Genomic DNA, 558,335 nt, shown 5'->3' with positions numbered 1-558,335 from the left:
CTTATTCAAAATTTACTTCTACGTTCTTAAAAACCAAAACTAAATATCTCAGGATCTATGATTATAATTGATTTCTATGGTTCCGTTCCTCGAAAGGAAAAAACGGAACTTTTATAGGATCACTTCGTCTTTTGTTCGTCCGTCCATCTGTCAAGCCATCATTTGGAGCTGTGAAAAAATTTAACTTCTAAACAAGTGCAATCAAAAGATACAGCCGTTTATGCCGCAACTTTCCGCAAATTTTCGAAAGTCCCAAGATAATTTCCCAAAAATTCAAAATCTACAGGTACTTTCCGTGAACTTTATTAATCATTTAATCTAATCTAATCCAATCAATTAATCATTTAATCAATTAATCTTTGAATTTAGTACAAAGCAACGTCTTAAAGCATAGAAACCATAGATGAAGGGAAAATTGCGAAAAGTAAAAAATTATAAATATTTCATAGAAAAACAATCTTTATAAATTTATATTTCCGCGTACTCAAGTTTATGAACTTAAGTTGTACTTCCTTTTCCCAATCCTAAAAATTTCTATGGAAGTCTCGTTGCGCAAGTCGGATGAGTAGCACTTAGCCGGCATTTTTTTCTTGTTGTTTTTACGTTTAAGAAGTGCATAGATCACATATCTTTTTAATTAAGTAATTAGGAAATACCCTGATCATATAGACATCGATCAATTGTAATCTGAAGTATTTATAAATAACAAATTAACTTTATCTTTATCTTTCCAAGCATGATTTTAAGAATAAACGAGCATGAGCTCGATGAGCAAATATTATACATGCGTATATAGGGGAGAACAGGGTAATGAGAGCCCACTAAGGGAAAATGTTAATAAAAATCATAATTTGTCAAAACTCTTATATTTTTTTATTAGGAACTCTTTACCTTAACCTTTATTATTTAACAAAATTATAGTTATGGCAATAATCAATCAAAGACATGTGTTAAAGTACATTTATAATTTTACGTCAAAATATAATTTTACGTCGTTAAACGTCCGTCGCTCCCATTACCGGACGAATGCGGCTAATTTAACATTTATATGGGAAATGGGAGCCATTATAATCATTCTTAAGCAAAAAAATTACAAATCCTACTTGAAATGAGATTTAAGTTACACACAATTGTAACACAATAAAAAAACTTTTCAAGCAAAACACAAAAACAAACACTAAATAATAAATTGAAAACAAAAGATTCATATTTTTATTACACAAGAAGTACAAATGAAAGAATCTGCCAGAACATTATTTATGGTCCCAATTTCTGCAACTTCTGCATCGGTACCACATCTCTCTACTTTTCCCAGTGTTTAAATAAATGGCATATAAATGAATAAAGAATTTCTCTTCAGAATATTCTAACTCGTCCTCGCAGATAGCCTTTTCGCCTATTTGAACATTAGACGAATCTTCATCATCATTTTAAATAAATATTTTATTACCTTTCTGACCTTGGTGTTTATGGATGTAGTTTCCTTATTTTTAATCTTTTAATCTTTGATGTGTTTTTAATACGTTTATCTTTGGTACATTTTCCCTAAGCACAAATCTCCTTATTACAGTTTCTTTTATTTTTCGTAATTATATTTGCTTTATCATCCTTTTCAACTGATGTTAATGCTAATGTTTGTTACTTCAGAACTTTTGACTAGGTGAACCTATTTTGATGATTCTTTTTTTTATTTGAAAGCTAGTGCATTTTTATTTGGTCTATTTATGGCAATGGTATCTGTAAAAAAATACAATTTATAATAAATTATAAATTTGTATTAGGTAAGGTAAGTGACGGTAACTTCGTGCGTCGTCGTCGTTTCGTGAGTTTTGCTTCTGGCAAAAATAATAAGCAATTTAAGTATTACTTACGTAAACTATATATTGGTATATAATCTCTATACTTTCAACTGTCTAAAAACTAAGTAACAATATTTTAATGACAAAATTGAGCGTATAGCGACATTTTAAACGCAGAGTTGTCTACGAACTGTAGTGTAACGTGTCTGCGATGCTTACCACCGTAAGACTAGCGTAAGAATTTCTTAAGGTTGTAGAAAGGCAAAGATAAGTTATTCGAATAAAACATTGAATATATGCTTTTTTGTATTCAATACAAAAACATTTTATTGAAAAAAAAAAAATAGATGGAATTATAAAATTCTTTTAAAATTGCAATAAATCAATTCACAAAATAGCAGTCATTTTATTTATGAAGTGTCCGCTATTTCGTGTTACTACCGAATTAGGGAGATCTTAGATACTTTTTAATAAATTTATATTTATGTTATAATTGAGATAATTTACATTTAAAGCCTAAAATCAGTTACTGTATTTAATAAAGTTTCTCGTGATCGAAATTCGGTATATATTTTGTTCACTTAAATTTCTACACTACTATTTTAAAGGTAACCTGAATTGCTAATTTTAAGCTAAATTCGTATAGGTACTGCCAATGCAACTTTGTTTTTTAATCAACCTTTATAATTTATTTTTGTGTATGTTTTCGAATATACATGGTAGTTAATGATTACTTTACATAATGTAAAAATTACGGAATAAACAGTACTACGGAAGTTACCAAAATCAGTAACACGAAATAAGATCCCCTACATTTCATTATTTTCTCTAACTTCGTGACAAATAAATCTACGTAAAATCAACACATTGACTTCTCTGTCTTTGTTAATATTGTTTATCTTACACTTGTGATAAGTCTAAATAAAGATCTTTATATTTTTTCAAGAATATACTAAACACAAAATGCCGCACAAACTGGTTGCGAAAATAAAAGCCATTAGCCAAATATATAGTTCTATAAACTGGCATAGCCAGCTTCAAAAAATTAAGCTTGAATTTTGAGATTTTTTTTTATATTTTCTTTTTTTTTAAAAAAGTATATAAAAGTTCAAAAATGTAGTTTATTTTTAAAACTGAGCTTTTATAATTTGTAAATTATAAAAGTTGAGGCCAGTGTGACTGTAAAACCGACTGGTTGTGGGTTCGATCCCCACTCGAGGAGATAAAAATAGAAATAGTATAGAAAATAGATATTTAAATTTATATTTCAGGCAAAGCGTGGCATTGAGTTCTGCCATTTAACATGCAATGCCTCCGGAATTCCGCAGAAAGTGGGGAACGGAGTGTTTTAAAAACACTAGGTTCCCTTTGCCTACCCTGCTGTGTGCGGGATACAGCTTGAAGATGATTTAATTTGATTTTTTTTATAAATATTTTAATGTCGTTAAGCTGATCTAACCAAATTCTTTTTTATTTACAAATTCTTTACAATCAAAACCTATAAAGGTGTTTATTTTTTTTATTATAAAACCTTACTCGCGGGGTAAAAACTTGTGACACGAAATAGGGGACACAAACTCACGAAGTTAGACACAGAGCTAAATTTTATTTATTTATTTATTTGTATATACTTTATTGCACAAAATTACAAAAAAAACAACGTACAAAAGGCGGGCTTAACGCTAAAAGTATTCTCTCCCAGCCAACCCTGTCATGTGGGATAATAAGTATGCAGGTGTGCAGAAGTAAAATATACATACATATACATCCAATAAATATATAAATTATATGTATAATAAATAGTTATACATATAATATATAATTATAATAAAATATTACGGATATTCTAAATAAAAGAAATAAATAAATACATAAAAATATAAACCATATAATAATATAGCATACCATATATACTCCAATATATACAATTAATTAAATAGATGAATATTATATATTTATGTTATTTTTTAAAAAATACTCTTTTACCCGGCGCTTGAATACTTCACGAGAGGGAGCTTTTCTTATGGGCTCGGGCTCCATACTTTCCATAGCCTGACTCCGGCGACTGCAAAGGAGTCAGACATGAACCCTGACGTGTATTCAAAATTTCAAAAAGTAGGGTTCAAACAAGAGGTCCACAAATAAATTAATATAAAAATTAAGTCTAAGTTAAACCGCATACTTCACATATTAAATTACTGCCAAAAGACCCACTTTGATGACACTAAAATTTGCAAATTCATCTCACCTTTAATAATGTATTTACAATAGTTTAAAGTTATAAGAGCCTTAAACTGCCAAACCCCCGTACATTTACCTTATGTGTGCTACAAATGATTTCGATTCCGATAATTCTCTTATTGGAAAGGAAACACTTCAAGGATAGATTGGTGAAAGTTTGATTAGGTTCTTTTTCAGTAAAAAATATAATTACACTTTAATACTAAGAAGACATAACATTGTTAAAATTGGCGGACCACGGTTTACTTTTTGTCATCATTGTATTTCTTTTAAAAAAATAGCCCAATTCACCCGAATATTTTTTGTATATTCTTGTCAATATACCAAAATGTTAGATTTTACTTATAGTGATACAGCAAATTATGCTAATTGGCCCGCCTACTCACCATAAATATTAAATACCTAGTAAAACTAAAAAACAAAACGTCAGTATCTAATACATAATATCTTTCATAACATTTTAACGCGATAAGTGACAAACGATAAGTAAATGTCAAAATAATCAGTTAATTTTTTGGTCAGTTTGGTATTTTGTTATGCGAGTAGAAAATATGAATGCTATTTCAGTAAAATATTTGCAAACTGTGATGACCAATGTAGCATCTGAATTGCACTTAAAAGATTGGAGTTTTACTGAACAAACTTTTGAAAATGCAGCTCAAAACTATTTCGGAGTACTCGTACCAATAAATTTAATTGGCACAATTGGTGAAAATGATATAAACTTTTCTATTGTACTTAAATTAGCCCCGACAGACGACAGATTTAGAGTAAGTGGTGCAATCACTTTAATGTTTGCGAGAGAAATATTTGTTTATTCAAAACTACTGCCAAAATATCGAGATTTACAAAATTCTCTTCCATTACCAAGTCAACACATTATGCCTGAATGTTATTATGTATGCAAAAGATATTGCAATGAAGTTATTTGTATGGAAAACATGTGTTCCAAAGGCTATGAACCATTTGTAAATGACATGTTTTTAGATTTGAATCACACTATTATAGCAATAAAATCACTTGCAAAATTACATAGCTTGTCATTTGTTCTCAAAGAAACAAATTTAGAGTTCTTTGAGGAAGCTAAAAGTATTTGTGTTCCATTAACAGAAGGAAGTAACAAACGGTACTTGGAAATTCTCATAGACAGACTTAAAAAAGCTTTGAATAAATTTAGGAGTACTTGTTATGTGCCATTGTTAGAAGAATTGGAACGCAATTGTATAAATCTAATCGAGTCAACAGCTTTTTCAGTAAAAACTGTTTGTCTTTGTCATGGTGATATTTGGAAGGAAAACATTATGTTTCAGTATCAGGTCAGTATTTTATATATAATATTTGCTTATTATTATATATTTTAAAGTTATGAATAAATTTTCAAATAAAATATTGTTTCAGGATGCGCTACCAAGGTCTGCTTGTATTATAGATTACCAAACAACTAGAATTTGCAGCCCCGCATTTGACATTCTATACTTATTAGTAAGTAGTACCACAACAGCCCTAAGAAAGGATCATTTCAATGAATTATTGGATATCTACTATAGAACATTGGAAGAAAGTTTGTCAATGTTTACTTTAGAACTCAAAAAAATATATACAATAGATATGTTTAGGTATGATTTAAAAATTGTTGCTCCGGCATGTTTAATAGTAGCTAATACTGCAATTTGGTTATCATGTGGCCTACAGCAAGAAGGTCATGTGAGGAGTAGAAAAATTATTAAAACTGAAGAAGAATTGAAGAATGCCGAAAATTTATATACACAAATTATGAAATCAATTATTGATGATTTGAGAAAATATGATTTATTGACTTAATTATAATAAAATATTTAGTACATGCTCTAGTACTAAATAGAAACAGATAAGAAATTTTAAATTAACCAACTCGAATATATGGATTTTGATTTATAAATAAGATTTTGAATATATTTTTATTTTTCAATATTTTAAAATATGTATTTTATAATTTATAGAATTTAATTTTAAATGTCTATTCCTTGTTTTTTAGCTAAAAACTTTCTCTAGCTAATAGATGTATTTTTTTTCTTTTCCTAATTCCTCTAGATAAAACAAAAAATATATATATATTTAGTTAAAAGAATCTATATCTTTATATGTATTAACTTCCTATATAGTGTTCTGTGGTCTGGTCATGACTGAGCAAGGTTCATATTACAGAAACTCAGATTAAAATTCGCCCTCGAATTATCATATTAAAATAATAAACCAAACTTAAAAGAAATTAGTAATGTTGTAATAGTTAACCGCACTTAAAACGTTCCGCCAGGAAACATATTACGAAGGCGCATTAATTTCCCAACAACTTCGATTGGCGTCGATTTCTCTTACGAAGAGAACATCTGCGAGCTTCGACCGACCAATTGGTTCAATAAGTAAGTCTAATTACTGAAAGCTACCAAACTAACGTGTCCAATAAACTACTAATGTAGCTTGTGTAAAATATTACATTACCGTTTAAAAACAATTTTTTCAGGTATTTTTTTCAGCTTCATAGACCGGCAGGACCGGATCTAATATCAAAAAAACTGTTATTGCCAAGTCCGAATCCAAAACATTGTATATCAAGGTACTTTACTGGTCTGAGTGGAGAAATTAATGTAATGAGGAAGTTAATGATATAGGTAATTTTTCGTCTTTAAAACATTGACATCCAATCTAATATGGATAATAAATTATTTATACCTTAAACTGTAGTAAAACATAATTTATATTCAATATTTGGATACTAAAACACCTTTAGATATTGAACAAACTTAAATCGAATCACGTCGGCGTAAAACCTTGAAGGTCAAAAAGATAGAGGGGTGTAACCGCACGTGGAATACTAACTAACACCCCTTTTTAACGTTATATCAGCTGATGTCTCCGAAATCAAGTAAGTACAGCTAGTTACTTAGGTATATGTAACTATTTGGATATTTTGCAGAACGTAGCAATATAAAGTATATATAAAGGTTAATTAAATGCTGACTGACCGACTAAAGCTAATTCTAATGGAATTGGTGGTGCAGAGGCACAAGGGTGTGGGTTCGATCCCCATTCGAGGAAGTGAGATATTTATTTACGTTTATATTTCCATTGCTTCGCTCTCGTGTCGAGGCGAAGCGCGGCGCTGAGTTCTGCCACTCAACACGCAATACGTTCAGAATTTGGCAGAAAGTGGGGAACGGAGTGTCTTATCACTAGGTTCCCTCTGCCTACCCCGCTGTGTGCGGGATACAGCGTGAAGCTGATTTTATTGATTTAATTCTAATTGGAATAGATATTGCCTAAGTATTTCAGTTTTCTTTCAATTGAACTATTTTATTGATTCTACTTACGCTACTGATTCTGGAAACCGAAAAAATATTCATTTGAAATTTTGTTGCGATGAAATTTTGTAGTATCAGTATAAAATACCAATATATTAAGGAAGTACAAAAAATGTTTTTAGCTAAGTTGATACCAAGTAACTTATTTTAAATAAGTTTCTTTGAATAACCTATTGAAATACTAAGCAAATAATTTATGTAATAAATTAAGTTAAAACTATACTCTTAAGGGGAAATAAAGATACTAAATGTTTAATTTAATCGAATGAGAATTGAACCCACTACCTGTCGCGTTTATAGTCGCACGCTTGTGTCCTTACACTACGACTGTCCTCTATCAAAAACATATAGAATTTAATATTCTATAATTAAAATAAGGTTATTTCTAGAAATCCTTTTACAAAAACAGCTTCATATTTATTTACTACAACATAAATAATATAAATAGTATCCGCATCCTGCCACCCACCTCTAAGAGCCAATATTTACTAAGTGAGAAGTGCTTGCCTTGTTGCTCTAACCCGATCAACAAATATTTCCTGCTATAAATAAAATAAGAGAAAATAGAATGTATTAGCCAGGACACATTTTCTAAATACTTTTCCCCTAATAATAAAATTACTCGTTGATATCAATCGTGTGGGACGGGAGGGATTTTTTTCATGTTTTCCTTATTAGCTTCTTGAGATCTACATTCATATCTATATATATATTATAAGAAAGTAAAAATGGCACGTCTGTACATTGAATATCATCATCATCATCATCATCAACAGCCATCTTTTGTCCACTGTTGGACATAGGTCTTCCCCAATACTCGCCACCACACTCGATCCTCAGCTTTTCGGAGCCATCCGCTTCCCGCCAACCTCTTTATGTCGTCGGCCCATCTGGCAGGGGGTCGTCCCACCGGTCGTTTTGTACGGGGTCTCCATTGATTATGTAACATAATAATTGAGGGAGGTTTCGGAACATTAATAGAGCCCAAATCCATAAAAAAAATTGTCTATGTGTGTTTATTTGTTTGTTTGTACACACTAATCTCCGGAACTACTGGACGAATTTGAATGAAACTTTTTTGGTTGTATAGCTATTATGTCTAGGCAACATCTAGGCTATATTTTATTTTGAAAATTTGAATATACTACCTTGGGGAAAATATAACAACATGACAAACATTTTCCACCCACATAACAAAAATGAAAATCTGGAGTACCTGACGTGGAACCCTAGCAGCCCATCAAATCTCCAAAAGTTAATAATATAGCGTCTTATAAAAAGTTGATCAGCACAAGCGGACAAAGCCGCGGGCGGGCCACTAGTGTTTAAATAAACTAAAGTAGAATTCATATTCATTGTTTTACATTATATTAAAACATAAAAGATGAAAAATAATAAATTCTATTTTTATTTATTAAGTACGATTAACTTTGAAAAGTTAATATTATAATTTTATACAGTGTTGTAGGTCCACTTTGTTAAGTAATTTACACGGACAATTTCCGAACGAAGGCTTAAAACAAACTTTCCTTTTGTCACCCGCTAAGAATGGCCCAGATTTAAATGGACAGAGGGTTTAATTTACTCATTAAATTTATCGTTCTCTTTGCTTTTTGAAACGAAATTTTTTATTCAACTATTCGTGGCGCAGGCGCACAAGCGTGTAAACGTGATAGATTGTGGGTTTGATTCTCACTAGAGAAAATGAAATATGTATTATATTATATTTCTTGCTCTAGTATCGTTACCAGAGCGAAGAAATGAAAAATATGATATATTTCATCGCCGAGCGGCAATCGAATCCACAACAGCCGCTCGCTTGTGCCCCTGCGCCTTGATCGCCTCGTCGTTTTATTTTACTTCTAATCACAGACACTAGATATCGTATTACAATAGAAAGAAAACAAAAGTCTTCTTAATCTGTGATTGTTGAAACTTTTATCAGTTTCCAATTGTCTGCCATGGCTTTTATTTACAATAAATTTTATTTTTATTTCTAATTGAGTTTATATTTGTTTTACAAATTAAAAAATATATATAACCGTATTTAAGTTTTAAAAAGAAGTCTACGTATATAACATTAGATAGGTACATTTCATTGTCGAAACCTGAACTGCACTGTCAATATCAACATTTCAGACAGTTATAACTGTAATTAAATATATATATATTTGGTAAGTGCTATATATATATATATATATATATAAACAACAATTTAAATAGCAACAACAAATAAGTAGTAGCTTTTCATTGGGTCCCAATAAATATTCCATTCATTTATCCATTCGAATGTAGCCTTATTTGAGCTGCGAGCCGCAATTTTGCATCACATTAAGCGGTTATTTATTGAGAATTGCCAGCAAATCGAATATCCTGTGATTCCCGTCGCTTTGCCGCGGAACTACCTCTTAACTAGGATTTGATGATGAAGGTAAGCTTAGTTTGTTATATATAGTATGCGAATATATGTATATCTTAGATATACTTACTAACATATGTCAAGCTTCCATATATACTAGTGGACCCGGACGCGGCTACGCCTGCTTCAACTATAAGAATATTTATTAAATATATTCAGGAAATTATTTTCAATTTTCAATAGAATTAGTAAGAAAATATAAGCTTTAATAATCAAAAAGAATAATAAGTAGATACACATTATTAGAAAAAAATATCTGAGTTATTGAAATGAACCAACAAAAGGATTAAAAGTAACTAAAGGATAAGTACTCTTAATATTAGAAAAAGTACCTAAAGTTTTTCGTGCGTGCGTACATAGATATCGACTCTACGAAATAACTAAACATTTCTCTCTATTAAGTAGGATAATTTTAGCGGGCTATATCAAATAAAATAAGAAGAGAACCAAAGTGTAGCTTAAATTAATTATAAACAGCAAATAATTACATAAACATTTACAATAGTTCGAAAATGTATGAAAATTTATAAAACCATCAACGTCATCTGCCCGTTCGCGTTGGTCATACTGTGCCGCCCGAAGGTTAGGTCATTTCGAATCAGTGACATCTCCTTAATTATTTATTAGAATGTTATATAGTAAACTATAATTTCAATCTAGATGAAATGTTAAGAGTGACTATTATATTTATTTTCATAAGGATGAGTATTAAAATGTCGCGGTAACGGTTGCGTAGCGACGCGACGGTTGTTATTAACATGGCAGAATAAATTGCATGTCAAATTAGAAAGTACTTTAAAATATATTAGTTCATATGTGTACTGTAATGTTATATAGCCTATAGCACTTCTGAAGAATGTAGCTTTCATACAAAACAAAAACAATGAAAATCGGACCAGTAGATCCAGAGATCTTAGCGTTCAAACAAACAAACAAACAAACAAACAAACAAACTCTTCCGCTTTATTATATTATATATAAATATATAATATATATATATGTTTATATTATATGTTGCTATTAATATAAAATTAATGTGTAAAAATATGTTAATGCCTACAGTGTTGTTTCTTTACTATTGTGAGAATATATATAACAATAATTAATGTAATCGTAATTTATAACAATTACTTACTTACAATTTAATTATTAATTATCTTTTAGGTTTTGTTTGGTGTATTTATATTTTAAGTAATGACTAAAAAAAACAATATCAACCTTTTTAATTAATCTGCCACTCAACGCGCAATGCTACCATAATTCGACAGAAAGAGGGGAACTGAGTGTCCTAACACTATTTTTTCACATTAACTTTATACAATATAAATTTACGATAGATATTAGTTTCTCTCAATTAAATTAATTATATTTCAATTTCCAATTCACTTATGTATTTGTTTCTTAATAGATTTTTTTGATTCAATACATTTTCTGTTTTACTATCTCTGACTAAGTTGTCAATACAACTTTTCTGAAGAAAATTCAATTTGTGTTAAGAGACGTAAACGGAGTTTTATTCCTTGCATTCATAAATTGTATCGCAATCTTTGCTTTAAATCGAATCAAATAGCTTTCACTGAATTATATACTTTACAAAATAAAGACGTAATAAACTCCTAAATGCTGCTTTATTGGAAATTTATTAAATTAGTCTTATTGCAAATTTTAAAGATAATTTTCTCGTTAGCTTCACGCTGTATCCCGCACATAGCAAGGTAGGCAGAGGGAGGAGGACCTGGTGATAAAAAATTGCTTTCCTCATTTTCCGTCAAATTCTCGAGGCATTGCGTGTTGAGTGGCGGATCTTAACGCCGCGTGCCTAGACACTAAAGCGAAAAAATTAAAATATAAGTTTATAGCAATTGCTATAATTGGAAAAGAAGGAAAAACAAAATTATAGATAATCAGTAAGGATTGATATTCATCTAAGTAATTCTTATTTTAGATGCCTAGCAAGTCTATAGCTTTTTGAAAAATGTCAAGTGAAAAATTAAGATGAAGCGATACGCCGCGCCGTGTGGAAGGAAGGCAATGGAGAAGCCACGAAATTCTCCAATGGGGTAAGCTGAGTAGCTCAGTTTTACGTAGGGCTATCAGTTTTCCAATCATTTACTAGAAAACTCTTGGATAGATAACTTTACTAACTTTTGAATTGTTTAATAGATTACATTAAAATTTTATATTTCATAGAACAACGAAATTAAAATATTTTGCATAACTCGCGCTCTGGGAAATTAATTATTTTAATTTTTCCGCTCTGGCAAAATAAAGCGTGGTGCTTAAATTCCGCTATTCACGTTTTGAACGCCAATGTTTGTAATTCTGGCTGTAAGTGGAGAACAAAAGGTCCAGACTAGGTAGGCAGAGAGATTCTTGTTTTTATGTTAGAAAAATAATGAAAGCGTTATTTAAGATATTTTTTCTTATAAAAACATAAAAATCTAAGCTTGATATTTTTATAATTTTACTAGCATTTTTTAAAATAATATTATTAAAAAAAAGCTAGGTACATTACGTTAGCCCTAGGTTTAATCGCTAACTAATGGCTAGTGGAGCAAAACATGGGTGCACCGGCCGTTTCATTAGTTTATTTAAAAATTAACGAGACCACTTTCTCGAGGAAGGAATAAGGAAAGCGAGCTGATGAAGTATATTATATATGGTACCTTGGGGAATATAAATATGGAGTAGCAGTGATAGTTTAAACTATATATAACTATACCGAATTAAATTATAATAAATAATTAGTTAAGTAAATAAAAATAAACTTGAAAATTGCATTATCATATATATCAGCTTCATACAGTACCCCGTATATAACAGGGTAGGCACAGGGAACCTAGCGTTAATACACTCCGTTCCCCACTTTCCGCCGAATTTTCCGAGGCTTTGCTTTGTTTTTTTGGTGTTGAGTGGCGGAACTCAACGCCGGGCTTTTTTTTTGGTACCAGGACAAAGAAATGAAATTATAAATAAATATCTAATAATTCTTTCCCCCGAGTGGTGATCGAACCCACAACTGTTGCGTTACATTCACATCTTTGTACCTCTTCGCCACGACGGCCTCTTACATTTTAATTATTTAAACATAATATGAAATACTGTAAAACTAAGGTAAGGTAATACGTGGCACTCCACTACTGTGCTGTTTCGTAGAAATTTCCTTCCACGCGTCACCGAACTGTGACACCGAATGGCCTACCCGCGGCAGTCTTTCCAGGTCGGTACGATATGGGTACCTTCAAAAAACGCGTCTATTTCCACCTCAAAGGCCGGCAACGCACCTGTAGCTCCTCTGGTGCTGCACGGGGTCGTGGGCGGCGGTAATCACCATCAGGTGACCCGAACGCTCGTTTGCCTTGTCCTTTTTCTATAAAAAAAACACCCTATTTGCATTTATAAGAAACATTTTCCATTAACTGTTAAACGTTTCATGCAAATAAAGTTTTTCATCCAAGATAGTTGAAATGTGTGAAGGCACGTAAATCTAATATAGCGCTGATGCCGTCACGTAGTAGTGCCGTACATTTGTCGGTAGTATCACGTAATACGATTGCATTGAATTTGCTACGAGAAAATTGCATTATTTGAAATCCATTGCCTTATAGTTACTATTTTTGACCTTATGTTATGTCTGTCTATTTCAAATCGAATTTAAATATGATTTTTTTTTCAGAATTTTTATTAAATTTTGAGGTCAGTCGTGGCGCAGTGGCTCAAAGTGTGACTGTACAACCGACTGGTTGTGGGTTCGATTCCAACTCAAGGAGGAATTTATATTTCCATTTCTTAGCTCTGGCTTTAAATGCAGGATGTGGCGGAAAAGTAATTATCGGATATCTTTGTTTTATTTATTTATTATTTATTATTTATTTAGCATGGTCAATGTGTCTGTCTGTCTGTCAAAATTGTGATTTAGCTGCATTTTGTATTAAAATTCTCTACGTAATCAATACCGTCCAGTGGACATACAGTTATGAATTTTGGCACATAATAAGAAATTACAATACGAATGTAGGAAAACTACTGAAAATTTCAAAATTATAGGTATTCCATAGAAAAAAAATCATTACAAACTTATAATTGTAGTTTATTTCATACTAAATGAATGCATACTTCCACAAATTTAATTTAGTCAACGTAAATCAACATTAATTGTTCTTCCCGTTGGCATACAATCCTGAATTTGGTACGGAACCCTCGAATCGGACTCGCATTTGACCGATTTTATTTTTTTAATTTTAAAGGATTTTAAACATTTCATTAACTGAATTCAGTCACTATGTCTCGGGCAATCGAAATTATGTAAAATCCTGAAAAAACTAACATATTTCCCACTAATCGTCACTTGGATGTACCTGAGACGTCACTGAGATCAAAGCCCATCTAAGCCCACCATTATAAAGATTACTTATAAAAGTTTACTTCTGATAGAACTTCTTTAGGAGCTTTGATTCTTTAACACAATTCGTATACAATCAGTAAATTAATACATATAATCTGTAAAGACAACTTTAATTAATGGGATTCTTTTATACAAAGAAATCACTAAGAAGGTTTTGAGATTAATGTTATATTTGTTCATTGAGGCCAAATAAAAGTATTTATTAAAATGTATATTCTAATTTCTTCGCTCTGGTGTGTAAATAGTCATATAGTCATATAGTCAGTCAATAGTCAAATAGCGATGTTGAGTTCCGATACTCAACACGCAATACCTCCAGAATTCGGAAAATGGCGAATGGAGTGAGCGTGTAGAATAAAGCGTGAACCTGATTTAAGTTTTTTTTGTGAATTTAGCCCCGAAGACAACACAGGGGTAGGGTTAACGTAAGAATAAAAGTGTAAGAGATTTTGTGTATCTGTCTGTCCTAAGTCTGTCATATAGTATCGTAGCTCTTACACGAATGAATCGATTTTGATTCAGTTTTTTATTGAAAATGTGTGGTTATAATTTATATTATGACTTATTTGTGAGTATTTTAAATAACTCTTGAATAGTCATTAATTTTAAATCATTATAATCTTAACTACATTTGAACTATTTAAATAACGACAACAAAGATAGAGAAAAAAATCTGATTTGTTTTAAAGTAACAACTGCATATTTTTTTTAATTATATTAAATTTATTTATGGGATTAGGCAAATGTACTTTATATTTAAGAGGGTCCCTCGAGGGCAAGTTGTAAATGAAGTTAACAACATTTGGGTTAACAACGAAAATTTTATCTAAAAATAGATCCATATATACCTTTATTTCTTTTATTCAGCGGTTATATTGTTAACAAGAAGTTATTTAATATAATACAAATTAAAGTAATTTAGTGTATTTAATGTTTATAATAGAAACATCTTAACTATATATTTTTTTTTCATTTATTCGCTGTGACAATAAGGCAAGGCGCGGTGTTCAGTTCCGCAATACAATACGCAATGCTTCGAGAATTTAGCGGAATTACTTAGCAGTAATACTTTTTGTTTTACGTAAGTACTATTAATAATAAATTTGACATCCATCAAATAATGAAAAAAATCGTTATGTCTTAAAAAACGAGTTTACGCAAACAATCTTCCAATTTGCACCCTTGCGTGTCGTCGCTTCCCATTACAATTTGCACATTTTATTTTCCGTTTGGGAAATCCCAAATGAAATTTACTTGTAGCGCGACCTAAAGTGGAAAATCACTAAAAACAGTACATTTTACCTTCGTATATATATGTATATTTAAATTTATAACGATTAATCCATAACGTGGTTTACCTATATGGTTTAATGGACGTGATTTAACAGATTATAACCCTAGATTTTTTTATATCCGAATATTCTGGTTAATACTGTTTTTTTGTGGGGTTAATTAATTAAACCTATATAAATGTATTTAAAATAAAATTCCTTTACATTGTATATCGCACTTTCCCCCGCACAGGTAAATTTGTCCTTTTCCAAATGGAGAATTCATTTCTCCGAGCGAGAATTGAACCCATAATCGTCACGTGTACACGCTGCGCCACTATCGCATCTAATATAAATTTACTTATAGCCACTTGTAAAATTATTTCAGTATTTGTATTAACTTATTTAGCCTGGATTCTTTATTTACTGAATTACATATTTTAACTATTGTTCATTGTATACTCTGCCATTTTAGTAAAATAATCTAATTTTAGCTCAAATAATAAAGAGAAAGATCGTCAAGGAACGTTGTTTTTAATTGTACACAACTTTTGCAATTTGCTCTTGCTTCATTCATTTTAAAAGTATTATCTAGAACTGCGAGATCTTATAAATAGAGATTCAAAGAAAAACTCCGACAATTAAAGATTTCTTTTAAAGATAAAAAATAAATATGTATCTTGTATATTTCATGATAATATTTTATTTCGTGAAAAGAGGAATACTACAATAGTTGAAAAAATATAGTTTTCTTGTTTTTCTATTTTTATGTTTTACAAGAAAAAAATAATTACTGAAATAGTTACTGTTAGAAAATACGTTTGCCTTTATATTTAAGAAAAAAATTTGCAAATCGTTGCTGAGCAACGGTTGTTACTAACATGGCGGAATAAATTGCATGTCAAATTAATAAGTATTTTAATATATTGGTATATATCGAAAATATTACAAATATGAGAAAAAAAGTATCCTATGTTCATCCCGAGACCCTCAAGTATCTCTATATGAGTGTTTTATCACAATTAAATTAGCGGTTTGGCCCTGATTGCGTAAAAGACACACAGACAGAGTTACTTTCGAATTATAATATAGGTATGGATTGAAATCAAATTGTGATTCACAATTTTTTTTTATTCTAGATTTTGCCTCCCTGCTAGCTTTTGTTGCTCTAATAACACTGTTGCCTGTCTTTCAATTCAATTTTCCACAAGAGCTCGTTGCGATATTAACTGGAAATGATTATCTAGTACTATGGTCTGCTGATTCTTTGGGCAAAAAGATAACTTGTATCACAATGTCTTGAAAATTGTGAGAGAGAGTGGGAAACGTAGTGACTAAACACTGAGTTCTATCTGGCTAGATACAATTTACAGTAAATAAAATCTATATTTATAGACAAAAATATAGAGAGCCTATTAACCTATATTAAAAACGTGTTTACTTTTTTGGTAAATTCTTATTTATTTACATTACTTATCTATACGGATGTGGTTTTGTAACCACAATGTAAATAATAAATAAACATTTTGATAGGATTTGTTCTAATTATTTATATTTTTATTTCTTTTTAATAATAATATATGCACACGTGACTAGGTCTTTATGTTTTACATTATTCATAAAACAAAATACCTAAGTATAACTAAAAAATTTTTTTTATGCAAATACCTAATTTACTTACTTATTGTTTATTGATTTTGTAAATACTTAAGTATCATTGTATTTTATACAATAAAGTTATTTGTTACTAATTGGAACATGACAAGTATTTCAAGGTTCTACATTTTAGAATTTAAAATTATGGAAATTAAATTTACTATGACGGAGTATATTGTAATGAAATCGATACAAAGAGTGTCTATCTCGTATTATCTAACTATATAATAGATTCGTCTCTTCGTAGTTGTGGATATAATCTCTGCTCGAGGGCTTAACCTTTAACTACTGTGGTTGACTTAACTTTACATTAGCACTGACGTGGGGGGATCACAAATACACAGTAGATATATTTAAAATAAATAATAAATATAAATAAAATCCAGATGTGTTGTAAGGCTTTTATTGTGACAATAAAGTTTTAAAACAATAAAAACAACTTCAACTTTATCCATCTTTCGCGCGGGAGTCAAAAAAACGTTGCGAAAAAACCCGGTATGAGCGTTTAATTTGCTTGTTTATAAAAGTTTTTAAATCACTGTTTTGCCGCTTATATCTACAGTGAGACGTGGAAATTTTTAATACTAAATGACTACCAGTAGCTATATTTTAATTCTTTAATTTCTATTTCAATCTTAGGTATATTTATAACCTATTATTAAATTAACAATTAATTTGTTAATAGCCATTTTAATACATCTTTTAACAAAGTGATCATTTTATTCATAATCTGTTAACTGTCAATTTATTGTAATTGAAATTTTATTCTGGAAATAAAGATTTAATATTATATATTATAATATTTATATTTTTAATATTATTATTATAAATGCTTTAAATTATTTTCTTCACTTTTATTTGTACTATTTATAAATACCCAATTGACTGAGCTTAACTTTTTTATTTTATGAAAATTATATTATGATATAAATTACATGTTATAGAATGGCCAAAAAAAGAAAATATTCGGACATGATACACCAGGATCCAAACCGAATATAAAAACGAACGAAAAATAAAAGCGACTACGGTGGGTTTTTAACGCAACGCTCTTTTACCTCCCGTGCCTACGAGGCTTTACGGGTATGAATATTGTCAATAAAAAAAAATATATTTATAAAAATATTATGTATAGGTTAGTGATTTTTGTAAAGGAGTCTGGAATCGAAACTTCTGTAAGACAAACAAGATCAAATAAGATTGTTGTTCTTCAAATAATTTTATTTATTTTTTGATAAGTAAGTACATCGAACGAAAACATGGCTTGAGGAGCGAAGCGAACAATAAACAATAAAAAGATTTATTTACTAATACGCTTCAAGAAATGTAATCATTAAATTACTATCGTTATTTCAATATTTTTTATTTAATATTCGACTAATTAGTATTTTATTTGGTAGAAATTTTAATTACTCATGTACCTTATTAAGTAACGAGTTAACTGATAAAACAAAAACAAATGGTATATAAATACCACTGCTTTTAAATACAGCATACAGTGACCGAAGAGAGTGCCTTGAGCGCCGCATCGTATTTATACAAAATAATAGTTAATTTAGATTATTATTATAATATTTACGTGAAGAAATTATAACCACAATTCTTGAAAATGGCGGCTCGCTTACCTGATATAATGAATTTTGTGGCAGAATGTTTGGGTTTAAAACAATGGACGTTCACGCGAGAACAATTGAGTGACAGCATTGAAAATTATTTTGGCATCCTCATACCAGTTACTTTAACTGAAAATGCCAATAAACAGCAAATAGAAATACCTGTTTTCGTCAAATTTGCTCCTAATACGGTTGAAGAATTGAAAATTGTTATGAAGCAACATTATGAAGCTGAAATTTATACTTACACTGTTTTGATCCCGAGTTACAAAGAAATTACTAATTTAAATTTAAATGAATTCTTCCCTGAATGTTATTACACTAGCTTAGAGGAGGAAAGACAAGTTTTGGTTTTAAGGGATATGAGAAGTATAGGTTATCAAAGGTATGAAACATCCAGATATTTCGACGTCGATCATACAATAATGTGTTTAAAGGCCTTGGCTAAATTCCATGCATTGTCAATAATTTACAAGGAGAAAGGAAATCACTTAAATAAGGAGAAAATTAAACCTTATTCGGAAAACCACCCGGAGGCGTATTACAGTTATATAAAAACTTCACTCCAGAAACATTTAAATTTGTTTGTCGGTACTATCTTCGAGGATTACATGAAGAGTTTAGAAAAAGAACTTGCTTCTCACATTCGTCATGCTTCTTCCGATGTTAGATATTTAGTCTACGGTCACGGAGACTTTTGGAAAGAAAATATACTGTTTAAATATGAGGTCTGTACTAAAAGCAAAATAATGAGTAGATATTATACATTATTTGTTATTTTTTTTTATTTTGCGATCATTGCGGCGTAGTAGGACATTTTGTGACTGTTAACACGATGGCTGTGGGCCCGATCCTCACTACTTTTTACTGGAACTGGACTTTGAAGTCAATCGTTTTCAAATACACGTCGTTATTTATTATTTTTCATGATTTTGCTTATGAAAAATAAAAATATGTACAAAATTATTATCATAGAATATACTTTTATTAAATTAGTGAATCAATTTTACATTTTTAAATATAAATTATTATAAAAAAGATACATTTAAAAATATAAAAAACCACTCTTCCGAGGGCGGGACAAGGGTCCAAGCCATCGGTGGCTAGGGCTCCAGAGAGAGGAACCGCCGCACAATACGTGCCGTCTCAAGTAATACTGCCTTCTGTATCCGGTTCTTGATCCAACAGCTAAGCGATAGCCTCTTAAGGTGTTAGTCGAGGCTTTTCGCTATTAGACCGTTAACCGAAACCACTATCGGCACAATGATAGTCGCATTGACATCCCACATGGCGGTAATCTCATGGGCTAGGTCCAAATATTTAGATTGTTTTTCTTTTTCGGCCTTCACGAGATTGTCATCATGTGGGATAGTAACGTCAACAATCACTGCGCGGCGCGCCACTCGGTCTACTAGTACTATATCAGGTCTATTTGCAACAATATACCTGTCAGTAATAAAATTAAATTAAATTATTATTATTGTTAACATATGGTGCATTTTTTATAACGTCCTCGTGCAGCAGAGCACAGCGTGTGCACAACAATTGTAAGTTCAATTCCCACTTTGGTGTCGAGGTAAAGCGTGACATTCAGTGTCGCCACTCAAACGAAATGTCTCGAAAATGTTACAGAAAGTGAGGAACTGAGTGTCTTGACACTAAATTTATTCTGTCTATCTTACTATATGCAGAACATAGGGTGATATAAAAAATCAGCTCTACAATTTTATTTTATTTTTCAGAACGAGGCACCCGTGCAAGCTTGCGTATTGGATTTTCAAAAGTCCAGAATAATGTCACCGGCCCAAGATATAATACAATTTCTTTTCACAAACGTAGAGCTAGTAAACATACGCCGACATCTACAAGATTTTCTTGAAATTTATTTAAATGAATTACACTGTATTCTTCATGACAATGGTCTGAGTGACATATATTCTATAAATGATTTAAAGTACGACATAAAAATAGTTGTTCCCTACAGTTTATCTATAATTTTTATGGGTTATTCCTTATTCTTTGGATTGGAGTATGATAGCATTGTGCCGAGTAAAAACGCATGTGACGACGAGTGCAAAGATTCAGCAGAAACTTTATATAAGAACACAGTAATTGATGTTTTAGAATATATGAATAGTGAAAATTATTTAAAATTGTAATTATGTATAATAATTTCTATAATATATAATTAGACATTTATGTACTTTTATTAATTTATACTTCTATTATTTTTATTTGTTAAAAAATAAATAATGAACTAATAAGAATATTAATATGACAAAGAAATGGCTAATAAAACAATGATATTCAAAGTGCTTCGTCCAAAAATATATACATATTTGTTTCTCCCTATAAAAATAATATATGTCATAAACGATATTTACGAACAGCTATTATCCGATGAAATTCTATATTTTGGTACCGAACAAAACCCCCAACGCTTAGAAAGCTACTCCTTTTATAATATCGGATTACGTTATCGTTACTTTATTGAGTCTCTTTTGAATATTAATACAATACAGTATATATATTTGGTACAATTTCTATCTGTAAACACGTTGGTTGCGGGTTTGATCCCATTCGGGGAATTAATTTTATTGAAAATTTCAGGCATTTGTCTAGTTCACGGCCACCAAGGCAGGTGTTGTGTTTCTCCACTCAGCACGCAATGTCTCAAAAATTGACGGAAAGCGGTGAAAGGAGTGTGCTGACACTGTGATGAGGACTTCAATGGATTAAAATTTTTATACGTTTTCTAAAAAAGTATTTCTCTTTCTTAAGTATAGAATAACATTTCAAAAATGTTTGCAAATCGATTGTAGTCATAATAGTTTACTGTAAAAAAGGTTGAAAGGTCATTTATTTTGTGTCGAGATAAAAAGAGTAAGAATTAAATCCATCGTTATTAATGTGTCAACATCCAAGAAGTCCATTTATTTTACTTGCTGCAATATGTATGTTCTATTTTTAAAAATACATATATCTATTATATGAGGCCAGACGTGGTGCGCAGAAGCACAGTGTGTGACTGTAAAACCGACTGGTCGTGGGTTCGATCCCCACACGAGGAGATGAAATATTTATTTCAATTTATATTTCCATTTCTTTCCTCTAGTGTCGAGGCGCGGCGGTGAGTTCTGCCACTCAACACGCAATGCCCCTAGAATTCGGCAGAAAGTGTCGAAAGTTTCGGCAGAGTGGCTGGCATTTGTCGTACGTGGCACTAGGTCCCCTCTGCCTACCATTTACCAAAAACAATAAAACCATTTGCGATTTTTTATGCGATTACTTCACCTGGGAACCATCGATATGTGGACAGAAGAGTGACATCACTCTTATTCGAAACTACTTTATAAATTTAAAAATCTCTACATTCTCTCATACCTCTCGTCAAATATTCCATTGGGTATCTATCTATAATATTGAAAACTTTTCTGGCGCCAACTAAGTGCTAGTGGATACACATCGTTGATGTGTTAATAGTATGGGAAAATTGCCGCTTTGAGAATTTATGAATGTATTTAAGCTAACCTTACATATTATATTTTAGTTATTATAATTGCAATCCCTATACTTATACTTATTTTTACTATGAAATTATTAGTAAATAATTAATGTCTTAAAGTAAAAAAAACGATTTCTCACATGGTATAATCGGCGCAAATCGGGACTATGCCTGTTCCGATCGGGACATTTAATTTTTGGGGTAAAAATCGAGATATTCTACCAAGATCGCCACCATAAAAGTCCACATATACCATCCATTTTAAATATTTGGTATAATAGTTGTTGCAAATATAACCAATTTTATATGTATTTATATTGCAACTGTAAGCTTTAAATAAATTTTGAACTTCTGGAGTCACTGGATACTTTCCAAAATTAGCAACAAATGGTACATGCGCTAAGTAAGAAGAAGATACGTTGATGATTTATATGAGGTCGAGGCAAGAGATAATCTTCACCGCAAGAAGGGTTTTCGCAGATAATACTCAAGGGACTTATCACTGACATGAATGCTCTTACTTCCTATATACATATATACATAGGCACTACAAATTGGAGTGTATTTGGGAACAGTTTAGCTAAAGCTAAAGTAAGCTATTATGCCGACTTGAAAACATTTTTGAAATGATATTCTATACTAAGGAAAGAAATACTTTTTTAGAAAACGTATAAATATTTCCATTGAAGTCCTGAATAATAATAAAGTCCTCAAGAATATCCATTGAAGTCTTCATCACAGTGTCAACTTATTCCTTTCAACGCTTACAGCCAATTTTCGAGACATTACGTGTTGAGTGGAGAAACACAATACCTGGCGGTGCCGGCGAACTAGAGTAATGCCAGAAATGTTCAATAATTAATTCCCCGTAAACGTGTTTACAGTATAGATATTGCAAAAATTACAAGATAATTAACAAAGGCAAAAGAGGAACGCTAATAGGGCAAATAAAGACACAATATACCGGGAGCTGACTCAAGTTTTCAATACAACTGTACTATTCATCCAACAGTTTCAAAACAATCGTCTTTAATATATTATTGTTATATCGCTAACAAACGTCAAGTACAAGTACAAGAAGCAACCGAGAACAGTTGTATAGCAACTCTCATTTACTGTTCTTTGTTGAAGGAAAATGAAATACTGAGTGAAATAAATTGACTGGAAATAAGCCTAGCTATTAATCAGTAAAAGTAATTGTAGAATATCTATTTACTATGTATAATTCTATTTCATAATCGGTTAATAGGGTTTTTTTTAAATACATATTTCTTTTGTTAAATTGACTCTTTTATAATATGCACTTTTTTTTCAAGCATTGGGTTAACTCTACTTATCCCAATTTGATACAGATTTGCTTATAGTTCGATTCCCACTCGAGGAATTGAAATATTTAATATATTATTTTCTTCACTTTGGTGTCGGGGCAAACCGCGGCGTTGAATTCCGCAACTCAACACATAATGTTTCCAGCGAAGCTTAACACTAGGTTCTCTCTGCTTTAATTCTGCCCACTCAGTAGGGCACTGTGTGAGGGATACAGCGACGCTAAAAAAATGTTTCACAATTTTAAAACTCATAAAGTTCTAAATAAAGCATATTAATGATCCTTTTTTATAAGTTTTATTTAGCTATTAAAAATAAGAAGGCTATATAATAAAGAGGATTAAGTGCCTTTTATTTTATATGTATTAGAATAAAAATTCAAACAACGATTGGAGAGATTGTTTCCACATTTTAAATCCTGACTCCGCTGTTATCTTTTCGTCGAGTGAGCGTCTAAGAACTGAGACGGAGAGGCTTAAACAAAGGATTTGAGAAATAATTTGGAATTTTTGTGAAGAAATCCCAATGGAAAGTAGCTTGTTTGATTTTTCAATTTAAAATAAAAGCTTATAAATGATACAAAATTATATTGTAAATCCTGAATATATATTAATTTTTATATTTGAATATTATTTTTATTTAAACAATTAACCTGAAAAAGTTCATGGTGACACATGACTCCGTCCGTAAGCGACTAGCCTAAAAGCTTAAAACGTCGCACACATCTATAGCTAAATGTGGGGCAAAAGTAAAAGAATTCATTAACGAAATTTATATATATTCTGTCTGGATTTTCATGAAACTATTTTATTTGTTATACAGCTGGTACAGTACCTGGTAACAAAATAAAAAAAGGGTATATTTTTTTAAAGGATTTTCTGATGATTTCAAAAGATTAGAAAGCTCTATAAATATGTAACTACCTAAATGTAAAAAACTAAAAGTAACGTTAAAAAGTACAATATTTAAGTAATTTTGCATATATATATATATGTATAGGACATGGACATGACCCTCCACTCTCTGTTCTAAAGACCAGCTCATCACAATTATATGTGAAGAGCAAACGTAGACGCGTACTCAATAGAAAATAAAATATAATTTATGCTGCTTTTATTGTGAATAATTTACTGAGTGAATCAATTATTGTTTCACAAATAGCTTTCATTCTGATATTCTATAATAAATCATTACTTAAAAAAAAATAATGAAATCAGCTTCACGCTGTATCCCGCACGCAGAAGGGTAGGCAGAGGGAACTTAGTATTAAAACTCTCCGTTCATCACTTTCTGCCAAATTCTGAGAGTATTGCGAGTTGAGTGACAGAACTCAACGTCACGCTTTTGCCTCGACACCAGAGCGAAGAAATGGAAATATAAATTTAATATAAATATTTCATCTCCCCGAGTGGGGATCGAACCCACAACCAGTCGGTTTTACAGTCCGGCCCAGGCTCAGGCCTCTGATTTAGAAAATATTCTTAAATATATAAATAATAGAATATACTTGAACATGTTGCAGCAAACGAAATAAATGGACTTCTTGGATGTTGACACATTAATAACGATAGACTTAATTCTTACTTTTTTTATCTCGACATAAAATAAATGACCTTTCAACCTTTTTTTATAGTAAGCTATTATGACTACAATCGATTTGTAACACGTTAAACAGGGGTCCAGAGTTTTTTTACTTTTAGCTTTCATATATTTAAAACAGTTAGTATTTTCATAGTAAGTACCTAAGCAACGCTTTTGAGGTGGGCGTTTAACGCCGCGACACAGTGTTTCACTTGTGCAAATTATTTCTTGTACAACTTTGCTAAATGTTATAATATATAAATAAATAAATTTACAAAAATTTCTTTATATGTTTAATTGTCTGACTAGGGTCCTATGCACTGAGGTGCAAATGCAATTTTCTACACGAAATTTCAGCATCCAGCTGGGCTCCTCCGGGACATGAAACAGACGGACGAACATAAATAATGTTATAGCTATCTAATATTATAGTGTTCTTGTATTAAATTGTCTTATTGTAAATTCCATATAAAGTAAATGTTAATATTAATTTATAAAAAAACTTTTATCTTGAATTAGTTATGAAAAGTGTTGAGTTTGAATAGATTAACTTGGAAAAAGGACAATAAATATTTTATAATATTTATGTGATATTTATTCTCTTATATGACAAATATTTATTGTAATTGTTTGGTAAATTTGTTATCCATCTAATTATTAATTATTTTAATTGTTTATTATAGTATCCTTTCTTTCGATTATAGATTAATTATAATATAACTTAACTATAAACCATTTTATTATAAAGGCCGACTTGGTGCAGTGCCGCAGCGTGGGTTCGATTTCGCTTGGGTATTGGCTCGCTTTAAAATACTCGTACAAAATAAAAGTAATAAAAAATATCTTAAATAATTAAAATGTTATATAATTTATACTATTCATATACTCTAAAATATTAATTACAGTTTTCTTATATAAAGCTCGAGCTGAGCTCTCGTCACATGCATTTTTACTCGGCACAATGCTGTCTTTCTGCAATCCAAAGAACAATGAATAACCCATAAAAATTACAGATAAACTGTAGGGAACAACTATTTTTATATCGTACTTTAAGTCATTTATAGAATATATGTCACTAAGACCATTATTTTGAAGAATATAGTGTAATTCGTTTAAATAAATTTGAAGAAAATCTTGTAGATGTCGGCGTATGTTTACTAGTTCAACGTTTGTGAAAAGAAATTGTATTATATCTTGGGCCGGTGACATCATTCTGGACTTTTGAAAATCCATTACGCAAGCTTGCACGGGTACCTCGTTCTGAAAAACAAAATTGTATTATAGTTATTGATTTGAATAACTGTATTTTTATATGATTTTTTTGCTAATCATCGTAGTTAGTTTCACGGTTTTGATGCATGGCAAAGTATACAAGAAAAATTTTGTGTTAAGACACTCCGTTTTCCTCCTGAATTTCAGATATTGTGTAATGGAACGGAGGAAAGTCATGCCTCGTTCTGTCTTGCTTTAGAAATAAAAACAATAAATCTTTCCTGATGCGATGTCAACCCTTAACTTGTTTGAAATAAAAAATATTGTATAAATGATTAGATATTATATTTTTTTGTACAGACCTCATATTTAAACAGCATATTTTCTTTCCAAAAGTCTCCGTGACCGTAGACTAAATATCTGACTTTAGAAGTAGCATGACGAATGTTAGAAACAATATCTTTTTCTAAACTCTTCGTAAAATTTTCATAGATGGTACCAACAAACAAATGTAAATGTTTCTGAAGAGACTCCTTTATGTAATTAAAATACATCTCGGGGTGTTTTTCCGAAAATGGTTTCATTTTTTCATTATTAAAGATATTTCCTTTCTCCTTGTAAATTGCTGACAATGCATGGAATTTAGCCAAGGCCTTTAAAGACGTTATTGTATGATCAACGTCTAAATATCTGGATTTTTCATACCTTTGATAACCTTTACTTCTCATATCCCTTAAAACCAAGACTTGTCTCTCCTCCTCTAAGCTAGTGTAATAACATTCAGGGAAGAATTCATTTAAATTTAAATTAGTAATTTCTTTGTAGCTCGGGATCAAAACAGTGTAAGTATAAATTTCAGCTTCATAATGCTGCTTCATAACAATTTTCAATTCTTCAACCGTATTAGGAGCAAATTTGACGAAAAGTGATATATCTTTTTGCTGTTTATTGGCATTTTCAGATAAAGTAACTGGTATGAGGATGCCAAAATAATTTTCAATGCTATCACTCAATTGTTCTCGTCTGAACGTCCATTGTTTTAAGCCCAAATATTCTCCCACATATTTCATTATATCAGGTAAGCGAGCTTCCATTTTCAAGAGTTATGGTTATAAATTTCTTAAGCTTAATATAAATTTACACTTTACGCCTCTCATGAGTTGTTTTATATATTTAAAAAAATGATTGTAAATTTTGTTCTTAGATGTGTTTATTTTCATATACTATAATATAACGATTTAATTTATTACTATTGTATGTTGCTCAAGGCACTCTCTCTTGTCACTGTATGCTATATTAAAAAGTAATGGTATTTATATGTTCTATGGCTCTTCTAGGTTAGACGAGTCTAAATAGGAACGACGGACTGTTTGACTATAACATATTATACTAGCGGACGCGCGCAGCTTCGCTAGCTTATTTAGGGATGAATTCTAATAAACCATGAAACATGTGTTCAATGAAATAATTTTTAAGAGTCTAAATTTCAAGTTTTATGAAAATCGGTGGCGATTTAAAGATTTTTCCATACAAACTTTCAATCCCTTATTTGCACCCTTAGGGGAAGAATTCTATAAAACCATGAAACATGTGTTCAATTAAATACTTTTAAGAGTCTGAATTTCAAATTTTATGAAAATCGGTGGCAATTTAAAAAAAATCTATACAAACTTTCAACCCCTTATTTGCACCCTTAGGAAGAGAATTTTAGAAAACGATGAAATACGTGTTCAATTAAATACTTTTATAAATCTAAATTTAAAACTTTATAAAAATCGGTGCCGATTTAAATTTTTTTCCATACAAACTTTCAACCCCTATTTCTCCCCTTTAAGGCTAAAATTTTTCAAAATCCCTTCTTAGTGGATGTCCAGATTACGATAGTAAACATCTCTCCAAATTTAACGTTTCTACGCACAGCGGTTACGGCTGTGCGTGCGTCTTACCTCAGTCAGTGAGGACAAGTCCTTTTATATATATAGATAGTATTAAAAGTAGGTAGTAAGTATTTGGGTAAATTTCCAGAATTTGGCAGAAAGTGGGGAACGGGGTGTCGTAACACTAGGTTCCCTCTGCCTACTCTGCTGTGTGCGGGATACAGCGTGAAGCTGAGTTACAATTTGTCTTTATCTCTTTATCGTTTGTACTTTTTAATCCTGACTTACACATATATACCTCTTTAGCAAAAATAATCATATTAAACCACAAGGAGGTCTATAGCCTAATGTGTATGATATTATTAAAAAGATTATAAAACAAATTCAAATATCTATAATTCGTAAAAATCATATGTCAATATTTATTTTTTACGTCGTAGTTACAAAACCACATCCTTATTGATAAGTAACATAAATATTATTTTTTAATGTAAGTTAATGTATATTTTTTAGAAGAAATGAAATAATTTATTCCCCAAGTGGGAATTAAATCCACAACCAACGCCTTTAAATTCAGATGCTGTGCCTCTCGTGAATAATGTACCATAATAAAACTATATTTTATAGAAATAAATGATAATTATACTTTTTTTTATTATATAATAAAGTCTTATATAAGTGTTTTTTTTATTGATTCTCATAAAATAATATGACATCAAGAGTATTGCGTAATGAAGAAGCATTGTTGTCTTTTTAATAATATAAAAGAAAAACGGCAAAGTACGAGCGGCTGTATGCACTCATTATAATTAGTGAATTAAATTAATAAAAATAAATGTAACTGAAATTAACAATAAAAGTTAAATAAGCAAATATCGCGTGTACAATAACCGTGTGATAAACTAATAAGCTTTTAAAAATATATACCTATTTGTAATTAAGGCCAATTTTTTCGGTCAAGAACCATTTTATTATCTTATATCAGATCTAAAGAGGCTGATAGGTGACTTAAGTAACACGAAAACTAGGCTGTTCACTTGTTTTTTTTTAATCTTCACGTAAGAGTCTTCTCAGAGTCTTTTCAGAGGGGTCTTCGTGACACTGTGACTCACCATCTGACTGTAGATGATAGTTTTGGATTAGATCATCCAAGAAGAAGTGAGGAATTAAATAAAATTTGTTAATTTATTATAATTTTATTAAAATACCGTCGTTACCGTAGAGGGAACCTATTGTTAAGACACCCCGTTCTCCATTTTCCGCCGTATTCTACAGGCATTGCATATGGGGCGGCGGAAGTCAACCAAGAAACCAGAGCGAAAAAACGATAATATTCATTTCCTCGACTGGGAAACGAACCCACAAGCTATCGTGTCGTCTTAATTTTACTAAAATAAATGAGTATAAAAGCTAATAATGGTTATCTTAGAGGATAATATGTATTACTCGTACATTATTAATTTTATGGCCCGTAAAGAAAATAACTGGCATAAGCCATTTTATAATGCGGTGTGAAAGTATATGCGAAATAAAGGAAGCTTAAAGTTAAATTTATTTCGAGCATAAAACTTTTGGTAAACACGTAGAAGCATTCAGTGTTATTCGTGTTGTAAAATTTTTGAAATACATATTGTTTCTGCTTATCTATTTTGAATCAATAACATGAGTGTTACCTTTAGCAATAAGTCTATAAATAATAATTTATTATAATGAATATAAATTATTGAAATTCCCTAATTTGATATAATATAATTCTCGTAAACTTGAAAATTAACCCTTAAAGGTTTAAAATTATAAGGCTATAAAATTAGGCCGGCAACGCAGTTGTAGCTCCTCTGGTGTTGCACGAGGTCGCATCCAGAAATCGTCCGAAATTTAAGCCTAAGCTTTTAATACTAAATTATTACTTAATAATTATAATTACCTAGTACAAAATTAAAATTATATACTAGACTTTCAGACAGCCTGTGTGACCAATATCTCCGTCTTCTGTCGGTGATGAATTCGAGATTACTACCTGTTGAGAGGCGAACCCAACGCCTTACTTATAATTGGTGGAATTAAAAGAAACTTCTTTCTGTATTTCTTATTAATCATAGGTTTCTCTTCTCTTACTTGGGGCACGATGTTCTCTGCACCCTATTGTTCTGTATCGAACCGTATACCATTATTTAGGTACTACAATAGGCAAGGTTGTAAGACCAGTATCTTCAATACATTGCAGACGTGAACTAGTTATTAAGCATAGCGGTAGTAAACAATATGTATGTGGCCAATTACTATGAGGCAGTCGCGGCGCAGCAGCACAAGGGTGTGACTGTAACGCGACAGTTGTGGGTTCGATCCCCACTCGAGGAAGTGAAATATTTATTTACGTTTATATTTCCATTTCTTCGCTCTGGTGTCGAGGCAATGCGCGGCGTTGAGTTCTGCCACTCAACACGCAATGCCTCCAGAATTCGGCAGAAAGTGGGGAACGGAATGTCTTAATACTAGATTCACTCTGCCTACCCTGCTGTGTGCGGGATACAGCGTTTTTTTCTTCAGAATTTTCGATGCATTCCGTGTTGAATGGCGGAACTTAACGCCGGGCTTTTGCCTTGGTGCCAGTGCGAAGAAATGACAATATAAATAAATAATAATTAATTATCTCGAGTGAGGATCGAACCCACAACCAGTCTCGTTTACGTTCACACACTTGTGCCCCTGTTCTCTTCTCGTTGGTATTCAAATCTTTAGGTACATCCTTATGTTGGTACATTTATTATTATTTCATGTTTCAGCCAGATATTGATACAAATGTTCCTTGATCCTCGCTTCTGAAGGTAGCCGCCATGTCATTCATCCACCTGAATGGTAACAATGATTGATTGTACCCTTGTACTACCATTTATAATTATGGCCCTATTGTAAAGATTATTATTAACGGACAGCTAATTAATTACAGGAAAGTCGTTTAGTCTGGTACAGATATTTTTATTAATAACTAAATATTGTTCAATAAATAAATAAATAAATAAATAAACGCGACAAGTTGTGGGGTCGATTCCCACTCAAGGGAATTAAATATTTAAAATGTTCGAGTGTCTTTATGGGAAGTGTTATTACAGTAAGTGTGTGAGAGGGAAGCCAAAAATATATTTTAAATCTTCTTTCCATGTAAATGTATTTTTGTGATAGAAATAGGTACGTTTCCATATATTTTTTCAATTTGAGATTTTTATAACACTTTTAGTGTTTATGCGAAGAACCCAATGAAGAGACTAAGGAAATATAGAACTTCACACAGATTACACACTTCACATACACAGATTATTGGAAGGATTTACTCTGTAAACTTGGTTCATCATACTCTACGTACGGAAACCTCATAAAGACTTTACTATTTCGGTCTTTGCAAGCTTTTATAATATATTCATAAAACTGACGACAATGTAACACTCATCTAATGGATAATAGTAGAATTTTCATAAAATATACTACTTACAATGTATATATAATATCTATTGCAAGTTTTAAAAATTATTTATTATCTTCGTCTATATATTTTTCCTTCAAGTCATATTTTTCAAGAGACCCATCGAAGCACAGAGGCACAAGCGTGTGACTTTAAACGCTACAGGTTGTGGGTTTCCTACTGGAGGAATTGAAGTATTTAATATTTACATATCTTCGCTCTGATGTCGAGGTTTAAGCACGGCGTTAAGTTCCGCCACTCAGCATGAAATGCTTCCAGAAGTCATCAGAAAGAGGGGATCGGAGAGTCTTAGCTCTAGGCTCTCTCTGCCTACCCTGCTGCAGTGTGAAATTAGAAAAAAAGGAATATTTTTATTTATTTGTTCATATATTATTTTCACGTTAAAATAAACTAAAATATAAAGCGTCGTCGTCTACTTCGTAAAGTTGTCCGAAGAACAATCTTGAGGAAAGTTGTGCTGCAAATGTTGATCGAGCTTTTAAACTTTAAAAATGAAAAGTTTTAAGCTGGCGCTATTCGTATGATGTATGACGGTACTTAGCCAATCCGTGCTATTGTTAAATAATATAAAAGTTAACTATTAAAAACTTTCTCTACTTCATATGCTTAAAATATCCTCATTTTCCTTTTCTTGCCGTTGTATATAATTCTAAACAATGGGCATACGTTTCTATTTAATTTGAATTGTAATGGATCCCATCTCGAAGTTTAATGCGAAGATTTCAAGAGATACAGAATTAAGCATTAAAATTTCATATTGTTCTTGTTTCTTGCCAAATTATTTGCCTGATATTCGTTTTAATGGAGATGTAAAAAATTTTGGTGAACGCGCCTTAGGGTATACTGTTGGTACATTTATTAGATCTTAAGTATTGTTGTTATAACCTTTCTGGCGTTTACATTTTGATTTTGATTGTAGTTTATTTAAATTAGAAAAAATCTTTTTTTTTAAATTTTATGTTATAGTATCCATTTTGGTAATCATGGCGTAATGAGACATACACAACGATTGCGGGTTCATTTCCCACTCAGAGGAATTAAATTATAATTTCTTACTATATGTTTATCATTCTATTTAAAAAAAAATAATCTCACCAAAGACGATAATGCCAATTTAATAGTACTGTTAAAAGGTGTGTATTTTTATGTGAAAGAAAATAAATAAAACGAAAACATTGAAAAAATATTTTATATAAATTTATACGACAACCCATTTCATACAGAGCATTACTGTTTATTATTACATAATATTCACAAATATTAATTTAATCAGGAATATTGTAGATTTCGAACAGTTTAACGTAGAATTGTATCGAATATATTGCATAAAAATATTATATACAATTATAGTAATATTAGTAGACAGGCACGCTGGTGTTGTATATGCTGTTTCTGCTTCTATTGGATGATTATAGATGTTTAGATCGTATCATGGATATTCGAAGGCTTTATTTCTTATAATTTGCATACATTTTATAAATTTTAATTTCGATTTTTATCATAATATTAAATACATAATGTTTATACATAATTAGAAAACCTTTTTAGTTACAATGAAATAGAAAATTAGGTTTGAATGCTTATACATATAATTTTAAAATTTACTCTTTTTACATTTTGGTTATTTGTGTATATTATTTTTCTTTAAATAGCAAAATTTACATAACAATATTAATATGTGTATGTTAGAAGATATTTTTGTAATAAAATACAGACATATCAAATTCAGAAAGAAAAATTGGATTGAAAGCAGTGTTGCCAGACATCCCGATTGTGGCGGAACGTCCCGCTTTTTGTGCATTATTCTACGCATTTTAAGAATTATTTTATTATAATTATTTTTTTTAATAAGTTACTAACAATTCCAGAAATACAAAGCCCGCTTTTTCCAGAGACAAAATCTGGCAACATTGATTCCAACATTCCATAACCAATAATGTAGACGTCTTAAAACACAACATCACTATTTATTACGTAACATCACTATTACGTTTAAGAATATAATTTAAGTTTTTCAGAACTTGTTTTGGGTTACATATTTCATGTACGAATATTAAATATCAATATTAAATCTATAACATTTAAATCTATTATAAATATTACATATTTATTTATAATACCACAATCTTTGGTAACACTATAGATTTTATTGGGTAGAGGATTATTTTTGGAATGCAAGACTAGCTTTTATTGCTTACTCTCTAAAACAAATAGTCGAGTATTATAATTTATTACGAGGGAATAAAGCTAAACAATAATTACATGACACTAAGTAATAAATATTTTACAAGAACCTAATAAATTATGACTTTTAAATATTTTAATATTTGATATTCAAAATATCTAAGATTGGATCGAACGAATTATTTACAGAGTGAAGCGTTTTAATTCCCTTATTTATTCTATTTACAATAATTTTTTTTTAGAAGATATCATGGATTCTATTAAATGGATCTATTTATATACAGGTACTAATTAATATATACATAGCTAGAAAATCACAGCTCCTGATTGTTTTCTTTTCACAAAGTAAAAGTAATGACTACGCACATATAACCTAAAACTAAGTTGAAATCACTTCGGCTTTGGTTTGATAAGTGACTCGTTTTTTACTATGTCTTATAGATGGTTTTCTAGATTCACTATCTAAACTAACTTCGCTCACTGATTCCGAATCAAGACAGTACGCTGTTTCAGGACAATGGTGACGTTCGAGACACTGTACAGGTTCCTCAAATGTCTCTTTTTCGATGGTCCTCAGTGGGTAGTTGTCCCGCCGCCCGTGCAGGGTGCGGCGGTCGCGACATCAAGAGCACCGAGCGCGCGGAGGTCGGCAGGTCCCCGCGCGGGCCTGCTGTCACAAGCGACACATCTCGTGTTGAGACACCGACGAGTACATCATCGTTGTTACAGGATACTGCCAAAAATTTTTGGAAATTATTACATATAATTACATTAAAAGATAAGAAATAAACATCAAATATGGGAACGAAAGGACAAAACATAGTTTTAAAATGCCGGGTGCGGTGTGCTCTGCATAAGTGGCTTAGAAACGACACGTACTCTGATATGAAAAGTCACACACATTTATTACTCAGATTGTTTCATGCAAGGAACGTGTGAACACGTAGGTGTTATTTACGATGGGAGAGAGAGCTTAAACGATGTAGCGGGCCCCTGAAATAGGATCGAATAGGTTGTAGATTTTATCGCAATTTTAAATCAACATGCATATGCATATTTAATAGTAGTACAGATGGTGGTAAGTCCATGGGCGTACAAGAAAAGCAATTAGGATTGAAGAGTTGTGAAGATGCATGCCAAAGAAGGCAAGTACAGTGGTACAGTGCAGTGGTTAATCAGATGAAACGTACCTCTAAATTGATTTATATTTTACTTGATATCTTGCTAATATAAAAATGAGTCCAAGGAATTTGATAAAAAATTCTTTACAAAAAATACAAAACTGTAGGAAGATTTTTAGAGAAGGCACTTGGAGTGTGAGATAATGGTGGCTTAGATAAAAGTTGAGCTGCTATATGTAAGTTTGTTCACAGGAGTTTTGTCGAATGGCTTGTAGTTCGCCGGTGGAGTAATAACGACGCGTCGTGCGCCACTGAAAGTAAAACAATTTGTGAGACTCATTTTTTTTAACTACCATGTTTAACGATTTTTTTTACGTTCATTGTTCACAGAGTCAAAATTTTCAACACATTCATAATTATTTTTTTTTATTTATTATTAGCATATACAAACTTACACTAATAATATAATATTACGATCTAGCCATTACGTTGACTAATAAGTAATTTAATTTTGACCTACTTTTATAATAAATAATACTATGCTAAGATTGTGTCCATCGGCACTTTTGTTATTGTCTCTATTTAAGGGGAAGAACACATTCTAAATGAAAATATTTTTTTTATCTGTATTTCTAAACATAAATGAATTTAGAATAAATAATACCTGAGATTGCTTAAAGCGAAGCTGTGGTTGATACTTTCTTCGCAGTTTCCTGGGACAACAAACACATAATATTCTGAGAAATGCCCTGAAACAATAGAAAATACTGAATTAAATATTACATTTTAAATAAAAAATAGATAGTTTAGGCACTTTTTTCAAATCGCTGTAAGTGAGTTGTAAAACAATTAAATTCATAAAAAATAAAAGTATATAAATAAGTTATAGTATTTTATTGCTTATCAAAATATATAATAGCTGTAAGTGGCCTATATTGGTCTCAACATCTTTGTCAAGATTTATCTTAGGATCCTATTAAAATCAGCCTTTATTTCATGAAACCACAGACAAAATAATTAAACTAATGATAAACATTTCAAATAATCTCAGTCTTTCATGGGATTAATTAAGCTTTCGCGTAAACTCGGAACTGACTAGGGTCTCTGATTAATATACATCCCGGTTATTATTACTATATTTATTTAATAAAAATGTAAATTTTTGAACCTTTTTAGGGTTCCTTAATTCAAAAGGAAAAAAAAGAACCCTTATAGGATCACTTTGTACATCTGTCAAGAACATTTATCTTGAGATCGTGTGGGCGATCGATCTGAAATTGATATCATATGAAATGACTTCAGAATTCGGCGGAGAGCACGGAACGGAGTGTCTTAACACTAGGTTCCCTCTGCCTACCGTGCTGTGTGCGGGATACAGCGTGAAACTGATGTTGATGATAACAAAATAATAGCAAATACTAACATAAAAACAACAATTAAAAGACATTCTATTATTATATGCTTATAAAAAACTTCCAATGTTCGTTCAAAATTATCATCAAGTATATCGAGATCGGGTCGAGAGGCAACGACTCCATTAACATTGTAATTTGCCCTCCTTTCAATGGCCAAGGGAAATTCGATTATACCTTAATTTTGTGGTTCTAAGAGATTCAGAAATAAAACGGGCATCTTCGGATTGAAAATCAATTATTCGTTTTGTTTACAAACATAAGTTGTTATTATTAGATAATATTTTTATGAATTTTGTGTCTTCGTAATAATGCTCTATAAGTTTATTTCAATATATCTATGCTTAATAAATGGAATGTTTAAATAAAGAAATAAAGGGTTTACAAGAAACCCTTTATTTTACAAGAAACTTTTTATTTTAGTCCGCACATAGCACGACAGGAACCTGGGAACCTAGTGTTAAAATATTCCGTTACCATTAAGACACGTTTATACCTCACTTTCTGTCGAATTTTAGAGACATTTCGTGCTGAGTTACGGAATTCAACGCCGCACTTTATCTCGTTACCAGACCGAAGCCTCACTGATGTTAATAGTAAGTATATGCTTACCACTAATTAGTTTTATATTCAATTTAAAGGCATTTAAAGAATACTAATTTTAATCCACAACTCGCTTTAAACTTTACCAACCCAGAACTCAACTAATTAGTAACTTCTCATGAATTCTCAATTAACTTCGTTTTTAACGAATAATAGTGAATTAAATTTAATTCTAAAACAATTTAACTATTTTTAATGATTTTTAATCTTATTAGAAACTTAAATCCTTTTTCACTTAGGTATCTCAGAAATTGATAGCCTATAGTATTCTGTGATAGTTTACCACCTTAATTTAGAAACTATTTAACAATATATTAAAAAAAAATTAAAATTGAAATATCCTATCCTATCCTATATCTTATAAAACAAAGTCGCTTTTCGTGTCTGTCTGAACTTTCTAACTCTTCTTCTTCTAAACCACCCAACGGATTTTTATGCGGTTTTCACCATTAGGTCGAGTATTTCTCAGGGAAGGTTTATATATAGTTTACTATTTATATTGTTTGTCCTTATAGTTTATTGTTTGTCCTTGCTGCGAAACGCGCCTCGCGACGTTACGCCCGCCTGCCTTACACGCATCGGTGGTTCAGTGGTAGAATGCTCGCCTGCCACGCGGGCAGCCCGGGTTCAATTCCCGGCCGATGCATTCTATTTAATTTTCGTCACAGGCAGCCACGTAGTGCTTGCTTTTCATCAGGGACAGAATACCTTCTTCAGCATTAACCACAAGCTCGAAAAAAAAAACCCGCCTGCCTTTATAGCAACGAAGATTTAGATGCGTTTGCACGTATTGGATAATTCGAGTTGAATGTATTATTTAATGTCATTTAACTATCTAAAAATAGTCATTTAAATATATTTTAATAAGTACTTGAAAAGATTAGTAGCACAGATTTAAAATTACGGTACCTACTAAAAAAACCTTGCTGTGTAAAACAATTGGAAAATCCTAATTGAAACTACGAAAATGCGGGTTGCATTAGGGTTTAATTAATTTTCACATTATCTTAAGTGCTTTGCAAACATACATTATATGAATAATCCAGTAGTAAAAGCGGGCGAAGCCGCAATAGGGTCGCTAGTATCTTATAAAACAAAGTCGCTTTTCGTGTCTGTCTGTTGTTTCTAACTCTTCTTCTTCTAAACCACCCAACGGATTTTGATGCGGTCTTCACCATTAAGTCGAGTGTTTTTCGTAGAAGGTTTATTATTTGTACATTCTTATGTAAATTAACATAAATACGATAAATGTGTATAAAGTCCTACCCGTTGAGACACTTTCGCGCATGCGCTGCTCTAATGGTAAGTACTACATGAAAAAATGTACTGGAGTATTGTTTCTCTTAATAAGATCTACAAAAAAGTCCGCGACGGCATATTCGTATCTTTTAAGAATAACGTGTAGTGATCATTTTTCTGTCTAAAAATAATAATTTCAATATATCTTTTATTGTGACGGATATTTTTCCATAATGGTATTAATCCTTATCCTTTAAAATACTTTATTAAATTTCTACGTTAAACGAAGATAAAATTTGCTTTTACCAATATTTCGAAATTGCAAATAGTTTCACAGAAAAACGCATTTAATTGTTGACACATCCCGCCATTGACACATCAGCTGTATGTTACTCAAGTTTCACTTATCCCTTACTCTCAGCATATAAATAAGTACATTAGTTACGTTGGCCATTTAATGTAGATCAAAACTGTCTTTTACCGTTTTTCATTTTAATAAGTACTTTAAAAGTTGTTATAATATCAAAAAATCCTTGCTGCGAAACGGCTCGCCACTCGCCATGCGTCCGCCGCGCCCGCCTGGCTTACACGCATCGGTGGTTCAGTGGTAGAATGCCCGCCTGCCACGCGGGCGGCCCGTGTTCGATTCCCGGCCGATGCATTCTATTTAATTTTCCTCACAGGCAGCCACGTAGTGCTGTAGTGCTTGCTTTTCATCAGGGACAGAATACCCTCTTCAGCATTAACCACAAGCTCGAAAAAAAACCCGCCTGCCTCTGTAGCAACGAAGTGTTAGATGCGTTTGCACGTATTGGATAATTGGAGTTGAATGTATTATTTCAGCGCGATATATTTGGATTCATCTTTTTTGTAGTAGTTATTAGTAGGTAGGTTTTGGTTTATAATTTCTTCCGTTTAAAAATAGTCATTTAACTATCTAAACATAGTCATTTAAATATATTTTAATAAGTACTTGAAAAGATTAGTAGCACAGATTTAAAATTACGGTACCTACTAAAAATCCTTGCTGTGTAAAACAATTGGAAAATCCTTATTGAAACTACGAAAATGCGGGTTGCATTAGGGTTTAATTAATTTTCACATTATCTTAAGTGCTTTGCAAACATACATTATATGAATAATCCAATAGTAAAAGCGGGCGAAGCCGCAAGAGGGTCGCTAGTAATATAATATTTTTATAAGGATTTTCTATTGGTTTTCTATTTGTGTTCCATTTTAAGTGGATATGTTGAATTATAAAGTGAAATTATCAATAATTTTAGCGTCACTCTATATGCCGCATACAGCAAGGTAGACAGAGGGAACCTAGTGAGGCCTAGTGAAATCAGCCCCGCGATGCTTCAATACCAGATCGAACAAAAATTAAATATTAAATATTTCCATTCCTCAAATGATAATCGCCACTGCGCTACGATTTTCTACCAAGAATTTAAAAGATACAAAGAAAAATTAAATATCAATTAATTGAATTATTTAGCTGGTGGCGTTCAGAAAGACCATTAATTACCATAAATTCGAGCTGGCGTTCGGTAACTCTAAGCCAGAGGCGGCCTGAAACAACAGAACGCCAGTCTGCAGTCGCTTTTAATCAACTTGCGTTGTCATGTAAATATTTCTACGATAGTTTATATATTGTACGATCGGAAGTGGAATGTGCTTCGTAAACTAATTTTGGATAGAGTAAAAAAGTATTATATAAAATGACAACCGAGCTTAATACAAATATAGATTTACATATTTATGGACACAAAAAACATGTTAAAACAAATATTTTAGCATATCTATCTTATATATATAAAATCGAAAGGTCACTCACTCATCACGAAATCTCAGAAACTACATGTGCTAGGAATCTCAAATTTTGCATAGGAGTTACTTATAGGACGTAGGTGCTCGCTAAGACGGGAATTTGCAATATTCAACTTCTAAGGGGTTGTTTTGCGGTTGAAAGTTTGTATGAAACTTCGTTACTACAAATGCTACGAGTCTCAAATTTTGCATAGACGTCACTAGGACGTAGTCATGGAGACAGAAATTAATAATAACATAGTTCACGCGGGTGTAACCGCGAGCGGGCCGCTAGTCTATCTATATATATAAAATCGAAAGGTCACTCACTCATCACGAAATCTCAGAAACTACATGTGCTAGGAATCTAAAATTTTGCATAGGAGTTACTTATAGGACGTAGGTGCTCGCTAAGGTGGGAATTTGTAATATTCGACGTCTAAGGATTGTTTTTGGAGTTGAAAGTTTGTATGAAACTTCGTTACTACAAATGCTAGGAGTCTCAAATTTTGCATGGACGTCACTTATAGGACGTAGGTACTAATGGAGACAGAAATTAATAATAACATAGTTCACGCAGGCGAAGCCGCGGGCGGGCCGCTAGTATTATATATTTATATCTTCACCACAAACAGACGGACTGTTAGTCTAATGACAACACATTTAGATTTCGCTTTACGTATTCAAATATTGCACTTATGTATGTTGTTTATTTTAGTTACATATATGTTGTTTATATTAGTTTCATTTAGGAAAACCTACAGTAAAGACATTAAGTCTATTTTTTTCGAGACATTGTATATTAAATGGCGATTCTCAACGCCGAGTTTTGTCTACTAGAACGGGAAATTGAACCAAAACCATAATGTTTATAGCTAAACGCTGTCACATGAATACGATAATGTAAATATTATTTTTTCGATCGAATTCTAACGAACAATAAGCTGGTATTGTCATGTGTCATAAGCAACAGCCAGGCAGAGAGGAATGGAGCTTCTAAGTACTTTAAAGTTTCAGTTGTATTGACAATTGAACAAGTATATTCTACTGCTACTGTAAAAAGCAGTAAAAATCAAGAGAGAGAGAGAGAGAGAGAGAGTAGTGGGTAGTCGTAGCGCAGAAGCACAAATGAGTGACTATAACTGACTGGTTGTGGACCGACTGGTTGTGGGTTCGATCCCCACTCGAGGAAATTAAATATTTATTCAAATTTATATTTTCATTTATTAGCTTTTGGTCTAGGCAAAAGCGCGGCGTTCAGTTCCGCCACTCAACACGCAATGCCTCCAGAATTCGGCGTAAAATATGTTGTATGTCTGTGTTTTATAAACCATTCTAATGTTTTAAATAACATGGGACAAGGGAAGGGGGGAAATGTTTGGATAATCCTGGATTTCGCAGACTTGATCTTATCTAGTGTTCATTAATTTCTCGAGGATCTCGAGGTCTAGCCTGACGCCCGTCAACGATTTAATTAATTCTTCCAATTAACTCTAGACGTTGCCGTGGATGTGAGTAGACAGTTCACTACTATTTTTCAAGCGTATATTTTGCTTTTATGAGATTAATATATTTCGTAGTCTAACTTTATTTTATTTTACTTTATTATAGAGTTACATGTTTAAATAATAGCTATTTATATAATATAATTTTTTTTTGGTTCTTCGATACGTTCATCAAAAAAATTTCATATAATAGAGAGAAGAGAAGAAGAGAGAATAGAAAGAATTCATAAAATATAGAATTTTTGATGCAATCATAAAATGTTGTTTTAATCATGTCAGAAGAATTAGGTCGCGTTAATCAATATTTAATTAAATTCAAACTTTAAAAATTGAAACTTAGCAGATTTTACATAATTAAATTAGCACTAGTTTAGTTACACAAGTAAATCGCGCGACAAGCTTTTATGATCATATAAATTGTGTACAATGAGGTTATGAGTTGATAGTTAAAATTTAAAAAACAAATTTTATTTTCTCCTTTTTAAAGCGTTTAAATTAAAGCTTTTTCTAACAATGATTTTTTGCTTATAATTTATTAATAAGTAGATCAATCAATATCTATGATGATAACACATGATTTTCAGTTTGCCTTTAACAGTATGAATTATACAATTTTTATATTTTTACTATATAATACATTTTATTTTTTTTTATTATGTAATATAATATAAAACAGTTTAAATTTTATTATATAATATTTTATTATATAATTTTATTATATAATTTTAAAATTTTTTTATTATATTTATTATATTTTTTATTATATTTTATTATATAATTTTAAAATTTCAATAAATAAGACGTATTTGTCGAGGAAACATTTTACTAATTTAAAAGTATCTAAGAGGAAAACGAGTTTGACTTTTCATAGCCGTTATTGGATGGGCGGAAAAAAGAAAAAACCTGTTAGCTACTACGTTCTGGCTTCTGGTTAAGTTAGTTAGTTTAATCTTAGTTGTATAGCAAGTTTATATGCAAAAATGTTACTATAATATTCTAATTAACCTATGGCCTTTTATTTTGTATTGTATGCGTATCTTACAAAAGGTTGGGATGTAGATAAAGAAAAGGAAAAAGTAACTAGTCACGTTGGGGTAAGTGGGTAAAGTAAAAAAAGAAATGGTTTGAACTTTAGTGAACATAGATTTAGAACTATTTTTTTTACGATTTCGTTGTGAGTTACCTACCACACGTGGTGGTATATGATCGATATTTGACTTCAAAATTATCGGAATCAATGCAGAGATGCCTTATTAACTATAATATAATAGGAATATATAATTTATTCGAAACTGTTTACTAATGCTATGGGGAGATGTCTTTACGACGCATGACTGGTACGAACGCGGTATAATTTTCAATGATCAAACTTTATCACATTTCTGATTTGCCAATTATGTAGTCACAATGGCGAAGACTATGCAGGATTTGGAAAAAAAGGTGAATAATCGGGTTTCAGGATCACAAGACAAGACGAAAATTAAAGAAAGTCATATATCTCGGAGACCAGTAGTCGCACCTGGGACTACACTCCAAGTTGTGTAGGAATACTTCGATGAAACTATACAACTTGAGTAGCACAACTTTGGAAAGAAAGCGCACAAAAGTACAGTCCTGGGGTGAGCGGCATTTTCTAAGTTACGTTATATTTTGAGTTGTCTGTTCCATAGTGCCTAAAGATCTTATAAATAATAAGTCGCTTAGCAAGCGATGGAACGCGCCATTATAGGGATTTCTCTGGCAGTTATTGCCAGAGAACTAAAGAAGGACCTTTAAAGAAGGTGGCTGGCCTCAGATGGAACCGAGCAGCATGAGATATGGATGATTGGTGCGCGGAGACAGACGAGAGACGTCCGGCCTACGTTCAAAAATAAAATAAAATTTAAAAGCAACTTTGTTATTTAAAACGCGCGGAGCGCGTTCCAAGTTCTGGGTTTCAGAACTGGCGAGCAGCACCGTGTGTTATTTTACACGAACCATTTGAAGCCACTTTTTACCTATTCGTAACTCAAAAACTATTCCACCTAAAGCTGTCATATTTGGCTCAAATATTTAGACCCCCTACTGGTATACGTGCATTAAATTTCATAAACACAGCTCAAACAGTTATTTAGATAATGACGTCCAAAAATCGTAAATTTTTAGGGGGGTGACTGACCTATAGACCTTAATGTTAACCAAGTTCCAGATGATCTAGAATGGTGAAATTTAGCATTCGGTTAAGTAATTGGGTGTATGTCAAGGGAAAAATCCGAAACTAGTATTTTTTAAAATATTTTCTTATAATTTTTCAATAAATAGATTCAATTAGGAACATTTACTTATAGCACCTGTAATAAAAGCATAGCAATCAAAGTTAATGATAACTGATTTTTAGGCATAGCGCCTGCCAACAAAATAAGAGCAATGCATTATTTATATATATGTTGCTTTAATTTATGTCACGCGTTAGTAAATATTTTATTTGTTTTGTAGACTAACTTCACTATTACTTACGTAAGCCATCTAAAACAACACGATGCTTTCAAGTATATTTTAAGATATGTCTCCATTTGTAGCTGAAAATGACTCTAATTTATGTCCTGAGAAAGCCTGCCATCATGTGGACTTCAAGGGCTTCACGTAAAAATATAAAAATATAATAAATGGATTAACATCCTTCATTATTATTTATTACTAGCGGACGCGCGCAGCTTCGCTTGCCTATTTAAGGGTGAATTCTAATAACCCATGAAACATGTGTTCAATGAAATATTTTTAAGTTTAAATTTCTAATTTTATAATAATCGTTGGCGTTTTCAATATTTTTCCATATAAACTTTCAACCCCTTATTTGCACCCTTAGAGGGTGAATTCTAGAAAACCATACAACATATGTTTAATTATATACGTTTAAGAGTCTGAATTTCAAATTTTATGAAAATTTATGAATATTTGCACCCCTAAGGGTTCTCTCTAGGGGGGGAATAATAAGAGGGGAGAATTCTAGAAAACGATGAAACACGTGTTCAATTAAATACCTTTAAAAATCTAAATTTCAAATTTTATAAAAATCGGTGCCGATTTAAAATTTTTTCCATAAAAACTTTGAACCGCTATTTCACCTCTTTAGGGTTAAAATTTTTCAAAATCCCTTCTTAGTGAATGTCCAGATTACGAAAGTAAACTTTTGTCCAAATTTAACGTTTCTACCATCACCGGTTACGGCTGTGCGTGCGTCTTACCTCAGTCAGTGAGGACAAGTCCTTTTATATATATAGATAATTTAAACATTTTAGTACTTATTATACTAAGAGTATTTGCATAGTCGATTAACGTATTTGATATTAAATACCTGAAGATTTTTTATTAAATTAGTGAATCACTTTTACATTTTTAAATATAAATTATTATAAAAAAGATACATTTAAAAATATAAAAAAACCACTCTTCCGAGGGCGGGACAAGGGTCCAAGCCATCGGTGGCTAGGGCTCCAGAGAGAGGAACCTCCGCACAATACGTGCCGTCTCAAGTATTACTGCCTTCTGTATCCGGTTCTTGATCCAACAGCTAAGCGATAGCCTCTTAAGGTGTTGGTCGAGGCTTTTCGCTATTAAACCGTTAACCGAAACCACTATCGGCACAATGATAGTCGCATTGATAATAATATTAAATTATTATTACAATATTTAAGTACTAAGTCCTATATAAGATCCTATAAGGGTTCTGTTTTATTGCTTTCGAGGTACAGAATCCTAAAACAGAAAAAAATACACTAAAAAATAAATATAAATAATAGCTTTTAAAAAATAATTATATTGATAGAAATATATATAAAATTTAATAATAATATACTATCTGTAAGGTCAGTCGTGGCACAGGGGCACAAAGTGTGACTGTAAAACCTGACTGGTTTACTGGTTACTAGTTACTGAGTGTTTTGTAGTGTAAAAATTTAAGTAATTGTTAATAAAAAAATAAGAGAAAAAAAGAGAAAATTAAAAATTACTTAAATAAAATAATAAAAAAAACCAAAGTGGGACACCAGGTAGGAACGAAGTTCGACGAACGACGAGTCCTTCGGCTAATGTAGAATCGACACAAATTGCAAAAAAAGTCGTGCTCAATTTTATGTAGGTTTTCTTGATTTTTCTCTTAAATTTTGCTGATTTGTTTTTATTTAAGTACAAGAAAGTATTTAGAAAATTCAGTATTTTAGGAAATTATAAATTACTTAAAATAAAAAACATCGTAATTCAAATTATCAACTAAAAAAAGAGAGAGGGAGAAAGAGAAAGGTATTATACACTACTCGTCTGTGTATGCGACTGTCGCGCCTGCGCACGTCTCATTTAACGGTTTTATTCCACGCATTTTTCTTACGGTTTTACTATCACATTTTTTTCAGTTCGGTCACGCAGCGAAATCCCGTTCGTTCCAATAAATAAATCCGCTTTACGGTGTATCCCACACATAGCGGGGTAGACAGAGGGAACCTAGTGTTAAGACACTCAGTTCCCCTCTTTCCATCGAACTCTGGAGGCATTGCGTGTTGAGTTATTCCAACAAAATAATAAAATTAGAAAAAAATAATAATAAATATATCAGATTTCTAAACGCAGCATACATTAATTACTTTATAATCTGACAACTGTCATTTAATCAACAAAATAAAAACTATAGTCGAGATTCATAGATAAATATAATCTAAATTCATATATAATGAAATATCATCTTAAGAGTAATAAAACATAATATTATTGACTATAATAAAAAAAGTAAATACCTAATTATATTAGATACATTTTATTGTACGAAGGCGCTCATATTTTAATGGTTTTTTTGGCCTGGGTTTCATGATTTTACTGGTTTTAGGAACACTTGTGAAAACGGCAGAGAACGAAGTTGACCTTGGGATCATGTCAATTCAGATTGGTACCGTCAGCACTTAATAAACTTATTGTTTATATTTTTTCCAAGACATGTTGAACAATGAGTCGTTCAATAGAATTGCTTGTGGGTGAAACAAGAACCTTACACCGAATTGTTCCAATGCCTCCCGATGGGAGCTGTCTCTTCCATGCTTTTGCATATTCTTTGTTTGAGCGTATTGATATACAACAAACTAATAAATTGCGCGAGACTATAGTAGAGTACGTATGTCGTAACTGGAATGATTTAAGTATCTACACTAGCGCTCGAAACGGGAATCCTTACTCTTCTAAAGAAGACATGCTTTGCTTAACTACGTACGGAGCTACTTCCGAGATAAAGGCTGCAGTAGATTTGTACAATATTAAGATAGAAGTGTATTATCACAATGGTGTCCTACTTGGTTTATTCGGCGAAGAGAAATGTCCTATGAAGCGCTTACTCTAAACTATGTTTTAAAAAGAGCAACTCTTGAGTTTCTTGCCGTAGTAGCTTCCTATAGGAAAAGTACTTGTAATGGCCAAATTGAATAAAGAATATTTTGATTTTGATAACACTATGAACCTTCCTACTTATAATTTCTGTACAAAAAGTAATGATATCCCATCAAAAACATAAATGTAAAAAGAAAGCCAAGTTCTTTAATAAAACGTATGCTTTCAGCGATAAAAGAAGTGAGATGTAAATGTATGCCAAGTTCAATGGTCAGTCCTGAAATTTATTTTTAACAATATAAAATATTTTATAACAACTGAAAATGCCCATTCTTCTTACAACTTGGAGACTTTATTTATGTGTAATATATGACTTGGCTAGTTTTCAAATTAATTTACATCGATATTAATGAATGTATTCAAATTCTATTCTATTCTATTCAGATTCTATTGTAAATTCATATGAAAACTAGCCAAGTCAGATATTACACATAAATAAAGGCTCCAAGTTGTAAGAAGAATGGGCATTTTCAGTTGTTATAAAATATTTTATATTGTTAAAAATAAATTTCAGGACTGACCATTGAACTTGGCATACATTTACATCTCACTTCTTTTATCGCTGAAAGCATACGTTTTATTAAAGAACTTGGCTTTCTTTTTACATTTATGTTTTTGATGGGATATATTATTTTAACAAAACAGTGCTCTTTGCTTATACCTTTGACAAACAATGAATATTCATGTCGTGCACATATGATGAGGAATAAATTAACTTTGTTACATCACTATTCTAGGAGGCTAAACTTTGTAATATAAACTTAAGACTGGTGGAACTTGTCGCTTCCGGCTACCAACTTCACCTGACGGATATTAATGTATGGTCATAAGGCAATTTAGTTATTTTAAATATATGTACTCGTATTATCTTAAAACAAAATAACATACTTTTACGAAAAGCTAGATTAGTGTTCGCGGCGTTGAAATCCGCCACTCGACACGCAATGCCTCTAGCGGCGAAAATTGGGGAACGGAGTGTTTTAACTCTTAAATACATATTGTTACCAATTGTCTCTATTCGTTTTCATGCAAATTTATATAAACCCTTGAGTGCCCACGTAAACATTATAATAATAATAGATAACAAAACATTATTAATATAAAAAAGTTTACATAACATTTGGCAAATAGATTTATGTGAATTTTCAAATTTGAATACGGAGAGTGATGACTAGATATAGTTTTAATAATGAAGTATGTAAGAAGATAGTGACTTTTCTATATTTTTTTGAAATTATTGTTTATTTATTTTATTTATACTTACATTTACATTCATTTTATCATTAAACGCATTTTATTGTTTGTATCATTTATTATCATCTGGATTTTTTAAAATTATTTTTTATGTATTCTATGACAAATTTCCATTAATACAGCACACGCAGTCAGCTCATTCTTCATCCAGGGTAATACACGAGACAATTAAGAAATCGTTGGAAATTGGAAAAATCCTTATAAGACTCCAATGTCAAACTTATTACTGGTTACTTATATTAGAATTTCTTAACTTAATGAACTGCTAGAACTGCTGGCATTTGCTTCATACTATGTTATATGGTATTGTGGAATAAATATATAAATCATCATCATCATCATCATCATCAACAGCCATCTTTTGTCCACTGCTGGACATAGGCCTTCCCCAATTCTCGCCACCACACTCGATCCTCAGCTCTTCGGACCCATCCGCTTCCCGCCAACCTCTTTATGTCGTCGGCTTATCTGGCAGGGGGTCGTTCCACCGGTCGTTTTGTACGGGGTCTCCACGCTAAGACGCGTCTGCCCCAGCAGCCGTCGGCTTTACGACAGATATGCCCCGCCCATTGCCAGAATATAAAAATACCAACAGAAAATAAATCTCTCTCGCATTCGCAAAATTGTGGTATCTACAGTTGAATGAGATTTTCTAAACAAAATGAAATAGTTCTTCAAGATATATGTATGCAGAGTTATTATATTAGTCAAGTAAAAGTCAGAATATATGGAATATTAAACAATATAACTAAAACACTTTACAGAAAACTAGAATAATATGCAAAATTCCCAACGAGCTTCATGTTGAACTAGCGGCTGAGATATAAAATGTACTGGGAAAGTAATAAAATATTTCAGATTGCCTCTCAGTTGCCATATAATGGGAAGTTTAAAGTGGTTGGTTGGGACTATTATTTTTTTTTATATATGTATGTGTTATTTATGAAATATATGGAAATTTAATTTTTTCACCGCGCTGTATTTAATGGATGAATGTAAACAATAATTGACCCAAGAAACATTTTTCAGGTTCACATTGTATCCTCCTTATAAAAGAGTAGGCACCAGGAACTTAGTGTTAAGATATTCCGTTCCCCACATTCCACCGTTGTTGAGTGACCAAATTCAACGCCATGCTTTTATGCCTTATTACCAGAGCAAATAAATGAAAATATTAAATATGTAGCTTCGTGAAGTATGACTAAAAATAATGTGTACCCAGACAAAGTTGCAAGCAATGACTAGTTATAAATAAATTTGTACTAAAAAGCAATTTTCAATTCTTAAATATATTTCTATTACTTCCTTATATTATAGAAATAAATCGATCTGAACGAGCTACTAGATTCAGCTGTTAATTTACACTGTGAAATTTTAATCTTTAAATTTGCAAGTAACATTGTAAGAGTAAATAAGATTTATTTAATATCAATAAATTAATTATAACTTTGGTTGATATTATAATATTTAGTAAAAAAAAAACACAACTTGAATAAATATTATGAAAAATAAGTAATTGTATCTTAATATTTATTTATTTACTTATATTGCATTAAGACGCCTTTGGACCAATCCAAAGCCAGAGTAAGAGCTGAACGAAAAGAAAATTGCTTTAATATCTCAGTGAAAGTAACAGAAAACGCAAAAACTTTTTTTTACTAATAATATTACTAAATCTTTTCATGCCAAACAGAGATTCTTATAGCGTCTTACCAAGAATGATTAATAGTATAAAGTTGATGACTCTGTCAAAACGTTTTTCCAGGTTGCCTCTGTGAGTGGCATTATGGAAATGAGGATTTTGTCATTAGTCGGGAAATTATTAATTACTCTCAATTCTAATCTAACTGAACTTGAAATCATTTAAATTTCTATAAATTACATTGATTTAGTAAGAGGTCATCGTGGTGATATGGTACAGTGGTGCTGTAAACGTGATGGTAGTAGATTCGAACCACCCCTAGGGGACTACAAAAAAGGGGTGGCGTTGAGTTTCGCTATTCATCTTAAAATACGGCAATATATAAGATTCCGTGCAAAAATATAAAAACCTAAATTATAATCATTCTTTTCTATAACGTAAAATATATTTCGTCTTTTAAATATTGTTAAAGATGGCATCGTGAGGCGCAGGGGCACTAGGGTGTCACTGTAACACGAAGGTTGCTTGTTCGATTCCCATTCGGGAGCATTAATTATTATTTATTAATATTTTCATTTCTTCGCTCTGGTATCGAGGCGAAGCGCGGTATTAATTTGAACCAGTCACCACAAAATGCCTTCAGAATCTGGCGAAAAGGAGCAGAGTGTTTTAACACTAGACTTCTTCTATCCTCTCCCTCTGCCTACCCTGGTGTAGCGTAAATTGAGAAAAAAAATAATGAAACCTTCATATAATACCGCGCATAATACCTAATTAATATTACACAAACAAGTACACCTTTAACCAGTTTCAATATAAGCTGTCATAAATTATTATGAAATGTTAGTGTTCGCTGTATTTACAATGAAAATGTATGTAAATTAGAATAACATTTGAAATTCATGCTGAAATTCGATATTCAGCGTTAGTTCTTCGATCAGTTTGCCATTACATATACCGGTACCATATAGCGGTGTTCGCTCGTGGGCGTGACGACAGAGATGTTACTCGAGTAATTAATTCAGCTGAACGATTTCATTTATCTCCTATAGCCTGTATGTAGATCACACTTTGCCTTCTTTAGAACCTTCTAAAATTATCACACAAAATTACAATTTACAACAAATTACATTGATGGAAATTAAATTATGGTTATATATTTAGAATTTTATTGATGGTTCTATGAAGCCGCCGTGGTGCAAGGAATATATTATTATTTATGAAAATTTTCATTTCTGGTACATAAGTGCTTATTAGTGTACCTATATCGAAGATTTTATAGTAATTTTATAGTAATTTCTAAATATATGTCAACTATTGAGTGAATATCTCTAAAAGTATATAATAAAAGGATAGAAAAGTCGATTCTGCACATAATCAGCTTTACACTGTATCACGCACTCAGCAGGGTAGGCAGGGAGAACCTAGTGTTAAGACACTCCGTTCCCCACTTTCCGCCGAATTCTGTTGAGTGGCGGAATTCAACTGCGCGCTTTCTCTGGATACCAGAGCGAAGACAGGGAAATATAAATTTAAATAAATAATTTATTTCCTATAGTGGAAATCAAACCCACAATCAGCGCAACCAATTCTGAACATGAAAGATATAAAAGAAAATAATTCGGTTAACATATCGATTACGGAAACCAAAAAACCACTCGGGAGAATTCTCGTATTCTATAAAAACTTAAATCACTAGAAATAAGACGTATTCTGGGTGAAATGGAATGTGTTTGACTTAGAGCGATGGTTGTAGCGATGCCTTAATTTCACCCAAGGGAATAAGAATTTCCCTGGGTGAGAAGTAGGACTACTTGCTGGTTCTTTAACTAGGCCAAAGAAATAAAAGCTAGAACTTTTACTCGTCTTGTCTATTAATGCTAATGAAAAGGTTTTCAACTATGCTCTATAGACATAGTTAAGATACTCCGTTCCCTACTTTACCTCAACACCAGAGCGAAGAAATGAAAATATTAAATATTTCTCAAGTGGGAATCGAACTCACAACCTGTCGCATATACCTACTATTACAGTCACACGCTTATGACCTTGGGTCACGACTGGCCTCAATGTACACCAATACTAAAGAAATGAACAATCTTTTTAGGATTTTTTAGCTTCATGCTTTATTCCACATATAGCAGGTAGGCAGAGAGAGAATTTTTTAAACAGACTTAGAACAGAAGCTGCCTAACTTAACCACTCAATCGGAAACACTTACTATATCGTCTATATTGACGTTTGCGGCGCGTAAGCGCGAAGGTTGTGGGTTCAAATGAATGTTTAATATTCTCATTTCCTCGGTAATAAGACAAAGAGCGGTGTTGTCCGCCATTCATCACATAATGTCTCGAAAATTCAGCGGAAAACGTCGAAAAGAAAACCGGTCAAATTCGAGTCGGACTTGCATACGGAGAGTTCCGTACCTATCAGGATTGTATATCAACAAAATTATAAAAGTGGCCAAACTGAAGTTTGCAGACATATAGATTCATTTTGAATGAAATGAACTACAATTATAAATTTGTAATGATTTTCTCTTGTGAAATAATTGTGTACAATTTTTCCCTTTTTGAATATTTTCCTTTATTTGTGCTACACGTTTTCCTTTCTAGGTCTTAAACCTAGATTACCCTAAAAGGAAAAGAAAAAGATATAACGTATAAATATCTATTTTACGAGTAAAAGATAACTTGTATGAACAAATCAGGATTCTTACCAAATTTTCCCGTTACCACTCGTTCAAAAGCCCGTACAATGTCAAATAAATGTCTGTACATTAAGATAGTATTAAGGTATCATTGTTTCTGTATGGGATGGGGTATACTCGTATACTGTCTTTGCTCGTCCCTTATCTTTCCCTTACATTCCCTCACTCGTCCGTTGAATACGAATGTTCTCATCTCAATCTCAGTATATCGGTGTCATTAGGTACTACAGTATTTTATTTCATATAGTGTAATAGATCTATAGGTTTTTGTTAATATCATTTTAGTTCTGAATTTTTATATGAGGTACATACCTAACCACCCACATGGGTGTGATGTAACATGACGGTTATGGGTTTGATCCCGACTCGGGGAATGAATGAATGTATGAATTATTATTTATTAATATTTTCATTTCTTTGCTCTGGCACTAAAGGAAAAGCCCGGCATTTAGATCTCCCACTCGACGCTCTATGCCTGAAAAAAGTAGGCCAAAAGTGGGCAACGAAATGTCTTAACACTAGGTTACCTCTCCCTACTCTACTTCGTGCAGAATACAGCGTGGAGCTGGTTAATTAAATTATGTTTTCTTTAGCTGTGTGAAGTAATGAGACCAACCTATTAAGTTACTAGTAAAACTAGTACTTGCTTATTATCTATATTAACCGATGTATAATACAGTCAGAAGTTTATTGATATTTATAGCATTAATATTTCAGTTTATTGATATTTATAACATAATATTTGGTTATTGACTATCCTTGTTAATATAAAAAATTAATGGCATTATTTCTTGCAACCAATTGTCTTAGACAGGAAAAGATTATGACATAAGCTTGTATTTTTTTTGAAATCCCAAGATTTTTATAGAATTTTAATAAAGTTGCCTTTGCCGCGACCATTTCAACCGAATTGAAATTAATGAAATAAAAAAACAATAAAGTAATAAAAAAAATTAATAATAGATACAACATAACGAAATTAGGGCAACCATATCCATTTGCAGATTAAATTGTCACTATAGAAACTTCCCCATTGGACAATAGAGGAAACTCATAAGAAATATAGGAAACTTGTATATGGTTAATATATCGCCAGGCCGTGCGTGGTCTACCACAATTTGTGATATTGTCGGTTGACAAAAAGGCGTCCTTTCCTTGAGGCCACTCCATTAGGAGGAAAAGTCGCAATACGTGTTTTTTGAGATTACAATACGAAATGTAAAGCGATTTTCTTTCTTTCTCGCGAAATTTAGGGTGATTTCTTATTTCGTATTTCATTTTTATTGTTTTTATAATTTAGATGCTATTTTTAAGTGAGGCCTAAAGGCTGTGGGCATCAAAAGGCTGGTGATGATGATGATGATGGTATTTTTATGGTTTAAAGTTTAACTTTTACAGACACAGAAGAAAAGGAACTCTATTTCGATTTTGGAAGAATAAGAAATAGGAATCTAGAATTTGAGTCGAGATACATAACGATTTCGGTTTTATCCTCTCCATTAATTTATGCATTTAAAAATCTTTATGACAGACCTACAATATGTCATACGACTTATTACATCTATCAGCTTCACGCTGTATCCCGCATACAGCAGGGTAGGCAGAGGGAACCTAGTGTTAAGACACTCCGTTCCTCACTTTCTGCTGAATTTTGGAGGCATTGCGTGTTGAGTGGCAGAATTCAACGCCGCGCTTTGCCTCGACATCAGAGGCCGGCCGTGATTGTAACGCGATGGTTCTGGGTTCGATCCCCACTCGAGGAAGTGAAATATTTATTTATGTTTATATTTCCATTTCTACTGCATCTATATCTCTCTATTACTTATATTATAAAAATATATATGATTATAAAAATGTTAAGTAATCTTATATAACAATAATCTATGGCCCTACACTGTCGTAAGCTGTGAGTTTGCCAACCTTACAAAAAGGCAAACTAAATACGTTGCCAAATCCAACAAAATTGCTCACATATTTTATTATTACATCTACCTATAAAAAAATTCTTATATTTCAAACTTAAGATTTCTTTTCCTTTATATAATATCTCACGTTATATATACCTAGTTAAATTTCATATAGTATTAAATTTCTCAACTATTAAATCTACATTAATTGTTGCTTGCCGATTCTTATTACTCACGTCTGTACTAGCTACTATAAAAATTAAACTAAACAATTTGTTTGGCTAATTACACTAATCTCAAGAACTACTGTCGCGATATTAAAAAAATGATTTATCTGTCCATTTATCAAGGAAGGTTAGGTTAATTATTACCTTGTTTACGATTACCCTGGTGTGTTTATCGTTTTGATGGGACCCACTGTACCCCCGGCTGGAACTACTTCGAGCCCATTGAATGTTTAGATATTATAGATTTTGTAATATAATAAGTAATTGAGAAGAATATGGTACTCGAGACTAGCCTTCGCGTTTTCTTCTAGTGCCTAATTGCAGTAAAATTATACTTGTAATTTATTTTTTTACTATTGTATAGCAGGATTGACAGAGAAATGAGAGTGTCTTAACGGGAACCTAGTGTTAAGACACTCCGTTCCCTACTTACCGCTTCCCGCTGTATTCTGGAGGATTTGCGTAGGTACTGGGTATTTATAATTCATATTTGATCCTGATAAATAATCAAAGATATCATACACAACCCATAATTATCTCCACTTGACCGCGTGGACGAAGCCGCAGATAAAAAATAACTTATAATATAAGCATTACTTTTCATTCGAACACACTACTGTCGCTTACAATCAACCAGACCACTAAGCTATGACGGTAAAATAGTATAAATATCAATGTAATCTGCAATTACAGTATTTGTATAATAGAACTATGATTTACGACTTTAATTCAATTACAACGTTGTTAGTCAGGTTCGTGAAATAGTTCTACCCTGGCGTTACAAAAACTTTTTGGTGTAAGCGCGACGTGCTCCTTTGTGAAGGGAGTTTATACGTACACTAGCGGACCCGGACGCGGCTACGCCTGCTTGAAATATAAGAATATAATTTCAATCTAGATGAAATGCTAAAAGTGACTATTATATTTATTTTCATAAGGATGAATATCAAAATGACGCGGTAACAAACGCGGTCGCGTAGCGACGACGGTTGTTATTAACATGGCAGAATAAATTGCATGTCAAATTAGAAAGTATTTTAATTTATTAGTATATATGTGTAATGTAATATTATATAGCCTATAGCACTTCTGAAGAATGCAGCTTTCATACAAAACAAAAACATAGTAAATCGGACCAGTAGATCCAGAGATCTTAGCGTTCAAACAAACAAACAAACAAACTCTTCCGCTTTATTATATTAGTATAGATTAATTACTTTTATCTAGATTTGTTTCGTTTTACTTTTAAATTCATTAGTTTTATTTATCCATAATTAATTGTTTTTAGGCTTTTTAAAGTTAATGATATAGTGATCTTTGTTTAAGACAGTTCTTTTACCATTTTCCGCCGAATTCTCGAGGCATAGCGTGTTGCGTGGCGGAATTAAGTGCTGGGTTTTGCCTTTTTTAACCGACTTCTGTAAGAAAAGGAGGTATTCAATTCGACTGTAGTGTTTTTATTCTTTTCTTTGCTCTGAATTCATTCCTCCAAGTGGGAATCGAACCCAAAGCCGCCATTGCCAATGTATTACTTTTATTTTAATACATTATTTATTTGTACGTAATACGTTTTTTTGTAAAATCTCCCAAGATAAATTCATCTTTGTTTAATTTACCTCCTACCTTGGCATTAAAGTCTCCCATCATGATAATTTTTTTGTTATTCGTTTGTATCAAATCTGTCAAATCCTTGTAGAAAATATCTTTTGCTTCTTTTGTATCCTGTTCGCACGGTGCATGTACCTGGATGATCGTAGACGGTTGGATAAATTTTGGTAACTGTATGTTAAGCACTGCAATTCTATCTGATATTCCTTGGAAGCCAATTATTTTATCTTTTAGATACTGTTTTACTAAAAAACCCATTCCATGTGTTCCTTGTTTGACACCGTAAAAGTAAAAGATATATTCGTTGTATTCTCTTATCTCCTCTCCTATTCTTCTTACTTCACAAAGACCAATGACATCCCATTTTATATGACTTATTGCCTTTTCCAATTCCTGTAGTCTATAGTCTGTCATTAGCGTTCTAACGTTTAATGTTGCCAGGTATATTTTGGTATTTATGTTTTGAGTTCTTTGGCATAAGGATGTATTATTGGGGGGGTAGCGGTCTTACATCCTCACGGGGACCCACCGGGTTGAGGACGTCCTGCTTCTGGTTGCTAATATCTAGTTGCTATTTAGTTTGGTTTGTTAAGTTACAAAGTGAATTTGATCTCATCAAATCGAAGGCATTTCTTCTGGTTCCTTTTATTACCGAAGTTTGGCTCGTTAATTTCTTGGCCTTGTTCTGATTTTCTGGTGAAATTGATTGATCTCTCTTTCTTTTTTCTTTATTAAGGTTACCTTCTTTTACTACCAGTTGGTCATATTTTAAATATGCAATGTTTCCTTTTGCGCGTTCCTCTATTAATTTCGGTTGCAATTCTCTTCTTTTTTCTAAAACCTCCTTTGGATAGTCTTCAGTAACATATACGTTCTTTAGGCTCTTTTTCAATTTCAGTATCTCAGTTCGTCTCCAGGTATTTGCAAAGGTAATTAAAACAGGTCGTATTTTGTTTTGCTTGCTAGGACCGATGCGCAAAATTTTTGATACATCCCGAGCGTCCAGGATGATTTTTAAATCTGTTTTGAAAACTTTTTGCACTTCTTGAAATAGTTCTGATGAGGAATGCTCCTTTTCTTCTAAACCAAAAAATAAAATGTTGTTCTTTTTCTTTTCTTTTTCTAAATATTCTATCTTCTTTTCCAAAATTTCGATTTTATCTTTCATGATTTTATTATCTTTGAGTAATGGTTCTAATTTTTCGTTAATTTTTTCGTATATAGATTTTGTTTGTTTGTCCATTTCTACCTTCATTTGCTCGAAAAGAATTTTAAATTGCCCCTCCATGTTTAATTCTTATTTCTAATATTATTCTTAATCTTCTATTTTTTTTTTTTTTTTTTTTTTTTTTTTTTTTTTTTTTTTTTTTTTTTTTGTTATGTATTTTATCTATGCTTTTTTTTTGAGCAGTGGCAACACAGGCTTATGTCGTAAACTTAAATATGGATGACTCTTCTAATGTCAATGTCTAATCGTATAACCTCACAACCGCACACTATATACGATGATAATTTTTGTGTTTCTTCTTTATATTTTCAATGTTTTTGTTCACCAAGGTTACAAATTCAATGTATTGGTCTATTTTACTGCGGCAGTTCTCAGGAAAGTGACGATAAACCACTGTTTCACTATTATTTTGGACGGACGGAGTACTCGGCAATGTTTACAGTTTGACAACCGGAAGCGAAAAAAAAAAAAAACTTTTTATTGCAGTACTGGAAAATATATTCAGGAATTTAGATTGGGACAACTTAGGGTTGAATATAATCGGAGTAAAACTAAATCACCTAAGATTCGCCGATGACATTGTCATATTTGCTGAAGAATCTAGTTCATTGCAAACTATGCTACAACAGCTAAACAATGAAAGTAGAAAAGCAGGCCTATCTATGAACCCAACGAAGACCAAATTAATGACAAATACCATAAAGAACAAAATCGAAATAGATCAAGAGGTTATCGAATATGCAGATGAATACATATATTTAGGACAAGTATTATCTATTAGAGATCAATACTCAAAAGAAATTAATAGAAGAATAAGTAACAGTTGGAAACAGTATTGGTCACTAAAAGAAATATTCAAGAATGAATCGATGCCAATGTCAGTGAAAAGCAAGCTGTACAACACATGTATTCTGCCGTGCCTAACTTTTGGATGTCAAACTTGGCCTGCTACAAACAAAAACAATCAGAAACTTATAGTTTGTCAACGGAATATGGAGCGATGTATGCTGAATATAAGGTTAAAGGATAGATGGACTACTACAAAAATAAGGAAAAGAACGATGGTGAGTGATGTGATACAAAAAATAAAAAAATTGAAGTGGAACTGGATTGGACACACTATGAGAACGAATAAAAATAAATGGACTAAAGATGTAACAGAATGGTATCCTAGAAACGGAAAGAGGCAAAAAGGTCGTCAAATAAAAAGATGGGAGGACGATCCACCAAAAGGATGGAGGAGGTTAACTGGGAACAGAGGACAGTGGAATAAGATGGGGGAGGCCTATGTCGAGAGACAACCTGATCAAAAAAAAAACAGATTAAGAAGAGATAAGATTGAGAATTAATTACTTTTAAATGTTTAGTTTTAGTTTTTAAATTTTATTATATAGTTAATGGTCAGTGAATAAAGGCTTATTTTATTTTATTTTATTTATTATTAATACGTTTTTTTATGTAAAAGGCAAACTAATACTTACAGCATTATAATTCAATTGAGTGTAATTTTGAAAATAAAATAGTTGATTAAGTTCTGCGCTGCTGGTTTTATTCTATCCATTTTTAAACTATTGCTGTAACCATTTTTATAAAGTACTAGCTGCCCGCCCGCGGCTTCGCCTGCGTGAACTACGTTATTATTAATTTCTGTCTCCATGAGTACCTACGTCCTATAAGTGACGTCCATGTAAAATTTGAGACTCCTAGCATTTGTAGTAACGAAGTTTCATACAAACTTTCAACCCCAAAAACAACCCCTTAGAAGTCGAATATTGCAAATTCCCGTCTTAGCGAGCACCTACGTCCTATAAGTAACTCCTATGCAAAATTTGATATTCCTAGCACATGTAGTTTCTGAGATTTCGTGATGAGTGAGTGACCTTTCGATTTTTTATATATAGAAGATAAATATTTCATTCATCTTTAGATAAGGAAAGATATTAGGTTGACATATAATTACAAAATATTTAAGGTTTCTGAGCTAAAAATTGGTATTGAATATAAAGTGAAGACCGTATATCGTATTATACTCGTACCGCGTAATTGAATGACACGTCTATATCACTTATATGGAAATCTGCGGATTAATGCTTTTATCAAAAAATGAAATATTTCCTTGAATATTTATATCTAGACGCCATAGTGGCGCAGGGGCACAATGGTGTGACTGTAGCGCTGCCGTCGTGGGTTCGATTTCCACTCAAGGAAATGAATTTTTATTTTTTAATATTTTCATTTCTCTCTGGCTCTGGCACTAAGGCAAAACCCCGGCGCAAAAAAACGCAATGCCTTGAAAAACTCGAAGGAAAATGGGCAACGGAGTGTCTTAACACTAAGTTTCCTCTACCTACCCTGCTATATTCAGAATACGGCGTGAAAGTGAATTATTTTTTTTATTCTTAAAAAAAATATCAATAAATTAAATACAACGAGTGAAGCATATTATTTTTAATATATTTTTTGTTTTAATTCTAAAAATATGAATATAATCAGGTCGTCAATTCAAATCGACTTACAGAAATACTTTATTAATTATGTTTTTAAGAAAATTAAATAAATTTTCATTGTAAAAAAAAAAAGATAATTTAGAGAGAATCTTTCCGCGACTCTAAATTTAATACTAGTACAGGGTTCTTGTAACACAGGTTTAAGTTTCAAATAATATAATTAATGCATAGTCATGTTAACGAAGGCATTTACATAGCATTTGTTAGGAAACACGATATACCTACCCATTTACAACGGCACATGAGCTATCAAAATCGCAAGAAGCTTAGAAATTTTCAAATTATATATTGAATGATATCTAGCTGAGGACGTCGTGCCCCAGGGGCAGAATGGTGTGACTGTAACGCGGCGGTCGTGAATTCGATATCGACTCGGAGTAATTATTTTTATTCGAAGCCAGTCAAGGCGCTGGGGCACAAAGTGTGACTGTGAGACCGGACTGGTTGTGGGTTCGATCCCCACTCGAGGATCCTATAATATTTATATAAATTTATGTTTCCATTTCTTCGAAGAAATGGAAATATATGGGATTCTTTATGGCTTAGCCATAATCAGTCAATCCCATCTCCATTTTAGCTATCGAGAATGTCGATTTCCCAAACAACAATTTATGAAAGTTTATTAACTTTAAATTTATCATTGGGAACAGACCCCCATTTTATATTGTACTTAAATAAATTTTCCACACTAGTTCCATATGTCATTGAGGAGATTCAAAGAACGTATCTGGATTATAAAATAATACATAATACTTTTAGACATGCGGCACCACGGCACTTGGGAGACAAAAGATGGCTTATACCTTCACGTGAAATATCTGAAGAGTTCTTGTACGGAATTTAAGATCGAGCTGAATGTGTCACATAAGTAAAACAGCTGTAGAAGAAATATACGTTTTGAAATTTTAACTTTTTATATATACCAATATAATTATTATATTTAAACTTGATATAGACATGAATTGATTTTAATTTATGTTTTTTTTTTTCTGAAATACAAATTAAATAGGAGCTGTTTAAATTTTATAACTTTAATATTTAAAATATCTATAACTATGGCCTCTATGCGCACGAGAGTTTACTGCGAGCAACATCAGTTTTTCATTTGTTTCTTTTTTTCTGTTTTTTGTTTAAGTTAATTTATCTTTGTTTTTCGTTTTATGTTTTTAGTTAATTAATATTTTGAAGTAATAAAGTATTAAAATAAATAAATAATTAATTAATTAAAATCGACTTGCTTTATATATGATAAGATTTTAATTCATATATCTATACTTATTAAGTTTGTTTGTTAATCTAACATGATATATACGGTAAATCTAATATTTATCAGGTAATTAAGGAATACTAATGGGAGCAATGTTAGTACAACCGATTTCAAAGCTAGGTGGATGTGGAATATGCACCTACTGTGTTTGTATGTAGACAGCATCGTTGGCATTTCCGTGCTGTTTCAGTAATGCATGTCAATAAATCATTATATTATATATTTGCTGTTATATATTCGTATATTCAAAGGGCGCAGGACTGGACGGAGTGGTGAGCATTGGGGGAGGCCTATGTCCAGCAGTGGACTTTAAAAGGCTGATGGATGGATGATTCGTATATTAGTATTAATTGTGACTTCTGTATGAATCAGATAAAAAAATATATGGAAGTCAAATACAGAATGAAGTGGAAGGATAATTTTATTAATGCCACGCCGTGTATAAAAACACAAATTTTATATAATTTAATATTAGGGTCATAATCAGAAAAAGTGCACATTTTGTGTCTTTTCTTGTCCCGCTACTTTGAATGCGTTTTAAAAATACAATTTTAAAGATAATTTAAATATTTTGCCATTTAAGATAAATTTACTTATTAACTTAAAGATTTTTGTAATATTTTAAATGTATTAAGGCTTTTAATAGTATTTTTTGTTAGTTGCAAAAAACTTTTCAAAATGCTTCCATACAATTTTTCGTGTCCCATTCACCACTTTACTTTTTAAAAATTGATTTGTTACGAATGTTTATGGTTTTATTTGATTTCCGATATGTTTATATTACTTTACTTTATACATAATATTAAATAGAACTACTTTTATTGATACATTATTTAATAAATAATATATATTAATTAAGTAAATTTGTCCCAAAATATTGTCTTTTTGTTACTCAGGGCTAGTAACGTACAATTAAAATATGAACGCAATTATTTTGGATGGTGTTTAATATTAGTTTTTATTGTGGCACCATTATTCGAAAAGTCAATGCTGTTGTAGCTACAACCAGTAGTGTTCTCGCAGCAGTAGAGGGGTTCAAATGTTTTAGAGGGAATGCGTAAAATTACATCTCAGGGTTATAAACGGCTTTTATTTTGGTAAGTATTCTATAATTTCGTTTTCTTGTTTATGTTATTTGCTTCTTTTTACAAAATCTCAAAAAAGAACGTCAGTGCTTGCACATGCAACACGTGGCTTATGAGCAAATATTTAAAAAGGTTAGAATTTCTCAGACTTCATTCTCAATTTCGTTATATTTCGTTACGTAACGAAACTGAGAAAATATGAAGCCTAGTTCACAATTACGGTACCAATGTTTTCTTATATATGTTTATAATAAAATTTTATCGAACCGGTGCTTGTATATGGAAGATATATATATAAGAAAAAAAAATTGCTGGCATATGAAAAAAAGTATTAGTGACTTTTCATAACGTAAAGTAACCAAAATTAATGATTTTTAAGTTTTTTTGCTTATTTGCTTGTTTGTCTATGTGTTTGTGCACGCTAATCTCAGAAACAGCTGAACCGATTTAGTTAAAATTTATTTTTATTCTTTCTGAAATTAGTTGTGATTTTGTGATTTTTATTTTTTGATATATATTTTTGTATTTTCAGCAAGCGTAAGCTCCTATGTCAAATGCTGAAACAAATGCTTTTTTTTTAGATATAGAGAACGTCTTAAAAAGACCAATCCTATTAAATATGAAGATATGCGGAATAAACACTTACAAAGAATTAAACTTAATTCCAATGATAACGACTCAAATTTTGATATATTTTAAAGTGAATTTAATTTTATCATTAACTTTGTGATCTCTAACTAGAAATATAAGTTTATTACGTTACGAACTAGCATTATTATATTGTTAATATTCTCACTTTGTTATGTTTTCTGCTTACATTTATAATCTGTTAATTCAACGATTGAACCTTTAAAATTTTGATCTGTGTCTCATTAAATAAAAAAAAACAATAGTTTTATTCATATAATATCGTTATTTTGTTGTGTATAATGCCTTATGTCATCAGTTTCGTAACAAACTTTATCAGTGTTGTTACTTATCAGTTACGTTACGAATTCGAAAATGTCCACTTTTCTGATTATGACCCATTAACATTTCTGGTTAAAATTACACCCTTTTGGTTGAAGTCCGAAATATTATTGCAATTTAGCAATATCAATCCATTTTTCTTAGTTTTACGTTGTGTCCCGCATATAGACAGAGGGAACCTATTGTTAAGACCTTCCGTTCCGCTCCGCTCAATTACTATTCCTTTGAGCGGAAATCGAACCCAGAAGCGCATTTTTTAAATATTTTTCTTAATTTATAAAAGTAAATTAAGAAGCTTCTCAAAATTTATCAAAACATTCGAAATATCCATTTCGTTTAATATAACATTGGTAATAAGGGTTTTCGTATTCGTTTGACCTCAAAACACACTTTTTAATTTCAGAAGGGGACGTCAAGGGATATATAATTTTCCGTGCGACTTGCTCTGGTAATTGCCTCCCAGCTAATCGGATACTACCAGATGTAAGTGATATATATAAGTGTTTTCTTTTTTTAGACCATTGAGTCGGTCAATTGAGTGAACTATTACGGTAGCGCACGTTTCTCGTCAATACTTTTACAGTAAAATTCATTTATGTATGTGTATTATTGGTGCCAATCGTAGCGCAGGCCACAGAGTGTGACTGTAAAACCGACTGGTCGTGAGTTCGATTCCCACTTGAGGAGAGGAAATATTTATTTGAATGTATATTTCCATTTCTTCGCGCTGGTGTCGAGCGTCGGCGTTGAGTTCAGCCACTCAACACGCAATGCCTCCAGAATTCGGTAGAAACATTTTACGGATTGGGGAACGGAGTGTCTTAACACTAGGGATAGGGAGTGATATATGCGGGATACAGCGTGATTCAAAAAAATAGAAATTAAAATATAATTTTCTATTGGATAATCATACGAACGTACCAAAATATTTCTTTTAATAAATAATCAGAATCATTCATTCTTTTTCATTCATCTATAAATCTATTAAATCTAAAGGCAAAAAGAAATCTATATGAAATCGCCACATATAGCTAGCTATAGTGTTATAATACGAAAGCCATAAATTAAATGTCCTTTCAATATCAAAGAGTGAAAATAGCAAAAAATCATATAATGTGAAGGTAGTAATGTGTAACGGACCCGAACAACGAGAGGGTGATGGCTCAGCGGTTTCTTCAAAGGGAAGGTGTGGCCAGGTTAGGTCGTGTGAATTAGATTTATTATCCCTTTAGTGATTCATTATTTTGTAATAATTATTGTATTTTTTTAAATATATATAATATAATTGTGTAATTATTAAAAAATAAATCACCTTCACGCTCTATCCCGCACACAGCAGGGTAGGCAGACGGGAACCTAATGTTAGGACACTCTGTTCCCCACTTTCTGCCGAATTCTGGAGGCATAGCGTGTTGAGGGGCAGAACTCAACGCCGTAATTATTAGTGTATTATATAAGAAATGTGATGAAGTCGTTGCTTAGCGGCATAGGGATGACGGTAAACGCGACTGTTATGGGTTCCATTCTCACTCAGGGGATTGAAGTTCTGGTCATTTTTCAGTATTTTGTCCTAATAACAAGTAAATAATTTTTATCATTTCACACATAATAAAGTACTTTACGATTTTGCTTAAAATATCGGGCTTTTCATATTATGTAAATATTTAATAAGCATAAATGAATATTTCTAATCTATAATATTTTTTTTCTATACATACTTACATAATATGCAACACTTACAACTCTTCATCGATGGGTATTTAATATTTCTATTGAATCGTTCTTTAGGTAATCCAATAAGTTTGCGTCATCGGGCCCAGTCGTGACGATGGGCTTCGACCGACCAACTTTAAATTGATTATTGTAGGGGGCGTTGAAAATTGCTGGCGGCCTTCGCTTCGACGAGATTATGATTAATAGAATCTGCTTGTTAAATTTACGAAGAAAATATTGTCATTGGGGCTTTGTTTTGTTGACAGCAATAGGCTGTTTTGTGGCCGAAAGTCGAGAGTTGGGCTATCAATCTTTGTTTTCGAAGAATAGGATAAAGTTGTGAATGGCGGTGGTATCTTCATGTTTGATTTTAATATATAATGTTAGATTCCCGATGACTTAAAGAAGTTGGCGGGAAGCGGGTGGGTCCAAAGAGCAGAGGAGTGTGGTGGCGGAAATTGGAGTAGGCCTATGTCCAGCAGTGGACATTCGATGGCTATCGATGATGATAAGATAGATAGATATATCTAGAGTGATTTCGGCCACGGCTTATGCCTAACTAATCTTTTTTGTAAATATCCTCGCGCATTGCGGGTATGTGAGCACACCGTCTATCCTATATCTTATAAAACAAAGTCGCTTTTCGTGTCTGTCTGAACTTTCTAACTCTTCTTCTTCTAAACCACCCAACGGATTTTTATGCGGTTTTCACCATTAGGTCAGGTATTTCTTAGGGAAGGTTTATATATAGTTTATTATTTGTACATTCTTATGTAAATTAACATAAATACGATAAATGTGTCTAAAGTCCTACCCGTTGAGACACTTTCGCGCATGCGCTGCTTTAATGGTAAGTACTACATGAAAAAAATGTACTGGAGTATTGTTCCTCTTAATAAGATCTACAAAAAAGTCAGCGAGAGCATATTTTTATCTTTTAAGGATAACGTGTAGTGATCATATTTCTGTCTAAAAATAGTAATTTCAAGATATTTTTTATTGTGAGGGATATTTTTCCATAATGGTATTAATCCTTATCCTTTAAAATACTTTATTAATTTTCTACGTTAAACGAAGATAAAATTTGCTGTTTACACTATTTCGAAGTTGCGAATAGTTTTAGAGAAAAACGCATTTAATTGTTGACACATCACGCCGTTGACTCATCAGCTGTGCCGACTCAAGTTTCACTTATCCCTTACTCTCAGCATATAAATAAGTATATTAGTTACGTTGGCCATTTAATGTACATCAAAACTGTCTTTTACTGTTTTTTAATTTTAATAAGTACTTTAGAAGTTGTTACAATATCAAAACATCCTTGCTGCGAAACACGCCCCGCGACGTTTTGCTTATACAAGCGCGTCATGAGCAGTCATCGGTGGTTCAGTGGTAGAATGCTCGCCTGCCACGCGGGCGGCCTGGGTTCGATTCCCGGCCAATGCATTCTATTTAATTTTCCTCACAGGCAGCCACGCAGTGCTTGTTTTTCATCAGGGACAGAATACCCTCTTCAGCATTAACCACAAACGAAAAAAAATAACCCGCCTGCCTCTATAGCAACGAAGATTTAGATGCGTTTGCACTTGCATTGGATAATTGGAGTTGAATGTATTATTTCAGCGCGATATATTTGGTTTCATATTTTTTGTAGTTAGTTAGATAGTTATTAGTAGGTAGGTTTTTGTTTATAATTTCTTCCGTTAAAAAATAGTCATTTAAATATATTTTAATAAGTACTTGAAAAGATTAGTAGCACAGATTTAAAATTACGGTACCTACTAAAAAATCCTTGCCGAGTAAAACAATTGGAAAATCCTTATTGAAACTACGAAAATGCGGGTTGCATAAGAGTTTAATTAATGTTCACATTATCTTATGTGCTTTGCAAACATACATTATATGAATAATCCAGTAGTAAAAGCGGGCGAAGCCGCAAGGGGGTCGCTAGTATAGTTATAATTAATGGTTGCAACTGGTCGTGCTATCAATTCATTATACCTGGTATCGAGCTCAGAATACCGTCAGTTCTCTAAATCGATGACTCTCTCGTGAAGCAAGCCCTCCATCCCGTCTTTCGGGAATAAATTTAAATAAATAATTATTTCATTTTCTCGAGTGGGAATCGAACCCACAACCAGTGAAATGTTGACAGCATTGTGGTGTTTTATTGACATATTATATAGATACACGCTTCATATTCGATTGATTATATTTAAAAAAATATATCTCCTTGATATCCCGCTGATTGTTGCTCAAATATCACAATGAACAATTTAACTACCAATACTACTAGAAGTAACACATAGTAAGTTTTTTATACAGTAAATTAAAAATCTTGTAATTTATACTGTAGTTACCCTACTAAATATACCGGTATTTTTGTAAATACCAACTTTTACTTAACATTCGATAAGAATTTAGACTATAATATATCTTCCATCCATATCCAGGCTTATCTAGGGTTTCTTCTTATCTTAGCACTAAATTTTGTTCGATCCGTTAAGTCGTATCGGATAGATTGAGTAGAGAGCTTTGTGCAAATATATGCATGAGCCTATGGATTTATTCACGGGAATTATAGCTGCTATTGGTATGGAAATTGCTTTTTTTTATTTTCCTACATATTTCCACATTTTTTGGTAAATATGCTATATCGAAAATATACTCTGTTATATGACAAAATATTTGATATTAAGTTTTAGTCAAAATCAGGTATTTGAATTACATCTTGATGTAAAATTAAGCTTTTCCTGTTTGGAATAATGAAATGGTGCTAATAAATTTCCAAAGCTATTTATGTAAAAAAATCGTGGTTAATTAACATATGGACTTATACTAAAAATAAACTATAAAGAGAAACGTTTCTTAATTTCAATTTATTACATTACCCTACCAGGTTTCAAATATTTACTAAATTACTCCGGTGTTTCTTGGGCTTGGCCAAGTAACATTTTAGTTAAATTTCAGTTAATTATGTAGACATCACTTCCTTCCATTTAGGCTAACCGCATTCGATGTTAACTTCATTTAGGAGAGAAAAGTACAAATGTACTGAATGAAAGCGGCAGTAATTGTGTTTACGCGTACTCTAACTTAATAAACTGGAGAAGCGACAGGGCCCTGGTGATAAAATCAAAACAATCATATTACTCGCCTTGTAAATAATTTTAATTTGTCTTTTATAACTTTATTGGAAGCCATTCGTGGTGGAGTGGCATAAGGATGCGACTGTAAACGCGACTGGTATTGGCTTCGATTCCCAATCGAGGTATTGATATATTTAATATTTTAATTTCTACGTTTTACCATTGTCTTAACACTAGGCTCACTTTGCCGAAAAAAAAACGGTGCTAGAAAGTGAAATATCAATTTACAAATTTGCTTTTGAAGTTCAGTTGATATCGAAATTGTCTAATTTCTGTTCGAGTCTCAAGTGTGCTTATTATAATTTATTTGAAATATTAGCATTTCAAGTATAATTTTTCCTTCCATCGCAGTATACGCAGAGGGAACCTGGGATCCTAGTGTTAATTTAACATTATAACACTCTGTTCTCCACTTCCGCCTTCAGAACTCGGCGGAAGTAACAAAATAATGATTCGAATTTCTGTCTGATATACAGGTCTATATACTACCAAATAAGATATATAAATTATAGAATATTTTATACTCCATAGTTGACTTACACTACCGTTCATAAGTATTTGCCCAGTGTTGTTTTAGAGAATTAAAATATTATGAGCGAATATATGATCGACATAACTATATATTTTAGCTTTGACACTACACGATAAACGACTGAATCTGTTATAATTAACACTTATACTGATATTTAATTTGACAAAGTTGATTTTATTCAAATCTGAAAATAGTCCCATTGCGTAGCCTGATGGTATATTTGTTATATTAGGAGACTTAATGTAATTTTCACTTATTGATTATTATTTATAGTATAAAGAGAACTATATTTTTGCACATAAAAGGCTAAATATTAATAAATTAGTTTTTAACAGCCTTCATAAGCGTATCTACTCAAGACTATTAAATTTGTTGTTGAGAAATCCTTCTCGCAGTCATATTTTGAATAAAATGGTGAAAACTAAAGAATTATCTAATGAAATACGTTCTATGATTATTAGTTTACATAAATTAAATAAAATTAATCGCGAAATTGCCGCAATATTAAAAATATCTCGAAGAAAAGTAGACTACAACGTGAACAAACATCTAGACACTAACAGTTATATTAACAAAAAACGAACTGGACGTCCCCGTAAGACTACTAATAGTGAAGATCAATTCATAGCATTGACCAGCCGACGCAACCAAAAACTAACTGCACCAGAAATTGCAGCACAATTTAACAAATCCAGACAGGATTCCGTTAGTACTTCCACTGTCAAAAGGCGGCTCATAGAAGCAGGTCTTTCAGGAAGAGTAGCGGTAAAGAAACCACTTCTTAGGCGTCAAATAAAGTAAAAAGACTTCAATGGGCTCGTGAACACCAAAATTGGACACATGACGAGTGGAAAAGTGTATAGTGGAGTGATGAATCAAAATTTAAAGTTTTTGGTTCGAAGAGACGAGTATTTGTACGCCGAAATTTAAAAGAACGGATGATAGATGCTTGTATAGTGCCTACAGTAAAACATGGAGGAGGCTCTATGATGGTTTGGGGCTGTTTTGCTGGAAATACAACTGTTGATCTAATAAAAATTACGGGAATTCTCAAAAAAGACGGATACAAAAAAATACTCCAAGACAATATGACGTCTTCTGGTGTTCGATTAATCGGTAAGAACTTCATGTTTCAGCATGACAATGACCCTAAACATTCTTCTAATCTATGCAAGAACTATTTGAAAGACTTAGAGCGGAAAAGAGTACTAAAGGTTATGGTACGGCCATCGCAATCCCCTGATCTCAATCCTATAGAATTATTATGGCATAAATTAGACAGAGAGGTGCGAAAAGAATGCCCCACTTCCACCACACATCTCTGGGATATACTGCAGAAGGAGTGGAATGCAATTGATCCTGGCTACCTGATAAAATTAATTGATAGAATGCCTAAACTCTGCGTAGCAGTAATAAGGGCAAAAGGCGGATATATTGACGAAGGCAAAATTTAATAAATAATCTAGCTAAAACTGAACATTTTTTTGTATAACAAAAGTAAATTTATTATAAGGAATAAAATTTTAATAATGCAAAATTGTGTCGGTTGTTTTTTTTTTCTAAAACACATTGATTCCTTAGTGGGCAAATACTTTTGAACGGTAGTATATATCTAATATATGTCTTTTGAAATTAGAACAAAAGAAACATTACCAGGATGACCTTTAAATATCTTTATTTCTACTCTAAGTAATATCATGATATCTATGTCAAGAGAAGCCTGAAATAAGGGGAGGAAAGTGGAAGTGAAGGAAGTTATTTAGACAACTTTTGATTAAGTTTGTTAAAACGTTTAAAGATATACAATTTCACACCGACATTAACACAAATGACGACCGTATTTAGCATAAGCAATAGATTCATTACAGTAGGTTCTATTTGGAAGTAACCTTGGAAAGAATTAGCATTCTTAATTAGCTTTTATTGTCTCTGAAACAACAGTTTAAAGTAATTAGGAATTAAATTGCACTTCTTATCCGGTTTTAATTTAAATAGACACTTTTATATAAAGAAGTAATATTAAAGACTTATTATATTTCATTATATATGAATAAATTGAAGATTAGAACTTAAGTTACAAGAAAGCCTTACTAGGACATTGCAGCCAGGTCGGTTCAGTTCTTTAGAGGAATCGGGTGACAAAACCACGTATGTACCTACACATTCATTTTATATACGTACTAGTGGGCCCGGACGCGCCACCGCCCGCGAAAATATAAGCCTAAATAATTAAAATAAGTTAAAAAATAATAATAAGTGGAGATTTATTGTGGAGATAAATTAATTATAAGCAGCAAATAATTACATAAAAAATAATAGTAATTCGAAAATATATAAAAATTTACAAAATCATCAAAGTCATCGCATACTATACCACTCGTAGGCTAGGTCATTTGGAATCAGTGACATCTTATTTATTAGAATGTTATACAGTAAACTATAATTTCAATCTAGATGAAATGCTAAAAGTGACTTTTATATTTATTTTCATAAGGATGAATATCAAATTATAGAAATCATCTAATTTTTGCATTAAGCAAACTCACTTTGGGTGACGTTTTCTTAAAACAACAAACTTTGCAAGCCGTTGCTTAGCAACGCGTAGCGACGATTGTTATTAACATGGCGGAATAAATTATTTGTCAAATTAATTATTTTAATATATTGGTATATATCGAAAATATTACAAATATGAGAAAAAAAAGTATCCTATGTTCATCCCGGGACCCTCAAGTATCTCTATATGAGTATTTTATCACAATTAAATTAGCGGTTTGGCCCTGATTGCGTAAAAGACAGACAGACAGACAGACAGACAGACAGAGTTACTTTCGAATTTATAATATAGGTATGGATAAAGTAAATATAGAAAATACAAATATTACCAATACAAAAATAATAAATACCAGCAAGTATAAATTTAAAATGAATCAAATGAAAGAATTTATTGCAGAAAAAGATTGCAATTACGTTACAATGTTGACTCGGGAAAATTGATTCATCTCCAATAATTGAAATGTAGACCTGAAACATAATTACAGCACGTGTCCGATATGGCGATGAAATTTAAATTATAATTTGTTATTAGCTTGTTAATATTATTTAATTTTATGCTTTTATTCCGTATTTAGGGTAGGAGAAATAATACACTCTGTTCTTCTCTTTCTTTCTCTTTCGAATTAATTTCCCGGAAGGGGTTCAAATCTTCAAGTCATCGTGTATACAGGCAGACGCTGTTCCGTTGTACCATGATGTTAATATTTTATCTTTAGAAATATATTTGAATAACATGATTATATCATCTATTAAATAGAGCTAATTAATATCGGTGCTGACGCTGCTTTTTCACGAAGGTTTGGGTTCACATTTGGTGGAATGATTAATTATATTACAAATACAAAGTAGGCGACCTCGCCTACCCTCCTGTAACAAAGCAGGGCAGAGGAAACCTAGTGGAAAGTTTCTCCGTTCCACACTCTCCGCCATAAATTTGACGTTTTGCGTATCGAATAGCGGATCTCTGATTATCAGAACGAGGAAAATAAAATAAAAATATTAAAATAATTCATTTTCTCGAGCGGGAATCGAATCGACAATCGTTGCGTTTACATTCATAAACTTGTGCTCCTACGCTACGACAGCTTCAATACTCTCGTTGGATAATATAGGATAAATTACTAGGTAATAATAAAAAAAACAGTTCCATGAATTTAAATATATGTATATTTTTTAAGCAAAGCAAGGAACGGTAGCTAGTGCTACATATTATAAGATATAATAAGCGATGATATTCGGTTCATTTTTTTGAGCTAACTTTGAAGAACTCATCAAACTTTATTATTGGAGTTTCTAGTTGGACATATTTCTAAATTACATATTTCATTGCATATTTGTGGTTGACAAGTAAGCTAATTTTACCCATGATTGGAGAAATGAATAAGTTTTAATGTTTGTTAACGTAGTTATTCCACACTTAGGAAAGAAAAATACATTTTATAAGAAATCTTATAAAAAAATACCACTTGGTTTCTATCCCCGTTCGTGCTGGCAACAAACTAAATTGTGATTTTTGTGGCTTATAATATATCGATCAAACAAAGAGAAGCATCGGTGTTAAGATGAAGAAACACATCTCTGGTGTTAAAAATGGGCAAGAATGGAAGTCAGCTGTGTGAGAGTATACTGCAGATAAACTGAACCTCAACTTTGATAAACTCCATATCCTCATTAAGGAAAATAAATATATTCCTGGTATAATCCACGAGGCTATTGAAGTAAACATCTTAATTTTAATAGAGGAGACGGTTGTAAACTTTCTACCACCTGGGCCCCACTCATAAAATCTTTGAAGTCCCAAATCCACCACACCAGAGGGCAAGAAACAGTCAGCTCTGTCTGCAGGAACCCAGGGCAGTACGCGGGGTAATTAACAAATCGTTTATAATTTATATTTATAATTCGTTATAATTTGGAAATTCGTCATATCATTCCAGATAATTTGGCATCGTTATATTACCCAATCGCGCCACTGTGAAATAATTTGTTTTTAATATGTTCCTTTTCTCATATTTCACAATTTCTGAGATCATTAATAAATTATAGCTCAAAGAAAAAGCTTTCTTATAAAAAAAGTAAAATCTTTATTTCTTCGAATGCTATCAAACCTACCTACCTGTCTAAAATATAGACAATTAATGTTACGGTTGAAAGCATATTATAACAGAAAAAAGGTTCGTACAATTTGTCTAACAGTCTATTCATCATTATTTTTTGTATTTCACAGGTATAAATTTCAGTTTTTCATATAATAAATTATCAGCTTCACGCTGTATCCCGCACACAGCAGGGTAGGCAGAGGGAACCTAGTGTTAAGACACTCCATTCCCCACTTATTGCCGAATTTTGGAGGCATTGCGTGTTGAGGGGCAGAAATCAACGCCGCGCTTTGCCTCGACACCAGAGCGAAGAAATGGAAATATAAACGTAAATAAATATTTCACTTCCTCGAGTGGGGATCGAACCCACAAACGTCGTTACAGCCACACCCTTGTGCCGTTGCCTCAAAATATAATAAATTAATTCCGTAAAAACATCCGTAACGAATGTCTTCTTTAATTGATTAAAGCGAAGCGATTCGAGCGAAGCGAGCGATGAATTTTTATATAGTAACAATACAAATGAAAAATCATAGTCATCCTTTATAAAATACAATCAGTTATAATATGAAAATGTTTTGTGCGTGACCTCGTTGCTTAGGGTGTAAAAGAAATTCTGTTTAACACATTTTTTTCATCATTAGCCTCAAAAATATATTTTATTGTAGACATAAGAATACTTGTTAACTGAATTGAATTGATTTAAATTGTCGGGCCACTTGTTTCTTCTTATATTTTCTAATGATGTTAATCAAACATAGTAGTAGGGTAGGCAGAGGGGACCTAGTGTTAAAACAGTCCGTTCCCCATTTTTTGCCGAATTCTAGAGGCATTGCGTGTTAACAGAACTCAACGCCGCGCGTTGCCTCGACACCAGAGCGAAGAAATGGAAATATAAACGTAAATAAATATTTCACTTCCTCGAGTGGGGATCGAACCCACAACCGTCGCGTTACAGTCACACCCTTGTGCCGCTGCGCCACGACGCCCTCATAGTGATAGTGATCGTCATATATAATCAAACATAGTGATAGTGACGTATATAGTTATACAAAATAATTAGAGATCTCAGGACAAACTACGATAACTAGTTTTCAGACACTTCGCTTCCGCTCAATTTACGAAGCATTGCATGTAGAATGGTGGAATGAACGTCCCGCTTAATAATTTAGTTACCAGTGCGAGGAAATGCAAATAATTCATTTCCCAGTAGTGGGAATCGAATCCACAATCATTTCGTTTATAATCCGACACCCGCTATATCATGTCGGCCTAAATTTGAACATGATGCAAAAATAATTATGATTTTTTACAAAAAAACTTTTTCAACTTCAAACGGGTCCTAAAGTCAGAACCAAACCAAACTTTCATCAAACAACCCTTGAAGTGTACGAGTATCGATCGAAATGATAACCTCCTCCTTTTACAGAAATCGGTTAAAAATAGAGCATAGTTATTAAGCTTTGGATCAGCGTTTTTCCCACATACATCAAATGTAAAATAGTATTGGAAAGCATAGACCTGAGGTATTCAGTTCCGACACTCAATCTTCCGAAATCTAGGGAAAATGGGGAATGGACTATTTTAATACTAGGTTCCCAGGTTCCCTCTGCCTACTTTGCTATGTGAAGCTACAAATAAAACTATACGTAAAGAAAGATGAAAAAAAAAACAAAGATTTCCTATTAAATGATTTAGCCTTTAAATAGAATAATAAACGTAACATCGTTGACGTTGCCCAACGCTGGTCAGGATTCGATAAGCCACGAAAGCTTAGCGTTCATCGGTAATTGACGGGCTCTGTCCGACAATTTTATATTTCAAATATCAAATTTATAATGACAATTATTAAGGAAACCTATTACAAAAGGCATCTGCTATTTTCAAACCGCCTGAATACATTAGTAGTAGTACGTAGGTCTGCATTGAGGTACCTCCTAACATAGTTGCATGAATGTAAAACAAGCTCATTTACATTTAAGTAACTTTCATTGATATACGTTGAATAGTTAGTTATACATTATACTCGTTGTTTGTTTTTATAATAGAACTCTAATACATCAAATGTATATTTTTTATGAAAAATAATCATTTGGAAAATATTGTAAAAACAAAAAATAAAAATTTCGTTTATAATACATTTCTGTACCTATTTGCTTATGTAAATTTCCTGTACAAATTATAAACTAAATTGATCAAATTTCATTTCCTCAGCTTAACCATACATACGTCTGCAGTAGATTATATCGAATTCGATTTAAATTCCAATATCAGAACATATATTTATTGCTATATTTACATACTTATACATATAAAAAAATATAAACATACCTTCTAAAATCTCGACTCCAGCACGCATAGATCACTGGATTCATAGATGAGTTGACCCACCCAAGCCATGTCACCACCACATTGACAATCTCTTCGTGAGTGATGCACGATGAACATATTCCTGACAGGAGATTCACTACGAAAAATGGCAACCAGCACACTATAAACACACCCATAACGATACCAAGCGTTTTAGCTGCCTTTTTTTCTTTCGCGAATTTTGCGAGTTTACGTGATAGAGAGAAATTTTTGGGCAAATGTTTGTTATGTGTCACATTTGTTAGCCGTGTGGATGAACGCGATAGTCCATTGTTTTGCAACGCGGTTAAAGGCTCTTGGTCCGCCTCTTCCGGGGTGCACGCGCCGTGACAAACGTCCGTCCTTTGCCGCACTGTTCCACCTCTGTGAATTCGTAATGTTAACTCTAATTCACCACTCGGCCTCATCACTTGTTTTGTACCAATTTTCAAGGACCTCGTTTGGATTGTTGCAGCGCGATATATGCGGTAATATGTAAACACCATTACAAATAAAGGTAGATAAAATGATATTGTAGAAGAAAATATTATATATTCTAGATTTTCCGTAAACGGACATTTATAGTCGGGTACTTCTTCTAAGCGCACCGCTCTCCACCAGGCGATGGCCGGAAAAGATATGGCACCCGAACACACCCATACAGCTGCTATAAGAAATGCTGCTTTTCTTCCACTCATACGCATAGGATATGTGATGGGGTCAGTGATGGCCCAATATCGATCCAAAGATATAACACATAAATTAAGAATTGATGCAGTACTAAACAGCACGTCCAGTGATCTCCACACATCACACCAGTCGACACCAAAGAACCAGGTATGTTCCAACACTTCGTATAGTGCAGAAAAAGGCATCACTACTAAACCCACAAGACAGTCAGCGACTGCAAGGGAGGTTACAAAGTAATTTGTAGATGTATGTAAATATCTTTCTCTTATTACTGCCAAGATTACAAGCATATTTCCAAATACTGTTGTAAGTGAGAAAAGAAGTAAGAATGAAACTAGAAGCGCACGATCCTGTAAGAGATTGATGTAATCATTCCAAAGTTCTCCGGAATCGTCTGTTAAATTAAATGTACTGTTGTTGTCGAATGTAGCATTAAATTCAAGTACAGCATTGTAAGGTGACCTTGCGGAATCCAGAAAATATTCTGGTCCTTTTTGTAATAAGTCCGATTGGCTTCTTGCCACCAGTATTACTGGTTTGGTCGTATTCATATTCTCTGATGGCTATACGCATGTTAGCGACATGGCGAGTGTTTATGTTTTCCTTGTTTTGCTCGCAGCCAATTGGAGATTACGTTCTTGGCAGGCATTCTGTTCACGACCTCTAATATCTGGCACATACTGAGTTGGCATGCTTTTTTTGTTTAGTAATGTGCTGACTGCATCCTGGAACAAAATGAAATAAATAAATGAATAAGTTATACAACTTTCTTCATATGAAAAGAAGATTATAAAGGAAAAATAATTATCACCTCCACGCTCAAAGATAAATTAGGTTTTTCTACTTTACCTACTCATGGCTATCAATGTCATAAAATTAGCAATTATTTAAAAACTTCAAGCGATGGTTTCATTCGCACCTGTTTAATGGCATTTATATCGTTGTCAAATGTCCTTGGTTCGCTGGGACATAAATAGTGTTTAGCGAACAAGCGGCGAGATCAAACGAATTGTGCTCCATGGGCCGTGATCAGACTGTGCACATGAGGGCACTTCAATCGACCCCTCCCGAGCCCCCTTTACATTCCCCATGCCGTGATCAAAATTTATGTTAACTGGTAGATGGAGAATTCGCTGTGTATATACAGATATCTATTTTAAGGGGTTTCTTATATGAAGTATTATAATACGAGAGAAATTTAGAATATGTTTGAGGTTATCGTGACACAGGGGCAGAAACGTATGTCTGTAATGCGACGGTTGTGGGTTCGATTTCCACTCTGAGGAATGAAATATTATTAATTTTATTTTCTTCGCTTTAGTACCAAGGTCAAACGTGGAGTTAAGTTTCCCCAGTCAACATATAATGCCCCAAAAATTCAGCGAAAATACGGTACTGAGTGTCTTTACAGTATATCCCTTACACCCCCCCCCCCCCAGCTTACCCTTCAATGTCCAGGATACAGCGTGAAGCTGACAAAAATCTAATATATATTGAACATGCTAATAAATATTAAAGTGTAATTTATTTATCTATATTTAATAAATACTAATTAGAATTAACTTAAGCTAGAATATTCCTTTTTCACTTTTCCACTATTTGTATATTCAGTTTTGTTGGACAGCAGAGTTGGACTCCACTTCATCTCACCAGGATATGCATTGTTAATAATTCACTGCGTGAAATTTGAAACTCCATCGTTGCATTCTACGATCAATTTATATACTACAGTGCCTTTAAATGCAATATTAAGGAGGAATCGTGAAATTTAATATCAATTCAAATTTATCTACAAATTCAAATACATTCCTATATATCGGTTCGTTTATTTAAATAAACCCGCCCGGGTGATACGAGTTAATTTTTTGAGTTCACAAATAAAACTAAAATATACCAATACATTCAAATTGTTTATAAATAAGTAATAAATTCCATCAAATATTACAAAATTCTAGTAACATTGTTTATAACATAGTTAAGAATAAAGAGAAAAATCATTTAACGGTGCTAAATTTAGATTGCTAGTACGAGTATATACCATTGTAAACGTCTGTACATTTTTAATGTGAGAACACATCCCACGCGAGTCATTACTGAAGCCTAGATATATTAACTCCGGTAAATAGTGGAAATGGTTTTCCTTTGTTAAATTTTAATATAATCGTTCTCTAATAGATGAATTTTTCTTTTTATTCAATTAGAAATACCTAAGATCCTAAAAAACGTTTTTTCACTACTTTATTATCATTAATCATGATTATTATCATAAAGTACTTCCTTGAATCTTAATAGTATCTATTAAAAAAGTTACAACTTAAAGGCCGTCCTGGCCCAGGGGCACAAGATGTGACTGTAATGCGATAGTAGTAGGTTTGATCCCCACTCGACGAAATGAAATATTCATATAAATTTATATTTTGCTTTCTTCGCCCTGGTTTCGAGGCAAAGCGCGGCGTCGAGCTCCGCCACTCAACACGCAATGCCTCCAAAATTCGGTGGAAAGTGAGAGACGGAGTGTCTTAACACTAGATGCCCTTTACCTATTCTGAAGTGTGCGAGAAGTGCGATGTGTGAAGCTAGAAAAAAATTGAAATATTCTCCATTTACAGAAACTACCTAAGAATGTAATTCTCCACGATTAATCGTTACTGGTTAGTCGGGATTGGCGATGAATCCCGGGTCAAACCCGTCTACGGCCTTTGTAATTTTGATTCGAGGGTACGTAATTAATAAATGCTTGAGATACTTCGACAGGACAATACTTTTTTAGGCTTTATAAATATTCCAAATAAGTCGACGTTAAATTTTGTTTTTAACGACTAAAGTTTGCGGCTTGTTATTTTTGTAGCAGGATTTTTGTGATTTTCATAAAAATATTTGACCGTATGAAAAATTTGTTCACATTTTATCGATAGAATACAGTTGTGAATTAATTTAAATCAAATAAGTGTTTCATTTTATATGCTTTTATTATGTTAGCCTACGTTTACACAAAAAACATAAAATAAAATCGATGTTTTATTTTATTTCTTCTTTTAAACATAAAATGTTTCTAAAAAATTGGCTATAAATAAAAAAAATAAAAAAAATATCATGTAAATCTTTTATTTAAAATTTATAAGTACATAAATTAAGAGCCCAAGGCACAACAAAGTAGATTTAAACCGGTCATTCTGTCGTTGACGTTTGACAATGACAAATCAGTCACTTTCACCCTGATTTATAGTCTGTAGTCATCAGCCAGACAATTATATCAAAGATTGCTCTACGAGTATATCCCTTGTATTTAGATCCTTCATAATGACGGAATGTTAATAAGGAAAACAATAACAGAGAAGGGTTCAATAGATTGGAATATTAGACAATAATGGATGTAATTTAAGTGACAAATGGGGTATCCTGTTTCTTTTACCCACAGAATATAAATTAGGAGCCAGTTAGAAATTAGAAGCTGGTACTGGTCGCTGGTCGTTCAGAATTCAGCGGAAAGTGGTTATCAGAGAGTTTGTAAGCGCGGTGGTTATGGGTTCAAGTGCCACTCGGGGCAATGAATTAATATTTAATTTCTTCACTAAATCTTCGTGACATTAATGAAAGGAGAATCGTGATACTAGGTTCTCTTATGAATAAAGCATGAACAAGATTTTTTAAATATTTCAGTATGGATGGATATAGATAAGTATCTACGTGGGAAGTCTCTCGTCCTACCATCGATTACTTTGTTAATTACATTTTGTCAGTTTAATTTGAATATTGTAAACAATTTCATCGCTTTTTAAGTTTTATGTATCAATGAACGATGAAAATAAAATAAAAACAAAAGAAAATTACGCAAGTAATAATAGAACGACGGCAAAAAATAATATTGTAAGTTAACAAAAGTGAAATGATGGAAAAATAAATATTTCAAAAAGTTCAATTCGAGTCAGACTCCTTCAGTCCGTATCAATTTCAGGATTGTAGGGCAACAAGATGTACTTAGTTTAACTTAGAAAAGTTGACAAACTTAAAATTACCTGCGTATACACTTACTTAGTATGAAATGAAAGAATAAAGTTTAATTTCTCTGCGTTTCCCCTTTATTAGCAATAGTTCAGGTTTTGATTCTGTTTCTGTTTTTATTTTTTTTATTTAGTAGGTCCATCCATCCATCAGCTTTTTAAAGTCCACTGCTGGACATAGGCCTCCCCAATGCTCGCCACTCCGTCCGGTCCTGCGCTCTTTGAATCCAGCGGGTTCCCGCTGTCTTCTTGAGGTAAGTACTTAGAGGTTAGGTATTTAGTAGGTACTTAGAGTCAATTGACTTCCACCGGAATGACTTAAGAAATTCCTAAAGGATTTTATTCAAAAGCACAAAGCACCGTGAAATACAATTACGTAAGTTTGTTGTCAAGTTTAGTATAACTACAACAGTTACTAGCGGCGCGGCGTCGTCGTCGTCGTCGCATTGAAACTTGTAAATTGATATACAGAATGGAAGCAAAAATCAGGATTTAAGAAACTTTATAATTCACAGAATTTAGTATGATTTTTTAGCTTTAATCTTTTTCCAGTAATAGAAGAGAAGGCAGAGAGAACCTATGGTTACTACACTATCTGTTAAATTCGTGGTTAAATTCGTGTTGAAACGTGGAACTCAACGCCGCGGTTTTTCTTGTAAGAGCAATGGAAGGGACATAATTCATTCCCCAGAGTGAAGCAGACGCTGTCCTGCTGCGTGCCTGAATTACAATGATAAAAAGCATAAATTATTATCTAATCTTATTTTCTATCTAAGGAACTAGTGGTTCAAATTGTAAAATGTTGTTTTTTAAAGTTTGTTTCGACAATTTCCTTTCCGCCAATTTCTGGAGGCACTGCGTGTTGAGTTGCGAAACACAACTCTGCGCTTTGCCTCGAAACCAGGACGAAGAAATGGATTTAAATTTAAATAAATATTTCATCTCTTCGAGTGGGGATTGAACCCACAACCAGTTTACAGTTTTACAGTCACACTTTGTGCCCCTGCACCACGACTGACCTTGACCTTTTTCCAGCTCAAGCAGCTCAAATAAAAGCTTTGTTAAATGTATATATTTTCCGAATGGGGTTCCGAAACTGTCGCCCACATTGTCGCCCCAGTGGAAATAATTTTATACTAGTCACATTTTTACTGGAAAATCATGTTTTAATTATAGAGTAAACTTAATGTAAGTGCTTTGTTTAAAAAACATAACAAATGGTGAGCGTGGCGGGATCAAAGTTTTTAATTTGTTTTTATATTTTTTTTTTATTTTGATATGTATTCTACAATAAGTTTTTTTCTAAGTGTGGAATATCACTTTTAAATGTAAAAAAACCCAATATATTTTACGCTTCTCATACATTTTGTCACATTAAACGTTAGTTAAGTAAGTATTAAACTTAACTATATAGTAAATAGTAAGGAAAAGCTAGTCTTATGCGGAGGCAAAAGCTTATGAAAATTCTTCTCTATTAAAAAGCAGAAGAACTCCTTGTCAGATTCAATGTAATTTGCACTATCTCAAGTCTTGTAAAGTTACTAGCTTTGTGGCATCGTCGCTTTAAAACTTAATTATTTCACAAAGGATTATAATCGGTGCTCATAAAATGGTACGATTAGAGCATCTTATACCGCTCCATGGTCGAGGAGCTGGATGTATTGCTTAAAATGAAATTTTTAAATAAAATAAAAAATATATTTCTACGAAACATAATTATTTTTAATTATTAATTGTAAAACGGAACACAACGGCGTGATGGGTCTCGACGGCAGAGCGATAAAAATATAAATTTAAATAAATATTTCACTTCCCCGGGTGGGGATCGTACCCACAACGAGTCGAGTTTACAGTCACAGAGGTGCCTCTGCGCCATGACTGGCCTCTAAAGTGTATACAAAATGATATACAAACCTATTTAAATCTATATATATAAAATCGAAAAGTCACTCACTCATCACGAAATCTCAGAAACTACATGTGCTAGGAATCTGTAATTTTGCATAGGAGTTACTTATAGAAAGTAGGTGCTCGCTAAGACGGGCATTTGTAATATTCGACTTCTAAGGGGTTGTTTTTGGGGTTCAAAGTTTGTATGAAATTTCGTTACTACAAATGCTAGGTGTCTCAAATTTTGCATGGACGTCACTTATAGGACGTAGGTACTCATGGAGACAGAAATTTGTAATAACGTAGTTCACGCAGGCGAAGCCGCGGGCGGGCCGCTAGTATATGTATAAACATAATGGCAGTAAATGCCAAGTAACTCGTGTAACGTTCTCTAATGTAAATTAATACCTCACTTCACTGCAATGCAACTATTCGCTAAAGAATGTCCTCTGAATACGAGGACTGTACAGTCCTCTTTATCCACACCTTACATCAACTTTTTATCTAAATTCTTATTTTAAGCAAATGTAAGTTAAAATAATATATATAGACTGAAATATAAAAAAGTATAATTATATAAGAAAATATTTTTGGAATAATTTATATTTTTAATGAATCTTTTAGAATTTAACAGAACATGATCTAAGCCTTCTATATTATAACTTAGTATTTTTTTAGTCTTAGAAACGCTAAACAATCTTCATTTAAATTACGAGTACCATCCAAATCAACGAAGACTCCTATTTGGTACAATTTGACTGTATTTTTTTTATATTTTCAAATCGTCATTGTCATCATCATCATCAGATTGTGGCAGTCCCGCGCTAGATGTATAGCTCATGGGGAATAATTGTTATTAATGAAATTAAAATCAGGTCGAATGTATATGCTATGTTTTTTTTAAATTGATATTGTTATAATTATTATATAATATAATATATTTTATTAAATAAATTCAGGCCAGTACAGAGGGTCAATGAGGATGACTATAAACACCATAGGTTCTGGATTCGTTTGCCAATCAAGGAAATACTTAATATTTTCATTTCTTCGCCCTGATGTTGAGTCCGTTCCGTTGAGTTCCACCACTCAACACGCAATGCCTCCAGAATTAAACTGAAATTGGGGAGCTGAGTGTTTTAACATTATGCTTCCTCTGCGTTCTCGGCTACATGTGGGATACGGCGTGAAGCTGAAAAAAAAAAAGAAATTAATCATTAATTATGATTATTTTCTTTAATATCAAGTTAGGTCCTTCCATTACCTCGCTTTATTATTTAAGGTTAATTATTATACGCATAACAGCCTCACACTATTAACCAACTGTTACTTAGGTTAGCGTATATTAATACAATATCAGCATATTGATAGGTACAATTAGATTTGCGGTTTCATTTGCACAATTCGGCGGTAATAGATCTTAATAGCTTATATGGTGAAATTAATAGAATAAACTTCTAAGTAGATAATCTATGATAATATGATATTATAATCTTTCATATATATAATATTAGGTAATTAACGTATATGAAAGAAGATTTAAGAAACATATTTCTTAGGCTGGTCAGTAGGTATTTCGGTAAAACAAGCGAAAGTTTATTACAATAATATTTTTTTATCTATATTTATAGATTAATTAACTGTCCAGTTAAACAAAAGTTAACAAAATGTAACGGCTGCTATTAAAAATAAATAAATAAAAAATAATAATAGTTGCTATAATTTTAGTAAATGTCAGGTCAATAGATTTTTTTTCTAATAACTAAAACTAAGCTGCTCTGGTGCTCAAAACTTATAAAATGACGTTTAAACTAAGTAACCAAATGTCAAGTAATCGAATTTTGAAAACTTAGTGCTAATATATATATTTCAAAACATTGTTGTAATTGAGTAGCGGAACTGAACGTCGCGCTTTTTCTTGAGAGAGAACGAGAAAATAAAAATATTAATTCCATCCATCGAGTGGGAATCGAACTCGTAGATGTCGCGATTACAGTATCATCCTGTGCCATTGCTCTACCGAAACCCTCAAATGTATTAAATATTTTAAATAATATTATCTATTACTGTAGTTAACATAAAAAATTAGAAATATTTTACTGTAAAACTTTAAACAGCTGTATTTTTTCTGGTAGAAATTCAAAGAATGAATTCAGAATTTTATGGTACTTTATTTAAAAGAAATTATTAACTCTCATAATTTGTCTTAAATAATAAATAATAATTAATAATTAATTTACGTAAAATAAACCATAACTTTAAAATAATTCGTGCATAAAGACGAAAATCAAAGAAAATATCTATAAAATAGCATAAACGGTTCGAACCAGATCTAGCAAACTAAATGAGCTATTCAGTATTCTTTCATAATAAAAGTAAAAAGAAACTAAAGGTGTCGATAATTTGCTTGCGATCGCAGTCGGGCAGCTTGATCGATGGTCCCCGACGGTTGTTAGTTCCACGACGCCGACGTAACAAAAGTAATAGAAGTTTCTTGATAGATTGCGTGCAAAATCTTATTCTTTTACGAATGACTATGGAAATTATTCTAATATCACGCAATCCAAAAAAATATTGGGTCGGTAGTCTTGTTCTAACATTATTATTATGTTTCTTAAAAATCGCTTTGAACTATGAGATCTATCTTGAGATATCCCAAGATCACTTTTTTGCTTACAAATACGAGCCTAAGAATAATAGAATAATATAAATATTTTACAGTTTTACGCTCTATCCCGCACACAGCAGGGTAGGCAGAGAGCACCTAGTGTTAAAACACTCCATTCCCCATTTTCCGCCGAATTTTGGACGCTTTGCGTTTTGAGTGGCGAAACTCAAAGCCGCTATTTACCTCGACACCAGAGCGAAGAAATGAAAATATAAATGTAAATATATATTGTATTTCATTTCCTCAAGTAGGGATCGAACACACAAATCGTCACGTTACAGTCATGCCCTTACGCCCCTGCGCCACTATGGCCTTAGATGGATGAATATAATATAAAACCAAATGTATTGTTCATTCGATCGATTACAGATAATAAATTTATGGTTGAACGTAATCAGACCTTGATATTTTCAGTTGGAGCTAGCCATATTTAATTTCTGAGACAGTAGAACAAAATAATAAGTATAACTATAAATATCTTTATATATTTTCATAATTATAATTATAAGCATTAGTTTGTACTACTGAAAAAATAACTGTTTCTATGTTGCCATCATAATTAAATATGACATATTCCATATCCAATTAAATATTTTCAATGTATTATATATGTTTGTTTTTTTAAATTTTTAAACACGCACGTGAATACAGCGTGAAGGTGTTTTGATTAGATTTTTCAATATAAATCTATACTAATATAATAAAGCGGAAGAGTTTGTTTGTTTGTTTATTTGTTTGAACGCTAAGATCTCTGGATCTACTGGTTCGATTTACTTTGTTTTTGTTTTGTATGAAAGCTGCATTTTTCAGAAGTGCTATAGGCTATATAATATTACATTACACATATATACTAATAAATTAAAATACTTTCTAATTTGACATGCAATTTATTCTGCCATGTTAATAACAACCGTCGTCGCTACGCGACCGCGTTCGTTACCGCGTCATTTTGATATTCATCCTTATGAAAATAAATATAATAGTCACTTTTAGCATTTCATCTAGATTGAAATTATATTTCTATAGAAATTATATTCTTATATTTCAAGCAGGCGTAACCGCGTCCGGGTCCGCTAGTCTAAGATATAATAATGCATAAATAAAATGTCCTTAATGTTAATTTGTTATTTAATAATAATAATAATTAACGTATATATCTACGCTCCCCATTTTCAATACAACACCATCTAAGACGTAATGTCTCTTAAATAACCAGAACGGAGAATAGAGATTTTTATCACTAAATTCTGCATGTTCTACATAAAAAATACTTCTCTACAATTATACTTATATTAAAATTTCGCATCCAGGCCTTGTATATATTTAGTTCTTTGTCATGAGCCTGATATAACGTAGTTTTCCATCCCACACAGAGTGCTCCATCAATTTTACTGGACGATTGTAAAATGTAGCTTTTGTTTGAAATCACTGAACGAGTCGAGCCAAAAATTATCGCTTGCAATTTTTAGACTGAAAGCTGTGTTCGTTTGTAATCCAATAGAATAGCTTACATTTCGTCAGGATCTATTAAATATTCTATTTTTTCCACAAATAGGAAGGTAAGCAGAGGGAACCTAGTGTTAAAACACTCCCTTCTCCACCTTCCGCCGAATTCGAGACATTGCGTTTTGATTGTGCAGAACTCAACGCACACGAGTGGCGCAGGGGCATAAGCGTGCGACTGTAAACGCGTCGGTAGTGGGTTCGATTCCCACTCGGGGGAATGAAATATTTAGTATTGCATTTAGTGCTTTGCTAATATAAACACAAAATAGCACTTTAACTTTTAATATAAATAGCATTTCGAACTATTAACTTTAATTATTTTAACAATTCCCGATGGCATCTCCTATTAAAAAGTGATGTGGTAGCACGAACAGTTAAAAAACAATACGGTCGACTAACAAGTGTTTTAATTGAATAGCTTGTAGTTAGTGAAATTACTCGGCATTCCATATATAAAAGTATTTTTATCGGTGTAGGTACGTAGCGTTATATCTTTATTATGTACAGTAAGTATCTAAAGTATATAGTTTTCTTACACGAACGCTATCTTTGAATTTATTTTTTAAAATATTATAATATAAGTATAAAGATATAATACTGTAATATATCATAAAAATGTAATATAAAAATTTTGCTTAATATAAAGTAAAAAAGAAAATACAATATTTTATCAAAATCTTACTTTATTTTGTTTATAGAAGATATTTTTCATATATGAGAAAGAAAATAAATTTGACCCACTCGTAATAGTTGTATCATCACGTCATCATCATAGTACAATAAATACATTGAACTGGTCTGATGATGGAGTCAGGACATAAATAGTGGAACTCCTCAGACAATACAGATATAGATAGCACTGTTGTCAATAAAATATATAATCAAATAAAAAAATCTCCTTCACGTTGTATCCCGCACACAGCAGTACTCTGCTGGCAGAGGGAACCTAGTGTTAAGACTCCGTTCTCTACTTTCTGTTGAATTCTGGAAGCATTGTATGTTGAGTGGCAGAACTCAACGCCACGCTTTGCCTCGACACCAGAGCGAAGACATGGAAATATAAATTTTAAATAAATACTTATAAATAAAATATATATTTTAAAATTTTATTAAAAACGATATTTTGGTACTTATTTATTCACCTTTCTTGATAATTTTAGTATTAGAAAATGGCAACATTTAGTTTAATTATAGATTTCAATATCTACCGTTACGGTAAATCAAGTAATTTATTCTGATCGCAGGAACCATTTACATTTAGAAACGACGGAGAAAATTGGCTATGTTAATGAGACGAAGATGAATATATCTGAACTTACTTAGATAGTCTTATTCGGTAAAATTTTTACTCAAATATTAGCTATTACTGCTTCTATTTCTCGTTCTATTGATATTCGATTCTTATAAAGCAATTCTTAACCCTTTCACGACTACGGGGACACATTTGTCCCAGTTGAAAAAAATGAGGGTAGTTACAAAAAAAGAAACAGATATGCATTATTGTATGTCAATTAGTTTCTTAAAGTACCTTTTTATAATTTGAATGTAGTAAATTAGCTACCCAACCATTACATTTTGATTTATCATCATTGAAATGTGGCTGTTTGCTTCGCGCGAAATTCCTTTACTTCAGAAAAGTATTTCTCTGCATAAAAGTAAAGTTTAACGATTTATTTCCTAAAATATTTATCCAGTGGTAAGTATTTATTCATTTTGTGCACATAAAATACATTTTTTTATGTTATGTACTTGTATAAGTCGTCGTAAACCTAAAGGAACGCCAGTGTCCCTGTGGTCTATGAAGGAAATATTTTGCACATAAAGTTCGTTGCAAACAAATTAATTATTATCCTAAATAATTTATTATTTGTGGAATTTTTGAACTCAAGGAAGATGAAATTTGACATATTTTGATGGGAGATAATAGTGACGATGAAGACAATTTACTGCTCGACGAAGAAGCTCAAAAACTATTGACACAGGATGATGACTAAGGCGTACTTGATGTTGAGATTGAAGACACAACATTGCACCATCCAGAAATAAAAAACAAATCACCTGAGCCTTCAACTTCTGCTACAAATTCTACTAAAGTAAAAAGCAGCAGTCTACCTGATTTTAAGTGGAGGAAAAGAACATACATTCCAAATGTTTTTTCAAATATAGAATATCAATTTAGAAAGGTGCAAATTTGTCAAGATACTGAAAACAATAATTTGATCCCTTTTGATATATTTGTTTCTACAATATTTTTTTGTATTTTAGTTCAAATGATAGTAACATAAAAGAAAATAGAAAATGGACGGGAATTTTTAATTGAAATAGATGAGATGAAAGCTTTTCTTGGAATGAATTTAGTTATGGGCTATCATGTTTTACCATCTTTGAGAGATTATTGGACTACAGAGCCAGATATGGCGGTACCTTTTATTTCTAATATTATGCAACAGGCTAGATTTGAAGGCATACGTAACACATTTGAATGCATCGTTACAAAGTGCTCTCAATATTAGGTTCACAATGAAAAGAACCTGGAAGGAAGTCTTTTGACCAGCCTACAGTTTAGGCAAGTCGTAGCTCGGAGATTAGTCAACGGCGTTACTCGTCCAGACACAGAGATGTTCTTACTTCTAAAGCAAGTGCTGTACAAAAGTCTATAAAGCGCCAGTTACCACTACATCCAATGGAAAAGGTCAGTGCCAGAAAGAGATGCGTAAATTGTGCCAAGATTAAAAGAGGAAAACCGTACAAATAATACTTGTTCTATTTGTAAAGTTCATCTTTGTTATACAAATGAAAGAAATTGTTTCGCTTACTTTCATAACCAGTAAAGTTTAGTAAATTGATTATCTAGGTAAAGTAATTATATTATTTCATTTAAAAATAAGAATACGTGTAATAATAATAGCGATTTGTGTTATTAAAACCTCTAGTTAATTTATAATTAATGTAATTATAAAGATGATTTTTATGGTAAAAAATTACCTCTTACCATAGGGACAGCCGTGTCCCATAAAAAAACTCAAAAAGTAAAAGTAATTTTATTTTTTTTATTTAAAAATATGTTTATTAGATCGATAATTAACTATTTTAAACAGTTAAAATAATTGCAATACCTCTCAAAACCTTATGGTCCTGAAAGGGTTAAAATAGTAGTATCATAAACTAAAAATATTACTATTTTTATAAATTACTAGCGGACATGTGCGGTTTCACCCGCTTGAACTATATGAATATTTATTTAATATGTTTATGAAATTATTTTCAGTTTAGAGGGTAAATTTTAATTAAACAAGAAACACGTATTCAATTAAATATTTTTCCAAATTTTATAAAAATCGATGTAATTTTTTAAAAAATCCATACAATTAGATTATATGATAGTGTTATATTATTTTTAGTTTGACCTTTAAAGTTGAAAATAATAACTAGCAATTTTCTAACTCAGGTATGTAATGAAATGTTATAAAATTCCATAAAGAACATAACCCTCGCTCCGTTAAATCAGTTCGCCGTATGAGATGCAGTTCGTTTTTATTATGTAGTAATATAATTTAAAAATGTTATTAGGAAACATTGCTTTAGTACTACTTTTTTTCTCTAGAAACAATACCACACTATAGAAAAAAATTGAATATAATGCTTCCTACGGGAGGCCAGTCGGCCACTCAACTCCCAATGCCACCAGAATTCGGCGGAAAATGGGGAACGGAGCGGCTTAACACTAGGTTCCCTTTGCCTACCCTGCTGTCCGCGGGTTCCAGCGTGATTACTTTTTAAGTAAATGAGAAAATACGTAGATATGGACATATGTCTGAACATTATTATTTAATTTTTTACATACTAAAATGAATATCGTTAGAGTATCGAAAAACGTAATTTACTGTCGTTAAAGAGGTATATCATTTAATAAAAGTTAGGAAGACAACCTTATTGTAATTCAACACCATTATATAGCAAAGGTTTTGGGTGTAAAGAAGGTATAAGCCTTTCCATCACCATTCGTCGGGAAACATCAATAAAATTGTTTATCGACGTTGACGAATGTACGAATAAAAAAGGGGAATACCCAATTTTGAGGCTTCCTTTTGTAAAAATAAGTAAGTCATAAAAGTAAATTTATCGCTTGCAGTAAACGTAACATACTGTTGGAACAATGAACGTTTCACAATAGAAGCTGTCAATATGACAGGACTGGTCAATGATAATTATTTATCCATCCATACCTATATTATAAATTCGAAAGTAACTCTGTCTGTCTGTCTGTCTTTTACGCCAAACCGCTAATTTAATTGTGATAAAATACTCACATAGAGATACTTAAGGGTCTCGGGATGAACATAGGATACTTTTTTTCTCATATTTGTAATATTTTCGATATATACCAATATATTAAAATACTTATTAATTTGACATGCAATTTATTCCGCCATGTTAATAAGAACCGTCGCTATGCGACCGTTGCTAAGTAACGATTTGCAAAGTTTGTTGTTAGAAAACGTCACCCAAAATGAGCTTGCTTAACGCATCTCTATATAGAAAACTGAAAATAATTTCATAAATATATTTAATAAATATTCGTATAGTTCAAGCGGGCGCAGCCGCGTTTGGGTCCACTAGTAATATGAATAAAATTATAATAATATGAATGTACCAACTTATATAGAAAGTATGAAAATTAAATAATGCGACATAAATCTATACTTAATATAATAAAGCGGAAGAGTTTGTTTGTTTGTTTGTTTGAACGCTAAGATCTCTGAATCTACTGGTCCGATTTACTTTGTTTTTGTTTTGTATGAAAGCTGCATTCTTCAGAAGTGCTATAGGCTATATAACATTATATTACACATATATACTAATATATTTAAATACTTATTTCTAATTTGACATGCAATTTATTCTGCCATTTCTAATAACAACCGTCGCGTCGCTACGCAACCGTTACCGCGACATTTTGACATTCATCCTTATGAAAATAAATATAATAGTCACTTTTAGCATTTTATCTAGATTGAAATTATAGTTTCCTGTATAACATTCTAATAAATAATTAAGGAGATGTCACTGATTCGAAAGCCTAGCCTTTGACCTAGCCTACGGGCGGCACAGTATGACCGACGCGAACGGGCAGATGACTTTGATTGTTTTATAAATTTTCATACATTTTCGAACTTTATTTGCTGTTTATAATTAATTTAATACACTTCGGTTCTTTTCTTATTTTATTTGATATTGCTGGCAAAAATTATCCTTTTAAGTGGTTTTTAGGTACGGGTTCTAGGTATTTTTTCTAATATTAAGAATATCCTTTAGTTACTTTTACTTCTTAAGTTGGTTTTCAATTTCTCTGATATTTTTTCTAATAATATGTCTCTACTTATTATTCTTTTTGATTATTTAAGCTTATATTTTCATACTAATTCTATTGAAAACTGAAAATAATATATTTAATAAATATTCTTATAGTTTAAGCAGGCGTAGCCGCGACCGGGTCCACTAGTCGTATATATAGCTTGATTGACTCGTACTAAATATAATGGTGTGGCACTAATACTTTTCTTATAATTATTGGCTTTGAAATAATTTACAGCATTGTCAAATTAAAAGTTTAAATGCATAAGAAATTATTATTCACTTGTAGCTTTATTCGAAATAGCAGTGCAGATGAAGAGAACATAGTGTCAAAATTCTCTAGTCTTTATTTTTCACGCGTATTACCAATACGTGTGGAGTCGCCGAACTCTACACAACACATATATTCTACGCCCTAGTGGGACTTGATCCCACTACCATTACTTGGTTTACAAGCTGTTCCACTGGGCAACGTTGGCATCTATAACAATACTAATTCAAAAACAATTGTCCATAGAATCTGGACGACGATTCTAAAAAAATATTTACATTCCATTGAATCAACCCGGCTTAGCATAACAAAAGATATTTTTCAAACGAAAACAAACACTAGATCACTGTTAGTGTTTTTTTTTGATCAATCAATCAGTCATTTGAAACGTTATTGCTTTTTGGTTTCATTCGCGTCTCTATATTTAGCCAGAATTTAAATATTGATTGACATTCTGTAGAACTCTTTGTTTTTAAAAGCCTCAATAAAGGTAAAAATACAGATTTTCAACTATAAATTTGAGGCCGATGTAGCACAAAGGCAAATCGCGGCGTTTAGTTCCGCCACTCAAGACACAATGCCTCGAGTGCTAGGCGTAAAGTAGTAAGCGGAAGTGTCTTAATGGGAACAGAGTGTTTTTAACACTAGATTCTCGGGTTCCCATTGCAATGCGGGGTTGCTTTTTCAAATGGAATTATGTAAGAAATGTGTGTGCCACATTCTTAAGCCTGAGGTGACGCTGACCAAAGTTACGTAACAAAAAGGCTTTCCTCCACAAATGAACTTAACCTACACTAAACGTTTTTTAGCATTAATTTTCCTGAGATTAGTGCCTTCAATCAAACAAACACTTTATTCTTATCTATATATATAAAATCGAAAGGTCACTCACTCATCACGAAATCTCAGAAACTACATGTGCTAGGAATCTCAAATTTTGCACAGGAGCTACTTATAGGACGTAGGTGCTCGCTAAGACGGGAATTTGTAATATTCGACTTCTAAGGGGTTGTTTTTGGAGTTGAAAGTTTGTATGAAACTTCGTTACTAATGACATTTGTCTTTGTCATTCGTTACTAAATGCTAGGAGTCTCAAATTTTGCATAGACGTCACTAGGACGTAATAATAATAACATAGTTCACGCGGGTGAAACCGCGAGCGGGCCGCTAGTACTTAATCCTATATCTTATAAAACAAAGTCGCTTTTCGTGTCTGTCTGTTGTTTCTAACTCTTCTTCTTCTAAACCACCCAATGGATTTTTATGTGGTTTTCACCATTAGGTCGAGTATTTTTCGTAGAAGGTTTATATATAGTTTATTATTTGTACATTCTTATGTAAATTAACATAAATACGATAAATATGTATAAAGTCCTACCCGTTGAGACACTTTCGCGCATGCGCTGCTTTAATTGTAAGTACTACATGAAAAAAATGTACTGGAGTATTGTTCCTCTTAATAAGATCTACAAAAAAGTCCGCGAGAGCATATTTTTATCTTTTAAGGATAACGTGTAGTGATCATTTTTCTGTCTAAAAATAATAATTTCAATATATTTTTTATTGTGAGGGATATTTTTCCATAATGGTATTAATCCTTATCCTTTAAAATACTTTATTAAATTTCTACGTTAAACGAAGATAAAAATTGTTTTTTAAATTATTTCGAAATTGCGAACAGTTTTAGAGAAAAACGCATTTAATTATTGACACATGACGCCGTTCACACATCAACTGTATCGAGTCAAGTTTCACTTATCCCTTACTCTCAGCATATAAATAAGTATATTAGTTACGTTGGCCATTTAATGTAGATCAAAACTGTCTTTTCTGTTTTTCATTTTAATAAGTACTTTAGAAGTTGTTACAATATCAAAAAATCCTTGCTGCGAAACGCGCCTCGCGACGTTATGCTTATACAAGCGAGTCCGCCGCGCCCGCCTGCCTTACACGCATCGGTGGTTCAGTGGTAGAATGCTCGCCTGCCACGCGGGCAGCCCGGGTTCAATTCCCGGCCGATGCATTCTATTTAATTTTCGTCACAGGCAGCCACGTAGTGCTTGCTTTTCATCAGGGACAGAATACCCTCTTCAGCATTAACCACAAGCTCGAAAAAAAAAACCCGCCTGCCTTTATAACAACGAAGATTTAGATGCGTTTGCACGTATTGGATAATTCGAGTTGAATGTATTATTTAATGTCATTTAACTATCTAAAAATAGTAATTTAAATATATTTTAATAAGTACTTGAAAAGATTAGTATCACAGATATAAAATTACGGTACCTACTAAAAAATCCTTGCACTGTAAAACAATTGGAAAATCCTTATTGAAACTACGAAAATGCGGGTTGCATTAGGGTTTAATTAATTTTCACATTATCTTAAGTGATTTGCAAACATACATTATATAAATAATCCAGTAGTAAAAGCGGGCGAAGCCGCGATAGGGTCGCTAGTATTAGTATAAAATATAGAAATTGCATTAACATATAATACTATATGCTTCTTTTTAATTTTTTTGTATATTTGTATATAGAGGCTGTCGTGGCACATCGGTACATGGGTGTGACTGTAACGCGACGGTTGCGGGTTCGATCCCCACTTAACGAAAACAAATATTTATTTACATTTATATTTTCATTTCTTCACTCTGGTGTCGCTCAACACGCAAAAAGCCTCCAGAATGCGGCGGAAAGTGGAGAACAGAGTATCTTAACACTAGGTTCCCTCTGCCTACCCTATTGTGTGCGGGATACAGCGTGAAGTTGATTTTTGTATATTTGTAATGTACCTACAGTAAATAAAAACAGCTAATACCACGTCTATTTATATTCGATAATCGATTTATTTCGTTTTACTGGTAAAATTCAACGAAAATCTGTATCTGCCTAATAGATTATTTAAATATTTGGTTTTATTAGACCCTTTTACATTACTTCAGAACTAAATTAGGAATTATCCTTCTCAACCCACTTTATATTGATGTCTCGGTCTTTTTCACATTGAATTGCTTAAAGCTATATTGATAGATCTCAAAATTCGCATTTCGATGAGGTTTGATTCGATTCGGCGATATTTATTTTTATAGTCTTATTACAGAAATTACAAATTATAATATTTTTTGTGGGGAACGGAGTGTATTAACACTAGGTTTCCCCTGCCTACCCTGCTGTATATAGATTACGATATGAAAATGATTTTATAATATTTTTTAGCTTACGCCAGATTTTATAAAAATTACGTAATTAATTATAAAGAACTTGAAGATCGTTTTTGTAGAACTAGTTAAACATTTCTGAACTGCTTTAAAGTTAAATATTCGCGTTAATAAAAATTATATATAATAACATTTAATTTACAATGTCTAGATTGATTTGAAATTATTATAATAATTAAATATATGTACATTATAACTAGACTAGAGTTTGTTTGTGAAATTAAAAGTAAAATTAGTTATATTTGAAACAATTTTGGGTTAGAACACTTTAGTACTGGAAGGTAATGTAATAAATTAGGGTGCCTTATACGAATATAGTTAGGGTAATATTGTTGTGAGACTAATCCTAGATTAGTGGCGGTCTTAACGCAGCAACGTGCCCTTCAGAATGTTCAGACGATATTTCGTGCCTACATTTCTACTTAGCATATATGTTTTTAGCTATCTCGCACATAACAGGGCAACAGAAGGGAACCTGGAAACCTATAATGACACTTCTGTTCTCTAGTTTCCGCCAAATTCTTCAGGCATTGAGTGTTGAGTGGCGGGATTCAACGCCGTGCTTGACTATATCATTAATCATTGTAGCAATATCATGAAACAATATTCGTTGCAGGAGGCCCACGTCGGGGGTCGGATCTGGTAAAAATAAATATATATTTTTTACATTATTCTTAAAAACCTATTTAAATACGTACGTTTCTACTATAACGTAGGTGTAGGTGAAGATGTACATTTAAGGTAAATCGGCATAATATTTTATTCTCGTGTTCGATTTATATGATTTTTTCGCACTTGTCAGCCAAGTTGTAAATTTCGTCATAAAATATTGAAACAAGAAATTATGTGTTATATGTAAAATTGCTTAGTATATGAAAGGTCACATTTGAAAGTAAGGAATTCTTGATGGTTTCTCTGTTGTAATTTAAACATGAAAGATAATGAAGTTTCACATGCATTCAGCATAAGCATAGTATACCAACTTTCGACGACGAGATTTGAGGAAAGAGTTTTTTACTGAAAAAAAAAATATATAAATTACCTTCACATAATAAAAATATATTTTACATATAAATAATTATAAATGAAAAATATTTATCAAAATCGTTTCTGTTTAGATTACTCTAATACATACCATAAACATCCAAACGATAATAGTTAAGGATGTGTAAAAAAACCAGCAGAAATAAAAAAACATAGTATAGGTTCAAAAGGTTAGTGAGAGGGTGAAGTAATCTCATTACGTAACATTAGGTTAACCCTTTTTAGGCTAGAGCTTAAATATTTTAAGTTCAACGTTTCTAAAAGATAAGCACTACATTAGGCATTTCTATAGTATAAAATGGCTCAGTTCACGTGTTAAAACCGACCATATAAGTTATACTCTATTTTTTGAGTATTTATTCTCTGAATTTATTCAGGTCTGTTATTATATAAAAAAAATTAAAAACCAGCTTCACGCTGTATCCCGCATACAGCAGGATAGGCAGAGGGAAACTTGTGTTAAGACACTCCGTTCCCCACTTTCTGCCGAATTTGGTGGCATTGCGTGTTGAGGAGCAGAACTCAACGCTGCGCTTTGCCTCGACACCAGAATGTTGAAATGGGAATATAAACGTAAATAAATATTTCACTTCCTCGAGTGGGGATCGAACCCACAACCGTCACGTTACAGTCACACCCTTGTGCCGCTGTGCCACGACGGCCTCTAATTATTATATCACTATTTATTAAAATGAGTTGAATTTCTTAGCATGTTATTTTTCTGAAATATAAAAGAATGATAGAAAAGTAAATAATATGAATTATTTTTTTTTGTAAACATTTAACTACGCTTTTCATAAAACGCTGCTGTACTAGAGAGCTTAACGATAATTATTATCGAGTTCGACTTCATTCTATATTTTGAATTGAATTTTCCAATTTATATTGATTCGAATATCATTTTCATCATCATCATCATCATCATCAGTCTGTCCTCGTCCATTGCTGGACACAGGACTGATTCGAATATATTTACTTTCAATTGTAACCCAATGTGTTGAACTACCCTCAAATAGGATTGTTAAATTCACCCTTCTAGTTCTGTTCCGTTTGAAAATGGTGATATCTAGTCTATTAACGAAATTGCCAAAAACTTGGACAATTTCAGCTAAAAATTTGACAACTTTTTATAGCCTAAGCAATCATTAGGAAATGTTACAAATTAAACAGTCTAAATGATAAATGTTTATATGAAAGTCCAAGTAACTAGGGTCATTTAAGAGGTAAACGGGCTTTACATAGCCATCATTTTGTTTATGACCATCGTTAAGGATTAAACGAGTTAGTAATTTTGTCACTGTTTAGCTAATTCTGAATATTACCCTAAATTATTAGTTTAAAGTTAGCAACAAGACGGCAGCTTAATTTACTAGACGTTGAAAAGTATTTCTTCTTTATTAGTTGTGAAATATAAATACGAAAATATAATGAAGTACAGAAAGTTACGTTTTATTCGATCCGTTTGTTTTTGTGCCGACTACGGGGGCAATCCCCATAGTCGGGAACCTCATGGACGTCATTAGGAACTGGGAACCTACTGCTGAGTCTCCGTTTCCCACTTTCCGCCAAATTTTCGAGGCTTTAGTGGAACTTATTATCGCGCTTTTTATTTGTTAATACAGCTAAGAAATTAAAATATTAATAAATTATACTTTTCAGCTCTTTCCTAAATGCATATGGGCCCTACCATCCCAACATATCCTAAGATGTTACTTGTATAGTATATGAATCAATAATTTAAATTGAAAAAAAAAATATTTACATTTTAAGTAAATTACTCCAAAATTATAAGAAAATTATAATCGATGGTTCACATTTTCCCACCACGTTTCATCTTTACAGTTTATTGTCAACCTATAAACAAAGTAATAATGAAAATTTGGCCAAACGTTTGTGAGGGAGGTTGATATTTTTATCACCATGTTTTTTTCCTGTTTTAACGCGCCAACCCGACGCGTGAAATACCAATTGATTGCAAATTGGATGTTATACTGTTAGTTGTTATACATTGTGGAGTTACCGAATGCTGGAAAAATATATGCTTTTTTATATTGTGTTTATTAGATAAAGACCAGGGCACAGAGTGTGACTGTGAAATCGACTGGTTGTGGGTTCGATCCCCACTTGAGGAAATGAAATATTTATTTAATTTTATATTGCCTTTTTTTCGCTTCGATTTCTTTACCAAAAAGAGAAAAGTTCTATATTCGATAACTAGATTATATTTTCTTTTGCTTATATATATTTTTTTTAGCATATTTTCCTGATACCAAAATCAATAGTTTTATTTGTCATTTTTAGATTTTCTTTTTTTTCATAGTAGAGTAAATAAAGAAAGAATTTTTCAATTTTTAATTTCTTTAAAAGTATTTTAAACTATAGTTTTTCCTCATAGATACCTGGTTAAGGAAACTTACGCACACTTACTTTTACAAGAAAAAATGTTTTTTCTTCCCTTAAGAAGGTTTCAGGCCACATAGCCTCAATAATAATGTAATTTTTAATTTTACAAAAAAATATATTTTCAATTATCAAATATACTATTACAAATATAAACGAAACATTAGTAAAGGTAGCTTCCTCGTGGTTGCTAAGCTATTTGCTGGCGGATATTAGAAAATTGCGCTTGTAGCGAGCGACTAATGCACAGTGAATTCTAACGGGAGCAATTTTATAGTGGTTTATATAGAATACCTTTGCTTTAAGCAATAAATAATTAAATACTTTTATAGTATTTTATAACATTTTAAACACCAGTAGTAGCTAGCGCGAATGCCCAAGGTGCAACCATATACGTTACAGGTTGTGAGTTCGACACTCACTCGAGGGAATGAAATATTTAATATTTTCATTTCTTCCTCTGGTGTTGTTCTGGCTAATTTTAATTATTGTAATACGTGAAAAATGATTGGAAAAACATCTGATGCTCAAATGAATGTAAAATTCCAATAAACACTTAAAATATTTTTCGTTAAACAAATTTTAAAATACTGTCGTAATTAAAAGTTTTAAGGACCTAACTTGGTGCCGTAAATATATTCTGGAAGATATAAGTACTAGTTAGTTGGTACTTAAACGAAGTTTGCTCTCTGAGGCTTCAGTTAGGCATACCTACTATAGGAAATTGTGTATCAATTACACTATGTAAATTTAAAAAGATATAACTAATTTAAATATGTATATTTTATATACGTTCTTTTTTTAGTCTTACACCGTATCTTGTATATGGCAGGCGGAGGGAACCTAGTGCTAAGATACTCCGTTTCTCACTCTCCACCCTCACCTTTTGAGTTGAGAAACTCAATCCATTGTCGTGTTATAAAAGAAACGTAATGAACATAAGTTTTTCTTCTAAGTGTGAATCGAACTTTGAACTATCACGTCTTTGTCCAGGCACAATCTTTATGAAACTCGGTTATTATGGCATCAGGTGACAATATAATTACCTATATGGGGACCATTGGGCTTGAATTGATAATTATTTGGACTCTTTATTCACCTTAATTATATTCTACTATTTATTTTATGAACGTTTTCTTAATCTATTCATTAATTTTTAAAATATGTTCCACTATAAATGAAATGAACTCAAGCTGTTTTATTTTAAACTGATATTTTAACGAGAGGGCTTTTAACTGAGAAATGAAGTCCAATCTACATTTATAAATTTTAAGTACGAGACATCCATCTAGTTTAGTGTACCAATATTATAATTATACTTTACTCTATCACAAGTAGTATTTTTTGTTTTTCTATTAAAACAGATATTAAAAATAAATTAGGTTTTTCTGTCGAAAATAAATGTTATTTTTTCATTACACAATATACGAAAGGAAATAACATTTGGACAAAAAGTTAATTTTTCAAATTGACAAATTCAATGTATGTCGAAATAAATATTTAAACGAGACTAAAACAAGGCGAGAGGGAAACACAATTAATAAAGGGTCTTATAAATCACGGGAATATTTTGCGAGCTTTTGCTTCCATAAGGGACTACAAAAAACGTTTACATATTATTATATTTTAAGGAGCGCAATTCGTAGCGCAGGAGTAAGTACAAGTTCGAATCTAATATTTATGAAATTCAATTAATTATAGTTATGTTTAAATTATTATATTAAAATATTATCTTTAGTAGATATGTTTTTAATCTTAAGTTGTTATTTATGATATTTATGAAAGTAAATTTTAAAGAATAAATGAATTAACATAAGCAATACATCAATTATCAGAATAATATAGGTATATTATAGCCAAATTCTTAACAATAAAATAGTAAACGAACTGTTAAATAAAATATGGTATATTTGTTATTCTGCTATATAAGCTAAAGTTTCATCAAAATCCGTTCAGTACTTCTTGCATTAATGTGAATCAAACATTCTAACAAACTTTCACAATAATAATATTAGTAGGAAGTAGAATAGCATAATTTAACATTTTCCCAATATATTCAATTCCTCAAGGAATCCTTTAAATGAAAATGACTTAAAACTTAAACGATAAATAGATTTTTTAACTAACTTCTAGAGCTTCTACTCTGAGGACACCAGGAAGCTCCTGTCTGTGTCGTCTCGGAATATTAATTAACGCTTAATGAAGTTTTTCTTGATTGACCTTTCTTCATTATTACGCAATATTTTTCTAATAAAAAAAAATCAAATATGCTTCACGCAGAGGGAACCTAGTGCTAAGACACTCCGCTTGTTTCCATCCAATTTTTCGAGGCATTTTTTGTTGAATGGCGGAACTAAACGCCGGGCTTTTGCCTCCATGTGAGAGCAAAAAAATTAAAATGCTAATAAATAATAATTAATTTCCTCGAGTGGGGATTGAACCTACAACTACGCCATGACGGCCTCAGCCAGCATTTTTCTAATAGTATGTTACTATGTTTTGCATAAGAATTCACAAACGAAAATCATGATACTCTATTCTCTCCTTTCTACCCATTCTATTGGCACTGCAATGAAAGCTGGACAGAATCTATCAACCAAAATGGAGTTTAACTGGAATAATATAAAATTTTAAAAAATCCATTAAGTGAGAATCGAACCGACAATCATTTAGTGAAAGATCTGAACAATCCACGAATTCATTTAAACGACCGACTCGTTAAGCATTTAATTAAAACATTTATCATATTTTGGCTCGCCAGTGTAAAAAATAAATTCTATACATATAAATGTATTTAGACGTACAAAAATAATTATTCTAAATGAATTAAAATTAATTGACCAAGTGACCCTCGAAACCTTTCGATGTGAGAATTTTAATTAAAAAGGGTTTCGCTGTTTCGTTACTATTAACGTTACTGTGGCACTTTGTGGAAGTCATGTATAAAACCGATAGATATATCGGTTTTATATAATTCTGTCTTTTTGTACGTCACATGTGTTTATTAGAAGCCAGTCACGGAACACGGGCACAAGTAAGTGAAAAAGTTCGATCACTCGAGGAAATTAAATATTTATTTAAATTTATATTTTCATTTATTCGTTCTGGCAAAGTGCGGCGTTGAGTTCCGCCACTCAACGCAAGGTGGCAAGTGGAGGGACGTACTGTCTTAACACTAGATTCCCTTTGCCTATCCTGCTGTGTGCAGGAAATAACGTGAAGCTGTGTTTATAATTCATCATTTTCTAAGGCATATTTTCATACTGTAGGATAGTCGTGAATTTGAATCATAATATTGTTATATATCTTTTTATTTCATATATTTCAGTCGTTCATAATGTCTCACACATGTAGCAGGGTGCAGCCTAGTGTTAAAACACTCCGCTCCCCACTTTCTGTCGAATTCTGATGGCATTACGTGTTGAATGTCAAAATTTAATACCGCTGTTAAAGATTACAAATAATTAAAACATAATTATTCTCCATCCGTCCATCTATCCATACATCAGTGAATCCAGAGAATTTACGATGTTCATACTATCAGGTTTCTTCACGATTCAAGTAAATATTTCGTATAACATTTTAAAAATATATCGAAAATATCCCTCTACGTTGCCTCACAATAGCAAATAGGCTATTTTGGAAGCCACAAAGCGACAAAATTAGAATCCGGTCTATTGATCGAATGCAATTTTAGCAGGTTTCGAATGCGACATAGTTTTAAATTTAAGTTTCAACAAATACAATATGTGAGTTTATTGTTTATATATGTTAATATTTTACTGTTTTTCTTTATGAAATTATTAAATTTAGCATTTATTCCGATCTATAGAGTTTATATTATTAATAATTAAAGATTATATATTATTTTCTTTTATTATTTATTTTAATTTATATAAACTACATATAGCTTTAATGTAGCAAGCTTTAATCTAGACCTGGTTCTTAAATAAATATATAATTTATATATTTTTTCAGCTTCCCGTGTAGTAAGCAGGAAGAACTTGGTGTCAAGACACTGTTTTACGTCTTCCAGCCGAATTCATGACATTATTTGTCTTCCCAGAATGGAAATACAACCCGTCGTCTTTACAGAAATCATTTTCTAATACTTTGAATAATTGCGTAAAATATAAATAAATATATATTTTTTCTTCTTTTTTTTTCTATGTATATATAGTAAACAGGTCCAATATTTCAGGCTAACTCTCCTTTATTTCTGTTCCTAAAATTGGTTACTCATTAAAGGAAACGCCGCTTTGATTAAAATCTCCATCCTTAGTTTGTCCTTTTCAAGTAATATTATTTTCAGTTAATTAACTCACCAGTTTCAATTCCTTATAAAATAACACTCTTAGAGGGAAATGTTTAGTAAAGCTATCATATTTCACTTTTGTTTATCAGCATCAGAGACAAAAGGCAAAATATAAATTGCTTTGGTGTGGTGTTAGTGGGATTATTTGAAATATGTATTTTTCAATAGCGTCTATTAAAATTTTACCAAAGTTTTTACTCATAAAATATTTTTTACTACCAAAATAATTTTGGCATTTAAAATTTTTGATTTATTTTCTAATCTATCTATCTATCTATTCTCTATCTATCTATTTTCTTAACAATTTCTGAAATGATAAGATTAAATATCTATTTTTTATTCAATGATTATTTTATTCTCATACCGTTTATTTAGCTTTAAGAAAAAATATCGCTTCAAGTTCATACTTAATGAACTAGATAATACATATTATATTTTTAGTGAGAGATGGATGGAGGAATTAAAGGGGAAGGGGGAGAAGGAGGTTTCAGCTAAGCCTTGTCTACTTTAGAATAGTCTGGTGCCCACCCCACAATTTTCACTAAGACCAAATTAAGCTTGAAAAATTACAAGAATATCGTATATAAAGAAACATGGCACTGTCATAAGTGAAAAAGTTATAATATCTTATAAAAAGCATCGCTTTAATAAGTTTTTTATTATTAGCAGAGTGCGACGACCCCTACTTATAATAACCCCTATTTTTAATATTATAAAAAAATCACGTAGATATATATTTTTATATAGAAAAAACCGTTTAAAAAAAATTACGTTTTGCGTATTTTTCATATGAAATTCTAGATATAATTATAATATATTATTATGCTCTAATAACTTAACGAATTAACCAGCAACTAATCGTTATCGAAATAAATATTTCTATATAAAAAATATTTTCTACAATTATATAATCAATTTACTTATATATTTTTTAGTTACATTTATTTCCTTATTTATTAACATTTATTTTTGTATTTATGTCTGCATTTATTTAATATATTTATTATTATTAATATAAATATATACACGGGCTACTTAATTAATAGCATTTTATTGAAAGCTAATAGTAATAATGTGCCGTAATTTCTAAATATTTGCAAATATAATTAATTTGAGGATAATTAGTTAAAATATAATAACATGAAAAGCTCGATAACGTTAAAATATGCAAAAATATGTAAATGAACGAAAAAACGAAGAAATAAAGAACACACTGGACGAGAATGATGGACTTGATTACAATGCTTTAAATATTCATAATTCAGTAAAATAGTTTTCATCCAATATATCACCGTTATGGCGCAGGGGATCAGTGTCTCATTTGTAGCACGCATAGTAGTGGTTTCGATTTCCACTTGAAGGCATGATTATATATATATAATTTATTGATATCACTCACATTCTTTGAAAGTAAGTCAGAGTTCTGTTATTTTTTTTATCAGCTTCACGCTGTATCCCGTACACAGCAAGGTAGGCAGAGAGAAACTTGTGTTTAGACTCTCCGTTCCCCCACTTTCGACCGAATTCTGGAGGCATTGCGTGAACCAGAGCGAAGAAATGAAAGTACACATTTAAATTAATATTTCATCTTCTCGAAACCACAACTAGTCAATTTGACAGCCACACTTTGTGGACCTGCGCTACGACCGGCCTCATGTTGTGAGTTCTGTTAAATATCTAGAAATTGGCTGAAAAGCAGAGAACGCAATGTCTTAACTCTTGACCCTAGTTTCCTTTTGGTGAAATTGCTAAGCATAAAAACAAACAAATAAGTTTATTATTGGATAAATTTTAGGCATAGTTAGAAATACTTCAATAGAATATCGTGTTCAATATCAGTATGTAGAGTTGTTAATAAGTTGGTTTACACTGATTTAATACTTCTGCAATTTTACTATATTTCTGGTGTTTTCTCTAGCCTAGTGTTAAGACACTCCGCTCCCCACTTTCTGTCGAATTCTGGAGTAATTTTAATTATAATATTATGTGGATTCAGGAGCAAATATATGAGTTTTAAGAGTTATAGCGACAAAGAAATTACCTTGACTGCCTTTTCTTATTTATTATACCACCAGAAGAGACGCAAGAGCCAAGAGTCTCCAAACTATAATTATACATTACATGTATACCTACATCAATCTTATATTTTATTACATAAATACCAGGATATTGCATTTATTATCATTTACATTACTTTACTTAAATTAATAAAAATATATTAAAAAAGAAACAAGTATAAACTACTTAATTTTTATTCGAGTACCACCTTTTAATAAAATATTCTACGCATTTTTAATTGATGACAACATATTACATTTTAATAGGTACCTACGTCAAATTTTTATATTTAAAATTATTTCGATTTAAATAGCTTTTAAAAAAGTACGTATTTTGAAACTGTGAAAAATCTTTTACTTTGGACTATAATTTTTCAAAGCTAGTAGGAACATGGGCGATAAATTCACCTTTTCCGAGTTTTTCACAAACTAGGTACCCGTGTTAGTCAAGTCTTTGGTATAAAACGGAATGATATACAGTTTTAGTATTTTCATATTAGTCGTTTTTGCATTTTCATGTTCCTGCCGTACCTACCTATGACATTTTAAAATACCTGCTGTATTGCCAGGCTGATATTTTTACAGATTTTTTAGCTATTTACGGATTTTAATTATAATATATGACTCAAAATTTTGATTCTTTGGCACTTTTAAAATGTCGAGAATTTTTATGAATTTTTATTAGAAGTTTTTTAGTATTTTGTATGTATTGACTGAGATCGAGCTATAATACTGTATACTGTGTTCTAACTGTGAGACGTACGGTGTTAAGCTACGCTACTTAACAAGCAATGCTTCGAAAATGGTGGATGACACTCGTCTTCATTCATTCATATATTGAAATAGTCATTTTATAACTACACCACTGTATTCTGTATTTTTAATAACATTAACAAATGAGACCATTACCAGGCTTGTAAATTAATAGAGTAATTTTAATTTTAGGTAGGCTTCACGCTATATCCCGCATTTAGCGGGGTAGGTAGAGGGAACCTAGCGTGAACACACATTGGCATCAGAGCAATTGGATGAAAAGTGGAAATCGAACCCACACCCAGGCCACGACGGCTTCATTATAGGTATTTTAAAAACGAAGAAAGAAGCCAGCTTAAGGTTTTGATTAAAAATTCTATTCTTCTTTGTAGATAACAGTGTTATCTCTTTCGATTCGTTCCCTGTAAACTGTTGCAGATGGAATTTGAGATGACATTTTAGATTCGAACAATACAATTTGATCTTTCTATTGATATATTGACGTGTACAGTTTCAATAGTTGTACAAGTACTACATGTAGAAGTACCTAGTTGTAGATCGCATACATGTACATTTTTTAACCAACGAGAAAGAAAAGGAGGTTATCAATTCGACTGTATTTTTATTTTATTTTTAAACTCTTTCTAATACTCGTACTACGATAGAAAGTTTTTATGCTAAAGCTTATCTTAAGTATTTTAAATAGATTAATAGTTTTTTTCAGCGTCACGCACTATCCCGCGTATGGCAGAGGGGGGTAGACAGAGGGAGCCAAGTGTCAAGACAGCCCGCTTGCCAATTCCGCTGACGGAGCATTCTGGAGCATTGCGTGTTGAATGGCGGAGTTCAACGCCACGCTAAGTTTCGACAAATGAAAATATTAAATATTTCATTTACTCAAGTGGGAATCGAACCCACAACCTGTCGTTATGTCATATAATTTTTTTTAACAGAGTGTTATCAGTATTATTTATGTGTATATAGAAATAGCGTAATTAGAAACTTATGTACGAGTTTTGATTATGGAGCCATAATCTGTCATGAAAAGTTATACAAATATATACATATATTTTAACAAACTACAGTTATTTGCAGAGTTGAACCGTTCAAATCCCTTTATAATTTATTGTATAAATAATATGGATATCGCGGCTAAATTTACAAAATTATGCTAAACTTTAAGAGATCAGAAAGATCCTTTGAATGACCGTTTCATGACAATTAATTCAAATCCTTTATATTAATTACGGGGTAGCCAGGAAAAGCGAAGTGCCAAGCGTTATCAGAGCAAGAAAATTAAAAAAAAAAAAAATCTATTACTTTGAGCGGGAATAGAACCCACAACCTGTCGCTTTTACAATAACACGCTTGCGATGCGTGACTAGCCTCAATTAAAAAAAAACCCCTATTTTAGCTTTTTTATAAAATATGTATTTTTATATTGGATGCATTCATTATTTCCACTTCAATTGTCGATTCAGGGATTCAACGATCCATTGATTCGACGGTCGAGTAGCTCGATATGCATGCCCTTGTAAAAAAACGATAGCTTTTTGTTATATGTGAATGCTATCACGAATTAATGTTTACCATTATAAATATTAACATAATTGTAATACATTTACTGGATTTGTATTTGTTTTCGTTTAGTTAATGTTTATTTAACTAGCCAGGTTCACTCTCTCGCTCTCTTCTCTTTCTTCTCTCTTCAATTTTTAAATTCTATAATCGTTAAGTAATTTTTAAGGTTAGTATCGCATAGAAGGTAAGCAGAGGGTAGTGTTAAGATAGTCCATTCAACATTTTCAACTGAATTTTGGATCTATTGCGTGTTGAGTTGCGAAACTTAACGCCGGACTTTTGCCTTGGTTGCATAACGAAGAAATAAAAAAAATAATAAATAATAAGGATCGAACCCATAACCTTCGCTTTACAGTTACACCCTTATGCCTTTACGCCACCACAGATTATTTTTTAGCAGGGCTCTTTACTGCTAAATATTTTTTTCAATTGTTAGCAAAATTAATCATGTTTTATATTATAATTTTAACTAAAAATACTATCTATTATGTCATACAAAATGCAAGAAGAAAATATTTCACATGTAGCTCAGTAGGTACACGTGGTTCTTTTTTATAAAATTACAATAGACCTACGTTCTCGTACCGCCTAATTGAAAATGTTTCAAGCTTTTTCAAGCTACTTAAAGAACTCGTTTCTTTTTACTGATCCATACATATCTAGTTTATTTTTTGTTTTCTTTTACGTATATTTAGAAAAATTAGGCAGTCGTGAGGCCGTTGGGGCGCAGTGGCACATGGGTGTGACTGTAACGCGAAGGTTATGGGTTCGCTCCCCACTCGAGGAAGTGAAATATTTATTTACGTTTATATTTCCATTTCTTCGCTCTGGTGTCGAGGCAAAGCGCGGCGTTGAGTTCTGCTACTCATCACGCAATGCCTCCAGAATTCTTCAGAAATTGGAGAACGGAATGTCTTAACACTAGGTTCCCTCTGCTTATTCCTAAAGGTATTAGAATCGATGAAGGATGCTTTTAATTAAAATGATATATTATGTTTTAAAAAAATAATATATTTTGGCTATAATATTAAAAATAAGTTTAAGCGAGAAAGGCCACGTGTTTGAGTCTTTCTCTCTACTAATGTTACATTAATTGGAGAACAAATATGCTTTGAAATATGCTTAATTTAGCAAAACTTCCACAATTTTCCGAAATATCTTCTAAAAACCAGTTTCAATAGTCAAGTAGTAGAAATTTTCAAATAATCACAATTTTATTTTTCAAGCAGTCCTTGGATAATTAAAAATGAATAATTCAATATAATAACAAGTGGGGAGCGTTCTAATATCGGGAGGAGCAAAGGGGATGTAAATCTTGCTGAAGCTATAAAAACTTATGAATAATTTTGTATGTCTTTGTAGGGAATTTGTCACGTTCCGATCTTATCGTATTCGGAGATTGTTTTTATGTACCTATAAGGTCGTATTATATCATACATGAGGTGTTTTCATATATTAAATAAATAAATATATAAATCAGCTTCACGCTGTATCCCGCACACAGCAGGATAGGCAGAGGGAACCTAGTGTTAAGAGTTCTCTTAGTCTGCCGAAACCTGGAGGCATTGCGTGTTAATTGGCAGAACTGAACGCCGCGCTTTACCTCGACACCAGAGCGAATAAATGGAAATATAAACGTAAAAAAATATTTCACTTCCTCGAGTGGGAATCGAACCTATGTCGTTTAAATCACTCGCTGGTAGCCTTGCTCCATGACTGGTCTGGAATCCGTCAATAAGGTATATGCATTTCCCCGCTATTTTGTCCGAACGTTCATAGTCATTAAGCAAAATTTATTACCGAACCAATTTTAGAAGACATTAAGAACCGCTCTTAATGTCTATCTGCCGAATTTGAGTTTATTGCTTTTCAACGGGACTTTTTTCCATGACTGGTATATTCCTCTATTAAGCTCGGCTATGCTACTTCTATATTAATTCCTAAGTTTTAAGACAGTTTGTTTGTATGTGAGTTTTCCATGTTTTAAGTTAAAAAAAATATAATTTAATTCTTCAAAAGATTTCACAAAACTGCAATTAATCTTTTACTGTAAAATAAACAAGATGATAAATTAATATACCTAGATATCTAACAAATTAGAATTATAAATATAAACATTTATCAATGTTCGATGAAATCACATTAATTCTACGATGCACTTGAGGCAATTCGATACCAAACTAAGGGAGGAAAGCTTCCTCTCTTAGACGAGAATTGATAAACTATTATTGATGTCGGTATACATACAATAACTGTCATTAACGCTAGTGATAGATTTTCAAGACCAGTACTAAGTTGGTGCTTCGTCGTTGCTTGTTAGAAGGATATATAATTATGTAAATATCTTGTCGAATTAAAACTATTAAAATTAATTAATGCAATATTTAATTAAAAAATACATGGCCAGCTCCCTGTTTAAGGTATAAAGACGAAAATATTATATACAATTTTTTTAAGCTTCACAATGTGTCCTGCATGCAGCAAGACAGTGTTAAGGTACTCCGTTCTCCACCTTCCGTTAAGTTCTGGAGGCATTGCGTGTTGAGTGGAGGAGCTCGATGGAAGAAAAAATGGAAGAAATGAAAATATTAAATATCCTCTAGTGGAAATCGTGTGCCTTTGCGCCACGACTGGCCTAATTGACAAATAATTAAAAGTAAATCTCGTTGCACTTCTTACTTTAGTTATAAATACACAGCTAACGTGCCAAATTTTACCAGATTTTCCAAAATTTTCCACAAAGATTGTCAGAAATACGAAAATTATTAGAGTTTCTGAATGTGAACGACGCGTGATGTCGCTAAGAGCTAATAAACAAACAACTCTTAAAATATTAGGTACAATATGTACTTCGGCGTCTCGAGCCTCAGGGATGGGAGACTATTAAAACTTTCCAACGGCTTGGAAATGCTTATTTTGAAGTTCACACCTCTTAGGGATTGAGAACTTTTTTAATATCTAACCCTTCTTTTTCAATAACAAACGATGTTATTTATCGAAGTTACATATAGAAAATAAAACTATTAAAAAAAAAAAAAATTTTTAATAAAACATTTTTTTCTGAATTTCCTAAATTCACATGATTTAAGTAGACATTTAGTAAATCACATTTTGAAGAAATTAAGACACATAATGTTAAATTTGATATTGTATTTTAGGGGAGGCAAAAGGAACCTAGTGTTAAAGCACTCCATTCCCTACTTTCCTTCAAATTCTGGAGGTAGTGCGTGTTAAATTGCGGAACATAACGAAACACTGCCTCGACACCAGACGAAGAAATGGAAACATTAAATATTTCATTATTTTCAGTGAGAATCGAACTCACAACCTGTCACGTTTACAATCCCAATGGAATACTGTAATTCTAGGTATAAACATGAAAAACAAATGTTACAAATTTGTAGCCAGCCTTTAAATCTTACAACGGGTCAAATAAACAAAACGAAACTGGGTGCACTTAAATACAACGATGTACGCTAAAGCTAAGCTAAAGCTTTTTACATACTCGTATAATGAAGTGGCCGCACCTTACGAGCGGCTTGTTGTGGACGTAGGGGGGTTGTTTGTATGTGGGGGGGATAGGATTTAGTTTAATATCTTTCTTCTATTTACTTTTATTATATGCTATTTATATATTCGTAATATGTTTTCAAATGTCAATACGGTATATGGACGGGTATCGTGAGTTCAAACCCAATTCTAAAGGGTTTCCAAAATAAAAAAAAAAAAAATGTGTTAAGACACTCCGTTCTCCATTTTCCGCCGAATTCTGCAAGCGTGTTGATTAGCGGAATTAAAGGTCGCGCTTTGTCTCGACGCCAGAGCGAAATGATGAAAATATGTTTTTTTCTGCTTCACGCTGTATCCCGCACACAGCAGGGTAAGCAGAGGGAACCTAGTGTTAAGAATATTGAAGGCATTGGGTGTTGAGTGGCAGAACTCAACGCCGTGCTTTTCCTCGAAACCAGAGCGAAGAAATAAAATATAAACGTAAATAAATAGATGAAAATATTAATAAATAATAGTCCATTCCCTCCAGTGGAGATCGATCCCACAACCGATGGGTTACCCACACCTTTGTGCCACTGCACCATGATATATCTGCCAACTTGTTCTCATCAAACTAAATGACCTTTTGCTATCGATTTATATCTAAAAATTGTATATAAAAATCTATTCAATTTCACCAATAAAAATTTAGTTCAGCATCCGCTTCGTTTATTTTACAGTCGTTAGTCGTTCTATCTGTTAGCGTTACGCAACTCTTGACGTTTGCCCTTTCGTTTTAGTAGTTCGCTATACAAATGGCGCTTCTGTATTTTAGTGATAATATTTGTAGTTTTGTCTTTATTTGAAATGTATGTGATTTAAAGTTATAATCATCATAAAATATGTGTGAGGTTGTAGTGACGCGCAAGCGGGTGTAGCGCGACGGTTCTGGGTTCGATAACCGCTCGGGGGAATTAATTATTATATACTATAGGGCCCGTGCTGGGCTACGCCCGCTTGAAATAGAAATATTAATAGAGAAATTGAAAACTAAAGATTCTGTCAATTCAGCAAAACAGTTGTATAAAATAATTATTACGGCAATTACTTTGAATTGACATAACCTTTTTATTTAACCGATTGTAATAAAATAAACCCTATATGTTTTCGGAAGCTTTCCAAAATTAATCCAATAGTGAAAACCGCATCTAAATCGGTTAAGCCGGTTCTGAAGTCAGCGATAACAAACGCACAAACAATCAGACAAAAATTTTAAAAATCATATTTTGGGTTCTATTACGTTAATAAAGTTCCCAATAACATTTTTTTAAATATCTTCCAAGTACCTTACGATTTTATTACAAGTATAGATTAATATTTTCATTCTCTGGTGCCAAAGCAAAGGCGCGGCGTTGAATTTCGCATCTCAACACGCAATGCCTCGTAAAATTTTGAGAAAAGCGGGAAACGGAGTGTATGAACACTATGTTCCCTCTGCCTACCGTCCTATATATTACATACATTAATTCCAACATCACAACAATGTCTATTAGTACTAAATAACCAATACACTAATTTATATTGTCAATACTCTACTAAATGAGATATTCCAGTTTCACGTTAATTACTATTCATGTATGCATGGAAGATTATGAAAGCCTGAAGTTTACCAGATAGCTATTACTTAGAATATGTGCTATTTTTCTTGCCAAAAGTCCCAGAACGAACGTATAAAATATGTATTATTACATCTTTGTGCTCTGGGGGGCGTTAAAGCAGTCAGTTCTTAGTCTGACATGTTTATATATAGCCTCATCACCCTGAAGAAATAGTTCTATTTTAATAAATTAATAAATATGCATTAATATATTTCAATTTTTTCGCTCTGCTGTCGAGGCAAAAGGGGCCTTGGGTTTTGCCACTCAACACGCAATGATTCCGGAATTCGGCAGAAAGTGAGGCGTTCCTCACTTTGTGCCGAATTCCGGGTGTATTTACACTAGGTTTCCTCTGCCTACCCTGCTGCGTGCGTGTGCGGGATACAGCGTGAAGCTGATTTTTGATTTGATTGTATTACGTTCAAATTAACAATACTATTATAGCATCGAGTAATTTGTTTTCTTTTGTTAAAATGAAAAATAACCATCGGGGAAGGCTGGCACCCTGCCATATACATGAAATGAAATTTTAGCTATTAAGTTTAATGAGCCAAAATTAGCACAAGGCTTCAGCACTAAATGAAAACAAAACTAATTAAAAGTAATGATTTTGGATCACTTTTTGGAAAGCATGAATTAAAACAATATTTTTGGCAGTGTATCAACTACCTTTGTATATTATGCTTGAAATGTCAATCAATTGCTATTATAAAAAAACATAAATAATATCATATATTGCATATATTGCATGTAAAAGTTTTAAGTTTATCTAATATTTTGGAAATATAAATAAAATGAAAATAAAAAAATACAACCAACCAACTCCGTTTTGGTCTGCCAATTCTCCTTTTAGAGCTTGGAATCCACCTGGTAGAAGATTTCGCCCAAGACTCTTCAGGCATGCGGCAGACGTGTCCAGCCCAGTCCCATTTCAGCAAAACGGAGATGGCGAGACGAGCTAGACCATTATAAGCCTGACTGGTGCTCAATAGCGCAAAATAGACCAGAATGGAAGAAGTGGAGAGAGGCTTTTGCCCAACAGTGGGGTGGTGCAGGCTAGGGAAAAAAAAAAGAACAACAGTCGTAGCTTGGTAGAATTATTATTAAATAACACTATATTGAATATTGTGTTGTCGTCTGTATATGTATTTATTTAATTGTATTTATATCATATTCGGAACACCTGTATATAAGAATAAATTGGAGGATGGACTGAAATCCTAGGATTTCCATATTCTTTAACAGAAGAGCCCACAAGACGTTATCTTTTCAGTCAAAACATATTTTATTCTCAATTAATTCTAATAACCATTACCTATAAATGAACATTTGAGCTATCATATTTAATAAGTAAAATATATCAATTATAATTTACTTTTTTTATAAAAATAAAAAAGCCTCATTAGGAGTTCAGTATGTTTATTTATCAGTCAAGTTTCGATTTTCTCAAATTGACATTATCGGGGTCTAGCCTGTAATGAGGGTCGAATTTTCTATAGCTCCTCGGGGAGATTTTCGATGTCGATTACTATATCTCTAAGGACGATTTTAGGTTCCTTACTAACCTATATATATGCAATGCACATATTTATTATGACTTTGCTTATTCTTAGTTTACTTTTTCTCTAGCTCTAGGGTACGCTATATCTCGCCTATTTGTATTAAAATATTAGTCTTTTTATTTTTCTCGATTAACGACGGTAGACAACATGACAATAATTAGTAGAATAACGCCACTAAACCCACAATGCTTCCAAAATTCGAAAATAAGTGCGACGTAGAGTTAACACTAGGCTCCTTCTGCCTACCCAGCTAGATGCGGGCTCACGCGTGAAGCTGAAAACAAAATTTTTGTTATGATTAATTTTATAAAACAGTAAAATATTTCAAATACTATCATATAATAATTTTCAAGTAATAAAAGTACCAGAATAAATAAATATTGGATGCAAGTTTACTTATTACATCCCTATAAAATTGAAACGTATAAAAATTTTACTTTTATTTCAAATCTTTTTAGTATCTTCAACCTTTTTATTGACAACCAAATAGTTTTCTATATATAAACGTTGTATTTGAAAGACATCTATTAAATGCAGGAATTGTGAATTTATTCCGCGAGATAGAATTTTATCATATACAGGTCGTTTCAAAATAAGTAAATTGTTTTAAAATAAGCGAGTACACTAAAATTGAAATGTTATCAAAATATAAATAAACTTGAACTTTTATCACAGCTAGTATTGTTAAAGTTAATATTAGTAAATTATTTTAAGACTTTTTACTTACGCATATGTTTACCATTTTATTATAGAAACGTATTTTTTTACCCGATTGTTTCTATGTATAATTTGTATAAAACTTAATTTATTTTCTTCGTTACTAGGCTATTATTTACCACTAGATACCAAAATTTTCATGTAAATTAAAATTATTGCTAGCACCTCTTAAACTAATACTTGCTTTTAATACTTATATAAGATAGATCACCCTGTATAAAATTCGATATCCTGAGGTAATACGAGTATAAGCTTTCCGAATGATACTCAAAGAATAATGAGATGAGCCATTAGCGTACATCCGAATATATTTTATAAATTATAATATCTTTCTCTTTAAGAAGCTTACGTGTGTCATCTCGTACTTTCATTTTTATTGGTATTCGTAATGTTTGAATTCGTTTGTATAAAAAATGTAATATTTCGTAAAATATAGATTTTTACGTTACGTTTTTGTTTGTATTTTATGTGTTATAAGATGTGCGTTAATCACGTGTTTCAGTAATTATATATATATATATATATATATATATATATATATATATATATATATATATATATATAGTGTTTATATATATAAATAAATAAATAAATAAATATAATAATATAATTTTGCTTAGTTTCACGCTGTATCCCGTACGCTGCATCGTAAGCAGAGGAAACCTAGTTAAGTCACTCCTTTCAGAATTCTGGAGACATTGCATATTGAGTGGTGGAGCTCAACGCCGCGCCTTGCCTCAACACCAGAGCGAAGAAATTAAACTACTAAATATTTCATTCCATCTTCCTACTATTCAGAACTTATTTTGAATTTTCTCGTTCAAGATAATTTCCATTGAAATAGTGTTCATTTTAAATTAAAAATTTTCAGAGGATTGTATATACAATACGTTTTATTATATTGAAGTAACATAATGAAATCATAATCAAGACAATGAAATCATTCGATGAGTTAACAAACGAAAAATCAAATATGATCTAAGATGGCGTAATGCCGGAAATTGAAAATCGTCAAATGAAGGACCTCTCCAGGTCTATAATTGAATTTAATAAAAATATTTGAAAATTTCATGATTTATTACTGTTTTGTACATTGAAAGCTTTCAATTTAAATGATATTTGATATTTTTTGCATTTTTTATTATTATATGGACAATTGTTTGAACATTTTTTTTAAATAAACATATTTGTTAAATTTTTTAATTTATTTATTATAGCTACGATGTTATGATTATATATACCTATATATACCTCTAAATATGAGGATCAATAAATATAAAAAACTATTTTCGAAATTTTAAAAATCTTCTGATATATACTCATAGATTTTCAGATAGTTTTTGTATCTCCTAATAATTTGCTTTATATAGGCTGCTAGTAAGTTTACACTCTTAACACACACACACACACACACACACACACACACAAGATCTTCACATCCAAGAAAAATCTTAAAAAATTGTTAATTTTCGAAAATCCAGGTGTTAAAAGCATAAACTCTTTTAAATTGACTTACAGTGGGTAAAAAAAGTATTTGCACACCCTAATTTTTTGATGTTACATCTACAAAAAAACAGAATGCGTTTCGAATTGGTTAATAAAATTTCTCAGAAAATAGAAATTAGAGAATGAGACGGTATAAACACATATTTTAAAGTCAAATAAGTATTTGCACACCAACCGGCTTGTACGTATTTTGTAAAAAAAATCAATAATAAATGAAAGAAAAGACACTTAATATTTTGTGTGCATTCCATTTGCATCAATGATGGCTTGTAATCTCCCTGGCATCGATTCCAATAATTTGGACGTTGTTTAAATCGAGATTTGAGCCCATTTCTTTACCAAAGCACCCTTCAAATCATTTTTATTTAAAAAATTCATTTTCCTCAAATTTTAATCCAGCAGATGCCATGAATTTTCAATTGGGTGGATGTCTGGCGTTTATGGCGGAGTTTTCAGCATTCTATGGACATTGTACATCACCCATTCCTTAGGTTTTCATAGCTGTATGCTTAGGATCATTGTCCTACTGAAAGTAGTATGTCTCACTTACGCCTAATTTCGATGCGCTGCAAGACAAAATATCGCGGAACACTTTACCGTAATCTACTGCTTTCATTATTCCTTCGATAAAAGCCAAGTTTCCCACACCATTTGCTGTCATGCAGCCTCAAACCATCACAAGACCACCGCCGTGTTTGACTGTACTATGCACATGTTTCGCCTGCAGTTCAGTATTTGGCTTGCGCCACACAAATGTTTGTCTGTCCGTTCCAAAAAGATAAAATTTGCTTTCGTCAGAAAAAAATAAAATTGTACCAAAATTCTAAAGGGGTATTTAAGTATTCTTTCGCGAAAGTTAGTCTTTTTGCTATATTGGCCTCACTTATGAAAGAATTTTTCCTCGCTGTTCTGCTACGAAGACCACCATTACCCAGTACGTTTCTTACAGTTTGGGCACAGACAACCTTACCTGAACTTGACGCGATATCATTTGCTAAGCTCTGAGCGCTTGTAAATGGTTTATTTTGTACCGATTTTAAAATTTGTCACCTTTCTCTCGTACAGAGCTTCTTCGGAAGAACGGACCTTTCCTTATTTTCAACACTACCCATTTCTTCTCGGTTTTTTATAATTTACTACACAGTCGAGTAATTTAACTTTAAATTTGACCCGATTTGGCGATAACTTCAACCTTCATTACGGAGTAAAATAATTTCTTCACGCGTCGATAACGACAGTTCAAATTCTTTCGGCATGTTGGCTTCAAGATTTTTTCTGAACACTAAACAAAACTCTCGATATTAGGATACGTTTCCCGATGTTCACATGTATACATACAATGTTCACATTTTACCTAAAGTGACAAAATGTCGCGGGAATAACATTGTATCTAGGGAATGGTTGGTGTGCAAATACTTATTTGACTTTAAAAAAGGTGTTTTTACCATCTAATTTTTTTATTTCTGTTTTCTAAGAATTTTTAATAATCAATTCTAAATATATATAGATTAAGCTATTAAATACAATAATTAACTGAAATCATTCTGTGTTTTTCTAGGTGTAACTTCAAAAAAATTTGGTGTGCAAATACTTTTTTTACCCACTGTATACTTGAAATATAAGCGCAAAATAAATTCCGACTAGAGAAACGTGGAATGGAACCCGATTTTCTCTATATATACCTACTTACTATGAATTTTCCCCGCTGAGTGCAATCTGCTGTCCAATGCAAAGTTTGTGGTATCGAACTTTTAATATTGTTTTAAATTTCTTTTGCATACTTATTTATTTCTCGCCACCGATACCGCGCGCTGATGGTAAAAAGATTATATAAAGAAAATATAGTGGATGATAGCGAGACGTTTTCATGTTATATCTCGGAACCTGCGAGCCCAGTGTTAAGATACTCCAGTTCTAGAAAGACACCATTTTTCGCCGAATTCTCGAGGCATTACGTGTTGAGTTGCGGAATTGAACACCTTTACCTCGATACCAGCGACCGAGGATCGAACCCTCAACCTGTCGCGTTTACAGTCGCACCACAAACGTGCGCCAGGACTGTCATTTCTTCCTCTTCTTATCTTACAACATAAATAAGCATTTAACCCAAATCCTGATCTCTTCTCTTATCTCAGAGAAATATCTTAAATAATCATAGCTTCTATTCTAGCAAAGGTAGCAATCGAACCGGCACAAATATTTGCCCCCAATGTTACCTAATGTCAATGTGAGCTAGACTCCCTAAGCCTATGTACCTACCTATACGTAGAGAATTCACAGCATTTGTGCTGTAGAACCATTTCCACGACTTACAATTCTCTTATACGATTAAATGAATGAAAGCAATAAATTCCCCCGGATGAAAATAGAACCTACACCCTGTCGCATATACAGTCGCACGCTTTTACCCCTGGACCACTGCCGGCCACTTCTTCTATCTAAGCCAACATTTTAAATGACAGCTTCCATTGTAGCAAAGGCAGCAATCGAACCTGCACCAATATTTATCCTAAGCCCAGTTGATGTGAGCTTACACTCCGTAAGCCCTATAAACGTAGAGAATTCGCAGTACAAAATGTTAGACCATTTCTTCGACATAAAGTTCTCTTACACAATTAAATGGATAAAAGAGTAATGTTTCTAGTTCAGTATTGCTCTCATGATGTAAGGAGGTCTGGTCGAAATTGAATTTATCGTCTCGCCAATACAGGAACCTTGAGATACGATATGTATTGAGCACAAATTGTAAAAATATAATATTACTAGCGGACGCGCGCAGCTTCGCTTGCGTATTTAAGGGTGAATTCTAATGAAACATGTGTTCAATGAAATATTTTTAAGAGTCTAAATTTCAAATTTTATAAAAATCGGTGGCGATTTAAGAATTTTCCCATACAAATTTTCAACCCCTTATTTGCACCCTTAGGGGGTGAATTCTAGAAAACCATTAAACATGTGTTTAATTATATACGTTTAAGAGTCTGGATTTCAAATTTTATAAAAATTGGTGACGATTTAAAAAAAACCTATACAAACTTTCAACCCCTTATTTGCACCCTTAGGGGGAGAATTCTAGAAAACGATGAAACACGTATTCAATTAAATACTTTTAAAAATCTAAATTTCAAATTTTATAAAAATCGGATCCGATTTAAAAAAAATTCCATACAAACTTTGAACCTCTATTTCACTCCTTTAGGGTTAAAATTTTTCAAAATCCCTTCTTAGTGGATGTCCAGATTAAGAAAGGAAACTTTTGTCCAAATTTCACGTTTCTACGCACAGCGGTTACGGCTGTGCGTGCGTCTTACCTCAGTCAGTGAGGACAAGCAAGTCCTTTTATATATACTCGTATAGATTATAATTAGTTTACGTGGCGATATTGGTAAGCTATTGAAGAAAATTATGCTTCAGCTTCGTTCCTCAGTTTTCGCCCAACTTCTCATACATAACGTGTTGAATGACGGAATTTAACTACGCGATTTGTCTATAAGAGCAAGAAAATGAAAGTAATTCACTTCCCCGAATGGGGATTAAACCCAAAACCACCGCCTTGCTTAGACGTTAGCCTATTGCGCTACGATGGTCAATATTAGATTATAGTATTACGATATCGTTGTACCTATTTTAGCCTAAGTCTTCTAATAAATTCAGCCAATTTATCAAAAAAGAAAATGAAATTAATAAAAAACCGCAATAGCTCATAAAAATACCGAGATGTTTAAATCCTAAGCATTTGTTACATTCGCGAAGTAAATTATATTATGAGAAATTATTGTGCCAGCCACATAAGCACACGTTTATTTCCGAGCAAAATTATAATATACAAATTCCTGCTTATAACTCAGCCATTGCGGTGAGGGTTATTGATTAAGAGTAACAAATTAAATTCAACTTCACACAAACTTCATGGACCGTATCAAAACTTATGAAACTGGCAAGAATTTTAAGCGAGATGGAATAAATTTTCTACTCTCTTCTTCTAGTACTTACTTCGGTAAATAAAATTAGCGGATAGCACAGAAATAAATTATTAAACTCTCCGTCTTTATTACTCTTTTATAAATATAGCCATAAATGGCGATACCGTTTTGTATGAATACAAGTAATTGATTTTATTTAATATAATGAATATATTAACTTTGACAAATCTTATTTCTTCGGAAAACTAAAATTCTAGTTTAAAATCCACGTAACAGTGTTAATATTGTATATTATTTTCTATATTCCAAAAGCTAGCTTATTTTTTCTATATTATGAAGAATTGTTTGACTTCGAGAAAGCTCATTCCGCAGCTTCTACTTCTCAAATTATATGGAACTAAAAACTTGTACAATTTTTACTCCTAACTTTACGAATAAAATTATAGGCAGAGAATATAACTACTGCTTCTATCTTTCCACTTACTGTTTAAGAAACAAAATTATTTTTACAGAGATTTTATTTTATAATACTTAAAAACTTAAGTTATTTGTGATATTACTTTTTCTTCAAAACTAGATGCTAAAAAGCAACAACTAAAAGTTTAATTGTCACACTATATCTTGTTGTTAAAGGCAGAAATAGAAGAAAATATCTTTTCATAAAAATATTTATCATTTACATAAAAAAAACATATTGGTCCCTAAATAACTGCACTGCTATTGTCTTATTCCAATCTTAAAACTTATGACATTCAAAGAAAGTTTTCGAGAAACATAAATTTTACATTACAGAAGCGTGTAGTGTTTCTTATTCCACAAGTCGTTCCTTGATAAGTTTGCCAAAGCGAAATGTCTGATGAAAAGCGTGAACTAAAACTCGTTCGCGGCGTTACACAGGGTGTTTGACTTTTCACCCGTTACGCTGCTTTGCAAATATGATGAATTCGTTAGAACGACTGTTTAAATTTATACTTTAAGGCTTTTTTAATTTGAATAAACAAAAGTAAGATAAATTTAATATTTTTAATAATTTAATTTAATATTTTATTAAAGAAAAAATTCAGGGAATGTTTTTTTTAGCTTCATGCTGTAGTCCGCATATAGTTGGCAGTAGAAATTTAGGAAGCTAGTGTTAAAGCACTTGGTTCCCAATTAAGATATTTCAATTCCCCACTTGCCGCCGAATTCTTTAGGCATTACATGTTGAGTAGCTGAACTCAACACTGCCTTTTGCCTCGTTACCATAACGACACAAATAAAAATATTAAATATTTCATTTTCTCGTTTGAGATTCAAAGCCACAGCCTGTAACGTTCACCTTCGCTTATAGACCTCAATCTATATATCTATAAACATTCTATAAATTATACCGATCGACTGTTTCTTTCAATAATTGTTTTAGTAACTTTGGTCGAATCCTGTCTATTAAAAATATTATTTACATACATATATTACCTATTATAATTATTTAAAACACTATAAAGCAATGCAAAATGAATAGAACATTAAGAAATATGGTCGCGATAAGTAAAAATTCCTTCGTCCCGTGTCACCGCCCAGACACATGACGTTGAATGATCGTCGCGATTTACACCATCAAAGCTTTTTCGAATAAAAACGCAATATCTCCGATACAGGGAGTATTCATCTACTAGTGGAGAAGTTTTCTCTTTTCCTTATTCATCTCTCATTATTAATATAACATAACATAAAAACTCTTTATTTCACACCAGAAAAATTACATATTCAACAAATAAATTTTTACAAAAATATGTGAAAAGGTGGCCTTATCACTAGAAGTGATAAGACTTTATTATAAACCATTATTCTAAGACACTAAAAATATATAAGGAATTGTAAAGAAAATCTAAAGATATTATTTTAATATACCTACATAATTTCAATTTTAATTCACTTATTCCACTCTATACGCGAATATTTAATATATTTACACGTTTTATTAGCGTCACGCTGTATCCTGCACACAATAGGGTAGGCAGAGGGAACCTGGGAACCTAGTGTTAAGACACCTCCGCTCCCCACTTTCCACTGCTTTCCAGAGGCATTGTGTCTTGAATGGCGAAACTCTACTTGTCTTCATCAACTCTTCTCTTTGTCTCATTACCAGAATGAACCAGAATACCACATTCTGTCGCGTTGTGTACAGTCGCACGATTATGCCCCTGCACTATGACAGGCCTCAATATATATATATATGTAATATATATATCTGTATGTATCTAACGTAAATGAAAATTACAATAAGATATATATTATATGTAAATAAAGTGATAATTGATCTCGTCAGGAAATAGTTCAACTTCTTTGAACTACTGAACAAAGGGTTAAAATACACACACGTAATTAATGAACCCTTTGACATATTCTTGGAGAAGCTAATTTCACGATCTACATGCGGCGCCATAACCTTTGAAATATAACATAGTTTAATAATATTATTTCCAAAAATATACTATGTTTATATATATTTATAAATATGTCAAGACACTCCGCTTTCCACTTTTCACAGAATTTTGGAGACATTACGTGTTGACTTGCAGAACTTGAGTTCTGGTGTTGACGCCAGGCTGGTTTTAATAAACAACATTTATAGTAAAATTTAAATAATTTCTATATTTAAAACGAAATCAAATAATTATAATATCAGAACGACGTGCACGAACTTTAATTTAATTTTAGTGACGCTTTGTGTCACTAAACAAAAGGTATTCTGTGGTCTGTACGAGAATTTTTTAAAACTTTTAGATTAAAACTCACGCTAATGGAATAACTGAATTAATGTAGATGTCAGAATTCAGTTTTTTTTAAGCTTAGTGTTAATATTTATATGTAAATTTTATAGTTTTACTAAAAAAATGTCTATATCATAATTAAATAATTATTTTAAAAAGGAAAAAGTATTATTTTCAGGAGTAAATTCTGGAGGCATTGCGTGTTAAATGGCAGAACTAAACGCCGCTGCCGGTCTCGGCGTCTTGCCTCTTAAGTAAAATATATAAATTATTATTTTCTCATACATAAAAATAAAATTCATATGCTTACTCAACTTTAGTAATAGCCTATAATTAGTAAATGTAATGGATTTTAAATGGTCTCAAGAAAATAAACAAGAAAAAAGGTAAATTCGCGATCATTAGGGTTAATGAAAGTTCTGAGGTCTGTAATAATTTTTTCCTTAGTAAATTTTTTAAAGCTCATTTCGCTAATTAGTGTTCATACAATAATATATTTCTTCTTTGTTGTAAATAAAACAGAGAGAATAAAACGGAGAAATTTTGTCATAAATTTGGTTCAATTCTAATAACTTATACTAATTGATTAGGTTAGGTTAAGTTAGTAAGCCGGCTGGTTTACTCTTTTTTTTAGTTTCATATTGTATCCCGCATATAGGGTAGGCAGAGGAAACCTAGTGTAAAGACACTCCATTCTCCGTTTTCTGGAGGAATTGCATTTCCGCCATTCAGGCGTAACTCAACGCCTACTTTCGCCTCAACATCAAAGCGAAAAAATTAAACATCATTCTACCATTTCCTCGAGTGGGAATCAAACCTACACCTTGTCACGTTTACAATCACACCCTCGACCCCTCCCACCTGACCTGACCTGACTGACCTCTAACTGTCAGGATTGTAAGTCATTAATAAAAAAATAAACTGACACAAAATTTTACCAAGTCTAATCTCAGTTCATTAAATCTCAATGAGGAATTACCAACTTTTAAACAGAAGTAATAGCCAGTAATTTATTAGGAAAGGAGTGGTTCTACTGTATTACATAGCTTATATGATCGCCACATGCAAAAACATGGGGAGGGGGGGTGAATTAGAGACGACGATGTCATTAATTACGTTTTCGAAGTGATATAATTAATTATACTTTTGATTTATAGCTTCGAATTTCATTTTATTATTATAATATTATAAATTGTGGTTATTGTTTTTGTAAATTTGTTGTGATTATTATTTGTTTGTTTTAGAGTTCGTGTGGGTAAACTGGTTATGGCATTTTTTTTCCAGAAGTTTTAATATATAAATTGTAAATTTCACTAATAAGTAATGGCCTAACATCTATACATATACCATATAATAAGTAAAACATTCTCCATATTATGTAAAAAAAATCGAAATATTTATAAAATAAATTTAAGTAGCAACTTAATAATCCTAATCAGCTAGGCAGAGTGCACCTAGTGCTAAAACACACTGTTCCCCAATTTCTGCCGAATTCTGGAGGCATTACGCGACACCAGAGCGAAGAAATGGAAATATAAAAAAAAAACGTAAATAAATATTTCACTTCCTCGAGTGAGAATCGAACTCACAACCGTCGCATTACAGTCACACCCTTGTGCCGCTGCGCTACGACGGCCTCGAGTTGCAATGTTTAAATTAAATGACTAAACCAAGTATTTAATTAAAATTGTAAGAGCATTACTCACTTCGACGTTTACTGTTAATCACTTTTATCCTATCTGGGATAGAACATTTAAACCAATACCAAAACTGCAAAGTACCGATAAAATGTTTAAATACTGCATTTTAGTTCAAGTAACAGCCGCCCCGATGCGGTAGGAACTTAGGAATCTTCTCTAAAGACATTTTAGATTTTATTCTTTCAGCATGTATGTTTTCGAATTAAACAGTTTAAGTTCGGTTGGCTTTATTGAATTTAAGAGTATTTTGAAAACAGAAAAATTGCTAATTTTGTATTGAAGTAAATATATATTATAATATCGCAATTTTAGGAGTAAGTTAGGTATTTCCACTTTCAATATTATCTAAGGGTCAAAGATTATTTGTGACTCTTAAATTGGACAATAAATGCCCACAAATTTGAAATACTTTGAAATTTATAAAAAAAATTACTTACTTCACCTTATGAAGTTTTCAAAATAAGAAGATTTTCAAACTGGTTTTTCGTCATTACGACATATAAAGAATGTTTGTTATAGTTTTTTTTTTCCTTTAATAAATTTTCAATTATATATATCTTAAGTTAGATTCATGTATTAAGGTATTTAATTTAGTTGTTTTAATGTAGAGAATTTGTGTGAAAAAGATAATAATATATTTTGACAAATTGAAGAAAATTTCCATCGTGCCAGCAAATTTGTCATATATTTTTATTTTTTACTAGCGGACGCGCGCAGCTTCGCTTGCGAATTTAGGAGTGAATTCTAACAAACCACGAAACATGTGTTCAATTAAATATTTTTAAGAGTCTAAATTTAAAATTTTATAATAATCGGTGGCGTTTTAAAGATTTATCCATACAAACTTTCAACCCCTTATTTGCACTCTTAGGGGGAGAATTCTAGAAAACGATGAAACACGTGTTCAATTAAATTCTTTTAAAAATCTAAATTTCAAATTTTATAAAAATCGGTGCCGATTTAAATTTTTTTCCATACAAACTTTCAACCCCTATCTCACCCCTTTAGGGTTAAAATTTTTCAAAATCCCTTCTTAGTGGATGTCCAGATTACAAAAGTAAACATCTGTCCAAATTTCACGTTTCTACCATCAGCGTCAGTGAGGACAAATCCTTTTATATATATAGATTATACTATAATTTACTTATATATACTATATTATATTATTACTATATTATATTTACTTATATATACTATATCGTATATTATAGTATATTATGGACCTAAACATATCGAGACGTAAGCCATAAAAGACACAATATTATAAAAGGCGGTTTCATGGCTAAGTATCCATCTCTTCCAGACATCCTTTAGGGCGAAAAGAAGCCAGTATAATTATACGCAAATGGTGAATATTATTTAATAAGAAAAAAATAATACAAAACATATAATTATATAAAGAAATAAACGGAGAGACAGATAAATGCAATATACATTTGACTTTTAGACAATGGATGACAATTTCAATTCAAATTAAAATAAAATTTAAAATTTATAGATGCTCAGAAGGAAATGGGTTTTTTTTATTAAGAAACAATGTATGTACATAAAACACGTCTACTTGGAAAAGTCGTTAAATTTATGCATCATATAAGGGGAAAAATGTCTGAATATATATATACTTTATTACACTATATCGTAAAACTTTAATCTAAATTCCTTATAAATTTATGAGCTCAGCTGACAATTTGGTTGTACACTTCGATAGTTCTCCGATCTTTGACATGTTTAATAAGAAAAAATCATATTTGTTGTCCTAATGAAAATGGTTTATGAAAGAAAACCAGTTTTTCTATTCATTGAACCCTGTTTTACAATATTTCAAAATCGATCGTTTTACACTTGTGACCGTAAACATGGAATTGGCCATATAGAATATAGAATCGAGGCGGAAAATGGCTAACGGAGTGTTTTAACACTAGCTTCCCTCTACCCACTACCGCTATGTACGGTATATAGCGTGAAACTAAAAAATAATAAGAAAGTAAATAGTAAAATTACCTTCCCAAATACAGTAAGACAAGCATATATTATATAATCGTTAGTTCATTTTGACTGGCACATGAACGTGCCACATTTACAGACGTTACCACTTTAGGGGAATCCCGGAGGAGCTTGCGAATACATGTCTGCTGAATAGCTAATCCTATCTCTGTTTACGATTCCCATTTTATTTGTTTTGCCCAATCACTATATCTTAATTTTTTTTTCTCCAAAATAATGTCGCTCTCGAGATGGTTTCGTATAGAATTACCTACATGAATTTAAGAGAAACAAAAATTGTTATAGAATAATTTATTTGTTATTTCTAAACATATAATTATTATCTTGTAAGTTATTTACAATTATTAGGGTATTAATATATTATAAGAATATAAGCAAGATTATCTTAACGCTGACAAATATTTCTGCATAGTTTTTGCTGTATTTTTTTATGAAATTCGCCGTGTAATGAAAACTTTCGACCAATAGTTACCAAATTAGGCACGAATTTGTATTATAAGATACAAATAAAAAAACCGATAAGTTAAAATTTTTAGGAATTTCATAGAAAAATATAATTATTGGCTGTTATCTTTACGAATATTATTAAACTTCAGAATTTAATTGACTGGATATTTAGTAACGATTTTTTGGAAGATTTCCACGTGTATATTGTATTCTTTTAAGCATACAATAACATTGATATTGCAATAAATTTCATATATGTTTAACATATAACAGCTATTACTTAAATTCATATATTTGGTAGTGGACATGACAAATAATCAAAAACATATAACATATAAACTTATTTCTGTAAGCGACAGAAAACCCTCATAAATCCACTAAAACAAGCATTTCTCGGAATGCCGTCAGCCTGGTAGGCGCCCTATTGAATCGATTTTATTATTTGCACCAGTAATAAATGGCGGTTCTCAACTAAAATTGTAATGTCCTTCCTGAACTTATAAAGTTCAACTATTTAACCCTCAAACCAAGCTCATTAGAGAAACTATATGATTTTATTTCTTAAAGTAATTTGTAAAAAAAATTTTATTAAATCAGCGTCATGCTGTATATCGAATACAGGAGGATAGGCAGAAGAAAGCTAGTGCTAAGACACTCCGTTTCCCACCTTTTAGATGCATTTCGTGTTGTGTAGCGAAACTCAACGCCGGACTTTTGATTTGTTCCCAGAGCGAACAACGGAAAATGTTAATAAATAATAATTAATTCCCTCGAGAGCGGATCGAACCCACAACCGTCCACCTCAAGATGCAATACCTTGAATAATTCGGCGGAAAGTGGAGAACGGAGTGTCTTAACAGTAGGTTCCCTCGGCCTACTCTGTCAAATGCGTGATACAGTACAAGCTGAATTAACAAAATGTACGGGTCTTGTGTTCGTATTATATACAAACAAAAAAATTGACTATACTAAATATTACCCAAATGCGGCTTCGCCCGCTTAAGCTTATTATATTCTAGCTAAATTATACATTTCTTCACACAAATTGTAGCCTACATATTATTCTGGTGTAGCAGCTGCATTATCCTAAAGTTTCATCTAAATATGTTCAGTAGATATTGCATAAAAGTGGAACAAACGGCCATCCTCACAAAACTTTCACATTTATAATATTTTATAAAATTTTATATAGCGTTATTTGTTTTAAAAACAACTTTGTTTTATTTCATCGACGATATAAAAGGACGTTTTAAATCCATTAGGTTCACTTTGTGGAACATAACCGAGTTAGTTTGTGAAACTTTCAAACTATATATTGTCGGTAATTAGCAGTATCAACCTACAATCCTGAACTCACATCACTGAAAGCGAGCTTCCTATTATAGTTAAACAATAATGAAGGGGAACCTTTATTATTTAACCACTGACGAAAATAGAGGGGTGTTATATTTAGGCGTGTATGTATGTGTGTATCTGTATGTCTGTCTGTGGCTCTCAAACTGTTGAACATACATTTTTATTTGTTTTTTTTTATATGAAAAGTCAAGAAAGTCGAGAAACGAGATTCAGGATATTTGAAGACTAAGATTACCAGCTCTTTTTTTCAAAAATTTATATTTCATACTTTCGTAAATAATTCGGGGTCTATCCAATTGATATTTGTAAATTAATAATTGTATAGTTTAAGCCGCGAGCGGGTCCCTAGTTTATAAAAAGCGTATTCATGTCGCTCAGATATGAAACTTATAGATGTTGGTACTAAAGTAGATTATGACCTAGAAATAGAATACAGAATATTTTTACACGAAAAATATACCTTTTTCGTGAAATAGATTATTATAGGTTTTTGCGTGTGAAGCTATTGATGTAGCGTGACAAGTCTAATATAACAAATAACCATTAGGCAGAATGTAATTAGTGACTTGGCTCTATTCTTTTTTTCTATTAGATAAAATTTAGATTAGCTTGACTCAATGGACAACATCTAAATAAATGATGCTTTTAGGTTTGATCCCCACTCTGGAAATTACATTTATTTCTTCCCTCTGATAAGGCAAAGTCTGGTGTGTTTGGACACTAAACCTTTTGAATACATTGAAAAGTAGAAGAGAGAGTATAAAATTGTAAAAAAACTATAAAGAAAAATGGACCATGCCATGGAGTCTTACATTTGGTATTTCTAATATATAGAAAAAGCTTAGCTCCAGACGATTTATCTCTTGCCCGGAGTACGAACTACTGGACGTGATTTTTTGCAAAGAATGTTTTATATCTTCGGAAGCCATATTTTTAACACATAAGTGAACGAGCTAAACACGTCGTGATCGATCGTTTGAGGGTGACATGTAAATAGTTTTTTTTTTATTATTTAAACTATTTTTATTAAAAATATATTAATAATATTTATTTTAATGAAGTAATATTACACAGCTTAAAATTTACATCGTTAAAACATCATTCGAGGGATATCTAGTTATGTATTTAAAAAAATCTAAAAATTAAAAACTGCTTCACGCTGTATCCCGCACACAGCGGGAAAGGCAGAGCCGGCCTGGTGTTAAGACATTTAGTGCCCCACTTTCCGCCGAATTTACGAGGTATTGTGTGTTGAGTGGGGGAAATCAACACCAGGTTATTACCTTGGTATCAGAGCAAAGAAATAAAAATATAAATAAGTAATAATTCATTCCCTCGAATGTGGATCGAACCAAACAAACAAATTAGCTTAAAGTAGTTATACGAGTATATGTATTCTATTGACAATAATATTAAATTAGTGTCTTAAAAGTATAATTGTGGCTTACAAGTAACCCGTACTTGTAAAATGTCACGTAAATGTTGCTCAGAGGCAGTCTTTTGTCTCCACTCTGGTACCGTTTTTCCATTTGTATACTTTGAATATATCGTGTGACCTTTCGCCCACGCAGCGAACTTGCCTGTAGCTATATTTTACATACCGTTTACATTTCAACGATTATTAATAATGTAATAAAATTAGACGACGATTTTTTTTTTTCAATAGAAAGTTCTTAATAACTACCGTTATTTTTGCTGTATGGAAGTTTCCTGAATATAAAACCAATTTGGCACATAAAATTTATTATTTGGCTTAAAAATAAGATTTTATTTAAAAATTTAAAAGAATATCGTAGTGTTTGGGGCTCCGTTCTCTCTAGCTACGACTCTAGAGATCTAACATAACATAATTAAAAGTAAAGAAATAATGAATGCTGTGAAAAATCTATAAAATTATTTATTATATTTCTTCATTTATGTAATAAATGCAAATAATTTCTCTATTACTATATAGGTGTTTATATTTAAACCTAATGTTAAGATACCGCCCACGTGGATTACACGATAATAGGTATTTCATTACCTCACTTTTGACTTTTGATGTTCTCGGTTTAACAATAAATATAATATACCGTCTATTATGTAGTGAAAACCGCATTAAAATGTGTTGTATTATTTCCAGGACTTAAGAGCATATACGGTTGGGTTGCGACTTAGTTTAACACCTACTAGTTAAAGATATATTTCTTTTTCGAATCTGACTACAGAAAATAAGGAAGAAGCATGTATTGGGTAATCTAGATTGTTAGCACCCTGGAATATGCAAAACATGTAGAAATTAAATTATAAAAATTTAAACAAATTTTAATAAAAAGACGATTTTTATTAGTATCTCTAGAGTATAACTTTTCACAATTTAATTATAAATGAAATCTGCAATCTCGAATTAAGCCATTTTATAATACGCATTCTGGACACGCCACTGGTTCATAATTAATGATGCAAAAACACGGAAAACTCATTTCAGTATGAGTTCACTAGTTTTATTTTCAGTTAATTATTTTCTCATTAACTGAACATATTATGTTCTTTTTGGATAAATAATCGATGGACATGTGTTGTGGGGACATATGGAAACAGCAGGTTCGATTCCCACTAGAGGAAAGCAAATATTTAATATTTTCATTTCTTCGCTCCGGTGTAGAGACAAAGAGAGATATGGGGTTCTACCACGCAACATGCAATGCCTCTAGAATTCTCCGGAAAATGGGGAACGGAATATCTTAACACTAGGTTCCCTCTGCCTACCCTGATGTCTGTGGCATACAGCGTGAACGAGGTGGGTGATACCATTTTTGTATATAAATAAAAGATTTTTTTTATGAAAGAGGATACTCTTTTCCTACTAATTTGTTAAGGAATAATTAATATTATTTTGTCATTTCTAATACTCATCCAATCGATTCTAGTAAACCAATCTTTTTCCTCAGTCAAAATGTCAAATATTTCAGCAATAGCTAAAAGTGAAAAACACATCCTCCTACACAATGTTCTCGATAAAACGATTCACATAGAAAAAATATCAAAAGACAGCCATTTGACCTCAATCTCGATTTCGGATATCCCACACTATATAAATATGTACGATTTTCTATATTTATATTAAAGCACAAAATAAACTTGATCTACACTAAAATATTTACCCTTTAAATTGTATATGTACTAACCACAAACCATTTCTGTATTTTAGATACACGCTGTATCACACGTGTATGTGTTCAGCACGGTAAGCAAAGAAAACCTTGTGTATGATTCTCTATTGCGATGCGTGTTGAGTGGCGGAACTTAACGCCGCGCTTTGCCTCGACACTAGGACGAAGAAATGAAAATATTATACATATCATTTCCTCCAATAGGAATCGAGCCTACAACCTATCGAGTTTTCAGTTTCTTTTGCGTGAAAGATATCGAGGTAAAATAAACCTAGAACTGAAAGGGTCTAACATGGGAAGCTGTATTGGCTTCTAATGAAATGTTTTTACTATAATAGTATTGCTTTTTAGTAAAATAATGACATGCCAAATTTTTTGTCTCTAACCCTTTCAGTAAGGGAGTTATGGGGGTAACAACCCTTAACGTTAATGTATTTTTTCTCGGTATGTATAGAAAATATCTTTAAGAAATTTAAAGTCAATGTGGTTTTTCATAAGCTTATTATTATATATTTTTTTTTAATTTTGAGATATTGTAAATTGGATTTGTAAAAAAATAAGTTTAGTTTTTTATTTACAAAATTATATTTATATATTATTTTAATATTACTTAGCTATCTATACTAGAAGTTTTAAAAATCACTGTATTCGAATATATTTCAAAATAATAAAAGCAATTTTGAGTTTTTATTGGTAACAGAATCTTAAATCTCTAAAATACAAATGCAACGAAAATAAATAAAAAAATGCCTGAAGCGCAAATCCTCCGATAAGATATTAATGTCCTTTAAAAAGATTTTATTTAAATGCACAGTGCTCTTTTTAGTTATTTTCAGATTTACTAGAATTTATATAAAACTTAAGTGCTAGGCAAGCTATTTATAATATTGCGAGTTTCTCTTGGTTCTACAGGTTTAACTAGCACTAGGTTCCCTCTGCTTACCCTGCTGTGTGCGGGATACAGCGTGAAGCTGATTTTTTTTTATATTACAGTCAAGACAAGGCAAGGCAATGGCCATCGGTGATCACTCGTGATTAGTCGGGAAAGAGAGTAGAATGTAATAAATAATTAATTAACTATTATCTACAAAACCTTTTAGGAATCTGTGCAAACTGTTATACAAAAGGTAATTTAAAAAAATACGAATACTTGTTTACAATGGAACCATACTAAGAGTTGCCTCTAAATAAATATGTACGCTATTATATTTCTATATATTTCTTAAATCCCCCAGTTTTCAAGAATTATGGTTCACAGTAGAACTAACGGGCGTTTTAACAATCAACAGAAGCACAATATAAATAAAATATAGTCCAGAGGGTACATCGATTCGCAAGAATAAGTGGTGGGGTAACCTTAGTTTGGATTTATTGCTAGCAACTCGCGAATTTGGCAAAAATAATTTGGCCCTCTGCCAATAGAACCTCCTATATCGACCGGAGTATAAATCTTCTGGTGACGTCAACGCGTAGCCGGAAGATAAGTCCTGATAAGTTGTTGACAAACGCTGTTCGCGTCACCCTGTATCCTGCACACGGCAGGGTAGGCAGGGAACCTAGTGTTGAGACACTCTGTTTCTTATTTGTGGCTAAATTCTGGAGGCATCGCGTGTAGGAACGGCATTCAATGCTGCGTTTTGCCTTGACACCAGTGCGAAGTGAACACGTTAAAGTGGGGAACAGAATGTGTTAACACCAGGTTCCCTCTGCCTACCATACTATATGCGAAATGCATAGTGAAGCTAAAAAAACATTATTTAATAGTTTATTATTTCATTACTTATTGCAATATTTGGCTTTATGCCATAGAATATTGTTGTGCGTGACCTCACTATGGGATTCTAGAAAATACCATAGACATAAATAAATATATATACATACTAATAAAAATGAGTGATACTGTATTTATATGTTTCATAAAAATTAATAGCATTCAACTATTTCTTTTTTGGATACATCATGTGTTCAAATAAGGAATACCATATATTCCTTTTTGGGGGTTAAAAAAAAGTGGGGAACGGAGTGTCTTTCCCGGAGGTTTTTTATTAGGCCCCCCCTGCCAACCCTGCTGTGTGCAGGTAACAGCGTTAAGCAGATTTTTTTTAAAATAAGTAAAAAATTCAATATTTACAATATAAATTACGCAATTTGCAAAAATATAAAAGCTGTAGATACGTATAATATAGGACACAAAAGTGTTAATGTAATAGCCGGCGGGATGTGAGTTCGATTCCTACTCGGGGAAATGGTATTTTAATATATTCATCTTATTTTTTTAGTATCGAGGCAAGGCCCGGCAATTTGATAGAAACTGGGGAGCGGAGTGTCTTAACACTAGTCTCCCTCTGCTTACCGAACTTTAAGCAGGATATACCGTGAAGCTCAAGAATAAAACCAATATTTGTGCTTGGATTTCTTTCTTAATAGGCATATTGAGCTGGTCTGGTTGGCCAATTTTATATGCCAAGATTTCACTTTGGGATCTCTCCAAAAACTTTTTGTGAAATAACTTAAAAGTTTTGTTTGGTGACCTTTAAACAATTGAATTATATAGTAGGTACGCTAATTTCTAATTTATCATAGACTTGTTTTAAATTATTTATTATTATCTTTAAACTATTTAAAATATACTTAGTATAAAATATACTTGATATTTTATATCTTTGTCCCAAAAAATATACAAAATTAATTAGTGAAATTCTAATTTTTCGAAAAGAAATCTAATATCTTGATACCGCCGATGTCAATATTCGTATTCTGTCGTGTTTGACATTTGAGAGAAGAATTGGTTATTTCTGTCTTTTTATTGTTAGCTGCTTCAATTATATAAATAAAATATACTTATTGCTTATACTTTGCCTTTCTTATAAAATAACATTAATTTAAAAGATTATTGCACACATAATCTTGATTTATGTAAGACAGCTTGTCTCAGCGTGTCATCTTGATTTATGTACAGCTTTTGATACTACCCAAAAATTCTTAAAAAAATAATAAATATAAATATATGTACTTTTGATGTTATTTTGCGTCTTAATTTCAAAAGTCTAAGTAAGAAGTTCAGAGTAGATATATTTCATACTGGGAAGTATGTGCCATGACCAAAATTATGTTTCTCAATAAAGTATGAAATACCTACACATAATTATAGCACATTTTTTTTAAAACACATATAATTCTTATTATGGGAAAAGAATGACGCGAGAAATAAACTTATAAAAATAAAAAGAATAAATTCCAAGTGCCAAAAAGGTAAATTTACTTCTTAATATCATCTAAAACTTTTATCTAAACAAAAAGCATAAAAGATAATTTTACTGAAATCTCCAAGGAAACTAAGAGGAGGAAATAAAATGTCAGAATCATTATACGAAAATAACTTGCGTGTATACATATTAGATGCTCTTACTACTTATAGAGTAAATGTTATCTAAAGAGACAGACATTTCCTTGTAAGTTCTTATTTAGATAAAAACTGTCAATAAAAAGCTATTGTTTCTTTATATATTTTTAAATAAGAAACTAAACTAAAAGGACCCAAACGCGGCTACGCCCGCTTGAACTAGCCGAATATTTATTGAATATATTTATGAAATTATTTTCAGTTTTCAATAGAGAGATGCGTAAAGCAAGCTCATTTTGGGTGACGTTTTCTAACAACAAACTTTGCAAATCGTTGCTTAGCAACACTGCGGATATAACATTGCGGAATAAATTGCATGTTAAATTTAAAAGAATTTTAATATATTGGTATATATCGAAAATATTACAAATATGAGAAAAAAAGTATCCTATGTTCATCCCGAGACCCTCAAGTATCTCTATATGAGTATTTTATCACAATTAAATTTGCGGTTTGGGCCTGATTGCGTAAAATACAGACATACAGACAGACAGAGTTACATTCGAATTTATAATATAGGTATGGATAATAAGAAATAAAGAACTACTTTAAGCTCTTTTTTAAACAACTTGAAACTTCGCTATTTCATGGAGTTCTATTCCGAATGATTTAAAAAGGGAAAACAACAAGCAATCCTCGGAGTCAGGATTCAGGAAGAGATATAAAGATATTTTAAAAGCTGTTCTTATTTTATAAAGCCATAATTTTATATATTAAGACATAAATTATTGAAAAAAAAGGCTACATTTAAGATTCCTTCCTCTGTCTGTACCTAATCAAAGAAATGAATTACTTTCATTATCTCGCTCTGGTAATGCAATGTTTCGAAAATTTAATCAAAATTGGGATACAGAGTGTCTTAACACTAAGTAAGTAAGGAAAATAGGGGAATTTATTAACAGTACGTACAAATTCGTAAGCCGGAAATCTAATATGAAGGAATTATGATAGCAGACAAGTTTGTTAGTTGTTTGTTCTACATGGCCGGCGGTAGGTAACGTGAGATAAGGACGCTAAGTTTCAGAATATGTTTGCTATTTCTGGATGATCTCGATTACAAGGAGTATATTACTTAGATATTATTATACCTTCGCTTTTCAAATAACTATGCTAAATATAAAAGAGTGTTTTACCACTAGATCATTTTTGGCTACGCTGATGTGCTGGAAGTTGTATTTTTAGGGTCCCAAAGCTCAAAAGGTAAAAACTTAACTCCTATATGATCACTTGGATGTCCGTCTGTAAAGACTATTTATCTCAAGGTCAGGTGGAGGTTTTTACTGCATTTTCTATTATATTCGCCGCGTAATCAAAATCTATACGGAAGTGAGAACTTACAATGCAAATAAAGGAAAAAATTATAGATGTTTCATAGAAAAGAAACATTATAAACTTATATTTGTAGTTAATTTCATACAAAACGAGTGCATATTCCCGCAAACTTAAATTTGTTAATGTTTATAAATTGTACTTCCCATCGACTTACAATATTGAAATTGGTGCGGAAGCCTCGGTGTCGGGTCGAGTCCCAATACACTTGACCGATTTAAAAAAATATTTTTTTTTTGTATCATATATTATTTTTCATTATAACTTAGTATAGAAAATTTAATTGTACCCGTATTTATATAACTCACATCTGACATCGATCCTGAGATACGTTCGTTATATATATATTAGCATAACTTTTGAAATAGAATGTAGCAAAGAAAAGCAATATAAACACACACACAAATTTGGAGATATATAGAGAGTATAGAATAGTATAAGTTTCGGTACAAATTTATGAATTACAGCATAAATTAGTCTGTAATTTATAATTTATCTATGAATGAAAACAGCATCACAAGTTCGATCTCAGACTTGAGAGTGGTATTAATACGAGCTTTAAAGATTAACTTAATATATAACACATAGATTTTTACAGAAACTTATACTACACTGGAATAAATAAAATAAAGTAAAAAAATATATATATATAATATAGATATTTGTGTGTATATTTCTTTCTTTTGTGCATAATCTATTACGAAAGTTATGCTAGGGTGTCACTATCTTATGACTTCCTTTCAACGTAACATGAGCCTGAACCGATATCAAGACTACTTTTCGCACCGATGTAAAGTATTACATAGATACGTAAAAACTTAAAAAAAAAACAAATAATAAGAGAAAAATTGAAAACCAAAATTAAAAAACTTTTAAAATATTAAGTAATTTATTTAATAATGTGATATATACATATATGTATCTAACAATTTATCTTTCGGCTATGCCATGATCAGCTTCACCCTGTATCACTGCTGTACACAGTAGGGTAGGCAGAGAGAATCTAATATTAATACACTCCGTTCCGGCTCCTAGTGTCTTAACACTCCGCCATGTGTGCACTTTAATGGAATTTTAATTTGTCACTGAAGATTTAATAATTAGATAATATTATTTTTATTTGGCTATTTCTTTCAATTTACGGTAATCAAAAGGTTAACGACATTTTACTTTTCGATTGTCAGTAGATTTTCTTATTCTAAATTTAATTTATGAAACTAACTACAAGTTGAGGACATCAAGTAATCACGACTTTTCAAGACAGAAGTGTCTTAACGAAAATGGAGTATCTTTACACTAAGTTTCCAGGTTCCCTCTCCCTACCTTGCTACGTGGGGATATAACATGAAGCTAAAAAACTAGTGGAGGTATACCGTACCCTCAACATATCATTTAAATCAATAGCTAAACGATAAATCATCCCCTACGATCAACTATACACTTACACACATGAATAGTTGATCGAAGATCATCCCCTATTTCTACCTTTGGAATTGGAATTTTTGGGAAACTAGGTTCCTGATAGTATCTGGAATATCTATAAAAAAAACTTATATATCAAAATTAAATGACTCTGTGAAATTACTTATAATACACTTTAAATCAGTGTTTCAATCTTTCCTTTTTTCTAGTTATATATATATAAAATAAATATATATATATAAAATTAATAATAAAAAAAATGTAAATCTAAATACTCAGTGAAAATCTATGAGTTTTTAAACATAACAAATAATATATGTAGATACTTAATTATATGACGTCGAATATAGGACGTCCTTCTGAGGTTTTTCGTCGGCTAAAAATAAAAAATAACAATATCTTAAAATCGTAATCGTAAAATATCGTAAGCTGGGCAACAAAATATATGATTGATACGTAATATATACATAGAAATGATAGTTTAGCCTTTAACTATTATTTTCAAGTTTAGTTAATTAATAATTGTTTCTTTAATTAATTATAGAGTCAAAAAACTGTCAATACAACGAAATCTAGCTAAAAAAGCTCAATTTTTAGAAACTCCATTTCAATTTATATAAGGTTAGTTAAAATTTATAGGACAGACGCGTAATTGACTACACGCATCACTCAGATATTTGATGGCAAATAGAAATAATAAATCACTACGACTAAAAGGCAAGAGTACATCAGCACTGACGTGATATACGAGTATGAAACATTCGGCTTTGCAAAACCAATAATGTTTATTGTCGTTTTAAGTACCGTAATAATATAGTAGCCTACTGTAATTACAAGTTAAAATTATATTATTTAAATTGTATAACGAAATAAAAAATCTTATTCACTATTCCTATGGAAAAATTGAGATGTTTGGGAATTTCAACTGTGTTTAACAATATAAGTAGCTTATTTGCTTAAAACAATTACTTGGAAGAGATAAATTTATTTATTATTATTATTAAAAAATATATGAAATGTACTTGTGGTCTAGTTCCTCTTTTAGAAGAAAATTATTTCATATCATGAATATACGGCCACGAATATAAGCAAATTCGCGTTTGTGAAAAATCTTGACGTCTTAAACATTTTCTGATTTTATTTTAGTTATCAGCACATAAAATTACATAATAATGAGTAAAATTATTTTAAACCATTTTTTATTATACCTTTTTAATTTAAATTATTGAAATATTTGTATTTATATTATATTAAAACCTTATATAATTTTATGTTATATAAATTATTAATATAATATAATTTTATATGACGAATATTGTAATTTTACTCAGGCATAAAAATTTACGTAAGTTCAAACGTTTTCTATACTGAAAATCTGTGGCTCGTGCTAAAACTGTTAAGATGCATCGCCATTGCTTAAGAGCTATTGACATGAAAAGCAGTTTTCTTTACGGACCTATAGATTAAAGTTAGTTTTTTTTTAGATAATATTACGAATATTTCACTGTAATATTTTAAGACATTTTTTATTGAATATATAATAATTTTAATATTTTAAACCTTTTAATTAAAATTGATATAATAAAAAATAAATAAAGATTATTAAATAAATATTTGATCTTATATTCATATTTAATTACGCAACTTTTGACTTTCACTATGTCAGTTATACAACATCGTAATAGATGTAAAAGCAAAGAAAGCTAAAGACCTCGAAAAAACTTACATGATTTTAAACAAAGCCGCGTGAGCTTTTATCCGACGCCTGAACAAAAGCGAAAGTGTGAATCAGCACACTTCGTTTAACTACTTCCTTTTTTACATCGCAACAACAAAGAGCTGCTAAGATTAAAAGTCTAGATTTTAGCGAGTTTTCATGTTAATTATCTAGATTTTGAACAAAAAAACAAATGAAAATCCATTTTACTTACCTATTTCGAAATTTTCGAATAAGTTTCTGCTTTCACAACAGTCACTGAACTTTTTTTTTACACACGCTGTCTAAAGGTTTCACATGATAAATTATTATTTTTTCTTTTAAATATTAATAACACATAATTTTCACATTATTTTTTTCTATTACAACACATTTATATTTTACTCTGTGTGACGTATTTTTGCGCGCGAAATCCCTGCAAAGATGGCGCGGGGACGCGTCAGCAGTGGTTCCCTCGGCTCTACTAGCGTTAAAGAGCGGAATAGGCAGACTTGCTTAGTGCGCCGTGCGATGCGCAAGTTAATTCATTTATTTTTTAACATATTTTATTTAATATAATGTTTTTTAATATATTTTAATTAATGTAATGTAATGTTGTATATTTGTGTTAGGTTTTCTTGTTTTTATTATGTTTAAATGTTTTTTTATTATTATTTATTGCTGACTTAACTTCAGTCGCATTTTTTTTATTCAAAAGCTACATGTTCTATCTATCTATTCTATCTAGCTTTAATAATTGTATAATATAATAGTAATTGTATGTGCTTAACTCTGTCTAAGTCTATATTCTATGGTTGTGAATTCTTCCAAGAATGTATAGATTTAAATTATTTACATATCTCTCCTCTCTTAAAAGAAAATGAAATGTGGCGTTTATTTCCTTCGCCTAATTAAATAATCACCAAATGGGCGAAAAATAATGAACGTAGTGTTCTAAAAAAAATAAAACAAAGAAAAGACTGGTTAAACAAAACTTCTCGATTGAAATAATTAATTAATCACTAAACGGATATTTCGTTAGACCATAATAAAACAATTAGCCTTAATTACATATTTACTATATTATGGTAGCACGGTGTTAAAATCGTTATTGAAGTGAAAAACACATGGAAACAATTTATTTATAACTATGGTAGTAAAATTATGGCTGTTATCGCGTAATAAATTGATTATTTTGCGTAGATAAATAATTTCAATGGCCCAATAAACTAGTATGAAAAGTATTGTTAAAAATAAACATTTTCTGTCTCTCTTTTTTATTGTTATTGTGTATGCTTTTAACTTTTTTTTAGCAGAGGGAACTTATTGTTGTGACACTGCGTTCCTCACATAAAAATAAAAAAAATACAAATAAATACTTCAAAATTCAAGATCCCACGGGATGCCAAAGGGGCGCCAATATAAATAATATTTTTATTTTGTTTTGAACCGTCCGCTAACACCATGTAGCAAGATTTTAAAAAATCCATACATTTAAAGGTAATATTCACATTATATAAAACCTTTCACTTCTATAACAGATGCTTGAGCTAATACTCAACTTATAATTTAGACAACATTGTCAGCTGGCTCGTTGGTCTAGGGGTATGATTTTCGCTTAGGGTGCGAGAGGTCCCGGGTTCAAATCCCGGACGAGCCCAATTTTTTTTCTTAATTATTATCAAACTTGAGTAGACCTACAAAAAAAAATAGTTTTATTAATAATTATACTTATTATTTATAAATATTATATTTAATATTTTATACTAATTTTATCAAACATAAATAAAATTCAATTCCATTTCTCCATGTTATATAACATCCATTAATAACTGTATATTGAAATTTTATTTCTATTTCCCAGCATAATATAAATTACTCAAAACAATTCAAATACACTCAATTTATTTTAGCTGTCAGTTCTTATCATTCATCTCTCGAGTTGAGGAGAAAAATGATAAATATTTCCATTAAAACATTTCCACGCGTCAAATAAGGTAAAACAATTTCTCCAAAAAAAATATAAATATGTCGCTGCGAATCTAAAACGTGCCTTCATTATAATTATGATTTAAAATCTTCACCGCAAAAGTATTCAAAGTCAACATTTACTTCCAACAAGGCCCCTGATAGATAGATAGATAGATAGATAAACTCTTTATTGCATACATAGTGGAAATAAAACATTTTACAAGAGAGATAGGAATAGTAATATAAAATAACACATAAATAAATAGTAAAACATAACAATAAACACATTTAGCGCATAGAGTAGTATGCAAAGGCGACCTTATCACTATTAGTGATTTTTTACATCTACACTATACTCATCTCACTATATCTACTATGATATTTCTTTCCTGATATTTTGTTCGTATAAAAATATTTTTTAACTGTGTAAATTTTCACTGAATTTAGGTGTAAAAAAATCTTTTAAATTATACTAAAATCGTAATTTTCAATGAAAGTTTGTTTGTTACGCCAAAACTACTCAACCGATTATCATGAAACTTTATAAAGAATTTTTTAGAAGTTTTAAAAAGGACATAGATATTTTTTATATATAAAAAAAAATCATTCTCTTTAGCTATGATATACTTGGTATAAACGAACTAGGTCGCGTTAGAGCTTCGAGTGTTAATGTGTATCTATTATATAAATAGCCATTTCTTTTGTTTTTGTCAGCTTCATACAAGCAATGTCAATACACTCTATTTTTATTTTCCGTTATCGATTCAAGTCAAGGAAGGAAAGAACTCTACTCTCCACTCTCTAACAATTCAGCGAAGTATATTCCAAAACTTTTACTGTAACGAGGTTTTTTTTAGATTCACGCTGTGTCCCGCAGTGTAGGTAGGGGGAACCTAGTGTTAAGTAAGACACTCCGTTCCCCACTTTCCGCGGAATTTCAAAGCATTATGTGTTACGTGGCATAACTTAACGCCGCATTTTTTGCCTTAGAACTCGAGTGAAGAAATGAAAATATCAACTAATAAATTATATAAATTCATTCTCCCGAGTGAGCATTAACTGTAAAAGTAATAAAATTTTACATAAATTATAAATTTTATGACAAAAATGTAACGATGTTTATAGCCGCTACACTTTAGGCAGTAAAGGAGACAAAAATGAATAAAACATTGATAAAATTTTACATTTCTTTTATTGGCTTCAATCAGTGGAATAAATAAGTTAAGACATTCCCTACATTCCCATTAATCCCATTCCTTCTGTAGGCTTAGACATAATTGGCTCTCAAGAGAAAGATTTAAGTGTTTATTTTTGTTTTAAAACAGCGGTTTTAAAATGTACATTTCAAATTATAATCTTATTTATAATAATAATAAAAATATATATAATATTTTTTTCTATAAAGGCAGTTTTTGAAAAACTTATGTAATAAGATTTGTATCGATTAGTTCTGATCTATACATTTTTTAACTTATGAGATATATATATAAAACAATTTCAATCATGCAGTAAAATATAATATAATTAAACGTGAAATATAATTTTTAGTCTTTTTCCAAGTATTTACATTTAAAATTAGGTTCCTTAGGGTAACTACAGTTACGATAATGTTACCATTTTTTTACTAGTGTCTGTCTGTTTACAGAAAAATTTAAAAAAAATGTACGATCTCGGACTTGAGACAAATATATAAATACGGGCCCTATTATTACATTCAGTCTTTTAAGTAAATAAATAAGCATGAAAGAAACTGTTTTAAATTTTAAAACTAATCTTACTATTAGACGTCATAGAATTCTTTATAATATGAATTTTAAAAAAACTCGCTTATCTTATTTTAAATTAAACTTGAGCAAGTTTTTATCTAATATTAATTTAACAATCACTATTCTAAATGAAATGATTGTGAAAATAATATTATTTTTAATAAATTTTCAATTAATTTATATATTTTTTCCTTTTTAACTTAACTATATGTACTTTATTGTAAATTTACGCGATGCAATCATCTCTGTCGGCGTTATCGGGCCAGTCGCATACATTTAATTTGGTGTTGAACACGGTGCCCGGTTGGCACGAGAACTGCATGCCCTCGCCGTTCACACAACGCCAGTACTGGAAATAATTAAAATATCTTATTAAAACTTTGAAATATTATTATAATTATGTTTTTATTATTTTAATTGTAATTTAGGAAAAAATTAAAATCTTATGCACCTAGACCATACAAGACTAGTATATAATTACTTTTATTTTTCTCTTTTCTTCTATATATAAATAAATAGAGTTAAATTAGGGCATTGAAGCTAAATATTAATGAGAAATAATTCATTTTCACTAACGGGAATTGAAACCGTAACCGCCACCTTTACATTCGCACACTTATATTGCTGTGCCATAACGTCCTTCAATATATCTAATATTAATCTAGTAATTTTCTAAAATGCTTAAAGACAGTTTTATCTCTAGTAATAGCTTAAATAATAGAAAGAAACTTAACATCGCGAAGCCAAGCTGCAGAGATAGCACAGCATTTGTCACCGGAATGGTTTTACACGGCTGAGAATCAAGTCTGTCTAATTTTAGAATTAATGGATCCTATTTTTATAGTACGCTAGTATTACTATAAAAAAAGGATATTTTATTATGAATCCTATTTTTATAGTACGCTATTATTACTATAAAAAAGGATATTTTATTAATTAAGTACTCTTCTGTTGCATGTTTAATTGTTTATAAAGTACTTGAAAGATATATTTCGAAGGAAGGCTTTAAAAATGAATTAATTTATATTTTTAATAGCAATTAATGGTTCTACAAAAGAAGAATATGTGTGAAAACAATTACCTTCACTCTATTTTACACATAAACATACAGAAACTTGTTTTTATAGCAATTCATATATGTAAAAATAAATCATTTAATAAATACTATTCTTAGAAGTAAATCTTAAAAGATAAAAGATAGAAACTACGTACGGCCAACCAAGAATAATAAAAGCAATAAAGATAGCATGTCACCTGTCTAGATAACGTAAGCTCTCTTGGAGTCGAGTTAGTCTGGCTATTGTACGCTATCTAAATTCTAAATGACTTAACTAATATCTATATCTAATAATAATTTGAAGAATGTTCTTATATCATTATATTATTTTTAGCTGTCATTCACGCTGTCTCCCGCACACGGCGGGGTAGGCAGGTGGAACCTAGTGTTAGGACACTCCGTTCCCTATTTTTCGATGAATACTGACACCAGAGCGGAAAAATAAAAATATTAAATTTGAGGAGTTTAAGTTATTTCGAGTGGAAATCGAGCTCTCAACCTGTCGCATTTAAAGTCACACGTTTGTGCCTCTGCGCCATGAGTGGCCTCATATTTTATCAATTTTTTATTTTGTAACAGACTGGCATAAACATTCACTAGTGGATTTTTCATATGTATCGTAATTTATGCATTTTATTTACCTATATATAATATGAAGGTAATAAATTAACTATTCCTATGCTATGGTTATAGATTCAAATCTCACCCAAAGGAATATTTATGTGCATAACAAAAATTTTTATGCAGAGGTGAAAAAAGTGAACGTAAAGAATTAATTACACAAAGCCAAGCAAAATACATTTTCCATTGACTTTACTCATTTACATGAAAGAACTCTTGGTAAAGCTAACTAGATGGAACTACTCTGTCTATTATGATCGCCATCGTTATTTTATGAATCCAATCTTCTTCAAGCGAGCGGAATAATGCTTTAAAAGAAATAAAAATTGCAAGCCCACGGCACCTGGCGCTTAAATAGTCTGGTATCTGAATTAGTTACTTAAAAGGTAGAATAAAAACGTTATGTTCAATAGGTCAAACCCTAGATAAAAGTTATTGTTATGACACTATTCTCTCCGTTTTCCGTAAGAATTCGGGACATTGCGTGTTGAGCAGAACTTGAAATTTTTATTTAATGCCGGCTTTTTACTACCAGTGGTAGCTTAATCTTTAATCGATGATTTAAAAGTGCTTACAAAATTATATTTGTATAAAGAATATTATGAATTTCGAATAGATTTTACAATATCACAAAAAATAGATACTTTTATGAAAAATATAAAAGAAATGTTTCTATTACCCTTTCTTAATAAACGCTTGAAGCTTGAGTTTATTTAGTGGCAAAATATTCTGAGCAAAGTCATAAAAGCAAGTATTTCAGTGTGATCTCACCTTATCGCAGTTCTTTTTATCAGGCACGTAGTCATCTGCGGATGTGCACACTTCGGGGTTGTCTACTTCATTTTCCTGAAGAATTTAGAAGAATATTTTAGGATTGCAAAAAAAATGGAGATATCTTAAATAAAAAAGCTTTAAATACTTAATAGTATATTAAAAAATATATATATATCAGCCTCGTTTTCGCAATTAAGTATAGAGAACGAATCCAAAATTGGATATTGCCTTTGGGACCGTCTATTAATCACGTGAGGTTTTTTAGCACTTTAAACCCTCCCTCTAATCCCCTCTCCCCATCCCTTTGATGATATGTGGTCAAACATCGAATACCAGACGTTTACAAACATCGAATACCAGATGTTTACCGTCGGGTCCGTCCTGCTTCTCCACAATGATCTCAATCATCATCATATTATTATTTAACATAATTCCGATTAACTATATTTTTTATCGTACCACTGGTGGTGGTTCTACATCAGGTTCTGGAGCTTCGCTAGAAGAAGGCGCCTGAGTTGTCGTTGAGGGTTTCTGTGTTGTCGATGGCTTTGTAGTTGATGTTGAGGAGGGAGCCACCGTTGATGTGGATGGTATAGGTGCTCCTTCTGAGGGATCCGATGGAGTCGATGGTGGTTTGGCCCATTCCGGCTAAAGCAATTAATGTATTGTTAGTGTATGGAAAAAACATACTTATTACTATGATATTTTATTTTCTTAACTTAAAGTTAAGGACATTTTTTTTTGTATTCTTTTAGCGTGAGCAAAATTGACGTGTTAGTTATAATAAATATAAATCAATTAATGAAAACAGGTCAACGGAATATACTAATGGTTAATGAAAGTTGTACTAGAAAAACAAATCCAAGTTCTAACAACTTAACTTTATCAATAACATTATATTTGAGCCTTATATTAAGAACACGAAGAAAATATTTGGAAAAGAAAAAAGTTTCATATATTAAAATATTCCATTGTGTTATAATAACGTAATATTCCTCCATATTGATAGGTTTAATTAAGTTTTATAATTTAGAAGAGCATTTCAAAATATGAGACGTCAAAGAACAATTACCTATACTTACTTACAAATGCCCTTTGATATCTTAAAATACTTATTTATAATATTAACGAAGAGTGCATTACAGTAGTTTGCGAATACATTTAATTAAAATTCTGAATATTTTAATGAAGTTTGCATCGTCTTAGAAGGCAGACTTTATAAAGTTAAAAATGAACTCAAATTTCTATAAAGAAGGTGAATGGCCCAAGTTTTGTGCGAGCCTTCGTCATTTACGAGAGTCTAAGAAATTTTGGACAATTTTGAACACCTTCGTGTAGTTTTCTTTTAAAACTTCGGCTATATATTTTAAAAAATTCTGGCCACTTTAAAATACTTGGAAACACAATTTTGTGCCTTACTCACTAACTTCTTTAGAATATTTTTAAAAAACACTAACAATCGAAAAATAAAATTAACTAAGATGAAGACGTAAAGTACGTGAACGAATAACTTTTATACGTCTAAAATTATAAGGGAAAACATATGATAATCCATATAAACAATAAACTTACTGTAGGTGTCGTGTTTCCAGTTCGAGGTGGTGGCACACTGTAAGATTTCATATGTTTGTGTAAGAGTTTCATCAATGGGTTAGTTTCCCCACATAGGCCTCTAAAGTCATCCATGTCAATAGCCCAAGTCATAGCGCCCAAATATCCCTTTTCCTTAATCCAGTTCATCTTTATTTCAACACTTTGAGGGTCTTCGTATCCAACCCACTGGGTTCCTTTGTACGCGTAAGGACACTTGCCATGGTCATCCCATTTCTTGGTCCAGCCAGATTCTGGCTTGTCAACATCCATGCAAATCTATAAAATGAAAAAAATAGTATGATTTTTTCGTTTGCTTAAATACATGAGTCAATGAGAGAAAAAAAATACGTTGGAAAAAGGAAAAAAAGCTTTTCTCAATTTCTTTGTTTCCTTTCACTGAAATTAATATCTTTTTAGCTCTATAAATACTTGAAAATGAGAGGTTGAAGTTGTTAAATATTAATCTTAATGTTGAAACGCATTTACCTCGTGCTCACGCCTGCCTCTAGGCACCTGCTACTTATATTTTTGTTTTGTTAACTTTTTACCTAAATATGCAACTTCTTTATGATTATTTATTTAATTTAGGAAAGACTTGCAAATTGCTTTTTCCTAAGCTGTTTCTGAGTTTTATTTTCTATACCAATTAAACATAATAATAAGAGCTATCCTGCTAGTATTATAGTTTTTATTATACCATACAGGAATTTCATAGATATAAACGAAAAACTAGATATTATTATTGTATTTAATACTGATAAAGAAAAATGTGATAGTGTCTTTTTGCAATCAAAGTTCTCCATTTATTCTCGACCTTCTTTAATTTAGATCTCCATTCATTATGATTAAGTCAAGACACTACTGCAGCTTAATCAATAATAAATAAAATATAGTGAACCAAGAATAGAACTAGATAGTCTGCATGAGTAATGACTTTGATAACTTTAAAAACAATTTATAGCTGTAGGTACTCTAAGAAATTGAATTTTATTATAAACTTTTGAGCAAAACTTCTATTTTCAAGAAAATTATAATATTAAAAAATTGCTGTTTTTAGACATTTAGAATATAACTTCAAACGTACACTTATATATGATTGGAATACATTAAGTTGATTTTATTTTCTTGATAAAAACTTAAATTAAATGTACTCTACAAGTTGTTTAAATATTTTTCTTTACAGATGAGCATATAGCTAACGTAGCATCCTAATCACTAATCGATCACGGCCACGCAATGCTAAAGTTCGTGCAAAATGTAGTCTCCGTGGACGCCCTCTAGCCCGACTTGAGACATTGGAATATAAGAAGTAGTATAAGTATTTAGTTGTTGGTACACATATATCCTATATATTCTTGATTATATATTAATCGGGAATTACTAGAAAATTAAAATTTGAGTTAATATTAATTATTTTGTAATATTTCTGGCAACAAGAATAATAATAAAAAATATCTTACTAATATTAAAAAATGTGAAAACTTCTGAAGATGGATGTTTATTCCACTTTCACGCAAAAACTACTAAGCCGATGTCAATGAAACTTTGTAGTAATATGCACCAGAATATTCATCTTATATATTATGTTAGAATGATACAGGCTATTTATATATTTTTTTTGTATAATTTAACAAATATAGAAAAGTTTGAAAAAGCGGGCGAAGCCGCATAAAAGCTAATATCTAATGAAAACACTAATAATAATATTTAAAATACCTCATAGTAAGACCAAAATCCTGTAGCATTTGTGTAAGGTGCAGGGTTGCCACCACCAGCTTCCTTATTTATATACGTTCCAAGATCGTAGTTAGTGTTACCAGCTGACAGCGTAAAGGATCTTCCGTAGAAAGGAACACCCACGACGAGTTTGTTGGACGGGCAACCCTTTTCTTCCCATAGATTGAGACCATCGTTCTAAAAGTCAATTGTAATTATAAATTTATTTGGGTTTATTTACCATATTATATATTTGGCAAGTCATACTTGTTACCTTACTTTATCCAATCCAATTTCGTTATATTGTATGTTGTTTGGCAGAACCTAACGCTACACTTTATATTATCACAGCAGGTAAAATGGAAGTACTTAATTTAAATATTAATTGATATTAATATTTAAGCAATCATTGTTTTGAATGGTATTAGAACCCATAAATCCTTATGTACAAAATCTCACTTAACCCTGATGACCTCTAGATATTTTTCAAAATTACAGTAATAGAAGAGTAATGGATAAAATAGGAACCATACTAAAATTTGGCTTTTTCCTAAGAAATGCTGCATCATCTCATCTCATCATCAATAACAGCAACTGCTGCCTACGCCTTTATCTTGATACAAAAATAAAAATACGTACCACATTAAGTTTTTCATATGCCCACTGGTCATGGGGACGCTTGTATAAAGGAGAGTGCACGTCAGCGAAACCCGCCCAATTCCCTCGCAGGTCATAGGACATTACGTGAATAGCATCTAACTCCCTGAAAAAATAGGAGAATTTTTTATTAGAATAGATTTTAAGAATATAGAAATTTGGGAACCTGGACATTCTGCATTAAGACATTTACGTTCTCCACTTGCCACAGAATTCTAGAGGATTTGCGTGTTAAGTGGCGAAATTTAACGCCGCTCCTTGCCTTGTTACCAGAGAAAGAAAATGAAATTTATTAAATGTAATATTTTTTATGGGAGTGAAAATTGAACCCATAATCTGTGTTTACAGTCGCGCGCTTCTTATCAGTATAAACGACAATTAAACGATATAAAACTTTATAAAACATATATAAAACTTATAAAACAATATAAAACTTTATAAAACGTTATAAAACTTAAGATACTATAATCCTTAAAAACATATATGAGATTTCAACCACCTACCATCGTATACAATTAACTAGAAGTTCCAAATGAACTGTAAATGGTATTTTCAATTGAAATTTTAAACTGAAAATTGCACATCCAAACACATCACACAAAACAATTATTTAACATGTTAAAATTTTAAAATTCTCGACGTAATTCAAGAGAAAATATTCAGAACGCACCACAGCGAATTGCAACCGCAATTTTCACGAACATTACTGTAGGTTAGTTTACTCGTACGAATAATAATTCCTCAACTTTAACCAATGGGGGATTGCTGTGAATTCATTTTATCGTAATTATCGTGCTTTTTCGACAACTTCATGCAATTTAAAATTTAATTCTATTTACGTTTGTCATTTCAACAGATATTACTATTATTATTTATTATATTGGGACTCATAAATATCACGAATAAAAAAATATATAATAATTCTTCACAATCAAAGCAATTCAAATCAATAATAGAAGCACAATCTTGACAATATTATTACTAATAGTCCTAATTATTAAATATATATATATTTTTTTGTTTCCTTTTTAGAGTAAAATACCTCCAGGAATCTCTATATAAAAAAAAACCAAACACTATTAACTCGATCTGTTGACCAACTGTGATCGAACCATCAACCAAGGTAAATCTTACATATTGAAATTACTTCAAAAATACAGTTCGATTATCTAAGAATTAATAAAATAACATTCTGAAGGCACTTACTGGCAAAGATCAGGCACATGGTATCCCTCCATCAGCCGGAAATTGGCCAAGGGTACGGCAGCAGTGAGCTCCCAACCTTTACCAGCTCTGATAAACGCTCTTCTTAACTCTTGGACCAGGTATAAGAATCTGTCCTTATCAGAAAAGGAGCCTCCACGGTCAGCTGCTCCAGGGTATTCCCAATCGAGGTCTAAACCATCGAAGTTGTATTTGTTGAGGAAATCTAAAATTACCAATAATATATATATTAGATATTTCTTTTTATTTTTGAGTACTAGGTTGCGTTTGAAAACATTCAGTTGTCGAAGGAAAATAGGCCAACAATAAAACATTATTAATAGTATTTATTACTTCAAAATCAAAGAAATGTAAATCGAGCTCTGAAAATACCTAATAATTTCCTTATTCTAGAACTTACACACTTTAAAATTTCCAGACACATTCAAGCCTTAGTCATTATAAAGGTAATTATCACAGGGACATCTTATCTATCATAAGTACTCAAAACAATAGTTGTTGCGAAAATGTTAAACACAGCAAAGAATAAATCCCTAAGCAAATATATTAATTTTATTTTATCGTAATATTATATGTAATTAAATTGGTACTATGTATTACATATTAATCGTATTAAAATGTGAGTAATTTCCTATAGGAATATATGGAAGTAAAAGATGCAAAACATAATATGTCAAAAACGAATATGGAAAGAACCTAAGTTTAAGTGAGTGTGAGAGTAAGGCCAGTCGTAGCGCATGGGTAAAAAGTGTGACTGTAAGCGCGACAGGTATGTGGGTTCGATTCCTATTCGAGCAAATAAAATATTTAATATTTCCATTTCCTTAGCTCTGTTCGCCACTCAACATGTAATGTCTCCAGAACTCGAAAAATTTGGAACGTAGTGTTTTAACACTAGGTTCCCACTGCCTACTCTGTTGTATGCAGAAAAAAAAGAACCTAAATTTTTAATATTGAGGCTTTCATTGAATCTCATGAAAATTCCAGTCTTGGGAAGGCACCCCAGTGGCAGTCACGTTTAAATGCAAATGCTAGGCGATGCATTATTTTAATCACATACCGCTCTGCCTCACAATAGGCGAATGCTATAGATAGATCGAGGATTTTGTTTCCAAATGGCATTCAAATCCAATACTAGGATATTCAATAAATCTAGATATATAAGGATTCTAGTAGTTAGTTGTAGTTAGAAAATAGAAGCATTTTCTTAAAAAGATAGAGAAATTCAGATGAATAATTGAACATGAAGCTATTTCAGAATTTTAATATTAGTTATCCTATATACCAATTTATAATAAGTAAAGCTTTTATAATAAATTTAACTTATTCCTTGGAAACAATAAGCATAATAAAGTCAAAGTTTTGACCCTTTGACCAGATAACTCTTGGCTGAGGTGCCCCGCCAAAAGTGTTCAAATCAATATTTTCATGACAATTGCTATTCAACAGACTCTATGAAATGCACGAATATTTAAATGAATTTTAATAAAAAAAAATCCAATATACATATTAAACACATTGGAGGTGTGCCGTAAACATGACTGGTTGTGAGTTCGATCCCCTCTCGAGGAAAAAATATATTTTTAACTTTATATTTCCATTTATTAACTCTGATGTCAAGACAGAAGAAAAGACAAAAGACAACACAGAAGCGACGTTTAGTTTCGCCACTAAACACGCATTGCCTTCAGAATCCAGCGGAAAATGGAGAACGAAGTGTCTTAGCACTATGTACCCCCTACCTTTCCGTGAAGCTGATTTTAGTTATTGAAAACTTTCAATATTAATACATTTCTAAAAACAATATTGACAATAGAAAAATCTTTGTAAGATTCCTCTATAGCCATCATATTATCTCAGCACGTCGCTTCTAGCATGCGGAACACCATTTTCAAGTCACACCACGTACTTACAGCTCCAAGAGTAATTTTATACTTCCGACAGCGTCTCGCTTTGTTTACTTTTAGTACTTCGCGCGAAATCCTTTAACTGAATGTTGTGAAATCGATATTACTTAAAGGTTTTGAACTCTACAAGTTAAGGGATTCTTTAACGCACTAGAAATATATTAAGGATGGTCTACATTTTAATCTGTAACATCTAACATTAGCATGTAACATAACATAAATCTAACATTGTAAATGTGGATGAAAGTTTGTTTGTTACGCTTTCACGCTAAAACTACTGTACCGATTATGATGAAACTTTGTATACATATTATTAGAGGTATTAGAAAGGACATACGATACTTTGGACTCTATTACATAATTTAAAATACCAATGCTATCGTGATTTCGCAGGTGAAGCCGCGAGCTGGTAGCTAGTTATGTATAAAAGTAAATAGTATTCTATTTATACGAAGTAATTATAAAATTAATTGCTTCAGTTACTGAAATGCTTAATAATAATATTAAATCCCTTTACTACAATTAATCCTGAGATTTAAAAGAAAACCTAAGAATATAAGAATCTTCTCTCTCGAGATTGGTAGGATTTTCTTTGTCAGACTTGTTACCATTGTAGTTGTAAGTATTCTATTGTCTGTTGAAAAACTGATAGGTATATAGGTAAATAGTACTGTAAGCACTATTTTAAATTAGGGCCATATTTATGAAACGCACTCAAGTCCGAGATTGATCTTGAGTTGCCGTTTTCATTCATAAATTATATATCCCTAAATGACAACGGCATCTTAAGATCGATCTCAGACTTGAGAGCAATTTCTAAAATGCGGTCTCAATTTATTTCCTTATACAATTCGACTTCTATTTATAAAAGGTAAATGTACCTACTTATGTTAGCTGAATAATACTTAGACACTTACCAACGACACTTCTGATGAAGGACGTTCTAGAAGACTTTTGGGCCACCATGTGAGAGTATTTCGACCCTCCCTCGGCCCAGCCTCCCACTGCCACCATGAATTTGACATCCGGATGAGTTTTCTTCAGAGACGTAAAGTTGCTGAACCCACCCTTATCAACGTCCAACTATAGGGAAATAATGTTTTTATAATTTTATTAGGTGACGACTTATTCAAATTGTATAAAAAAATACTTTGACGTATTGGAATATTATTAGTTAGGTCGTCTTGGCGCTGTGAGACGCGGCCTGTCTGAGATTGTAGGTTCGATCTCCGATTGTGGGATATTCTATTCTGTTATACGAAAAAAATAAAATATTTAATTATGCTAATAAAATTATCCAGATTCAAACTCCACGCTTATTATATCATGAAATCTTATATACAAGCACTTCCACACTTTCATTTTAATAGAAATTTCATTACATTCCATATTTTAACTAAGATAATAATAAAATAGAACACCAAGAACTCAAATGCTCATAAAAACGTATACGTAGCATCCTCGCTGCCACCCAGGATTACCAACGATGCCTTCAATACGATTACCACTTAACCAAAGCATAAGAACCATTACCCCCACATTGTAAGTGTTCAATTTAAACAATAATAAAGAGTTACTTTTACGAGGTAAGCCATAAAAAGGTATAAGTAACAGAGTTTACACGTAGACAGCTAATGGAATGGGTTACCCCTATTTCTAGGATTGTTAAACTTTGTTATATTATACACGTTAGTTTAAAGTTTATGATCAAGCATTCTAACTCGAAGTGTAATATGATTTATGTCAAGTGACCCCTGGGGTTGGTTTGTGGAGAGTTGGAGCATGTTTTAGACAAGTTTAGTGTCTCTTTGAAGTTGCATGAAAGTGATTTAAATTAATTGGACTTTCTTATTCTTTTTATGATTAAACCATCGTGGCACAGTGGCACTTATGACTGTGAATTCATCGGTTGTGGGTTCGAACCCCACTATGGCTAAAAATTTTATTCATTTCATTCATTCATTCAGTTCATTTCTCCACTCTGGTAGCTGGGAAAAAAAATGAAGCTGCTATACAGAATTTTGAATGAAATGAATGAATAATTCATTGAAATTTCCAATACGCAAATATAACTTTGTAAATAAAATTGTCTAAGTTAAGTTCTTACCTCTGGATCAATAACAAGAACCTCATTGGACTTCTCTGTGACTCCAATGAAAGAATAAATGATATGAGTGCACATGTCTACTGGTATGTCCTCGATGCCATATCTCCCGACGCCCGGCCTGTACACCGCCCAATTACTGAAGTAGCATACTATACGCGCTTTGCTGTCCGCTGTTAACAAAAATAACATACATTTTATGAATTTAAATTCAAAATATTCTTTATTCCAATAGATTTTTACAAACACTTTTGAATTATAGAATATTTATGTCCAATAAAGCTACAACCAGCTCCGAAGACAGTTCTGCTGAGAAACCGGCAAGAAACTCAACAGTTGCTCTTTTCAATATTCAGGTTACAATTTTATGACTTATTGTAATAATACAATGGAAGCTATCCTACATGAAATTCAAATGATTTTAATTTAAAATATTTTTATCTTTCAAATACTTTTTGACGGAATATTAATAAAGTTAACCCATCTTTTACGTTTTAGTAGGATAATCTCAATTATAATATTATTGTTATTCAATATCATCCCTTTTTCTGTAAGAAAAAATCAAAATTCAAACTTTTCTAACGATACTTAAAACTTGTTAATACTCGTATAATATCTTCGTTTTTCTCATTTTCTATCGATATCAAATAAAAATAATAGGGTGTCTTTTTTTTAAGGTGCCTATCTGATATAACGATATCGAAGCTTTATTTATTTTTATAATAAATCTAGGGGACTATATATATAAACTTAAGCAAAATTATACATCTCAGTGGCCAGAGCATAAAATAATCTTCGATGACATTGGAGTATTTTCATATTATAAGTAAATAATAATTTTATCAAAACAATAGTATATGAATTTTATATTTTAAGCCTTTTACAATAAGCTCCTAAGTACTGTATGTACTACTATATTATCGTTTTAAGCCCCTGCTTGATTAACATAGCTAGTCCTGGTCTTCCACATAAACCTACATAGATAAACAAATGTTTCTTTTATCAATGCGACTGTTGCAGGTATATCTATATATATAAAATTGAAAGGTCACTCACTCATCACGAAATCTCAAAAACTACATGTGCTAGGAATCTCAAATTTTGCATAGGAGTTACTTATAGGATGTAGGTGCTCGCTAAGACGGGAATTTGCAATATTCGACTTCTAAGGGGTTGTTTTTGGGGTCGAAAGTTTGTATGAAACTTTGTTACTGCAAATGCTAGGAGTGTCAAATTTCGTCACTTATAGGACGTAGGTACTCATGGAGACAGAAATTAATAATAACGTAGTTCACGCAGGCGAAGCTGCGGGCGGGCCGCTAGTATCTTATATTTGTCACTCTCTTACTCTTAATACAAGAGTATTTAATATAATAGGAAAGAAATTCGTTATCATATAAAAAATATATGTATTTAGAGGCCAGTCGTGGCACTGAAAGGGACGGTAAACGAACCTGGTTGTGGGTTCGCTCTCCACTCGAGGAAATTAAATATTTATTTAAATTTGTATTTCCATTTCTTTGCTCTGGTGGCCAGGCAAAGTGCCACTGAACACGCATAGCTTCCAGAATTCGGCGGAATGTGGGAAACGAAGTGTCTTATCACTAGGTTCCATCTGCCTACCCTGCTGTTTGCGGGATACAGCGTGAAGTGTTTTATTTTATTTATTACAAAAATATATTTTTAAACTTACATTTTACTGATGTAAATACAGCCAAGACGGCCAACGTGCATAGTATTACCCGCATACTGACCTGCAAAGAACAATGTCATAGTGAACTGTGTGTTGATAATTAATTATACAAGCAATTATAGCACGCGATGATTGTGGGTTCGATTCGTGCCACAGGTAAATTACAATGGTCGTTTTAATTTGCATAATTTTGTTTAGCTATCTAGTTTTTAAATAAAATATTAAAAGTGCACAAATAAATTTCATATTTACTTGATTTTTTAATGTAATCTTTAAATTTTTTATGATTATTTTGCAGATAGAGTGGATGGGCCGGGACAATCTCCCTATTGTATCTATTTGTTTATTTATTTATATAAAAGTTATTATATGTTATCTTTTTGTATTTTATTTTACTAACATAGTTCTTAAGTAATTCCATTGTACTAACCAACTATGAGCCTATGTTGCTTGAAAATAAAAGATTTTTATTATTATTATTATAATTTTTATTTTAACGGAAGTATTAATTTATATTTATATAACTCGATTTAATAGAAAACAATATTTTTAATACAAAAACAAATAGGACTACCTCACAGAAATCGCATATCTCAAAAATATTGGACATATAGATATTTTCTTTCAATACATCGTTTTTCATTAAAAACTAAAAGTAGGTACATCCCTTAACCTTTCACTCCTGAAAATATTTCGATACATTAACCTCAATACTTTTAGATTTTCTGGTAATCAATCACGTTGAAAAGTACCCCAACCGTCTCCACGCAATTTAGGTAAGCCTTAATTTCTCCAGATTCTTTATTTTGTGTTTCTCTCTGCTTATTCAGCACTTTTCTTTCATATTGATAAAAAGTGTATGTATTGCTTTTACTTCTTTTTCAAATAATATAATTAAATTTATTTTTTCTATAAAAATATTTTTCTCTTCTTACTTATATTCGTTTTATTAATTAAATTATTTTGTTAATAATTAAATTATTTTGTGGTTGTTTTTGTTTGTAGTGTCAATAAAAATGTTATAATTGGATTATAGTAATTATTTTTTTTCTTTATAAATATTTTTTATCTATACCGGCCAGTCGTCGCTCGGGGTCACAAGATTGTAACTATAAAGGCGACATGTTATGGATTCGACTCCCACTTGAGGAAATTGAATATCTAATATGTTAATATTCTTCGCCCTGGTGTCGAGGTTTGCTTCGACAAACGAAGAATATGAAACCGACATTCGATCCTCACTCGGGAGAATGAATTATCATTTATTAATATTTTCATTTCTTCGCTCTGGCACAAAAATAAAAACCCGGCGTTGAGTTACGTCACTCAACACACAATGTCTCTAAATTTGGTGGAAAGTGAGGAACGGAGTGTCTTAAGACTAGGCTCCCTCTGCCTACTCTGCTAAATACGGGATAAAGCGTGAAGCGAGACAAAAAATATTTGTTCATTTATATTTTAATTGTAAAGAATATTTTACAATTACGTATACAGAATTGCTAGTTTAATATAATCTACATCAGTTACCGAGAAGTTCTGTAAACTGCATAGCATATTAATAGAATCAACGCGAGCTAGCAAAAAGTTTATTTAATTAACGTAAAATATTCATCCATCACGTACTAATGTATGTCAATTTGATTATTTTTAGATGTTATAATTATTATTACTTTTTGCGTCATGCTGTATTTCTACACAGCAGATTAGACAGAGAGAACTTAGTGTTTAGACACTCCGTTGCTCGTTTCCCGTCGAACTCTGGAAGCTTAGCTTGTTAAAGGTAACTTATAATTTAGTATATTCTATATTAAAATAATATTAAACCTGTTTATATAAAACACATAAATTTCCTTTAAAATTGGAAATACTAAGATAAAAACTGCTTTTAATTTTAAAATGTAAACAAGAGCTAACATTTTAGTCCTAATATAACGGACATCTCGTTAACGGTACACCGGTCCACATCTTTCCACCTACTGACCTGTTCTGAATGTTCTCAGTACGTTTTACGCACATTACAAAGATTTCAAAGGATTCACTTATTACTACTGAACTACAAATGGCACAAGGTAAACATGACAGTTGTAGGTTCAATTCCCACTTAGGGAATTTAATTTATTTCATGTTAAAAGACGTTTGAGCTCAATCGTGGAAATATTTATTTAAATGTCTATTTTCATTTCTTCGCCGAACTTAGTTTACTAAAGCGAGGAAATGAAAATATTTAATATTAATTTATTGCCTGGAGTAGGAATCGAACTCACAACCTGTCACGTTTATATTGGCACGCTTGTGGCTCTGCACCACGACGGGCCTCCTCCTCATGCAGTTAACAGAACCCTCATATGTAACTACGCAGTAAATAAAAATGTTAATATGCGGGAAATGAACCGGTTAAACATCAGTAGAATTCAAAGCATTAAATTCAATCAACAATGTAAATGTATTCAAATAAAGCCCGACTCACTACGAGAACGAGTGTTTATCTCGAGTCGTCATAAAATCACCCCTTTATAAAATGCATAATTAATTCTATTTATATTCAGTACTTGGGCACTAAGTAGGGTGGGGGGATGCTAATTAATTTTGTTTAAACAATTTAGGACTATATATATGTTTTATGGATTTGCTCCCATGGAAATGGAGCTAAGAATTGTGTATGGCACATGGCATATGGCCAGGAATACCTAGGAACATCTAGGGGTCATATCTAGGAATACTTTCCAAGGGGGACCTGGTTTGGGGGGAGTTTTGAATAGATCTGTTCGTGTAAAGGCTTTGTTTTTAAAATTATGGTAATTTTTTGTAAAGTCAAATTTCTGGAGTGGGCTCGACTATTCTGTAGTTCTACCACAGGCTATATTACAACACTGTAGTAATGTAATATAGCCCGTAGTGTTCTTCTTTAGTCTTCGTCTAGTTCTTATGTACAAATCTAATGTAACCGAGCTCAACAATACAAACTTAATCTTCTCCTTTATAATACTAGTATATTATATACCTTTTTATACAATAGAATATTTTAGAGAACTTTAAGTAGAAAGAAATTTATTTCTGTATATGAAAATAATTTAAAATGTAAATCTTATCAGAAGACAACAATTTCAAATGTTCCTATAAACAAAAAACAATACAAAAAACTTATTTACGCGATATCTAACAGTTTGTCAATAAGGAAAGTTACGAGATCGAAAAGTTAAGGTAAAGGTAATATTAAGTTAGGAATACTAACTTAATATTATAAAATTCTAAATTTGTTAGAAAATAATACTTTTATAATAGAATCTATACATTTATAACAGCGAAAACGAACAGGTATTAAAAAACCTCAAAGCTTTTGACAGAGCTATCTGCGGTTTTTACTCCATTGAAGTTGCAAGGGAGACTTCATTATGCCAACTTTGCATACAAATTTAAACTAAACAAATCTCCTTTATTATTTTCTAAATTATTCTAGTTCTGTAGTTTATTTGTAGAATAGAATAGAATTTTTTAAAGTTTTTTAGAAATATGCTAAAATATATGTAAGTAATGTTTTTAGTAATTTTCAAATAAGTCGAGCCTAATATTCAAAGATAATGTTAAAAGGTTTCTAGTTAATTAATATACGTAACGTACTTAATAAATATGATTTTTCGTTATATTACTAGAGACATCGTAGACATTTTGAAGAAATTGAAATATATTTAATAAATTTACAACATTATGTATATTAACAGACATGAGCCGAGAAAAAACACGGCGTTAAGCTCTGCTCACAACGCAATGCCTCCAGAAATCGGCGGAAAATGGAGAACGGAGTGTTTTAACACTAGTGTCGCTCTGTCTACCCTACTATGTACGGAATAGCGCGAAGCTTAAAAAAATTATAAACATTTTACTAGAAAGTCTTATTAGTAGTCTTACCACAAACACAATTGTTAGGTCATTGTCATTGTCCTGTCGCAGCAAGTCTATCAGAATTCACCTCAGAAATATTTAGATTGAAATATAAATAAAAGTTTAAGTTTATATAATTAAATACTTATTCAAAATTTGTAGCGAGGTAGTATTGGAGCCCACTATCATCAAGTTCAGATAGGGTAAGCAAAAGGAGCCTAATTTTAAGACATTTAACTACCCATTTTCCGCTGAATTCTGAAGGTATTACGTGCTGAGAGACAGTACTAAACGCTGCGTTATGTCTGGACATCAGAGCAAAGAAATTATATATAATATTAAATATTTTAGTTCTTCAAATGGAAAACGAACCCACAAACTGTCGTATTTATAGTCTTATCCTGGTTTCCCTGGGCCATGAAGAGCCTCTAGATAGCTATTCATATTCTATTTGTTTTATTAACGAAGTGATATATCATAATTGCACATCGTTAGTATCTACAGTAGTACACTCCCAAGGTTCTATAGTTATGGGGGGAACATGGAATGAATAACAATGACACACGAGTTCATGTCGATATCCTTTGTTCCTGAGGTCGCTGCTCGAGAGTGAATCGTTGCTTGGCTAACATATAGTTAACTATATGTTGCTTGGCTAACATATAGTTAAAGCTACAATTGCCCTTTTCGATATATCAATGTGAAAGCTTGTGAGGATGTTTGTTATATTTATACTTTCACACAAAAATTGCTGAACGGATTTTGATGAAACTTTACAGCAATATAGCTTATACGTGAGAAAATAAAATTTTATAATTTGACTTTTAAATTTGATTTAATAGCATATTTCAAGGCAGATTTTAAGTTTACTTTCTCTATTTCTTATAGAGCTCAATTCATATGCGGAAAATCATCATTTAAAATTGTAGAAGATAAGTCAATATGAAAATACAACCACTACGTGGACAAAGGATTGATAACGTAAGCTCTTATTTCCCTAATATTACATGCAGCTACACGCTGTATCCCGCACACAGCAGGGTAGGCAGAGGCAACCTAGTGTTAAGATACTCCGTTCCCCACTTTCTACCGAATTTTGGAGGCATTGCGTGTTGAGGAGCAGAACTCAACGCCGCGCTCTGTCTCGACACCAGAGCGAAGAAATGAAAATAAATTCACTTCCTCGAGTGGGGATCGAACCCACAACCGTCGCATTACAGTCACACCCTTGTGCCGCTGCGCCACGACTGCCTCTAATATTACATACAATATTTATAAAATGAAAAAAATACACGGTTTACATATCTATATAAAAATCGAAAGGTCACTCACTCATCACGAAATCTTAGAAACTACATGTGCTAGGAATCTCAAATTTGCATGCACGTCACTTATAGGACGTAGGTAGTCATGGAGACAGAAATTAATAATAACGTAGTTCACGCAGGCGTAGCCGCGGGCGGGCTACTAGTATATACATATATTTACTAACTTTCCATTTGAAATTCACAAATAAAATTACCAAATAACTATATAAATATTAAAGCAATACGCGGTTGTATCGGTTAAGCCAATTTGTATTAAAGGTTAAATTATAATGAATTTTCATTGGTGTTGCGTTACTTAACTAATGCCGACGATTAATAATTCTGACACGAGGGCGCGAATGTACATGGTTATTGTTAGGGTGAAATTTTACATTCTAATTATATAAGACATTTAAAGATCTTGTCGAGTTTGTCTTTTTCACGCTATACGTAGCAGGGTAGGGAGCGTAGTGTTGGCACACTCCACTCTTCGCTTTCCGCAGAATTCTAGAGGTAATGCGTGTTAAATGGCGGAATTCAACCAACGCACTTTGCTTCGACGCCAGAACGAAGAAATGGTAATATTAAATATTGAATTTTCTTAGAGTGAGAATCGAACCTACTTTCGCGTTTACAGTCAGACCCTTGAGCCTACGTCTGGCCTCAATGCTTAAGTTTCAATGAAATAATTATTTATTTTACTAAAGTTATAATTGAAGTAACATGATACTATTTAAAAAATCTAATACAAAGAATAATTAAAATCTATTATAAAAAAAATGTTTTTGAAATTCGATATTATATTATATAAGTGTTAGATAGTCTCTGTCATATCAGTTTTAAAACTAAAATATTTAAAAAGTATATTATTGTACTGTTCTTCTGAGTAAAACGTTATTACTAAATATTTTTTATAATTTTCCAAACTCTAGACTTTTATACCAGATAAAAATATTCTAGGCGACATCAATCAACAGAAAATGACATCCGCCATTTAATTTGAACTTTTGATTTTTCTCTAAAGTGGTTTGAACAAGATTTTCGACGTCCTTCACTAAATATTAATTAACGTCTCTAGTGTCAATAGCGTTTGATATAAAATAATAAATGACCCGAATAATTTGCTAAAAGTAAACGTTCTTTTTGGACAATTTCCAAAAAATATTTGCTAATGCAAAATATGTAGATATAGGTGGTCGAAAAAAATTACACGCATCTGTTTCAATTAAATAAACTATTTATATTATAATTAGTGATATTTTTGTAAATTAAATATATGTCTAGACTTCACCTACATATTTATCTTATTTTATTTAAATATTGACATTACCTTAATTAAATATTTAAATTAAAAATAAAATATAATTAACGTTTACTCGCTCAGAAAACAATATTAAAAACTAGACCGATACTTTTAATAAATCTAATAAAATTATTTTTGAATGCACTTTCACATAGGTTTATTCACTTTTTTTATATATTTATATATTAAAAGCACGTGGGTTTAATAAATAATTAATTATTGTTTCTAAAGCTACTCACGGCTGTCGGCGCGGCGTGTTGAGTGCGATTGCGCCGGCACTACGGTGGACGCCGGTTTTATGCGCACGCGCATCTGACGTCGATGTAAAGGGTGCGCGGATTTTTTTTAATAACAACGATATATTCCATACAAGAATGCCTAATGGAGATATTTTAAATATATTAAATTTAATTGATTTTAAGTCCAATGGGTCCGAAAAGATGAGGATCGGTGGTGGCGAGAATTGGGGAAGGCCTATGTCCAACAGTGGACAAAAGACGGCTGATGATGATGATGATGATGAATTGATTTTATGATCTTTATATATATGTTATTTTGTAATTTTAAAATTTAAAAGCTGCAACTTATATTGCTTAGTTTAAAATGAAAAAAATATTGTAAATTCAGAAAATATGTTTTACTGTAAATCAAATATATGGAAACATAGAAAAATAGTTACGTATTCAAGGAAATGCATGTAGTTCGCACGGGGACATTGCGGAATCGTTCTTAAATCACTATGTGGAACACTTCCCTTATCTTATCTTATCTTAAAGAAAACCACCATATCTTAAAGTAGGTGCATACTTCATATGACAAATGCAATATGGGAATGTAAGTATCATATGTGAAATCAGAGACTAATTGAATTGAATTGAATTGAATGGTACTTAAAAAGTACTGTACCAAAGGCAAATTTATCTTTGGTTATCTTTATTAATTAAAATGTATTTGTTTATTTCTTATATTATCTGCAATATTATAATATTAATATAATAAATAAATATTCATTTTCTCATAATACATAAATTGTTTTTGAGGCAAAAAAATTAGACTGAAATTCAATTTTTAAATATGTGTAGAGTAGGATAGGCGAAAGCTGCATGGTCTCACATAGTGTTATATGTTTTTAGCAACGCTTCCCGCACACAGCAGGGTACGCAAAGGGAACTTAGTGTTAATACACTCCGTTTCCCATTTTCCACCGAATTTTGAAAGCATTGCGTGTAGACTAGCAGAACGTAAACCACGCTTTACCTCGAGGCCAGAGCAAAGAAAATGGGAAAATATTAAATATTTCATTTCCTCGAGTGGAAATCGAATCCACAACCTGTCACGTTTACAATTACACTTTGAACTCCTACGCCGCGACTGTCGTATAATATTTTTTATAATAAAAATTGCACTTATAATGGCTGTATGCAAATGATTGATAAAGGTATTATAATATAGCGACAATCCCGAAAACTGCATTACTCTGATCTGGTCGACTAACGGTTCTGAAACCTGTATGAGCCTTAACGCTTACCGCGCCGATATCTCGTTACTTTATTTTATTAGTTACTTGTTTTTGTGACACTTTATACAAAAAAAAATACATTTTTAAAGTGTTATTCGACTTGGGAAACAAAAATACTTTAAAATTAAAACACTCTTTATTCAATTAGGCACTTTTGAATTGTCAATTTAAATAGAAACATGTGGAACACTTGGACGGTTTTCCAAAAGGTGTGGGTTTGAATCGCGCTAATAAATTTTTTATACGTTAAGGATTTGTTCCTATATCATGAAACTAATAGTATAGCAAGGTGATATTATTATCCTTTAAAAATATATGGATTATTAATTGTCGATTTGTTTGAATTTTTGTCGATTAACATAGAATTAGCCCGACTTACAATTTTATATTAGTATTTTTAAATACAATTAATTTTTACGACAACAAACGTTCAAAAATAAATCTCCTTTTCATATTCAAGAAATATTTTCTTTGTTTATATTTTTAATATCTATTTACTATATTAAATAAGAGACATAGAATTGTATCTATTTAAATAATCGATATCATTCCTTGTAATGTGTATATAAAACATAGATAAACAGATTTTATAAACACAGAAGCTTATAAGATTACAAATAACCTCATCCATGTTTTAGAATCTCAATGTGCCTAGAATGTTAAGGGGGCTGTCGCTCTAACTTCAATTACAGTCGTTGCACGCCTTTGTTTATTCGATTTTGAAAACTTTATGCCTGGTCAGATATAAATACTATGGATAAATTCATAGATTATATCTTCACGCTTTTTCTCAAACAGAGAGAGAGAGAGAGCCAAACAAAGGGAAACTTAATCGTAAAACCCTTCATTCTTCACTTTGTGAAAACACTCACAGGAAATGAAACTTATTCATTCCCCTGAATGGGAGTCGAACCCACATTAATTTATTCCCCTGACTGGGAGTCGAACCTGCACTTATTTAGTCTCCTGTTTGGGAATCGAACCCATAATGCGCGCTAAATATTCGACACATTGCCGTCAATACCATAGGAGAATAAAAAAATTGGTTTCATATACATATGGTGGTATGTTTATCATATATAATTTTATTATTGAATTAAGATATATATATTTAGGATATTTACATAATAAAATAGACATTAAGAAATTAATGCTAATTTTATTGTTTACTTTAGGCGAGAGAAAACGCTAAAAGAAAGAAACTAGTATATTGACCTAGTGGTGATATTTATATTCATTGTTGAGCTCGTTTGTATGATTTATTAACATTTTGGAACTTGAACTTGGAAGTATATTTAATTTCATCTTCATATTCTCTAGGAATTGCTGGTTCGATGGCGCCAGTATGGCTCCGATACTCAATACATAACGCCTCGAAACTTGGACGGAAAATAGTGAGCCCAGTGTCTTGACACTACATATATTCTATATATAAGGGGTGGGTATTCCCCGATACTACAGCAGGGTTGCTATTTTCGGGATATTCTGCATTGATTATTGTATCTGAATCTCCATAGACTTAATTAACTATTTTAAAATAAAAAAAGTACTAAATGCACTTAGTAGCACATACTAGACTATAAAGAAATATATAACACAATATATATATTTTATTTTCTCTTTGAATATCTAAATTATAGTACTGACTGACTGACTGACTTTTTTTTTTGGGTATTATGGACTGAGCTACGATTGTATTCAAGTGAATTATTAATATATAAATCAAAGAATGACAAATGAAAAAAATTAACCTAATTGATAGAATGTCAGTAGGTTATCAGGCCTCATGTTGTTTCTGACGAGATGAACAATGTCATTAAACAATCATAGAGGACTACATATAAGATAAGAGTTACAGTTTAATACCGGTGATTATTAAATACATGTAGGTTGTATATATATTGTGAGTTAATTGGGAAAAATTTTGTTTACATATATATACGTAGAATTATAAAGTAATTTTATTTTATAGATATTTAGGACGCATATGAGGTTGTTGTGGTTCAGAGGCACAAGCGTTGGAAGCGACGTTTCAGGGTTCGATTCCCACTCGAGGGAATGTAACAAGGTATAGCGTAGCGATGAGTTTCGCCTCTCAACACGCAATGTCTCAAGAATTTGGCAGAACGTGGGAAACGGAAGTATTTTATTGGGGGATAGAGTGCCTTAACACTAGGTTCCCAGGTTCTATCTGAATACCCTGCTTTATATTATCAGTATTCAAGGCTTTGAGTAAATGATAGCCTAATAAGAAACGCTACCTTATAACGTAGTATAACGTTATAAAATAACAAATTATTTTTGGCCTGAAAAGTTCGAACTTTCGTTCGATTTTTTTAACATTCACAATGCAAATAAAAGGAACACGTGTACAACTTAATTTTAAATTTCTCTAAAAGCTTATTTTATTGGTGATAAACCTGCAGCTGTAATAAAGAATCATTGAAAGTATTCTTAATGTGCACTCTTTGATAATCAACATTATATCGACAGGTTTTCGTACATTTATTTCAATGGTATTCAAATTTAATCAGTTGTACGGTATCTGAAATTATTATTTTTTTCTTCTCTCTCTCCGAAATGAAGTATAATGACATGTCTCGTACAAAAAACTAAATTAAAATGTTACCTAAAAACATGTTTATGGGTTCAGTTGTCCAGCCACCTAAATTCAGGGTTGCTTAGAGAATACATGAGCAATATGTATAAACGTGCGTAAGTTGTTAAAAGATATCTAGATCTACTTCAGTAAAAAGAATGTCAGTGTAGTAGAAAAGAAAAATTATGACGAATACAATCACAGTGTTAAAACACTCCACTCCCCACTTTCCGCCAAATTTTGGAGGCATTGAGATTGAGTGGTGCAACTCAACGCCGCGCTTTTACCTCGACACCAGATCGAGGTAATTATAATGTTAAATGTTTTATTTACATACTCAATTCGGAATCGAACCCACAATGAATGTAAGCGACAGGCTATGGATTCGATTCCCACACGAAGAAATAAAAATATTTATAATTTCAGTTCTTCACTCTGGTGTCGCAATGACTCCAAAATTCAAAAAAAATAGAGAATGGAGTGGGTTCCACCTCAACACTGGGTTCCCTCTGCCTACCCTGCTGGGTGCGGGATACAACCTGAAGCTAAAAAATAATTTATTATTAACACAAGAAAGCATGGTCACCCCAAATGATATTCGGAACCGGTTGATTGTTCTCGATGTCGTCGAACTAACGGAAGGAACACCGATCATTGTGTATGTACGACTTGCGAGTACGTGTGACACATGCGAGATGAATTCAATTGTCATTGTCGTCTGACAAGAGGATTCAGGAACTAGGAGGATTTTTACCTTAAGAAGTACCTTTAATGTTTACAAATATCGAAATAAACTGGTTACCGTAGACGATAGCTTTGCTAAAATCTTATAGTTAGTTTATTTACAACGAAAATTTTTGTCTTTGTTTTTTTTTTAAGAAACGACATATTCCTCCGTTAGGCGTCGTCATCATAGTTTTCTATTTATTTTTTATATACACATACTACGTATTTTGTTTTGATTCACGATGTATCCCCAGCAGGGTAGAAGGAACCTATTGTTAAGACACTGCGTTCTTAATTTTTCGCTGAATTCTGGCTTTGTGTGCTGAGTTACGGAACTCAACTCCGCGTTTTGCCTCAATACCAGAGCGACGAAATAAAACTATTAAATATTTCATTTCTTAGAGTGCCTTGCCTTGTTCTCTTCTTTATTATCTCTAATTATATTCTGCTTATTATATGTGGGTCCGCGTCATTTGCATTAGATAATTTTTCTTAAGCTTTAACTAGCAATGTATTATAGATCCTGCACAAATAGTATCTAAACTAAGGCCCGTATTTATAAGCTGCTCTCAAGTATGAGATCGAACTTGAGATGCCGGTTTCAATCATAAATTATGTAAGTACATGTGACTGAAAACGGCGTCTCGATATCGATCTTAGACTTGAGAGCGACCTTAAGATCTATCAACGGTTAATGGAACTCGTTACTAATTCAACATGCCATCCGAACTGGATATATAGAAACATAGCATTTCCATTAGAATTAGGCTAATAGTCTTTGAAGCGATAACAACATACTCTCTAGATGTTTCTGCATAAATGAAACGACACCTGTTTATTATCTGTTTTAATTTCAAATTTATGTTTATATTTTAGAAAGCCTTTTCTGTACGTAAAGTAAAATTAAATTTGATTTTATAACTTATAGTTGTGTGTTCTCATTTCACTTGGGATATCAGTGGTTATGAATTCAAATTCTACTTCATCTGGTGCAGTTAAAAAAGGGTGTCTTTGGAGTTCTTATAAAGTAAGTTTTCTGAAAGGAGAATAAATGGGAACGGGAGAGCTCTCCCGGCCTGTTCAGTAAAATGTAGAAAATACAAGAAAATATGAGGGAATACCCTAATAAAACTCTCTCTACAAAAATATTAATTCATGACTTATATAAAAACATCATATTATCATTTGTTTACTTTTTTATGTATGGCTAGTACCAGAGTTAAGTAAATTTTATTTTATTAGCTAGGCCCTACGCTACGTAAGGTCGAAGTATAATACCCCAAGCAATTTATATAAAATAATATTCACTTATAATTCATATTCACATATTCACTATATAATTCAATATATTTTATAAGTTCAATATTTTAATTAATAATTTTAAATTTTAACGAGGTGCCTTGATGTATTTAAGATCAGATATCAAAAATATTAAATTTTAAAAGCTGTCAAGGTGAGTTCAGCGACCCCTTTGGCACCGAAAAGTTTTGTTTTAAATAACACTTTTAGTAACGGTTTATCGACAAGGGATAAAACTTACTTTATTTCAAAGATAATATTTGTAGTGAACTAATCTAATTTTATTTATTTACTCTAAGATTAAATATATTATTACTTCAATATTTACTAAAAACATCTTTACATGTTATATAGTTGTAATATATTAACATCAATGAATAATAATTTTTATTTTCCTTGCTCTGGTCCCAGGTTCCCAGGTGCCCAGGTACCCAGGTCCCAGGCAAAGCACGAGGTTGAGTTCTACAACTCAACATGCAATAGACTCAGAATTCAGCGGAAAGTCGGGAACGGAGTGACTTAAGGCTAGGTTTTCTCTGCCTACCCTGCTGCGGGACAAGGATACCAAGTAAGTAAAGCTAAAAAAAACGAGTACGAAGAATAGCAAAATGAAGCAATATAGAGAGTAGCTATACTTATTAAGAAAGTTTATTGGCGTATTTTGTATTGTTCTTTTTTTAATGGAAAACGATCAAGCCTGATGAGCATTGATGCTGTCTATGTTGCCTAATAACATCTATTCACCCCATATTATGGGGGCATAATATAGGAAATACATATGATGTAAATGAGTTCCCTTCTGTGTGAATGGAAAATGCCTGGAGAATGTCTCAAAGATCGGTCGTAAGTTAGGAACTTCCACTATGTACGGATGGCACGATGTATTCCTGGAGGTTCTATGGTAAATCCATTATCTTATAATTAAGATGTAGAACGTCCTCCAGCTAGATGGGGTGACGATATTCGCAAAGTGGCGGGCAGCGGCTGGATGCGAAGAGCTGAAGATCGAGCTCAGTGGTGTGCCATTGGAGAGGCCTATGTCCAGCAGTGGACGAGGACATTCTGATGATGATGATGAAGATGATGATGATGATGATGAAGATGATGATGATGATTAACCTAAGTACTTAATTGTTTAAATGTTGTTAGTATCCATAGTGAATATTAACAAAATTTGAACTAATCTATTGTATCCTTCTTGTCATACAATAACTTATAGTTTTGTAAATAATCCGTATTTTAAATGTTATGCCAAGTAGTTGACACAGAAGAGATACTAGGGAAAAACATCTGTATTATAATAGCAAAAGGTTTATATTCGCACAAGGCACATCAGCTCTTCTTTCTTATAATGTCAAATTACTCTTGCAGCATGCACTATGCACTAACTAGGATCCAAAAGTCAAGGAGATTCACGAATGCATCTATAACGATCACATTGTTCCAAAAGTCTATCATCGATTTTATATATTTTAGGACTTTTTTAGGTTCACGCTTTATCCCTCAAATAGTAGCAGCAGGATAGGCAGAGGGAACCCAGTGTTGAGATACTCCCCCCACTCTCCGCCTAATCTTCATGACATTCAGTACTGAGAAGCTGAAATCAACGCCACTTTTTATGGTGTTTTTAGAGCGAGGAAATGAAAATATTAAATTGATTGACTTCCTCAAGTGGGAATCGAACCCGTAGACGTTACAATCCACACGCTGTGCAGCTGCGCCACTACGGTCTGTACAGTATTTGGTACAGGTATGTATATGCTATGGTAACTTTGTTCTTTGATAGGCAGCCATGTTTTTAATTAAATGTCTAAAAGGCAATATTCATTTCCTGTAAGGTAATTTGCTATATTGGGCTGGAGAGGTGAAGGCGCGTGTTAATGGTTTGAAAAGAGGCTTCTGCGTGGTTGCGAGTCCCAGGCACTGGCGGAAAATAAAATCGCGCCTTGTCTCGTTACCAGAGCGAGAAAATGAAAATATTTAATATTTCATGTCCACGAGTAGGAATCGAACCCATAACCTGCCAAGTTTATAGACACACGCTTGTGCCCCAGCACCAGTATTAGTGTATATAATAAATATTAAATTTTAAAATGTTTTAAAACGTTATAGTTGTCTAAAACTGTTTCAGGCCACCTTAACTTATATCTTTCATTAATTATATGAAAAAAATAGAAAAATCAAGTCATATAAATAAAACAAATATTTTAATCGGGTGTTAGAATAAAAAAAACAAAACAAAATAAACAATGTTAATAATATCTTTATTAAGATAGATAAGTACATAATTGACAATATAAATAATGAAATAGGAAATTTGAAAGGACAGGCTTTAAGGCAGAAACTATATCAGTCTATAACTTACTAGGAAAGTAATCATTGTATACCAATTACATTAAATTCTTTGATAGGAGAGTCAGGGGTAAGGCTTACGTTGTAACAGACGTTGGGAATCTACACTTTAATAATATATTTTTAGGTTCACGCTGTATCCCGCATATTGCAGGGAAGGCAGAGGGAACCCAGTTCTCGGCTCTTATTATATTATTGACCGTGAAGTACTCTAGTCTCGAAAATTGCAGTGTGTAGGGAACGGAGTATCTGCACAGTAGATTCTCTCTGACTATCCTGCTAGATGCGTGATAAAGCGTGAAACTAAAATATATGGTTTTAGGAGGTCGTCTGATAAACGTATGAAGTTGTAAACAAATAGCTTACCAAGCAAGTTAATATAACACTACCATATAGTATATCGTCAAGATAATGTATTTAAAGCTTATATAGGCTAATACAGTCATGTTCTAAACTATATCTAACATTTTAGTACATTGAAATATATGATATTGAATTCAGAATAAAAGAGGTCTAAGCCGTAAAATTAATATTTATATGAACAATTATATTATTTAGTAATAATATAATTATTATTACTAAACAATATAATATTACTAAACAATATAAATTAGGTTCCGCTTTAATTTTTTTTTTTTATAAGTTCATTTGACAGAGTCTCGCGTTGACGATTCATTCCCTTTATATAAAAAGGGTGGCAACCGATGTATCTATCTTTTTCTTGAAAAGTTTCTAATTAAACATTGAAACAATTTAAATATAAAAATAAATAATAATTTCATACAATAAATTAAAATCAGAAATGGGTTAGACCAGTTTTATTTATACTGACACATTTTTACGGGGTTCAGAAAAATCAGGTAAATCCATGAATATCACAATAATAATTCGTTACTGCCTACATATATATAGATAAATGAAGCTCGGACTATTAGACCATTTACTAAGGACCCGCGTGGTAATAAGCTACAATGTAATACGGTTATACATTTTTATTTTATTCTTTCTCTTATGGCCATAGTAGAAACGATATTACTGAAGTTATTTTGATGAAGTCTTGTAAGTAAGTTGTACAAAAAAATCTTAGATTATTTATAAATAATAATAAAATAGTGTAATATGGATTATTAGATAGTATTGAAACATTTTTCTTGTATCTGCTATTTGTTTTAAGGATAAGAAGAAATAATATAAAAAATGTATAAAAAAAAACACATCTGTCTTCCATCAAAATTTCTTCAGTATTTAATTAATTATTTAAATTGTAACATACAGTACAAGTATTTTTATAAAAGATATAATATAATATAATTTGATAAATACATTGGTAATTGGTATATTCATAAGATATTTGAGTATCTACAATTGACAACTATGTGCATATAACTACAAATATTATACAAAATAATAAACAAACAATCTTACAGTACTAATATTAGTCATTAACAAAAATCATTGACCGAAAATAGTCAGAAACGAAATACTAAAACGCATTTGTTTAAAAAAAAATAACGTGTGCTTTCTACATTATTAATAGTATAACATGGCATCTTTTATAAGTTAGGCGTCAATGAAAAAGTGGTCTAACTGAAAGATAATTTTTATGAAAAAGATATTTAAGAATATGTACAAATTAATTGATAGATAAAACAAAAAAAATCCACAGAAGTAGTTAGAGCTCTTTAAATTTGAAATATTAATAAATAATTACAAAACTTTGGTTACACCACTTTTGCACTGAAAGCCCGAAATATTCTACATATTAAATTACATACATGTACATCTACAACAACGATCGAAGGCCCTTTATATAGAAGACTATGATATCATTTGATTATATTTATTATTAATTTTATATATTTATTGGGAACATTACAACTGGCATTATAGTTTACAGTAAAAATAACCGTTAATTTAACCATTAAAAATAGTAGCTTTTTAATATAACTGCTATTGCAGGAATGTTTACATTGAGCAAATAAATAAAACTTTTGATTTATATCCAATACATTGATTATTTAACTCGACTCAACCTCAAATATATAACATATAAATATATGTGAAGTGTCTGTATATGGGTATATGTGTTGTCTGTCTGTGACATCGTAGCTCCCAAACGCGGATGAACCGATTTTAAATTTCATTTATTTTGTCAGAAAGGTAATTTAAAGTATTCTTCTTAGCCATCATTCACAAAAATACGTTCAGTCGTTTGAAGATTATTAGCTTTTGTAGTATTTTTTTTTGTGGTTAAGTCAAGTCAAAAAGTATTTAAGAATTAATTAAAGTAAAGATATGAGTGTTTTGTACGTAGCATTGCAAAATGAATACATATCTACGGATATGAAGTGATATGTTTGTAAGCAAAGTCATGGATTTCTTTATATAATAATTATACAAATATATTTATTTATAGAATTCTATGGATACAACGTTTTGAGTAAATATTTTAAATATTCTCCATTACTAATTTTTTTTTTCATAATATTTTTACTAATAAATATAATTTTGACGAATTTCGCAAATTGATAAATTTCATTGATATAGTTCACTTTACATCGCCATTATACTTTAAGCAATAACACTCACATTTTTTAAGGTACAGTTATAAATGATAAACATACAAATATTGAAAGTTTTGAACTCATCTATGGGAAAAGCATAGAAAATTCATGTTTTATAAAAAAAAATTAAATACATAAAAACATTACATAGAAATTTATCAAATCTATAATGAAACCTTTTTTTAATATTTTAATGTCATATGTTAGAAGATTGAATAAGAACGATAAGGAATTAACTTCATTTCAAGAGATGCTAATTTATGAATCCATCCATTTACAAAAATACATATTCAAATTGTTTTATTTAAAAAAATAATAAAACATATAATATGTATGTATATGTAAATTTTGAATTCATTATTTTTAAATTCATTTTTTTTAAAAATGCACCAAATTTAATCCAAAGGAATCTAACAGAAAAATTATAGCATTAGATCAAATTATATTTCTTTTAATATAAAAATATTAATGTGTCATTCTGGCAAGAAAAATACATATTTAAGCTTAGCTTAGCTTAGCTTAACACCTTATCGCTCTCAACATTTAAGGATTTACGTAAAGAAGTTGTCTCTCTGTTGGTATATCGGCAGTTCGACGTCCGGCGACTGATCTTCATAGTCATCAGTGTTGTCTCGTAATGGCAGCTCTTCTAATGCTTTAACTGGATATAAAACGTTAATTTTAAAATTCAATTAAAATTAATTATATAAATGCAATACACATTTGAGTTAAATATCAAACTAAGTATAAATACAAACGATGCAACTAAATAGAAAAAAAATCAAAAAAGTTCTACTCACAACAAAATGCAAACAACGAAACCATGCTGCAATACTGAATGAATCCTCGAATGCTTCGTGCCGGAATATTGATTCTCATATAAATTGTGTAATTATATTGATAAATGAGTTTTGTTGTCGACAATGATGATACTAGTTGTTGTTGTCGACAATGATGATACTAGTTGTTGTTGTCGACAATGATGATACTAGTTGTTGTTGACAATGATGATACTAGTTATTGCTGTTTTTTTTTTTTGGTGTAACTATAGTGCGGTATATTGAAAGTGCTAGTAATGTTTAGTTGTTTCCGCTCGAAGGCCCGTCAGTGTTGGTTCCTGGGATACAAACATCAAGCGAATTAAAGTTACATGCGCACACGTGATGTTAGTCACTGGGTGGTGAGCAATATCAAAGCATTTTGCAGTCGGAATTATTATGAAAATAATAAAAATTTAAAAATGATCTTTTAAAAAATTTTGAAAGATACTTTTGATAAATGAAAAATATTACGATATTTGAAACCATCAAAAAATATTCATGTGAAATCAATCCAATCATGCATTTATTTTACAAGCCATTGTCAATTTTTTTTAATTTAATATTCAATGCTTTGATAAATCTCGTAGCACAAGACTGGCAAACAATGAAAATCATAAAATAAAAACAAATTATTAAGGGAATATTACACACGTAACACTTCTACAGTGTGGTTAAATATCACATAGCATTGTACATTTTATAATATGATATAAAAAAAAATATATGCAATGCTTAATGGTTGTTTGTAAGTCTTAGATTTTCTGTATGCAGTGCATTCGAATATAAAACAAATACAAATAGTGGTAATTAAAAATAATCAAAAATTGAATAGTATTTGAAAAAATATAAACACAAGAAATATAGAAAAATGTAAGTCAAATAATTCTTGGATTTTATTATTTTTTTAAGCATATAGAGATTTGCCAAAATGAACGTATTGTTGAAAGTCTAAGCAAAATAAAATTGAAAATTAATAGAAATTAACAAATATTTATGTTTTAACTGACTTTTAATATGTACCGATTACGATTTAGTTACAACATTATCAGTATACATTTATTATTTTTTATTGATTCGATTTTGCTATAGAATTTTATTATCTGTATTAGCAAATAGCAATAGACATTTTATTGCTGCTCCCACAGCATACATAAACATATTTACGTTACTACCATCATCATCATCATCTGTAGAATCCCATATATAGAAGGTAACGGAAATTTGTAAAAAAACTAGCTAAACTCTTTTTAAATTAATTTTCTCATACTACAAAAAGTAAATCCGCCAGCATATAGATAACATAAATCTTTCGATTATTTCAATTATTCAGGAATTTAAACATGATATTCGTTTATGATGTGACAAAAGGTATTTCAAGTATGCAGCTCATAGACAAGCTCCCGCATATTCAATACATTTACTTCATATAGAATCTAGAAAATATTTTTATTATTTAGATCATTGTATAGTTTATCAGTTATTGACTAACTTAGCGAAGATTGCAAAATAAAAAAATATCTTTGGGCCGTTTTCATAATAATGAGTTACTTTAGCACTGTTTTATTTAATTTAATATTGTCGTTACATAAGATAGAAGATGATGATATAATTTTATGGTCTTCTTTGTTTTTATTGAATAATTTAAATTATTGTTTGATTCTCGACCACCTCGTCACTTTGTTTAAGTTAATTAAAAAATATGTATATTTTAACTGGTAATTATAAGAAAATGGTGTACCTACCCACAATTTCGTTAAACCTAATTTAGATTTCCTAATTTCACGTTGTTCAACTATAAAAACATTGTCATTACATACAATATCATCAGAAACTCAAACCCATTGGCTTCTATTCTCTAATTCTATAAATCTCAAACAACCATTAAGCATACAGCAATAGAAATCCAGCATATCTATAAACTAAAGCTTTAGGCTCTCACCAGCTATAATTTTGCTCATCTCGGTGACCTGCTTGGCCAGTATCTGGTTCATTTGCAGCAAATGTTCTCTCTGTTTCTTCTCTTCACCGTCCGGGCTCTAATTTAACAACGCTTATGTACATTCGAAGCGTCTATTTGGAAGCAGTTTTCGCGTATTTGGATGATATTTTTGGAATTTTTTTTTAGAATATCTACTTATAATGGATCAGAAGAGAATTTAATAAACTTTAATAAGATTAAGAACTAATATGAAAATTAAGTTTTACCAAAAATATCATTATTACTTTCTTTTGTTTATCAACAAATGAACTTGCAAACACCATATCTAATAACAGTGTAACAGTTTTAACCAACTAGTAATAAAAGAGCATTAAGATATGTATATGTATAATATGATGTTAATGAATAGTTAAAATACATGCAAAATGAAACATTCAGAACAGTAAAAGCTGAGCTATGCACGATGCATGTTGTAGTTAATGGAATATGTAATTTTTTTATATTAAAATTTCATAAAATTTATATTGATAATTGAAATAGCAGATTTCTTAGTAGCAAATAAGCGTATTAAAGTGAAAAACGCTTTAAAAACTCTCCATTTTCAGCCGAATTCTAGAGGCATTGCATATAAAGTGGCGAAACTTAACGCCGTGCTTTGCCTCGAGACCAGAACAAAGAAATGAAAATATTAAATATTTTATTTCTCCGAGTGGGAATCGAACCCACAGCCTATACCGTTTACAGTTGTGCTTGTGCCTCTGCACCATGACTCAATCAGTCAATTTCATATTTATGAACGATATCTAATCAAATATAGTCAAATATTTAATAAACATTAAAGATATAAAACTTCTTGAAAAACTGTATTTAATACATTTAAATAGTATACAAATAAACATATTCCATTAACATTTTTTTATTTATCAATTATAATGAAAAAGCTTCTAAATGTTTTAAAAATATGACAATATTTCTGAAGACATATCTACATGTTGTATGTAAGAAGAGAAATGTACTAGTATATAAGTTTGGGTTGTAATGATTTTTTGTTACAATTACACACTGTTCCCCTATTAGTATGTATAGCAGGGTAGGCCAACATTATGATAATGAAGAAGAAGAAGAAGAGAATTTTAGTAGTAAAAAGATTTTAGAAAGAAAAGTGGACTTAAGAAACTGAATGTGCAAATATTAAAAAAAAAACCATATATTATGTTTGACAACTAAAACGAAAGATATTTTCGTTTAACGTTGTCGTGAAACACAACGTCTAAATGTGAGCGCGACTGTTATGGGTTCGATTCTCATTCAGGGAAATTATTGGGAAATACAAGGTTGGGTTCCGCTACAAAATACGCAACGTCTCTAAAGTTGAGCGCTGCGAAGGGTTCCCGTCTACTAAGTTCATTTCGCCTACTCTGCTATACTGAGGAATACAGTGTGATGTTAAAAATATATAAGGTACGTTGGGGTAAGACCGATAGTGGGCCAAGACCGTATAGATTAAATTAAACATAATTTTTTAATGTTAATAACACTCGTCGTCAAGTCGACATAAAATGGCGTCGAGTTCAATATTACTAACATCTTTACAAAAAAAACCTAATTAGCTAGTTATTTGATTTATACTGTCTTGATTCTTTTGCGATCTTACCCCAACGTAGTCTCTATAATATTTAACAGTTTTATAATGTAGATATCGTATTATTTATATAACTTCAAAGTTACCTTGCTTGGATCAGCGGAAGAGCTGGTCAGCATTTTCTTGATAGATTCCACCTTTTCCTGGCGTTTCTGCTGTTCTTCCGGCGAGAGTTCTGGCGGCTGTTGGATGAAATAAAGTAGAATTATAAACAAACAATATTAATAAGCTTAATTATTTGAGGCCGTCATGGGTTCGCACCCCGAAATCCATCACTAAAACTAACCTTCTCAGGAATATATCGTTCTGGGATAACAATCTTTTGTGGGGCGGCCAGCAGCTGGTCGATGGAATCCGGTATTTTCCTTGAAGGCAGCGCTGAGCGCACCACGTCGGGCGCGGCGCCGCGCAGCGCGCGCTCCATGTCCGCGTCGTCCAGCGACCTGCCCAGTGCCTGGGGGTACGAATGTTAAATTATATCAAATTTCTATTTTAAATATTTATTTAGAAAACGTTTAAAAAATTTTACGAAGTAGGATTTGTACCAGTGTCTACTGTACCAATAAGTCATACGTAAAAAGTAATAGGAAATGTCTTTCAATACTCAACATAGAATTTCAAATGCCAATATACTGCTAATATAATCCTACTATACGCAGGAATTACCGCAAAAAGCAAAAAAAAAATCTTACATCTTGATTATATCCATCCTTGGGCATCTCATTCAGGGTTTTAGCGCTTAAATGATGAGGTGCCGTATAATGTCTCCTCTTTTCCCTTGGTACTTGTCGTCGATGCATTGAACCATTATCGTTCATCTCGGTCACAATCTGTTTCGCAGCTTCACTTTTAAAAATGGGCGATAACTCCATGTTGGATCTCGTCAAACTTATTATACTGCTAGTTTTCGACATGTTGGTTAAAGTTCTGGAACTATCCGTTGGACTGGTCGTGTATTGATTTGAAAGACTCCTCTCGTGCTTGTAGTTTCTGTTATAACTACTGCTCAATGACGATATATCGCGTGAATAGTCGTAATTAGATAGAGATGGACTCGACGGATATTTGGGACTTTCTAGATTTTTCTCTTGTCTATACTCGTTTTGTTTGTAATAATCTTCGTATTTATAATCTGTGCGTGGTAGAGACGAGGCTCTATAGTTGTTTATGGGTTGCACCAGTTCTTCTTCGAGGAACTGGTCTATGTTGGCGGTGATGTTGGTAGACCAATCGGACATCGGCTGTAAGGAACGTTCTCGATCCCGTTGACGTCGCTCGCTCTCTCGTTTGACGATACGAACCGTTTTTATCTCTTGTTTTTCAACGTTTGATAGGTTACCTGAAAATAGTAAAATGTTAATGATTAGAAAATAATGTAATCTTTAGTTATAAAATTTTTACAATGTCATTTCATATTGAGGATAGAAAAATATTTTAGAAATCGTATAAAAATTTGGTTTATTTATGCATGTAATTAAGTAAGTATATTATAGAACAACACAAGGGCAAAATCGTAAAAGCGACGGTTGTAAGTTCGATTCCTACTAGAAGAAATGTAATATTTAATATTTTCACCCTTGTTTTGATAATAAGCAAAAGCGCGCCTCTATATACTGAACGATACGAGAACGATACATACCAAAGCCAGAACTGTGCATATCGTCGGTGTCGGGCGCGCCCTCGCGTGTGTCCACGTAGAGCGGCGCGTGCAGGCGCGCGTGCGCCGTGCTGTGACCCGTGTCCAGGTTGGTCTCGTGCCAGGACGTCGTGGGGCGACGCTTGCCTGGGACGAAACAAATTGTTAAATATTTCAACGTAACGGTTGGTCAAGATTTTCAGTGACAGAACTATATCTTTATATCTTTCCCTTATATTTTAAAAAACCTATAAAAAATTTACGTACCGAGATTCAAACCCGTTCGATCGCTGCACTTTTTTACTTTAATATAAACAATCAATACAAAACATTACTGCGACAAAATTATGACTCGATATTAAATCGTAATGCATGCTTTAACTTAGTGTAGAATAACTCGACTAAAAAATGTTAAAACTAAAAGTCTAGTCCTATATAAAAACTTACCAGGCATAGAATCGTGTGTGGTCTGCAAGGCGTGCGACTGCTGCGTGAGGTGTCGCACGGCGCGACTCAGTTCCTGTCTCTGCAGCTGCAATGCTGATACTAAATGCTGGACGCGGGATACCTCTGAAAAGGAAAAAAATGTGTTTTTTTAACTTCACGGTGTATCCCGCAAATAGCAGGGTAGGAAGAGGGAAGTTAAAATTAACATATTTCGCAAAATTCATTAGTCATTTATTTTATCTCCCTCCGTACATACCGTCCTCGAGCACGGCGGCGGGGTGCGGGTGAGCCCGCAGCGCGCGTCGCAGGTGCTGCAGCTCGCGCTCGAGGCGCGCGTTGTCTGCTACCGTTTGTTCTAGTTTCTGGATTTAAATGTTCATTTTTATATATATTTTTATATGTTGGAATATGTTATTAGAGACCGTTTACAGTACAGTCGAGATTCGAGAAGAAAAAATCTAAATTAAGAAACATTTTATATTGAAGTCTACGCAGCCATTTACAGCTAACTTAGAGACTAGACTTAGTGTCGACTCGTGTCATGTATAGCAATTTATGTATTACAAAATTAAAAATCATTTTTCAAAACATTTTTTTTTTTTCATGCACAAACTATAAAAAACAACAATTAAACATTTACAAACAAAAATATGTAAATAGTTAAAATAATCAATAAACAATGTTAGCAAAAGCACTTAAAGCGTCAACAAAACAGTGAGTACATACACGAAATAAAGGATAATAATATTTTTACATATTTTAAATTAAACTCTTTATACCAATAAAATACGTGAATAATGGGGTTAAAGAGTTTAATTTAAAGGGATATAAAATAAAATAAAAGTGCATGGTATAGATGAAAACCTTATAAACCTTAGAATTGTGCGCCAACATGGCGTGCACGCGTGCCAGCTCTGCCTCCAGCCCCGCCGCCCCCGCCCCACCGGCTCCCCCCGCACCGCCCACGCCGCCCCCGCCTGCGCCCGGCAGCTTACTGCGGACGCCTGCAAATATTTGATATATTAATTTATATATAAAACACGAAAAAAGCATGAGGTGCCCCGGAGAGCATGTAAAGAGGAGTTGATGACAGTAGACGAGGCGAAAGAGCTAGGGACGATTAAAATATGTACTACCGATTATATAATAATGGATTATTCCTATGAATTAGAATAACCTCCCGTACTTAAAATGTCATGGGGATGGAATACAAAATACAAGTATTACCGCTTACCAGTGAGTAACGAGTCAATAGCGTCCTTGTCCGTCTTCAGTCCCTGCAGTATGGCCGCCTCGTCCGCCAGCTCCTGCTCCAGAGCCCACAGCTCAGCGACGCGGACCCTCGCCGCTTCGGTTTCTAGTGGTTTACCTGCTGCTGCACTTTCTATCCATCTGTTTTGTTTAAATTTGTCTTATTAGTTTAAACCTATTAAATCATGTTAATATTTGAATAATTAAATATAATAGATGTAGTTTCATATTTCAGTAACGAAATGTATATTTTTATCTTTTATATATTATTTTAATTAAACGAACGAAGAGAATTAAAAAAACACATTACAATACAAAGATTATTTAAAAACATCTCACCTTTGTTTTTCTATAGCATGCTCCGCTAAAACTTTCTGTCTAAGCCGTTGATTTCTTTCCAATCTCTCGATAGTGGATCCAGGTCTGTTATATAGGGAACCTAATTTCACCATATTATCGACCAGCTGTACTAAAGGCTTACTTTTCTCGTACTGGCTTTCCAGTTCCATTAGATGCATTTTTAATTGTTCCAGACGTTGTAAGCTCTCCTCGCGCTCCATGGCCTTTAGTGAACTGAGACAATCCTGCAATTTATGATTAAGAAATAAGATTTAAGTATTTGTATATTATTAGAATCAAATTTAACAAAATTATTATTTCACATTGGTAAATTTCCAGGCATTCGTTGTTTTTAAACATTATCAACAAACATACACAGGTACAAATTAGGGTTAAACAAACAAACATTATTATAAAACATCACAAATGCACAAAATCTACTCTAGTTTTTCTCACAAGCAAAAACAAAAACAATACATACAAATTTAAACAAAAAAAAGCAAACAAGCACCTCAATACTATTTATTTGGGCACAGCAGGTTTCAATAGAGCGGTGTGTGATGGCGTGCCGACGTCGTAATTGTATCAAAAGTAGAACAAGTTCCTCATGACTCCTCCCTAAAAGTTCTCCAGCGGTTGGTATGTCCCCGATTTCGTTATTTTGAACTTCCTTTTGCTGATATAGTGAACAATGCAAAACAAAACAATAAAGCACAATTTCTAAGACATAAACAAATATAAAAAAGCACCTGAGGAATTTTTGTGGCAAATTATTTATGAAAATATTTTATAAATAAATGTAAATAAATAATAACAATAATCTAATGTGCATTAACAATTAAATATTTTATATTTTGCATACCATTCTCACTATAGGTAGTTTGAATATAGCACAAGTGTACATTTCAAATTAAAAACATAAAATCTATTTCTGACTTTGATATAACATTTTAAAAGTCATGCTTCATACAATATATAAGTTCTTTAATAGAAAATATTTACCAAGTCATCATTTTCAGTGTTTCTCCGGACTCTAGGGCTTACAGCCCTGATAGGTTGCTGAGCTCTCGACGGTGATCTAATAGTAGTCCAAGATTCTTCAGCCCCTATTATATTTAACTAAAAAAAGATATCATTAATATCTTAAACTATTGATTTTTATTATTCTAAAATATAGTTTTATGAATGTTACTTTTTTATAAGAAGGACATTAACTTCTATAACAGTTTATTGTAAGCCCTTTTTATTTAGTCAACACTAATTCTCCAAGAATTTCCAAGCAGACTTTTACCATATTTCAGATACACATGTTTTATTGTATACACTACAAGATCGCACGCATCATCCACTTTTCGATAGGAGGAGTTCAACGCTGTCCAGAGCGAGAAAACCAAAATAATCTCTTCAAATATTATAAAACTGAAGAGTTTGTTTAGTTGATCGCGCCAATCTAAGGAGCTGCTGGTTTTTAAGTCGAATATACCTTGTATCGAGGAACGCTATAAGCTATTTTAACCTACTATTGCCGCGGTTGGAGTAACCTCAGGTACATATACTAGTTTATACTAGTAGCCTTAAAGAATATGTAATATAATAAAGCCTTAAAGAATATGTAATATAATAAAATACTTACGTTTTGCTGTGATGTAGTAATCTGTTGCGAGCCATATTGGTCACCAGAAGGTTTCTCTTCAACCCATCTCACTCTAGGACTCACAGCTCTGACTGGTATATTGCCATCTCTATTAGTTCTGCCGATAGATGTGTTACTTCCAAGGAATGCTTTCTTTGACAATGCTTGTTGAATTTGATTATTGTTATTATTAGTAGGGCCTGGTTCTATATTTGTGCCTGACATCGTCATAGAAGCTGTTAATACATAAAACGAAACATAAATATATCGATTAAATTTTAACTGAAATTATTATATTAAAATATTCGTATAGATGGCGAAAACAGGATAAAGTGTTTATTTCCACATATTAGTATATTTTTCATATTTACAGTTAATAAAACACAATTAATGTTAAGATTTGCATGCCAAGTGTTTAATACACCTTATCGTGTTTAACCCATCCTTTGAATGAAATATACATAGATAAATATCCACATAAAGATGCCAAATTATTTACATAACTGACTTTGCCTTTTGCTGAAATCATAGTTGAAATGGAACTTACATAACGTATCTTACAGGATCATATCGCTATAGGATACCTTCTTTGCTTCTATCAGTTCCATTGTCCACCTTACTTGAGCCCATACCGAGAACTACACCCCGCACGCGCCCTACATCTCCTTTCATTAAACCACTGGACATCAGATCCCACTGTCTAAGATTCTCCCTATCAATTTCAAACTGACGTCTGTTACTTATTTGACTACTACATTGTTTTTCGCCCAACTCAGTAGAATGTTGCGTAGAATTTAAAGCCAATTGCTCGTAGACTCCTTCGTCGCAATGTTCCGTGGAAACTTCCGAATCTTCAACAAGACTAACATAAACATCGTCTTCATCTTTTTCATCACTCATAGTTACCTTTTGTCTTTCTTCTTCATCACTCTGTTTTTGTAGTTGGCCCTGAATATTACAATTTACATAAGTTGCGCTCGGCCGTTTTATACGTTTTATACTATTCATAGTGGATGAATTCGGATATGTCCTATCTAAGATTGAATTCCCGATTGGTACTGTATCTAAATCATCCATAGACCTTGCATGTCTATGAGACACGCGCCTTAAGTTATCACGCCACAAAATATCTTCGTCCCAATGTTTTTCTCCGTGGTACATAACATTTTCATAAGCGCCCGTCTCTGTCTCCGCATCATAATATACTGTATTTGATGAATTTTCACTACAATGTGATGACATACTCCCTGTAGACATTTTTACAGAAGTATTTACTTGGCCACTACTTGGATTTGAGATGCTTATATCCGAAGAAAATGTTTCGTCGTAATTTTTGTTTTTGCTATTTTTTTTACAACTAAGACTAGAAATTAAATTTATGGATTCAGGTATTTTGGACGCTTTGCTGCAAGTTGATTCGTAAATGTTTTTCATGTCAATGTCAGGATTTTTTTCAACAGCGCTTAAAAATTCAACCGAAACGCTTCTGGCAGAGGCTGCTAAATCATACGATTGATCAGAGGTTAACAATTGATTGCTTCGTATAGGATTATGTATGTGTGAAATTTCATTCTTTTTACTCATTGGGGCCCTACGTCTTTGATTGTTGAGTTTACGGTGCTTATTGGTATTTTTTAGATAGTGTGAAATAGGAAGAACATTTATATGTTCTTGGGAAGACAGATCTGAATAATAATAAGGAGCACTATGCTCTGTAGAACTCTCTCTACTGTGAAAACCTGTAGTTGTTGAAGATCCAGCTGTTTCATTATCATGCTTTAACACCATTTTTTCTGAATCGAATTCTTTTATTTTATCAGGTTGCACATTATTATTTAGATTTTTCCGTATCAATGTATCCCCATTATATTCCTTGCGATAAAATGATATCGGTGACATCGGTAACCCATTAGAACTACAAGAACTTTGAGATCCCATATATTCGAAACTGTTTTCATAATTATATTTACAGTGAAAGCTAAAAGCATTTCTTTCTTCGTCCGGTACACCAACTAAACTTTGGGCAACTGGGGTACTCGAAGACCGCTTATGTACTCCTGTTTTACCGTCATATTTGATTTCGCCATGATTATGTACAAGGTTACTATTAGTATTTGCTCTAAGTCGTTTCGTAAAACTGTTATTTAACCTAATCTCACTGGTACTGGCTTGAAGATCATGTAAATAGGTATCTAAAGGAACATTAGGAGTTACGTCACTTAAAGTAATATTTTCAGCTTCATTAACTTCAAATATTGAATCGTCAGAAAGAGGTCTTCTTTTAATTAAACTTTCAAAACTGTTTGTTTCATAATTATTACGTAAATCAATCATGGAGTCAGATTCAAGCAAACTGGTGACTTCAGAAATATTTGAGGGCGCTGTTTCAAATTTACTGCTGACATCCGACTCTAATGATAATCTGGAAGACGCTTTATCTGCATTATAGCTTCTAAGCGAATCTGTGTCAACACCGCTACTATTTTGTTGATCATTATGGGTACTATTTAAAAATATATTTGACTGTTCCCTTGGCTTACGTCTGTCATTTGTTAAACTTGCTCTACTGCTGCGTACTTTCTCACCTCTTGTTAACGTATCGTGAATTGAAGTTCTGCTGCCATATATCATTAAAGACGTAGTTCTCTTTTTCATTTTATTCATTTTTTGATTTTCACTAGTTAACATTTTGATTATTGAATTGTCTTGAGATATATCTGATTTGTCAAGTTTATCTAATATATATTTCGATAATTCTTCATCTAATATATCATCAAACGGGGGTGAAGAATTGGGCACCGGTGGAGGTGGCAAAATATCACTATCAGAGCTGTCTTGTCTTTCTAGCATTGGATTACTGCCACCAAGGTAATAAGATGCAGGTCTAAACGTATCGGAAATACTAAATCTGCAAAATGGTGCATCAAGTGATACTTCTGCGTTATCTTCCTCTAAATCCGATGGCTCTAACTTTTCTTTTGAATTTTTATCGCCTTTGGAATTTCTTTTCAACGTTTGCTCCTTTGTATCCGCGAAATTTGAAGCTGTATCTAGTGGTAAGCTTTGTTTAATTGATTCTTCAATACTACCTTTTTGTGATATCACGTTAGTTAATTCCATATAAACAGGCTCTGGTTTAGTATCCTTTACACAAACTATTTCATAAGTTTGCATATCATCTTCTTCCGTTCCCAAATTCATTTCAACATAAGGATTGTCTTCATAATGAAACGGCATAGATTGATTAAAAACACTTATATTATCTAGAATCGTTTTGTGGGCAGGCTCAATAGTCGATATTTTTCGCGGACTCATTGGCAAATAATGATCTTCCCCTAAGGAAATCGCAGCGGGTGGTGTTACTGATTTTTCAATAGCTTTTTCTTGTGTAAGGACTAAGTCTTCAACAATATTGGGTTTAGTGGTAATATTTTCATCGCGATTATCAACTTCATTGTCAGATGCTAGTAAGACTTCATCTAAATCATTATCGGTGTATTCGAATTGGGTTTCTGATTCAGCTTCACTATCCTGAGTTTCGTAACCTTCGTGATCACTTAAAATTGATTCATTAGCTATACAAATTTGGTTATCTAGCACTTCTTGCGTTGATGTCAAAGTAGATACATTTTTATCTGTTTCACTATTTGTTAAAACATCACCGTCATCATCATCATCATAATCATCATCATGGATCAATTTAGGGAGAGAAATCGTACAAAGTATATTTTCATACGTGTTTTCCGCAGGTGAGTCAACAACAGGTTCCGTATTACATTTTTGTTCTGCGTGTGAATTTGAGCTAAGCGCGTGCGGAGTAAGTTCGGTAATAGGACTTGTGATATTTATGCTAGGGGACCTTCCTGCCTGCAATCCCGTTTTTTGCAGATCAGTGCCCGATGTTTCTTCTGGGGTGCAAAAGCGAAACCATAGTTTTAATAAAGTTTACCATAACAGAAGAAATAAATTGATTTCAGTTGGTGATGTGATTGTTAGTAATATTAAATTTTATTCTATTATCATAGTTAAAATACATCTACTCATACAACACCAATGTCGATAGCCCACCACCGTTGCTAAACTAATTGAATATTTTGTTAGTTAATGTCCCAACAGGCAGGAAGGTACCTTTCCTTGAAGCGAAGTCATCATAATATACTATTGCAATTGGCCTCAGTGTAATTTAAATACTTATTTATGTACATAACATCGAAAGGTATAATAAAAGTATATGGGTGTTTGTAAATATACAAATAAATTATGTGGCATTTTTATACTTTTATAAAATATATCCAAAATTTCATAAAAGTATGATATCCAATAACGTAAATTAGTAAAAACTTAATAGGGTAAGATATAAACATTAATTTGCTTAAACAAATTGTACTTATATGTTGAAAATAACTGTAATATAAAATGGAATTCATGCATTAAAATATGAAAAATATACATGCTTGTTTTTAAAATTATATATTTTAAACATTAAATCTGTTTCATGCAGTACTACTAATGGGTAAAAAATATGTTTAGTGAAGTACCTTCATCGTCTGATGAATAACTGTTATAGGAGGCGTTTTTATATGTCTTAGGTTTATATTGATCTGATCTTAACGACTGTCGGCTTTGATTTAAAGATCTCGCTAAGGAAATTGTAGCTGGAGTACTTTTTCTTGTAAGTGGCGATTGTAACATGCGTTGTTTCCATTCTATAAGCCGTTTCATAGATTCTTCTCGCTATAAGTCGTGGGAAAGATTAGGATTAAAATCTAGTTATTTTTATTGTTTTAGGTTCACGCTGTATGAAGAGTGTTACAGTAGAGTAGGCAGAGATAGCCTAATGACCCATCTAATATGATTATGGCCGAAGTTTTAAAACATTGCTTGTTGAGTGGCGGAACTTAACACCGCGAAACGAAAAAATATATTGCCTCGAGTGGGAGTCGAATCCACAACGGTCGCTTTTACGGTTAGATGCCGTACATGATGCTGCGCTCTTGCACCACGACCCCATTAATTGCATGTATTGCTCAGTCTATAAGCATTATTAATATATTAAATTATACTTTATAATGTTTAAATGCATTTATACAAAATACTAATTAACGTAATTTAGTCTTAGATAGAAAGACTTACATACCTGTTGCACTTTTTTCTCCCCATCTTTCTCTGTAGACGGTAGTCTTGCACTGGCTGATCTCATAAAACTGTCACTCGGATCGTATTTCTCCTTAACGAAAGCACTCACATTGGAACTGTCACTCATTACACTGCCACTTCTATTCATATAGTCCTTTTGATTGTCTTCCTTCTCCTTCAAAGTCCAATTAGAATTCATTCCCTCTATATCACTATACTTCGAATTGTAGCTAACGTTGTCACGTGCATTTCTATTCACGCTAAACTCCGTTTCATAATTATTATTTATCGTTTGTGAATACGGAGAATGTAGTTGTTTTTCTGCCAGCCCACTAGCGTACTTCTCTAAAGGTATTTGTATATTTCTAGGTCCCATTGCTTGTTGTTGCAAATATTGTGCCGATTGACGCATTTTTTGTGCATAACTTTCTTCGGAATAAAATTTATCTGAGCTTGGATCGTAATATGAATTTATGTCTAAACTGGATTTAGGTCGTTTAGGTTGCTTTGTTTCGTACGTATGTGTTGGTTTACTTTTGTTTATTTCATTTTTAGATTCATATTCTAAGAAATCAGCACTGTGCGGCCGCGGCATCGGTGGTTGGATACCACTTGCTTGCATCTTCTTTCTCCTTAGTACTGATGGCCCGCTGAAGGTTTTCTCTTGTGGCTGAAATAATGTATTTAAGAATTATATATCTGGGTAATTGGTTTTTTATTGTATTACTAAGATATTTTAATATAATATGACTTACATATGTAGGGGTTTGTTCTTGAGGAGACTTGTGACTAGATAGGCTCACGGTGTCTTTCGACAATGATGTACTGGGTGATTTCACATATTTATCATTATATGCTGCGTAAATATCTTCGTAGTCCCCAACTTTCTCAGTATTATACGCCGACATTGTAGTTGAACGGCCATACGCGTCAGGAGTCCGTCGCTCCGCTAGCCTCTCATTAATAGTCATTTTAGGTTTATTTAAATCATAGGTTTTAGAATTAGTTCGAGTTTCAGGATAGCTCTCATTGTATATTTTATTTGCTTCCGTAGTCGGTTTGTCGTTTGGCTTCTCGATGTAATCTTGAAAAGGATTGTATCCTGGCTGTTTATCGTATACGCTTTCAATCTTATCCTCTTGTTCTTGATTCCTTGACCTATTATTAAAATAAGGAGATTGTGGGTTAGATTTGTACTGAGAAGGAGTGTTTGGACTTTTCTCAATGGTATCAGTATTTAATGGTAATGATAAATTTTGGGTGTCGTATCGTTTTGTTTGATATATTTGCTGTGACTGTGGACTGCGTGTATAGTTCTCCTGGCTATATGTGTCTTGATAGCGAGTGCCCTGGCTGTATTGTGATGCTGGTTTTTTTAGCAGATCGTAATTTGGATCGTACCTGTAATTTTATTCGAATTTTTTTATTTCCATTTAAAAAAAGATATTTTTAATGAAGTTGATTAATGCTAAGCTAAGTAAGCCTATATATTACAAAAGTAATAAGAAATACTTACATATCTGGACTGGGTGAGTTATAGCCGTCATTAGACCGTCGTGGTTTTGGTGGAGCATTCGCGTATGTAGGACCAGCATCTTCTTCATCCTACCAAAAAAAAATACTTCTATAAAACTGACATCCTTCAATATTAAGTCGATAGGATAGTTTATACAATTACTATAGTGAGTATAATTATAGCTTACTTTTTGTCAATTTAAAAAAGTATGCAAAATTGTTAATCGTGATTTTTTTGAAGAATAAAAAATATCTTCATTTTAATCATAAAATCATTTTTCTAATTTAGTGTCAAATTCCTTTTTTGTAGAAATTTGTTGTTTATTTAAATTGTTATATTTAAATAGTGTAATGAGTACCCAATTCATGATTAATGATTCGTGTCATATAAATAGTTTGAAATCATTTAATGTTACTTGTTATTGAATCATCTAAATTATAAATAAAGTAGTAAAATAAGGCAATATACTGAAATATTTATTTAGCTAAGCAATTGCATTATTTTGCGGTGACATCAAATCATTTACAGCTATAACCACACAAGATTGGTTCTGGTCTAGCGAACTAATTGTCACCTTAACGCTGTATCGGTAAATGTTCAATTAACTTACCTCTGTCTTAGCAGGGGTCCGTTCGTTTTGTTTTTGTTCGCTGAAAAATATAATGATTCGTTAATATCTTTTCTATTGTACAAATTTGATACCGTTAAGAATTTTAAAACAAAAACATAAAATTTTCTACTACACTAGAAAAATATCTTATTTTATAAGATTGTATTTCTATATGTATTATAAAAATATAGCACTAACAATATAAAATATATCTTACTTAGGACTTTGCATAAGAGCTGCCATAGTAAGCGCTTTAACCCACTTCACCATAGCTTCCTGATCTAACGCAGCCAACACGTAAGTACGCATATTTGCGTGTTCCAGTTTGAACGCAAATTTTCTCATCACTTTATCTTCAGTAGAACACGCTGATACTTTATACGAAGGTAGCAGCACCGATCCAAGAAGCTTTTCTTCGTCTTGACCTAAAATGAAAAATCAATTTTTATTAATTTGTAACTAACGTAAGTAGATATTTAATAAAAAATAAAGAAATAAAATTAAAACTTACTTTTATAGTAAAATAAGCAGTATTCGGATAAAACAAACCATCTCTTTCTCCAAACCTTCAAGCCGTCAGATCCTTGCTTGTAAAGTAATCCACAAATAGTTATAGGAGCTGATGGTATTCTTTGTGCGGTCGGGGAACGTAAAGCTGTAGTTCCGCTACTACGACGACTTTCAGAAGATGGCGATTTTATGCTGGGCGTGCTGGATTCACTGGACTTCATTGGAGAGACCAATCCTGATTTCTTATTGTTAAATTCCGGTGACTTTGCTTTTTCTTGTTCATGTTGTGGTTTCTGCCTGTCTGGTTCCCGATAATCTGGACTCACTGCCCACTGGTTATCCTGATATTGTCTATTCTGTATATCTCTATCTTTATATTCGTTATTTTTAGCGTACATGTCGAAATCTTTTTGCAGATCAGGACTACTGTAATCTTTAAAATCGCTCTTGCTGCTATACAAGTCTCTATAGGAACTGTCGGAATATATACTGTTTTGTAAATTTGGTGGAGGTTGAACGCCGTGTAATTGTTGTAACAGTAATTGTCGTTCCGCGAACTTTTGTTGTTGATGCATTTGTGCTTGATTTTGATAGTGCATTTGTTGCTGCATTTTCATTTGTTGTATTTCGTTATACTGCTTTCTTAATAATTCCGTGTTGCTCTGAGGACCTACCCGACTGGAATAAGGTAAATAGGGCTTCGTAGCGTACTGATTAACATTAGGCCTATACATAGGTTGATGGTTTTGATATATTTGGTTACTTTCTTTCGGTGGGTTTCGTTTTAAATAGTCTTGGTATACTTCTGCGTTATATCCTTTAGGCATATTTTGCAAAAGTTCATGATTAACATTTTGGTCTGTATGTATCTCGGTCCTTTCAAACCTAGGCGGAGACTGAGGGTAATTGAAGTTATCATTCGCTCCATAATGTCTGGCGTAGTCGTGATTATGTCCAGTTCCATACATTTCGTGCCTGTTTTCAAGGAGAGGTGATCGTGCATTCATATTGGAATGATATTGACTTTGTAATAACTGATGCATGACGCCATTGGGCTGTATTTGCGCTTGATTGTTCAAGTGCGCAGGTATTTGCGAGTTTTGTGGTGAATATATTTGGTCTGGGTGGACATGGTGTGCCATAAGGTGTTGTTGTGTCAGCGGCTGTTGTGTTGCTGTTACATTTTTTTTATTCTCCATTTGAAAATTTGTTTGTGTCACCGGTGGGTCAATCCTGTAACAATATTAAATCAATATTAGCAACTTAGGAGAAACAAGTCATATAAATTATAAATATTAAGAATGCCACGCTAGTCGTGGCGCTCAAAATGTGACTGTAAAACCGATTGGTTGTGGGTTCGATCCTCACTCGAGCAGATGAAATATTTATTTAAATTTATATTTCCATTTCTTCGTTCTGGTGTCGAAGCAAAGCGCGGCGTTGAGCTCTGCCACTCAACACGCAATGCCTCCAACACTTCCCTCCACCTACCCTGCCATGTGCGGGATACAGCGTGAAGCTGATATTGATTTTTGATTTATTAAGAATGCAGAAAATCTGATGCTAAAGTTCGCGTGTTTGCCAACTAATATAGAAATGTTTCAATTTGAATTGCTTAATCAAAACGTTATCGCAGCCATTTGATAACGTGCGTGTTTGAACTGAAAAGAACTGAATATTGCATCTCGACACGTAATAGTTCTTTGTATATACACATTTAAAACTTTAGTTATTTGTCGTCTACAGTTATTTAAGTATTTTTATATATATTAGAAATTTTTGAACAACTATTATAATAAAGACTAAAATAATATCTTTCTATATATATAAAGCAGTATAAAAAAAATATTCGCATAAAAACATTAGATTTCAATTAATATCACATTAATATATATAAAAAATTAAATAATTTCGTAAATCAACAAATTGGGTCGCGGTATTACAATTTATAATTAGTAAATATTTAATAATATAATTAATACACGTAGTCGCTATTTGAGATGTGTCAATATGCGTGGGAAAAATAATTGAAGCGTATAATCAATTACATACAATCTCACATACATTATTTGTCTAGAAGCCTTTGTGCTATCTTCTATACGCTCGAGTACACACAATAGTAAATATTTGAACGAGTCTATTACTTAAATAAAAATTGTATTTAATAATTAAAATTTATAATTTTCTTTTAATTATGTTTTTTTTTGTATAACGCAAGTATTTTAATTTTAGGATTTTTCACTTAATAATCAGTGGCAAGCCTGTTAATGCGACAGGTAGTGGGATTGATCCCCATTCAAGAAAATTATATTTTCATTTCTTCGCTCTGGTGTGGCTCCAAGCAAAGCGCGGCTCCAGCATTCGGCGGAAAATGGTAAACGGAGTGCACTGGGTTACCTCTGCCTACCCTGTTGTGTGTGTGGAATATAACGTGAATCTGATATATTTTTTGTCTTTTTTTCTCTTTTTTCTTTACATTATATTTGGCCAGAAGCACTCTTTAGTAAAATATAAGAAAATGTCACACTATACATAAGTAATGTTATATATAGTAACATCCGGAAGTATAAATAAGCTCGTGTCTGAAGCTGTCGCTATGAATACTTCCTTGCTCCTAATGACTCGTCAATCATTATTCTGATGAAGGAAGTGCGTTAATGATGTGCATCTATTTTTAATGACAACCAAAGAACTTAGCTATAATAGCAGCTTTGTCTTTCAATGACGTACATTCGGTGATGACGTCTTATTCACATATGTTAATATTTTTTTTAATTATTACTAACCATTCTGTCATGTCTATATAATAGTTTTTTTTTAATTTCTACATAAATTTTTTTTTCAAAGCACTTCTTTTTATTTATATTGTACCAAGAAAATGGAAAAAGATTATCCACTAGTGGAAAAGATAAAAGATATCATAAACTATAGACAAGCTGTCAATTGATATACTTGACTAATAGCACTCGTTAGCTTTGTAAATACTTCACTCTGTTTAGTTTCAGTTCCGAGATTTTCAGTTGACTTTTCTTTCGTTTTCTTTTAATAGTTTTATTTTATGGTAAATTTTACTATCGCAGTAATATTTTTTCATTCTTCAAAGAAATCTCAATTATGTTTTATAATTAAATCTATTGAACAAAATTCTCATAGCCGAGCTCGCTTTGCACTTTCAAATTTTATTATTTCACCATTATTTATATTTATGAAAGTCTTGAGAATGCAGTATAATAACAATAGATTCAACGCTTTTTACTTATTTTATCTTATTTTTTTATTTACCTTGTCGTAAATGGTCGTAAATATCGAAAGCCTTATAAAAATTATTAATTTAAATTAACATTAGATTCTAATGAAAAAATATAAATAAATACTTCCACAGGAGAAACTTGATCAGTGCCTGGATGGCCTCCACAAGTCTATATAAACAATAATTATATATAATTTATTAGGGTTATACAAATATTTTTAGTCCGTATTTTCATAATTTATGCAAAAATTATAAATTTAACCCTCTAATATACACAATCGTATTATGATAATAATTCGCAAGCTATTCAGGGAGTAGTCTAGTTGGCGAGCGGCCAGGCCGCAATCCTGAGACCACGTAAGAGACGACCGATTAATCACATTTCAATGTCAAACTTAGCAATGACCTGATTTTCAACAGCAAAATATTCATTTGCGACACTGCAATGTGGTGCAGAATCAGGTTTTTTTTTCTTTTTTAAGAAATTGTATTATTTATTTTATGATTAATTATATAAATATAAATTTGAATATATAAATATTCATACTAAATCCCGCATATAGCAGGATAGGCAGAGGTTAGCTAGTGTAAACATTCTGCTCCTCGCGCACTATCCCATAGTGGTGGGGTGGTGGAGTGACAGAACTCAACAGCGTGCTTTTTCTTGATACCAGAGAGAGAAAATAAAAATAATTCATTTCCCAAATAAGAATCGAACCCACAATCGTTTTAAGTCTTATCCTATTCTTTTGCTCCACTAAGATTTCGTTTCCTTATGTTCCTTATGTTCATGAGAATCCGCTGGATTCAAAGGGCGCAGGACCGGACGGAGTGTCGAGAATTAGGGGAGTCCTATGTCCAGCAGTGGACATTGAAAGGCTGATGGATGGATGGTTCATGAGAAATTGTTATTATTAAATATTATTATTCTTCAGCAAGAGCAATTCATTTAAAATTTTAATTCATTACTAAACGAACAAGGAACATTCAGGCACAAAGGGTAGAATAGCGACGACGACGTGCTCCACTTCCTTCAAATAATGAGTTTTCCAATTTTCCGCATGGCATGGGCATATTTTTCTCATTATTATTCATAGCTTATATTACTTATAGTATATAGCCTTATTCATGTAACTAGACTATAAACAGGGTGGAAGAGGCAGCGCTTCTTTTACTGAAACTGCATATAGGCTGCATAAAATATTTCAAACCCAATATTAAAAAAAATAATCAAGGTACCTCAACGGTTTGGACGTAGGATTTTTTTTTACATTTCACGATTTTTATCCATACCTGTATTTCGTGTCACGCACACATACGTATGCGACGTTGCCGCTTTGACAGGTAAGTGTGTGCGTGCCTATATTATACTTTACAAATGGCGTTTTATTATAAAACGATAAATTTATTATTTGTTTTGTTTGAAAAAAAAACTTTTTCATTTTTGAGAATTATTTTTTTTCCGAATTATATTAGGCTTTTATAGAGTAGTTAAAACTGTGGTTTCATTTAAAGTGGCGCAGACAATTCCACCCTGTATATAATATAAAAAGTATTTTTTTCACTTAGTTTAAAGACATTATACATAGGCTATTTGGAAGGAAGTGCCTTATCTGCTTCATTTAAATTTAGCAGGTAAAACACATTAAAAAAATCTTTGAAAAAAATTCATTTACAAAGAGTTAGTAGTTAAATATTATGGTACAAATTTCATAGTGAATGGTAAAAATTTCCCAACAAAATCTATTAATTTTATATAAAAAAATAATAATAATTTAATATTAAAACTATAATAATGAGATATTCATAACAAATATACCTAGGTTAATATAAAAAATATTATGTTAAAAGCTCTGAACGCAGTCGGTATAATTAAAACGTAGCGAAACACTTCAATGAACTCACTCAATCGCGCTTACACACTGTAAAGGATGTTTGTTGATTGTTATACAACTCAGCTGTATATTATCTTAGCTTACTCATGCATTATTATAATATTAAGATTAAAACATATGATAGAGTGCAGGCACTCAAAACTTTCATACAAACACTCAAAACGTTCATACAAACAGTATAAGTAAATAATTTTTTATAGTTAATTTTATACAGCTATTTTATAGTATCCGCACATAGCAGGGTAGGCAAGGAACCTAGTGTTAAGACATTCCGTTTCCCATTTTCCATCGAATTCTGGACACATTGTATATTGAGTGGAAGAATTGAACTCTTCGCTTTACCTCGACATCAGAGCGAAGAAATGAAAATATGAATTTAAGAAAACATTTCATTTCCTCGAATGGGGATCGAACCCACAACCAGTCGCGTTTTTCATATATAATCAGAAATACACTACATTATACCTAATTTATGTTATGTTTATTTAATATCATTATCGTACATTTTAAATTTTATTTTGTTACTATGAATGAAAATATCATTGTTAGGCATCCTACGTCTTAAGTCAATAAGACCGCCTTTGCATACGTTTCTTTCAGTTTTATTTATGTTGTTCTTTCTATATATTTCTTTTATGTGAGTAATAAAGTATATTCTATTCTATTCTATTCTACGTCAATGAATTAACTTACATTTACAGGTAATATTCATAAAGTCTGTATGTAGTCAACCTTTGTTTATCATATTAGTTTATACGATTATAAAAAATGCACCCATACGACTTTTATCAACTAGGCCAAGCTAAACCAAACTCGTTTTACGCTTTAAATAAAAACAAGTTTACAAGCATTTACTATGGTAGCTATTTAGCTCACAGTATAAGTATATTTTATATATTTATTAAAATTAGTAGATATTGTTAAAGATTTCTAAAGTTTTGGTAAGTGACTCTACACTCTATCTGTCCTATTACTATATCTCTTTGAAGAGTTGTTCCTAAATATAATATTTTAGTTATAATTTTATTTTTCTGACAACACAAAAGATTTTTTTTGATTGAACACGTGTTTCACGGTTTATTACAATTTACCTCCTAAACTGAAAATAATTTCATAAATATATCTAATAAATATTCGTATGATTCAAACGGGCGAAGCCGCCTGATTATAGATACATAAGTCACAAAAATGTATAACTCTATTTAGTTTTACAACACGCTAAGAGGTAATTCATACGGTTCAAGTAAGTGGACACCGCGCACCGGTCCCGCGACCGCAAGTTCGGTTCCCGCGGCGCATTCCTGCCGAGGTGAACAACCCGCGCGCGTGCAGTCGTCCTTGATGCACGCCGCACTCCTTTCTACAGCCTCCGACGACTCTGGCTTTAACCCCGAAGGCCTAAAGCGATGTTACGAATTCTTCGAGACAAGAAAATGTGTTGTTCTTCAAAGTTTTTGCGCTATAAACTTTTTTAAGTACGTTAAGTAGTACACTGAAATTCTCGAAAGTTCTCCGCCGAAGTAGTTTTTAAAGTTGTCGAGCGATTCGTAGCGTAAAGTTCGGAAGAAGTTTTTAAGTACAAATACAATTTCAAGAACGTTATGTAAAATTAAGAGAAGGAACCTATATGTATAATATGTTTAAAATAATTCAAATATAATGGAAATTGAAATAAATAGTTTTTTCTTTCGGCGCTTTTGCCTCGATACAAGTAACCAGAGTAAAGAAATGAAGATATTTAATTGTCTATATTTAAAACACAATTCTTAAATCAACTAAGTGCCTACTTACGAGTATGTACTTCAAGACTTCATGAAATATATCTATCTATCTATATAAGTAAATAAATACCAACGACGATTAAAAAGGGTGATGTCATTAAAGGTACCTAACGTAGTAAAGGTAAATATATGAAGGTTAACCATAAAGTTAGCTCTGTACGATACAAGTACGACTCACGTACATCGCTTCTTGTCAAGTCCTTATTATTATTTTATTGTAGGTACCTATGAACTTGTGTAAATAGTTTGTGCAAAGTTTATTTCAATTAAATTTTTATTTATTCTATAAGTTAGAGGCCAATCGAGGCACAAGGACACAAGCATGAGCCTGTAAACCCGACATGGTGTGGGTTCGATGCCCACTCGAAGAAATTAAATATTTAATATTTTTTCAGCAGAAAGTGGAAATTGGAATGTCTTAACACTAGTCTTAACAGCCTTATCTACTTGCAGAATAGAGGTTGAAATGGAAAAAAAATAAGAATGCGAGTTTTTAGTTTTTTTTTATCTTATACATACCACAAATAACCCCCTATTTTTTTTTAATTAATGAGATTAAATAATAATGTTAGGTTCAGCCAGGCACACTGTGTTTCTATATGTAATAAAACAATTTTACTTATTACAGATTATTATTAATTTAAATAAAGTGAAATAAAAATATTATAATAACACTTACGCCACAATGGCATCAGTATTATTAAAATAGATATGTTTAAACTTTGACAATCAAAACTATATTTCACCCCTGATATTTACATTTTCAATGAGTCATATATATCAAGCAAGTGTACCAACATATAGAAACAAAAATTTATAAGTTTTTATATATTGGTATTTAACACCTGCATTGGACTGGTCACATTTGCCGCAGAACCGATGACCGTTGGGGTAAGCGAGTTCTAGAGTGGAGATCACGTCTTGGCAAGCGTAATGTATGACGTCCTCCAGCTAGATGGGGTGACGATGCGAAGAGCTGAAGATCGAGCTCGGTGGCGTGCCATTGGAGAAGCTTATGTCCAGCAGTGGATGAGGACAGGCTGATGATGATGATGATGATGATGATAATGATTTGGCTTTTTTGAACAAGCTGTTTAAGTTTTTGTTATACCTAATATAATTTTAAACTGCTGCTATAGTCCTAATGTCGACATTTAACGTTTAACGCAATAACGTTCCAACCAAAAATGAGATAACACACATAAAAAGGTCAATTGAATATCAAAGTAACACAAATTCTTTCTTTCATCTAAATTATTTACTCGACCTATATAGAACATCAAAACATTCTTGATGTCAGTTGTTGGATTATTAAACAAAAATACAATTTACGTAAGTAAAGGTTTTAATTAAAATGTAGCTTTAATAGTTACTGAATACACGTTTCCCGTTTCTACACAGAAAGTGGGAAGAGTCTAGACACTATATATTCCCTCTGCCTATAGAACTATACACAGTATTTTTACATCATTTTAAATCTCTAAAACATCGCAAAAACACCTGTAGGTGGCTTTTTAACTTGTCGATTTAACTAATTAAAAACTTTTTTCAAGTGGCAGGTGCTTATTAAAAGTGGAACTCTCTTGCTATAGTTGTTTGCAATTTTTATTTTCCCTCAATATAAACGTATATTTAAATAATAAATATCAACAAAATAATTATGTTTAAAAACGACGTATTCAACAGACCGTAAAAGTACGTATACAATAGTAATATCATACAGTTGTGCTTGTGGTTGGATTAGCACGAAGCGGTGTTGGGTAACAGGTCGTCGCGACTTTACGGGGTGCTGGTTCCTACTGAAGTTATTATATCTAAATAAAGAAAAGGGTTATTCTCTCTTTTCTCTCTGTCAAATATAGGTAAATAATGTAAGAGTTATATTGTTTCAGTTAATCTTAATTCTAATATTATTTAGGTGTAAAATGTGAAAATGTGAGATTTTTTTTTAAGTCTGTGTCAAATTAAATTTAAAATGAACAAACTAAATTAGCTACTGGTTGATTGTAAAAGATAGCTTGAAGCAATAATGCCTTTACGAACATCTTAAAGAATATTAAAAGAATATTCTATTCTATTCTAAACTGGTTTTTATCATATGTTAATAATTAGTTCGGGCCAATAAACCGACTATTTTACTATTTACTACTATTTTAACTTATATCTTTAGAGATATATAGAATTAAAAGATATATATGCGCATGCGCATTGTACTATGTTTAATATAACAGGATTTGTAAACAGACTTAGTATATAGTAGCTATAGTATAAAACGTGGCGAAGATAATAAACCTGGCGACATGTAGAGCAATTTAAATAACTGTTACCGACTGGCTCTAGTGTTTATTGTTATCCAATTCATAAGCTGAGGTTCCTCTTAACAATAAAAATCTATTCAAATAAGTTTTTTTATTGCTAAATATAGAATAATAGATTATAATTGATAACAGGATTATTAGCTTATGTAAAAAAAGAAACTTATTTTGTGTATATAAATTAGGTAGAATTTCGAAATTGGGGAACGGAATATCTTAATACTTAGGTTCCCTCTACTTCCCCTGCTATATTTGGGAAATAAGAACTTCTTATAGCTTAGTGATTTCTTTTCAGCTGAAATTTAAAACACCTGAACCAACTAATCTAAGAATATTAATAAAATAATTCGTTAAAGTTAAACTCATTATTTCTATTATGTTTCCCAGTTAATCCGTATTGTAACTCTAAATCTCATTTTCATAATTTGATTTTTTTTTTAAATTTTAACACATGAGACATTTTTTTTAAATAAGAATATTTTTTTAGGTAAAAATACTTAGTTCTTTGCACACGGTGTTGCAGTTTTACATAATACGTGTTACTAATTACCATAAAAAGAACACCGAAACAAAAGCCTCATTAAAATGTATTAAACTAAGACTTAAACGAATATAAGTGTCATTCAAATAGAAATTTTAAAGCGACGTGATAAGTTCTAGAATTTTCTTACACTTGAAAATTATCAAATAGGCGCTTTATTTCCTTCACTAAATATAGTAAGTACCTTTATTATTAATGTACTTGAATTACTTGGTTTTTTTTTAAATAAAATGTTATACTTAAACAAAGGTTATCAATTCGGCGGAAAGTGGGTAACGGAAGTGTTAAATGGAAACGGAGTGGCTTAACACTAAGTTTTGAGGATTCCTCTATATTCCTTCTTATGTGCGAAAAGATAAAAATACTATATTTTTTTATGTATTACATAATACTATAGTCGTGGAAGTTAAACATTCGTTATTCTTATTACATTTTATAAACTGTCTGTAATGTTTGACAAATACTTCAAATACATTTTTGCGAATTTAATAAGAGAGTTTTTGTTTTTTCTTTATCAATGAATAATTTCGTTGACTATTTATTGTAGGGTCGCTAGCTTAAATATATGCAATATGCATATAATTTTTATTTATTTATTACTCTTAAATTCACATCGATATTTAGAATTTCTGCTTACAAATATTTATTTATAATGATGGTGTGTAGGAGGAACGAGTGCATTCCGACCGTGCCCAAATAGTGATATAAATTACCATATTACACACATAGATTGTGTTGATGATTTCGATAATAATGTCATTTATATTTTATACGAGATATATTTGAAATATCCTTCATTATTTATATAGTAAGTAACGCAACGGTTATGGGTTCGATTCCCACTCAAGAAATAAAATATTTAATATTTTCATTTTCTTCGCTCTGGTGTCGAGGCAAATCGCGGCGTTGGGTTCCGCCAGTCAACACGCAATGCCTACAGAATTCGGGGAATAGGGAACGGAGTGTCTTAACACTAGGCACCCTCTGCCTACCCTCCAGCTAAACGTCCTTCACTATCTGTGACTATATTTAGTAATGATATTAAAATGTGGATGGAAATATTCTTTAATTAGGTATGTCATATATAAAATAATGTTTTTTATTTACTAGTGAAGCTTGAGTACAACTGATTGTGTTAAGTTATTACTTTAAAGTTTATTTTAATTTCAATATTATAAAGAGAAACCGTAAAAAAGTTAGTATTTAAATTAGAATTCGTTGATAGAAAATTAAGCGATATTACTAGTAAATAATGTCAAAAATATTTAACTCTATGAAGCCCAATGTAAAAGTGACCTCGTAATATTTATACGAGTATATAACATGGCAACACCAGGTGTAATAGAAATATGATTTGTTGCAATATTTCACATTGAAAAGATAAAACACGTTTATAATGTCAACAATTAATTATTAAACTTAGTGAACAAGTAATTAATATAGAAAATAAAATAAAATAAATCAGGTTCATGTGTATCCCGCACACAGCAGGGTAGACAGAGGAAACCTAGTGAACCTGCCAAATTCTGGAGACATTGCGTGTTGAGTGGCAGAACTCAACGCCGCGCTTAGCCTCGACACCAGAGCGAAGAAATGGAAATATAAATTTAAATAAATATTTCATCTCCTCGAGTTGGGATCGTATCCACAACCAGTCGGTTTTACAGTCACATTTTGTTCCCTTGCACCTCAATTAATATAGTATTATACAAAATAACAAATAGGTACAAATTGGAGATTGAAATCAAACTATTACTATGCAAAAGTACGCTATGGTCATTAATGTCTATTCTTTTAATCAGTTTCACGATGTATTCCGCAGAAAGCACGCTAGGCGGAGGGAACCTGGGAACCTAGTGTTATTACACTCCGCACTTTGCGTCGAATTCTAAAAGCATTATGTGTTGAGTGGCGGAAGTCAACGGCCGCATTTGCGTCGTTATCGGAGAATATTAAATATTTCATTTCCTCGAATGGGGATCGAACCCATAACCTACCGCGTTAACAGTCACACGGCCTCAAGCTAGATTATTATGAAAAAAATATACATACATATTTAGATTTTGAAAATAATATAACTAATAATTAGACATAAAGCCTAATCGATTTAACAACTATTGTACAGTTGTTTGTAGTTGTATAACTTGTAATTATTAATTAATTACCATTGGAGCTTTCATTACAAAATACGTGCGAATGGAATTATATTGTTTCACTTGTGGATGTAATTACTTAATTGACTTGGAAATAAATAGAAATATTAAACTCAAACATAGTAGCATTGCTTCTTATTATTTGAACTTTAGAGAAATTTAATTATTTTTTCAGCTTCATTCTGTATCCTGCATATGGCAAGGTAACCAGAGGGAATCTAGTGCTACGACACTCCGCTCCCTAATTTCTGCAGAATTCGTGTCTCTACACGCATTACCTCCTCCTGGCGAAACTCAACGCCGCACATTGCCTCAAAAGCAGAACGAAGAAGTGAAGAAACGAATGAGAATCGAACCCACAACCTGTCGCGTTTACAAACACAAGCTTGTGCCCCAGCGCCACTATTAGCCTCAATATACCTTTATTAAGCAAATAATACATAAAAATTAGCATTTTTTAAAAATGCTCCATTATACATTAAATAACAATCACAAACGTGTTACAGAGTTATAAATGTAGAGAACAAACATACATTTATATTTACATAAACACTAAAATGTATTGTAACCACGCAAGTGCCTGTAGTTGAGACATCGTTAACACGTGCCTAAGGTATTTGTTTACCTACCAAGGACTCCAGCATTTCCATTAGAATATTAACTTTTTCGTTTAAATTTTTTTAACCGTCGAAGGCGGTGACTAAACAACTTTAGTTTACTTTATAATAATGATAGCTATAATAGAACATTTTAGAACAGAAGATTTTTATTTTCTCTGAATTTAAATAGCAAAATTTAAAATAAGAAAAAAACATGATTAAAAATATCATTTATTTCAAAATGACATAGTAGCACGTAGCTCATAAACTACTGAGCCGATTTTTATAAAACTTAGCTAAGAACCATCGAGATAAATAAGGATTTCGACTAAAAAAACCGCACTCAAATTGTTTCAATCATTCAGAAGCTACAGTGCCACACACAGACATACAGACAGACATTGCGAGAAAGAAATAAATACAAGAAATAGTTACAAATAAATAAAATTAACGTCCATACTTATATCTCTTGTATATATGAAGTCTACAAGAGAGTAAACTCCATCCTAATTCGCGAGGGAACCTCGTCAAATTATAATATGCACTTAACCTTATTTCGCAACAAAAAGTGAAGCCAACACAGCTTTACTCAAGCGCTCGTACGACAATGACTTTCATCTCTCACGCTCGGATCGCACCTACGAAACATACATTCTATATAACATTGGATCCAACTTTGTAGTAAATAAGTATAGTAGTTGTGACCAATAATACATTGAAATGTCATTAAAAAATCTAAACTCCGGCGTTGAGGCAAAGCGCGACGATGAGAACCGCCACTCAACTAGTAACGCCCTTAGAATTTGCCGGAAATTGGGGAACGGAAGTGTGTTAATGGGGAAGAAATGTGAAGTGTCTCAACAATAGTTCTCCAGATTCCCTCTGCTTACCCTGCTATGTGCAGGATAGAGCGTGAAGGTACAAAAATGACAGTTTTTACTTGGTTACCAAGTTGGTACCAACATTGTCCCAACACTGTGTAAGCCGACTATACGAAAAATCGAGTGCAACTGTCGAGAGGTAATCAAAGAATATAACGTTAGACGTCAACGTGACCCGTCTGAAAGTGAAATTACAATATACTAACACTATTAGAGGATTTAAATTGTTATTTAAATAAAATAATTGTTGACATAATATTAATAATTTATTGAGACCACTCGTGGCTCAGGGACACGAGCGTATGACTAAGCGCGAAAGGTTGTGGGTTCGAATCCCGCTTGTGGGGTCGATGCAAAACTCGGCGTTGATTGCCACCACTCAATCCGCAATGCCTTCAGAATTCGGCGGGTAATGGGCAGCGGAGTGTCTTAACACTTGGCTACCTCTGCCTATCTTGCTATCCGAGGGACACATCGTGAACCTAAAAGAATCATAATAATCCTATATCTTATAGAACAAAGTCGCTTTTCGTGTCTGTCTGTTGTTTCTAACTCTTCTTCTTCTAAACCACCCAACGGATTTTGATGCGGTCTTCACCATTAAGTCGAGTGTTTTTCGTAGAAGGTTTATATATAGTTTATTATTTGTACATTCTTATGTAAATCAACATAAATACGATAAATGTGTATAAAGTCCTACCCGTTGAGACACTTTCGCGCATGCGCTGCTCTAATGGTAAGTACTACATGAAAAAATGTACTGGAGTATTGTTCCTCTTAATAAGATCTACAAAAAAGTCCGCGAGAGCATATTCGTATCTTTTAAGAATAACGTATAGTGATCATTTTTCTGTCTAAAAAATAATAATTTCAATATATTTTTTATTGTGAGGGATATTTTTCCATAATGGTATTAATCCTTATCCTTTAAAATACTTTATTAATTTTCTACGTTAAACGAAGATAAAATTTTCTTTTTACACAATTTCGAAATTGCGAATAGTTTTAGAGAAAAACGCATTTAATTGTTGACACATCCCGCCGTTGACACATCAGCTGTATGTTACTCAAGTTTCACTTATCCCTTACTCTCAGCATATAAATAAGTACATTAGTTACGTGGGCCATTTAATGTAGATCAAAACTGTCTTTTACCGTTTTTCATTTTAATAAGTACTTTAGAAGTTGTTATAATATCAAAAAATCCTTGCTGCGAAACGGCTCGCCACTCGCCATGCGTCCGCCGCGCCCGCCTGCCTTACACGCATCGGTGGTTCAGTGGTAGAATACTCGCCTGCCACGCGGGCGGCCCGGCCGCCCGATTCGATTCCCGGCCGATGCATTCTATTTAATTTTCCTCACAGGCAGCCACGTAGTACTTGCTTTTCATCAGGGACAGAATACCCTCTTCAGCATTAACCACAAGCTCGAAAAAAAACCCGCCTGCCTCTATAGCAACGAAGTGTTAGATGCGTTTGCACGTATTGGATAATTGGAGTTGAATGTATTATTTCAGCGCGATATATTTGGATTCATATTTTTTGTAGTAGTTATTAGCAGGTAGGTTTTGGTTTATAATTTCTTCCGTTTAAAAATAGTCATTTAACTATCTAAAAATAGTCATTTAAATATATTTTAATAAGTACTTGAAAAGATTAGTAGCACAGATTTAAAATTACGGTACCTACAAAAAAATCCTTGTTAATCCTAAATTTTTTGTTTAAAACAATTGGAAAATCCTTATTGAAACTACGAAAATGCGGGTTGCATTAGGGTTTAATTAATTTTCACATTATCTTAAGTGCTTTGCAAACATACATTATATGAATAATCCAGTAGTAAAAGCGGGCGAAGCCGCAAGAGGGTCGCTAGTTAAGTAATATATTTAAAAAAAAAATGTCGCGAAAAAAACTTCAAGCGTAAATAGTAGTTTATCATGAACTAATAACCCAGTTAACTGTATCGTTTACCAATCACGCCTTAAGTGGGCTATCTTGAGATATATTCGAGTATCGGATAATTCTGGTAATGTGCCAGCTAATTGCTCGATTGCGATATTTGACCGCGTTTGCCTATCTTCATTGAATAACTGTGGTGACATCTTTGACATCTTTAGAAAATACATAATAATACCTGTTAACAATTTCTTAAAATTGAACACGCAATGCGTCTAGAATTGTGCCAAATATGGAGAACGGAGTGTATTAACACTAGGTTTCCTCTGCCTACTCTGCTGTATACTGCTACTTAGTTTTTTTCTTTGCCGGATGCTAACTATTTTTATCGTCCATTAACCCAAATAGATATTTTTGCATAAATACGATAAATCATATAAATGCCGAATTCTCACATTACCATTATTTATTATTAATATTTTGTTTATAATATTATTTATATATTGTATTACCTTCAAGCTATAACCCGTTTAGCAGGATAGGTAGAGCCTAATGTTAAAACTACCTCCCTTCACCTCCATTCCCCACTATCAGTCGAAATTTCGAGACATTTTTAAAATTTCATTCTTCCGGATAGGAATCGAACACATAACTACACTAACACATGCTTGTTCCACTACGCCATATATAATCTATTTATTCGAGGCTTTTTTAAAATTTTATTTTTAAATCGTAAGCCGTAACTATTTAACACAAGGTCTAAAGATTATAAAAAAAAAACTTGTTTAACAGAAACGACTACTTAAACTCGGCAACATATTTAAAAGGACATTGTCTAAACAAAACAATAGTATCTGAGAAACATTTTATCTTCACGTGTGAGTAATACGATCCATTGCACTTCCTCGAAGTGCTATTTTGGTAATAATAAAAATAACATTATCACATACTATACAAAAATATAATAAATTTCAAAGGATTTTTGATTCAATCTTATATTTAATTATTTTTTATGTTTATTTTACGCTTTGACGCTTTTTTGACGCTTTCTATATATTGCAAAGTAGGCAGGGAGAACCTAGAGTCAACGCGCTCCAATCTTCGCTTTCCATTCAAATATAAGATATTGCGGTACTCAACGCCGTGGCTTATAAGAATACCATTTAAAATATTAAAGCTAAAATTACGTTGTGATAACATGAAAGCTTTAATTTATTTGACTATAGAAAAACAAATTTAAATGTTTTACGAGGAAAAATTTCCAGTAGAATCGGCTACAGTTTCCCGTTTCATAGCATTCGAGAACGCTAAGAGGATTTTCTCTAGATTTTCGATTTGTTTTTTATGTTTCTCAGTTTATCTAAATCGCTTTTGCTGTTCACTATTTAAAAAAAAAACATTGTACATTTGTTATATGCACATGTATATACATAGAAGATATATAAGATATAAGAAGAACGTAATAGAATAAAATAATGATTTTTAATTTTTTTTTTCATGCTTTTCTTAGAAACTGCTTAAATTATTTGATTGCAGTTTTCACTATTGTATTTTGTAAATCTTCTTTACTTTAAAATATAAGTACAGATATTGTTTTTAAATTGCTATTATTATTTATTAGAAAACGAAAGCAGCAGATTAGTAAACTAATAACTATTTAGCCCAAGCGGGCGAAGCCGCTAACGGATCGCCAATAAAGAACAAATAGTGTGTGGTTTAATTAAAAATATACGTATAATACAACAATATATCGAAGTTACCAACTGAAAAGGTTCCACGAAGGAATATATTTAAAAAAAAATCTACAATTTTATATAAAAGCTCGATCAAGTAAATTCGTATCTACCCACAGTATATTATCAACGGCGCTGTTTTATTAGCGCAAGAGCGGACATCCTTTGTATACGATATGTAGTGGAATTCACAACTTGTATGCAATAATAGTATGGGGGTATTGCAAAGCAATTTCCTCGTTGAGAGCCTCTCTTATTATCTCCGCTCCATATTTAATAGTCTCTTGATGCCGCATGAAATTATGTTACGTAAAGTGGAGAAAAAATTTTCTTTTGATATTTTATGCACACTTGAAACGTAATTATGTCTGACGCCTTTACTGGTGTTTAATTTTCTGAAATAGGCATTGATTATAATAAGTATGGAAATTTCTTTTTTTTATTAACGTTGCCAGTGGGAACGACGAGCCAAAGGCCACGAGGTCCCGCATACCTTTTTCGCCTCCATCAACTTCTTCATACACCCCCTTCAAGAGTTCCTAATGCTTTTTACGTGACTTTCCTCCAGTATTATTGATACTTTTTTTGTTTTCGAAGGTCAACTGAGGTCTCTCCTCTCTCTTTAACCACTCACTTTTCATTCAAAAATCTCATTCTCCATTCTTTTATCACTCATTCTTTCAAAACGCCCAAACCACCTGAGCACTTTCTCGGTTAAATATTTACAAGAAAAATCTTACCAGACTTACACAAATGTACCTAAATTTGTAATGCTAGTAAGATTCCCTTACGTAAACTCGAAAAAACTAGTTTACCAACAATAGGTTACTTGCCTCTTTACAATTTCATTATCACCTCTCGTTGCACGTGTACTCTGTTTGTCAAACTAAACTCTAAAGCGAGCCTTGTCAGTGTAACGCACACAGTGACACTTAGTAGTTTTATGTCATAGAAAATACATGGAGGATGACATTGTCATACCCGTTTTTGTTACTTTTAATTGTACGTAGATGAGCTACCTTTATTATAATACTAGCCTCCCGCGCGCGGCTTCACCGGCTTAAGCATAATAATTAATTGAATAATCTGCCGTATTATTTTTTGTTTATTATCATTTTAAAAAGAAAATTTTATAACAATTTGGTGGAATAATTTAAATCATTAATAAGTTATCTATATATATAAAATCGAAAGGTCACTCACTCATCACGAAATCTCAAAAATTACAAGTGCTAGGAATTTCAAATTTTGCATAGGAGTTACTTATAGGACGTAGGTGCTCGCTAAGACGGGAATTTGCAATATTCGAATTCTAAGGGGTTGTTTTTGGGGTCGAAAGTTTGTATAAAACTTCGTTACTACAAACGCTAGGAGTCTCAAATTTTGCATAGACGTAACTAGGACGTAGCCATGGAGACAGAAATTAATAATAACATAGTTCACGCGGGTGAAACCGCGAGCGGGCCGCTAGTAATTTTATAAAAGTTTAAAACGCAATTTAAGCGTGATTTGCAGGCAATTGAGTAATGCTTATATATCACGTTTCAAATCTCTGAGAGGGAAATTATGTTCATGACACGAGCTTTCCGTATATGGTGAAACTTTCACGAATTAAAAAGAGCTACCAGCTACGATACTCTGAATATGTAGATTGGATTTATTTATATTTATATTATAGATATATGAAGCCGTCGCGGCGCAGCGGCACAAGGGTGTGACTGTAACGCGACGGTTGTGGGTTCGATCCCCACTCGAGGAAGTGAAATATTTATTTATGTTTATATTTCCCTTTCTTCGCTCTGGTGTCGAGGCAAAGAGCGGCGTTGAGTTCTGCTACTCAACACGCAATGCCTCCAGAATTCTGCAGAAAGTGGGCAACGGAGTATCTTAACACTAGTTTCCCTCCGCCTACCCTGCTGTGTGCGGGATGCAACGTGAAGCTGGATTAACTAAAAAGCAGAAAGTGCCCAATACATATACAAAAAGACCATTATTTAAATTTAAAAAAACACATTTCTATAAGTTTTACATCTTGCCCTTTCCAAGATTATCTTTCTTCCGCGCGTAACTGTAGTTTAGAGACAGCTTAAAGGCCCATTTACACAGGTGGAAAGTGTTACGCAAGCGAATACCGCAGTATATCGACCGGTGAACTGCATAGCCTTATTGCACTGTAGTTAAAACGATGTCATTAATAGGTAGTTTGTCATGCAGCGTACTATTACGAGGCAGTAAAAGGAAATATATGACAGAATGAATGGACGAAGTTTTTTTTTTAAAATTACTTTTATATTTAAAGTAGGTAAGTCTTTTTAAGGCAGGTGAGGCCAATTGTGCGCAAGTATGTGACACGATTGGTTGAGGGTTGGATGCTTACTCGAGGGAAGAATGCCCCAGAATTCGGAAAATGAGGAATGGAGTGTCTAACTTCTGGTGTTAAAACACCCCATTCCCCAATTTCCGAGGTTCCCTCTGCCTGCACTGCTGTGTGCAGGATATAGCGTGAAGCTGAATATGAATAGGTAAATCCTGAACAGCCTTCTCCACTAGTAGGTATATATAGGAACGGTGACAACACTCTGTTAAAAGAGTAACGAAAAAGAATAAATAGAGAGATCCATAACATTTGAAAGGATAAGAGTGAATACTGTAATTTTTTTATTAGTTTTTCTTTCTTTTCAAAATTCTAAAGTGAAATGTACTTTACAGTGGCCGTTACGTGAATTTCACTCGATATGTTAATTCTTATATGACAATGAATATGCAAAATATAAAACGCCATCATGCCTACAAAGAAAAGCTTTCTCGTTTCATAAAATACATTTTACTTTAGTATGACTGGGTTTTATACTGAAAAATATATTTTATTATAAAAAATTGTCTTTACTTTTTTATTTTATGTTCTAAAACAATTATATTTACTTTCTATTGTGTCACAGTGATAAAAGTAAAAAATGCATTTTATTAATAGAACAAAATACCTAGTATTAAGGAAATGGCGGCTATGTAAATATGTTACCTTGATACTTTGAATGTATAGTTCTATAAGGTAAAATATACGGGTATTTATGTTAGAAGGGACATCGGCAACATTCCTGTCTCCTTTCACGCTGCCTACGACGATTAAATGTCAGACGGATCTGTTTTGCATCACTGATTGATGTGAATACATTCTTAGTTTCTAAAGTTAACTTTAAAGAAAAAATATAAATATGTCAATTAAATATGTTCCACATTTAAGTCATTATAAAAATAGAAACGAAAAAAAAACATTAAAGGCGGTCGAAGCCTATCAAATTTTCGAAGGAATGCGTTGATGTCAAAAAAAAGATCCTTATTTCTCAAATGACAGCCGCACGTAATCGGCGTGTGCGCAGGTTGACTGCCCTAAGAGATTTAGGAGGGGGAGATATCATCATCTGGAACAGGTTGTAACTACATATATGACGGAAGTACTCCGGTCTCCTAGCAACCTAAGTATTACAACGTACTCTAACTAGTAATAACATTAGGAAAACGTCTTAGCTCTAACAAAAGATTAAAGGTTAAGCATGTTTATTCAATTATATACTTATTTTTTTTACAAATACAGTTAGCTTACTGCAATACCATACACGAGTGTATAGCATATACGTACATAATATAATATTTATTATTATAATAAAAAAAATAAGATTTATTAATAACTAGCGGCCCGCTCGCGGTTACACCCGCGTGAACTATGTTATTATTAATTTCTGTCTCCATGACTACGTCATAGTGACGTCTATGCAAAATTTGAGACTCGTAACATTTGTAGTAACGAAGTTTCATACAAACTTTCGACCCCAAAAACTACCCCTTAGAAGTCTAATATTGCGAATTTCCGTCTTAGCGAGCACCTACATCCTATAAGTAACTCCTATGCAAAATTTGAGATTCCTAGCACATGTAGTTTCTGAGATTTCGTGATGAGTGAGTGACCATTCGATCTTATATATATAGATAACAATACAAGCCTATATATTCATTATAGTTCCCAAATAACTTCTTAGAAGCAGTAATAGTGACAAAAACTAACGTGCGCATTGCAACAAGTGCTTCAAAGAAACCTTCGACCGCCATTCAGCTTTACAAAGGTTTGAACAAAAAATCTTGCGGAAAGGTTCGACTACCTGCATGCCACCGACTTAGGCTGATTGCATACTTCTCGTTTATGTCTTAAAAAGAAAAAATCCATATATATACCAATATGACTCAGCCTTAGATGTTATAAAATTATTTTAATATTATTAAAATATTGAAGCAATTTATGTTTAAAAAACAAATTAAGTTTAGAAAAGACACATCATAATAAAATTTCCATTTCATCGCTATTGTTTCGTCACTCAATTCGCAATGCCTCCAAAATTAGGTGGATAGTGGGAACGAACTTCCTATCTTAACACTAGGTTCCCTCTGCCTACCTTGATGTGTGCGGGATATTTTTTTCATAATAAAATAAATAAATATCTTGTACTTTTTTTTCTAAACTAAGTTTTAACGTAACCTTTTAATTCCTATTTTTTGTAAAGACAAGCAGTTATAAAAAAAGAGAATGATATAAAATGTAAATATATATATTTATATCGATGTCGATGACACATCAGACTTCTGAGTTAGAGATTTCGGATCCCACTCTCACCATAATTTTTGGTAGTCAAATGTCATACAGGTGAGTCATTGGAAATAATTTAAAATCCATTAAGTATAACGTAATATTATATTCATTTACTTAACAAAACCACGTCAAGTCATATATTTCATTAATAATAAATATAAAATTATGATGTTAGATGATATTTTTATAATTTAAAAGTATTTTTTTTATTATCGCTGCGGGATACAGCGTGAAACAAATAAAAAAAACGTAGGCAGAGGGAACCTGGCAATCTAGATCACACACTGGCGGAACTAAACGCCGCGACTGTCCTTAAAATTTAAAAGTTAACTTTTTCAAAAATATTTATACATCCCTTACAAATAAATATAGATATGTAGGATAGACATATATATCACTGTATTCGTTAAACCATAGATAGGTTCTAATTAAAATACAAATAGAAAAAAATATTTACCTATATCGTTAGTTTAGCTTAAGTTCACCTGTTGAAACGCACCTGGCCGTAATATTAACGTTAGGGAAGCGTCCTTAGGACCACCTTCCCTCTATGTTCCCTTTATTATACTTAAGCCTAGCGTGACCAAAAACTACAGGATGTTTTTAAATTAGCCTGAAGCGAAACGGTCAACCGTCAACCTTTGTTAAAAGGAATGGGTATTTTTTCATAAATATATACCTACATTGGATTATAATTATACAAGTGTAAACTAGTCGAACGACTGTCTAGTTCAATATCCGGTTTCTCATACCTTTTTCGCTGATGGCATCAAATCCTCTCGTACTGAGTACCGCTTTATACACTTATCCTGCTATAAAAGGTACTTTTGTATAACCACTACACTTTACACGATACATTAACACTTTGGTAAGGCTCTCGTTTTAATTAAATTAACGATCACTGCATTAAAAATATATATATATACACTTATTATTATTTATAACATATATGTAATTTCCTTTAAAATCGACGTTATAATTCAAATTTTTTCATAATTATAATTTTTTTATCGATAAATAACAGCGGAAAATTTCGAAAGATGTCGCGTTTCGTTAGCGTAAGCGACCGTTCGCTGTCGACTGGTAAAGTAGTAACGTACCAACAGTCTAGCGGCAGCGAGTACCAACGGGTGGGAGGACCGCGAGATGGAAATATAAAATGTATATAAGTAAGAAAGAGACAAAAGATAACGTCATCGCCGGCACGCAAGTTACATCTATAATGCAACTAATGAAATCTGTCTTCTAAACCCATAAAAACATTCACAATTTAGCGTATCTACATTTTTACCGGGTAATACCGGTTTTACCTGTAGCCGACCGCGTGCCGATAAAGTAATTTGAATTCCATCTGAGTGAAAAGGATAGAGATTCGTGATGGAGGCTTTAACGGAAAACGTAATATTGTATATAATAAATAAACATATAATATACTATAAAATAAAACGTTATATTCAAACTTGATTGCGAAATTTATATTTTTTTAAACAATTTAAGGAAAAGTTTATAGCTTTTTCTGTCATATAAGCCATAAGATACGACCATAAAAGCACGATTACGCTTATATTTACTAAAAACACTACTTTCTAGTTTCTCACTATTACGGAATGCGTAGAAACCGTAAAAATCGGTAATTTATTAACAAAATAAATTCCACACCAAACACCGTCAGCCATTGAACAACTATCCACTGGTGATTCAGAGGTACTCCTTTGTTTAGCTTTCTTATTGGTGGACGGCGAAAAGCTTCACTTTTACCAATTAGTTGGTTTGTGCTCGCTTCATCGACGACAACAACCGCTTTGTCTTAAAAACTAGTTACGTATTCGATGCTATCGAAACTTTTCCCGTTAACTCTGTTCTAACTATTTCTATATATTTTTAAGTTTTACAACGAATGGTTTTCTTTTTAAATATTTATTTTAATATTATAATTACGTTGTTTTGAACAAAATATAATATGTTTGCTTTTTATTTAACAAAATTATTTAAAAAAATCCATCTATCGAATTCTCAAGGATTTGCGTGTTGAATGGCAGAACTCAACGCCGCGCTTTGCATCGACACTATAGCAAAGAAATGGAAACATACATTTAAAAAAATATTTCATCTCCTCGAGTGGGGATCGAACCTACAACCAGAAGGTTTTACAGTCTTATTCTGTGTCCCTGCGCCACGACTGACCTCGGCAGAAAGTGGGGAACGGAGTGTCTTAACACTAGGTTTCCTCTGCCTATCCTGCTTTGTGCGGGATACAGCGTGAAGCTGATTTGATTGATTATCCATCTAATATTAAATCTTATTTCTTGTAAAAACTTAACATATTTCAACGATTACAGATACGGATATATTTATCCGGCTTGCCTCACGTTACGTGCCATATAAAATCAATCAAAGAAATAAAAATACAAGCAAAAGTTACGAAATTATTTAAATTTTATGAGAAAATAATATTTTAAATATTTTTCCCATGTACCATTATGTGTAATTTATGACTTAAAAGTGGCAAAAAAAATTGACAAGTCCAAAAATAAATGGACCATTTAAATATCATATAAGTTATAAACACAAACAAATTAAAAACTACAAATCATTTTTTATGCATCATAGCAAGGTCAGCGGAAACTTAGTGCTAAGACACTCTGTTTTTTACTTTCCCCAGAATTCTAGACATTGCGTGTTGACTAGCGGAACTCAACGCCGCGGTTTCGTTTTGGTATTAGAGCGAAGAAATGAAAATAAATAATAATTCTATCCCCCCAAATGAAAATCTAACCTACAACCGTTGCTATACAGTTACACCTGCGCCACGAATACCTCACGCCATATCTTTTTTCATATATTAAACACAAATCGTTTGACCTTATAGATTAATAAATTTAGGTGAAGATCGTTTTTGGCAGAACCAGCTCTTCATAATAAAAGCCATTAACTGTTATTTAGTGAAGCTAAATGCAAGCACATTAACCTTCATCCTGCGGAACAACTGAACAAATAGAGTGCAGGCATTTTATGGCTATAAATGAATAGAGAATATTTTTTAGCGTCATAGTAGGTAGAGGGAACCTTGAGTTAAGACATTCCCTTCCGATTGCGTGAATGGCGAAACTTAACGCCGCGCTTTTTACCTCTACTGCCTGTACACCAGAGTGAAAAAATAAAAATATTAATTCGTTTTCTCGAGTGGGTATCGAACTAAAGGTATCAAAGGTATTAAGGTATCTACAGCAATATGCGGGGTAGGCAGAGAAAATCTTATACATTATTACCTTACATTAATTTTAGTATAAAAGAAAACCTCATCTTATAAAGTATTTAATTTTAATTTAATTACAGAATTATTCCGTTTCTCCTATGTGCGGGATACAGCGTGAAACTAAAGAACCTTTCCTCGTGTAAAAATCGAACCTGTAACCATCAACGTTAGTGGTATATAGATACTTATCACTTCCACCTAACGTAATGAGGTTTCTCGCATCCTCGTATACAAATTGAAAAACTCATTGAAACTGATAACAATTTCAAAGTTAAATGCTTTTTAAAGTGGAGAGTAACCTACATTTTATTTTCTGTGTTATTTAAAATATTACAATACTACGTTGTTTTCAATATTATCTCACTATTTTTTGCTTGAATGAAAGTAATACAATCAAGTAAGTACTTACTCTATATTAAAATGGAAATAATAATTAAAAATAACACTAACAATTTTTTTTCTGATTATTTTTAGATGCAAAATAATTTAATTGGACAAGACATAATTAACACGTCATGCCTCCAGAACTCGCAGAAAGTGGGGTATGGAGTCTCTTAACTTAACCCTAGGTTCCCTCTAAAGAAGGATTTAAAGAATAATTATAATTTACTTATTATATATTTATTATAGAATAGCTTACCAGTTTTACCTACATAAGCGAACAGGCGACTAAATACGTAACATTGCATCAAGTAGTAATATGACTTACTTTAGTTTTTAAAAATTTTTAACGTACTTTTAAAAGTTTGCTTAACTTAACACTTAGAAAGCTATGTTTTTTATAAAAATGTTGTCTTTAATGTCTAATACAAGTTTTGTATTTATGAAAGCTATTTTTAGAAACCCTTATAAGGTCACTTTGCTGTCATGATTTCTTGAAAAAATCGTCTTTCTACATTTACTTAAAAAAATAGGGCAATTTATTTAAAAAAACGAATGTCTCGACACTATAAACAAAACAAGGGAAACAAAATGAAGTTTCGCATTTATATAAATCGATAAAAATTGCCCTAAAACAACCACAAACCCTACATGTCCAATAAGTGAAGGGAACGAAAGTAGCAATCCACGCCAGATGTCGCGGCGTGCTTCGAATGGTTGAAGACTGTGGAAATCGAATTGACGACTGACCTCTTTCCACTATGAATAGTAATGACCCTACTTGGATATCGCACGACTCACACGAGACTCACACATATCAAGAAAACACCAGCTTAGTAGGCTATACGTGTTTTACAATTAATCGATGTATAAGTATAGAGTGCCAATCGACTAGATTTTCCTTCACGATATTTTAATAATAGAATTATTGCTTGGCACCCTGGGTGGTCCAAACTAATATTTTGCTAAATTCCTTATATTCGAATAAAGATATATATTGCTTTGCTTAGACTTCCACTCCTCTACTCGTCTAATATCTAACATTTACATATATTATAAATATTACCCCACTAGGATTGGAACCTATACTTACTAAGTTTAAACCAACGCCATGTCCTAACTACGCGAACATCGAGTTACCTATCCTAGGTAGTTAAGTAAGGTAAGTTTTTAGCTTCCCGCCGCTTCAAAGGAAACATGGGTTCCTCACTTTCCGCCAATTTCCTTGAGAAGGAATCGAACCCTTAACGTGTTTACAGTCACGCCAGTTCCTCTGCGCTACAACGAATACTGGCGACAAGTGCTAATTATTTTATAATATAATTTAGAAGGTTAACTAGCAATATAACAAAAAAAACATTGGCACTAGGGTAGCATAGTGCTTCTAGGTCTAAATTTAGGAATATTAATATTGAATATTTGAAATATATATATGTACGTGATTTTAAATAAATTAAAATATATCGTCTTATTACGATTCGTACCTTTCTACCATAGTTATGATTAAAAATGGTTATGACCTTACAAAAACAACGAAGTGAATCTTTGAAAAAATTAAATAAAATCCGGAAATAAGGCTTCGATCAAATGAATTTACGAACAAATTAATTACTTTTATTAATATCCCATTCCAAGGCAATTGATACGCATGGCAACAGATAAGAATAGGGTCAATAACCATTTTTAATTAAATTCACACTGCGCTATCTCAGCAAATCAATGAATATATTAACACATTTTATTTAAATATAATACATAAATAAGAATATATTTTTTATATACATATATCCATACCTATATTATAAATTCGAAAGTAACTCTGTCTGTCTGTCTGTCTGTCTTTTACGCAATCAGGCCCAAACCGCTAATTTAATTGTGATAAAATACTCATATAGAGATACTTGAGGGTCTCGGGATGAACATAGGATACTTTTTTTCTTATATTTGTAATATTTTCGATATATACCAATATATTAAAATACTTATTAATTTGACATGCAATTTATTCCGCCATGTTAATAATAACCGTCGCGCTGCGACCGTTGCTGAGCAACGATTTGCAAAGTTTGTTGCTAGAAAACGTCACCCAATATGACCTTGCTTAACGCATCTCTCTATTGAAAGCTGAAAATAATTTCATAAATATATTTAATAAATATTCGTATAGTTCAAACGGGCGTAGCCGCGTTCGAGTCCACTAGTTTTATATATATGTTAGAGACGTGTCTATACAATGAAATCAAAACCTACATTCCTGGTGGATGCGTAAGAATGCAATATAAATAACTAAAGTTGATATTATTATTTCAAAAAGTATTATATTATAAGAAACGTTATCTTCATTGTTTTCTCGTTAAAGATAGAAGATATGTATATAAAATAGTTACTTCATCGTCACGTTTCTTGCGGGAAACTGAATACATAGGAAAAATATTGTTTTTCCATATTTATTTACCTATATGTATAATTAAACTGTAACTCATCGCTGGCTGTAGGTACCTTCATAATATATATACATATATATATATATAAACTCTATCAACTGTATTTGTATGTTCGTATATAAATTCCAAGTTTTTTATCTGTTTGGCAATAGTCCAAAAAACGGAGAGAATTGTGAGATAATAAAAATATAACTACAAGGAGCATAATGTTCTGGAAATGTGTTTATGGCACTTTTACTTACCGTATGCTCGTCTCGGCAAAAGGAGTACAGGCCGCCCTCCAACCAGGTGGACCGACGACCTCAAGAAGACAGCGGGAACCCGCTGGATTCAAAGGGCGCAGGACCGGACCGAGTGGCGAGCAATGGGGGAGGCCTATGTCCAGCAGTGGACCTTAAAACGCTGATAGATAGATGCTCGGGTAATACATACTCGTATGTATATATACGCGACATTTTATTACCATTACTATATGAAACATTGATTGGAACCTAAAGGGAACACCACGTATAATAAGGAGACTTTTGCCCAAATAATTATGTAAATTAAGATTAACCAGCCTGCTATACTTATACGAATTCCTACAATACGTCTAGACTTTTTCATTAGCCAGGCCTTTTCTTCAGTATATTTTGTCGTCTTTTCTGTTATCTCACGGACTATTCTCATATAAAACGTATGCGGGTACTGCCTTCCTTTGTGCCGTGAATAATGTAATCTTGTACCGCGATAACAAATTCTTATACTGCCTTATCTTAAGAATATTATAAGCCTAAGCTTTTCTTATAAAATTTAAGTAAACGATATATCTATCTATCTATATATATAAAATCGAAAGGTCACTCACTCATCACGAAATCTCAGAATCTACATGTGCTAGGAATTTCAAATTTTGCATAGGAGTTATTTATAGGACGTAGGTGCTCGCTAAGACGGGAATTTGCAATATTCGACGTCTAAGGAGTTGTTTTTGGGGTTGAGAGTTTGTATGAAACTTTGTTACTGCAAATGCTAGGAGTCTCAAATTTTGCATAGACGTCACTTATAAGACGTAGGTACTCATAGAGACAGAAATTAATAATAACGTTGTTCACGCAGGCAAAGCCGCGGGCGGGCCGCTAGTAGTAAATAAAAATCGAAGCTTAAGCCTATTACCGCTAATCTCTTAAATATTGGACATAAGTACCGTTTCCTTTAACCTTCATTGTCTACGATCCTATTAAATTTAAAGGCGGCTATCGATAGTCTTTTAGTGGTAGTAATTAGTGACTGTTTTATTGTTCTTTACAATGTTAGTATTTTGTAGAAAAGTATTATTCCCTTGAAACTCCTTTCACATTTAGCTTTCACTTGTTATTTGTATTTGAAACACGTCTTAGGACAGGTAAAGTAGGTAGCAATCGGTGATTTACTCCAAAAAATAGTATATAAAATATAATTACAATATAAGATGCAGAGGCTTAAGCGACTATAAAGGAGACAGGTTGTAGATTCGATTCCCAGTCGACAAAATAAATTATCGAATATTTTCATGTCCTCGCTTAGGTGACGACGTAATGCCTCGAAAATTCTTGTAAATATGGAAGAAGAAGTAGTACCTAGTTGTTATAATTTGCGTTTGTTAAATACTATTTTATTATTATGAAATCATTTACTATCATTAATACATACGAAAATTGGACTTTAATATACAAGAGGTGTAAAATAAATAAAAACTAGAAGCTATCTTTTTAGGTGAATACAAGTCAAACTAAAGTTATAGTATTAACGAATATATTTTGCCACGCCAAAATAGAGCTTATGACAATGGAATATAGTTAAAAATAAATTGTATCTATATAAATCGATACACTTGCAGATAAACTGTTATTTTCGAACTGACACCACCCCAACGCTTTCAGGAGTTGTTTGAATTTTACAAAAGCTTCATATTGTACGCCAGAGACTTTTATCTCGGACTGAATCCATTCTTTGTCTGGATTTATTTTAATTTTTATTTAATGAGGTCGTCGTGGCTCAGCGGCACAAGGGTGTGACTGTAACGCGACGGTTGTGGATTCGACCCCCACTCGAGGAAGTCAAATATTTATTTACAAAACGCAATGCCTCTAGAATTCGGCGGAAAAGTGGAGAACGGAGTGTTTTAACACTAGGTTCCTTTTCTACCTACCCTGTTGTGTCCGGGATACAGCGTGTAGCTGATCTGATTTTAACGAGGCCAGTAATGGCGTAGCGGCCAAGTGTGTGACTATAATCGCGAGTGGTCGTGGGATCGTTCACCATTCGTCATTGGAGGTATTGAAATATTTATTTAAATATATATTTGCATTTCTTCGCCCTAGTGTCAAGGCAAAAAGGGGTATACCGCCACTCAACACGGAACTTCTCCAAAATTCCTGCCTACCCTGCTGGAAAGGCTGTGAAGCTGTTAAATTTACTTAAATATTGTGAGATATCTTTTTAAACAAACACCATTAAACTTATTTTACGAATGTATTATTAGAAACAAAAAACAATTATAAAGTTCTTATCTATTTGCCTGCTTATTAGAGCGTCAAGCAAAAAATTGAAAAGATTTTGATGAGACTTTCACTTCCAATTTTGCTGAGATTTTTTTGAAGATTGAATTAGACCTTGCAAAAAACATTGAATCCTTTTACTTTTTTCTAATAGAAAAGTAATATAACTATATATTTCTACTAACAGGTTGTAAACGTTTGCAAAAATACTTTATAACCAACTGTTTTTCAATTTTCTACTGCAACATTTTATTTTTAATTAATGCAAGATACACTCGAGTAATAAAAAATATTTTTTTATAAACGTTACAATTTCAAGATTGTAACGCTAAATGTTCTTCTCATTTTAAGCCGACTTCAAAAAAAGAGGAGGCACTCTCGTACATAGTATTAAAACAAATATGACAGCTACTATTAAACTCTACCCCTAACTAAAAATCCTCATTTAGAAATAGAAATACCTAAAACTTATCCCTACAGTACTCACCACTCCCACAGATGCACCAGACAGTCGAACATCACGCAGCCATGTTCCGCACTTATGCAGGAAGCTGGTGCCGCCATGTTGTACTCGTCTCTGTCCAAACTCACCGCGAGATTCATTTTTACTATTGTTTCTATGACGATTACATCTGGAAAGAAATAAACAGAATAACATAATGTCAAGACACTTTGTTCTATATTCTTCACCTGAATTAAAGACATGTTGATTGGCAATCAGTGGTAGTGGAATCTAACCCAAAAACAACGCTTCCCACTGTGCTATGATGAATGAACTCTATTTAATATTTAACATTAAATATGCTTACTTTTACTTGTATATGTTTATAATTATATAATATTTAAAAAAGTATATTATTAAATTTCATCTATGTACATAACTCTCTTGCATTTTATAACTTTATATATTTACTTGGCTATCGACACACGCGCGGCTTCGCCCGCTTAAATTTATTGTTAGGTTATAGCAAAATTATATTTTTTTTGTCAGCTTCATGCTGTATCCCGTATATAGGTAACCTAATCGTAGTGTTAAGACACTATTCCCCACTATCCACTAAATATTAAATATTTCATCGATCTGTCTAGTTTATAGTCATACGCTTGCGGCCCTGCACCGCAACGGCCTCAATATAATAATGCAATAATTATAATTTACTTAAGTAAAAGTCTATAATAGACGTTTAACTATAGTTAAAACATATGAACTAGGTTACACACGAGTGCCCTACCTAAAGACAAAGAGGGCGTAAGGACAGTTCGTATCATAGCATTGGAGATTAACTGTTCCGTATAGCCTTCATGTCAGTACGATTGATAGTTTGAGATAATTTATTAAAGTCTAACAGTTAGAATTTCAGTATTTATGAAAGTAATGCGAATTTATGTAAAACCTGGCGTTGAGTTCAGCCACTCAACACTGAATCTCTCGAAATTCCTTCCTTCCCTCTGCTTCCCCTACTGTCTGTGTGATACAAAGTGAAGCTGCTTTTTATTTTATTTATGTAAAAAATCTCGACTCAAAGTTTATAAAAAAGTAAATCCCTTATATTTCAATATTGAGTTTATTAATATATGTCGAGTTATTTTACTTAAGCATCAAAAACCATTTCTTCGCTCTGGTGTCTAATGCCTCCAGAATTCAGCGGAAAGTGGGGGACGGAGTATCTTAACACGAGATTCCCTCTGGCTGCCCTCACGTGTGCAGGATACGGCGTGAAGCTGATAGATTGTGTACCTATTTAAAACAGAAATATTCTTCAACAAATCAACTATCGCCTCTCGAACTATAAAGTGACCTACATACTAGAGTATAGAGTGGACAGTATCGATTGTCCTCGCCTCGTACCTCAGTGATGACATTACCATTAAACTATGATTGGAAATATTTATATGGATTATTTATTTTGCTCATATTTTATTTTATAGAAAATTACATAAAATATGTATGTAATTTCGATGTAGCTTAGAAAAATTGGTTAAGTGCGAGAGGTACTGAGGCCCACTGATGGTTCCGTACCAATTTCAGGATGCATACATTCAGTACATTTAGTACATGTGCACTCATTTTGTATGAAATGAATCACAAATAGGAATTTGTAATGATTTTTCAAATTTTAAATACGTTTCTTATAAATTATTATTTATGTTGTTAACGTCTTTGTAGGAAGAAGAAATATTTTTCTATTCTTAACGTCAAACAACACTTAATAATATTTTTGCAAGCATATTTGAGCAAGCAAGACAACCTAGTGATAAAGTTCTCCGTTCTCTATTTTCCGCAGAACAAAAAAAAATAAAAATATGAATTCCTAGTTAATAATATTTCTCTATATGTGTTTTCATAATAATAAGAATAGTAAGAACAGATACTTGCTTTAATTGAACACTTAAGTTCAGACTTCCTTAACAAGGAAGAAAAATCTCTTAAACTAACAACACGTGGCGAAGACTCAAGAGGTTACTTGTAACACTTTTCTTAATTAAAGATACTCCTTTATATAGTCCTGTATTTGTTAGTATAATAACGAAAATTTTAACTTACTACTGATTTATCTAATCGTACAGCTTCACGCTGTAACCCGCATATAGCAGGGTGGGCAGAGGGAACCTAGTGACGACCTCAAATAGATTTCTGAATTTTTAATTGTTAAAATGTAATATTAGATATGTTAATAATTAATATTAAAATCAGTATAGAAGATATTTGAAAAAAAAATCAATTAATTTTATAGGATACGAAATATGGATTACATTACTAAGAAGAATAAAATCTAACTGATCCTATTTAAGATTGTATTCTAAAGTATCTATTACCAGTTGCTTTGTCTTGATAAATAAATCGATGTATAAATAATATTTGAGAATCGACAGTAATAATTTTATTAATATTATTCTATCATCTCAAATTCATATTACCGAAAAAGATCGAATGTAAGGAATTAATAATTGGATTTAGTATTAAAAGAAAATTTTAACTGTTGGTAGGTACATATATATTTGTATAAATGTATTAAGATAATATAGGTAAGCAAATAAAAAAAAATATATAAATATACTATAATTTAATTAAATTACTCTTAGAAACTCACACTCATGGTTCAAGAAGGATGTTATGTAAACTCAATTCATTTGGAAAACATCAATGCTGGCAAAATTTTCAGCCATTTGGAGCGGAAAATCGCTGTTGTGAACATGGGTGTAATACTTTTATTCTACCAGACATATAAAAAAATATAATTTTTAGGGTTGAGTACCACAAAAGGAAAATATGGAAACCTTATAGGAACATGTTGTCTGTATCTCTGTTTGTCAAAGCTTATGATAGGATTTTTCTCTTGAGATCACGTGGAGATATTCAAGTGAATATTGAATGTTTAAAATTCAAAATTAAATTATTAAAAAAACAAAAAAAGCTGAAAATTGGAAATTTATAGGTAGGTTTTGCATGAAAAAAAAACATGTAATGTTTTATGCTTATATTTGTAGTTTTATGCTTATATTTGTAGTTTTATATACAAAATGACATACGCCTGTAGACTTAAGTACCTATGTCAACTTTTATAAACTGAACTTTTCGCTGACCTACAATCCTGAAATTGGTACGGAACCCTCGGTGGACAAATCTATCTCGTAATCTATCTAAATCTTAAAGAAAAGGAGGTTAACAATTCGACTGTATTTTTTTTAACAAATTTTTGTACAAAGTGTTACAAAATTTAGTAAACGAATAAAAAATAAACGACAATTGTATGTAATCTTACTTAATAAAATCCCACGACACAGAACCTTCAATACTTGTAAACATAGAGGCACAATCATTAATCAATTATGGGATTATTAAAAACCCATTGAATTTACTAGGGCGATGGCAATTACGCGTACGGTATAAGTTAAAAGCTATCAGTTGATCGAGGCGTGCAGTGAAAGTGTCCCCCCATCAGATATCTTGACTCTACTCTCATGGTGACCATAAGCTTATGTGAAAATTATATACCTTTAAGAATATTCAAATTTTTATCAAACGTTTATTTGTTTCTGTTATAGGAATGCGATGAAATAGAAGAGTTTAATGTAAAACGAAATCGAAAATTTCTGATTTCGCTAACGATGTTCACTGTAAACCAATTTCGTTATTTTTAGATATCTACACTCATTTTAATGGTTTATGAGTGATGAGCTATAAAATATTTACGTATACATCTTCATGTTTTTAGTCCATCCAGCGTAGGCAGAGAAAACCTGGGCGATGAAAGGCACTGCCGATCCCCATTTTCCGCCGAATTCTGAATACATTACGTATTGAGTGAACGAACTTCACGCTTTGCCTCGTAGCTGGAGCGAGGAAATTAATATATAAAATATTTTATTTCCTCGAGTAGGAATCGAACCCAAAACAAGTACAAACGATATTACTTTAATATCAATTGTTACGTAATAATTTACCTACTTCCTAAAAGAAGTGCCTGGTACGGAACTTAACACGAATAAACAATAAGTTATAAACTTAAAGCTAAAATTTTAAACTTTTTCTTAGCGCACCGTTCGTACCTGACACTATACTATTTAAATGTCTATTTAAATAAAATATAATAAGGCAATAGCAATAATTAATGATCTAGTTATTTTTGATACTTTTTAGAGACATTTAAAAATTAGTAGGTATGTAGCGAGATATGAACCCGCGCCTCTTGGAAACTGTTCAATCGCCACTAAACCAAAGCCAAAGCTAATACGAAAATTTGATTTTCTTTTAATATAATTTTTTAAATATTTTTCTAAAAAAGTATTTTTTTTCCTATGTGTGGAATAACGCAATCACCTTCACGGTGTATCCCACACACACAGCAGGGTAGGCAGAGGGAACCTAGTGTTAATACACTCCGTTCTCCATTTTCTGCCGAATAACACTTTAAATACGTTAAAACTAGTAAATTGTTCTATCTTTTATAATATCTAAAACATTTTTTTTCAATATTTTTTAATCTAAACTTCATAACAATTTAACTTCAAACGTATTGTTCATAACAATGTTTCCCTTTTAATTTCACTTTCAACACAAAAAGAATTTACAAACTCGTTGTCACCCATTCCGGCTGGTACTTTTCCCCATTGTCGTCATACAACTCTGAGTACTATTGCCAATGTCGATAAACAGCTTTCCAAGATTTAAAGGGCGTGTGTGTTGCATATTGACATTGCTCTCTGTTTACTTTTCTATTTAACGTTCTAATATAACATTTATATTTAGTTTTTAAATAGGTACAGAAAACGGGTAACGTGTGTTTTAACACTAGGTTCCCTCTGCCTACCCTGCTGTGTAGCAGACTTTTTTTTAAATAAAGAAGAAAGAAGCATTAAGATTTATTTAAAACCCTTATATATTTAAGCATATGAACAACTTAAAATCTAGATAAGTATAAAATGTGAGCTGGATGATGTGACGCAACGTACAATTAGGTTTAAGCCAAATTGGGTGATAAATTAATAAGTTAAAAAATATTTCTATCAAAAAGAAAAACTTCGGGTAAAATTCTTGCTTTCAGTTAGGCACATCAAATACTACGCAATTGAAGCCATCAATTATCTATGACAATTATTTAAAGCTGCTAAACTGATATATAATAAAAATAACAATTGTTCATAGAATACTGTCCAAAACTAATATATAAACTAAAAAACCTAGATACGGTCATCCTTCTAGCAATTTCTTATCTCATAAGTCGCTACTAGTCAGGCACATCTCAACCCTCCAGCAGCCCCTTGAGAGGGCATTTCGGCATTTAGGGGAGATCTACAAGGTCAATGACCATCTTATAATTTATCTTTTAGGCTTTTAATAAAAAAGAAAAAATTTAGAGATTTGCAATATATTTTTATGATATGTTATAGGCCAATAAAACTGTCATAGCTTTTCTTTATTTAAGTAAATTTCTTTAAGTTATTTAATATAATGCTTACACTATTTTTCATGTAAAATCTTAAGACCGTAGTACTATATAGGTATATAGTAGCCGTATAGTAATACTATACTACCTACTTACGGAAGAACTCATCAATCAAGGAGAACATGGAAATAAAAATCATGAAAATCTCATTTTCTTTGATTAATTCATTTATTATGTGCTAACTATAAGTAGGTCATAACGTGCCAATAATTATCAATGTATTACTTACCCAGTCCTTCCTAAACGATTTTGCGCCGCAATTATTTATGCTAATACAGCTAACAGTACACTTTAACATTAACTGTGCGACTATAAATTTAAAATATTAAATGATATATACACAAATTTAAAAGAATATAGGGAAATGAAAAGAAATAAAGGTTTTTTTTAGTGAAATATCGCGATATTGATTGAGCGGCGCGCGGCCGCGCGGTCTGTCACGGAATGAAGCGCCGGGGTGCGCGCGTTTTCCTCGTTTTCCCGCCATACGAGGGGTGGGTTCGGAAATTTGCTTCAATTTGCCGTAATAGCAACGTTGTTGCTAACCATTTTCACAATACGAGCACAGCTATTAAACCTCTTTAGTTTTTTAGCGGTTAGCAAAAATAAAAATCTAATAATTAAAAAAAAATCATAGTTTAAAAAATTTGATCATTATTCATGTTCAATTATTATTTTAAAAAAGATCTACCAGACTAGAAAGTATGTAATACTTATTTTTTAACTGATTCTTTTTCAAGAAAGAAAAGTAGGTAGCATTATAGCTTCTAAATGCAAGTTATTTTAGATTAGAAATATTGGTATGTAAAAAAATTCTTCAATATTTTTATACGCAATTTATGTATTAAATACTTAATAAATTTGAACCAACACTTGTCAAAGTTGGTGTACTAGGTGTTCTAAAATCAATGACCATGACGAAGGGGTAGAAACATGGGGTGATAATATAAACAGAATACAATGCGAGGGGTGAAGTTAGAAGTGTTATGAGAACAATATTTATAAATTCAACAATAAAAATTCGATTGACACAATTTAACTATGCCTATAATTAATAATATGTATTTGATTTACTGTATTTCCATAAAATATTAAAATGGAAAAGCGAGCTATATCATTTATACCTACTATTTATAAAAAAAAGGTAAAACATGATATACGTATATTGGTTAGATATATTTGCAAAAATAAAAAAAAAAAACAAATATTCGGGCTACCGTCCACTAGTTTCTTTCGAACTACTGGATAGGTTTGAATGACTTTTTCTACTGTGCCTAATAGTTATCACTAATATATAAGCACAGTCAGCTGTATTAGCATAAATGATTGCTGCAAGTGAACGATACAATGCGTGGAAAATGGAACTAGCATGTCATGAGGCCCACGGCCATATGTGGGCAACAAAGTTAGGTTTTTTAAAAAAAAATATGCCACTTATATCTTTTACCACTGCCGTCCACTAGAATAATAAGTTCCTCGTAATCCTCGATCGTGATGCGGAATGTTTAAACTCATGTACTTAGGTGCTAACTGTTGAAACTTACAAATTGCATTTTTCTACTAAAATTACAAAGCTGAAAAGTTTCATTGCCTGAGCGGTAAAAGATAGTTCATTTATCGAGGAAGGTTACGTTGGCGGTGTTTTGGTTGGTAGGTGTTTAACGCCTATCCTAGGGTCTTAAATAACTCGATCAGTTATTTCTATTTGAGCTAGCGGGCGGAGCCACAGGTCAAGCATATCACAAAGGCCATAAAATATAATATTCTAATAAATATAACTCTTTTAGTAATAAACATTTTGAAGTCATCGGTTATTGTTATAGAAGCACGCCACAGTCGTGTTGCAAGGGAAATGAAATTGGCCAAACAAAAGTAAGTGTAGCGCTCCATTTTAGCGATTTTGTGCAATTCAATATTTCAATTCCATATTCAATTAAATTCACACTATCAAAACGAATATTTTTCTTATTTTTTTCTTAATTGCCTGATTTTGCGATGACAGGCGCAAAATAATCTGAGAACACGAATGAAATGAAGCATTGAATTTTGAAGGGTATTATTAATATGAACTAATAAATTTATGATAAATATTTTTCTTTTCATGGAAAAATAAACAGTTACAAGTTTTATAATTACAAAATTGACATTAGACGTTACATTTTTACGGTTGGTATTCGCATTTTTTTTTTCTTTTCACACAGATTATAAAATGTACAGTTAATAAAAATTTTGAAGAGTGGTTATGAAAAAAAAAATCTGCACAATTGAGCCACTATTACCGATGTTATTGAATGACTCTTATGTCAACAGTTGTGGGTTCAGTTCCCATTCGGGGAAATTAATTATAATATATCAATATTTTGAGACCAATCGTGGCGCAGGAACACAAAGTGTGATTATACACGCGAGTACAAATCTTAAATATTTTACCTTTACTAAAGTAGGAAATTCTATAAGATTTTCGATGTAGCTTGAGGAGAACGTATAGCTTTCAAAGCAGGTCAGAGCGCTTGGACGGTTTTCAAAGGGCGCGGGTACAAAACCCCCCTACGTTCGAATTTTTATCTTTTCTAAATAAGTATTTATCTTTCCTGTAAAAATCTGTATCTACTACTATACTATACTTCACATATTAATCATGCAACTACAGCTCTCTTCTTTCTTCATAACCACTCCTCAAAGTTTTTATTATCTGTAGATTTTATAATCTGTAAAAGTTAAAAATTAATGCGAATACCAATTACCAACCATAAAAATCTAACGGCTAATGTCAATTTTGTAATTGTACAACTCGTAACGGTTTATTTATCAATGAAAAAAAAATATTCGTCTTGATAGTGTTCATTTAATTGATAATGAACCCGAACAATGATATAAGTGCAGAAGTTGCAGAACTTGAGAATAAAATAACAAACCATGAGGCTTATGGCAATTCGTACGTACTATTTTATTGCATAAATAAAGTTCTATGGAACTACTTACTAAATGTAACTTATTGCTGTTAACATTTTTTAAAAATTTCTTACAGCTATAAGTGGTCTGCTAAGGATTTTGAATTGGGCTCGGCTTTAGGACGGGGAAAATTTGGTCAAGTTCATGAGGCAAGAGAAAAAAAGACTGGCTTGTTAGTTGCAATTAAAGCGTTGTTTAAATCACAAATAACACAGTCTTCTTGTGAACGACAAGTATTGCGAGAAATTGAAATACAGTCTCATTTGAAGTAATATATTTTTACATATTTTTTGTATACAAATATATGTTTATATATGGTACCTGTAAATGACTAACTAAGTAACTGTAATACATTTTAAAAACGCACATTAATTTCTTTTATCATAATTAAACTTATCAATTATTTGACGGAGGAAACTGAATGTTAAAAAACTTCACACCATGTGTAACACACAATATTCGTCACATTACATATTGTCTATAAATATGTCTGTGTAGGCGGAAGGATTACACGCAATGCCTTCAGACTTCGGCAAAAAAGTAGGGAATGGACGACCTTGTGATAAGACTTCTTAACACAAGGTTCCCTCTGCCTACCCTGCTGTGTGATGCTGAATGTCGCAAAATACATTAGTGTTGCTCCAAATGAGTGTCATGATACCTTAATATCTCACCAATTATTATTATGTAACTAAAACTATTATTAAAATTTATCCTAAAACCTGTAGGCATGTTTGTTTAAACAAGACTAACCTAAAGAGTGTAATATTTAACTAAATTCTAAAATTTCATGAATATGTCACATTCTGTTTCCAGACATCCACATATACTTAGATTACTCACATGGTTTCATGATGAAAAGCGTATCTACCTTGTAGTGGAATTTGCTGCTGGTGGTGAATTATATAAGCACTTAACTAAGTCACCTAATGGACGTTTCCCAGAAAATAAAGCTGCAAAATATATATATCAGGTATATGATTATTCTTGAAAATAGTACTTGAGCGCAGTCATGCACAGGAGCACAAGCTGGGAACTGTAAAGGGTGGTTGTGGGTCCAATTCCCAATGGAGGAAATGAAACAAATCCATTTCTTTGGTCTGGTAGTGAGGCAAAATGTAGCATTGAGTTCTGCCCTTTTCAACATGCATACCTAAAAGTTTTTGGGAACACAAGTGTCTTAACACAGGTTCCGTTTTCCTCCCATGCAAGGTGCAGAATACAAAAAAATTACAAATGGTGTAATTTTTCTTCTTTAGTTTTATCCATATAATATAGGCAGAGCCTAGTGCTGAGTAATCCCCTATTTTCTGTCTGATTTTTGTGACAATGCTGTTGTTTACCGAGGAAAAGAAATTGACTTATTGTTTCAGTGGAAATCAAACCCACAATTGTTGCTTTTAAAGTCAGATTATGTGCTGCTGCCACAACAGCCTTAATAGTTTTTAATTAAAAAGTAGCTATGATTAATGGAATATTTTGAAAATAAAAAATCAGCTTCACACTGTATCCCGCACACAGCAGGGTAGACAGAAGGAACCTAGTGTAAACATACCGTTCCTCACTTTCTGCCAAATTCTGTGGGCATTGCATGTTGAGTGGTAGAACTCAAGGCTGCACTCTTGCCTCAACACTGGAACGTAAAAAAAAATTTCATCTCCTCACAGTTTTACAGTCACACCTTGTGCCATGACTATCCTCAACTTACTTATATAATATTAATTATTTCAGGTTGCGGATGCAGTAGAATACTGCCATCAACATCATGTCATTCATAGAGATATTAAACCTGAAAACATTTTAGTAACATTTAATGGTGACCTTAAATTAGCTGACTTTGGATGGTCTGTCCATGCTCCATCAGAAAGGTTTGTTAATAAATAATATAGTAGATATAGTTTAAAATTTAAATATTAGTTTTCTTTTTCCACCAAAAGGTTAGGTGTACCCTAAAGTTAGTTATTCCACATTGTTTCCTGCTTTCCATCCAATTTTTAAGACATTGTGTGTCAAGTGGTGGAACACAATGCCTCACTTCTTAGTGTGGAAATGAAAATAAGTCATTCACCCAAAAGGCAATGAAACCCACAACTGCCTGCAACTGTTAACTTGACAGTTTTTTGTCCCTTTCCTCCTGCTGAACTATGGCATTTTGCTTAAGTTTTTTTTTTAGTTTAATGTATATTTATCTGTTTTTGCTTCTTTATATTAATTTTTTTAGGCGAAGGACAATGTGCGGAACACTTGATTATCTGCCACCTGAGATGATTAGAAGAGAAGTATACGATGTATCTATTGACCAGTGGTGTATAGGAGTATTGCTGTATGAATTTTTGGTGGGAAAACCACCATTTGAAAGTAGGGATCAGGATAGAACATATGCAAAAATTCTCTCAGTAGACGTAAAATATCCAGAATATGTACCAAAGGGAGCTAAGGATCTCATTTCTAAGGTATTATTTTAAATAATTACAATAACATAAAGTTATAGAGGCTGTTGTAGTACAGCAGCGACACATCTGCTTCCTACTTGAGGGAATGAATTATTTTCATTTTCTCATTCCTCAACACCACTCTCTCCTATTAGATTGGGGAATTGAAAATTATTAAGAAAACAATAATTACACGAAAATATTTTTCCATGGACAATCTTTATTATTTAATACAGAAAATTGTGGCTGCTGCAATGCACAGCATCTGTAAATGCCAAGATAGTCATGGATTTGCTTCCTCAGTGGAATGAATTATTCTGATTTTCTTGATCTGGTAAAAAGATAAAGTCCCCAACACGCAATATATGAAAAATTTTATAATCTAATTTCATTTTTATTCAAATTTCAGCTTTTAAGACCTACAAGTACAGAAAGACTGTCATTAGATGGAGTGAAAAAACATTATTGGGTTCAACAAAATTATAATGATAATACTAGCATGTAAACGTGTTTTAATATATAAGTGCAAATAAAACAAAATAATAAAAACGTATGTGAGCTGTATTCTCACACTTATTTTCAACCAATATTAAAGACGAACTTGCTTTTGTTTTCGATATATTATGTTTTAGTATGCAGTGATAATATGTTAAATTAGTTTTAGTATTACTTTAATTTTTTTATATAAAAAAAAATAAAAAAAAAAAGACAAAGCCAATTTTAATAGTACCATGTAAATATGTGTTAATATATTAGTACAGACAAAACAAAATAATATCAACATATTATGTGAGCTGTATTCTCACATTTATTTTCAAACCATATTAAATACAAAATGTTAAATTAGTTATTAGTATTAGTTTAATTTTTTTATCAAAAAAAAACCATAATTGTAACATGTAAATGTTTTAATATTTATTAGTACAGATAAAACAAAATAATAAAAACATATGTGAGCTGTTCTCACATTTATTTTGAACCCATATTTATACGTAAGTTTTGTTTTCATTAAATATATTATGTTTTACTATGTAGTTACGATATATTAAATTAATTTATAAATATTATTTTTACTTTGACCTTTTACCTCTAAACTAAGCAGTTATCTCCACCTCAGTTTATATATTTATTACTAATATAATCCATTTTGTGTATTAATTTTATTGTTTCTAAAATAGACACTTTTTAAAATAACCTTTTTTATTAATAAAATCAACATCTTAATATACAAGCTTCAAGCGTCAGCGCTCCTTTTAGGAGAACAGCATATAAGGTAAGGTAATAAGCAGGTAAAATATTTCAAACACATACGTAAAGAAATAAATTTATCAAGATACCTCAACAGTTTAGACGTAGGATTTTTTTTCATTTCACGATATTTATCCATACTTGTATTGCGTGTGACACAGTTACGCATAGATACCAATAACATAAACACGCATAAAAATACTACAAAAGGTTAAACAACTTTTAACTTTATCGCCAATACCTACGACTTGATTTCGCAATGAGGCGTGTGCGGCGGTGTCCCTTTCATAGGTTTATGTTTGCGCGCGTCGTCCTTAACAAATGACGTTTTATTCTACGAAAATAATTTAATTATTTATTTTTATTATTTATTTAATTTTATTATTTATTTTGTTTGAAAAAAAACTTAATTTTTGGGAAAAACATTGTATTAGGCTTTTACACCGTAGTTAAAACTGTGGTTTCCTTTAAAGTGGTGCTGACAAAACCACTGTATATTGAAGCAAAGTGATGAAAAATTATAAATATTAGATTTTATAGACTATATCCAAAATCTTTGATCCATTTCAATCCATCTTTGCAGATGCCGACTGGTTTGTATTCAAGTCCAATCCAATCCACATAGCCATTGTTTTCTATATGTTGAAGTATATATTTGTAATTAATTTCACCAAAAGTGTCAGGCTCATTCCTGTGAGGTACTTGAGCTATCTGTGAAAATTAATAAAATGTTTGTTCATTTTAGCTAATTTTACAGTGAACAAATTAATCTATACAAATAACTGACGGGTAAAATTTGTACAAAAGATGAAAATAAAAACATTCAGTCAACTGAGGGTGTATCACAGAGGTAGTGATTTAGACCACACAACTGAAGTAAAATTTCTTTAGCTCCATCTATATTCTTTTTTCTATTGCGAAAGATAATTGGCTATGAGAGATATAGAGAAAATATGTGATATATATGCACCTCTCTTTGCCCTGTATATATGAAATATAACTCTCTCAGTCTCTCTATTAATGACAAATTTATTATAAAACAAGTCAATCATGCAAATATTTTATATTTTAAATTACAGCTGAGCCATTTTTTATATAAATTAATAAAAAAAATTGTACCTGTATGTGTCCAACATAGGGCATCAAATTCTTTATATTGTAAGAGAGATCACCACATATATGTTGCAAGTGAAAAATGTCCAATTGTAATTTCAAATGTGCACTATCTATTCTTTTTATAATGTCCACAGCTGAAAAAGATTTTTGTATTTTATATTTGTGTTATAAAAAAACTGTTTCACACTTTTTCCTGAATAGTTGTTATAGATAGATTGTAGATTTATTCCAATTGTTTGATTTTTTTGTAACAGATAGTATAGGTAATCAATATGTACATAAAATATATGATTTTGTTAGGTGTTAATTCACATGGTGGCCAATCAAAAGAAACTTCATTAGCCCTTTGGTACCTATTGGTCTTGCTGTCTTATTAAAAATCATATCAAAATTTATATAAAAAAATATAATAAAACAGAAATAATAGCAGACATGTATAAATTTTCAATATTTTACCTTTACTAAAGTCACTTAAAAAATAATTAGGTACAGAATGTTGATTTATTGGCTCTATTACACCTACAATGTTTTCATCCTTCAGTATATTTGCAGCATATTTTAAATTATTTTCAAAAGTTTCCCAGTTTTTCACAGAAACTATTTCTATTTTGCCAGCCATAATGTGTATCTTTCGCGCCCCAAGAGCTTTAGCGTAATCAATGGTTGTTTTCAAATTATCTTTAAATTCATTTTCTTTTCCCGGCACTGCTGTGACTCCTAATTCACCTTTAGTTACATCACCTGCAATTGAACACGAAATATTAATAATATAAAGAAAAGATAACATTAAGTAGGGCTATTTAAATAAGTAAGATGCTAAAAAATACCTGTTTTGAGGTTTATCAACACTTGTTCAACACCGCTGGATTCTTTTGCTTGCTTGACCTCCTCTAATGTATAACCAAAAGGAAATCCGCTCTCTACAGCTTTAAAACCTGCATCTCTCGCAAAAATATATCGCTCTAACATATTAGAGGTTTCGGTAAACATAAAGGATAAGTTAGCGCAAAACTTCATTTTGAATTTATTTTTAAATTAAAACACTAGTTTATATTCCGGCAATGTAAAAGCAAATGAATTGAAATTAAAACTAACAATTAACTTATAAATAAGTGTATTGTATTTAGAACTTTTGTGATAACATTTTCTTATCATTCAATATTATCAAAACACTCAAAAAGTCAAAAATAGTTTCTTTCACTGTCATAATTGTGACATAAAATACCGCAGGCGCTAACCATAAACATAGATAAAAACAATGTTATTTTCTCACTTTTTTAGAAAAATATCGTAAATTGTTGATATAAGTTAAACAGTAGTAAGTGTGATTACATTCTTTATGAAATTCTATAAATATCAACAAACTTTAAATTCAATAAAAACTACAAAACGATAAAAAGTAAATATGATGTAAAGTATCATGCATGTACGTAAGCTTTTATCGGGGAAATATTATATTTTTTTTATCTTCATACTGTAACCCGCATGCAATAGGTAGTCTATTGTTAAGACAGGCCGTTCCCACGGCCACGCTTTGCCTCAATCCCACAGCGAAGAAATCAACACTAAATATTTCATCTCCTGGTGTGGAATTCGAACCTGTCGTGTTTAGTACGCCACTTGTAACTGACCTCAAAACATTTAGTAATCCTTCTTATAAATTTTAAATTTTGCGATTTCGACTATCAAACAGTGAATACCAACATAAGCTGAAATTTTAACAATAAAATTTATGAAATGTTGATAATTTACTGATGTTTTTTAATTCAACATTATTTTTGAAAAATACTATGTTTGCGTCTATTCAGGGAGGTTCGGTACCAATGTCACCTTTGATGAAGGACGTTGGTATCTGCCGTATTTTCAATATTTAGGTAGGTACTTATCCAAAATCAAAAAATCTCAATTAAGTGTACCCATTTTTATTCCTTCTCTTGATAGTTTAAAATATATTGGAAAAAAGGTTTAAATGATAAGAATTTAAATGTAATATTTATTTTCTTTTAATATAAACAATTTCAGCATTACTGTAATACAATACATCAAACATAATGTGCTTTAAATGTTTGATAGCAGTAAACTCGATATGATTGCAATATGTTATTATAATAAATTTATTAGGAAAAGAGCACTACCATATATGTTTGGTTAACACAAACTACGGATACTCATATAATACATGTGATTAATTCGTAAAAGTGGAATGAATATAGAATTGCCAACTTTGAGAGAGACTGAACTAAATACGCAAGTTAACTCAATGTATTTATGTAAGTATACAAATAAAGGAAAAATCTTGATGGTAATAGAAACTGAAGTAAAATGAATCTGGGTAAAATTTGAGCAATCTTTACAATAACTAAGTACTTTTGGCCAAATATACTTAAAATAAGTATACTTAAAATAAGAAAAGTTGGCAACGCTATTAAAAGTAGCTTAAAGCTAAACAATCTTACTGCATGATGTATTTTATAATCTGCAGTCAATTTCCGGCTTGCAGTTTGCAATCTTCACTTAAAGAGGTAATTATGGTTGATAATAATTATATAAATATGCTTTTTGATATTAACACAGCCATATTTTACTACGTTGTATAGTTACAAACTAAGCTTAGCATAATGTAAATATAAAATACTTAAACTATTTAATAATATTTTGTGGACAGTTCTTTCTATACTTGAAAGAATTGAACGATTTGAGCAGACTGTGCCAATACCCTGTTAAACATTTTCATCCTATTGATTTCAGTCATGGCAACCCTTTTGCTAACGGATATTTCAAAATCAGTAACATGTAACATCTAAACAGCCAAAGCATACATTTCCAATCTATCAAAATCTAAATTATTTTATTTTTACCCACGCTTATACTTAAAAAAATTCAAGCCATTGTTTACTTATTATAATACAACATATTAGTCTTATAATTACTCGAAACAACACAACATAGGAGCAATTTAATAATATCACTAAAAATAATCAGTACAATGAGCACTCGATTTGGAGCATAGGAATAGCGGCAAAACAAGTTTTATGCTTAAAAACTACAACGTACCCTACCGGACATACAACAACGGATACATTTGTAATATATAAATAATATTTCAGTGTTTTTTCTGATGATTAGTATTGACTTTTTTATTAATTCACAAAAATAGCTGCACATTTACCAGGCAATAAATATTAATAATCAATTAAAATTTTATGTATATGTCTGGCAACACCATTCGGAATTTAAATTTCACCACTCGACTAACCGCAAAGATACTGGAGACTTAGGTGATAAAAGGAAGTCGAATTGAATATCTAACTCCCCATCAAACTCGATTCGCCAACGTTGCAATATCTGTAACATATAAAAGAAATTAGTTGATTGAAATTGATTAAACATATATTTTAATTGCATCTACATAATGCACTCTTAACTAATTAATCTAATTAGTCTTTCATAATTGCTACTTAACATGACGGGACCGTAATAAGTATTTATTTTAAATACTTTAGAAATTTCGTGACGATTTTCTTTTCCATTTTAAGCATATATTTATTATTTTCATCCTATACTTTAAAATTTACATAACAATTGAACAAATCTTGTCCATACATCACACAGAATACAGAATCATTTTAGGTGTATGTTTAGGTTTATACACAGAATGTCATATAACGTCGAAAGAAGAAAACGAAGTTATGTGAAATTTTATATTGTGGGATAGAGTCTCCATTTGTGGGAATAGTTAGGTTACCTTCCATAGGTATATTTTAATTCTGTGCGAGAAAAACTGAAAGCTGCTTTATTATATTTTTAACGCGCTTTTATTACATAATTAAGTACCTTAGCCAAAATCAAATGTAGCTCTAGTTCCACAAAGCGCTTCCCGGGACACATGCGGCGGCCCCTGCCAAAAGGTGCAACGATGCTGGCGGCGTGAGGCTCGCGGACGTCTATCCAACGTTCCGGGAGGTATTCACTGGCACGCCAGAAGTTTTCCTCTCGACGACAAGCAGCCCCAGTATGGGCCAACACGAAAATCTGGAATATATTTATTTGGAATTGGAATTTTGGAGTTTTAATAATAATATGATTATGGCAATAATTACACATCGTGATCTAATTATATTGAGTTCAAATTAAAAAATATTAAAATTTTTATTCATTTATTATAATATTTCATTGACAATCATTATAATATATTTAATTTAAGTAAACAAATATTTATAGTAATTATAATAAGGCAATGCGCGACCTTCAATTCAACTCAATACGCGATACTTCGAAAATCTAGAGGTAGGGAACGGAGTGACTTAACACTAGGTTCTCTCTGCCTACTCTGCTATATGTGAGATACAGCAAGAAGCTAAAAAAATTACGAAACAAACCATAACAACCTTACCCCAGCAGGTAATCGGTGACCACCAATCGTCATCGGCGTGTCCAGGAGTCGAGCCAGGAATGGTGCGGTGGGCAAAAGTCTGAAAGCCTCATTGACTGCCGCCCGGACGGATGGGGCCGCACCCAATTCTTCAATGCGAAGTTCACCGCAAGTTGGAAGCTCCGAGCGAATTTTCTGTTGCCAATCTGTTCTCCCACTCAGAAGATACAGCAGAAAGACTAGGCTATTTGCCAGCTGTAAATAAAAATGTGTCTATTTGATTATGACATACAAAACTTAATTCAATAGAATAAGCAAATCATTTGGGGGCCACTATTTTCATTTAAACACGTTTATTTAGGTATATGGAGCTAATTGGGACCAGACAAGGAAGGATGACGGCATTCTTATAAATTATTCTCACTACGTTACTTTAGGCGATGCGAAATATAAATCCTTGGAAGAATTTCCTTTATTATCTAATATACCTACTCCCATAAATATGTACATAAATTTAGTCTTACCGTTTCAATGCCAGCGGTGATAAAGTCAATGACGGCTGCTTTCTTATCGCGTATGTCTAGCTCAGGGTTGGAGAAAATCTTGAGGAAGATCTCTTGCATGCCGTCGTCCTGGGCCGCGCCGCGAGACCTCGACTTCGCCTCCTCCATTAGTTCAGATACTATCCTACCAACATGGAGTTGGCGATCAAATTATATGATATTGACATTGGACAGTTGTATAATATTTAAGATTATCCTGTTGAAAATTGGGTAAGGTCGTTTCTACATGACGTTAAAATTATATATGAAGATTTTATTTCACCTTTATGAATGGGAATAAGCTTTTTATATTATAAAAAAGTTTACTTTCTCCCATATCCGTAGATTTATTGGAAGAATTCTATTTCTCTATCAGAGATAAGTCTACCTGTTATTTGGCAACTGATATGGCAATTTTATAAAGAGTATAAGAAATCCAAAAATATCTTCATATTCTATCCTTATAATAATTGTTTAATAATGTAAACTTACATGTGTATCGTTTCTTCACTCTTTACAAAAGTTTTGTACAAAGCTGTCGGCGCAAACTTCCACAAGGGAGCTCCATAATAAGAATCTCTTTGAGCTCTAAAATGCGCCTTCACTGCTGCTGCAAGCGTCGCCGCACGTCCCGACATCCACCGCTCGAGGAAACCCAGGCGCGATCCCAACATTAAGCTACATACAGCTGTAAAAGTAATCAGTACGTTTAATTTATTATATATCTACATTTATATTTTTGAGGGATAGGCAAGGGCTCCTACGTGGGATTGTAGATTGTAAATGAAACATTTAATATTTTCATTTCTTCGCTCTTGTGTCGAGGCGAAGCGTGACGTTGAGTTACGCTACACAATACATAATGTCTCAAGAATAAGGCGGAAAGTGTAGAACAAAGTGTCCTAACAATTAAAATTTGAAGATAGTAGATGGAATCTAATCGGGGGTCTATAAATTTAGAATTTTACGTCATTTGACAATAATCAATTCTATACATTTTAATTTCAATTTATTTCATTTTATTTTTATTTTTTTTTTCGTTTTTTTTTTCATTTTTTTTTCTTTTTTTTTTTGTTTTTCTTTTTCTTTTTTCGGCCTATGTCCAGCAGTGGACGTTGAAAGGCTGATGGATGGATGGATGGATACATTTTAATAATCAGGTGTTATCAAGGGACCCTACACGACGACTGCGGCTATCTTGGAAATATAATATGAATAAGGGACATTTTGTATGCGAAGATTTTGAAATAATATTGTTGTTTAACGATCTTAACCTAGATATTGCCAACATGACAACAGCCTCGACACACTAATTGTAATTATTTGACCGAATTATAGATCGGCCGCTAGCTAGGGGTTATCGTTGCCGTTTCTAGAAATATTATGTATTGGTTATGAAATTAGCATATAGCATAGAGGCTGTCATGGCGCAGCGGGACGAGAATGTGACTGTAACGCGACGGTAGTGGGTTCGTTCCCCATTCGAGGAAGTGAGATATTTTTTACGTTATATTTCCATTTCTTCGCTCTAGTGTCGAGGCGAAGTTAAACTATTGCATAGATTGTCATCAATTACCCTTTATACGTATACAATAAATTAATACATTATATTAATAGAATTAATATTATATTTACAATATATTAATAGAATTTTTTTTTTATTACTATTCTTCTATTATACTAGTGAATTAGAATTATTAGGTCGGAGGTCGTTCATTCAATTCTTACCCGGAACAGACATTTGCACGAGTATATTTTCAGTTTATTATAAATTACAATATATTAAAAACATGTATAGTATAAGCACGAGTTCAGTCTAATTTAAGATGAAATATCTGATGCCAGTGGTAGCGTAGTGACTATAAACACGACAGGTTGTGGGTTCCATTGCCACTCGGGGGAAATAAATCATTAAATATTTTAATTTCTCTGTAGGAAAGCGCTGAGTTCAGTTCCGCCACACTAAAATAGAGAATGGAAGTGTGTTAACACTAGATTCTCAGGTTCCCATGGTAAAAAATAGAATTATTATTATTACTATAAGTCTCCTAGTGCTTATGTTAACATAGCAACCTGAACCGCACCAAGCAATGTTATCAACCCGTATGTACTCGTATGCGACGGCAGCTCCATAATGCGTTTCTAATGTGCATTCCTACGAGCCGTTGCTAGAGTGACCCACTTTTTTTTCTTGTTAGGCTTAGACTAAAACATTTTTTTTTAATTTAATTTTATAAATAATATATTTTTCAAATTAAACTATTTGTGATGCATAATTCATAAATTATAGTTATATTTAGAACTCTATACTTAGGTACATACACCAACTATTATATATAATATAACATGTTTAATCATTAGTACTTGAGCGCGGCGTAACTCAACGCCGCGCTTTGCCTCGTTGTCTATCCGAAGTTACAAAACAAATTAAAAATTACAAATAAATATTATTCTTAAAATGAACAGAAAGTGTTTTATTATTATTTTAATTTTATTTTATTTTTGAATAGAAAGTATAACAAACAAAACGCTTCAAAGTCGTTAACAATATACAAAGATAAGACGTCCTAGTTATGAGGCGTATCACCTAATATATTTCTAATGCTGCATTCTCGTAGGCCATTACTATCCTGGCCTATATTGCATTTCTTATCTATGTCGTATTTCACAGAGCTTCGCTTTTTCAATAACAAAATATTATCGTTCTGAGAAACATGTCATAATTTATTTTCAGGACATCTGTTAGAAAAAATAGCTTAACATAATGCACATTGCGATTGTAAACGCAACAGGTTGTGGGTTCGATTTCCACTCGAGGAAATGAAATGTTTAATATTTTCATTTTTCTCGCTCTAGTAAAGAAAAGAGGGAAAGCGGCATTGTTTTCCGCCACTCAACACTCAATGCCTTCAGAATTCGAACGTTAATTAGGAAACAGAGCATCTTAACAATAGGTTCCCTCTGCCTACCCGGCTATATGCGGGATACAGCGTGAAGCTAAAAATAAAAAAATATCTAACGTTTAAGAACCATTATTATTATAGTCATTACCGCAAAGAGCTTGTAACTATAAAATTAATTCTAAATAATGTGACACCTATTTTACGTACTTGCTTGTGAGAAATAAAAAAAAATATTAAAGGCCTTCAAATTAACATACAGATAATATAAACACTATTTTATAACATTAGTGCACGATTTGTGATCAGAAAACAATAAATTACGTCAGATTTGATATTAAAGGACCTGATGATGTAATCAAAGCCTACTCACGTTAAAAAAAAAAACAAAAAAGAATTGAACAAGTAAATTATTTGACGTTTCTCCTTTATGGTATATATTGATATTTCATGTCGTAAATAAACATATGATGTGAAAATTAATTAAATTGGGTGATCGAATAGAAGAGTTTTTTTTTATTATTATGTAGATGTTTATTGCTACTAAAACTTTTTTTTAAATTCGTATTAGTTTGCGTTGATATTTATTGGGGGGAAAAATGTTTATGTCTTTAATGTTTTTTAATCTGTTATGGTATCTTCTTTATCTTTTTCCCATAACGATATGAACAATTTACTTAATTTACTTTTTTTATTTGCATTTATTTAATTAAATTTAATTAAGAACACTTATAGGAAATTACGTATCAACTAATAAAGCGATATAAAAAATCTTGTTATATTACAAGAAGTAAAAGCGGGCTCGACAGAGGATATCCTGCCCGTCATAAAAGCGAAAAGCTACACTACCCAAAAATCGTCTACTTACATTGTTACTTGGCAAATACTAATATTAGAATAGAAAAAAAGTAAATGGCTTAGATTAAAAGTAACACGAAATAATTCGTTTTATTTTCTCACTTAGGTATTATGCAATTATATCAACAACATGATTCCGTTATTATGTAATATTTAGATTAAATATTGTCTCTACTAAAATAAAAAATATTGATAGTAGTTTCATTCATGATTTTTATTAACATTTGCTTGTTTATATTATATCTTTTTTTTTGGCTTAACGTTATAGCAAGGTAGACGACGAGAACCGAAAAAGTTATTCGCCTAATTCTTAAACATTGTCTGTTGAACGGTGGAACTTGTTACCAGACCGTACTAAAATCATGTAATTCTCTCACAACGTACTCTATTTTTTTTTAGGTTTACAGAAATACAAGAATTTTAAATAAAAAAATAGTACAAATAATTAAAGTAACAAGTTAAAAAAGCCTCGTAATTTTTTATATGTACAGATTCATGTAGTTTAGTTGGAAACAAAAACTTTAGAGTTTAGATCATACTACTATAGAGTGACGTAGGGAAAAAATTGACCTCGGCCTTGATTCTTAATAACACAATCACTTTAAATAAAGTATTCATATAAATTTTGTTACGCATTTGTATTGTAATAAATAAAATTTAGATTCATTCGAGAGTCTTATAAATTGTAATATAATAAATATATTATAATTATTATTTGTTTTTAACATTTAATTAGGTTGGTACCAAAAAAATCTTATTATAATTGTATATATAATATTTATTTTAAGTTATAAAAAAAATGACGCATCCCGAAATCATAGAATTGTCTGGTAAATTATAACTAGCTAACATTATTGGTGTAACTTTTTTAAAATAATATAAACTTAAAATTGTAAAATAATTTATTTAATTTTTATAATACCATATCCATCTTTAAGATATTTTTACCCTTTGTAGTTTTAAGTTGTATATCGCACATAGACTCTGCCTTTTTTGGCAAAGGGAACCTGAGAACCTAGTGTTAGGATACTCCGTCCCATTATTGAAAATATTGACACTTCCGTTCCTCACATTCCGCCGAATTGAATCACCGCGCTTTGCCTCGTTACCAGAGCGAGGAAATGAAAATGTTGAATATTTAATTTCTCCAAATGGGAATCGAACCCAGGACCTGTCGATTTTACAGTCACACGCCTCACGTCGCCACGACGGGTTCAAAGACTGCCTCTAAAAACTAAATGATAATAAAAATACCACCAAAAAATATAAAATACAATGTGGTTCAGATTACTATTTGTAGAATACAGATAACAATACATTTATGTAGATGACATTTTAAAAGTAGCCTTTTATTATCTTACTTTGTATTTGTAGAGGCTTACCAAAATTAATTGTACGAGCTGATGATCTTCAAAAACCTCTACTAACTTAATAAAAGATGTCATTTACAACAAATTTTACGACGATATCATAAATACTAACGAAATCAGTAATCCTTTAATTAACTCGCTATATTTATACAGTCTAATCCTATCCATTAGGTTTTACGACATGTGAATTATTGGCTGTAAACTAAAACAAGTTTTAACGTGTTTGTCCTAAAAATTTTTTTTGGCAAATTTTAAAATAACATGTTTGAAACCAGTCGTGGCGCAGCGGCACAAGTGTTTGACTGTCAATGTTGACTGATTGTGGTTCGATTCCCAGTAGAGAATATGAAATATTGTATGAAATATCAATGCCTCCGGAATTTAGGGGAAAATGCTGAATTCTGAAGGCATTTTTTTGCCTCGTCACCAGAGCGAAGAAATGGAAATATAAAATAAATATTTCACTTCCTCGAGTGGGGATCGAACCTACAACCGTCACGTTACAGTCACACCTGTGCCGCTACGCCGCAACGGCCTTATATTTATATTTATATTGTATTTTATTTATTCTACATAGATTAGTACTTAAGAAAACTTAAGAATAACAATCTCCTTAGAATTCATAAGAATAAGTGCAATTTAGTGCAGATTTTTAACTTCGGTAGTAATAAAAAAGTTGGCAACCGTACACACTAACCTCGCCAAATAACTCTACTTAAAGTGATATAAGTGGTAATCTAAACAGTTGATAACGACAGAAAAATATATATTATTTAGCTAACTTAAGCAATGTAAAAGAAAGTAATATCGTTTTATTACAAATTTGTCCATTAATTTATATGAATATACAAAGAGATATTTATAACTAATTTATGTTAACTATTTTTGTTATTGTCTCAGGGTCAGCCATTAAGGGGTGAAGTTTGATAGAAAAATGTGAAATATAATAAAATCAAATCTATTAGGATACAGAGTCTATATGTTTAAATGACCTCTAACTTGCTGTTAAGATTTACTTTAAACTCAACTGCCACATCCGGCCGCGTGTTTTCGAATGAATGAAAAGTTTTTTTTCAATATATTTGAGAACACGTGCTAAGAAACGTACTGTACTACTACGTATATACATATAAATTGTAAATTGTACATACTAAGTATTTATATCAGTACATATATACCTATGTATATTATATCTCATTGACGTATTTTAAATATTATTGTTAAGTTATATTTTTTATTAGCATCACGCTGAATCCCGCAAATAGCAGGGTAAGCAGAGTGAACCTGGGCACCTAGTGTTCTGTTCCCCATTTCCCACCACTTTATTCTATTTTTTATGTAAATCATTTTATCACAAACATTACATTATTTCAATAAAAAAATAATTTAATACGTGTAAAGTTAATAAATAAATTGTTATCGGAGATGCAATTTGAAAAGGAGACTTATTTTTTGAGACTTTAAAATGCTTATTATAAATATTAAAATAATATTTTAAAAAATATAAAATATAGTAAATTTTACCTAATACCTTCGTTAAACATGACGCTACACAAAATCATGTATAATACGGAAAAATATTAGACTTTTATTGCTGTCAAAAGCCTATATAAGATTTTCCTGTGTAAATTATTATTTATCTATATAATAAATAACTTACATTCCAAGCCCATCCTGTTAGTCAGTTGATCGAATCCCAGCACGCTGCCATCTGGTTTTCGGCAATTTTGCAAAAGATTAATGAAGTCATCACAAATGTTGTTCAGCTCCGGAATGAAGCCTTGGATGGTGTGAGGGCTGGTTAGCTCGGAGGTCAGGTGCCGACGTAAGTGGTGCCACTTTTCACCTTGCCTGAAAAACCAATCCTTATATACTATACCATTTTTATAATATATTTTTTTTTAAATTATATTTTAATAAATAGGTTTGCTTATGACTCATAGTATGTATATAAGAGTAGTGTAGTAATTATTTACAATAAAATCCCGCACACAGCAGTGTAGGCAGAGGAAAACCTAGTGTTAAGACACTCCATTCCCCACTCTCCGCCGTATTCTAGAGGCATTGCTTGCTGAGTGGCAGAACTAACCGCCGTGCTTAGCCTCGACACCAGAGTGAAGAAATTAAAATATTCGTCGAGTGGGAATCGAACCCACAACCTGTCGTGTTTACAGTCCCACTTATTTACTGATCTACATCATTTAATGTAACGACTTATTAAAAACCATATTAAAATAAATACCTTGCAGAGATTATTTAAATCAATTAATTCCTTAAAATTCTAGCGTTAAATCAATAATAAATTCGCGACAAAACAGGAAGTATACGTATATATAAAAAAAACTACCGACTAAATACTGCGTCGCGAATGTAGGTACCTACTACCTACACACTGTATACGTGACCAGAAAACAAAAGCTTAACCGAAAAATACGAATGTGAAACTTTATTTGTGCTCAAAATATATATACTAGTTGACTTCGGCGGCTTCGCCCGCTTGAACTATTCGAACATTTATTAAATATATTTATGAAAATATTGTCAGTTTAGAGGATGAATCCTAATAAAACAATGGAGGAAGTGAAATATTTATTTACGTTTATTTACCATTTGTTCGCTCTGGTGTTGAGGCAAAGCGCGGCGTTGAGCTCTGCTACTCAACACGCAATGCCTTCAGAATTCGGCAGAAAGTGGGGAACGGAGTGTGTTAACACTAGGTTCCCTCTGCCTACCCTGCCGCGTGCGGGATACAGCGAGAAGCTGATTTGATTTTCTAATATATTTCAAATTAACACTTTAAAATAAGATTAATCGAAAAAAATCAATTAATCATATATGTAAATATAATCAAATCAAGTCACAAGTAAAAGTGCATACAAAAAATCTAATGACGTTCTAAGCCCACCACACCCACATGCTAATATACCACTTTTTATGACAGTCTACTCCTGCTTTCACCTATCACGGAACTGACGGGTTGTAAAGAAATAGGTACACGCGACTCTCTTTGATTTGTATTATTGACACATTGGTATTAAAAGACACTATATATTTTTAACACATTTATATAATACTAGCGGCCCGCTCGCGATTTCACCCGCGTGAACTATGTTATTATTAATTTCTGTCTCCATGACTACGTCCTAGTGACGTTATGCAAAATTTGAGACTCCTAGCATTTGTAGTAATGAAGTTTCATACAAACTTTCAACCCCGAAAACAACCCCTTAGGAGTCGAATATTGCAAACTCCCGTCTTAGCGAGCACCTACGTCCTATAAACAACTCCTATGCAAAATTTGAGATTCCTAGCACATGTAGTTTCTGAGATTTCGTGATGAGTGAGTGACCTTTCGATTTTATATATATAGATTCTTTTATTATCATTGAAAATTTACAGCTTTTAGCATTAAATTAAGTTGTTTCTTTATATTTTCAAAAAAATCTTAGTATAACCTGAAATATTAATTCATGTTTAATTAAATGCAAATATACACTACTAGCAATATCTGTTCGTAGTACACACAGTTATAAATTTCACGCAAAATTAACTCACTCATTAACGAGTCCAGTGGATGCATAACGATCTGGTCTACTTCGTCTGTACACTTGAACGATCTCCGTGGGTGGTCGGTAGGGCCTCTTCGCGGGGGTCCGCAGCACCGCCTCCAGGGCCGCCCTCTCCGCTATGGACACCACCAGGGCACCCCCCGGCGTGGTCTCCGCGAACACCGGCCCGTAACGCCTGAACATGTCTGCGTGCAAATATCTCATTGTGACGGCGAGGGTGCAGCGCACGTTAACTCCCTCCCTTTAATTATTCAGTTAAAGTAGAGTAAAAAACGAAATCGAAATAAAATATCAGTAAAATCAAATGGACACGAAATTTAATTTGTCGTCAAAAAATGTTAAATAAATGCTACTATTTAACGGTTTTACATTGCATCGTCATGTTCGAGTACAATCGATAATTTCTAGTACTAAAAATAAATCTCTATTCCTAAAAAAGTTGACATATAAATATATACCACATATACCTATATAAAGATTTCAATGACACATTTGTCGAGTTTTCTAGTTTGACCGAAAAATGTTGCTAGATAATAATTATATTATTAGATCTCACCTTCATATGCTTCATGCAGCTTATTCATCTTATATCTGCTCCAGAAAAGCCATCGAGTACCCAACAGAGGCAGGGCAGGCGGTCCGGGCAGCCTCACGGGCCTCTTTCCATCCATAGACCGAGTGAACAACATAGTTACAGCCATCACGAGGGCGACGAGGGCCAACACCAGCGTCGGAACACCTGACCAGTCCAAAAGAGGTGGAGAGGTGCTCTGTAAGCAAATTTTCATAATTAAAACATATTATAATTTTAGTTATCATTATAATTTACAAATAAATACTATATACTGTTGATAAGTAAAATTTCATGGACCCATGGGAACCAAATTAACTTAATCAGTTTATATGAAAACTTGGAATAAAGTCACATAGAAAAAAATATATAGCCATTAATTAGTTAAATATAACGAAGACAATAACCTCGAACAAGGCCAAATGATTATTGACTTAATGGTAAAAAACCATGAATTGTGAAATCAATGTGGAATCATCAAGTAAACAAATTACGTTATAGCTCTCTAAATTAACCAACAAGGTTCCGTGCTACGAGGCCTATACACGAACTCGTAGTAGTAAACGTAGTAGATTTTAAATTAACCTATTTAACGAATTTAATTACGTATATTTATTATTATAAATTTTTGGAAACCCGCTGTTCTTGTTGTTTTTGTTGTTCTTTATTTATGGCGTTCTGAGCGTACCAGTTCAGCACTAATCATTCACCAATCCGATGTTTAACACTTTAGAAATCGTTGGCGGTAGTTTGATATAATAATTATGTCAACTGACAGACGAATGTCACCTCGGTCTACCCGTGACCAGAGACTACTGCAGTGTCTGGTTTCTAAAAATGTATAACTAATTATACCCGATAAATCCGTTTAAAAAATTATTATTTCACACTGTATCCCACACACAGTAGGGTAGCCAGACAGAATTTAGTGTTAAGACACTCCGTTCCTTCCGCTGAATGATCGAGGCATTGCGTGTTAAGTGGTGAAACTCAACGCCGGGCTTTCGACTAAGCACCAGAGTGAAAATATTAGTAAATAAAAATTCATTCCCTCGAATGGGAATTCAATCCTCAACTGACGCATGGGAATGTATCCACCCTTGTACAACACCCTACGCCATGACCACCTCAAGTTAGTATCGTTTCATTTAAAATATATAATTAATAACCGTAAAACCAAAGATTTTCGTATAGCAGATATGAAACGGGAGAGAAAAAAATAAAAATCAGTAATTTCCATCATGAATGAATCGAAGGCAAGTTACTATATATTTTTTATACGGCATCGGCATGTGGACGCGTGGTCGGTCAGGCTAACATTGTTTGCTATCGCGGTCGTCGACCTGCTTGTGCTGTTGACGCAGCGGTCTTGACATTGGCTTTGCGTAACTGTCTCTTACGTAACGTGGTGGTGGCGCCCGTTGGTTTGTCGCTCATTCAGTTTTGCTTGCTGGTGTGTAATGCTTATAATGTAAATGGTAATAAAATAGATGTAAGTACGACGTTTGTTTCAGCTTTGGATAGTATTTCGCGTCTTGCAGGGTAGAGAGGGAACCTAGTGTTAAGATATTCCGTTTCCCACTTTCTGCTGAATTTTAGTAGCACTGCGTGTTGAATGGCGGAACTAAAAGCGCTTTTGCCTTAGTACCAGAGCAGAGGAATGAGAGGAATGAGAATATAAATAAATCATAATCTATTCCCCCCATAGGATTCGTACGAATCGAACCCATAATCACGTTACAGTCATAGGATTGTGCCCCAGCGCCACGACGGTGTCCGTTATATGAAATGATTAAAGCTCGTTTTTTAACTATTACAAGATTTATTGTTTACAGTAAATGTTGAAAGTCCAGTGCTTAACTGGAGAATTCCTATGAATTATAATATGCTGTATGAAAACATTTAGAACTGTCTTAATATTTTCAGGAATTACAGCAATTGTACTACATTAAAAGCTCTAGACTAGTTATTCCGGATTTACTTCTACACTTCTTTTTAAAATACACAATACAATCATCCATGACATATTGACAGCAAATGTAAATTTGTTTAATATTAATAATAAATGATATTTATATAATAACAATTATTAATAACATAATTATTATAATGTACATATAATTAATTAATCAAATACCACCTGTGGAGGTGTGAACGTCTTACACGTTCATACAAATAAGATTGCCGTTGCCGCCATTTTTTATTGTTACGGGACCCGCTCATTTCGCAGTCAGTTAGGACAAATTGGTGTTAACGGGATTTAACTTAATGGCCGTTAAACGTCGATGACTCTCAAACTTGTTTTGAATATCGTTTTTTTTTAATTTATAGTCTGTGAATATTATAGATTATTATTTAATGTTTGAGAATTTTTGTAATATTTATTAAAAAAAAGAGAGGTGGTTGATCTATTTATGTGTATAGACAAATCGTGTCGAAAATAGCTATCTATAATTAAGAAGGTGAAATAAATTTCTAAATTATATAAAAAAAAATGTTTTCATTTTCTTCTTGAAAGAATAACTTATAATTGATTGTCTATATATTGTTCTAATAATAAAGTCAAGATTCGTCTAAAAATCATTTTTGTATTCGATCAAATTTTGGACGTTAGCTAGAGTCTCATAGAAACACGTCTTTCTTAATTAATTAAGTTGAATAAACCTATAAAGAAATATATAATCATAAATTCTAATTTATAGAATAAAAAACCGTTTATAAGTTATTTATTAATATTACATTTTTAAATAAAATGATATTAAACTTTGATTGAAGTTTTTTCTATATGACTTAATTGCTACATAATTAGAGCAAGTTTTATTATAGTATACATCTATTCTATATAATAATATATTATATTTTTGATACATTTTTTTACATTAAAGAACCTTTATTATCTGTTACTGGTTATTACAATCTATTTATCCTAAGCATCCATTGTACGAGATAATAAACAGCGCAAAATATAGTTTTTTATTAATAATTAACTTATATAAGTTATAAGTTCCTAACGTTCTTAAGTAATAGAATAAATGAATCAATGTATGTATTATAAGTTCTCACTTCGTGCCAAATCTCATAGCAGATATAATAGTTCCATGAGAAGTTTGGAAAATGCAGCAAAATCCATATATAAATGCTCGTATCTTTTGATTACGTAGACTTAGAAGATCGTTTTTTTCTGCACTTCAAGAGACCATAGATCTGACTAGTACCACCACGCAATATTGAGGGTACTACAAGGATTCTATGTGTACCTTTTGAGATTCGGAACCCTAACAACCATATATATAGATACAAAGCTTGTGATACAACCAGTACCCCGTTGGAGTAAAGTTTGAGAAAATATATTTAAGTATCTACACAAATGTTACCGGTCAAACCTGATTGCAAGACAAATAGGTATTTCTAATACCAAACTGGCTCATCTGAGACGAATTAAGACCGAAAAGGTTAGCCTAGGCTATGTATTTATTGTATTATCATTGTCTTAAGCATTTATACAAAGCAAATATATTAATTCCTTATATAAAGTTCCGCCACCTAAGGACACAATGCTTCCAGAATTCGGTGGCAAGTGGGGAATGAAAATGTGTTAATGAGAATGGCAATCTTAACACTAGGTTCCCTCTGCCTACACTGCTACGAACGGGATGCAACGATAAACTAAAAAAACTATACTACTCTCAAATCTTTCTTTATCAGTTACATATAACAAGTATTTAAAATTAAGTAAATCATAATATTAAATACTTATATATTGTATATTTTATAACTAAAGACTATTTTCAACAAATCCTTGATAGACAATCAATAACATAAACCCACGTCGTCTAATTTTCCGTCTATTTTTCTGCCAGTACCAATACATAATACATATGGGCCTACATCCATTTGCACTGCTAACGTCCCGATACGCTATAACAACCAAATTATCAAAAAAGTTTTAACCAAATTATCATAAAAAATAAGTAATTTATTAATTATAATTATATTATACAAACCTCGCTCATAATAAAAGGTGATATTTTTTAATAAATTATTTTAGTAATTAGATAATTAGGAGACCAAAATTCGCTTTTCCTTGCTCTAGCCCAATAATTGCCTAATGCTTATTCTAAAACATGTTTTCTATGTTATTTCTCGTTTTAAATATATATTAAAAATATGCTTACAATAAATATTAATATGATGAATTAAAAGAGTCATTTTACACTGACTCACTGGTCTCTTATGACACAATTAGACAATCATAGATTAAATAAAGTATCAAAACCAAGTGTCAAATATAATATTATTTTTTTAAATAAATCTTAAATTAAATATGTATTACATAAATATAATATATTATAATTTTTGTTTTAAGAAATATTATATTTTTGTTTTTTTTTAGTTATTTTGTTTTTTTGTCACTTCTGCAAATAAATCAATGAGCCTAGACTAGACGATACTGTCGGCCTCCGAAGAACGTCGAGCCTATGTTTATCTAATGTGCAGTTGCTAGTCTATAATGTAACTCCGTCACTTATTATTGAAGCTATAATAAGAGATAAATCTGAGACCGGCTTAGAAATACATTCTTTACTAATTATTAGTCTGACATTCTTCACAAAATTAAATATATCTACATTATACTTTAGATAAAATCCTCAAAAAGTTTTTTCCTGTTTGGTCTTAGTGGTTAGCAAAAGATTTCCTAAACGAGGTTACTAGCACGATTGTGAATATAGTACAATTTGTAAGTATAGAATAATATATTTAAAACTAAATATGCTAAGCTAGGTACCCAGGTTCCCTCTGTCAGCCCTGCTACGTGCGGGATACAGCATAAACATAGAAAAAACATAGTTCTACTTGAAAAATAACATACATTCTATAAACTTTTTATCGTAATACAAACAAGATTTTTGAAGCGCTGCATGTTAGCGTTCACGTAGGCAATTTAGCATGGGAAAAATATTTAATAGAATTTGAACTGGTCTAAAATTGTATTTTCAAGTTAAAAATATATATTTATCTTATCAAAGATAAGGACAGGTGTATATTTACTTATAAATTAAATTTAAGGTAGCTTGTCCAAAGATAGATTTTCAAAAAAAATAGATCTCTACAAAAGTATTTAATTTTTTTTTTTATTTAAAATGTACATAATAGAGTTACTCGATTTAAGTACGCGATTCACGAAGTCTAGTCTAATACTTAATTTCATCTAAGAACCTTTTCATATAAAAATAAACCCTATTTAAATAAACCAAATATAAATTACAACTGATAATTTCTAGAACACTATTTCTAGTAAACAGCAATCAAAATAAATTTATCAAATGTATGCTATTTTTAAATATATCGTGACAAGTTCTAGTATAACCATTTAGTTCAACTGATAAATTTGTTGTGAACCTTGACTGCACAACAAATGTTATAACCTAATTAAATTATTTGTCAATATATATTATTAATTTAATATTTCGGCCAAGTGCAAATAGGTTTTAATTTTTCATCTGTAATATTTAATAATCTGTGTCCTCTACTGTACAAAATACACAGGAGGAATACAAGAAAAAAATATTTATGTAGACGTCAGTATCTATATAATATAAGAAATTTTACTTTCATTTCTTAACCTAAAAGTCAATTTAAAAACGCAGCCTACATGAATAATAGTTTTATACAAAACTGCTATTATATATATTGTTATTTTCGAGATTGAAACTTTCATTTTTTTTAGCTATATCTCGCATGTACCAGGATAGGCAGAGGTAGTCTAGTGTTAAGACACTGCGCTCTCCGCTTTCCGTCAAATTTTCGACGACTTCGTGTTAAATGACTGCGCGGTACTTAACGCTTTTTCCTTGCGAAGCGAACCAGAGCGAAGATATGAAAACCTCCCCTCACCCTACCACGCACAATGAAGTAGTCTCATATAAATATTTAATATAAAATAATAATATGACATATTAATAATCAGTAATGATAAATTACTTTGGATTATTACAAAAATAAACAGTTATAATAAGAAACGTGAAAGTTCATGAGCGAAAAGTCTATAATGCAGCTAGTGGCCTTGACCGTCATTTAACCAATTAATTACAAGAAAACTTATACGAGATAACAAATTAATATGTTGTTTTACACATAAATAAACATTCATATCGTAAGACTATTTTATATTTAAATATATAAAGATTTTATATTATGAAAATTATAAAATAAATAAAAAACCAGATTCACGCCGTATCCCGTAGGCAGAGGGAACCTAATGTTAACACTCCGTTCCCCACTACAAAAAACATGCACATATAAAAATAAACAAATTATAAAACAGTATTTTTTTGGCTTCATGCTTTATCCCGCTTTTAGCAGGATAGGCAGAGGGAATCTGAGAACCTAGTGTTAAAACACTCGGCTTAAAACGTCGCTGTTACAAAATTTTCGCCGAATTCTGAAGGTATTGTGTATTAAGTAGCTGAACTCAACGCCGCGTTTTGTCTCATTACCAGCGCGAAGAAATGAAGTTATTAAATATTTCATTTCCTCGAGTGGAATCCACATCCTATGTGTGGCTTCTGTGTGAGAATAGAACCCGCAACCCGTCGCTTTTACCGATACTCATACATCATGCGCAGTTAATTTAAGCTAATTTAATTTCCATTAAAATAATAATAGTTTTTATAATTACTATGTTATCTAATGCAACTGTATAGAAAACCTTGAAATATAATATAAAACATGATAATTCTTTATTGCCGCCATTAATCCAAGCACAGCCGTGGCCAATGGCGTCATTATCGCTGTCAATTAGAACTACATCCTGCAGAACTAGTTTTTTTTTAAGAACAAAATTGATAATTCCCATTTTACGAGTCCAGTAATTTACAAAGATATGAAATAAACGTTGAAGGACATTATTAACAAAGAAGCGGGTACAAGGCGAGCAATCAAACAGATAAGATAATAAAACCAAACAATCCGGAGGACGGAGGACAGAAGAGTCCTCCCTCGTAATCGACTGTAGTCCTTATTTATATTTAGATTAAGACAGCCCTCTTTAAGTAAGTTTTAAAGTACTACTGCTTTACTGCTCTATATTTGATAAGTACGGACAAGTGTCCCTTCAAATATTATCACAGATAAATAATAATTAACAATTTGTAACGTTTATTATAAAAGTTGAAAATAAATACTAATTTGTTTTTTAAATGTGTCGATCGAGAATTAATGTTTATTATTATTCATTGCACTAATTATATAGCCTGTGGCATTTTTGCACAGTTTTTATTATAGAAGCACATTTTATATGCGACATATTAAGAAAAAAAAAATATTTCTTGATATTCTATTATTGTCCACATTCTAATATTGGAATAGAGTATATACGAGCAGCCATAATAATAATTTAGATATACTACTTAATATTGAAGTGATAATATTCACAATTTTATTATTAGAGGCCCTCGTGGCGCAGCGGTTCAAGGGTATGGCTGTAACGCGACGGTTGTGGGTTCGATCCCCACTCGAGGAAGTGAAATATTTATTTACGTTTATATTTCCATTTCTTCGCTCTGGTGTCGAGACAAATCGCGGCGTTGAGTTCTGCCCCTCAACACGCAATGCCTCCAAGAATTCGGCAGAAAGTGGGGAACGGAGTGTCTTAACACTAGGTTCCTCTGCCTACCCTGCTGTGTGCGGGATACAGCGTGAAGCTAATATTATATCTTTAGACCTACAATTTAAAAGCACAAAAGTACAAAACAATAAGGTATATAAAGTATGAGAATATTTTTAAAAGTTCTTAAAGGAAGTCGATAGGTTCTAAATTGCGATCAATAGGAGCTTCCAGCAGACGTCGTACTCGTATGTCTAGACTTTACTACAATTTGATTGGTTCCGTCCTTGCATTATATAATACTACTTTCCATAATATTAAACTACTATATTCGTACTAGAGAGGCCAGTCGTGGCTCTGGGACTCAAACGTATGACACAGGTCGTAGGTTCGATTCCTATTCGATAAAATTAAATATATTTTCATTTCTTCGCTCTGGTGTCGAAGATGTGCGGCGTTAAAGTCTGCTATAAAACACGCAAATCAATACAATCAAAAGCTATAGCTTTAAAAACGATGCATAAATGCTTTTGATTGCTTTGACTAGAAGCTTCATTTTTTCTGTACTTCAAGGGATCTAAAGGGGACCTAGGGATCTAAATATTTGATGCGCGACCTCGACACAACGGTCCTATAAGGTTTTCGTTTCTACTTTTTGAAGTACGGAACCCTAAACACCACAAATGATTATATTCATCTTATCTAATTAGTATAAATAGATACATACATTTAAAAATAAATGAGCAATAAAATAATCAAATCTTTTAGTACTTTTTTCTTAATAGTATTTGAAACTCGTAGTCATATTACAAAACCGTTTAAAATGATATAATTTTTTTTTAATATGTAAATATCGAATGACCTTGTTTTTAGTATATCTTAATTAATATCCTTATATTAGCAATTTATGAGTTACAATAATGAATTAATATATGTATGCGTGATAATTGACAAGCACTTTTTTAGATTTTTTAAAATTAGATCTTATTACTATTTAAAACATGAGTTGTACTAGATTTATTTCTTAAGGTATATTCCAAAATTTATATATATTATTTTATATTATTTCAGAAGGGTAGACATAGTGTTAAAACACTTCTCTAACGAAAATATTAAAAGTTTCATTTTCTCGAGTGGGAACCGAACCGCAACCGTCCCGTTTACAGCCATAGTTGTTATTTCTCTAAGTTGTTGTTTCTCTAAGACATATTTACCAAACAGTGTAATCATAGAAAAGATTCACCTTGGGAATCCACTTAACGAATGTAGAGCAAAGATAAAGGAATAGTTGCACGGCTTATCGCCCAAAGTGCAGTGCATTTCACGTTTGTTACGATACACCCTGTATATAATAATATTTTAATTTTAATTATATATGTGATATATGAATTAATTTTACATTTCTCGGATTTCTTTTTAAACATATAATTAAAATTGGCTATAAAACGTTAAGCTACCAACCATACCACGTATACACATACAGACTACGACAGTTCTACCTATATACGAGTATAAACAGTAATAGTTCATTTTCTTTTCAAAAATACTTCCCTCACGTTAATATAGACTCCTTAATTAATATGTTAACTGCGCCCCTTGTTTTATTCCCTTCCCCTAAGCATAGGGTTGGGAAGGTCAGATAGCAGTCAAGTATGGCGCCCTTCCAAGGTCAATGCGAACTCTACCTTGAACGGCCCTGAACAGGAAATACATATATAAGTAGGTAGTTTGTACGCCGAATCCTGATACGCAGTGATCACGTACGCGGTAAAAGAATTAAGGTGTTAAAATTTTATATGCGAAAATATATGGCAATTGTAGAGAAGTAACCAAGTTCATTAAGTTGGTTAAAAATTATGGATAATAATTATACATATCTAGTTATCATTTTTTTATTCTAAAATCGTGAATATGAATTTAAGATATTATTTTGGATTTGAAGGCGTAGTGGCAAGGCATGGAGGGTGTATAATGTAAAAATGAATTATTATTTCTTAATATTTTCATTTCTTCGCTATGGTACCAAGGTAAAAGAGCGGCGTTCAGTTCCGCCACTCAACACGCAATGCCTCGAAAATTCGGCGGAAAGTAGGGAAAGGAGTATCTTAGCACTAGGCTCCTTCTGCATACTCCAATACATGACGGATACAGGTGAAGCCGAAAAAAAATTTCATATTTAGTTTTATATAGAACAAATATTATTAAAACCAGCAATTATTATTTTAAATACTCACATATTTTAGGTGGTTATAAAAAGGAAGTAGGTACACTTTTTATATTTATACAAGTTATGTAAATACTTTTTTTACCCCCTTTGATAAGATATAATCACATACGCCATTAAAACGTTGATATATCAACATTTGAGTTAGGTTGTTTGCGCATATTTAGGTACCATAGGTGACGTATATCCTGTTAGCCACTATTTACATGTATAAGGAAGAAAATAGACTATATTTTTATTTTACTAGAGACATTTAACAATTATTGAAAAAAATATGTGATGGTTGTAAGTTGAAATTAGGCTTCGTGTCGTTTGATGAAAAAAAGGTTTTATATTAGTAAACCCAGACTTAAACACTCCTTGTCTATTAAGATACTTCCGTTTCCCACTAGTCACCTAATTCTATAGGTATTACGTGTCGAGTGGCGGACCTCAACGCCTAACTTTGCCTTGTTACTAGATCGAGAAAATGGAAATTTGAAATATCTCATATCCTCGATTGGGAATCGAACTCACAACTTGTCGCGTTTACAGTCACACGATTGTATGTTATGTTCTGCAAGTTCTAATCATTTTTTTTAAATTGATAGAATTCTTAAATACGCGTATTACGTTTTAATTTTATATAAAAAAAAACATTAAATGATCGCTAATAAATATAATACGAAACTTAGTAGTAGTTTAAGCAAAAAAACGAAGCACGCTTTGATAAAATGACTCTATAATTATATAAATAAGTATAATCATCACGTTCGCCTCTTTATTGAGTACCTCGTGGTAAACTACTTATAAAAAAAATCTATTTAGCTTCTTTACTTTTAGAATGTTTTTAGTCATCCAATTGTTTTTTTTTTGCAGGGTAGGAAGAGGCAGCCTAGTGTTAACACACTCCTTTCCCCATTTTTTCCCAATTCTCGAAGCATTGCGTATACACACCGCGCCGCTTTACCTTGCCACCAAAGAAAAAAGAAAATGAAAATGTTAATTAATTCCCCCAAATCGGAATCGAACCCACAACTGTCGCACATTCTTGTCACATGCGTGGACCACTGCTCCACGAGGGCATTAATATGTGTTTTTTTAAATATGATAAAATTAGCACAATATATTATTTCATTAAAGTGCATGCTACTAGTGAGAGTGTGCTCTAGGGCATCAAGTACCTATTTTACGAGCAACATTCGTTTGATTGGTCGCGTAGTGTCAATGATAACAATTACATCTCATTGACATGATCAATGGACGGGCCCTCGAAAGCAACGCGTGTTTTGATTTATTTACTAACAATATTCATATAGAAAAACTTATTTCACGTATAACTCTACAATAAATAGAGTTTAATATATTCATTATTTATTCTTTATAGCAATAATACTATATTTTAAAACGTATTTATATACTAGCGACCCGCTCGCGGATTCGCCCGCTTGTATTATATAATTATTAATATACTATTCTGTCTTTCGTTTTCTCATCATAATACAGGAGTTTCACAATTCAACTGAAAGATATTTTAATTGAAATTATCATATATGTCTTAAACCATGAAATCAATTTTGTTCAAATCAATTGGCGTTTGAATTCATTGAATTCTATAATATATTTTTTTGTTTTTCAAAAGTTCAGTTGCATTTATGGCCCCTTAATAATCAATACATCGTTCGTTCACAGAAACATCGTTTCAAATTTGAACCATATAATATAAGTTGACTGTGATACGAGCGGACAAACACACATAACTAAATTACGGAACTCTAAAAAGTAAAATATAAAATAGAATCTTATGATATATTCATTTTAAAGTACGTAAAAAGTTAATAAGATAACAGATGTTTTCCATACGGGCGATGCATTAAAAAGATTTTAGCTAAACATATGTTCTTTTTTGTGATCAGTGATTTATTATTAAGAAAAAATATCAACCTTATAAAATATTTACTTTAATTCAAGAACGAGTTAATAAATATGAATTGCAATATGGTTGTTTGTTGCCACAGATATAGCATAATTAACATTATTACAAATTAATAACTGAAAATATTAGTAGGTTTGTTTTATAAAATAAAGTAAATGTAGTTACTTAAAATTAATTTCTTTTCCTTTTAGTACGCCCTGTGTCCCGTGTATGGCGTATAGCGGGTTAGCAGAGAAATGTCTTATCACCAATTAAGACACTAACTTCCCCACTTTCCGCCCAATTTCAACATCTCAACATCTTTATCTTGTTACCATAGCCAAGAAATGAAATTAGTTCTATTCTTCAAATGGGAGTAATAAATCAACAAACATAAAAATATAACACAACTTTAATATATCGCTATATGTATCGAAGTATGTCAATTTAATAACATTTTTTTTCGATAAAAATTATCTATTTACCTTCTGTTAGTAACATTTACATTTGTAATGCTCGTTTACAAACACCACTCCCAATATTTGCAATGTCTGCCTTAATGATTTAAAATTGCAATACAAACACGGGTGTGGACTGATAGGCTACTTTAAAATAACTGTTTTTACTTATTTATAGTTCTAACTGGACTGCACCGTTGTAGCACAAATAAAGGTATCAACTATTTGTCATATATACATGGTGTTCACATTTCTAGACGCTTCCACTAACAGGTCTTCCTCAAACTTACGTTTACGTAAGATGGGGTTATCGCCGCGTGGAATAGCTGTTTCTTAAAATTATCATTTATATTTTTATCTATGTTCAGTTGTAACAAAGAGGATGCCTAGGTCAAAAACCTCGTAAAATTGGGCGCTGCTTGTTTGTATTCTGTGTAGATAACGAATTATAATAAAACGCAGGCCAAAACTGGTCCTACCTACCTACGAATCAGACCAGCATTCCAGACCCACATGCCTAAAGTTATACGTTCTAAAATAAAAAGTCATGATAATAAGACTTTCGGTATCCCGAATTAGGATATTTAATTTTGCATGGTTTTTTTAACAATTACGGCAAATAGTTATTTATTCAGTTGATATCGAGGGTTTTAATTAAGCTTTAAATTAAGATAACAACTAAATAATTGAATTAAGTATATCAGAAATCATTTGGTTTGTATATAAGATTGAGTTTATTTGAGTTTCACCTAACCAATTAAATTTTGCGCAGTATTTTAAATATTTCCTTTGCGTGTCCACGTTATCTATGTTATAAAAATATAAGTTACAAATATTTGTTGACGATGATATTAAAAAAAAATAAACTGTTTGTTAAATGATAAAGTAAAAAATTGTATTTGCGTTTTTTAACCATGAAGGGTGCTGTTTTTAGTACACATTTTTTCAGCTTTTCTTCACGCTGTATATTGAACATGGCAGGGCAGGTAAAGGGATCCTGGGAACCACGTGCCAAGACACTATGTTCCCATTACGACACTTCCATTCCGCACTTTCCGCTTAATTCTAGAGGCATTGCATATTGAATAGCGAATCTCTACCCCGAGCTTTGCCTCATTATCAGAGCGAGGAAATGAAAATATTAAAAATTACACTTCTTCGACTGGAAATCAAATCCACAACCTGTCGTTTCTACAGTCGCACGCTTGTGCCCCTTCACTACGACTAGCCTCAATTATAAAAGTTGCTTGTCTTAGTAGCAAGCAAAATAGCAAAAATAGCAGTAGCAAAATAAGTCTGTTTCATTTAATTTACAACGCAAATCAAATTAGTGATTTTATTGGACGCTCATGGACCAAATTCACGGGCATCTTAGCCCAAAATTAGGAGTAGCAATTTTGGGAATAAAATAATATTTTCCAAAATTTCTTACTAAAAAAATCTGATTAGATATAGATAGGTATACAATTATTTCAAAAACTTAGGATGCTAGTGAACAACTGCTCTAATTGAAGATACTGTAGACCTTTAATTGGTAGTAATATGAAATTACAAAACGTAAAATGGTTCGAATCACAAAGTCTTCCGTATTTATCGAGGCCGGTTCATGCAGTTCATCATTTTAATTAATTGCTATCCATGCACTGATGCATTTGTCAGATCAATTTAAGCTTCGGTCGTTTTATAGCTGCTTCCTTGTTTACTAAAACGTTTAAGTATAAAATTAAAATAAATTGACGACATCCACTTATTAATTTACTTTTTAATAATAAATAAACAATCTTTTGTCGCAAATAAATTAACCTAAGTTATTTATAATTAGTTAGTTATAAAAGTTTCCATCACGTTAGTCATGTGTTCGGTTCTTGGGCGTGAAAAAGCTCGATTAAGATTGATGATAAAAAGAATTGAACTCAGTCTGATTATGACTGACAAAGTAAATGCAATGGGAGCATCCAAAAATACAATGATGGACATTTCAAGTGTGTTTAATTTGATCCAAATATCCAATAATTATTTTATACGCCGTAAGAAGCACTGAGCTATATAAATATACAGGCGCAGCTTCCCTGCAGACTGGCGGTGCCCGCGTGTTCGTTTTGTTCCCCGAAGGCCGCCCAGTTCGATCGTCTCGCCACATCGGATATGTGTCACTATAACACCACGCACACGTCTTCCCTTCGCATAACCTTCAGACCAGACGGGGACGTGGCATTCGAATAAATGGCGCTCTATTTTTATATCACCAAATAAACATTATGCATTCCCTACTCAATCTCTTCTTTACTTACGTAATTTTAGCATGGATAAACATGTTGTTCACAAATTACCACTCGATCTGATAGCCAGTTGAGGACTTGATGATAATATCCATAAATTCATACTTCTCAATGATAAATACTACATAATATATATATAGAAATAATATATGTATGTTTCTACATATATAGAACATAGATAAAACGCTTTATATAGTAAATATTTTCGATCGCAAGTACGAGGTCGAACACGCTTCGATATTGAATAGTGAATAATAAACCTTGCATGTCCTTGACGGAGGTTCAAGGCGAGCCGTAGGTGCGTAGCCGCCACGAAATTTCGTATCACGAAGGTTTACGACCGGTTTGGCAATCCATTATCATACTAATGGGGTAGTTTTAGCCAGTTAACCAGTTACGGAGACGCCGATAAACGTTTGATGCAAACAAAACACAGGTGGGTTGGTGATGAATTAAGAATAATTTGAGTTGTGAACTCACCCAAAATAAATGGCCGCGTATAAAATAACTGTTCTTATAATCAATTGGCTTGTGACGTCAGTTGAACACCAAGTTTACGACCGTTGAAAGAACGAAGCCTATCGAAAGGGGCAACTTACCAAAACTTACTAACTTAACGCCATTTAAAGTCCAGGAGAAATCATTAAAAGTCTCGAGTAGCAATCAATACATAATTTGTAACACACTGTATTTATCGTTACAAAAATAACTTATCACGTTACTGTGATTTGCATTCAGTTCAAGGCGTTTCAAAATAAACTTATACAATATTTTATAGTATACGGTAATATAATACGCAGATGTTTGGAACCTAGGAACGCGGAAATAGTTATCAGGTTACCTGCGTAGGTACCTCATTGACCCCATTTCTAGCTGGTCGTGCTACAGTCCCGTTGGAGACTTCAATGCTGTAACTGTTCTGTAATAGAAACGAGCAAGCCTATTTAATCTTAGTTAATATTTTATATTTCCACAAAAGAGCTATACGCCTCACGTATAATTTTATACTTAAAATTTACTAATCTCCGTATCTATTTTCAAATGATTTATTTTTTGAAAAAAAAAAACCAATAGTCTAGGTTTCTTTTATTAATTTGTACTAATAAATACCGTATGCCGAAGAATTTTTTAAAATATTTGTAAGCTACACAACAGAAGTAATACAATATAAATCCAATTATCTTTTAAAAAAACGCAACAGCAAAACTTTTATAAATCACACATTTCTATACTAAGGCTCTGCGCCTTTACGAGGGAACAACCCCTAACGGCAACCCTCTTTTAACGAATATTTCAGTCTGCAGGTCATGGACGCGTCTGCGTATTTGGGGTAGGTTTTGCGAATGTCTACGTATGTACAACAAGGGGTTAACTGGATTTTTTAATAAAAATATTTAAATAATGTTTTTTAATAAACATAAATTGTTAACAAACTATTATCCAAATATATTGAAAAGTATTAAATAATATTGAATTACCATTTATTATTTTATTAAAATTAAACGTGACGCACTGGACTTGGCTCTCACACTTTTTAATACTTTTTTATGGATATATATAAAAACAAATATTATAGAAAAAAATTATATGCAATTGGTCAAATTAATTAATTTATTTATAAGTTAAGTTACAATTAGCAATTTCAAACGTGTACAATACATCTGGCGGTCAAGGTAAGTCATTTTAAGCTGGCATTGTTTGGAGGAAGTGTCGATCTTTATCATCATAGCCTCGTCTATGATCTGCGCCATCATATAGTATGCTATGTTTATATTATGTTTATATACCTAGTTAATTTGTAACACTTCGCGTTACTTGCAAAAAGCACATATAAAAACTTGTCTTTTTATGATATCTAATAATATAGTTTGAAGTTATTGTACGCATGGACGTACCTAGAGATTTTTCCAGGCCTTAGTTTTAAACAAATGTGGCTTTTTCATTTTTCTGTATGATTTTTTTACTAATAATATTTCGGGGATGGGCACAAGACTGGTCTGGGGTGGGCACGTATCACCCGGCCCCACCTATTCCTACGCCCATGGACACACGTTACGGTTAAAATAGTCTTCACCCATGAACTAACTTTGTTATATAAAAATATTTAAATATCGAACTTGATATACGAAAGGTGACAACAGACGTTTCATTCTGGCTATTTATTAAAAAATAATTAATCTCCCCAAAAAGAAATAAAATTAAACGTCATAATTATGTGAAACAAATATATTAAATATAAACGAAATGCTAAAAGAACATCCGCCTCACAAAATGTGCAAAGTTGATATTTCTATGTTTTTTTTATTTGAAACTTCTATGAATGAAATAATTCAATTAATATAACAAAATAAAAAAAATACATAAGAAATAAAAATAACCAGAGATCTATGAATATGTCGCAGTACAATCATCTAAATATATAATTATATGTAGAGATTGTATCTAATTAGTAATTATCACTAAAAATATAACACAAAATGCTAGAACGTAGTAGGTAATTTGTCTATTATTTCTCTACATTTTTACATTGTAAAATGCACAAAAACTAAAGAAAATACACAATTACTTTGTGTAAAATGATTAAATGATAATTTAGTGCCTATTAACTAAATATTTGGACTAAATATATGAAAAATATTATATTTATTTATTGTATGTATTTACATATTAAGCGGCACCGTCATAAAAGTTTTCATTATTTCGCATAAGAACAGAACATGTTTAATTATATTTTTCTTATAAAATATAATATGGATCGTAAAAACACAAATAGATATCATTTCACTTGGCAAATCATTATCCAAATTTAGATTTTCTTCCAAAAATGTAATACTAGCCGCTAGGTCATAAACATGTAAATTATTATATATTTTGGACATATGTACGAGTATGTATTTTTAAAAATACCTCACAACCAGCTACTCTAGTTTTTAAATAGTCGTTTTTTTTATTTTATACGATAAATTTATTATTTTTATTTGAAAATGTTGAATTTTAAAATTAAATTCTAAACAATATGTAGAGCAATACAGTGTAAATCTGCAAAAGATCTCTTCTATTAGATTGTTTTGCAGGTTCGCGCTGTATCCCGCACGTTGCAGGGTAGTCGCCACTCATAGCTACACTTTGCAACGACACTGAAGCGAAGAAATAAAAATATAAAATATTTAATTCCCCAAATGGGAATTGATCCTACAACCTGTCGCGTCTACATTACGCACACGCACACGCTCTAAGATTAGATATACGAGGTACATATTTGATACACTTTTCATCTGATTAAGTTTATTCCAAGAAGGTTAGACGCCGCTGTAGAGTCTACCAGCTGCTCAAATTTGTCAGCTCAGCGGGTGGTAAATGTATTTTTTAAACTTCATCTTAAACAAAACTCCTACCAATTTTTTTATGCTAAAGTAAGAAAAATTGGAGAAAAACTAATTAAAAGAAAAAATAAATTAGGTATTATTTTAGTCTCATTGAACTGCTGTCTCCTTTATTTTTTTTAAAATATGAAGCAAAGATTAAATATTATTATTTACATTAATAAATACAAAAAATCTATCGACATTCACTTTCATATAGTTGAGACCACAATATTCTTACTGTCTTTCACGTTTTCAATTACTGAGCCACGAACAAACAATAATAAATTTGATTTGATCGTGTTCCTTAGAATACATACACATACATACATACAAAAGTATGCACAAGAAATACCACATAGAGGTAGTCTATAGATAATGTTTATAGCCTAGAATTTGTTTTCCCTAGATTCTGCGTATTTTGCAAGAAAATAACACGCAAATGTAATATGAAGCTTCAGAATCAAAATTTGCTGAAGTGACTCCTGTATACAATATTATTTATCCCTCATAAAGAATACAAATGAATTATTTATTTATAAATATAAATTTTCAAGCAGACAGGCCGCCATATCGAGCAGCCTAAACCACTGGCTCTAGAAACAGGAAATTTGGAGGGCACATTCCTTTTACGACGTAAGGAGAGCGAACATAAGAAATTATCAAATGGTTTTTTTTCAGCTTCTTGTCGTATTCCGTATATAGCAGGGTACCTAGTGTTAAGAAATTCGGTTAAACAGAGGGAATCTAGTACTAAGACCGTTCCTCACTTCTTCGAGACATTGGGTGTTGAATGGCGGAACTCAGCGCCGCGCATTTTTTATGATACCAGAGCGAAGAATATGAAACTATTAATAAAAAATAATTCATTCCCCCGGAAAAGAACCAAACCTATAACTGTCGAGTTACACGCTTGCGCCCCTGCACTACGGCCTCTATGTTGATGGTGAGAAATAAGATTTAGACCCCACTCGAGAAAATGAAATATAATTGAAATATCTAGTGTCGAGGCAAAGCGCGGCGTTGAATTCCGCCATTCAACACGCAATTCAGAATTTGGCAGAAAATGGGAAACGGAATATTCCTTAACACTAGCTTCCCTATGCCTATCTTGCGTGAATTTCATTTAATGTAATTTCATTTGTTTTTAGAATTAATCAATTATTTTATACTATACGACAACTGTAGCATAAAATTTAAATTTTTAAGCAAACATTGCAGGAAATAAATGTACAAAGGACAATGGCCGATTTTACCTAAACACGTTCAAGGTTGTAAAATATCTTGATATATATTTTTTTATTATCGCATTAACAAAAATGTTTATATATTAATATCATCTATTTATTATTTTTGTTTTATAAGTAAGAGATTCAAATTTATTTATATTATAACAATAAAAATAATTAATTAAACGTTATTTAGGAACAGAACTATTAAAACAATGTTTCCAATGGAAATCATCTAAGCTTTTGCTGCGCGCCGGATTTTATTTATTAACTGTTGGTTCAAATCTCAATTTAGAGAAAGTTATGTATAATAATTTCAAATAATTTCGCGGCCTCCAATGTCTCAGAACAATCTAAAAGAAATAATATACACTTTTTCAGCTTCCTGCTGTATCCCGCTTATATCAGGATAGGCAGAAGGAACCTCGTCTTAAGATATTCCGTTTCCCAATTTTTAGCTAATTTTAGACATATTACTGGTTGAGTGTCGGAAATCTACCCCATGTTTGCCTTGGTACTAGAACGAAGAAATGAAAATATTAATAAATCATAATTTATTACTCCGAGTGGGAATCGAATACATAACCTAACCAAACTCGACGTTTACAGTCACTTCTGGGCCACGACGGTTTCTAACTTATTATGTAAAACCTATATATACTGTACCAACTTTTAAAAAGGACGACCACGACGTCTGTCAAGAGTGAAACGACAAAGCAGAAGAAGAAGAATATATACTGTTGGAAATCGACAAACTTCATGTATTTACAAATTAAAGTGACCGATATCGTGGCGTGTTTTATAATTTGTATTATCTATTATATAGGACAAAAAATTAACCTTGAGTCTAACAAAAGTAAGCGATCGTTTGAATATTAAATTGTGATGAACAAATATTGCATATTCAACGTCGCGGTTAACTAGGCGCACGAATTGCTTCTGCTGGCGTTGGGCTGTGTCCACAGTGCAGTGTTGCCATAAAAAAATATTAGAACTATAATTTATCTTAAAAAAGATTGTAATTAATAATAGAAAATAATAAAATATTAAAATTTTGAATATTTTTGTAAATTTTACAGGGGAGATTTACAAAATTAATTATAATTTATATATACGAAGTATTATATAACATTTTTTAATTTAACTTATATCACTTTTGATTAGATATTTTCTAATATAAATATTTTCTCTCTAATAATAGAGGCTGTTAGTTAGTAAACGCAATATATATATATATATATATGTTTTTTTTTAATTTATTAAAATTAAATAGTAGCTAGAAAATCTATGATTGATGATACATCTCATAAATACAGCTTTGCAGTAACAATAATAAGAAAAATAGGTTTTTCATATTCATGTTTTTTCTAACATTTATTATTTTTTTTTATATTATTATGCACGTATTTTCTAAACCGCACATTAGAACTAAAATAATATAAAGTTTTTTTTACGTCCAGCGACATTACGCAAATCCTATGCACAAGAAAATTATTGAACTTCTCAATGGTATATTAAAATTGACTCGTTTCATTCACTCAATAGTTTTGCAAAGGTCATATATTAAAACGATTATGAACATACTTGCGCAGGAAGCTATGAACTTTAAAGAAAACCCACCGACCGTAACCAGCTCTACGCATGAGTAGTCGAGTTTTCTTAATTGTTAGATAAAATTTATGTCGATAGAACACATTGTTATCGTTAGTTACTTAAGAGAAATTTTCTTTTTGCATTGAAATAATATTATATAACCCAAAAATTAGTTCGCATTAATATTCTATTTTTTATTATTAATAAATTATAGAAAATTTTCGTTTTATTACCAATTTATTGAACTAATTTTGAAATTAGAAAGAAAAATTCAAAGCCGGTATAACCACCGTTGTGAGACTGATCCCGAAACACGCAATAGTGGTGTAACATCTAATCAACGTGATAAACAAGAAAAATGCGTGAATAATGCATAGCTTCCACTAAGAGAAAAAACCTTAATGTTCCACACTTTACGTACGAACATGCTTCTTCGTCTACTAATTCTAATGCTACTTCTTATATATACGAAACAAAATACATATATATTTAAAACAAGTTTATTTCATATCAATTTTTATTATTAAAAATTATCATATATTATGAAGTAACACTAATGAAACACAAAAATTAAAAGATATACAATTCTAAAAAAAAAAAAAATTCTGCGAAAGTTGTATTAGAACTTAAAACTCACCCAAAAGCTTTCCACGTAATGGGAAAAAAGGAAAACTCCCGGAAGAGACATGATTGTCCATTTAAATTTACAACAAGACTGACTCTGGGGGGTTCACGTAGCGCTTTATATATATACACTTATTGTTTACTAACATCACACAGTACATATAAAATTCCTTTTGCCGACAGCCGGTCGCGTGACAGAGCGACGTTGAGGGTCCGAGAGCTGGCGAACTGCGACTGAAGTGCCGGCGGCACGTTTTGCCCCTATATACCTACCTTACTACTTCTTGCCGAACGATTTATTTCACGCTCTACATCCACAGTCTAATAACTGTGGATCTTGGATATCTAAGTTGCGTGGGACAAACGGACGTACAAACTTATATGGTTAGTTATATTTATATATATATATATATACTAGCGGCCCGCTCGCGGCTTCACCCGCGTGAACTATGTTATTATTAATTTGAGACTCCTAGCATTTGTAGTAACGAAGTTTCATACAAACTTTCAACCCCAAAAACAACCCCTTAGAAATCGAATATTGCAAATTCCCGTCTTAGCGAGCACCTACGTCCTATAAATAACTCCTATGCAAAATTTCAGATTCCTAGCACATGTAGTTTCTGAGATTTCATGATGAGTGAGTGACATTTCGATTTTATATATATAGATATGGAAGATGGTCAGACATTTATCGCTTCGACCTATTAATTGTAAGGGCCTCGTGAAAAAAGTCAAAAAAACCAGTTCAAGGTTGACACCAATCGTGTATGCATTTGTTTGTGATCAATTGCTTGTTAGATAATTGTAATTTCATTTGTAACTCAATCGAAGCTTATTAGACATTTCTTTGACCAAGTTTTTCGCTTTTCTTTGGAACGGAATTATATCTTTATATTATACATCGCCTGTGAAAAAAGCCTGACGCAGTACTATTTTTTTTCGCAATTACTATATAATAAAAATTAAAATGTAAGTAAATAAATATAACATTATTTTCAGCTTATAATTTATTAATACGAGGTCAGTAGTGGCGCAGGGGCACAAGTGTGTGACGGTAAACGTGTCTGGTTGTGGGTTCGATTGCCACTCGAAGTAAAGAAATATTCATTTAAATTTCTTAAAATCTTCCTTTCTTCGCTCTGGTGTCGAGGCAAGTGCGGCCTTGGGTTCCACCACTCAACCACGTAATGCCTCCAAAATCCGCCTTCAAATCCGCTAAGTTCCTTCTTCCTACCCTGCTGTTTGCGGGATACAGCGTGAAGCTAATAAGGATAATCTTTAAAGATCATGTCAATTCACCAATATATACATTTCCTAGGTAACATTTTTGTTATCAAACTACAAAATCCAAGACATACCATTGATGATCTACTTTTAAATAACAATACTACTAAATATATATAAAATAAAACAAAAATATATAATCAAAACTTAAATAATAAATATTATACGTCAAAAACAATAAACAATAGTTAGTTTTTTTTTTGTTTTAAATAAAATATCACGCAGAAATCACGGATGCATGTCCAGCTTTGAAGCTTACTCCATATCAGTACCAACCCAAAATGGAAAGACATGACGGAAAAAGTCGAAGGTTACAGCTAATATTGTTTAAGATAAGTTGTTTTTTTACGATTACTTTTTATATATACTCATATACAATTAGATAAATGCCAGGAAAGTTAGTAACTGATATTAAAATAAGTCATTAAACTTAGCTGAGACTATCTGAGTGGAAGAAAAAAATATTTATATAGCTTTTAAAAGTGGCCATAAAAAAGAAATATTGATATTCTGATATATTAGTAATATGGTGACATAATGATTGTTGTTCGTTTTTTATTGCATTTATATCTAATGGTTCTAGTCCAGTCTACGTTTCATTTTGTTTTCATTTTATGCACTTTAATAATTAATTTTTACTTTCTAATAACCTGAAGTTATATAATTTTACAGTATTAGTATATGTAATGTTTTTCTAAATATCGATCGTTTAGAAAATTAGGTAAATAGTTTTTTGTGCAAGTTGTCAAGACGCGCGTTTTGGACGGTTTCGTAGAGGAGCGGGTTCAAATCCCGCTACGTTCATTTTTTTTATAAGTTTTCTAAAAAATAAATATTTTTTAATTTTTCTTTCTTTAGTGTGGAAATGATAAAAATATTTCATAAATAGCATTATCTCTTGCAAAATGAAAATTTATTGCAATTATCTTCGGTTAGTGGTCAAAATCTCTCTCTATAATATTTACAAATTGGCGCAAATTTTATTTTCAATATCAAATGGAAAAAAATGTTTTTTGTGTTTATTTCGATAAATGTGAATAATAGAGAAAAACGAGACAATAATTGATATTTCTTGTGTTTATTATATAGAATCGGTCATTTGGAAGAAAAATGATGAGAAATCATCAGAAATTGTTACTTTTGCGAAAACTCCATTAGTCTAGACCTTAGTCTAGTTATAACAATATACTCATGCAGTCTCTTCGGGAAGGTTGGAGGCATCTTTTTCGGTATTCAATTCTCTTTTTTATTAAAAAACCTAACCTAATCTAAACAACAAAAAAAATATTTACAGAAACAAAAAATATCGAAATTGTGATATAATATTAATTTTGTTTTTGAATTACATCTACCTAATAAATGTCTATTTGCACCCTACGTTGACTGTATAAGGGGTTCTTCGCTACGCCGAAAAATACGTATCTACATACGGATATATGTAGATGAATGAGTATACATTTTTAACGAGTTCTTTTTAAACAATTACTGATTAGATAATTTTTTTGCTGCTTACAATACAATTTAGATAAATTACTATATACTTATGAATGCTTAATTGTGATTTATTTTTAGCTATACACTTATTACTCACAGGCACAGTGCTTAGGCGTGTTATGTAATAGGAATAGGGCAGGTTTCATTCCATGGTAGCAAATTTTTAACCACCAACCAAAAGAGAGTTTTATGTTAACTTTTCTGTTTATGTGTCTATATGTGTGTTTGTGGCATCGTAGCTCTCAAATGGATGAACCGATTTTGATTTAGTTTCTTTTGTTTGAAAGGTGAAATATCTGTTTAAAAAATAAAAATCAAAGTTTTTTTTCTAGAACTTTTGTTTTTGGTTTTTAACATCAATTATTTTTAACTCAGCTAAAATTTGCTTTTAATTTCCGATATACTTAAGCATAATATATATGAAAAATCTTTCTGTTATAGAAAAATAAATTTCACGCAATTTTTTTGTAGAGCAATGACCCTATTACTGACGTATTTCCCTATATATTAGAAGACAATTTTTATTACTCATATAAATATATGATAAAAAATAAACAAATAACATATTAATAATACAACTAGACAAGCATACGAGTTCTATACACTATTGTATATATTTAAGATAATTTTTATTTGCATAATTAACGATAAGTACTTACTTAGTGCCTACACGCTGTAATAGTGCTATGTGAGACGTAGCCACCTATCACAGTTTAAAATGTGAAACTAAAATGTTTATTTCTTTTTTTATTATATCATTTAATATGTGTTTGATTTTTAGAGGAATCTTTTGATTTAAATATTTTAAAGAAGTTTTTAGGACTGCCTTGAAGAAAAAACTTCATGCTTATAAAGCTTCGACAGCTCTTTCACGTTTAAGGGTAGGCGGGGAAATCTAGCTATAATACACTCCTACTAGACATTACATTTTCATGTTGAGTGGCGGAAATCAATGGTTTTTTTTTGTGATTCAAGGGACCATGGACATAGATAGATATTTGATATTACCTTGATACCTCTACACGACCTCGTAATAAATGCTCTTGATAGACAACAAAGCGATCCGCAAGCATCAAAAAATACTTAATTTATTTATCAGCTTCACGCTGAATTCCGCACACAGCACACACACACCGTTCCCCACTTTCTGCCGAATTTTGGAGGCACTGCCTGTTGAGTGGCACAACTCAACGCCGCGCTTTGCCTCGACACCAGAGCGAAGAAATGGAAACATAAAGGTAAATAAATATTTCACTTCCTCGAGTTGGGATCGAACCCACAACCGTCGCGTTACAGTCACACCCTTGTGCCGCTGCGTTACGATGGCCTCAAAAATACTTAATATTTTTTTTTTATTTATATAGGTAGATAATCTGTATTCCAAAAATTGACTATCCTTATAAAATGGCGGCACGGCTGGGTTAATTTTTCGGTGCAAAAAACCATCCGCGCATAAACCTTGAGACGAGTATAATGCACAACCGTAACAAACCCTATTAAAATCGTATCCAATTCTAATCTTTTAATTGCTTTGCTATAAACTAATAAAAATAAATAAATATAGCTACTTCCAATAAATAATATTCAAATATAAATTAACAACATCAAGTTTATAACGTGCTTTATTTTTATTTTATTTTTTCCATTTTTATGTTCTTATCGCGCTATTAGATTTTAAATATTTTAACAAGGAATAAAACATGTATAATATATACAGCTTACCTAAATATATGTTTGTATTGACTTATTGAATAGAAAAATATACTGTTCTTTTATTTTTGAGGTCAACAAGGCGAAGTGGTACGGCTTCAAATATCTTATTATAATCATAGTTTCGCCTATACATTTGTACTAAGGCTAGGTTAAAACTCACCCGAGGTTGTGGAGTTTTGCTTTAGTACCAGAGCGAAGAAATAAAAAAAATAATAAATAATAAATCATTCCCCAAGTAGGGATCGAACCCACAATCAACGTGTTACAGTTAGTCCCTTGTGCCGCTATATCACGACGACCTTCTTTTTTTCGACTTGGCTATACTGTTGTTGACCTGGAGAGAGTAGCTCGCCCCTGAAGTTACGACGGCCTATAGATATATATATATATATATATATATATATATATATATATATTTCTATACTTAATAACGTAACTTTGGGTGGTCTACTCTAATTGTACTTTTGCAAGCATAGTTTGCATAGAAAATAAACAAATTGAACTTATTCATAAATGATGCACACTATAATAAATATCAAATAGGTATGACATTTAAAAATGAAAAACTACCGACAAAGAAGAGGACACCTATATCAATTAACCCACAGCTAAAATTTAATGGTCTGAATGTCGATGGCTGCGACATAAGTTATTTATCTGATACTAATTAATTTATATGTCTCCATTCATACAAATAAATTAGATTTTTGGTTCGATACATCAAAACAAATATAATAAACGCAGTATATAAGACATTAATGTGGTAATAAAAGCGACAAACTATTTAAATTAACATAAGTTTTTATAATTGTTTAATATAATATTGTAATACTACCTAATAACTGTAGCTTTGGAAAAAATAAATAAATATGCACAGGGCGTCAAAGCTTTAATATAAAATTTAAATAATCTGTACATCTATTACCGAGCGAACACGTTTGATATAGGTTTTAGACTTAAGAAAGGGTTTTTGTCAGTCGAGTTCGCAAAGCTTAAGCTGAGCATTTTAAAACTAATTTTGTTATTAATGATTTGTAATTTAAAAAAAAAAAAAAACAATATAAAAATATATCATTTTTTTCATAACTTTAACGTTCGTATGTCTGATGTTACTCTTGTACAGACATAGTGCCCACTTTATATTTCACTTTTAATATCTTTTTTTATCAGCTTCACGCTGTCCCGCACACAGCAGGTTAGGGAACCTACTGTTAAAACACTTCGTTCTCCACTTTTAATAAAATTATTTAATTAATTATCGAAAAAACAACAACAATAAAACATTAAGAATTAAATATGTATGGAGATTACTACACTATGAACACACACACAAATGCCAAGCTCAGCTTAGACCTCACAGACAGTATTCAAGTGTGAAAATTAAATATAGAAAGGGGAAGCAGACGGCTTAAAAAGCAAGCAAGTGACGGAGCTCCAATTGATACTGACTGAACGTACGCTTCTGGTTTAGGATTAAGAGTAACATGCTACCTGAGTACGTTTATAGTTACGGCGTCCGGTTTAAACTGGAGCGGGAGGTTTTTACAATTATACATTACTCCAAGTATTGGAAATATGGTAAGTTGCCGAAAAGTTGCCCGAAAAATGATAAGGTAGTCAATTGCGGTGGAAGACATGAAAATTGTGACATTACTAAATACATATAAACTGTACCTAATGGTACAGTTACCCCACATAGATATCTGTCAATAAAAAATATGTTTCAAAGAAAACGATTTGCACTATAATGAATAATAGAAGAATCTGTGGTAGACAAACCCTAAAAAAAAAGAAAAGGAAGTAAGTACGATCAGGGAATAAGAAATTAGGATGGTGGTTACGTTTCACCCCCCTACTAGACACTGCTAAACTCTAATAAATTATAAGCGCCTACCAAAAATATTAATAAATTCTTACTCTTGTAACTTTGCTAAAAATAATCTTTAGTGAGAAATTTGTGTTTGAGAAATGGGCGTACGAAATAGGGGGTAACTAATATTTTAAAAGAATATTTTTAAATAATATAATAATTGCTCTCCACTTTCTTAGTAGTGACGTTAATTTATATAAGCTTTTAATTTTAAAGCTTTTAGGCGTGCCATGCATAATTTAAATACCGAAAGTTGCGTAAAATGTAGAATAAGTGTCAATTAAATAACAACACCGGACGCACCAAACAAAATCAATGTCAATGTCACACTAATTGTCAAGTACATTTCCATTTTTTTCAGTTTGAATTAAAAAAATCCTGATTGCACAATTTGGCATAAATAGCACGTAACAGTGTTTCGTGTATAAGTTAAAAAGAAGATTGTGATTCCCACTTTGCAATTTACATATTAGAACATAGTTGTCTTTCTGTAAGCTTATAGGCTAAAGAAATATCTTAAATTAAAAGATTTTTTAAATTAAAAACTTAAAATGCAATTTAAAAAAGTTTCACATGTGCTTTTCGATTTGGATGGTCTGCTTATAGGTATTTTAATTCATGATTCTATTGTATATTATAATTGCATAAGATAACATCATGTAATAATTTGAATCATTTATGTTTTCAGACTCTGAGAGGCTTTACACTGAAGCCTTTTCAAAAGTATGTGCCAAATATGACAAAACATTTACCTGGGAAATAAAATCCACTTTATTAGGATTTCAAGGCCATGAGTGTGCTGAAAAAATCATTAAGGCATTAAATATACCTATCACTGTAGAAGAATTTATGAGTGATTGTCAGAAAGCTAATCAAGAGGTGTTTACAAATGTGCAGTTAATGCCAGGTGATAGATTTGTTAATAAAAAAATTTTACACTACTATATGTAGTATACAGAATGAAAATATTTTAGAGAAATTTATAACGCTCTATATTTTCAGGGGCTGAAAAATTAGTAGAACATCTACATAAGAATGGTGTACAAATAGCATTAGCAACTAGTTCAAGTCAAGAAAGTGTAACATTGAAAATGAAAGACCATACAGATTTTTTGAAAAATTTTCACCATCTTACAATGGGATCCTCAGATCCTGAAGTAACTAAAGGAAAACCGGACCCTGCAATATTTTTAGTCTGTGCATCCAGGTTTTCAGACAATCCAAAACCTGAAAATGTAAGTGAAAATTTTAATCAATAGTAAATGTTTTTATCAAACTATAAAATACAACACTGTAAATTCAACAGTTGCATATTGGATGGATTTAGAGTTGATTACCTCTAGGAAATCAATTAAACAGTTAAAAAAAATACTTTATTGTTTTCCTCAATTTATTTTAACTATTTTTTTAGTGTCTGGTTTTTGAAGACGCAGTGAATGGGGTAAAAGCAGCAGTAGCTGCTAACATGCAAGTTGTTGCAGTGCCTGACCCACGCATAGATAAGGAAGAACTAAAACATGCTACATTAGTTCTTAATTCCTTAGAAGAATTTGAACCAGAGCTCTTTGGTTTACCAGCCTATAATTAATGTTGAATACTCAATTATAAATTTACCAGTACTGGAAATCATTTTTCCACCACACTGACCATACTAAATCTAGTCCTAAAACAGACAAATGGAATTTACCTACACATTTTTTTTTCATTTACAGTAATATATTACTATGTTATATAAATATTATTATCTAGTAGTACATTAGAAATTTAGAAGTTTGCATAAGTCATAAAAATTGATTTGGTGTTCTGCTCATATTAGAGTAAAACTCATTCATTGCATATATGTATTATTATACATTTTAAAGCTTAGTATTTCCATCATTTTTACGGCAGTCTCCGGTCAAATGTAGACGGGACTACTATAATTAAATAAATAAAACAAATTAAATCCTCCAAAAGGCCTCCAAAGGCCTCATCTAATTAAACAATAATAATAATAGCCTTCATTTCTCTGACTTTTAAATTTAATCATCTCTCATATAAATAAATAGTATAATTTAAATGTATAAAATTTGCTAAAGTCAAAGAATAATTGGGTTTTGTAAAAATTACTTTTTTGAGGCCGTTATGATGTAGGGGCATATGGATGTGACTGTAATGCGATGGTTGCGGGTTGAATCTCCACTCGGGGATATGAATTGTTATTTATTAATATTTTCATTTCTTTGCATGAAGGCAGCAAATCCGCCGAGCTTAGTCGTCACTCAACATGCAATACCTCGAACAAATTGATAAAAAGGTGGGAATAGAGTATTTTAACACTAGATTCCTTCTATCTACCCTGCTGTATGTGGAATACAGTGTAAAACAGATTTTTTGACTTTTTAAACTTTTTTTTTATATTGCTATATTAAAAAAGTATATAAATTTGCTATATTTCTTAAGAGATACAGTTAGGCATTTTCAATTAGTTTTATATTTTAATAATAACAAGAATTTACCAGATAGGTGTTACATAATTATTTGCTTTTAGTAACTAGCTATTTCTTATATTTATTTTATTTTTATGATGTTTTTACAATAACTTAAGAAATACAGTGAAACTTATTCAATTTGTGGTTAAAGAGTTTATTTATTTCTCAAAAGAAATTACATTTCACTTAAAGAGAAATACAGAGTTGTCTTAAATAAATACATATTAAACAATGTGAGCGTCGGAATCAGCAAAAACATGGTAAATAACAAAAAGGAAAGAATATCAAATACTCAATTAACAAATGTAAGTGAAAGGGGGTACATTGAGATAATTTAAACATATTGACCATGACCGTTTACAATAAAGTTAGGTTTACCCACATTTTGAGAAGTCACAATACAGGGTCGGATTCTACTTAATTTTTATAAGATGCTCCTTTAATTTAGTTTTAAAATTATAAATTTTTTTAGATGTTTTTATATCTTGAGGTAATTTGTTGTAAATTTGTGCTCCTTCATAAATAATAGATTTTTTGCCATAATTGGTTCTTGTTTTTGGTAAGTATAAATTATTTGCACTTCTAAGTGGTCTCTTTCCTATTTGTTTATTGGTCAGAAAAGATAGCTCCGATTGTAAATTGTTTTGTAAAATTTTATGAATACATGTGTTATATTGATATAGTTGACGAATATTTAAAATTTTAGTTTCATTATATATCTTATTTGTAGATGTTAATGGCTTGAATTTAGGTATTACAATTACTATAAATAGTGAAAAAAATATGTGAATCAACCATTCATACTGTTTTTATATGTTTAAAAAGATATCCAAATACTGTACTTAATGGTTCTTTACGGGTATATAGTGAATATTTCGCCAAGTTACCTCGGCACCTTGTTACTTATGATATTTGTAGAGGATGTGTTAATAAACTGTTTGTGCAAATTGATGTAGTTTTAATAATATTCCTTAACATTATTAAATATTTTTTATAAAATTACTATTAATTAATCGATTTATATATAGCTATTTTTGAAAACGAAAAAGAAGTTAGAAGCCGTCGTGGCGCAGCGCCACGAGGTGTGACTGTAACCCGATGGTCTTAAACACAATTTAAAATGATATTAGCGCTGAAAATTACTAATTTAACGCTAACAAATAAAAAATTTTAGCGTCATATAAAATATTTTATTATTTTGGTTTTACGTATTCCTATAGCTAAATATATTCATAGCACCTTATTTACTATCAACATTTTCTATTAATATTTTAAAAGATTATTTGGAATGTTTTATAAATTACAATTTTTTTATTTTAGAACGTCACGTGTTAGTCATCGTATGGCGGCAAACCGAACAATTCCGGTCGGAAATCTTCCATAGAGTTTAAAATTAGAGTTGCCTCAGGAACAAGGTTACGGTCAAGGCGTCGATCGGGAACCATTACAACTTGCATTCCAGCCGCCACTGCAGCTTTTACACCATTTATCGAATCTTCAAATACTAAACACTAGAAAATAAATATACCTATTAAATTAAATTTATTACAAACAATATAGTACTTCAGCTTCACTTCATGCTGTATCCCGCACTTAGCAAGGTAGACGGAGGGAACCTAGTTAGCGGCAGACGGCTACGCAGTTTGTTTTTAGGATTTTTTATACTTTTGTATATTTCTTTCCGAGTGAATAATGCATAAAAATTCAGAAAATCTAACTTCAATGCGGCCTCGACTTGTTGGTAGGCTTAATAACAAAAAAGTCGGTACCTTTTCTGGAGACGGTTGATCAGGAAATTTATTAGCAGCTGCCAGAAAAACATCTGGGTAGGGCTTTCCTTTCTTTACGTCGGGATCAGAAGAACCCCAAGTTTTATATGGCAGTAAATTAAAAAGTTCTTGATGCTTCAAAGTTTTCAAATCATAGGTTTCTTTACTACTACTTGTGGCTAAACCTACAGGAATCTTGTATTTGTTTAAATGATGCAACAATTTTTCAACCCCTTAAATAAAGAAAATGGCTTAATAAAATGAAAACTCCTTTTAATCGTTTCTCTACTTTTGCATATAGCAGGGTAGGCAGAGGGAACCTCCTTAGACATAAGACATTCCGCTCCCCACTGTCCCCCGAATTTTAAAGTTATTTTGTGTAGAGTGGTGGAGGTCAACGCCGGGCTTTGCCTCGACATCAAAACTAAGAAATGAAAATATTAAATAGGTACTTCATTTTTTCGAGTAGTAATCGAACTCATAGTTTATCGTGTTTATACTCAACTGCAGCTTTAATTATTATCGTGTACCTTCCCAATATTTTTACATTAATATTTATTTTACCTGGCATTACTTTGGAATGTAAAAAAAGATCATTAAATATTTTTCGCGTCTCATATAGAAAGTCATCCACAGAAAGCGGCAATTCCAGTTCACTTATAATGGAACCGGCGAATTCTTTACTCTGCTGGCCCATTATTTTACATTTTAAATCAAAAGTAAATTCTTTGTTATATCTAGACGCAACTTCTTGAAATCCTAATGTATATAAATCTTCTGTATCTGAAAATGTAAGTATATATCGATACATATAAATTCATTTAGGTATGATATAAATTTATACAAATATCTTATTATTATCCTAATACACTTACTTAATATTAGCCCGTCCATATCAAATAAAACATAACTTACAGGTTTGTACGACATTTTATTAAAAATACTTATATAAAACAATTTGCAGCGGTGAATTATTATTTTGTACTATTACGTGATTTTGCCTTGAAATTTGTTCTTACGTACTCTCTTAGCAACATCTCAATTCAATCTATTATCAGCTTATCAGTATATAACATATTAATATGTAAAGCTTTCCATTCATTAAAATTAAAAGAGTTATATTTTTAGCAATATATAATATATAAATTTATATTATGTAAAATGAAAAAGAAAAGATTTTATACAAAAGTGATTTTTTTTATTTATTATAATAAAAAATGTCGAATTACAAAATATGAATAACCCGCCTTTTTTAATTTTTTTTTAATTTTTTTATCATTTGTTTTACTTAACAACTACTACAAATTCTTAAATGAAGTGTGGCCAAACGCCCTGATATGTCCTAAGACAGCACTAACCTTCTAAATATTAATAATAAAAATGAAACTATCAAATAATTATTACTACATAATTGTAAAAGTAGATTATATTTCGCTATATTTTTTTCAATTATCGCTTTGAAAGGGTATTAATTTAACAAATTTTAGAACTGGCAAGGTATTTTGCTTATGTTTACGCTTAAAAAGTATACATTCTAAACGTCATTTTGTATTAGTGGGAAAAGTTTTATAAACTCGATAAAACCTTATACAGACAGCGAATAATTTACAAGCTTTAGTTTGTTCTATTAAAATGAAAACGTATTTTTTAAAATATTCTATACTTATTTGTTAAATATATTTGATATCTGAATTTTAAATTATCATGGAAGTGCCAGGTATGAGCTTGTTTCAAGGCGCTGGAAGTATTCACATAAATAACAGCGCTCAAGACAGGCTTGAAGAACAAGAAGAAATCGAAGACCAGAAACGACGCAACGAAGAAGTAATATTATATTTTATCATAATATAACCTTTTTTAAACATGTTTATTTACTAAATTTGTTTAATTTTAGCTCCAACACAACTTGGTTAATGCCTTTGACGACCTTCTCGATGACGATGAAAATAGTTCTGTTAATAGCAGTGGAAATTACACACTAGATGCCACTCGCCAGAATGGAGGCAAGTAATTTTTAAATATTTAAAAAATATACATTTTTCAACTTAAAACTGGTTTATTGTTATTTAAACTTATACTATGTTTATAGTCCAACATGCTGTAAGATCAGGATTGCCACCTACATATGTAGAGTCTTTAAATCATATAAAAGAAAATCAACATATTTCTGAATCACCTAAACAGTATTGTGAGACTCCAAAAAATCATATACAAAATTTAAGAAATCAGGATGATACCACAAAAACACCATATAGCCCCTATGGAGCTGGTGATGGACAAAATCATTACTTTCACCAAGATTTTAGAGGTATTATTTTAAATTTAATATTTTTATCCTGATATTGTATGAATAATTTACCACTATATTGCAATTTTAAGCTGTTTTATACTGCTATAAAATTCCGTCATCACCAATCCCATATTAATTTTCAACAGGAAATGGTATTAACAATTTTGATGCTAGACAAGAGTACATGAACCATGAACAATTGAAAGTAATGTATGAAGTAAGTAATTTAAATATCTATTTTTGACATAAGACTATATCAACATCGGAAAGAAATTTGTTGTATTTAAAAGAAGGCTCTTTTCAGATACAAAAAGATTGTTTTCCAGCATCAATATATGTTCAAAAATATTAATAATATTAAATTCTTCAGATGAGAATAAAAGAGTGTCAACAATTTGCTGCTAAAGTAGAAAAGCTAGACAGTGACATAGATGGTCTACGTGCACGTCTTACTGCAGCCGTACATGATAAGAACAAAGCTGAACTATCACTAGAAGAAGCTCATCATTTACTTGGTATGTTAGTTAGTTTAGTTACAAGAAATCACCAGCTATTCGTTATCTATTAAATTTAATACATTAAAAAAATGTGGCTAACTAAAGTTTTATTAGTGGGAAACAAAGTGTCTTAACACTAGGTTCCCAATGCCTACCCTACTCAACGAATGATACTTTCTAAGGGGCCTCTATATGTTGTATCAGTGTATGTATCATATAAGCCTTCAAAAAGATTGGGTTCCATAGAACTTGATATTTTTAAAAAAAGAGAAACCAATAACAAATTCTTTTATTTTTCCTCAATTGAAAATTTATAAAATAATATTTCTTGTCCGTCAAAGTAAAAAAAGGAAACAGGAGAATGGAATGTCATGTTGCTAAGTTCTCTTTGGAAACTGAAAGTATAAAACTAAATAAAAAAAAATATTTCACACAGCATCAAGTAAGCATAAGTCAATAGAGCTAGAGCAACAAATAACATCTCTCAATAACAAAATGGTTGAAAGTGAAGAGGACAAACAACAGTTAAGATTGGAACTTAGAGCCGCCAATGTTGCATTGCAGGAGGTTCAGCAAAGATTACACACTATGCAGGTAATGTGGAGATACTGTGCTGTTCATAGATTAAGTAATATCAATTTCATTTCCTGTCCACAGTTGGTCTTGATTGTGAGACTTTACCTTTAACTTATTTAGGACTTTGACATAAAAGGTAGACAAACCATAAAAAGATTGCTTTATAGGTCATGATTTGTTTGAGTCAGTATACTTTATATGCTAACTATGCTATAATATGCTTTTGAAATTCAATACAATAACTGTACTGCTCTTCTATTGAAGCTATGTACAAACTACAAAGTACAGGCAATCAAAAGTAGAAAAACATTGTAAACATGCTCTGGTATAAAACACAAGTAATACTCAACACCCAATTTACGTGTTCAGTGGAGGTAGTTAACTCCACGCTTTGTATTGCTACCTGGGCGACGAAATGAAAAGATAATTCCTCTGTGTTATAATGGAACCCACAACCTCGCAGTCCACAGTCACTCACAGTGACCCTGCGCTACAACGGTCTGTACGATTATTTAAAATTATATATGAAATACTAATTAAATTAAATATTTATTGCTGTTATAATTTGCTCGGGGGGTATATGTTGCTCGCGTCCGTAGGATCTACCACCTCATCCTAGGCTCACCCTACACGTGCCCCCTGGGTGGTGCGAAATGAGCAACAACAACGCCGAGTCTCTGGCGGCGGTTAACTAACCAGACCAATCCAGACCTAACCCGTCTGCACAGTGAAGGTAGTAAATGACCTTCACAATCCGTAGCCTCGTGGTCATGTCTCGCGAGAGCGGCGGCCTTGGCTTTATTGCCTGGGTCATGAGGAAGAAAATCTCTTTAAAAAATCACCCCTAATCCTACGATGGGAGACGCGTCAATAGGATGCATAGCTGTTGGGATGTACAGTTATTAGCGCCGTCTTCAACGCACCTGGCGAACGTTGAAGTATTTCAGCCTTCATAATCGGAATGGGAGTAACCCGGTTATGTGACCTTTACATCTGCCCTACTCGTGGGAACAATAATGGACCATTCTTTTACTCAAAATAAACAAAATAAAACTCTAACTCAGCAAATCTTCCACCCCAGCCTATTTGACAGGCCGAGATCGCAGTCTCTATCCGACTGTAACCAAAACAGTAAAAACGAAAATACCTCAGCTGCTCCTGTAGAATCATCTGGCAATAACACTCCTGAAAACCCAAATTGGATTGAAGTTCAAAGTCGCAAAAGACAAAGAAACAGCCCTGAGGTTATAAGTAGCCAAAAGCAGTCCAAACTCAGTTCATACTGGCTAAGTCAGCCACTACCAACATCAAATGTTTTTTCCGAACTTGAGGACTTAGAAGCTAAAGAAAATTCTCAAGCCCAACCAGTAGAAAAGCTACCAAAACCTCCACCCCTATTTATTGACAAAGTAACAAACATTCGTCCTTTAATCAAACTACTTAATGAGACTGTGCAAGATCTTTTTGAGATTAAAGTTCTACCAAAGGACCAGGTTAAAATCCAGCCAAAAAGTTGCGACGCTTATAGGACTATTGTCAAAGAACTGGACGCTAAAAGAACGGAATATTTTACGTACAAACCCAAACAAGAAAGAGCCTTTAAAACAATTCTTAAGAATATTCATCCCTCCACTGACATTGAAGAAATTAAAGAAGCTCTGATTAATCTTGGACATGTAGCTATTAACATATGGAATATAAAACAAACATCAACGAAAACTCCACTGCACATGTTTGTTGTTGAACTCCAGCCAAACTCCAACAACAAAGAGATTTATAATATAAAGAGTTTACTACACTGTCGCGTAAAGTTTGAGCCTCCAAAACCAAAACGCACAATCCCTCAATGCGCTAACTGCCAAGCCTACGGACACACAAAATCTTACTGTCGTCGAAACCCAAGATGTATCAAATGTGCTGGAAATCACTCGTCCTCTACCTGCCAGCGAAAGGAAAGATCAGAAGACGTGCGATGCGCCTTATGTGATGGAAATCATCCCGCGAATTACAAAGGCTGTACCGTCTACAAAGAGCTACAAAAACAGAAATTTCCTCCGCTCCGTCATAAACTAATTAAGCCAAACCAAACAGTTCCAGGGACTGTATGTTTTACTTCGAACCAAGTACCGAATCATTCTTACTCTGACGTCGTCCGTCCGAGAGAAAATAAAATAATACATACTCATACAACGCAGCAAATAATAGAAGCAAATCGAACGCTTCCGCCACAACAATCAAATCAAGGAAATAATGAAATGTCACAAAATGTTAAGCCAGAAAGCACCAACGAAATGAAGGAAATGATGGATATGTTCAAACAGATGATGCAGCAAATGAGCACCATGACAAATCTATTACTGAGTCTTGTAACAGAACTTAGGTCGCAGTCTACCCAACACAAGTGTGGCCAGGATTTTACCCAGGAAGGAGGCAGGCGGTCCACCTAGCCCCTCCGCGACTATGTCCTTTCAAACCCATTCTCCTTGCCTTGTGGAATGCAAATGGGCTTTCTAACCATACTCCAGAGTTAACAACATTTCTGCAGATGTATAACATTGACATTATGTTAATATCTGAAACACATTTCACCACTAAAAGTCATTTTCATGTGCCAAAATATAATATCTATTGCACAAACCATCCAGATGGCACAGCGCACGCAGGATCCGCCATACTGGTTAAAAGTAATATGAAACACCATGTTAATAACCCTATTTCCAGTAACGAAATTCAAGCAACAGTTATCGTTATTGAAAGTTCAAATGGCCCTGTAATGATTTCAGCTCTCTACATGCCCCCCAAACACAACCTAAAAACTGAGCAATATTCGTCTTTATTTAAACAGTTTGGCAACCGATTTATTGCTGGAGGTGACTACAACGCCAAACACACCGACTGGGGCGCACGAGTTACAACAACAAAGGGGCGAGAACTTATGAAAACCGTGCAAAGTCTAAATCTTAGCGTTAAATCCACCGGCAAGCCGACCTATTGGCCGACTGATCTGAAAAAGAAACCCGATCTTGTGGACTTTTTTGTCACTAAAGGACTCTCAACTGCGGCTCTTCACTGTTTTTCTACCTATGACCTATCGTCAGATCATACACCCGTGCTGGCCGAACTCCACAACGTCCCTGTGGACGTGGTTAAGCCCTGCAAAATCCACTCAAAAATGACTGATTGGGAATATTTCAGAAGAGTTATTGGAAACTCACTGCCCAAGCGCATTCCTCTTAAATCCAATAACGACATTTCCACAGCCATTGAAACTTTTAATAAATGCGTACAGTCAGCTGCCTGGGAAGCGACTCCCCATCGTACCGCCACATTAATTATTCCGACTTATCCACAAATAGCAATTGACCTGATTAAAAAAAAAAGACAAGCCAGAAAGAAATGGCATCTTACTCAACACCAAGATTACAAAAAAGAGTTCAACAAACTTACCAAAGATGTCAAAACTCTTCTCGGAGACATTACAAATGTAGATGTAGAAAGTCGATTAAAGGGCCTGGATGCAACTATTGCAACTGATTACTCCCTGTGGAAAGCCACTAAATCCCTTAAAAGACCGATGGTATTCCAATCACCACTACGCCGCGACGATGGTTCTTGGGCGAAGAGTGATGCTGACAAATCCCTTCTTTTTGCAGAGCACTTACACCGTGTATTCACCCCAAACTCAGCCTCTGGCTCTACCAAAATTAATGTGGTAACGGAAGCCCTTTCTGCTCCTAACCTGCAGTCGCCACCTATAAGGAAAATTTGCGTTAAAGAAGTTACTTCTACTATCAAGAAACTTTCGTTAAACAAAGCTCCCGGCTATGACTTAATTACGACAAAAGTCATGAAAGAGCTACCCTATTTGGCTATCCTTTTGTTAACCGAAATATTCAACGCTATCTTGCGGCGAGAATTCATACCCGCTCAATGGAAAGTAGCCGAGATTATCCTCATTCCCAAGCCTGGCAAAGATCCGAATAATGTCACATCCTACCGCCCTATTAGCTTACTGCCTGTAGCTTCAAAAATCCTGGAAATACTTATTTTAAAACGATTATCTTCAGAACTCACTAGAAGAAACATTATCCCATCTCATCAGTTTGGCTTTCGCGAAGCTCATGCAACTATTGAACAAGTTCATCGTGTGGTCGAAAAAATATATGACGCATACGAACACAGGAAGTATTGCTCCGCGGCATTTCTAGATATATCACAGGCATTCGATCGTGTGTGGCACGAAGGTCTCCTGTACAAGATTCGTCAAACCCTCCCCTTTAGATATTTTCTCATTATAAAATCATATCTTCATCAAAGACACTTTTATGTTAAGCACGGCGAAGACAGAACTGGCCTGTTCGAAATCAGAGCAGGTGTTCCACAGGGCAGTGTAATGGGCCCTGTCCTTTATCTAATTTACACCTTTGACTTACCAACCACAGACGAAGTTCTTGTAGGGACATTTGCCGATGATACTGCCTTAATAGCAACTCATGAAAATCCAGCAACAGCGTCAGAAATGCTACAAAAAAGTTTAAATAACATATCAGTGTGGTTAAAGGACTGGAGAATTAAAGTTAACGAAACCAAATCGGTGCATGTAACTTTTGCTCTTAGACGCGATACTTGCCCCAGTGTCGAACTTAACGGAGTAATAATCCCTCAATCAGAAAGCGTGCGCTACTTGGGCATATATTTAGACAGACGTCTTACATGGAGAAAGCACATTTTTGTAAAAAGAAAAGCTCTAAGTGTACAAATCCGAAAGCTTTATTGGCTCTTGTCACGGAAATCTAAACTCTCGTTGCATAACAAACTTCTCCTGTACAAAGTTATTCTTAAACCTATGTGGTCTTATGGAGCTGAAGTATGGGGGACTGCAAGCGACTCAAACTTAGACATAATCCAACGCTTTCAATCAAAAACTCTTCGCATAATAACGAATGCCCCTTGGTTTGTCACTAACTCTCAGCTACATCGAGATCTAAGGATACCTACAGTGAAAGTAGAAATTACCAACAAACTCAAGTCATACTCTCGTCGCATAAAAATACATCCCAACGTGCTAGCCTGCAAATTAATGAATCCAGCTAACTCATTTAAAAGACTTAAAAGGAGGACCCCACAGGATCTTCTGCAATCATAAAATAGGATCTCTCAGGAGACCGTTACATTATGTGTTTATGCCAATGGGCGTATACCACCAATGTCTGTAAGCTCCTAACCACCAGCTTAATGCCCAGTTGAGGCAGTTGCAGGTTTAATTGCAGTTAAAAAAAAAAAAAAAAAAAAAAAATTAAATATTTATTGCTGTTATAATTTGCAGGTTGCTCACTCACATGATACTGATGCATTGTTCAGAGAACAGCAAGACAGGTATTTGTAACATATTACTAAAAAAAAATTTGAAGTAAAAAAAATGTTTATACTATGATTTCTAAGTTTCACTAACATTTATATTCTGTATTTATTAGTTATTCTGTACATTTTTTTCCATATTTCATTTTTTAGCAAAATATTAATTTTAATGTTATTGTTGCATTTAAGTGAATTGTATAAAAAATAAATAATCTTATAATTAATATTAATTAATGGTTTTTATAGACATCGTGAAGAAATGGACAGATTACAGAATGATTTGATGAATGCTAAAAGTAGACTGGACGAAAAAGTAAGAAAAATCGTTTTTATTATGCCTTTTGTAATTTCATAAAAATTATAATTGTATATAAAACATTTTACATTTAGGACATTGTAGTTAAATATACAAATTTTCTTATAATTTATAATAATAAAATAATTCATATATCATATTGAGGTTGTTGTGGTTCAGCAGTACAGTCTCTGACTGTGGATCCACATCTGTGGATTCGATTCTCACGTGGGGGAATTGATTTATTTTAAAAATTATTTGTCTATACAGCATAAAGTTGAAAAAAAGTAATAATACCTTTAAAAATTATGTTTCAGGACAATGAAATAAAAATGCTTGAAAAGCGATGTAAAGAAAGAGATCGTGAAAAAGAAGAAATTTTAGTAGAAAAGGGTGCTACAATAAACAGACTGGCCAGTGAATTAGACGCGGCTCAAAAACGACTTTTAAACGGTGAAAGCAACAGGCTCAAGGAAAAAGTATTGCAATTAACTACTGAAAGAAACGCCGCCAGGGAACAAGTTAAAGAACTGGGGGTAATTAATATGTTTTTTGGTGTAGCGGCACAGCGTCAACTGTATACGCAACTGTTGTGGGTTCGATTTCCGTGAATGAGTTAGTTTCATTTCTTAGCTTTGGTAGGTAAGACAAAGCTTAGGGTTGATTTCCACCGCTCAACACATAATGTCTCTAAACATAAAAGTGTATCTTAACACTAGGTTCCTATGCTATAATATGCTTTTAAAATTGAATACAATAACTGTACTGCTCTTCTATTGCAGCTATGTACAAACTACAAAGTACAGGCAATCGAAAGTAGAAAAATATTGTAAAGATACTATGGTATAAAATACAAGTAAAACTAGGTTCCCTCTGTCTACCTTGATATATACAGGATACAGTGTATAATTAAATTATTATTTTCACCTACATGGGGAAAATAATAATTAAATTTACTAAGTAAATAACATTTATAGTAATTAATCAGAATCCTTCATGGCACAGCAATACAACCTCGGACTACACACGACGGTTGTGTGTTCGATTACAAGACAACTGATTGACGACCTGTTATTAAATATTTTTTAATCACTTGTTCATATATTTAATTAAAATTAAAATATATATTTTCCAGTCAAAATTAGAAGTGACGGCGCAGGAACTAGTGATGTGCCGCACCAGAGTGTCAGGTGCACAACGCGAGCAGGATGCGTGGCGCGCAGCACTAGCGCACGTGCTGGCTGAAGTCACGCCCGACAATTATAATATAGGTATATTATAAGCTTACACTAAATAACTTCACAGGTATACTTATTAGGAAAATATATAATAATTTTAATGAAGAAGGATTTCAACCTGCGCCTCATTGAAAACCGTCCAATAGTCCACGTTCTCTTAATAAGTATTTTTCTTTCCTAAATGTGTATGCCACTTTAAAAAAATAACTTCAAAGAAAATAACATCAGAGAGAATCTAATGTCAACAATACTGACCAACCGTTCTCTACTTTTCACACGAATTCAAGCCACAAATAGATAATGCATTCCATAATACGAAATATTTTTGTTACCTTACTCTGATAACAAGAAAAAGTGCAGCGTTGAATTCCTCCATTCAACACGCCATGACTCGAAATTTGGAGAATTGGCGACTCTTAACAGCTCCAGGTTTACCGACTTTGCTATACGGAAAAGGCGTAAAACTGACATTTTTTAATCTTTTAAATTTCCCTACTATGAATATTTCTGATGTTAATAACATATTACCCTCATGTATTTATTTATCGTACTTAATGCTTTACAGGTGATCCTCCATCACCTGGAAAATTGGCCACGCTTAAAGAAGTATTAAGCAGATACAAACAACAGCTACAAAAACTATCAAATATGCAAGAAGAAATAAATAAACGGTACATATTTTCCTCTTTCCTTCCTCTTCTTAATATGTATTTTAAAGTTAAAATTACAAAGTGCTTATATTTTTGTCGGCGACGGCTAACGAATGATTTTTTTTATAAACTCCTTATAAAATTGTGGCTTAAAGAATTTTAATAGTTAATTGCAATTAATTATTTATTTTCCATTTGTCAGTGAAAAACGTCTCGAACAACATCGTAAACAAGAATCCGATTTAAGATCTAAATTGGAAGAGCAAAAAGGTATAGAGATGCAACTCAATTCAAAATTAGCGGTATTGCAAAATAAATTAGAGTTACTCGGTACCAACTCCGATAGTGAACTGTTAGTAACATACAAACAACAGAACGAACAGATGAAGAAGCATGCTGACGATCTAAGGAGTGAAATTAAAAATGTAAGTTGTGTGTGTGTTTTTAACCAACTTCTGTAAGAAAAAGAAGTTATCAATTCAACTATATTGTTTTTTTCATGTTTGTGCTTTCCTTTTTCTCACGTATACAGAACAGCAGGCGGGCTCTTCCTTTCTCACTCTAACCCACAGAGCTAGTTGTATTTCGGAGAGATGCTTTTCTTTCCTCTCTTCACGCGAATCAGTGTTTATTGATCAGGCAACGCAATACATACTATGTAAGAGTGATACAATGTCTAATAATATTAAATATTTTTATGTATAAGATGTTGTATTGGTTGGGGGTTTGATCCCCGCTCGAGGAGATGAAACATTGAGTTCTGCCACGCCCCCAGAATTCGGCAGAAAGTGGGGAATGGAGTGTCTTAATACTAGGTTCCCTCTACCTACCCTGCTACTTGCGGGATACAGCGTAAAGCTGAAAAATTGTTTTACTAATATATTATACGTTGTTTTATATGTATTATAAATTTTTTGACATCTATTTTCTTCCTCCTGGCATTAATCCCGGCTATTGCCAGGGTCTGCCCTCCTACTCAACCTACTCCACTTTACACGGTTTTTTGCGTCCTCGGTGGTTAGACCATTGGCTCTCATGTCCTGCATCCTTGGGCGTCCAGGAGGTCTGACTCCAGGGACTGATATAGCAAGGCACTTGCATCCGACATAGTTCTTAGGCCGGCGCGTAACGTGGCCAAACCATCTCAGACGACGCTCTTGGAGCTTATCCGCTACGTCACGGACCCCAAGACTACCTCGAATGAATGTGTTGCGTATGCGGTCAGACCGCGTTACGCCACACATCCACCTCAGCATCTTCATTTCCGTGACGTGAAGCTCCTGAGTGTGCCGAGATAGTGCCGGCCAACATTCGCTGCCGTATAAAAGAACCGGTCGGATGATGCTCTTGTATATCAGCCCCTTGAGCTTGGGCGGTATTCTGCGGTCGCAGACCACACCAGTGACCTCCCGCCATTTGGCCCAGGCAGCGCTTATCCGCCCTTGGACATCGTGATCGATGCCTCCTGACTCGTGCATAACGGATCCAAGGTACCTGAACTTCTCCGACTTAACGGCTGGCTCAGGACCTATAAGGACGGTGCTCGAGTCCCGGCCGCAGGCCATGTACTCTGTCTTTCACACACATTTAGTTTAAGACCGCCGTTCTCAAGCGTACCCTTCCAGAGGTTCACTTTACGCTCCAGCGTCAGTCGGTTCTCGGCAATGAGTGCTATGTCGTCGGCATACATCATCAGCCATGGAGGCTGGTCCTGGATGTGAGCCGAGACACTATCGAGCACTACATTGAATAAGAACGGACTAAGAGCCGAGCCCTGGTGAACACCCACTGTAATCGTGAAGGGTCTAGTGTCGCCAACAGCAGTCCTAACCATAGAAGCGGAATCGTGGTACATGTCTCCGATAATCTCAATATAGGCCTCAGGGATCCCTTTGGAACGCAATGCCCACCAGATACACTGACGAGGCACACAGTCAAAGGCCTTCTGCAGGTCTAAAAAGGCCACATGCAGAGCTCTCCTTTTTTCCCTGTATGGCTCCATCAAAGTTCTGAGGGCGAAAATGGCGTCCATGGTGCCCGATCCTGGCTGAAATCCATATTGAGACTCAGAGATAGTACACTCTCGGCGGAGCCTGAGGTCGATCATGCGCTCGAAGAGCTTCATGGTATGACTCATAAGCTTAATGCCCCTATAACTACCACAATCTTGAACACTGCCCCTTCCCTTGTAAATAGGGGTAATAAAGCTAAGCCGCCACTGATGCGGCATCTTACCAGTGTTCAAGATGTGGTTAAAAAGGTCAGTAAGCATGGGCACACCAAGAGAGCCCAATGATTTCCACGCTTCGATCGGAATGTCGTCAGGTCCCACCGCTTTTCCGTTCTTCATGCGTCGAAGGCAATTACGTGTTTCGTCAGGGGTTATTGGGGCAATAAGTCCGAGGTTAGGCGGTGGGTCGTGATGAAGACTGCATGAGTGCTGAGTATTCAGTAACTCCTGGAAGTAGCTTCTCCACCTCTAATTCACAGAGGCATGACTAGAGAGCAGCGTGCCCTGGGAATCTTTGACGCAAAGACATTTTGCGGGAACGTCTTTGCGTCAACGTGCCAGTCCCGGGAACGTGCCAGTTTGTAAATGAGCTTCTGCCCCTCCACAGTTTCAAGTTTATCATACAATGGTGACAAACTTTCACTGCGGGCTCTGGCTACAGCTCTTTTACAGGCACGTTTAGCTACCGTGTACTCCAGTCTGTCTTCAGGAGAGTTGGATTCCTGCCACTTCTTAAAGGCAGCCTTCTTTTCACGAGTCACCTCCTGCACCTCGTCATTCCACCACCATGTCTCCCTGTCGATGACACGTCCTCCCCTAGAAAGGCCAAGAACTCGCCTGCCCGCCGCGATTATTGCCGACTGAGCCCGATCCCAAGCATCCTGAGCAGTCTCGGTGTTAGTCGAAAGATCATGACTTTTCACCTCTGCCAGGAAGTCGGTCTGCATCGGTCCATTCAGCAACCACCACTTGATCCGAGGCCTACGTTTCTCGGCTATTTTCTTCTTCGGAGTGACGTTAAAGTCCATGACAAGAAGACGATGTTGGGCCGTTAGGCTTTCGCCTGGAATGACCTTACAGTTAGTTACCCTGCCCATATGACACCGTCTGGTCAACAAGTAGTCTATTTGAGTTGAGTGGGACCCGCTCTTATACGTGATAAGGTGCGAATTGGTGAGAATTCTTTTGGATGAACGTGTTCACGACGGCCAGATCAGACGCAATACAGGTTCTCAGAATGTTTTCTCCCTCTGCATTGCGAAGACCGTGCCCAAAACCCCCGTGAACACGTTCATACGGCTCAGCGGCCTTACCGACGTGCCCGTTCAAGTCCCCCCCAACTAAGACCACTTCGGTAGACGGCACAGCAAGTAGCACCCCTTCATACTGCTCCCAGAATGTCTCCTTTTCGGCCGCGCTACATCCCGCCTGGGGAGCATAGGCACTGATTAAGTTTGTGATAACGCCCTCAGTCAGTACCCTCACTCGCATCTAGCGGTCGGAGCGACGGTCAACTTCAAGGAGCCCATTCTGAAGCTCTTCAGAAAGCACTACCGCTACACCGTTTCTACCCGAAGGTGACCCAGTGTATATAAGCCGGTAATCCTGTCCGATGTTACGGGACTTATTGCCCTTCCAGCGAGTTTCCTGGAGGAAAGCACACTGGACCCGACGTATCAAGAGTACATCTGCGAGTTCCCTGCATCGTCCGGTTAGAGAGCCAATATTCCACGTTGCAAAGCGGAGTTTCCGTCTGGGTACTAGCGTCTTTAGCCGTGCCCGTACAGGACACGGTAGCCCTTGCCCACTTGTCGCAGGTGTAGGGCGATGTGCCTGCGCGTCGTTTTGCGGCGACGCCCTAGCCGTACCCAGTCTGTCCTTGTTTCTTTTCATTTTGTGGCGGTTTGTGGTTTTTGTGGAGCGACTGCCGTCTGACCTCCAAAACCCCTTTGTGGGGGAATAACCGAGGAGGGAGGGAAATAGAAAGGTATTATCGGTAAAGGAAGGAGGGAGCTAAGGAAAAGGGGAGGGGAGGGGAAGGGAGGACACCATTCTTACGGACTGGATGAGGATAAAAGAGTGGCGGCTCGGGGATCCGGGGTCGCGTACCCGTATGCCCACAAACCAATATCGGACAGGTATTAGTCTGGACACCCTCTGGATACCTTTTTTGACATCTATTTTATATATAATAAATTAACGCTTAACATGGATTAACAATGATTGCACACATGCAATCATGTTTTAATATATATATTTTTGTATAACAGTTGGAATTGAAGTATACGGAACTAGAAATGGAATATGACAAGTTGAAGTCGGAGAAGGGAAGTCGTGCGTCCCTCGTACAAGAAGCCAACGCCGACCTCCTAAGGGAGCTCGAGAAGTACAATGGACAGTTAAAAGAGACACTTAAAGAGAATGGCGAATTGAAAACTTTGTATTTACAGGTACTTTTGTTCACAAAAAATTGTTTATAACATAAATATGAAAAACATCGAATTAATAATTTACTTCTTGAGTTTTCTGTTTCTCGCTCCAGCCAGTGTTTTAACACTAAATCCCATAATTGGGATGTAGTGTTAAAACACTCCGTTTATTGAGCAGTTGAGGTTGAAGTCATTATCATGGAGTTTACAGTGCTACTAGATTATTTAAAATAATATTACTTACATAGATCAAAGAAATAAATTACAAAATCTCTATCCAATACGCAAAATAGCAGCTTTTAAAACTTCAGTTAATTACCTCATAATATGTTAATTCAAATTCAAAATATTCTTTATTCAAATAAACTTATTATAAGCACTTTTAAATCGTCGAATGAACATATGAACAAAAAGCTACTACCGATAAGCTACAATAAATATTAGCATATATATACAAATATTCATATATATGCTATTTTTTAAATAACAGGTGTGCACAGCACGAGACTCTATATCTCGGGAACTAAAGGACGTACATATAAAAACACAAAGAGAACTCGACCAATACAAATCTCAAGAAAGGGATTACATAGAAAGAATAGAGAAAGAGAAACGCCATGTAGAAAAAATTACAATAGACCTAACAAACTCGAAAGATGAGTTAGAAAGAGCTAACAGGAGAATATCTGAGCTGCAGAAAGAGTTTACTGACAAACAGAAGGAATTCACCGATAAACTTAATAAATTCTTAGAAGGTACTTCTGTAAATTATTTAGATGTTAATCTTTTTTTTTTTTAGTTTTTTATAGTTTTACGCTGATTCCCGCACATAGCAGGTTAGGCAGAGAGAGAGGTTGAGGCGGTCGACCTCGCCGCCGCAAAATATAGAAATGAAGTGATATAACGTGAAGCTGTAAAAAAAAACTAAGAAAATTTATTTTATTTCAGACGAGAAAACAGCGATGCGAAAGGAAATGGAGGCCTGCGCCAACTGCGAACAGCAACTAAAACGTATCCGTAATCTGGAGGATCAACAAGTCAAATATCAAGTTAAAATAGGTATAATACTTAGAGCCAGTTTCACCGGTTACGAATAAAGTTTCAGATAGTAATCTAATAATTAATGCTATCTCTCAGATAGAGGATAAAAATACAAAATAACTTATAAATTAAATTTTCTCTTTAATGAACGATTATAGTAGGTAACAATTCATACGATTTGTTACATTTTTAAATTACAAATAAGTATGTAAAAATTAAATTCATGTATCATGTGTCAAATGTGTATTTCTTTTTTTCTATTCAAGAACTGTAAAACCAAAAATTATAGCTTGTCTGGTACATACGGCTGTCTGGGACTTCATCAGCCAGTGGTGAAACTGGCCCTTAATGTCTTTGATTTTGTGGTTATTAAAAATTTATTTATTTTAATTCACTAGTAACAGTTGCATTAGGTAATTTTTACGATAATAATTTTATTAATTAAATGACTATTGAGAGGTCGTAGTGGTGTTGTGTCGAGTATGACTGTAAAAATGACGGTTGTGGGTTCGATTTCCCACTCGGCGAGTGAACTTACACGCAATGTCTTCAAAATTGGGTGGTTTATGGGGAACGGAGTGTCTTGATACATACATACATTTCCTGTCTTTGTTCCTGCTACACACAGGATACAAAGTGAAGCTAAAAAAACATATTTCAATCAATTTCAGCCGCTCAAGAAAGTAACGAAACTTTAATGAAAGAGCTTAGGGGCAAAGCAGAATTCTTCCAAAATTATATAATGGAAAGGTACAAAAAGTTGAGTGACGTCCGCACCGTGGGAACTAATACAGATGATAGAAACCCCATACTAAATAACACGAATATTGAGACGGAAGTGGCACAAGACCATGATGAATCTTTGGAAGAAAAGGTATATAAATTAGTAGTACTTTTAGACCAGATCGACATTATATTGCAAGTCACAGTTTGTCACAGTTTCTTATTTGCATTTGCTTCTTTTAGTTAGGAATAATAAATACGCCTTTCCCTATTAATATTGTCGAATGTGAAAATAGGCCTCTTTAAGTTAATATTTTTTTTATACTCGGCCGTGGTTGATTATACGTAATTATTTAGTGTAGTGTACATTCATTTACAATAGAATTATAATTCATTCATCAATCATCAATTCATCATTCATATTTATATTTCAACCATTTCTGAAATCTGACTGTTTTTCCGACAGTAAATAGTAATTGAAAATATTTTATAATCATATAAAATATTTAAATATTTTTCAATAATAAATCAAAATACTACTAATTTCAGACTGCATTAATGATGAAAGAAAAGGCAATAAGAGAACAAATAGCTGAAAAATTCACACTCGAAATTAAAACAATAGAAATGAACTGCGCGAGACGTTTAAAAGAAATGGAAACAGAACAACTAGCAACTGTTACTAAACTAAAAGACTTATTAGAAAGGAAAGCCACAGAAGTTGATACTTTAAAAGAATTTATTCTATCGGAAAGAGCTAAAGTGACTCAAATATTGGAGTCAAAAGAAAATGAGATATCAGTACTTATAAAAGAGCATAACTTATTACAAAAAGAAAGTCAACATACTAAAGAGGATTTGAGTGAATGGAAAAAGAGAGCAGAGAAGTATAAAGACAATTTATCACGATTGGGTTCTTTAGAAAATGTATTGAAAAAGGAAAAAGAAGAGTTTAGAGTTAAAACAAGTTCTGATGCTAAAGAGTGTCAGCATTTGAGAAATAAATTGAAAGAACTACAAGTTAATATTTCTGAGTTAGAACAGAAATATATGAATGTGCAAAATGACTATCATATACTGCAGGAGAAATATAAAAATGTTAAGAGAACTGCGTTAACTTATAAAGTACGGGTCAATTTTCACAGTTAATGTTTTTAATTTAATTGTAGTAGATTCAATTCTTGGTCAGGAGAATTTTGAATGTAGTCTTGTCTCATAGATTTCCAAGAGGCGCGGGTTCAAAACCCACACTGTTCAAAATTATTGTATGTTTTATAAAAAAAGGTTTTTTTTTCTTTATTTTTCGCCATACTAAAATAAAGTGCAGCATTGAATTCCGCGACTCTAATCGCTGTCTTAAATTTTGTTCAAAGGAGAGAACTTTAACAAAAAATCGTTTCTTCCTATGCTGTAGTATACTATAGTTGACAAAATAAATGTTTTATGTTAATAATAAATCAGTTATAAGTGAATGCTTTGCATATATAAATTTTCCATAATATAACAATTAAATTCTTCTTAAAATAAATAAAACTTGAATAAATTTCCTAATTTCAGGAGTACATATCAAAAAAAGACACCCACATCAACAACGAAGTGAACAGAATAAGAGACGAATATAGAAAAATATTTGTTAAGTTGCAAAACCAAATAAATTACTACGTGAGTGGGCGCATGCAGAGCGAGCGACGACACGACCGGCCTACCTCTAGCCTCGCCTACGATGTATGTAAACTTTATAAGATTTTTTTATTATTTCTTTTTTTTTTTATTATATGTCGCAGTAAACAACGAGAATGCTTAAAAAATTTACACTTCGTGCTAAGGAAAGTGCGTGAGTAAAACTGCATTTAAATTGGTGAATTGAGTCTGAGATCAGCCTCAATAAAAAAAATATTAAAATCATTGTTTTGGGTTTATTGTATTGGTAAATGTCCCCAATATTATATTTCCTCATATATCTTGCGATCAGTCAACAACTTTATTGTTACATACAATAGATAGATACAATAGAGTAGACATTATTTAATATAAAAATTGAGACTACCAATGACGTCAACACAAAACACTTGCACCATTAACCAATTATACCTAAAATATGTATAATTATTTAATGTGTAATTAAAAATCAGATTGAATGGAGTGTCTTAACACTAGGTTCCCTCTGCCTATCCTGCTGTGTGCGGGATACAGTGTGAAGCTGATTTGATATCATTTTAATTTTATAGATATTTTTTATTTTTATAATAATTTTTAATTATATATTATTTTACAGTATACAGAAAAGTTGAACGAATTAACAGAAGACTTTGCACGCCTCACGCAATCTAATTTCCAAGAGCCTAATACACAGTAACACCATATCAATGAAATTAATGAAAATGGAAATATATGAAGTAAATGTATATTTTTGTTATATTATATTATATTTTAGGGGCCATTTGTAGGTTACGTCACACGGTTAGGGAGATAGAGAGGGATCATTATACGTGACAAGGGTACTAAATTAGTAACATTACATTTCAAAATAAAATACACCAACATAATTTAGATATAAAATAATAGTAAAACAAAACAATAAAAAAGTACAATTGAATTGATATAATAACTTCTTCCTTTTACAGAAGTCGATTGAAAATAGGTGTAAAGTTGCCAGAAATACAAGCGACAATTTATAGGATAAAGGGACATTTCTTTTCTTTATAAAGACAGTTGGTAATTCGTTAGTTTTATTTATTGTAAGGAAGTTGTGTATTACTTTAATTGTCATGGATGTCATACGTGACATCGTATTTTGTAGGAAAAAAATATTTAACTTATGACTTAGTCAAGGTATGACATTTAAGTTTGATTGCAAGTTTTATCGACACTTGCTTCTACTTCTCAATGTTTCATTTTATATTGTTTATTTTATTTTCAAAATGTTAAAACAAATTACATCACCTTTATTTTTAAAATTTATATAGCTACATTTAGATATGTAAAACTCCATTTAACTAATATTAAATTAGGAATCAATTAAGAACTAATCGATATCTCTAAGTGCGGCTATAAATTTGTAGTTTAAATAAAAAAATGGTATGTTATAACATTGTCACATAAAATTTATTAAACAAGACTTATTAATCTTTTCTGAGGACAATAGAAAAAAATGTAAAATACATATTGACAATATAATAGGCTTAATATTTATACACATTCCTAGTAATTTTTCAAAATTTAAAAGTTTTAAGAATTTATACTATAGAATAAAAGAAAAGACAATACTAAATTGCATATTAGGAAAGACAAACAATTTTGCATTTATAATACATATTAAGTACTAATTTTAATTAATAAATATAATACGGCCATCCTGGTGCAGCGTTGAACGTAAACACGATGGCTGTCGGTTCGATACCCGCGTGAGGCAATATTCAATTAACAAAACAAACCAAGCTGTTAATTTCAGCAGCTACATTATTCAAATCGTTAGAGATATTTATTAGCTTAATCGTTCCACATTGGTCTCGCAAGTTATATTATGTCTGTTGTTTCTTTATAGCAAAAGCGGCGATACATCTACGTATTTTATAGTGCAATACGCATGATTTTACTTTTATTTTTGCAATGGCTGAGTCTGACTGTAAAATGAGATTTTGATTTCATTTCATCGCTTTGATAGGAAGATGAAAAAACAGAGTGTCCTAACACTAAGTTCCCTCTGCGTACTATGCTATATACAGCGTTAGCCTAAAACAATATTTTGCTATGTAAAAAAATGTATTTCCACTGGTACAAATTACTTAATATTAATAAGGTTAAGTTAAAGCTCAAACTTATACTAATAGCCTATGTAAGATGTAGAAAGTAACATGGTTCCGTGTATTTTTAACTTTTATATAAGTTTTTATATATAAACTTAGATTAAATTTAAAAGGTAACAATTCCTAGTATTAAATTGTTTCCGTCCACCGCTCAATGGTAAAACGCATGCTTAAAAATATGCTAGAATTATATACAGTGTAAACTCAATATATCACCAAAGGGGTTTGTATTTTATCAGGATTTAGAGAATGGTTGTAAAATAGAATGAAAATATCTATCATTCAAAAGTAACTTTAAATAAAAAAAAAATAATCAAATCGGTTCACCCTGGCGAATGTTAGAAAAGATTAAAAAAACAGTTGAATTGAGAACCCTCTCCTTTTACAGAAATTATTTTTAAAAATATCAAATGTTAACATCAAAATTTTAACATTTGGTTTTCATGTTACCGGCCATTTGTATAACTTCGGTCTTCAATGTATAGAATACCTGGGGCGTCCAGGCAATGTATGAAATAATATGAATATTATTGTCTATTACATACTTTGCCTACGTATAAATATTTTTTTATGGATTGTTTATAATACCTGCTGCTCCACCAGCTATGTATATAAAGAAATAGATTTTGGTCCATCAATTATAAGCAAAAAAAAACTATTTTGGCCAAAGATCCCTGCTTAAGAGCAAGTTAAAGTTTTCTAGTGTATTTTTTAGCATACGATGTAAGTGATGTGTCTACTATTATACAAATACTAGAATATATTGATTGTACTTAACTATAATTTTAGTTTAATATTTCTGTTTGGTTATCAAAAGCTATAAATATTTAAAGCTAGCGAAATGACCAGCACCAAATGAAAATGGATGTGACAGTGTGTTAGATAAGATACAATACGCGCCACGAAAAATGAGACTTGATAAAGGTTTTCTTCGAAATATTCTATTCAGGTATGGGTATGTTAAAAGTCATAATAATTACACTAAGGTCGACGAGCCGTGTTCCCTTCTTAAGTTAGCTATATATGGCTACACAGATTTGTTTTTACGATTTTGATTGTTTTCCTCATGAGTGAAAAATGTACAAAACTTAGAAGTATTTTTTATCGGTATAAGTTTCAAGAATGTCCTACTTCAAGCCTAATACCGCTAAAAACTCGTCATTGTTAATAATGCTCTGTAAGACTTAAGTTTTAAGTAAAATTACATTGGTACAAATCTGCATTAATTTGCTTTTTCTATTTTTGGGAACATTTGTCATTGTCATTTAACAAAATTCTTTTGTAAAACATAATATTGTTACATAAGCTGTTATATATTTGTAAATTTGAATTTTGTTCCAAATTATTTTTTTACTTGTGGGCAAAGTCGGTTGAAAAATTCTACCTGGTCTCTATTACTATTAGTAAAGACAGCATTAAAATATATTATGTAGTACTACTGAGATATCAGATATCTCAGTTACTATTAGTAGTAGTGTAATAGTATTGTAAATCGATAGAAACCGACAGTGTTTCATACTATGTAAAAGATCGTTATGTTTTAATATGACAATACTAAAATCCAAAATGTTCCTTGCCTATGACAATGCCTATGACAGTGCCTTGGTTGCCGGTTTGCGCTTTATTATCCCCTAATTTATAATAAGATAATATCAGAAATTTATATATTATGTTATAATTAAATTACGAGACATTTTAAAGGTACAATTTAATTTGCAATTCCAATGCTGAATTATATATTTAATTATTCCTGTGATAAAATTTGTAAATAACGTGAAATATTAATATATAATTATATAGCTTGAATTCAACATTCCTTGTTATTCCGCAATGTTTCCTGCTTAAGAATTCGTCTATTTCCTTCAGATTTTTAAGAGATTCTCTTCAGATTTTGAACATTACGATTACAGGAATATTATTTTGTAAAATTAATTGTATTGGTTAAATAAGGTTGTATACTTAGTTAGAATCGTTTAGTTGATTGGGCATTTACCAAGAAAATAAATTAATGGTAATTTTTGGACCAAATTGCAAATCTACTGAAAAATATACATGAAAATCGAATTTATTTTAAATGGTAAATTGGTAAATATCCACAATTCATTGGTCTAAATATTGAGTATATGTAGGTATATGTGTTCATTGTATAATTTAATTTAATTTTATTATCAACTAGTAGTTGAATTCGTTACTTAATTATCTATTACGTTTATAATTGAAAATAAAAGTATTATTTAATTAAATGTTATTTTATTTCTTAATATAATATTTAGAAGGTACAAAAGGCATTTTAGCAACAACACACGGCACGTCTTTCCCTCGGATGCTCACATTAAGTTTTGTGCCAAGTTTTTTAAATTCTTCAGCGACATATCCCATAGCAACGTTACCGCCTAACGACGGACTTGGGCAACCGCTGGTTACTTTACCTATAGTTTCATTATTTAAATTCTTAATATCAACGTCTTTTCGCGCGGGAGCACCATTCTCTATTCTCAATCCGATTCTCCGTTTTTCTACACCCTCCTTTATTTGCCTCAAAATGATATCAGAACCGGGGAAATTTGCGTTTGTTCTACGCGCTTTGGCTATCAACCAAGTCAAGCTTGCTTCAACTGGTGTAACACTCTCGTCGATATCGTTACCATATAAGCATAAACCGGCTTCTAGCCGTAACGAATCGCGAGCTCCAAGACCGGCTAGTTTAACCTCCTGTGATTGTAGTAGGGCTTCGACTACGTTCTCGGCCTTATCTGCCGGCATTGATATTTCGAAGCCATCTTCTCCAGTATAACCACAGCGTGTTATTCTACACTCCACACCTGCTACGTTACCTACACGAGAGATCATAAATGTCAAGTCTGCCAGAGAAATTTCTGTGAGAGCCTGTAAGTTGGACGCTGCTTTAGGTCCTTGTAGCGCTATAAGAGATCTGGTACTCACATCCCAAAATTCAACTGACACGTCTTTGCCTTTTTTACGAAAAATTTCAGCTGTTTCCAGCATATGCTGTTTGTCGACATCTAGACGACCAGCATTTGATACTACATACAATTGATCTTCTTTTACTTTGGTAACAATAAGATCGTCAATTATACCTCCTTTCTCATTCAGAAATACAGTTAAAGAGCCAGATCCGGCCGCCATTCCGTTTAAATCCACTGGACATATTGATTCGAACCACGTTACACAATCTTTTCCTCTAACGTTGGTTTGTAGCATGTGTGAGACGTCGAATATTGAAGCACTATTTCTTGTAAAGATATGAGATGCTGAGACGCTCAGGTCCGAATATTGCACGGGTAACAGGAAACCAGCGAAATCGACCAATTTTCCACCGTATTTCTTATGTAAATTGCACAAAGATGTTTCTTTAACGTTATTACTGCTATGGCTGCGAATTTGTAACTTAGTAACTAAAACACGACTTCCATGTGAATAATATCTTGGAAACATTGTGATGCTTTTTGAACACATTTTAATAAGGAATACAGTAGTCTCGGTTATTTGGAGACAACTGATGTGACTTGCCTATCATTATCATGTTTCATAATGACGGGTCGAGGGTCAATTTGGGGCTTAAAATTGTTGATAATGCATACCTAAAGCAAACTAATTACGATTGCTCTGTAGTATCTTATATTTATATGGATTTTTAAATATTTCTTAAATAATAAGAAATTATTTTAAAGTTAAAATATATATAGTAATTTAACAAAATGCTGCTACGTTATAACGTTCTTTTTCAGCTTCACGAGAATTGAGAAACTTGCCTCGACACCATAGCGTAGAAATGGAAATATAAATATTTCATTACCTCTAGTGGGAATCAAACCCCCAACCTGTCACGTTTATGCCACGACTGCCATCATTCTTTACTTATTACATTTAAATAGAATACAAAAATAAACAGTACCTACCTAGAGATTTTCTATTTAGGAATAGTATGATAGAGGTCATCATTAAATTCCTAAGCTAATTTGCCTTACGCGATTATGATCGATTTGGCAAATGATTTTGCATATGTAAATACTTCATGCTTATTCTTTTTTTTTCATCTTCACGCCGTATCCCGCATATATCAGGATAAGCAGAACGAACCTAGATTCTCCGTTCTCCACTTTTCGCCAAATATTAGAGGCTTTACTTGTTGAGTGCCACGCTTTTTGCCTTGGTACCGAGCGATGACATAAAAATATTAATAAATAATAATTAATTTTCCCGAATGGAAATCGTACTTACTCACAATCGTGTTACAGTCACGCTAGTGCTCCTGCGCCAGAACGACCTCATGTTTTTCCACTTACGACTTATAAATAAGGAGTAAGTTATGAAACTCTCAGGTGCATGCGAGAATGGAATAATTTTAAGAATGGCACATTGAAATATCTAAACGGCTGGTCGATCATTCGTGCCAACAGATATTGTATTCTGATGCTTGGGTATTTGTCTATGTCGATCTCGCGTCCGCCTTAATCTATCATATCTATTCGGACAAATCGTGGCAATTCACAATAAATTTAAATTAATTAAAATCTAAATTGTTTATAAATGTGACAGGTTGTTTTTTATTGAAAAGACAAGGCAAATGTGAGGTCGGGTCACCTGTTAGTAGGTAAGTGATCGCCGCGATCCTAGGCCTCCCAGCAGTGGAGTTTCAAAGGCTAATAGATGGATATATTCAATGATACGTTTTATTGGTATTGGTCCCAATTTGCCCACTGTCCTTTGCAGGCATATGCACCCGTTTTGTCTATAATGACTTGTTTCTATAAAATACCTTTAAATTTATACTTTTTTGACTCGGAAGCTTTATTTTTTCTGTGCTCCAAAAGACTGACGGTCTGAATAGTCAATATTAATTTAAATTTGATACCATCACACAAATCTCGAGATAGGTCTTTACAGACGGACAACAAAGTGATCCCATAAGGGTTCCGTTTACATCTTTTGAGGTACGAAACCCTAAAAATAATACAAATCATTTTATATCCGAAAAATATGTCCGAAAATCAGCGCATGCGACGGGAAGTGTATCGCCGGGCGCGAGGACGCGCGTCACCTGCGCTCGGCGGCTTGGCACGAATCGCGCGCTGAATCTGAAAGCTGTAAATGCGCGGGGAGCGCCGCCGCTCTGCGCCAGTACCCCTTCGACCAGCGATGCTGTGCTGTCTCCGGAAATAGAGTACGTCCGTTCCCAACCACGGCGACAGACGCGACCGTCGCGACCATTACATTGCGGGTTCCATTTTAATGATTGCTTAATTAATTCTTTCAATTGCATTATTTTGACTTGGTATTTACAAGCTTGTGACCGCAATCGAGTGGCCGCGACCGACTCGACCTGCATTTTTGGGAATGCAGCTCGAGTCCCGTGACGGAGTGTTCTCTGTTCAGTGTAGCCGTGATTCGCGTCCGTGGATCGACCGGTCGGGTGCGCGAGTGTGCAAATGACTGGTGGCCCTGTGTAGCGGGCTGGAACCTATCAAAATGTGGACAGAGAGATTAAAGTTATGGAGGTTTATGTTGTGCATGTTGTGTGCCGTGTCGGCGCTCGCGCTCGCGGCGAGAGGTGAGTCGCGATGTGTGGGAGTGTGGGAGCCGCGCGCCCTGCGTCACTACACCGATGCTATTTTCGGTGTAACTTGCGCTTAAATTATGTAAAAAGCGCGAGTAGTTTGTGAGCTATTTCTGGCTGTAACCTTAACTGAAAATGTAGGGCTATTGCTACAATTAAATAATCATTCTACAATATTTTCTCAATGTTGATACAGTGTAGATTTAGGATATACTATCCAGTATAGCTACACAAATAGAAATACAGGGATTTGTCGTTATGCGCGTCGCCATCTTGTGAAAAACGATAGGATCATGGCGACATTATAAAAGTTAAACATAAATATATGTAGGTCACTTCATAATTTACATAAGTATTAATATTCGGAATTTTACATATTAAAGGATCTTTCTCAAATGCACAATAAATAATTTAAGATATTGGAAAGTTGTAAAGTATCATTAATGAGAAAAATAAATTCATTAATCATAATTAATTATATAGTCTAACATAATAAATTTCATAAAATAACATTTTTTTCTTGGTCTAACATGAAATATTCTATTGTTTGAAATAGAACAATTGCCTCATTCACAAATATATCTTATATATGTGGTACCCGGTCTATAGTACGGTCAACAAGTCGTGCCGCCCTGAAGTGATCTGAACGTTTGCGCAACGTTCACTCGGAAAGAAAATAATCAAAAGTAAGAAAAATCCTAAAATCAAATCAGCGCAGCCATCTACAGCTAACTTCGGGGCGGCCACGACTTGTTGACCGTACTGTACTATTTTAGATGCTTTAAATATAGTTTCCTAAGTCAATGACAAGTCGTGTACAGCTAAAAGATTAAATCATGGAATGTAGCAAGGCTAATTATTTGGGTCACACAAGCAATTTCTTGAAAGAAAAGATTTAATAAATTATACCTAGGTCTTATATAGCTTTTTCAATGCACTAAGAATATCGGTGCCTATTTTCTTCTAGAGTGTTAAACGCACGTCCGTGCCCACCCCAGAGTACTCTTGTGCCTACCCCAGAAATTTTACTAATAAAATATCAGCCCTGAAAAATGAAAATATATCTGTGCACGAACATACCTATTCAAAGTGTAAGTCCAGGCTGTCCCCAAAAAATATATCTAGACTGTACGTATTATTTTCTTTATACAACAACAGTTAAACGAAGTTATTAGGTAAAAATGCTTAAATGCGACAAATTGCTTTGAAAATGATCCCTCATAATATAAGTAATAAGTAGCTTACAATTTAATTATTTATTTCAAATCGTTGTGAAAAAAAATAGGTGCATAGTGTATCTGAAATATATATGATATAATCACTAACAGTTTTAAAAAATTAAGAAAATATTGAAAGCCTCATTCGTTTAGTTATTTATATTGTTTTTGGTGTTCTTATAAACAACATCAACTGTCTAATTTTGATGACGTTAAGAGTTCAATTTAAACAGTTTATCTATAAACAAAACTAAATCTATCAAGTAGTTTGTTCATATTGTGTTTAGTACTTTAAAATATTTAATACAATACTTGATATGTATAAATTGTAATGATAATATTACGTATTGCTTGTTCAATCTTTCTCTTCTTGGCAGCCATATGTTTACAATTTTATAAAGCCATAAACTATTCTCAAAACTGTTCGATCAAATGGAAAATATTTAAAAACGAATATTTTATATGAATGGACTCATAAAAAATGTTATAATCTGCATATAATGTTTAATGGCGAGAATCCAAGAACAATACTCCACGACAATGCCAAAATTGAACGTCGATTGAGTCTCGACTATTTATTATTCTGTCGGTTCAGCAAGATATTTTTATTTTTTATATGTGTTACCAGGTCACTCCAATCATTTTGGTATATATATTAAAATGTTTTTTTTTATGTAAGCGATACGAAAAATTGTCATAAAATTATGCTTGTTAGTTTATATTTAGAGTATTTAAATTATAGAAATTGTTTGTTTTAAGGTCTGTGATTGAAGTGAATTATACTTAATGGGTAATAACATGATCACCTAAGAATGATGCACCTAAGTCTATCGATCTTTCGTATTCTACTTAATTTTATTGAACATACAACCATTGTTGTCACCAACTGAAAAATATCAAAGACGGCTCGAAGGACTATTTTATAATATAATTAAAAAATATTTAAATGAATATTATCTCTTTAGCAGTTTCAATATTCTGTTATAGATATAGTAAGTACAAATCCAATACCACAGTCCATGAGGCTCCGTTTTTAGTTTACTTTTTAATATATTCACAGAAATCAAAAACTAAAAAAAAAAAACAAGAAACTAAGACACAGTGTCATTCATATTCTTTATAGTTAGATCATGTTAAGTTTAACCTAAAACGTTAAGTTTAAACATTTTTTTTACTAGTAGAAACACAATAACAGTAGTCAGTTCAGTTTTATAAGTGTAATCGTATTTAACTATTTTTTTTTTCACATTTCTTTAGGAATTTTCATTAGAAATTAATAATTAGAATTAAGTTGATTTATCCAAAATAGAATACAAACTTACAATGTTACTTAAACATGTCTTTATTAAACATTTTTTTTTTTATTTCAGCCGATGACGACATTCCTTCAGAATCACAATGCCGTCCATATATCGAAAAGGCGCTTAAAGAACTCGAATCAGGCGACGTAGAACCAGGTAAATCGTTTCTTCTATTGGTATCGCTTCTGACTTGATAGCGCACAACATCTGAACCTCTGTAAAACTCGGCGGTTCTAGGTTCGATTCCCATATTGGGGGAATAAGTTATATTCATTTCCTCTGGTTACAGAATAGTCATGTTGAATGTAATGTAATGTAATGTCTCGAAAACCGATGCCCGAACATCTTAAAAATCCGCATTTGCACAATCGACGAAAGCCTTTAATTATTTATTACGGACAAATTAATTATTTATTTTGAACAAATTACTTCTTTTAAGATAGGCCGATAAATAATGAAATAAATAATGAAATAAACAGGTAATAACCAAAATGTGTGGTACAATAAGCGTTAAGGCTATAAAAATTTCATTAAGAAAAGCTTTTTCCATCCACCTGTCGGTAAGAAAAAATATAGACCAGTTTATTTCTTTTAAATGTGGATAGATGATGGGGAATCATTACACAACGGAAACCACAGTGACTCACGCCATCATTTTTAAACGCATTCAATTAAAAATTCTCCGAATTTTCTATTAGTAGAATAACCTCGAATTTACTGCGTTGGTTTTATAGTTCTTTAATTTAAACGTGAGCGACACTGACATACGCTCGTCAAGTTGTTCGTCGTCAGCTATGACAATGATAATATTTCAGTCTTAAAGTTACTAAATACTTTTGTTTGAATATCTCTTAAATAATACCCACTACCACAGAGTAGGTACCTAAATCTTAAGGGAATAAACTCAAAAATTTTGTTCTTTAAGTTGTATACATCGTGGGCAACCAACATTATATTTAAAATATGTTTAAATTGTAACTTGACCTTTCGGCGTTAAGCGCCGACTGTGTAATTCCTTTGTTGAACAGCCTAGCCTGTTTCCAAATCCAAATCCTCGCTTGAATAATATTACGGAGTCATTGTAAGCAAAATATACGCTGCTATAGAAAATAGAAACAAATGGGAAATTATTTTAAATTGTAATATAAAAACAAATTTTCGAGACGAAAAAAATAACCGGTAGTGAACAGTTGAGTTCCATCCATTCCGTGAGCTTTAAGATTCAGCGGAAAGTCGGAAACGGAAGTGCCTTCATGGCAAATAAAGTATCCTAACTCTAGATTCCCAAGTTTCCTCTGCATGTTCTACTAGCAGTACACGACACGGCGTAACGAAAACCTTACAATAACTGGAATACATGATTGCTACGATTTTACAAGTTTATTTTAGCAATAAATAAAATATATAAATCCTTATTTAATAATTCTATAGAGCAAACCATTTTATCGAAATGTGAAAGTTTTTGCAATTATTTTTAAGAGAGTGCACGTGGATGTTTAGATTAGACTACTTAAGTACTTAACTTGTAAAATACAATATCTGTGTATTAGTGTATTAATATTTTCATGTTTTAATAGGCTACGGATGATCATATTTTATCGAGACAGTTCCTGATGTCAGTTATATTATGTATAATAAAACTGTATTCAATGAGGCAGTAAAAAGTAAACATAGTTCATAGGGGTATTTTCTATGGAGCAAGGTGGAGTGGACACAAGACTAAAACTATATTTAGGGGTGGGCCCCCCCTTATTCCTTCGCCTCATTCCTAGTAGTGAAATGTATTACTCAATTCTAAAATGATTTACAATTATTTAATACATATGATGCTATTAATACCGTCACATATAATGTCATCGCGTTATGCAATAGATATCGTAATTTGTAAGCATGTATTTTTAAGTAATATTGTACAACTGCCAACGTTTGTACTGGCAAGTTCAACGCCAATTATTAAGGGAAACTCATATCTATATGAAATACCTCCTGAAATCAATATTAAAACTTAAAACACATTCTTTTGGTAAAAATATCTACCAAGTATCAAGGAGATTCTCAATTCGATTGTTTTTTTTATGTTGGTTCTGAGATAAAGAACTTTCAAATGGGTGGACCGATTTTTTAGATTTTTTTTTGTTTTCCGTGTGACATCCATGAGAAAATCATGTAAGTCTTAAATTTGCATAGTTCATTGCTTGAAGTCGTCTTCTTCTTCCTCCTACCATTAATACCGGCGTATGTCTCTAACGTCCTTTGTTAGTGAATTGGCTCTCATGTCCTGCTTCACGACATCCCACCAGCGCTTCCTTGGGCGTCCGGCAGGTCTTGAAGGGAGGATTGAAGTCATATTTTATTTTAAGTAAACCTCTCGACAAAATTGTAAACACATATTATATGCGTACATATTATATAATTTCGAGTTCACTTATATTGGAATCGTCAGCAACGTGAGGACTTGGTTAAAAATAAAAACTAAAAGTGATTTGTTAATACACACCTGTTGCGGCCGCTTAATTTTAATACAGGTCGTAGCTACTTTCATGTTAGTAATTTTAGCAAAGACGTTTAATTTTTAAAATTATAAAATTAATAATTATAGTAAAATATTTTTAAAGGTAATGGTAATGGTAAACTAGACTTTATTATATTTTGTAAGAGAATACAGTATAGTTTATAAATTAATTTTGCATAATTATTTTGGCATTTATGACAAAAGAACATTGTAACATTCGTATTTATAGCAACACCTTAATTTTGTAGCGGTGGATGGCCTAACTTTACGGTAGTGATACATTCAGCTCAAATATTCAAATTCTAAATATTTTTTACTCAAATGCCTCTTTGCGTCAAGACTGAAGCGAAGAAATTAAAATATACATTTTAAATAAATATTTCACAACCAGTCACGTTTCCAGACACACTTTTGCCCCTGCGCCACGACTGGCCATAAAAATTGACTCTTATTGACTATTATAAATTATTTATATTTTATTATATTACTAGTTAATATTTAGATAACATCTTTATTTGACAACATAAGAAACTAACAAATTATTAGGCATTAGCCATGTGATTCTAATAACTAATTAATTATTCTTGGAAATTCCAGAATCTTCAGAAAAAAACGAATCCAGTGAAGTTAGTATAGGTGACGATACGAAAGAAGAAACTTCAGCAGAAGAGGCAGATGCCGATGATAGTAAAGAAGTAGAGAGTAAAGAAGCAGAGGAAGATGTGCCATCAGTTGAAGTCGCTGATGAGCCATATGTATCGCAAGTGTCCTATGAAGAGACGGGTGAAGTAGCTGGGGAAGAATCTAAAGAAAACTTAAGTACTGAAGGTGAAGATAGTGTAGAGATACAAGCAGATGCTGACAGTAAGGAAAATGACGATGGAGACAGCAAAGAAAAAGCTGAAGAACCAGAAATCGAAAATGGTAAAATACATTTCAACGTCGCTCAAAATTTTTGTTTAATAGGCTTAGATATGTTGGGGACATATTTATTCCTAATAATTATCAGTGTAGTTATTAATAAATTTAAATAAATATTTTATCTCCTCGAATAGGGATTGTGGATTTTACATTCACACTTTGTGCCTCTGCACCACGATTCTAAATATCGAAAATTTGTTTCATGTAGATAACTGAAATAGTTTTTTTATTATGAATCACGGCTTATGTTTTATTCTTTAAATGTTTTTATAGAGAGTGATGAAGCAGCAGACGCAGTCGAAAGCATAGATTCTGAAGCCAGTAAGGAAGAAACGCCAGAAAGTAAAGAGGATGAGGTGAGCAAAGAAGATGAACAGGAAGAACAACAATCAGATGAAGACGCTAGTATAGCTTCTAAAAGTGATGAAGATAAAGAGCAAGATGTAAGTGAAGAAGCGGCAGAGAGTGAGGATAAATCGAATGAGGATGATGCGTCTAAGGAAGCAGATGATGCCAAAGATGAAAGCAACGAAGACAAAATCGACGGCGATGGATCTCAAGAAAAGGCTGAATCTGAAGAAGTTAAAGAAGGAGGTGACCAAGATGACTCCCAAGAAGAAAAAGAGATAGAATCTAAGGAAGAACAACAAGAGACAGATGAAAAAGATGATAAGTCAAACGAAGAAGAAGACAAATCATCTCAGGTAGATGATTCAAGTGAAGCTGCTCAAGATGAAAAATCTGAAGAAAGCATTCAAACAGAACAGTCTGCAGAAGAACAAGCTGAGGAATCTGCAGAAGATAAAGATAGTCAAGAAGATGTAAAAGAGGAAGCAAAATCTGATGAAGATGAAAAAGAAGAAGCAAAATCTGATGAAGATAAGAAAGAAGAAGGAAAATCTGGTGTAGATGAGAAAGAAGAAGGAAAGTCTGATGAACAAGATGAGAAAGGAGAGGAAAAATCTGCAGAAGCACAATCAGACGAAGAATCTGCTGAAGAAGAAGGTGCTCCAGAAGAGGATTTGTTACTGGTATGTTTTAAGTATATCCATAGGCAATGTTCATAGATAACTATTAACTTTTAATACAATACTATATAGCTAATATTCTTTTCTTTTTATTTAAATATTTAATTTTCAGACTGGAGAAATACCGGAAAATTTGAGATCTCGTGAACATATCATACAGATCTTGCGATTGGATGAAGAAGCTAGCGAGTCAGAATTAATCATCGAAAAATCAGCTGACATTGTTCTAAGAGACTTGAAGCGTCTTTATGAAAATTCTATAAAGCCATTGGAAGGCCTATACAAGTATAGGGACCTGAGCAATAGGCATTTTGGTGATCCAGAAATATTTTCTAAGCCTTTGGTTCTATTCATGGGCCCTTGGAGTGGCGGAAAATCTTCAATATTAAATTATTTAACTGGAATTGAATTTTCTGAATGGTCGTTAAGAACTGGTACGATATTTTCAATATTCATTGTATCAAACTCTCAAACTCTCGAAACGATAAGTCTAACTCGAAAACAAAAAACTCTCGAAATAATATCAAGCTCTCGAAACGATAAGATAATTTCAATAATAATTATTTTTAGGCGCTGAACCTTCCCCCGCATATTTCAATATTTTAATGCATGGCAAAGAGCCAGAAGTACTCGATGGTACACAGTTAGCAGCTGATTGGACCTTCTCAGGCCTTCAAAAGTTTGGTCAAGGCTTAGAAGAACGTCTACGAGGACTTAAATATCCCAGTAAATTATTAGAAAAGGTAAATTTTATGCAATAATAAGATTTTAAGATATTGTATATATGAGTGATAACAAACAATTTCTTTTAATAAATTGTAATTTGTAGGTGAACATAGTAGAAATTCCTGGAATATTGGAAGTGAGGAAGCAAGTGTCACGCGTTTTTCCATTTAATGACGCTTGTCAATGGTTCATTGATCGCGCCGATATTATATTCCTTGTATACGATCCCTCAAAGCTTGATGTCGGTCCGGAGACTGAAGCTATATTAGATCAACTAAAAGGCAGAGAATCACAGGTATTTAAAAAGAAATCGATAAAATATCGCTGAGTTTTGAGGAAAACTTAATATTTAATTTTAGCTTTACGTTGTATCCTGTAACAGGATAAGCAGGAGTACCTATTGATAAGAAACTTCGTTCCCCACTATACGCCAGATTTTTGAGGCATTACCTGTTGGCAGATCTCAACTATCATGTTATCTCAACTCCACTCAAGTGAGAAAATAAAAATAATTAATTCCCCGAGTAGAATCGAACCCATATCGGTCGCCTCTACAGTCTACATTGAGACATTGTTACTTAGCCACATTTAAATATACATTCAATTGCTCCATTCTATTTAAATATGTCCAATTCATAGACTCGTATAGTGCTGAACAAAGCGGACACAGTGAAACCTGAAGAGCTAATGCGGGTACAGAGCGCGTTAATCTGGAACATATCACCTCTGATGAGTTCAGCGCAGCCCCCAGTCATGTACACGGTGTCGCTGTGGTCGATGCCGCTGGAGGCCGGCGCACCCGCTCGGCTCCTCCAAGCGCAGGAACGAGAACTATTTAGAGATCTACGACAAGCTATCGACAAGCGTATTGAGAACAAAATTGCTAGCGCCAGACGATTTGCGGTACGTGTTTAGATATTTTTGTTACTACTTGTTTATGCTTGAGTATATTGTATTATTTTGTACTTTAAGATTTATATTGGACGAAGAGAAGTGAATTTGACGAATTATTGTTTCTTAAGGTGCGCGTAAGGAACCACGCTAAGATGGTCGACTGTTATCTGACTACGTACTACAACCACAAAACTATATTTGGTAACAGGAAGCTTATCGCTGATGCTATCATTGATAACCCTCAGAACTATCACATCTATGAGGGTCTGAGCACACTCACCAACATTTCAAGGTTTGTATTACATATTCCTTCAAAATACCGAAAAAAGATCAATATATTATTTTTTCATAGACATATTATTATATGTTCTGTATGTATATTACATGTATTTTGGCAGAAAAACCCACTACAGTAACTCCATCCGGCACTGGAATAATACTATCCACATTCACTAAAGTAAATTAACATTTTCAACAGGTATGACCTGCCCGATCCCGAAACGTATCGGGACTTCTTCAGGTTGAATCCCTTGTACGAGTTCCAGCAATTATCAGCAACGTGCACATACTTCCGTGGCTGTCCCATTACACGGTTGGACGTCGCCATTGCTTACGATTTTCCCGAACTCGTTGGGAAATACAAGAAGATGGTAGAAACTGCCACCCCACAGGGAATGCCCAAGAGTTGAAACACAGCCCTGCCATTTATAACATAACACCTGCTTTTTATTTTAGCGAATTGGATTAGGATTATTTTGGGCACATTATGCATTTCTTTTTCTAATTGGGCGTCGTAACATTAAAAAAAACGCATTTTCTTTCTATCCATTTGTTTTATCGTATATTTATTTTGCTTCACTCGCTTGTTCCTGTTTTGACGTGAATAATGTCGTGTCGGATGATATCTTTTAAGGCGATTTTCTTTTTGCGTTTTTAGTGATTGTAGAAAAATTAAGACACTTCCAACTTCCTCATTAACCATTTTTATACAAAATAAATAATCTAGTCATTATATTATGTTAAAGTTTGTTAGCGAAAGTTGTTAATTAAAATTATTTATTTATTTATGAGGTGCGTACCTAGAACACTAGGACTAAGTACTTAAAGAAACGCGGTCTCAACCTAAATTACAACTTTTTAGAGCGAGACTGTATGTGGATATTTAAAATAAAAAATTAAAAGAATATTATCGTTTCATTCATACACCCAGGTGCAGGCCGTAAATTGTAGGGGCCCTAGGCTTAAATAATTATTTTAGAAATCTGTGCTAATGCTAATATCTAAATCAGCCTCTTATATAGTTTACGCAGGTACAGTCCCCAAAACTCTAGTATTCTCGAGTTTGCGGGAGCTGTCTACGCTGAATAATATGAGGTATGGCAAAATTTTGGCATCAAGACTATTTATCAAGATTCAAATCACAACAATCAAGCGGTTTTCTTCCAAAAAATATACTTTGTAACATTTCTTTATTTCTCTTTGAATGTCTAAAATGTGATTCAGTAATTGTTTTTTTTAAATAAAGTAATAAGTAAATAAATAAAATTGAAGTATAATGATAGATGCCGAAATCTTATACACTACACCAGTGGAAAGTTTTCAAATAAATAAATAAAGAATAATAAATGTGAAGGCTTACAAAATAAAATAAATTATTAAAATTAAATCCTTCAAAATCTTAACTTAATCTAATTTTACTTAGCGTCACGCTATATCTCTATCAGGGTAGTCAGAGAGAACGGAGTGCCAAACGCTGAGCTCTCTACTTAAAATTATAAAATAGCAATATAAGCCCACTATTGTTCTTAATAATATAACTTTCTATAAGTGAAATTTATTACAACAAATGTAACTACACGTATGTACACATGTGAGACTTAAATGGTACTAATAGAGTAGAGTCATCGAACATATTAAGCTATAGTATATTTGATAAAGATCTTGGAAAATTGTATTTTAAGTAATAATTCAATAATTTTACAGTTCGTCTTTAAAAACCATTTTAATATATGATACCATAGAGAGCAATAGATATGGTAAATATTTTCAGTTCTTAATGCTCTGTGGTAAGAGTTGACTTTGCCAAACGAGTTAACGTCAACGTCTCGATGACGGCCGATCAACTATCCGGAGGTATCTTAATTCTTATTTCGTACGCCATATAAGCTAATAATTAGCCTTTTTACTCTAATAATTGTGTTATTATTTTAAGATACGTAATGCACACGGATTTAGCACCTCATTTACATACGGATGAATGTAATGTCCTTATAAAATTACTACAAGATTGTCACGTAGATGTAAGTACTTAAAAACTGACCAAAAGGTTTTTAAAATTGCAAAGTTGCTGATAAATAAAATATTTATAAATCAACCTTTTAGATATAAGCATCTTTTAAATATTATTTCATTCTTGTTAATTATTTCCAGCATCCTTTTAGAAAATTTATTGGTTATTGTAATGACCATGATAGAGCTATGAGAAAATGTTTAAAAGGTGAGAGATTAAGACGGCAAAAGCTTAATAACGAGGAGGCGGAGGAAAAGCATGCAGCAATTCGTGCCAGAATATACGCTCAGCAGAAAGCATAAGAAAACAGTAATTAGTTTAATAAAGCAGCAAAATGGAGTACAACATTTTAAAATCAATAGACTTACATGATAAATCAATTTATAAATCATTTACAGATAGATATTTCAGCAAGAGATATATTTTAAATGTAAATGGCATAGAAAACAATGACATAATGTTAATGTTTCATTCAAACAGAATAACTTTGCTTTGTTTAGCCCCAAGCCATTTCTTTTTCAAAAAGAATGACACATACAAATTAAACTTTACTGTAGGTAAAATTGACAGATTAACTAATAGTGTAAAAGGCAAAGGTAAAAAGGGAGGACAATTTTTAACACCACAGTCACCATTATGTAAAGTAGAATGGAGTGATGGTACCGAGTTTAAAATACCTTGTGGGATGAAAGGAACCCTTATAGAAATAAATGAAAATTTAATAAAAAATCCGGAACTATTGAGAGAACAACCTGATTCAGATGGATTTATAGCTATAATGTTATCCAGTATTGCTGTTTCAGAAGCAACAAAAAATGAACTGTTGACTCATGAAGAATATTTAAAACATGTAAATTTAAATTAAGGTATACAAAAACCTACAAATTATAGTTTTTAGTTTATATAAATCTTTTTATTTAGCACCTTGAAAATAATTATTATTAGCTATGCTTTAAATTAAAATCAGCTTTACACTGTATCCCACACATATGCAGAGGGAACCAAGTGTTAAGACACTGTTCCCCACTTTCCACCGAATTTTAGAGGCATTGCATGTTGAGTAATGCAACACCCGCTTTACCTCAACACCAGAGAGAAGAAAAGGAAATATAAATTTAAAAGAAATATTTAATTTCCTCTAGTGGGGATTGAAGCCACAAAGTCGGTTTACAGTCACACTTTGTGCCTATACACCACAACTGGCCTCATTAAAATCTTTACTTATGATAAAATCATAAAGATTGGTTGGACATGTTGTGGTGTTTTTGGTAGCATTTAACAACATAATATAACTTAAAATAATGATATATAAAATAATAATATCTTGCAATTATTAATATTTTATACATATTATGGCTATATCATACTTATTATAGCAGACTTGATTATACTCAGAATAATAAAAATATTTCCATTTTGGAATGCTATGAAAGCTCCATAACATATAATATCCTCCTAAACATATATCTGGAATTAAGAAGAGAAGAAAATAAAGTGTCCCAGCACAAAGATTCCCAAAAGTTTCCTCCCAAAAATGCAGGTTAAAGTTTGAATCTTAAATGTAAATAAAGATTACACCAACATATATTGTGAGCTATTTTCAAGCAGTTTATTTTGACTTCAATAAAATTTTCAAATCCAGTTGAAAATTTTTTATAATAATGTTTAAAGGAATAGAATAAAACAATCAAGATTTGTTGTTACCAATTTATATACAATTTCTTTTTAAAAAATCCTTTACTTAAAATTAACTTAAAGATTGTGTTATTACTAGTGATCAATTATAATTAGTTCGTCTATACTCCAGTCTTCATAGGAATGGTCAGGGAGGTATCTCCTAATGATAATAGGAATTTTTCTTTGTTTTAATTCCTTCATAGCAATTTGTAATGGATCAGTCTCTCCTTCTAATTCAACCATAACTGGTGCACACATTGCTATTTGCAAAGCTCTCGTTCCTAAAAACATAATATAGAACACATGTAAAATATGAGTTTTATAAGACATGAGTAGAGCACATTAAGGCAAAAAAGAGACAGCATCTGTCTGTAAATTGTTGATTCAATTACTACGGAATGAATAAATTTTTAAGTGTGAAATTAAGTTTTGTCAATCAACTTAATGATGCAAAATTGGATGAAAGTGTAAAATGGAGTGTCTTGACACTAGGTTTCATCTGTCTACCATGAAAGAAAAAGCATTAACAAATGAAAATATATATATTTATCAAACAAATGTCTATATACTTGAGGTTTGTCATCTAAGCTAGTATTTTGGATTTTTTCTTCATGGCTCTGCTGGGAAGTGCTTTAAAAATAGGCATATTATATGTACTTATTTATTTAAATTTATCCTATTCTATATTTTACGTTATTACTATTTTAAAAACAAAAGATATAACCTATAATAACTATATTGAGAACAAAAAATATAACCTCTAAAGTGTTTTATTTACCTAAAACTCTTGCCCTTTCGTATTTAGTCATATATCGAGTAGTAATTCGCTTAGATTTTTCAACACCTCCACCAGCTTGTCCTGGTGCTAAACATTGCACATTGTATCCATCTTCCTCCTGTTCTTCAACTTCTTCTATGTTGTTATCCTCTTCGACTATGTCATCATAATCTGCCCCTGCATCCTCAGCATCATACTCTTCGTCAGCCATAGCTTAGTTATTAAACAAATAATTTAGAATATAAACGTCTAGAATGTAAAATTATATAAAGCGGGTAAAACACTTTGAAACTAGTATATGTTCCTTGCTTTGAAATATCAACATTCAACAACCACAATTATAATTAATCATAGACATAATGTCACAAACGTTCAAAATTCGAATATATCGTTGAATTTAGATTTTTAATAACTCCTAAGTTCATTTCTAAAATTAATAAAAACTACATTTGTAATAATTATATTACTCAGAACAAAAATAGTATATTTCTCGTTGAGTATAAATATGTTTAAAAAAGCGACTTTACAATTTTATACTTTATACCATTGTTTTCTCATAGTTATAATAGAGAGATTAGTAGTATTAAGATTTATTATATTAACCTTATAATTAATGATTATAGTTACTAGTAAATGAATATAAATATTTATATGAAGTTGATAAAAAATAAGTTATTATACAAAATGAAATATAAAACGTTTTATCTAACATGAACGCAACATATTCTACATTTTTTATATATTTATAGACCGATCTATATTGTCTTTGGTATATTAATAGTCTTTCCTTTTCCGGTTCTGCATCGAAGCTGAAACCATGCCGGTGTGTAATATTAAATATTTGGCATTAATAAAATTGTGATGTGGTTAAACTTTGTGATATTTACGTACACAAAATAATGTTCTGTTTATGATTATCTAAATATCCCGAACATATAACCCCTTTGATGTCCAAAACAAGATAAACACATGGCATCTCTGACGTCTTACTTATCTGACACAGAAATATCTCATGCTTTATTTATAATAATTTGAATTACTGTGCTCGTGTTTAATGTAAAATATACGACAACGTGCAATCAAAATTTTTATGTTGTAAAGAAGTTTTAAGTGGGTGCTGTGAAAATATGAATCTAACCTAAACTTTGGTGCATTTCAGCTCGCAGTTGACTTATTGCACCCTACGCCTGCATCTGAAAAGAGGAAGCACAAGCTTAAAAGGCTTGTGCCACATCCAAACTCTTACTTCATGGATGTAAAGTGCCCAGGATGTTACAGAATCACAACTGTATTTAGTCACGCGCAAAGAGTTGTCGTATGTGCAGGATGCTCAACAATTCTTTGCCAGCCTACTGGTGGTCGTGCCAGGTTAACTGAAGGTATTGCTAATTTTTATTTATATTAATGTAATATATCATGTGCTACCTTGCACGCTATCTAATTTAAACATTCTTTTACCCTTCAAGATACTATAATAAACGCATTAGTAAGCAAATTAGGTTGTGGATATATTTTTTTCATTTCTATTCATAAAATGTTAATAAAAAATGTTATGTTTAATGTAATGTTTAAAATTACTTGTGTTCTCAAAACTTTGATCCTGTTTTATGTATATAATTGATTTAATTATTTAGAGGTAGATATTTAAGACAATTTACTTTTGTTATGAAATAGGAAAATATTCCATTTTCTATCATTACAAAATATAACAGCAAGAAAATTTCATTGAATTGTGCAACATAAACAAATTATTTAATGTTTCACTAGTTTTCTAATGTTGTGAAAGTGTCAGCTTAAGATGACAAGTTTATGTGTAATGATATTATATCAATACAAAATACAATATTTTCATAATATATTGGCCAATCCAACAATTTATTGTTTAATAATAATATTCTATCATGTATGATAATACATACATGATAGAATATTATGACTGTGCTCTATTTATTATATTAGGACACTAAGGCCTTCATTGAGGCCATCATAGTATAGTGACTGTAATTTGCTTTCATTTCTTATCTTTAATATCAAGATTTAGCACAAGATTGAGTTCCACAACTTAATATGCAATGTCTCAAAAATGGGTGGTGTCTGGGTAACAGTGTTAAAGCAATAAGTTTCCTCTGCCTATCTTGCGTATATACGGGGTAGAGCACTTCATTCTTCATGGGATAGCCAGAGAGAACAGAGCGCCTGATAATATGCTACTGCATATCTTTTTTGCCTCACCTACTGTTATCAACCTCCTCATACATGACCTCTGAGGCCCTCATGTTTTTATGTGACCTTCCTTTAGTTTCAACAATACTATGGTTTTGAAGATCATTATCTCCACAGCATTTATGTTTGTTTACATATCATGTTGGATTCCTCTACCTGTTACACTGTATTTAAAATGAACTGATAGTTAAATGTGGTGATTTATTCAAGACTTTTTTTATCTTCACTCTGTATACTGCATCTAATATCTGTATGTATCCAGGACTTTTGTTGCTCCACAATTGCCACACAATTTTAGTGACATTGCAGCATTATATTATGAAAATAATTCAGTCCAATGGGAGGGAATCAAACACTGGACCAGCATTGTATAAACATGATATTTGTCAGATGTATCATCCCGAGATATAAATAGTTTTATAATAGGTTAAATAGTTATTATGAAAACTGCACTTGTGCTGTGCATAATTTCATTCTTTCATCTATATATATAAAATCGAAAGATCACTCACTCGTCACGAAATCTCAGAAACTACTTGTGCTAGGAATCTCAAATTTTGCATAGGCATTATTTATAGGACATAGGTGCTTGCTAAGATGGGAATTTGCAATATTCGACTTCTAAGGGGTTGTTTTTGGGGGTGAAAGTTTGTATGAAACTTCATTACTACAAATGCTCACTACTACATTACTCAAATTTTGCATGGACATCACTTATAGGATGTAGATACTCATGAAGACAGACATTAATAATAACGTAGTTCACGCAGGCGAAGCCGCGGGCGGGCCGCTAGTATCTTATAATTTTTGCTGTAAGGGAACCACTAAAAAGCTGGGGGAGGTCTATGTCCCAAGGCAATCTGATAATGATGACATCCAAAATCCATGTTATGAGAAATAAAGGCTTATCATTATTATTATAACCACTAAACATTGAAATGCTCTTCTGAAAGTCATATATTTTCATGTCATTAATAGAGACAAATTATTGTTTTAAGGACCCTAATATTATTTTCAAGTTTAAAGATTTATTAAAAAAATATTTACAAGCCTTGAATATAATTTTGTTGTTCCTAGGAATGTTCTCATGGCTATTCCTGGATTGGTACTGATTCAATTATTTTTTTTCAGGATGTTCATTTAGAAGAAAACAACACTAAACCTACCTGGAGAGAGAGCCCTAATTTAAGATTTGCATTTTATTTTCAAATGTTTCAATGAGTGATATTTTTCTTATTCATTGGATTTGTTAAAGCATTACAAATAAAGGCTTTTTCAAACGGTATTATGTCTTTTATTTCATTATAAAAATCTCTTTAATTACATTTCTATTTACATATAAATATTTGTATATAATTATGAACACATTTAATATTGTTCGTATAAAAATAGCACTATTTATATTTCCCTGTAAGATATATTTTTAAACACATAATCTGAGGCAAATTTATTGAAGTATGGAGATGTTTATAAAGTAATAAACTTAAATTTAAACATTTAAAACAACAGATAACATATTAATATAAATAAATTTACTGTGATAACAACAATATATTATACTATTTGGAATAACATTACAACACTTATACTAAAAGGTACTCCTCATCAGTCACTAAAAAACTTATCTTCTTTTAGTTTAATAGACTCTTGTAGCTCTAATGCTGTGGCGGCATTATCTATATCTTGCTTAATGGCTTCCACCAATTCATCTAAAGAATTAAAGTTCTTTTCTGATCTCATATATCCAATTACACAAACTTTTAATATGGAACCATAAAAATCTCCTTTGAAATTGTGCATTACATGTGTTTCCTGAAATAAAATAAAATTGCACAACTATATGAAATAGTACAAAAAAGTAAATGTTATTTAAATTCAAATTCCAAATATTCTTTATTCTAAAAGACTTATAAGCACTTTTGTCAAATGTCACATCGTCAAATGAACATATAAACAAAAAGCTACCACCAGTTCGGAAGGCAGTTCTGCTGAGAAGAGCCAGCAAGAAACTCAACAGTTGCTCTTTTCAAAGTCAATGGTATATTTTACTATTACATTAGCTAGCAGCTATCCTGCCTGACATTCCATAGACATTAATTCACTTCATTCAGTCAACACTAAGTTTTCCCCTATCCTGCTATATGCTGCATACACCATAAAAAGCTAAAATAAACTAGTAACAGATTTGAATGTACTATGTTGCGCTAGAGCTTGGTGTTAAGAACTTAAGACACTCCAATGCCAACTTTCCGCTGAACTCTGCATGCATTATGTGTTGAGTGGCAGATCACAACACTGGAATTTGAATCAAAGCCAGAAGGAAAAAATGGAAATATTAAATATTTATTTGAGTAAATTTTGAGCCCACAACTTGTCAAACTTACAGTCACACACTTGTGCCCCGGCACCACAGTTGGACTCTTATAATGAGCTACATAGTAATAAAATATGTAATGTTAAATAGCACTACCAACACTGTATAGAATTATTATATTTCCTATTGCATAACTTTTTTTTTGGGACCTATAACCAATATATTATTCTCATTTCAATTATAGCTAATAATGAATAACACATTTATTTGTAAATTGTATATGGTCAAATATATTTACTTTTATATGTTGAAGTTATAAAGTTGCTCATTTGATTTATAAAGAGACAGTTTGATTAAGCCATACACATTTGAATTAAATAAACAGAATGTGACGCAGCTCGTTTTATTATTCCCATATTCAAACCACTACTGAACAGTAACTAATGATTAAAGTATAGCAATTGATTTACTAGTTCTGACTTGAAAATAGATACAAGTGGCAAATGTTAATCAATAATAGCAAAATGGTATTTTATTAAACATAGTTAATATTTGTAGTTGAAGATGTTGTGGCGCAAGGTCACAATATTAAATTAATATTTTCATTTCTTTGTTCTGGCACCAAGGCAAAAGGCCTTCGTTCAGTTCTGCCACTCAACAGTGAATGCCTTGAAATATTATTATAAAGTGGGAAACAGTGTGTCACTTGGTTCACTAGGGATACAGCATAAAGCCGATTTATTTTTAATCATTTTACAGTCAATATAATTGAGCTAAATATAATTTCAATATAACTGCCTATATATCTAGAATCACAATAATACTTACAACAGACATCTCCTTATTATGGTAGAATGGACACCATCCTATGTTCACTACCATCTTATGAACTGGCCCCGAGTCTACTTGTGCCCATCCATAATAAACCCCCGGCTTTAAGTCTTTTGGTAGTGACTGTGCTACTTCCCGAGGGTAGTTCGCTGAAATCAAAATAAAAATTGTATTTTTAATTAGGTTGTCTAATATAGTAAAACTGTGGTAAATTATTATTAACAATATATCATGTATTTATCTATTTAATACATGTTTAATATACATGCGTTAATGCACCAATAGTTATAATGAAAATTAGAGCTTACATACTGAAACAACTATCATTTGTCATCACTTCAATTGTGATTGTCACACACACACACTAGATTTGAAATAGTTACTATTTTTAACATTTGATGGACTATTAAAGTCGGAGTTCAAAAAGTGTATTATTTAATGAAGTCATAATTGTAGTTACATTTAAAAAAAATATTTCATTTTCTTTCAGTTCATTGTATATATTTCATATACTGTGGATTTTAGAGTTGAAGCATACTCCAGAATTCAAATTTTAATTGTTTTTTGTTCAAATAGACGTTTGTAGGTACAATTTCAATAATTGAATAAACATAAAGGTGGCTCGGTAGGCAGTTCTGATAAGAGCCTGCCAGTGTAGGTAATAATTAATTATTACTTGTACTGGCAACTATTTTTTCCCTAATATATTCCTGAATAGTATAATATATATAAAATTGTTTTATTATATGTAATATTGTTTTTACATTTACTACAAATCTGTAGAGGCAAATATAGAATAGATAGGGGAATTAAGAATGATAAGTAATCAATAGCAAATTGATAAGTAACAATTATAATTAATTATAGTAATTTATTTTATTATATATAATTCTTGTAAATTTATTTTCATGTAAACCTCTTTTGATGTCTGTTTATACATAGGTGGTTGTTGATTATTTTTAGTAAGGTATATAGATGAAACTTATTAAGACATTGCATGTTGAGTATTAGAACTCAACATCACATTTGTTCTATTACCAGAGTAAGGAAGTGAAAATAATTCATTCCCTTGAATGTAATTTGAATCCACAATTATTATGTTTATAGTAATATGACTGAGCAGCTGAATCTTATATTTAATTCAATATATAAATGACCTTAAGCATTTACTTGTTCTAAGATAAACAGCATTATCTAAGAATATGTAAATAGTACAATGTCATCACTAAGTAGGTACATATGGCACAATTTTTTTCTTATATAAAATATTATTTTAATGTAAAAAACAATTAACGTAGTGGCGCAAGGGCACAAACGTCTGATTGTAAGCGCGATGGTCTTGGGTTAGATCTCACTAGGGGGAAAGGAAATAGAAAACATATATTGACATGTGTAAAATGTAAACAAGAAATGGAAAATTATTACATACAAATGTTTTATCAAGGCAAAATAACAATCAATTAAAGCAGTTAAATAAATAAAAACATTTACCTGTAGGGCAACCTAAGTCCTTCGAACCTCTTCCAAATCCTTTTACAACTTGACCTTTTAAAAAAAGGGGTAAATACGCTAAAGCCATATTTAAATATTTTTGTAAGATAGTGTTTGAAATAAAATATTATTATTATTAATAACGTTAGCTTTTTAAACACTGCTATAAACAGGCTAATGACTATTTAACTAAGTTCAAAAAAGCAATAGTGTAAAATAAATAAAACTTGCTATATAAATATTTTTTTTCACGGATTGACTGCAAGTAACAACTTTACACATCATTTCTTTGTAAACAACTTAAACAATTAACAAACATAAATTGAAATGTGCCAAAAACTAGACTCGATACTGAAAATATCTCGAAAAGTCAAAACATTTCGATTAAAAGTACTGGTTATGTCGATTATTCTACAACTATAATGATTAGTTATCATTAGTTCCTTCTAATAAAAATATAAAATAGGCGCAAACTGCTTCATAGTTAAGTATTTAAACAGTAAACAGTCTTGTAAATTATTTTTCTTTAAATATTAATTTATCATTAAGGAAAAGTCAATTTTATAAATACTTACTTACACATAATGAAATTATAAAACCTTGAAAAAATATATTTTAATTAGATGTATCATCATCTAATTAAAATATATTTTTTAATATAATAATAAGCTCATATATATTTAACAAAATTGATTTTCTGATAATTCTGGACGGGAAAAACATAAAGCTAATTATAATTACCAGATCTATCATGCGACAACTTGCGTACATAACGTACGATTTATATTACGAAAACTATTAATCAACTCGAGCTTTTCTTCTAAGTAAAGAAACTCGAATAGGCAACTCGATTCACAAGTTATTCAGAATAAGTATTTTTTTAATTTATACGCTTATAATATTATATAATCTATGCTTATTATAATTATTTTTTACCTGTTTTAAAATATCTAGAATATAGATAAACTAAAAATTTTGTTTGTAATGTCGAGAAAATTTATATGATTTATTTATTTTAATGTAATAAGAAGAAAATAGTTTATAGTATTACATATCAATTAAACAAAATGAATATATTTTAATATCTTATTAAGTATGGTGATGTCAAAATCTCGAGATTTTCTCCAAATGAATATTGTGACATATATAAAAATTTATATGAACAGCAGAATGAGGAAATAATAAAATAACAATGACTGATAGGAGTTATAACGGGGATCAGTCGTCTACATGGGATATTCCTGGTCCGTCATCTATAGCTGCTATTTTAGACACTGTTTATACGTCTCCAGCCTCTGAAAATATTATAAGAAGTGGTAACTGCATTCTTTAAAACTCTTCTGTACTTTTGTTATGATTTATTGTGACTTTTAACGTGTTCTTGTATTGCAGATGAGATGGAATGTGAACCATTATTTGCTGAAAGTGATGATGATGTAGAAGTTTTGCCTGTTCCTATAGATGAAGTAGTTCCACAAGTTCGAGCCCCAATCCCAAAGAGTGCAATGTCAAATTACGTTAATTCAAGTTCACCAATCCAATCATTGTCGCATCCCGTATCAGCATATACACCAGTTCCTGATGAATACCAGCCTCTACCAGATAGTACTATAGATTATCTTAATGGCAGAAGTAATCCAAACAATACTATTTCTAACAATCCTGGATACAGTGACATTAATATGCGATATCAACCTAAACCAGCAAATCCACAGAGCAGTTACTACTACACAAATTATCCATCGAGCCATTATGCAAGTGTGAGATCGGCAACAGATTATATGGGTTCTCCCTTTTCAACAAACAATATGGTAGGAGATGATAGAAATTATTTGCCAATTAATTATACTCTAGCTGCTAATTCAACTTCAATACCTGATAATAACATGCTACGTATGGGATATGATCATAGACAACCTAGTGTGAATGGTCCAATTACTCATTTTCCTGGTAGTACTCAAAACCAATTGTATAGCTTAGAACGGCCAAGCCGTCAATTAAATATATCACCTGGTACAAAATTATCAAAAGAAAATCAATCTAACCCAAATTTAATTGAAGTTAGTTCTGAAGAAGAAGAAAATCCATCCACACCAAGTATTAACTTAAATAGAGTCCCCTCAAGTAACAGATCCAGTAATAATATCAATTCAAACTCAAATGTAATTGTAGACATTAAAAGAGAACATCAACAAGAATCTAATTCATCACAAAACAGGATAAACAATAGTATTGCAAATCAAAATGTTACAACAAATAGATTGAACCAAGTTAATTGCGTCCAAGCACACAGTCACAGTCAACCTCCATTTATTGCACCACATATAGTTTCAGTAAAACAAGAGAATCAAAATGTTAATAATTCACATTTACTTACATACTGCTCTGGAAATTCAAGAGTATTAAGGCCTGGTGGTTCTGAAGGTCAAATTTCAGAACGTGTTGATATGCTATCACAAGATTGCCGTCATCAAACAGTCCCTGTTATAGTGAATATTAAACAGGAAACACCCATTGTAAAAGTTGAAAATGTGGAAACAGATAGTGACAGTAATACATCCAATCCTACTGGAGTGGTTAAAATAGAACCAGAGATAAGTATTATTAAAACGGAACCTGGATCCGGATCTCGGAGCAATGAACAGAATACCAATAATAATATTGTCCAGGTTAAATCAGAAGATCAGGTGTCTAGGCGACCTAGTGAGTCTTCACCTCAACCTGGCACCAGTTCTGGTAGAAATGTGTCACAATCAGAAAATGCTCCAAGTCATATAGAACAGGTATATTGAATAATTTTTAATCCTGAGTAAAATTATTTTTTTATAGTTTTATCCTATACCCTGTACATAGCAGAGTATTCAGAGTACTGTACTGTAGAGTCATTCTGTGTTTGGTGGCTGAACTCTTAAATGGATATGTCCATTTAAGTGTTCCTAAATGGAAATATCCATTTCCATTTCCTTTATTTCTATTATATTCAAAACAGTGGCCCAGGGGAAAATATTTTTACAGCGCCCCCAGGCGAACATAATATCAGTATAAAGTATGTTTAAATAGTTTTGCGGACTGTTTGGCGCACCTTTATGAGCGGCACCCGGGGCATGATGCCCCCCTTGCCCCCTCCCCCTCACTATGCCGCTGATTCAAACACACTAATTCTTAATCACTAATGATAATTCTCTACAAGTACAATCATAGTATTAAAAAAAAATATTCTTTTTCAAAATTTTATACTCTTCTTAAATTTGCTCTATCAATATTCTTGTAGATTTGATTATAAACTCGATTTCTGATTCTTTTCTATTTCTTACTTTGACAGACAGACAGGACAAAACATTTTTCTGGTTTCAAGAATCTCTGTGGTTATTGTATGTACCAATAGAACTACTGACTGTAATTGTATGGAATATGGTGTAGAAAGTATTATTTTATCCACAGATAACACCCATGAGGAGGTCAAGAGTATCATCAAATGCAGCCAATGGAAGTGTTCTGTCAGCGCCTGATCTCCAACTGGACTGGGTGTCGGATTCCAGTTCTGATAATGATATTCAGGTTATGGAAGATGAAAATGTAAGTATTTTTACCAAAGTTTATAATGATTGTCATAATTATGGAAAGTATTTAATAAGAGTACCGTTTCTTTTATACATATAATAATAATAAGGAGTTTTATCTATGAGATAAAATCACTGAATATGTATAAGTATATTTATTTACTTGAAGCTGCCGTGACAGCAGCATAGTGTATGACAACAGGCAATGGTTGTTCTTTCGATACTATTTTTTTTTTTTTTTTTTTTTTTTTTTTATTTTAAAAAACTACATCCACGGGCTCATAGTTGCCCGTGCCTTTTTTTATTTTAAGAAAGTTTTTTTTTTTAATGTGGCGTACTTAATTTTGGGACAATTTAAACTGTACTTATATCTAGAGCTTATACTAGAGGGGTTGGATGAGACCCCTACCGACATTTTTTTTTTTTTTTTTTTTTTTTTTTTTTTTTTTTTTAATTTTAAAAATATATATTATAATTATTAGAGAAATTATTAGAATAAAAATTATAATTATTAGAGTCTTTTGTATAATTATTATAGTCTTTTGTATAATTATTATGTATATAGGTGTGGAATTTTAGATTTGGCCTGGCTTATGCAGAACGCCTTCCTTAAGTTTTTGGATCAGTGTCTCTATCACCCTATCGTCTCTTTGTGACATTGCCCCTTTTAGGTTCGCCTCCACCACCTCCGTAAATGAAGCGCCCACCGCTCGGCTGATGAAGTTGCCTATTGCGTCACCGCCATCGTCAGAGTAATAGACACAGGTGTTGGTGTGTCTCGTCACTGCGACGACTGCGTGAGAGACGCTCTCATGTACTCGGATCCGTGCGCGTCCGGTTCGGACGATGACGACGTCTGCGAAGGTCTGCCCCTGAGCCTCATGGATAGTCATGACTCGCGAACCTGCTCCAGCTCCATATCCATGGTCTTTCAGCTGCCTCTTCTCCTCCTGCGTGTGGACCAGATATAGGGTGCCGTCGTTACAGTGTGGTATTCGCGCGTCGGTATATCCTAGAACCTTTAGGGAGTGGACAATGGGGCTTGCGGAGTAAATGCTGTTATATACTCCGGCGAGGGCATAGGCGACGTCCATTGGGCTCCGATGTGTGCAAGGCAACTCGCATGTGATGTTGGTTGTCAAGCTAGGCCTACAGTACCTTAATTCGAATAGATTTTGTCTGTCGATGTAAGGCAGCTGATTGATATCTCCGATGAGTGTGACCTCGTTCGCTCCTGACAGTCTGGCCGCCATAACAATGGCCCCGAAGTGGTTCATGAGGGCTTCGTCCACCGTTAGCCGGTTTATAGCTATTCCCTCATGAAAACCATTGACTAAGATCGAGGCCATTGTTCGCACTCTCTTTGTCGCTTTCGTGCCAAGGCGGTGCGCCAGCTTCTCTCTTAGATCTTTCGCGGCCTCTACTGTGGTTGTCGCTACTACTTCCGTGTCCTCATCGAAGTGCTTGATAATGTGAGTTGTCTTACCACACCCCGGAACCCCATTTACCCAGGAAAGTTTTGGTAGCTCCCAATTCACGAAGGCTGCGCCCGGCTCAGGATCGCTTGAAATGGCGTTTGCCATTCCGAGTATCCTATCGTCCAGCATCACCCTCGTGCATTCGGCCACTACTACCACTTGGTCGCTCTCTGATGTAAGGAATTTGGGGGGATCTTCTACTCTTTCACTTTCGACCAGGCCTATAAAGCCCTTGGTGCTGCTATAGGCCGCCATGTACTGTCCCGTCATGCTTCCGTGAATGACACGGGAGCTGACGTTGTCATAGATGGCGGCTTTGGCTTCATCGAGTTCTACTTCCAGGAGTTTGAGGTTCCCTCTCTGGAAAGTCTGAAGGATCTTTTTACAGATATTGGTGTTTACCTCGCGGGTTGCCTTTAATGTGGCTAAGAACTCGATGAACGCATTTATAGCATGTTCCTTTGGGCTTCTGGCTATTTTTAGGTCAGGTAGTGTTATGTTGCCTCTGCTGTGCTCTAGTACGCCTTCGCGGTGTCCTTTTTGTTCCCGTTGATTTCGGGTGTCGAAAAAGGCTTTGACTTCTCTCTCTTGCGTGCTAGTTTGGCGCGCAGCCTTAGAGGCAGAACATTTTGGAGTTTCTTCGACTCCCGGAATGTCGGTGCTGGTTTGGCGCGCAGCATTAGAGGCAGAGCATTTTGGGGTTTCTTTTTCCCTTGGAGCGACGACTCCCAGAATGGCCCTCGCCAAAGTCCTCGAGATGTTATGTTTGGGGGTGGGTGTGTTGGTCTTGCTTGTGGATGGCTCGGGGTACAGCTTCTCTTGCAGCCTCTCGGACCCGCTCTGCTTCGGCGTTTCGGTTGGAGCCTCTGTTGAGGGGGAAGGTAGATGTTTCTTTGCCTTTAGGAAGTCAAGGCATTCCCCCCTGTCTTCGTAGACGACTAGCTGGTGTTTGTGGGCGACCTTGAGGCATTCGTAGTAGTTTGCTATGCTGCCTCTATAAGGTTCTACCCTCATTGCGTCTACGCTTATGGTCTTAGGGGCTCCTTGCGGCGTGCATTCCCGAACTCTTCGGAGGATCGAGTCAAGTTGGGCAAAGGGAGATTTCTCCCCACATTCGAGCAATGCGATCACTTTGTTCTGTGACCGCAGTATTCGGCAGGGGGGTTCAGCCAGCCTTTGCCATGTCAGTGAGTCTATTTTTGCTGACCTCACCGATGTTTTACTCGTGCTTCCTTTGAGTAGGGCTGCTAGTCCTGGTGAAATTTGGACTCTATCCGGCGGTTCCGAGCGACTGAAAGCTATTCCCACCCTTTCTGATCCCTCGGCCATGAACAAGGCTACGCTCCTGACCCTTATTCCGGGTTGTCCGTCCGCTGCCTTCTCATTTAGCATTGCCATCACGTTGGTTGTGGCCAGTGTTGGTGGATTGTGCTGTGGCGGGTTTACTTTTGTGGTTAGTTTTTTCCACTTCTTTGGCAGGCCTCCTGTGGTCTTTTTGAGGGAGGCCAGTAGTTTATTTATTGTTGATTTTGTTGGTATTGTTGGTGTGGGAGAAGCAGGTGTCGAGTGTGTTTGTTGGATTAGTACGGGGATTGGAAGTGGTGCGGAAGATGGTATCTGGGGAGCTTGTGGAAGCGGTGCAGGTGTTGTTGGTGGTGTGGGTACTGGTGTTTGGGAATTTTGTGTGAGTGGTGCAGGGGTTTGTGATGGTGCAGGTGCTGGTGTTTGGGATGTTTGTGAGGGTGGCGCGGGTATTGGCGCGGAGGGGAGAGCCACTAGCGAGCTGTTGCGTTTCGCGGCTGTTAAGATGGCTTTACGTGCGAAGGTGAGGAAAGGTGTCCTGGTGGCTTCTGATTCTAAGATGGTGTGGAGTGATTGCTGGTCTAGGTTTTTGTTGATGGTGACCTCCAGCATCGCTCGATCTGAGCCGTATCTTGGGCAGTCCAGGATTACGTGCGTGACCGTTTCCTCACATTGCGGATCGCAGAGACAAGATGGGCTGTCCTTTAAGTGGAATCTGTGCAAGTAGGCCGCGAAACCTCCGTGGCCAGTCAGTAGCTGGGTGTCTGTTGGTGTTATTTTTGTTTTCCTTACCAGGGTATATGCCTTTTTGACGTCTGGTAAGAACAGCTTTGTGACTGATCCGGTTTGGGAGGCTTCATATCTCGCTTGCCATGCCTTGACAGTCGCCTCGCGTATCTGCTTTCGGACGTATGATACTGGTACTTTGTCATAGTCCGGTGCCGTCTTCTTTTTTATTGCCGCCTTTTTTGCCAGCTCGTCTGCCCTTTCGTTGCCGGGTGTTCCAACGTGGGCCCTCAACCAGAAGAACCGCACTGTCCTGCCCTCGTTCTGGATGTCACGTATGCAGCTCTTCATTTGTAGGCCGAGAGGGTGAGTCGTCGATGGGGATCTTAGTAGATCCAAGGATGATCTCGAGTCGCTTAAGATGTTGGTAGCGCTCGTTTTCGACTTTTTCACCATCTCTATTGCCCTGAAGAGTGCATACATTTCCGACTGGAAGACGGTGTTGTGCGGCTCCAGGCGAAATGTGGAGAACTTCCTCTCCCTACCCTGGTCCCACAAGGTTAGGGCTGCTCCTACTTTACCCTCGATTTTGCTGCCGTCGGTGAAGATTAGGGGACCGGCTATTTGGTGTTTATCGAGGGTCTCCTGGTCGAGGCTCTCCAAGCGCATGTACTCAGTTGTTTTGAGTTGTGATGGGTGTGGATTTTGTAATGGTCCCACCCTGCGCTCTATTTCGCGTCCTGGTGGTAGGAGGTCCACGCAGTACCCCTTTTTGATCTTGTACAGATTGGCGGCTTCCTGGATTCGAAGGTCAAGGGGGATTAAGCCTGAGAGGACCAGTGCCGATGTCAGAGACACCGTCCTGTACGCCTTGCATATTTTTTGGGCAAATCCTCTTTGCAGCGAGTCTAGTTGTTTCCTTATCATCAGCTTCTCGGCTGCCGAAGACCACGCGCTTGCTGCGTAGAGGACGATTGGCTCTATCACCGCCACGTATATGGTTCTCACTATCTCGCCATTAAGACCCCACGTTACCCTCGCCGCGCACGCTAGTCGTTTGTAAATGTCTGCAGCTTTCTTGCATATTGCAGATGCGTGCGCGTTGAAAGTCAGCTTGGAGTCTATTACGAGTCCTAGGAGTTTTATTTCCGAGACCATACTCAGTCGGGTGCCGGACATGTAGACTTCGGGGGCTTCAAACTTGTGCTTCTTGGTAATTACCATCGCGTGGGTCTTATGCGCGGCGAAGCTCAGTTTATTTAGCCTTCCCCAGTCCTGCACTTCGGCTAGGGTGGTCTCGGCTTGGGCTTGTAACTCACTAGTACTATGGCTGGAGAAAGCGAGGACCACATCGTCAGCAAAGGCCTGACAGTATATCCCTCTGGACGCCATTTTGTGCAGGAGTGAGTCCAAGATGAGGTTCCAGAAGATTGGTCCGCCGATGGATCCTTGGACACAACCCTTCGTGGTACCCTTTTCGCTGGTTGCTCTGGCGTAGTTGATGATGACTCTTCGATCTTCCAGGTACGAGGCCACCAGGGAGTAGAGGTTTTTTGGGCATCGTTTCCGCACCAATTGGCTCTTAAGGGACGGCCACCAAGCATTGTCGAAAGCGCCCTCTATGTCCAGGGATACAAGGAGTATTGTCTTTTTTTTCTGTTTAGTTTCTGTTTTTATGTGTTGTATTAGATCATAGAGTGCGTCCTCGGTTCCCCTTTGCGGCGTGAACCCATATTGGCTGGGATGAAGCGTTGGTAAAAGGTGCCACTGCAGTCTTCCCACTAAAAGCTTCTCGACCGTCTTCCCGAGGATCGGTAGTAGCCCTATGGGACGGTACGACTTTGGGTTGGTGTAGTCGTCCTTTGCAGGTTTACGAAGGATGCAGACGTGGGCGATTTTCCACTGCTTGGGGAAGTATGACAGTGATAGACACTTGTTAGCTATCGCCAAGAATACCTCTCTGTCACAGTTGATCGCCATGCTGCATATGTCGGAGGTCAGGCCGTCCGGTCCCGGCGCTTTCTTTGGGTTCTGGCTCGAGAGAACCATCTCCAATTCCGCGTCCGTGAAGGGGGGGTCGTCCTCCGACAGGTCTTCAATCTCCGCGGGAGTTCTTCCTTCAGTGGCCTCTCTGACTCGCTTGTGCAGTTCAGTTTCGCCATCTACTTGGTCGTCAGGGTAGAACGTCTTTGCCAGGAGCTCCGCCGACTTATCTGGTGACAGTGTTTCGCCAGCTATGTTCCTTAGCAACATATCGTCTTGTCTTTTGGACGTCTTCCTTATAACTCTGTAGATGCTGTCCCAAACGCTCTCACGGTCTTGAGAGGTGCAGAACTCCTTCCAGCTCTGGGTGGCTGCCTCTATTGCTTTCTGATGGTATGTGTCCCTTGCCTGCATGTACTCATCGATAGTGAACTCTCTTCGTCGGGGCGCAGCGTTCCGGATTCGGCGTTTCTTCCTAAGCACGTCAGATTGTAATTTGTCTAGGGTGGTTGACCACCATGGCGGCCTTGGATCACCTTTCCGGTCTCTAACTTTGGGTATTTCGATACTATTTTGGGGAAATAAGATTTGGGGAATAAGTCAAAATGCAGCATTGAGTTTCGTCACTCAACATGAATGGACTCTCTTAATACTTGTTTAAGCTAAAACTAAAGCTAAAACTTTCTAATTTATATCGGTTACATATAAAACATACAATTAGACAAATTATTGTTTTGCCTGATTGTACTCTTGTACAATTAAATAAATTACCACATATTTTACCCAGCTCTATCTTAAAAAGAACAATAAATAAATTTAAGCACAATTAAAAATAATTTCATTTACTTTGTTAGAAAATATGAAAAAAGAATATATATAATATACTTTATTCCATACGGAAAAAAAAGAAATATAAAAATACAGAGAACAGAATAGACTTGAAAATACAATAAATTATGCAGATAAAAAAAAAAAATAAATAAAATAATTTATATTACTATTAAATTTTGTTTAACGTTTTCCAGCGACAAGTAATAGATTTAACAAATTCGCCGAATCAGAGTACTTCAAGTGAGAATTCGGCGCATGCCCCGGTCGAAGAGACGCGATCGCCGCGACCGTTGTTCGAAACAACACCGTTTACAGAGACACCGCAAATTAATAACGCACATGGAATTAATTATCTGCCACACAGGTAAGTGATGTTTATAATATAAGAGTTTATAGAATAGGTCGTCGTGGTGTAATGCCTCGGCAATTGGACGAAAAGCGGAGAACTGAGTGTCTTAACACTACCTCCTACCTAGTTTGAAATAATTACGTAAACTAATATTTATTATTCAACTCTCGAGTAGCAGTACTTATTTCTCTTAAAAGAGCAAAGAATTCAACGCCCCCCATGTGAAAATCAAACCCACAACTGCCGCGTTTAAAGTTAGACGTGTTATTGCGCCACGATCGCCTCATTATTTACAAAAGCGAATATACCAAATTATCATTAAATAATTAATATCATAAACATATAACAATGATAAGTAATGCCATTAAAATCATTAGTAATAATAATAAATATACTTTATTGCACAAAAAAATACTTATATATATCAAATAATTATATAACATATAACAAATATATTAAGTACCTACATAAAATAATTATATTTTGATTATGGTTGTTAAAACTAATACCCCTTTTTCATAAAAAAATTAAATAAATTTATTAAATAAATTAAATAATGCATAGATAATTAATATACGCGCGTATAATTTGCTCTTATCGCGTTGGGTGATGTAAAACTCGATGCATATTTATCGCTTTAACAGTCTTAATACAACGAAGATCAATTTAAGAACAAGTAGTGTAATGTGTTATAATTGTTTACTTTGCGCTGGGTATTTACGTTTTTGTATTTATATATTAGATTATATTTAATTATTGTTGTTGATCTGACGTTTTCTTCATATCTAGGTACTTATCTCACAAATAATTAAATATTAATATAATTAAATATTCTATAAAATTGATAAAAAAGTTAAAATAATATAAAAAAGTGACTTTGTGGCTATGGAATATTTAACAATTACACTTATTACCTGTATGTCTAAATAAATATTGTTAATATTTTGTAATGATTTTCTTTTAAAAAATACTATGAAACAAAACATGGCTGTGAAAAGTAGAAGGGTTTATTAATTACTTTTTAACACAATTGAATTCGTAAAGGTAAAAGTAATTTTCGCACAAAAATTAACGTATTACGTTATACTTACTGTGTGTTACATGTAAATATGTGAAAATAAGTTCATAGGTGTACAATTTTAACATAAACAACATACAATTGAACAGCTTTAAAAAATGAATACTTAAGATTTTCTAGCCATTTCATTTAACAGTAAAATTTTTGTTTTGTATTACAGACACTCTTTTCACGTCCTCGCAAATAGCACTACTTGTTTTTTAACATTTAGGCAGTGTTATGTTATTAGTTGTTCCAGTATTATGTCAATGTAAAAAAAATGTTTGAATTATTGTATAAGCTACCTAAACGAGCGATGTGTTTTTTTTTAAAAATGGTGCAAAATATTACAGGTAAATTAAAAATTACACTAAACAAATTTATTCCAATCTTAAATAGATTGGAAAGACTGAATTGAAGCATTCAAGTCAATTGAATTATAAACTACAAAAATGAATGCATAAAAAATACACCCACTTTACTATTCCTGTAATGCTGATCAATCGTTTACTTGTAACGTAAACTCATGCTCTGGCAAAATGTAACTTAACATGTGCAAAAATCAAATCTAAATAAAATATTTATTAAAGATTGTTAATTCTCCAGAATGCAACGCGCGGTACCGTGCCGAGGATGCAGTTGCGCGCCCCCGCACGCGCACGCACACGCGCACGCGCACCTGCACGCGCACGCACACGCTCACACGCACGGGGGTCAGCATGTGCACGTGGTGCACGCGCGCTCTCTACACAACGCGCGCCCGACCTACCCGCACCCCACGCCGCCGCATGCTCATTGTGAGTATTATAATAAAAAAAGCAGGTTTACGCTTTAACAAGGAGTAGTGTAGCTGTGTAGGCATAGAATAGTCGGAATAGTCTGATGCCTACCGCAGATATTTTAATAACAAAAAAATTGCCACGAAAAATAAAAACAAACAATATCTACGGGAACTTTTCTGTACAAAGCTAAAGTCCAGGCCCGGCTGCAAATTTTTTAAAGTTATGACTCCATACATATTTCTAAATAATTTTGTTACTGAATACTAGAGTAGCTCTCATTAAACATATGTTTGAGGGATTAGAACGTACTCAAGAAGTCAATTTAGGTCTTCTTTCTTCTATTCCTTGTTAACTTGGTGTTGTTTGACCGACAATTGTCTTTCGTGTCTCCTATCAGTTACTTTGTGAATTTAAATACAAACTATGTTTTTTTTGTTTGTTTAGTGGGCGAGAGACGACGAGACACGCACGCGGCGCCGCCTCCGTACCTCGTCCACGAACGGCTAAGGCAAAGGCAACAACTTGCACTGGTAATATTTTTATATAGCTAAGATATATTAATATAAATATATTCCCTTAGTAGGTATTGAAGCCATAACCATTGTGTATAAAGTAAGATTCGCCAACCGCGCAACGATAGTGGTTTTGTTGTAATCAAGAAAAAGATGACATATCTATGTCTTTTTAAGAGATTATCTTTTACTTGTTGAATAGTTAATAAATATATACTTTTTTAAGTTCGTACATAAAGCAGGATAAGAAGAAGGAACCTTATACTAAGAGCTATGCACTCTATACCCCATGCGCCTTCTCATTTTCAATACATTGCGTGTTGAATCTCTATGCCGCGATTTGTTCATACTACTTATATTTATATTTTTTTAACACATTAATTCGTTTTAGGAGATACAACGACGTAGTATGATGCGTGATCCGAGCGTTACAGATCACGGTACATTTACGCCACGGCCGACTGCTTCAATGGAGGTATTTTTGTTATATTAATTATTAATTACTTTACTATTTTAATGTACTTACCTTTTTTAAAAATTTTAAAATCAATATCTATACTTGTGTGTGCAATAACGCTTTTAAAGTGTAAAAAAATATATACAATCCTTACACTAAGACGTAATTTCTCATTGTATTTCAGGATATGCGACGTCACATGATGATGCGGGACGGTGTCTCACACCAACCCGCCTACACTTCGTTCCGCCCTACTAGACATGAGGTGATTTTTATTTATTTGGTGGTACTAAAACTGAAATAAACCGAAACAAAGTAACTAAAACTAGCTACTATTTATCAAAACGATTTTATTAGTTAAATCTTTTCAATTTATTAATAAATCTTTAAGTTATGCATCGGATTTTAGAGTGGTTTTTTACTTTAAAAAAAATGTCTATATTTTAAAGTGAAGCTGAGAATATGATAGAATGTAATGTAATGCGATGTTGATGAAGGCAATGCTTCAAGAATGTGGTGGAAAGTGGAGAGCAGAAGTGTCATAATGGGAACAAAATTTTATAACTATAGGTCCCCAGATTTCCCCTGTCAACCCTGCTATATGCAGGATGCAAAATGGACCTAAAAATACGTTTCGATGATACCTAAATTGGGGGACCGGCAGGATCGTCCGATCGTCTAGTTATCTTATAAAGCTTAATACCTAATTAATTTGTCTAATTTTTTTATTATATAAAATATGGCCTCCAGATAGGCATTACGAAACTCAAGAAAACGATATTGTAAATAATTGTCGAACACAAATTTAAATAATAATATTACAAAACAGACAGACAGAAATTTCAACAAATAATGTCAATATCGCTGAAACTAGGCTATCTAAGATTTAGTACATTGATAGTGTAACAATAATATAACGTAATAGGTTAATGTGTAAAGTTTTATCAACATGTTATATTGTATTTTGGACTAAATTTAGTTATTTTAATAAATATCAGTAACATTCGTATTTTAATTTAAATAGGAGACTAAATTTGTGTTGAGTTTTTAGTGTCCATATTATTATTGATTTTGTGTCTAAATAAGGATATTTTTATTACGTTGTTTATGGAAAAATAAAAAGGCAGTTTTTATTTTAGTTTGTGTTTCAAGTGTGAAAAGTTGGAAAACAAAAATGGATACGATATTAAGTTATTGGTAAACGGATTCGAGTATTCTTTTATTATCATATGCAAATATTAGTGTTCCATATATATATATCGACGAGTCTTGGCAATCCTGAAGTTAGCTGAGCAGCAGTTTTTCTTTATGAGTGCATAACTTGAAAACTAACTAAATGCCTTTTTTTAGGATGACTCCTCGATCGTACTGTACTAACGGTTGTTTGGCAAAAAATCTGAGTGCTTGCTTTAATTGGCAAAAAAAAAACCAGTCCTGAATTTCGTCGCTAATTACTTAACATCTCGGCATAGCAGAGATCGAAATTAATACTCTGTTGTTTAATACTTGCTGTTATGTTATTTTTCTTTATATTGAAATTGTAAAAGATAATTATGTTCCAATTAATAAATAAAATATAAAGGAGTAGGGGAATTGTGCTCAAGATGGCATACTATGATAAGATGACACACTACCAATATTGATGAAACTAATAGCGCTAAGTTCGATCTTGTGACGTTTTAGAGAGTGTCTGTAGATGCAGCTAGTGCTTAAATTCAGTATGGGTGCAAATTAATGCAGATGGGCAAGTAATTCATGTTTTCGTTATTTTCAATTGCAACAAATTTTTCTTTCGCTTTTGCTTGATGGCGAAAAGACATGTAAGATAAAGATTTTCTATTTGAACTAATTATAAATGTAAAATAGGATTATTATATGACACAACTAACGCTAAAAGCGCATCCTAGCCTATAACCTTTTGTCACAACGGTTAAAATTAAATTCATATATCTATTGGGTAAGATGACATACAAAACGTGAGTATAAGATGGCATACTGTCTTACCCTTATAAATAGAATCGATGTATTTTTTTTGCTTTACCGACAAAATACCTGGCAATTACAAACGAATATATATTGGTCACAAGAAGACATGGATAAGGCTGCTAGAGCAAGGGCATTCAATAGCCGCATGTGGCAAAGCTTATTTCCCTTTTGGAAAAGGAAGTGACTGATAACGGAATCCAACCTCATAAAATTTGCAACATGTATGAATCTGGCCTTAAAGCCCCCCAGCAAAGAAGAAACTATTTATTTGTGAACTATGCTCGACAAATAATGATGGCATTTTTATGCCACATACTAAGTATGTCATTTTACCCTGTAGATATTTCGTCTTACACTAGTCGACATAAGTGCGATTTTTGTTTATTTTTATGATGTTTGAAAGATGATTGTTCTGAAACTAAAATAATTTCGTTGATTATGAAATATATAATAGTATACGCAATATGCTGTTCTCAGATCATTTTATTTATTTGAAATATTTGTCTTCAAACAAAAAGTATGTCATCTTAAGCACAATTCCCCTATAATATTTTATACTCAATTTAGATATTGAGAATACATAGCATTATTGTTGATTAAAACTTGTATTTAAAAAAAAAAAGATATTTTTTTCTTATATAATTGTAGGAAGCTGTAAAATTGATAAGATTTGAATTGGTATTTCTTAAAGATTTTATTTATGTTTTATATTTCAGTTTCCTGATGATGATGATGTAGATCCACCTAGTTTGGGCTCGCCTTTAGTGGTGTAAGTAATAGTTTCATAAATAACACTTTCCAATTATGCACTTATTTTTTATAAGTGCAGTTGACACTAGATTAACCTGACTTTGTCCTTAGATATTCAGATAATCAAAAATCTAAATAATCGAATGTATGACGAAGAGCATTAGTGCAAAATAGAGAGAATATCAATGTTTATTAAGAAATTATTAAGAGATACCTGTTCATCTTGCATATTGTTTTCTCCTAAATGTGAGACTACATTTTACAAGAATATATATATATTTATTTATTTATTTATATTCTTTGTCTAGACAAGATATTTGACTAAAATCTATATATTGATAAAGATTTTAGTCAAATTATTTATTAGAGATGAAGAACTATTTTTTTCCAATTATAAACATATAAGCTGATCTGAATAGATTTTTTCCTTAATTGATTTCATATCATTGATTCCAGATCTGACGGTCACGTCCACCATCACATGCACCACTATTTCCAAATGCCACCACATCTCCACATCTCTATACAGCCGTCGCTGAACGTGGTTAGTTCCAATATGTATTACGTTAAATATATAATAATTACGGTCTATTTTTTTTCACACTTCACGCTGTATCCCGCATAGAGCAGGGTAGGTGCAGAGAAAACCTAGTGTTAAGACACTCCGTTCCCCACTTTCTGCCAGAGAGCCAAAATTTCTTGTTGCAAAGCGGAGTTTCGGTCTGGGTACCAGTGTCTTTAGCCATGCCGGTACTTGAAACGGTACTCCATTGGCATGTAAGTTCCATGGAACGCACGAAGGAGGTTGAAAGGTAAAAAGAAGATGTTTCACAATACAGGAATTCAATATTAAAATAAGATACGGTATCTATACGTTGTATTTAATGTTATGTAGGGCATGCCGATGTCACAAATAACGGCGGTGCTACGCGCGAGCGCAGAGGAGGCGCGGCGGGGTGCGCGAGGCGCCTCGCGCGCCGTCATTGAGCGCAACACGCTGCGCCACGCCTACACGCGCCCCGCTCGCGACGAGAAGTGCACCATTTGTCTGTGCGTGTTCGAGCTCGAATCCTACTGCAGGTACGTACGCACACACATGCCTAAAGCCTACTGCAGGTATGTATGTATACACAACACACACACGCACAAATTAACAACACACTTTTTGAATTTTTTATCAATAAAATCTTAAATTTTTCATATTTACTAAACTCATCATAAATATCAATACTTGTTTGTAACTTTTTATCATTGCCAATAAATTTACTGACAAAAATAAGCATTTATTGGTATTTTTTTGTAGCTTCAGTTTTTCCCGCAAAGCACACTAGTAGGCACAGGGGATCTATTCCACTTCTTTCCACTTTTCGCTCAATTTTTGACTGTTAAATGGCGGAACTCTACGTCGTGCCTTATCTGCCAGAGCACGGAAACACAAATAGAAGCTGAGTTAGGATACAACCCACAACCATAGCATTTACAGTCATAAAATCTGCGCCACGAGGACTTATTTATTAGAATATTTATAAAAATTAGCTTTACGCAGCTCCCACATGTAGCAACTTTCCACCTAATTATCGAGGCATTACGTATTGAGTGGCGGAACTCAACACTGCGCTTTTACCTTAGTACCAGAGAAGAAATGAACATATTAGTAATTAATGCGCTTGTGCCTGCACCACGACAGCCTCAATATATATTGAGGCTGTCCTCAGTATATTTATACTGAATAGGATCAAATATTTTCTTAATGTATATGTATGTTAATGTTTCATTTTAGACGACTACCATGTATGCATCTCTTTCACATGGAATGTGTTGACCAGTGGCTCAGTACGAACAAACACTGCCCAATATGCAGAGTTGACATTGAAACTCATCTAAACAAAGATGCTACTTTTTAAAAGTAAGTTTAAACATATTAAAATAAAACAAAATACATATAGTTCTTATTCTTTCTATTATCATCAGTGAATTAGTTGATTTTCTATAGCTCTACTAACATAATATTATTTTTTCTTCTTTTTGTCATCTTTTGTGTTGGTTTTCAGTTTGTCTTCGAGGTGTGGTGTGTTAATGATGGCCTGTTGTTGCAATTCTAAACTTTCTTGTTGCAATTCATGTGTTAGCTGTTTCTGAGTGTTACAAGCCCTGGAATTAATGTATATAAATAAATATATGTATAAAAAAAGTTTCATATAGAAAAGCAAATACACCTATGTCCCATTTTCCCAGTATAAATTAAATAGCTTCACGCAGTATCCCACACAGCAGGGTTAACAGAGAGAACTTAGTGTTACCCTCCGTTAAATTAGCCGAATTTTCCAGACTTTGCATCTCAAAAGGGATAACTAATCGCTGCGCTTTGCTTTGTTACCAGAAGGAGGAAAATGAAAATATTAAATATTTAACTTCCCCCCTAGTGGAAACCAAATCTACCTTTTTACTTTTTTCAACTTAAACAGCGATATTCATTATTTGTTTATTATTGGCATAATTATGTGGTTATTTTATTTTCTCATACTACAAAATATTTCTTGTAACTTATAATATCTTGGTTTATAGTCCAGCAGTATTAGTTCAAATCTTACAGGAAATACAGCTTCCAAAAGCTGTTATTATTTTATTTTCTAATATTGATCTGATTGGGGATTGTTCTATTTGCTTCTATATGATTAAAATGTATTCTTATTTTTATCTATTTGTTATATATTTATCAATAATTAAATTAATAAAATACTTTGTTAATAGTGTAAGTCTAGATGGTGAGGAACTTTTGTATACTAAAAATAACAAATAAAAATGTAAATGGCAAAATTATTATTGTTATGTCGAATTATTTTGAATTTGGTTTAAAAATTGAGATATTAGTTTGTGCTCAATTTTACAGAGAAGTTGATTATGAAAAATGTTTCATGCAATAAGAGACAGTTAAAAAAAATCTAAGCTATTTGTTAAATAAAAGATATCAATTATTGTTTAAAGCTCAAAATTAACAATATTGTAAATTAAATAAAACATTCATTCATAGTTAAACAAATAAAAAAGATTTAGGCTTAATTTTTTTCCTTATTAAACCTTGCAATTATTTTAAGCTTAATTTACATATCAGTGTCATTTTAATAGTTTACTTTTTTTAACATTCATCTTTTGAAATTGCAAGATCTCTGTATTGTATTGTTTTATTTTAAATGAATTTTAAAAAAATTGGCCAAATTCAGCTTTGTGATATGTTTAAAGCGTTGATTGGTTAATTTTGGGAGCAAACTTTCATCTTTTATTTTTTATTTCATTTTCATTGTGGACTGATTGTATTTATAATGTTTAAAAAAAATACTTAACATATATATCTCTAATTTTAGATTTACTAGTAATAAAAATTATATTTATGTTTGTAATATACTATTTGTTATTTTTTACTTTGCTTGGATAATAACTACATATATTTTAAGGGAAACATTAAAAAGATATAATACTACATAGGTCTATAATATATATCACAATTTATTAAAGTCTTTTTATATAAATAAGTTTTTTTATTTATACTTATGTAAATTAATTCACACTGTATCCAGCATGTAGCATATAACCTAGTCATAAAACAATCAAAAACAAATTGTAAGTTATGGGGTAGATGAAAAGGGAGTGGGGAAATGGAAATAATTTCCATATAATTATTCTCCCAAGTCAGTTTTGAACCCATAATTATCACATTTAGTCATATGCTGTTCCACTGCTCTAAAAATAACCACTTCACCTGTTTGCATGGTCAATTCTTTCACAAATGGCGTCCGATGCTACTATGTTTCCTGACAAATATGATATCTCAGCAGCAGTAGTTGCTAATTTTTCTGCATAATCCATGTAACCTTAAAATACAAAAAAAAATATTTCAAACAATATTAGGAAGAACATGTTTATACCTCTTTATTCAATGAATTGAACTAAATACCACTTTAATCAACAATATTACAAATGAATAGAACATAGTTATGTTGCTTTTTAGCTTAGTCATAAATAATTTCATAAGATCTCGCAAGAATTAAGAGATTCTTAGAAATTGCAAGTTAAATGAAAAATATATACTTGTCCAGCATCCAATTCTGTAGCGTGTAATCAATTAATTATAAGTAATTATATTAATTAAATTCTTGAGTTAATATAATTAAAGTCTTTTTTAAAAACACTATTAAAATCTTGCGATTCTTGACTACATCTCTTATATTGTTTTTGTCATGTTACCAGAGCAAGAAATTGAAAAAAACATTTTTCCAAGTGGGGATCGAACCCACAACTGTCGCTTGTCACACAGTCACACTTAAAATAATAACAAAACTATGAGCAAATAATATAATGGATTTTTTATTAAACAACTTACTAAATAAAGCTCCTAAGTTATGATTCAGGTCACAAAGGGAGCCACGGATTGCAACTAGCTGATCCCAGTGTTGTGAAGGAGTGCCATCATCTCCCCATTCTAAGGCTTGTTTAATTAAACATATTTCTTTGGTCAAAGCATCTCTCAATCTGGATTATATTATTCATACAAAAATATGTTTTTTGTTTAGCTTTGTTATGTTTTTGTTACAAATTTAAAAAAAAGTTATACAACAGCATAACTTAAGGAAATGGGAAAATAGGAAATGACTTATTTAATATTTTCATTTTCTCACTCAGTTAAAGAGGCAAGGCATTGTGTTTGGCTGCCTACTCTGCTGTGTGTGGGATACAGCATGAAGCTGATTTTAACTTGCAATGCCTCAAGAATTCTTTAGAAAGTGGGAATGTAATGTAGTGTCTTAACACTAAGTTCCCAGGCTCCCTCCTGCAGGACACAGCGTCCAGCTATACAAGAAAAGTACATAGAATCTAGTGTAAAGGCACGCCCCACTAAATATGATTTGAGGATTTGATTTGAAATACTTTTTTATTGCACCATAAAAATATTACTTATATGTTTATGTACATTTATTATGAAAAAATAACATTATTTACCTTTCACTGGTATCCTGAATGGCTACTAAAGTAACTGTAAGCAACTGTGTTGCTGCATTTACACTGACTGTTGTGGCTTGTTTTATAAGAAATTCGTGTTCTAAAGTGTCTGTGTCCCAAGAGGTATCAAATTCTTTATGTTTTTCTTCACATAAAACAGTGCTCATCAGCCCTAGAGTTACTGGTGCAGAATTTCTTATTTTATAGGAGGCTCGTTTATAATTAATTGTCGAAATGATTTTAATAAAACGAAATAGTCGGCGTCTAAACATTGTGACAAAAGATAGTTGACGGCATGGGATCAGCTATTTTACTATTTCATTATAATTTTTCTAACCAAGCAATTAGAAATCGAACATGTTTGTCAAAATATTATGACATAAGGAGCTAACTTTGACATGTTTTAGTTTTGACAGTTAAGAGTTCCAGATAACTGATAACATTCCTGATTGGCTTCTAGTATGTACGGTATGATAATATATTACTATCACCAATATATTAATGTTTTATTTGATGTGGACATGGCTTTTATTTTTTTCTAGATTTTTAATAATTCAATATCTAAATACTTTTCACATATATGAGATATGGTAAATGTTAATTATAATTATGGTTTACAAAGCGGGTAAATCCCCACATCCTGAAAGCTCTGACAGAAGTTACAGACCAATAAATCTTCTTCCGATAATCTCCAAATCAATTCATCAGGATGAAGAAATGTCGTGTTTACAGTCACACGCTTGTACGTAACGACTGACCTTAACTTATAGTTATTCTTTAAAATTGTACATTACTGAAAGGAATCGTTTCAAATATCAAACAGCAACATTTTTGTTAAATTTTTATACAACCTTTTATTATTTTTTGTACTATGTATAATAACACATACTATAATAACAGTAACAATTAGTTCAAAGAAAAATGTAGCCGCAAATGTTTACATTTCTAATTAGTTTTAATATTTTCATTTCTTCGCACCAAAGCAAAACCCAGGGCATTGAGTACCGCCACTCAACAGTAGAATAACAATAAAATGGAATAGAATATTCTTTATTGTACTTAAAACATTTATATTTTTAACAATACTAATACAAGTATAAAATATTGACAAGAGGACTCCGATGTATAACGTAAAGAGGAGCAGTTTACATAACAGCATTATATTATATTTTACGAAAATAAAATGATACATGACACGTTTATTCATGAACTGCAATTTATCAATGGAAAGAGGCGATCCATAAATGACTTTACACATATTTAATTAGACCTAGAAATTATGAAATAAAAAAAAACAGTTTCGAAATTATATTTGTATAATATATGTTTTAATTTAATTTGTCGACTCTCTCCACCTGCTTTAATGTGTGATGTAATTGATGGATGGCCCCTATGAAATTATTTAAACATTTATAAACTAAATCTTTGAGAAAAATCACGGCTACATATGGTTGATTTATTGACATTGAAATTCAACGTGGCCACTCCTCGATCGGCCGCTGCTATCAAACGGGTTGAATCAAAATGTAAACAATACACTGGTGATGATTTCTTTTGTGTAAAGTACATCTGTGAAAATATTTTCCAAATGAATTAAGCTAATTGTTTACAAAATTGTCAAATATAGTTAATATCGTCGTGGCGCAGGGGCACAAGATTGTGACTGTATCGCGACAGTTCTGGGCTCGATCCCCACTCTAGGAATTAAATTATTATTTCTTAATATTTTAATTTCCTCGCTCTGGTACCAAAGCAACAGCCCGGCGTTGAATTCCGCCTCTCAACACGCAATGCCTAGAAAAATCTGGCGGAAAGTGAAGAATGAAGTGTCTTAATACTAATTTCCCTCTGCCTACCCAGCTGTATGCGGGATACAGGTGAAGCTGATTTATTTTTTTTATAGATTTAAAGCAAAGATATGAAATACCTGTAAATGATATTTAGAACGTAGATCATACAGAACACAGCGCGCGTACTCCGACGAGCCGGTGACTATGACTCGATCGTTGTCAGTTTTTAAACAATATAGACATGAAAGGAGAGGATCTGTTGATTGATAAACCTGAAAAATAAAAAAAAATTAAGGAGAAAGGACAAGGCAAACGAGCGTTCGGGTCACCTGACGGTGATCACGGCCGCCCACGACCCCGTGCAACACCAGAGGAGCTACAGGTGCGTTGCCGGCAACAGGCCGTTCATAGAGGCAAGATAGACATAGGGAACCTAGTGTCAAAACATTATTCTCTATTCTCCACCCTAATTTGAGATATTGCTTGATGAGTGGCGAAACTAAACCCTTATTCGACATTGATCATAATGATACAAGATTTAAATTTAATTAATTACAGGGTCGATTATCCGAAAAATATACAGGGTGGAAGAGGCAGCGCTTCTTTTACTGAAACTGCATATAGGGTAAAATATTTCAAACCCAGAATTAAAAAAAATAATCAAGGTACCTCAACGGTTTGGACGTAGGATTTTTTTTACATTTCACGATTTTTATCCATACCTGTATTTCGCGTCACGCACACATACGTATGCGACGTTGCCGCTTTGACAGGTAAGTGTGTGCGTGCCTATATTATACTTTACAAATGGCGTTTTATTTTAAAACGATAATTTTGTTATTTATTTTGTTTGAAAAAAACACTTTTTCATTTTTGAGAATATTTTTTTTTCCGAATTATATTAGGCTTTTATAGAGTAGTTAAAACTGTGGTTTCATTTAAAGTGGCGCTGACAATTCCACCTTGTATAATAATATTTGTTGTATAAAAGCGATTAAAAATACTAAAACGAATGGTTGGGAACTGGTGTATCTTAATACAGCGTGTGGCTGATTTAATAATACAATCCAACAAATAACCAATAGACGAAATTAATATTTTTAAAGCATCATTTGTTGAATAGATTGATCCTTTGTATCATAAATATGGTTTTTATTTTCTCATATATATTCAAGAATCTCTAATAGCTTCGAATAAACGTTCTTTAAATTTACATGTAATTCAGAAATTACGTGGAAATAAAACAAAATTATAATATCATCTTACCACTTCAGAACTTCTAATATCAAAAACTTGCACTTTCCCGCAGTATGTGACATATGCAACACTAAACTCGTTGAGCCATTGTATATCGCGAACCTCTTTTGCGCAATTCAGGAATGTAGAAGTCATACTTATAATGCCTCTAGAAATAAAGAACGTATAATAATATTTTACAGTATTAAAATATTGTTATTTTTCAACGTTCGGATGAAAGGAGCACAAATGTGCTGACTAAAAACACGACAAGTTGTGGATTCTATTCCTGCTAGAGAAAATGAAATAAGTATTTAAAATTTTTATTTCCTCGCTATGGTAACAAGGCAAAGCGCGGCGTTGAATACCACCACCTAAACACGCCTTATCTCAAGGATTCGGCGGAACGTGGAGAACGGAATTATCAAACCAGTAATGTATCAGTCACAACTGGTACTTATACCATACCATACAATTTAACAATTGTCACCGTCATTTAGCAGTTGTGTAGCGTCTGACTGTAATCGCAGTTGTGAGTTACAGAAGCCATTCAAAGGAATTCATGATTTTTATTTCTTCACTTTGTTAAGAAAACAAAACGCGGCGTTGAGTTCCACCACCCAACACGCAATGTACTTAGCGGTGCGTGGGTATATACCCTCTAAATACATTACGTCAATCTAAACAAAAGTATAAATAAACTTACTTATTGACATCAAAGATCATGGGCTTGTCCTGTCCAGAGGGACCCAAAGCCAATTTGTCATTTGCCGTATTCTTTGCTATACTTTTACAACAAATGTCATTTGGTAGTGTATATTCCTTTTTATCTGTAATACAATCTATACTGATAATAAAATCATAACTGATTGGTGTTTGTGCTTAGAAGACATATAAGAACATTCATTACAAAATATTTTCATTTACAAAATTATATGATGCCGTCACAGTGTGTAAATGTAAACAAGAATGTTGTGGGTTCGATTTCCATTGGAGGGAATGAATTGATTAGTATTTTCGTTTCATTGCTCTGGTAATAAGAGATAATGCCTCGAAAAATATGAAATTGTGTAAAATTTTACTGTAAGGGAATTGTTTTACAGTACTACTTTACTCACTACTGACATAAGATGAACCATAAATTGCGCTTGTGTTTGAATTTCTTTCCAATTGCCAAAAACATATATTGCTACTTTTATTTGATACAGTTACAACTGTATTTCCTATTTTTTCTACAGCTGACACTTCTTCGTTGCCTCCTTCATGACAATCTTTTATATGCACCAATAAATGTGGTGTAATATCATGTTCATTTGTTTCATATACTGCGACACAACCATCTCTGCAATTATAATAACGGTACAGTTATGATTATATGAACAATGATCAACCGAACAATTGTTTATCTAAATCTTGTTTTTTCTTGCATTTGTTTTAAAAATCATAAGAAACACTCTTCTATTTACAAATAGAACAACTGGCGAAATTTTATCTGCTCTGATAGACAGTGCGGTGTGAAGAGTCACCACTCATTTTGCTAATATTCATGCAATATATTTTTTAATAAAAATAATAATATTTATACTAACCTATTTCCACAAACAATTTCATTATCCTTCACAACAAATCTTGAAATATCATTTGTACGTTTATCATATCTTCTTTCCTTGGGAACTTCAAAGGACCAAACTGTTCTACCATATGGAATACCATTTCTGTTAAGTCTAAAGCATTGAAGTTCTGAACCAACAGATAAATATAATTTGTCAGAGTTAGATATATGTAACCATGGCATATAATTTGTTTTATGTTGTATTATTACCTAAAATTATTTTTAAGTGTTATTTTTGAACTTACTACAACTAGGGCTGCTAAGGCTGCCAAAGGTTGTCTGGAGGTAGCGCAGAGTACCAATTACTGGTGTATTTCATTTGTTGTGTTATATTTTAAATAAGAAAAAAATGTGTATTGAATGTAATTTGATAGCCCTAATTATAACACTTTATATTGTATATATATTAATAACTATTACCTTTGCATTAAATATTCCCTTGCACCAATTATGAAATATTCTACACTTGTTATACCAAGATAATACACTCTGGCCACTAAAAATTTATAATTTTTTATTAAGTAATATTGAAACAATATATCCATAAATATTTTACATTTTTATTTAAACAAAATTGTTTTACCTTGAATTATTTATTTGGGTGAAATGTTGATAAGATTTTAAACGCCATAATCTGCTTAAGCTTATTATGACAGTTTTCATTGTTTTACTTGTTAGCATTAAATTTAGAATATCTGACAAAGACAAGTACAATAGGATGTTTATTAAAATTTCTTCTGGTACAGATATTAGTATACTTTCATTCATTTGTAAATTCCTTTGTGAACGTAGCATTTTATAATATTCACTCGCGGTACCTAATGTTAAAATATATGGTTCTGATAACCAATAAATATATTTTATTAATAATAAATTAACTTTATATTAAAATAATAATATCTTGAAATTATAATGTTTATTTTGAATCTCATAGTAAATAATCATTTTAATCCTTTCCCTATGTGTTTTTATGAACATTTTTAATACACAGCACAATATTAGAAATTAAAGAAAATAAATTTTGACACGTAAAGCACAGAAATTTTCCCTTAATAAAATAGTATTCATTGTACGATTTCCCATTTGCTATACAAATAATAAAACTCAAATACTCAAAATATGTGAATAAATACTGCGAGGGACAATAACATAGACGATATCCTCAAACACTGACATTACTGACATTGACATATGTCAAACTGAAGTCAAAAATAAAAATAATTGAATGGTGGTTACGTTCCAATGCTATAACTGCTATTATGTTATTCAATATGAAATAACAACTAACGAACATGAAAAAAATCCTGTATTTTGGAATTTTGGAGTAAACATGGTACCGTAATGCATTTATTTATGGTACTTCTAAAAAAAGACTGGTTTCCTTTTTTTAATTCACCTTACGTATTAGGGCACTATTGATGTATTAAGGTTTTCATCACATAAGAATAGCATATTGATCGTTATATTGAACACGATTGCATGTTACTTAGTTTAGCAATACTAATATATTTTGTTTCATTTTTCTGCGTGTAGTTCAATTTCTTAGGTTTTATTACATAGTTACTTAGTTACAGCTCGATCTATTAAAAGCGTGTTAAATAGTAATAGTTATGAATATCATCACTATAATAAATAAATGGTATTATCATTTCACAATGTATTTCATGCATTAAAATGTTTTTTTTTATCTTTGGTTTTGTAATCGACCACAGTGTAATAATATGAGAACTTTCAAATTATCAGCTGTCTTCTGTCAGATTGTCACATTGCACATTCCTTCAAGCAAACGTTACAAAATTAATTTGAAGTAATGTTTTGTGATTAGTGAGTCATTTACTCTGTGGTAATGTTATAGGAAAATTGTATTTTGCGCAGTATTTCAAAGGATAAAGTTGTTGTGCTCATTGTTTTTTCATGAAATGGAATTTACATAGTTACGGTAATCGGTAATACATTGGAGAATCTAACGTACTTAAACTGGAATGACTTGTTCTGGAACGAATTGAATTGGACTGTTATTGTGACACTACGTCTGCACTTTGCCAAGCTTTTTTTTACAATGGATTTGTTTAATAAACAGGGTATGCAGGAAATATAGTATTATATGAGTAATTTAAGATATATGATTTTTTTGTTTGTGTTTTTAAATAAAAGATAGATTACATATCGCAGTGCGTTGTTGTGACGAACTCAACCAAGGCCGTGCTCTCCCGTACCTGGTACTTATATGATACTGCGTAAAGCGAAATGCATATGAGCCCCAGTGGGTGGATCTAAGTTTTATCAATTGCTTATCGTGTTGAGTGATACATCCGCTATTGTCCTTACATTTGCAGTAAACGGCAGTTTTGTTGTGATTCTTACTGAAAACGGTTCTAATTAGAAAAACTTAAAGTTTTTTCATTGTAATAATCTTCACCATAAAGTTTACATTAAGTGTTTATAAGTTTCAAGTGACTTGGATTACATTTTCTCTGCAGGTTAAATTCCTTAAAAATTAATAGTAACACATCCGTAAATTATAATGTTTTTAATTTATTTTACAATAAAGTAACTTTATGATTTATATGAATTTTAAATGACTGAAAGCAGTATCTCTTGTGCAGGTATGAAGGGTCCAACAAGACAGGCACCTGGTGTGCCAGGAATGGTAACTAGGTATTCTCCAGTAACCAATTGGAATGATGATCCCTTTGGAGCAGATGTGTTTGAACCACAAAATTATGCACAAAAGAAGAAACCACCACCAAGACCTCCACCACCAGTAATAAATAAACCATCACATTTTATACGTAAACCTACAGTTCTATCATCTTTATTGTCCCGAAAAAGTAAAAACACAGTGAACCATCCAAGTGCTAGTAGTCAAGCTAATATGTTTACAAATATAAATAGTGAAATGGACACTAATAAAATATTTCCTAAGTGTGATAAAGTTAATATACAAATGGGAACTCTAATAGATTTATCTTCTCCACCTAGTTCCCCAACTTTTACAACAAGATCAAGTAGTGACGGTTTAAGTGTTGATAGTTTTGGATCAGATGCTACAACATCTACAAATCATCATAATGCATTTGGTGGTGGAAATGCCTCTCAAGCTGAAAGTGGGTTTGAAGATGATTTTGATTTGTTTCTTAATACTCGAAAGCCAATGAGCAAAGATGACACTTTAGATGATTTTTCAACTAGTGATCCATTTTCTCCCCCCATTCCAAACAAACCTATGTTGAGAAAACCTATATTCAACTCTGATTCATTTGAAACTTTGAGCAATGCAAGTAGTCAAAATACGGTGCCTCCATTAAAAGGTCCAACTATTATTCGGGCCAAACCAGCGAGACCAAAACCACCTGATAATTCTGCATTATTAAAAAGTACATTTGGTAGTAATTTCCAAACACCTATGAATATCAACACAACAGTACCAATTCAAAAAATTAACAGTATTTTTGGGGATAGTGTGGTAAGTAATACTTTTTTATTTTAACTAGTATCTAAACTATTTGACTGTTAAGCTTGGAAAACCAGACTTTAGAGGTTGTTGTGGTACAGGGACACAGCTCCTGAATGTAAATGTCACAGATTTGTGTTCAATTCCTACTCAGATAAATTATTTTTCCTTGTAGCAAGACAGTTTAAGTTTTTTAAATATACTTCTAGATATATTATGATATTACTAGGTTAATTATTTTTCTAGGTATATTATGGTTTATAGTTGATGAAGAAATGCATGGTTAATCATAGTTGTTAAATGGTAATAAAAAGGTATATTAAATATTAAACTTGTCTCAATGTAGTTTTAAAGTATTAATATTTATACTTAATAACTTTATTAGCTTAATTTCAAGGGGAAACATTTTTTTTCATACTTCTTACAATGTCTGGCAATATGCTAGCATTGACGTAAATGTATGTATTCTTTTATGAACAAAAAACTATTATGTTTATTTAAAAGCGTCATTATTAGATATAACTTTTAACACACCTTGAATATGTTTTTCATGTATCTCCGTCATTTAGCAGGTGGGCTAAGTGAACATAGTTACAAGATTTTAGATTGTTATTTAATAGTAAACCCAACCTTTTCTAATCAAGCCAACGATAAAACAAAATGAATTATAAATGTCATATTCCTCTTTATAATCTTTGAGCCTAAAACATAACGAGTATTTAACAATTTTTTTTTTTTCGAAATATTACACGAAAATTACTTTTAAAAAAATCTCATAAAATTATATTTTATATTCATATAAATATATTTAGTTTTATATTTAATTAATATTTGCAATACCTAAGCAAATTGAAAAACTTTCTGGAATCATACATAAAAATTTACATCATAAAATATATACTTTGCTTATGTTAAATAGACAAAATTTAAGTAGAACAAATAACGGTTCGTTTTTCAATATTTAGCAAATTTGTTACTGGTTAGTAAACTTACTTTGAACTAAGGTGTTTTCGCCATTTTAAAAATGATTGTGTAGGTATATAACCATATTAAATTTATAACTTTATATTATTTATTTAATTATTAGGCCGTCGTGCCGCAACAACACAAGACTGTAACTGTAACGCGACAGTTATGGGTTCGATCCCCACTCGAAGAAGTGAAATATTTATTTACCTTTATATTTCCATTTCTTCGCTCCGGTGTTGAGTTCTGCTACTTAACACGCAATGACTCCAGAATTTTGCAGTGAGTGGGGAACGGAGTGTCTTAACAACCTAGGTTCCCTCTGCCTACCCTGCTATGTGCGGGATACAGCGTGAAGCCGATTTATTTGATTGATTTATTTATTTTTATTTAACTTTATATTCAAATTAAACATCCTTTTTATTTATAGTTTGATTAATTATTTCGCAATATGGCTTTGAAACCTTAGAAGTTATTCGTAGCTGTTACATTACAATGCTAAAATAGAATGTATGTCAGTCATGCGTAGCTAATCTAATTTTCATTTCTATAAAAAAAAATATAGGACATTTTTATGGGACCATTTCTGTTTGTCCAAGTCTTATTTACAGTCTATAGTCTCTTTTATACAGCCTAAAACATTTATAATAACAAATATATCAAATATAATACGACTCATTATAGAAGAACTATTGTTTTTCACGAAATATTAATATGATATTTTAGGTTTAAATCATACTTTAGCTATCATATTAGTGTTATATCAATTATAAAGAATGAAAATGAAAGCAGATTGTTATTTGCATATATTTAAAATTTTAAACTTGTAAAATACGTGTGTAATGTTTGGCACGCAACTAAGTATTTATGATCAATAGTCAGTTCTACTTTATAGTACAATAACCTGCGGCCTCAATATATCGTTATTTACATAGTCAAGCGAAATTTTTGCTAAAAATATTAATTTATTGGATGGTTTACTTAAATTTGTTTAATAAACTCCAATGTTATTGTTGTCCATGGTAATTTTAACAATATGTCTGATCTAAAAATACAATATTTTTTATTAATATATAAATACTACAAATGATAATAAAACACGGCGTTGAGTTTCGCCACTCAACACACAATAGTAGTTTTTGTCACTTTTAGAGTATGCTCATCACTTAACTTATACCTTTTTTATTTTACTTAAATACCTAACCAGGCAAAGGAAACATTGATAAAACCCATTATCAATGTAGTTTGGTAACTCAATTGGAACCTATTTTATACGATACGACATGGGTGGGTACCTTTAAAAAGCCCCTCTGCTTTAAACCCCTGCCCCTGCTGCTCTGGTGTTCCACGGGCTCGTGGGCGGCGATAACTAAGTAACCATAAAAAATAAGATAAATTATTTATAGTGTGTAAATATAAGTCATATTTATTAATTATTGTTTATATTGCAGGATTCAAAACCTTTAAGTTGGGAACGTGAAGAATCTCCTGAGAGAGAAGCTACACCTCCAATGCCAACGATCCCGCCGCCACCTCCGCCAGTCATCGAGGATGACCTTCCAGAAGTATGGCCTGATGATATACCAGATTTGGAGTCATTAGATATTTCTGATGAAAAAGAGCCGTATGCTGTAGCACTGTTCGATTATTTCACGGGTCATCATGAAGATTTATGTTTCTCCGTAAGTATTTTGCAATATTATACTGCTTGGTTATTTTGTTTTTACGTTATATACTTATTTTGTATTTTATTGGATAGAAACAAATAATACGCGCTTTTCTTGAATATTCGAATATTTTGCTATAATTTTTAAGTTTTATATTTTTAATTTATTTATCTTATTTCTTTTATTTATTTTTATATACAATTAGTTGATTCTAACTAATAAAAACGTAATAGGATATATGCAACTCAAGAGCAGTAATAGGTTATTAGCTACGACCTTAGCGTATTATATAGTATTTTGTTAATTTGTTCCTTAAAAGAGATAACGCTAAAATAACTTGTAACAGTGAAAAGTTACTGAAATTTTATTAACGTATAAACATTAATTTCAATATAAAAACAACATATTTATAGTATATATAAATCAAAATTCGTTTAATATACTATATATTATTTTATTAATACAAAAAGAAACAATTCCCCCCCCAAATCCAAACCTAATATTTCAGATGAGTCCTAAATACTTGCAATAAAGATTTGACCCTTAACCCTGTCATACGGGCGGTCGGCTTCACCTAATTACTCGTCAGACAATACAAGTACCCTTCATTGATAATTGAGGCATTTAATAAATTTTCCAAGAAACATCTCCAAGATTGTTTACCGTGCACATTTGCGTGTCATGTCGGTAAATGCAGAAGGCGGTTTATAAATAGACAACGCGTCGTACCAATACACTTCTATAGTATAGAGTTTTCTTTACTTCCAGTGTTACCAGAGCGAAAAAATGAAAATATTCAATTATTTATTTTGTCAAGTGGGAATCGAATCCACAATAAGTCGCACAGTTGTGCCAACTGATCTCAAACTAATATTGTTGTATTTAAAAAAAATTATACAATTTTTCAAAATTTGAGTTAACAATTACAAAAAGAAATTATTATTAATTAAACATAAACCTTAGACTTATTCGGAAGGCAGTTTTGCTGAAAGCTGACAAAAAAAATAACAGAATTGTATAAAAATAATATAAAAATAAATCATACGATTTCTTGACATATTTATAATATTACTAGCGGCCCGCCCGCGGCTTCGCCTGTGTGAACTACGTTATAATTAATTTCTGTCTCCATGAGTACCTACGTTTTGTAGTAACGAAGTTTCATACACACTTTCAACCCGTAAAACAACCCCTTAGAAGTCGTATATTGCAAATTCCCGTCTTAGCGAGCATCCTATAAATAACTCCTATGCAAAATTTGAGATTCCTAGCACATGTAGTTTCTGAGATTTCGTGATGAGTGAGTGACCTTTCGATTTTATATATATAGACAATTAATAAATTAAAATGCTTACTATGTATGCGTATTAGCGTATATAAGCTCTAAAAGGAAGTGATCTATTTATAACTGTTTCTTAAAGGTTCGACATCTCATTGATTGAGGTTTGTTGACCGATTGAAGATAAATTTTATTGCATCGTTACGACATTTTATGATCACGTATGTCATTTTGATAATATTGTTCTTATTAAAAAAAAAAATATGTTTTATTATGAAATATTATATGGTTTATTTTTCGTTGTTTACGTCTACAAATATGGCTTAAGGCCAACTATTTGGCTTTTATATATTAGAATTTATGTTTTATTATTTTATTTTAGTGGTGACAAGTTCACGGACAATTTGCACTGTGCATGTTTATTTATTTGATGCCGTCGCGGCGCAAAGGTAATAGGTAGTAGAGTGTGACTGTAACGCGACGGTTGTGGGTTCGATCCTCACTCGGGAGAATGAATTATTATTTATTAATATTTCCATTTCTTCCCTCTGACACCAAGACAAAAGCTCGGCGTTGAGTTTCGCCGCTCTACAAGTAATGTCTGTAGAATTCGGGAGAAAATGGAGAACGGAGTGTCTTAACACTAGTTTCTATCTGTCCCTGCAGTGTGCGGCAAACATTGAGAAGCTGATTTTAAATTTATTTACAACTCACTGATATCACGTTAATTTTGTACTTTGTACTTAGCGTTTTTGTATAGTAAAAGAATACAGTTATAATATTTAAAATATATTATTTATATTCAGTAATAATTTAGATAATGTAATAACGGAAATGTATGCTTTATATAAAGGTAGGTATGTATTGCTTATTGCTGAAATTGGCAGTCGTTTAAAAGCTGTTATATGTTATCAGATATATCCGGTTCCGTATACGTACGTTTCATTCTGAGGCAATGTTTTCTAATAAATTATAGGTAGGTATAGTGTTATAGACTTAAGGTTAAGCTATTTAACTACAATTAACTCACTACAGCTACTACTATGACGTAAGTCCTCTTTGCAAAATATCGCCTAGTTTGCATCATAATGCTCTAAAACCCTAGTGCTAGCTAGTACAGTCCGGTCAACAAGTCGTGGCCTCCCTGAAGTTAGCTGTAGACGGCGCGCATATTTGATATTACCTAGGATTTTTCTTACTTTTGAATATTTGCATGCGCAAAAGTTCACAAAATCAGCTTCTAGGCGCCCACGACTTGTTGGCCGTACTGTAGGAGTAGGTAGTTATCTAAATTTATCTCGCTTTTCATGGACAAAGCAGTTAGCGCTTGTTCAGCAATTATCATTATGACATTGTTTTTGTAATTTGTTCCTCTTACGTGTAGATAATATTAGGTTTGTGTTTTAGTATAGCATATAGCTTTCACTGGGAAATTACTTTGCATATTTTAAAGTACCAGTAGTAATTAGGTAGATACTAAATGATATACGTGTGTGGTTTTTGTTCAGTTAATTACTGATTAAATTATAATCAGAGAATATATTGTAATTTAGAATTCCTAAAATATTGTAATCACTTTTATTTTTTTAATGAAATATTTAATGTTTTCACACGTTTTTATTCATATAGCCCATTTGCCGACACTGATGCCCGGTAAAACTTGAATGAGTTTATTAATATTGTACCTTGAATTTGTAATTACTCTGTAATAATTCACTATTTAAATAAATAAAATAATATTTTTTTCACTCTGGTGTCAAGGCAAAGAGCACCATTGAATCCCGCCACTTAACACGCAAAGCCTCCAGAATATGATGAAAAATGTGCGTGATGTGACAATATTATCTCTTACTAGGTTCCCTTTGACTACCGGCCAAAGGTGAAGCAAAAAAAAACAAAAATAAAGGTATTGGTAAATCCATTGTATTGACTTTGCACATGGTATGTGCGTCAGTGCGAAAATTGTATACGCGTATAGTCGTATGACGTAAGCGGTCTGTATTTCTGTACATAAGTATGTTTGTTTTGCAATTATCACAATATAATGAACGTAGGCGATTTGCAGTATTTTATTTCACTGATAAAAATTCCATTACGCGTATCGCTGTCGCACAGGAACTCGATATCGACGACTTCCACCAACTTGCTAATTATATGTTATATTAAATTTATATATTTTAATGGAATGGTCGTTTAAAATTAATTTGTACGAGGTTTATTTGTATTAAATGCATTATTATTTATTTGTGTAAGCTACGTTATGAACACTTTTAAAGAAACTATCTAATGTACATGACCTACAGTAAGGTCGACAAGTTGTGGCCGCTCTACAGTTAGCTGTAGATGGCTGTGAAGATTTGATTTTAGGATTTTTTTTTACTTTTCATTTCTCAAGATCTTGATATCGCAAAACGTGACGTTAAGTTCCGCCACTCAACACGCAATGCCTCCAGAATTCGACAGAAAGTGGGGAACGGAGTGTTTTAACACTAGATTCCCTGCTGTGTGCGGGATATAGAGTGAAGTTCATTTTTTTTATACATATAAAATTACCAATTTTCGAATGAAAATGGTTATTAAATTGTGCAACGTCTAATTATTATTAATGGTTGAAATTTGAAAGTAAGGAAAGATAAAAGATAAGATTTGTATTTGAATAGTCTTTGTTTATTCCGCAAATATTTTGTTATTGATAACAGTATTTATATTTTTGATAATTATAAAGTGAATCATTGTTTTATCGGGAACATAAACACTAGACGGATGTGTTATATTTGATTAGATTAATGATTAATATCTTTGTTTGTTAGACAGCCAGTTGTGGCGTAAGGCACAAGCGTGCTTAACCCAAAAAAATCCTGTGCCTAACCTGCTACGGGATAAAGCGTGAAGGTGGAGAAAGTCCTGAAAATTTCATTCCAACCATATAAATTGAACTCGTTACTCTCGCGGTCAGTTTTCGCAGTGTAGGTACTATACTACGTCATGAATATTGGAAGTCTCCCTTTGTACTAAATGAGTAAGGGATAGGGATAAGGAAAAAATATATATTACAGAAATGTTGTTTAAATCGCCCATTTCATCTTAATCTGCATCTATAATTTTTTGTAATTATTGATAATGATAATGATTTAAAATTTCTTTAACACATACATACATACATACATACATACATAGCTTCACGCTTTACCCCTAGCGGGGTAGTCAGAGAGAATGGAGCGCCAAACGCTACGGTCTCTACATACCTCTTTCGCCTCGTCCACTGTCATCAACCTCTTCATACGTGCCCTTCGGTGGTCCTCATGCTTTTTACGTAACCTTCCTCCAGTATCTTTGATACTGTGTTTTCTAAGGTCAACCGAGGTCTCTCCCTGCCTCTCTTACCGCTCACTTTCTTTAATACAAAATTGTTTAAAGATGTATGTCGTATAATAATAGGATGAGAACGTTGTACATACCTTAACTCGAACAATGCTGCAACTATTAAGACATTTTTAACATTGTTGAGCCTACATCGGTCTATTCAATTATTTCATACGAGTTTTTTTCAAGACAAGGCACGTAGGTGCAGCTATAAAATATAAATATATGTTAAACTGATAAAATATGTATTTTAAACATTGTAATACGAATATAATTTTTATTATTTTTTTCTACATGGTGGGTTTAATAATAAAATAGTGACGAATCACTTTGTTCTTTACAATTAAGTTTAACACGAAATGAATTACTAAATAATGTTTTGCCTAATTGTTTTGGGCAAACCACAAGTCTCTCATCATATTCTAACCTAACTAAATGACCTAGAGTTGCATATTCTTCTATATATATGAAAATTATAGTTATTCACACTGCAATGCTTTGTAAAATAAAATGTAATTCTTTTGTCACGACTTTTCAGGCAAACTCGAGAATAACGCTAGTGAGACGAGTGAACGACGAATGGATGTACGGAAGGTTGAGAAGCGGCGCGGAAGGCCTCTTCCCGTCCAATTACGTAGAGGTCAAAGTTCCATTACCGAACGAGAGGCCCAATACGAGAGGTCAAGCGATAGCAATATACGACTTCGATGCGGTGCAAGCGGGCGATCTGGTATTCAGAATAGGCGATAGAATCTCAGTACTGTCGAAGATCAACGAGGAATGGTACTTTGGTGAGTGTAACGGCCTCAAAGGACAATTTCCAGCGAATTATATACAAATGAGTTAGTCTTGTTTGTCTTGTAATCGTGTTGTGTAGGCAGTAGATCATGTATTGCAATAATACCAGTAATTAGAAAATTTTATTGTATATTTATTTCATAAAAATAATGTAAATTATGTTTTAAATCCAATATATAAATGATATGGAGTTTTTGCTGTTACATTATGTTATAATAAATAGAATGAATTACTTTGTTGTGCTATAATAAAATTAACAGCTAATATCTACTTCGTATCTGAAATCATAATAATGAAATTTATAAGTATTACAATAGAATTATATTTCAAAATGTCAGTCAATTCTATATATTTAAGAAATTGTCAAATTATAAATGTGAATAATGTATTTTGTGATATAAAATGTGGATTCCAAGAAGACTGATGCGATTTTTTTCTTAGCATAAAGAGTAATATGTTCATGTCCAAATTAAATACTTATTTGTGGCATACTATGTTAATTTCAATAACGAATAATATAAATTCTCATGCAATAGAATAGAGCTGTTCAAAAACAAATTCTCTTTATACATGTGCACAATAAAACTTGTGACACAAAACTCTGTTGCAAATAGAGAAGAGAGAGAGAGAGAGAGAAGAGTGTTATAAGTTGACATTTCTTTCTGTATGTGGTATCGTAACTCCCAAACTATTGAATCGATTTTGATATATTTTTTTAATTCAAAAGCCGACTTAATCGAGTAATGTTAATGTTCTTAGCCATGATTTAATTTTGAAGATCTAGATATGCTCTTTTATGCGGTCGTTGTGTTTTAATTTTTTTATTTATTTCCTATAATAAATTTATTTTTTTATGAGAAATACAAGCATGTGGATTGTAGTAACTGTTACACACAAAAAATATTACGTTTACAATTATTTTGCGGTTCCACATTTTCGCCATATTAAACAAATTAGCTCTAACTAGATATATAAATAAATTGACCTTAATTACAAATGGCATCCGCAGAATTGTAGATAACTTTTATTACGAGAAAAATTATTATCTATGTAAATATTGTGGTTCTGTTTTTTATTTGTTATGGTTGTGTTATCAAAGATCTGATTAATACATAAAGGCATGCCAGTTACTGTTATTTATTTATGTTAAAATTGGCAACACTTCACGTTAGAAGCAATAAATACCTAAAATGTTTTAAGACTTCGGTTTTCGTTATAATTTTGAGATATACAGGAAACGTTTACGTTAAACGCTCATGGTAAAAGAAAGAAGGTCCTATTAAATATTTGTTTGTAATTGTCAAAGAATAGTAAAAGTTACCAATGTTAATATAATGCAGTATAACTTATGGCCAAGATATTTTATGTATTCACACTTTGATTATCAAACTGTGGCTTATTGTGTTTTGTTATAATTAACTAAACATACTTTTCTATGATTTTATTTAGAGGAAGTCACACTTTGCTAATAATAATTATATTAATTTGGCAGTTAATAGTAGTTTACGGCTAACAAAGGGGATTTCTTAGCCGTTCTAAGAAAGGAAGAAAAGAAATTAAGAAGCGCGGATACGAATCCCGCTACCCCTAAGAACTTCGCTATAAGTGGCTAATCATCAAGAAAGTAAAAAACTACGAAACTAGAACTACATGCAAACTAAATGGACATTATAAAGTTAAAAGTAATTTTAATTTATATAATGTAAACTACCGGTACAGGCTGCACTTATTAGTTCTCCAATCCCAAATTACCTCTTGAGTAGGTACTATGCGTTTTTTCAAAGCCTTGTTTAGGTTTGATCAAGGGACCATTTGGAGGCCCCCCAGAACCAGAGGCCAGGGTCAAACACCCCCCCCCCCCCCCCCTCACCCCCTTAGTTCGCCACTCATCATAGCGAAATGTAACTCAAAATAACTTTCCTATACACTAATATTTAAAATTTATTAGAAATGTACTGTAACAGGACTAGGAATATTTTATTGCTTTGTAATAAGTTTTAGTTATTTAATTTTAATATTTGTAAATTTTTACTTTTTCAAAAACCGAAAAATAAATCTATGTTGCCAAAGGCATGTTGTTTTTAAGTTTTTACGGCAATAATTAATATTATCAGCGTTCTGTATAATGTATTTTTGTAAGATTATTTTGTGTCATTTATTTTTAAGTAGAGTTTATTTTGGTGGGACCATAGCATTAAGTGCCTTAAGTATTTTTGGACTAAATTCATGTATATAACATCTAATTATTTATAATAAAATGTAATTAATGATATATATGTTTTATTTTGCCTCATACTATGTTATTGCAAACTATATTGTAGCTTTCTCGTAAGCATAATAATAGTGACCTTGCTGAAAATATAAAGCTATGTTAATATAATTATTGAGACAGGTTGTGGATTCGATACCCACTTGACAAAATAATTATATTTCATATTTTTTATTTCCTCACTCTGGTGAACAAAGCAAAGCACGGCGTTAAGTTTCGCCACTCAACACGCAAAGTGTGGAGCGTAAGAGTCCTAATGGTAACGCAGTGTCGTAACATTAGGTTCACAGATGTTCCTCTGCCTACACGGCTATATGCGGAATACAGCGTCTTACAGCAAAATCTGCCTGTAGACATGATGGTAGGTAGTTTTCTTTCACTCGGGATAATTAATTATTTCCCATGTTGCCTTCCTAGTTACGACAAAGCTCGAAGAGTTACTTGAAATTGGGTTATCCTAGCCTACCCAGCCGGCAGCCAGCAGCGAGACACTAAGTCCATAAATTAGCTTATTCCATCTAAAAAGAATAGCGGTCAAAGGAAGAACTAACATTGTGTGCAACATAACGGACGCATATAATAAAACACTTATATCATCACATAGTGAGTTTTATTATTTGAACAAAAATAATCTATGTATAGGTACTTAAAATATTTACATTCCGCTTAAATTACAACTTAATGTCAACAAACCCTGTTCGCTTTTCAACTGTTGTTAAAAAACTGCGGCGGCAAGAAAATGTTCCACAATATTTATATATGGCTTTATATTCCAATAGAGATGTTGACTAAAAACTTCATAATTATTTCATTCAAAGATATTTCATAAATTATAAAAATTATTATATTTTTCTTTCCTTAGTATTATTCCACATTAAGAAAAGTAAAATAGTTTTTCGAAAGCGTATAAAACTTAAACTAAGTGGGAGCGCTTCTTCGATACCAAACCATTCAATGTATTAATTAATAATTTATTTAAAAACAAGAAACACAAATTTATTTTATTCCTTCCTTTTTTCTTTTTATTGTAAAAACAATATTAAATATTTTGTCAACATCTCGACTATTAAAACTCTAATATTACTTAAAAATCATTTACAACCTGTTGAAAAGGGAAAAAAGGGTAATTATATCTAACAAATTAATATATAGATACTACTATAAACGATTACTTGCCTAATAACACAGTCCCGAAGTATTTCCTAACGTTTTTCTCTTCCTTCATGCTTTCTTACTTTTCTGCAGTGAACATCGCCAAAATTACATTATAAAACTATACTTGCATTACTTTCGTGATATTAGTTTGCACTAAAAGTTGTTAAATTAAACCCATCTTAAGGTGATGATATAAAGTTTATACTTAAAGTTACATATCTTCTTCCTGGCATTAATCCCGGCTATCACCAGGGTCTGCCATATATTGATAAATACATATATTTAATATAAATATAACTTACAGTGTCGACAAAATAAACATTTCAAATAACAGAATTACATACATAACTATAAATAAGTTGCATTACCAAAAGCAACAGTAATGGTGTACTCTCAAAGTGAGATTTTATATGACTACTATACTTGTAGCTAACTTGACCAGACTATTATTATAATGTACTAAAGAGCCAAGCACGAATAGTATATAGCATCTACGAATAATAATTTGTGATAAATATTAGATAGCAGTTATAAAAGGTTTTTTGCCTCAACTTTACACATTTTCAACCATTTTTAGTCTGTGCCTTATGAAAAATAATTTTAATACAATTTCAGACTAGATTATTAGTGGAACTAACATCATAAATCAAAATTCCGTAGTTTTGCAATGTAATGGCTTTACGGATTATCACCTTTACCTTTATTTATTATACTGACATTCAGGTACATAAAATACAACTATATTTGTGTTCATCGACAAAGAATTGTTCATAAAAATTCGGATTTCGACACATTAACAAAAATAAAACTAATTAATTCATATTTTAATGTTCCTTTCGTAAATTCATATTGGGGGGCCATCCATAAATTACGTCAGACGTTAAGAGGTGGGAAGGTGTCCTAGATTTCTTGACATCAAATTTCAAAATATAATATACAAACATATTTTCGGAATTACTATTTTATTAATAATTTCTAGGAGTAAACACAGATCATCCCCGTCCTCCCCACAAATGTGTAGGACAGAAGGATACAGAAACATTCGCTTGACGTAATTTACAGCCTCTTATGATCACTTAACATTTTTTTTTAAATTAAGTAAATTTTAAATTCGTAATTAGTTTATAAATGGGCAGTAAGTAACATAAACTATCAGATATGTTGACTATCTGAAGCAATGTTTGTGTGTGAGATGATTGTGCGAAGGAAAACATTAATTGCAAAATTAAATGTACATTTAAAAAAAAACAATTATTACATATAATTTTTTAGCCTCATCTCAGAATTTTGAATACTAAAGTTATATTACACATTAAGATAACATCCGCTTTAAAGCAACAAGAAGCTTGCAATTTAATGTGACATCTATATTAAAGGTGAGCGATTATAAAAAAAATCGATTTGCGAATCGGACGAATTGATAATACTACATGAAAAATAATCGAATAGTTTAAAATCGATAATCTACTTAAGTAGTAATATAAAGTAAACAGATTCTATTATATAGAAAATCTGTGTTTTTTTTGCTAGTACATACTACAGTGTAAACTCTTTATAACGACACTAAGGTATAATACGTTTTAGAGCCTTATATGAAATGGCCGTGAAATAGAGTATATATATCATTTTGACTTTATTTTGTTTAAAAGTTTTTTAGTTAGCAACTGAGAATTTAACATTTATATCACAACCAAACAACTAAATGTTCTACACATGCATGGTAATACAAATATCAAACCTAATTTTGGAAATTTCGTACTTACTGTTCGAAGTGATTTATAAATCAGTTTCACGCTGTATCCCGCACACAGTACAGAAAACCTAGTCAAGGCACTCCACCCTTCACTTTCCGTCGAATTCTGGGGGCATTGCGTGTTGAGTGGCGAAACTAAACGATGTACTCAACGGCTACGCCATTTTACCAGAGCATACAAATGGAAATATAAATTTAAGTAAATATTTAATTTCCCCGTGCGGGGATCGAATCTACAACCAGTCTCAGTTACAGTAATTTATAGTGTATAGTTTTATCGAAAACAAGTTATACCAACCAAAGTAATTATTTCAACCTGTAAAAAGTGTATAGTTGAAATAGTAGGGGCGGCGAAGAGGGGACTTTGTGGAGTCATTCGAGCGCATCAGATTAAGATACTGGGGATTCCTTGTACTCGGTTACGTACTTCCACCAAATATTAGCTTCATATGTATAGCCGCGCGTCTAGGATAAAGGATCAGATTAGTAAAAAAAAAATTATCATCGGACATTCTCGAGCGCATCAGATTAAGATAGGGTAAGTTAGTTACATGCTAAATCGTGTATATTCCACTAATCTGACAATTTGAGAGTGACGCAAAGATGGGGGAGGGCTCCAAAGTTGTAAAAAAAAAACGTTATCTGGACATTCTCGAGCGCGGCTAATTTTTTTTTTATTTTGGAGGGAATCATTCAAGGATTACGAAAAATATATAATCTGACAAATTCCGCAAGCCGAAGTAATAGAAATTGATCGATAAAGTTCGATGTACCTAAGAATTGCATATATTCCTCTCACCGTATTTCTATTCCTATCTCCCTCTTTCTTTTTTTTATTAGTCCCTAACTCATCAATAAAGAAGATAATTTAAAAAAATACTTGAAAAAGTATTTTTTTTTGTAGATTTTTTTCATAAATACAAGTATTCTATTTCAAACATACATTCTATTTCTTGAGCTTTTCTATTGATTACGTTCAATGAATAAAAAAATTGAGGCCAGTCGTGGCGCAGGGGCACAGAGTGTGACTGTAAAACCGACTGGTTGTGGGTTCAATCTCCATTCCAGGAGATGAAATATTTATTGAAATTTATATTTCCATTTCTTCGCTCTGGTGTCGAGGCAAAACAGTGACGTTAAGTGCTGCTACTCAACACTCAATGCCTTCAAAATTTGGCAAAAAGTGGGGAACAGAGTGTCTTAACCTTAGGTTCCCTCTGCCTACCCTGCTGTGTACGGGATACAACGTAAAGCTGACTTGTTTCTTGTATTGGCTTAAAAAAATGTTAATAATTGTCAGATTAAGCAAGTCCCTTCAGATAATCGTCTGATTTTGAGATATCACGTCTAGGGCATGAAGATGAACCATATATATCTTAATCTGACGCGCTCGAGTATTTCAAGATGACGAATTTTTTTTGCATTTACAATCAACGATTACGAGCTTGCGTCACATCCAAATCGTCAGATTATTACATAAGAGCTTTTTTTTAGGTTCACTTAACACCCCCTTAGAAAATCTGACGCGCTCGACAATATTATTTTTTTTGCCATTTTTAACTCTTACGCACGACCACCTCCACCATGGAAACTGTCAGATTAACATATTTTCATGCTTAAGAAGACGTAGGCAATTGATGATACCAATGAGAGATATCTGTGAAATGGTGTTGTTTGCAGATGATACATCTTTAGTTTTTAAGGTTAATAGACAGCAATTGGAAATTGACGATGTAAACAATGCTCTTTCTAGGATATTGCGCTGGTTTAGTGCCAATAACTTGCTTTTAAATAGTAGTAAAACTAAATGTATCAGGTTCTTTACTAAGAATGTTCAACAAGTAGAAACCAGGGTTTTGATGAACAATAAGGAACTTAAAGTAGTTAATGAAACTGTTTTCTTAGGTATAACATTAGATGCTAAGTTACAATGGGGTCCGCATATAGAAACTTTATCTGGTAGACTTAGTTCGGCAGCGTATGCTGTCCGCAAGATTCGTCAACTGACCGATGTTGACACCGCGCGTTTAGTATACTTCAGCTATTTTCATAGCATTATGTCTTACGGCCTATTACTTTGGGGTAGTGCCGCTGACATAGATACCATTTTTGTGCTCCAAAAACGGGCTGTCCGAACAGTCTATAAAATGGGTCCACGGGAGTCACTAAGGAATAAATTCAAAGACTTTAACATCCTCACACTACACTCCCAATATATTTACGACAACTTAGTATATGTGCATAAGAATATTAATAAATTTAATAAAAACAGTGACCTCCATCAATATAATTTAAGAAATAAAAATAAGCTTGCTGTGCCCTTCTCTAGGCTCCATAAAGTGTCTCACTCATTCGTAGGTCAAAGTATACACTTTTATAACAAACTTCCAAACGACGTGGTTAATTTATCACTGAACAAATTTAAAAAAGTGGTAAAGCACAGGCTCTGCCAAAAAGCATATTACTCTGTTAATGATTATGTTCGCGATAAAGATGTTTGGAAATGAGTTGCTCTATTTCTAAGTTAAAATTGTTAATTGTGATTTATAACAAATGTTGGCATTTAAAAAGAGTGGCCATGAGTTTCTTTGCCTGTATCTTCTCATGAGCTCAACCATTTGAACGGGCTTTTTTCAAGTCAAAATTGCACATTTTTTTTGGTTATTTTGTTTTCCATTTTTTTTTTTATCTTTTATGACATGTCCAAGTGAATGTTAAGCATTTTTATGGAATAAAGATATTTTGACTTTGACTTTGACTTTGACAATATCTGACACGCTCGAGTACGTCCATGGAACAGTTTTTTTTTACATTTTTGAAAATCTATAGCCCCTCAACCCACCGGTCAAACGAAATTTTTTATATGACATTTTTTTCTTGTTATCATCTAAGTTTCGCAACCCAATAGGTCTCAATGACGCTCGAGTGACTCCACAGTTTGCTGCTTCGCCTCCCTAACTAAAAGTAACGTTATTTAGAATTTACACCGTATATAGCTTTTAGCGAAATGATACGCAGCAAGCGTTTCGCTCACCTCTAAATGTACACACAAAGCGTATAACCACTTATTCGATATTTACAAAATTCCAATCGATTTTTCGGATACACAATCGAGTTGCGTAACACGCCTATTTGTTTATTTACATTTAATTTTTAATCTGGCCTGTATATTGGTATTTTGGGTATGAATTCTATGAGCAGAACGTATTCCATCATGGACGACGAGTCACAGTGTTGTTTAGTGAGACGCCAACGCAAACCTAGTTTATTGTAAAGACGACTATTCTCCCATTCCAGCAGTTTATTCAGTGAGTGTTGTGTCTGTGAAAATTAAATGAAAAATTATATATAAATTGTTTAATTTATGTTTGAATTTTGTATTTACCTGAAAGTACAAGGAAGTGCAGAGTGGTGGATTTGAACATTAACAAAAGAACTATGACATTTTTATACCTAATTTATTCTTTTAGTATGCTTAAAAAAACCAGTGGTCATTAAAACTTGTTGAAGGACATCAGGAGTCCGTCTTTACTTTCCCACCAAAATTCACCATGCTTTGTCTTGTCAAAGAGGGGGAAAAGGTAATAATTGTAATTATGCCCATCAGCGGGAGCAGGCGAGTGCAGTCATCGTGCCTTTGTATAAACGCAAAGGTTCACTGATAAACTGCGCAAGCTTTAGGCTATTCGCTTGGGTAGTAAAGTTTATGCTAAAATATTACCGTGAAGAATGCAACAGATCCAAAAGGCTATTGTGGGAGGCCCAAAGAGGGTTTAGACCTAGAGGATGTATGGCTCAGAACTTTTCCTTGCGCATGATCACGGAAAAATTCGTTCCTGTTAACCAAAAAGTTTTCTGTGCTTTTGAGGACTTGGAAAAGGCATTTGACAGAGTTGTGATAAAAAATATGCGCGGTACTATCCTGGTACTGACCGAATCCATAATAAAAAGTATCTACAGTGGTAGATAGTTGCGAAGATCTCACGGTGAGAATGATGAAGAACGTGCTCAGGTGGTTTAGTCACTTCGATAGAATGAGTGATGAAAGATGAACAAAGAAGATTTATGAAGGAAGAGTGAGTAGTAAGAGAGGTAGAAGTGTTTTAGTGAAGAATATAAATAGATCAAGGCACTTGAATATAACTTAAACAAATAATTTATTTTAACTATCTATATCAATTTGAGACTATTAGGTTAATTGATGATAAAAAAATACTGACAGTGAGTCCATAAGTATATATATTAACTCTAACTTCAACACTAACTCAATCATTAAAAAAATCGAACCATATATATAAATGTATATAAAAGTGATATATTTTTAAAATATTACCATTACCAAATACATTTTAAAAGTCTAAATTACGTATAGTTGCAATACCTACCCGTTTACTAAGACAAATGACGGGCCACAGAGAGCAACCGAGTGTGCAGCAACAGCACACGCACCCACAAAACAACCATTTCACGTTGACTGGCAATGTCTTCTTCAATACACTATTGATACGAGCAACCGTCGCTTGGTATTCTTCGGGCGCCACACGAGATTGCAGTCCAGAGGGAAATTCGCCATTGAAACGGTTGCTTAAACCAAATCTGTAATTGAGATAAATATATTTTTAGATGTTTTTCAATTTCTATTTAGTAAAAAAAAAACAGCTTCACGCTGTATCCCGCACACAGCAGGGTAGGAAGAGGGAACCTATTGTTAAGACACTCCGTTCCCCACTTTCTGCCGTATTCTGGAGGCATTGCGTGATGAGTGGCTCAACGCCGCGCTTTTCTTCGACACCAGAGGGGAGAAATGGTAATATAAATAAGTAAAGTATCGAAGTCCGTCGAATATTTACCAGTGAAGTGTTGTGCAGCGGCGCCACAATGGCCGCATAGAATTTAATAAAGTTTTATGGCAGCTTAAAATTTCAAATATTATATCTGGTTTCATATGACGTGTGTTGTCAATTGGTTTTAAGATTATCATGTAACAGGATATGGTTCATGGAAAATAGATACACTATTCAGAGGTCATCAAGCAACAAACAACCCACATAAAAAAATCCAGAAAATATACATTTCATAGTTCTGTTTACAATTTTATTTGGTATAAAAATTTAACGTGATTTAGCTACGCGCTGTATTCCTAGCGCGGAGAAATCTGAGAGAACAGAGCGCCAAATGCTATGGTCTCTACATACCTCTTTCGCTTCGTCCTCATCAATCTCTTCAAACATGTTTATAAAAATTTTCTACCTCAAAAAGCAGGGGCAACAAACTTGTTCAACAAAACAATTTGAACCAATTTTTCGTTCAATGTGCATAAAAATAAATAAAAGGGCTCATTAAATAAAATGCAATATTTCCTACTCCTACTAATGTTATAAGTGTGAAAATTTGTGAGGATATAGATCCTCACAGTATTCTAATTTTTTTATTCCACATTACCACATAAACTACTAAACAAATTTAGATGAAACTTTACAGTAATATATTATACTAGTGGACCCGGACGCGGCTACGCCTGCTTGAACTATAACAATATTTATTAAATATTATAGATATTTATTTTTATAAGGATGAATATCTAAATATAAGTTCATTTTGGGTAACATTTTCTTAAAACAACAAAGAAACTTTGCAAACCGGTGCTTAGCAACGATGATTGTTATTAACATGGCAGAATAAATTGCATGTCAAATTAGAAAGTATTTAAATTTATTAGAACATATGTGTAATGTAATGTTATATAGCCTATAGCACTTCTGAAGAATGCAGCTTTCATACAAAACAAAAACATAGTAAATCGGACCAGTAGATCCAGAGATCTTAGCGTTCAAACAAACAAACAAATAAATAAAGTCTTCCGCTTTATTATATTAGTATAGATTCATCAGAATCACACAGACTACATTTTATGGAAGATTTTTTTTATAATTTGGCAATAATATAACAACAATTTTATGTGCATGAAGCCATGTCGCTAGTCATGCATAAAAATGTCATCTATCGAAAGAATACCTGCAGAAAATTGAATGACATTTATGGTATTACTCGGTCTATATAAAAATACATTATAACAATTTTTAAGGTCAAGAACATATAAAATATATTATCTTTGAAAAACTGCCTCTTAATGCTCTCTCTAAAAAGTGGAGAATAGTGTGTTAACTCTACCTTAAAAAAGTTATACACTATTTTTATAGTGTATAACTTTCCCAGTTACCAGCTCTAGTTATTAACATTCACAGCTTCATACTGTATTCTGCACATAGCAGAGGTAGGCAATTCTGAAGGCATTGGGTGTTGAGCAGCAGAACTCAACGCCACACTTTGCCTCGACACCAGAGCGAAGAAATGGAAATGTAAATAAATATTTCACTTCCTCAAGTGGTGAATACATTCTAATGCATAATTTTTACTGAATTTACTTTTATAAGAATAATGTAGGTATTTATCTTTAACCTACTTCAAAAATTATAGATGATATTGAACAAACATAAAAATTGTTCATAAAAATAAAGTCATTAGGAAGGCTGAATGTGTTCATTAACCTAAAAAATATATTGTATTTAACATTAATTCAATTTAAAATAATTTGATATACAATTACAAATGATATATATACAAAGAAAACCTGTTTCCTATCTATACATACAATAAAACTGTAACTCATTGCTTTGTCTATACATGTCTATTATTTGGGGTATTTATCTTGGGTTCTATTACCCAAGACAAGGATTTTTCAAATTCAAATTCAAAATATTCTTTATTCAAATAAACTTATTATAAGCACTTTTCAATCGTCGAATGAACATATGAATAAAAAGCTACCACCGGTTCGGAAGGCAGTTCTGCTGAGAAGAGCCGGCATTTTAAAATGAATATCTGTTTTTCAGTTTGTCTGTATGTTTTTGAATGCTAATTCCAGAAACGGCTTAACCAATTTAAATGCTCCATGTCTTTGCTATTGTATTTTGGTAACTTCTCTTAACATTTACTGTTTGTTTTATATATATTGTTTCATAACTAGAAAATAAATAAGCTAAATTCCTATATATAATAAATCCTATAGTAATTATAGTAAAAATATAAATGTAAACTTTCACCACAATATGAGTAAGGCATTGAAATTGGTGTGGTAATAAGGTTAACATTGAATTTGTTACACTAATCTTTAATTCTGTAGAACCAAGGTTTAATTATTGAAATACTCTTTACTTTTACATTTTTCTATTTAATAATGGCATTACTTTGTTGTAGTAATAAATTCATAATAATAGAAAATTACCAATGAAATTATATAAAAATACAGTCTGCCTTCTTTTGTCTATTTATTTGTTTTAAAAAGTATACATGCATAACTGATTAAAAATTTTTAAATATTGCTAAGATATAGTTATTTATTACTTTGTCTTCAATAATAGTAAGAGGTAACAATTTTGGCATTTGGTCAATATTCTCGAGAAAATGTTCAATGACATAAACTAATAACAAAGAACCAAAAATAACTTTGCACTTTGTCAATACATATTCAGCTACGGATCCGGTAAGAGTAACACATATGGTAAATACATTATTTATAAAATTAAACGTAAACAGCTGATGAAAAGAAACATACACTGTCATATTACCAGCTCCTCGGACAACAATAGGGTCAGGCACTAATGTCACATGCGTCTCTTCTATATTCTCCTCAGGTTCAGTCTCCTCTGGGTATATAGCATCAAAATCTGCCATTTTTATTATAACACTATCTTAACAACTTATAAATCACTTGTGTTTATCACTCATAACAAAGCACAGTGTTTGCTGTTTGTTAAATTTTCACATTCATTACAAAAAGTAATAAGTGACGTTTTCATAAATACAAAATACAAGTGTTGCTATATTTATGAACAAACGCAAACAAATATTGTTACAAAATTGATATGATTTTATTGAAATAATATTAAATAATTACCTTTTAATTCATATTTTATTATCCTTTCGGGCCAAGATTAGAATTTTGTCTCATTTATAATATTTAGTTATGTACAAAATTTTATTTCAAAAGCATTCGCTAGATGGAGCTGCACATGAAACTACAGGTATAATAATGTAAGGCGCTCAAAAGCTCCGATAGCATATCGGACAATAAAAATAAAATTATGTATTATGTATTTTTCATTATAATTATATATACTAGGGGTTCGCTTACAGCTTCACTTGCAGGTCACCTCTGGCTGGCTTCACAATTATGGCTTGTATTTGACTTTTTTCCTTTTTGGGAATAAGCGTATAAAAATGTTTTTATGACATTACTAATATATTATAATGTGTACATATAAATTTATACATGAATTATGTTAAGATAAGTTAAGACAGTTGTCGCGAAAACTGCAGTAAATTTCGTTTAGTAATTTAAAAAAAAAAAGCCTACCCTTAATCACAGCAAAGCGTATTTGCTCTATATTTATATAAAACAAAGATATGTTTTGCGTGAAATATTTCTAAGGTTTTACTGTAATAATAAAAAAAAAATCTGATCTAATTCTTATACCACTTTTTGTTGGTAGCTTAGTTCATTAATCATAAAATAAAATCATAAAAGTTGTCAATAATACTTTTATTCAGTATTTTTTTTATTTATTTACGTCAGTCGCGGCGCAGGGGCACAAATTGTGACCGTAAAAACGACAGATTGTGGGTTCGAGAGGAAATAATATCTATATTTTATATTTTAATTTTTTCGCTCTGGTGTTGAGGCAAAGCGCGGCGTTGATTTTCGTCAATTTCGCCTACAGAATTTAGCGGAAAATGGGTACTCTGCTCTTTGCGTAACCCTGAAAAAGAAAATAAAAATATACATATTTATAATACGAATGTTGTATTTTGAATGATCTTAGAATAAATACAAAACGTTATTATATTTGCTAACCTTATAAGGGCAGGGCATTATTAATAATTTCATATGTGACGTGACTAACCACATACGCTCGATAACTTGCAGCTGTGACCCACAAAGTTGTCTTAAAGACAATGTTTCTATCATTATGTTAATGATATTATACTTAAGCAAAATAAATGATAGATTCCTTTGTCACCTAACCAAATTTAAAATTGTTTTTCCTCTGAATTTTTCGAACTTCGAAATCAGTTCTTAGAATAAAATCATGATAGTTCTAGGGAATAAAGAAAAAAATCGGAAATTACTTCCGTAAACTCGCTAATTATTTGTTGATTATTTAGCCTTTCGTACCGTGATCTGTAAATAGCTATAAAAAGACGATGTAATGCTTATTTACGGAATATTTAAATTGTCTAGAAAATGTTATATATATTTTTTTTTTATATTAGATATTTTTATTTTTCAGTTTCTAAATCCAAATTATATAATAAATAGAGACGGTTTTGTAGTCTCTATGAATATGAAGGGGAACAGTTAGATACTTTAGTTTCCCCAGGAATTGAATTCACGACCACCACGTCATACGTCTGCGTCACGATTCCTCTTCTTCAAGTTATAATAAAAAATATGTATATATACTTAACGGTGTCTTAAGATGGGGTTCTTTGTGCAGTTGGGACGAAGATACGTTTAGTCCAAAAAAAAACCCAATTATCTATCCATTTTTTAGGAAGAAGTATCCTTAGGATATGTATATAAATGCGATGTTAATCTTTTGCTTTAAATGAATAGTATGCGTCAAACAAAAAAAAGACGTCATAATCAGAATTAAAACAATTTTGTCTGGTGAAAGAATCCAAATTATTTATTTTATGTGCATATGTTAAAATAATCCAAGAACTATATTTCAAGTGAACGTACTCTAGAAAAATTGGCTGATGTAATATTAGTGTTGCTTGCTGCAGATAGCAGCTTGTTCTACTAAAGTATATGTGTTCCAATATCTGCATCCACTTCAATTTTAAGGAATTTTAAAAGTATTATATCATATATAAGATATATATATATATATATATATATATATCTATTGTTAAGTATTGAAATATACTATGGCGCCTGCGTACATTACGTTGTATTTTTTGTTATTTTAAAGTATTAGATTAAATAGAAGATTATCTTTTCATATTCACCAAATGAATACAAGATAACAATAGATGTTATTTTTTTATAAAAATATTATAAACATAAACAATTAAAAAAATGCAGAATGTAATAAGCTTTATGTATCTACATATTTTATTTGTTCGAGCCGTACACGCATGTCCTATTCGCAATTTGCATGTGACCCAGATATTCTAATTTCAGTGTAGTTATATTAAATTTGTGGCTTAATACATTGTTGGATAAGAATATTAATAATTCAAGCGATAAAGGGCCCTTGTAGGTCCATGATTAGACCTTTTTCTAGGCGGGTTACGATATATAAACAGCCGAAGTAACCCTCCACAATCACAGGCACTCAAACTCTCGTCTAAGCATCAACTCCACAATCCACAATGAAGGTACATATTTCTCAGATATAACATAATATAGCCTAAATTATTATAAAGGAATATTTATTTTAAACTTGTTCAAATATTATGAAAATACGTGTGTAATATTTTTATCAGTTAATTTCTCCTAAGCCATATATGGAATTTTTTTTTGGTTCTCATTGTTGTACTTAGAAAATAATAAGATAAAAAAATATATTTGCATTGTACGATTCAAGATCTTGAGACGCTTGACTAGCCAAAATTTTCATACCACCTCTCAACAAGCAATGCTTCAAGAATTCGGTGGAAAATGGGGAATGGAAATGTCTTAATGAGAACGGAGTGTCTTTAAACTAGTTTGCCAAGTTGCCTCTGCCTACCGTGCTATGTGGATAAAGCGTGAAGCTATAAAACCTCTATACTCAGTTCTATAGCATTGCTTCACTTATTCAGTTTGGGATAGTCGTGAGTTCATATTTTACTCATGACGATTTCTACGTTTATAATATATCATGTACATATGTTTATAATATGGACTTTCCTGGTTACACAATGCGTGTAACTAGAGTAAAATTAAATAAGGTTATTTCTGGTTATTAGATAAACTATTTAGTTAGAAAATGTAGATCAACATTATATCAATAATTTATTTCAGGTTTTAATTTTAGCTGCTCTTATGTCTTCAAGCGTCTATGCGGGTCTTTTACCTGCGTCACTTGGCTATGCCCGACCCTACGGCTTGGCTGCCCCCCTGGCTGCTCCACTGGCAGCACCACTTGCAATCGCGAGGCCTGCTTTAGCTTCATACGCGGTGGCTCGGCCAGCTTTGGCGCCCTACGCTGTAGCCAAAGTAGCAGCCCCTGTCGAGGACTACGATCCCAACCCACAATATTCGTATGCCTACGACATTCAAGATGCATTAACTGGTTAGTGATTACTATTTTAATATAAAGATATCTAGCTTCTATTAGAGCACATTTAACTTATATACTGCCGCTGGGTTAGGTCGAAATGGCCCTCAGCAGCAATAGACTTTATGCCAGAGCAGTTTACAAAATTAATTTACAGAATTGTATACTGTATGACAAAGACAAATATAGTTTTCTTTATGATTGTGAAGTCGACTCAATAGAATCAAAAAAATATTTGAGGAATTCACGTGTACAAAATTGTTTTATATAGGTTGAGGTTCATTTCGACCTCAAACAGAATGGTGTGCGGGCGGCGCATTTCATTAGGCTTTAGTGTCGCAACTATTATCTCTATTAAAGCACTCATCAAATTAACATACAGTACATAAAATTAATAAATAGTGCCGCAGCTATTTATTTAGTGATTCGAAATTGGAAAATGATAAAATTCAACAACAAGTTGCCTAATGCTTGTATTATTTTTATGAAAAGCACTAAGATTCAGAATCTTTGAAATTATTGCAATCAATGTTTAGGTGTTCAATAAAAAAAAAGTTGAATGAACGAGATGTGGTTTTCATTTCTGACATAATAGTATTTAATGTCAGCAAAATAACTGTTATGTTGACACCAACATACATCAATATTATCATCATAACACAACCTATTCTATTACTAGTGCTGCTTCGATTGAGCTTGCTTTGAGGTCTAAAACAACCCTAATAACATTTAAGGTGCTGTCACTCAAATCTAAACTCAGAACCCAGAACCCAGCTTAATATACTCATAGTTGAAATGAAACCACATAAATAGAAGAAAAAATAAAATTGGTCTCGTGAGCGTATCAAAAAATATTTATTTTCTTTTTTAAGTTCTATATTTCACTCTATATTAGAATGTGAAACAAAAATGTTAATTAACACATATTTTAGCTTAAACAACTGTAGTATTTTCCCCTGTTTTTATAGTAGAATTGGGTTTCACCATTCATGTCTTATCCCCCACAGGTGACTCGAAAAGCCAGCAAGAAAGTCGATCTGGGGATGTAGTCCAAGGTGTTTATTCGCTGGTAGATCCGGATGGTACACGCCGTATTGTTGAATACACTGCTGACCCTCACAATGGTTTCAACGCAGTTGTGCGCAAGGAACCACTGGGTGGCGTTGTGAAGGCAGTTGCCCCACTCGCTGCCATTCATTAAAATTAAGCTGGTGTGATGATTCAAAAGCCTCATTATGAAAAAAAAAGGCTAAAATAACATATTTTTCTAATTATGCCATTGATTGATGTCGTTTCTAATGAGGACTTGAATCTACTCTAACGCTTTTCTCCACAGTGACCTGTATCTTTGTTTGTAATATAAATTGTTGTTAATGTATGTGTTAAAAATAGGGTAATAAATAAGAGGAATCTATTTAACTTTATTTTATTGTAAACCTATATTGTTTTTATTTGCGACAAAATTAATTGGATTGCAAATCACAGATCGTGCTTTTTTTTATATTTTGCAATGAAATATCAGTACCAAACACAAAATCTTTGTTCTTCAAAGATTTTTTCATCATTACAACAAGCGAAGTGAGCAAGTAGAATATATAATATTCATATAGTTATTTATTTTTTCATATATCTAAGTATCTAAACATAAATATTTATATATTTAAAAACTTTTGAGACCGTCGTGGCGTACTGACACAAGCGTGCGACGCGACGGTTATGGATTCGATTTCCTATCAGGGAATGAAATATTTAATATTTTTATTTCTTCGTTCTGGTAAGAAGGCAAAGCGTGGCGTTGAGTTCTGTTACTCAACACGCAATTCCACAAGAATTCAACGGAAAGTGGGGAACGGAAATGTATTAAAGGGAAACAGTGTGTATTAACACTAGGTTCCCAGGTCCCATCTGCCTACCTTTCTACATACAGGATACAGCGTCAGGTTAATAAAAAAAACTTTTTGATTGGATTTAACTTCAATTAAACAAATAACAAAATTGCAAGAACAAACACATATTTTTTAAAGTTCAGGCCATACATATGTATCATAAATATTATGAGCTACAACATAAATATTAGCATAATAATTCGTGCGTTGATGTCTTTTCTATGGCGACAGTATGAACAAAATGAAAAAGTTTATTATTTTACAGAGGTTTATGTGAAACCTTTATAGAAAAAAATATTTAATATTCTTTAAGATTTATTTTATTTCATTGTTTTATAATTAATATTCTAAATATGAATCCAAATCTGGAATCTCATATCATTTATTATAGTGTGGGGGCAACTATATGATAATGGCTATTTTGTTACTTGCCGTTTTGGTGGGTAACATAATTATTGTTGTTTTTTTATGACATCACAACACAAATATTAAATATTCTCGACTTAATATATAATTTATTGTAGCAGGGTATGCAGAGAGAACCGAATGTCTAGACACTCGGTTCCTCCGTTGATATTTATCATAAGAATATAGGAAACTGCAAACTCTGCTAGGATCCTAAAGTGCTTAAAATTAAGCACTTTGGGCATATGTTGATTTCGAGGCCGCTCAATTGAGGAGCACGTTCTAATTGGTCAATTAAATTCAAAGCTTGACCGTGACTAAAGTGAATAATGGACCGCCAACCCTGCGTGTTACATACTCGCGAACTGTTATTTGTTTTAACGATAATATATTTAAATATTGTAATAAAAAAATAAGGTTCTATATACTATAAGGTCTATGATCTAACCACCGAGGACGCAAAAGACCGTGCAAAGTGGAGTAGGTTGGGTAGGAATGCAGACCCTGGTAACAACCGGGATTAATGCCAGGAAGAAGAAGGAGTTCTATATACTACAATAATATTGCTAAAATTGTGAATTATATCATGTATCTTACATCTCTTTCCTGTTTTTAGATATTTTTTCGCATATGTCTACATACACGTATCTTATGATTATGGACGATTTAGGGACCCTACATAATAAGATATTTAATAAAATGTTTAAAATTAAATCGGCTACACGCTGTATCCCGCATACTAGAATAAGTAGAGGGAACCTGGTGTTAAGACGCCTCGTCCTCCATTTTCCACCGAATTCTGAAGGCATTGCGTTTTGAGTGGCGGATCTCAACGCCGCGCTGTGCCTCGACACCAGAGCGAAGAAATGAAAATATTAAATATTTCATTTCCTCGAGAAACCAACCCACAACATACAGCCACATACATATGCCCCTCTGCTACGAAAGGCCTCTTGGAATAAAAGTTACATAAATATTAATTTATATGTGTATTCGTACGTAATAAATCAACATAATATTTCGATATGAATAATTTACATAACATGATTACATGCAAATCGACTGTGAGTCATCCATTCATCTTCGTGTGAACGAGACCATTACATTTTGGTTTAGCAAACAAAAACATAGACCTAGTATAAATGATCGATACTATGCAGTTTAAAATTAAACAAACACACACAACAAATTAAGTTGATATTTATGATTTGAAATTACTATTAACTTACATATTAAATAAGGCAGTAAAAGAAATAATACTCATTATTTGATTTAAATGGTAATACTAATAAAATATAAGCTTTTTTTTGCATTCCAATTCTTTTGTCGACAAAAACGATAATCAAAATTGTCTTAATATTAAACTTTCATTCGATCTGCCATTTATTTAATCTAAGCATATCTATTTGTTCACATAACGAGTAAGTTCCTAAAATATTAATAAAATTAGTTTTAATATAACCCCCCAACAACATCTGTTGATTCATATGACATCTGAATTAATTATTCTAATATCGTAACTTATTAGCTTATAGCAGGATAGGGTAGGAACCTGGTTCCCCACTCTTTCGTCCCTATTTTTCCGCCGAATTTTTCGTGGCATTGCATATTGAGTGGCAAAACTCAACGGCGAGCTTTTGCTTCAACGAGCTGAGCTGAGCGAAGTTCTCCTCGCGTGAGGATCGAACCCTCAGCTGTCGCGGAACAGTCACACCCTTGTGCCCTAGCGCCACCGAGGCCTTCGCACTTAGATACAACTATATATAATGCACTTGTCGATTGTGACAACTCAAGCTCTTGCCTGCAATACGGAACATGCACTAGTGAACGCCACGCTTCTATAAATACGACCAATGTCGTGAGCGCTCTCTTTATTACTTCAATTCCTTTATCAAGAACATTAGCGATATGTTTCAGGTAATAATTATAATAAGATCATATTTATATTAATATATATTATATTTATATTACGAACATATGTGGTATTTTTAGTTGTGGGTTCGATTCCCACTCCAAGAAATGAAATATTTTCTTCGCTCTAATGTTGAGGCAAAAAGTGACGTTTGAGTTCGGACACTGAAATACGCAATGCCTCCAAAATTCGGCGGAAAATGGTGAGTGGAATGTTATGACAATAAAGTTCCTTCTGTAGCGAAGCTGAAAATAATTTGAAATATTATATATGTATTTATATGATAATTTGTTGCAGACATTGTTATACGGGTGTGTACTACAAACTGCGATGGGTATTATAGTCACAGATCCGCCACCCACAAGTACCGAATACAATTATTGGTACGACATCGTAGATCCAAGTACAGGTGACGCCAAAAGTGTACACGAGGTTCGACAAGGAGATAACGTCAAGGGCTCCTATTCTGTCATCCATCCTGATGGTATCAAACGCATTGTGGACTACGTCGCCGGGAAACACGGGTTCAAAGCCACAATTCGTAAAGAACCAATTAATTTAAACCAATTTAAGCAAAATAGCTACAATCCTTTGATTTCTCGTAATCTCGGCGGAAATGGATATGTTTATCCAGTTTCTCATTTAAAGGAAATCCAGGTGCCAATTTTTTCAACAAATAATTTCATTCAAAATAGTGAACCCAATTATTTTACGCCCGGTAACGATACGTCATCTGACAGTTTAACTTTTAAAGATGGCGAATATTTTATGCCTAATTATATGCACAATTAAGATTCTATATTTATTGAATTGAAAATATTTTCGTTAATTTAAATATAAACAAAATGTATATTTAAATATTATAAAATATAAATTATTTAAATAGGGTAATGATAATTATTTTTATTATATAAGCACCTATTTATCTTTTTTTAGTCTATTTGTGAAGTGATATTAATAATTATAATGATACAATTTAAATATTTACATTTTCAAATACTACTGGTAGAGTTTTAAAATCAACAATAAGGAATATTTCATTTTATTATTCCTTACATTTCTTTATTGAACAAACCAGTTTGTAACTTATATTAACTTTGAAGTCTATTTAAGCTTTCAAATAATAGAACTTGTCCTTTCAAAGACCTTTCATTTGTATTTGTTAGCAAAATTAATTTTGTAAGCGTTTGTAGAGTAACTTATTTTAAAAGGATTTTATAATAGCGCTTGCGATGTAACTTAGCATGTAACAAATAAAATATAAAATATTGACAAAAAATTCGTTATTTATACTTTTATTTAACCTGCAAAATATTATGATATACTATATAACTATAAATAATATATGTATCTAAATACAAAATTAACAACAATAATTCACATGCAAAAAAGTGCACTAAATTTCAAAGATAAAGATACACATGTAAAGCTTTGTAGTAAGTGGTAGAGTCAAGGTTAAGAAATGTAGGTCACACAGTAACAGGCGAAGCCGGTCTTTTTAAATCCCGAGAAGTCGATAATGGATATTTAATTTCTAACAATATATTTACTCACATAATTATAATTAAAAATGCTTATGACGCAGTGGCGCAGTGACTGTGAGAGCGCTGGTTGTGAATTCGATCCTCACCCAGAGTAATCATATTTAAAGAATTTTCTTTTCCTTGCTTTTGTAGATAAAACACGGTGTTTAGTTCCGCGCTGCCTTGCATAAACGAATAAATTTCAAAATTAAAAGAGTAAATTAAAGCATAATAATTCTTATGGAACTCAAAAGGAAGACGCATTGCAGGGATGGCATTGAAATTAAAAATGCGAGTTTGATAAAAACGTAAAAAATATTATTTTGTTTTATACATTGAACAAATAATAAATAAAATATTTTTACAATTTGGTTTTCATATTATTGACAATGTTTTCTCATCCAAAATATAAAAAAAGAGAGAGAAAAAGACTGACAATTTTTTATATTGCATTTTTACATACTAAGAAAAAAAAACAACATTTAAATGTACCTGCCAGTTATATATATATATATATATATATATATATATATATATATATATATATATATATATATATAATTATTTAAAATTGTTTAATTTAGACCTACACAGGGTTCTTTTAAAAATAAATTAAGTAAACTTTTTTTAGTATGAGGCCAGTCATGGCGCAGGGGCACAAACATGTAACTTCAAGCGCAACAGGTTGTGGATTCGATTTCCATCAAGGAAATGAAAAATTTAATATTTTCATTTTCTAATGTAACACTAAGTGTTAAGACTCACATTGCCTATCTTTCTATATGCAGGATACGGCGTGAAGCAGAAACAAACTTTGTTTAATTTTTTATATTTTTATTATTATGAAGATATTTAAAGCGGGGCAACAGGGCAGAGCTCGAACCAGTAGCCGCAGCCGCATCGCTTCGGCACGCCCATATGCAACCACATGTACTCTATGTGGTTTGTCTCTGGGAAACACACACACCCCACAAGTCGCTTGCAGAACGCGCTGGGTATCAGGTTAGGCCTTTCACAAGTGCCTGGACCTTTAGGAAATAAGATATAAATATTTGTATTCTGTTTTACATTTCTATATCTTAACTATTAATTAAATTAAACTTAGGAAATTGATTTTTATTCTAAATTAAATATTGGCTGAATTTAATTCAGCTTTGTTATTTATTACATAGGCAGCATTTGAAAATTTAAAAAAAAATCAAATGACATTTGTGTGAAGACGCTCCGTTCCCATTAAAATACTTCTAGTCCCCACTACTCGCTGAATTTTCGGGCCAATGCGTGAAAATATTAAATATTTCATTCCCCCAAGTGGGAATTGAACCCACGACGGTCGCGTTTACAGTCGCAAGTTTGTACCAGTGCCCCATGATGACATCAAAGTCACATATTTAATATGTATAATGTAATGATCTAATTCAAACATAATATATAAATAATTATTATTCAATTATATATATTTTATAAATTTTTTATTTTATAAATAAACATCTTAAAATTAGTATTTAAGTATACCTTTTTTAATACTCATCATGCGAAACGGATCGCAGTCACCAGCGAGGTGAGCGAGCATCTCCCGTTTCTCGATTCCTGTCAAATGGTCAAGAATGTCGTGGAAGGCTGCATATACTCTGGTGCCTATGCGACTTAACGGTTTTATGGACTTCAATGACCACATATGTATCACAACAGGCTGCAAAAGAATTAAGCCTAATTAATATAAAATTCTGTTAAATTATCTATAAATATAAAAAAAATACATACTTTCTTTTTATTTTAGTATTTCAATGTTTAGACGAATATTTTGCTAAATTATTTACAACAGCGATGATAAATATTTGTTTGACAGTAAAAAGTCCTAGCCATATAATATATTGTTTTTTATTACAAGTTTAAATAGAAATATTTAAATGAAAAAGTATTTTTAGGAAATGTTAACCTCCTTACGTACGAATTAATTAAAGTAATACTAAATACGTAATTATTACTTGTAATTATAATATATATCTGCAATATATAGAACAATTGAGATGACGTTAGTTGCCACGGTTAACATTCTCTCTGTGGGTTCTCTGTGATGTTTAATTATTAAAATATAATATTATTACGTCTACATGTATATTTAGTATCATGGAAACATTTTTGGAACCCAATTGGGGATTAGGGTTACATTAATCATGTATATTAAATATTAATTCGTTTAAATCGAAATCGAAAATCAAAGATCTCATTAATATTAAATAGTGTCAATTGAGGACACATTGACCAAAGACCTCTGGTTTCCATTGAAATGCAAGTGATCTTTATGCCAGATATCAATCATAGCCTATTCTTGATGGTCTGTAATACGAATAAATTGTATGAACTGCACTTTCGGCAAACAATAACCGGGCGACATTCATATTGAAAGTAACAGTATTATATTTCATGTGTGAGCGTAAAGGTATATTGCAACGCCTGAGGCGGACAGAAGGCGTATAAAAAGTCCGTCAGATTTCATTATGGCACATTCGAGTTGAGGTCTCCTCATAGTGAAGTCAAATTTTATCCCTTGAAAATGGCTTTTAAGGTATAATGCTTTTAATTTAAGATTAAAACTTATTTGATTATTGGAATTTATCTATATATATTTTAATTTTTATAATTATTGTTTACAGTTTGTCATTTTTGTGTGCGCTATAGCCGCAGCCCACGCTGGCTTGGTCTCTCCCATCTCTTACGCGGCGCATCCCGCGCCGGTCGCGTATGCTGCTGCCCCAGTGGTCCATGCAGCTCCAGTTGCATCATACGTCCACTCCGCCCCCGTGGCCTACTCCGCACCCTTCGCCAAAGTCGCCGCCGTGGCTCCTGTAGCCAAGGTAGCCGTTGAGGAGTACGACCCACATCCTCAGTACAGCTTCGCTTATGACGTACAAGATGGTCTCACTGGTGACTCCAAGAGCCAGCACGAATCTCGTGATGGTGACGTCGTCCACGGTTCCTACTCCGTTGTCGACCCTGACGGCATTAAGCGTACTGTCGAATACACTGCTGACCCACACAACGGTTTTAATGCTGTTGTACATAAAGAACCAGTAGCAATTAAGGCTGTAGCCCCCGTTGCTAAAGTAGCTGCTCCTCTAGCATACGCTGCTCCTCCAGTAGTCCACGCCGCACCAGTAGTTCACGCTGGCCCCGTGGTACACCATGCCCCAATAGTGCACGCTGCCCCCCTAAGCTACTCGGCGCCCCTATACCACCACTGAAATGATAATTCAAATATAAACTAGTCATCGAAAAGCAGAAACAGTTAATAATTTATTGTAGATATACGATTCTAATAAATGTATAAAATTAATTTTAACTATTTTATTTGCCTATCGAAAGCCTATCGACTATATTATACAATTTATTTACTGAATGAGATATTCTTATGTTAATGTAGTTGGTGTTATTAAATTGACTAAACTAAAATATAATTGTATTAGTAATATCAAGCGGTAACGAAGACCAAAAATGTTATGTTATTTTTTTTTTTTAATATAAAGTTTTTAATGCAATAGTTACCAGTTCGTCGTAAAGTAGCCAACAACGAGCCAAAGGAGGCTGAGCGTATTAAACTTAATATAAAACAATATTATAACGATTATAAATTATATTATGATTAAGCTCACATTGTTGAAAACCGAGAAACCGCCAAAGTATTGAGGCCGTCTTGGCGCAGCGGCACAAAGGTGTGACTGTAACGCGACGGTTGTGGATTCGATCCCCACTCGGAGAAGTGACATATTTATTTACGTTTATATATCCATCCGTTATCCAGGCAAAGCGCGGCGTTGAGTTCTGCCACTCAACACGCAATGCCTCTAGATTTTGGAAGAAAGTGGGGAACGGAGTATCTTAATACTAGGTTCCCTCTACGTACTCTGCTGTGTGCGGGATACGAAGTGAAGCTGATTTGATTTGATTTGCTGAAAACCACTTAAGAACATCCAAAGATCCTTTTGGTGGAGATGATAACCTTCACAGCGTACACTGTCATAGGCAATATAGAAATTATTACAATGCTAACGTTTAACTTACTATATACACTTATAATAATCAATAATTTATAAAAATTTTCATTAAAGATATTACCTTTTCTCATATGCCCGAAGCTTTTGCACAGGAAGCAGAACCAAGTCAGGTTCATAAACATCCTGAAATGAAAAAAATCCTACGTCTAAACTGTTGAGGTATCTTGATTAATTTCTTTATGTATGGGTTTGAAATATTTTACCCTATATGCTGTTCCCGTAAAAAGAGCGCTGACGCTTCCACCATGTATAAGTAAATACCGCAATTCCGATTCATTTTATTGTTTTGTATATTTTTTGTTATCTATCCTATTTATTATTAAAATGATCTTAATTCCACACATAATTGTGATTGGGGACGGAGTGTCTTAACACTGGGTTACCTCTTCCTATCTTGATATGTGCAGAGTAAAAGAATTATAGAACTTTCTTAACTTTACTTTCATTTTGGACATATTGTATGATATAACCTTCATATTTTTTATTAATACCATATTTAGCGTCATAATTATTAAGTAATCAAAAGTACGCCTCTAGGCATATTACCATAAAGTAGGTAAGTTTCGGTGGATATGTAGAATAAATTAATTTTATACTTTCTCATTTTGAGTTGTTCTATTTACGGAATATCTAATTTCAAACTATATATACATTTATATGTATATCCATACCTATATTATAAATTCGAAAATAACTCTGTCTGTCTGTCTGTCTGTCTGTCTTTTACGCAATCAGGGACAGACCGCTAATTTAATTGTGATAAAATACTCATATAGAGATACTTGAGGGTCTCGGGATGAACATAGGATACTTTTTTTTCTCATATTTGCAATATTTTCGATATATACCAATATATTAAAATATTTATTGATTTGACATACAATTTATTCCGCCATGTTAATAACAACCGTCGTTGCTAAGCAACGATTTGCAAAGTTTGTTGTTAGAAAACGTCACCTAAAATGAGCTTGCTTAACGCATTTCTCTATTGAAAACTGAAAATAATTTCATAAATATATTTAACAAATATTCTTATAGTGCAAGTGGGCGTAGCGCGGGTCCACTATTATATTCTTATGCATTTGTATATTTTTGTGAAATGAGGGAATTAAAGAGAATATATTGTACTTAATTTCTAATGCGGTGGATAATAAATAATATGCATATATTTTTAAATAAATATGTTTATTTTAAAATTAATAATGAACTCAATGGTGGTAGATGGGGGCAGAGTAGGCAAGTGGCGCATGGACTAATGGGGCAGAGTGCACAACTGGGGCAGCTGCGTATGCCAAGGGGGCGGAGTGGACTACGGGGGCGGCGTGGACGACTGGGGCAGCGTAGGAGACGGCGGCGACCTTAGCGACGGGAGCGGCGTAAGCTACGGGTGCTACCACTTTAGCAACAACCTTTACACCGGCTTCTTTGCGTACAACCGCGTTGAATCCATTGTGGGGATCGGCAGAGTAGTCAACGATGCGCTTGGAACCGTCAGGTTCAACAAGAGAGTAGGAGCCCTGTACTACATCTCCGTCGCGGGACTCATGCTGGCTCTTAGAGTCTCCGCTGACGGAGTCCTGAACGTCGTAAGCGAAGCTGTATTTGGGGTGGGCGTCGTATTCCTCAATTTTGGCCACTGGAGCGGCGTAGGCAAGCTTGGCGACAGGCGCGGCGTACGCCACGGGGGCGGCGTGGTATGCCGGGGCTGAGTAGACCACGGGAGCCGGAACGAGACCAGCGCTGGCGGCCGCCACGAAACATGTGAGTACTATGAACTGTTGATAGAAGGAATAATACATTAATGATTATACAATTAGCGACTGTCTGATAAAATTTAAAAAATAGTTAGCTAATATTTTGCGTTACACTCTATATAATTTTTACACGTTTTAAGACATAAATAAAATCAATTTCACGTTGTATCCCGCACATAGCAGGATAGGCAAAAGGAAAGTGTTAAGACACTCCATTCCCAACTTTCTGCCGAATTTTACTACTTTTTTATTACTTTTTTATTTTCCTTACACTACCAAAACGAAGAAGTGAAAATATAAATTTAAATAATTATTTCATTTCCTCGAGTGGAGATCGAACCCACAACCGGTCACGTTTACAGTCACACACTTGTACTGAGCCACGACTGCCCTCAAGACATGATGAAAAAAGCACTTAAAAGTAACTAATATTATTTTGCACACCTTGAAAGCCATTATGCCTGATTGAGATCACTTGATATAATGATACAAGTTTACTTTCAGCCTGTGGTTTTATACTACTTAGTAGATGCCTTAGGCGAAGCGGTGGACCAAAAGATATGAATACATGCGGAATGCTTTATCAAATTAAACTTGAAAATGACCTTATAAATATAGTTTTATTGAATTGTTATTTTAAAATTTAAATACTCAATTATATTTAAAAACATTAAAGTAATAATAATAATAATATATTTGACATAATTAAATATAATATTACTAGTGGGCCTGGACGCGGCTACGCTCGCGAAAATATAAGCCAAAATAATTAAAATAAGTAAAAAAAAAAAATAAGTGGAGATTTATTATTAGAAAAAATATCTGAGTAACCGAAATGAACAAACAAAAGAAGTAAAAGTAACTAAAGGAAATTCTTAATATTAGAAAAAGTACCTAAAGTTTGCCGTGCGCGCGTACTAAACATTTTTCTATATTAAATAATTATTAATTTTTGCGAACAATATTAAATAAAATCTCAAATGATTAAAATTACGATATTTTAAGTGTATAACATCGGTATAGATAACGGAACTGAGATAAATTAATTATAAGCAGCAAATAATTACATACAAATTAACAGTAATTCGAAAATATATAAAAATTTACAAAACCATCAAAGTCATCTGCCCGTTCGCGTCGATCATACTATACCACTCGTAGGCTAGGTCATTTGGTATCAGTGACAACTCCTTAATTATTTATTGGAATGTTAAACAGTAAACTATAATTTCCATCTAGATGAAATGCTAAAAGTGACTATTATATTTATTTTCATAAGGATGAATATCAAATTATAGAAATCATCTAATTTTTGTTAATGTATACAAATCTATATCGGCGCGCGCCATATATGCATTAAGCAAACTCATTTTGGGTGACGTTTTCTTAAAACAACAAACTTTGCAAATCGTTGCTTAGCAACGGCGGTTGTTATAAACATGGCGGAATAAATTGCATGTCAAATTAATAAGTATTTTAATATATTGATATATATCGAAAATATTACAAATATGAGAAAAATAAGTATCCTATGTTCATCCCGAGACCCTCAAGTATCTCTATATGTGTATTTTATCACAATAGAATTAGCGGTTTGGCCCTGATTGCGTTGCCCTGAAAGACAGACAGACAGACAGACAGACAGACAGAGTTACTTTCGAATTTATAATATAGGTATGGATAAAATTAAATAATTCCCTGAATATTATGAGTATCGGAGAAAGAGCGTCCTTTAGTAAGTCAAAGTGTTTAGTAGAGTGTAAACTAATATAGAAAAATGTAATTAATACAGATAAAAATGCTTTTATAGATTTATTTTCGTATAATTTATTATATTATATAATCTATTTTTAAAGGAGGTGTAAATTATTAGGTGGTGATTTCTTACTTGATTATAGACTGGATACTAGGTGGTCTTTGTGTAACAGTGTAGAATAGAAATGACACGAATAAATATCTTTTATTTATTTGAAACTAGCGGCCCGCTCGCGGTTTCACCCGCGTGAACTATGTTATTATTAATTTTTGTCTCCATGACTACGTCCTAGTGACGTCTATGCAAAATTTGAGACCCCTAGCATTTGTAGTAACGAAGTTTCATACAAACTTTCAACCTCAAAAACAACCCCTTAGAAGTCGAATATTGCAAATTCCCGTCTTAGCGAGCACCTACGTCCTATAAGTAACTCCTATGCAAAATTTGAGATTCCTAGCACATGTAGTTTCTGAGATTTCGTGATGAGTGAGTGACCTTTCGATTTAAAATATATATATTAACAATGTCTTGTAATTTAATTTGTTTGTATAATAATCGCAAATGAGCCCCGCCACTCAACACGTAGTGCCTCCAGTATTCGGCGGAATGTGGGGTACGGCAGTGTATTAAAGGGAACCGAGTGTCTTAAAAGTAGCTTCAGTAGTATATATACCTACCTACATCACATGAGTTGCGAAAAATCCTATAATGTGTACCTTTAATATTATTCCCCAAACATAGCTGTCAAATCGTGTATTTTTAAAGTGCTTTCTGTCATTTTAATATATAGTTTCTTCGTATCACTAATTAATTATCATTGCAATGCGTCTCCCATGGAACTCGAACGTTTTTTTGGTAATTTTGTGTTTTCCTATTTGTGTCATATATTCCTATTGTGCAAATTTATATTTTAAATACAATTTGTTTCTAGTATCAATATCTTTTTAATTCCAAATAATAAGTTCTTGCGTAGAACTTTGGTCTGAGATTTTTAATTTAATTTTTATACAATTTTTTAATAAAAAATTTTCATTAAGTGGTTTATAAAATAATATAGGACATTTATCTTTTAATAATATTGTACTACGCATGTATTGTCTTCAAATAAAATCAAAATTATTTTCTCTATAACCATATACCAAACATTAAAATCGAATACTACCGCTAACATAAATTAATAAACGTGTGTTAAAAAAAAATACTTCATTAATTTTACGAAAAGCGAGTTTGAAATGTGGGAGCTTTTTATTTATGTTACATGCAAATATGGGTCATAAATAAAGCCAAGATTTTGATACATGCTTAACATATACAGTAAAAAAAAAAATTAAATCAAATTTAATCAGCTTCACGCTTTATCCCGCACAAAGCAGGGTAGACGTAGTGTTAAGAAACTTTGTTTCCCTCATTCCGCCGAATACAGGAGGCACTGAGTGTTATGTGGCGGAAATTAAGGCCGCGCTTTGCCTCGACATCACAGCGAACTCGAGTGCTCATACCTCATAAGATCTATGCAGCAATATATAACATAAAAACTGGACAAGCGCGAGTCGGTCCCGCACACCAAGGGTCCCGTACAAAAAATGGGAGTCTCGAGTTTTTTCTAAAATTCAAGCTTAGCTTAACCAGACTTAGACTAGCGGCTTCAATACCAAATTTTACCCCCCTTTTAATGCTATTATTTTCTAGAATTTAACTACAAATGTAAAGTTTCCATTTTTTTCCTAAACTAATACCTATAGATACTAGCAGTCAAATTTCATAATTCTAGGTCAGCCAAGTAAGTGTTATAACTTATTTAAAAAAGGCTGATATATTATTTAAGCTTTTATTTTTTAATTTCAAATGATCTAATAAGTGCAATTTCTTAATATTCAAGTTAAGTTAAGACAAAATAATTTGTTAAGCCACCAATTATATTTTCTCCACTTGAATATGAAGAAATTAGAAATTAATTACTATTCAAATATGATAATAATAGTAACTGATACAAATGAAAATATAAATGCGAAGCTAAGCTTCTAAAAACAGTTCATATTATCTTCAAGATTTTTGAGCAAAAGTATTCTACCTTTATTAGTAAAAAGAAACATAGATTAAAATAATGAGTCATATGCTAATCAAAGGTGCTTCAGTCTGTCATAGTCTGACATAAAAAAAGAAATCACAAGTATGGTAATAAATATTTTATTAATCTATACAACAATGTGTACTTTTCCTTAATGGTGGTAGAATGAGGAGTAGGCAACCGGCGCGTGCACTAAAGGAGCAGAGTGCAGGACGGGGGCAGCTGCGTAAGCTACTGGGGCAGCGTGGACGGCGGCGTGGACGACAGGGGCGGCATAGGCCAGAGGTGCAGCGACCTTGGCGACAACGGGGGCGACCACCTTAACACCAACCTCCTTGCGCACGACCGCGTTGAAGCCATTGTGAGGATCAGCAGAGTAGTCCACGATGCGCTTGGAACCGTCAGGTTCGACAACTGAGTAGGAGCCTTGTACTACATCTCCGTCGCGGGATTCGTGCTGGCTCTTGGAGTCTCCACTGACGGAGTCCTGAACGTCGTAGGCAAAGCTGTATTTGGGATGGGCGTCGTATTCCTCAATTTTGGCGATAGGAGCTGCAGCATATGCCAAGGGAGCGGCGTGATAAGCCGGAGCAGAATAAACGACGGGCGCCGCCGGAATCAGACCGGCGCTGGCAGCAGCCACGAAGCAAGCGAGCACGACGAACTGTTGATAAATTAATTAATAGGAGTTAATTTCATATTTTATTTAAAATTTTGTAAAACTTACGATTTTTACATATTTTTTAAATAAAGCTACATAAATAAGTTTATTAAATTTCTATTTTATATTAAAATATTAGAATTTATTTTAAACAATTTATGAATATTAGATACCTTGAAAGCCATTTCGTCCAATTGAGATGTATTGATTAAATGATATAGCTGGACGGCTGCGTGCAGATTTTATACGCAAAAATAACGCCGGAGGCGTGCTCTAATTAACACGTTATCATTTCTTTAAATATTGTTTATTCTAATAATAATTTTGAAAGAAAGCTGATTATTTTTTTTTTATATTGCAAAATGTATGTACATAATATTTTTTATAAATATTGTAAAATTCAAAGAAAAAATATTTGTCTGGAATTGCCATCACTAATCAGAGAATACTCTTATGCTACTTTATCAAGACTAATAGCAAATGCATAATAAAATTAAAATTAGAAATTTAAGCGAAAACAGAAGTTAAATGAAGTTTGTTCAAATGAATGAATAAATAAATAAATCGTTGGAAGCTTTGATTGGTTAAATAACGGGCCCCGACTATCAATCCTGTTTAAAGCCTTTTCCTTAGTATGCCATATTCTTGTGAAGTTTGGCGATCTTAGTAGCGACTTTTAATACCGTGTTAATAAGGAACGAGAACTCTTATTAAACTATTGACGTATTTTTTTTGGAAAAGGAAATTTATATGGTGGCAGTTATAATGGATAAATAAAAATAATTGAAAATTAAGACAGTCGTGGCGCAGTGGAGCAACCTCTAATTGCAAAACGCGATGGTTGTAACTTCATGGAGGAATAATATGAACTTTAGAATCCTATATAGAAAGTATTCTGTAACTATTGAAATTTATTTATTTTGTTCGTATTTGTACTTCCTTCCTCTCTAATTTATTTCATATTGTACGAGAAAAGAGAGAGATAGAGACCATTGAAGAATTACGAGAATATGTACTAAAATATACTTTAATTGTAGCAAGATATTTCTTTGTTAAATGTTTTGAACATGTTTACATTAAAAGAAAACGAAAATTGACTTCAAAACTGTACTTACATCTCGTAAATATACTTACACAAAAACTTACTTTTAACAGTTTGGAATTATTATAATTGTTTTAAATTTGATGTACTATGTAGTTCTCATGGCAAAAGATATCTGAGAATTGTTTTTGATAACGATATTAAAACTTCATATCCGTTACAGGCAAAAAAATAAGACGCCGATGTTTCCAATGTATTTATTTATTTATGTTTAATTTAATGAGACATAAATTAAACAATCAGAATTCCGTAGACGAACGCAGGTTACCGACATAGTTCTCAAAATCTGCAAGCTAAAGTGGCAATGGGCAGGCCATATTGTCAGGAGGACCGACAACCGATGGAGAAAAAAGGTCCTCGAATGGCGACCACGTCTACGCAAAAGGAGTACAGGCCGCCCTCCAACCAGGTGGACCGACGACCTCATAAAAACAGCGGGAACCCGCTGGATTCAAAGGGCGCAGGATCGGACGGAGTGGCGAGCATTGGGGGAGGCCAATGTCCAGCAGTGGACCTTAAAAGGTTGATGGATGGAAATAAAAAATATGGTTAATATAACTACATATAATAACAACTATTTATAATTATGTTTATAATTTATGTCAATACATCCTGGAAAGAAACAAAAGTTATGTTAAAATTTCATAACATTTGGCCTAAAGTCAAGAACACTGAATTTTCCGCCATTGACAAATTGCCGCTCATTTTCAATTGCGCGCACATCCATAGTGATGCGCCGACATAATACTAAACGCGAACTTGGCCCGGTGTCACAACCCGCCTCGCTATATATACCACGGTTAACTCTTCTGGAGCATAGTCACTCTTGGCTTCATCATCAACTCATCAAACAACAATGGCCTTTAAGGTAAAATATAATATAAACAATTATTACTTTTTTCGACTTTACAATCGATATCGTTAAAGATTTTTTTATTAAAATTAAAAAAAAAACTACATTTTTATTGTTTAATAAATTTGAAAACTGATATTATAATCATAAATAGAATCTATAATATCATATTTACAAAATTTTGAAAATGCTTCTTCATAAACAACTTTTAATATAATGCTTTTAACATATAAATTAAATCAGTACTACAGTTAAACTAATTATGATGCAGGAGACGACATACGTCCGTCCTTGACAACTATTTACACGCCTTCTTAGTAATTTCCCCGTGGTCGTTTTACGCAATCGCTCTAGTGCCATCCTCATGAAACTGTGTCACTATTTCAAGTACGGTGCCTATGATAAGCGAGTTACCATTATTTGTTCTTAATGTCATCTCTGAAGTCATATATTTTTTTAAAATTATTTATTATATATTTCAGATCGTGATCTTCTCCTGCCTCGTGGCTTTGGCCCGCGCCAGTGCATCTGTCGCAGTAGCCGCACCACTTGCAGCGGCTCCTGTTGTCGCAGCACCAGCAGTTGCAGCCAGACTCGAAGAATTCGATCCTCTTCCGCAGTACAGATTTGGATACAACGTTGCCGATGCACTCACTGGCGATTACAAGAGTCAACAAGAACAACGTGATGGTGACTTAGTACAAGGATCCTATTCGCTCGTGGACCCTGATGGCACACGCCGCATTGTTGATTATTCCGCTGACTCCGTTAACGGATTCAATGCGGTCGTGCGCAAAGAACCTTTAGTAGCCGCTGCTCCAGCCGTCGTTGCCGAGCCTGCCGTGGTACCAGCTCGTATTGCCGCTGCTCCAGTAGCTGCAGCCCCTCTTGCTGCCGCCCCCGTCTTTGCCGCCCCAGTAGCCAAATACACAGCTGCATACTCCGCCCCATTGGCTTACCCAGCATACAGTGCCCCAGTAGCAAAAGTAGCGGCATACAGCGCACCATTCGCTTACTCTGCTCCTGTTGCCAGATATGCTGCATACTCTTCACCTTTGATAGCTGGCAGATACGCAGCAGCTCCAGTGGTAGCTGTCTAAGTATTTGCTGTACATAATTTTGACTGATTTCTCTCTTAATTTGGCCAATAAATTTTTTATTTGTGACAAATTTACTGTGTTTGATTTAACATTATAATGAAACTGCCAATTATATACAACTCAAAATAAAATAATCTTTTATGTCCATAATTTAACACTGGTATATAATCTGTATCAAAATGTCAAGTGTTAGAATAGAATTTCATGAAAATTATACTTTTTGACATATATTCTTAGCAATAACTAAATAAATATTTACGATGGAGGAAAAACCAATGTATGGTGCTTTAACCGTGTATCGCGAAAGAGGAGCATATTTGCGACGACTCGAACAATTCGAAAAAGCAAAAGCTTCTTATGATGAGGCGTTCAGAAATACACAAGATGATGTACGTACACTCACAGGTCGAAGTCAAGTTTGTGCAGATGCAGTGCAACCGATTCAAGCATACTCTGATGCAGAACTTGCTCTTATATTAGAACCTGGTAATATGAACGCCCGAAACATGCAAGCTCGTGCTATGTACACCATGTCCGATTTTGAAAAGTCCGTTGTAATGAATTATAGGGGAGCTAGACATCGACATCAGCCTCCTTACTTTGTGGAAGGCGTAAATCAAGGAATCGAAACAATCCAAGACTGTATTGGAGTTAATGCAGGTAATGTCATGGTAGAATTTCTACCTTTAATAAAACGTAATGAAAAAGATCGAGTTGATGAGGACGAACCACAAAAACAACAGCATGTATCTAGAATACCGAAACCGATGAAAAAACGAAAGCTCACGCAAATGGAAGCTCGTAAGCATCTTACTTTAGCGCGTGTGTTAGCTATGAAATATTTAGGGCCCATGGCATATGATAAGTTTTTCTTACAGGAGCTTATGGAAGATCAACGACTTAAGTCTGCCAATGCAAGGGGAAGTATAGAATTGAAATCTTATGTTAAAGAAGTATTAAGATCTCTTACTGAGAGGCAAGATATGTTGCGGGCACAAAGACCATATTATACAGTAAAACTTGCTGAAAAGGCGGAGTCGAAACATCAAAATAAATATAAAGAAAATGTTTTAATAAAAGAACGTGAAATCGGTGCACGGACAGCTGAAAGGCTTTTGAAACAAATAGAAAAAAGCTTACGTGCAAGTCGTGTTATGGATTTAATAGCACAAGCAGAGCGAATGCAACAATTTTTGGATGGTAAAACACCGAGAACATTACCAGACAAAGAAGTATACACAGATCGCTTATATCGCGCCGTCGGAGAGGCATATCTGTTACAACATCGTCTGTCATACACTCTAAGCGAGCGTGGAAACCGACGCCGTATTGCTTTCTTGATGGGCCTGCCTGTCGGCAGACCTACATCGTTTGATTCTGTTATGGCTAACTATCCTTATAAATTCATTGATATAAAACAAGCAACTGCAAAAGTTATTGCTGTATTAGAAATGTGTGAAAATTCAACAATGAAATGTTGGCTAATGTATGAGATTTCTCGTCTATTGTGCACCCAGAAAAATTACGCACTTGCTAAGTATTATGCTAAACGATGTCAACGGGAAGCGCAAGAAATAAGCAATGTTACGTGGTGGTTAAATGGGTGCTTCGTCCTTATGAGTGGTGATATGCAACAAGGCAATTCTAACGAAGTTCGTGTTCAAGTTGAAGAAGCTTATGAATATTCAAAGAAATTACAAGATCCAGAACGTGTCCAAGCCTTCTTAAGTAAATGTGCAGAAATGGCGACAGAAACAGTGACCGCAGACGAAAGAAAAGCTATAGTACAGCGAGAAAAACAAATTTTAGCTGTTATGGATGAAAGCCAGCGCATTGAAACGCAAGTATTGTTCAAAAGGATGTCCATCGTACCGCCTGGAAGGCGTTTTTCAGTTTTGCCTCGTAAAGCTGAAGCAGGCGAGAAACCAGCAGAACGTAAGCGTCGACTTCAAAGAGGTTTATCAGTTATTCCTGGTCCAGAACGGGCTCTACCACCCCCACCCAAGTCTGACACTCTTGGATTCCAAGTTTTTGACATTTAATTTTGTTTTCATAATGTAAATTCTTTTATATTTTTTATGAGGTTTGCCAAAATTGTGTTGAAAAGAGATTTGTTTGCAATAAAAGCTACGACTCATTTCTTTTTTATTTTCTTTAATATTATTTATTTTATGTATCTCTTGAGATTATCTTTGAAACACTTATCAGGTTCAGGATCGCGCTACACCCTGTATTTATATAAATATTTCTATAAATATAATTCGAACACACGGCCGTCGCCTTCGGTAGACGCGTTTCATTTACATCATCATAATAATATTATTTGTAAATGCAAAAATATTTGAATTTTCAAACCTAACTGATTTTATTATTTATGTCTAATTATTCTTGAAAGTAATAGTTTTCTCTTTAGCCAAGAAGATTTTTATTTTAAATGAAATAATATATTTATGGTTATATTAATTCTGCTTGACATGAAAAATATATGCAAATGTACTATTAGAAACTCAAAACAGAATTTTCCGTAATTATGCAGAGACAGAAAAAAGGATAAAAAGGGATGTTACTTTTTATCGTCATATTGTGGAAGTTAGACATACAAATAAAATGGTAAGTTGCGCACAACAATTCACAAAGAAAATCTATATGAAATCATTCATTTAATAACATAAATAACAATTATAAAAAGCCTTATTTTTTAATAGGTATATACATCAACACAACAAAATTGTAGTAATTAATACACGTAGTATGGTAATCTTGGCGCTAAGATGGGTGCAGGTGCTGGTGCAAAGATGGGTGCCCTAGCAACGACTGGGGCCACAGGGGCTACGACGGGAGCCGGAGCGATGACCTTAGCAGGAGCAGCTAATACAAGGGGTTCGCGACGGACAACAGCGTTGAATCCGTTAAGAGGGTCAGCGGAGTAGTCCACAATCCTTCTGGTACCGTCAGGGTCTACAACGCTGTAGGACCCTGTGACGATATCGCCATTCCTGTGTTCCTGGTGGCCCTTGTAATCACCGGTTAAGGCATCTTGAACGTCGTAGCCATAGGAGTACTGAGGGAGAGGATCAACGCGGGCGACTGGTACTGGTGCTACGATGCTAGCGGAGGCTACGCCTACCATGCAGATGAATACTACAATCTGAAAGAAAATATATATATTGCTTTATAAATATACTTATATACATGTCTGTAACAAAGGCTATTTAATTATTATATTCAAATGTAATAACAGAACTTTGAGTATTCGGTATATAATTGTTTCAATAGAGTTTTAAATAATTTCTCTTAATATTATTCTAAAATTGTATTTATGTATGTTTATATTATTAGTATGTATATTTTGTTCTTATTAATTTATTTAATAGGTTTAGTAGAAATAATTTAATTTAATTATTTATATATTAAAACATTTTAAATTTGCACTAGCCCGTATCTCTTAATTTCTTTCTTCAAAGGTTGTCTGTTAGAGATTGCTATCAACAATAAGACCGCCTTTGCACGCTCTGGATTTATCTTAAGATTGACCTTTATTGTCCTCTGTATCAGCTTTGTGTGCAATAAAGTCTTTCTATCTATCTATCTATCTATCTATCTATCTAAAATATTAATATATAATATGGATGAGAATTGAATGTCGTCGGTACTATCCATCACAATGCTACCAGTAATGTAATGAACCATAAGCGATCGGTTGCGCAACGCGAGAACACGAATTGATATGCACGGATTGTACACCGCACTGAATACATGCGCTCGTTGCGACATGTTCCCGTTCAAAAGAAAGGGTAACTTTTCGTAATTTTATACATCGGGAATATTAATAGCTCTGTTTACAGGAAGTAATAGATAATTGTTTTCTTTGATTTATATTATTTTAGATATGGTGTGTGAATTTTAATTGAATGTCACTTTCCAATTCGTAATAGTAGTGTAAAGACTTTAGTTTGCTTCTTACAGACATTAAGATTTATTGTTATAAAAAACTAATGCGATATTTTTTTACAATTTCATAATTTTATTCACGTCCTGTCTCAACTTGCTCCATAAATGGTCCCAAAGCAATTATACGTATGAAATGAAATTTATACTAAAAAGTCATAAATCTTTGCTAATAAGCTTTGCACAACTCTTATATACAATAGTAAACATGTTTAAAACAAAATGAATGTGTAGGACGCCTATTCAAATTAAATTTGAAATAAAGAATTACATGCTATATATAATAATTAAATAGATCATTAGAAATTAAAAGTATTTAGTAATAATATTTGAAGAGGAAAGTACAGTGTCGCAAATCGTCCAGAAACGGTTCGTTGGTCAATTGAACCTGACCGTAAGGTACTATACGAGATCAAAGGCGATGATAGATGATAACACATGTTGTAGCACTATTCTTGGCCGAGGTCATTATTTTTTCGACCAGTTAATATTTAACTTAAGACGCTATGGCTAAGTTTTAAATAAAAAGATTAAAAATATTTTATAACAAAAAACCATTTGAAAGATAATTTAAAAATAATTATAGTCAATTATAGGGTTTTCTACAATGAAACTATTTTTTTATTCAATATTTTACATATTATATGATAAAATTATATAAATAAAGTTTATATATAAACTATTGAAAATCATGTGTCAAAAAATTATTATATTGATATTATTATAATTAATTATAAAAAAAATATATATAAGAATAAATAATTTCTCACCTTGCTGTTCATGGTTGGTTGTTTAGGGGTGTGCAGCGTACAAATCGAACTGTGCCTACCCTGGGACATCACCACGTTATATATACAGCGCTGCGTAACCTGGGACGTGAGCACAATACAGGTGGACTCATTGAAGAAAGTTACACCTGCAACACGCTGTTACGCTTTATAATATACTTTCTTCATATAGAGCACGCATGGCTTGAATATATGTATGTATGTCTACTGAATCAGCTGATTGCCGAAAATACCATTCATTTGTTGGAATACTAATTGCCTTAAGTATAGATTTTATTTTACAAGAATAATTGTTCGTTCAAATAAAATTTAATTAAATTAAATTGTAAAAAAATTAAAAAAGTGTCAAGTGCGAGTTAAAATCGTCTTGAAAAAAAGATATGGCGATTTCTATCAGAAAAAACGCGTATTTCAACATTATAAAGGGAATCAAAATTAATACGATACTTCCGGTTGACCTATAGTTGACAGGTTAAGTCCTAAAAATAATAGCATTATCTTCCTTTATAAGGAGATACCAAATATGGTATTAAAGCCGCTAGTTCAAGCGATGAAAGTATTGATGTGCATATTCTAATACAGCACCACAGAAATAAGTTTATTCACTTTTTCCCGACTGCTAAGGAAGGGTTATTATATATGCAGAAATTAGTACGGAACACTAGGTTGACCGGTTTTTTCCTATAATAAACGCCATCTAAATGTCATCAAGAAGTATATAGTGCATATCAGCAGTGCTAGATTTTCTCTGCGAAATGCGGGATTTTAATATTTTAAGTAAAAAAGTGTCTCCCTCTCGTTTTTCGCTTGCAATAGTGATAGATATCCCTATAAAATGTTTTTTTATTAGAAATTTCTATTTTATTTCACGAACAAACGATATTGTTTTGGTTTACCATATGTAAGGCAGTCTTCAGAATAACTAACTATATGTTACTTACGAATATATTTATTAACATTTCTATGAAATTATTGGAATTATCAAATAATAAAAACAAGATTTCTCACAATACGTGAAAAAATCTGTGAAACGAGGGGCTATACCTGGGCTAAAAATCGAGACGTCTCGCCAAAGTCAGGATATCTGCTAACATTTATGCAGTTAAAAGCGAATGCGAAAGTTAAAAGAACTGTCGATTACTTTTGCTTGTCGGTTACTAGTGCCACTAGCTTATTTTAAAGTATCAAAAAATATATTATTAACTTATTAATTACACCTTAGCAGTATAATTATAGTATAAGCTCGCATGCATCTGGCTAAATTGCTTTAAGCTATATTCTTCATACAGAAGGGTAGGCACAGAGAAGCGAAGTTAAGACACGTGGTTTTCGAAGAAGAAGAAAAAAGAATTCCCAAGACATTGCGTGTTGAGTGGCGGAATTCAACGCCGCGCTTTGCCTTGTTACCAGAACTAGAAAATTAAACTATGAATCGAATCGCAACCGTTTACAATCGCAAACAAGTGTCTCTCAATATGAATTTGCGGTCTTGGTTACATATAATATATGTAGGTACCACTCTTAGCTACTTCCTTTTTGCCACGCGGGTGAAACTGCTGCTAAAAGCTTTTAAAAATATTTTAACTTTGTTTATTATGAACTGTAAGTCTAACTAGGTCAGTAGTTTTATACACTACAGAATACGAAGTTCTAATACTGAAATTGCATAGTCAAAAGTATATAATCAAAAAATATTTTTAATAAATATAATTTTTTATTTTGAAAACATGACATAGGTATTTTGTAATTCAGAATCTTTTTATACACACCCTTACTACCATATTCAAAATCAAAATATTCTTTATTCAAATAGACTGTTATAAGCACTTTTGAATCGTTGAATAAACATAATAAGCAAAAAGCTACCACCGGTTCAGAAGGCAGTTCTGCTGAGAAGAGCCGGCAAGAAACTCAACAGTTGCTTTTTTCAAAGACAATTGTACACTTTACTACATTAAGTGGCAGCTATCCTGCATTACATTCCATATACATTAATTCCATACATGTTTAGCCTCTAAATATTCTTGAACAGTTTAATAAGCTTTACTTGTTAGAACTTTTTTAATAAAAGTATATTTCCTAAAAAAAATATGTTTTCTATAATCACAATTATTCTCTCACAAGAACAATTATAAGATAGAAGATTATTTAAAAATATACTGATATGTAGTACTCGTATGTAAATAACAAATTTTATTGAATTTGTATATATTTTTCTGGATTATGGATTTATGTTTTTCTTTATTAAAATTTCTAATGACTCTCTTATTTCATGAGGCTCTGACTACTAGAGTACTAGTCGAATATCGTGAACTTAAAGAAAAATCATTTCAATCATTAGCAATTTTAATAAAGCTCTAGTAAAAGTTTCAATGTATGTTTCACAAATAAGAAACTAACTTATGTTCTTTGTCTTTGTCCATTTAAAGTACATAATTTTTCTTTTGTCACAATCATATTTTAAATATGTCAATTTCATGGAATAAGAATATTTAAAGTTGGTATCTAATAAAAACAAGATATAAAACAAAAGTAATAATTTTATTTAGCTATGTACATATCAAGTCTTTACAAAAGGTATCATCAAGAGAGGATCTTCTTTAAGGGTATCGGTAACCAGCAGCTACGTTTTCGACAAGTTTAGCTGGCGCTGCCGCGACGGCGACAGGGGCGGCGGCGAGGCGGGCAGGTGCCGCTACAGGGGCGGCATATGCTGCAGGTACGGCGGCGAATCGCGCTGGGACAGCAGCTGTATAGGCGGCAAGAGGAGCTGAATAAGCGGCAACGTTAGAGGCATATGCTGATACTGGAGCAGCATAACGAGCCGCTACGATTGGGCCAGCAGCATAACGAGCGGGTGCAGCAACATATTGAGCAGCAGGGGCGGCGAAGTATTGGGCGGCTGGAGAGGCGACGTATTGAGCCGCTGGAGCTGCAACGTACTGAGCCGCTGGAGCTGCGACATACTGAGCTGCGGGCGCGGCCACGTACCGAGCAGCTGGAGCGGCTACGTACTGAGCTGCTGCAACAGGGGCAGCTGCATATTTTGCAACAACAGGAGCAGCTACGGGCGCTGCAGCTACAGCATAACGGGCAGCGGGAGCAACGCCATAACGAGCCGCAACGACGGCAGGAGCAGGTTGAGCGACGATCTTGGCGGCTACTACTGGCTCGGCAACTGCCACAGCTGGGGCGGCGGCGATTCTAGCGGGGACGACTGCAGGTTCTGCGACTACAGCAGGGGCAGCAGCCACGAGGGGTTCTTTACGTACAACCGCGTTGAAACCATTAACAGGGTCAGCAGCGTAATCAACAATACGGCGGGTACCATCAGGTTCCACAAGAGAGTATTGACCTTGTACAATATCACCATCACGCTGTTCTGATTGGCTCTTGTAGTCCCCGGTTAGAGAGTCAGCTACGTCATATCCAAACCTATACTGAGGGAAAGAGTCGAATTCTTCTAATCTTGCTGCAACGGCTGGTGCTGCATATGCGACAGGAGCTGCTGCTATGGCGGCGGATGGACTTCCGTAGGCGACAGCCACCAAGCAGGAGAAGACCACAAACTAAAACAATAAATTTTAAAGAATTAATTAAGTTCGATTAAAGCACTAGCTATAACTTATGTAGTTTAACGAAAGTTTTTATTTTTAATAAAAATAAATACAATGGCAGTAGTTTCACACGAACTACTTCCTATTGTATGGTTTTTGACATTTAAGTAATATTTCAATTAAAAATATTCAGAGACAAATTCGGCACATTTTTCAAAAAAATCGAAGAATTGTATTAAATTTTCTTTGCACTTTCACTAAAACACTAATTGGACACGTCACAAAAAATCCATAAGAGCTGTATGTACCTTGAAGACCATTTTGCTGTTGTATATTTGTTTGATATGTACAGGGATGGTAGAAGCTGTAAACTGTACCCCTTGTTGGGCACAAACCGTATTTATAGTAGACTGTAGACTCTTGCCTCATCCTGGTGGCATCTCCAAATTTAAATATATTCAAGTACGCACGTATGAAGCCTGGCCGCTGGCTCCGCTGGACAATGCCATCAACAAAGACACTTCTTGTGTAATTTCACCTGCTGTGAAATATAGCGGTCATGCCAATTTTTTTTCTATTATCTCTATTTGTTTCAGATTTTACACGATCTTCACGCTTTAATATTCAATACAACAAACATTCTGAAATATTGTATATGTAAAGTTGAATTTCTTATAGTCATTATTTTTATAATATAATAAAAATAAATCAGCTTCACGCTGTATCCCGCACACAGCAGAGTAGTCAGAGGGAACCTCGCCCCCCCCCCCCGTTCCTCACTTTCTGTCGAATTCTGGAGAATGTTGAGTGGCAGAACTCAACGCCGCGCTTCGCCTCGACACCAGAGCGAAGAAATAGAAATATAAATATAAAATAATATTTCACTTCCTCGAGTAAGGATCGAACCCACTACCGTCGCGTTACAGTCACACCGGCTGACGGCCTTGGACGATGTTTGAATGCATTCAAATTATCCCATAAAGTTTAAATCGGGCCAAGAAATAAAATAATGTATAAGATGGACGCTAAAAGACATTGCGTTATACATAAATTTGAGTAAAGAGTGCAAGTGATCCAGTTTAAATGTAGTTAGTCTTGATGACAAACATTTGAAACTCGTCCGGATCGTGCCTCGAATCGCTAAATTGTGAAATGACTCGGAGTTTTCTAATGCTTTGTGTTTTTAGTAACTATTATAAGTCATAAATAATAATAAATAAACTCAATTTTATACCGGAGTCATTCATAATTGATATTAGATGTTAATATACGCCATAGCTTCCTACTTAATAAGAGCAAAATAAATTATTATTATGAAATAATTGAGACTAGTTCGACTGCAAACGTTACAGGTTGTAGGTTCGATTCCATCTTCATTAAATATTTAACATTTTCATTTCCTCGCTCTGATAACCAGACAAAACGCGGCGTTGGGTTCCGCCACTCAACAAAACAAAAGTGTGGAGCAGAAGTGTCTTAATGGGAATAGATTATCTTAACACTAAGTTCCCAGGTTCCCTCTGCCTGAAATGAAAATCTCTGTCTGGTCTATAAAATAATTTGTATTACAAATATTTATCTAAGTTAAACTTTTGTAATTTTTTAAATCATAATTATTTATTCAAACATTTCAGTACAATATTTTAAAAATATTTAGTTAAAACATTTTTTGCAATAGCGTTATTATGTTTTAATTACAGTTTAACGTCGCCAATAAGAAAAACAAGAGGCAAGTATCCATCTACATAATATAAGAGTTTGTAACAGTTTCGCAAGAAACTAAAAGAATCCGTCTCTTTTCATTCTTATTGTTTTCAGAGTGACGAATATGAACGTGCTGAATTGTGTGGAAACTGTAAAAATATTTTTACATTTTGTAAAATAAAAATATATAAAACGCTTTCGTGGCACAGTTCGGAAGTGTTTGTCGGGTGGAAACCACATAAGGTGGTTGTCGGCTCGATTTCCAGTTTAGTCTAATATACGAGTAGTCCAGATTGTACTCATATATAAAAATAACAATGATTCTCCTATCTTTTTAATAATAATAAATGGTCTTTATAAAATATTGTCCCGCTTAGTTCCAGTGCACTGGTTCTTCTCTCGTTCTGGTCTGAGGTATTAACTTTAGTGAACTAGTAGAAACTGGAGAACGGAAGAGTCTTAGTGGGAACAGAGTGTAGCTAGCCTAGCTATGTACCCAGATTCCTTCTGCCTACCTTGCTGTGTTATTATTTTTAAAAGAAAATATTCGACTTTAACATTGCTCTACAGATAGGGCTTTGTATATCGAATAACTAAATACTACTAAGACATAGCAAGCATATATTATTTTATATAACTAACATATATAGTTTATATAAAATAATCTATGCTTATTGAACTTCATTAAATCTGTTGTAATTCATATGTGAAATATATAGAGCAATCAGTCTCGTACGTAACTAGTGCCATATTACAAGGCCACGAGACAAAGGTCGGGTGACTCGCTGCCCAACCTAAAATTTCAAATAGACGTGCTCAACACGTTTGTCTGTCTGTATACATATGTATGGGCCGCGTTAACCCTAGATTAGGGTTGCTAAATATAAGGAATTAAATAAAACAGTGATATTGGAGAAGTACCATAAAATTTACAAGAAAGAAACATTAAATTAATTGAAAAACATTATTAAATAATGATTGTATTTATTTCTTTACATGTTTTTATAGGCTAATTCGAGTATGAGTTTAGTAACATAATTTTTAAAAAAGGTCAAATGCGAGTCGTACTCTCCTGTCGACGCGTTCGTGCCAATTTCAGGTAGGTCAATGGGAAGCATAACTTATAAAAATCCACCTCAAAGACCGGCAACGCACCTGTAGCTACTCTGGTGCTGCACGGGGTCATGGGCGGCGGTGATCATCATCAGGTGACCCGAACGCTCGTTTGCCATGTTTTTTTCCATAAAAAAAAAATTGACACATTTAAGTTTATGCAGTCATTTTGTATGAATTTTTCTGCCTGCTTAACTACTAATACCTATAAATTGTTACTTTTCGGATTTTTACCTTTATTTGTATTGAAAGTTTTCATTTGGTACTAATTTCTCTCTCATTTCTCATTTGACATCAACTTTGTTTTAAATTATATTTAAGCTACTATAGTAATATTAATGCTTAAATAAAATTCAGATAAATAACTTGTTTGCCAGCCCTACGTTGCCCCATTAAAAACGATGTGCGTATGAAAATGGCAGGTATTTTCCAAGCGCGCAGCACACGCGTCCTTCACAAGGCTACCTTTACGCAATATTACGTTCGGCAAGTCGCTGATTCGTATTGAAAATTACCTGTATTAAATTTTTATATTATATCCTTATAAAGGCAAAAACAAATTTAAAGTAGATAATTACTGCTTTTCTATAATTTTGCAATTACCAAGAATCCCGCCTGTATACTGAGGGAATCTGGAGACCACGAAAAGAAAAACTTTTCACCGAAATCTTGAGGATTTGCGTGGTGAGTTGCAGAACTCAACACCGCGCTTTTTACCAAACCGATTAAAATATTATCTATATACTTTAATCTCTAAACTATGTAGTAGATACGAACGTAACGTATATCTTTTCATTGCGTTGACTCAAAAAAAAACTTTGGAGGAATGATTAAAAAATATTTCATAATTTCAAATAATTTGTAATTAAAGCAAAAAATAGCATAATATGATTAATATAGTATTTGCCATCGTCGAGTGCAGTTGATTTAACGTAATAGTTGTATGTTGAGATTTCATTGGGGACAATAATTTTATTTAGGAAACATATTTATCAGCTGCTTTATACAAAACTAAATTATAATACATATCTTTTATTCGATATTCAGAGAAAAATGTTAAATAGTGTTCCCTTTTATAAAAGCTTTTTTTTTAATGAGAACTTGTGAATAATTCTGGTACAAAAAGTTTCGACAGATTTGACAATTTTGTACAGCAGGTAATTCTAAATGATCGACATCAACGCGTATAAGGCTCTTTAATTATAACAATTTATCGGTTATAGCTGTGTTAATGAAAAAACGATATAGGGAATTACATTATATACAAACAGTTGTCATTATCATTGAAAAAAAAGCTATATTCTTTTGCTTTCTTTCTTTTTTAATTTAATTTTATATTTTTCTTAAAAGGCATCATATAATTTCCTAGTGTTCGATCCCCACTCGATTAAATACAAAATATTTAATTATTCGATTTCTACGTTCTGACAACGAGTCTGAGGCAAAGCACGGCGTTTAGCTCAGCCACTCAACTCGCAATGCCAGAATTTTGCAGTAAATAATGAACGGAGTGTGTTAACACTAGGCTTCTCCTGTCTGCTGTGAGCGTGCTACAGCTTGAACCTGGATGTATGTATAGAATTGTATTTTTTTTAATGTCCGCCATTACTTTCTCTGGCGGCCTCTGTCGTGTTCTAATACCATGTGCTGACATTTTACGCACTCTGGAACTAGTTTGCAGTCACCTTCACATTATTACAGGACGTGTGTATTGAATTCACGAGTGCATTACTAATGAATGTCACTTGGGTTCTTTTAATATATTACTTTATTTTGCAATTATGTATTTTTTATTAGCTATTGCAAATATTATTTACAATTTTGCTTGTTAATTATTATCTCGACTGTAGTTTTTCATGTGGGTACTTTAATTTTTCTCTTCAAAGCTTATAAACTAATAAATCTTAAATTTTATTTATTTATTTTTTCATGAAACTATAATACATTATTGTTTTTTTTTATATAATTTATATATATCTTAGTAATAGATAAATTAAAAATTACTTAATATTTATCTTATCCACATGACAAGTATTTTTTATCTACTTATTGCTTTAAATATTTACAACATCTTTTTTATATATGCATAGGTGCTGTAGGCTATATGCGCATATAGTAATTAATATTTAATTTGAAATTGCATATATGATGATGACCCTTCTATTACCATATTCTTTAATCTGTAGTCTATACAGAGAACGCCTTTTAGCTTAAAAAAATCCAATTCACGCTGTATCACGCTCACAGCGGGGTAGGCAAAGGGAACCTAATGTTAAATAAGACACGTCTGTCACGTTCTTACTCTAGTGTTTTTGTCTTTGAGTGGGGATCGAACCTACAAAAAGTCGCATTTACAATCACTTGCCTCAAATTAATTGAGTAAATATTACAGATTAATAGTGTATTATTACATCATTTTAGGTTGACACCTATAGGTTAGTAGAAAACCGTAAATTCGATATATCTGATGCAATTTCACCAACTCTGCATTCACTCGGATAAATTTGATACGTTCTTATTCCTTTACGTCTGCGACCTTATAAACTTAAACATTCCACTTGTATACGCGCTACTTGCCCTGCATATGTTATCGTTAAAGACACATAAACTTATCATATCGACTTAATATTATGCATTTTATTATATGTAAAGGTTAATATTTGTTAAAATAGTAATTGTAAATAGGTAACCTACTTATGAAATAAATATTTCTATTAATAATATTCCAATTATTAGAATAAATACTTCTATTAATAATATTCCAATTATTAGAATAAATTAAATTATTTTGTATGTACAAGTATCTTCTTAAATATGAAGATTTTAATCACCACCAATCAATATAAATTACCTTATCATTTCATAACTGAATATATGCATACTCAGAACACCGTAGGCTTCTTTAGTAGGCTGTAAATGCAACGGCTGTGGTGGTTCGATTCCGTATCATAACAATGAATTTTATTTTATTTCTATTCAATTTTATTTCTGTTAGATCAAGGTACGGCGTTGAGTTTCGTGGTACCACCTCATAATGTCACAAAATACGATTGCAAATGGAGAACTGAGTAGATATTGTGAAGTTGAGAAATAACTGAGAAAATAATAAATAGATATATCCATTTTATAATGTAAACATTATTTATTTACTCTATGACCTTACATAATACTCATCTAAAATATAAATGAAATTTAAAGTAGACACTACGTATGTAATACAATAAAGGACTTACAAAACGCATAACCTTTCTGGTTAGTCATATTAGGCTTATATAGGCAGTGATCAAACTGCTCGGCCTAAACTCGTATGACCTCGCACTTATTTGCAAGTTCAAAATTTCTAGTACAACTTAAGTGTCGTAAGCATAATATAGCAGAAAGTATTAAATAAAATTTTAATCTCATGTAATATATACATTTTAATAGATTCACGTGGTATCAAAATAGGGTAGGCAGAGGAAACCTAGTGTTAGGACACTATGTTCCCCACTTTTCGTTGAATTGAGTGTGGCGTGTTGAGTGGCTCAATTCTTTGGCTTTTGCCTTGGTGCCAGAGCGAAGAAATGAACATATTAATAAATATTAATTTATTCCCCACAGTGAGGATCGAAGTCACAACGCAAAAATAACATATTTCTGTTATTTATATATATATTTGCGGGCTTACAAAGTTGCAACACATAAATTTTCTATAAAGAAGACAATTTCAAGACAAAAACCTACTAGACTAATCTAATCATCCTTAGCAAAGTGGTTATCGCAACCTCCGTTGCATAAATTCACTCAGGATGCAGCAGGATATATTATAATGTGTGTAAAACAGCCTCTATATACTCAATTGCATATATAACTTTTCATCATCATCAGCCTGTCCTCGTCTACTGCTGGACATAGGCCTCTCCAATGGCGTACCACTGAGCTCGATCTTCAGCTCTTACAATTTATTAAATTCTGTATAAATTTCCTTGGATAAGATACAACACTTAATACTCAGAAACATGATATCATTGTGTTATTGTTAAGCTACTTATAATTTATATATTTAGACAGATCATTTGGTTAAAACCGAGGTTAACGAGGGAATTTTAATAGAGTCAGACTTCAAACGCGATGGTCGTGGATTCGATGATCGATCTCTCTCGGAGCAACGAATTATTCTGATTTCTCCGCTCTGGTAAAACGTGGCGTTGAGTTTCACCACTGATATGCAATATCGTAAATTCAAGCGGAGAGCGGAGAACGGCATAGGTAGAAATAGGTTAAAACAGGTTCCCTACCCTTCTGAAAAAAAATATTTGTTGTAAATTACAAATACATTACTCAAAGCTTGCAATGCGGCATTCAAATATAATAATATAGGAATATAAATAGACTTTTTTAAGTAGTAGGTAAATCAATAATATAAATAGTTTTTAAATAAATAATAAATACCATAACTAAATTAAAAAAGAGCTTTAATTGACTAGATAATCACAAAATAATTTTGTATGATCATTTGCTTATTGCAATTTGAAATAAAAAAAAAATGTACATAAGGTTAGTTGTATTACACGTTAGCGGCCGTGGTGATAGAGAGATTACGTTACGGAGGTCGGATGAAAACAAAAGTGGTAGAGCGGGCTGGGCGACCGGCAATTATAATCTGCTGGCGGTTCTTGCTGTTTATTATAATATTTTTTTATTTATTTATATGAAACTATCATATGTTATTGCTATTCCTATATTATTTCAAGTTTTTTTGTTTTCATTTATATAAATGAGGCCAGTCAGTCAGTATAAATGCGTCAGGTTGTGGGTTCTATTCCCACTCGATGTAATAAAATATTTAATACTTTAATTTTCCTCGTAAAGTATTAAACAAAAATGTCTTAATGGAAACGGATAGTCTTAACGTTAGGTTATCAGGTTCCCCAAGCTAAAAAAAAATGTAAACTTACTTACTATTTACATATTTGTAGTACACATTTTATTATTTGTTTTATCAATCAATGAGTCCTATATATTGAATTAATTTATTACCTATTTTAAAATAAATTTAGTATATAAATATTATTTTAATATTTCTAGCAGCTAGAAGTTTTACAAGCATAACTCATACACGATTGAGATATCACTAGGAATAATAAATTTAGTGATCTGATAAAAAAAAACTAAATTATTTAAAGCTATAAAGTGCACGCAAAAAAGTCTTTCGCAACAGCTGATAACGTCGCCTGAATTACGAGTGTACGTTCGTCGTGCGAGCATTTGTCGGTCAGCGTGGGCGAAATACGAGTAAAATTTTATCTATGGACGGAGATAAGCTAGTAAGAGAGGCTTATTGAATAGCTGTGTAAAATTAAAAAATATTATTTTATGTTTAATACATACCAGGTCAACGGGATGTCCAACTTATAAGTGTTGACAACCTTAAGCTTACATATTCCAGTATGCACTTATTTCGTATGGTAGGCAGAGGGAGGTTAGTGTTAAGGCACTCCACTTCTCACTTTTGGACGGCACAATTCTGGAGGCATTACGTGAAGCACGGCGTTGAGTTCCGCCCCTCAACAAGCTTGGAAAATTCGGCGAAAAGTAGGGAGTGTCTTAACACTAGGTCCAGTCCACTAGATACAGTATGAAATTAATTGCATTGACATATCATGTGTGTTAATAAAGAATAGTAAAAAATTACCTACCTAACCCAGAGTTAAGACATTCCGTTCCCCAATATTAGTAAATAATTGTATTGAAGTTGAGTTTTACTGCTGATAACTTGCAACGTGTGTTTAGTCTGTACTCGTGACAGATCCCATATCTGTTCCATTCCCACTTCTATTTTAATAGAAACAACAAAAGATATAAAAATAAGTTTTTAAACTAAATTATACATATATTATACATTAAAAAAATAATTAATTGTAAAATTTGTCCTACGATATAAACTATTAACTATACTACAATACTTATATAAATATGTATTATAACATAATATAAAAAAATATTATATTAACTTTCAAAGATCCATCTCATGCGCGGTTACTCTATGTAAACCTACATATAATAACAAGTGCCAAGGCTATGCCTCTTATTGTTTCAAATGATGTAGAGGCTGACTTCTAATCACTCGATATATTTTATTCAGCTCGTAGTATAAATCAATTTGTTCCTTATTATCATTATATATTATACACGCACAGCCGTAACCGCTCATGGTAGAAACGTGAAATTTGGACAGATGTTTACTTTCGTAATCTGGACATCCACTAAGGGATTTTGAAAAATTTTAATCCTAAAGGGGTGAAGTAGGGATTAAAAATTTGTATGGAAAAAAAATTAAATCGACACCGATTCTTATAAAATTTGAAATTTAGACGCTTAAAAGTATTTAATTGAACACATGTTTCATGGTTTTCTGGAATTCTTCCCTTAAGGGTGCAAATAAGGGGTTGAAAGTTTGTTTGGAAAAATTCTTAAATGGCCACCGATTTTCATAAAATTTTAAATTTAGACTCACACTTTCATTGAACACATGTTTCATGGGTTATTAGAATTCAACCTTAAATACCCACGCGAAGTTGCGCGCGTCCGCTAGTTTAAATCTAAAATAATCTTACCTCGAGTGAGAATCGTACTGAAAACTACTGTCTTTTACAGTTAGACTGACGCTTTCCCACTGCGCTGTGATGACGAAGCTTAAACGAAAAATTCAATGGAAAGTGGGGAACGGAGAGTTTTAACACTAATTCCCTCTGGCTACCCTGCTATATGCGGGATAGAGCGTGAAGCTAAAGAAAAATAATTCCTGTTCTACTTCAATTATCAACTTTACCTTCAACGTATAGTAAAAAAGTGTAATATTAAAAAATAATATATTAATTTCAATACAAAAGTTATCAGTAAGGTTAATGGCACAGTATTTTATGCAACTGGCGATGCCCAGTTTGTAAATATCTTCAATATGCAAGAAACATTATTCAACGCTGGAAAAAACGAATATAATACGAATTGAAAATAAATCATTTAAAGTGCACAAGCTCACCTTATGTTGAAATATCTCAATAACGTATAGCTTTTTCTCCAGCTTCACGCTGTATCCCGCACACAGCAGGATAGTCAGTGGTAACCTAGTGTTAAGACACTCCGTTCTACACTTTCTGCCGAATTCTGGAGTTTTTCGTAGTTTCTTTTACTTTTTTCTTCGATTTGAACAAATGTCAACAAATTATAAATTTGTTTGCGAGTATGGATGTATGTTCTGCTTTCATATTTAAACTTATAGCCTACACACTTATAGCCTTTGTGTTATTCTAATGTATAAGCTTAGTTACATCTAAATTAAAAATAGTTTTTGCGTTAAAAGAGAACAAACATTCATTCTCTTACATTCATTCATTCATTCTTAGTTACATCTAAATTAAAATAGTTTTTTCGTTAAAATGGAACAAACATTCATTCTCTTACATTCATTCATATATATTCATAGAAAAGTAGAATGGGATATAATTATATGTTTATTCTAATCTATTATTATTATACATGTCATCAATCCAATTAGCACTATGAATTATGAAAACACTGTAATAAGTTCACTTAGCTTTTCTATTCAAAGGCATAATTGTACAACACGCGCGCTGCGGTTTTAAGCTTTTAATAAAAAAAAATTAATCAGCTTCCCACAGTATCCCGCATACAGCAGGGTAGGCAGAGGGAACCTAGTGTTAAAACACTCCGTCCGTCACTTTCCGCCGATTTTTATTTGACAGCTTGATACCTCCACGCGAAGACACTTCCTTTTGAGGTGCGAAACCCAAAAAATGATTGAAAAATATATATTTAATTTAATTACAAATAACCTATAGAAATAATGGCCAAATTTTGTCATTTCAATTTAATAAGATTGCAACCCTGCCAACCAGCCAATAAACGCAACTTTGAGAGCTCGAGGATACGTTAAGAAAGTGTCTAATTGCGCGTCCGGTTACATACTCGTAAAGTGTAGGCATTTATAGTAGGTTACCGGTTCTTAAGTAAAACATATGTATGAGGTCAACTTGAAATATAGATCAATGTCTCCGTTACCAGTTCAGTGGAACACAAAGGATTTTCGATGAGATATCGTATAATTAATTAAAACTTTTCATTTATGATCTAGTATTATATTCTAAGAAATTATTGGAAATATTAAATAAAATTGGAAAGGTAATGAATTAAAACAAGGCTTCAAATAATTATTAAACAACTCAAGGGAATTATGTAGCAGTCTAATAACAATATCCGATTCTAAAGAATTCATCGGGTAGAGTGACGTTAGCGATCCTCCTCTTTCGGTCGCCGTTGACAGCCTTAAAAAGTGCCAGCCAGTAATTAGAGTCGGTCTTATATAACCTCTATGGTCATTATATCTAGCAATATCAATTAATTAGAAACAAATACTTTTATATGATATTGACGCCAGTCGTGGTGCAGGAGCACAAGCATGTGACTGTAAATGCGACGGATTTGATTAACAGTCGAGGAAGTAAAATGCTTAATATATTCTTCTCGCGATTTGGTAACGAGGCAAAGGGCGGCGTTTAGTTCCGCCAATAAACACGCAATGCTTTCAGAGATCACTCATTAATCTTTTCAATAAAAGAAAAAAAAAAGAGAACGGAGAGACTTTCCTCCCTACCCTCTGGGTACCGTGCTATGCAGGATAAATGGAATATATATACGACGTAGATACGAGTACGTGAAACTGTCAAAAAATACATTGCTCTCAATTTTACGTATTTATATGAACTATTTTCGTTAGGTAATAACGATATACTGCTTAGAGATATATCTAAGTACAATTTAGATATCTGTACCATTATTAATATAAATATTTTATATTATTTACATACACCCATCTGTGTGTATGATCATTTTATTGATTTTGTTAGTAAAAGTAAAGAAATTATAATTTCAAAGCTTTAATAAATTTAAGCTTCTTTCGATTACTGAATTTAAAATGTGATATGAAATAAGAAAAAAATCCAACAGACGTATCAAGTTAAAAAATAAAAAAGTAACGTAACGTTATTTATTTACGTTATTTATGAATTCCCATAAATATTCTTAAAATTTATTTAAATATTTTTATGGTAGCCTTATTGTAATATCACATCCAAACACTGTAGATGTCACATGTAGTCCTTTGAACTTTAAAGCAGTCAAGTGAATGTAAGGTAATGACTGTTGACCGATGCCCTAATTTTAATAACTTTGCAAACACTATATGACAATACAATATTTAAATTGAATTTAATTTTAATTCCTCAAAAAAAAGGTTAATAAAAACAAATATTTATGATAAGAGATTATTATTATAATTAAACGTTTTTTTTAAAGCTTCTACAGAAGCCGAAATATTTCTAGGGCTAACTCATGGTCGCCTGACGTCAGCGCGAAGTGAAAGGGTGAGCCCCCGCTTGCAGTATAAAAGCTCTATGTACTCCCCATCTACTATCATACAACATCCTCACACCCAACCAACACAATGGCATTCAAGGTACAAGCTTATTCATTTCTATATCATTTTAATAAAAATATAATCAATAATAAAACGGAAGTGCAATGATTAATCTTAATGGTATTTAATTTTCAGTTTGTGGTTCTCGCCTGTTTCGTGGCTGCTGCCAGCGCTGGTATCGTACCAGCTGCTCCCTTCGCCTACGCTGCATCTCCACTCATCCACTCAGCTCCCGTGGCTTACGCCGCACCTGTAGCTAAATACGCAGCCGTCGCCCCCGTCGCTAAGGTCGCCGTCGAAGAATACGACCCACACCCCCAGTACAGCTTTGCTTATGACGTACAAGATGGACTTACTGGTGACTCCAAGAGCCAGCACGAATCCCGCGATGGAGATGTAGTTCAAGGTTCCTACTCCGTGGTCGACCCTGATGGTGTTAAGCGTACCGTCGAATACAGCGCCGACCCCCATAACGGTTTCAACGCTGTCGTCCACAGGGAACCTTTGGCAGTTAAATCAATCGCCCCAGTCGCTAAAATCGCGCCTGTAGTGCACGCTGCCCCCGTGGTACACGCTTCTCCAGCTGTATACTCATCTGGCCCCTTGGTTCACGCCGCACCTCTGGCCTACAGTGCTGCCCCCGTCGTCCACGCTGCCCCCATCGCGAAACTTGCATACTCTTCCCCTTACTACCACCACTAAATAATGCCAAATATAAACTAAGCCACGAACTGTTGTGACTACTAGTGATGTTCTAGAGATTTCTCGACACTTTTAGGATAAGTAAATTAAATTGTTTTTTACCTTCACTTATTTCGTTTTATTCCTGTACCTAACTTACTTTATAAGGAAATTTACTGCACTACACATACTTACACACCTGTATTGTAATAATAATTAAAATGTAATAAAAAAAATACAAAGACTTAACAACATAACCTTTATCAACGTCATCGTGGCTACATGGATGTTTTAATTGTGAGCATTTATTTTCTCAGCCACAAAAGACCATCCGAGGCGTTTGGTTCCGTCACTCAACACACAATATCTCTAAGTTACGTGAAATTAACGTGGAGAATGGAGTGACTTAACAGTAAATTCTCTCTTCCTAAGATTAAAAGAAAACAAACACCACCTAAGATCTTAATAAAGAAGAAAAGTGTCCAATAAACTAAAAAGCACAATTAATTTCAAAAATTATGGTTATTATTTGTCATTCAATAGTAAGACGAATTAAATAAACTCATGCAAGATTTAAAGTTCTATGCACATACTCATATGTGGGTGGTACCTAGATATCACAGCCTTGATATTTACACACATAGTTCCCACGACCCAGACTGAAGCCCCGAAGCTTGCACAATGTTATTCAACAGAAAGTAGCGATACACCATCTTGTAGACAATGCCATCATGGCACTGTGAGAAATATGTGATGGTTGATGATTCGATGCTCATTTGTTGGAAATTTCTCAGTAGACCAAATGCTGTGTAAGGCATTGAGTATTTTGTGTTGATATTATTATATGAAGCCGTCGTAGCGCAAGGTGTGACTGTAACGCGACGGTTGTAGGTGCGATCCCCACTCGAGGGAATGAATTATTGTTTTTAATATTTTCTTTTCTTAGCCCAAAAAACCTGGCGTTGAGTTCCACCATCCAACACGCAATGCCTCGAAAATTCGGCGGAAAGTGGGAAGTGGAGTGTCTTAATGCTAGATTCCCTCTGCCTAACCTGTTGTGTGCGGGATACATGAAGCTGATTTAGTTATTTTGAAAATTTAATTATATGCATACAGAATAATGAAATCATATGATTAATTATGTAAGTTTCGGTGTTTTAAGAGATAGGGATGCTTGAAAGCTTTTTCTAACAACATTCATATATCAATAATTATTTTATTTTATTACTGTATTTTAATCAACAAAGGCTTTAATTTCTTTTGTGTCAAGAAAATAATTTACTTTAAATATAAACCGGAGTGTCTTAACATTAGGTTCCCAGGTTCTCTCTGTCTACTCCTGGATAGATCAATCTCCACTACTCCCGCCTCAGAGGTACAAATTATTATTGCACCCACAAGCGTCACTGCGACAAGTTGGCCTCAAAGGCAAATTTTTATAACTTCTCCTGGTATTTACCAATAACGGCTAATACCGACGTAAGCGCCATTTTAAAATATTTATTTATCCTTGAGAATTATTTTTTTAGATAAAATTTTTGGTAAAAAAAAATGCTTTCTTCAACAGATTAAAAAGACGAATGTAATGAACACAAACTCGATATGATTACTAGTAGATGACCCAAAGATTCAGCAGCCATCTTCCAATTTAATTATCAATCTGAGTTGACCATTTACCACATAATGTTGTTATCTAATCTACATATATTTGGCAAAATTTATGATGATACAACAGTTAGAAGTTCGTGTGATTCAAATACTTATATTACATAATTAGTTTGTAAAATCCAGCTAATAAAAGCGTGTTAAAAATCATTACTGTTGAACTGTAATATCAATATTGCAATTAATGGCAATACTATTTTTTTTTTAATTTAAAAAGGGCGAAAAGAGTCAACGTAGTTAATGTTGAAAATAATATTTAGTTGTACAAAATCGTCTTGGACAAATTTCCAAAAAAAAAAAAAAAACATTTATTTTGACAATAGTCAACAATCAGCAGTCAACTTTGTTAACTAAAAAAAAGAATCTCTGTATTTTTATTTACACCTGTGAAAATAAAATATAATGACACAAAACACAAAAGTGATGTCATTATTTGAAAAAAATACATAATTTTGCTGTGCGTTGTCTGTCAGTCAATCAGTTAAGAAATAGTTCTACATATTTATCATTTATATAAATATAGAAAAAGCACAACTTCGATTTCAGAAGAAGAATGAATTACGGTAATAATAAATAATCACTAAATAATACATTTTTAATTGAAGGCACAGCAACAGTAGATAATGTGCCAAATGAGATATGTTTACATTAAATTTAGATAAGAAAAACTGAATTATAAATAGGATATACTTTTTTATTTTATATATATATACATTAAAAATGACTAATTAAAATAATACTAATCATACATGTACACGGTGTTGGTGTTTTGGCGTCCGTTTCCTATGTAATTAGTTTTGCAGCCCCTGCCCCGACAAGGGCGCCTATATATGTAACTGTAGTCGTAATCATCGTAATAACTGAAAATGTTAAAGAATATTATATTTTTAATTGAATTAATGAAAGGTATTCATATTTTAAAGAAAGCTTTCATTTATTAACTTCATATAAATTATATAGCTATGAATGAAAAGTAGTGTTATGTGACTCTACCAGGTATTTAAAAAAAAATACTGCTGTAAAAATATATATTTATAAAGGCATTAGTTATGGCACAGCGGCTGGCTCAGCATCTTACTGTAAATGATTGTGTATTCGATTCCGACTCTGAGGAATGTTTTTTTTTTTATTTCCTCGCTCTGGTGACAAGACATGGTGAAGTGTTGAGTTTCGCTAATCGATTCGCAATGTCTTAAAAATTGAGCGAAAAGTAGAGAACAGATTGTCTTAGCACTAGGTTACTCTGCTATATTCAGGATACCAGTTATGGTATTAAATCAATAATAGAAAAAAATACTTACTCTCCTCCTCCACGGCGTCCACCACCACGTCCCCCATGACCGCCTTGTCCACCGCCACCACCCCCGTTTCCACCGCCGCCATCTTGTCCACCACCGCCGCCCCCATATCCACCACCGCCTCCCTGTCCACCATCGCCATTCTCGTCACCGCCACCTCCGCCCATACGACCACCATTGCGGCTACAGGTAAACATTAACCAAATAATAATAATAATCTAGGAAATGTACAATATTACATACACAAAAAAATGTTTGTATTTTATATCTATAAAAATTACTTCTTAAAAATGGAAGCACTAAAAATATTTTAATATAATTACGTACTATGGATTCGCCTCGATGATTGTAATTAAAAAAATTGCACAGAGAATAAAAATGCACAGCTTCTTCATTTTGAACTAATTAAGCAAGTTGTGCTTGCGTGTCCCGAGAATTATATGCAATCGGAATGCTAAAATGTCTTTTTATAAAGAGTAAGAATAAAGGTCAATTTGATAAGAGCTTCATTTAAAAGTTCAGAAATCACAACATGGCGATTGTGATTTACGTATGACTTAAATGGATCTTTCCCTGAAGCAAATTTATAAGTTGCTTACGCACGACTAATTTTGTACTATCGCTGCATAATGGAATGGTAAACGCTAGTTGATGTAGACCCACTCAAGAGAATCTATCTAAAATATAATAATGCACATGAACACCTTTAAAACTTTATCCAAAAAAAATAATCATAGAACAATTGAAGTACAAGAAATATGGAAACAGTCCCTTAGCTAATGTTATTCAGAATGATGAGCATTTTTCTGTGCCATATAAAAAAACCAATGCCTGGAAATTCTAAGAGATTAAGTTTACTAAAATATTCAATAATATGACAATGGTGTCTACGAAAACAAAAATTTTATGTAAAATATATTAATATGCGTCAGAGCGTAGCGATATTTCCAGTGTAGAAATATGACACACGTGGCTATCTTTTATTCAATAACTTTTATCTTTATTTATTTGCATAAGTTGTCAACAAGTGCATCGCATACCGAATTTTTACCACTGGGCGACTTGTGGTGACCGCAAGCCGAGGTTCGAGTCACGCAGGGAACGCCCTTACCGCCGTCGGCATCGTAGACATGTAGCCATGTAGTACTTGCAATTTAGATAAAAACAGCCATGTAGTACTTGCAATTTTTTCAAGAACAGAGTACCCTCTAGGCGGTAGGGAACCTACTCAGTGTCGTCATTAGGGTGAACAGCATTAATTAATATCGAGTTTGAAAAAAAACTCGCTTGAACCATCGAAGCGATAGGACTGTCCTGACAAAAGAATAGGATTAATATTTTCTGTGTTCACTCGGGATAAGATTTAGATTCAAGCTTTTGACTTGGCTATATTTTGCCACCAGGGACCAATTTCAAATATCAATAATAGAGCCTGTACGCAACAAAAATATCTTAGGGTATTGCCTAAATACAATCATCACAAAACCAGTTATCACTTTTTAGTATAACACTAAAGATTATATCTACTACATATATTAATTATATTTTTAAATAAAAAAATATCATTGTTTTTAATAAATTTGCTTATATAAGATAACTTAATACGCGTTACTTTTATGATAACAAACTTTTATCTACTTGCAACCGCTTTATTACAAAATTTCTATTTTTAAATACTTAACTATAATACTATAAAAAAAATGAGAAAAACCTACATACAAAAAATAATATTTAAAATAATAATCAACGATAAAAAAAAAACAGTCATAATAATAAATATAGATAATTTCAAATTACGAGATAGTTCAGTGGTTCATAATTCTGGTAAAACCGTTGAAGTCACTGGTTCGTTGACCTAAAGCAGATATTTATATTATAAATATAAGTGTTATCTCTAAATATAAATGCTTATAAATATTCATATTTATACTATAGGTATTATGCATTCATTCAATTTATATCTATACTAGCGGACCAGGACGCGGTTTCGCCTGCTTGAACTATAAGAATATTTATTAAATATATTTATGAAATTATTTGCAATTTTCAATAGAATTCATAAAAAAATATAATCCTAAATAATCAAAATAAGCTAAAACAAACAAAACTAAAGAAACAAAAGTAACTAAAGGAAATTCTTATTATTAGAAAAAGTAGGTACCTGAAGTTGTCCGTGCGCGCGTACATAGGTACCTACTCTAACTAAACATTTTTCTTCTTCTTCTTCTTCCTGGCATTAATCCCGGCTGTTACCAGGGTCTGCCTTCCTACTTAACCTACTCCACTTTGCACGATCTTTTGCGTCCTCGGTGGTTAGACCATTGGCTCTCATGTCCTGCATCACGACATCCAACCAGCGCTTCCTTGGGCGTCCGGGAGGTCGCGCCCCAGGAACTAGTATAGCAAGGCACTTGCGTCCGACATAGTTCTTAGGCCGGCGCGTAACGTGGCCAAACCATCTCAAGCGACGCTCTTGGAGCTTATCCGCTACGTCACGGACCCCAAGACTACCTCGAATGAATGTGTTGCGTATGCGGTCAGACCGCGTTACGCCGCACATCCACCTCAGCATCTTCATTTCCGTGACGTGAAGCTCCAGAGTGTGCCGAGATAGTGCTGGCCAACATTCGCTGCCGTATAAAAGAACCGGTCGGACGATGCTCTTGTATATCAGCCCCTCGAGCTTGGGCGGTATTCTGCGGTCGCAGACCACACCAGTGACCTCCCGCCATTTGGCCCAGGCAGCGCTTATCCAGCCATGGACATCGTGGTCGATGCCTCCAGACTCGTGCATAACGGATCCAAGGTACCTGAACTTCTCCGACTTAACGGCTGGCTCAGGACCTATAAGGATGGTGCTCGAGTCCCGGCTCCCGCAGGCCATGTACTCTGTCTTCGACACATTTAGTTTAAGACCGCCGTTCTCAAGCGTACCCTTCCAGAGGTTCACTTTACGCTCCAGCGTCAGTCGGTTCTCGGCAATGAGTGCTATGTCGTCGGCATACATCATCAGCCATGGAGGCTGGTCCTGGATGTGAGCCGAGACAGTGTCGAGCACTACATTGAATAAGAACGGACTAAGAGCCGAGCCCTGGTGAACCCCCACTGTAATCGGCAAGGGTCTAGTGTCGCCAACAGCAGTCCTAACCATAGAAGCGGAATCGTGGTATATGCCCCTGATAATCTCAATATAGGCCTCAGGGATCCCTTTGGATCGCAATGGCCACCAGATACACTGACGAGGCACACAGTCAAAGGCCTTCTGCAGATCTAAAAAGGCTACGTGCAGAGCTCTCCTTTTTTCCCTGTATGCCTCCATCAAAGTTCTGAGGGCGAAAATGGCGTCCATGGTGCCCGATCCTGGCACCATGGACGCCATTTCTAAACATTTCTAACGCCATTTCTAACTAAACATTTTTCTATCCTATCCTATCCTATATCTTATAAAACAAAGTCGCTTTTCGTGTCTGTCTGAACTTTCTAACTCTTCTTCTTCTAAGCCACCCAACGGATTTTTATGCGGTTTTCACCATTAAGTCGAGTATTTCTCAGGGAAGGTTTATATATAGTTTATTATTTGTACATTCTTATGTAAATTAACATAAATACGATAAATGTGTCTAAACTCCTACCCGTTGAGACACTTTCGCGCATGCGCTGCTTTAATGGTAAGTACTACATGAAAATAATGTACTGGAGTATTGTTCCTCTTAATAAGATCTACAAAAAAGTCAGCGAAGGCATATTCATATCTTTTAAGAATAACGTGTAGTGATCATATTTCTGTCTAAAAATAGTAATTTCAATATATTTTTTATTGTGAGGGATATTTTTCCATAATGGTATTAATCTTTATCCTTTAAAATACTTTATTAATTTTCTACGTTAAACGAAGATAAAATTTGCTTTTTACACTATTTCGAAATTGCGAATAGTTTTAGAGAAAAACGCATTTAATTGTTGACATTGGATAATTGGAGTTGAATGTATTATTTCAGCGCGATATATTTGGTTTCATATTTTTTGTAGTAGGTATTAGCAGGTAGGCTTTTGTTTATAATTTCTTCCGTTTAAAAATAGTCATTTAACTATCTAAAAATAGTCATTTAAAAATATTTTAATAAGTACTTGAAAAGATTAGTAGCACAGATTTAAAATTACGGTACCTACTAAAAAATCCTTGCTGTGTAAAACAATTGGAAAATCCTTATTGAAACTACGAAAATGCGGGTTGCATTAGAGTTTAATTATTTTCACATTATCTTAAGTGCTTTGCAAACATACATTATATTAATAATCCAGTAGTAAAAGCGGGCGAAGCCGCAAGGGGGTCGCTAGTATCTTATAAAACAAAGTCGCTTTTCGTGTCTGTCTGTTGTTTCTAACTCTTCTTCTTCTAATCCACCCAACGGATTTTGATGCGGTCTTCACCATTAAGTCGTGTGTTTTTTGTAGAAGGTTTATATATAGTTTATTATTTGTACATTCTTATGTAAATTAACATAAATACGATAAATGTGTATAAAGTCCGACCCGTTGAGACACTTTCGCGCATGCGCTGCTCTAATGGTAAGTACTACATGAAAAAAATGTACTGGAGTATTGTTCCTCTTAATAAGATCTACAAAAAAGTCCACGAGAGCATATTCGTATCTTTTAAGAATAACGTGTAGTGATCATTTTTCTGTCTAAAAATAATAATTTCAATATATTTTTTATTGAGAGGGATATTTTTCCATAATGGTATTAATCCTTATCCTTTAAAATACTTTATTAATTTTCTACGTTAAACGAAGATAAAATTTGCTTTTTACAATATTTCGAAATTGCGAATAGTTTTACAGAAAAACGCATTTAATTGTTGACACATCCCGCCGTTGACACATCAGCTGTATGATACTCAAGTTTCACTTATCCCTTACTCTCAGCATATAAATAAGTACATTAGTCACGTTGGCCATTTAATGTAGATCAAAACTGTCTTTTACTGTTTTTCATTTTAATAAGTACTTTAGAAGTTGTTACAATATCAAAAAATCCTTGCTGCGAAACGGCTCGCCACTCGCCATGCGTCCGCCGCGCCCGCCTGCCTTACACGCATCGGTGGTTCAGTGGTAGAATGCTCGCCTGCCACGCCGGCGGCCCGGGTTCGATTCCCGGCCCATGCATTCTATTTAATTTCCCTCACAGGCAGCCACGTCGTGCTTGCTTTTCATCAGGCACAGAATACCCCTTTCAGCATTAACCACAAGCTCGAAAAAAAAAACCCGCCTGTCTCTATAGCAACGAAAATTTAGTTAGATGCGTTTGCACGTATTGGATAATTGGAGTTGAATGTATTATTTAAGCGCAATATATTTGGTTTCACATTTTTTGTAGTAGTTATTAGTAGGTAGGCTTCTGTTTATAATTTCTTCCGTTTAAAAATAGTCATTTAACGATCTAAAAATAGTCATTTAAATATATTTTAATAAGTACTTGAAGAGATTAGTAGCACAGATTTAAAATTACGGTACCTACTAAAAAACCCTTTCTTTGTAAAACAATTGGAAAATCCTTATTGAAACTACGAAAATGCGGGTTGCATTAGGGTTTCATTAATTTTCACATTATCTTAAGTGCTTTGCAAACATATATTACATAAATAATCCAGTAGTTAAAGCGGGCGAAGCCGCAAGAGGGTCGCTAGTATTAATATAAATATAATTGTATATAAAACTTTGTTATATATATGAATATTTTTGTTATATACAAGTACTAGCGACCCCCTTGCGGCTTCGCCCGCTTTTACTACTGGATTATTAATATAATGTATGTTTGCAAAGCACTTAAGATAATGTGAAAATAATTAAACTCTAATGCAACCCGCATTTTCGTAGTTTCAATAAGGATTTTCCAATTGTTTTACACAGCAAGGATTTTTTAGTAGGTACCGTAATTTTAAATCTGTGCTACTAATCTTTTCAAGTACTTATTAAAATATTTTTAAATGACTATTTTTAGATAGTTAAATGACTATTTTTAAACGGAAGAAATTATAAACAAAAGCCTACCTGCTAATACCTACTACAAAAAATATGAAACCAAATATATCGCGCTGAAATAATACATTCAACTCCAATTATCCAATGTCAACAATTAAATGCGTTTTTCTCTAAAACTATTCGCAATTTCGAAATAGTGTAAAAAGCAAATTTTATCTTCGTTTAACGTAGAAAATTAATAAAGTATTTTAAAGGATAAAGATTAATACCATTATGGAAAAATATCCCTCACAATAAAAAATATATTGAAATTACTATTTTTAGACAGAAATATGATCACTACACGTTATTCTTAAAAGATATGAATATGCCTTCGCTGACTTTTTTGTAGATCTTATTAAGAGGAACAATACTCCAGTACATTATTTTCATGTAGTACTTACCATTAAAGCAGCGCATGCGCGAAAGTGTCTCAACGGGTAGGAGTTTAGACACATTTATCGTATTTATGTTAATTTACATAAGAATGTACAAATAATAAACTATATATAAACCTTCCCTGAGAAATACTCGACTTAATGGTGAAAACCGCATAAAAATCCGTTGGGTGGTTTAGAAGAAGAAGAGTTAGAAAGTTCAGACAGACACGAAAAGCGACTTTGTTTTATAAGATATAGGATAATACATCGTTTAATATTGTAATAAATTGGTTTTTAACACATTTTAAATGTAGTAATTGTTATTTTCGTTAACGTAAACATAATAAAAGAATAATATATTTTACAACTTTCAATACAATATGTTTTATTCCGTTTCTGAACATAATTTTTACGTTATCTGTATTTTTTAAGGCTTGAGCGATTTGTTTACGCGAGGTTTGTATACATTAGAGGCAGTTTTTTTCTTAATTTTATTAATAAAATAAACCTCATACGAATGCATAAAATTAATAGTGTTCAAGTACATGAAGTTCTCCAGCTCCTTAAACGATTATTTTGACAACAATCATTTAATAAACCGGGTGTGTCTCGTAAAGAATCACTAGTTTGTTCTTCGTGTTTTTGGGTTCAAAGTCATGTTGCCGGTTCTGTGATATATCTATGTTGTGCTAATTGTTATCACTATAGTACCGTATTGGAGGATATAACCCCAGTGATGGTCTCAACGAGAGGCGTCCGATATAAATTTACTGAAGGTGAACGAGTCTTATGCTACGAACCAGACCCAACAAAAGCCAAAGTTTTATATGATTCAAAGGTTTGCTCAGTCGATTTTATGCTAATTCAATAATATATCTAATACTAATTATCATCATATAGTTTAATATATAATTGGTTTTACAAAATATGCCAAAACTGTAACTGAAAAAAATATGTTCTTTTTATTGTTTTCTACATATCAATAATCTAATCGAATAATGTTAATCTTTTAGGTTTTAGAAGTAATAGAAAGCAAAGACAAGCGTGGTCGTCGAACAGTAGAATACTTAATTCATTTCCAAGGATGGAATTCTTCATGGGATCGATGTGTAAGTGAAGATTTCGTTCTGAAAGACACAGAAGAAAACCGACAATTGCAGAGGGATCTTGCTGAAAAATCACAACTCCAATTGTAATTAAATAACATTTCTACTTAAATAAATGTTTTAATTTTAAAAGTTATAACTTAAATATATATAATGTATATAATAATAGTTTTAACTTTAATAAAATTTTATTTTATAGGGGAGCCTATTTGTATAGAAGAGAACGTAAAAAGGGTAACAGCACTAATTCAGGCTCTGGTCCAGCGAAAAGACCACGACACGGATTTAGTGATGACGGTTCTTCCACAAGTACACAGCCTGATGGAGATGGTAAATCATTGTATTTTCTTGCTTCAGAATGTACCCTGCAAATAGCAAAATAAGCACTGCGAACCCAGTCTTAAGACATTCTATGCCCATTAAGTCACTTCCACTTTCTGCCAAATTTGTAGGCATTGCATGTTGAGTGCCTGAACTCATATTTACAGTTACATGCTTGTGCCTCTGCTACAACTGGTTTCAAAAATATATTTTTTTATCTATGTTTAAATATGAGTATATTGAAAAAAATTGTGGAATATTAACATATTTTTATATGTTTTAGAAGGTGAAACAGGAGATACAGACTCTTCTTCAGGTTCCGGTTCAAGTAATCAGCCTCATTCACCTCCTAACTCACACAATGGAAGAGCCAGTATAGTGTTGCCATCTGCTCTAAGGTAAAACTTAAAAAATAGTTAAAAATAATAAAATGTAAAAAATGTGGTAAAGATGTGCCTTCACCATTTTATTGTGTTCCATCCTTGTCAAGGGGAGTGCTAACCGTCTCTCCTTTCAATAGACACGAGATTTACATTTAAACTTTTTGTATATATACTTACATGCTTAAAACATTTTGATAGCGTGATTCAGGACTTTAATAGAAAAATATTAATATTGTAACTTTTTAGTTTTTTTTTTTTATTTCAATATTTCAAAATACATTATGAAATTGTAAAACAATAATAAATACGCTTAAATATACTGAAATATATATTAAATATTTATTTTACTGTTTTGATCTGTCAAATGATTGATCAACGCCATCTGTTATAGAATGATAACATTATAAGGTGCCAAATTGCTAATATGGTGGCGCTTTTAGTTAGTTAAATTACTTATATCAAAAATGAGGAACATTTATTTTTAAATTAACTTATTTTCACAATTACATATAAAATAACAGGTAACATCTTATATCCGTAGAAAACGTTTTTATAGTATTTTATTTAATGACAATATTTTTTTCACTTCTATTCAATACTATTATAACTTCATGATCTAAAATTGTACAATAAAATTCTCTAAAAAAAAGTCTGACTATAAAAACATCTATGCTTAGATCTGTAGGACTGTACTTTAGCTTTTAATGATTGATGATGGTAACATTTATGATTATAAACTGTTTTTATTATAAACTAATATTAATATATAAAATTCCAGAGACCGCCTCACGTTCGACTACCACCTGGTGGTGAAGCGCGGGCGCCTGTCGCGGCTGCCGGCGGTGCCGTGCGCGGCTCAGATCCTCGAATTGTTCGTAAAGTGGTTCGCGCGCGCCGGTGCCTGGAACCCGCCACGCGGCCGCCACGACCCGCACCACCGCCCCGACATGCGGGACGTGTCTTGCAGGTATATAGGTTGGATTAGGAATGGGATGATGATCGATTTTTGATCGATGTTAGCAGATAAAATATTGATGTTTTAACACTCGTTTTTCTAACTCTAACTTGAGGCCGCCATGGCGCAGCGGCACAAGGGTGTGACTTTAACGCGACGGTTGTGGGTTCGATCCCCATTCGAAGAAATAAAATATTCATTTACGTTTATATTTTCATTTTTTCGCTGTGGTGTCGACGCAAAGCGCGGCGTTGGGTTCTGCCACTCAACACGCAATGCCTCCAGAATACGACAGAAAATGGGGAATGGAGTGTCTCAACACTATGTTTCCTCTGCCTACCCTGCTATGTGCGGGATACAGCGTGAAGCTGTTTTTTTCTAACGTCAGTCATTCCTAGTTGGGCTTTCTGAACTCTTGCGTATTGTCAACTAGGCACAAAATAATCATTTATAGCTTTAGAGAAGCCATGAGCCCACGACTCATTGGCCGTACCGTACACCAGCCGAGCGATGACTGAGCGATAGTTGGGAATGTCGGTGAACTGTAAAAAGTAGGAAGAGGGTCTTCGATGGTCATTGCGGCGGCACTGATGCCGGCTCTCTTCCTACTTTACTAAAAACTAACATGATAGGCATTGACGCATAAAAATTAAACATTTGTTATATATACGAACTAACAAAATTTCGCCTTAGCAAAAGTTTTATAATAAGAAGTAGATTTATAATTTTAATATCTTTTTTTTTTTCAGGTTAAATTTACTAAGAGAAGTGGCAGATGGTTTAAGAGTGTACTTCGATTTTATTTTAAGGGGACACCTATTGTACAAACAGGAACTAGATCAGTACCATGAGATTTGTGGGCAGTATATCGATGAGTAAGTATAAAAAACTTTTACTTATTTTACAATATTTTGGCTGCCTCAGAAATGTTTTTTTTATTAGTAAATTAATTTTCTTGTTTAATTCAATTTAGTTCTATGTTCACTTAAATACAGTGTAAACTCTATGTAAGTCGTTGTCCTTTTAGTATAAGCGCAAATAATATTATAAAAGTTGATAATTAACTGAAATACATAGGAATAGTACATAAATTTTATACTTCTTTTGAAGTGCAAGGTAATCGAAATATGCAAACTGAATGACCGCTTATTATTTACGGTACGGAGTGATTTTCTTCGTCATTGATCATACCTGCGATATTATATAGAATATCAAAAACAAACTAAACCAATCAAAATCGGGAAAATTCGTTTCACAGAGTTAGTTGCACGGAGGTAGTGTGTTAAAAGTTAAAACTTTTTTTTCTATTAATTGCAGGCCAGATATAAAAACAGAGGCTGAAGAAGAAGACGAAAACGAACAAGATACGTCTCAAGATGAAGCGTTAGCGTGTTTAGAGGACATGAAAAGTCCGAAGATACCAGAATATTCCCACTTACCACCTGACCCAAACCCTGACTCAAATACTGATGCGAAACCCGACATCAAACTCAACTTAAAACCCGACTCTAATCATAATTCACGTCCCAGCTGTAATAAAATAGGAATAAATAGTTCAGATAGGAGAAATGATATTGTGAGACCAAACTCAAGACACGATTTACGTACGAATTTACATTCGAACACACATTCCGGGGAAAATGGCGCGGGTAGAGTATTTATTTTTCTTATCTTCTTATTGCATCTTATTTTTAATTTTAATTATAAGCTGCATGTAGCAGAGTAGACAGAGGGAACCTAGTGTTAAGATACTGAGTTTCACTTTTTGTGTTGGACTTCATAGCCACGCATAATTTTGCTATCAAAGCTAGGAATTGTAAATAATTATTCGTTATGCATGGTTTTGTTACTTCGGAAACAGGAACGTTACATTAAAAATATGGTATAATATATAAACTACTAATAATAAAAAAGTCTTGATATCATTTATGCAAGATTAAGCCAAGAATCCCTTTATTGTCACTTATTTAAATCGTCAGCTGAAAACAATAAAAATATATCATAATTTACTACAATTCTATCTAACAGATAACCACCAAAACAATATAACCGAAGCGGACAGAGATAACCACATAGAAAGACGTGGTGAACTAATAACGCCGAAAGTCGAAATGGAACCGGAATCTGAACCGGAACCGGAACCGGAAGAGGAAGCAGAAATGGAAATAGAAGAAACGAAAGAGAAGGTGGACAATGGGAATGCTCGAAGAAGTTCTCCTCGCCCTGATAGAGAAACGCGGCCGTTACGACATCATGCCCTGGCACGCAGGTAAATACATAGTACTTAATTAGCGATCTCAATAATGCAAATTTACATGAGTTACCTAAATAGGTTCAGTAGTTTAAGTGTGAAAGTGGCACAAACATCCATTCTCCTAAACTAATATCAACAAGTTGGATAGTAGGATTATATTGTTTAAGATACTTAAAAAATAATAATTCTTAAAGACTCCAGACTGTACAAACGATGGTGTTTTTACACCAGAATTAAAAATATAACATAAGTTTTTTTGAACTTTAATGTTTGCAAAATGTTTTGTAGATTAAGATCACATAAGTCAGCAGTATCACAATCAGAAAATGAAGAACCAGCGCCGTCCACGTCTACGGGAGAGCAACGGACGTTCGAGACATTATCGTCAAGGTTATTATATAATTTATATTTTTTTTTATTTAGCTTCACGCTGTATCCCGCAAATAGCAGAATATGCAGAGGGGACAATAGCTTAACATACTTCGTTCCCCACTTTCCGTCGAATTTGAGTATTTCATTTCATTATTGATATATTTCCATGTTTCGTTACCAGAGCGACAAAATGAGAATAATTTATTCCCCCGATTGGAAATAGAACTCGTAACTTTTGCGGTTACAATTGGTCCCAGTGTCACTGTAAAATCATAATTTTAATTTAAAAAAAATGAACCATTGTTTTCTTCATAGTATTCTAGTGGAAAGAAAATTATTTTGTGATTTGAACACACAGTATCATTATTTAAAATACAATTTTAAGATATTATCTTTGCTGATATCTATGATATCTAAATATTTTGGAAAATATATCTATATTTGGATGTAGTGTCTCTTGGAAACTGCCACAACGCTCTGACCGCTATACATTCTTGAATACGTTAAAATTCTTGTACGGTATTAAAAGTCTATTACGTTATTCCCCCACACAAACACGGTTTCTGAAATTATCGTGCTATTTATAGATCGCTTTCAGATTTTTCCACGTTTTCTAAAATATTTTTTATCCTTACTGTGTAATAAAACTTAAAAATTCCGAAAAATATAATATAAGAAATAATGATTTGGTCCAACAGTGTGGGCAGCAGCGGGTCGTCGCTGAGCGAGGGCTGGGCGCGAGGCGCGCGCGCGGCTCCGCCCCCCACGCCGCCTCCCCGCAACCCCCTCTCGCAGCTATTAGACAAAGTATGACGTTTACATTATTTACCTTACTTTTTAATAAAAAACAAGGCAAACGAGCGTACAGGGATGCCCGATGTTAGAAAGACATCGATGTCTGAACTGTTGAAGATCCATATTAATTAATTAATATTATTAATACACCTTCTTTTTCTCAGGTAGGCAAGTGGCAAATAATACCCCGACAGGGTACGGAACATCTACCTTGTAGAGTTTATGGCGCAATACATCTCGCGAGACTATTTGGTGAGTTGGTTCACATCCGTAATTGCGGAAGTTCCGCATCGAGTTTAACACTGTATTCGCATTTCGCTCCTCTCTATACCTGTTATAAAACCAAAATTAAAATATAAAAAACATCAAACCTAAAGATATATTGTGGTTTCTAAAATCATCTTTTTTTTAATTAAAATAAATTGATTTCAAAAGACAGATACATAATACAAGTTTACTCTTGTTAAAATCTGGACTACATGTATATCCAAAAAACTCTCATTTTAATATACATAAATATTTCACCTATATTAAAATATTATTTTTGTTACAGTGAAGCTACCTGATTTTTTAAATGCAACACAAATGCCAGATTTTAAATTAAAATTAATTTTAAAACACATAGATATGTTTGTACAGTAAGTATCAATTTTTGTTTAATATTATAAATCATTTTGAGGCCATTATAACGAGTAATGCTGCGTGTGGAATGGACTTTATTAATTATTTATCAACACCTCTGCTAACCCTGCTATGCGGAAGAAAGCGTGGAGCTACCTTTAATAAATATTTATGCTTGTCTCTTTGGAAATAGTTTTTTTAATAAAAAAATTAAAATAATTAATAATATTTCAGGTATTTGGACGAACACAGTGAGTGGTTTGGTGAAATGTACTATGTGAATGACGGTGTGTCGCGTTCACACTGAAGTTTTAAACCTATTGTTATAACAAGCAACGAAGTTACTGCGAAATTGTTGGACATTCAGAGATTATGAAGGAGTATATGGGAGCTTTAAATAAAAACTGATAAAGTGAACTAGTGAACTGTTGAATTTTAGTGTTTTCTTCTTTTTTTTACTATTATTTCACTTGAATCTATCATTAAATGATTTTTTTCTATTGAAAGTGATGTAGTGTAATGACTTCTTAGTTTATATCTTTTTTTTTGTGTATTAATTTGATACTGTCTACACTGAATTTGGATTCAAATTCAATTTACATTATATTGACAAAGCTTATGAGAAATGCATAATTTTTAGCAAGGTAGGCAGAAGGAACCTAGTGTTAAGACATTCCGTTTCCCACGCAATACCTCTACGCTACACTTTGTCTTCCTACCATATATATATATATATATATATATATATATATATATATATTGACATTTGACATAGCATACGAGAAATGTCCCAGTACCTCTACTCTATACTTTATCTAAAAATCTCAAATTAGAAGCTAAAGTCAAGGTGTACCTTGAAAAAGCAATAATTGTTATATTTTTGTCTAGTGTGGCCTTTCCAATGCCTGTTGCCAGAGATGTTATGAATGTAAAATTACGATACGTTAATTCGAAATAGCAGCCATCTGCGTGAAATTTAAACTTTCTTATTTTTGCATAAAACTTGTTAAGAAACTATTTTGATTGTCTTAAATATACAGTTGAATATACTATCTGCCTACGTATTTTTTTAAATAAACGTGGTCTGCCAAATTTAACACCGTTTTCAGCGTCTCTTGTAAAGTTCACGTAGATGGAGTCAGCTGGTTTGCGAATTAAGGTGTCGATTACTTTAAGGAATGCTACATCGGATTCAGTTAACGATAATATAATATATATTATCCGTGAATTTCTGTTACAGTGTTATTAATTTGTTTTGTAATCAATTGGTGACAATCGATGTTTATTTTTATGAAATTGTTTATTTTTAAGCAACATAGATTTTTTCCGCCACTAAATTGTAGTGTCAGCTCGGTCAGGCAATATCAAAAAATTGTCATAATATTAATTTGGAGTTCGCCCATATCCATATTATTATTTGAAACTTTCATTTAGGATTCGTTTACGATATTTTTTTATTCAATATTTTTTATAACCGATAATTTCGTCACAATTACGGAGGTCTATAACATCACTGCTCGTGATATTACTTTAATAAGAAAAATTAGTTTTTCTACCAGTCACTTGTATTTCAGTTTGTTATCTTTGGATCTCATTTGAAGCTCGCTTATTTTTGTAATATAATGAAAATAAAAAAATGTGATCACAATTATTTCTTTTATTCAGATATTATTATTTTACACAAATAAATCATAAATTTAACAGTATCTAAAACAAAGTTTCGAAATCTGTTTTAATACAAGCTACACAATGTTTAGTTGCTATTAATGTACAGTAATATTTTTTTGGGCTATTAGAACAACACATTTTTATTAAAGTCTATGTCAACATTTTGAAAAAAAAATACATTCAAAATAACATGTGTATTGTTTAAATTTTAATTTTATTTTGCCTTATTGATTAATCATTTAATTTGCATGTAATATTACGACACACAATCACTTTTATTCGATATACGAGTCAATATAGAAGAACTTCTTTTTGAGCTTTTAGAACTTTTTTTGAGTTAATACCAAGGTTAATAAGTTTCATGTTTTGGACTGACATGTACTGAGTATTTTTTGATATGTGTGCTCTAGAATCTTGTATTGAGTCGATCCGATGGAGATTATTTCATTTGCTTCCAATCATTTATAAATGCAATATTGTATTTTTTTTTGCACTGACAGCCTCTTAAAGAAAAGTTATAAAAGGTGTTTAAGGCACTGAGATTATTTCATAAATTAGATCAAAATAAGACAAGACATTACAAAATGGTTTCCAACCAACTTGTAATTTTAAAAAAAAGCAACGAGTTATTTTTTTAATGTTTTAACATACACTTAATACCTACTCAACTACACCAATGTTCCATTTAGTATAGTTTTAATGACTAATTTCGTTCATCACAAAAAATCAAATTGAATTACAAAAAAATCACATATGAATCATATACAAGCAAATACTTTATCCAGTTTTTTTAACAAGAAATATTACGAAAACATTCCAATTACCAATCTGGACGGTGATTGCTTTATTTGCTTAAATATGATTCACATAATGACTATCACTAACAACTCTTGCAGCCATTTAATAAGCAAGATAAATAAGATAATTGAATCTTCAAAATATAACCAATAAAAAGTAAGTAGAATATTATTTTCTTTTTATATTCACGTAGTATACCGCATATAGTGGGGTCCACCAAATTTTTGCTGTATACAGAATGCAGAGTGAAACTAGAAAAAGGAATAATTACTAATAAAAAAATACAAAAAAGAAACAGTTTTAAATGGCCACTACACACAACAAACTCATATAATCAAAAACATTTTAATTTCTAACAATCATTTTCCATTCTGTGTATGACACGGCGATATTCGGTTTCTAAGGAGAGATAATGAGCAGAGAGACGGGCGTGTGTCTCGGGCAGTCCACTGGAACTTAATGTTATGGCGTATTCTTCAGGTTTTAAAACTTTTTGGAGTTTTTTCATTTCCAATTTCTTTTTCTGGAATATGACAAACGAATATATTTATAAACATAGTAAAACTACTGGGCCTGGAAGGGTTTGTCCTGTCCGGTAATTAAATGTCAAAATAAATATGTTTTCTATTTCCAGCTTGAAGCTATATCCTGCGTATAGCAGGAAAGAAACAAATTCTAGCATTAATACACTCCATTTCCTATTTCCTACCGAAATCTCGAAGCATTCGATGTTAAATGGCGGACCTCAACGCCGCGTTTTACCTTGTTACCAGGGCGAGGAAATAAAAATATTAAATAATTCATTTTCCCAAACAGGATTCAAACCCAGAACGAAGGTTTACAATCACTTAAGTATAGTACGGTGGCTACATTCAAGTTTTTATATGTTTTCTTAAAAGTATTTTTTTATTATTTACTTACTTGGAATGGAGCATTAAGCCTATTCTTAACATCTAATCTATAATTTAAATATCCAGCCTTGTCGGACGTGTTTGTATATTTCAGGCGCAATATCTCATAAACGCGTCTTGCTTGTTTCTTATTAATTTTGTACTTGCTACGCGCTTGATTCGCCATTTCTGCTGTAAAGCTGAAATAATTGAAATAGATATTAAATAAACTTGTAGCAGAAAAAAAAGATTTACCTACCATCTCACCCAAACACTTTCTTTTTCAGTAAAAATGTTATGATTGCTAAATCGGCATTTAGAACAGTTTTTATATTATGATCGCGAATTGCTACTATATTATTTTATTAACTACAACAAATTAATCAAAATTCTGTAAAACTACACACACCCTTGTGTTAATTTTTCGGGTTGAAATGCCGTCAAAGATTCACAGTTCTTGGCATCAACATAGTCCCTGATCCTTTGGAAGTCTTGGGACGGATCCTCTACTGTTATATCAATTACTTCCGGTTGAATTATGAAATGAGAATAGGTTGCCTGTAAATAGTTTATAATTAAATTAATATAAGCGTGGCCGTCGTGGCGCAGTGTCTGTTTGTAAACGCGATTTTTGACGGTTAGATCCCACTCCGTAGAATAATTTTCATTTCTCTGCTGTGGTAGACAAAAAGGCTGTGTTGAGTTCGGGCCGCGCTGACACCAGCGAGAAAATGAAAGTATTTAATTTCCCCGAGTAGAAACCGTACCCATACCACACCTATTGCGTTTACTTTCATGTCCTCTGCGCCACGACTGGCCTCAAAAGCCGCAGATATTTTTATATATATTTCAAAAGCCTGCTTTCTTTTTTTTATTATTGAATTTTACCTGTAATAGTTGAGCACAAATCCCCAGTTTCCTAAAGGGTGGCAGCGTCAGCACCTGCGAGACGCGCGGGCGCGTGTGCGCCGGGTACGCGTAGTAGCGGTACGCCGTCGCGTACGCCGCTGTGGCGTACCGCGTCGTCCCTTCACTGGAGCGAAACTTCTCGAAACTACAAATATTACATACATATATAATATCAAATTAGCTTCACGCTATATCCCGCACACAGCAGGGCAGGCAGAGGGAGATTAGTGTTAAGACTCTCCGCTCCCCACTTTCCACCGAATTCTGGAGGCTTTACGTGTTGAGTGGCGAAACTCAACGCCGGCCTTTGCCTCAACACCAGAGTGAAGAAATAAAAACAGAAATTAAAGTAAATATTTCATTTCCTCGAGTGGGGATTGAATCCACAACTACTCAATTTTGCAGCACACTTTGTACCCCTGCGCCACGACTAGCCTCTACATATATAGATTACATAATCTATATATGTAGAGGCTAGTTAGTATATTTAATTAATGTTTATTTCATACTATTTATTAATAATATTATAAATGTGAATGTCTGTGAGGATCAATGATTGTTTCCCTTTCATGCAATAACTGCAGAACCGATTTAGATGATGTACATGACGATATAATATAGTTTATACATAAGAATAACACATAGTCTATTTATGCTAAATAATATAACAATAAGATTAAGCAGGTGAAGTCAAGTTTGGGTCACTAGTGTTTTATATTGTGGGCCATCTATTAATGACATTACACAAAAATATTTTTATCTTCATCTCCATCTGAATGGGATGGGCTTACTCACAGTCACTTCAAAGATATGTATATAATAGCCATTATATCAATTAAGACGTTGTATGATATAACTTCAATTAAAATGTTATTAGCAAAAAACCTCCGCCACTATTAGATCCAAATCCATCAAGATTTAAAAGGCAGTATTGCTATAGACAATGTATATCATGTAACAATGCATTATACAGGTGCATATAAGATGACTGCCATCTCTCAAATATCAATATCCATGTGACAGTATCAAATCACAATAATCATTCTGTAAATAGTTTTTTCAATTAACATTACTGGACCAACATCCTTCCTGTACATGTAGGTTGGTAGAACTCAACACTGCCTTTTGTATTCCAACTAGAAAATTAAAATGAGTCACTCCTCCGAGTGACTATCAAACACACAACCTTTACTTTCATGTCACATTCTCCGAGCACAATGCTACAGTGGGATAGCCTCAATATAAAAATATAACTGTAATAAAACTGTAATTTGAAAATACATTTATAATATCTATAGTAAATATTAAACTTACACAGTAAAAAAAGTCCATTGATCATCATCACAATCTATAAAGGAAGCCGCATCCACATACCATAGCAAAAATGTTTGTAAACGCTCATGGTAATCTAGAAAACCTGGTGTAGATACCTCAGAGTAATAAACTTCAAATGTTCTGCTTTCTCCACCATCATCTAAAATAACACATTTAACAGTATTATTCCACTATGGATAAAACAATATTACATATTCTATACAGAAATTCATTTCAATTCATTCAAGCTACATCGAAATTCTTATACACCTGTTATAGCACAGTCCACGAGTTGAAGCACTCTATATTAAGGCTTTATGAACTTTAGCAATAAAATAGTAGCATTAAAAGTTATTAAAAGTTAAATCATCTACATCTAACTTAAGGGCAGCCATGACTTGTCGATTGCACTGTACAACAACTGATTGTATATCTCTGTGAGGAGATGCTTACTAATTTCCACTACATAAATATTATTTGCCAAACATGATTGACAAAATATATCATAAATAGTAAATACTATTTATGAAATATTTTTAACATTTGTAAAGTACTATTCTACACTAAGATAAAAAATGTATTTAATTATTTTTATTTATATTTGATTAATTTTGAAGGCATTGCGGCATAGTGGCAATCTGTAAATGTGGTAGTTATTGGTTTCATCTTCATTGTTAAGTTAATTTTATTGCCTTATTATTATTTATTATAATTAGCCAAGACAGAGCATATAAGCAAAACAGTAGTGACATGGTTATTATAAATAAGGTTTTTAAGAGACACACTTTATATGACACACTTTTTTATATAAGCAATTATATAACTAATGCATATATACTAATTTTAAATTGAAAATGTCAAAAATGCATTTTATAACTAAGCATTATAAATAATTGAATTTATTTTCAATTCAATCATCACACCTCTAACTCAGTTAACTGACTATGGTTAACAAGAAATAAAAAGAACAAGATTTAAATAATTGTTGCTGGGATAGTGTCCAACTGTAAATGCAATGCTTGCGTGTTCTATCCACATTGGGGGTAGGAATTATTTGTATGATTTGTATTTACTTACAAGGTTGGGTTGTAAATGAATGTACAAGATTTCCATGTGGTGTGAATAACTTATCCTTTTCTATCATTGATACAAAGAGATCTAGATTTGTAACATAGCCAGGAGCCAACACTTTTTTTAAAGCCCCTTCAATATCATCAGCGTTCATTTTTTCAGAATTATTTGGTTCAATCTGTAAATGATCCAATAGTATTAAAAAGAATATTGTAATATACTAATTTAAACACAAATGGTACAATAATTTAAAAATAACCTTGTCAGTGTAAGATATTCCAAGATAAGTCTTCAAACTTCCTGCACTATAGTAAAGTTGAATTCTTAAATCTGTATAACCAAAAATATTTTCATTATCTCCAAAGACTTGGTGACACATTTCGGGGCCGAAAGTAGTGTCAACATTTTCAATATCATCAGCTGATCTGACTGCAAGGAAGGTTATATTAAAGATACAACAATGTTAAAATCTAAACTAGGTACACGGAAACAAAATACTTACCTAATTTTATTTCTAAAACTTCGTTTCCATCAACAACCAAATGTTCTAAAGCGTCTGCCATTATTCAAATAATATTGTAATTTGTAAGTAACAAAAGCTAACGATCAACGAAGTTTCTCATTCCAATTCGACTTCCCGCGCAAAATACCGCCAATTTTTTGTAGATTTTTATCCTTAAATACAAATGAAAGTGAATAGTAAACATCTATTTTCCCTTTATTACAATTTACTAAAAGCTAATATGTTAAATGAAGAAAATTTTAAGATTAATAACTAACAATACAAAGTAAAAATATTATAAATACCAGTTAAAGACCAGTCAAATACTCTAATCTTGTGCATATATTATTGACATTATACTTTTTAAATTTAATTAATAAAAAGTTGACAGCAGTAAAATAACTGTTTCTTTAAAATTAAACATGTACAGTACGGTACGATAAACAATTTATAAATAAAATAAAAATCTATTCATGGATTTATTCTCACTCCTATATTTTACTTTGCATTGTTGATATAGTTTATTCAATTTGAACTTATTAATAATGTTACCTGCGAATCAAATTTAAGATGAGAATTTTAAATATATTGCGGTATGTGGCTATGCAATATGTCATAACTAATATACTTGCTACAATGCTACAGAATAGTAAAATGATAAGTAAAAATATTACAAAACACAAAATAAATCATTGAAATATCGCACCAATCTAAAGACATCAGTTAAATAAAACATTTAATGTGTCACCTACCTTAGCAAAATTACTTTGTACGTTTGCTATCATTTTACTATTATTTCTTAAACTACCCTCCCAGCCACTGTAGCTTTTATTGCATTACTATGTACGCCTATTCGATATAACTTTAATACTTAATATTTTGTAATTTTCTCTATAAGCGATTTCAATATAAATCTTTTGAGAAAATAAATGTTTCTAACCGAAAAAAAAAACCTACCGTCCTTTTTTTATAATATTCAGTAATATATCCGGATACAGAATGTTATGCTATAAAGATAGTATTTACAATATACGAATAATATGAAAGTTATCTTTCAGACATAATATAAATACAAATCATGATTTTCCTTTAATCTGTCAACATACGGCCATTATGTGACGTCATTATGGCCTGGTTGGGTTAGGTTTGCTTGGAAATTTTTGTTAAAAATCTTGTATTTTAGTGTAATATATGTTGTGCTACTTATTTTAGATTAGTAATATAAATACCTCAAACAGTAGCAGTAAGTCTGGTGCCAAGAAGTGATTATCTCGGCGACATTTTGTGGCGAAAATGAATCGCCATGAAGGTGGGTAATGATAATCAAAATTTGTGCGATGCTTTTGTCACTGTATATTTCTTTGCTAATTCATTAAAAATTGTAAGTGTACCATTTTTTGTACTTTTTCATGCAAATAATACTGCCCGTTTTTGTTTAATAAACAAGATACGGCGTTTAATATTGTATTATCAATTTCAGGAGTCAGCTGTGATTCTTGTTTGAAAAATAACTTTAGAGGACGACGATACAAATGTTTGATATGCATCGATTACGACTTATGTGCCGCTTGTTATGAATCCGGCGCAACAACAAACCAACATACAACAGAGCATCCAATGCAATGTATTCTTTCCAGAAGTGACTTTGGTAAAAAAATATTTATTACTGACTCAACATTAAACAATTGGCCTACATTTTTTATGTGAGAAATCAGTGTTGTGTTAGAGCTGTAATAAGATTAAAGATATAGAAAGAGATATTTATTTAATTAGTGAGAAGTAAATAAACTTTAATTGTTTATAAACAAAAAGTAGTTAGTGTCAAATAATAAATTCACTTTAGTAGGTCATTCAATATTTAAAAATAAAAACAAATTTATAATGATTTTTTAAATTTGACTATCTCAAATATGAATTAATTTTACAAATTAGATTTTTGTTGATTATTTTTATGTACTATAAGCAATTTTATAAAATATCTGTTAATGTAAGGAAATAATGAATGGAATGAATTTCAAGGCAACTTTTGATAAATTTTTAATACTTAAGTAAATAGAAGTATTTTTAATACTTGATTGGAAATAACTAATTTTATAATAAAACATTTGTGCTTCTTTTTAGATCTCTACTATGGCGGGGAAACACTTGCACTTGAACAACCACAGGCATACACTTGTCCTTTTTGTAATCGTATGGGTTTCACAGACACTGCTCTCATGGAACATGTAGCCGCAGAACACGCAGACACAACATTAGCTGTGAGTTACCAATAATTAGAATGCAATGCAAATTTGAGGTTTTATTTTTATTAATATTAACAAACCTTATTCAAATAAAACAATTATATAAACTCATAATTATATATGCATGTTTTACAGCTCTTGCTATAACACATATTAAATGATGTATTATTTGTTTAATAATTCCTTACATTTAATTATTTTAATTAATATAAATTTGAAAAATCCTACCTTAAAATAAATTTTGATTAATGTTATTGTTAAAATATATGTATTTAATCTTTAAAATGAAATATAATTAAATTTAAATTATATATGAACACATAATTTACCCATAGTTCCTTAAGTAATTTGTGTTTGTATATGCTCTCTTGGTTTTTTTTGCACAAATAGTTAAGTATTCCTAAATTAATAAAGTTAGTCTAACCTTTCAAATTTAAATTCAAATTCAAAATATTATTTATTCAAATAAACTTATAATAAGCACTTTTGAATCGTCGAATGAACATATGAACAAAAAGCTACCAGCGGTTCGGAAGGCAGTTCTGCTGAGAAGAGCCGGCAAGAAACTCAACAGTTGCTCTTTTCAAAATCAATGGTACAATCTATTACATTAGTTGGCAGCTATCCTGCATTACATTCAATAGACATTAATTCCATACATGTTTATCCTCTAAGTATTCTTGAACAGTGTAATAAGCTTTACTTGTTAGAATTTTTTTTACTGATATTTTAAATTTTGGAAGTGGCAAATCTAGAATACACTGTGGAATTTTATTATATACACGTATGCTCAGACCCATAAAAGATTTATTAACTTTTTGGAGGCGAAAACTTGGAGTAACAATCTTATCTTTATTTCTCGTTTCTATCATATGATTGTCACTATGTTTATATGACAATGTATATTTTGTCGGACAAAGAGAATATTATAGTATATAAATTGGGAAGCAACTGTAAGAATACCTGCATCTTTGAAAACATCTCGCAGAGAATCTCTCGCTCTTAGTTTATAAATATATCTCACGGCTCTTTTTTGGAGGATAAATATTGAATTTATATCTGAAGCACTGCCCCATAGCAGCATTCCATAAGATAAAATACTATGGAAATAGCTATAGTAGACTAGTCGGGCAGTGTCAACGTCCGTCATTTGTCTTACTTTTTTAATTGCAAACGCGGCAGAGCTGAGTTTATCCGCAAGTGCTTCCAGATGAGCGTTCCACTGGAGTTTGGAATCTATAGTTACACCTAAGAAAATAGCTGATTCCGACAAATTGAGAGTTTCTCCTTTAATTAGTAGACTGAAATTATTTTTTTTCAACATTTTGTAAAGCAAACTCAATACATTTAGTATTTTTAGCATTTAACATTAGATTATTAACATCAAACCAACGAAGAATATTTCCATTTAGGGTAGTGCATTAGTTATGAAAAAAAGGAGATTAAAAAGACTACTATCATAAAATTTGTGTGAATCTAAATACATACAAAACTAATTTAGTATGAATGTTTTACAGCTGTTTTAATTTTAAACTTTCATTTTGCTATTAAAAAAGAAACTCGTTTTTATAATATTTTATTAACATATAATTCTAATTCAATTTAAGGTGGTATGTCCAGTTTGTGCTTCAATGCCAGGTGGAGAACCAAATTTCGTGACTGATGACTTTGCAGGACATCTTACACTCGAACATCGAACTGGACCTAGGGATCTCATATCATTTCTCATATCCTTTTTAATATTATAATTTAATTGCAAATTAATAAGCCATTGTGGGTTCGCTTCTCATTCAGGGAAGCTAAATTATTTTCACTTCTTTGCTCTGGTAAGATAAACTGTGACAAGTTCCAAAATGTGACAAATTGATAAGCAATGTTTATAGTCACTCATCTTTTTTGAATGTGGAATATTTATTTTATTTCTTTTCCTCTCTCTGGTAATGAGGTAAAACGCGTTGAGTTCCGCCACTCAACACAACGCAGGCTACAAATTATTTTTGTTGCTCTGCTCTGGTAAGAAAAAAAGCTTAGGTGTTGAATTCCACAACTTAACATGCAATGTTTCCAAACTTGAACTGAAAAGGGGAATCTGGGTTTATTAATATTCCCGTCCCCTCTGTCTACCGTGCTATATGTGGGATACAGCGTAAAGCTAAAACCAATTCAATGAGTCCTTAACCATGTTACACGATGAGCCAAGTGGCATCCGACACGGCGGTGTACGCCGCATGCCGCCTCCCGGACGCGGTGTTAGTCGCGCGAGACGCACCAATATGCAATTCAGGTACTAATATTTCTTGTTTGTATAATATTTTTTAAGCTTCTGTTAATTCAAATACTATATTAAATATCCCACGTCTTTTAGAATTGCTCTTTGGACTCTGATTTAATTTATCTAAAGTTTACTAAAATGTTTGCCTCTCTCTATTATGATAAACCATATAGTATGTTTTTTCATATCTAATGTTTTGGTGGTGAAGCAGCAAATAAATTCGAACTACAATTATTCACAACGTAACAAATAACTAAAAATGCTTACAATGAAATATCCAACACAACAGACACATAAACATCGACAAGTTATGGCCGCTCTAAAGTTAACCGTAGATGACTGACTAGACTTGATTTTAGAATTTGCTTTTTTTCTTTATTTTTTTTCGGAATGAACGAATTTTCGGATGCAAGAGTCTATGGCCTCTAATTTGAGAGCGGCCATGACTCATATAATGATATATATCACAACAAGAACTTTATGAATTGTCGAAGTTACGGGCGAACAGCTTGGTACCATTTAGTGACACCAAACTCTTTGAGATGCGAAGCTAATTTGCCTCGTAAAGTATCTGTCGGGCTGTAACCTTGTAACGCGTTGTTTATTTATTACTGAAATATATTTTTTTAATGGGTACGGTCCTTGTCCTCGATATGTTTTATATCATAATAAAAAAACCCTCATAATGCGTAACTCACGCGCGCGTCGCTTGTGGTTTACATGTCGTTCAGCACGAGCGGCGGTATCTCGTCGCTGTCGCCGTCGTCGCGGGACGCCGTCGTGGACCCCATCGCCGAGCTCCTGTCGCAACTGTCGGGCGTGCGGCGCGGCGCGCAGCCCGGCACGCCCAGCCAGCTCCAGCAGTTGCAGATGCAGCTGCAGTTGGAGAGGCAACAGGCGACGGTGAGTTTTTGTTTACAGGGTGGGTAGAGTTTGGCGTTTTACCAGGGCGAGGTAATGAAAACAGTTTATTATTCAAAAAATTAACAATTGATGCTTAGGTAACAAATATTCAGAAATTGTTAATATTAGTTAACAAAATAATCAATTAAATTATAAATTCATATTAAAATTTCCATTCTTTTATCAATATTTTAAAATATTATGCAAAACAAATGTATGAATGACCATACAGTCTTGTACAGAAAGTAAACCCATATCAGCTCATTTGTTTACAAGACCAACATACGTCATAAAGAGCAATATGACTTCAACGTTTTTATCAAAATAGCGCAAAATTTTAAAATGTTAAACTTAAACACATTAATGCCATTGACTGATACTCACACCACTAAGTAAGATCTTGTTGTGTAAATAAATATACAACATTTTAAGGCTTCCTAGGCCATTAAAGCTATTATCACAAAAATTAAGTAGATTTACAGAAGTTATTGACAAATATAAAAACCTTACATCCTTGTACTGAACTTAGCTTCACGCTATATCCCCATCAGGGTAGTCAAGGAGAACGAAGCGCCATACGCTACTATTACAATAATTAAATTAGGACCCATGTTAAAGCTTGAATGGGTTAAAAGAGATAGAGCTCAAGCTTCAGTCTTATGATTAAATAGATTAATTATTAAATGGTAAACTTATAGATCGTGCATACAAAAAATATTGTGCCTATAAAAATAACACATAAGTATAACTACGAGACGATTATAAATATGACGGATAATTTTCCTCATCTTCAGATAAAAAGCTGACTGTTTACATTATTCCCTTAAGCATCATTTTTGCATGTGCAGGCGGCCCGGCAGCAGCTGGAGCGCTTGCCGCGGCGGCCGGCGGCGGCGAGCTCAAGCGCCAGCGCGCCGCCGCCCGCGCCGCAGCCCGCCGCGCAGCCGCCGCTGCAGCTCGACGCGCAGGACTCGCAGTACCTCCTCGCTGGGTTTCTCGGTAACATATATTTATTGAATAATTACTTTATAAAGTATATGAATTTAATATTGGATGTTTTCAAGTGATGTACGTTTTCTGAACTAACCAAATCCAATCTAGCTTCACGCTGTATGTATCCCTAGCGGGGTAATCAGATAAAACAGAAAGATGTCTTCATACTTCTTTCGCCTCATCCACTGTCAACCACCTCTTCATATATTTGCCCTCTGATTTTTACGTGACCTTCCGCCAGTATCTTTGATACTGTGTTTACGACGAGCTCAACCAAGGTCTCCCCCTACCAACGCCTAGTACGCCGGCCCAGAAAGCGATCTAGTTGCCCGGTAAATCGGTTGTGTCCCTTCCACATGGTCTCAGGCACATAAATAACATCGAAATCTCTGTCATCCATCACATGTAATAATTCATTCATTCTTCTCTTCCATCCTCTTACTTTCCACAAAACTATTTGTAGATACGTCCTCTATAGAATTATCTATGGAAATTTTACGTCAATTTTACTTTGAATTTGTATTATAGATGTCGCTTAAAGTGCCAATGACTGGATATTTCTCCCTATATGTAGTGAGACAAATAATGATATCAAGAAACGTTAAATCCACAGGCGCTACAAATGGAGCAGACACAGCTGAGACTGAGTCCCGCGCGGCGCTGCTGCGCGGGTTGATGCTGGCGTCGCTGGGCCGCGCAGCGCCCCCTCCCCCTCCGCCGCCCGCGCCGCGTGCCCCCGCCCCGCCGGCTCCCGCACCTGCGCCTCCGCCCGCGCAGCCCCCGCGCGCCAAGCCGCAGCCGCGCACCAAGGTGCCGGCGCCGCCCGACCCTCCCGCCGTGCCCGCGCGCCCGCGCCCTGTCTGACCCGCGCCCGCGCGCGTCGCGGCCGCGCGCCGGTGACGTCCGCGGTCGTCACCGGTCGCGCTATGTTGTTTTACGCTAACACTTTTTAGTGGATGCTTATGTTTGTTTTGTTGGCTTTACAAATATCAGTGTGATTTCCTTTATTATTATTATTATAGAGAATACTTAGTTATGGAATGTTTTAATCGATTTCAAATATAAATAAACAAGGTAAAAAAAATACACGCGATCACGGAATGACTGTTCGTTAGTTGTGATTGTGAACGGGAGAGGAGTCCGTCTAACCGCTAGCATTGGATGTTAACTTAGAGACCAAAAGCAGTATTGAGAGTGATTTTTTTGTTATGAGATTATGTTATGTTTGTCAAATATTTGTAGTTATATAATTAATAGATACATGTATTTTTATAAAGGCAACATCTAACACTATGCTACACGTATATATTACCGTGACTCCTCTCCGGCATAATTAATATTCTTTAGTAAAAATCAATTGAAAAGCTACTTACACTAAAATTGTCACTAGCTACTCAAAGTGCTTCTTAGTTTCATCATTATACTCCAACATTACGAAATGTTTGTATGTACCCTAATTAAATTCTATAATATTAATTCTGGTATTTATTTTTATTTCAAAACCCTGTCGTGGAGTACGAACTGTGGGTGATGATTATGACCTTCTAATAATTTAAAGTGTCAATAATAGTTGTTTTACAGCAATATTGAAATAAAAATATCAAAATACTAATTTATTTTTCTTTAACATACCCCACACACTTTTATTTCATTTTATGTAAACATAGGCTATAGCTTCCCTTCCATAGTTATTTACTTATTATAATAAAAAGCAAAAACAATTTCTTGTCTAACTATTGAGAACTCCGAAGATTTATTTAAATATGATTGATGAAAATTTGTTCGAAAAACTAATTAAATTTAAATAAAAAAAACAAGCAGAAGCATTAATTTAACAAGGGAAGAATGTAACATTGGTCTTAGCACTGTCCCAATTAACTGGAATCAAAATATGCTTTACCTACAATAACTATAACAACCAAAGAAGTAGAGTAAGCAAGCAACGACACGAGATAGATAATTTTTGTTGATAATTTCAATAAATATAGGTTTTGTTAATGACTATAGAAAGAACAATACAAACAACGATTGTTTTGAAATTTTGAAAAAATCTCATTGTTTTACGCCCAATATTAATAATGTATCTCCTATCTCCAGTTAACGTCTATCTCGTACTGTCCGACATGTCTGTCCAATCACTAACCTGCACGCCTACCTCCATCTCTGTCTATGTCAATCTATGGTAGCAATTTTTGGATTAGGATTGGTTATTAACATTGGGCGTTAATGAGCATCCCTTGCAGTTAATTAAGTACTTAATAATTGAAATTTTTCATTTTCGATAGCTTACCTAGGGACCATCGACAAGAAAGCTTTGGAAAGTTCTTCCTCGCTGTGATAGAATTTTTCAAGGATACAAATACAAAGGCCTGCTTTGTAGCAGAAAATTTCAATAGATGAAATGAGAATTTACAATTGCGGCCATTCCAATAAGACCGAATCGACTGAAGAGTAAAAAGGTGTAGTGTGGTTATTGCAGGTCAAGTCTAAAAGAAGCGCTGTTATCTGAGATGGCTCAGATCGTTTGATTTATATGAGGTGCCGGAAAATGATATTAAAATATTGTTGTAAAGTATTAGACGTTATATATCTATTTCTTTTAAATATCTTTTTTAATGAAAATATAAAAAGAAAAGAAAAAGAACAAATATTTTTTTATTTTTCTTTAACATGTTCATTTTTTTAAATGGGATTTGAAAGAGGGAAGTTTCTACTCTTTCATAATTAATAAATTCCATAACTTGTAAAAAAAATTATATACTATAAAAAATTGTTGTTGTCAAATTATTTGAGAAGCGATATACAAACATATTAAAATATCACTAAAATACTACGTCACTACGGTCCTTATTTAGTAACCGCTCTCAAATCTGAGATGGATCTTGAGTTGCCGTTTTCATTCATAAATTGAATATGAATTAAAATGGCATCTCAAATTTGAGAGCGTTATATGGGTCATATACAAATAGCGACCTAAATGTGTACGAAAAAAAAAGTTAAATATTTGTTCAAAATCACTCTCATTTAATTCTTATAGATTAACTTAATACAGGAAAAATATGAGACCACATCATTATTCGTTTTCGAGAAAGATATTCGATGCATAATTTTTTTGATGACCACAGAACGGACACAGTTCTACAGAAAAGTATAAAGTATTAGTGGTACATGTATTTGATTGGTTTCGTACTTCTAATAATAATCGTATTGGTTAATAACGACCGTCATTACGATATGACATCAATATTGTGACGAAAAAAATAAAAAAATCTAGTAAATGTCAGATTCGTACAGCAGATTCCTTCAGTCTTAAAAATGTAAGGTAATATAATAGAAGAAAAAATATAATTTCTTACATTTACTGAGTAGCAAGTATATTAATCCATGTTTTCTTATCATTATTTGTTTGTTCATAATAGTTTCAGTTATTTTCTGCATAACTCAATGGAACTAAACTTAAAATCTTTGTTTAAACAATGAATAAATTTATAAATAATGTTAACGTAACGATAATGATACTGTAACAAATACTAGCCTCTTAAAACAATAAGAAAGAGTCCTAATCAAACTAAACAATATCTATTCATTAATGAATGGCCAACAATTACATCGAAAAAAATTGATAAAATTAAGTTTGCTTCGTCATTTTTCAAAAAACTCTTTGTATCTTAATTAAGTAAGGGATCGTGTCTCAAATTTGTATAAATAGAACAGATAGATGTTGTCTTAAGTTGTAGCGACTGATAATCAACGAGTAGTAAAGAAAGACCCAAGTGTGTAAATAAAAAAATGGATTGGTTGAACTTTTGATCAGTAATTTTGAGAGAATAATAATAATAATAAAGCCGCAGGGCAGCTTGTGGCGAGCTGTTGGGGAGTGGTGACCCCACGGACCTGAGTCCTCCGGAGAGGAATTGTAATCTATCCTTCGCCTCTGGCTTTCCTTTATTGGCCGGCAGAGTGGAGCGCAAGAGCTATATGCTCGAAAGGGTGGAAGTGCTCAAACGTAATGCGTAACAACGGGGAATCCCGCTCACGAGCTCCTCGTGATGGTGAGCTCTGCTGCTGCTTCTCTCTACACCCTTAGCCGACCACCCCGATGTTGCGCCCGAAGCATAACGCCGCTTTGTGGGGGCCCATCTAGTGGGAGGCGAGTCACCGTCCATCAACCATTCAATTTGAGACTATTGTAAAGGCGGACGTCCAGTAGTCTCATCCAATAACCAGTCCATTCAAATTCCATTCCATAGTCCTAGTTTAGATTTCCATATTTTCCATAGTTCCTACGCATTAACCGGCGACCATCTCTGGGCAATTACCTGTGGTTGCCTAGCGATGGATTCCGGCTGATGCGTCACAGTATAACATTTGTATATTCTCTTAAGGACCTCTACGTGTTGGACCTGTGTCTCCACGCAAGCCTTCCAAAGGACCGGGTTCTTTTGAACCCGTGAATCTTAAAAGAGAAACTTAGTAATATTAATAATATTAATTAAATTAATATTTCATACATAACAATAGCAACTTTAATTTGCAGAAGTATTAACTGTGTCGCAGTTATTAGCTACCGCCTAATGTCGATCAATGTCGATCAATGTTTTGTTTTATAGATATAATGGCACATTATTAGTTAATAATAGCATCTTGTTTAGCTCTACATGTCTCACGTCTTCGTTTTTTCTTCTCTTCATTGCTTTAGTGCACCCCAGATCTATTTGAATAGGGTAATGTGGCTTGAACAATGTAAAAAAGCTAGCTAAGCTAAGATTTCGTTATTTAAGGTAATAACTTAAACCACTTGACACTTGTAAAATGCTATACGTTTATCTGAAACATTAGTCTACATTTAATTTTACAAGATATATACGATATATTGATTTTATGTGCCTATATAATTACAAATATAAGTAGCACATACTTACCAAAATACACTAAAAATAGGAAAGATGCTTTGATCTTTTAGAAAATAAATAAAATACACGATTCTTTTTATTGGAATATAAAAATACACATCCGTCTTGCGTAATGGGTGTAAGCAAATTATAGCTTTCTAATATTACCAAATTAAAAGATATTACATTTAAGGTAACTTTAGTAGAAGTTTTTTAAATGCAGATTTTTTTGGATCACAGGAAAGATTCGTGTAACAGCTTGTTTATTAGAAATCATAGTAAAAAGGCTGAAGCGCATTTTGGAAATTATCATTAAAAAATCAACTCAAGTATATTCTACGCGGAAAATATGTGTGATTTCGATGACACGGGCGTAATAACTTAAGTTACAAATTTTTGAAACTATGTACTACGAATCTGAACAGCCCACAGAAGGGGACAAATGATGGAATTTGAATTTTTTTCTTTACATTTTTTTTAAATTTTGATGTGTAGACTATCCACTTATCATAAGGGGGTAGGCATAGTTAAATTTAGAATGAAAAATCGTTGAAAAGTCGTCGTATATTTTCTTTTATTTGTTATAGCTATTGTAATATAATACTCATATGAGTATGACCTATATAAATACCGGTTTACAATTTCTTAATTTCACATAATGTTTAATATTTTTTACCTATTTATACCGATTACCTTATCTGTATGAGTTGACATTTAATAATATTTTTAATCTATAATCTATATCTTAAAAAACATTACCAAAGCAATGCGTTGTGGTTCTTAATCGCACTAAGAATTACTAAAATAAACAATACAGTAAAATTTATAAACAAAATAGTTTTAAATATCATGGCTGACTCTACTGTGATAGATGTAAGCAAAATGAAGGTAGTAGATTTAAGAAAAGAATTGAAATCTCGTGGACTTTCATATGCCGGCGATAAAGCCGAACTTGTAGCGAGACTTCAAGCTGCAATATCTGAGGATGATCACGGAGATATCAATCTAGATTCAGATGAAATTGACTCAGACGGCGTTTTGGAAGACGAAGAAGACAAAAGTCAAAATGATCTGCTTGACGATTCTGCTGTGGATACCTTAAACGAGGAACTTGATTCTGCTGTGGATACCTTAAACGAGGAACTTGCACTCCAAGAAAACTCTCCAGAAAAACAAGTTCCGGAAAGTAAGCCACAAAGGATTCTGAAAAGAAAAATAACAGAACCAAAAGTGATAGAAGGCAAGGAAACTATTGCAAAAAAAATTGTACTAAACAGATCAGCTTCTGTTTCATCAAATACTGTGAAACCACCTGAAGACAAAAAGGAAATCATGGCTCCAGAATCAGATAAGCCAGAAATAAGTGTATCTAGTAACAAAGTTAAGATTACTGCTGATATTGATCCAAAAACAAGACTTGAAATGCGTGCTAAAAGATTTGGATTACCAGTGAAAATGACCGAGGATCAGAGAAAAGAAGCAAGGAAACAAAGATTCAACCAGAATGCAAATTCTGTTAATAGTGATACAGCTATCGCTTCATCAGGAACATTATCTCATAATTTAGAGAAATTAAAAATGAGAGCCGAAAGGTTTGGCCAATCAGTGTCAGCTATTATGACTGATATTGAAACTAAAGAGAAATTAGAAAAGAGAAAAGCAAAATTTAATGCTGCTAAATAGTGGTACTTAGCAGTAGAGAAAAACAAAATTGACACCACTACATGTATAATTATTAATATAATTAAAAAGTTTTTGTTATTTTAATAACTTTAATTGTAATATTAAGAATAAAAAAGTTCTGACTATTTTTATTTATTTATTTAACAAATATATTAAAGATTTTATCAAAAATTATTCATGGTTCATAAAAAAATCAAGGTCACAATTGTAAGAAATTATATTTTATTGTAAAATAGCATGCATAATATTATCATGTGATACATATAAAAATATTAATGATCTAATTCCAAAAATGGAAGTTGATTAAAATCTTGGACATCAATAGCAATATTTTCAGATTTAGCATATTTATCTTCAGTTTTGTTGAAATCCTGTGGTATATGTATACTAATGTCCATGTAAGGTTCTTTGTACAAAATTGCCCATCTTATGGCAATATCTTTATGTAAAGATTTTCTGAATGCCATACAATGCATATGTTGATATTTTTCATATTTAATTCTAGAAAACCCCATCATTGCTAATGAATACCTCCAGTTTTTCATTAATTTACTATTTGCCCCCACATGTTTTGAGTCAGGTGTATTTATTATTAAAACACCACCTGCTTTTAATAATTTATAAGCATTATTGCAGGCCAGTATTCTTAATTCTGAGGAAGGGATATATTCCAAGAAAAAACAAAATGTTACAATATCAAAATAATTTTCTTGAAATTTTAGTACTTTGTTTCCATCTATTAAAGTATCTGAGGTAATAGAAACGTTAAGAAAGTCACATTCTTTTACAGAGTTATTGGCAGGACAGAGATCAATAGCCAGGACATCTAGAAAATCATATATTTTAAAAGGATTATAGCAGCTGCCAACATCAAGTAACCTATACGGTTTTACAAATATTTCCTTGGTTATAACTTTTATATCAATTGTATTTCCTATATTTTTTTCTTTCTCATCATACTTATCTAAGCCATTATTGTAGAAATAATCATAGCAAAAATCGGCAGACCATTTAATACGAGATGTAGCAGAACTAAGTTCGTTTGATGAATTTAACTCCCAATGTGTCCTAGCCAATTTTTCCATATACAAAGCATATCTAGTTAAAATATCTTTATTTAAACAGTGGTCTGACCATGCCTTCTCAGCTCCTACTAGGGCCGCATTATTCCTAAGTTTAGAATGGACATCTTTTAGAAATTGCGCCAAATATTTATGCTCCTCACTAGCCATTGAACGTAATGTTTGATAATGATAAAGGTGATATAAAAAATATTAAACCATATGTAAACGTATGCATGTAGTTTACGCGTCCGGACTCAGTTTATAGGTATTAAATATTAAAAATTTAAATATATAAGTTTAAAGTCGTCTACTAGTGGCTTTTATTTATTTTTTTGAATATTACTTGAAATTTTGAATATTATCAAATTATCAAGTTGAGTTGACATATCATAGATGTACTCTGTGACCCACAGACACAGAACACATTCACTCACTACTCTGCTGTGACTGTGACCTGTGCATGATAGTGAGGGACAAATCGAGTTAAAATGAGTTGGACTTAGCTTGTAAAATCGATTTAGGCTAGATATCCCAGATATATAGATAGATAGATTTTTAATATAGATATATTAAAAATAAAAACGGAGAAGCGCGAATCGGACTCGCTCACTAAGGGTTCCGTACAAGAATGAAGGTCTCAAGCTTTTCTGAAATTCAAGCTTAGCTTAGCCAGAGCAATTTCATCCATGATACCTATACGGCGAAAATAGCTTGCCCCTGAAGAAAAAATTAAGTTAACAATGTTCTTAGGAGTCGAATGAAACCATCAAATTATCTTAAATTTTTAAAAGTCCCTAAGTACATCTTATAATAATTAAAAATTGAATAAGATAATTCCTTAACCATTTATTATCATGACATTGTTTGAATATAATTATTTACATGTTTAACGGAGTGAATTTATATTTATAAATTCATTCATTTATATCTATAAATCCATTCCGTTACACTTTGTATAAATACTTGTTATTTTGACAACAAAGCATTGACATAATTGACAAGCGTCATATCGGTTTTGACTTTTATGCATTGACAGCCGGTCTGCTTCCTTGCTTGTTTATATTTTGTATTTTTTAATATACATAAACATAATAAATCAAAACATGGAAGATTGGGAATCTGATGATATTGTAGAAAAATGGCTACGAGAAACGGATGATACTGTGATGCCTTTACCTAATGTAGAATCTAAACCACATCTCCTCATATCGAAAGTAAAAAAATCTATTTATAAATTCTTACTCTGCTTTATATTTTTATTTACTCATTTGTAATACAACAGGTTCGTAAGCATTATATGGAGTCTCTTATTAAATTGCTCTCAGTTAATTATGAAAACCACCAAAAATTATTGAATAAAAACATATACCTACCAAGTGCTATATGGAGATGTGCCAAAATAATAGAAACATCAGCTGCGCAGGCTTCAATGGTGGTTCAAATATATAGAGCAAGTATTACGAATGTGGTAAGAACTATTTTATTGTATGTTATGTGTATTAGATGTCAGATATCAAAGAATTATCAATATATTTGTAAATAAATATTTACTATTTTAGATAAAAGATTTGAAAATTAATACAAAGAAAGGATTATTATTCAAGAAATTGTATGATTGTCTTCATTATCCACCTGAAAACGATAAAAAAACACAAACGACTTTCACTAATTGTAATTGTCAGTGTTCATGTAATGAGAGGAAGAAATTTAAAAAAATATCTAAATCTCCAAAAACTGTTAATAGTATGGAAAGTCAACCATCAGTCGGTGATGTTTTGAGTGAAAGCATTCTAATGTCACAAATAGAATCAAATCCATCAGATAATATTTCAAATGACATAACACTGTCTAGAAAATTAAAAGATCAGATGACTACGGAGATACAAAGTTCTGATGAATTGATGCAACAACTTGAAAAATTATTTCAGGGTGATCCTAATGATGATGATTTATTTGACGCAACTCTATGTGCCCCTGAAAATCCAACAAAATTTAAAGGAAGTTTAGAGGAAACTCAAAATAATTTACTTAGTGCAACAAATTCCCAAGAAATTGTTAAGGATGGTCAGGAGTCCCAAAAGAAATGCTTAGATGAAAGATTGACCCTACTTAGTGGTATCTTGGTAAACAATGATTGTAGTTCCCAAGCTCTTAGCAATAAAAATAAAAAAAGTCGTCCAAGTAAATGGTTATGTGAGGAATATTTTCAGAAAGTGAAATTATTTGAATTGCTAGATCAAATAAGAGATTGTGACAGAAATAAATTGGCCAGAGTAAGTTCTCCTATGATCAATATGCATAGCTTTAGTAATTTAATTGAAATTGGATTATCTTGAATCTGAAAAACACTATTGAGGTTTAATACCCACAATTTTTTTATATTTGAATATTAATTTTATATTTATTCTCCTAGTTAAGGTAGCATAAAAGCATGGCATTGAGATACATCATCTAATGCATGTATTGAGTCTAGCTTCTCTAGAAAAAATATGTACTATTTACATTTAAAAATAGTTAAATTTTTTTAGATAAAGAGCATGTTGCAAGATATTTTTGGTGAAGACAGTGATGATGAAACTGTTGTATCACCCTTAGAAGAAAATTCAGACTTTATAATTAGTTGTAAGGAAAGAATTGCTCCATGGGTTGTAAAAATATTAACTCCTTATTATGTAAAGGGAAGAATTAGGGGCAAAAGTTTGTTTAAATCTCTAGCAAAACATTTAATCAAACTTATATACCAGTGTAGTAAATATCCATGTGAGTATATTTTTATATTTTTTTAATATGTTAACTATACATGCAGTGAGTCAATTTATATAATTTAAATACAAAGTATTATTACTAAACATTGTCAGGAACAAAAGTATATCTTTTTAATATATTCTTTAAATTGATTAATAAAGAAAATGTCAGTAAATTTAATTTCTAGCAGTTGTTAAATACCCATTAAAAATATTAATATTGATTTGAACTTGTGTTTCTGGGTTTGCTTCCAAGTATACTGGCCAGACCAATAAACTAATAACCACTGTAAATAATTATCAAGCTACATCAAAATGGTTAAAATTTTTTGTTTTACATATTTCTACTCTTGTTAAAGAACTGTAACAAGCTAGTCATACAATATAAAAATAGTTAACAATGTTTCCTTACTTATTAGGCTAAAATAAATGAATATTATTATTATTTTCAGATGAATATGAAGTACAAAGCTTTGTAAGAGATTTTCTGAGTACACATGAAATTATCCGTTGTGAAGCAGACTTCAGACAATTCAGAATTGACAATGTGTAATTATTTTACAGTGTACTTTGTGATATTGAAGAGATTATATGCCATAATCAAAGAACCAGATTATGTTCAAGTCCATTTGGATTACATTTTTTTTCCAGTTTCACACTATTCCACATATAACACATAGTAGGCAGAGGGAACATACTCTATTCCCCACTTTCCACTGAATTCTTTAGATATTGCTTTTAAATAGTGGTTAACATGGTATCACTTAACACAATACTTTGTCTTATTACCAGAGGGATATTCAAAATATTTAATACATATAATTTCCTCCAGTGGAAATCAATCCTTGTCTTGTTTATAGTCACACATTTGTGCCACGATGATCTCAACAGAATTTTCATTACTTAAGTAATACAACACTCTACTCAACACAAAATACCTCCAAATTTTGGTGGAAAGTGGGGAACGGATGGTTTTAGCACTAGGTTCCCTCTGCCTAACCTACTGTGCGTGGGATACAGCATGAAGCTGATTTGATTTTTGAAGTAATACAAGAATGTTATAATTGATGTTAAAATAAAGTGATTTTGACATTGATAGTTAATGTGTGGCCTGCAATCAGATGATGATTGGTTACTTTTGCTTTAAGTCACATAGTAGCCTGCATATAACAAGATGAGAGTTCAAGATGTTCCATTCTCAACTTTCTGGCATAATTTAAACGTTATGTGGGGGGCTGTGAGCCAATTCAGCATTTTTTTATAGAGGTAAAATAAAAAAATGATGCCTCCCAAGGATTGTTTATACTTGAAAAGAAAAAAAAACCTTAAAAACTTTATGTTCTCTTTATTATTAAAATAAAAAAATATTGTATTTGTTACTGTTATCTACTAAATAAAATTCTATGAGGTTTTGGCTTTAACAAATCAATAAAATTATAAATACTTCAAAAAATTATATTTTTATTCTTTTTACATCCTTAGCATTTTCTTCAAGAGATTTACGTTTTGGTGTTTGAGTGAAAAAAGATGTTAAAGTTTTTTGTTTTTGTTTGTTCTCGACAATACGTTTATTGCACTGTGATGTTTTATTTTTGGAGTTATTAACCTCGACTGACACTTGGTGCCAGGATAATAATTCAATTGGCTTCAGATACCCAAGAGCCATATTTTCATTAACATTTTTTGTATCAAGCCATGCCTGTAAAAGTATAGATAAATATTTTTCAATATCATAGTTACTTATTTTAATAATTTATTTATTTAATTATTCATTTTAATAAAATTAAAAATCTTAAGTCTCATGTCTAAGCTGCCATTAGCAAAAGCACTGATGAAAATTTTAAATTCAAATTTACATTCTACAACACTTACATTTATCTGTTCCTCACTATCCAAAATAGCAGGCATTCTGTGATGAAGCCAATCCAGTGTGTTATTTGAATTCATAGTAATAATAGAGTAGGAGTATATAATTGTTTCATCATTTTGCCAAACATGATATAGACCAGCCATATATAATAATTTTACACCATTCCAACCATTTGATTCATTAAATTCATTGTTCCATGTACTGGGCTCATCAATCTGTGTAATATTATTTTTTCTTAACTCTGTACCCCCATATCATTTAGTAGAATAGGCAAAGGGTGTGGAGAGAGGGCATTCAATCTTATCCTTTATATTTTTAACAGAACAAGAGAATAGAAATAATTTTACACCCCAATTGGGAATTCAACTCACAACCTTTGTGTTTATATTCAGATGGTATGCCACACATCTCTAAACACTAATAAATTACAAGTGTCTACAAATCTAATATACTAAAGTGAAAAAGTATTATTTGCTCCTCATCCTTTGTATTTATAGTCAGGCTAGGAGTTATAACTTCTGGTGTTGAGGCAAAGCGCAGCACACAATACCTCCTGAATTCGGGAGGAAGTTGGGAACAGAGTGTCTTAACACTAGGTTTTTTCTGCCTACCCAGCTGTGTGCGGGCTATAGTATAAAACTGATTTTGATTTATTTTTAATTTTTCTAAAGTAAATTAATAATAAATGAAAAATACATGTGTGATGCTGTTACCCTGATTTTTTCATTTTGTGGTGCATATATGTAGTACGGTTTTTTTATTTTAGATTTAATAGTTGTTTGCCATTCATAAAACCCTTCTGCAACTACTACACATCTTCCTCCATTTGTCAATATAGGTTGATATAATTTAGAAGATTTAATATTTTCAATACGACAATTATTTGTGCTTAGACCATGTCGTTTATAATCACCCTGTTAATATAAAAAAAATAAGTGATTACTGTAGTTTTAAACAAAATATTTTAATTTTTATGCAAATTCTTACTTTATGCCATGGAGGTATAATTCCCCACATCATTGGTTTAAGGGCCCTGCTTTGATTTTCTTTAATATTTTCGCCATTATTTGAGATCAAAACAGGAGTAACATCGGTTGGAGCTATATTATATGAGGGTTGATAATCTTTGCCATCATTATGTTCTGGAAGCCAATCGGGTTTAACATAATAATTTCCGCTACCTTTTGGTTTATAGCTGCAGGCGCTTTGAACATGACCCTTATCGAGTGTCCTGTGACAATGTGAATTACTGATTTGGAATATATTCAAATTATGGTAATAAATATTTTTTATCGTAAAATGCTCATTTACTTACAATCCAGTACGACCACACATATTAAGACAAGCAATCGTCAAAATTAATGTTAATAAATAAGAAAAAAAATATATAAATTATTATTTTTTTTTTCTAATTATTTAGCATCTCATACAACACAAATACAATTTCATAGTTTTCCCGCGAATACAAAGATCACAGAACACATTTACTCAAAGAATGTCACAACAAGGATTAATATGTCACGTGACGGTTATAATGACGTTCTAAATTATTGGATCTGTGTGTGACGTATGTAACAAAAAAATATAAAATATTACAGTGCAAATATCATGTATAAAATTTATTTCTAATATCTTATGAAAATTATTTTGTTTATATACATAAATGCCATAAGTATTTATAAAGAAGTCAGTACTTGACTACAATTTTAGGAAATGCCATTGTATAATTTATATTTAGTCTATGGCTTCTTCTTTCTTTCTGAATCTCTGGCTCTGGGGCCTTCTTGAAACTTGAAGTTTATTGTCAGGCCCGGTCGACTTCCTTAGGAGCTTGGGCGACATACCTACGTGGGAGCCGAGTCCGGTTGCTATATTAAAGTAAAACTACTAATTAGTAGTTTTTCTAAGAGTATTTTTTTAAGAATTTAATTTTAACTCACGCTTTAGTTACTTAATGTTTAATAAATAACTTTCTTTATAATATTTCATGTATGCAAGGCACCGTGATAAATTTTTTTTCGATATGAGAAACATTTTATGTAACCGGTATTTAAAGTACAGTAGTAGGATTATGTTTTGATATGGCAATGGCAGCATTAGCATTTGCAAATGGCGAACATACTACTGCGACTTAAACAAGCAACCTGTTTTTAGCATTTCTGTTGCATTTTATATTTAGATTTCTATTGTTGTTCAGTTGTTCTCTTTGTTTGAATATTTGGATCTAAAATATGGGAGACAATTTAAAAAGTAGATGCCTCAAATGTCCCCTCGTGAAGATCCTGAAATTAAACTATATAGGTTCCCTAGTACAGGTCCTACCAATTCACACCGGTAAGTAATCATTAAGTGTTAACTACTCTAGATAAAGTCATATCTTAAATGTTGTACTTTTTCAATTGTGAAACTTGGGCCAAGTTTAGCTTCCTCGAAGGCCCATGGTATTCTATCGATTTTCAGAAAAAAATGTATGGTGAACATAGAATGTTATGTTGCCACCATTTTGAAAGGGCTTCATTTGTCAATTTTATTGAAAAAAAAATACTGTTTAGAAAAACTGTTTTATTTATGTACATATTAGTAATCATACATTGGCAATGTATTTTCATCCAATTATATTTTATTTTCAGAATCAGGTAATCCAAGATTTAAATTTTTCCACTGAACAACCAGGGACATCACATTTTCCTGCAAATGTTATACCTGGAGCATTGCAAAGAACAGTATTGACAAGTATTCAAATGGTAATTCAAGTATATTATTAATTGATACTGGTTCACTTGTAATGACAATATATTTAACATAAAAACTTATCATAATAAATAGCCTATCTTATGGTAACAGTGAAAAAAACCTAAAACAGATAGATATATATGTAAAAATAAAATATTAAATATTAATTAACAATTTTATAACAATACGATAAATTTAACAAAATACTAATAGTTATAGTCTGGCAAATATGTTATTGATAATGGGAAACACGCGCGGCAAATTGCGCAGAAAGCGTATTTTGATGTCTGCACATAGACACCCGCTCACGCCGGACCGATTCCCCGTAAGGGCTCGCGGGGAATCATTGCGGGGTGTGACCGGGCTACGGTACAGTCGAGTGCAACGCTATCAGTTCATTACTATGAAATATGAATATAATATCATATGATAGCATCATATATACGGAATGGCGTAGTAGAGCATATTTATCTAGTAATATTATAAAAATTAGTAAAAAACACCAAAGCAACATGCAAAATGAAGATATGGTAAATTGAAAAATTAAATAAAAAACTGAATTAAATTATTAAAATGAGGCCACATACAAATCTTCTCAATCCAAATTCAATAAAAAAAGTAAAATTTAAAAAGTACATTTAATATATAAAACATGCAAACAAATACAAGATTTTGGCATTAGGCAACATGCAAAATCAACTTATGGGTAAGTTAAAATTTTTTTTAATAATGGAAATAGAGGTCTTAACAAATAAATGATGTTAATAAATTATATCTCCAAATTAAATCAAAATTTTATTACCGTTTTATTTAAAACGTTAATTAATGCATGCAAGAAAGTAAAAAATAAAAATTGACAAATAATAAAGCAAATAATCAAAACGGTAAAAGGCATTTTTGTTTACAATTAATTATATTCTTGTTTGAACAATATAGTGTGAGCTCGATTGTACCTTTAAAGATGTGTGGGTGCGAATTTCCTGTAAGGACGTAGCGCCCACACTGACGCAAATGGCAAACTATGGCAAAGGGATACCGCACTCTCATTTTTTGTACCTCAAAATTTATTGAAATAATTTACCCAATATTATTTTCTTTTATATAATCTTTAAGAAGTTTAAATATTGCCAGATATTTCTTTATTCATATTGCATAGTTTATAAGCTTGTATTATGCACACTGAATGTTTATGTTGTACATAAGTGTGTATTATAGTATATACACATATACGTAAATATCATGTGCCATTAGTTATATAAGCAGAAGCTTAGAATTGATTAATTATTTATTGACTCAAAAATGTTATTATACTTTTCGGGCTAGTCTTGATTTTATTCTCGACAACAATGTATGGAACAGCTGATTATTTTGCGATATTTAGATATCCTCATAAAATTTTCGTTTTGTATAATTTACTACAACATAAACATGATCAGATATTTTAATTATCGTAGAGGTAAATGTGATTTGCTAAGCGTGAGGTGAAACAACATAACAGGGTAACACTGATCGAACGTTCTCTGCGCATAGTATACTGCGCAATTTACCGCGCGTGCTTCCCATTATCAATAACATATTTGCCAGACTATACAACTAAAATTACATTAATCTTAAACAATTTCTTTAATTTTCTTTTAATTGCTTAATCAAGAAGATTCATCTAACAATGATATGTTGATTTTAGTTTCTGTAACCTGACCTTTATTAACTCTTGTTATTTTCAGGATTGCTACCCGGAGAGACAACAGTCACTGCAAATTTAGGATTTATATGTTTAGCTGCTGAAATAGTGATTCTGCAGATCGAAAGAAAGGCAGCCACGCTGTACCAACGTGGCTGACAATTCTTCATTTGAAGAAAATGTATGTCTTTTTTTCTCTAACTCAATCATTTGAAGAAAATGTATGACTTTTTTGAAAATTATACATTTGTCATAGCTCTCCCCAATGCAAGCTTTGTGATTCAGTTTTAAAAGTGAAACATACCGATAATATATTATTGTACACTTTTATGGACTTGAAAGAATATGATAATGCTAAAAAGAAGTTAAACTATGTATCTGAAAATTGTATAAGATTTTATGTGTTGAGAACTGTGCCACAATCTGCAATAATTTATACGAAACATTATCATATTCTTTAAACCTCAAAAAAGAAGTTCAGTTCAGTGAGGAACATCTTAATGAAAATGTTGATTTTATATGTAATAGTGTCTTCCACATAACAGTTAAAAGATTTTGTTTAGTTAAAAATAGACAATTTGCAGATTATCAGAAATTGTTAAAAAGGAAAATAGATATATTAAAAATAAGTAATTGTATATTAATGTTAGATTTAAATTGACCAACACTGTATTAAGTTCATTATACCTACTTTATTAATTTTATCTTTGTCTGTAATTGTTTCAAAAAAAAAAGAAATTCAATAACACAACAATCAAGTACAACTGCCTACAATCTTATAGGTTAATAAATATATAAATTATATTTTTTTTGCAGATTATGATCTATTTAACTTATAAAAATTAAAATTGTTATTGTTTTTAACATATAAGAGCAAGTTTGTCTTGTAGCAATGTTGTAATCTTTAGCAGTATATTTTAATTGTTTTGCAGAAATACTATTTGTGTAAATATAATTAAAACAAATGTTTATAAGCAATAAAGAAAATGTAAAATGTTTATTAGTTTTATTACTGCATTTATTTTTTATTATTGTACTATAAATTATTCAGACTCTTTCAAAATCATTTGGAAGTATTATTATATAATTTAAATAATAATACTTCCAAATGATTTTGAAATAGTCATAATTCTGGCTTTTGAATAAAATTCTAAAGCCAAATTTTCCCGCAAATAGTTTTGCTGGGCACGCACAGAGATGGCAGCAGCATCGTTTTGTCACCCATTTTTTAGTATGAAGTGAACATTCTTTGAGTAAATGTGTTCTGTGTTTATTGTATATTTATTTGTTGGCTAATAACTTTTACTTAATAGTCCGTAGTGGTAATTTCGTGTGATTTTTATTTATAGAATTCATAAAAACGATTTGTAATACTTCAATTTCGTTTTAAAGCAATATATTATTATTGCTACTTCAAGATGGATGTACTTTAAATATAATTCGCAATATTTATTACGTTATAATGTGGAAATACGTATCGCGTCGAATTAGAGATACGTTTGAGAGGAGTGCTAACCATTTTGATAAACGCGGTTCTGCTGTGATTAATCCCTCGAATAGCAACATAATTGAAGAAAAAAATAAAAATATCAATTCTCCATGTTGTTGGTTTAGTGCAAGGAAATGTTGGAATTCTTTTGAAAGTGGAAATGATACGAATAACAATAGATGGAACTTTGAGCAGTTAAACCGTTCTTGGATTGGTGCCATAACATGGGTAAATTATAATCAATTTATTTATAGATTTTTTTTCTTACTTACTACTTTAAGACTGGAAATGTTAAAAAATACTATAATTATTTTTTTCCGTTTATATTAAGTTTCATCTTGAATTTACAGAGTAGTGCCCTTGTATTTGGCTGGTATACAAGTCAGTTAATACATTTTAGCTTTAAAAGGCAAGATATTGAAAAAAAGAGAAATGGATTACACAGGAACAGTTTTTTGTTGGAATGTTTACCATTCTTGGCTATTGGTAAAAGAGACTTAAAACCTCTTAATATACAATCCCAGTTTGAAGATCCTTTATTCAATAATCCTCCAATTGTTCATTTGATCTCAAATGATCAAAACCCAGGAAGTGACACAAATTCAAATACAAGTACCAGCACAAATAGTTCACAAAAATCTGAAAATGATTTAGGTGAAGTTCTCAATTCTATTGAAAATAAACTGGGCCTAGCTGCCATTGAAAGTGGACAACATCAAGATGGGCTCAATTTACTAAGGTAAATTAATATTTTAAATTATCTTCATTTAATATTATCTCAGACACATAAATTATCATCAATAAATGAGTATTTACAAATGATTTTTAATATCATACTAATAATTTAATTATTTTAGGTCTGCAGCACATCGTAACCATGCACCAGCTCTATATAACTTAGGTCTATGTTATGAGTTGGGACTTGGAGTAGTAGTAAATGAGAAGATGGTGTGTATTTCTCATATATTTTTGCTTAAACTGTATCTTATATACTGCCCTGTTGATAGGCAGGCTGAAGGAACCTAGTATTAAGAAACTCAAACTTGGCCCTAAGACATTGCATTTGCGATTTTTATTATTATCTGTATGAGGAAATGAAAATAATTAATTATCATTATCTTCTTTTTTTTTTAAAAATATAATACTTGAGAAGTTTAGTTACACATCCTTTTTTTAGGCAATGGAGCTGTACAGATCTGCTGCAGCATTAAAACACCCTGGTGCCCTTTATAACCTTGGCATTTACTATGGTCAAGGACGGGGTGGTCTGGCCAAAGACAGAGCTACCGCAATAAGGTTACTGCGCCTGGCAGCCATTCAAGGTCAGGAAGCTGCCATAACAGCTTTGAAATCTATTGAGGAAGATGTTTCAACCCCTCAAACATTACCAAATAAACTTTTACATGATAATATCATACCCACTCATTCAGCTCTTTTTTGTGAAAGTGCAAATTCTTTGCAAACTTGTAATTATAAATATGAACCTATGATTTGTTAATAAGTCTAATATATATTGCAATTGGTGGGGGTTTTGAAATGCATATAATGCATAGTGCTATACTAGCTTTCTTTTAAGCTACAGATTTTTTAAGACCATAACAATCCCTTTTTCTAAATGGAGCTTATTGTTTTTTTAAATAGACTGTTTTAGTTGTTGTAATGATATTTGACGAGTTTTTAAATTAACATTATGTAATGTTTTGTTTTATTTTTATATCTATTGCGATTAATGGAATAACTTTCAGAATTGAATAAAAATATATCATTTATTCTATATATTATAAGAGATAAAAAAAATGGCATAGTGCTTACTATTTTTTTAGTATCATTTAAAATCAGACTAATTTACTGTCTTAGCCATATAGATGTTTTATAATTAATTTGTTGACTTAATTATTCTTTTTACATATATAAACAAAAAAATAACATGAACAAAGGTGTCGGATTCTAAGTCAAAGTTATTAATAAGATACTAGGAAAAAAAATGCGAAATAAAATTTCGCTATTAGTAATTAATTACAAATGTTAATTTACCACTCCACATAGAAATATCCATAGAAATTAATATTTACATCTAAAATGTTTGGACAAATAGATCTGTAAAAAATTGTAATTAAGAATTGAGTATCAAAGAATATTGTTTTTATTTATCACCACCTTTAACCTTTTCTTCTATTACAATTATTATTAAATCATATCTGTGTTTATACTTTAGTGACTAAAACATCTTAATTATTATGTTTTTATGTGCGATAAATTTGGCGCTATAACACTTATTCAATATCTATGTACACATGATGGTTCAATTCCCACTCAAGAGAAAATGCTTTAATTTCCCCAAATACGATTGATACGCAAAATATATGAACACAGTTTTGATTCCAGGTACACTGTTCCTTTTTGTTATAAGCTAGAAGTACATATTTTGTGAATCTAAAATACAAATATCAGCTTCACGCTGTAGGGTAGGCAGAGGTAACTTAATGTTAAGACACTCTGTTCCCCACTTTCTGCCGAATTTTGCAGGCATTGCATGTTGAGGGGCAGAACTCAACGCCGCGCTTTGCCTCGACACGAGATCGAAGAAATGGAAATATAAACGTAAATAAATATTTCACTTCCTCGAGTGGGGATCGAACCGACAACCGTCGCGTTACAGTCACACCCTTGTGCCGCTGCGCCGCGACGGCCTCTATATACAAATATTGTTATTTTTATATATTCATGTACATAGTTTATCTTGAGAAAAGGAAGAATCTCTCAGCATTCCATGTATTTACAGTGAGGTTGCAGGGTGATGAGCTCCGTAGTTTCTAAAATTGGCGACAAAAGTTTAGGTTCAAGGGGCTTCTTTATAATAGTAGGTTGAGACTCACATTTGAAGTGATCCTTACATATCGTAGGTGGCGGTATTAACTAATAAATTAATGAAATATGGGAGTAAAAATAGGTCTTTATTCAGATATAGATTTAAGAAAAAAAAGACAATTTAACTGTGCTACTTTTTTCTTTATTGAACATTCATTTTTCATCTATTTCTTATAATATTTATATTTTAAAATATATTACAATAATCACACTTGGTCACCTTGTGAACAGTTTCTAGTACACACAGTATGTTAGATGCCTATGATTTAATCATACAAAGAGAACAGTAAAGTAATAAAAATATATACTTAAAGACCACTATAGATTTTCCCCTTTAAATACTTTACAATGTAAAGCATTTTTACTTGTATGAAAGCAAAGTTATAATATGTATATAGTAAAATATTAAAAGGAATGAAACGTAATCTAATTAACAAACTAAAATATCGTAATTATTAAACAATGAAACATGGCGAAAATTGTACAGAAGAAGTCCTTTGTCACGACTCTGCAAAGAAAAAAAATAGTAGCTGTAATGAGTACAGCACACGCCATCGCGGCACATCGTTTGACTGTAAATGTAGCTGCTGTGGGTTCGATTTCCTTACAGGTAAATAATATTTTTATTTCCCAAGTCAAATGAGAAACGCGTCGTTTATAAAAAAAACTTGGGTAATGGAGTGTCTTGACACTAGAATTTCCGTCTACTATGCTTGTTATAATGTATATAGCAAGGTAGATGATGAGTAAACATTTTCATCAACACTAAAACGTAACTTTAAAGATTGAAAATGATCTAGTCCAAACAACATACAATACATATTACAAATTCTTGGACAGCGAATTGTGATTATTAAGAATGTTATAAATTTAGTATATTGAATGACGCATTTGACTTATCAATTATTCTAATGGAGGACAATAAATGTTTATTGAAAATTCTAAGTTAATATTAAATAATTTCCTGTAAGAACTGCGGTCAGGGAATCCTTAAGAGTAAACACTAACTATAGCAATTAAAATAGTAATACTTTAGAGATATAATTACAAATCATCCTGCACACAGCAGAATAGATAGAGAGAACACGCTATTGTGAAACTTCGTTCCGTACTCAATGCTGTGCTTTGCCTCGACACCAGAGCGAAGAATCGGAAACATAAATATAAATAAACATTTCATCTCAAGATCGTACCCACAAGTTGGCGGGGCAGGGGCGCGTCAGTACTTGCGCAGGTAGTCGCGCGCGGCGGGCGGGTAGCGGTCGGCGTAGGGTGCAGCGGGCGGCGGCGCGGCGTAGGGCGGGTAGCGTGCCTCGTAGGCGCCGCCGTAGCGCGCGTCGCCGCCCGTGCCCCACGCCTCGCCCGCGCCGCCCGCTCCGCCGCCGCCCGCGCTGCCGCTGCCTGTGGAGCACAACACTATACTCACTAAGGGAATAGAGGACGAATACTTTTTAAATAATTCTTGTCTCTTAAAAATATTTTTTCTATAAAGGCAGAACCACAGTAGAGACTGTAGGTTGAAACCATTTAACTTAATAATTTCTTCGCTTGGGTAACGAGAAAAAGTGCGACGAAAACACGAAAGTATTTAATGAGAAACTAAAAGCGTCTTAACACTGTCGGCTAAAAATAATAACGTCGAGTAAAATGAAAATAACAAAAAAACTACCTGAGATCGATCGAAACGATCGATTGATCGTTTCAAATATCAATGATGTTAACTAATAGTATTTTTCAATGGATAAAAAAAAAAGAATACAGCCTACCTAATTTATTACCTTTTGAAGTGGTAGTTGCATCTGTATACCGACTGGAGGCGTTCCAATTCCTTGGTTCAGGTTTTCCCGGTGGCGAAGGTCGATAGGAACGGCCTTCCCGTGAATCATATGAACGACTGTGGAAAATCACAATTAGATAAATAAAATATTTTTAAAAATTATAATTTAGCAAGATTCGGACCCGCCCCTCTTGAAAATACTCCTCCATACATGAACAACTAAACCTTAGCTATGTCGAAATTTTTATACGCGCACTTGCTTACAAATTATTTGTACGCTGATGTTTTTTATCCCTTTTATTGAAGTAAGGTATAATACTTCAAGAATGTTAAAAACATTAACAAAATTATTTAAGTTTGTTTTTTATTATTTGTTTGGTTTACTATTCAATTGACTTTAGAATATACTTAATCTTGGAATCATACCTACTTAAAACAATTTTAATTCATTTTATAACAATGGATCTTCCATTGTAATAATAAAAAAGATATGATAATAATGAAAAATAATCGTATACATTAATAAGGAAAAACTTTGGATACCGTTTAAAAAAATTGCGCGAGCGGAGAAGTATGAAATTGCACGAAAGTGCTAACGTTACAATTTTTTATTATAATGCTTATAAAGTACGTTAAATCAATAAATAAAACATTAAAAACACTTGACAATATTTACACTTCTATGTTTATAAAGTGGCACACACGTTGCTATGGCAACGCCAACGCGTCTTATTATAAATTCAAGTCAATTGGCGTCAGCGTCAATTGGTTGATGGTTCTCTAGTATGAAGAAATATGCCTAATTGTATTTATATCAAATTTAACAACATATTACAAAGATTCCTAATCTTAATTATTTTACATGACATAATTTTTAAAAAAATACATACGCTGGTTCTTTAGGTCTGGTACCAGGTGGTAATTGTTGCCGTGCATCTTCAGTGGTGCTGCCATTGCTTGGATATTTTGTGTTGCTGGCTGCAAATAAAATAAAAAACACAACTTTAATACGTCTCGCTTTAGCGTGAATCTACCACGCACTATCTCGTATACAGGATGGAAGCGTCAGCGCTACTACGGGAACAGCATATAATATTTCAAACCCATACCTAAAGAAATTAATCAAGATACTCCAACAGTTTAGACGTAGGATTTTTTTTTCAATTCAGGATGTTTATCCATATCTGTATTTCCTGTGACGCAGTTACGCATAGATACCAATAAAGTGAACACTTACTACTATAAAAATATTACTAAAGGTTAAACAACTTTGACCTTTATCGCCAATAACTACGACTCGATTTCGGAATGAAGCGAGTACGGCGGTGATGCGACATTGAGCGTTGAAATAAGTAGCGAAAAGAAAATAAGACAAAATGAGATTCGAACCCACAATATACGCGCTTACAGTCTGCAGTTATCCTACTTTGGAGTATAAATTGCTTTTATTATATTAAATAATAAGAGATTTATAAAATTTTTCTAAAACAAAAATCGAAGAAATTAAGTGGTTCAGGCCAAGAAATATGTAAGCAAAGCTCAATTTAGACTTCGCCAACTGTATCATGGTGGCTGTAAATATGATTTTCTTTCTTTCAGTTTCACGCTTTATCCCGCATACAGCAGGGTAGGCAGAGGGAACCTAGCGTTAAGACGGAGTCATTGTTTGTTGAGTGGCGGAAATCAACGCGGCGCTTTTGCCTCGACACCAGAGCGAAGAAATGGAAATATAAATTTAAATATATTTCATTTCCTCGAGTCTATGATGATTCATTAGTTAATAAGACTCAGTCGTGTACCTACCTCAGTGATTGAACAACAATTGACTAATAATGTTGTATTTGTTGTTAACAATATGCGTCGTGCTATTTGTTTTGTATCTAAGAAGAAATGGAGATTATTGGAAGAAACGTGGCATTTTGCAAGTTGATGGAGTTTTATTAAATTTTTTATGCGGCATGCGATCTATATCCGAGATTTATAAGGAAATTTTTGATGCACATCCAAATGAAAAGCATATTGGCATTGTTTTGGGATCACCTGTGCTACTGGTCAAGGACTTACGAGATTTACACGCAATATTTCAAAGTAATTTTCTAAATTTCCACAGCAGAGGGATCAAAAATAGTCCAAATGATATTCTAGGTGATAATGTGTTGCTTATAGACAATTATCCACGCTGGAAGCTTTTACGTCACAAACTTTCACCAATTTTTACAAGAATGAAGCTCAAAAATATGTATTATATAATGGACAAGTGCGCCCAAGACTTTACTCAGTATATCGACGAAACCAAATGCGTTCATCGTGATACGTACAATACTTTATATAATTATACAGCGTCGTCCATAGCAGCAACACTATTTGGTATTGACGCCAAAAGTAAGAGTACAATGAACTCTCCGTTCTTGGAAATGACACGAAGTGCACTCGCTCCCTCGATTATACTAAATATCAAAGCAGCAATATCTAGTATATCTTCGCTGACTTTTTATTTGATGGATTTAAAATTGTTCGGAGATCATGAAGATTTCTTTTTAGGAACTGTTAAAAAAGTATTGGAGCTACGCAGAGGCGAAAAAAGAGGAGAAAAACGTCACGATTTCATCGACACTTGTGTAGATTTACAAGACCAAGGGACTATGAAAGACCCATCAACTGGATACGAAATGGAAGCCACTGATGAAGTTCTGGCGGCTCAAGCGTTCTTTTTCTTCTTGGCTGGAGTAGACACTTCAGCGACAACCATGCATTTTACGTTACTCGAACTGGCTAGTAATTCAGATATCCTGAAGAGGGTTCATGATGAAATTGATAAAATGTTTCATGAGACCAATGGCAACCTTACATATGAAGATATTGAGAAATTAGAATATTTAGACATGGTATTAAATGAAGCTATGAGGAAATATCCTCCGATAGGATCAATCCAGAGACGTTGTACAGAGGCTGTTACTTTACCAAGTGGAATCAGGATGGAAAAGGATAGCGTGGTTATTATACCAGTATATGCACTACATAGAGACGAAAAGTTATTCCCCATTCCAACAGTGTTTGACCCTGAACGATTTTCACCAGATAATATATCAAAAATTGCAAGATTCTCTTATATACCATTTGGTGAAGGAAATCGAAAATGTTTAGGTAAATATATTTTATAAATGTAAATAAGTTAAATCTCAGCGTTTCATTTTAATTGGAAAAACAACGATTACTAATAGAAGTTATGGTTCTCTCTAGTTAGCCAAAGGCCGACAGTGATTTGTTTTTTTGCTAAATAATGGAAGAACAAAGTAATCAATTTATCACAAAATTTCTCTTAAAATGTATTTTAAAAAATACATAATGTTATATTGCTTAGCTCTTTAAAGAAGCAGACAAATATCTACCATACAATTCTTATTGTTTCAGGTCCAAGATTCGCACGTGTACAAATGAAATCCGGGTTATCGTGGTTGCTTAAGAAGTACACACTGAAACCTCAAAAATATGAACCTGCATCATTCGCGCATAGCTTTTTTAGTATTAAAGATGAAAAAGCAAATTTTGAACTTATACCAAGGGACTTGTAAATATTGTTTTAAATTTTAAAATTAAATTTATATATTCTCTTTTCCTCAAGTTTCTCTTTAAAAAACCGGCATTCTTATGACTGACTCACTCAATAAACATCATTATTTTTCCCGTAAATGGCCAAACTGACTGCATATATACAGGAAAAAATTTAAAAACAATTACAAGATGTAGGTATTAATATTACGTGCAGATCAATAAGGTGATTCGAATAATTACTATATTGTTAGAAATCGGAAGTGGTTAGAGTTTTTAAAATAACACGATAAAAATACATACGGTCCATATGTTTTTAACGTACTCGGATAGAGGTTCCACGTAATTACAATAACTGACATGTATCACTCAATAAAAACACTACACACTGATACCTTCCAATCAGGGTTTCTGCCTACAAGCAACCTCATATTTTGTCAGTATTTAGCCACGTCGACTGCGGCATCTGTTGCCTCAATCAGGTCGTCATGTGAGCAGGTGAACTGCTTTTATTGTCTTTTTCACCTAAATCTACCCACTTTTACACGAGTACACTAACACGGCCTCTCCTGACGGGCTTTTCTCAGTCCTATGTTAAACACGGACTTATACAGGTCACTCTGACGCTCAAAGTCTAACGAAAGAAAGACTAAAAGACTAACACAGATCTTTTCCTAATCACCCCGTACCGTGAGCTACATGACGTGGATTTATAAAGATGGTGGTGTACTAAGTCACCCCGACGCCCGTTATTTAACGAGACTAACATAGGTCTTTCCTAGGCCACCCCATACATGCACAAAATACCTTAATTTAAACCAAACCGCATTTACACACCTCAATTGTATTTAATGAGTCTAATATGAAATGTAGTCTTACATGAAACGTGTCGTGGATAGTCTCGCTTGTAGTCGCGCTCGCGGTCGCGCTTGTCGGTGCCACGCTCGTACGCGGCCGTCATCTCGAAGCGCGGCGGCGGGGGCGCCTCGAACTGACTGCGGCTAGCTGTCTGTATAGTGAAAACAATTATTGATATAAAAACAATTGGATTTATACGAATAAGTAGTACTAGTTCATTTATAAGGATAAAGTCTACAAAAGACCGAGTTATGAACCTGATAAATATTAAAAGAAACATACAACGTACCATGGGCGGGGGTGGCGGTCGCTTGTGGCGCGAGTCGCGCTCGTAGGCGGGCTCGGGCGGCGGGCTAGCGGCCTTGCGGTACGCGCTGCTCTCGTAGCCGCGTTTGCGACGCTCTTCCTCTAATCTGTGAATGCCAAGTATATTCACTTACTTTAAATTATAACTACTAAATTATTAATTTTCTTATGAATTTGGTCGCTTAACTGACATTCAGTTTGTTTCGAAAAATTTGAAAAATACTAAAAATATAAAATTCACGAACAATAAAAGCGTTATCTTATTTGAAGACAAATACTATATTATTTATTCTATCAATAACTTATGTCACACATTAAGAATTATATGAGGTGAACAAAGTGAGGCATTGGGGCATAATATACAAAGATACTTTCAAAACCTCTGTTTTAATTTAATAATTTAGACGAAAATTTTAATTTTATGAATCTTTTAGGTCAGACAGATGGGAAAAAAGGGAAAATGACGAAATTCGAACGATATAATTTATGGTTGCGCCCTAATCATCAATAATAGTTATAATACACACCTCAGTTGAGCTCTTTTTAATTCGAGTCTTTCCAATTCTAATTTTTCGCGTTCCAATCGGTGTCTCTCGCGTTCTAATCTCAAGAGTTCATTCTTTTCTCGTTCAATTTTTTCTCTGTAAAGAAAGAAGTATATTTATTTAACATAAACAAATATTCTTTTGATAAACGCTTTTATTTCCCTCCACTCACCTCTCGGCGCGCAGCTTTTCCCGCTCGAGCGCGAGGCGGTGCTTTTCCTGCCTCTGTCGGCGCTCGCGCTCGCGCAGCGCTTCTTCGGCGGCGCGGCGCCGACGCTCCTCCTCGCGCGCCGCACGCGACCTCTCGCGAGCGCGTGCTACGTCGCGCTCCTTCTGCAGATCAAACTTGTATTTGAAAACCGACTCAACTTCATCCTTACAAACTACTAAATAAAAAATGTATATTTTTGTGGAAATACATAGAGAAAAAATAATGTAAATATTGAACATTTTACATTTTTGCACGAATTTCATGAAAACCCTCCGTGCCACTTTTAGCAAAAAGTAATATTTTCTCAAAAAATAAACTATCTAAAAATAGTCCAATTATTTTAAATTGTTTTTGATATTTTAAAGTCATCCAAGGAAGTGAAAATATTTGTATATATTTAACCTATCTAAAATTATATCTACTCAATTTATGAAAACTTACCCATATTTTAGAAAATGAAAGCACTTCCCTTGGTGACCGTCTACGTTCGCGACTCCGGGAACTGCGTCTGGCTCTCTCCTGTACACAGAAATAACTTTACTTGTCACTTCTTTTTCGTTTGTTGCTTTTTTCTATTAACCCATGATGAGATATAACACCAAATAAATTTATTTTCATTAAATTAAATTTCTAATGTCTAAAGTTCAATCAATCTCAATCTGTCTATAACTATCAATCTACAACAAACTTGGTACAAGAAGAACTCTATCAAATTTGGTATCGGTAGAGAAAGCCGCTCAGAAGGTGATTGTTAATTCACATTTCAAAAGATAAAAAGAACTCCTTAAAACCTACACTTAAGTCACACTAATCTCATCTCACACACCTGCACAGTGAATCAAAGAAGTGCTAAGTAGCTTTTTCTTCTCTAGATTCCCATTTATAGAATTGTAATATATTACTTTCAAGAGATTTTTACATAAGTTATGTCCTTTTATCAATTTAGGGATTGGATTTCCTATAACTGATATAAGAAAAACGTTTTTGAATAGCTGATTAAAATTTTAAAACCCACAGAAATGTATTAACGACTCTCTCCTTAATATATTCATTTTTTAAATTACCTTGTCAGATCTGTGCGACTTTTCCCGCGTACGAGATGTCGACCTTGTACTTTCAGCACCAGATACTTCACCTTCTTTCTTTGGCTTTGCTTCACTTTTCTCAGCACCTTCTTTATTTTCCTATAAATAAAAAAGGGTAAATAAAAAGGTATAATTTTTTTCACTTATGATAATTAACCTACCTACAAATTAGAATTAAAAATAATATTTTTAAAGTACACGATACAGTATGATTTGGGTTTATTTTTATTTTAAGGGTTGCTTCTCTCTCAATAAATTATTTTTATTTTCTTTTTATGATCACAATGAATGCTATGTGTCTTGGGAAAAAGCGGGATTTTTAATAAACAATTTATGTAAACAAAAAACAGGATTATTTCGCCAAAAGCGGGACAAACAAATTAAATAACAAGGAGAAAGTATATTCTATTTATGTAAGTTTTAAATAAAGCTTCCAATGGTGATAGATATCAATATATAATCTTTTTAATGTTAAAACGGCACTACACTTAAACAACGCTGTTTTGGTTTACCATGTAAGGCAGTTTAGTCTGCAAAATAATTACTCTATAACTTACGAATATACTTATTTGTATTTCTATTTCTTAAAAGCTCAAAGTAATAAGTACATGTACTCCATATACTTATTACTTTGAGTTGTTTTAAACCGTTAAAATCGGGACATCTGGCAGCATTGTATAAAGCTAAACTTGAAAACTTTGTAAAACTCACAGTATTTTCTTTTGGATCATCTTTCCGTTCCTTGCTGGAGCGACGCTCGGGCCGTGCGGAGGATTGCCTCCGCGATGATGACTCAGACTCCGACTTCGCTTTCTCTACTGATATCATACGTCCATGTAACTCTGAAAAAGTATATTAATTGGTATTTTTATTTCTAAAATTTATTATAAAATAATTTACTTTCACTTTACAATATGTATCAAGATTTCAAATTTTGAATCAATATATTCATTTATGCAAAACAGCAGCTGCTATCCAGACACTAAAGAAACGAAATGAAAATATTAAATATTCCATTTCCTCAAGTGGGTAACAAACCAACAACCTGTCGCGTCTTTAGTCGTCGCTTGTGCCACTGCGCCGACTGGCCTCAAAAAATTACTTTTAATAGGTAATAAAACAAGGTACCTGTTCTATGTAAATTCTTAATGCAGTTTTCAGCATCTTGAGCACTGGCCATAGTTACGTAGCCATAGCAACGAGATCCAGGTGTCCTCGCGTTTGTCACGACTTTCGCTCCAATCACCTAAAAAACAATTTACAAATATCATGGACTGAAAATTATAACAAAATAATGAAAATGATGTTAATAAGCATATTTTGTATTTAATAATTTGATTTCACTCTGGTAATGAGATATGGTGTGGCGTTACATTCCACCAATAACCACACAATGCCCAAGGTTCTTCAGAAAAAAATTTAAAGCTAAAGAATTTGTATGATCTCATTCAGAATTGAAAGGTTATTTTTTGTTGTATATTTTATACCACATTAATCTATTCGAAGAAACCACTATACTCATGAGGTCAGTCTGAGTGTGAGTGAAAGTGACCATGCAGATAAAGGTAGCTAGAATATTACAATGATGCTTACCTTGCCATGTTTACTACATAATTGTTTCAAGTCTTTAGCCCTGGTGTCTCCAGAAAGACCACTAACCCATAGGTTACGGGCACCACCCTCTTTATTCTCATCCTTTTTCTCTCTCTTGTCACTATCCACTTCTTTATCTTTCTCATCTAAAATAATGAAAACAGCACATTATTCTAAAGGATTTAAAGTTATGATAAATTATAACAATCAAAATAATACATGTTTTTCTAACCTTTTTCCTCTTTTTCATGTTTTTCAGGGTCATTGCTGAAATAAAAACAGGATGTTTAAATACATTTGTTTGTATGAAACCAAAGTAAATTTAGTAGTCTTTAAATTAAGTTCTTCAAATTATTTCTAATTTCAACTCAATATTACAACACACACATCATCTACAAAGTTTTGCACCATTACTCCACCAGGCAAAGATGTCATCAGTTTTGTCTTCATTAGCGACTGCATTGGCACACTGCACCACAATAATTTGCTGCTGCACTGCTAGCTAAACAATGTTGGCTGTTCCACTTGAGAATCGATGGCTACGGCAATCCATACTTGCTGTCACATGAAGATATTTCTGATGCTGGCGCAGCTGATGTGACCTCGGGCTAGATGAATTGAAGCTGTAGATGTTCTTCTTCTATTATTCATTGATTGGTGCAAAACTTTGTAGTGATAACAATTAAGTAATTTGAACGTAGTATATAGCTGGGACGCGGCGTCGCGACGACCATTCGTTGATCACCAACCTAGTGGCCGTTGCTTCGGTGGTTACTTGTTGATTTTCCGACGATGCTGCGTCGGCCGTGGAGTCTTGTGCCGGCTCGTCGCTCGATGGTCCCGCAGGTTCGTCCCGGTCGGCGTCATCTACGTCATGGGTAATAGTCAGCTTGACTCATCAGCGCAAGTCGCTCGTGCGAGCGACTCACCCTGAGTTTCTTTCTTCTTTGCCAAATAGCAACTAAATATCTTCAAATGATTTTTGTTGATAAATAAACATCTTGACCTGAAAACTTGATTTGACATTAACACCAGTGCCAGTGTAACACATGGAGTATATTCCTGTGCCATTTATGGGTATACTATTGCTGATGAGTCATGAAAACTCACACAAATGACTAAATTAAAACAGTCACTGTAACAATTTATTTATTGGAGATAGATGAATTCAAATAGCAATATTAGAGTGCTGAAAATGTAATCCGTCACTAATGTTTCCTCCTCTCGGTTAGAACCTCCTTGATATTTCTCCAGTGGCCTTTGGCTGTTTAGTCTGTATAAGGCTTTGTTACCATTTGGTTTCTTCATAGTTATCCATTCCAGAAACAAAGTCACTTCACAAAATATTTGAATATCAATTTTTATAAAAATAGTCTTTTTCGGAAATTTTATTTTATTTTTATTACAATTAAAATGGAAACCATAAGTTATTTTACATATTCCTTTATACAGAATTAGAATGTTTAATAGAATTATATAAATTATGTACAAAATTTTAGCTAAGCACTTACCTTTTTTATTCTTAGCTGTGTTGTCAGTCTGAAATTTAAATATTTTAAGTTAAAAATTTCGGCATTTAAAACTAAGTATTTTATAGAGAGAAAATTAATTTAATGTTAGATCTATCAGAATATTAAAAAAATAGATCGCAGTCTGGTAAATTTACTGTTTTACTTATTTAACATTATTATAATATTTAATCAATTTCCATCAAGAATCCATTAGATATTTTAGGTTTACTTGAGGATAATGAAAAGTTCACTTTGAAGACATAGAAACATACCTCTTCATTTAAAAGTTCATCATCACCAATGTCTAAATTAATACTGTCTTCAGCATCAGTATTATTTTCTGTTTTATGATCTTCTTCACTTTTCACATCTTTGTCTAGACATTGTTTTTTTGCCTGAGTAGCCTCAATTTCGTCTTTATTCTCACGCTTTCTAGTGATTGACTTTTCACTATCATCCACTTCCATATTTTCATCAGGCTTTTTTGGGGATTCTTTAACTACATTATTATCTTTTTCCACTGAGGTTTCAGTTTCTTCTTCTTCTCCTGCAGTGTCCCGAACGATCATATCTTCCATAGCTGGAGTATTTTCAGACTCTGTTGCACCTACTGAACTTTCAGTACGTCTTGTCTTTTTAGAAGGTGTTTTTGCGTCACTTGTACTCAACTCGAATGTGGATGTTACTGGATCAATTCCTTGCTCTTCTAAATGCTAAAAATATAAGCAGATTATTTTATTTTGTCGATTTGTTTGTACAAATACTTTTTTTTTACCTTTTACCTTACCTTATATAAACGTTGTATTAGCACATTGCGAACACCGCTTTTATCTAAATTGCGTTTTTCTAACTCTGCACGTAGATCTATTACACGGAGGTCTTCTAACAAGCGCTTACGTTCCGACATAGCCGTACGTTATTTTAAGCGAGATACTAATATTACCCGGCAAACTATAGTCTTAATTATAGGATTATCTAATAATATATATAATACAAGTCATAAACGCCAAACGCCAATTTCATGGAACAGAAGAAATCAAAATGGCGTCTTTAGGAGCCGTAGGCGTAGCGTTTTTACTTCACAATTCACATTGCACAATGAGCTTGACACTTGACACTTGACAGACTTGCCGCTTGACTTGGATTGAGACCACAGAACACTTATAACCTTTGTGTATATGTATTCTGTGGTTGAGACCTGAGGGTAGTAGACTATATTCCAAAGTAATTCCAAATGTAATTCTAAGTTTTAAAAAATATATTTATTATATCTACGACTTGACTAATTAAAAATCATTAGTAATTATTATAAATAGCCGAATCTGTTATTTTTTTCTTCTTATTCAGCCTCATTACAAAACCAATGCTTTACAGTACTAAAATGAATTGCAGTAGGAACCGCAGCGTACTGTATGGTGCCGTATCGTGGTAAGGTTTTTATTTTTATATATAAAATGTATGTAATCTGTAAATCTACATTATGTTCCCTTGTCACAACTCACAAGCAAAGCAAGTCCCTTTGGGTAAATTTGTTCTGTGGTCACACAAGAGACATATTATGTGACATATGACATAACGTCAGTTCATTTTCATATTAGGTACTTATATTGTCATGTGATTCCGTTTTTAAAATATTATTTTAATCCTTAAGCCTGAGAATTTGAAAAGAAAAGCCTAGCTACCGTGAAAACCTTATACTATATATAAAATTGCAAAAAAGTTAATCTGCATAAACTTAATATACCTACTTAGTTATGGATATTTCTAAAGAAGGTAAATGAATATAATATATTACTTAGAATATCCAATGACAATTTCATTTATTTAGTCTTAAAATTTTATATTGTGATTAATTTTCAGTTTCTATGGAGACCGTTAATGATTTACTGGATAAACTTGTTTTGAAACAATTACATCTTATGGAAAATAAAATGGCTTGCGAGATGAATATTGAAAAAAGTTTAAATAATGGATACATTCATTTGGCAAAATCTAGGTATATTATGGGACAGAATTCTGTTAGCAAGGAGAGGCTCCCAACAGACAATACTCCGGAATTCTCAGCATTAACTTCTTGTGAAACTATTGAAGAAGACAATTTAAAACAATGGAAAGTAATTATAAATGATACTTCAAGTGTCAACCCTATTCATTGGTTTGGAGTGTTAGTGCCACAAAACTTACATAAAGCAAAGGGTATATTTCAGAATGCTGTAAATTTTGTTGTTGAATGTGTTAATATCCAAATAAATTTAATTGAAACTTTGAAAAATATTGATATTTTAAAACAGTACAAAACTAATCTTGGAAAATGTACATAAAAACCATATAGGGTAAAAAACAAATATTTGTTGTTAAGTTATTTATTTAAACAGTGACAACTGCTATTTATATGTTGGTAACATTAGAATGATAATACTGCACAAGCATGATTTTATGTCACAAAATCAAATAATTTCCAGAATTAAAAAAATATTTGTGAGATTTGAATTTATTACTATATTATCACTAATGTATTCTTATCATTTAAAGTATATCATATAATAAATATTAAATACATATATTATATTATTAACATTTTATTGACTGGTGTTTAAGTTACCATAAGGCAACATTTTTTTATTTGATTGCAAAACAAAATGTTAAGCTTTATTAAAAAAAATTTTGAGATCAATTCAGTTCATGGAATATTAAAATAAAATGTATAATTACTGTAATAGAAGTCCAAGTCATAATATTAATATAAAACTAAAACAACAATCAAAATATCTTTAAAGATTTACATACAAACAATCAATAACAATAAATTACTATTTCATATAACCAATGAACTTCTTAAAGAAGTTAATAATTAATTAAAAAATATAAACACTAATACTATTAAAGTAACTTTTGTGCTACAATTAAAATTAACATTAAAGTATAATGCATAAAAAAAATATTTGTGCTCTATTTTATAGCTCAATGACTAGATACATGAGCTTGATTTAAAACTTAATAAGAAATAAGTACATAACAAACATTAGAAATTAGCATTAGTACCACTACAATAAATTAGATGTAACATATAAAATAATATATAAAAAACATGTTTTACAATAATATATGTACAAAATTACTTATTATTTTCTTTAGAATAAAATTCTTCAAGGTAGCTGTAGTATTTTTACTTTCTTCTTGAACACATTGTTACTTGCGAATAAATTAATTACAGTTTTTATATTGACCCTTTTACAAAAGTAATTTTAGAATCAATACATGTTTGATGGCACTGAATATATAAGACCTTAATAAATATTAATACTCATATTCTTGGCAGAATTGCATACACATAATAAAAAAAGCTAAAATTACATACTTTTAAAACAATAAAATATTAAAATCAACTAAAGGTAAACAATAAATTACATAAAACAAAAACATTAATTACCCTACACATCGATTTATCAAATATTAGGAATGTTTAAACACATCATGATTTTCTTTATAACTACATACATTTGTCTATTTATAAGACTTTTTCACAACTGACATTTTGTGCTAATGTTCAGCAACCCCCATTTTAATACTACCTAGGCATAAAAAAATATTTTTAGATAATACATACAATATAAAAATTTAAACATAGCAGGACTTGAACCCTTGCCCCTGGGAAACCATCCAAGCATTCTGACCACTGAGCCATACTTATCAAGCTATGTTGAAATTCTTAAATGATTGATATCACTTATTTATATTGTTGGCATCTCTGTTGGGTGATTCTAAAAATATTTTTCTATGCTGCATGGAATAACACTTTGAAACTGTTAAAAACTACCTAGACATTGGTTCTATGCATCTCTTCATACTGATTTATCTATAATATGAATTCTTAGGCAATGTCACTATAACATGTAGTAAAATATGTTATTATTATCCTGAATCTAAATATATTACAATTAATATTATTGCATGTATAATAATTACGACACCATAGGTTATTATTTATCACCAATGGACACAATATGTATAAGTAATGGACGCGAATATTAATTTGGTTTCATATAATCAACATAAATGGAATGTTTAAGTTTAGTCAGAAGTTTTTATAAGTGCCAAATATCAATGGTAATATTTAATTTTCTATATTAACACTGAATTATTCAAAATGTTGTTATGACAGATATAATATATATTTAATGGTAAGTTTTGCCAGCTTCTAATATAATCAACCTTAATTTTTTTTATTTAGTGTATGTTTTAAGTATATTTTTTTAATATGATTCTGATATTGGTGTTGAAGTTTATCATTATGTTTAACTGGTGAACAAGCTGAATGTTAATGTGCGTAAATCGTTTTAAATACAACCACCATTAACCACTTAGCCATTAATTAGTCTCTATTATTATAGTATTCACAAATATTCATGTGGCAGCTTAAATTACTTTGAAAACAATTGTTCCACCCTATCGAGCAACAACTCATAAAATTCTTTTAATAATTTAACAAATAATTATTTCTGCGCTCAAAAAGCATAACACTATTATACACAATGTCTACTGGCTTTTGTGGTGTACTTTGAACTTTAGCAAATGTTAAGTATAGGAAAATTTCATGATTTCTTTTCTTCTTAAAGATCAGGCTTTCGTTATAACGAATTAAGTATAACAGTTTTATGGTTCATTTACATGCTTGACAAGGCTTGGGTCCACTAACACAAGCGTCTAAATAGGGTGTTTGGCTTAGTTTGAGAGAGCTTGCAAAAGCTTATTGCCATTGTGTATCGAATTAAGGGAAGTTTGTGGTAAGCCCTTGAGACGTATTTACACGTTAAACTTTAGACCTTGTAGAGAGTTGCAGAGCCTTGCCGAGTAAGAAAATCCACTATTATTATGGTTTCCAAGCACAGATGACATTTCTCGATAATATTTCCTTGTTTTATTTAAATAATTGGTTTAACCCCCTAGGCGGGATCGCGAGAGTCGCGTGCGGGACGGGCGTCGCGGGGCTCGCGCGCGCCGCGCCAGTCAGTGCGCGTGCAGGCGGCGTCGCGCCACCACGCCTGTACGTCGGTGTAGTGCGCGCTGCGTTGCCGTTGCGCGTTCGCGTGAACCATTGCGCAGACGCGGCAGAAGAAATAAGTGTTGATGAATTCGCCTGTGCCCTGATAATTTTGTAGAAAATTATTTTTTTTTAATTAAACGATGTATTTCGTATGTAATAGGGTAGTCTTAAGACGTTAAGACACTACGCTCTCTGCCATATTTCATCTGACATAGCTTGGTGAAAATTAACTTCACTGTTACCAGAGCAAGGAAATAAATAATCCATGACCTAAATGGGAATGAATTAACATCCCTCGCACTTACAGTTCAACGCTGTAGTGGTTGTATTTTAACCAGACATTGTTCAAAGAATAAAAAAAAGCATTCCAATAAATAAGGCGTTCCAATTAACACTATTTATGGATCATCCTCCTCCTATATACATTTAATCTACTTTACACCTAGTGTCCTACATGATGTAGTGCTAGAGCACTAGAAGTAATCAGTGGTGTAATCGACAAAACTTTAAAACAGTTTTAACTCAACCTATGTATAAGCTTAAGGCTAATCCTAGCTCGGCTATAAGCGTATGACTGTGAATGCAACAGGTTGTTGGTTCGATTACCAGCCGAGAAAATGCAATATTTAATATTTTCATTTCTTCACTCTGGCATCTAGGTTCCCTCTACAGCGTGTACTGTGTGTGGGAATAGCGTGAAGCTAAAGAAATGTATGAGCTTTTATTGCTTTTAAAAGTTTTATAACATTTTCAAACATATTTAACGATGTCAAATCAAAAAAATACTTAAATAACATAATCAGCATTTAACAAATAACATTATCTATAAAATTACCTTCCATTTAAAATATGAATTGTACAATATATCATCTTCGTCCAACCGTCGCAGATAGGCAGCAAGTTCTTCGGGGCCGGCGAACTCTTCTACGTGAATGTAGGAGTTGTGGGGCGCCGCGGCCGCGTATTCGGAGGGACGAGCGCCCATCACTATGGGTAGAACGTCATGCCTGCAAGGAAATGGCTCGATACAATAATCCCGCACTCAGCCGGGAACCTAGTGTTAAGGGTCTCCGTCCAATTCTGGAGGCATTGCGTGTTGAGTGGCGGAACCCAACGCCGCGTTTTGATCCGACACCGCCCACAGCGGGATGAGAATCCACAACCAGACATATTTACAGTCACACATTATGCCCCTGCGCTACGACTGGCCTAGAGAATTTTTTTTTTTCATATATTTTAATGCTTTACAGACTCTTGTACCTTTGTCAGTTTTTTGGTTTTCCCAAACGTAGTATAAAAAAATTTTTTTCCGTAGAAAGTCTGTAATGAATTTCAAATTTCAACAGCAAATGTATCTTTATTTCTTCATCTAACTTACTGAAGCGAGAAGAAATTGTAAGCGACTAGATATTTTGATCCTAGAAGATAAAATAACCAAACAACGAATGATTATCGTATTTAAAATTTTTCAATAGGTATAATGACGCTGCTTAACACAACTGCCAACTAAGAGGTAGATGGCAAATGTTCAAATTACTGTAATTTTAAACACGCGTAACAGATTTTAATCATAAACGTTACGCGCTTGAAGAACTATTCTTATCGCAGTCGCCTTGAAATAACAATAAACTATGATTGCTTTTCGATTTCTACTCTTACAATAATTAATGTTATAAAAAATTCGTGCGTTGTTGATCCTAAAAAAGGGAACAGGCTGAAATAAAAACCTAAGGTCATAGTGCCATAGGCCATTACCCCAGGCCTATAAGAATTCGAAGTTGCGGGTGGGTACCCGCAACCTGGAAGAAACCTCGGGACGCCTCAAAGGCAGCCGAGGCATCGTAGTAGCAAACGAGGGATCCTGTGGTGTGATCCATGTAGGTGGAAAGGGTTTCCGTTGCGTTTTAGTGGGTAGTGTCGGGCAATTCAGATGAGTCCCAAAGTACTATTCGCTCGTAGTTCGTACGTACCTACGGATGGTCTACGTTAACGCACCAAACACATTCTAAGGATGCAATACATATTAACATATACACAATATTATATATAAATATATTTGTAAAAAATCTATTAAAATAATTTAAAACATACTCACTGAAGACCATTGACAAAAAACTTCTCCGTAATATAATCCCTGCAGTTTGAATTTTCAAAAGCTAGATAGAATTTGTATTCCTTGTCCAACATTTCTAAGCAGTTTGGGTCAGCGCGTGGGCAGTGGTGGGATCCACACGCGCCGTAAATATCAACTGGGATGAATTTTGATAATTGTCTAGCGTATTGCAACCGTCTGTTCCTAGCGTGACAGTTTGATACAAACCATGCTACCTGGAATCAATATTGCGTAAAGGTACAACAAATAATCAATAAAGGCCGGCCTATGTTATAATATTTATAAGAACATCGCTTCTATATAGGAGTTTTATAAGTTAAGGAAACTGTGTGCGGAGTTAACTTCCGCAATTCAACACGTAACGTTTTGAATGCCGACGGAAAGTGGAGAACGGAGTGTAATAATTCAATATTCTCTTTTCCTAACCTGCTATATTCATGTTAAAAAAGAGATATTACATGTATTGTGTAAGTACTTCTTTTCACAAAAAGTAGTATAATAATCCATAATGTAAATATAGAAAAAAAATGATTCTGCACTAAAATAATTAAAAATCCTTTTAAAAACGTAAATAAATGCTGAAATCTTTATAACGGTTCAATTAAGTAAAATAAGAAAAGTGTATTATTATTAAAGGTATGCATATACCTTTTTAGTTTTATTGGCGGCGTAATTTCTCTCCGGTTCTCTCTCCATGTTCAATGGATCGTGGTATACCCATCTCTCGTAGGGAGCCACTATGTCAGAGTCCCGGCGGTACGTGGCGGTCCAGTTGAACACGTCTAAGGAAGTGGGACGAAGAGACGCCGTATGGTACGGACACTCCAGATAATATAGAATCCAAATCTATAAAATACGATTTTGATGAATTTATATTCATTTATGAAACCAGTTCTGGTGCAGGGGTGTGACTGTAAATGTGATAGATTATGAGTTCGATTCGTACTCGAGGATATGAAATATTTAATATTTTCGTTTCTTCGTTCTAGGGTCGAGGCAAAGCGGGGGCGTTGAATTCCGATTTCGGCCACAGCCGCATGCCTCCAGAATTTGGGAGGGCAGTGTCTCAACACTAGGCTCCCTCCCGTTGGCAGAGGATAGAGCTAGGATAGGAGCGGATAGAGGACTAGGCGATAAATCATTAATCTTTTAACATATGTAGTTTCATTCTTTTCATTAAATGTAGGTACATCGTTTAATATTGGTTAATATTAATGAACTGTGAATACGAAGGTTAGATAAGAACCCAGTTTACCTTTCACATTTAAATTTTGTTTCATATAAGTAGGTATTATTTCTTAAATTAATAAATTGGTAACACAGTAATGAAAGGCAAATTCAATTAATAATTTTTCATATATTCAGAAAACACCTTGTTTTAAAAAACTTCGAAGAGATTTTAAAAAACAAAACGCACAAAATATATACATATATTTCATTGCGACAGTGTGCGCGTATCTAGCTTCTAGATAACCTAATTGCTTAGTGTTTAGGTGGCATTTAAGCTGTACAGGTTTTAAATACGTTCAATAGTTAAAGGCATCTCTGTATTTTCTTACAAATATATTAATGTAATCTCAATATTAATAAAAAAGATGAACGTTTTGAAATTCCCATTATAATTTTCGGAGAATTTTTTGGAAAAATAAAGTTTCTCCTGTTCTTTTCTTACCTGACGTGGTGGTCTCTTCACGTTAAACGGCGTATGATGGTCTTTAAATAATATAGCATCGACATTCCCCGCCTCTCTGGCATCCGCCGTCAGGCTGCACCGGTCTACGGGGCACTTGTTACGTATGAACTCCGTTCTACCCGCAGACACGCCCCACGCTCCTAACCCGTTGGCCAGTAAAATTTTCTTGATCGGCACATTTTCATCTTTTGGCAACGTATACATTAATTGCTCAACAATTCTGTATAGAGAAATATACTGATGTTATTTTAAAATTCATAAGTTTTTCTTTGGCTTTGTCTCTAGGAAAGCGGAGTGTTTAAATCTTAGAAGTTAAAGAGACTTCTCTCTCTTCTCTGCCTACCCTGCTGAATGAGGGATACAGCGTGAAACTCAAAAAAAAAGTAGCTCGTTATACGAGATGAAATAAAGAGCGTAAAACATTGTGTCAGTAATTTATGTAAATTACTTTTATATGCACGTCGAATTATGAATAACGTTAAGCTTTGTTTACAATAGCAGGCGTGAGTAATGATTATATATCGTCTTGAAGGTAGCATTATACTTAAACTAGTAACTAGTATATTATATCGATTGTACCTACACTGTAAAAATATTTACTAATACTATGTAAAATATTTTTAAAAGGTCTACATTCTTGTTTGTAACGAATTTAATACTAAAAATTACAGTTTACGGTTAAAAAGAACAAAAAAAAATATTTCAGAAACAAATCTGTTTCTAGATGTATTTCATTTAAATTGAAATCATTAAACAAAATATAAAATATTGACCTATCATCGCCGGGTGCATCCTCAGGAAAAAGTTTAGCGAGAGGGTCGTGGCGCCGCGGACGTTGTTCACCTCCAGTCAAGAACCATGCTCGTTTTGAGAACTCATCATGTTCCTCATTAAATATTATTTCGTTTTCTGTTATACGATCCTGAAACTATATATGAAGGTTGAAACAACTATAACATTCGAAATTCACGCATTATCTATACCAACAGATAATAAAATTGTAGCTGATCGTTGTTTGTACATGGAAGATATAGAAGCAATGATTTTTTTAATTTTTGTTTGTGCGTGCTGATCTAAGAAACTGCTTAACCGATTTAAATGCAATTTTCATTATTGTATTTTGGCAAACTTCTCTTAACATGTAGTGTTTTTTTTTAAATCGGTTCATAAATAGAAACGCTTCGTACAAAAATTGAAGATCTCGAACTTTTTCTGAAATTAAAGCTTAGATTATCCGGGGCCCTTTCATGTGATACCTCATTTGAACTAGCCTACCTTTCAAAATTTCATAATTCTAGGTCAAACGGAAGTATCCTATTAATTTTGATTCCCTTTATCGAAAATCAAATACGCATTTTTTCTAAAAAAACGGAAACACCATTCACCGTACGGTACGTCATAAGTACGTGTAAGTATCTAATTCATATAAAATAAATAATAGTTAAAAACACATAAATAAGTTGTATCAATTATATGAGAAATTACTATAAAGCTTTATAAGAACGTAGAGCTTAGTAGTCAAAGTGCTTGGTTTTTAGAAAAGGTACGGATTCTAATCGCGCTAGGCTAGAATTATTTTATGGTTGAACACTTTAAAAATGTTAAAAACGTTCTATTTATGAAAATTACATCCGCTTTTGAAGCAAGTAGGTGTTACAATACCGCATGTTCGTATTATAATACGATAACGACTGAAATAATAATCGTTGTATTATAATTATTTTAAACGCATGCAGTAGTTTCAGGCAGCAGTTATAACTAAAAACAATTAGAAATGAATATTTTCTCTTTCGTCTCAACCACCAATAATGCCTGCTTATAATTGGAAAAAAACAAAGAAAATCATATTTAATTCCCAATAAATATAAAACTGAATACTCTATACAATATATGTATACCTATTCATATTATCTATATATATAAAATCGAAAGGTCACTCACTCATCACGAAATCTCAGAAACTACAAGTGCTAGGAATCTCAAATTTTGCATAGGAGTTACTTATAGGACGTAGGTGCACGCTAAGACGGGAATTTGCAATATTCGACTTTTAAGGGGTTGTTTTTGGGGTCGAAAGTTTGTATGAAATTTCGTTATTACAAATGCTAGGAGTCTCAAATTTTACATAGACGTCACTAGGACGTAGTCATGGGGACAGAAATTAATAATAACATAGTTCACGCGGGTGTAACCGCGAGCGGGCCGCTAGTTTTTTATAAAAACGAAGCATATCTTCAATTTTAGTACCGATTCCGTTTTCTACTATCAAAACAATACTTGTGAGGTGGCAGGTATTTTTATCGTGTTTTGTCTCATTACATTAGTGAAAAAAAAAGTTTTTAAATATATTTTACCAAGAGGGCATCAAACCCACAATCATCACGTATAACACATATATTTATGATTATTTATGATATTATTTATAATTATATTTCTGTTTAGGCATAAACACTTATTTCTCAAATGACAAGATTGATCTACGAAACAAAAGTTATTGCAAAATATTTAAACATTTTAATATTACTTGTACATGAGGTTCCTCTTTCAAAATTGGCAAAGGTTGCGGTGGTGGTGGCGAGGGAATTCTGGTAGCGGTGAAAGGAGGCGGGCGCGGCAGCAGCAGCAGCGCCACCGCCATGAGTAGCAGCGGCATCACCAGCGCTACCCGCCGCAGGACTCGTGCCGCGCGCGCCCACATACCTCAGCGGTATCTTGTCTGTGTTATATGAGTAGCCATCTTGGTACTACCTTTTTGTGGACATCTGAAATTAAATGTATATTTTAAATTAATCCTGATTAAGCAAGTCTTTTTTAACTATTAAATTCCTATAAATATAAATAAGTAGATATATTTATATATCAAGTATAAATATTCTGAAGACTTCATTGAATTGCATCTGGTAAAAAAACAATATCGCTTAAGAATCACTCAGACCGGAGATGTTAATTTACTTACGTTTTTTTAAAATTGTCTATATTTATTTTTATAAAATAGCTTCATAATAATAACTTCTTAGCTATTACACTCTTTAAGCTATTATCGAAAATCATCACTCGATCAATCGAATCTTTTTAACATTCCTACAGATGATAAAAAACTTGCGAACACAATTTCCAAATATTATTTTTAATTACTTTACTATCCACACAGATATCTTTATCTGCATAATATAGATACTATAAACATAGGTATCTATAACAAATATATTGTAACTGGGTAAAAACAGTGTCGATATTTTTAGCTTACCCGCTTTATCGATGAGGGAATTCGGTATTGTGTGTGTGTGAGTGGCGGAACTCAACGCTGCGGTTTGCCTCGTTACCAGAGCGAAGAAATGAAAATACTAAATATTTAATATCCTCGAGTGGGGATCGAACCCGTAGCCTGTCGCGTTTACAGTTGACATTTCGTGGCGCCTCAATTTTTTTTATAATACAAATAAATTTGAGGGCTGGTTTCGAAATTTGTAAATTAATTTTAACATAGTACATGGTATGGTATGGTTCGGAGTGGCGAGAATTACGGGAGGCCTATGTCCAGCAGTAAACGTTGAAAGGCTGATGGATGGATGGATGGATGGATGGACATGGTAATGATTAACTATCAATGAAACAGACAAATCGCTGGTCAGGTAAAACACACGCAGTGTAAGGTGGCGTACTCAACCAAGAGTTTTTTTTAGTTTTTTATAGTTAAGTATATATTAAAAAAATATCTCTCTTTTATTATACTTGGCAATTGGCCTGCTATAAATATATTACCTATAACGAAAGATCGAAACATCGACGGTCCCAGATTTGCCTATAATAGAAATATGTGTTTACTTTCAAAAACATCTTAGGCAAAGTTCGAACATACTACACGTATGCAACTTTAAGTAATGCAATTAATGTTTGTGCTACAAGTGCTTAGGAGATAATTATATTAAGATTTCAATCGACAATTGAAATGGTGCTATTTTAGTTGTAGGTTCTTAATTTCTTTTACATAATGACAATAAAAAAATCTAATCTTATGACAATTCCCCACTCTTTGATTTCTAGAGGAGGAATGCGTGTTGAGCGGCGGTACTCAATGCCGCGCATACCAGAGCGAAAAATTTAAAATATTTATTCAATTAATAATTATGTAGTGCAAGCCGCGAGCGGGTCGCTAGTCGTAGATAAATGTAGCTTTACATCCATATCATGATAACACAAAGTACCGCTACCTATTGAATCAATACAGTGCTTGAACTTGACAGTTTCTATTAGTACTTACTATACCGTTCTAAGTGATAATTTGTTACCGTTTTGTCACGTTACCCACATTATTTTTAACAAACGTATGAGAATATGTTTTTAAAATATACTAAATGATAGTTAGTTTTAGCCTTAAAATAGGTCGAGCGTTGTTAGTTTAAATTTTTATACTTAGTTTGTCTATTTGATCCCGTTAAAGTTGGAAATTATTATTTTAAATAAAAAAATAATATATATATATATATCTATATATAGAAATCGAAAGGTCACTCACTCATCACGAAATCTCAGAAACTACATGTGCTAGGAATCTCAAATTTTGCATACGAGTTACTTATAGGACGTAGGTGCTCGCTAAGACGGGAATTTGCAATATTCGACTTCTAAGGGTTTGTTTTTGGGGTGGAAAGTTTGTATGAAACTTCGTTACTACAAATGCTAGGAGTCTCAAATTTTGCATAGGAGTTATTTATAGGACGTAGGTGCTCGCTAAGACGGGAATTTGCAATATTCAACTTCTAAGGGATTGTTTTTGGGGTGGAAAGTTTGTATGAAACTTCGTTACTACAAATGCTAGAAGTCTCAAATTTTGCATGGACATCACTTATAGGACGTAGGTATTAATAGAGACAGAAATTAATAAAAACGTAGTTCACGCAGGCGAAACCGCGGGCGGGCCCATATAGTATAATTTATATCAGATAAAAATGGGAAAATACGAAATCTTCATTACCTTCAACGAAGACAGTTGACAGTACGTGAAAACTTATTTTTTTATTCGTTCTGTGTCGCATCTGTCATCTATAATTCTAGTAGCTAGACCGATTAATTATATTCATAATTTTAGAAAATACTAGAAAAAAAAAATACGGGAAAAAAATATATAATAAAATAATTAATTAAATAACGTAAAAAAAAATAACGGTAAAATCAAATACATACGGGATAATAAAATAATTTGTTTGAAAAAATGTTACGATAACTTTTGTTTTTAACCCCAGACGCTAACAAAAGGATGTTTTATGTTTGGCGTTTCTATATTATATATTAAACGGATGAACTGACTTTGATTGAGAGGTGAAAAAGATATTTTTGTTTGAAAATGTAGAAAACTCTTTATCTGAAGAATTATTTTTGTAGGGGGAAGGGGGTCTGGGACAAAATATATTTTTTTATAATAAACAATTTTCAAAGTTTTTTTTTGTATCTATATAAAGTTTTATTTCCGCCATTGGGATACTAAGCTAATTTTGAAACCAGGATTGCGTTCTCATGGAACAAACGTAAATTTTTATCATTTTTTGAACGATAATGACTGATAACGACGGTTATCCAAGTGATTTTAAGCCATGGCTAAGTAAATTGTGTCGTTTAAACAGACCGAATATAACCCTATAAAATTCGTTTGTATGGTAATATTTTTACAACATTATAATTGTGCACTCAAGGCCTTTCCTAATCCGTTCATAGCCATCAATTTTATATTGCTCGCAATTTTATTCCTATTTTGTAGGATGGCACTGTTTATTTTATTGTTATATGTAATGGTGGATATTTTTTACATGTATTAGTTAGTATTTTATTATTATAAAAAGAATATTACGCTATAGTAACACATTTTAGGGGAATTTTAGTCCACGTGAAATGAATCTGACTAGAGAAAATATATTTTTTTATTTGTTTTTTAGGATTCCGTACCGCAAAATGTAAAAACTGTTATAAATTGTACTTTCCGTTGATTGCACCGTGAAATTGGTAAGGAACCCTCGGTATGAAGTGTACGCAGTAAGGCGATAGGTTGGCTCTTTATTAGGTTTTCTATGCGGAGGATAGAAATAAACTATTAAATACAAAAACTGAAATGAAAAACTGAAAATGAGGTGGAGCATGGAACAGTGCCTGGGAGTTGCGACCATAGGTGTAGACTTTCCGATATACCAATACTCGCCTTAACAGCTTCAGCTCATTTAAATTATAAATAGGTGTTAACCACATTTATACTTAATTAAAATAACAATCAAATAAATAATTGTCCAAATAATCAAGACGGCAAAAATTTATTTTCTAGTGCAAGGGCTTGTGTGTGAGGTCTACGCGAGCTAGGAGAACTTCCAATATCCCGCCAATACTTGGATAAAATGCACTTATATATGTATATGCTGGTTTAACTCTGTCTATTTGTAAATTAATTATATGTAATATATTGGTCCTACAGGTGTTTTAATAATGGTTAATACTCCATACGTGTGTTTGCCTATTATCGGTGACCTCATTATTTTCACTTTTAAAAGTATGTCGTGCCGGAAGTTAGTTTTTGCACGGTACTTACATATACATTTGTGTAAACCATTTAATGTCTAACAATGAAAAGATAGTATCTTTTTATATTGTACATACATAAAATTGGTGCGATTATATACATATAGACACTATAATTAATAGATACTACCGATGCAAAGCTTTATAAAGTCTCATATAATAAGCCTAAGAGTTAATCGCTTTTAAGTACGATTTTCGTGACAAATATTGAATTTGGAGATATAATAATAACTTTGTGTTATCGATTTAAAAATATATTAAATGTTAAATGATATTAGGAACACATTTTGATTTAGAAACAACGATATCTAAAAAGAAGAGTTGTAAAATTTGGAGTGCCTTAGTTTTTTTTATCCCAGAAATGAATTAAGTAATAAGTCTACTTAAGGAGGTGAAAAGTCTGCCTTCAACACACGTGATGGTTATGGGTTCAATCTTCGGTCGGCAAATGTTTAAATAAAATTTATAAATATAAAATTTATGAACGAAATATTATATTATGAAATACATATACATTACAATACATAATACAAGAAGATTGTTAGGACCGTTTAAGATATCGGTTATCAGGTTCAGTACTGTAATTATTTTATTTTAGAACTGCAGTCTATAACTTCGGTCGCGTATTCGCGTAGATAATTAGTTATAATCTTCGAATTTTATAAGACGTAAAATCTAGGTAGTAGCTTCTTGTAGGACTGACTACTGACTTTCATAATAACTTGACGATTCAAAAGTGCCTGTGATGATCAAAGAATATTTTGATTTTAAATCTCACTCTCTCGTTCTCATAGGAATTTCAAATACATGCCAATATTTTAGGCTCAATATTTTCAGCTGTGCGTTATCTATCAATTACTCAGTACTAGAAGAGTTTTATAAATATATACCTACTTACATGATAAGTTTGGATTTTATATTTATTTGATATTTAAAAAAATTATAGCTTGTTTAAATAATGAAGCATTTCATTTCGCGGCTATTATTTAAGAGATAGGCACGGTTATTTATTAATAGGTATATAAGTTCGCTGTGTAAATAAAAATAATACAATAATTCCAAATTTATTTATAGGTACATTGAATGACAATTTTATAAAATAATATACTACATTTATAAAGAGTTTTTCCCCGCATAGGAAGAAAAAGAAACCTTTTCAGAAAACATTTTTTTTTGTTTTATCATTTGATTCCACTGCGTTCAATTCATACATAAATATATTATTTAACATAAACCTAGAGCAACCTGGGAACCTAGTGTTAGCTCTATGCCCATTAAAACACTTCCATTGCCCACTATTAAATATTTCATTTTCTCGAGCGGAAATTGAACCAAAAACCATCGTATTTACAGTATCACAGCTTGTACCTCAGCATCACGACAAATGAAAAAAAATATATGTTAATTAAAAACTAAAATACTACATATCAATTAGTACGTGAAACAGATAATCAAAATGTTTAGATTAATATCGAATACAAGCGTTGAATAACAACGGTAACGTGTGGTTTCATAATTATAAACAGTGATACTAAAGCATGTGAATGTTGTTCAACGATCGTAAACATGTGGATTGTGGGGGAGTATACGCACGTTCACTTCAATACTAATTACTATTGTGTTAATACTCTCTTCTTTTTATTAATGAGATTTATAAGAAAAATATTTTTGGTGTCATTTATCATCATTTCATTTCGTTAATTAAACAGTGCTGGTTTAAAGCTTCGGTGAGCAAACTAAAATAAATCGTGCACCTACTTATTAGCTAATTATAGATATTGTTATTTATATTCTATTATTATTATAAATTATATATAAGTAGTCATATAAATTATATTTCATAAATTTTAGAAAGATCGTACCTTTACGGATCCCACTCAACATCCCGTAGCAAGGCGTCTTTATTTTTTTTAATAAATACCTTTCAAAGGTATATAAACAAAAAAAATAAAATATATTCCTATATGTACGAAAATGTAAAACACTATAAAAATTACATGCATAATTTATACTTAAATTAGTTTATTTACGATTCTATTGTACCAAAATTTTACGACAACAAAAATTAAACACACTTACATAACACGTTGTTTGAGGATATCTCTCTCTGTACCATAAGTATATTTATTTTTCAAGTGATATATATTTTGGTGTGCAATTTTCACAGAAGCACAGTGTTTTCACAGTTGGGTCGGGTGTGTGCACATTTCTGTGCGCGTCGATAGAGGCGCGCGCTCGCCGCGTTATTGGCAGCGCGGCGAGCTGCGCGCGCATGTCGCCGTCTGCGGCATTCCCTGCATTGGTGTGACGTATGGGGTATGGCGCCGCTAGGAACACCCGCTGCGTGCCAAACTGAAATCCTCCACCTCCAAAGTTCACTCTCATTACCATCTTTTCTTTTTGTACCTTGCATGTATTTACGTACATGCCTACTAATGATATTTAGCTAGCTCGTCTTTGTGATGTGTTCCGTTTCCATAATGTAACTGTATTTCCACTTTTAATCAAGTATTTTATTATTTTTTTGTTTTAAACATTTATTATTTGATAATTGTTTTTTTTAGTATAATGAAAATATTGCGACACTGTTTGTTGTCGCGGCAGAGCGCAGATAAGACAAAATTTTAATTATCCTATAAGAGTTCCGTTTTTATCTCTTGAGGTACGGAACCCTACAACCTTATGTATTATAGTAGTTCATTTCATACAAAACTAGTGCATTGCCTACGCCCAAAACATAGAATTTCGTCAATACAACATAGTTCATTTACTTAGTCAATATTTAAAAGTTTCCCGTAGGAATACAATTGTCAACTTGGTATTCCGTATTAATAAACCCTCGGGGGCCGACCCCGACGCACTAGCGAGGATATCACAGTGAGAATGAAGCAGTGGCGTAGCTAGGGTATTTGCTGCCCGGTGCGGCTTGGGGACTTGATGCCCCTTTCCTGTTGATGAGTTCAAAAAAAAAAAACGTGATCGTCGACGTTGAGTTCTAAAAAAACAAAGTGATCGTCGACGTTGAGTTCTAAAAAAAAAAGATCGTTGACGATGAGTTCTCGACTTTCATGCCCCTTTTCTCTTGATGAGTTCTAAAAAAAACAAAGTAATCGTCAACTTTGATGCCCCTTTCTTTTTGATGCCCGGTGCGGCTTAGAGGACTTGATGCCCTTTAAAATGGTATAAGGTCTAAAAAACAAAGAAAAAACACACTGATCGTCGACTTTGATGCCCTTTTCCTTTTGATGCCCGGTGCGACCGCTCCACTCGCACCCCCCTAGCTACGCCACTGGAATGAAGACGAACGTGAGAATGAAGAAGTTTGGCGCTCAATTGTCTCCGACTACCCCGCTAGGGATAAAGCGTGAAGCTATGTATGTATGTAGTATACACAGGATATCAATTAGGTATTTTTATAATACTTAGTTTTTGTGAAAATATTTAAGTCTCCAAGATAATTTTTAAAATTATAATTTATATTGGTAATTGTTAACATACTACGTTACGTTATATTCTTTATCGTGCACTTACTACTAAAAATAAAATGCAAATGCGAAAGAGCAAGCTTTATCGCCAGTAGGTACAGTAGCAGACATTTAAATATTTTGAATATTCCAAAATATAAAAATAGAATAAGTGCGTTGGACTCGCCCATCAATGGTTCCGTACCAGATTTTATGATTGTAGATAAAATTTAATTTATTCTGTGGTCCAAGAGATTATAGGCCTTGAAATTTGATCTTAATTGTTTTGTAAGCCTTTCGTCATCTAATTTAGGGATATTTCGTTTATCAGCGAATAGCACTGGTCTTACTTATCAGGAATGGGATTAGGATGCTTGGGATGAAAGTACCAGCCATTATCCATCTGCCGCCATTAATAAAAAATAAAAACCGCCGCCATATATTCATAGAAAGTCAAGTATTTTCTCCTGTCACACATCTACAGTGGGTAAAAAAAGTATTTGCACACCTTAATTTTATGGAGTTACATCTACAAAAAAACAGAATGATTTTAGTTAATTATTGTATTTAATAGCTTATTCTATATATTTTTAGAATTGGTTAATAAAATTTCTTAGAAAATAGAAATGAAAAAATGAGACGGTATAAACACATATTTTAAAATCAAATAATAATAAATATTTGCACACCATACGTGTTGTACGTATTTCGTAAAAAAAATCAATAATAAATGAAAGAAAAGACACTTAATATTTTGTGTGCATTCCATTAGCATCAATGATGGCTTGCAATCTCCCTGGCATCGATTTCAATAATTTGGACGTTGTTTAAATCGAGATTTTAGCCCATTTCTCCACCAAAGCACGCTTCACATATTTTTTATTTAATAATGTCATTTTCCTCACATTTTAATCCAGCAGATGCCATAAATTTTCAATTGGGTTGATGTCTGGCGTTTGTGGCGGAGTTTTCAGCATTCTACGGGCATTATACAACACCCATTCCTTATTTATTTCATAGCTGTATACTTAGGATCGTTGTCCTACTGAAAGTAGTTTGTCTCACATACTTACGCCAAATTTGAATGCGCTGCAAGATAAAATATCGCGCTACACTTAACTTACGTAATCTACAGCTTTCATTATTCCTTCGATAAAAGCAAAGTTTCATACACCATTTGCTGTCATGCAGCCTCAAACCATCACAACCACCGCCGTGTTTGACTGTACTATGCACATGTTTCGCCTGCAGTTCAGTATTTGGCTTGGACCACACAAATCTTTGTCTGTCCGATCCAAAAAGATAAAATTTGCTTCCATCAGAAAAAAATAAAATTATTGCAAAATTCTAAACGCATATTTACGTATTCTTTCGCGAAAGTTAGTCTTTTTGCTATATTGGCCTCACTTATGAAAGAATTTTTCCTCGCTGCTCTGCTGAGAAGACCACCATTATCCAGTACGTTTCTTACAGTTTGGGCACAGACAACCTTACCTGAACTTGACGCGATGTCATTTGCTAAGCTTTGAACACTTGTAAATGGTTTATTTTGTACAGATTTTAAAATTTGTCGCCTTTCTCTCGTACTGAGCTTCTTCGGAAGAACGGACCTTTCCTTATTTTCAACACTATCCATTTCTTCTCGGTTTTTTATAATTTACTACACAGTCGAGTAATTTAACTTTAAATTTGACCCGATTTGGCGATAACTTCAACCTTCATTACGGAGTAAAATAATTTCTTCACGCGTCGATAACGACAGTTCAAATTCTTTCGGCATGTTGGCTTCCAAGATTTTTTCTGAACACTAAATAAAGCTCTCCATAGTAGGATACGTTTCCCGATGTTCACATGTATACAAGCGATGTTCATATTTTACCTAAAGTGACAAAATGTCGCGGGAATAACATTGTATCAAGAGAATGGTTGGTGTGCAAATACTTTTTTTTTTTTTAACTAGCCTGCACCATCCCATTGTTGGGCAAAGGCCTCTCTCCACTTCTTCCATTCTGGTCTATTTTTCGCTATTGAGTACCAATCAGGTTTGTAATGGTCCAGCTCGTCCCGCCATCTCCGTTTTGGTCTGCCAATTCTCCTTTTAGAGCTTGGGATCCACCTGGTAGAAGATTTCGCCCAAGACTCTTCAGGCAAGCGGCAGACGTGTCCGGCCCAGTCCCATTTCAGCATAGCGGCTTTCATGCCCACGTCAGCGATTTTTGTGCGAGAGCGCAGTTGGGTGTTTCGGATTTTATCCATTAATTTGACACCTAAGATACTGCGCTCCATCGCACGTTGGCAAACCTTGAGGGCGGACTTCTGTGAGTTTGTCAAAGACCAAGTCTGGGCACCATAGGTGAGTACTGGAAGGATGCACATGTCCATTAGTCGTCTTTTATGTCGCAGAGGAAGATCTCCTTTCATAAGGTCACCCATAGACCAATAGCTCCTCCAGGCATTTTGTATTCGTCTTTCGACTTCTTTGTCTTGTCGGCACTGAAAGGACACTATTTGACCCAGGTAGATATATTCTTGGACATACTGCATCTCTTCTGAACCTACGGTCACCTTTTGCTGTATGCTGTTGGTCATCAGCTTGGTCTTTGCCATATTCTTTTTAGTCCAACCTCAAGGCTGGCTTTGCTTAGGTCTTTAAGCATAGTTTGCATCTCTGACGCGGATGACGAGAACAAGACGATATCATCAGCAAATACTTATTTGACTTTAAGAAAAGGTCTTTTTACCATCTCATTTTTTTACTTCTAATTTCTAAGAATTTTTAATAATCGATTCCAAATATATATAGATTAAGCTATTAAATACAATAATTAATTGAAATCATTCTGTTTTTGTAGGTGTAAATTTAAAAAAAATTGGTGTGCAAATACTTTTTTTACCCACTGTATATCATAGTGTAATATATAATAAACCTATTTGTAAAAATATACTAAATTTCATAAAGCCATTTACAACATGGCAAAAAAAGGTGCCTATAATAAACTTAGGATAAGACAAAAATCTTTAAATACATATTTTAACCACTTTTATTATAAGCCCCAAATGTGTCCCCCATTCACAATAAAAACCATCCCACAATTTAAATTATTTCCATATGAAATACAGTCTTAAACAATTTATTGTTATGTCCAATATGAAGTCCAAAGTAACATAACAAATGTATGGTTTCAAATTATACACAAAGTCTTTTTTTTATAACTATTCATTATTTTACTACTAATTTAACATCTATAAATTGCTAAATACTTCATAGATGTTTGCACCTAGTACCTTAAGCTTTTCATTCAGAGTGAGTTGTTGAGTTAATAGATCTGGAATGTTGGTATTGCCCTTGCAAGTATTTTTTGTTATAAGTTCATTCACAACTGGCAGTAACTTGACAAAATGTATTTCCACCTTGTTTACATCAACAAAGTCATTTCCCAATTTTAAAGCACCATTTGTTACAATATGGTCCTCTAAGACTTCCAAATGATTTTTCTTTGTTGGAACCCATTTTGCTGCAAATAAATTAGCAATTTCATCCACAATTGAGGAGAAGCTCCTGCTGACTGTAGACATAGCTACTGAAGTTACTTCATCACTTTCTAATATATCCATTGTTTCTTTTACAATAGTTTCAAATCTAGCCTCATTTATTTCTGTATGATCAACCAAATAGTGTACCATTTTCTTTACTGGATCTCCATCACTTGTATCTGTGCATAAAATTGTTTGTATAGACCAAAATATTTGTTCAACTTCTTGCAAAGTAATTTTCTTCTTTAATGATATAGGCTCTACTACTCTTTTTACAGCTTTTTCTATTTGCTTTACTAAGTCTTCAACTCCAGATCCTACAAAATGGTGGCACAAGGATAAATATTTTGCTTGCAATTCACTGTCAATGAGTGGTTCCTCCTCATGCACAGAATCCCTATATAGGTATCCTCCAATAACATTCAATTGCACTCTCAAAGTGACATTAAGTATAGAGAGTGCATATACTAAGACACAAAGCCTAGTAAAAATAATAATTTTCATCTGTTCCCATAAAACAAGTTTACTGTCAGGATTATTCTGTAGTTTTTGTATGATTTTTTCTGTATCAAGAATACCTAAAATTCCTTCTGAAACAATTTTAGATAGCGATAGTATTGTTTGATTGCAAGTTCTCTCAGTACTTTCAAAGTGTTGTTTTTTACGAGTCATTTCAAAGAACTTTTTGGCTTCTTTTTCTTGCCATTCTCTAAGTCTTTTCTGAGCGTAGCTCATAAGGAAATATAGAGAACCAAATAATGCACCAGTTACTAAGAATTTCTTCTTATGGCGTGTAAGGAAATTTTTAATACTTGATAGCATTTTTATTTTTTGTTAATTAATTTTTTTTTATTATTGGAATCCAAGAGGTGTCTCAGATCGGTATTTAGTTGTACTCATTAGTCTTTTTGTTATAAAAGTTGTTGCATCAATAAACCTTTCAACACAGTTCATAATGCATACTTCCGTTTTTGAGTCTAAACGGATGGATGGTCTTCCCATGCAAGAATCCCAACAGGTGTCCGTTAATCCGTGAACAAGAACCTGAAATAATTTTAACCAAAATGTTAAGTGGTGGAATATATAAATAAAGTAATATCAAAGTAAGGGCAAAGGTCAGTGTAAACAATTAAATAAAAGTATAAAATAAAACATAGAATAAGAAATAAATTAACCTCCTGTAACTGTATCAAAGGAGGAAAATCCTTAATTGTGGTTGAATAAAATATGTAATCATATTTTTATCATTGTTGTTTACCTGAAATCGTTGCTTTTGAGTTTCTGTACGAATGAAATCTTCTATCTGTGGATCAACACTTTGTTTCTCATTCATAATCAGTTGAACGCTATAATTTCTTGATTTCCGAATTTACTTAAAAATAATTGATTGAAATAATAATTAATGTATTAAACGCCACCGCAATTGACTGGAACCGGAAAGAAAGAAACGTCAGTGTCATTCAGTTTATTATTTGTCATTTAATAATAGAGTATTTATTTGATTGCAAAATTTTAAAATATCTGTAGTGATAGTAGTTAAATTATAAAGTAAATAAAAACTATGGTCAATAGAAATACTTTAAGATTTTAAATTAGGTTTTTTTCTCTGGCATATTGAAGCAATAGCAACTGTAACATTTTCTATTCACCCCATATAATGAATCTATTGACCCAACTTACGGTCTAAATAGAGATGATTTATATTTTTGCACCTTATAATACGTAACGAGTATAATAACACATTTTTTTAGCTTCATGTTGTATTGACATAGCAAGGAAGACAGAGGGGATCTTGTGTCTTCTAATAGGACACTTCGTTTTTCATTTTCCAGTAAATCCCAGAGGCTGTATGTTGAGTGATAGATCTCAACACCGCGCTGTGTCTCCACACAAGAGCGGAGAAATTTAAATATCTGGCACGCTTGGAATGCCATAAAAAAAATAACAGAACAGAACAAAACAGAAATTAAAATATTAAATAATAAATTTCTTGTTCTTGTAATTTCTTTTAACTCAATTCAAAATTGTAAATTTTACTCGACTACTGGCAAACTATGAATTGTTATGTCAAATATCAAAATAATAATGTCATTCAAATAAACCATGACTGTAAATATTTGAAATTTATTTTGTATACAAAGTTATCATTAAAGTATCTGGTATAAATTTATTTACAAAATGGATACAGGTTGTATATGGAAATTCAAGGATGAAAGTTCTTTTAATGATTATACATTATTAATTCCAAGTGTCGCTGTGGGCAATGTCGGACAATTGGCATGTGATTTGCTTATTTCTTCTTTAAATATGTTAAACGTAGGGTCTGTGTACAGCCCAGCACAAATTCCAGTTATAGGATATGATCCCTATAATTTGAAATCATCTAACCTTTCGATGTCTTGTGAAATATATAAGTGTGAAGCCAAGAAAATATGTGTCTTGCAAATTAGATCACCGTTAGTATTTAAATATGCTAAAACTTTTCTAGGAGAAGTTGTATCAACGTTTATTGAGAAGAAAATCAAGGACATCATTATTTTAACCAGTAGTTTTGCTCATGAAAAAAAGCACATTCTGAGTTCCCCTTTTCGTTATATGACAAATGAAGAAAATGTTTATGTGAATAACATAAAGGCTGCAAATTTAGTGAAACATGACAGTGATAATGGTGAAGTACAAATTTTTGGAGGAGGTTTTGCTTCTTTATTATATAAAATTTCTGTAGAGAAGAATCTTCCTTGTTTAATATTATATAAGTATTGTTCAGAAGGAGACAATATACCCGATGCATATGATATGGTAAAATGCCTAACAAATATCATCCCTATTTTTAAAGATGAAGAGGATTTACTTACACAGTTAAAACAACCTGTTTCTTGGACTTTATTGTTTGGCCGGCCACCACCACAAGACATTTATTAGCTCATAAATAAATGGTATATATGACATAAATAAATATATACTTTTATAATTATTAAGTGTTTTTATTCCATAAACTCAGTTCTTAGTTTATATACTATAATTATATACTATATATAATGTTACCCAGGATTTTACATCCTCATTGCTAGTGGCTCTTTGTTTATATATTTTAGGCTGAAAAACAGTGTAAACAAAGAGAACCTAGTGCCAAAAAACTCTACCAGAGCAAGGAAATTTAAAACAAAAACCTTTAATCTGGATCAAACCGTCATGCTTATGTTCACAGCCTATGCTGTCTCAGTCGCATGTACCACAATTGTCTCTAAAACCTCACCATTTTATGAGGAAGCTAAATAGGAGAGTTATGACTATATTATTATATGTAAAGACATGATAAATGTGAAAGTTTGTGAGGAATGTTTGTTCCACTTTCAAGAAAAAACAACTACAAATTTAGAGGAAACATTTCAGTATTATAGCTCTTACATCCAAATAATACACAGGCTATGATTTATGTACAGATTTTGGATAGTTTTTAATATAACTATAAGCTTAAAGAAGCATAGCGCGGCGTTGAATTCTGCCACTCAACACGCAATGCCTCCAGGGTTTTGATTTTAGGGTTCCGTAGCTTAAAATTTAAAAACGCAATCCTATAGGATCCGTCTATCCCTATATAGTCCGCCTATCAAGACCATGTTTCTCATATTGCGAGTCATCAAGCTTAATTTATATCAAATACCTATACAGTTTTGTAGTTAGAACAGAAAAAAAATTAAGAAAAATTCCAATTCACAATTTGTAGAAGGTAAATTTCTTATAAAATGAATGCATAAGTACACCGACAAATTTAAGTTTGTCTTATAAGTTGTAGGTACCTACTACGTCACGCTGACCGAAGTGTAAATGTAGTCATGAAATTAATAGGGCAAGTCTATTTCATCAAAATAATTTTGGGCTGCCCTGAATAACCATTTTTTTTTCTTTCTGAATAAAAACATTTTTAACACGCTTTTATTAGGTCGAGCTGTCACCATCTATGTAGGTAAGTACCTAATAAAATCTAACAATCTGAATTATACGCACTTCTAATTGTTATATCAGCATGAAACTTGGAAATTATATATAAGTAAGTAGATTAAACGACAATACACTGTTATGGTGCTATCGAATGGTCTGATGAAGGAATTGGAAGACAGCTGATGAAACTACCTACTATAGTACCTCTTATTAATGTATTCTGTTCAAAAGCGAGTATTTAGTTTTTTCAAATATTAATTATTATTAATAGTTACATCATTTGCGTAAATCGTAGATAAAATCGAAAATATAAATATCTTTATGATTGCAGTTTCATAATAACTCCCATAGAAAACTCAAATACTACAATCTGTGACTCAGCTGGTTGAGATAAGTGGCATCATTATTTATGTGGAAGCGTAAAATGTGTTAGCGCTTTACTCCTAGCTGCGAAGCTTCAACGAGGGCGACGCAAGTGTTATAAATTGCCTGTTATCGTCGAAGCAATAACTCTTTTATGGCGTCATAAAAATCGTTTTCTATTGGATAAAGAGATTTCTATGAACGGACGCGAGTTTCGTGACTAGGCAAATGTTTTTAGATTAATATTCGTTTGAAGATATTTTCATATCTATCGAGGGAAAAAGTACTGCTGACTTTGTCATTATACAGGGTGAGTCATATTGAACTTTCCGGTTTTGGAAGGACGTTGCACGAAGAAGGGAAGGAGTAGAAGGGTGGGGATGGTGTCATTAGACGCGCCATGACATGCAGTTTTAGTGTGAGCAATGGCTTGGTCGGGACAACATCGTGCGTTCGTAGTTGAAGAGTTTATTAAAAATGGCGGCTCCGTGATCACAACACAGCGTGCGTTCCGTTTACATTTTGCTATTGGTCGACGTGATCCCATTCCCACTGGACCAACAATCAGAAATTGGGTATCAAATTTTAGAGCAACATCATCAGCATTAAAAACAAGACCACAAGGCCGAATTAGGACGTCAACGTCAGCGGAAAACGTGGATAGAGTGCGGGCTTCAATTCAACAATCCCCTCGGCGTTCTGTTCGGAAACATGTCGCTTCACTAGGATTATCTTTCAGTAGTGTCCGCAGAATACTGCATAGAGACCTTAAATTTCACCCATACAAGATTCAGGTAGTGCAAGAATTAACAGTTAGAGACTTAGACACACGAACAAATTTATGCCGCGACATTCAGCAGATCCCCCGCACTGCTGTTTTGATCTTCAGTGATGAGGCACATTTTCACCTCGCCGGAACTGTCAACAAACAGAATTTTCGATACTGGGCTGAGAATAACCCACGAAACCTACACGAACGACCACTTCACAGCCCTCGAGTGACAGTGTGGTGCGCTATTGCAGAGTTTGGTGTGTGGGGTCCCTATTTTTTTGAAGAAGATGGTCAAGTCGTCACAGTTACCTCTGCTCGGTATTGCGACATGCTTGAAACTTTTCTGAAACCGAAATTGGAGGAATTAACGCAGAATCATGACAACGATAACATCTGGTTCCAACAAGATGGTGCTACAGCCCATACATCCAGGCGTTCAATGGAAATCCTGCGACAAATGTTTCCCGGTCATCTCATTTCTTTGCGAGGTGACGTTGGGTGGCCGCCGAGATCACCTGATTTAACCCCCTGCGATTTCTTTCTCTGGGGTTACCTGAAGGAAAAGGCGTACACGCATCGTCCCCGAACCATCGATGAACTGAAGGCTGCAATCACGGAAGAAATCAATGCTATTCCGCTGAATATGACTCGACGAGTAATGGACAACTTCCGGGAAAGGCTTCAGCAGTGTGTGGTCAATGGAGGTAGACATTTACAGGATATCATTTTTAAAACCAACTAAATTAAAACTGCATGTTATGTGCTTTCAAACAATAAAATAATTTTTACTGCATGTCGCTTTGTTTTTAATACACACCTTATTGAAATCGGAAAGTTCAATATGACTCACCCTGTACATTTAGATTACACTTAAGGATACAAAAGTAAAGTTCATCATCATCATCATCATCATCAGCCTGTCCTCGTCCACTGCTGGACCTACGCCTCTCCAATGGCGCGCCACTGAACTTCTTCAGCTCTTCGCATCCAGCCGTTGCCTGCCACTTTGCGAACATCGTCACCCCATCTAGCTGGAGGACGTCCTACATTACGCTTGCCGAGGCGTGATCTCCACTCTAGAACGCGCTTACACCAACGGTCATCGGTTCTGTGGCAAATGTGACCAGCCCATTGCCACTTCAGCCACTTCATTCAAAGTAAAGTTAGAGATGTAGTATAGGTAGGTACACTAAAAATAGAAATGTTGGCAAAATTGATTTATGAACATTTTACCTAAGATTTTCCATAGTTATTGTAATAAAAACTTTTGTTTTACAATATTTTGTTTTACATTTTTATTAATAAAACACATGAAAAATGTATATCTATATTTAATCTAAATCGTAAATCTTATATCTATATTTAATTAGCAGTATCATCTCTAAGGTGTGTCGCAAAAAATAGAAAGGGTTGTACCTACAGCTCTCATTAAATATTCATTGCTTTGCAAAGAAAGACTTATTACGAGAGACACGAACACTCTAGAATGATAAAAAAATCTATTCAAGTTTCATCGCTTAAAAATATAGTACATATGTATTTAATTGAATTTCTTTAGCACTAGGTATATTATTATAGAAAAGCTATAAAGATAAAAATATTTAAAATTGTCTCAGGTTGTCGTACCTAATTATTTGAATTTGATGGATTTCTATTATTAAGACGAAACATCTATGTCTAGAAATAACTGACATCTGGCCTATTCGCACGTTTTTATCGATTGTATTGGTAGAAATGTACGACTTACGAAGCTAAATATACTTAGGTACTTACTTACCTTAAAATAATTGTAGTAATTTGTTTAGTGTACTGAATTACCTTACGGTACTACGTCATTGTAGTAAAACATACTAAAAAGGAAAACTCAATTTTACAAAATCAATTTATAAATTTATTAAATAATAAATAACGTGTTTAGCGGCGTTGAGTTCCCCCCACGCAATGTCTTCAGAATTCGGCGAAAAGTGGGGGAGTGGCTCACGAGGTTCCCTCTGCCTACCCTGCTGAGTGCGGGATACAGCGTGAAGCTGATTTTGATTTTGATTTTTAAAATAACTTGTTATACCTATATTTATTTATTAAATTAATTATATAAAATATATTTCGGCAGACATGTCAATATATTATGAGCTAAAAAGGCCCATTCATATCCCCACAACCGATTATTGCTTTCCCGATAACAAATGTTGATGACGGAGAGTGACGGAGCGAGCTCATTTCGGTTTGAGAAGTAGGATCGATGAAAGCTTTATCCTGGTACCACATGTGGTGATTTATACGACATATGTATACACGCTTTTTACTTTTTCCTAAGCTATCTATATTCACCCATAACAGAATAGGCAGAGAGAACCTAGGAACGTAGAGTTAAGACACTTCGTTTCCCCCCTTCCCCCGGAATCTGAAGGCATTTCGTCTTCAGAGACGGAACTCAACACCGCGTTTTGCCTCATTACAGAGCGAAAAAAATGAAAATAGTGAATATTTTAATTTCCTCGAGTGGGCCACAACGAGCCCCATATAGTATTTAAGTAATTTCCAGCAAGAAAACAATTTGGCTGTACTATCCACATTGTTTGTAAAAGTCTGGTCGGCGACGTGAATTTGTTTTGCCGCTTCGAAAGTTGTCTGCAAACGAAGCACGAACAAAGGTTCCCAGCTATTTCAAGAGTCGACTTTGTATTACGTAGTCTAAGAGTCTAAGTAATTAGTGGAGTTATAGTGGAATTAGGTAAGATTGGTTGTATTGGTGTGTCTTAGCGAGTAATGGCATTAGGCTTTACGCAACTGTTTCTTATTAAACTGAACTGTGATTACTAATTTATTATCTTTTAAATTTACATCGACGTCTACGTTGTATTTGGTCTGAGTTATATTTAATATCTAGAGGATCGAATTAGATATTTTAATCGTGAATTTTGAACACGAACATAACTGGATAATAATTTATTTTTTATAAAATCTATATGGTATTAAGATTTTACTAAACTATTAGGTTATATTTTTAAACATAATTTTGCTATAGAGAACTTTTAAATATTTTTCTTTTCATTTTTCCGTCAATAATTATGTTTATTACACTGTTTATACATACATTAATATACCTATAGCACAAAAGTTTTTAAATACTTAGAATAAGCAGAATTAAATAATTAAAGGACATCACGTTTAAAAATAAGGGAAATCTTTGAAATTAATTTACATAGCTGTAAAGTTACATGAGTAAAAATTAAATAAATTAGATTAAATCCGCTTCACCTGTATCCCGCACACAGAGGAGTAGGCAAAGGGAACCTAGTAGAGATACCTCAGACGATCCATTCTGCACTTTCGGCCGAATTCTGGACATTGCGTGTTGAGAGGCGGAACTCAACGCCGAAAATATACGGGCATTTTAAATCAATATTTCATTTCCTCGAGAGGGGATCGAACCCACAACCAGTCGCGTTTATAGTCACACTTTGTGCCCTTGGACCAAGGCTCTTTTACATACGTACAATAGGTAATATATCTTTTATTTGTTCTGAAAGTATACTAACATGGATTTCGTTAAAATCTTCTGAGCATCATCATCTGAGCCTTCAGGATATCCATATTTAAATGTTATATTAATCTGCCAATTTGTCAAGTTTACAATGCAATAACAAGTCTGATAAGTTATTCTCGGGGTGTCACGTCAGCTTGCGCGCGGCGTGAAAGAGTAACCGAACTATAATTATCACCAGTACAAGTTTTAATTGGATCGATGCTACACTTTGATCCCTATTTTTATATATATGTATGTACATATAGTTTTATGATTAGAAAAATTGTGAAGGCGTTATGGCGCAGGCGCACGAGTGTGGAACTGTAACGCGATGGTTGTGGGTTCGACCTCAATCGAAGGAAGTTGTTATTTATTACTTTTTAATTTTGTCGCTCTGACACCAAGGCAAAGGCCGGCGTTGAGTTCTGCCATTAAACAAGAAATGCCTTAAAAATTTCGACTGAAGGTAGGGGGTATATTATAACCAGGAATTACAGTACCAGCTTAATGCTTAAGTTCTTTACCAATCTTAAATGGTGTTAGAAAGTATTGAAGATATACTAAGCTTTAAAAAACTTAAAAGAAGTATTTTAAAAATGTTCTTTTAAAACTTTAAAAGTTTCAACTTACCTTAAGTTGAACGGAATTTTACGGTACTTTTATATGTTTGTATATAAAACTGTAAACTCTTAGTAATATTTTTATATCTACTAAAAGTCAGATTCGAAGTACCTAATATATTTTTTTAAATTATTTATTTTTTTGTAAAAAGGTTTTTATAGACATCATTTTTAGGGTCTAAACTCATAGGATATTTTTATTTCTTCTCTCCGGTAACGCAATGTCTCAAGAAATTGGAAGAAAGTCGGTAACGGAAGTGTCTTAATGGCGAACGGAGTGTTTTTACACTAGATGTCTAGGTAGCATACTAATACATTAATAATGTATTAATTAATAAATTAATATGAAGGTAAATTAGTCCATTATAGTTGCAAGATAAGCATTATCCTAGTTCCGAATCGGATTCTCTACAATCATGTTAATATTCAAGCGGTGCGATCCGATTTGTGTTGTGGGCCCGTAATGGCCGAATTAATATTTTGCGTACACCTGTCTTGAATACGAATATATTGGCTAATTGAAATTGAGACATGGGGTTGCTACCTAATATACATATATGTTACCGGCAATCCTTATAACTTTGGTAAAAAGTTAAATTAAATAGCAGGGTAGGCAGAGGAAACCTTGTGTTAAGACACTCCGTTCCCCATTTTTTGTTGAAATCTACAGGAATTGCCTGTTGAGTGGCAGAACTTAACGTCGCGCTTTGCCTCGACACCAAAGCGAAGAAATGGAAATATAAACGAAATTAAATATTTCACTTCCTCAAGTGGGGATCGAACCCACAACCGTCGCGTTACAGTCCCTTGTGCCGCTGCGCCATGACGGCCTCAACTTCTAACTTTGGTATTTTATAAAATATTATTTAATTTATTCTTTGCTTATATACGTTATACAAAGGAAGAAAGAGATAGGTTACAACCAATTTATTAGATAAGTTATTAAAAATTTAATTAAAGATTTTTTTTTGTAATTTTTAAAATATGTAAATATGTATTGAAAATGAAAAAAGATATATAATACTGTTATACCTACATGTACTTACTATACGACTGTCATTGATATAAATTGCTTTTTTCTAAGACTTCCATTACGTTTCAACTTAACGATCGTCAAGTTTTTATTTGGTCTGGACTTATTGCAATCGAACCCCTCTCTCTATTTTTAGTTCAAGACCATCTAAGAACTAGTTTTTTTTGTGAAAGGTTAAAAAAACTAATAAAAGGTTTAATTTCAATCTTAAGTTTCTTATACTATTTAGTTTATAGATTTTTAACTTGTTTAAGACGTTAGAAAAATATAAGATTTTCAAGTTAAAAAAAAATCATACGGGAACAGGATTATTTTAAAATCGTTCTAATCTTTATATTATTAAAAATAGACGTTACAATATAAAAAAAGTTTTTATAATATATTTGCTAATCAAGCTACAGAAAATTAAATCGAGCTACATAATTATATCGGCCATTGTATTGAGGCCAGTCGTGGCGTACAATCTAGTGATTGTTAACGCGACAGGTTGTAGATTCGATTCTCATTCGAGGAAATGATTTTTTTTTTAATATTTTAATTTCTTTTGCCACTCAACACTGAGTCTCCATGATATGGTGGAAAATGGGGAACGAAACTGTTTTAACACACCTACTAGGTTCCCAGATTCCCTCTGCCTGGGTAGGCAGCTGGTTAGCAGGGTTGCTAAGAGCGAAATACAGAGTAAAGCTAAAAAAAACTATATGTATTATTTCCTAATTTCGTATTAAGCATGAAAGTATCTACCTACTTTCCTTAGCTTTAACACATTGAAAATACCCTCTTTGAATTTGAGTTATAAGGTCACAACAACACTCAACACAGTCAGCACTACGGCTCTACGAAGTTGTAACAAGTGTTGTAAGTTATACTCGGTCTAGGAGTGTCACAGTTCGTACTGCGAACATTGAACAAGCGTAGTTATTGCCGGTACGAGCTTAGTTTAAGTTTTAATTGCACGTTTTCATGCAATATATCAATTTGAACATTATTAGGGTTTTGTACCTCAAAAGGTAAATTCTTATAGGATCACTTGGTTGTTTGCGATAACGACCAAGACCATTTATTTTGAGATTAATATCAAATATTTGGATATTAAAAATCTAATTTCTAAGTCGACGCGAACAAAAAATACGAGCATTTATAGATTTAGAGCGTTTTAGTGCATTTTATTTAAAAGTCGGCGCATAATCAAAAGCTATATAGTACTTGCCGTGGACCTACAGCTATGAAATTTGGTACGAAGGTGAGTATTTACGATAAAAATCAGAAATGTGAAAAATTATACATATTTCATAGAAAAAAAACAGACTCACGCTTGACAAGTTTTTTTCTAAAAAATACACTCGCCAAACAAATTCTATTGAAAGTATGCTACTTCTATTAACAAACAAGCTAATCATACGTCGTATAATTAAAATAAAATTCGTAAATTTAATAAAAATCGTTTTTTAAGCCATTAATGTTAGATATTATTGAATCTTCATAAAATTAGTGGATCTTTGTATTTTTTTTAAATATATATTTTATAATGTATCATACAAAAAACGACAAAAATCTTATTGAAATTTGACTTAAATAATATTCTTATGTTTAATTGTCCCACTTTACAGATCACTATATGGAAATTTAAAATACGTGGATTGACTTTATTTTGAGAATAATAATTAAAATTTAAAAGAGCTTGCGTCCAAAAATTTAATAAAACACATTTTTATAGGCCCAATTACATATTGGTCTCGCACAGCCTGTCTCAATTATTTTATTAAACAAACTTTTCAGAATGAACTCAATATTTCATTGTTTTTTCAATTTTTCATTTGTTAAATGAAATTTGTTAAATGTGGTATTAAAACCATATGGCACAGCGGACCACGTGTGTATCTGTGCACGTGGCAGGTTCCAGATTCCCTTCCCATTATAGGAGATGACATACTCCACCACTCAACACACAATGCCTCCAGTATTCAGGGAACGGAGTATCTTGACACTAAATACCCTTTATATACCCTCCTATGTGTGTGTACAGCGTGAAGCTAAAAAATAAGAATAATGAATCTCCAATAGATTTCGCCAAAATATTGCTAAATTTCTTAGTGATAATAAATGAATGAGGTTATCCGGAGAAGAACCGGAGTTACCGACATCGCTCGCAGAATTAGTACGTTGAAATGGCAATGGGCTGGACACGTCTGTCGAAGGACCGATGGCCGTTGGAGCAGACGAGTCCTTGAGTGGAGACCGCGGATTGGCAGGCGTAGCGTAGGGCGCCCTCCAGCTCGATGGACCGACGACCTGAAGAAGGTTGCTGGCTTCGACTGGATGCGGAAGGTGGAGGATCGGGAGCTTTGGCGCACCCTGGGAGAGGCCTATGTCCAGCAGTGGACCCGAAAAGGCTGATTTGATTGATTGATTGAATAAATGAAACAAATGAAATAAAATGTAAAATGAAAATGAACAATAAAATCCTTATTTATTTACATATTTATATTAAAGAAATTAAGATCTAGACAACTATGCGGGACACTTACTTGCAACCATAAGAAAGAATTAATGTGATAAATCACTGCGGGAAAGCGAGCAAATGAATGCCTATTATCTAATGTCTGATAAACAACCCTGAGAATGGGCATTCGTATACGAAAATTGCCAATTAATATATCTACCCCTCTTCCTTTCTCATATTCTACACCTTTTCTGAAAGATTTATCTACCCAACATTAGCTATATATCAGTGCTTACTTACACCTACTAAACCAGATATTTTTTTGTATAAATAATTAAAATGATATTATTTTAATTCATTTATGCTTCAGGAGATATTGGAGACTTTCTAAAAATATAAACAAAAATATATAGATTATTTAATTTAATATTTTTTTTATTTTTAAAAAGTCTTGGGCGAAATCTTCTACCGATTCCGAGCTCTAAAAGGAGAATTGGCAGACCAAAACGGAGATGGCGATCATTATAGGTCTGACTGGTGCTCAAAAGCTCGAAATAGACCAGAATGGAAGAAGTGGAGAGAGGCCTTTGCCCAACAATGGGATAGTACAGACTAGGAAAAAAAATTTTTTTTTCGCTTTACGTATTCCCCGCATATTGCGGGGCAGGTAGAGACAATCTGTCTTGTACCATTGAAACAAAGCATCTCAAATTATTTATTGCCACGTAAACCGAACATTTATTTTCTTATTAATGTACTAGTAAAATTGTTCTAGAAAAGACATAAACAATAAAGAAAACGTTTCACTCAATTGCTTCGAAATCCACTAAGTGACAGCTTGTTGCCAATAACATGATATCGATAAACCGAGCTACATTAACGATACATTATAATAATACATAGTCGTTTCCCACTACTTGTGTCCTAGGAACAATTATATAAGGTTTTATATAGAAAATAGCAATGAGAGTGAAACAAAGAATTAATCTCGCTCATTGAGATGATCTCGAGTAAAATAAGTATAGCCGTCGGGCTTCCCAGCATCTCGTCCGCTACGGCAGTCGCCTCTCTGACGTAGCTGCAGACGCTACGCGTTCAGCTACGTCGTAGCTCTGGATATCTACGCGTTTATTCAATTGTGTACAAATCTTTTGTTTATTATTTAAATAATTGTGTTTAAATTTGTTTATTTTATACAATTTCTCATAAACAACGGAATAGAAATAATTTAAGAGGTAAAAGACAAAGACATTTTTTAGTAACGTTTCTTTTAATATTTGTGTTATTGTTTGATATCATAATTAGTATTGATTTGAGTACAGATAACGAAAACGTTTTTTTTTTTTAAAACAACCTAAGAATATTTGACATCGTATTTTACTTTTAATTTTGTATCTAGAATAGATTTAATAATTTTTCTTTTGTTTCGTTTCGTTAGTTGTACATATAACGAAACGATGATTTAAGAAAAAGAAATAAATGATTACTGTATTTATTTGGTTAGATAAAAAAATTATTATTGAAAAAAGAAAGAATACCCAATAAAAAGCCAAAGGTAGGTTTTTGTAAAAAAGCGCCGAGGGGAGTTTGGAGCGCAGCTGATTAAAACAAATTAACTTGCAAAATGTTCCAATTTCCTAAACAAAAGAGGCGATTAAATAAATGTTAGCGCTTTAGCGATTTTGTCCAATACTGTGCGCTGATGTGAAAATTATTCACAATTGTTTTTCAGGCGTCCAATAAAATTCTTTAAGTGAATTGAAAAAACCTCTGTAAGAGACTGAGTGTGACGGAGAAGTGCCAATGAAAATAATAATGTTTTCTTTGTTGTGGATTTTAAGTATCCTTGCAATGTTCGTTGTAGACGTGCAAACTGGTACTTTACAGCAAAAAGGTGAGTTTTATATTCCAATCCTAGCTAGCTAATATCTAGTTCTAGTTATTTAAAAATTAAATATTATTTTTTACCCAATATGCGCCGTGGTACAATAGGCAAATATGTTACTATAATTGCGCTACATGCAAAGAATGGTCATTCAAAGCCAGAAGATTATATATTTTTCAAATTAGAAAACTAAAATTATGCTTTTGTCAAATGGTTAGATTTTATATCTATCTATCTTTCTAACGAGCAAGTTACGAAAAGATACTAAATGTCATTAAGTTCACCTTCCAGATATAGATATAAAAATTAATAAACAAAATTAAACAATTTTTAAGTGTTCGTTCTAAAAATACACGCAAAAATGGCAGCCTCTTTATATACAAAAGCGGTAAGGGCCCTTATTCAATAAAGTGTGATTTGGCTTTTATAGAAAGAAGGTCAACTGACTTGTAATGTTATTGGCAGCTGTTACAGACGCTTCTTAAATTGCTCCAATATTAGCAAAATTTTAATTTTTTTATATTACAATGATATTATAATAGATGCATATTGTTTATTTACGATTTTCTTTTCGCCTAATTTGTACGATTTTCGTTTAATTTAATTTGTTATAATTATTTATTAATAAAAATATATTACGTCGTTAAGAAAGCTGCACTTTGAGACCTTCTATTCTTCTATATATCTTCCCATAATACGAATATATATATATATATATATATACAGGGTGTCCTAGGAGTCAAGGATAAAACGAAACCAGGTGATAGACCAAGTCGTGACAGTTATGAGAAAAATATAAAAAAAAATCTTTGTCATGTATTTTTCATATTATATTGATTTTAAAAAATATCAGAAAAATCGACACCCTGTGATGGTTTTTCAAGTCCCAGGACTACAAATATTACTCTTTCTTCATTTTTGTTCTGTAATGTAATCATGAGTAACCCTTCTGTGAATTACAGTTTAAGATTGAAACATACCTGCATCAGTTTTCAATAAAATGTGGTGTTTTTGCCAAACATTAAATTCAAAATATTTACTACACCCAACTTTAACCGACTGTACTATAAAAAAAATGTACTACACTGTTTTTGCAAGTAACGTTAAAAGTTGGCGCATTTAATCTGGATCCTGAAATGGTACGACACTTGCTAGATTACTTCTTTGTTGAAGAGAGAAAAATCGAAATACACGATAATCGGGATGACGTTCAGCGTTTTGGTATCATTTCTTATACATTCTAGCTGCAGCATTCGCGTAACAAAACCATTTTCCATTAATGAAATGCATATTGGCAATGTGTCAAAGACGAGTATATGGCCTGCGAGAGCTCGGACTCGAGCACTATCCTTATAAGTCCTGGGCCAGCCCCTGGAAATGTTCAGGTTATCGTTTTATCGTTGACTCCTGGGACACCCTGTATATATATATTTAGAGGCAGTCGTAAAGATTAATATTTCTCCGCGGCGTTAAATTTCGCCACTACACAATTGTTCGAAAATTCGGAAGATAATAGGGAACGGAGTATCTTAGCACTAGGTTCCTCCTGTCTACACTGCTATATACGACCTTAAGTGCGAATCAGACTGGCCCAGCGACGCTTTCTTACCAATTTCAGATTTGTGGGTCAATGTGAAAAACAATTTATAAAAGTTGGCAAAATAAATTTGTATAAGCCATCATTTTGTATGAAATTAACTATATGTAAAATATAAGTTTGTAATATTTTTTTGTAAATTTAAAGGAATAAATTTACAGGTCCATAGAAAAAAAAAAGTTCTCACTTCGTGCCAAATTTTATAATTGTAGGTCCACGAGAAGTACCCTATAGGTTTTGATTAGACGTCTAATTTCATACGAAATGCAGCAAAATGGATGCATAAATGGTCGTATCTTTTGATTGCGTTCCGTTAGAAGCTTAATTTATTCAGTTAATAATACATTAAATTAATTAATTAAGCTTAAATTAAATAATTAAGCTTAATTTCATATCTCTACGCGATAAATGGTCTTGATAGTCGGATAACTGTAAATCCCTTTCGCCTGGTCCACTGTGATGCTCATCAGGCTTTTTACATGACCTTCCTCCAATATCTTCGACACTGTGTTTTTGAAGGTCAACTGAGGTCTCCTTAACCTCTCTTACCGTGATAAGGGTTCCATTTTTTCGTTTTAAGGTAGGGAATCCTAAAAAAAATACATTTTATTACTTTAAAAGCGAACACTTACACCGAATTACCACGTTCCGTTTCACCTCATATTGGATCACTGTCCAGAGCACTTCTCGTTGGGCGTTCCGCGTTCGACGCATTAAACTTTATAGCACTTATAATGGCATTGTTGAAGGGGTTGTCTGCGTGGAAGGCTCTTATTGGGCGGTTCATATGTTTTACGAGAGGTATAAATTTGAAACTGTTTGGTGTTCGTATTAAATTTGTGCTTTTTTATTCCGCCTTATTATAGAAATTATTAATATTATGTAATATTTTGTTATTAATGTTAAAATATTACATTTGGTATTACTTTGTGCAAGATTTTCCATTTATCGAGATGGGAAACTAAATTGAAATAGTGTTTTTACTCATTTATATCCATTATCTTACCAGTGCAATTAATGAAGAGGCCAGTCGTGTCGTAGTGGTACAAGCGTGTGACTCTGAACGTGACAGGTTGTTGATTCGATTCCCACCCGAGAAAATGAAATAAGTACTTAATATTTTAATTTCTTTGCTCCGGTGTCGGCACCAAGTGCGCAATGCCTCTAGAATTCGGCTGAAAGTACCTCCATCTGTCTACCCTGCTGCATGCAGTGTAACGCGGGAAAAAAATCTCCTAAATGGAATTTCAACTCGTGACTATCGTATACAAAATACCATGAAGGCTATGTATTGTCAGTGTTGTAAACATATATTTTATGTTTTCTACTCTTATTTATCCACTTAAGCATTAAATGGCAAAATACAACGCTCAGTTAGTTCGACTTGCCAACAAAATATAAATATTTCCTTATCATATTTGGTCAGGGCCCAAGTATGCCACGGTGGCGTGGCTATGTATAAATGATTATAGGTATGTTTATAATTTTATTTTTCTTTCTTTTTTCAACTTCACGCTGTATCTCGCATATAGCGGGGTAAACAGGGAGAGCCTAGTGTTAAGACACTCCGCTGTTCACTTTCTGTTGAGTTGTGAAAGTCAATGGCGCGTTTTGCCATGACATCAAAAATGAAAATATTATATATTTTTTTACATTTTTAAAGTATTATTCCTCACTTAGGAAAGAAAAATACTTTTTAGAAAACATATAAAAATAATTAACGTAGCGGGATTTGAACCCGCGTTCATTGGACGATATTCAAAGAGGCTTTCTAAAAAGTGTAATGTTCAATATTTCATTTCTTCAAGTGGGGATCGAACCCACAACATGCTTGTGCTGCGTCACGACTGGCCTCTATAAATATATATATAAATATATATATATATATATATATGTATATATATATACCATTTTAATGTTTATAAAGTTATAAGCACAACATTGTAAAGGTCATTTACAAAGGCATAATCTTTATATTTACATCCAAACTTTTGGGGTTGGTGTCCGGAGGGAAGAATTTAGCATAACATAAATTGTGGGGGACTATTCTCAAGTGTATTCTGATTATGTTTTGCTCAGGAAAAAATATTAAAGCACAAGACATTTTCGCAGTCTTGTATATTCTTATTAACAATTTTAATATTAATGGCGTATCAACCTCTTATTTTAATTTTTTTTTCCACTTAAAGACATTATTCTGCTTATTAATATAGAAAACAAAAATGAAAAAAATATTCAAAATAAAAAGTTTTCTACAATACAGATTATAACATAATATAGCTTTTTATACTTTTTTTATAAGGAAAAGTAATCCTAACTTTCAAAATTATAATTTGAAAATGAATAAGTTTTTTGTTAGTCAATTTAAATATAAATAAAAAATTTAAAGGAAGTTGAATGTTTAAAAAAAAAGACTAAATGTAAATTATAATTTATAATATTTTAAGATTCATATGAAACTAATTATTGTTGTATGAACAATTTAAATATTTATTACTTAAATAATAAAATAATAATTGCTCTAAGATAAATGTAAAATCTGACAATATCTGACTATACTCTTAAATTAAATTAATAATTTGAAAAAATAACAACACACTTTTTAATAGAACGAATTTAATGAGGACAAACATGATATTTTTATAAGTAGTTCAAGGTCTCACCAGCCATCTTCTTCTTCCACCATCAGACCAGCTGGATCGTACCATAATATTGTATTGTCATGTAATCCATACCTATATTATAAATTCGAAAGTAACTCTGTCTGTCTGTCTGTCTGTCTTCTCATATTTGTAATGTTTTCGATATATCAATATATTAAAATATTTATTAATTTGACATACAATTTATTCCGCCATGTTAATAACAACCGTCGTTGCTAAGCAACCATTTGCAAAGTTTGTTGTTAGAAAACGTCACCCATAATGAGCTTGCTTAACGCATGCCTCTATTGAAACCTGTAAATAATTTCATAAATATATTTAATAAATATTCGTATAGTTCAAGCGGGCGTAGCCGCGTTCGGGTTCACTAGTCTATATATAATTGCTAAGTTTCATGGTGATAGAACAATTAGAAGTGAGTGTAATACAGATTCTTAGATTTTATTACATACACATAGTTACAGCTCGAGCTAATAAAAGCGTGGTAACTAAAGTAGTAAGGCACTCACTCTACTTGGTGCTTTTTTAAAAGCGATTTCTTTTTTTTTTTGTGAAATGGAACTAACCCATTCGACTGTCTGTAATGTTCTTGTTTAATTCAATACTAATAAAATTCTTATAATGCTAAGTTATTACCTCCAAATAGTAATAGCACAAGCGTGTGACTGTAACCCGATGGTTATGGGTTCCTTTTTTTTCCTAAAACAAAACGTGGCGTTCAGTTCCGCTCCTCTACACACAGTGTCTTACTTTTAGGCATAGAGTAGAATATACTCTTAACTATAGCACTCTCTACGTACCCTACTACGAGCGGAATACCAATGCAAAGCTGAATAAAAGATATCAACATATATTGAAAGAAGATGTAGAAAGCTCAAATCAACAAATACTGCTCTATTAAATATTTAATGTAGATTGAATAATATAATTTTCTTATTTTCAGACTTGTCACCTAGAAGATGTCATCATTGCAGTCACAATTTAACAGCATGTGAACACACTGGTTCCCCAGTCGTGTGCCCGGCTGGTCAGCCATTTTGTGCTACCGTAGCGACTGCACCTAGTAAGATAATTTTATTTGACTTCTTTACTAATTAATATTTTGATATTCGCGCAAATTATAGCATCGCAGAAATGAAAATATGAAATATTTCATTACCCCGAGAGGGAATCGAACCCACCCCTATACAGAGGAAATCAATAAAAAGAATTTAAATAAAGAAATAAAATGTTCAGTACTTTCATATAGTTTCTAGTACAATACACTACCGAGAGCTCAGATAATACTAGAAATATAACCGCTATCAACGTGATAAGGGTTGTTAATAGCGCAATCGGGGTCCGAGTGAACTTTATGGTTGCGTTATCGATATCTTCACTTCTTCAGATTTGCAGCTACAAATCTCTCTTTTTTTTTCATAAATAGGTTCCTACTTTAAGTGCTTATATGTTCATACGACGAGTCAAAAGTGCTTATAACAGTCTATTTGAATAAAGAATATTTTGAATTTGAATTTTGAATTTGAAGTGTAGTTTATCTTTTAGTAACATACGTACTGTGTTGATTCAGCAAAATTTCAAAATTAGAGGCCAGTCGTGGCGGAGGAGCATAAAGTGCAACTATAACGCTACTGGTTGTGGGTTCAATCTCCACCTAAAATATTTATTTAAATTGATATTATAATTTCTTCGCTCTTGTTTCGAGGCAAAGCGCGGAGTTAAGTTCCGCTATTCAACACGCAATGCCTCCAGAATTCAGCGGAAAGTGGGCAATGGAGAGTCTTAACACTATCCTGTTGTGTGCGGGATGCAGCATAAAGCTGTTTTTATTTTTCAAAATATACCTCAGTTGAAATTATCATCGTTTTGCAGATTTTACGTCTATATTAACATGCGCAGTTGCAAGCGAGCTGCCGTGTTCATTAACGCTTAATTCGAAATTGGCCCTGGAGATGACCTGCATATGCTACGGCCACCTCTGCAACGCGCCATACTCTGAACTACTACAAAATGAGCTAGTTAATTTTTCAACTAAAATTCCAACTAACACTACGGAGTTCACTGCAGCATTCTTAAAATCTTCATTATTCAAGAATTTTACCTCATCAGAGTTATATAAGATGGTAACTAATGCCAGCATGCTTGGAGAAAAATCGCATCATGACCTAGCGATTGAGAAGTTATCGATCGGAACGTCAGAGGAAGCACCGCGGGCGGAAGCTTTAAAACATAAGACGACAGTTCCACCTGATGATGATGAAGACGAGGGAGAAGGGAGCGGTACCTTTGAAGAAAATAAATCTCAGGCAGCACCCGCCGCTCCCAGCTCGTATTTGCCAGCTGAAGAAAATAATGCCCCAGCCTTGTTGTCAAAAATATTTTTATTAATAATTTCTTCATCATTTTCTCTCACGATAGTATAAATAAAAAAAATGTTCTTAACAAATATGATGAAGAGAATTTATATTCACGATAGTGTTGACTTTGATAATTATGTAAATATTAAATATGGGAACAAAATTACTTTACAATGTTTAAATTTGTTTTCGTTCGTTCAAAGTAAAGTTTCCCAGAATGGTTGCCAAAGATTTACAAAACAAAATTTTACCCATGTACAATATAATTCTTAGAATAATAAGAAATTAGATTATTTTAAACATTATGATTTTTTTATATTTCATTAGTTAGCATTACGTCATGTTAAATCAGTGTCTTTTGTTAGTCACCTTCATTTAATATTTTAAAAATATTATCCCCGATTTAATTATTTAATTATTGAGTATTTAACGTGTTTGGTTAAAAAATAATTATTTATAAAAAAATAAATTTTTAACGGCAGTTCATTATTAAATTCTCTAAATAAGAAGCCTTAAGTGATCACTAAGAGATGCTAAGCACTATACTTCGATATACAATGTAAGTTCATTTTCTGTAGACTTAGAGTCAATTATAAAGTAAATTTTAAATGGCAACACCGATCGTCGGTAATTTGTTGTGATTTATTGAATAAATGATTAAAAATAAATTGATTGATTTTTATTGTTTACTAATCATTTTTTTCAGCTTCATTCTGTATCCTGCATATAGCTGAGTAGGCAGATGGAACCTTGTTCGAACTGTAATGACACTCAGTTCCCCACTTTTCGTTAAATTTCCGGGGCATTGTATGTTGAGTGGCGGAGCTCAGCGCCCCTAAATACCCTATTTGCATGAGAATCATAATAAATTTGTATTTAATAGCTCAATGATACGGTTTGTTTGTGAATCTTTGATTTTCTCATTTTTAAGGAGGAGGAGTAGGAGGTTCGGAATCTTTTTTAATTGGTGTTTTTGACTTTTATTCTTGTATTGCAAAAGTTTTAAAGTATTCCTTTTATGCGAAATAAATATATTTCTCCACAAACACTGTTAATCCAATTATTTTTCAACGCTTGTATTTCGTTATAAATTGTTTTCCCTTTTGATTGCAAGCATCGTATTTTAATCGGGTTTTTATTAAAGGCTCAGAAGGAGCGTACAACAAAGTACGTCAAAAGGAATTAATTTTAAGCCTGGGGATTAAAACAGTGCTCATTCCTCTGCTACTTGTCTACCTATGTATATCCAAAGCGGGAATTGTAATTGAAAGTGGCTTGTGTTGCAGACATTTGATTCCTAGTTATTTGGGGAGGAGGTGATAAATGGATGGGGCCGTCCCAAGTTGCAAATATTTTACTAGCTGGTAGCTGGTAGCAAAAGGGTTTGTTGTGATTGTTGGATTGTCGATTTGTAGAATGTTTTATAGCTGACTTTGACAAGATATTCGTTTGTTATGTTTAATAAAATAATCGTAATTTGATTCTCTTTAAAATTTAAAATCTTAAGTTTATTAAATCTATATATAATACAAAAAAATATGATTAGAGCGACGTGAGGTATTACATTTTAAAGTCCACCATCGTACTTGATATAGGTTTATTAACTAAGTATAATGCAAATATAATAATATATGTGAAGACAAATTATAAATAAAAATATTTTTTTATTACTTTGATCCAAAAACCAATCATTTATTGTTTCAAACTAATATTAGTGGAATGTAAACATGTAATAATGTTAATGATAATTATTACATGAGTAATCTTACAGCGTCACATTGTATCCCGCAGACATCAATATAGACGGAGAGAAACCTAGTGTTAAGACACTCCGTTCCTCCTTTTCCAGCGAATTCTGGAGATATTGTGTGTTGAATGGCGGGTCTCGCCTCGATATCAGAGAATGATATAGATATATGAAAGTATTAAATATTTAATTTCTTCGAGTGGATTCCACAACCAGTCACGGCAAGTCACATTATGGGGCCCCTGCGTCACGACAGGCCTCAAACTTAGAATTTGTATCATTATATTGAAATATATTATATGTATTCAGAGCAAACATTATATCAACGAGACGGGTATGACTTCTAAATCAAATATTTTTCTGCCCCCCCGGGCATTTTACCAAGACTAGACGTAAGTTCCAGAGCTGCGAGAGTGGGCATAAGTATTTTTATGCTTACATTTATTTATTTGTGCACTTTTTGTTTGGTAACTATATTTATGTTTTGATCATACACAAGTAACGAAAACAGATTAGTAAATTAACGAAGCGACCAAATGTGCGACGTGTGGGTTCGATTTTCACTCGAGGAAATGAAATATTTAATATTTTAATTTTTCTTGGTATAGTAACAAGATAAAATAGCGTTGAGTACCGCCAATTCCTCCTGAATACAGGGAAAAGTGCGCGAAATGAAAAGCTAAATAAATTTAATAATAATAATAACAAAAGCGTTATAACTTATATGTAAGTTTTTAAGTTTTTGTATATTTTAAATTTCCATGTAGACTGCCAGTATAATTTACGATGCAAAATACTCCAAAAGCTGTTCTGGACAGCTTGCTAAATAGCCGCGAGGCAGACAAAGCGGCTCGTCGGTCGCCGGCGGCAGGTAGTGTGAATTGATGATATAACTTCTCTGGTGTGTCAATAGACGAATGTGATATTAAAGACCGAATGACTGACATTAAAACATTTGGTGTTTATATACATAGCTTCACGCTTTGTCTCTAGCGGGGTAGTCAGAGAGAACGGAGCGTCAGACACTACGGTCTCTACATACCTCTTTCGCCTCGTCCACTGTCATCAACCTCTTCATACATGCTCTCCGGGGGGTCCTCATGCTTTTTACTTGACATTCCTCCAGTGCCTTTGATGCTGTGTTTTCGAAGGTCAACCGAGGTCTCCCCCTACCTCTCTTACCGGTTACTTGGTGTTTATTGATAAATAATTTAAATAGAAACGAATTGTTTTATTGAACTGGCTGAAAATTCGATGTATATTGTTTTAAGATAATAATTTTATTAGGACACGAACGAAATTAAGATGATGAGAGAAGAAGAGAAATAATTGTGTAGTTCAAGCGGGCGAAGTCGCGAGCGGGTCGCTAGTACTAAATAAAATTTTCATTAAATAAAACACAATTATTTACCTCGAACCCATAACAAATGACTTTCTACAATTTGAAAATGACTTTATACAATTTCAGACAAACATTTAGCTTTGTTTACACTTTGTTTATTGGTGCGAGATAATTTTATCCATCAGTGTGAAAGGCTTTTACTGGCGAGCAAGTTAGCTTACACAATACATCAAATATTCAAGCCGCAACTCCGATACCTTTACAAATTTTAAATTGCATTTTGAAATTTCAGAACGGACCAAGTAAATACCGTGTTTATAAATGTAAATACTGATAGTTGTATATAGTACGTGTTAAATCAAATCAAATCAAAAATACTTTATTGCACAAAGATACATAAAGATACATGAGAATTATAGTATTTTAACATAGCGCAAGGGCGGCCTTATCACTGTAAGTGATCTCTTACAGGCAACCTTTTATTTACAATAACTAATAATAGGAGATCATAGTTGGCTGACGCTGCACAAAGATATTTTTGTTATATATCATACATTTATATATATATTCAATAAATACATATATACATACATACAATCATACATATATATAAATAGAGTATTATACATACATACATAATATCATAAAATACATACACTGTACATAGACTACAACGACAGGTAATATTCTTTAAGAAAAATTGGTGGTGCAAAAAAAAACAAGTAATTATATATTTTTTTTGTTTGTATAGCATATCTACGGAACAAGCCCTGTATTTTGCCACTATATTGTTTTATAAGCAATCATTACAGATTATTATAGTATAGGATGCAAGTCGTAAGTCACCTTTTAAAATACGCGACATGGTTCTAGGTTCTATCTTCATCTTTTACTGCATTGATTGCCTGTTTCAAAGGGTTGCTTGTACGGGCAGATCTTTTTCTGTCACAAACAGGAGGTTTCATTGTCTCTATCGATGGCCTGGTATACAAACATTTAACTAATACCAAGAGTATGGAGGAATTAAAAAAATATATTTGGCTCCATATGTACTTTATGTAATGCAATCACAGCGATTTTAATATCAAATATTTCACAATATATTGGCGCGAAAATAAGAAACTACAATGATCAATCGTATAATGACAAATTCCAAATTCAAAACTAATATTTTGTTTGTTTTTAATTGTAACAGTATTTACGGCCAGACTAAATGTATGACTGTTTTCTACTTTACAAGTAAAGCAAAAATTTGTAAAAGGCAAAATAAAATGTTTTTGTAAGTTGCAAATTTTAACCAGTTGAAATCTCTAATGTCCACGAGGAAGAAAATGCAAAACAACGAATAACTAGAGTTATTCATGGCGTGTTTCCCACCTAACTGCGTTCATAATTAAAACAGTTTTTTATGTTCCTGAATTTCGTACACTTTTCACGTACATCTTACATTAGCAATTCTTTTAATGTTATTTTTTAAATGAAACGACGCGACGTAGCATTTAGCATAGCATTATAAGTTATAAATTTAAAGAATGAGTTACTTTGTTACTTATAAATTTAAAATATACACAGGTATAATGCCAAAACTCTACATATAAAAGTAAAATAAATTAATTTTTATTTTACTTTTTTAGTAAGTAGTTTAATTTTATATGTATTATTTATTTCTTAAATACTTATTCAGCCAGTTGGATATTTTTAATAGGTTAACATCGCTACATTTTTTTTACAATTACTAAATATTAATTTTTGATTAAATTATATAATGTACATACAATACGACACTTGATATTCTCATATATATTAACATTCTTTGAACACAATTCCAAAGTAATATTTCGACTATTTTTATTTTAAACTGAAAATTCTGATTTCATTGAATTGCATTCAGTCGAAAGCAGGAATTTCATTTAGTGGGAAAAAAATCAATTGAGACGTAATGAAATGGGTCTATACTTTTCACTTAACAAATATAAAATGCTTTGAATCGAGTTTACATTTTTAATTTCAATAGTTCTATAAATTAATTACAGATGCAGTGAGATATAGGTATTTGTTATTTTTAATACAATTAATTAATTTCCCAGTAACACGATTATTTTTGTATTAAGCTGTAATATTTTTTATTATAACCTATTTTAATATTTAGAGAGCAAAAGACCTCTTGATGTTAATCTTCACTTATGGGCACCTCCAACATCAGCATTCCCGAACTTGAATGTAAAGGTGCCACTACGCTTAAAAGCCCCCCAATTGTAGGAACCGTAGAAGATCACATCAAGATCATTATTAATTAAAGATATTTTTATATAGATATATGAACACATTGTAGGCCGTCGTCGCGCAGCGGCACAAGGGTGTAACTCGATGATTGTGGGTTCGATCCCCACTCGAGGAAGTGAAATATTTATTTACGTTTATATTTCCATTTCTTTCATTCCCTCTGCCTACCCTGCTGTGTGCGGGATACAGCGTGAAACTGATTAATTTATTTTATTTTTACATACATTATAAATTTAAAACTCATTTATTTTAAATGTTTAAGATAAGATCAAATTGAAAAAGACGAAATGAATGAGCTAAGTGTATATTCCAGTAGGAAATTAAATTTGATCACATTTAAATTATGCTCAGACGATTGCAAAACGAAATACAGTATAAATAGAACGACGAGTCGAGATCCCGGGATTGGGACGTCAGAGAGCTGAAATTAGTGTTAAATCAGTTTATTCAGCCGATACGTATTCATTCCAATTGAATGCAATTATAGAATATTATTTAAAATAATACTGGATTATAAACATTTAATATTTAATATTCAAATTATTATCTATAGTCTGTAATTTCAAAACAAAACACGACCGTAATGTTTGTACAGGTGAATATAGATATTTACCCGATGCTAAAGCACAAGCAAATAATTTAAATTATTTTGTTTGTCTATCTGTCTTTTTGTTTTGTCTGGGCTAATCTCCGGAACAGCTAAATTGATTTATATGGGACTTTTACTGAACGATAGAGGAAGTTGTGGAGCAACATATACGCTTTTCAACCTGGAATTATCCGCGGGATAGTTATGTACTCGGGAAAATCGAAATGAATTATTATTTATTAATATTTCCATTTTTTCGCTCTGGTAACAAGGAAAAGCGCGGTGTTAAGTTCCGCCGTGTAACAGGTAATGCTTCATCCGGCGGAAATTTGCGAACGGTGTATCTTAACACACACTTTATTTCACTAAATATTTATACAATAAATAAAGGACATAATCCAATTATGTCAGCCAAAAACAATTTCAAATATTTTCATTTTCAAAATACAATTCATTTATTTCCCAATTTGAAATATAAGCGTACATATAGTTTGATATTGGTGATAATTAATAGCAGAGCGCAAGTAAAGCTGTACTCTGTTATTGAATTATTCAGGGCCGACGCGGCGCTGGTGTTAGCGTCTCTGGTATTATATCAAAATCGCGGTGCTTAACTAAGTTTGCAGCAAGTTTGAGGCGCTGAGATATTTATGAGGCAGTCGGGGCACACACGTAATCAATATCGCACTTATACTTTCATTATACGTGGAATATTTAATATTTTGGAATTATTACATTTAACAAGGTAAACGAAAAACTAAATGTATATCTATACTAATATAATAAAGCGGAAGAGTTTGTTTGTTTGTTTGTTTGAACGCTAAGATCTCTCGATCTACTGGTCCGATTTATTTTGTTTTTGTTTTGTATGAAAGCTGCATTCTTCAGAAGTGCTATAGGCTATATAACATTACATTACACATATAAACTAATATATTCTAAATTACTTTCTAATTTGACATGCAATTTATTCTGCCAAGTTAATAACAACCGTCGCGTCGCTACGCGACGGTTACTGCGACATTTTGATATTCATCCTTATGAAAATAAATATAAGAGTCACTTTTAGCATTTTATCTAGATTGAAATTATAGTTTACTGTATAACATTCTAATAAATAATTAAGAACATGTCATTGATTTGAAATGACCTAGCCTTCGGGCAGCATAGTATGAGTATGACCGACGCGAAAATATTCTTATAGTTCAAGCAGGAGCCGCGTCCGGGTCCACTAGTATATCCATACCTATATTATAAATTCGAAAGTAACTCTGTCTGTCTGTCTGTCTGTCTGTCTGTCTTTTACACAATCAGGGCCAAACCGCTAATTTAATTGTGATAAAATACTCATATAGAGATACTTGAGGGTCTCGGGATGAACATAGGATACTTTTTTTTCTCATATTTGTAATATTTTCGATATATACCAATATATTAAAATAATGAATTTGACAAGGAATTTATTCCGCCATGTTAATAACAATTGTCGCTACGCGTTGCTAAGCAACGGCTTGCAAAGTTTGTTGTTTTAAGAAAACGTCACTTAAAGTGAGTTTGCTTAATGCATACATGGCGCGCGCCGATATAGATTTGTATACATTAACAAAAATTAGATGATTTCTATAATTTGATATTCATTATGAAAATATATATAATAGTCACTTTTAGCATTTCATCTAGATGGAAATTATAGTTTACTGTATAACATTCTAATAAATAAATAAGATGTCACTGATGCGAAATGACCTAGCCTTCGAGTGGTATAGTATGACCGACGCGAACGGGCAGATGACTTTGATATTTTCGAATTACTATTATTTTTTATGTAATTATTACCTGCTTATAATGAATTTATATCAGTTCGGTTATCTATACCGATGTTATACACTTAAAATATCGTAATTTTAATCATTTGGGATTTTATTTAATATTGTTCGCAAAAATTAATAATTATTTAATATAGAACGCGCGCACGGCAAACTTTAGGTACTTTTTCTAATATTAAGAATTTCCTTTAGTTACTTTTACTTCTTTTATTTGTTCATTTCGGTTACTCAGATATTTTTTCTAATAATAAATCTCCACTTATTATTATTTTTTAACTTATTTTAATTATTTAGGCTTATATTTTCGCGGGCGTAGCAGCGTCCGGGCCCACTAGTATATATATAGGTTAAATTCAGTTCAGTTCTTAGTTTATGGCGTTCCGAACGTGTCAGTTGAGCACCAATCACTTCGCCGATGTCACGTTATATGGAGAACACACGAATGATTAGGTTAAATTGACAATATTTAATTTTTTTTATATAAAAAGTGACTGTAAGATTAATTATCAAAAATGTTATATTTAATGTTATTTATAAAATATCATCAATATATATCATTTAATATAAAAAATATCATCAATCAGTTCAAATAAAATAATATTAATATAATATTGTAACAAAACATTAATTCCATGCGAAAATTCTATAACATTTCCTACTTCAAGCAAATAAATAAAAAAAAATTAACATTTTTTTAATGTGTTAATTCACACTTAGGAAAGAAAAATACTTTTTACCTTTTGAAAACCGCCATAGCCTAGGAGCGGGTTCAAATCCCGTCACGTATTTTTTTATAAATGTTGGTATAAAAAAGTATGAATCAAAATTTTATTCAATTTTGATAAATTCGTTGTAGTACAATGGATATTATAGAACCATATTAATTTTGATACTATATTGTTGGCGGACTCGATTATTTGGACAAATTACTTATTTGATTAATTAACTGTTATCTATATATATAAAAGGACTTGTCCTCACTGACTGAGGTAAGACGCACGCACAGCTGTGACCGCTGATGATAGAAACGTTAAATTTGGAGAGATGTTTACTTTCGTAATCTGGACATCCACTAAGAAGGGATTTTGAAAAATTTTAACCCTAAAGGGGTGAAATAGGGGTTCAAAGTTTGTATGGAAAAAAAATTAAATCGGCACCGATTTTTATAAAATTTGAAATTTAGATTTTTAAAACTATTTAATTGAACACGTGTTTCATCGTTTTCTAGAATTCTCTCCCTAAGGGTGCAAATATGGGGTTGAAAGTTTGTATAGAATTTTTTTAAAATCGGCACCAATTTTAATAAAATTTGGAATTCAGACTCTTAAAAGTATTTAATTGAACACATGTTTCATGGTTTTTTAGAATTCTTCTCCTAAAGGTGCAAATAAAGGGATAAAAGTTTGTATGGAAAAATCTTTAAAACGCCACCGATTATTATAAAATTTGAAATTTAGACTCTTAAAAATATTTTATTGAACATGTCTTTCATGGTTTTCTAGAATTCACCCCCTAAGGGTGCAAATAAGGGGTCGAAAGTTTGTATGGAAAAATCTTTAAATCGCCACCGATTTTTATAAAATTTGAAATTTAGACTCTTAAAAATATTTCGTTAAACACATGTTTCATAGGTTATTAGAATTCACCCTTGAATACGCAAGCGAAGCTGCGCGCGTCCGCTAGTTTTAATAATAAATGTGGTTAACACCTATTTATAATTACACTGGGCTGGAGGAGGCAAGGCGAGTGTTGATACATCAGGTACCCTTAAGGCTACATCTGTGGTCGCAAGTCCCAGACATTCCATGTTCCACTTCCGATATGTTAACAGATATTTTGTAAGTTACTAACGTTTTTTAATATACTTCACTTCTGATTTCTAACAATATATAATTATTATAGAACCATATATACATAGTTGCGTGAATTGTTTTCCCTTAGCAAATTCAGTCTAGCAACTTTGATATTACCACAGGGAAATCCTACTAAGTTTGCTAGAGAAACAAACAAAAAAATAATTAATTATTATATATTTTTTGCCAAATAATATTATATACTCCTATTGTACGCTAAAACTTGTATGTTTCTGCTGTTAGCTACGTTGTAATCAACAGATACTAAATATTATTATTAAAGCTTATAGTTAATTTTTATTTACATTGCCATTCTTTTATCACCATTACCAATATATCTTTACAACTAAATACGTACAGACATCTATCGTACATAAAAAATCAAAAATTAAATCAGCTTCACGCTGTATCCCGCACACAGCAGGGTAGGTAGAGGGAACCTAGTGTTAAGACACACCGTTCCCCATTTTCTGCCGAATTCTGGAGGCATTGCGTGTTGAGTTGCAGAACTCAACGGCGAGCTTTGCCTTGATACCAGAGCGAAGAAATGGAAATATCAATTTAAATAAATATTTCATCTCCTCCTGTGGGGATCGAACCCACAACCAATCGGTTTTACAGTCACACTCCGTGCCTCTGCACCACTCCTGGCCTCTAACTCTCTAACGCATATAAACCTTCAAAACAAATAAAAATCAATCTCCTCACATATATAAAACAAATGTTTCAGGTTCTAAATCACATGATGGTGAAGCATCCATCTCAATTTGGTTTTTGATAGCAATAAATATCTTTCGTACCGACAGCCGTCGACGCCGTCCTCCGTGTCGGCGTCATCCGTTGCAGTGACAGCGGGGTTACGCCGATAGCGAGTGCTAACCGATTTATACCTCTATCGCATCGTTTACACCAAAATATAGAGAAAAGCGACACTATTAATAAAAATAATAATTAATTAAATAAGAAAAAATAAAAGAGACACTATTATAAATATAATAATTAAATAATTTGAGAGGAGTGTTTTGTTAAGACACTTTTATACACTTTTTATAATATTAATATTAGGTTTTGGCCTACACTAAATTATAATGTTTATCAAATAAATCCAGCATAATATTAAGAAGTATAAAAAAATAATGACATCCATAAAATTTAACAATCGACCTTAATTTTGGGTATCTACTGAAAAAATATCTAAAGAAAGTTGTTATATCAGTTGCATACTTTAAATACTACGAGTCTCTATGACAGACACATTCCTAGGAAGCGTTTTCATTTACTACTGTATAAAGATCTTAGGTAATTTGTTACACAATGTGTTTATTCCTTATAAAGATAGATCGTTATTATTAATTTCTGTCTCCATGAGTACCTACGTCCTATAAGTGACGTCCATTCAAAATTTGAAACTCCTAGCACTTGTAGTAACGAAGTTTCACACAAACTTTCGACCCCAAAAACAACCCCTTAGAAGTCGAATATTGCAAATTCCCGTCTTAGCGAGCACCTACGTACTATAAATAACTCCTGTGCAAAATTTCTAGCACATGTAGATTCTGAGATATCGTGATGAGTGAGTGAGTGACCTTTCGATTTTATATATATAGATGAACCAAACGAAGTTTAATTTCCAGTTAGTCCTCAAGCAGAATGTTATATTATTATATATGAAAGAAAGCTACCTAGCTACTACTTTGTTATATATTTGTAGCTAACGTGATATAAATGATTCGTTTATTTTTCAAGATCCAAATTTCAAGGAGATTTCTCTGAAGTCGTCACATACGAGTGTCCCCCACCGCAGAATTCACTCAAGGCAAATCGTTCCGCAGCTTTGATTGCCTTTTTACCGCTTCCCTTATTCTTAAATCACATTCGGTATTTTGTGTCTGAATTTATTTTTGATAAATTGTAATTTATCAAAAATTCCGAATTTATCGGATGAATCAGACTTTATTTTTAGGATATATTCAGTTCAGTTCAGTTTCAGAGGCCGTCATGGCGCAGCGGCACAAGGGTGTGACTGTAACGCGACGGTTGTGGGTTCGACCCCCACTCGAGGAAGTGAAATATTTATTTACGTTTATATTTCCATTTCTTCGCTCTGGTGTCAAGGCAAAGCGCGGCGTTGAGTTCTGCCACTCAGTACTCGTTCGCCTAGAAAATTCACGCGAAAAGAGCGGAATGAGGTATATTAACGGAACCGGAGTATTTTAACACTATTCAAGGCTCGCACACCTATTATGCGTGCGGGATACTACGTGAAACAAAAAAAAAACTAATTTTAATAGCTAGAAGCTTAAATTAAAATAAATATACAAATATGAACAATGTAAATTGTAAATGGGATGCACCGAAGCGTAAAATGCACATTTACGGTGCATTCAGGCGGACAGCGCACGTCGTCAGGTGCGCGTCGTCGCTGAATTAATCTTCAGCAAACAATATCTGCAGTGGATCGATTGTCCAGTCGCTGGCGGTGGACCCTGGACTATCATATACTATATAATATATATATATATATATATATATATATATATATATATATTTACATATCTATACTATATTATGTATTTAAAGAGTTTGGAGACCATTGTGGAGACAAGGGCATGGGTGTTGTGACTGTAAATACGACGGTTGTGCGTTCGATTCCCACTCAGAACATTTTAATAATTATTAAAATTTTTATATCTTCGCTCTGGTGCCAAGGCAAAACGCTGCTATATGAGGGACACAGCATGAAGTGAAGAAAAAGCGTGTTTGGTTGAATAAGCTAATCACTGAAATGGTTAATTTGAATCATTAAATTCTTTTTATATTGGATGGCTCATTTATTGTGGAAGGCTACAGGTGGGCTACAGGTTATACTAACTTAACTTCACACTGTATCCCTAGCGGGGTAGTCAAAGAGAACGGTCTCTACATACCTCTTTCGCCTCGTCCACTGTCATCAACCTCTTCATACAGAAATATAATAATTCTTCTGAGTAATTGCTCTTTTTATTGATATATTAACTGATCACATTAATATATATTTTTAAACTATAATAACTATGTTCAAAATGAAAACGGAAGACCAACCAACAGTTACCAAATTGATTCAATAAAGTTGTTATTCGTTGTAGATTAATTAATTACGTTGTGTCCCCTCAACGTTATTACGTCTGTTTGTAATAACAGTAAGTTGTAGATTAGATTTTTTAAATAAAAATACAATAGAAGTATGAATAAAATCAGTAAAACAACAGGATGTGAATGTAAAAGTTGGTTTCGCGTAATTATTTGCTAAATACATCTGTATGTATTTAGCAAATAATGTGTAGTAAGTATGTTAGCGAGTCACGCAAATAATACTAGCCTGAAAGTTATTAATGAAAATGCCTCATCATCATCATCATCATCAGCCTGTCCTCTTCCTCTGCTGGACATAGGCCTCTCCAACGGCCACTGGGCTCGATCTTCAGCTCTTCGACTTGAAAATGCCTACTGTATAGAAATAGTAATAGTTTAAAGCCTAGAGTTAACATAAAGGATAAATTTTCTACTTGTGCCCAATGCAATTAAAATAAAACAAAAACCGGACAAACGCGACTCGAGCTCCTCTCGAGCTTTTTCTGGAATACAAGCTTTGTTTAGCCAAAGTCCTTTCTTCTGATACTTCACTTGAACTACATACCTCATTATCCACGTCCAATATCATCAACCTCTTCATACATGATCTTGCATTCTGTCCTTTCTTCATTTCTTTCAAATACCAGAACAGGTCTTATCATCAGACAGACGGAAGCAAAATAATCTTACAAGGGTTCCTTTTTGCCCTAAAAGGTACGGAACCATAAAAAAATCAAATATTGTAATAATTCTATTCAAGCGCGTAAAGCCACAGACAAGTCACTAGTATTAAATAAGAATTTACAATAACGAATGGACGTCAGAATAAGGTGGATTTTTTTTGTGAGCATGAATCGGATTTCTATTCACAAGTAGTTTTTTCACAAATTCGACGCCTACTTTATAAGAAAATGGAAATATATATTGATGAAAAAGAACATTGTCCGTCTGTCGGCCAAGATCATTTATTTCGAGATCGCCTTGAGGTATTAATCTGATATTTATATCCAATACTCAGGTGCCTTGAACCGTACCGTCCCTTGAAGCACAGAATCAATTAAGCTTTTAGGTCACCGCAATCAAAAGATACGAGCATTTATGCATATAATAAAATTTTGCTGCATTTTGTATGAAATTCGCCCAGAATATTTTCTGTACATTTATAATTATGGAATTTGGTAAGAAGTAAGAAATAAAAGAAATAATCCACTTTCGAGACTGAAATGAAATCTATACTTATAACAAAATCGTAAGAGGGACGGTGTTTGTACTTGGAAGTCATTTAAAAAAAATGTTATTGGGAACCTTTATTAACCTAATAGAACCCAAAACAATGTTTTAATTTTTTTTGTCTGTTTGTCAGTGCGTTTGTAATCGCTAATCATAGCTTAACCTATTTAGATGCGATTTTCACTATTGGATTCTGGCAAGCTTTCGAAAACATATAGGGTTTATTTTATTACAATCGGAAATTGAAAATATAATATAACTAGCGACCCTCTTATTCTTAAAAGATACAAATATGCCGTCGCGGACTTTTTTGTAGATCTTATTAAGAGGAACAATATTCCAGTACATTTTTTTCATGTAGTACTTACCATTAAAGCAGCGCATGCGCGAAAGTGTCTCAACGGGTAGGACTTTATACATATTTATCGTATTTATGTTAATTTACATAAGAATGTACAAATAATAAACTATATATAAACCTCCTATGAAAAATACTCGACTAAATGGTGAAAACCGCAACAAAATCCGTTGGGTGGTTTAGAAGAAGAAGAGTTAGAAACAACAGACAGACACGAAAAGCGACTTTGTTTTATAAGATATAGGATAAAAAAGTTAATAAAAAGTTATATCAATTTAAAGTATTTACCTAGTTCGACAAGTTTGCTAATTGCCGTAATAGTTATTTTATACAACTGTTTTACTGAATTGACTGAATCTTTAGTTTTCAATTTCTTTATTAATATATCTATTTTAAGCGGGCGTAGCCCCGCACGGGCCCACTAGTATTTAATATTTTCATTGTTGATTGATGTTGAGGCAAAAGCGCCAGTTCCGCCACTCAACACATAATGCCTCCGGAATGCGGAAAGTAGAGTGTGGAATCTCCTAATACTAGGCTACTTTGCCACTCTGTTACATGCGGGATGCTGCGTAAAGCTGAAAAAAAAAGAAAAAATAATAAATGATATGAGAAATGGAATGATCTAATAGCATTACCAGTATCTCTTCGTAATCACCACATCCCGCCTATACATACGAGTACACGCTTAAAACAAGCACATAATATTCAGCGAAACATCAAATATAATGGCTGCGAAGCGTCATATGGCGCTGTCACGTTAATGTTAGTAAATAATTTAAGCCGCGATATAAACAATACGAAGCTGTGAGCTTATGTATATATTTATGTATGTAGGTATTTCTGTTTGTACATATATATGTCATATATGTGTGATATGAACTAAAATCGCGTTCGTTCGTATATTCTGAATATACGAACGAGTATATTCAGATTGAACGTGCTCAGAATTTTTGAACTACGATTTAATATATATGTTTTTTATTTTGAAATGATACCTTATCAGTTTTTTTAATTTCACGTTGTATCTTGCATATATTCGGGAAGGCAGAAGAGACTTAGTGTTAAGATACTCCGTCTCCTACTTTCTGCTTAATTTTCGTGATTTCGTGCTCTATAGATAATTCTCCAGTCTGAATGAGTATAAATATGTATTTGCAAAATAATAGTTACGATTTATTGGAAAATAATAATGTAAGACAGTAACAAAATTCGCATTTGCCTCAAATACCTGCTACGTAAATATTTACAATAACTTTTTCTTTAAATAAACCTTATATAAAACCTAATATGAAACATAGTAAAAGCTCTCAAAAATATTTCTTCAGTTTATTGTGAAATATTGTAAAACACGATGCTTATATTTGTTTTCGAACAGAAATATGAAACATCAATCAAGAAAGTGTTCTCGTTCAACTCGCACAGAGAGACATCTGCATTAGCTATTCCTCTCAAACTTTTATAGTATTGCCACGTTACTATAAAAGAAAAACAAGACACATTTATATTTCTGTCGTCGTCGATCTTTTCATTTCATTTTGAAGGACACCTTTTAGAATAGATAATGTGACATATAAATTTCCCTCGCATCGAGGGTCCTGGTGACACTTTGTAAAAGGTACCTTGAATTAATTTCACCAGACGTCAAGGGATCAGATCTCGTAATACAGTAATGTATTTTGTGAAGGTTTGCCTAGCATAAAATGATGAGACGGTTTATATGGAATTTAATATTTGAACAACTTTAATGTCTTTTGCAAAATATCACGTGGTTTTAAGAATAAATTTATTATTAACAGTCTAATGCTAAAAATATAGAAATGTTTTTAGGAGAGTTATAAAAATTGTGAATTAGTTTTTATAATATTGAATTCAAATTGATTTTTTTCTTCATGTCAAATTTTGTCGTAGATATACTTTATAGTGTCATCATCATCATCATCATCAGCCTGTCTTCGTCCACTTCTGGACATAGGCCTTTCCTCTCCTCTCTTACTCTTACTTAACTTTCTTAATTTAGAGCAATTTGTTTAACTCCGCCAAAAACTCTATGTTTTAAATATAAATTTTCTCCAATCAAAAAAGAAAAACACTATTATTTATTTTTTCTATTAATTTAGTTAACTAAATACACGACTCTACACACCTCTCATAAATTTTACATTAGCAGTTAAAGATTCCATATTTTCAGAACTCCTAACAGGATAATAAATATTTCATCGTTTCAACTTGTTATAAACTTAGTTTAACGATTACCATTTCACGTTGCATGGGGGACCTTGGGGGACATGGGGGACACGCCTCTCGCAACACCGGCCCTGAATAATTTAATTACAAAATGTTGCCTCACTCGAGCTTTAAATAAATCTAATCAACGCTCTATGAAACATTAATATTTTGAATATTAGTTATAATGTACATATATTTACATATATTATAACTTCAAGGTAGATGACAAATGGTGTCAAAATTATTAGATCTATGGAAACTGTAAATTGGGATTTCTCTCTTCATTTCTTTCAAATACCAGAACCACTCTCTTTTTATAATGATTTCACCATCGTTTACATTAAGGCATCGCTGCGAGCAAGCCTTCCGTCGTGGACCTGGACTAATATATAATGTTTACAAATATTAGTATCAATTACATATCCAAGTACAAATGTTATTATTAGAAAAATAACATAAATACTACAAAGACATACATATTATAAATAATAAAGTAAATAAAAAACTGCTTGTTCAGAAAATATGTTGCAGAACTCCTCGAAATGCAACTCTAAATCCGCCCGGTCCTCGGATGCGGTCCGCAATTCCAGAGGTTCTGGCGAGCATCCAAGTTTATAACCGATTTGTAAAGTTAACGACTCAGGAACTTGCTCCTAATTGCCGGTTAAAGTTCAGCGATACGTCACCTTGACATGCCAAATGTTTGTTGCTTCTTAATCAGCGCGAGAATTTATCCTTGAAGTTTGTAAATTCATTTAGTTTAACGACTCCAAGGGATTACATAAAATTTTCGATCTTCAACTATATTTTACAAGTATCTAACAATTACAGAGAGAGAGAGAGAGAGCCAGTCGTGGCGCTGGGGCACAATGTGTGACTGTAAACGCTAGGTTGTGGGTTCGATTGCCACTCGAGGAAATGAAATATTTAATATTTCCATTTTATTCGCTTGGACAAACATTTAACAATTTAGGCGTTGCTGACTGTCCATGATTAGCGCAATAAGGCAAGCAGAGGACGGTAGAAGGAGGCGTGGTAGGATCTCGTTTACTCGTCTACCTACCAGAACGGGCACGACCTTCAGTAATGAAGAAAACGACAAAGAATAAGAAAGAAGGATATACCTATTTAAAGGTAGTAACTAGTATTTAATAGTTAAAATCTATCATGTTTTGAGTATGTGCCAACATGGCCCATGGGTATTTTTTATTTTTGACAGAGAAATCAAAGGACACACATAAAAAAATAACAAACATAGAACTCTTCCTTCTTGGAAAAGATGTCAGTTAAAAAATATTGTTTCTTAGAAAATTAATATACTTTTAGAATTTTATAAAATTTAAAGATTTTTATTATAAAATTTAGCTTAAATTGCATTGGTGGAGAATGAAAGGAGAACAAGGAAAGTAAGGGGTGCGTTCCCAGACAGACGTCGGACAAGTATCAAATAAAATCGAATCCTGAGTGCCCTTTACTACGCTATCGTTGCAATTCTTTGTTATATAATGTTGGTATATTGTCACAATAGTTTTAATAAACAAACATTAATGAGGATTTCATTTCAGATTGTATTGATTTAAATTTACATTTTATTTACATGTATTAAAAATATATTAAAATAATAAGGAAGAAGAAATAAGAAATCGAAGCATTGTTTAGCCAAATATAGATTTTATTATTTTCTTTTCATAACTTGAAATGTCAGTAAATAACACAATAAAATAAATAAAACTACAAATATCGTAGTGTCTTTTATCTTTCTGCGAAGTTCGGAATAGCTTTCATTTCTAATTATTTTAATTAAAGTCACTTTATTTAGATATACAGCTCAAATTTTGACAAATCCACTACGTATATTTTTTAAAAGCTTTTTTTTCAAATCAACACACAATTAGTTTATGTTACATGAAGAATGTGATATAAAATATGAAAAATAATTTTACATTCACATAGATTTATCTACCTTAGCGCTCGAGGCAATCGATTCTAGCTTAAAACTTGATACAAGAGCAGTGTGGACGTTTTATCAGATAAATTCATTTTTATTTTAATAAAACAAGGTCCCAGTATATGAGTAGAGCTAAGTATTAAATTTTAAAAATAAACGTACCTATATACTTAGAAATAAAATGTGTATAAAATATAATAATGTAAAGGTAAGGTATATCATAGGAATTTTCATTTTTAAATTCACAGCAATAAATTTCCAAATAAGAATTAGTTTGTTATTTACTGTACATCGTTGATAATATTTTAATTTAAGAATTTTTAGTTTTGTAATTTTTGACTCGGCAAAACAAACAGAAATGTAGGCTCTTTTTGGAGTTCATTAAGAAAATTCACATTTAATGTGAATTTTAGTTTTTACATATTTAAATCACATTTAAATAATATCGACATTTGAATATTCTGTCACTCAACACAAAGAAAAGTGAGAATGAAGTGTCTTTTCACTGAACGCAAAGCTAAAAGATTTTTTTTAAGAAACGTGCTCTCATTAAGCGGATAATAAATGATTTGTCATTTGATGTTTTCTGCCCTAAAAAGAGAAACACTTCAGGTATATTAAAACATGATAGAAAGACATCTTCAAATGAAGAGACAGGATGCAAACAGCGTCCAACGCAACGATGCGAAGTGAGGGCGACGGTAGCAACGCTAACACGGGCTTATTGCCCGCTTCACGATATTTTGCATTCACATCCCGCTGTTTCATCGCTTTCAAGACATTATTGACGTCTCGTGGAAGTATTAGATAAGCGCAAAGAATATTATTCACGTCAACTGCATAATGTTTTCCTATAAGATGAGATGACAAGCAAAGTGGAATATTTTTCTCATTTCCTTTTATACATAAACTAGTGGGCGCGCGGAGCTTAGCTTGCTTATGTGATGCTACCCTTAGATGGTGAATTAAAAAAAAACCGTGAAACACGTGTTCAATTGAATAATTTTGAGAGTCTGAATTTTAAATTTTATAAAAATCGGTGCTGATTTCAATTTTTTTCCATACAAACTTTCAACCCCCATTTCATCCCTTTACAGTTAAAATTTTTCAAAATCCCTCCTTAATGGATACGAAAGTCTAGTCTATCTAGTCTTAGTCTAGATTACGAAAATAAACATCTGTCCAAATTTCACGTTTCTACCACTCAATTTCTACCAGTCAGTGAGAGCTTGTATCCATACCTATATTATAAATTCGAAAATAACTCTGTCTGTCTGTCTGTCTGTCTCTTACGCAATCAGGGCCAAACCGCTAATTTAATTGTGATAAAATACTCATATAGAGATACTTGAGGGTCTCGGGATGAACATAGGATACTTTTTTTTCTCATATTTGTAATATTATCGACATATACCAATATATTAAAATATTTATTATTTTGACATGCAATTTATTCTGCCATGTTAATAACAACCGTTGCTAAGCAACGATTTGCAAAGTTTGTTGTTAGAAAGTCACCCAAAATGAGCTTGCTTAACGCAACTGAAAATAATTTCATAAATATATTTAATAAATATTCCTATAGTTCAAGCGGGCGTACACTAGTTTTTTATATATATATAGATGATAAATTCAAGCTCGTATGAAATATAGTATACGATACGTCTGCTTATATGTAAACATTTTTCCTTTAAGGATATATGAAAATAATAAATAGATACAAGCTGGTAGATAATAAGCTCTTCTATTAGTTCCAATAGCGTAATATCAATTATATACAGCTTCGATCTTAGTTCTTAGAAGTTGGTAAAGTGCCAAAACTACAGATATTGAAGTTCTCTTGAGTATGGACGAACTTATTTTGTAGGTCGAGACGTAGATGGCGTAGTTGTTAATCCAATGGATATAATTACTTATATAGCAGTTATCAGGACGTTGTTTATACAAGAGTCCTAAAGTTATCACCGAATATTGCGTAGTTCGACTAGTTGACAATATCTCTTCGGTTTCAGAGGAACTGGCAAAAGGTCGGTGCCCCAAGTAAACAAGTACAATTAGTTCGAAAACGATCGGGATAGGCTCGACTGGGAAACTGATCTGATGAGATCGCTGATATGAAATATGTGACCGAGAAGGTGATATTGGTCAAAAAATATTTATATTGTAAATATAAAATAATATTCTTATTAGATCAGCTTCACGCTGTATCCCGCACAGAGCAGAGTAGGCAAAGAGAACCTAACAGCCCTCCGTTTACAGCGTAAAGCTGATAAAAAAATATATTCAAATCTATACATGTACTTGCTTGTATCGTAAAATTAGGTAGAAAGCGGAATTTCTTAACACTAAATATTCTCTTAAGTTCCGCATTCCGCAAAATTAATTTCCGAATTCTCGAGGCACTCCTCATTAGGTTCCCAGGTGCCTACCCAGCTTTATGCGGGATACAGTGAGTGCTTTATTTACTTTTCTTGTGCTTAAATTATACAAAAATTAAATATCTATAACATCTGATGTAGGGTACTAAGAGATCCTCTACACAATAATATCATATGAAAAATATTTCTTAGCAAATTTAATTAACGCGTTGGGCATTTTTAGTTGACATAATTATGAAATTTTCATTTTCATAATTATGCCAACTTTAAATGGATGAACGGAAAATCTCATTTGGCACTCACTTAAAGAGGGCAGTTGCTAAATAATATGCATCTATGGAAACATCAACCAAACTATATAGGTAAATAGATGAATGAGGAAAAGAATAAAGAGAAATAGCTATGGAAAATAGGGAACGCAGTGTTTTACCACTAGGTTCCCTCTGCCTACCCTGATGTGTGCGGGATACAGGATGAAGCTGATCTCTACACGGGTAAGGTAGTAATAATTAGTGATGAACTTTCATTTACATTATTTATTAACTAAATATTATATAAATGAACATATATTTTAATACAAAACATTATTAAGTGAAGATATATCTGAATTCATATAAATATATGAATATTTCACTCATATATATAATTTTCTACGATATATTTTATACGACCAAAATAAGTATATAGAGCGCCTCATTAAGCGGTAACATATTCCGTAGACCCTCGAAGTCAGACGAAATTAATTCGTAGCACCTTTTAAACGAGTGGAGGGAGGAGCGTCCGCTTTCGAGACTAAAGGAAATTATACGAGACATTACGAATTCAAAAAGTCTCCTGACGATAAAACATGTAGATCGATACTCGCAAAAATCTAAATAAACTCTTGTGCTAGCTGGAAGGTGAATATGTTTTTTAAAACGTCTCGTTAGTTCTATTAACGAATAATAGGAGACTTAAATGATTTTATAAATAAATAAGAGTGTTGAAGAGGATAAGAGGAGGGTGTAGATTTGATTCCCACTTGAAGAAAATATATATTTAATACTTTCATTAGATATATCTAGATATGTTTTTTCTTCGAGTGGAAATTAAATCAAAATTATAAGACACTTCCGTTACCGTTGAGGACTTGCCCCGTTGACCGAGTGGAAGTCGAACCCACAACCAACGAATATACAGTCGCACGCTTGTGCCCATAAGCCATGAAGCGGCCCCAATATCCAATCAATTCCTTTTGTGTTATAATTTATTTCTCTATGAAATGTTTGGTAGGCAATACAGAAAGATATAGATAGATATGAATGAAGCCTTACACTCGTCTGGCAGTTATACGATATGAATCATCCCTTCAAATGGGAGTAATTTAGTTAAGCACTTAAACGAGAAGGGTCTGTTAATAAATTTAGCAAATATTCCAGCTATTGCGCCAAATATGATTGTTAGAACATATTTGATGAGAATCTGGGGACTACCGGAAACTTAAGGCCATACCTTACCCTATAGTCGTTGTTAAAAATTAGTAAGTAATTTATAATGAATGCTTTTCGATGTTAATTTAGGGGACATCATGTGTAAGACATATTAAATGGTTTAAATACATAGTAGTAATATATAAAAGACATATTTTAAGAAAATTATAAAGTATATATGCTTTACATAAAATAAAAAAGAAACATGAATGCCGTGGAGATGCGATCTCTTCGTATGATATGCGGAGTCAACTTAGCTGATCGAATCCGCAATGAAGAGACAAACAAAATGGCAGGTACTAGCGAGGATGTCACAGTGAGAATGAAGAAGAACGTGCTCAGCTGGTTTGGGCACGTCGAACGAATGAGTGATGAAAGAATGGCAAAAAAGATTTATGCTGGAAAAGTAAGTGGTAAGAGAGGTAGGGGGAGACCTCGGGTGATCTTTGAAAACACAGTATCAAAGATACTGGAGAAATGTCACGTAAAAAGCATGAGGACCCCCCGGAGAGCATGTATGAAGAGGTTGATGACAGTGGACGAGGCGAAAGAGGTATGTAAGTTAAGTTAAGTTAAAAAAAGTTCATAACAAACACAATATCTTTATCCGTTGTCGTAAGAGCTAGGACTACTCAGTTAATACATCTTCAAATGAAAAGTAGTAGAATTTGTAGTATATATGATCAAAATCTATACTTCTCTTTATAAATATATCATTTCACGTTTCTATTTATTATGGAAAATAATTAAAAATATGAAAAAAGACACCTACTTTATTTATTGTTTAAGGGTAGATTAACTGAGCTACGATGGCGCGGTGAATGCAGCGAATGAGCATTAATGAACGCCCTAGTTATTTTCCACAGTTTTCTTAATCTGCTTAAAATTATTTATTTTGCGACTTCATAATATAAAATTTAATTTATTATTTTAACAATAAATAGTAAATACCCACTAAATACTGGTAATTTGTAAATAAATTAATTGTATATTAAGAGTGAATTGAATTAATCGTTTAGTGTTGTGTTTTGTACAATTTAGTTTTAGATAGTAAAGATTTTTTTTTCTAATAATCCACATATGCTTAAGCCAACTTATGTTTCATTATTATTCATATATTAGTTTTTCTTTAAGCTTTTAAAGTAATGTATCTTTTTTATATATTTAACCTAAAAACACAAACTTTTATTCTTCCCTACATGCATTGCAATACGAGTATGTTCCAGCATATTGGCCGATCTAAATGATGATTAAAAAAATGTTGTGTACGACGTATGATATGTGTTCAGAATTTATGTTTCTTTGGTGCTATGGGTAGGTGGTGTATTTTGGTGACATATATACATATGTCACCTATAAATATATTAAAAAAAAATTGGTACCTACTATACATTATAAATGAAATAATCAGCTTCACGCTGTAATCCGCACACAGCAGGGTAGGCAGAGGGCCAGTGTTAAGACACTCCGTTCCCCACTTTCTGCCGAATTCTGGAGGCATTGCGTGTTGAGTTGCAGAACTCAACGCCGCGGTTTGCCTCGACATCAGAGCGAAGAAATGGAAATATAAACGTAAATAAATATTTCAATTCCTCGAGTGAGAATCGAACCCAAAATCGTCGCGTTGCAGTCACACCCTTGTGCCACTGGGCCACGACGGCCTCTCGATGAAAATATAAATAAAAAAAAACTCGGTGAAATACAAACGAATCGCTTGATATGAAATGGTCGTTTAAAACGTCTGCCTAACGTTCTAAAGAGAAGGGAAAGCTAAAATTATACGCTACATTAATAATTCAGAAAGGTCTCCTGGCGACAAAATAAAAAGGGATTGATGGCGTCGAAAATATGAATAATAACTGAGGGCGAATTCTCAGTTATTATTTATACTTATTTTCATTCATCCCGGTATATATACAACAATTGAAAAAAAAACATTTTAATATTACTATTATACGATATCATCATCATCATCATCATCATCATCAACAGCCATCTTTTGTCCACTGTTGGACATAGGCCTTCCCCAATTCTCGCCACCACACTCGATCTTCAGCTTCACGATATCATACATACACCAAATATAAAGATTGAGATAATAATTAAAGAAACACTATACGTAAAATATGAAACGTAGTGTCTCAACACTTGTTCTGTCTACCCTGCCATAAGATAAAAAGCGTGAAAATGCGTTTTAAATCGTTGCAAATTTTTAACATTCTTACAAATATTTTACAGTCTCCGTAAACGTTCAATATATATGCAGGATGTATCGCAACCGACGGATCAACGGTTGTCTATGGGTAGAGTAATTATTTATTTATACATAAATATATGGAAAAAAAATATAATTCAAACGCCACTTAATGTCAAATATTCATTAAATTTGTTCAGGAATAACAATTTAAATTTATTATATAATTAATTAATACAAATTTCAGTTTAACTTTATTGTATTTTAAAAGGGAAGCCTTAAAGATGCTACCTCTAAATAATTGTCATTCAAAATATTAATTGGGTACAAGCTGAGGCTCGAATATCGTTGAGTTTGTTAAGAATCATTTTTAAGTTTTCATTTAAGGTTCGAAAAGCTGAAATTAATCAAATTAATTATTGTATCAGAAACCGTAAATGAATTTTATTATAATGTATGTTTTTTCTATAATTTAATTAATAAAATGTATAAAAATGTCGCTCGACAATTTTCTTTTTGTCGAAAAATGTGAGCGAATTTGTTTTAATAAATAATTATAAGACAACGAGCCTGTAATATTAATTTGTTATTCTTTTATCGTACAATTGGTTTATACCGTTATATGTATATTTAATTAAAGATATAAGGTTCATAGATTATTTAATTAATAAATATCTCAAAGCTCGAAGTTACAATAGTCAAATTCAATTAAATATACAAAATAATGAACTATCCCATATAAAAAAGCCATAATAAAGTATGCCAATGTTAAATATAAGTATATGTAGTATAGCTAAAGCATGTCGTTGCATAAATTTAGCTAAAAAAGGCACATGCAATTTTTGTGTAAAAATAGTTATTTCATAAAATATATTATTTAACTATATGCGTTTATCAAATGAAACTGAAAATATGAAAATTTTGATGATAAATCAGCTTCACGCACACGGCAAGGTAGGCAGAGGGTACCAAGTGTAAAGACACTCTGTTCTTCATTTTCCGCTGAATTCTGGAGGCATTGCGTTTTTAGTGCCATAACTCGACGTCGTCGGCCCCAGAGCGAAGAAATGAAAATGTTAATTTAAATAAATACTTTAACTTCCTTGATTGGGGATCGAAACCACAATCAATCTCGTTTACTGATTGTGTGTGCCTGTGTGGCGTAGGGGCACATGTGAGACTGTATGCGCGAATGGTTGTGGGTTCAATCCCCGCTCGCGGAAATGAAATATTTATTTAAATTCATATTTTCATTTCTTCGCTCCGGTGTCGACGCAAAGGCGGCGTTGAGTTCCGCCACTCAACGTGCAGTGCATCCAGAAGAGAATGTCTTAACACTAGATTCCCTTGTCCCCTTGTACCCTGTTGTGTGCGGGATACAGCGTGAACTGTTTTTTTTTATTTGTTTTACTTTTTACAAACTTAAGATAAAACATTGAATTCACAACAGTACTAAGATATGTAACAATGAATAATGAATAACTTCCGCAACAGGATATAGCGCCGTGTTGGCTTACAACTTGTGAACGGGAAGACGTGAGCGTCGCAAGTTTGTGCGTGTTTCATATAAATATAATAAACGAGTGTATTACGTAGGATATAAATGTTACGAAATATTATATGTTTTTGGGCGGAATACATGGAACAATAAATTTCTTTTCATTTTATTAGCTCATGTTTTCTATATTAAGTAACCTAATTATATTAAATACATATAATTTGAGGTCAGTCGTTTCATAGGAGCAATAATATGTGAAGAACACGACAGGTTATGGGTTCGATTCCCACTCGAGGAAATGAAATATTTATTTATTCGCTCTGTTAACGAAGTAACGCATAATGCCTCCGGAATTCGAAGAAATGTAGGGAACCGAGTGTCTTAACACTGTGTTCCCTCTGCCTACCCTACTGTGTGCGGGATAGAGCGTGAAGCTGATTTAATTTAATTTTTTTTACATTTAATTTAATGTAAAACATCAAAAGAGAAATATATCTGTTATGAATGTATAAGCTAGGATAATTTAATATTTGTTTATAATTGGTGCTGGCAACATTGAGACAACATAAGTTACATTATTAACGAAATACTGTAAATGGTTGTATAATTGAAAATGTAAGGATCTTATTTCTCTGTTAATTCACTAATTAAAATGCCACACTCCGTTGCCCTCGGCTCTAATTGAAACAAAGTTTTTTCCAATTCCATTCATAAAGTTTACGTATTTCTTAGTTGGCTATCGTCGCTTCGCTTAGTAACTTCTTCTCGCTATTTTAATATTTTTTCTGTTGCTTTTCAGAAAAATTAGAAAAGAACTTAAAATGAATATTACCCTAAAAAAACTTTGTATACTTTTATAACATTAATTATTTTATTTGAGGGTAGTATAGTATATATATGTATGAGGGTAGTATATATAAAGCGTAAGCTGAGCTTTGCATTTGTACGAGTGAACATAGATAGGCCGTCGTGGCGCAGCGACACAAGGGTGTGACTGTAACGCGCCGGTTGTGGGTTCGATCCCAACTCGAGGAAGTGAAATATTTATTTACGTTTATATTTCCATTTCTTCGCTCTGGTGTCGAGGCAAAGAGCGGCGTTGACTTCCGCCACTCAACACGCAATGTCTTCAGAATTGGGCGGAAGGTGGGGAACGGAGTGTATTAACAATATGTTCTTTCTGCCTACCCTGCTGTGTCCGCACACAGCTACAGCGTGAAGCTGTTTTAATTTAACTTCGATTTAACATAGATAGTATAGTTTTAAAGGCGACGGCGCGGCGCATCCCTTACTTGGTTTGTACCGGTTATGCTTTTCGGCAGGCGTGAGGCGCGGCCCGTGCCTTAACGTAATTGGTGCTGCACCTCTTCAGCACCAATTGGCAGTATCACTATACAAGAATAGATTAAATATAAGTGACCAAGCAGTAAAGGAAGAATGTAAGTTCGTTATCACAACGCTGTTCTTGATGATATAGCGGTTGTTACGTTCATAATTAACACAAACATGAAATGACACAAGAGGAAAGTGAAATTGATGACGATGCCAGGTTTGGCATAGAAGACTTGGTATATTTTGTATATTTAATTTGTTTTTAATGATGGCTAATAATTGATTTTTTTTATTGTTAAAAGTTTTCATTGGCTCTACCTTTAATGATAATTTATCTACACAAATGTAAAACTCAGCTTAATCCTCGCAGAACATTTATTTTGTATAGTAATTTTACATTTTTCTAACATAATAAATTATAATATAAATAATTATGTTTAACAGAATGGATAAAATTGATTAGAAATTTAAAATTGCTTTTTTATTATTCAATGAGAATATTATAGCCAACGTAACTAACACCTCACAGTTTAGTCTCGTAATACCCCATAGTTTAGTCGTATTACATCTATATTAGCAAAGCAGGTTTGATGATTGGGACGACAATCACGCACAAGAATTATAATATCTTTCAAAACATTACATATTTCCAAATAGGAAAGAAGACATAAAACAGATGGTAATAGCTCCAGTCCATTTGTGTAATTATTATTTATGTTAATGTACGGGCACACTACGTAGGTACTCGTGGCCCTAATGAATTCATTTTCATAATAACGACATCTCCTCAATGATGCAGCACGACACTTTCATTTTGGGGCCCGAGGCTGGAACAAGAGAATGCTTCATTAATATGCGAGCTGGTGCGGCTCACAGATCATTCCATTTATCATAACTTATAAACGTTGATGTGGTTGGCACGTTGTACGTGTAATGTTGACTTTAGATGATAATGTAATAGTTATAAACATTAAGATATCAAGTTATGTTTTATTTTTTGTCCAACGAAGCAAAAAGGAGGGTTATGATTTTGACCATTATGTATGTATGTTCATCTGTTCCCCTGTAGCTTCTAAAATACATTTTATCGTATCGGTTCTACTGCTCAATTTCCGAGACATTGCGTCTTGAATGGCGGAATTCAACGCCGCGCTTGCTTTGTCTTCTTACCGGGACGATAAAATGAAAATAATGATTTATTCCGAGTGGAAATCGAACCGTCGCTTTAAATATTTTATTTTTAAACTATAGAATGATATTTGAATGAACTAAACCAGGTATTTTCCTAAGCCATGTAAAACTAGTAGAACTTAAAGTTCAATACGAAACATAACTATAAAAAATCATAATTTTAAAGTTAACAACTACTTCTTTTAATCTTTAGCTTTTAATGGTTTTGTTAGAAACAAGCCAACTTCCAATAAGCCACTTTTTTCAAGTTATTCAACATAGGATGTACATATTTGAATAAGCAATTTATTTTTATTGAAAAATATTCGAGGTGTTTGGCTAAATTCCAACCTCGTGGTAAGCCGTCCATGCATATCGACTAAATTGACGTGACCCAGATCTGTTTATAACGAGACAGTGCGTTAGACGGATCGATAAAGTATTAGTCATAATATAAAAAAATATGTTCAGAGTCTGTTAGGTGACTCAAGTTACTATATAAGTTATTTAATTAAATATATATGTACGTATATTATGTAAGCTTTTTGCTTTTTAACTATTTTTTATCTTTAAATATTAATTATATTATGTGGGGTCTTTACCCGTTACAATAAGGAATACAGTAAGTAGACGTCATTTTTTAGCTACACCCTATTTCCAGCACAGCTGTAGCAGAATAAGCAGAGGAATCTGGGACACTAGTATTAAAACATTCCGTTTCCAAGTAAGACGCTTCAGTTCCCTACTTTTCGCGTGAACATTCTCTTCTAATCCACAGTCGGATGCTTGTTCCACTGCGCAACGATCTCTCTGTCCTCAACTCTATATATATTTCATTTTTTTAATAAACAGATAACGTTAGAGAATATCGGCAATTATCTAGCTGTCACAGTGCAAGCTACGAGTAATAGGAAATTCCATCTGGGGATACCTGCGCAGATGCCATGCATTGCGGAACACTGACCCAATTAGAAACCTCTGGAGCACCGCCAGTGCTTTGAATCATTAGCTGCATCAGCTTTGTTATGACAAATGTTAGCCTTTAAGAATAACAAAGTGTGGCCTTTTACGTTTATTTAGAGTCATTGTAAAAAATATTAGATAAATATAATTATAATATTAATTCTTCTAATTCCTCTTCTCTTACTCCTATGACTCACAAAAGTTCTAGGACAACAAATAAATATAAAATCCATAGCCAACGTTAGCAGGCAGCCCTAATCCACGCCAGGCATTGTATTATTAGAACAGCTGACAAGGTCGAGGGTCGCTCGGACGTCCTGCACTTGAGGTGCATATCGCATCCTGTGTTTATTGTAGTACAAATACACGTGCCAGTATTAATTGTATAAGACATACATATAAATAGACAAAGAAGTTTATTATTTAGAGTTAAAGAAACTGAAATTACCGCTTTTCATATCTAAAAGTTCCTCAAATTCATGTTTTAGAGCTAAAATTGTAACTTTTTGCTATCAACCATCTATCTATGGGGACATTTCTGTATTTCTTACAGTTTAACAGTTTTATTATTGTTCAACAACAAATCTTCTATATATTATATCTTTATAATCAATTATACTCAATATCTTTCTCTTGACCAATAATAACTCTACAGTAAATAAAAGTCCAATTTAAATCCATTCAATTCAGTCCAGTTTTGAACGAAGTGACACACTTAAT

At 32.6% G+C, this 558,335-nt stretch overlaps 52 protein-coding genes and 2 non-coding genes across 79 annotated transcripts; 27 read left to right on the top strand and 27 right to left on the bottom strand.

The window, feature by feature from the left end:
• The first annotated feature begins 4,444 nt into the window (after positions 1-4,444).
• Positions 4,445-5,964, top strand: LOC146536300 (uncharacterized). Its single transcript, XM_085190261.1, has 2 exons — positions 4,445-5,356; positions 5,439-5,964. Exons 1-2 carry the CDS (start codon positions 4,577-4,579, stop codon positions 5,859-5,861), a joined length of 1,203 nt encoding a protein of 400 aa, XP_085046387.1. The 5' UTR covers positions 4,445-4,576; the 3' UTR covers positions 5,862-5,964.
• Positions 5,965-9,600: 3,636 nt separating this feature from the next.
• On the top strand, positions 9,601-20,941 carry LOC146536299 (uncharacterized). 2 transcript variants are annotated; one of them, XR_014878251.1, is made up of 3 exons: positions 9,601-9,809; positions 11,743-11,857; positions 20,485-20,625. XR_014878251.1 is itself a non-coding variant. In XM_085190262.1 (2 exons), the coding sequence occupies exons 1-2, from the start codon at positions 18,739-18,741 to the stop codon at positions 20,899-20,901; spliced, it is 1,149 nt and encodes a 382-aa protein (XP_085046388.1). In that variant the 5' UTR covers positions 17,142-18,738; the 3' UTR covers positions 20,902-20,941. The 2 variants fall into 2 exon arrangements, 1 of the variants encoding a protein (XP_085046388.1); XM_085190262.1 differs by lacking the exons at positions 9,601-9,809; positions 11,743-11,857 and adding an exon at positions 17,142-19,470 and having other exon boundaries at positions 20,485-20,941.
• A 3,439-nt stretch (positions 20,942-24,380) lies between these two features.
• Positions 24,381-27,509, bottom strand: LOC146536298 (uncharacterized). Its single transcript, XM_085190524.1, has 4 exons — positions 26,729-27,509; positions 26,313-26,414; positions 26,058-26,126; positions 24,381-24,407 (listed from the first exon to the last, which is right to left on the bottom strand). The coding sequence occupies exons 1-4, from the start codon at positions 27,458-27,460 to the stop codon at positions 24,381-24,383; spliced, it is 930 nt and encodes a 309-aa protein (XP_085046650.1). The 5' UTR covers positions 27,461-27,509.
• Positions 27,510-32,895: 5,386 nt separating this feature from the next.
• Positions 32,896-140,139, bottom strand: LOC146536296 (dopamine receptor 2-like). Of its 2 annotated transcripts, XR_014878241.1 has the most exons (5): positions 139,906-140,139; positions 75,785-77,217; positions 35,691-35,775; positions 35,096-35,337; positions 32,896-34,638 (listed from the first exon to the last, which is right to left on the bottom strand). XR_014878241.1 is itself a non-coding variant. In XM_085189916.1 (4 exons), the coding sequence occupies exons 2-4, from the start codon at positions 77,041-77,043 to the stop codon at positions 34,579-34,581; spliced, it is 1,404 nt and encodes a 467-aa protein (XP_085046042.1). In that variant the 5' UTR covers positions 77,044-77,217; positions 139,906-140,139; the 3' UTR covers positions 32,896-34,578. The 2 variants fall into 2 exon arrangements, 1 of the variants encoding a protein (XP_085046042.1); XM_085189916.1 differs by lacking the exon at positions 35,096-35,337.
• LOC146536297 (uncharacterized) lies at positions 56,323-57,651 on the bottom strand. The gene has a single exon (XM_085189917.1). The coding sequence runs from the start codon at positions 57,634-57,636 to the stop codon at positions 56,920-56,922; it is 717 nt and encodes a 238-aa protein (XP_085046043.1). The 5' UTR covers positions 57,637-57,651; the 3' UTR covers positions 56,323-56,919.
• Positions 140,140-141,258: 1,119 nt separating the features above from the next.
• TRNAP-AGG (transfer RNA proline (anticodon AGG)) lies at positions 141,259-141,330 on the top strand. The gene has a single exon. It is a non-coding gene; the product is annotated as a tRNA-Pro (tRNA).
• A 1,484-nt stretch (positions 141,331-142,814) lies between these two features.
• On the bottom strand, positions 142,815-163,578 carry Cht5 (Chitinase 5). The gene is made up of 11 exons (XM_085190036.1): positions 163,482-163,578; positions 156,754-156,814; positions 155,064-155,233; positions 153,874-154,039; positions 151,032-151,254; positions 149,808-149,931; positions 149,169-149,366; positions 147,432-147,728; positions 146,319-146,507; positions 145,857-145,931; positions 142,815-143,756 (listed from the first exon to the last, which is right to left on the bottom strand). Exons 2-11 carry the CDS (start codon positions 156,806-156,808, stop codon positions 143,634-143,636), a joined length of 1,620 nt encoding a protein of 539 aa, XP_085046162.1. The 5' UTR covers positions 156,809-156,814; positions 163,482-163,578; the 3' UTR covers positions 142,815-143,633.
• An 8,050-nt stretch (positions 163,579-171,628) lies between these two features.
• kmr (pleckstrin homology domain-containing family A member kramer) lies at positions 171,629-228,452 on the bottom strand. Of its 5 annotated transcripts, XR_014878259.1 has the most exons (24): positions 228,241-228,451; positions 222,551-222,695; positions 191,783-193,014; positions 191,489-191,696; positions 191,272-191,311; positions 190,662-190,750; positions 189,901-190,546; positions 189,147-189,815; positions 188,548-188,743; positions 184,010-184,245; positions 183,379-183,495; positions 182,888-183,052; positions 182,377-182,621; positions 182,021-182,178; positions 181,651-181,790; positions 181,043-181,148; positions 180,787-180,909; positions 180,343-180,486; positions 179,396-180,042; positions 178,990-179,157; positions 178,790-178,885; positions 177,062-177,158; positions 175,102-175,418; positions 171,629-174,962 (listed from the first exon to the last, which is right to left on the bottom strand). XR_014878259.1 is itself a non-coding variant. In XM_085190557.1 (23 exons), exons 2-23 carry the CDS (start codon positions 222,664-222,666, stop codon positions 174,853-174,855), a joined length of 5,748 nt encoding a protein of 1,915 aa, XP_085046683.1. In that variant the 5' UTR covers positions 222,667-222,695; positions 228,241-228,451; the 3' UTR covers positions 171,629-174,852. The 5 variants fall into 5 exon arrangements, 4 of the variants coding, with proteins under 4 accessions (XP_085046683.1, XP_085046684.1, XP_085046686.1 ...); XM_085190557.1 differs by lacking the exon at positions 175,102-175,418; XM_085190558.1 differs by lacking the exon at positions 175,102-175,418 and having other exon boundaries at positions 181,660-181,790.
• Positions 228,453-230,756: 2,304 nt separating this feature from the next.
• On the top strand, positions 230,757-234,589 carry LOC146536292 (aurora kinase B-like). Of its 2 annotated transcripts, none has more exons than XM_085190562.1 (6): positions 230,757-230,946; positions 231,040-231,231; positions 231,780-231,936; positions 232,695-232,831; positions 233,185-233,321; positions 233,805-234,589. In XM_085190562.1, exons 1-6 carry the CDS (start codon positions 230,867-230,869, stop codon positions 233,879-233,881), a joined length of 780 nt encoding a protein of 259 aa, XP_085046688.1. In that variant the 5' UTR covers positions 230,757-230,866; the 3' UTR covers positions 233,882-234,589. The 2 variants fall into 2 exon arrangements, with proteins under 2 accessions (XP_085046688.1, XP_085046687.1); XM_085190561.1 differs by having other exon boundaries at positions 230,759-230,946; positions 233,185-233,416.
• On the bottom strand, positions 233,598-236,942 carry Gip (hydroxypyruvate isomerase-like protein Gip). The gene is made up of 4 exons (XM_085190563.1): positions 236,587-236,942; positions 236,216-236,500; positions 235,763-235,893; positions 233,598-235,354 (listed from the first exon to the last, which is right to left on the bottom strand). The coding sequence occupies exons 1-4, from the start codon at positions 236,774-236,776 to the stop codon at positions 235,178-235,180; spliced, it is 783 nt and encodes a 260-aa protein (XP_085046689.1). The 5' UTR covers positions 236,777-236,942; the 3' UTR covers positions 233,598-235,177.
• Positions 236,943-237,738: 796 nt separating this feature from the next.
• Positions 237,739-271,435, bottom strand: shd (cytochrome P450 family 24 subfamily A member shade). 4 transcript variants are annotated; one of them, XR_014878240.1, is made up of 9 exons: positions 271,224-271,435; positions 249,927-250,140; positions 249,357-249,555; positions 247,462-247,652; positions 241,166-241,361; positions 240,656-240,818; positions 240,148-240,386; positions 239,594-239,791; positions 237,739-239,104 (listed from the first exon to the last, which is right to left on the bottom strand). XR_014878240.1 is itself a non-coding variant. In XM_085189912.1 (9 exons), exons 1-9 carry the CDS (start codon positions 271,272-271,274, stop codon positions 239,000-239,002), a joined length of 1,551 nt encoding a protein of 516 aa, XP_085046038.1. In that variant the 5' UTR covers positions 271,275-271,435; the 3' UTR covers positions 237,739-238,999. The 4 variants fall into 4 exon arrangements, 3 of the variants coding, with proteins under 3 accessions (XP_085046038.1, XP_085046039.1, XP_085046040.1); XM_085189912.1 differs by having other exon boundaries at positions 240,153-240,386; XM_085189913.1 differs by lacking the exon at positions 271,224-271,435 and adding an exon at positions 262,151-262,259 and having other exon boundaries at positions 240,153-240,386.
• A 6,455-nt stretch (positions 271,436-277,890) lies between these two features.
• LOC146536289 (pseudouridine-5'-phosphatase-like) lies at positions 277,891-280,993 on the top strand. Its single transcript, XM_085190260.1, has 4 exons — positions 277,891-278,180; positions 278,263-278,481; positions 278,577-278,809; positions 278,986-280,993. Exons 1-4 carry the CDS (start codon positions 278,126-278,128, stop codon positions 279,160-279,162), a joined length of 684 nt encoding a protein of 227 aa, XP_085046386.1. The 5' UTR covers positions 277,891-278,125; the 3' UTR covers positions 279,163-280,993.
• A 228-nt stretch (positions 280,994-281,221) lies between these two features.
• Positions 281,222-282,881, bottom strand: LOC146536288 (pseudouridine-5'-phosphatase-like). The gene is made up of 4 exons (XM_085190259.1): positions 282,690-282,881; positions 282,379-282,597; positions 281,815-282,047; positions 281,222-281,556 (listed from the first exon to the last, which is right to left on the bottom strand). The coding sequence occupies exons 1-4, from the start codon at positions 282,742-282,744 to the stop codon at positions 281,377-281,379; spliced, it is 687 nt and encodes a 228-aa protein (XP_085046385.1). The 5' UTR covers positions 282,745-282,881; the 3' UTR covers positions 281,222-281,376.
• A 496-nt stretch (positions 282,882-283,377) lies between these two features.
• Positions 283,378-304,971, top strand: LOC146536287 (uncharacterized). Of its 2 annotated transcripts, XM_085189911.1 has the most exons (20): positions 283,378-283,638; positions 283,709-283,817; positions 283,904-284,122; positions 284,251-284,321; positions 284,475-284,619; positions 285,038-285,195; positions 290,504-290,553; positions 290,782-290,848; positions 291,148-291,366; positions 291,966-292,101; positions 292,634-292,739; positions 292,921-293,143; positions 297,000-297,179; positions 297,649-297,913; positions 298,107-298,217; positions 298,871-299,073; positions 299,472-300,047; positions 300,480-300,647; positions 301,198-301,318; positions 301,547-304,971. In XM_085189911.1, exons 1-19 carry the CDS (start codon positions 283,519-283,521, stop codon positions 301,276-301,278), a joined length of 3,207 nt encoding a protein of 1,068 aa, XP_085046037.1. In that variant the 5' UTR covers positions 283,378-283,518; the 3' UTR covers positions 301,279-301,318; positions 301,547-304,971. The 2 variants fall into 2 exon arrangements, with proteins under 2 accessions (XP_085046037.1, XP_085046036.1); XM_085189910.1 differs by having other exon boundaries at positions 301,198-304,971.
• Positions 304,972-304,978: 7 nt separating this feature from the next.
• Positions 304,979-307,175, bottom strand: LOC146536286 (uncharacterized). The gene has a single exon (XM_085189909.1). The coding sequence runs from the start codon at positions 306,203-306,205 to the stop codon at positions 304,979-304,981; it is 1,227 nt and encodes a 408-aa protein (XP_085046035.1). The 5' UTR covers positions 306,206-307,175.
• Positions 307,176-307,764: 589 nt separating this feature from the next.
• Positions 307,765-318,089, top strand: LOC146536285 (uncharacterized). 5 transcript variants are annotated; one of them, XM_085189903.1, is made up of 11 exons: positions 307,765-307,913; positions 308,126-308,300; positions 310,894-310,980; positions 313,934-314,260; positions 314,531-315,288; positions 315,398-315,719; positions 315,856-316,028; positions 316,115-316,306; positions 316,651-316,914; positions 317,034-317,197; positions 317,384-318,089. In XM_085189903.1, the coding sequence occupies exons 2-11, from the start codon at positions 308,219-308,221 to the stop codon at positions 317,592-317,594; spliced, it is 2,580 nt and encodes an 859-aa protein (XP_085046029.1). In that variant the 5' UTR covers positions 307,765-307,913; positions 308,126-308,218; the 3' UTR covers positions 317,595-318,089. The 5 variants fall into 5 exon arrangements, with proteins under 5 accessions (XP_085046029.1, XP_085046033.1, XP_085046031.1 ...); XM_085189907.1 differs by having other exon boundaries at positions 307,848-307,913; positions 308,131-308,300; XM_085189905.1 differs by having other exon boundaries at positions 307,856-307,966.
• An 855-nt stretch (positions 318,090-318,944) lies between these two features.
• On the top strand, positions 318,945-320,097 carry LOC146536284 (COX assembly mitochondrial protein 2 homolog). The gene is made up of 3 exons (XM_085190325.1): positions 318,945-319,038; positions 319,118-319,205; positions 319,336-320,097. Exons 2-3 carry the CDS (start codon positions 319,125-319,127, stop codon positions 319,495-319,497), a joined length of 243 nt encoding a protein of 80 aa, XP_085046451.1. The 5' UTR covers positions 318,945-319,038; positions 319,118-319,124; the 3' UTR covers positions 319,498-320,097.
• Positions 319,530-320,097, top strand: LOC146536283 (protein Abitram). Its single transcript, XM_085190324.1, has one exon. It carries the CDS (start codon positions 319,530-319,532, stop codon positions 320,058-320,060), a length of 531 nt encoding a protein of 176 aa, XP_085046450.1. The 3' UTR covers positions 320,061-320,097.
• A 791-nt stretch (positions 320,098-320,888) lies between these two features.
• Positions 320,889-322,002, bottom strand: Polr2F (RNA polymerase II subunit RpII18). Its single transcript, XM_085190467.1, has 2 exons — positions 321,651-322,002; positions 320,889-321,153 (listed from the first exon to the last, which is right to left on the bottom strand). The coding sequence occupies exons 1-2, from the start codon at positions 321,859-321,861 to the stop codon at positions 320,966-320,968; spliced, it is 399 nt and encodes a 132-aa protein (XP_085046593.1). The 5' UTR covers positions 321,862-322,002; the 3' UTR covers positions 320,889-320,965.
• Positions 322,003-322,338: 336 nt separating this feature from the next.
• RpS27 (ribosomal protein S27) lies at positions 322,339-325,158 on the top strand. Its single transcript, XM_085190266.1, has 3 exons — positions 322,339-322,473; positions 322,810-323,029; positions 325,005-325,158. Exons 1-3 carry the CDS (start codon positions 322,468-322,470, stop codon positions 325,031-325,033), a joined length of 255 nt encoding a protein of 84 aa, XP_085046392.1. The 5' UTR covers positions 322,339-322,467; the 3' UTR covers positions 325,034-325,158.
• Rfk (Riboflavin kinase) lies at positions 325,145-328,839 on the bottom strand. The gene is made up of 3 exons (XM_085190264.1): positions 328,510-328,839; positions 327,016-327,167; positions 325,145-325,685 (listed from the first exon to the last, which is right to left on the bottom strand). Exons 1-3 carry the CDS (start codon positions 328,595-328,597, stop codon positions 325,479-325,481), a joined length of 447 nt encoding a protein of 148 aa, XP_085046390.1. The 5' UTR covers positions 328,598-328,839; the 3' UTR covers positions 325,145-325,478.
• A 622-nt stretch (positions 328,840-329,461) lies between these two features.
• LOC146536279 (uncharacterized) lies at positions 329,462-347,809 on the top strand. Its single transcript, XM_085189787.1, has 13 exons — positions 329,462-329,825; positions 329,902-331,292; positions 331,951-332,085; positions 338,584-338,753; positions 340,402-340,592; positions 341,022-341,107; positions 341,481-341,564; positions 341,731-341,811; positions 344,249-344,301; positions 344,739-344,826; positions 345,178-345,362; positions 346,063-346,188; positions 346,334-347,809. Exons 1-12 carry the CDS (start codon positions 329,702-329,704, stop codon positions 346,184-346,186), a joined length of 2,712 nt encoding a protein of 903 aa, XP_085045913.1. The 5' UTR covers positions 329,462-329,701; the 3' UTR covers positions 346,187-346,188; positions 346,334-347,809.
• LOC146536278 (uncharacterized) lies at positions 346,224-349,675 on the bottom strand. Its single transcript, XM_085189792.1, has 4 exons — positions 349,278-349,675; positions 348,661-348,809; positions 348,040-348,151; positions 346,224-346,433 (listed from the first exon to the last, which is right to left on the bottom strand). Exons 1-4 carry the CDS (start codon positions 349,547-349,549, stop codon positions 346,292-346,294), a joined length of 675 nt encoding a protein of 224 aa, XP_085045918.1. The 5' UTR covers positions 349,550-349,675; the 3' UTR covers positions 346,224-346,291.
• Positions 349,676-350,311: 636 nt separating this feature from the next.
• LOC146536277 (F-box/WD repeat-containing protein 4) lies at positions 350,312-355,107 on the bottom strand. Its single transcript, XM_085189791.1, has 8 exons — positions 354,499-355,107; positions 354,336-354,411; positions 353,893-354,125; positions 353,422-353,645; positions 353,010-353,133; positions 352,334-352,472; positions 351,205-351,339; positions 350,312-350,846 (listed from the first exon to the last, which is right to left on the bottom strand). Exons 1-8 carry the CDS (start codon positions 354,708-354,710, stop codon positions 350,688-350,690), a joined length of 1,302 nt encoding a protein of 433 aa, XP_085045917.1. The 5' UTR covers positions 354,711-355,107; the 3' UTR covers positions 350,312-350,687.
• Positions 355,108-355,669: 562 nt separating this feature from the next.
• On the top strand, positions 355,670-367,712 carry l(3)05822 (SH3 domain-containing lethal (3) 05822). 3 transcript variants are annotated; one of them, XM_085189790.1, is made up of 4 exons: positions 355,670-355,996; positions 356,508-357,381; positions 359,787-360,017; positions 365,183-367,712. In XM_085189790.1, exons 2-4 carry the CDS (start codon positions 356,524-356,526, stop codon positions 365,489-365,491), a joined length of 1,398 nt encoding a protein of 465 aa, XP_085045916.1. In that variant the 5' UTR covers positions 355,670-355,996; positions 356,508-356,523; the 3' UTR covers positions 365,492-367,712. The 3 variants fall into 3 exon arrangements, with proteins under 3 accessions (XP_085045916.1, XP_085045914.1, XP_085045915.1); XM_085189788.1 differs by having other exon boundaries at positions 355,671-355,996; positions 356,522-357,381; XM_085189789.1 differs by lacking the exon at positions 355,670-355,996 and adding an exon at positions 356,164-356,395 and having other exon boundaries at positions 356,522-357,381.
• A 595-nt stretch (positions 367,713-368,307) lies between these two features.
• Positions 368,308-378,494, bottom strand: LOC146536275 (cysteine-rich hydrophobic domain-containing protein 2). Its single transcript, XM_085189793.1, has 3 exons — positions 378,235-378,494; positions 375,005-375,215; positions 368,308-373,940 (listed from the first exon to the last, which is right to left on the bottom strand). The coding sequence occupies exons 1-3, from the start codon at positions 378,351-378,353 to the stop codon at positions 373,773-373,775; spliced, it is 498 nt and encodes a 165-aa protein (XP_085045919.1). The 5' UTR covers positions 378,354-378,494; the 3' UTR covers positions 368,308-373,772.
• Positions 378,495-380,917: 2,423 nt separating this feature from the next.
• Positions 380,918-383,363, top strand: LOC146536274 (larval cuticle protein A2B-like). Its single transcript, XM_085189901.1, has 3 exons — positions 380,918-381,065; positions 381,694-381,964; positions 382,957-383,363. The coding sequence occupies exons 1-3, from the start codon at positions 381,060-381,062 to the stop codon at positions 383,148-383,150; spliced, it is 471 nt and encodes a 156-aa protein (XP_085046027.1). The 5' UTR covers positions 380,918-381,059; the 3' UTR covers positions 383,151-383,363.
• Positions 383,364-386,024: 2,661 nt separating this feature from the next.
• LOC146536273 (pupal cuticle protein Edg-84A-like) lies at positions 386,025-387,043 on the top strand. Its single transcript, XM_085189899.1, has 2 exons — positions 386,025-386,157; positions 386,450-387,043. The coding sequence occupies exons 1-2, from the start codon at positions 386,149-386,151 to the stop codon at positions 386,942-386,944; spliced, it is 504 nt and encodes a 167-aa protein (XP_085046025.1). The 5' UTR covers positions 386,025-386,148; the 3' UTR covers positions 386,945-387,043.
• A 1,301-nt stretch (positions 387,044-388,344) lies between these two features.
• Positions 388,345-389,353, bottom strand: LOC146536272 (cytochrome c oxidase subunit 5B, mitochondrial-like). The gene is made up of 2 exons (XM_085189902.1): positions 389,191-389,353; positions 388,345-388,703 (listed from the first exon to the last, which is right to left on the bottom strand). The coding sequence occupies exons 1-2, from the start codon at positions 389,351-389,353 to the stop codon at positions 388,528-388,530; spliced, it is 339 nt and encodes a 112-aa protein (XP_085046028.1). The 3' UTR covers positions 388,345-388,527.
• Positions 389,354-390,136: 783 nt separating this feature from the next.
• LOC146536271 (cuticle protein-like) lies at positions 390,137-391,012 on the top strand. The gene is made up of 2 exons (XM_085189895.1): positions 390,137-390,244; positions 390,333-391,012. Exons 1-2 carry the CDS (start codon positions 390,233-390,235, stop codon positions 390,918-390,920), a joined length of 600 nt encoding a protein of 199 aa, XP_085046021.1. The 5' UTR covers positions 390,137-390,232; the 3' UTR covers positions 390,921-391,012.
• A 1,886-nt stretch (positions 391,013-392,898) lies between these two features.
• Positions 392,899-394,020, bottom strand: LOC146536270 (cuticle protein-like). The gene is made up of 2 exons (XM_085189896.1): positions 393,929-394,020; positions 392,899-393,505 (listed from the first exon to the last, which is right to left on the bottom strand). The coding sequence occupies exons 1-2, from the start codon at positions 393,938-393,940 to the stop codon at positions 392,939-392,941; spliced, it is 579 nt and encodes a 192-aa protein (XP_085046022.1). The 5' UTR covers positions 393,941-394,020; the 3' UTR covers positions 392,899-392,938.
• A 3,391-nt stretch (positions 394,021-397,411) lies between these two features.
• Positions 397,412-398,233, bottom strand: LOC146536269 (larval cuticle protein A2B-like). The gene is made up of 2 exons (XM_085189897.1): positions 398,143-398,233; positions 397,412-397,972 (listed from the first exon to the last, which is right to left on the bottom strand). Exons 1-2 carry the CDS (start codon positions 398,152-398,154, stop codon positions 397,460-397,462), a joined length of 525 nt encoding a protein of 174 aa, XP_085046023.1. The 5' UTR covers positions 398,155-398,233; the 3' UTR covers positions 397,412-397,459.
• Positions 398,234-399,833: 1,600 nt separating this feature from the next.
• On the top strand, positions 399,834-401,094 carry LOC146536268 (cuticle protein-like). Its single transcript, XM_085189894.1, has 2 exons — positions 399,834-399,939; positions 400,407-401,094. Exons 1-2 carry the CDS (start codon positions 399,928-399,930, stop codon positions 401,022-401,024), a joined length of 630 nt encoding a protein of 209 aa, XP_085046020.1. The 5' UTR covers positions 399,834-399,927; the 3' UTR covers positions 401,025-401,094.
• Positions 401,095-401,284: 190 nt separating this feature from the next.
• Positions 401,285-403,752, top strand: LOC146536267 (outer dynein arm-docking complex subunit 4-like). The gene has a single exon (XM_085189893.1). The coding sequence runs from the start codon at positions 401,285-401,287 to the stop codon at positions 403,064-403,066; it is 1,782 nt and encodes a 593-aa protein (XP_085046019.1). The 3' UTR covers positions 403,067-403,752.
• On the bottom strand, positions 403,668-405,875 carry LOC146536266 (larval cuticle protein A3A-like). The gene is made up of 2 exons (XM_085189900.1): positions 405,743-405,875; positions 403,668-404,172 (listed from the first exon to the last, which is right to left on the bottom strand). The coding sequence occupies exons 1-2, from the start codon at positions 405,809-405,811 to the stop codon at positions 403,762-403,764; spliced, it is 480 nt and encodes a 159-aa protein (XP_085046026.1). The 5' UTR covers positions 405,812-405,875; the 3' UTR covers positions 403,668-403,761.
• Positions 405,876-408,282: 2,407 nt separating this feature from the next.
• Positions 408,283-409,686, bottom strand: LOC146536265 (uncharacterized). The gene is made up of 2 exons (XM_085190095.1): positions 409,626-409,686; positions 408,283-409,329 (listed from the first exon to the last, which is right to left on the bottom strand). Exons 1-2 carry the CDS (start codon positions 409,635-409,637, stop codon positions 408,361-408,363), a joined length of 981 nt encoding a protein of 326 aa, XP_085046221.1. The 5' UTR covers positions 409,638-409,686; the 3' UTR covers positions 408,283-408,360.
• An 11,828-nt stretch (positions 409,687-421,514) lies between these two features.
• Positions 421,515-422,386, top strand: LOC146536264 (cuticle protein-like). The gene is made up of 2 exons (XM_085190355.1): positions 421,515-421,648; positions 421,745-422,386. Exons 1-2 carry the CDS (start codon positions 421,637-421,639, stop codon positions 422,309-422,311), a joined length of 579 nt encoding a protein of 192 aa, XP_085046481.1. The 5' UTR covers positions 421,515-421,636; the 3' UTR covers positions 422,312-422,386.
• A 2,249-nt stretch (positions 422,387-424,635) lies between these two features.
• LOC146536263 (uncharacterized) lies at positions 424,636-425,944 on the bottom strand. The gene is made up of 3 exons (XM_085190497.1): positions 425,581-425,944; positions 425,257-425,436; positions 424,636-424,815 (listed from the first exon to the last, which is right to left on the bottom strand). The coding sequence occupies exons 1-3, from the start codon at positions 425,646-425,648 to the stop codon at positions 424,695-424,697; spliced, it is 369 nt and encodes a 122-aa protein (XP_085046623.1). The 5' UTR covers positions 425,649-425,944; the 3' UTR covers positions 424,636-424,694.
• Positions 425,945-432,077: 6,133 nt separating this feature from the next.
• On the top strand, positions 432,078-440,111 carry msl-3 (male-specific lethal 3). Its single transcript, XM_085189839.1, has 13 exons — positions 432,078-432,494; positions 432,670-432,848; positions 432,962-433,092; positions 433,367-433,481; positions 434,245-434,433; positions 435,171-435,296; positions 435,739-436,070; positions 436,450-436,690; positions 436,964-437,065; positions 437,746-437,854; positions 438,007-438,094; positions 438,396-438,480; positions 438,698-440,111. The coding sequence occupies exons 1-13, from the start codon at positions 432,393-432,395 to the stop codon at positions 438,768-438,770; spliced, it is 1,872 nt and encodes a 623-aa protein (XP_085045965.1). The 5' UTR covers positions 432,078-432,392; the 3' UTR covers positions 438,771-440,111.
• Positions 433,517-433,607, bottom strand: LOC146536262 (U6atac minor spliceosomal RNA). The gene has a single exon (XR_014878285.1). It is a non-coding gene; the product is annotated as a U6atac minor spliceosomal RNA (small nuclear RNA).
• On the bottom strand, positions 440,103-446,491 carry Hat1 (histone acetyltransferase 1). 4 transcript variants are annotated; one of them, XM_085189843.1, is made up of 9 exons: positions 446,368-446,491; positions 445,616-445,788; positions 445,373-445,542; positions 445,120-445,291; positions 444,043-444,202; positions 442,708-442,873; positions 442,229-442,377; positions 441,851-442,019; positions 440,103-441,452 (listed from the first exon to the last, which is right to left on the bottom strand). In XM_085189843.1, exons 2-9 carry the CDS (start codon positions 445,674-445,676, stop codon positions 441,282-441,284), a joined length of 1,218 nt encoding a protein of 405 aa, XP_085045969.1. In that variant the 5' UTR covers positions 445,677-445,788; positions 446,368-446,491; the 3' UTR covers positions 440,103-441,281. The 4 variants fall into 4 exon arrangements, with proteins under 4 accessions (XP_085045969.1, XP_085045967.1, XP_085045966.1 ...); XM_085189841.1 differs by lacking the exon at positions 446,368-446,491 and adding an exon at positions 446,168-446,336; XM_085189840.1 differs by lacking the exon at positions 446,368-446,491 and adding an exon at positions 445,921-446,074.
• Positions 446,492-446,589: 98 nt separating this feature from the next.
• Positions 446,590-453,638, top strand: Kcmf1 (Potassium channel modulatory factor 1). Of its 3 annotated transcripts, none has more exons than XM_085189846.1 (8): positions 446,590-446,996; positions 447,096-447,263; positions 447,737-447,873; positions 449,466-449,585; positions 450,048-450,144; positions 450,855-451,033; positions 451,882-452,032; positions 452,640-453,638. In XM_085189846.1, the coding sequence occupies exons 2-8, from the start codon at positions 447,233-447,235 to the stop codon at positions 452,888-452,890; spliced, it is 966 nt and encodes a 321-aa protein (XP_085045972.1). In that variant the 5' UTR covers positions 446,590-446,996; positions 447,096-447,232; the 3' UTR covers positions 452,891-453,638. The 3 variants fall into 3 exon arrangements, with proteins under 3 accessions (XP_085045972.1, XP_085045970.1, XP_085045971.1); XM_085189844.1 differs by having other exon boundaries at positions 446,601-446,924; XM_085189845.1 differs by having other exon boundaries at positions 446,605-446,924; positions 450,048-450,142; positions 450,862-451,033.
• A 4,012-nt stretch (positions 453,639-457,650) lies between these two features.
• LOC146536258 (uncharacterized) lies at positions 457,651-458,726 on the top strand. Its single transcript, XM_085190337.1, has one exon. It carries the CDS (start codon positions 457,768-457,770, stop codon positions 458,599-458,601), a length of 834 nt encoding a protein of 277 aa, XP_085046463.1. The 5' UTR covers positions 457,651-457,767; the 3' UTR covers positions 458,602-458,726.
• A 77-nt stretch (positions 458,727-458,803) lies between these two features.
• On the bottom strand, positions 458,804-460,104 carry Samtor (S-adenosylmethionine sensor upstream of TORC1). The gene has a single exon (XM_085190336.1). It carries the CDS (start codon positions 459,831-459,833, stop codon positions 458,874-458,876), a length of 960 nt encoding a protein of 319 aa, XP_085046462.1. The 5' UTR covers positions 459,834-460,104; the 3' UTR covers positions 458,804-458,873.
• Positions 460,105-460,668: 564 nt separating this feature from the next.
• On the top strand, positions 460,669-463,862 carry LOC146536256 (uncharacterized). The gene is made up of 5 exons (XM_085189768.1): positions 460,669-460,879; positions 460,948-461,133; positions 461,225-461,938; positions 462,194-462,425; positions 462,862-463,862. Exons 1-5 carry the CDS (start codon positions 460,769-460,771, stop codon positions 462,960-462,962), a joined length of 1,344 nt encoding a protein of 447 aa, XP_085045894.1. The 5' UTR covers positions 460,669-460,768; the 3' UTR covers positions 462,963-463,862.
• On the bottom strand, positions 463,851-465,790 carry LOC146536255 (abasic site processing protein HMCES). The gene is made up of 5 exons (XM_085189774.1): positions 465,595-465,790; positions 465,267-465,510; positions 464,993-465,193; positions 464,282-464,494; positions 463,851-464,108 (listed from the first exon to the last, which is right to left on the bottom strand). Exons 1-5 carry the CDS (start codon positions 465,612-465,614, stop codon positions 463,863-463,865), a joined length of 924 nt encoding a protein of 307 aa, XP_085045900.1. The 5' UTR covers positions 465,615-465,790; the 3' UTR covers positions 463,851-463,862.
• A 4,149-nt stretch (positions 465,791-469,939) lies between these two features.
• Positions 469,940-472,317, top strand: LOC146536254 (uncharacterized). The gene is made up of 4 exons (XM_085189770.1): positions 469,940-470,410; positions 470,533-470,921; positions 471,040-471,130; positions 471,360-472,317. The coding sequence occupies exons 1-4, from the start codon at positions 470,156-470,158 to the stop codon at positions 471,678-471,680; spliced, it is 1,056 nt and encodes a 351-aa protein (XP_085045896.1). The 5' UTR covers positions 469,940-470,155; the 3' UTR covers positions 471,681-472,317.
• An 853-nt stretch (positions 472,318-473,170) lies between these two features.
• Positions 473,171-485,600, bottom strand: Saf-B (Scaffold attachment factor B). 3 transcript variants are annotated; one of them, XM_085189757.1, is made up of 18 exons: positions 485,273-485,600; positions 484,758-485,198; positions 484,486-484,513; positions 483,724-483,841; positions 483,207-483,241; positions 482,975-483,120; positions 482,510-482,627; positions 482,093-482,223; positions 481,361-481,480; positions 480,738-480,815; positions 480,258-480,418; positions 480,068-480,181; positions 479,524-479,647; positions 479,256-479,385; positions 475,718-475,805; positions 474,817-474,944; positions 474,244-474,451; positions 473,171-473,558 (listed from the first exon to the last, which is right to left on the bottom strand). In XM_085189757.1, exons 1-17 carry the CDS (start codon positions 485,390-485,392, stop codon positions 474,270-474,272), a joined length of 2,262 nt encoding a protein of 753 aa, XP_085045883.1. In that variant the 5' UTR covers positions 485,393-485,600; the 3' UTR covers positions 473,171-473,558; positions 474,244-474,269. The 3 variants fall into 3 exon arrangements, with proteins under 3 accessions (XP_085045883.1, XP_085045884.1, XP_085045885.1); XM_085189758.1 differs by having other exon boundaries at positions 474,248-474,451; XM_085189759.1 differs by having other exon boundaries at positions 474,829-474,944.
• LOC146536253 (cytochrome P450 6j1-like) lies at positions 476,371-478,441 on the top strand. The gene is made up of 2 exons (XM_085189761.1): positions 476,371-477,971; positions 478,239-478,441. The coding sequence occupies exons 1-2, from the start codon at positions 476,660-476,662 to the stop codon at positions 478,397-478,399; spliced, it is 1,473 nt and encodes a 490-aa protein (XP_085045887.1). The 5' UTR covers positions 476,371-476,659; the 3' UTR covers positions 478,400-478,441.
• Positions 485,601-486,045: 445 nt separating the features above from the next.
• LOC146536251 (vacuolar ATPase assembly protein VMA22-like) lies at positions 486,046-486,967 on the top strand. The gene is made up of 2 exons (XM_085189780.1): positions 486,046-486,258; positions 486,346-486,967. The coding sequence occupies exons 1-2, from the start codon at positions 486,240-486,242 to the stop codon at positions 486,804-486,806; spliced, it is 480 nt and encodes a 159-aa protein (XP_085045906.1). The 5' UTR covers positions 486,046-486,239; the 3' UTR covers positions 486,807-486,967.
• FucTA (glycoprotein 3-alpha-L-fucosyltransferase A) lies at positions 486,833-502,133 on the bottom strand. Of its 2 annotated transcripts, none has more exons than XM_085189763.1 (8): positions 501,976-502,133; positions 495,866-496,097; positions 494,109-494,263; positions 493,315-493,555; positions 492,291-492,488; positions 491,625-491,857; positions 490,365-490,536; positions 486,833-489,629 (listed from the first exon to the last, which is right to left on the bottom strand). In XM_085189763.1, exons 2-8 carry the CDS (start codon positions 496,031-496,033, stop codon positions 489,429-489,431), a joined length of 1,368 nt encoding a protein of 455 aa, XP_085045889.1. In that variant the 5' UTR covers positions 496,034-496,097; positions 501,976-502,133; the 3' UTR covers positions 486,833-489,428. The 2 variants fall into 2 exon arrangements, with proteins under 2 accessions (XP_085045889.1, XP_085045888.1); XM_085189762.1 differs by having other exon boundaries at positions 495,860-496,097; positions 501,976-502,132.
• Positions 502,134-506,383: 4,250 nt separating this feature from the next.
• On the bottom strand, positions 506,384-508,357 carry Pex3 (peroxisomal biogenesis factor 3). Its single transcript, XM_085189769.1, has 2 exons — positions 508,153-508,357; positions 506,384-507,938 (listed from the first exon to the last, which is right to left on the bottom strand). Exon 2 carries the CDS (start codon positions 507,714-507,716, stop codon positions 506,604-506,606), a length of 1,113 nt encoding a protein of 370 aa, XP_085045895.1. The 5' UTR covers positions 507,717-507,938; positions 508,153-508,357; the 3' UTR covers positions 506,384-506,603.
• Positions 508,358-508,952: 595 nt separating this feature from the next.
• LOC146536248 (proteasome assembly chaperone 2) lies at positions 508,953-509,868 on the top strand. Its single transcript, XM_085190413.1, has one exon. The coding sequence runs from the start codon at positions 509,073-509,075 to the stop codon at positions 509,814-509,816; it is 744 nt and encodes a 247-aa protein (XP_085046539.1). The 5' UTR covers positions 508,953-509,072; the 3' UTR covers positions 509,817-509,868.
• Positions 509,869-520,644: 10,776 nt separating this feature from the next.
• LOC146536247 (uncharacterized) lies at positions 520,645-528,763 on the top strand. Its single transcript, XM_085190410.1, has 4 exons — positions 520,645-520,828; positions 521,326-521,487; positions 526,682-526,801; positions 527,611-528,763. Exons 2-4 carry the CDS (start codon positions 521,397-521,399, stop codon positions 528,159-528,161), a joined length of 762 nt encoding a protein of 253 aa, XP_085046536.1. The 5' UTR covers positions 520,645-520,828; positions 521,326-521,396; the 3' UTR covers positions 528,162-528,763.
• Positions 528,764-558,335: the final 29,572 nt, after the last annotated feature.

Source organism: Heliconius melpomene, chromosome 9 (assembly GCF_056956725.1).
Source record: "Heliconius melpomene rosina isolate 202511_hmr_F chromosome 9, ASM5695672v1, whole genome shotgun sequence".
Classification (NCBI taxonomy): Eukaryota; Metazoa; Arthropoda; class Insecta; order Lepidoptera; family Nymphalidae; genus Heliconius; species Heliconius melpomene.
Note: the sequence above shows the minus strand (reverse complement) of the source record. Positions and strands in the feature narration are given on the sequence as shown.

Coding starts and splice junctions, on each gene's coding strand:
- LOC146536300 (XM_085190261.1), top strand. CDS start 4,577: ATGCGAGTAGAAAATATGAATGCTATTTCAGTAAAATATTTGCAAACT. Junction 5,357..5,438: donor ACATTATGTTTCAGTATCAG/GTCAGTATTTTA, acceptor ATATTGTTTCAG/GATGCGCTACCAAGGTCTGC.
- LOC146536299 (XM_085190262.1), top strand. CDS start 18,739: ATGGCGGCTCGCTTACCTGATATAATGAATTTTGTGGCAGAATGTTTG. Junction 19,471..20,484: donor ATATACTGTTTAAATATGAG/GTCTGTACTAAA, acceptor TTTATTTTTCAG/AACGAGGCACCCGTGCAAGC.
- LOC146536298 (XM_085190524.1), bottom strand. CDS start 27,460: ATGGAAGCTCGCTTACCTGATATAATGAAATATGTGGGAGAATATTTG. Junction 26,415..26,728: donor ATATGCTGTTTAAATATGAG/GTCTGTACAAAA, acceptor TTTGTTTTTCAG/AACGAGGTACCCGTGCAAGC. Junction 24,408..26,057: donor GAGCTTTATATAAGAAAACT/GTAATTAATATT, acceptor TTTTGTTACCAG/GTACTGTACCAGCTGTATAA.
- LOC146536297 (XM_085189917.1), bottom strand. CDS start 57,636: ATGGAGGGGCAATTTAAAATTCTTTTCGAGCAAATGAAGGTAGAAATG.
- LOC146536296 (XM_085189916.1), bottom strand. CDS start 77,043: ATGAATACGACCAAACCAGTAATACTGGTGGCAAGAAGCCAATCGGAC. Junction 35,776..75,784: donor TGGAGTCGAGATTTTAGAAG/GTATGTTTATAT, acceptor CTATTGTTTCAG/GGCATTTCTCAGAATATTAT. Junction 34,639..35,690: donor TTCGCTTTAAGCAATCTCAG/GTATTATTTATT, acceptor AATTTTTGGCAG/TATCCTGTAACAACGATGAT.
- Cht5 (XM_085190036.1), bottom strand. CDS start 156,808: ATGCGGGTAATACTATGCACGTTGGCCGTCTTGGCTGTATTTACATCA. Junction 149,932..151,031: donor CATGTGCCTGATCTTTGCCA/GTAAGTGCCTTC, acceptor CTATTTTTTCAG/GGAGTTAGATGCTATTCACG. Junction 147,729..149,168: donor GATTTTGGTCTTACTATGAG/GTATTTTAAATA, acceptor TTCATTTTATAG/ATTTGCATGGATGTTGACAA.
- kmr (XM_085190556.1), bottom strand. CDS start 192,980: ATGGAGAATAAAAAAAATGTAACAGCAACACAACAGCCGCTGACACAA. Junction 190,547..190,661: donor AACTCACCCAGTCCAGATAT/GTAAGTATTTCT, acceptor ATAAAATTACAG/GTACGATCCAAATTACGATC. Junction 188,744..189,146: donor GGGAGAAAAAAGTGCAACAG/GTATGTAAGTCT, acceptor CACGACTTATAG/CGAGAAGAATCTATGAAACG.
- LOC146536292 (XM_085190561.1), top strand. CDS start 230,867: ATGAACCCGAACAATGATATAAGTGCAGAAGTTGCAGAACTTGAGAAT. Junction 232,832..233,184: donor GTCCATGCTCCATCAGAAAG/GTTTGTTAATAA, acceptor TAATTTTTTTAG/GCGAAGGACAATGTGCGGAA. Junction 233,417..233,804: donor CTAAGGATCTCATTTCTAAG/GTATTATTTTAA, acceptor TTCAAATTTCAG/CTTTTAAGACCTACAAGTAC.
- Gip (XM_085190563.1), bottom strand. CDS start 236,776: ATGAAGTTTTGCGCTAACTTATCCTTTATGTTTACCGAAACCTCTAAT. Junction 236,501..236,586: donor GTTGATAAACCTCAAAACAG/GTATTTTTTAGC, acceptor GTTCAATTGCAG/GTGATGTAACTAAAGGTGAA. Junction 235,355..235,762: donor CCTATGTTGGACACATACAG/GTACAATTTTTT, acceptor TAATTTTCACAG/ATAGCTCAAGTACCTCACAG.
- shd (XM_085189912.1), bottom strand. CDS start 271,274: ATGTCTCTTCCGGGAGTTTTCCTTTTTTCCCATTACGTGGAAAGCTTT. Junction 247,653..249,356: donor TCCACTGGACTCGTTAATGA/GTGAGTTAATTT, acceptor TTGGTTTTTCAG/GCAAGGTGAAAAGTGGCACC. Junction 241,362..247,461: donor TAACAGGATGGGCTTGGAAT/GTAAGTTATTTA, acceptor TTACTTTTACAG/CTGTATGTAGCTTAATGTTG.
- LOC146536289 (XM_085190260.1), top strand. CDS start 278,126: ATGCAATTTAAAAAAGTTTCACATGTGCTTTTCGATTTGGATGGTCTG. Junction 278,181..278,262: donor TTTGGATGGTCTGCTTATAG/GTATTTTAATTC, acceptor TTATGTTTTCAG/ACTCTGAGAGGCTTTACACT. Junction 278,482..278,576: donor AAATGTGCAGTTAATGCCAG/GTGATAGATTTG, acceptor CTATATTTTCAG/GGGCTGAAAAATTAGTAGAA.
- LOC146536288 (XM_085190259.1), bottom strand. CDS start 282,744: ATGTCGTACAAACCTGTAAGTTATGTTTTATTTGATATGGACGGGCTA. Junction 282,048..282,378: donor ACATTCCAAAGTAATGCCAG/GTAAAATAAATA, acceptor TCTTTATTTAAG/GGGTTGAAAAATTGTTGCAT. Junction 281,557..281,814: donor ATCAACCGTCTCCAGAAAAG/GTACCGACTTTT, acceptor TTTATTTTCTAG/TGTTTAGTATTTGAAGATTC.
- LOC146536287 (XM_085189911.1), top strand. CDS start 283,519: ATGGAAGTGCCAGGTATGAGCTTGTTTCAAGGCGCTGGAAGTATTCAC. Junction 290,554..290,781: donor TTCAGAGAACAGCAAGACAG/GTATTTGTAACA, acceptor TGGTTTTTATAG/ACATCGTGAAGAAATGGACA. Junction 292,102..292,633: donor GCCCGACAATTATAATATAG/GTATATTATAAG, acceptor AATGCTTTACAG/GTGATCCTCCATCACCTGGA.
- LOC146536286 (XM_085189909.1), bottom strand. CDS start 306,205: ATGTGTTCAAAAAGCATCACAATGTTTCCAAGATATTATTCACATGGA.
- LOC146536285 (XM_085189903.1), top strand. CDS start 308,219: ATGTGGACAGAGAGATTAAAGTTATGGAGGTTTATGTTGTGCATGTTG. Junction 310,981..313,933: donor ATCAGGCGACGTAGAACCAG/GTAAATCGTTTC, acceptor TGGAAATTCCAG/AATCTTCAGAAAAAAACGAA. Junction 316,915..317,033: donor CTAGCGCCAGACGATTTGCG/GTACGTGTTTAG, acceptor TTGTTTCTTAAG/GTGCGCGTAAGGAACCACGC.
- LOC146536284 (XM_085190325.1), top strand. CDS start 319,125: ATGCACACGGATTTAGCACCTCATTTACATACGGATGAATGTAATGTC. Junction 319,206..319,335: donor TACAAGATTGTCACGTAGAT/GTAAGTACTTAA, acceptor AATTATTTCCAG/CATCCTTTTAGAAAATTTAT.
- LOC146536283 (XM_085190324.1), top strand. CDS start 319,530: ATGGAGTACAACATTTTAAAATCAATAGACTTACATGATAAATCAATT.
- Polr2F (XM_085190467.1), bottom strand. CDS start 321,861: ATGGCTGACGAAGAGTATGATGCTGAGGATGCAGGGGCAGATTATGAT. Junction 321,154..321,650: donor CGAAAGGGCAAGAGTTTTAG/GTAAATAAAACA, acceptor TTATGTTTTTAG/GAACGAGAGCTTTGCAAATA.
- RpS27 (XM_085190266.1), top strand. Junction 323,030..325,004: donor TCGTGCCAGGTTAACTGAAG/GTATTGCTAATT, acceptor ATTTTTTTTCAG/GATGTTCATTTAGAAGAAAA.
- Rfk (XM_085190264.1), bottom strand. CDS start 328,597: ATGGCTTTAGCGTATTTACCCCTTTTTTTAAAAGGTCAAGTTGTAAAA. Junction 327,168..328,509: donor GGACTTAGGTTGCCCTACAG/GTAAATGTTTTT, acceptor TTTTGATTTCAG/CGAACTACCCTCGGGAAGTA. Junction 325,686..327,015: donor ATAATAAGGAGATGTCTGTT/GTAAGTATTATT, acceptor ATTTTATTTCAG/GAAACACATGTAATGCACAA.
- LOC146536279 (XM_085189787.1), top strand. CDS start 329,702: ATGACTGATAGGAGTTATAACGGGGATCAGTCGTCTACATGGGATATT. Junction 338,754..340,401: donor ATTAATTATCTGCCACACAG/GTAAGTGATGTT, acceptor TTAATTCTCCAG/AATGCAACGCGCGGTACCGT. Junction 345,363..346,062: donor GAGCTCGAATCCTACTGCAG/GTACGTACGCAC, acceptor GTTTCATTTTAG/ACGACTACCATGTATGCATC.
- LOC146536278 (XM_085189792.1), bottom strand. CDS start 349,549: ATGTTTAGACGCCGACTATTTCGTTTTATTAAAATCATTTCGACAATT. Junction 348,152..348,660: donor TAACTTAGGAGCTTTATTTA/GTAAGTTGTTTA, acceptor TTGTATTTTAAG/GTTACATGGATTATGCAGAA. Junction 346,434..348,039: donor AGAATTGACCATGCAAACAG/GTGAAGTGGTTA, acceptor CATTAATTCCAG/GGCTTGTAACACTCAGAAAC.
- LOC146536277 (XM_085189791.1), bottom strand. CDS start 354,710: ATGCTACGTTCACAAAGGAATTTACAAATGAATGAAAGTATACTAATA. Junction 354,126..354,335: donor AGGGAATATTTAATGCAAAG/GTAATAGTTATT, acceptor AAATAATTTTAG/GTAATAATACAACATAAAAC. Junction 351,340..352,333: donor ATATTAGAAGTTCTGAAGTG/GTAAGATGATAT, acceptor TTTATTTTTCAG/GTTTATCAATCAACAGATCC.
- LOC146536275 (XM_085189793.1), bottom strand. CDS start 378,353: ATGGCAGATTTTGATGCTATATACCCAGAGGAGACTGAACCTGAGGAG. Junction 375,216..378,234: donor GGAGCTGGTAATATGACAGT/GTATGTTTCTTT, acceptor TCTCAATTACAG/ATTTGGTTTAAGCAACCGTT. Junction 373,941..375,004: donor TCATTTGTCTTAGTAAACGG/GTAGGTATTGCA, acceptor TAATTTTCACAG/ACACAACACTCACTGAATAA.
- LOC146536274 (XM_085189901.1), top strand. Junction 381,965..382,956: donor CATTCAAGATGCATTAACTG/GTTAGTGATTAC, acceptor TATCCCCCACAG/GTGACTCGAAAAGCCAGCAA.
- LOC146536272 (XM_085189902.1), bottom strand. CDS start 389,353: ATGTGGTCATTGAAGTCCATAAAACCGTTAAGTCGCATAGGCACCAGA. Junction 388,704..389,190: donor CATGATGAGTATTAAAAAAG/GTATACTTAAAT, acceptor TATTTCCTAAAG/GTCCAGGCACTTGTGAAAGG.
- LOC146536267 (XM_085189893.1), top strand. CDS start 401,285: ATGGAGGAAAAACCAATGTATGGTGCTTTAACCGTGTATCGCGAAAGA.
- LOC146536266 (XM_085189900.1), bottom strand. CDS start 405,811: ATGTCCCAGGGTAGGCACAGTTCGATTTGTACGCTGCACACCCCTAAA. Junction 404,173..405,742: donor AACCAACCATGAACAGCAAG/GTGAGAAATTAT, acceptor ATTTTCTTTCAG/ATTGTAGTATTCATCTGCAT.
- LOC146536263 (XM_085190497.1), bottom strand. CDS start 425,648: ATGAAGAAGCTGTGCATTTTTATTCTCTGTGCAATTTTTTTAATTACA. Junction 425,437..425,580: donor ATCATCGAGGCGAATCCATA/GTACGTAATTAT, acceptor GTTTACCTGTAG/CCGCAATGGTGGTCGTATGG. Junction 424,816..425,256: donor GGACGCCGTGGAGGAGGAGA/GTAAGTATTTTT, acceptor TAACATTTTCAG/TTATTACGATGATTACGACT.
- msl-3 (XM_085189839.1), top strand. CDS start 432,393: ATGGTCTCAACGAGAGGCGTCCGATATAAATTTACTGAAGGTGAACGA. Junction 433,482..434,244: donor GTGTTGCCATCTGCTCTAAG/GTAAAACTTAAA, acceptor ATAAAATTCCAG/AGACCGCCTCACGTTCGACT. Junction 436,071..436,449: donor TTCCGGGGAAAATGGCGCGG/GTAGAGTATTTA, acceptor TCTATCTAACAG/ATAACCACCAAAACAATATA.
- Hat1 (XM_085189843.1), bottom strand. CDS start 445,676: ATGGCAGACGCTTTAGAACATTTGGTTGTTGATGGAAACGAAGTTTTA. Junction 445,543..445,615: donor AGTTTTAGAAATAAAATTAG/GTAAGTATTTTG, acceptor CCTTCCTTGCAG/TCAGATCAGCTGATGATATT. Junction 445,292..445,372: donor GAATATCTTACACTGACAAG/GTTATTTTTAAA, acceptor GATCATTTACAG/ATTGAACCAAATAATTCTGA.
- Kcmf1 (XM_085189844.1), top strand. Junction 447,874..449,465: donor ACGCAGACACAACATTAGCT/GTGAGTTACCAA, acceptor ATTCAATTTAAG/GTGGTATGTCCAGTTTGTGC. Junction 451,034..451,881: donor TGGAGAGGCAACAGGCGACG/GTGAGTTTTTGT, acceptor TTGCATGTGCAG/GCGGCCCGGCAGCAGCTGGA.
- LOC146536258 (XM_085190337.1), top strand. CDS start 457,768: ATGGCTGACTCTACTGTGATAGATGTAAGCAAAATGAAGGTAGTAGAT.
- Samtor (XM_085190336.1), bottom strand. CDS start 459,833: ATGGCTAGTGAGGAGCATAAATATTTGGCGCAATTTCTAAAAGATGTC.
- LOC146536256 (XM_085189768.1), top strand. CDS start 460,769: ATGGAAGATTGGGAATCTGATGATATTGTAGAAAAATGGCTACGAGAA. Junction 461,939..462,193: donor ACAGAAATAAATTGGCCAGA/GTAAGTTCTCCT, acceptor AAATTTTTTTAG/ATAAAGAGCATGTTGCAAGA. Junction 462,426..462,861: donor CCAGTGTAGTAAATATCCAT/GTGAGTATATTT, acceptor TATTATTTTCAG/ATGAATATGAAGTACAAAGC.
- LOC146536255 (XM_085189774.1), bottom strand. CDS start 465,614: ATGTGTGGTCGTACTGGATT. Junction 465,194..465,266: donor TTATACCTCCATGGCATAAA/GTAAGAATTTGC, acceptor TTATATTAACAG/GGTGATTATAAACGACATGG. Junction 464,495..464,992: donor CACAAAATGAAAAAATCAGG/GTAACAGCATCA, acceptor AATATTACACAG/ATTGATGAGCCCAGTACATG.
- LOC146536254 (XM_085189770.1), top strand. CDS start 470,156: ATGTGGAAATACGTATCGCGTCGAATTAGAGATACGTTTGAGAGGAGT. Junction 470,411..470,532: donor GGATTGGTGCCATAACATGG/GTAAATTATAAT, acceptor TTGAATTTACAG/AGTAGTGCCCTTGTATTTGG. Junction 471,131..471,359: donor TAGTAGTAAATGAGAAGATG/GTGTGTATTTCT, acceptor TCCTTTTTTTAG/GCAATGGAGCTGTACAGATC.
- LOC146536253 (XM_085189761.1), top strand. CDS start 476,660: ATGTTGTATTTGTTGTTAACAATATGCGTCGTGCTATTTGTTTTGTAT. Junction 477,972..478,238: donor AGGAAATCGAAAATGTTTAG/GTAAATATATTT, acceptor TTATTGTTTCAG/GTCCAAGATTCGCACGTGTA.
- Saf-B (XM_085189757.1), bottom strand. CDS start 485,392: ATGTCGGAACGTAAGCGCTTGTTAGAAGACCTCCGTGTAATAGATCTA. Junction 480,419..480,737: donor TTTCATTTTCTAAAATATGG/GTAAGTTTTCAT, acceptor TTTGATCTGCAG/AAGGAGCGCGACGTAGCACG. Junction 479,386..479,523: donor GACCGCCACCCCCGCCCATG/GTACGTTGTATG, acceptor TTCACTATACAG/ACAGCTAGCCGCAGTCAGTT.
- FucTA (XM_085189762.1), bottom strand. CDS start 496,033: ATGTGGGCGCGCGCGGCACGAGTCCTGCGGCGGGTAGCGCTGGTGATG. Junction 490,537..491,624: donor TTTTTTGTCAATGGTCTTCA/GTGAGTATGTTT, acceptor ATTTCCTTGCAG/GCATGACGTTCTACCCATAG. Junction 489,630..490,364: donor ATTCATATTTTAAATGGAAG/GTAATTTTATAG, acceptor CAAAATTATCAG/GGCACAGGCGAATTCATCAA.
- Pex3 (XM_085189769.1), bottom strand. CDS start 507,716: ATGCTATCAAGTATTAAAAATTTCCTTACACGCCATAAGAAGAAATTC.
- LOC146536248 (XM_085190413.1), top strand. CDS start 509,073: ATGGATACAGGTTGTATATGGAAATTCAAGGATGAAAGTTCTTTTAAT.
- LOC146536247 (XM_085190410.1), top strand. CDS start 521,397: ATGAAAATAATAATGTTTTCTTTGTTGTGGATTTTAAGTATCCTTGCA. Junction 521,488..526,681: donor TGGTACTTTACAGCAAAAAG/GTGAGTTTTATA, acceptor TCTTATTTTCAG/ACTTGTCACCTAGAAGATGT. Junction 526,802..527,610: donor TACCGTAGCGACTGCACCTA/GTAAGATAATTT, acceptor ATCGTTTTGCAG/ATTTTACGTCTATATTAACA.